We start from the raw sequence: 576716 nt of genomic DNA, 5'->3' as shown, positions 1-576716 counted from the left end.
AACCAGACAGATTTGGGAATATTTGCATATGCAGTTGGGAATATTTGCATATGCATAATGATTTATCTTGAAGAAAGGCCCCAGTCTAAAGACAGAATTTATTTATATTCCATATAATTGTATTCCCTTATCATAGAGGTAATGTGATGTAAAACCTTTTAGTTCATCTACATTTTAACTGACCCATTACAGGATATCATGTGTAGACTTTTTCACATGAGGCATCATGAGGACACTCAGAAAGTACTGGATTCTAGGGCATTTCAGATTGTCATTTTTCCATTAAGAAGTACTCAGCCTGTGGTGATGCATTCTGGCCAAAAAATTTGAAGTTAAAATGTTACATGTTTGTTTGAAATCTTTTTTGCAGAAAACACACAAGCATGGGAGAAAGAAATCAATGCAGCCAAAGGAATTCAAACAATACCACTTTTTGCTCTATGCTGGTTGGTTTCTCATCAATTTGATGCAATCTAGTCATTTGGGAAGAGGGAGCCTCAACTGAGAAAATGCCTGTAGGCAAGACTCTGGGAGCATTTTTTGATTAATGATGAATGTGGAAAGTCCAGTAGATTGTGTCACCCCTGGGCAGGTGGTCCTGGGGTGTACAAAAAGGCAGCAAGCCAGGGGAAGCAAAACCCTGCCTTTAGTTTCTACCTCCAGACTCCTTCCTTGAGTTCCTGCACTGATTTCTCTCAATGGTAGATTGTGACCTGGATGTGTAAGCTGAACCCTTTTCTCTCCGAGTTGTTTTTGATCATGGTGTTTATCATTACAATAAAAAGCAAACTACTTTACTTCAATTTAACTCCCCATACTTCAATTTAACTCACAGGAAATGAGTATCTTTCTGGTCTTTCTTTATCTGTACAAATTGAATTTTCATGTTGCCGAAACAATGAAAACAACCTTCTAAAACGAGAAGTCAGAATTTTAATGGATGTACATTAAATCCCTTTTAAGTCTTCTAATAAAAATATATTGATTAAGAAGTAAAGTAGACTTAAAGCCTCAGGTTCAAGGGCAGCAGTGAGCCCTTCTGTCCTAATCATATGAATAGTTAAATGGCATCAAATGTCAATGAAAGTGATTTAAACTAATTTGGAAATAATCTTTTGAAAATTGGCTCAAAATGTCAGAGACCGAAATTCTAGTGGAGCTCTGCAAAAAAAAAGGAGGAAAAAGCTGGCCAAATTCACCTTAGATGAATATCACATTTTGACTGCTGTGATTGCAGTAAAAGATGAGTATCTGATGTCATAAAATGCCTCAAACTGCCTGCAGTAGATCAGAAAGTTATAATGGATGCAGGAATCTCTACTGGCTGTAGCAGGAACTTCTTGGATCTCAATGCTAGAACTATTTCACCTGCAGAAAGGTCTTGGTTTTCATTGACTCACATATACCCATTATTACCATTATCATCATCACTGCAGTTACTTCATCTTATGCAAAACAAAACTAAGTGAAGCCCTGCTCCAGGCAGACAGGACATTTTAACAAATAAGTTTAGACTTTATTGGCCGTTGCTCCCCACTTCACTGTTAACAGGAAAATGTCTCAAGGGACTGGAGACATGGACTAGTCAGCAGAGGACTTGTCACAAAAGCATGGTGACATGAATTTGGTTCTCAGCACTTGGATGAAAAGCCAGAGGGTAGGAAAGAACATTCACATTTCACATCAGCCAGCCAGTCTAGCATAATCACTGAACTGCAGCTTCAATGAGAGACCCTGCCTCAAAAAATAAGGTCGAGAGTGGTTGAGAAAAACACTGATGTCAACCTCTGGGCTCTACATACAGATGGAGACACGCACGTGAGCACACACACACACACACACACACACACACACACACACACACACACACACACACACAAACCAGCATCCCTCCAAAACATAAAGAAAAGAAAATTCTTCTGATGACTTGCAAAGTAATTTCCCCTCATGTTCCAGTTCATGATGAAAACATCTGACCTTTGCTAGCAATATACTCAACTGGATCAATACTCTTCACATCTAAAAATGCTTCTGCTAAGTGGAAGGGATAAAGTGTTTCTAAAATAGAATTTCTTGGAGAAAAAAAATGAGCCTTCTGTCTTCTGCTTATCTCACACCTGAAGGGAAAAATGAAACCCTATACTTAGCCATAGATGTCAGTATGTCTCAAAAACTGTCCTTCTACATAATCCACCAATCCAGCCTTGTGGCACAAACAATATGTTATAAGAAGCAATTTTATAGCATGAGCAATACTTCAAAGTATGAACAGTATGACCCCCTTCACCAGTCTCTGTGTAGGTGAACTACATACCCAAAACTGAGTTGCATGTGCTAAGATATGGGGCCTTTCACATCAGGCCCCATATAAGATTTCTTTCCAGGCATATTAAGTCAAAATATGACATAAGTTATGAGAAATAATTTAATGCATTGAAGAAATGTGCCTGTTGCATAGTGTTGTATCCTGACACAAGAATGATACAACCTGATTGTGTGACTTGAATCAGTCACCCAAACTTAACCTTCTGCACACCCTATGACTATATTGGGTTAACAAAGATATCCCATAGATTCAAATTTTAGATTCTTAAATTATGCAGTATTTTCTTAACTCTTTGTCAATGGGAGAATAAGTGTATCCTGGCTCTGAACTGGAACAGACCCATGTTACATAGTCTAGTATCATCATTCCATCCACAAAGAAACCAGGAGGGACTCAGGTATTGACAATACGCTGTGTTAGGTCACCTAGGACTTTAACCATAAATGCGCGCGCGCACGCACACACACACACACACACACACACACACACACACACACACACACACACACTACACATCATTTTACAAATGAGGAGAGTAAAACACAGAAAGGCTATTGTCATTTGTATAAAATACAATGGGAGGCTGGGATTCAAATCTAACCACTGGAGAGAGCCTCAGAGTTTGAAGTCTGATTTCTAGTCAGCTCATACAAGCCAACCAAACATAAACAAGTAAAGGTGATGGTTAATTTTATGGGTAAATTTGGCTAGGCCATAGCACTTAGCTATATTGTTTAGTATTACTCTAGACACTCATGTGAAGGTATTTTTCTGGGTGGTATTATCATTTATGTCAGTAGATTGACAGTAAAGCACATGATTCTCCCTAATATGAGTGGGCCTCACTCCATCAGTTGGAAGCTTGAAGAGCCCATAACTGACTGTCTCAAGAAGATGGAAGAATTCTGCTAATAGGTAAGCCTTGAACTGAAACAGCAACCAGCACCCATTCCCTGGGCAATCCTGCTGCAGCCCCAACCCCATTAACTTGGGACTCAGCCTCCACAACCACAAAACACAGTTCATTTAAATCTCTCCTCAGAATAAGCATACAGAAAGGAAGAGGAAGAGAGGAAGGCGGGGAGAGGAGGACAGGAGAGGAGAGTGGAGACTGGGGGAGGGGTGGAGAAAGGAGATGGGAGGGAGCCACGCACATACACACATGCTATTGGTTCAGTTTCTCTGAACCCAGGGGTTTTCTCATTCTTCACAGGTGGTTCTGTTTGAAGGGTTCAACTATATTTCCACCAGTTATATTGTCATCTACCTCCTCTGGACCATTCTCCTAGTCTCTCTGCCTAAAGCCCTGCTTCCCACACTCATTAGAGCCAGAGATCTCCCAAGATGCATAACTACTGGGAGGGGGGTCCTTCCATAGCCCCTTGGTTTGGCAGCACAGTCTCCACCAATTTTACAAATCAACTCATGTCACTTTACTATCTTCACTTTCATGTGAGTGCCAGATGACCCCTCCCTATACCACTAATGTAACAGCTAGTATGACTTAGTTCACACCATCACATCCTCTCCCCTAAAAGCCTCCATCCCATGCCTGAGCTTCTAGAACACATGCATCTTGCTAACAGAGACAGAAATCACCTTGTTTGTAGTTACCTGTCTTGTCTTCCTATTCTCACTGTGAACCCTCTGATGGCAAGGTCTGCATCTCATCAATCTCTAGAAGAGTGCACACTGGTCTTTCCACACCTTTTAGTGAGATCTACGTAGCCTGCCACTCTCAGTCAATCAGGGATAGACCTAATTTAACTTGGGTGGTAGAGATGTTCTTGCATCTGTTATTTTTCATTATGATAGTATGAGGAGAGAAAGCTTAAATTTGTAAACTTCTTTTTTTTTTCCAAATAATAGCCTATGTAGTGTTCACACCCGATTCAGACTTCAGTTTTCTTGTCGTCCTGCTCCTTTGTTCTACCAATTCAGCAAAGCTCGCAGCTGCCTTCCTCAGTAGGAATCCTAAACAATAATTACCAGGTTCCATAGATTTGTCTTGAATTACAGGTTTCAGAGAAGAACTTAAAGAGAGGAAATGCATGGTTTTGGATCCTTCAAATGGTATTATTTCCCAATCTGTGTCTCTGAAATCTTTCACCTAAGTCTTATTCTTTAGATATTGCCCTATTCGTACCTAAGACTCAAAAAGTCTGTCAGGAAGCTATGGGAACACTGGTTACAGCAGCAGGACACCAGACATACCCTGTTTCACCTAGATGTCCTGGAAAAAAATCTATTTTGAATATTTTATTTCTTTAACTCCCTAAACTCAGCAAGCCGGAAGCAGCCTTTCCTTTACCATGTTTGATGGGCTTTCTATTGGTCCCAAATCCAGATGAGAATTTGCCATGCTCAATATTTCATCATTTCTCCATTACAACTAGTTTTCCAGTGACTTTTTTAAAAGTCATTTTAATACTTGAAAATATTCAGTAGAGGAATTTTATACAGTTTAATAATGAGCCATCAGATGAACAAAATCCAATCCCCACACTTTGGCTGTGGTGTTTTTCCAGGGTTGAGCTAGGGAATCTATTATTTTAATGGCACCAACCCCTGTCCCTGCCTTCAACAGCATCCATAAACATCTGACTTTGCATTCCTCCATTACACCCTCTTGGCCTTTTGACTTTTGCCCTGTTGCCCTTTCCCAGTGTATGATGGGAGATGTTCCTTCTGAATCCTAGGCACTACCTTCTTTCAGCCTTGTTGCCCCCACTGTGATCCTTCACAGATATGTTTTCCCATAATTCACATCCCAATGGGATAGTCAACTAAGTCCAGCTCTCTTCTCAATTGCATTACTCCTGGATGACATCATCTACCTGCTTTTCTACAACCTATGTTATGTTAGGATGTATGTTTGGATATAAAGTACCCAAAGACTCATGTATTGTAGTGCTCTGTCACTTTGGTTACAATTTGTAGAAGGTGTGGGACATTTATGTAGAAGGTATGGTTTAGTTATCTGCGGTGAGTCACTAGGGCCATGCCTCAAGGCAATATCCACTTCTGCTTCTGGCCTTAGCTCTCTGCTTCCTGATCCACCAAGACATGAGGAGCCTCTGGCATGAGCTGTAGCTAGCCACTCTGAACTGTACCAGGCCTTCCCAACTACAGGGACTGATACAGTGGGCAAAATCAACCTGCCCTCCCTAAGTTGCTTCTGTTAGGTGTTTAGTCAGAGTGATAAGAAGAGTCTAAAGCTCCCCTAAGTGGATAGCTCTCATGTGTACACACCGATTTCCTGGTGTACTCCTGCTTCCCTTCCATTGGCCTGTTTGTCAATTTCAGGCAAGCCCTTCATTCCGATCTCTGAATCAACACAGTTAAGACACTGATTTTCACAGGACACATGCAAACTCAGCAAGCAAAGGATTGCTCTTCCACTATTGTTCTCTCTGTCGCAAATGAACAAAGCTTTGTTTCCTCTAGTTATCAAGTCACTCACCAATCCCTCACACCCAAATTTGAACAGTTTTATAGTCTTCTTTTCCTTCAATCCCACGCCCATTGAGGTCTGTCTTCATAGTCCAGCTGAAACATTTCATGTCCCTCTTGCCAGCTCTCTCCACATCAAAGGCAACATTACCATCGGCCTTGATTATCACCATGATCTCCTAATGGGTCTCTGATATAGCCCTGCCTGTCTCCATCTTTCATTTCTCTGATGTGACTGCCATCTGCTTAGAGCTTTTAATAACTTCCATGCTAGATGACACAGATAAAAATCTTCTGTATGATCTCCAAAGTCAACTATACAGATTATCAATGATAACTGCCAGTCATCGCTGTGTCCTAGCACTCACTGTCTTATTTTATATATTTGTTTCTGAAACATGTCTAGACCTTTGCTGCCTTTGGATCTTTGCACATCCTCTTCCTTGGCCTAGATTATTTCCTTGTTCCCTGCCACCAAACTTCCAGAACCTTCCATGCTTGCATATTTCTGGTCTTAGCTATAAGGTTTATTTCCAGGAACCTCCTAGAGATCCATGCCTTAAAGTGATGTCCTGCCACCCCAGTCTTTTCTTCAAGCATTTATTCTCCTTGCAATTATAGTAATCTGTGGTTTCTTATATACCACCCCATTCTTTTTTTCCATTGGAAGCTTCATAAAGCCAGAATAATTCCTACTTTCTTTGTATCTCTATCTTCAAAGACTAAATAAGAACATAGCATAGAGGAAGTAGCCTATATATACTAGATGAGATAAATCTGTAAATAGATGAACTAATAGATGAAAAGAAGATGTGGTTTGTTCATTTATCATTATTTAGGGCCTTCTTCATGCAAATCATTTATCACTTTCATTTTCCCTGTGTACACACAGAGAAAGCAACATGGTAATATATTTCCCGGGATGTCTCTCTCACTAAGGATTGGCAAGAATAAATATTGAAAGCAGCACTAGATTAGTGTTCTTTGCTCTCTATGCTTAACAAAGGAGTCTCCTTTCCATTAGACATCAGAGGAATGACAAGGCCATACCCTTAGCACTATGAGGGACAAAAGATCTTGATTCTGTCACTAACTGGCTCTGAAACTAAGACTAAGGCATTTAATAACCTGCTGCCCCGATATTTCTTTGACGAAGGTGACAGGCAACCCTCTGCATCCTATGTTTTGAGATTCAACAGTTTTTATAAGAACAAAAGGAATGGTTAATATCTTCAACAGAGATTTATTAACCACACTGCACACATGAAAGCAGAATCAAAAACTACATGTGTGCCCACTAGCCATTCAAATAATTCTACCATGTTGTTCTTGGGACAATGTCTTCAACATAAAAGGATTTGAAGTAACATATGCAGACAGGAAATTACCTCAGTTCTGCAGAGAAGGGCGTGGTCTTTTCTAAGGAAGTGCTATCTTTTTGAATGAGAAAAAAAAAAAAGAGTTCCCAAGATTTTGAGTAATGAAATGATTGAAAGAAATCGGGTCTATATCAGGAGCAAGAGTCCTCAACACACATATCTTCAGCCAATGTTATGAAACAACCTTTACCTGCTTAAATCAGTTCCAGCTGGGCAAACTACTTCTCAGGCTGTCTTCAAAGTCATTACACATAATTTATCTTCTTTACCTGAACTGTCTTTTTGAAATACCAGAGTGAATATTATTTACAGGGCTTTACCTACCCAAGAACACCACTGGATATGAAGCTGGGAGAGGTCATGCAGCTAGTTTCTAAGGAAACAAATTGACTCTCAAAATGCATGCTGTGGCCATAGTGATTTTATTTGCATGTAGCCTTCTATAACAAAGCTCTCTTACATGTACCATTTCATTTACCATCTTGATACCTGCAAGACACTGGGTTTTTTCTTTTATAGCAATAATTTAAAAAAAAAAGATATCCCAGAATTCAAAGGGTAGAGGCAGAAGGATAGTGAATCCAGAATAGCTTGGACTGCAACTTAAGACCCCGGGGTGGGGGTGGGAAGATCTGTGGTTTAAATAAATCAACTTACTTGTCTGAACTTGCATCATCAGTATGCTGTCAAGGCAGCGTGTCTCCTACTGCTCTGCCTTCTTCTGAACAGGAGCAATACCCAAAGAGTTTAAATAATTTAAGTTAGTTCCCAGTCAGTAGGTAAGATAACGTCAGTGCTTATGTTCACAGTATCCATTCCTTATTTAAAGCCATCACAGATGACAGCCACTCTTGCTGTCTAAGGAATGGTGGAAGTTCTCCTTAAGCTGAATGAAATCTTCCCACAAGACCACTTGAAAATGGCAAGGTGGTAAAGGAACTGCACAAAGAGAGTCAACGACCTTGAGCTTATTGGGAAAAAGTAGAATTTGACAGTTCATTTTTCTACATCCACTTAACTGACACTTGATTGAAGATAGTTGTGTGTGTGAGAGAGAGAGATTAGCTCATGGATGGGTGGATGGAGTAAATCCCTCCCCTGTATGGGTAGACAGACCACAGTCAGTCTCTTGGGAAACTTAATACAACAAAAAGTGGGAAGAAACCTACATTCTGATCCCCTGTGCATGAGTCTTGGGCTGAGATAGCAGCAGTTCCCTGTTTTCAGCTCTTCAGAGTCTCAGGTTTTCAGACTTACAGTAACAGCTACACCTTCATCAATTTTCCAGCCTGCACATTATAAGCTATATCACCAATTTCTTTCCTTTCCACCTTTCGGACAGCAGGCCCTAGGACTCTCAACAGCCAAACTTCTCTCATTGAACATAATATTTTCAAGGTTCATGAGTTCTGTAGCAAGTACTTATCTCCCATTTCTTCCAAATGCCAAACAGTATTCCATTTGATGGTTATACCACTTTTTACCTACTTATCAATGATGGCTACCTATAAAGACCAAATAGGGGCTGGAGAGATGGCTCAGCAGTTAAGAGCACTGACTACTCTTCCAGAGGAGTTCTCAGAACACAGATGGCAGCTAACAACGGTCTGTAACTCTACCTCCAGGGGATCTAACACACCTTCTCACAGACATTCATGTAGATAAAACACCAATGCACATTAAACAAAAATAAATAAAATATTATAAAGACCAAATAAAAGTAGGTTTGCCAAAAACTTTAACATGGAATACTGCATGAATAATCATATTTGGTGTGTACATTGTGTGGGCATTTTTCCACATGTGTGGCATGCCATGGGAGTTGGGTTCCACAAAGCCAGTGGGTTGACCACTAAAAGCTTTCTCTGTGGGAGAATCACAAGCAGACTGTGCCCAGGGGAAAAGCCTCTGCTTGGATTCTGCAGTAGCTATGGTTCCACAATCCTTGGTGCAACAGAGGATAAACCACTGGAAATGTGTTTACCAGCTTGATTCTCTGCATAGTTATAAGGCCTAATTTCTCCCCAGAGCCTTCCACAATGACCTTAAAACACGACCATAGCATGTGTTTAAAATGCACAGAGAGAACCACATTCACCAGAGGTGACAGAACATGTTTCAAAAAACAAAATTTACAAAATGGAAACCTCTAAGATGTTCCAGCCCCAATTTCCTATGAAATAAGAATGATACAAACCATTGTGCTACAAGAAAAAGATGAGTGTGGAGGCAATTTAACAAGTTAAATTACAACCAGGAAAGTAATAAGCATTGCCTCCTAAGATGCCCAACCAACTGGGAATAGTCTGATAAAAAAAAAAAATCCTGTGTATTCCACTTTTTTCACCCAACTAAATCCCATGTAGCACTTAACATTTAGGCAATAATATGTGGATTCATGAAATCTTCAAGCAAGGCGAAGGAACCTGAAATTACTAAAATGACAGTCTGAGCTGTAAAAGCGTTCCTCTATCGTGTATATCAATGTATACTTCAATCTTTCAACAGGATTCAGATGAAAGGGTGTGCAAATAAGATGTGAGCATATTCAAAGGCACCAATTTTGTAAAGGTATTGACTGTTGCACACTTGATTGAGTGGATTTCTACACATAACCAAAGACAGCTGCAAGCCATACCCCTGGTGCCTACACTTGTCTTAGTAGTCAAGGTGAGGAAGCTTCTTTAGCTATTACCTAACAATTCAGTATCTTAACACAAGGAATTTTTAATTTTCATTACTTCATTCCACATACAGAGCTAAGCTTACTGGCAGCATTCCCTTATCAAGTCAGAATTGGGGATGCTCTTAGCTTATGGCTCCATCCTCTTCGAGATTACCAGAGCCCTTCTTATTAAGATGTCATGGGGAAAAAAGAATGCAAAACAGCCCACATATTTAATAGGCTGTGTGGACAAGGAATGCACCACCTCTGTCCACATTTCATTGGTTGTGTGCAGATTTATGGAACACTCTCTTACCCAGGACTAGGAAATGCTGTCTAGCTCAGAGTTGGGAAAGAGTGGGAAAGGATTTTGTTACTTTTCACTTTGACTGCTAGGATCTGACATTCCTGCTTTCTGCTCTGTAGAATGAACATAGGAATTGTAACTAAGCATTATTACTCCTACTCTATTTTTCCCACACCCCAAAGCTGAGCAATGCACAGGTTGCTGAAAATCACAGAGGTTCCTAGTTTATGTCCAAAGAATGAAACAGAACATCCACGAGCATACAAAACATTCTTTGCTTGATATAGTCAAAAATACTAACAAAAGCATCAGAGGACAGTATTGGTATTATGCATACAGTGGTCAGAGAGAAAAGATATGGCACAGCCTGAAGGTTACTTTTTCCTATCCCAGTGACTGGAGCTTCTAAGCCATGGCACTGTAGACATCTGGGGCCAAATCATCCCTTCTTGCAGCATCCCTGGGCTCTACCCACCAGATGCCTTTAGTACTTCCTCAAGTGAAAGAACCAACAATGTCTTCCATAAGTGTCAGATGTCCCTGGTGGACCCCAACTCTATATCCTGAGAACCACTGCTCTACATCATGAAAAAGTATAACATACTGTCACAGCCCGCTATTTGGTTGGGGAAAACCTACATGCCAGAAACAATGTCTGCCTGTAGGTCAATCTATCTTCATCTCTACCTAAGTCAGTCTACCTATCTTTCTATCTGTTTGCCTTTCTCTTCCATCTCTCCCTCTGCCTCTGTCTCTTTCTGTTTCTCAGAAAGTGTTGGCAAGACCCACCAGCCTTATTCTTTGGTTCCCTCATCCAGCCTCCTTGATGCTCCTATGGCGGCATGCAAACTTCCCTCAGGTGTGCTGATCTGTTGAGGTAGTTTTACATCTTTCATAGACAGTGACATGTAGAGCTTTGTCTGCATCCCTGCTTCCCCCAGGATGTCATTATTATAGAATGTTTATAGCAGGTAAGTTTCTAAACAATCTCTTAACAAAAGGCACATAGATTGGGTGTTCTACTTCAAAGTCCCCCAAATTTAAAATCCTCTTCACAGTTGAAGGTGAAGACAATAAGATCTGACCTTTGCAGCCTCATTCCACAATACTGCTTCCAAATGTAACTTCCCTTTAAAATCCATTGGCTAGAAAATATTTCTCAGCCTTGATCCAAATACTAGTCTCCCTTTAAATAGCTGTTGCATTTCAGTCATATAATTACACCAGATTACAAGTGTTTCAAGCTGAGATGAATTTATTTATTACTCTCATTGTTAAATGGGGAGTTTTTGACAAGAAACTGTTCAAAATCCAACAGTCTTTTTGTATGAATAGAGTGAATTTACCCCTAGAGAGCAACACCTAGATCACACAAGCCTCGGAAGGGCACCAAACAAACAACACAGTGAGGGCTGGAAGGCTTCTTCTGATCTAAGTTTAATCTAAACGTAATAAACACTATATATCTGCTGTAGTCATTAATGTTAGTGATAGCTAATTTTTGCAAACATCCTGCAAAATGGGTATTTATGTCATAATTATAAGGATGAAGCCCCTGGGGGTCAGGGAAATGAGTGATTTTTGCAATATAGTTTTATGGTTATAGAGCCAGATTTGAATCGGAACCCTCTTTATTCTGAAGCCCAGCAGCTTTTGCTGTCTTCCCTCCAGGCTATACATGGCTCTATAGAAAATTCATTGACTTCAAATTCAATCTTGGCAATCACAGGTACTTCTCCACACCCAAACTGAAAGGTCACTATGGTAATAAGAACTTTAATTTCATTTCACTGCCTGGCAGCTCTCCTCAACTTCATAACATATTGGGTTCTAGGTAATAAAACTGAATTAAACTCTTAGCTATTTAGTGGGCTTTTATTTATTAGTATTTTGGTGTAGTGATGATCTATAGGAAAGTATTATTATAAAATATTCTTAACAATAACATTACTGGTCTCTCTTCCCACATCAATTAGTTGGTGCCTTCACTTAAAAGAGTAGAGCTAACCAAATGAAAGGTTTCTCTTGTGAGGTGGGTGACTGCCTGGGCTAATGAGGAAGGCAGGTGCCTTGAAGAGCAGCACCCATGGCCACTGCTGTGGTGTTCATTTTCATTACAATGAAAATCTACCCTGTTGCCCAGCAAGCTCAGGTAACCATGGCAACCTGCCAGCAACATCACTGGCACAAATTAGAGCAAAGGAGCTCTGACTGGTTCCAACCAAAACCTGAAGAAAAGGAAACCTTTCTCAAGGATGTTTTGTTTTGATCTTAAGCAGCCTCTGCCAGTGCTGTATCTGTTCAGGGTCACTGACAGAATCAAGCAGTTTTCTTACTGATGGCTTTTAAAAGGAGTTAAAGGTAATATGTTTGAGCCTTAGTTACAACTAAACTGGGGAGTCACAGCTCTGAGTGACTCTGAGAGTCATACAAGTCTTGATAAGGAGTCATTTGGATGACTGCTGGCTGGCCACTCAGCCTAGCTGCATCAGTGAGTGAATGGCCCTGCCCTAAAATCGAAGTGGACAGTTCCTAAGGAACAACATGGCAGGATGATCTTGGACCTCCACACTCACATGCATGCTCATACACGTATACATACATAACACAGACACAAAAGAGTCATTGTGGTATATGTCTGGGCAAGAAACCTGTGTGTCCTACAGGCAATTTCGTGGGTTTATTTGAAGTTGGTGAGGAGGAAGTTGGAAGGACATTGCATTGGTTATGTCTTACATTGCTGTGGCAAAAGGACGTGACAAAAGCAACTGTGGTTCACAGTTTGAGGAGATCCTGTCCACCAGAACCAAGAACATAGGGCAGCAGGAGCATGAGGTGACTGGTCACACTGCATCTACAACCAGGAGCAGAGGAGAGTCTTGTGTTCAGCTCACTTTCTCCTTTTCATTTAGTTTTAAACCCCAGCCCATGGGATGGTGCCATCCATAGTTAGTGTTGGTTTTCTCACTTCAATTAACCCAGTCGAAACACTCCCTCACAGACAACCTCACAGGTTGTCTCCTAGGCAACCCCAGATCCTGTCAAGTTGATAAGATCAATCATCTCAGACATCAAGCTTCCTAACCCATATCTGTCCTACTAGACTGTTTCTGGGAGACTGAACTTGCTTTGTGTCATTGGCACCGAGACCAGCTTCTGGCATGGAGATGATGCTCATGGTGTTAGCAGAACTCAACCAGAAATACAATGTCCATCATAGCTGATGAAGGTAACACTTCTTAAGTGTGACAAAATGAAGCTTATGATCTCATAGTTCAAGAAGCTAGATATCCAGATATCTAAGGCCAAGGTATTCTCAAGCCAGGCAATGGAAGATTGATCTCAGGCCTAGATTCCAGCAGTCCTCGGTGTAACTCTCTCACATGACCTTCTCCATGTGTGTATATCTGTCCAGCACCTGGCCTCCTCCCTATATTTGTGTGCCCAACTCTTTTTTTTATACAGACTGATCTTATTTAATAAGGGTCTCTTTCCACTACAAAATGACCCTCGTTACTCATGACAATGGCTACAACCTTACTTCTAAATAAGGCTGCATTCTGAGGCAATGGAAGTTGGTACTTCAACACACTAATTTTGAGACATCACAATTCAACCCATAACATCTGAACACGGTGCTTTAATTTAAATACTGATTTTTTAAAGGGTAAAATCATGTAAACTGAGTATCTTCACACATGATAAAGTTACCATTCTAGCTAGACTTTGAAATAATTTAATACACCAGGCAAAGTGTCCATTCTCTCAAAGGCACTATAAAAATGTTCTTATCTGACTTGGATTTCACTAATCAACCTTACTTAGCGATTAAAAGCCATGATCTCAAGAACTGATATAGTTTTAAGTTTGAGATATGACAAAGTTTTAACCAAGCAACATGCTATTATTAAAAGAGTTTAGTGGGGCTAGAGAGATGGCTCAGTGGTTAAGAACACTTGCTGCTCTTGTAGGAAACCTGGGTTTGGTTTCCAGAACCCACATGATGGCTCTGAACCATCTATAACTTCAGTTACAGACCATCCAGTGCCCTCTTCTGGCTCCACCTGGTACACACACACACACACACACACACACACACACACACACACACACACACACATACACACACACAATTAAAATTTATGTTTTAAAAGGAAATAATATTTTCTTTTTTTAAAAAAAAGGAGGATGGTGTTTTACTCAAGGAGCAATGATGCTCAGTCTTGGAGGAAATAAATACTAATGTTTATCTGTCTCAAAATTATTTGTTGTTAAGGTACATTGACAAGAGGGCTAGTTCTCGAAGGTATAGCAGGAGCATCCTCACATCCAGGAACACACACCCTCCAATGGAGTCTCAAGTCATATAAGAAGGCCAGAAGACCCTGATCATCTTTCTAATCCTAGGACCCAATTACCTTAATATTTAGCTTCTTTCTTTTTAGAGACATGGTGACCTGATTCATTTATTTAATAGCTCTTGGTGGGACCAATCCTTTTGAAGGCATACTGAGGGTCAGATGGCTCAAAATCAATTAGAAGAATGCAAGGCTATGTAAGGACATATTCTTGATCCAAGGGTAAAGAGCTAAAACACAGATATGGCAGTTTCTGTTTTCTAAACATCATAACCATAATGAACTTCAAAGACCTCAGCTCTCTCTTCTCCAGGTGTGACAGCAGGAAAGCCAATTATCTTAAAAATATGGCCCACTTGGGATTAGTCCTGGTTCCATTGCCAGGGGACCCACAAACACATCAAGTCATGCAACTTTCACCCACATTCAGAGGGCCTAGTTCGGTCCCATGTGGGCTCCCTAGCTGTCAGTCCAGAGTCCATGAGCTCCCATAAGCTTGGGTCAGCTATTTCTGTGGTTTTTCCCACCATGATTCTGACGCCCCTTGCTCTTACAATCCCTCCTCCCTCTCTTCAACTGAACTCCAGAATCTTGGCCAAGTGGGTCTCTGCATCTGCTTCCATCAACCACTGGATGTAGGTTCTATGATGACAATCAGGTTAGACACCAATCTGACTGCAGGGGAAGGCTAATTCTAGAACCCTCTCCACCATTGTTTTGAGTCTTAGCTGGGGACAATCTTGTGAGTTCCTGGGGTTTCCCCTAGCTGCAGATTTCTCCCCATCCCCTTAATGGTACACTCTGTCAAGACATCTCTTTCATTGCTCTCCCTCCCTGTCTCTCTCCCATGTTCCCACCTCCCTTCCCCTCCCAAACTGGCTTTTTAGACCTCCACTCCCTAAGGTGCAATGCCTTACTCAGCCTTGATGCAGGAGGGAGGGGCTAGGTCTGGCCCCAACATGGTATAACAGCTTGTGTTGACTACTCAAGGGAGGCCTTGCTCTCTATGAGGAGGGGGTGGGGGTGGAATGGGAATATGGGGGGAGCAGGGGAAGAGGAGTGAGAGGGAACAAGGGTTGGTATGTAAAAGGAAAAATCTTTTAAAATTATATTAAAAATAAATAAATAGATAAATAAACAAACAAATTTCATGTGACAGGGAAATAAAGTGAATGGCTCACATTACATGTCTTTTGAGTTGCACAATTCATTACAAATAAATAAATATGGAAAAAAACCAGCATTTGCTTTTGCTGTGTGTTCTTGGGTCCCTTGTCTGAGAACTCACATGTGCTAAGGTTCAGATCCCCCCCACCTCATGTGGAGGATTGAACCCAGGGCTTCATGCATATGCATATGAACACTGTATCACTGAGCTATAACCCAAGCCCATCGTGTTTATTAATACACAGAGTAACAAAACTTTAAAAAAAGTTTCCAATTAGAAATTCTTAATTTGACTCTAATATATACTATTCTGAATTTATGTGAATTAGATTTTGGATTCCGGTTAGAAATTAATCGAGGCCTCATTATGTAATTAAATGTTTAATTGGAAGCATGAATTAACATATTAAACAGAGACATATAATTTTATGAGACAAACCCTTTAATCTCAATAAGGAAATTCACCATGGCAACAAATTGTCTGACCCATCCAATTAAGTAAGTAGTTGAAAATGATTTTTTCAAATTACTGAAAACCACAACCATTATTAAACAGCTGTATCATAATTTATATACTGCACTGCTGAAATTTTTGAAATGGATTAAAGCCCCCCCCCCTCAAAAAAACCCACACATAAAGGGAATATAAAATGTCTTTTTAAAAACACACAGAGGAGAAAGATCAAAACTGATATCTCAAAGGATAAAGTATGAATGCTTTTATTGTAGCCCAGGCTATCTATGTGCTTTAACATTTTTGTCTTGGTAACACCAGGAAATGATACAGTGAATTTTTAACTATTTCTGGTAGTTGTGGTAAAATGGGTCTGTTTCACAGCATTCTACTCAAAAGAAACCTCCAGGTACCATCTGTATAAATGAGTATCTTCAGGATCTGTCCAGCTAGTGACCTCAGGGGCTAGATTGGTGTGGAATTCTTCATAGTGATAACAAGTACTCTTTACTACTAAGTTTTCTTTAAAGTTCTAGGAGGAACACCTAATGATAACTCTCAATGCCCCAGTTCAATAACTGGAAGTTAACACTTCAAGCATAAGCCCTGCATAAATTAGAACCAGAGAAAGCACAAACATGATTCAGTAGGTGGCACTCTTCCCTAGGCCAATATGCTATCAGTTCTATGAGACTTGAATGCTCTCTATCTGGCAATTACCTTTATTAATTTCTTCCATAGAATGCTGTGACCTAAATTACCATCAACTGCCTAACCTCAAATAAATCCCTGGCTTCTTTCTGAGCTACACATTGCAGGTTGAACATCAGTGTTCAAGGTGATGTGTAAAAGCACACAGCAATTTGACTTCACTCCAGATTCATACAGATTTAGGTAAGGGTAGTATTGCAGGTGACATAAAGGGAAATTAATTCTCCATACCTGTTAAAGATGATCCAATTGATTTGCCCTCTTCCATGGCTGTTGACATTATTCAATGAACTAATTTAAAATACTTTTAAGTAGAAAATTAGTGGGTTCCTTATCCTTGACATTTTTCATATTGAAGACTGTGGGGAAGCATGGTATATGAATTCAACATGTTTAGCAGTATCTCTGGCCTCCACCTACTCAATGCCAGTAACACCTACCTAGTGTGACAAGCGAAAATACATCCAGACACTACCAGACATCACAAGGAAGTGGATAAGCAAAACATCACACTGAGGACATAGTACACAAGTGATCTTTCTATATAACAAAGATTCCTGCTTTTGTTATTGAGGACTGAGCTATGCTATTAGTGTACTTTCAATAACAGTGTTAGCTTCCTATCAGAATCTTGAAGTTAGTGCATGCACATTACAGAAAAGTTTGAAGCTAATGAAAGCACAATAAAAAATAAAATTAATCCACCGTAATTGTTCCAGATTATAACTGCTGTCATTTTTATTGTACCACCTTAAATTTTTTTCTGCATAAGAATGTGTCTAGGGTTTTGTAATACTATCTGACTTATTAACATCTTAGAGAGACATGGAGTACTAGCTTGTGAAAAGATCCTTTTAGTTCTAAATATATCCTGTGTTATTACTTTATCAAGCATAATTTAATGATTTTATAGTATTCTTTCAAGTGACACATCATACATTTAAAAAACCAATTTCTTATGTCAAGACTTTTAATGCACATGACTTTTACTCTGCTGTTGGAATAAAGCCCCACAAGAGGGAATTCGAGCACTAAGCCATTTTGTATGTGCTTCTCTACAAGGGGCACAGAGAGAGAGGAAGAAACAAAGGAGAAAGACGAAGGTAGAAAGGAAGAATGAACAAATGGGAGGAGAAGACAGAGGCAGAAACTAGAAGCTGGAAAAAGAAGAGAGGGAGGAGGGAAGTATGGAGAAGGGAGGGGAGGACTTTGCTCAGTGGAAGCTGGCCTTGACTGGCACCTCCCTGGTTTTCTTTCCTCTCAGGCTTTGTTGGCTCATGTGTCTCCTCTTCCCACAAAGATAATCTTGCCCTTACCCACCATTCTAAGAGCATACACTTCAAATTATTTTCTCCTGTTCAATTCTTTCTGTGACTAACACACATTAGTGAAACGGTTACATAAAACAAAAACAATCAAGACACCTTGAAAACATTATGCTCAGAGAAAGAAACCAAACACAAAAGAGCATGTATTTGCACAATTCTTTTTTATGGAACATCCAGAATAGGCAAATTCACGGAGACAGAAAGTAGATTAGTGGTTGCCAGGGGCTGTGGGCAGAGTAGATGAAAAAAAGACTGCTCAATTGCAATGAGGGTTCCTTGTAAGGTGATGATTAAGATGAGGGGAGGGTGGTGAGAGTGTGGCACAGTGATGAGTGGACTGAATGCCACTGGGCAGTGTTCTCTACACTGGTTAAAGTGGTAAATTTTATAGAATGTGAAAAAGGCCAGGAGTGAAAAACAATAACACAAACATGTGATATTCTGTGTGTACTCTTAACAAATAAAGTTTGCCTGAAGATCAGAGCACAAAGACAGCCACTAGATTAAACATAGAGCTCAGGCAGTGGTGGCACACACCTTCAATCCTAGCACTTGGGAGGCAGAGATCCAGATGTATCTCTGTGAGTTTAAAGTCACCCTGGACTGCACTAGATTAATCCAGTCCAAAAGAGAAACAGAGCCAGGCAGTGGTGTCACATACCTTTTATCCCTGTACTTAGGAGCCACACACCTTTAATCCCAGCACTAGAGAGGTTGAGACAGGAAATGTTATGACTGGGCAGAGAAAGGAATATAAGGCGGCAGGAGACAGGAGTTCATCCTTTCGGCTGAGGACTCAGGGGCATTCAGTCTGAGGATTTGTGGAGACAGGATCTTCCCTTTTCAGCTGAGGAGTTGGCGAGGTGAGAAGTGGCTGCGGTTTGTTTCCTCTGATCTTTCAGCATTTACCACAATATCTGGCTCTGGGTTTTTATTATAAGATCAATTAGGATTCATGCTACAGAAACATTTTAGTACTTGAGTTGAAAGAATTTAAAGCAAATCAAAATAAGAGTGGGAAACATAGAGCCACTACCTGACTGAATAGTCAATATCTTGTCAGGTGACTGACTATTCCTCCCACTCTCCAAATGTTGTGAGCCAGACCCAGGTGGTGAGGTTCAAGGATAGGCAACTCCTGAAAGCTAGAAATAGAATTTGCTTCTGGATCCAAAAGTCTGGATTAGGGATGGACTCCAGGTTAACTAGATGGATGGACCCTGTGATTGTTGCCTCAGGATATATTAGCCTCCTATGTTACCAAGACAGGCAGTCTACAGAGGTATAAAGAAGAGAAAAGTCCCTACATCACCTGCCTAGAGGACATTTCTCATCTCAACAAAGGCTAAATTAATTAGAAAATACATCCTCCAGCCCCGATGATGACGATGATAATTGCTCTACTTACAGAAAGACCAAGGTAAAGTGTCACTAGAAAGTAGAAGCTATGCGAGCTAAGCTATACAAATTTATACCCAAAGAGACTGCCTTGTTTCAAAGGTGTCAGCCCTTTCTAAGTGCTACTTGAATCAAAGCACTATACAAAATTGCAGGCAAATAAGCTTTCATTTGTGATCCCTGTCCAGCCAGCAGCTAACACAAGAGACCCTGGAGCAGAGGCAGGCAGCTAAACACTATATACTCATTACAGCAATCCCAGGACTATAGTGAGATCAGTCTCCAGTATTTCCAGAAATCCAAAGCAGTGTTGACTTGGAGGTACAAATGTGTATAGGGGGGACTGATGTGACATGTGGATTCATCTCACTAAGTCAGGAAGGATGCTCAAAAGAGTGTGTAAGGCCTGAAGCAGAATGGACTATATTTGAAGAAAGAAGGGTAGGTGAGTGAAATGCAGAACTAAAAATTATTAGCAACATGTTTGCTTTCTTTTTGTTGGTTGGTGAATAGAATGGCATCACAAAGACTAGTCAGTATTGTAGCATGCAATTTCTAAGGTAGCACTCAATAGCCTTACCTCCCTAAACCTATGGTCTATAGTCTCCCCTCGAGTATGGGCTGAACATGGCTGTGACTTGCTTTCAGTAGCTTACTCCCAAGTTCTGGTTCCACACAAAGAGTCTCTTTTCTGTCAGTCTGTCCCTCTATTGTTTTTTCACTCAATTGCTAGAATGGAAGCCAGTTATAATGCTGTGCCAAACCTCAGGAAGACACTCCTGTAGCAAGGAATCGAGAACAGCCCTGGCTCAGGGCCAACAAGAAACAGAAATTATCAGGCCACCAACCTCGAGAAAAGCCAATCCTGCCAATAATCCTTAGTGTACTTGGCAGGAGACTTGCTGTCAGGTGAACTTGCAGTGGAGACCACTCTCCCGTCAACAGCTCTTGGCAACTTCAAGAACAACCCTGAGGCAGAGACTGCCAGCTTGGCCACACCAGATTTCTAAGCCTCGGAAGCTATGGCAGCCTGTTTGTTCTTTGACATCACTGACTCTAGTGTAACTTTTCATAACAATAGGCAACATATGACACTTTACCTTGGTCTATACAGCTATGTTTGCTGATACCTTGCTGGTTATTAAATAAAAATAAAGAGAAGAATTGTAGAATTGCAATACTCTTCCCTCCTAGACTTAGCCACATAATCATGCCCCCAAGTAAATCATCCAACTTATGAAAACAGCTTCTTCAGTCTTTCTATGTGAGTTTAGGACAATAGATAATGGACTGTTTACCCTCCATTAAAAAAAATCAATTAAGGGTTGGCACTTTCTCCCTTTGATTTAGATCTACTGGCTGGTTATCCAGAGCCTCAGGGACACACATTAACAAAGGAAGTTATTAGAGCTATTTGATTTCCTGAGGAAACTCAGCAAATAATTCCCTCAAAATTCTTCACTCTCCTTTAACGCAAAACTCTATGCAGCAGCAATGGAGAAAAGCAGTGACGGGTATGGAGGAAATGGGAAACAACGGTAAGGGGACCATTAAGCTTCAGGTTCATATGCCTCACAGCAACATCCATTACACACCCTCATAGTAAACAGGAGACATGTTTCTAGTGAAGAAATGAAGCATGGACTAGAGTCTATGCAGAAGGAATCTTCAGCTCCCTCAAAACAAATGGGGATTTTCTACTACATTGCTTTACTTCACCCATAACAGAGAGGAGAATACAAGAAAAGGGCAAGTCCCTTTTTTACATTTTTTATGCATTTAAGAGCTTTATTAAATTAAGTTCATGATCCTTTTCCTTCCATCACAAAATCTCTGTGTAAGTCATCAGTTTCAAGGAAAATAAGATGTGCAAGGCGATGCCCTTTTCTGATTCATCCTAAGTAGCTGCTCCATTTAATACATTTGAGAGAATGCCAGGAACAAAGGAGCAGAGGGAATAGAGTGATCGCTGTCAAATATGCTATGCATATTTTTGTGACTAAATAGCTTAATTGGGATTAGTGTGCTTCAATAAAAAGAACCTGAGGTCCTGTCTTGGAAAACAAAGTGTCTTCACTTATGCTTTTATCATCCCTTGCCATAAAAACATAGCTAATTCTTCGCAGTAAAGATGACATTTACCTCTCACCAGAGGACTAATATTTAATACCAACTAGATTTCAAATCAAGGACACCAAGTCCTGCCCGATGTTTCCAATGAAATATTAATGGTTTAAACAAAATATTTCCTGAATCAAGACAGAGAAATGAACAAACGGTGGGACATATACAATATCCCAGAAGAGAAATCTATCCTGTCACGCTGACAGTCTCAAAAATAATAATAATAAACTAAGTAACATTAAAGGCAGTCTGGCTGCACTATGTAGGAGCAGATGGGGTAAGTGGACTTAGGGCAAATGTATCTGCCTTAATTATGCAGGTAATTTAAGCTCCATAAACCAATGCCAAGAGTTATGTTTTCCATAGCAAAGCACATTGTTTGGCTGATTTACAAATATAGACACATCAAGATGATTGAAAGATGTACTAGATGAACTTCCCGTTGTTCAGCTCGAGAAACTAGAAGAGATTTTTCTGGGACCCAAGTATCCCCATCAACTTCTCTACCTAGAATAGACAAAGCCTCTGCCTTCTACAGGTGTGTGAAGAGGGCTAGACAAAAGCAAAGGGTGTGGCTTCTCCACACACTGAGAAAAGAAGAAAAAGACGACAGGGGAACTCAGAGACTAAATGACAGCAAAAGGTCCCTGTTTCATCTCAGAACCTCTGAAGAAGGAGGGAAGCAACAGTGACATGTGCCCGGTGGAAAGGCTAGTGGAGCGCACTAGGTGTGCTCTAAAGTCCCCGGGTTTATCCATTCAAACAGCCTGAACTTTAGTTCACGGGATTTGTCTCCTCTATTTGCTTATCACTAAGAGCTGACTGAGACCCTTTGTTCTTCAACACAGATCCCAAGAACTGCTTGCAGAATTCCCCACACAGCCTCTTAGCACTCACTAGAGCACAGTCAGCTGACTCGGGTCAGCATTCAACCAAGACTGCAAGAGACACCAGACACAGTGCTGCTGCTGGTCTGACGGTCTCATGGTCACTGAGTGTGACATATATGCAGACTTCATTCTCATCTGCTATTTGAGCAGACAATGTCACTATTTCCCAGGGTCCACTCTCTCCCCCTGCTTCCTCAGAATATCTGATTACCTTTAATAGTTCAAGTTTTGGGGGGACTAGCAGCCCTGATGCTAGGCCCAGCTTCACCACATCTCAGTTGAGACTGTTCCTCCCTCCAGGCCAAAACGATTCATTCTGATCTAGGTGAGGGGTATGATTGGATAGTAGGACCCAAACTTGGGTGCTTTTGTTGGACATTTGAGAGACAGAGTACAGGAAGAAGTAAGAAAGGGGCAAAGGAAGATGTTGGAAATGGTAAAAAAAAAAAAAAAAAAAAAAAAAAAAGTAAGAGAAGAAAGACACCAAAGAAGAAGAAAAATAAGTATAAACTAGAAAGAAGGGGCAACAGAACAGAAAAAAACTTTCTTCAACCCAGCATTCTGACTGACTGAGTGCAAGATAGACAGGTTTTTATCTATATGTGTGTATGTGAGACTCTGTCTCTGTGTGTGTGTGTGTGTGTGTGTGTGTGTGTGTGTGTGTAGGTGTGTAGGTGTGTCTGTGTGTTTAGGGATGAGTGCTCATGAAGGAACCACAGGTTAACATTTTAGTTGTATTCTACACTGTCTCTACGTTAGTTTTTGAGGCACAGTCTCTTATTGAAGCTAGAGATGACAAATTCAGCTAGGCTAGCTAGCCAGCAAGCTCCAAGGACCCAGTTGTCTCTACCTCCCCAGCACAGAGATTGCAGCCCGACACCACCATGATCCCCAGCTTTTACACAGGTGCTGGGAATGCAAACTCGGGTTTTCATGTTTTGTTCCCCAGAACTTCACCCACTCAATCATCTCCCCAACCTCGATACATGTATTCTTTCTCTTGCATTATTATCACTGTCAAAGCACTCAGCCATGTTTATAAAAAGGGAAAAAGAAACAGTGTCCCCAATGACACTTCCTTTACAATGATGCCAGAATCTTTAATGAATCTAATGCTAATGGTAAAAATAAATGCTACAGATTAATTAACTAAATGAATAATCTAGTCTATAACTACAGTGAAAATGCATTTTCTTACTTAAACATGATCTATAGATTTCCATATTTTAGAGATGACACAATTTAGCATCTTTCTCTTTCAGGAACATATGATATTATTTGATAAATAACTATAATAATTTTTTGTTTTAAGCTCCCCACACCATGAGAAGATTGTTCCTAGAAAAAAACCAAGGATCTTATCTTCAAATATAGAATTGATGACCCACCGTAGCTACAGAAACTGGTTCTCACTTGCCAATAAATCTTAGAGTGTAGCTAAAGCTACACAAGCCACATTTCCTTTTAAGTCCTCCATATCCATACAATTCATTCTGATACAGTAGAGAGGAACAGTGTCACTGAAGCATTAGTCCAGACACCAAGAGAGCTCAATGCCTGTGCTGCTTTAACACCCATTTGTTAATGTCATTGAGTCTCACCCACGATCTGGGATTCAGAAGAGGGCTTTGTTCTAGATCCAACTATCTGACATGGCATGTTACTATTTCCTGAAGCAACAGCAGGTAATTATGAATGAGCTTAGCATGTTCTTGTACAAAAACAAAAGGCATCTTTCCTCTTCCTCAGTCAGAACTCTTGGGCCATCATCTCCAAAATACACACCATATACCCAGCAAGTGCATAACAAGATCACGTATTTGAGAAGAAAACATGCATTTCTATCAGTAGTTATGTTATCTTCAGACATGTAATACAAGCTCGGTGTTTCTAATGTTTACTATATAGGTAGACACAACTGCCTTGGCCAATCCACCTGCTAGATGGACATCGTCACACACAAATGGCTAAAAGTGCCCTAAAATCTACAGTGGAGTAGAGGGGACACCTAAGCCACGTGACCACTCAGCTCACATCTGCCTATAACACAATCTACTATTTTCTAATATTAGAAATCCATATTTCTGTATGATACAGTCTACTTTTAACAAAACCCAGATGAGATTCCTGCAACTGAATGATAAATTTGAGATTATTTTTATGTGTATAGGTGGTTTGCCTGCATGTACATATGTGTACCCTTTGCATGCCTGGTGCCTGTGGAGACTAGAAGAGGGTATCGGATCCCCTGGAACTAGAGTTAAAAGGATTAGGATCTGCCATATGAATGTTGAGAAGTGAATCCAGGTCCTCTGGAAGAATAATAAGGGTTCTTCCAATACCAAGCCATTTCTCTATCCTCATATTCTATAAAAATGTATACAAACACAAACAATAACAAAATAGTGATGTGAATACTTTTCTGCTGACATCTAATCAGTTTTCTTCCTTGTTATGGGATGGCAAATGGTGACCCAAGGGTACCTGAAAAGAAATCAGTGGAACAATAGTGAAGCTATCAATCCCATGAGAAACCTGGTTCTGTGTCCACTATCATTCAGGAAAGGTCTTACCTCATCCTTGATATGACCCCACTACAACCAACAATATACATACACAATATTTCTTGCTCCTGACTTAACCATTTGAAAATATACATAATACCTAATAATCAGCACATGGGTTTAGCCTGTGTGCTAATATATTTGCAATTAGAAGCAGTGCTTTATTTTAAGGAAGCATATCATTTAAAAAGAAAAACCATGTACAGAATCCAGAGTAGGGAACTGTAGTGGCCAAACTCAATAAACTAAATTCTTAGTGTTCTACGAGGTCTTCATTTCAGCCCTGTGATTCTGTGTCAAAGCAACCCCAGTAGATATGTGGCAGGTTGCCTGTTTGCTCTAACTCTTTTGGGAGGTCACACTTCATGAAAAGAAACACAGAATCTCATTCTCTCTCTTTTTTCCCTATTGATAATAGATTTTTTTCTCACATAATACATTCTGATTAGAGTTTCCCCTCATTCTAATCTTCCCAGCTCCTCTCCACCTCCCCTCCCATCCAGATCCTCCCTGTTACTGTCTCTCATTAGAAAGCAAACAGGCTTCTATAGGATAATAATAAAATAAAATAATAATAATGTAACATAACATAAAGTAGCATAATACGATGAACAAAAACTAATGCATCAAGATTGGACAAAACAAGCAAACAGAAGGAAAAGAGAAGGCACAAGAATCAGAGACCCAATTAGGAATCCAGAAAAATACGAATCTGGAAGCCATAATATATACAAAAAGGATCTGTAGGGTTAAAAGAGAGAAGAAAAACACATATATAAATAAAATAAAAATGTAAAATAGTAAGATAAAATTAAAATAAAATAGGAAGAGCCCTGACACAACATTATGAGATGAGGAATCTCCAAAGAATCTATTGAGTTCATTTTCTGTTGTCCATTGACTGCTGGGCATGTAAGAGTAGTTTGCTGCCCCAGTGAGACTCCCTTGGAGGAAACTAAATTTACATTTGGAAATGGTTATCAATTGGGAATTGTTTTCTGGGTCAGGGATGGAGACATGTGTCCACTTCTCTTTTCAGCTCTAAGACCCTATGAGGTACAAACCTGTGCAGGCCCCGTGAATGCTGCCTCAGTGAGTTCATATGTGTGTCGATTACAGTGATTTAGAGGCCTTGTTTCCTTGGTGTTCCCCATCACTCCCGCTCTTGCACTCTTTCTGTCTCCTGTTCCCCAGAGTTCCCTGAGCCCCAAGGGGAGGGAATTGATGGAGACATCCCATTTAGGGCTGAGTGTTCCAAGGTTTCTCATTCTCTGTATATGTGGCTATGAGTCTGTGCATTTGTTCCCATCTGCTACAGGAGGAAGCTTCCCTGATGATGGCTGAGCAAGGAACTGATCTACAAGTATAGCAGAATGTCATTAGGAGTCATTTTTTTATTGTTACATTTTGCTGTTGTTTTAGAGCACTAGTGTTTTCTTTTATCCTAGATCCCTGGGCTATCTAGTCTCATGTTCTTGGTCACCCAAGCAATGCCAGGTACAGGTTCCATCTCATGGAGTGGGCCTTCAGTCAAAACAGATATTGGTTGGTTAGTCCCACAGGCTTTGTGCCCCCATTGCACTAGCATATCTTGCAGGCAGGACAGCACTGGAGATCAAAGGGTTTGCAGCTGGGTTAGTGTTTATGCTTATCCTTTGGCAGAGTATCTTCCTATACCAAAGATAACTGGAACACAGGGGTGAAGGCTCTATGTAGTCACCAGTTCACTTTCTCCATGTTCAATGAGTTGTTTGTCTTCAGCAATGGGGCCTTGCCATCAGATTGTAGAGAGCAACAGTTTGAGTAGTTTGCGAATTTCCACGGGAGCCCTTAGTCTAACAACTCGATTACATATAATCCAATCATGGTACTGGAAACTTCATTTGGTGACAAGAGGTTCCCAGTTGAGGCTCTGTCCCCCATTATTTAGTGATTTCAATTATCCTTCGTATAGGTACATATTTTAAGAAGTTTCTACTGCATTAGGTTTCCATACTACCCCTCAAATGGTCCTTAATTTTAGCTGTCTCTTCCAGTATTCCCTCCCTTGATCCCTCACCCCTCTCCACTTGATAGTCCTGTTCCAGCACCCCCACTCGTGCATAACTGTCTATTCTATTTCCCTTTACTAGGAAGCTCTATCTGTCCCACCTTCCCCTCAGTCCCTTGCGCTACTTCTAACCTCTGTGGTTGTACAGATTGTAGCTTGGTTATCATTGGCTCAACAGCTAATATCCACACATAAGTGAATATATAACATATTTGTCTTTCTGAGACTTGGTTACCTCATTCAGAATGACTTTTTTTTGGTTCCATCCATTCATCTGTGAATTTCATGATTTCATTTTTTAAGAGATGAGAAACACCCAATTATGTAAATGTACCAAATTTTCTGTATCCACTCTTCTGTTGAGGGACATCTAGGTTGTTTCCAGTGTCTAGTTTTTACCCATAGAGCAGCAATGGACATGGTTGAACAAGTTTCTCTGTGGTAGGATGATGTGACCTTTGGTTATATGCCCAAAAGTGGTCTATTCCTCAATGTCTGTGGTTATGTTCCCCTATTTATTTCTAATTTTGTTAAGTTGGATATTCTCTTTCTACCTTTTAGTTAGTTTGGATTAGGGTTTATCAATCTTACTGATTTTCTCAAAGAATCAACTCTTTGTTTCATTGATTCTTCCTATTGTTTTGTTGTTGTTGTTTCTATTTTATTAATTTCATCCCTGATTACTTCTTGCTGTCTACTCCTTTTGGTGTGATTTCTTCTTTTTGTTCTACAGCTTCAGGTGTGATGTTAATTACTAGTATGTGATCTCTTCAAAGTTTTTATGTAGTCAGTGCTATGAACTTGCTTCTTAGAACCATCTCTAGTACATCCCATAAGTTTGGGTATGTTGTGTATTCATTTTCATTCAATTCTAGAAAGTCTTTTATTTAATTCTTGATTTCTGTCTTGGCCCATTTTTCAATGATTTTTCAGTTTCCTTGAGTTTATAAACTTTCTGTTGTTTCTGTTGTTGTTCATATCTAGTTTTAATCCCTGGTGGTCTGATAGGATATAGTGCATTTCAATTTTCTTGTATCTGTTGAGACTTGCTTCTGTACAAGTATGTGGTCAATTCTGAAGAAAGTTCACAAAGGTTCTGAAAAGAAGATACTTTTTTTGTGTTTGTGAAATATCTGGTAGGTTCATTTGGTTTATAATGTTAGTTAACTCTAGCATTTCTCTATTTAGTTTTTGTCTGGATGACTTATCTATTGGCAACAGTGGGGTATTGAAGTCCCCACCATTAGTGTGTGGGATCAATGTGTGATTTAAGCTGTAGTAGTTTTTGTTTGTTTGTCCTTGTGTTTGGTGATGTTAAGAATTTTGATACCTTCTTGGTGGATTTTTCCTTTGATGAATATGTAAAACCTTATCTCTTCTGATTAGTTTTAGATTGAAGTCATTTTTGTCAGATATTAAAAATGGCTATGTGAGCTTGTTTCTCAGGTCCATTTGCCTGGAATATCTCTTTCCATCCTTTTACCCTTTTATCCTTTGTCTGTTTTTTAGGTTAAAGTGTGTTTCCTAGATGTAGCAGAAGGATGGATCCATTCTGTTTTTTCATATTCATTTTATTAGTCTTTTTATTAAGGAATTGAGTACATTGATGGTGAAAGGTATCAATGAGAAGTTTTTTGTGGATTCCTGTTACTTTGTTGTGATGGTATTTGTGGCGGCTTTTTTTTATTGTTGTTTTGATTGTTTGGTGTGTGTGTGTATGTGTGTGTGTGTCCTTCTTTTGATTTGTTGGTCTGGGACTATTTATTTCTTGTGTTTTCTTGGATGTGGTTAATCTCTTTAGGCTGCAGTGTTTTCTTCTAGCCCCTTCTGTAGTCTTGAATTTATAGAAAGATTTTGCTTAAATTTGGCTTTTTTCATGGAATGTCTTATTTTCTCAATGTATTATGACTGAATGTTTTGCTGGGTATAGAAGTCTGGGTTGGTGTCTGTGGTGTCTTAAGTCTATAGAACATCTGTCCAGGTCCTTCTAGCTTTTAGAGTCTCCATTCAGAAGTCAGGTGTTATTCTAATAGGTTTGTCTTTATATGTTACTTGGTCTTTTTCTCTTGCAGCTTTTAAAATTCTTTGTTTTGTATGTTTAATGCTTTATTGTGTGCCAAGAGGATTTCCTTTTCTGGTCTAGTCCATTTGATGTTCTGCATCTCCTGTGGGATGGTCTGTATGTGCTCTGATTGGTCAATAAATGAAACACTGATTGGCCAGTGGCCAGGCAGGAAGTATAGGCGGGACTAACAGAGAGAAGAACTGAGAGAACAGGAAGGAGGGGAGAGACACTGCCAGCAGCCGCCATGACAAGCAGCATGTGAAGACGCCAATAAGCCACAAGCCACATGGCAAGGTATAGATTTATAGAAATGGATTAATTTAAGATGTAAGAACAGTTAGCAGAAGACTGCCACGGCCATACAGTTTGTAAGCAATATAAGTCTCTGTGTTTACTTGGTTGGGTCTGAGCAGCTGTGGAACTGGTGGGTGACAGAGATTTGTCCTGACTGTGGGCCAGGCAGGAAAACTCTAGCTACATCTCTTTCTTTAGGTTAGGGAAATTTTGATCTTTTGTTGAAAATATTTTTTGTGTCTTTGACCTGGATTTTGTCTCCTTTTTCAATTCCTATTATTTTTAGATTTGGTCTTTTCATTGTGTCCCAATTATCTGGATGTTTGTATATGTAACATTTTATTTGACTGAAGTATCCACTTCTTCCATTATGTCTTTAATATCTGAGATTCTTTCTTCCCTCTCTTGCATTCTATTGGTGAGGCTTGTCTCTGAATTTCCTATTCGACTTCCTACATTTTTTCATTTCCAAATGAAATATGTGGTAGTTTGAATAAAAATAGCCCTCACAGGCCCCAAGGGAGTGGCACTATTAGGAGGTGTGACCTTGTTGGAGGAAGTGTGCTTCATTCTCCTTCTGCTGCTTGCAGATCTAGATATAGAACTCTCAGCTCCTTTAGCACCATGTCTGCCACATACCACCATGCTTCCTGCCATGATGATTGGTAACAGACTAAACCTCTGAATTATAAGCCAACCCCAGTTAAATGTTTTCCTTTATAAGAATTGCTGTGGTCATGATGTCTCTTCAAAGCAATAAACCCTATCTAAGACACAATGAAAACTTGAGTTTGGGTTTTCTTAATGATTTTCTTTTTACTTTCAGATCTTGAACTGTTTTATTCATTTTCTTCTACTTTTGTTTAGGTTTTCATAGATTAAATGATTTATTAATTTCCTCTATCATATTCATTAAGGTTATTTTCAGGGCTTTTTCTTGTGCTTCAGCTGTGTGTCAACCCTCAGGGTCTACTGTGGTAGGGTTGTTGGGCTCTTGTGGAGACATATTGTCCTAGGTCTTGCTGCGTTTTTACACCAGGTTCTAGACATCTGGGTTTGAGACAATCGTAATTCTAGATGCTGATTTTAATTCTATCTGCTCTTGTCTTTGTTAAGTGGGTGTATTGTTCCATGGTTTCTGCTTCCTCTCTGGTTCATAAGGGAGTGTGGATGGTGGCTCTGTGTTGCCTAGTAAAAAGATTCTTCTAGGGTCCTGACAATTATAGGCACTAGGGGTTCCTAGTAAAAAGTATTCCTGCTTCCTTGGCTGAAATGCCAGAATCTCTTTATGTAGTGACTGTGAATACACCAAGTTTTTCCTATAGAAAGGAGGTTACTGAAGTCATCATGACAGGAATTTGTTTGTTTTCTGAGAAAGGGTTTCTCTGTGTAACAGCCCTGGCCATCCTGAAACTCATCTGTAGACCAGGCTGACCTTGAACTCACAAAGATCTGCCTGCCTCTGCTTCTGGAGTGCCAGGATTAAAGGCATGCACCACTACTGCCCTAGCAATAAGAGTTTGTTTTACAGAACATGTATGCCTAGAGCCCTGAAGAGCCTTTCCTGTGGTGTTCCTAACCTGGGCATGTAGGGGATGGGGCTGGAGGAAAGATCAAGGTATACAAAGACTTTGAATTAACTTCGAAAAGAGAAGGAAGGTAACAAAACCTTGAATGACCTGGTGCTCTCTGTGCTGGGAAAGCATGCATCTTGTAAACACTGTAGTAGGAAAATGCCTCTGTGATAATAAACGACACCTCCAGGCCTTAGCAGACACTGCAGATGTAGCAGGTGGTGACAAAAGATTTTTAGCACTGCTCCCGAGTGTCCCAGAAACAATTTTTCAGGAGAAGGCATGATCCATCAACGTGGAACCCCCACACATAGAAAAAATAATAAAAAAACCTCTAGCTTTGGTGAGGTCATTAGCTCAGAAGGTAACTTTCCTGGCTCCCAGAATGATAAATTTCCTTTATCCCGTTACTTCCTGAGTAAATGACTTTATAATCCCTGGATTTGGCTTATGAAGATGCCTGGTGACTCATGAATGCCAATCTGACTAATGTCTCATTTACAGAACTCAGTATGCACGGGAGCCCAGACATCATTTTGCCTGCCAAATAAATGAATGTAAACTATTTTCAGTAAAAACAAAGGAATGAGCATCCAGTACACCAAGGAGAAACACATCTGCACCCACTGCCACAGCTGCTGTTATCTCCTGCTAGCTGGGTTGTCAGAAGCTGAAACACCCAGAGATATCATAAGAAATAACTCCTCACATTTAAAAAGCATTTTATGAACTCTTTAGGACCAGTGGTTAGTCACTGAGACTTGAACATCTGTATCTTCCTCACTACCATGTTGGCTTAAACTCCATTAGTTTTTACATTCAACCAAGGGGGGCGGGGGGGTTGTCTGGATTTCCATAGTAACCTTTATTTATTTATATAGGTCTGGTTATGGCAAAAGATCCAGGTGCCTTATAAATATATATTCAAGTGTGAGATTAAACCTCATTGTTTCCATCACCAATAAAAATATTTTTAAAAGAAAGGTTCAAATAGCTTAAATTAATTTTAGGGAGGTTTTAGTAGTTCAGACAGGGATTGTGAGCACAGATGGCAAGGACTTTAAATATTTATCTTCCCCCTCTCCCAAACTCTACCAAGTTGATCATAATGAAAAATTTGAAGTTCTATAAAGAAAGAATAAAATGAAAGGGAAGGAACACAGTCACAAGGAACACAGAGGTTGTGGCAGAGATTCAGAAGTTGTAGACAGCTGGCTGAATCTATACATAGGAGCCACATCATCCAAAGCAGGTTTGGTAAACTGAGGAATAGCTTCTCCATCTGTATCCCATGTCCATATTTCTCAAAAGGTTTCTGGACTTAGGAAAGGGGGCCAGGATTTTACTTCAGTTTGCTTAAACTACCAAGGACTCAGAGTCTCCAAATTAGAGAGAACCGCCAGACTGGATGAACTGAAGGAAAGTTCATGTGCATCATCATGATACTTCAAAGTACCAAAACCAAAACAGGAGATTCAAAAAGCTTGCAGTGTATGGACTGAAAGCATCAAATGCAAAGGAATAATAGTATCTAAATCAAATGATTTTCTTAAAAGATACCTGAGAAGGCAGGGTAGATGTCAAGGATTAGTCTCTTCATAAAAGCGGGAAACATTTTTACCTTTTCATTTCTATAATGAATATCTAAAAATATTAATTTATGAAAAGTAAAGGCTCATTTTGGTTCACAATAGTGAAGGTTCCTTCTACCTCATTGGCCTTATTACATTTGGGCCTAAGAGGCAACATATTGCTAATGTTTGTGGAGAAACAAAACTGTAAAACTCATTGCCAGGGAGAATGAGGCAAACAAACAAACAAACAAAATCCCAGGATCTACAATTCCTTACAAGAGCACCCCACACTGTCCTAAAGCTCTGCCACTATGACCCCCTTCTTAAAGTTTCTACTATTTCCAATTAACACCAGGGTAGAAAGCAAGACTCCATCACATAAACCTTTGGGTGACACTTAAGATTCAAATGACAGGACAATCAATATTCTTATACTCAGCCGAGTTTTCCAAAAGATCAAAGAAGTGTTTGTATATGTTCAAAGAATGAGACTTATTTCTTGGTAATGTACTCTAGCATAGTGAAGTTATAAAGAGAAAATGAGAATAACCAACAACATAGACAGTTGCAGAGAGTCCCCATTGTACTGGCCTAGAGACAAAACATCTACTCAGGAGGAAGACAAAGGTTAATGAAGGAGAGGTGTCTGTGAGATGACAGAGAACACAGTCCTATGATGGAATTGCTAAGTTGGTAGCATACTGATAGGTATATGCCAAACCTGCCAGGGCCTTGTAGGATAATCAAATAAAAGTTTGATACGAAAATACAAAACTGTCAGTTCTAAAAATAATACACATTGTTTTAAACTGTGTAAGATAGCAAATAAAATCACAGTGCATTGATGGGCACTATAGTTACCTCACAGATAATGGCTTAACTGAACTTCCAGAAATAATTACATAAGAAAGCTAGCAGAAAGAGAATGGGTAGGGTTGTTACAGACACAAATCTACCTACCAAAATAGAGAGCCAGGAGGTATTATGTAACATGAGAGGGCAGGGAGAACATTTACAAAAATAAATATGAGGAAAAATACCTAAAAGAACTATGTTTATGAGGAGCAAAACTAAAAATATTCTATGATTAGTTTTTCACATTATTAGGTATTTTTATCTGTGACTATAACTTTGCTATGATTACAACTGAAGAAATAAAAACAATTGGAAACCAAATCAGAGCTTACATGAGGCTACTTCAGCAGTCTGCAGTTACCTAATGTAATGCTTCACTAATACTTTTCCACTAAGCAAACAATGAATTCAACTAGCCTTAAAATAGCAAGCTGACATTGCTCACAGACCATTTCCTCTGCACAGATACCTCTCACGCAACAAGTGAATGAAACACTGGGAAAAAGAAACATCATTAAGAGCGTTGACTCAGAAATGTATAAACAAGAAAATCTTCAAAAATTCTAGTTGACTAAACTGGATTTTAGTTTTGAAGCTGTTAACCTTCAAAGAGTCTCTAAGAACTTACATGATTCACACTTCTACAGAAGCCTAAAATATGATATTAATGAGTTTACGGCACTTTAATTGATTTTCTATGTGGTGTTGCTGCAAGCTGCCTAGCCACTAGAATACACCATACAGGAACTATATTATATACGTAGAATAAATACAGGAAGCAAGCAGAACCATTAACAAACTTTCTAGGGAAATAAATTAAAAATACAGATAATAATTAAACTAAAATATTCAGAGCTAAGCCAACAAACTGAAAAGCTGAACTGTCCAAACAAGGAATCTCTGGAGGGTAGGGGGGTAACTTCCTAACAGGGGGCTGGCTACTCTGGGCTTTCCATCACGTGCATATTTTCCATGCTGCTTTCCAAAGTGATGCTTCAAGATTTTCTGGGAATGGGTAGGAAAACATCAAGTCACATCCCTGTAGTAGAACTGTGAGGTTGATTTTTTTTTTGCCAATGTTTAACATATTCACAACACTGATCCATGACCTGTAATGCTCATAACCCAGGATATGAAACCCATGTTCCATATAGATTTTTGTATTAATTTTTAAAGATTTTGTTTAATTTTTATTTTATATATGAGTGCCTGCATGTGTGTATATGCACCATATGTGTGTCTGTGGAGACCAGAAAGGGACATTAGATTCCCTGGAACTAGAGTTACATGTGGTTGTAAGCCATCATGTGGTTCCTGGAAACCAAACCAGGCACCTTTAAAAGAGCAGTGTATGCTGTTAACCCCTGAGCCATCTCTCTAGCTCCTACACACACCATATAGAATTTTAAAGAATGTCTTTTTCAGAAAGGAAATAAATAAGACAAAGCAATCTCAACCAATATAAAGACAAAATGCTTCTTCCACAGAAGAATCTTCTTTACTTTTCTAGTTTTAATAGCCTTGTGAATCCCAATGGAAGAATTTTTTTAGGCTCAAGAAATGGCAAACTTAATCTAAAAAATGAACTATTTATAAACATTATTTGTATTTATTATATACCATGCATATTTATATATTTAATGGATACTATATGGTGTACCCTCAACATTCATAGGTTCTGCATACATAGATACACTCAATTGCTGATCAAAATATCTTTTAAAAGCAATGAACCCAACACCTCTGTTCTGACAATGTCATTATTCCATAGCCAACACAGAAAAACAACAACTTGGGTAGCACTGGAACTATATGAGATATCATAAGAAATCCAAAGATAATTTTAAGTGTTTAGAAAACTCTGCATAGGTCATATGAAGATACTGTCTGATCTCATACAAGGTACCTGAACATCATGCAATTCTGGTGTCCTTGAGGGATCAGGAGACAATACATGGGTATTGAGACACAATCATGAAACTTGCTGAATCTCTAAAATTTCCCCATTACATGGTCATCTCTGGCGGGCTCAATAATGCCACTCAAAGACATTAGATTCCAACCCTTCAACCTCTAAATGTTATTTTATAAAAAGGATCATTGCAGATTTGATTAAATTAATGACTTTGAGGGGGTGAATTATCCTGGATTATTTAATGGGCACTAAACCCAGCTACACATATCCTTGTAAGAGAGGGGAGAGGCAGAAGGCATTGAAGGAAAAAAGGCAGTGTGGCCACACAGGCAAAGGCTGGAGTGATGGGTTCACAAGCCAAGAACATCTGCAGCCTCCACAAGCTGAAAAGGGTGATGGATTTTCCCCTGGAGCCTTCAGCAGGGCACAGCTCTGCTAATACCTTAATGACATCTGCCCAGTGAAGCTGATTTTTGACTTCTGGTTCCCAGAATGTTGAGAGAATACACTTCTGTTGTTTGAAGCCACAAAGCAGCCTTCAGAAACCCAGAACAGAATCCTTTCATGTGCACTTGAGTAAGCCTGCAATTATACCAGCAAGTTTGACACAAGACAAGCCACAAATTAGACAGAAAAGGTCAATTGCCTTGAAACTATGGAAATTCTGATCTGGGCAGAAAGAAGAGACAAATGTTCAAGTCACTGGCTTAGAGGGAGCTGTCTTCAAAAAATGCTACTTAGGATAGAGTTTCTTGCATATAACATTCTAGACAAACTTCTCAAGTACCAAGAATTTTTTTCCTTATCAACTTTTAGAACCTATTTCAAAGGGTATGTTGATTTAATATTAAAACTTAGGAAAAATGAAAGTAAGCAAAAAATTTTAAAAAATCACATCAAAAGTTTTACCCACACCTTGTTACCAGGGAATACTTATAACTCAGAGTGCATTTTTTTCTAATATTCTAAACAGAAGCTGGGAGTTGTTATTTTATTTTTAAGGGGGTAAGAATTTCTTTTGGCTCCTGATTCTAGGGTACTGTTCATCACAGCAAGGATGTCAAGGCAGCGAGAACGCATATAATTCCTCACATTGTACCCACAGTCAAGAGAGAGCCATGAGTAGTCTTCTTCTTCTTCTTCTTCTTCTTCTTCTTCTTCTTCTTCTTCTTCTTCTTCTTCTTCTTCTTCTTCTTCTTCTTCTTTTTCTTCTTCTTCTTCTTCTTCTTCTTCTTCTTCTTCTTCTTCTTCTTCTTTTCTTCTTCTTCTTCTTCTTCTTCTTCTTCTTCTTCTTCTTCTTCTTCTTCTTCTTCTTCTTCTTCTTCTTCTTCTTCTTCTTCTTCTTCTTCTTTAATAGTTTTACAGAAATAATAAGTATCCCTGAGCTGGCAAGATGCCTTAGTCAGTAAAGGTCTTGGCTTGTAAGCTCAAGAACTTGAGTTCAATAGCCAGAACCCAAGTTTAAAAAAGTACACTTTAAAAGGTTGGACACACCCTCTCTAATGAGTGGATGGGGGGTGTTGAGGGAAGGTGTTGTGGGGAGCAGGAGAAGGGGAGGGAGGGGGAACTGTGGTCGGTATGTAAAATGAAAGAAAAAAAAAAGTTTGGGCACGGTGGCACATCTTCCCGCAGCACGTATTTTCCCCTTTCTAACACACCTGACTCCCTTGTCCAGGGAAACTGGATCCCCTCCCAGCTCCAGAGCAGAACACCTCAATGGCGCACAAGCATCAAGAGCACTCTGTGCTCTAAACATAACACTGCTCTCAGGGTGGACATGTGACACATCCAATACGATCAGAAGACGTACAAAAGCAATTGCTTAGAATGATGGGATCATCTAAGACTGCCTTCTACAGTGCTCTGTTGTTGGGCAGACTTGGAGCCTGGAACTCTGAAGCCAATTTGTGTTAACATAAGAAAATCTAGCCTAAGAAGAACTCTAGACATGAGGACAAACAGAAGTCTGATTATATAAAGCAAGACCTCCAGGGGAAGGCCTGGAATACATCACAGTCGACCCTCCTGTTAGAATTTACAGATGAGAATCCAAATAAGTTTTAGTAGGTTAAGATAGTTTGATTTTTCTGTTATTTTAGCCCATAGCATCCAAGATTCTTATTTATCTTTGTTTTTCATTAGTGTCCAGACCACTCGGGAGTCTGTGATATAAATGAGGAAAGAAAACTAGAAAAGGAGGTAAGGAGGAGAGAGGAAGTGAGGAAAAGAGAGCAGAATCAAGGAAGTAAAACCTCAAGAAATTCACAAGTCTCCACATGGAGTAAAGAGTACAAGAAAAAAAAAGAATAAAAGTTTTAGGGTCCATAAGATGGGTCAGTTAAAAACTTGGGGAGATTTACTGAGTAAAAAGTGCAATACAAACTTGGGAGCTGAGTTCAATTTCTAGAACCCATATAAAACTGGAAAGAGAAAGAAAAATCAAATTTACAAATTGTCCTCTGACCTTTGTGTGGCCCCTGACAATAATAATTTAAAAATTAAAAAATTAAAGCTTATCCACTAGACAATAGCTTTTGGCCACTGTCAGCTTTTCCCTCCCTTCTTAAATTTAAAGAGACAAGAAGCTGGAGTGCTTAGACTTGCTTACAAGGGAATCTTAGAAAGAAGAAAGGAAACATGGATTAGCTAACACGCACTCTGACTTAAAGGAACAGTAACAATAAGGAGCATGGGCCTAAGTGTACTCTACACATAGCTGTTTGTGACCGCTGCTGTCCATTGTTAACTCCATTAGATTGAGTAATGTCTAGAAGATCCATAAACCACATCTCTGGGTGTGGCTATGATGGCGTTTCCAGAACATATTAGATCACAAGGGTTCTGACAGGGTGGATTGATAAATCCCTTGATGGACTCATAATATGACAGTAGTATTTGGGGAGTGGTGAAAGATAGGATGTAAGTTTGAGATGAAGGAAGTAGTTCACTGGAAAGACATCCCACATGTTGCGTTGGTTGTTTCTTTATTCCTTCTTTCTACTTCCTGTATCCCATGATGTGAGTGTCCCAACACAGGGTTCTATTGCCAAGAGTTCTGTCCATTTGCACAGGAGCCAAGCAGGCACAGATACAACCCCATGCAGTCATGAACAAAATAAACTTTCTTCCTCGTAAGTTGTTTATGTCAGTTATTTGGTGACAGTGACACAAAAGTGACTAATATGACTTCTTCGTTTTACTTGAATTCTGTTTTGATATTCAAATAAGAAGCTTATTTTGAAAAGGAAAATCTACATAATCACTGGATTTTTGTGTGTGAATGGGTGTTAATGGGTAAAAAAAAAATGAGCTTTTGTTTAAAATGAGAAAAATGTGCCAGAGCATGACTATACTTCTAATTAAATACACACCCAGCCACATAAACACAAAAGCTCAAATGTAGGAAACAGACACATGTGGTGCTGATTTCAAGTTTGTTTAAGTTCAAGTCAGGAGCCTTTATCACAAGTTCAATTGCTGAACTTCACCTCTTGGATTGGCCATTTTACATGACTACTACATGGTAAGGTTTGGGAATTGCCAGTAAAACCTCCAGCTCAAAAATGTCTCTGTTCAGTCCCATGAAACAATAAATGAACCACATCGTGCTGCCTGGTTTTATGTCAAGTTGACATAAGCTAGAGTCATTTTAGAAGAGGGAATCTCAATTAAGAAAATGTCTTGGTGAGATGAGGTTATAGGCAAGTCTATAGGGCATTTTCTTAATTAGTGATTGATGTGGGAGGGGCCAGGTCATCCTGGATTGTATAAGAAAGCAGGCTGAACAAGCCATGAGGAACAAGCAATTAAACAGCACCCCTCCATGGTCCATGCTTGAGTTCCTGCCTCCAGGTATCTACCCTGCTTGAGTTCCTGCTCTGACTTCCCTCATTGATGTACTATTACCTGGAAGTGTAAAATAGATAAACTCTTTCCTTCCCAAGTTGCTTTTGGCCATGGTTTTTTTTTTTTTTTTTTTTATCACAGCTATAGAAATCCTATCAAAGACACACACATCAGCTGTAGAATAATCCTCTTGTAACTGTAAAGACTTGTCACTTGAACTGGTTTAATAAAACACTGATTGGTTAGTAGCTGGGTAGGAAGTTAGGCAGGAAAGCCAAACTGAGAATGCTGGGAAGAAGGAAGGTGAAGTCAAGGAGTCACCAGCCAGATGCAGAGGAAGCAAGATGAGAATGCTGTATTGAGAAAAGGTACCAAGACACATGGCTAAACATAGATAAGAATTATGGGTTAATTTAAGTGTAAGAGCTACATAGTAATAAGCCTGAGCTACCAGCTGAGCATTTATAAGCAATATTAAGCCTCAGAGTCAATTATTTAAGAAGCGACTGCTGGATATTTGGGAACAGGCAAACAGGAGAGAAACTTCTGCCTACACACAACCTTCCTGAAAGCTAGGGGAGTATTGCTATTGCACTTGAATTCAAAGAATCTCAGGAAAAGTGACATACACATTTTGATGGCTTATGAACAATTAACTCTGTTTGCTGGATAGTTTCTGACCTCACAGTGAGAAGAGGACTTCCAAGTCGGCAGATGGGGCTCTCTGCAGTGTCAGCTCAGTGGGCTCAGGGAAAGGGAGAAGAGGGTGTGTCGGAATTTCAGTGAGACAGCAGGCTTAAGCGGCTTGCTGATGTGGCTTTCCACGAAAGATGAAGGGACAAAGGACATCGGACACTCCTCAAGCTTCAGAGAGAAGACAGGGTCACTCCCTGTGTGGATAGTAGGGAAGAGAATGGGGAAAAAGTCACCCATTTCCTCATATATCACCAGTGTTCAAAGCAGGGAACAGGGCCCAGCAGACCATTCACCCCTCATAACTTCCAGATGCACTGGGAAGTTGTAGGGTGAAGACAAGGTAAATCCAGAGGCAGGTCAGACAAACTCAGCTCCAAACAGGGCTTCCGTGGCACTACCTGCCTGTGACCCACCTTCCTGCACTTGGACCTGCATTCTTCCATTAAGATGCTCCCTCGCATCATGCTCCTTCACTTTATAGAAATCCTTGTACTCTGAAATGACCACCAACCATGAGCTTTATAAAATGCTTTAAATAAGAGACACATGATGTAGGAAATGCTTCAGTCCCTCACCACCAAACTGCTGATATTTTAGCTCAAACTTGTATGTGCTAGGAACCAGCAGAGGAGCTCCGTGGAATGGGTTTTGCAGAGCAAGCATCCACAAGGCTGTATGGGCATGCTATGTATATATGTATATGACTTTCCCTAGTAAATTTTATGTCACACATATAGTATTTCATGTTATATATAATGTATTTTATAATAAGGTATATTGCTTTGAAGTATAGACTATGCCTTTTTTTTTAGAAAACTGAATTTGAGAACCTGAATTCCTGGTATGCTTTGAGTAAAGCCAGATGATACACAGCACACTGCCATCTTGATTTTTGCTTTTTTTCCTTTAATTTTTAAATTTATTTTTATTTCATGTACATTGGTGTTTTGCCTGCATGTATGTTCATGTGAGGGTGGAACTGGAGCCAGACAGTTTTGAGCTGCCATGTGATTTTTGTAAGAAAAGATAAAATGCTACGCCAATTAAATAAGATAAGTTCCTGAGCTCTGCACCCTTAGATAAGCATGACGATCAGATAACATACTCTTTCTCCTTGCTTTTCTTCCTGTGTCTTTGGTCTCTTACTTAGCACAGCACAGAAAACAAACAGTAGAGAGACAACCTACAGAACGAGAAAAAAAAGTTTCAAAACTTTCATCTTGCAAAGGCTTGGTCTACAGAACTTAAAAATGCAATTAACAAACAAACCCCAAATAATCCAACTTTAAAATGGGACAGAGATATAAATAAATACTTCTCCATGGAAGAAAGTGACAATTTCATAAACTCTAACCAACTGTATTAGCAGCTGTGAAATGTAAGCCCAAACTGCAATGAGATGGACCCTCACCTCAGCTAGAATGGTTTTGATCTGAAAATGAAAGATGGTGGCAAAGATGTGGAAGAAAGACAATGCTCTACACTGTGAGCAGAAATGTGGAATAGTAAAGCTGTTATGAAGAACCGTATGGATGGTCCTCAAGGAACAAAAACCTCACCTGCCATATGAGGCAGCCATACCACTTCGGAATATGGATACAAAGGAAAAGGATATCAACAGTTTAGTGAGAGATCTGCACACTCACATTGTTGCTTCACCTGTCCCAAGAACAACTAAAGGATCAACCTAGTTGATAAATCAGTAAATAAAATATGGCAGATATAGAAAGTGGGATGTTTTTCAACCATAAAATAATGAAATGCTATCTTTTAAAGCAAAATGTATGCAACTGGGGGATGTTATATTCTTATTAAAATAAGAAACAGATGAAAATACACGTTCTCTATTATTATGGTTTGGATTTTTAAATTGTTTCTGTGTGGTGTGTGTATGTGGTGGTAGTGTCTGGTGGGTTCACTACTTAGTGTGTGCTAATGTGTGTGAGTGTGTTTATGCAGGTACACATATGTGCACATAGATACGAAGGCCAGTGGTCAACATCAATTGTCTTTCTTCAATTGTTTTTTATCTTTATTTCTTTGAGACAAGGTCTCTCACTGAACCTGAAACTCAATGATTCAGGCAGGCTGGATGGTCATTGAGCTTCAAAGATCCATCTTTCTCTGAAACTGTCCTTCACCCACTTAGTGCTGGGGTTACAGGCAAGTACAACCATGCCTAGCCTTTTGCATGTGTGCTGAGTACCCAAATTCATACTTGCTCAGCATGTACTTTACCAACTGAGGTTAAGATTTTTAAATGGCACCTGGTGATCACATGTAAAGTGTGGTCCCAGGTGAGGACATTATCAGGAGGTGGTAAAAGGTTTAATATGTAAGCCATAGCTGAAAGAGGTAGGAAGAAGAGGGCATGCATGCTCTTGGGGAGTCCTGGAAACATGGCCCCTTCTCTTCCCCCTCCTTCCCCTGTCTCATCTCTCATTCCACCATGTTTTTCCTGTTATGATGTTCAGCTTTGCTACTACCCCAAAGCAGCACAGACAAGCAATTACAGTCTGAAAACATGAACCAAAACCATTCTTTCCTCCTTCCACATTGTCAATATCAAATATTTTGTCAGAGCAATGGAGAACTAACACATACATCTTATGTGACTGTTGAAACATAATGAATCCATGGCAATGTACAGTGGTGATTTGCAGAGGCTGAGGAGGAAGGGGGGAGATGGGATAATGAATGTTTGAAAGCAATTACTCAGACAGAAGTAATAAACTCTGATGTTCAGAGAACAGTGGGATGGCGACAGCTCATAGTCACCTATTAAATACTTCCAGATAAATATTAGAGAGGACTTACAAGGCTCTAAACACACAGCAATGATAAAAAGTTGAAAGCATTAATTAGCATGATTTGATCACTACATATCATATATAATTACTGAAGTATACATAGTACTGCATATGTTTGAGCAATTCATGTGTTAATAACTTTTTATATTTATGTGGATGGAAATGTTAAATGCTATGATTTGATCATTGCATATAGTACCCAATTAAATTTTATAATTAAAATTATAATTCAGCAAAAATAGAGAATGGAAAAAGTATCCATAATAGACATTCACCCTGGCTCTGACCCCTAAGCAGTGTAGAAACTTAGCTATGTATAAAAAAAAAAGTGACTTCAAATTTGATGGTACAAATGGTCAAGAAGTTTCAAAAGAGACCTATGGAGGGGTGTGGCCACAAGTCTGGTGGTGAAGAAGCACCTGAATCCATTACTACAGAGACTGGGACAAACCTGGATTCTGTCAGTTATTCACTGGGTGCCAAAGACAGGATAAGGAATGCCTTCTTGCCTCAACTAGCTCATCTGTGATATGGGGGTGCACATGGTCCTTAACCCACTGAGTTGTCAAGAGGATGAACTCATTCTATACAAGGAAAGGCTCATAGACACAGTAAACACTAGATGTGTTGACAAACAGCTGCTCTCCAGAATCCTGCATTAGTATTTTTGTCACTGCTCATCATCACCATTATCATAACAACATAATCTCTATTTTATTACAGTTTTCAGAAATGAGGGGAGTGGAACTGGAAGTGAGTCTGTGCAAAGTAGGACAGCACCCCCTTGAGGATAAGTCACACAGAGGCACAGAGCACACAAGTCTGTCCAGAAACTCCAGAACCCTGTCTCAACCCTTAGATGTCTTCGCCTGCTTTGTCAAATCCATTCAGACCATAATGTGCAGGTCAGTCAGTGCCCAGGTTACTTACATTTATATTACTCCATCACACCCATCTGTGGGCAAAGTTCTCAAGCACCAAATAGTCTCAAGCACCAAATTTCAGGGTATATTTTAGAGTGCAGGCTCCTGCTGCATCACTAAAGTTTAGTTCCTAGGAAGAAGAACTCAGGAATTCTAATATACATACACGTTATAAAAAGTCCTTATGATTGGGTTATCAATATGGCTCAGCAGATAATGATACCTGGTGCCAAGACAGATACAACCTGGGTTCCATCCTCAGGACCCATGTGGCGGAAGGAGAGAACTAACTCCCAAGAAGTTGTCCTCTGACTTCTGCATGCTAGGCATTGCACGCACATGTGTGCACACATTCTCTCTAAGTAAACAGTTACCCACCATGAGGATCGAGAAGACCTTTTACAAAAAATAAAACAGAAAAAAGTACTTGAGATTAACTGACTTGAGCACTCCTATTCCCTCTGCTTGTTTGTACACTGCATTTCCTACGATCCCTTTCTCCATGACTCCCACATACAGTGAACTTTCAAGTTGTGCTGACTCAATAAATGTGTGTAAGAAGGCAAAGACACCCAGAATCCCATCATGTAGGAGAGAGGAACAACAAGTAGTCACCCGACTGCAAAATCCTATATGGCCTATGATGCTCAAAGACGCTCCAGTGAGAGTCCTAGGGGGGTGCAAGGGGCTATCTGGTTAAAAAAGAAAAGAAAAGAAAAAGAAAAAGAAAGAAAAAACTCCACTAAAGAAAAAGAAAGTGGCAGCAATAGAGAAAACACAAAGACCCAGCTGCCTGAAACATGAATAGCTTGGCAGGGCAATCTCTCCAGGACCCACTGAGAATACAGATCAGAGGGAATCAGGATATCTGAGATGAGCAAGGGTCTCAATGATGCTAACCTTCACCCATTCTCAGCTCCCCTCCCTTTTGATTCTTCCTGCCTCTTTCCCTTCTCAAAGTAAAAGTTATGCAAGTATATCTCGGGAGCTATTAGGAAAAAAGAACCAGTTCTGTGTAAAGACAGAGGGTCCCAAACCCTGGCCCTGCAGCTGCCCAGTGCTACATTACACTCATTATTCCTAGGACTCAGGAGTCGAAGAGAGAGTTCCTTCTGCAGCTGGCATCTTGTGAGCTGAGTTACTCACTGGCAAGAAGCAGAGAGGAAACACAGGACTTTGTTCTTGAAGATGACTGGGGGGAAACAGGGGGAGGTTTGGGGATTTTAAAATAGAAATGTCAGAATTTCCAAGATCTACCCTTTGAAAAATAAACAAAGGAATATGACTTTGAAAACAAGGATGGTATTGTCCTTGAAAATTAAAAAAAAGGCAGTTCCAGTATATTGACAGTAAAATTTTATGGGTATTAAGTCAATAGCATTCAGCTGGAGAATCACATGTTGAGGGCTTTCTTCCTTAAGATAGAATGGTCAGATAAAATGGAAATGCTCAGAGACCTGAAGAGCTGTTGGCCCTGACTCCTGATTCTAGGAGTACCAGTATCTAGGCCTTGAATTTCCATCATTTCTAAGGATGCAGAGTTCATAAGTTTCTTTGATGGTCTAATGGGATGTTTTCTACCTTGGCTACAGAAACTCTTCCCTGGATTTAGCTCAGATCACAGATGACTTACCTTTGTCACGCTGGCCATGCACACTGCTAGCCTCCCTGAAATATCCTTACCTGAAATCCTCTTCTTCCCAATTTCTTTTTTAAAAAATTAGTTATATGTATATGTGTATGAGTATTGCATCTGTGAGTGAAGGTAACTGTGGATGCCCTAAGAGGGCATCAGATCCCCTAGAGCAGTGATCCTCAGCCTTCCTAATGTTGCAACCCTTTAATACAGTTCCTTAAGTTGGAGGATTCCCCCCAACCATAAAATTATTTTCATTGCTATTTCATAGCTGTAATTTGCTACTGTTATGAATTGAAATGTAAATATCTGTTATGCAAGATATCTGATATGCCGTGTGACCCCTGTGAAAGAATCAATCAACCTCCCCGCTAGAAGGGTCACAACCTACAGGTTGAGAACCACTGCCCTAGAGCTAGAGTTACAAATGGTTGTAGGCTGCCTGAAATGGGTGCTGAAAACCAAATTCTGGTCTCTACCAAAACAATAAGTGCTCTTTAACTACTGAACCATTTCCCCAGATTCCCATCTCCCCAGATCCTCAGACCCTCAATATCCTTCTAGAAGTGAAATAAATGAGCACAGCTTAAGGGCAGTACATGTACATGGAAAAAAGATGAATACCAAACTCTATACACTCTCCAGAAAAATGAAAGTTTTACGGTCTTATTCCTTTATTCTCCTAGAAAATGCCCCATCTCTACTCCCCTCTGTCCCTCAGTCTCTCCCTCCCTTCCCCTCTCTGTCTCTCTCTTTCTACTCTCTTCCCCTCCTTCCTATCACCCCTTTCTCCCTGTCTCTGTTTCTCTCTGTCTCTCTCTCACAGACACACACACAGACACACACACACACACACACACACACACACACACACACACACACACACACACACTTTCATGTGTGGTTGAGGTTTCTATGACTTCTTTTGTTTTGTTTTCAAGCCAGGGTCTCACTATTTAGCTCTGGCTGTCCCAGAACTCACCATTTAGACCAGGCTGGCATCAAACTCTCAGAGATCCACCTGTCTCTGCCTCCCATGTGACAGGATTAAATGAGTGTACCAGTACACCATTTTCATTCTGTAACATTTATCTAACTCTCCCTTGCATTTTAAGTGCACACTGTAGACTCCATCAAACTAAGCTGTCCTCCTATCTGTTCCTACTTGCTTCATCTTGCTTCAAGTCACCATCTTCTCTAACAGGAACAGAATTCACAATGAGGTGAGCACATCTCCTAAAGGGTGTGCACGAGTTTGATTTCCAGTCACTTTCCAAATGTCATCAGTACTTTTCTAGTTTTGGCTCTTCACCAGTAGTGTTACACATGGTGGACCCAAAGCCATAGCATCCATTCTCCCCACCCAGTCAACTGCTCTCACATGGTGGATCCAAGGCCATTGTATCCATTCTCCCCATCCAGTCAACTGCTTTCACATGGTGAACTCAAGGCCATTGCATCCATTCTCCTCATACAGTCAACTGCTCTCACATGTGAACTCAAGGCCATTGCATCCATTCTCCTCATCCAGTCAACTGCTCTCACATGGTGGACCCAAGGCCATTGCATACATTCTCCCCATCCAGTCAACTGCTCTTGGAAGGGAGAGTTACCTCATCAAATTTACTCTTTTAAAAATGGAGTCTGAACTTACTTGCCTAAATCCTCATTATAATTTGAACAATATCAAAACTCCTTGGCATGACCATGAAACTCTGTCTAGTTTGACACTCAAATCTTCCTCAGTCTCCCAAGTACACTGACCCATTTCCTTCCCTTCAAAATGACAGCAAACCCACATTCATTTGGAAGATTCAGCACTCCTTGTTCTGATTACCTCGAAGGGTCTACCTGGAAGCTCTTTACAAATTGGCTCTCACCAGGCAATGGCTTGACCATGCATTTTCTCCTCCCCTGACTTGAAACTAGCCGTTAAAATTCCATAAAGATGTTGTGGGTCTTGTCCACATTCTGCTCCTGAGTCTGGCAGGCACTGAGCATACAGTAAGTTTGTGTAGAATGAAAGGATGTATGTGAGGGTTTGTGTGACTACCATCACTCCAGAGTGCTGCAGGTTCCAACCTGACCACAGCTATGCAGGACCTGCTTCTCCAACAACAAGAAATGAGGAGAGGGGTGGATCCAAGAGGTTTTAAAAAGATCATAAACAAATATGCGTTCTCCCTTCTCCTTATTATATTTTCTCTACCCTAAACAAGCTCCTGATGGCAAATATGCACAAAACATATTTTTGTTATCTCTAAACTTATTTCTATTTTCACTCACTGAAGCAAAAAAGAATATGAGAAAAAATCTAAAAACTTACCCAAATTGGACATTTTGTCTCTAGTTTTGTTCCCATGTCAGCACTGTAGTTTGCATGGATGAAAAAAGTGCTTTTGTTTTTCACAGATTCTGAGGCATGAATATTAGTATAAAATTTGAGAGCAGAAGCAAAGAAAAAAATGCAAAATAACCCCCAAAGAGACTTGGAAGTTTCAAGTATTGGAGGAGTATTTTGTTTTGCTTTGGTTTGGTATTGGATATTTTCATTCTTTAAGATATGTTTTATTCAGATTGTAAATACAAGAGGAGGACCTACCATGAAAGACACAGCTCCCTGTGGACAAGGGAAATGGTTTAATGATCAAGAGCACTTGCTGCTCTTGCAGAAGACTGGTGTTTGGATCCCAGCACTCATATCCAGCAGCTCATAACTGCTCATCCAGTCTCCACGAGCACCTGCATGCATACACACAGAGACACACAGACACAGACACGCACAGACACACACACACACACACACACACACACACACACACACACACACACACACCAATGCATGAAAAATCATTTTTATAAAATAAGACTTCCTTTATGAAATTTAAAGTTCCATATAGCCACTGAAAGAACAATAAGAATACTATTCTATTCACACATACTAAAACCTATATGGTTAATGTATGACCCCCAAATTATGAGGAATGTTATATTATTGAGAGAAAATAATCAGGATATGAGTTCAAACTAATATCATTCATTAATTACTAATCATGTAATATTTGCCTTCTTGAAACATGAATGCCACTTAGGAATAAGACCCTCATGTCACAAATGCTTGTGTCTGGCCCACAAGAGAAGCTCTGTTGGCCCTGTGTCCTCTACCTTGCAGCCACTATGAGTCCTTGTCTTCATCAGTGGTGTGGTGGTACATAGTTCAATGGCTTCCGGCTCATGGAAGATGACTGCTGGTATAGGTTCCTTTTTCAGTGTTAGGACATTCAATTTAGACTTCAACATGGTCTGGAAGTGCTAAAAACACAGAGAAATAAGACAAGAGCATTAAATCACTTAGAAGTATATCTTGATTCAATTGCACATCAAACTTAGTAGCAAACGTTTTGTCTTAATAACTCTGTTATAGTAAGTGAGGCTAAGAGATACTTACTCAACGAAGAGGGCAAAATCCTATGAAGACTGAACTAAAATGAAGCTGTGGGGAGCAGCTAGTCTCCAGCAGAGACAAGAAGACCCAAGTTCATGGTGGTGTCATCTCACCCAGAACTTGATCATCTGAGAAGCTTTTCCAAGGCATCATGTGTATGGATTCTTAGAGATATAATCTGTATAGATTCAGCATTCCCAGGAAGGATGACCAGGAAAGGACAAAAGAGGTGCTCAATGGAGAAAAACTCATAAGGCTTCTGTCCTCTGCCCTACCAAGCTCTTTCCTGAACTGGCCTTGGGAAATTTTCTACTCAGTGGACTGTTCTTCTCTGTTGTCTCCAGCCAGGATTCTAGGGACATACCTTCTGCACAGGCAGTCCAATGCATCAGTTTTGAAAACTGTTCCAAATGTGACTGTGTTTAACCATTGCTCTCTGGGTGTTCTAATTTCCTTTCTGTTACTGTGATAAAATGCTCTAGCCAAAAGCAGCATCCAAGGTTTATTTCAGCTTATACTTCCAGGTCACAGTCTGTCACTCAGGAAAGTCAGGACAGGAATTCAGAACAGGAATCTGGAGGCAGTAACCATGCAGGAATATTGCTTACTGGCTCACTCACTGCCTTGTTCAAGTCCAGCTACCTGGGGATAGTGCTGCGCACAGTAGGCAGGGTCTCCCACATCAGTCATTAATCAAGACCATTTCTCACAGACATGGCCACAGATCAGTATGGTTGTGGTACTTCTTCAGTTAAGGTTTCCTCTTCCCAGGTGACTTTAGATCCTGTCACACTGTCAATAGAAACTAACCAGGACATTATACCACCCAGCCCTAGGTGTTATCTTCATTTAGACTATTGTAACAGCATCCAAACTGTTTCCTTCACTTCCAACTTTCTCCCTACATGAAATATCACCACACTGAAGCCAAAGGGATTCTTCTAAACTCCAGCTATGGTATGGTATGCCATACCTTTACTAAAACTCTCCCAAGTATCCTTGTCTCATCATAGAAAAACCTACAGCTCTTACTTTAGCTGCTAGGGCTATCCATAACTCAGAGTTTCACTGTCCCACTGGATTTTTTCTCTCAACCCCATGCTTTCAATTATGGATCCAGCCACTGTGGCCTCCTTGGTTTTTGAGAATACACCAAAGACACACGTGTCCTGCAACTTCTAAACATGCTGCCTCTACCCAAGGTGTCTGGAAAGCTGGCTTCCTTACTTTCATAAAAGCCTTTGTCACATATCCCTACCATCGGTACTATCTGAAAGTGTGTACATGCACATGCAACCTGCAAAGCACACAGAACCTCATGCTCAAGAGAGCCAAACCCTCTCAGGATTTCTTGCTTAGCTTAGTACTCTTGTTTCAAAATTCTTAACAACTATATCTTTGGATTGGTGTTTTGCAAGTGATACTGCATGGCAGGGTAGAGCATGGCCATTCAGGAGACAGTAACAACAAGGACCTCCTCAATCCCCATTCCATTTCCCTCTTGTATCAATGATGGCCTATGATTGAGAATTCTGATGGGACTAGATATGCAGAATGCATCGAGTCGAGGTGAGTATAAGGTAAGAGGTTAAACATATGACTGAGGAAGCAGGGATACAGACAACCCAAGAGGCCACCCTTAGGAGCCAGAATTTTCTTCAAGTGCAAAGTTTGCTGTGTTCTAGAAACACAAGGGATCAGCAGTCCTCTCCTATGCTTTCCCTGGTATCCCTTCACTGTACCGGGCAACAGCCTGCAGTGAAATAACAGCCCAGGAAGAAAGGGAGAGGTGGAAGAACCACAGTTACTGCCCCTGCAGTCCTTCCCTGCTCATCACCTGGCCCAAGGTGAGGCACAATCCACATATATCAAGAAATAAAATTCAAATGGGCAGGCCCCTTCATTCTTTGAATCAAAGCAAACCACAGGCTCGACTAAGAAATGCCAACTGCACGCTGTTACTCTACACTCTACCTTTGCACTGAAGGTGAGCATAGCACCGTAGAAGCTCATCAGTCATCTAGAGCTTCTGCTTTCTTTCCTTGGAGCAGAATTAAATAGTAAATAATGATGAGAAACCACGAGGACGTCCCCAGAAAGAGATTCACGAGCCAAGCAGAAAGCTTTATGTGTTTTTCCTATGCTCTGATTAGGAGACACTGAATTTGCATTTTGCACTGGAGCCTGCATATTATGTAGATAGCTCTGCACACATACACTCAGCACTGTCTCTCCCCTCCCCTTATTATTCTTATCATTCACCACACCTTATCACCTCTATATAATCTTGTAGTTGTTTTTGTTTTCCTGTGTGTCTTTCTCAAGAACATAAGAACCACAGATGCACAAGCTGTTTAATTCCATGAACTATCAGAGGGGCCTAAAATGGTGCCTCAATAACCACAGAGATCCAAGGAACATTATGGAAGGTAGGGAAACTAATTTATTGAAAGAAAAATTGAAAGGAAAAAAACCACAGATTTAAAGTGATGACCTCTAAATCAAAGTTCATAGACTTATCTTCTAGCTACCTTATCCAAGTTGTCCTTCCTAGACCTCCCATTGTTTTTCAATACTGTATGTGTGTAAGTATATTTATTTAAGAATAAACTGTCCCAGACAGTTCTTTTTGTTTGTTTGGTTGGTTGGTTGGTTGGTTTTGTTTTTTTTGAGACTGGATTTCTCTGTGTAGTTTTGGTGCCTGGCCTGGATCTCGCTCTGTAGACCAGGCTGGCCTCGAACTCACAGAGATCCACCTAGCTCTGCCTCCCAAGTGCTGGGATTAAAAGCATGTGCCACTGTTGCCTGACCCCAAACAGTTTTTTAACTACTTCATATAACTCATGTAAAGGTGCAGAGGTTTGGGAATTCATAGCATGTCAAAGCACGTATTTTAGGAATCTTCAAATGAGGACTTTGGTGGGCAGACACCACAGTGCCCAGTTATTGAACCTGACATTCACCCAGCTGTTGCTGTGAGGGTGTTTTGCAGACAGGACTGAAGGTTTGTAGTAAGTGACACTGTCCTAGATAATCCAGGTGGGATTATCTACTAAAAGACTTTTAAGAGTTGAACTCAGGCTTCCCCGGTGAGGAAGAATACATCTACTGTGTGCTAGCCCCAAGCCCTGGAGTCCTAGCCCATTTTCCTGACAGCCTGCCTTACAGTCTCTACTTCTGGCTTACCTAGCCAGCTCCCAAAACTGCAAACATGAATTCCTCTGTGGGGGATCTTTATATTCTACTAGTTCTGTGTCCTGGTTGAAACTTGATGGACGCAGCCACCTTTTAGGAAACAAAATGACCAACTCTGATATGGAAGAGAGATTTGTCCTTAGATTTCCTAGAATGTTAGACAGATGAGAGGGAACAGGACAGGAGGGGAGGGGACAGGAAAGGAGGGGAAGGAAGGGAAGGGAGAGGAGGACTCAAGTTTTCATGTTAGGCTGAAAGCCTTCGTGTGGCTCCTTTCGATGGTTTCTGTCCACTGGGAGTGTAGAGTTTGGGAATGCAGAGTGCTGTAGGTTCTCTGAAGAACATCATGGGGGGTCACTGAGCATGAGAATAAAGTCAGAAAGAAACTGCCTCTGAGAAAGAAATTAGGGCAGAAAGATGAGGGAGATAAATAGAAGAGACACTCAGAAGACCAACTCTCAAGCAGGGGCCTGTTGCCACCAATCTCTTCTACCATGGTGCAGTGAGACTCCGGGAGCTTCAAGAAGCCATTGATCCACATTGTCTCATTCTGACTCCTGACACACAGAGAGTTCCTAAAATGACACTAACTGTGGGTTCCTTTTCAGGAAGGTGAGATAGTCACACTACTTAGAAGTTTGGAGATTATCTTCATGGCACTACTGTAGCATGAATCCTAAAGAGTTTTTATTAATAAAACAAACCCAGAGCCAAGTATTGGGGTGAACACCAGAAGGTCAGAGAAGCAGAACAAGCCATGGCTAACCTCACCTTGGCCAACTTCTCAGCTGATCTTGTTTCCTCAGACTGGAAGCCTCTGTGTCCTCATATCCGAATGGCTCTCAGCTGAACTCTGCTGCTCAAAACCTAAAAGCTTAACCAGCCAAATGCTTCTAGTTCCTGGTCCTCACACTTTATATACCTTTCTGCCTTCTACCATCACTCCCTGGGATTAAAGGCTCGCTTTCTGGGATTAAAGGCGTGAGTCACCATGCTTGGCTGTATCCAATGTGGCCTTGAACTCACAGAGATCCCAGATGGATTTCTGCCTCTGGAATGCTAGGATTAAAGGTGTGAGTGCCACCATTTTCTAGCCTTTGTATCTAGTGGCTGTTCTGTCTCTGACCGCAGATAAGTTTATTAGGGTACACAATATTTTGGGGAACACAATACCACCAAACTACTGCCATTATCATAGGAGATTAGAAGTTGCCAACAGGTCCCTTTGCTAACCTGTGATTAACCAGCAAGGGAGCAAAATAAAAAAATAAATAAATAAACCTGAACAGTTAAAAAGAAAACCCAAGGGCTGGAGAGGTGGCTCAGTGATTTAGAGTACTAGTAAATACTCCACCAAAGCAGAGAACTCACACACACACACACACACACACACACACACACACACACACACACACACACACCACCCAAGTCTTATTATCATTATTTTGTAGAGGTGGAGACTGAACCCAGTTTTTGAGCTTGCTGCTCTTCCAGAGCACCCAAATTCAGCACTTAGCATATACATCATGGTTCACAAACACCTGTAACTAAGCCCCAGACAGTTTGAGGACTCAGCAGCGTCCATGGCACCTGCACTCACAGGAATATATATACATAAATAAAAATTTTAAAACATTTTAAGGTAGGAAAGACAAAATTAGGAGTAGGAAAATAACTTCAGCATGCTAGGTTGTATTACCCTCAGCCACCTAACTCTTCAGAGCCTGGGTGTCCATAGCCAGCCAGGCTCTGGTCAAACTGTCACTCACTGATTCATGCCACACACCCCTCCTGAATAACTGTGCTCAGATGAATATGGGGTCAGTACAACAGGAGAAGAAATAAAATGTCAGTCTCTGCTTGGAGGCTCCCGCCAGTTTGTAGAGACTCAAATCACGTGACAAATACCAGGCCTGGGAGATCTCTTTAAGACAGATCAAAAAAGCTAAGATAAGAAAATGATTCTTTAAATAGAAATTCTGTCTGCTAATAGTTTTTTCCTCTTTGCCTCCTATGGAAAAAGATGAAGATAAAGAGGGGAAATCATGTAGATACTTGATGAGCTGTTGTGTCTGCAGTGATTCATCTTTTATGGCAAATTAATATTAAATCTGACTTTGACCTTGCTATTATAAGTCTTGGGTACAATTGTAAGTATGGGAGCTATTTCTGCTAAGAACACTTGGCTGCTCCCTTCCTAGGGGAAACTTCACCAATATTTATATCCTGGGCTTTGGAAAATACACATGTCATAGGCTGACTGAGTACCATGTCTAAAAGCATTTGTTTATAGGAAACTCAAGATTGGCTGAAAAGACTCTTCTAGGAGAGAAACACATTGGCTGTTAGATAGGTAATGAAACCTTCTTATCCTTCAAGGTCAGTCTTAGACTGAAAACCCATAGAGAACAGAAAATCTGTGATGTGGAGAGACAGTCCCTTGGTATCTTTCAGCTCCTCAGTTCAGATGTGTCTGATGCTCTTACAATATGAATCAGTACATTCTTTTTCCTGCTTTAGTGGGCTTAATCCAGATACCTATTCCTTGTAAATAAAAATAACACAATACAAATTATTTTGTAATGAAATAAATATATCCACGAAAATAAAATGCAGCCCCTAACAAAATTGATATGAGGTTACATTTTTAAATCATCAAAACACAAACATACTATTTTTGCTAAAACACTGCTTCATAAAATGGCTTGCAACCTTAAATCTGGTCAAGTAACTGAATATGGGGTTCACCAAAATTGGCAATAGGAAAAAGCTTATGAGTGTGCAATGATCAAACCTAATTCAAAATCAAAGATGTAATGAAATGCAGGTGTTGCTGACAGCAGTCTGCCATGTGTAGCATGATCTCATTACACCTTGGTTCTAAACACACAACATGTACACTTTGCCCTGCACATACCTTCACACTGTAACACCAATAGACTGCCTAAAACCACCTTGGCTCATACTAGAGACTCTCATACGTAATGGATTGTAGTGTTTGTAATGTACATTCAAAGTTTTCTGTTCTCATACAAATATGATAGTCTGCACAACTTCCTATATTCTCCTACCTAGTCATTCCTCAACATTTATCACAGTAGTACTAGAATATTTGATTTTAAAAACAAATGCTTGGGCCGGGTGGTGGTGGCACATGCCTTTAATCCCAGCACTTGGGAAGAAGAGCCAGGCAGATCTTTGTGAGTTCAAGGCCAGCCTGGTCTACAGAGCAAGATCCAAGACAGGCACCAAAACTACACAGGGAAACCCTGACTCAAAAAACAAAACAAAAAAAGAATGCTTGGGTTGTTGACTTGTAATAAGGACAGAATTTTCGGCAGTTTCTAAAATGTCCTTAAGTGCATTTTTGCCATTTTGTACTATGTGTTTATACAAAACAAACTAGCATTCTCAACATTGGCAATTATAAAAATAAAATACCAATCAACACTGAAAAATGTTGAAGCTACTCTATGTCCTCAGTATCACACATTCAGTCAAGATATATCTACTTTGTAAAAATAAATAAGCATGTCTACCTCATTATTAGGTGAAATTATTTTCATCTTTAATAAATAATAAAATTATGTGTCTGCCAGGGAATTATTTCAAAATAATCTTTATGGTTTACCAGTAACCAGTTGACTTCCATGCCTATTTTACATACACATATCCATAGAGGTCACAAAAAATTTCTTGGTAAAAATATTTCACAAGTACAAAGTGTATAAGAAGCCATGATATAAAATAGGTCATGTAATTCCACAGTTGTGTCTCAGATGAAGTTCTCAGAACTGTGCCACAGCAAGATAATTTCCAGGTCTCGAGAGATAGCCACATAGTGTACCAGCAATGACAATGAATTGATGACAATGGCTTTACTACATTAGGAAGACCTAAGTGTGATTCCCAACTCTGTCAGAACTCCATGGCCTTGTCCCTCACCTGAGACTCAGTCTCCTCAAGTCCATCAACTTTCCAATGCTAGACTCGGACATGTCAACAAAGGCTACCACTGACTCGTCACACAGCTAAACAGGTGCAGTGAGGATAATGCAACTTCACAGCACGCAATCCAGTAGCATTATTTAAAAGCAACAAAGGAGGAACGGCACAGTGGAGCCTGGAACGGCTGCTGCCTCTGAACTGAAGCTGCAAAGAGCTCCATAAAGAAAATGTGTCACTCAGAAGGGGAAGTGAATAATGGGGAAAATTAGGGCACTGCCCTAGACAAATGAGACAAAGCTCAGCTTTCTGCATTTGGCGCTTTATGTGTGATCCCAAAATAGAGCCTCTAAATCAAACCCCATTATGTGGATGGGGTAATCACCATGCCCTGTATAATTTTACAGTTGGCATCACTTTCTACTCCTATTCAGACATTAATCTCTCAGAGTTTAGGCAGCAAGGATTTACATATTTTACCAATTCAAATTGGGTGTATCTCACCTTTGTATTGATTCAGTATCCAAAACATAAAGCATCTCTGGAAGGCAAGTCCTATTCCCCTTTTCATGAGATTCCAGAAACTCTATTCTCAAACTAGGATGGATTCACAATTTTAATCTTTCACTCACCTTACCTCTTAAAGCCAACCCCAGTGGTCAGTTGTAACTTCTGCATTACCAGGTCAGCAGTGCCCTAATGAAGCTTCAAAAATGCTAAATGTTCTGAAGAGGACCAGAAAGAATAAGTGGGGGATGACAGTAATGGGAAACTTCAGTATTCTGAGCAAATTCTAATTTGTACAAGTACTCGAAATCCATAGACAGGCTTTGGAACTACAGCCAAAAGCATCCATAAGAAGAATGATGCTCCCGGGGGGTTCACTCTTGTTCCACTTTAAATAAAGTATATTCTGACACCAAATATGAGAAAAGAAATCATGGTGGTGCTTTTTGATCACTTTTTATAAGATATTTTGCCTATTTTTACATTTCCAAATATTTTGTTCATTCAGTTCACAGAAAAAGTCTAAAATCAAAATAGCTTTTAAAATAAATAGCAAATAATCTATACATAATTAGAAGTAATCAAGAGTGAATAAAGGAAATTTTTACCTAACTAAATTGTACTTTTATTTAAATATTTTTAATGTAAAGGGTTCTGTCTGTCTATTTAATTTGTCCTTTTTTAAAATAAATCCATATTGGATAATCTCCCCTAATCTAGGAAACAAATATAAAATTGGACCATTTGGCTTCAAGAATTAGCTTTTTAATATAGTTTGTTAGACTATTGTTTCAAGAAAAGAAAGACCTATGGGATATTGACATTTACTTTCATGTTCCAAGTCAATCATTACCATTGAACATCTTACTCAAAACAATTCAGGCTTCATTTCAAAAGCCTGCACCTAAACACCCGTACATTGAAAAGCCTGCCTATCTTTATTAAACTAACTGAAAATAGTTGTGTTTACACACCCAAATTTATTCACAATTTGGACTGTAGAAGCATTTTTATTTTTTCAGCATCACAGAATTGCTCAGGAAAGTACATGCGAGGAACACATAAATATCTACATGCCCAGTCAGCAAGCCCATGTAAAAAACTCTAGGCAAGGAGAGGCTCCTCATTCAGAGAATTGATGGTTGTATGTGCCTATGTCAACTGTGTGCATATAAATATATGTGTGTATATAAATAAACATATACCCATACATGTTCATATATGCATGTGTGCATATACATATTAATTAAATTATGTTTCAATTCTTGGACTATCCCTCCCTTATTCACAGGAGGGCATACATTCCAAGATTCCCAGTGGATGAATGAAGCTATAGGTGAATTTGAATCCTGGACAAACCAGTTTTTCTTTCACATGCATACCTATCATGAAGTTAATCTGTAAACTGGCACAGTAAGAGATGAAGAATCATAATTAATACAAGGGAATGATTATAACAAGATGTTACAATCTCAAAGCACTCTACTTTTCTCTTTCTACTAAATGGAAACACCCTTGCATCTCTCCTCAGTGGGTCTGAATTGCCAGCATCACTCTTGTTAGACTGTAGGACAGTGGCTGATAAACACAGAGTACTGTAACACCTTCCCACAGTCAAACTGAAGGATCAAGGGGGCCACAAAACTATTAACAGCTGGGTAGTGTATACTGCATAATACAAAAGGCCAGTACACATTCATGCATATACTGAGAGTCCACCATGCCTCTTAGAATGAAACACGATTGGAAATTTATCTTTTCTTTACTTATGAAATTTCCCAGTTAATATGTTTGGTCTGTTGTTGACTGTTTGTTATAGTATTAATTATTAACCTGACAGGTTCTGGAATCATCTAGAACAGTGGTTTTCAACCTTCCCAATGCTGCGACCCTTAAATACAGTTCCTCGTGTTGTGGTGACCTCCAGCCATAAAATTATTTTCATTGCTACTTCAAAACTGTAATTTGCTACTGTTATGAGTCATGATGTAAATATCTGTGTTTTCCAATGGTCTTTTGGAGTCATGACCCACAGGTTGAGAACCACTAATTCAGAGGCTTTTTTTTTTCTAGGCTATGCTGTGAGAAATTAACTAGTCCCTAAGCGTGTCTGAATTATGTTAATTAGTTTAATGGATATGTAAAGATCCACCCTAACAGTGAGTAGCACCATTCCCTGGAATGAGGTCCTAGGCTACAGAAAAAGGACCGGAAGGCCTGGGCATAATTACTGTTCTCTGAATTCAGACTGAAGACTCAATGTGACCCCACTTCAAGCTCCTATTGACATGACAGACTGTCCCTTCAGCTGTGATCCAAGATGAAACCCTTTCTTCCATCAGTTGCTTCGGTTAGATATTTTGTCACAGCAAAATACACGGCAATTTATGTGAATGACCAAAACAACAAAGAGTGACATCAGAGATAAGGAGAGTCTACTGTGTGTATGTGTAGAGTATGTGTGTCTCTGTCCATATGGATCTCTCAGATCAGTAACAAAAAAGGCATGCTCCATTCCTAAGTCATTTCTGTTACCTTCTAAACTATTTCTCTGAGTAAAAGTTAGTTTTCTAGTCTTTTAATTGTGAGCAGTTCTTCTATTGCTAAGCATGGGTTGCAAGCTATTATTCCAGAGGCATATTTGGCCTGCAGGTTATATGCTAGTTGATTCAAAGATTGCATTGTGATTAAAATTTGAAGCTATTCAAAAACTGTTAGATACATAATTAAAATCTGCTTTCTACTTCTCTTAAAAAATCAACAGGTCTGCAAAACAACATGCATTCCCTCAAGGCAGTAATTAGCTCTTGCTGGCTATTGCCTTTGCCTCTACTGACCCTGGGCTTTCCTCTGTAATTGACCACAGTCTCCCCTTACCCCCAGGGCAAGATTTCTTTTCCTGAATAAGTACCAGTAGCTTTTTAATAGTCATTTTATGTCTTCCTCAATTCACTCCTATCCATTACTTGGTTGACCCTTAAAAGCATTTGGATTTGCAATTTCGGGTGTAAAAAATGACAAACACCAGAACACAGAATAAAACTTTTACCCTCTCATAAAAGAAATTTCAAGCATGGCTGAATTAAATTGTTGTATTTAAATTATAAAAATTTAATAGAGAGTATCTGAGTGGAAGATATAAAGAAGCAATAAAACAAACAGGCCAATATTGCTGCCCATCATTCCACTCAATACAAGTGGGCAGGAATATACACTTGAACCCTCTCTAAGCAGGTAACTCTTTTACTACTGGTGGTATATTTTGTTTGACTGAATAAAATTTAACTAGTGTGGTAGTTTAAATGCTCATAAGGCATGGCATTACTAGAAGGTGTGGCTTTGTCAGAGTAGGTACGGCCTTGTTGGAGGAAGTGTGTCACTGTGGGGGCAGGCTTTGAGGTCTCATATATGCTCAAGCCACACCCAGTGAGTCAGTTCACTTCCTCTCACCTGTGGATCAAGATGTAGCTTCTCCACTCTCAGCTCCTTCTCCAGCACCATGTCTGCCTTCATGCCACCATGTAACATCATGATGATAATGGACTGAACCTCCAAAAATACAACCACCCCAATTAAATGTTTTCTTTTATAAGAGTTGCTGTGGTCATGATGTCTCTTCACAGCAACAGAAACCCTGAAACAACTAGGTAAACTCTGTGTTTTTACTTCTGCTTTCAAGTAGCATGGACTAACAGGACTGAGAGCAATCTCCACTTAAAGTAATAAGACAACTTTGAAAATCTATGAAACAACAAACTGAGGCAATGGCCCTCTGTCAACAAAATAGGTGATCCCTCAAAGATATGACCCAGTGAGATAGATTACACTACTGACCATCTTACCACCTTGCAGATCTTACTGTCAATGAAGGAGGCGAGTTCTAAGGGATGCAACCCAGTGACACAGGTCACTCTACTGACTAGCTTACTGCCTTGAAGACCTTTATAGGCCAAAGTGCAGAGAGGACAAAAACAGTCAGAGTCCAGCACTCACTATTCTCCAGCTAAGGGGACAGAGGTCAAACCTAGGGAAATAAAGAGGAGAAATGCACAAAGAGAAATCATTCTGTAAGGCTTGCAAGGACTCTCTTAAATATTCATCTGAGAGGGGATCAGCATATGCATGAAAGGAAGCAAACCAAGGCAGGAAAAGAACTGCTGGAAAGGATTAGAGATTGTACTTTCTGATATGCACACAGAGCCTGTACAAGCTGTCTATTCATTCCAGTTAAGGTGGAAACACAGGAGTCACAGGGCTGTGGATGCAGCATTCAAGGAAGGTGGGTAATAATTATGACTCAGACTACATGCAACCCTGTTGTTCCCTGCAAATCTTCAAAAGAAGATTCCAAAAGATCAGCTTGTCTTCAGGTAATTCATGAAATAAACAATAGAGAGTGGAAGAATCAGAACACACAAGGAAAAACTCTCTAGCCAGCATCCAACAAAAATCATTCAAAATGTCTTATAGCTAGTGAAACCTCACTGGGCATGCAAAATGGCAAGGAATTAAAACTCACCATGAGGAGATAAATCAAGTGACCAAAATCTATGCAGAACCGACATGATACGATAAGCCGGTAGTAGCATGAGTGACATTTCCATATACTCAAGTACCACAGGCTTTAGCCAGTGCAATAAAACAAGCAAAAGGAATTAATAGGTTCCATATTAGAAAAGTAAAAAGTAAAACCGTCTGTATTTCCAATGAGTCACCTAAGACAAGCCCACATTAATCAAAAACTACTATTTAAGTCAATGACTGAGTCTACCAAGGTTGAGTGACATAAGATCATTGTACAAATCTTGTACAGTTTAGAAGCAAACAATTTGATGATTAGGATATATGCACACAGAACAAGTTATATTTTTAAAAGTCAAATCTAGGCCCTCTGAATGTGGGTCAAAATTGTGTAGCTTGATGTGTTTGTGGGTCCCCTGGCAATGGGACCAGGACTTACCCTGGGTACATGAACTGGCTTTTTAGACCCCATTCCCTATGGTGCAATGCCTTACTCAGTCTTGATGCAGGAGGGAGGGCTAGGTTTATCCCCAACATGGTATAACAGCTTGTGTTGACTACCCAAGGGAGGCCTTACTCTCTATGAGGAGAGGATAGAGGTGGGATGGGGGTAGGTGAGGGAAGCAGGAAAAGAGGAGTGAGGGAGAACAGGTTGGTATGTAAAAATTATATATAAAAAAGAATATCACGTTCTACACTATGGAATTCTGTAGTAGGAAAAGATATTTAATATAGCAGAGCAGACATTTAACAGCATAATGATCCCAATTAAATAAAAATTAAATACTTAAAAGCAGTAAAAAAAAAAAAAAGTAAAATCTAAAAACAGCCAAGTTTTCCTTATTAGATGGAAGATTTAAAAAAATAGGTTTAAAAGATTTTTTAAGTGCATCAGAAAAATGAAAGGGAATAAAATGTTGATATTCACCGTAACACTGTAATGGATGACCCATTAAACAGTTACTCTGAGAACAGTGTATCCTATTCTAGGAAATATATGTTAATGTGTAGGAAGGAATTGATAGTGGATCAGTGATAGGGTGGAAACAGTGGGAAGGATGGGGAGAGTGGGGAACAGAGTTACCTTATAATAGGGTTACAAAACCCCCACTGGATGTCACAGGCTAACAAATAGAAAATTGCAGAACTAAAAATGTATTAGTTTTTTGTAGTTGTTCATCAGTGTTATCAAGTTGACCCCTAAATATTACAGGCTATTTTCAATGTTTTTGGTCACCCTATGCAACTTGACAGAAAGACCCTATGGTTGAATATATCACATGCTTAAGACACAGAACATGAAAATATCAAGTTAGTACTCACCTGGAAGCTTCACCCCTACTGACTAGCTTCCATACTGCTGGAAGGTGCTATGTATACTATTGAAGAAGAAAAGTAATCATCTGTTAACTCTATGAGTAACAATAGTGACTGACAAGATGTGCCTCCTGGTGTAACAGTGGCACTAACATCATGGAAGTAACTAATAACTTCCTGATTGAATTTTAGGCCTGCTCCATAAGTTGAAACTCATATCTGTCACCATTATTGGGTCCAAGAACCTAGGCTTAGCCATGACATGGGTAACAACCTATTACTATTATTCTGCTAAAGGGACATGGTATTAAACTGGTTCCTAATAACTTATTGTTATAACCATAGACTAGTATAACTTCAACCCTCATCAGAGAAACTTCTTTATGGAGTAGATGGTGATGAGTATGTCTATGTGTCTAAGAGAAGGTATGTTTTCATTAATTCTATTTTTTTCTTGTCAACAAAATGAAGGCAATGCTTTTTCCAGCTTTCTACATCCTAGACAGAAGCCAGTAGTAAACCTCTTATTTTTAGTAAGTTAAAAAACAAAGGACATCAAAGAATGTTTGGAATGCACATGCTTTAAGTGTCCTAAAGCACACATCAGCATTGTCTGCCAGTCCCTCTAAATCTTGACTTTTTCCTACTAGATACTTTTATCCCCCTGGATGCCAACCCATATCTAGTGTGGTCAGCAACCCTCCCTCCTCCACCACTTTTTCTCATAGACATCAACACTACCCTCCTTCATAAGTCAATGTTGAAAATAGACCTGCAACCCTCTTGAGGAATTACATAGTACTGAGAAGTACCTTCCAGGTGACTCCTATCACCTGTCCATATAGCTGATGGCTGCCTCAGTTTTTAATCAACATGCCCATGCCCTCATAGGTCTCTTCTGCTACTTCTGTCTAAAGAAGACAAAGAAGCTGTCACTCCACCCTTTAGAACTGGCTAACATACCTCATTTTTGTAATGTTAATGTAATCATACTATGAATTAGAAGGCATTAGAACTCCCAAAATACTAACTCTACTACATATCAAAATATTAGACTATGGTTAGGTTGTATATACTTCTCTGAACCTTTCCTGCCTTTTCATAAAACATCTTTCCTGGAAAATTAAGGTGTGTGTGTGTGTGTGTGTGTGTGTGTGTGTGTGTGTGTGTGTCATCTTGTATCAACTATCAGATACAATGTAAAGATTATTTACATTTACATTTCTAATAATACTTTAACAAAAGCAGGGCAAATAAATTTTCATTCCTCATGGTGCTCATTTTATAGCTAGAGTAGTAACTGACACACACACACACATACAGATACAGACATGCACACACTTATACAAACACATTTATACACATGCACACACAGAGACACACATGTAGACACACACATACACACAGAGACAGACATATTCAGACACACAAATAGACATAGCATGCACATACACACAGACATGCCCTTACACATATACACATGCACACAGAGACACACACACACACACACACACACACACAAGTCTTTATCATTTCCCTTCTAGACAACTACTTACAAATGTCTGGAAACACAGATGCAAACATATGAATATGAGCTATTCCTAGGCTGTTGGACTGCTTGTAATTTTTTTTCTTACTTCTCTTTGTTAATTTGTATTTCCTATCATTTAAAAAGCCAGTGCACAAGGATTTCATGCAAAGTGTCATGTAAGTTATTTGGAACAATAGCAGCTGAGGCACAGATGAAGTAGATCCCATCCATGTCCTTTGATAGAGGAGAGCTTCATTAAACAATGGGCCTCCTTTGAAAACCCAATCAAAGCTAGGGCACAGGAGAAAGGACATAGTGTGCTTATCTTCCTCTGAAAGAGCAAGAGCTCAGGGCAGAGACTCAGGGCAAATCTGAGCAAACATTTTTTTTAACGAAAAGGATAAAAGACAATGGAAGCTTCAGAAATCAGACCAAATATTATGAGCTTAAGATTCCAAACACCTTCTCACATTTTCCCCAAAGGACTTCATTTCAGTTCCCCAGGAACAGGCTCAAGGTCACCTTCACATCCTGAGTAGAAAGGCTTTGCCTCATGGTGACTATGAACCGCTTGCTCATCAGAACGCAACACATGCCCACAAGTGCTATAAACACAATTACATTTCTGTTCATACACATTTGGTTTTCCTTCCACTTGGTTTGTGCTAGATGAGACTCATGTACAAGGCTATGCAGGAAAGAGCATCATTCTGGCAGTTTGGAAGGAAATTAAAAATAATTTTGTCCTTGGGCTTCAAGTGGTCAGAAAGGTGACATGCCAGAGCTTTGACAATCCAGAGTTCACTCTGATAAGGACTCAGTGGAGGTCATCGTGCTGCAAAGTCATCTATAGAGGAGGATTTAATTGCTAGACATGATGCCTGGAGGGGAGTTTCCTTTATTTAAAGTAAAAGTTGCACACATTTTCAGATACAGTGACTCTACTTTTTCGCTGACACTCCTCTCAATTGCCATCACATTAATTAGACTTCTTTGCATTCTCTCACCTTGTGGCCTATGCAGAACCAGCTTCCCTCCTTGCCTTGTGGCTGGTCAATAATTGGTATTTCCATGGCTAGACACCCCACAGCTCTGTTTACACATTGGCTTCTTTTCATCTCAACAGTCCCAAACAAAATAGTTCATGATCATCACCAAATGAATGTTTAATAAGTAAGGGAATAAACACGTGAGTTAGGCAGAGTGCAATCAGAATGTTAAAGCAATGTCTCCAGGCAAACAACACCGAAGTCATGCAATTCTCCTCCCACTTGATCCCCTTCCATCTCTCTGTTGCCCTAATCCATCTTAGAAATCACCTTGACAATGCATTTGGTCCAAATTTGCAACCGAGTACACAGACTCACTGCAATGATGCTGAACACTCTGTGCCACAGGGACTTTGAGCAATGGCTACAATACACTCGAGTCCAATGAAATCTCACAAATTTCCTCTGACAAGGCAGACTCTGTAGTAGTATACAGAAGCACGCAGAAGGTGCAGGCTGCCCCGTAGCTAGTCTTTCTTAGCTGCAGCAACAGGAACAGCTCCCATTTTGTCAGCAAGAGCTCAAACCACAGCAGTGAGAAAATGAGGAAGTTTGTACCATCCAAGGCGGAAGCTTTATAGCCTTCCTCTGAATGGAGTGAGTGTAGCATGTTCAGGAAGAACTCAGAGTACACATAAAATGTTGACAGGTACAGCATGCAAAAGGAAGGGTACAAAAAGTCAGAAGAGGAGAGGACAACTATTTGAAAAAGATTTTGACAAAAAAGAGCGGGGGTGGGTGGGGGGGTGCGGGGTGGAAAGATCTTGTGTAGTGGCATACCAGAAACTAGTTGGCTTAAACAATGACTTTGTTGTATTTTCAATCTAGGGGTTAGAAGTAGGAGAGCAGGTGTCAACAGGATCATACATAATCACTGACAGCTCTAGCAAACAAGCCTCCTTTGCCTCTTCCAGCTATGAGAAATCCCTAGCAAAACTGGGCTTGTAGCTGCATTGATCCAAATATGTGGTCCTTTTTTTTCTCCTGTGTGTTTGCACATTATCTTCCCTCTGTTTCTGGCTCTGTGTCCAAATTTTCTTTTTGTGAAGAGATTAGTCATGTTGGATTAGGACCCTTATGAATGACCTCACTGTAATTTCATTCCCTCTTTTTCAGCCTTTTCTTCAAATACAGTGACATTCTGATGTAATAGCATGTAGTATTTGAAAACATATGTCAAAAGCAGTGGGCACAGTTCATCTCATAGGAAGGGAAGGGAAGACAGACCCACCAAGGTTGCTCACCTAAGCAAAGACATTTCATTGCTCATCATTCATCAATATTGCTTGTTTTTACATCTCTTGAATCTAACTAAACCTAAATACCCAAGACTAGACACCAGTGTATGGTGATATTTTATTTGTATTAAAATGTTATTTGTATGTTAATAAATAAAGTTGCCCGGGGGTCAGAGCTATTAGCAAGCCATAGGAAAGCAGGGCAGTGGTGGCGTACACTTGTAATCCCAGCACTTGGTAGGCAGAGCTGGGTAAGTCTCTGTGTGTTCAGGGATACAGCCATTATTGGATACACATGCCTTTAATCTTAATACCAATCATGGAAAACCTGGAGGCCTATACAGACAGGCCGTGAGGAGGCAGTCATGTGGTTGGGTTTACAACCAATGAGAAGGCAGGACAGGAACTCTATATAAAGACTTTAACACAGGGGTAGCTCTGGTTCGGAGAGGTAGGACCACTGCAGGAAGAAGGGTAAGGTTTTAGCTCTTAGCTCTGACCTCTTGGCTTTCTTCTTTGCATTGGTTCTGTGTTTCTTATTTAATAAGAAGGTTGGATACATCTACACCAGTGGAATTAGGCTGGCCTGAGGGTGTGAACTCAGTGGGCATGAACTCTAGGCTGCATAGTCACAAAAAATAAAAGTGGTTCAATAAGCAGCTCAAGCTACCAACAACAGATTTACTTTGTAGTTAGTTGGTTTATTTCTATGAGGTTATAAAAGCCAAGGGCACCTAAACACCTGCCAGGGTTCATTACCAACCCCCATGTCTCTAGCTAAGCTATCTTTGACTGCCAGCCTCCAAATCATGACACAGAGACATTATTAATGATGAATGCTTGGCCTTAGCTTAGGCTTGTTTCTAGCTAGCTTTTTAAACTTAAATTAATCCATTTCTATTAATCTATGTGCTGCCCCAAGACTTGTTTACCTCATTTATGTACTGTCCATCCTGTTTTTCCTGCTTCCTCCATGTTTGGCTGACTGGCCCCTTTTTCTCTCTGCCTACCAGCCCCATCTAGCCCTCCTCTACATAGCTATCAGCCATTCAGCTTTTTATTAGATCAATAAGGTACCTTAGACAGGCAAGGTGAAACAGCAACACATCTGTACATAGTTAAAAAAATGCAGCATAAACAAAAGCAACATACCTTTACATAATTAAACACAGCATAAACAAAAGCAACACATCTTTACATAGTTAAACAATTATTTTTGCAACACATCTTTACATAGTTAAACAAATATTCTATTCCACAACTCAATTTTCCCTTGAATTGACACAATAAAAAACACACATCTTAAATTCCCTTGCAGGCTTATAAAACCAAATTCATTAATCCTCTTATTTACTGAGTCAGCCACCCTTTGAGGCACACAAAGTTAAACAGGACAGCTGTGCTTCCTGTTTTCACAAAGCAGAAATTCAACCAGGGATATTGCCATTGAGAGTCACCCATTTCCAAACAGAGGTCATTCATCCTCATTGTTTTAATAATAAAGCACAAAGACACAATAGAGCCAACACTAAGAATGCCCTTGCCTGTGCACCTAAGACTCCTTCCAAAGCCATAGAAAAAGGTACAATTTAATTCACATCCCTGGAGTCCTCAACCAATGGATAAGAAAATGAGAGTGTAGATTCCCACCTCAGCTGCCAGGCACTTCAATTGGGTTAACTCTGAGTTAGGGATGGTGAAGTTTTGTTTGTTTGTTGTTTTATTTTTCATATTTCTGAATCTTTTTCTAAGGATTCCCTCTAAGGACTCCCCTCACGTCCCTATTGTGGCTTGCTTTACAGCACCCCTTTAATTAGTATCTTTCCCGTCCACTTCCTTCATCTGCACCAGTGCTTCCTATGCTGAAGAAGCATCAATTTGTACTCAATCCTTTATCTCAGGAACTACTTCAGGAAGACCCCCAAACTAAGACGAAGCCCACTGCCCCTTCTTCCATTCTAATTTAGGCTACTGAACATTGATTGTGGGCCACTTTGTAAGCATGTGACATACAGCCCCAGTATCTCAGTGTTAGGTAAGGGAGGAAGAGAAGTAGGCCTCTTACAATCAGCTGAAAGATGCTGTGGAAGAAGGGTAAATGAAAGAGCCTCAAGTATAAAAAGATGGGTCATACATTTGACTCCTGGGATTGAGCTGGAATCTGCTCTATGGAAGAGAGGACAAATGAATCTATCTTTGAATTAATTCACTGTTCCTCAAACTTCTTCTATAATTTGTCCCTTCAGTTGAGCCTTCATGACACTTTTCTCCCCCAGAGACCTCCCCACCACTTATGAAACTGAAATACTACATTTATGCTTTATGTATTCTTTTGTTCTGTTACAAACATTTCCATTATAAATCCTAAAATGCCTCTCATCCTTGACCAAGAACTAAAATTTATACCCATTGAAAGTACATTAAATAATAACAAAAAAGCAGTACAAGTTAAGGAACACTGTAAGAAATACCAATGGGTACTAAAATAAACAACTTATATAGGCAAAGGAAAAGATGTCAAATTAGTTATGACTTATTTGATATACCTACCATCAGAAAAGATGTCTAGGTCCCTCCCAATGCAAGCAGTAAACTGGAAATCCAGCTGTCATGCTATGATGACTCACAAACAGCCCCAGGGGCAGGCATACATAGGGACTAAGCAGGATAGTCCAACTCAGGTCCTCACTAACATCACAGTACCAATTCACAGCCATGGAAAATCATTTTGAAAGGCTGCTGTTCCTCTAAAACACCATCAGCTCTTGAAGCTGCCATCTTGAAGCAGACCATAGATTCCAAATGAACTGTTCCAGCTGCCTCCTGGAGTCCTGTCCAAATTGAAGGATTCTGGCACAATAAATTATTGCTTGCTGACTTAACTAACCAACTTTGAAATTAATTTGAAACACACCAAAAACAAAAAACAAACAAAAACCAGAACATGCTTGTAGACATCACTCAAAGTTAACCAACACACATAGTGGGTCCACTACATATTTACCTCCCAGTATGAAGAAGACTTTGTTCACTGGTTTTCACATGTCCCACAGCCTAAAACTTGAGCAGACATTTTTTGGGGGATATTTGATCACATTATAAACCCTGAGTTTGCATATGTGTTAATTAAATAAAATTAACCTTGGGTTAGGAGGCTGAGTTAGCAGCTAGTTGATGGAAAGTAATCATAGTGCATCAGAGGCACCTGGAAGAGATAGAGAGATGGACAGGAAAAAGTAAAGAGGGTTGTGGAGTAACACAGGTTTTTGTTTGTTTGTTTGGTGGAACAAAAGGACACTCTATTTAGGAGACGCCAACATGGAGAGAAAATTAGCTAGGTGCTATTCAACCCCTCTCAGCTAGCAGGTTTTCACCTCAGCCTCTGAATCTCAAGTCTTATTTATAAATAGAATGATAGAGATTTAGTTAAAGCTACCTTCAGTGGAAGAGGCAGATCCAGTGCCTGCAGGAACAGAATTTCCACCAGGCTGTGGCCTGAGTGGCCAGGCCACTGCCAGAGAAGCAGGCCAGTAACTGTGGAGTCACAATTGCTGGCCAAAATAGTAGATTAAGGTGCAGCTGCTGTGCTGCAGTTAAAACAACAGACACTGGGTAAACAAGGAGTTGGTTCTTAAGTGGCCAAGTCACTACTAATGAGGAGAAAAAGGTCCTTTTTTTCTTGTCAAAAACAATGTTTTAAACAAGGTTACTCTTGTTAATAATCCAATTAGTTTGTAAATAAAACCATCCCAGGTCTCCATAAACAAGGATGCCATATTTCCAAGAAACAGGGAAAAACTGATAAATACATCCACATAATAAGCAACTTTTAAAAAGTGGACCAAAAAGAGTATTTTACAACATAAGTAAGTAAAAATATTGGGTGAGCAAACAGGTTCAGCACTATCTGGAGATACAGCATCATGACATGAGAGAAAGCACTAAGTGATTCTCATACACACCCATCCTGGGCCACACAGATCCTTTCTTAAGCTATACTGGTTTTAAACATTAAATTTTGCTTTAAAACATATAATACTTTTATTCATCATGACTTCCATCCCCCACATGCTGCTGACCTGGAACATGACCCATGCATCTATGATTTAGAATCATTACAAGGAATTATTTTTATGGTACTATTGGAATTTACTCTATTTGCAGCTCCATAGGTGGATGTAGGAAATTTGGGTACCGCATCTCCCATAAAATCCCCTATTGATTGCAACAGAAAGAGTGAGAGCCAGGGAAATTATGTGACTTGTTAAGATGGATTTCAGCATCCCATTGCCTGCTTCCTTCCATCTTCTGCTTCAAATACAACTCTGGCTCCCTGAACTTATTCCAAAAAGTAACATCTTTCAAGGCAACAAATTGAAAACAGGTGCCTAGTTAGCATGTAAATTTAAAACAACTTTTACATTTCCTTAGTTGCATCCAACATGCTCATAAAATCTGGATTTCTACAGCTTAACCCAAAGTTCCCACAAACTTTAAAAAGCCAATTAGCAAATTAAATTACAAACAAGAATGATAAAGAAACTTGACTTCCCACCAGGGAATGGATTTGGTAAACAAACCTTAATCCACAACCAAGTCAACATTAATTGGTTCCATTTGGCTCAGCTCAGTCACACACCCAGCTGACTTTGCCCTGGAGGCATATAATTTTCAATTCTTTAATCCAGCATGCATTGCCAGTGCAGCCTTCACTATACGCTATTTCAATTAGATATCCAAGTCCCCACATTCAAAAGCTCACATTGTAGAAAGTCTCACAAACTCTTGCTGACACTGATAATGCCAATGATACTTAATAGTACAAGATCTTCCCCCATAATGCTGTCTGTAGATTAGTCAGGCTTCAACCATTCTGGGTAAATGTCTGAAGCTCTTATATCATCCATTGCTGCTTCTATCTTAGTCAATCTTACTATGATGAATAGAAAGACGCTACATAAGCCTTATAAACCAAATATTTAATTTATAAGGTATTTCCATGGTTTTTATTTCTCTTTGATCAGGCAATTAACAAAAGACAGCAAAACTATCTACTATGGGTGAGAAAAAAAAACCCATAGGTAAGCTTGTTTATGAGTAGCTTTACTTCTAATGAGATATCCCTACTTCAGGTTAGCCGATCTTAAATCCCTGTCCCAGTTTTTATTAAATGCACAAGCTTGGGAGCCTACTTAACCCTTCAAACTTCAGTTCGCCATCTATAGACAGAGATGACCATAGTATCAGCCCATCACAGGGCTACATAAACATGAAGCAGGTAAGATCCAGCAAGCACATAGCCTGTCTTCGACTTATCCATAATTGTAAACCAAGCCATCAGCACTGTAGGATTAATCATACTCATTGCCTGACTGTTCAGTACTAGTTCCTCATGACATCCTTTGGTTTGTTTTTGTTGAGGGGAAGGTTGTCTTTTATTTTTTGCTGTTTCCATTTTCTCACTTCTTCATTGTGTATTTTTTCTTCCTCTCTTTATTGCATTGATGTTTTAAAATATTTTTTGAATCTTCTATCTCACCAGTGACCTATTGTTTGCTTAATAATGGGTGAGTTTTATAGATTATTCTTACTGGCTTCAATAAGGCAAGGATTGATATGTAAAGTGTTGGTCAGACAAGCTAGGGAAAGGATCTACTAAAACCTCAGAGCACTTTCATCACCCCCCTCCTCCTCCTCCTCCTCCTCATCATCATCATTGTCATCATCATCATCTTCATCTTCATCATCATCCTGGTTGTCACCCAGATACTTGTATCTCCATGGATATTTTAGCTGTTGTGATTCAGAAAATATCCACTACCATCCTCTGAGGTGGGTACTACAATAAAACAACTTTACAGAGGTCAAACTGGAGAACAAAAAGATTAAATAACTTAGCCCCCATGCAAGCCGCTCAACTTCAACAGGTCTTAAATCTGCCATCCTTCCCCCCAAATTTCCATATAGAGTACCTGTCAACCCTGACATGAACTGAAGCCCAGGCTACATTCTCTCCTGGCTTTCTTTATAAACTTTTTTTTTCAGTGATGGAGATATATAACCCAGGGCCTATGGCTACATCTCTGACAGTTACCTTTCCTTTCTTGGAGGTTGTTTTGTGATTGATTTCCCTAACTCCATCTTGAGAGTGTATATCTATTCAATCAAAATGGTTAACCAATTATTAAACCCTTCCTTATTACTATGTTTTAATTTCTATCAAAAGCTAATGAATAAATAAGTAAGTAAGCAAATAAATAAATAAATAAATAGAATTTTTTTAAAAAGAAGAAACTTGCTCAGGACCTTGTATTATCATGGGAGGGGCCACAATGGAACGTCATCTGAGTAGAGATGCCAGTCCTGTGAGTTGCACACACTGAGCCGTCTGCTGCTGGTACCCTTTCTGGTAGTCATTAGCACTCTCTAGAACAAACCAGTGAGCAGATGACCTCAAAAAGTACTGCAATTAAAGAGTTCTATATACAAGTATTTCTTCAGTGATTATTTTTAAAGGAAAAATATTTGGGTAATAATTTTTTTTGTTAGTGGTGATTATGTTGTTTCCTCACTTTTAATCATTATTGGAGACCTTTGTGAGTTATTTGAGCCCTCCTCAAATTCTATGTCCTAAATTCTATGGTTCATTTTCTTTAATAAGTCACTATAAATATTTCTTTTGAAAAACCAGGCTGTTCATGTATGTATATTTCTTAATTGGATTAAGAAATTTTAAAAAACATATGTATGTATATTTCTTAGTTGGACTCAGTAAACTATATTTTATTATTTATAAAGGCATTTAATCTTTTCAAATCAAGACTCATTTTTACCACTTCAGTGTCAAATACTAGAGACAGACTGTGGGTAAGACTGTTTACTCTCAAGGAGTTCAGAGGAAAGGATCTTATATGATCTAAAAGATAAGAAAGAGGTATGAGAGAAGGTGCAGAACCAACCATGTTCAGTAAGCATGAGTCAAGGGAGAGCAAAAAGAACACACAAGTAATCAGGAGAGGAGCCAAGCTGACATCAGAGTGACCCTCTGTCTGAGTTCACAGAGAAAACCCAACCAGACACTCTCAGAAAAGGTCAGATATGAAAATGTGGTCCAAAGACATTGTGTATGTACCCTTTAACTACTGACTTGCTCTCCACTCACCCCTCCGTGTTGGGTGTGTCTAGGAATGGAAGGTGAGACTCTCATTCACCCTCTGGGTCCCAAGTCACAGCCAATCTTGCCACTTAGGATCCAGTGCTGTCTCTCCTCAGACTGAGGTGCTGCGCCACACTTACATTCACACAGTGAAAATGTGTGTGCCCTGGGGTTCCCCTAAGCCAGGCAGAAAGGAAAAAACAACAAACAAACAAACAAAACTGGACAATGAATAGCATAGTTAGTTATTTTGCAAAGAGCCTACAAACCAGGAGTTAAAATGGTTCTTATCAACCCTATTGGGTGATCAGGAAACAGCCCAACCACTCTGTCCCTGCTCAGACATTAACAGATGCCCATAACTGCTGATGTTCATCACAGCCGAGAATGCTCAAAATAAAGTGATGAAGAGAAATACCATCCAGAAAGAGAAAAGCCATTGGGACTGCAGGACACTCAAATGGAAGTTTTAGATGAAAGACATGCTGAAGTTTTTATAGCATTTATAAAGACATGATAACATCTTTTAGAAACTATGGAATGCTTGTCATTAATAACCTCAGAATTTGTATTTTTCCCTTTAATGCAACCTTGTAAAACTCAATCACACAAGATTCCAAGTTCTCAATTTTTGTTTTTTGTAAACTCTCCCAAAGCAAAGGTATCTAGCTAGCTACAGGGTAAATGGCAGGTTTTATCTCACTCTGTTAGAACACATCCTGCTGGGTTGATTTACAAGGCAGCTACAGGCATGTCTGTCATTTGTTTGTCCTGGATTTGGCCCCAATTGAAGCGATATGGGAGGCTGGATTCTCCTTGGTCACAAGGTCCTTTGCTGAGAAACAGCTCAATCTGACCAGTCTCACTTTGTCCCTTTTCTGCTCAGCAGAGTCTCTCAAGAGTTCTACTCTCAGGCAGCATAAACCAAAATCTGGGCCAAACACACACACCCCATCAAAGGGCCTGGCTGATTTTCCAGTGCTAACAAACTCGATGGCTACAACCACATGTACTTTATGGACAGATTCCAAATCAGACACCCTCTTCCTCTTTTAAACTTCTGCTTCCTCAGTTGTTGCAAAATCTTCAAATGGCTCATTGTGTTCTAGACTGCCAACATGACTGATGTGTATAAGGACATAGCTTAGAGTCCAGTAGATTTCAAGTGTTATGGACATTAAAATTTGTTAGAAATTAATAAGCCATGTGAAGTGTGCAATCCATGAGCATACAGATGGCATTGGGTAGATAATTATTGCTTCCTAAGTTTATGCTAGCAATATGCTTACAATATGACAGAAGAAAGCTTTCAGAAGAGGGATCTCAAATACATGGCAGAAACAAATATATATATTTGAGAAGCAGTGGTGGGCAGTCTAGTTTGGATGAAATAGACAATACAAAAAGGTGACTACAGAAATTAATATTTAAAACAATGGATATGGATTAGGTCAAAAGAGAATATTCCATAGAGTCTGAGAAACCAATAAGTATTTGAGGTAAGGATGTGACAAGATTAACCTATCTATTGTCAATATCTTTTGAAATCAGCTCTTCTTCTTTTAAATAGCAAGATGAGAGTGAAGAGAGGAAGTTACCTTGGTGTCATTTCTCTGGATATTTCTCCAAGACATCACCACTAAGCATGAAGAGATTCAAATCCCTTCCGTATCCTTGGCATGCAAAATATGCATTTAAAGTCATGGACCACCGAACTACAACAGAACAGCTAAGAAATGACACTCTGCTTTACGTCCCTCTGTAGACATTACCATAAATGTCTGTCACTCAAGTGATGAAGGCCTAAGAACTACAGTGAGGCTTGCTGACATGCACCCGTTACCTTTTGCAAGGAAGGTTAATCATCCCTTGACTTCACCTGCAGAAAGAAGATTGAATGGCGTAGTTGGAGAAGGAAAGGAAAACTCACATGCATATGGCTAAGTGAAGGAGCTAATCTGAGTGAGCTGCCTACTATAAAGATTCCAACTCGGTGACATTCTGGAAAACTGAAAGCTATAGAAACAAAAAAGATCAGTGGTCATCAGACACTGAGAGGGAGAGAGGTGTGGATGAGTGAAGTATAGAGGCTCTTTAGAGAAGTGGGACCATCTGAGGTGGCAGTTATGTGCCATTACAAATGTGTTCAAATTCAGAGGCATGCAAAAGAATGAAGCCTGGTGTAAACTATGACCTCTGGGTGATTATGATGTGTCAAAAGAGATCCATCAATTGTGGTAGATGAAGTACTCTTGGGGAAGATGTTGATAATGGGAACAGCTGCGCATTTGGAGAAGAAAGATAGATATAGGAGGTGTGTGCTCATGTATGCATGAGTGCATGTGTGCACACAGGCATGTGTGTATATGTTCTCTATATCTTCTAAGTTCTGCTTGGAAACAAATTCTCTAAAACATATGGAATATATGTTTTTAAGTTATAAAAGATGCCTCCCAGAACTGTGCCAGAGTAATTTGGGGAAACACATTTGAACTTTGAGCAATTAATTAGAGAACCCTGGCCACAGCTCCGTATTAAGCACCCAACACTGTCCACCATCTACTGTTTATTCAGCTGACTCTCAGGAATGCCATGTACTCCCACCATCTTCACTCAGTTGTAGCTGGAGAATTTCTCTCCAGCTCCTGCCAAGTCTCACCAGTCCCAAAGCCCACTTATAAAATAAACACACAGACTCTTACATTATTTAAACTGCTTGGCCATTAGCTCAGGCCTATTATTATCTAGCTCTTACTCTTATATTTAGACCATTTCTATTAATCTATACTTTGCCACGTGGCTTGTGGCTTATCGATACCTTACATCTTTCTTGTCCTGGCAGCGGCTCCAGGCAATCTCTCCCTTCCCTTCCTGTTTCCTCAATTCTCCTCTCTGCTAGTCCCGCCTATACTTCCTGTTTGGCTATTGGCCAATCAGTGTTTATTTATATAGAGCGATATCCACAGCACTCAGTGACCTCAATTTATTCATCTACCATCTGTCCCTGTGACTCACCCTCATTTCCCTAGTCTTTCTTACCCAGCTTACTTTCCAAGATCAATAATCATAGCAAGACCCTTCCATATATGTTTAATGATGACTGCATCAAATTCCTTTATATGTTCCATATATGTTTAGTGATGACTGCATCAAATTCCCTTATATGTTCCACATATGTTTAATAATGACTACATCAAATTCCCTTGGAGAAGAACACTAGCAAAACAACTTTCCGCTTAAGTCATGGATGCATGCACACAGCTGCCCCTGGCTGGATAAATACAAACAAGCCAAATGACTCTTATGTGCAGTTCACGACCACAGAGCCAAGTGGGCAGTCCCCACTGTTGGCTAATCTCACTGCACTCCTTCAGTCAACTGTTCCCTTGCTCTCTGCATGGCTGCTTTATATGTGACATTATTTGGACAGAGGGCAGTTATAGAAATAATCAAGTAAAAGCAAGGCTATCCTAGATTAAGATGGACTCTATTGTAAACACATCATGTAAGGACTACAAGGATGTGTCTACAAGCCAAGGAATGCTAAAGATCACCAGAAACCATCAGAAGCAGAGCAAAAGGCATGGAATACATTCTTCAGCAGAGGAAATGAACTCTGTTGACACTTGAATTTCTCGCCTCCTTCACTAGGAGAAAAAATCCGTTTCTGCTGTTTGTAAGCCATTGTGATAGTTAATGCCATGTGTCATGGTGCGCAGATACTTCATCAAGCACTATTTTGGGTGTCGTTAAAGGTACTTTGAGGCAAGATTAACAAACTTTTCTATTAGGCTTTGCATGTAGGTTCTGAGATATCAAATACAAGCTTGCACGGCAAGCACTTTACCTGCTGATACATGCCCCCAGCCGTGATCCTGGCTTTTAAACCCAGTTACTTCATCCATTCTGACATATGACATAAATTACATAGTACTGAATATAAGTCACCACAACCACCCAGATGGGGTAACTGAAGTCTAAATCATTCATTTGTTCCAGAGTCCTCATCTTGAGAACCACCCCTCCTTTAGCTTCGTAGGACTGGCTTCCATTCATTCTCATGGTCAGCTATGCTCCACCAGCACCAGGACCCATAAAGGAAATGTGTGCATGATTGGAGACTTTGGAATGCATTTATCTTTCCCCTGGGGAACAAAGGAAAGGAAGAGGTAAAGAAAAGAAAGAGAAAGAAAGGGAGGGCCAGAGAAACAGAGGGAAAGGGGAGGTGAGAGAAGGGCTAGGCAGAAGGCTAGAAGAAAAGCATATACCCAAAGGATGCTCAATCATACCACATGGACACTTGCTCAACTATGTTCATAGGAACTTTATTTGAAATAGCCAGAACATAGACATAACCTAGATCCCCCCTCAGCTGAAGAATGGATAAAGAAAATGTGGTACATTTACACAATGGAGTATTACTCAGGTGTTAAAAACAATGACATCAAGAAATTTGAAGGCAAATGGATGGAACTAGAAAAAATCTTCCTGAGTGAGATAACTCAGACCCAGAAATACAAACATGGTATATATTCACTCATAAGTGGATATTAACTATAAAGTAAGGGAAAACCATGCTATAATCCACAGACCCAGAGAGGCTAGGTAATGAGGGACCAATAGGAGATGCATGGATCTTCCTGGGAAGGGGAATAGAGGAGATCTCCTGGGTGGACTGGGGGCAGGAGTGGATGGGAATATGAGGGATGGTGTTAGGGAGAGAGTACTGAAAGAAATGACTGGAAAGTTGGGGACATTTCAGGGTCAGGTAGAAACCTGATGCAAGGGCAACTCCACAAATCTACAAGGGTGACCAGTAGCTAAGACTCCTAAAAATGGTGGGTATGTAGTTTGAACTGGCCATTTCCTGTGATCAGAGTGATGACTACTCCAATTGTCATCAGAGATCCTTCATCCAGTAACTGATGGAAACAGATGCAGAGACTCACAGCCAAACATTAGGCTGAGCACAGTGAATCTTACTGAAGAGAAGGAGGAAGGACTGACTGTAGAAGCCAGAGGGGTCAAGAACATCACAGGAAAACCCATAGAAATAACTAACCTGGCTCATAGGAACTCCTGGAGTCTAGACTAACAACCAGAGAGCCTGCATGGGAACAACCTAGGCTCTCTACATATGTGTGATGGTTGTGTAGCTTGGTCTACTTGTGGGACTCCTAACAATGGGATAAAGGGCTGTCCCTAATGCTAAGGCTAGCTCTTGGGAACCTGTTTATTAAACTGGATTGTCTTGCCCAGCCCTAATACAAAGGAATGTGCTTAGTCTTACTACAACTTGATATGCCATACTTTGTTGATTCCCATGAGAGGCCTGCCCCTTTCTGAACAGAAACAGAGGAAGAGTTGATTGGGGTGGGGGTGGGGAGGTGAAGAGAAGTAATGAGAGGAGAGAAGGGAGGGGAAAATATGTTTTTATGTAAAATAAATTAATTAATTAAAAAATATTTATGTGAAGTCTATTCTTTCCTATTAAATTTTTCCCAATGACAATTACTAGCCTGTCTAAGTTTGAGGGTTGTTAATGTGAAGAGAAACTGATTCTATTGTACGGAGTGAGGTAGACATATAGTCAAATGCAGGTGGGGGATCCTAAGTTACTAGCAGGTTGCTAGGTACATTGTGCAGAAAGCAATATGTGCACATAGTATTTCTAGGAAGGGGTTTCACACAGTCAAGGGCATTATTAGAAGAGGGGCATGTGCATGGCCCAAGCCAAGTAGAGTCCCAGGTTGATAAACTATTCCCCATACTTGCCTGCCTCAAGATCACCTCTAAGCCATAAAGAAAACTGCACAAGTTCCTGCATATCTCTTCACATACATTTTATTTGCCAAAACACAGAGTAACGAGGTGAGCTTTGTAAGTTGCTCCTACATAAGAATGTCCCTCAGCCAAAGGTATGAGGCAGCAAAGTGGCAGCTAAGTACAATGCTCTTCTTGCCCAATGTGTATTCCCAGGATTATACCAAGGACAGTCCTCACAAGCACTGCCTATGGGCCCCATAAGTTCAAGTGTGAAAAATAAAGACACTTCATTCACTCATGCAAATGGTCTGTGTCAGGCTTAATGCTTGGCAGAGGTACAGGAAAAAGAATGCAGAGCCTCAAGTAGTGGGTGGTTGTCTACTGATGTTGAGACCAGATAAGAAAAGAATATTCAATGAACCAGGCTTAGTCCGACCAATGATTCTAAAATGTGGGTAAGACCCTGTGCCACAGGAGCTGACTCTAGGGAGTGAGTAGATGTGGTTTTGTATGTGTTTATCTTGCCTAATAGTGAAAAGTATATTTTTACTTGAATTCCTTTTCATGCTGGTATCAGACAGAATGTGGTCAATAGTATGCCAATATTCGCAAACATCTTACATGCTGATCCTCCTTTTAGTATACTGACTCCATGTTTAGGGACCTCAGAAATAATAATTTAAGAACTTTCCCCCACCATTTTTATTTGTATTTTTTTTCTTTCATTTATGGCAAGTGACATTAGTGTCCTATGGAAGTCAAGGGCATAAATATTTCCTTTCAAATAAATGTGCTACCTAATGAGGTATGAAAACTTAATAACAAGAGAGAATAAATACTTTAGTTAGCATAGGCTATAAAATGTGGGAGAGGTATTCAGTATCTAAACACTGGTGGTTGCATTATACAAATGACAGAACTAGACCAGCACAGGACTACCTTGTAGACTGCAGGAGGAGAAAGACATGCCTATCTATCCTAGGAGCATGCCAGCACTGGATATGACACAGAACATAACAGGGCTCACTGAATGCTATGAAAATGAACTAAGGCACAAAGTTAGTCTGTCACTGAGTAGCCATAGGGGACATGGCACATGATCACCAACTTCTTATCTCCTAGTATTTTAGTGAACAGAGAATTCTGGGGGAAGAGGTTTATCTGTTGAAAGTCAAGAGAAGGAGTGTGATCTGTTGTATTCAAATGTCTACAGATGACTATTGTTAGCACAGCCCACAGAATTCTTGCTTACAAGCCTTCTCATTAATTTCCTAAGCCCATTACTGCTTTTGGCTTTGGAGGCTTTGTGATTGCTGTGGTAACTTTTTTTTTCAGTCTCATTCAATGATATGATGCAGCTAGGTTACTTATAAAATTTTCACTTTATGAAATGATCCAGTGAACAGGGGCCACATCATCTCCCAATGGGCTAAAAACTCTCCTTGGTGATTTAAAATTCTTACTATTGCAGTAAAGTAAGATAATAATAAAGTCTTTTTATACAGCTATGGTATTTAACCCAGGATACAGCATAACGTATTAAAATGTCATTGTATGAGAGAAAAGTATAAAATAACCCTGGAGCGGAGCTGTAAGGAAAAAAAGTGAGATTGAAGAAGAATCAGAAGTTGTTCCTTGGGTTTTTCTGGCATGGCTGACATATGGAAGCTTCCCTGACCTTGATCCATTCAAGGAAACCTGAATCTCCCAGGTGTCTCCATTATCAAATATTTCCTGGGAGGAATAAGGTAGTTGTTTCCCAATAGAAACAAAACAACTTGGCTAGAGGAAATGCCTAACACATAGCTAGGGAGTCCACACCTCAGCCACAGGGCCCAGCAGTTCTAAGCTTGCCAGTATGTTCCCTTGAGGAAGTGGATTGACATTCCTCCACAACCTAGTTCTCCACTCAGGGATGCTACAGCACAGAGCCCAGCTCTGCATGCAAAGGTTTCTCAAGAAAGAACATGAAATGTTGCAACCCTAAGCAGCTCATCAGGCCTTAAATGAATAAATTGAGCTCAACAGCTCACACACACACACACCCTGCAACTAAGACCTAAAAAGGCTTAGTGGTATTTTTTCAATCCATTCAACAAGTTCATTCATGAGCTTATGTTCACCCTTAATACTTCAACCAAAATTAATAGGTTCAAGTGCCAGGGAATGCTATGCATACATGAAGCAACACTTCTAAACTGGATTAAGATTTTTGAAAGACTTTTTGAGTCAAATTGAAGTCAAATAAATCCTGTCAACTGAGGAGAGGGTCATGTGAGTTTGAGAGGCACATTGAGTATCAGACAATTAGAATATGGAGTCAGCATCCAGGTCCACCTCTCACTAGTCATACATATGGCTTTGCAAAACCAAATCATTGTAGTGTTTATCTTAGATGGAGACACATTAGCACAAACCAGATTAAAACACTCCAGGTAACCAAGGATGGCTTGAATTTCTCATCTTCCTGCCTCCACCTCATGAGTACTACGATAACAAGTGTATGCCACCACACTTGGTTTTATGATATGCTGAGAATCAAACTAGAGCCCCATACATGCCAAGCAAGCAGTCTATCACCAGGCCTATATCATCAGTCCCTGACCCAAATCATTCTAAGCAGATAAGTATTATATGTTTAGAATTTTGAACTTCAAAATTCCCAGAAGATCGTGTTCAAGTGAGACCCTGGCCAGATTATGTGCCTTTGACTTCTCTGATATCAGGTTGATCAAACTTCACTGGTTACTCAGAGCTCCAGGGAACACATTCCACAAGGTAGGGGCACAGACAGCTGCTGCCAGGTTTCTTTCTCCTCAATTCCTGAAGTCACAGCAAGTCATTCCTGTCACATTCTCTTGTCAAGTCTCAAAAGCCAACCCAAGTTCAAGGAGGGAAGGGGAATTAGCTTTGGTCTCCCAACGAGAAACATAGCAACATATCCCTAGTCCTTGTTAGCTAACCACAAAGACCACGTGTAAACAAGCATGATAAAATCACTGCCCCGTGAGTTAAGTCCAGGGGAATTTTGGAAGAGGACTGTGTTTGTTGTTGCTGTGTGCTCCATGAGTGTGCGTGAAGAATTTAATTGGCACATAATAAATAGTATGCACTTAATAAAATTATATGTAGCCTTATTGGAAAACGACCTTTCAGAGGAGATCTTCCTGAAAGAAAAACAAGTAAATTTGATGTCAAGTATAATTTGCTCCCAGCCAAACTAAACACTCTTTTCACAAATCGAACAGTGAAGCCATATGTTCTTTTCCAAGTGACTCCCCAAGAGGGCAAGAAATATTAAGAAGGGACATTCAAGTTGCAAAATGGAAAGATGCTGTCAAAGAGGACTTACTGCCCCCATGTATAACAAAAATAATCTTTAGTCCCTCGGTACCAAGTTACAGCTCAGAAAGTCTAATGAAAACGCTAGGAGGGAATTAAATTTAATTTGTTGTTTTAAGCTGAGAGCTGACCCACGGCTTTTCCAAGGGTTTGGAGTTCCTTCTGACTTTTTGAAAACTAATTTCAAGATGGTTAATCTTATGTTCAGAAGTTAAAAAGAAAATGAAATGACACAGAACCCCCACTCTAATTGGATTAAAGAAACATAAGACGTAAGATCTATGGCTACGAGGTAGTCATAAAGTGAAAATCTTATGAGTTTAGCTATTCTTTTTAAAACTGGGCAAAGAGCAGCACAGAGCATTTGAAAAGTACAAACTGCCATGAGGGAAAAAGGACATCTCCAGAAAGACAAATGTGAAAGCAGGCTTTCATGTACATACCACTTCCTACAGGAAGAAGTGAAGGGAGTTTTAGAAACTAATTTTATAAAGGTGATAGTGTATATGATGACATCTTCTATAAGAAACTATTCAAAAAATCAGCAGAATGTTCAACAATGAGGATTATAGTACATGCTGAGGTATTTCCCACTCAAGTTTATGATTGCAAGGCTTACATTTTATCCTAGGCTCCATATCTACTAAAATTGAGGGTCATTGATGACATTAAAATGATGGTGAGCTCACTTTTAACTTTATAATGTTTATCAAAGGAACAGATTATAATACATTTTGTTCTGTGTATTACATGTATGTGAGCATATTACAAGCCAGAACAACTAAGTAGCAAGAGAAAGGACATGGTATACAGAATTTGAGAAGATCCAAAATTTATTATTTGTATATATGTTGAATGTATTTGTGTTCATCATGAATATATAGTGCACGCACAAAATTAGCTCAGAATGTCAACAACTTCTTTACTGTAAAATATTACCTGAAGTCAGTGATTACTAAAAACAGCAAAGATATCCTATCAGATTTCCTTCATTTTTAGAAATTGTGTTATGTCTTGCCTATGTGAACATTCACATGATTCTGAAGCTCTTACATATATATTCAATGTTTTCCATTCATAATTTGACAGTTTTCCTTAAGTGATAAAGTACTATATACAATCTTCCCTATTTGATTTCTTTTAGCTTAGTAATATATATTAGAGATAATTTTTAACTTTTAAAATAACTACATAGGGCTTAGAGCATGTCAGTTCCATATATCATTAAATTGGCATCTGCCTTTTTTGTTTGTTTGTTTGTTGTTTTTTTGAGACAGGATTTCTCTGTGTCGCTTTGCACCTTTCCTGGAACTCACTTTGTAGACCAGGCTGGCCTCAAACTCACAGAGATCCGCCTGCCTCTGCCTCCGGAGTGCTGGTATTAAAGGCGTGTGCCACCACCGCCTGGCGGCATCTGCTTTATAGCTTGACATTGCCCAAGTCTTTTGCTAATCCAACTTAATCATCTTAATGATCCAGAATGATATTGATCATAAATTGGATCCATTTACATGCATTATTTATAACTGGTGTGCTTAAAAATTTTTTCAATTTTTGTGGAACTCTTTATATTTTTGTCATAATTCCACTTAAAGAGTTTTAAACACATTAATTATAGTAATGCATGTAAATGCACCTAGTTTACAATCAATATCATGCTGCTTGTAAGAGTTGTATAAAATTAGATCATTAAAAAATAAAATAATTAAAAATAGATCATTTATATTGATTGCAATATTTATCACCCACATTTCTTTTCACATAGATGTACTAAAAGTGTAGTTAAAAGAAGTAGTAATATTCAAACCCAAGCATTATAAAATTGTAATATAAGAAAACTGATCTGCAAAGCAGTTAGCTATCAAAGTGAATCTAAAAAGTTAAAACTGTGTCTTGAAAGCAAATACACATAATCCAAAAACAGTAACTTAATAATAGCCTGAATATAGAACCCTTAAATGATTTAAAGTCTGGAAAATAGAGAAAGAAAAGAAAACTGACTTATGCTTGGAATAGATCACCATTTATTTGTAAATTTTGATAAGAAAAATGTAGATTATGCCACTCAAAAACCATGCCTCAAAGCTAATTACGTAATCCTTATTTCCAGAGAAAAATTATAGTTCTGAATCACTGAAGAGAATAAACTTCAATAAAGCATGTAGTAGGAAGTAATGAAAACTTTAGAATGCTCAAAATAATATGATCAGAATAGTTTAAGTATATCAGTCATAAGATATACAGAAATGGTTTGAATTAACTCACTAAAGTTTCTCAATCTGGGCTGCATACAATCAATGTCATACGCTACTTACACAACTTGTGAAGAGACCATGCAGGACATGCTGACACAGGCAGTTACCTGAGTGCAGGCAACTTTTTTTTCTCTGACCTGTAAAACCTATAAGACTGTGTGTGACAAATAAAATACAATCAAAAGAGAACATGAAATGCATCAGAATGCAAACCAGAAAGAACAAATAATATTAGAGAGTATATGCATGGCACTTTAAGAGCTAGACGAGGGATGTAGGAAGAAAAAGTTTAAGAAGAATTGAATTATATAAACATCAATACCATTTAAATTGATAAAAAATCAAAGCTAGTAACTCTTGGTGGCTCAAAGAATGTTCGAAAAAAAAGTCAGTAAAATTACTAAGTAAAAGAACAGGCTCCTTAGGTTTTATTTTGTTTTTGTTTGAAAGCACACACTGAAAAATCACCTCTTTTCTCCAGTGAAAAATTGTTAGGCATTGATGTCATAAGACTCCAACTCTTAAAAAAAACAAATAACAGGAAAAAAATGTTCACTGTTTAGGAACCATTTATCATGAAGAAAACAAGAACTACTAACTGCTGGGTTCATTGTTTGCTGCTATCCCTTAGGCCAGTGCCCCTGCCTAGAGGTTGAGGCCTAACACCATAGTTCCATAGAGGGTCCAGTCATTCTGCAGTGGTGATGGGCAGCCCACAAAGCTGACTTTAAGAATTAAATATCTTCTCCTTTTAAAAATTGCATATTTATTTGGATAAATAAATAAATAGCCTAGTGTACCATGGAGCTCCTGTATAGGTCATAGAACAACTTGTGGGAGTCAGTTCTCTTCTCCCACCATGTGTATCTTAAGAATGGAAGCCTGGTTAACAGGCTTGGTGGAAATTCATTTACCCACCCAACCACCTCACCAGCACTGGACATATCGGATCCTCTTACCAAAAGTAAAAACTGTGTCATGGTTTGTTTGTATATCTTTGTGCCCATGGTTTCTATATTGCATCTTTGTGCCCATGGTTTCTATATTGCATCTTTGTTTATTCTTAATAACGGTAAGGTTAGACTTAAGAAAAACATAAATAAGAACTCTCAATAAGAATCTTAAAGGGGACAATTCGTTATATAAATTTGTCAGTAGCACTATACTGTACTACTTGGTGATTATTATTTGGTTATGGTTGTAGACTATAAGTTGTAAACTTCCTTTTTAATATGTAGGTAAAATAAAAGTTTCATCTTACATTTTAAATGCAGCCCAGTTAAAGTGATGAGAAGACAACATGTTTAGCACTAACCACGTTGTACTGGATGGTAAAAGAAGACAAATGGTGGATATCATCGTGAAACAAAGGTATCTTCTGAAACTACAACAGAGGACAGTCAACACAGCCCACCTGCTTTTCATTCTAGGTTCACAATGTGGGTGGACAAGAGAGCCAATGCCTTGCCTAGGATGTAGAATTTTATTTTTTAGTTCCTCAAATTACAATGTTGATATTTATTGGATCATCATGTTATTCCTATTATGATTATAAGTGTTTCAAAGCCAATACTAAAAAAAGCCAATACTCTGAACAGCTAAAGCAATTTAACATCAAGTGTTCTGGCTCAAACCCAGGACTATAAACTGGTGGTAACAAGAAACAACAGAAATGAAAGTTTTCTTCCTGGAAAATTTTCCAGGAGCCCTTCCTGGAAATCCAGCCATTTCCTAATAACAAGCACTTTCAGGTTTAAAAGTAATGAGGTTATAAAATATTGTCACATTGACAGAGCTGTCTTAGGTTTTCAAACAAATATTTTTGGGAAATCGAGTGTTCCCAGAGTTTATCATATTTCCCATTGCACTACAAAGGAAATGAAGCACAAGAGGATCTTTGCATGAAGATTTCATAATGTTGCATTCACATGTTATGACAGGCGATTTACAAAACATTCAGAGAATGCAATAATTTGATTCAGCATCTGTCCTCAGCAACAGTTGATACAGTAACACAGCATTACAAGGTCAAATGCAGGAAGACCCATCAAAGGACCTGTTCTCATACCTCTTCTCTGCCCTGAACCATCACATTTGGCTCCTTGCTTTGAACCCTCAGCTGTATTTCAAATACATCTATCTAGGTAAGACTTCTGCCCTAATACATATGCCTTCTGTTCTAAGTGCCTGAGTCAGGATCTCAAAAGCAATGTCCGAAGAATAAATCACTCTTTTAAAAAAGAAAATAAATGCCATCTGCCGTCATGTCTTCCCTGGAGTCCTTGCTTTCTCCATGAATGGTACCAACATTCACTGGTTTGTTTAAGCTAAAATCCTAAGGGACAGTTTCTTTCTCTGAGAGTCTATACCCTATCTACTGATAATTCCTACTGGTTCTCTAATCAAAGCAATCCCCCAAACCAATTATCATTCATTGACTCCATTCTCGTGGCCATCATCTCTTAGCTAGAGTTAGTATAGCAATTTCACAATTGTCTCTTGTCCCCTTTCTTATTCACTACAACCTATCCTCCAAGCAACAGTCAGACATTCTCTTTCTGTGAGAACTAATCCTATGTCAACTCTTTAAGACCCACCATGAGCTACCTGTCACTCATAAGGTAAAATTCTAAACTCCCTATCATAGTGATGCACTGCTGGTATAGAGATGAACAGAGCTTCCAAACTCCCAACTATGGCTTGGCAAGATCTAACTCTTTACACTTTCTCAAACCCATTTTCCTCCTGAGTTTTGTTCTCTCCCTGTGGTCTAAACACCATGACCAAGCTTGTTTTCAACATAAGGCCCTTGAGATGTTGTTACTTCTGCCTGCAACATATGTCCCACCAGGCACATGGGACAGCCTCCTTATGAATATTCATGTTTCAATGAGCACCTTCTCAGATAGCCAACCTTCTCTGAATTAAAACAACCACCTCCCCAGAATCACATTGCCTCATTTTATCTCCTGTACAGCACAGCACTGCCTGATTCTATACTAGTCTACTATGTTTGCTATTTCTTTCCAGAATGAAAATGACAGCCCCTGGAAAGTAAGAGTTCAGTCACTTGTCACCACAGTCGTATTGGTTCTACTGTTGATAGCATAGCACCCAGGGGTTCATTGAGATATACTTACTTTTTAGCCATATGGAAGTGTGTGTGAGTGTGTGTGTGTGTGTGTGTGTGTGTGTGTGTGTGTGTGTGTGTGTATAGGTGCCTGCGTATGCATGCACATGATCACATGGGTGCATGCATATGGTGGCCTGATGCTGAATGTCTTCCTCGATCACTCTCCACCTTATTATTGAGGTTGGGTCTCTCACCATAGCTTTCTGTTTTAGCTAGGCCAACTAATTAGCTTGTTGTAGTGGAACACCTATCCTTTACCTCCTGCCTCCTGGGATTATAGGGATTTACATGGTTTCTGGGGATCTGAACTCAGAGCCTCAAAACAGAGTGGCAGGTGCTTCATCTGCTGAGCCACCTCCCCACCCCTAAGGGTGTACTCCCTTAAGCATAAAAATTTTGAATTTGTGTAATCTGTAAATTATCTCATGGTTGAGTTTAAAAGTGCCTTTACATTCCATATAAAATGCATCTCTGACATAAATGGGAAATTCCTAATTAAATAGCTATATGAACATATGGGTATTTTTCTATCAAGGCCAATTTCAACAGCATTCCGATCAAGTTTTCAGAATGTTGAAGCCAGAGTCTGTCTGCATAATGAAACACATATCATACATCAAAAACTTTAATTCAAATAGCAAAATATGTAATCAAATAGTAAAATATTCCTATATATATATTTTTATATATACAGATACTTTAGTACTTCTAATGCTTCAATATTTGTACTTCACATCAACATCTTTAGAAGGTGGACTTGAAGCTCACACTACTCTGATGTAAGCTGTAGCCCTACAACTTGGAGAAGGAATATTGTTCACATGGGCAACTATTTGGTTTGGTCAGAATTCAGCTCTTTTATTCACCCAACATATCCAAGTCCCAATGGAAAGAGAGGCTTTGGCAGATGTCTATGTGGCTATTAAAATTCTTTCTCATGAAAGCACATCAGAATGCTCCCCCTTCTCTACTGCAACCAAGTAATCACAGGGATCTTCATGGGGAAGTAGTTTAGGAAAGCATATCTTTTTCCTCCTTTTTACTAAAATATCATAGACAAAATTATAGATGGCTGAAATAGCCTGACTATGGACCCCATACAATATAGATTTGATAAAGGAACTCATCCCTGCCTAGGGCTCGTATCTGTTGTCAGTTGTTGCAATGCTGGGCTAAGTCTCTATACATTATGTACCCCATAGTATAACTGGGAACAGCTACATCTGCTGCTGGGGGAGACTTTCCAGTTCCACTGCTGAGTTCCCATGGTACTGCCTGTACAGCCAGTCTCTCAATTGCCTGCACTTAGAGCCATCAACAACATTGTCTTCTTTTCTTTGACTTAATTACCTCCACCACTAGGATGAAATTGTTTTCCCTGAACCATTTAACAGTCTTTTAAATGTATTCTCTGCCATTAAAAATGCAACTAGAGAAACCAATGTATTAATTGTAGAATTCCATTAAATGGTATACAGTAGTCACAAAGTGAAGACATGTGGCTGTCTATATCTGAAGGTCTAGGGACAGTGCAGATGCCTAAGTGTTAATACTGAGTCTTCACAGGTTTCATTTCTTCTTCATGCCATTCTATATCATGAGGTCCATTACTATAAAGTTATTACCATGCACTAAAACAAACAACAAAAATTGCCCACATCTATTTCTGATTTTTAAAAAGTTGAGCTTGGAACCTCAAGCTGGTAGAACTATCAGGTTCAAAGATGAAAAGAAACAGGCCTGATTTTGAACTCTATTCCAGTCCCCACACTTAACCTGACAATCTGATTGGAGAGAATGGAACAATCATTTGCTAATGAAATTGAAGAATGGAATTGACTGCTCACTAAAGCATCCTCACCAATCCTCTTGACCCTGCAACATCATTTATAGAGTTTCAAGCCCACTACATCCAGAGAACAGGAGAGAGAGAGAGAGAGAGAGAGAGAGAGAGAGAGAGAGAGAGAGAGAGATTTAATGTGTGAGTGGGCATCCCACTGTGGTTTTGATTTGCATTTCCCTAATGAAAAATCACATTCACTTTGGTTTCTATGGCATTTTATTTTCTGATAATCAATATCAAAATGTTTATTAATTCAGCTCCAGTCACATGACTATAGTTTACACAATATTAGTATTTGGGGGGGCTGGGAGGGATTGGCTTTGCTCTCTGCTACCTAGTATTATATAAAGAGAAATAAAATTGAAGCTGGTACTTAGACTGTTTCTTTGGTCACAGGAAATCTGGAAAATAATTGTTTAGGATTTCAAAAAGAGACAAGATCACTTAAACCCAAAAGAAAATCTAGTTCCTCATTTAGCTGTCCAAAAGCATTAAAAAAGAAGAATACGAAATTTTCATCACCGGTTCTGAACTAAAAGGCTACATTCTAAAATGTATTAGAGAATGAAGAAGCTCAAAATTCAGGGTAGATATCCATTTGCCTTTTATTCAATTCTCTCTTTGAACCATGAAGAAAAATTTTTCTTGGAATTCAAGCCAGTTTCTTTGATAGCATCATTATTTAATCTATGCCATGACCATGTCTGCCCTGAGTTATGAATGTCATTCCTGTGAAAATGAATAACAGACAAGGGACTGGTCATGAGCTTAAAATTTCCAGAAGTATTGAGCTGAGGCAGTAACTGAAAGAGTATTTCCGGGGGCTATTGATCGATTCAGAAAGTATCTGCAAATGCCCAAATCCTGGCTCAGGTGAAATGTAAATAATAAAATAATATTGGGCTGGAGGAATTAGCAGTGCTGCTCTTGCAGAGTGCCTCAGTTTGGTTCCCAGTACAAAAACCAGCAGCTTGCGACCATTTATAACTCAGCTCCAGGACCATCTGATGCCTCTTGCTTTCACAGGCACCTGCACATAAATGAACATATCCACACACAGACACATACACACAAATAATTCAAAATAAATATAAATCTTTTAAGTAATATTAACACTAATACTAATAAATACTACCACCAATAATAATATAATGTATAACATAAACCTGACCTTCCCACACAAGCTTTAGCCTTCAATTCTTATCATCACTCTTAGGTGCTTTAATAGGACTGTTTTCTTCTCAGTGTGAATATAAAGACATGGTTTATTCTAAGGGCCATCCATTTGTGACATGATTTCATGACACTGCCCATGAATTTGATCCATTTCCCTCCCAACCTCAAAGAGATTTCAATCAGTGTTCTTTATTGCACCCACAAGGACAATGACTTATAAAGTCATTTTAGACTTCAGGCTGAGTTGAAAATCTAAGTAAAACTCAGATACTATATCCAGAACAAGTGTCCAGCCTGAGCTTAGAAATTCAGGAGTATGGGTCATCGCTTTACAATGTCCAAAGCCCTTGCATTTTAGATGCCTCTGGGATGATTGTTACAAGAGTACTTGGGTAGAAGAAAGGGTCTCCATTTCCATCTGCTGGGTTTTCTGATAAACACCCATGCTGGAGAGTCAGTGTCCTTGAACCCCCAGGAGAACCATTCACTCCCATAACAGAAGTGAGGTAGAGGATGGTATTCCTATTCTCTACAGACTCATTCTTACTAAAATTGCATCTATGGGGGAGATGGAGAAATGAATTCCTTCAGGCAAGATACAGAAACAGGAGGGAAACAAAGGGTATAAATCCATATGCGTATCATTTCCATAGCTAGTACACTAGGCTATGATTCTGCATTTCTAGTGGCATATCATTACCTTGGAGTGTCTCCTGTGTCAACATTCAAGAGCTGGAGACACACGCAGTGGGAAATGAAGGAACTCTGTTCCCATTGAACCCTGATCATGATCAAAATATAGATGGACATTCTCAGTTCTTCTAGCATCCAACCTGGGGTTTGTGCCTCTTCCCTTCTTCAAAGCTTGGACACTAATGCCTTGTGCAGGGTAGATGCTTAAAACACCCTTCAGTAATTTGCTCTATCCCAAACCAAAAATTATAATAAATAACAAAATAATGAATACATGGATACTATTGTAATAGTCTAGTGTCCAGATCTCTTAGAACAGTAGAGTCTAATGCAATGAACAGTATTGAAAACCATTAGAGATGAAAATAGAATTTAAAAAATTTGATAAACATGTTTATTCCCTTCTTAACCTTAGGAGAGCTCTCCCTACTGAAACTGCTGAATTTCAGAATGATCAGAGGAAGTCAAGTCCACATATCTGTCTGCTGTTTAATGCCAGGCTGCAGTTAAAGGCAGGCAAGGAAGGGTGAGACAGTCATTTAAATGAGTACTTAGGAATTTGAGTCCCTAACTTCAGCACCATGTTTACTGTACAAAAAAAAAAAGATGACAATGATAATGATGTTAATTGAAAAACAGTATGTGATCATCAACCCCTGCATGATTAGACAAATGCCTAGAGTTGGTAATCTAGCAAATGATAAGATTGATCAAGCTAGGATTGTTGCTAACTGGTAGAGTACTTGCCTTACATCTCACATACATGAGGCCCTAGGTTCAAGCCCCAACACCCCAGTACTACCAAAACCAAACCAAACAAACAAACAAAAACATCTTTGCTCTCTAAAGAATTGGATGAAAGAAGCTATGACCTCATGTAAGATTTTCACACCGTGTTGAGGAGTTCTATACTCCTTATCCGGGCCCATGATTTTTTTTAACTTCATACAACAAGCCCATCTACCTGTCTGGGAACCACAATGCAGTCAAGCAGAGAGGGACATAAGGGGAGAGACCACAGAGGCTTTGGCCTGTGGTTTCTTGCACAGCAGACTGTGCTTACAGTTAGGAACTAGCACTACTTATTCAAGACTACATACAGCAGCTTTATAATCAGGAGACTGCTCTAAGGACCAAGGGAATGGGATCAGCATGGTCTCTGACTATGCAGGCAGCATTATTGCTGAATAGACAGTAGGCATTGCTTCTGCTTATAGAGAAGCCTGGGTATGAGGATTCTCCATGTCAGCCAGTGTGAAACTTCTTAGATCACATGGTAGAACTTTATTCAAAATGGCTTTGAGGTTTTATTAAAGAGCCTTCCAGTAACCTTGAACAAAAACTTTACTTATGTTAATTCTTTTTTAAATGTATGGGGAGGGGGGTGTCATGTACATGTATGAGTGTCTATGCAGAAGCCCAAGGACAACCTCAGGTGACATTGTCAGGAATGTCGTCCACCTCTTTGAAACAGGGTCTCTCATTGGCCTGGAGCTCATCAACTAGGCTAGACTGGCTAGTCCCTGAGGCTGGGGTCTCTTGTCTCCACCTCCCCAGTGCTCAGGTTACACCATGAGTCTCACCCACCATGACACAGTTTTATATTGTTCTGGGTTCAAACTCAGGTGTTCACAGTTGCAAGGCAAGCATCTGACAGACTACTGAGATGTATTCCCAGGCAAACACACACTAATTCCATTCCAAAGAGAAAAGAAAAATTAATATTTTCACATAAATAGAATAGCATTTTACTTTAAATTTCTTCTTAACAGAAAGCCTTTCTCTTTTTTTCAATTCTTAAAAAATATTTTTTATTAATTAAATTTATTCATTTATTTTACATCCCTACTAGTTTTCCCCCTCCTCTCCTCACATCCCCTCCCCTACCCCCCTCCACCTCCCCTAATCCACTTCTCTGTTTCGGTTCAGGCCTCCCATGGGTGTCAACAAAGCATGGCATATCAAGTTGAGGATGGACTAAGCTCCTCGCCTCATACTAAGGCTTCATAAAGCAACCCAGTGTGAGGAATAGGTTCCCAAAAGCCTGTCAAAGCATCAGGGACAGTTCCCTCTCCCACTACCAGGAATCTCACAAGTAGACCAAGCTATACAACTGTCAAATCTAAGTAGAAGGCATAGATCGGTCCCATGTGGGCTCCTTAACTGTTGGTCCAGTGTCTGTGAGCTCCTATGAGCCTAGGTTAGTTGTCTCTGTGAAAGCCTTTCTCTTATGCATGGTTCCTTAAGAGGCAAATGTTTAAAAAGTAGCTAAAATACATATCATTAAACTTCATCCTAAACATTCATGCAAGTTATACATGCATACATACACAAAGAATCACACAAACTGGAGGTTTTTAAATCTGTGTGTTTATTATGTATTAATCATTACATAATCTTGATCATCTATTCCTCATTTGCTAGACTCCATTTGGCAGTAACTAACTTGCACCTAACAAAACCTACTACAAATTCATACTTCAGAAAATCCTGGTGAGGTGGGGGGAGGGGGCTTTAATTAATAAGAGATTAAATTGACTTTTTTCTCACAAACTTAAATTAGAAAAAAATAACAGAATCATATTCAGTCTTCTAAAGATTAGTTCCTCCATTCTCAGTGAACAAAATTTCAAGTTTTGAGAGCAACAGCAGCAAGCACAGGACTTGGTGAGGTAAATGCCACCTTTCAGATCCCACACAGTAGCTACTTTAGAGAGTCACAGGGGCTGGCAAGAGGATTTATTTCCTGCAAGAATCCTGTGCAAGCAAACTGTCCATTCAGCAATTCTGCAGGCTACTGTTTCACCATGCGACAGGCCCACTTATTCACAAACAAATCATTAACATTCTTGACATAAATCCATAGTGGACCATTAATCCCAGCTATGATAATGTTTTAGTGCATTTGCTGTGCCCATCATGAATGGAAGTGTTGTCTTGCAGAACCCATCCCTGACAAATAAGAGACAAATTATGCCCCGTGAGAAAACTTGGAGAATGAACGGCTTACACACCAATTACCGTCTCATTTGCTGGCTGATGCCGAAATAGATCCTGTGTGCTTTGGGGAAAATGTAGATTTTCCTTAATAAGAACAACAACAACAACAAAATTTAAATATATACAAAACCACTTGCCAAGCTGAATTTTGTTACTCAAATTTATTTCCAGGCTGGACTCCTGAGAGTCTTTCTAAAAGCAAATCAGAAAGTCTTGCTTACAGGGGGGTGAAAAATTCCCATGTTAAAAAAAAAAAAGAGATCAAGGATGCTAGCAACTAAAGAGCCAATTGTTAATATATTTGTTACATTTCAACATTGATTATAGTCTACCTCAAGGTTGTTAGGAAGGGCATGTGAGTGATGAACAATATAGCCAGGGCATAAAAACTTATTTGAGTTAAACAGACTGACTCTATGATCTTTTAAATGTTTAAATTCAATTTATAAATTGCCACACATACCTCAGAGATTTTGAAAGATAAATTTCTTCATGATCAAAAAGTGTTGGACAAGATTTCTTCCATAAGGAATATTCTACTGCGTTTTTATGATTTAGGCTAAGTGGATTCTTTTGTAGTTCTTCAACCCCAACATCCTAAGTGAAATTACTATTGATAGCTTTACAAAAGCAACCAATGCCAAGATTCTATTTGATGGATACCACTAGTTCTACCTACAGCCCTTCTGCTCAACTGAGTTGCAGGTTTGTGCTCTGCTAGGCAGCACTCCATCCATTCGTGTTTACAAACACAACTCTGAGCCTACTTATCTCTCTAAAAAAATATCTGGCTTCCAACAGTAGATAAGGAAGACAGTGATCCTCAAACTTTACCCACACATGAATCACTTAGGGGACACTGCTAAAACACATTCTGGGTCAAAAGACTGCAGCTGACACATGATGCTCTATCAAGCTTTCAGGTCTGGTGGATGCTGCCTTCCCAAGACCACACTTCCAAAAGAAAGGTGGAGAGGACCATGTTGTGATGGTGGCTTGATGGAACAATGGTTTGGGTCTCTTTAAGCATGACACCAAAGCCTCTTCTGATGAGTTTTGCTTTCCCTATTAAGCTATTTATCAGCTATTTATCTGTGGGCAAATGTCTCAGCCCAGAGGTTCTCAGGTGCTATTATTAAATGCACTGCAAGCTGTGTGTGTAAGGTAAGATGCCTTTGTTGAAAGTCCAGATGCCACTGCCTGCCTAGAGGAATTCTCACACAGTAGGCTTAGCTACAACCTCAGCACCTACATCTTTAGATCCTTCCATAGCAAGGATTAAAAAGTATCACACTCACCTTTACAGCCTCAGATACCTCTCAAGGAATGGTGCCTGTGACCAGTGCGATTCCTAGCCACCTGCCCTCATGGGGCTATGACAATGTGTTTAATAAACAGCAAATTGTGATAACTATCATCTCTGCTCCCATACATAAGCTGAGGGATTAAGTCACTGAGACATCCCTCAGCTAGACATGCAGTCTACCACTCTAGGCAAGCACAGCAATTTCCACTTCCTGGGATGAGGGTTCTCTCTGGCTCCATCTCCTCCCCCTCCCCCACTATCTCCTCCTCTGTATCTCCCTCTCCATCTTTCTCTCTTCCTCCAAAAATATCTAATCATTCTGTGCAAACCTCTACAGTGGAAGAGAGATAGTTTCATTCAATTTTCCTGTCTATAAGTTCAGTGCCTAGGTCCATTCAAAGAAGCCCCCAGAGACTCTTACATTCTCTTACACTCCTTTGTACTGTTCAAGAACAAGTGCCCAGACACACACAGGGGCAGGGGAATGGGGGTTACTCATGGCATGATTAATACAGCAGCTTCCTGAGCTACAAGGAACAGACATCTCAACAAAAAGGGAAGAATGCTTTTCAGTTCACCTCCATAGCATGCTTCTTTTACCACTTCCCATCTGGAAACCTTCACAAAGTTTACCTTACATGTATAGAAAACCCAAGTAACAACTTCTACAAAAAGAAACATAAATCCCTGCCCTCTGATTCTAGATGACAAAGATCCCATTTGCAATAGAGCTTATAAAACATATGCATACAGAAGGTAGCCAGGATTTTAATCAGAGACTTGGAAGTTTCACACCGTAAGAACAGCATGCATTTTCTTCCTCTCCTGCCTCACCTTGTCTTCCTTCCTTCTAATAGTATTTACAATTTTATGAACTAACTGAAATATATCCTAACCAATAAGGATGTTATTATTTCTTGACCATCTTTGTCAACGTAAATGTGCCTTGTGTTTCCTATGATGTCATAAGAGAGGACAAGAAAAGAAGAGAGAGGTAGCAATGGGCTGTGAACCACACTCTGGTTTTCAATCCTCGAGTTAGATCACATAGTAATAAAGACGAGAGGAAGCGATCTAGTGTAAGTAGGATTATTTGGTAAATGAAAATTAATACCTGGCTTTCAAGGCTATAAGTGAGAGGTAAAAATGAGGCTAGAATAATAGTTTCTAGGTGTGATGAAAGAATACATGACCCCTCTAAATAAGAGGTTCTTAATCAATTATAGAATAGTGCCAAGCAAGAATATGGAGTTGATGCTGTCACTCTCAAGATTCGAAGGCCACATCTGAGAAAATGACATATAATATGCAATCTACTGGTCTGTAGGAGCTTGCTGACATTAAAAAAAATTCTACAAGCACTTTTCTGGCCAAATGAAATGCATGGTAAGGCAAGTGTGGCCTTCTGGCCAGCCAGTGTGTACCCTACCCCAGCAGTGTCTATGGAAGGAATGTTGGCTGGTCCCCAAAATCCATTACCCTCCTTTCTGGGCACTAAGCTGAATTATATTCCCCCATCTGAAATTCAGTATGAACCAATAACTGAGTTCTAGACAAATGAATGCAAACATAAAAAAACATGCTCCAGGCAAGGTAGTACATACTTACAATCCCAGAACTTGGGAGGTAAAGGCAAGAAATCGGGAGTTCGGGGCTAGCTTCAGCTACACAGTTTGAGGCCAGTGTGGGACCCTGTGTCAAAAGAACAATAGCAAAGAATGGCATGTCTATTGGGAGCAGAGACTTTAAAATGTTAAAGAAATAGCAGTACATCCTCTTCACGATGTCTTTCTGCTCGTGCCTAGGTTCACACAGGAAACCACAGGGTGGTAGACTGGGTCACCCAATCACCATATGGGAGAGAGTCATTGTCTGTCTGGGAGTCTGACTTTGGATGGTTCTTGAAAAATCAACATCTAAAGGACTTAAAATATCGTATTTTATATTTATGTTATATTTTAGAGCCTATTAACCACTGCAACCTAGACTGGCCTGTTAAATACATTTTCTAGAGTCAATAGTCTAGGGTTTTGAGATAGCATCTTTCATCACCTTTGAGCTGCCTTCCAGTGAAAGTAGAAAGGTTCCTCACATTGGCTATTCACACCAACTTGGGCAGCAAGAGGACCCTGCCATGCTCTCATACTCCTTGTAACCCAGCCCCTGACTGCCAGGCTCCTAGACTACTCTGGCTGGCGGCAAGGATCCCCTGAGGCCTGGTCTGACTCCTTGAGGCACAGGAGCAGCCAGGCCCCCACCTGAGGAGATCCACTGGTCAGGCCCCACCACCTAGACTTGGCTAAGGGCCCTAACTGCCATTCCCAGCCCCTCCAGATGAGAGAGTAGCCAGATCCTACCCTACAGGAAAAAAATCCTACCAATCTCTGAGGCTGCCCCAAGATCAGGCCACATAATCCCTCCAATCCTAGGCCACTCTGGAAAGTTCTGCCCCCCACCCCGGCCAAGAAACCCTGTATTGTGCTTCGTTCTCTGCTGCTTCTCACTCAAGCAGAGGCAGCCACCCTCCTGGACTTTTCTCTCCCAATAAATCTCTTGTGTGGTAATATATTGTGTACCCTAATAAAATTTGCCTGAAGATCGGAGAACAGAACAAGCCACTAGATTAAACATAGAGGCCAGTCAGTGGTGGCACACACCTTTAATCCTAGTACTCAGGAGGCGGAGATGCATCTGGATCTCTGTGAGTTCAAAGCCACCCAGGACTATATGAGATTGATTCAGACTAGGAGAGAAACAGTGACGGCTCACACCTTTAATGCCAGCACTTGAGATCTCATGCCTTTGCTTAGGAAGCACACACGCCTTTAATCCCAGCACTAAGAAGGAAGTGATATGGCTGGGCAGAAAAAGGTATATAAAATGGGAGGAGACAGAAACTAAAGGCTTTTCAGCTGAGGACTCAGAGGCATTCAACAGAGGATTCGTGGAGTTGGCGAGGTGAGACATGACAGTGGCTTGTTCCTTTGTCTCTCTGATCTTTCAGAATTTACCCCAATATCTAGCTCTGAGTTTGTTTTTTTTATATTATAAGACCCATTTAAGATTCATATAACACTCTTGTGTGAGGTTTGTTGTGCAGTGTGACTTTGTGGTATTCCTTGGCTCCCAGCTGCCAGGATTCCTTTCCACCTGAGCTGTAACACTTATGCCTCCCTTTTCTCTCCTAGATCAATGTATCACTTTTTTAATCATTTATTCTTCTCTCATACAATACATCCCAACTGCAGCCTCCACTCCTCCCAGTTCCCCCACATACACTTCCCCTCTCCCCCAGATCTATTGCTCCTCCATTTCCCTTCAGAAAAGGGTAGGCCTCCCAGGGATATCAACTGAACACAGCATAAAAAGATGCAGTAAAACTAAGTACAAATCCTAATATCAAGGCTGGATGAGGCAACTCAGTAAGAGGGAAACGGTCCCAAGACAGGCAAAAGAGTCAGAGATGCTCCCAACTCCCTCTGTTAGGAGTCCCACAAAAACCCCAAGCTAAACAACCACAAAGAATATTCAGAGGACCTAATACAGACCATGCAGGCTCCATAACTGCCCCTTCACTCTCTTTGAGCCCCTACAAAGGGCTGATTCTGTGGGCCAGGAGTGTAGGAGCCAGAAGAGTCAAGAAATGTATCTTTAATACTGACTGGAAGTAGTTCCCCCATGCCTGCTCAATTATGGTTACTTAGCAGTAGGAATAATGAACATCTAGAACATTCATAAGATGCCCATGGTTAGACTGGTAAAAAGGTACCAGAAAAGATCACTACAGAAGAAAAGGAAGGACCAAGTGAAAGCCACCCTACATAACTAGTAATCAAAACCCCAAGATACCTCCCCCCAAAATGGTGACTATATTTTATATTGGCATGAATCCTAAAGTTTTACTTCTTGCCCTTTTTTTCTATTTCAAATGTCCTCCAAAAATGTTTGGTATAAGAAAGGAAATGTTTGAACTTAGAAAAGTTCATGGTGAGACTATGGAAATGTGCATGAGAGAGTCATCCTAAATTAGAGAAATCAGCGGGGGGCGGGGGGGGGACTTCAGGACACTTTGCTCTATATCTTTTACTACATGAGTAAATATAAAGTTCAAATAATATAGCTTTTTTTTTCTTTAGGCGCCAATGTTTTGTTGGGAAAATGACTGAATCCTATGTTTCAAATACGATGTAGAGACCACCAGTGAACTTTGAAATCAGGGAACAGATTCATCCCTCCAGACAGATGTGGGTATCTGCTACCAACAGCAGTCCCTTCCAGGGGAGACACCTAAAGGCTGAGCAGGGGATTGATGAAAACAGTTCAGGAGGGTTAATCACTTTTTCCATTTGCTTCACCCAATCGGATTTAATTAAGTCTTCTTTAATTAAAATTTAATCAAGCTTTCTGTGGCTGTAGACAGCCATTGCTGAAAAATCACATTAACTAGTGTTTTCTAAAATCCCTTTTAAAATAAAATGGCCTTATAATGAAAAAAAAAACCCTATTTATCGTGACAGTGTATTATATACCCCCCTAAGAGTGTGAGGAGATTGAAGCAGAATGAAGTGATCACATAAAAGACAGTGTACAAAGAAATGTGTCACGAAATATGGGAGACTGAGAAAAAGAAGTCACCCACAAATCAGAAAGCTGAGCGGCAAAGTGTTGCTAAAAATGACAGTAATGTCTCCAGCAAGCTGCTGAGAAATGAGGGCTCTGTGTCATCCACTGTCACTCTTCTTCCAACAGTGGCCATTTGTGGACAGACATTGTGCCAGAGACATTGGTCTAGCTACGTAGGTGATCTTTCCGAATGCTAAATCTTCAGTTGTCTATGATATATGAAAAATAATTACTTATGGATTAGTGATTTTCTTAAACAGTGTATATAAGTAATATCCAGCAGTCAGTTGATCATGTCTATTACTTGTGTGAACATAAATTGTACTAGGCCTAGAAATGTTCTCAAAAGCTACTGGGTAATCCATGAGTCTCTGTCCCAAAACCAGAGTATTTTCATATGCAGTGGGCAACTCTCCATATCTCCTGCACTAAACTATGATTCCTGGGCTTTGTGGAACCTTTTGGGTGACAGATAATCTCATCTGCTTCTAGACCCACCTTGATGGTATTCTTCATGAAGGAAGTTATCAAAACAGCAACTTTTCAAGCAAAAAGCATCATAATACAGCTATATATATATATATATATATATATATATATATATATATATATATATATATATATATATATACCAATGCAACTTGGAGAAAAATGTTGAATACTATCAGCAAATTTTCCCCCAGTGCCAGGGCTTTGTGCATGATGAGCAAGCGCTATACCACCTAACTGCATCTCCAACCTTTTAGTGAATTTTGATTAATAAGAATTTTCAAGTAAATCATATGTTCTAATCGGTGAGTTTCTTCCCGAATTTGAAGTTGGACACAATCCTGCAGACTTCTCTAATGAATAAGAATGTTAATGGGTCTCAAACTCACTCTTCTGGAATCAATTTTAATTTTACGATTTCACAAATAAAGAATGCATTAGACTGGTTTAATATGTAACAAATCCAGACCCACCCAGTTTGTTTTTTAAGCCGAGTCTTTATTATGGTCTCTTTTCTTTGGAATTTGGGCTTTCAGGGGCAGAGAGCAGAAAATGAAGAAATGTCCAGTTGAGACTGCTATCTATTTGGTTTCTTGTTATGCTACAATACTGTGCTCCTGAGTTGTGTTTAAGATAGAATTGCCTCCTTTCCCTTAGGTTAAGTGTCTAAAAGTTCCTTCAAGAGAAATTTATAATTCCCTTTCAAAGTACAACTTTTTGAAGTTCACCTGAAGATGAAGCAGTAATCCATCACAGACAGTGGTTATAGCATTCATACGCTGTAAGGTTTCTTTCTTTCTCACCTTACATCAAAATAAAAGTATCCCAGAATCTCGTGCAGTAGAAAGAGTAAAATCTGTAAGAAATTCACACAAAAAAAGAGAGAACAGAGCCCAAGGTGGCTTTCTGTGCTCTACTTGGGGATGAAGAGTGGGTCTAAGTTTGGACAGAGGCTTTCTCTGACATTCTGTGTTACATTGTTATTTCCACACAGCAGTATCTATGTAAAATTGCCACAAAGATATCCTGAAGCTCCCTTCTCACCCCCAGTGTCCTAAAAGGTTTTGTTGTAAGAATTGGACCTACGAGTCACTACTGCCTTCTAAATGTCTGCACCACGGGGCAGGTAAGAGGTAACCACGCAGAAACTATACCAAGCACTTCACAGGTTTCCCCTTTCACTCACCACATAACCCTATGAGAGATACTATTACTCTATTATCTAAAAAGTGAGGACACTAAGAGTTCGTCATTACCACAGCACAGCAAGGTAAGTGAAAAAGAGAATCAGAAGGCAGGATTTCTACCCATATCCCTTTCTTGTGTGTCACCCCTCTGTTGTGGGATGGTCTGTATGTCAAGTGTGTTGCTGATTGGTCAATAAATAAATCACTGATTGGCCAGTGGCTAGGCAGGAAATATAGGCAGGACAAGGAGGAGAATAAAGCTGGGAAGTGGAAGGCTGAGTCAGAGAGACACTGCCAGCTGCCATGATGAGGAACAGCATGTGAAGATGCCGGTAAGCCATGAGCCACGTGGCAAGGTATAGATTTATAGAAATGGATTAATTTAAGTTGTGAGAACAGTTAGCAAGAAGCCTGCCACGGCCATACAGTTTGTAACCAATATAAGTCTCTGTGTTTACTTGGTTGGGTCTGAGTGGTTGTGGGACTGGCAGGTGAGAGAGATTTGTCCTGACTGTGGGCCAGGCAGGAAAACTCTAGCTACATCCCTCCTCACAACAAAATCCACATTCACCGAACCCCATCCCTGGACCTGGAGCTCCTAAACTTTTTCTTGAAACTCACTGCTCAAATATGATCACCTTTGTAGCCAGCAATAAAGAGTAATGATGCCAAGAGACAGGAATATATATACTCAGTGAGTCATTAAATACCACAAAATGAACAAAGGAGATCAAAGGAAGAGAGAAAACACCTGAATTAGGGAGTAAGTTATTCCGATCTAGGCTCCATGACCTACTAACCTGAAAACAGTGGGCAAGTAAATTAACCCCCACTGAGCCTTTATACTTCACAGATCCAAGGCAAACTTCCAAAGTGTTTGAGAAGAGACTGAGGAGATCATGGGCCCAACATACTGGGGCAACCTAAACCTTCCTTCTATGCCTGGTCAACCACACACCCATAAACTCATTCAACCTCAACAGGATCTCTGGTTATTCTGAGTGACATTTCTCTCAAGGAATACGTCTGTCTGCACCGTCCATCCGATTTAAGCACTGGCTTTTTTCAATTAGGGAAATTAAATTCAGAGTATCTGAGCCAAATACAGAGGCAAAACACGGAGCCCAGAAAGGCAGAGGAAGTGTTGAGTCAGCCTCCAGGCCCTTTGCAAGAATAACATTCTGTTCACAATTCCTCCCCCAGCCAGCTTCTCAGTAACATGCTGACCACATAGTCTATTCTACTGGCAGCTCCTTCTCCAAACTTCCACCCACCACACACTCCAGTCTCTCTCCAAGATAAACATTACATCGTCATGCCAGTCCTCCATACAACATATATATATACATATATGTATATATATGTAAATAGGTTCAGACATACATGAACTTAGTCAATTAAAAACTTAATATATTATCATGCAATTTGTTGTTCTCTTTAGGCTAGCTAGCCAAGGACTGCTGATCCAAAAAAAAAATCATGTCAGTAAATTAATTGTCAAATACCACAATTATATTGACAATTTTAAACTCTCTTTATCACTTAAATATCTACATGATCACTGTAAAAAAGGAGACAAGGCTGGGGAAATGGCTTAGTGGATAAAGCACTTGCCTCACAAGTATGAGGACTAGTGATTGGAACCACTCAAATAAAAGCTAGGCTGGTGTTGGGCCATCCCAGGACCTTGTGGGTAGACATACAAGGTTGAATGGGCAGTAGTGGGATGAGAGGATCAAGATGTCACTATTTTTCTATTTTACAATTTGTTTTTGTTTAATTTCTGTTGCTATGACAAACACCCTAACCAAAAGTGACTCAAGGAGGGAAAGAGTTTATTTTGCTTTCAATTCCAGGTTACTGCCCATCATTTTAAGGAAGTTAAGGCAGGAACTCCAGCAGATAGTCATATAGCATCCACAGTCCAAAGCAGAGAGCAAAGGCAGCCATGCTGCCTGTGTGCTGTTCCACAGAGTATTTTCTGTGATCCAGGAGCTTACTTCACACCCAAGAAGTGAGGCAAGAATCACAGAGGATGCCACTTGCTGGGTGATGAGCAGGCCATATTGAATGTTCCAGATCACTTGCCTAAGGAGTAGTGCCACCCACAGTGGGCTGGGCTCCCCTCTAACAATTAATAATCAAGGCATTTCCATATTAATATGCCCACAGGTCAATTTGATCAAGGCAATTCTTCAGCGGAAGTTCTCTTCTCATGGGAGTCTAGGTTGTGGCAAGTTGGGGTTTAAAGCTAACTAGAACATAGTTCTTAAGTCAAATGAAGAACAACATCTTTCAGCATGTTTACTGCAAACTTACACTTTCTCTCTGTGACTGTTTATTTGGGCCATGCTTGTCTTTTCCACAGAGGCTATCAAACCATATATTAATGAAATAGACTGTGAGCTTGTCAAATGTTTTACAATATATTTTCCCGACTGTGTCATTTGTCTTTCAGTGGTGTATAGTATAATTCTGTTAAAAAAAATTAAGTGCTTATTCAATTAACTACAGTAAAGCACAGAGGCTTCAGTTTTCTGTTATGGGTTTTGTTGTTGCTCACTTCTTTTTTAAGAAGAGTCTGACTATTTAGTCCTGGTAGTCCTTGAAATTAACTTATGATCTTCCAACGACCCAGTTCTGGGATTATAAGCAAGTACCACCTGGCTATAGCATGAAAAACAAAAACAAAAACAAACAAACAAACAAAAAACCACATGACCGTGAGCAAAGTCAGGGCCTAACAGGCCCTTTTGAACCTTCCTTGGAGCTCTCCCAACCCTGCCCCCCCAAGTCCTGACCCAAGCCTCAGTGGGGTATTACCAAGAAAATGCTCTGTGTATAGACAGGGCTGGGCTTGAACCCAGAGCCTTACTGTGCAGGACTAAGCTCTGATGAGGCACACATTATATCATAGCCCAAATGTGTGCACAAACATGACAGTAGAAACTGTATTATGAAGCCAGAAAATAATAGATGTAAGCACACACATAGGTCTCCATCAATGTACTGGCCATTTACAAATGCACTAAAACTCCTTTGCTGACATGGTCAGCCATCTCTAACACCACTCTGTTATGTTTTCTAAATAATGCAAAGGCCTTTTACCATCAAAGCACATGTGGGGCACCTGAATTATCTCTGCTGGACCTGTCTTGAAAATCACTGATCACCAGGAAAAGGACAACATTCTCCTATGGAAGAGGATGGCTTCCTCAGTGAGCCACCTCATTCAGCTGGGCATGTGACTGTAAGAAAGGCCTTCAAAAGGTGAAGTCTTTGAAGCTTGGCCTTGTGGCCCTCATCACAGCTCCTAAGCAGCAGCAAAACAAACTAGAAAGATAGCTTTTTACAATGGTTGGTGGCAAACATGATCCCTGCCTGGAGTCTTTCAACAGGTCTAGCAATGGTGTTGTTGATGGATACATGGAAGAAACAGACACTTGCCCATGGTTTTTCCTCTGAGACCATGTAGACACTGTCAATCTATGTTTGTACCTAGCACCATGTCATTAGCCAAACTGCTGGACACCATGAGTTCTTGTGTCTTTGCCTCTTAAAATGATGGTGTGAGGGAGCAACACAGATCGTTGCCAATGAGAAGTTAATATACTACACAATGATAGCCAGCATCCAGATGACTGCGAGTATCAGAGAGAAGATCAGAAAGTTGATGGAGGAGCTGGCAATATGGCTAAATGTGTCAAAGCATCTGCCACACAGCATGAGGACCATAGTTTGGATCCCAGTACCTCACGTAAAAAGCAATGTATGGCCACATGTGTCTTTAACCTCAGTGCTGAGGGAAGGGGCAGGACTGTGGACAGTAAGATCATTGGGTTTATGAACACCAACCTGGCTCCAGATTCATGGAGAAACCCTGTCTCAAATAAATAAGGTAGAGAGTCATAGAGTGGGACAGTCAGTGTCCTCCTCCAGCCTCTATATGGTGAACAAAGGCATGTGCATCCACACTTGTGTGTGCATACACAACACTCACACACACATCATCATACATCTTCACACACCTTCACATGTGTGCACACACACAGCATCACACATCTTCACAAACATACACATGCACACACCATCACACTCACCATCATATATTTCGCATACGCGCGCACACATCATCACATACACATACACACACACACACCATCACACATAAACAAAAGCAAAATAGTAGAAATGCAGTGAATTCAAGTCTCAGTATATTAAATACTTCAATTTCAATCTTTCAAAAAATATACAGACAATCCTCTCAAAGTGCCAAATTCTCATAAAATTAATAAAACTATATTTCCTGCTGTTGCTGACATCTTGTGCATCTGTGAGTGTATATGTGTGTGATACATGAGTGTACGTGTAATTGTGTGTCCATGCTGAAGCACATCCAAGAGGTCAGAGGACAACCCTGGGTGTCGGTTTTGCCTCCCAGCTTGTTAAGACTGCTGCATAAGCCAGGCTACTGGCCACTGTTTCTCCTGTTTCAGTCTCTCAGCAGGACACCTGCAGTACTGCCTCAGGCTTTCACAGGTTTGGGGACCCATGCTCCAGTCGTCAGGCTTGTGTGGCAAAAGCTTGACCCGCTGAGACATTTGCCCCGTTCTGCTGTGATTCCTCCCGCCCCGTCCTCACAGAACCTGACATGCCTGCTTTTCAGACGAGGAAACTGCTGCCACAAGAGGAAGCACAGAACTCAAAGCCACAAATGGTGTTTTTGCTGTCATTATCCCTTTAATTTTCTCCTGAAAGGGGAATCTTCAAGCTCTCATTAAAAACAAAAACATTTTAAAGGAAGGAAGGTTTTTCAAAATGCACAAAACTGGTATATTTTGTCTTTGTTTGTTTGTTTGTTTTTACTTAGAACTCTCTATTAGATTATAGCATCAGTGGAATCTACAGATCTCAAGAATAGATTCACTTTTTTCTTTTTCTTTTTTTCTTTTCATAAATAAATAGATATACATACATATGCACATGTACACACACATATATATATAGATATATAGGTATATATATACAAAATATAATTATATATAATCTCATAGGCCACTCAGAAGTATTTATCCCAGGCTAGTCTCAAACTCATGGCAATCCTCCTATCTCAGGTGTGAACCACCACACTAACCCAGATTCAGCTTTGGAATAGATAAATGAGAGGGGCTAGGGCTGTAACTAGGTAGGAGACTTCATGTTTGGGAATTTGGCATTCAAAGGGTCCTGCATTCAATCGCTAGTGCTGAAAAAGCAGAAAAGGCTAAGACCAACACTATACAGCCCTGGACACTATATTCCAAGCTGTGGAGAAAGGCTGGCCACATGTGCCCTTTACTTTCCATCAGCCTCTTGGATGCAGCAGCCAAGTGAGGATGGAACTCACTTCTTCCAGGACCCACAAGGCTCTTCAGATCCATCAGAGCTGGAGGACAACTCTGCAGGACGAGATGCAGACAGTAATGCGGCACGAGGAAAGATCCATCAGAATGAATGTGTGTGCTAGGTAAGCTCCAAATTTAATTTATTTTATGCAGATGAGGTTTGTGAGTCTTTGAAAACAGGCAGCTCAGCTGCTGAGGATTTGCTTTGTTTGTTTTTCTGTAATTAATGATAGTGCCTTGCTGGAGAGGGAGCAGCATCAAGTAAATACACTCAGAAATAATCCATTCTTTGGCCCTGGCTCTGAAGTGAATGAGATTTGTCAATGTCACTGGGGTTAGAGAATAGAGGGTGGCGGTGGGGAGGCAGATAGCTCCATCTGGAGATAGGGAGGAAGTCCCCTCTCAAGAAGGTCACGATGAGTATATGGTTGGCAGCTTTTGAGAGCAGCCAGGATGCCATGTATTAACAAACAAAACCTCCAAAAGCAGCACAGAAATCAGAGACACCCAACATGAAACTCCTAAGAGTTATCACCAAGCCTCGAACATACTGACTCATTCATTTAAACTTCACTTTTTCAGATTTTGCAATAACTTCCTTTCGCCATCAGAAAATCTGCTCAGCATGGGAGATGGCAGAGATGGCTAAGCTGTTAAGAATCCCTACTATAGAGGACCAGAGCTCAATTCCCAGACCCCACAGGCAGAGGCCCACAACTGCATATACTCCAGGTCCATGGGATCTGACTCCCCAGACTTTGGCAGGGACCTGCACTCATGTGCATACATCCCCACACAGACACACATTGAGAAATACATAATTAAAAATAAAATCGTGGTTTTTTATTTTGTTTTGTTTTAAGGAAAGCCTGCTCATCACAGCATTGCAAGGTAGTTGTGAGCACAGTCCCTGTTCTCACTTGAGGGCATCATCTGCTCTCCTCATGCACCTCCCAGTACCCTGAAACCAGCCCATTCTTTAACCATGTCTTCCTCTCCTCAAAGCCCTTACCTAGTCTCTTTGCTCTACTAAGGATGCCCTAGAAGATCTGGCCTCACTGTAAACAACTGTAGGTTACCACTACCATGTACTCCCAAATCTGTCATGTCTACAACAGCTCTTTGTTTTCATTGAGTGGTGATTACAGTCCTCCAATGACATACTAACTCATTTTCAGTGGCCAAAACAAGAGGTTTGAAACAGTGCCTAGAATATAGCAGGTGCTGGGAAAGTAAACAGTTCAATATGAATGAATACATGACACATGATATAGATTTTTATAGCTGATTTTATGAAATTCTTGTCACTGGAACAGAAATTCTCCACAATCCTGTTTCCTAGGTAAATAAGTAGATAGATAGATAAATGGATATAAAGAGAGATAGATATGTGGAGAGAGAGGGGGAGAAGGAGAGGGAGAGGAGAAAGAGAGAGAGAGGGAAAGAAGGAGAGGAAAGAGATGATAAGTGATAGATGACAGACAGACCGACAGACAGACAGGTAGATACATGGGTAGATACATAGTAGATACTTAGGTCAATAGGCACATAGATAGAGGTATAGATGAATACATCAATGATAAAGACATGTAGATTTATGGGTAGTTAGGTAGGTAAATAGATGATAGGTAGATTAGATAGATAGATAGATGATAGATAGATAGATAGATAGATAGATAGATAGATAGATAGATAGATAGATAGATAGATGATAGGTGATAGATGGATAGATAGATCACTAACCAGAGATGAGCAACATAACTAATAAGTATCTGATGGAGGACAATAATAATAATAAACATGGGGGATATATGCAGTGCTCAGCAATCTATACACAACTGTCATTAAACTCTGTGATGCCAATAAACCATTTTATATAGAGAAACTAAGGCACAGGACTGGATGGTTTGTGTAGAACTAGCAATTAACCAGGAGAGAGTCCCAGACCTAGAAACCCTTAGAGACTCCTTAACTCACAAGCACAGTTTTCCATCCTCACAGAAGGGCAAGTTACAGAGAGCTGGAGGTTGGCCCCAACTCCACACAGGTTGGCTGCCAGAACACCAACAGACCCTGCTCTCCAGAGGACCAAAAGCAATCCAGTTGGAAGGCAATGCCAAGGAACAGTCAGTGGTGAGAGTCCTACCAGGAGGTGGTAGCACTCAGGGCCCAGCTGGGAAAACAAGAAGTAACTTCAAAGTTCAGTGGGCTCCATCCCATTGACTTGGGTATTTTCTAAGACCACAGATATATTAGCATTGTGTGTGTCTAAATAGCATGCTCTCACATACCAATCAGCACTCTACCTCCCCATTAGTGCAAATTAATGAGGTGTTGTTATAGGTTTGTATTCCCCTAGGCATAAAATTAAAACCAAATAAATAAAACAGTAATTGGAAAACTCAATAAGGAAGCCATTTAGATTAAAAGTGTCAATGTTTTCACCAGGAGTTTATTTGCTATGATTTGACTATGTAACTGTCTTGATTTTTTTTTTAGCGAAATAAAATTAAAAAACAAAAATTTCAGCTTCCCTCCCCACCCTCCAGAATGTCACTTGATTGTTTCTGCTACAAAATATTTTCAAACGATATTCCTGACTCTGTCCCACTGAATCAGCTGTTCAGCTTGGACTTGTTTCTTGTGTTGCTATGAAACGGTACAACAAGCATTTATTTAGCTGGCATCTTCACTCATCTTTCAATTCTCTTAGAGAACATGCATTTCAGTTTGCATATGTTAGGGTAAGCAACTTACTAGGGTAAGCAACTCACTGACGGAGGTAAACTGAGTAAAGCTAATTTTTCTCCCCCCCCCCCATAGGTGAGACTCATCTAGTATGTTGAAAGTCTTGCTACAATGCAAGCTTGATGAGAAATAATTGTTTCTTAAACCTAACAACTTCAGGCAAGCACATCCTCTTTCATGACCTCAGATCAGAACTCACTGGAACCCACTGTATCAGCTGTCCTGGGTCTATGGGTCTCCTGCATTATCACATCAACCAATTCCATTCGGTCTGCCTCCTTGCCCTTTTCTCTCTCTGCCTCCCATTCCCCTCTCCATTTACGGCCGCATCCGCACACACCAGTTATGTTTCTTGACAGAATCCTCAGGCACACAACCCCATAGTTTGTGTCACTTCTCTGAGGGCCTTCAAATGGCTTCCAGTTTCTCGCCACTGTAACTATTGCCACAGTGGACCTTTTCTTACACATGAATTTTGTTGTCCTTTTAATAATGGCCCCAGGATAAATTCCCATGAGTGGAATTGCTGGGTCTAAGTGTGTGGAAATTCTATGATACCTTATAACTGTCGCCAAATTGCTTTTCTGAAGAGAATACATGTATTCCATAGTCACTACACCAAGGGTCTTATTATTTCCTAGCATTGGCCTAAGGAATTTTTTAAATTATTCATTTTGGAGCATGTAAAATGACACTTAGTTAATATCTTAATTTTCATATATTTTATTATCAATTAGCTCACTCTTTGAAGAAAGCGTACTCAGGCCTCATATCTTAATATTTATTATGTGCCTTGTCGATTTAGCAACATGGTGTTACATGTGTGTCAACTAAATGACGTTATAAAATTAAACCCTTTGACCATCGTGCCACATGTCAATCCATTCCCTGGTCTGTTCTACTGTTTGCTTCATGCTACATTATTATTCATCTGATAACAATCTAATAAGTCTTCTGTATAGAAACTTCTCATTTCTTCCTTTATGTTGTTTTAATAGTCAAGATGAAAAGAAAATCACAAAACCTCAGGGTGGGTCAGCTGTGGAATCTGGAGTCAGAAATCTAAAGGTCCTCCCTGGGCGGAATCATCATCTGCTAAGGAGTCACTAGAAGACTTGGGAGCTTCAACTATCTCATCTGTAACTTCTAGCAATGGGCTATTACGAAACTGGATGAGAAAGTACATCCTAAACTCAACAGGGCAACTGCTTCCTGGAGTACAAGAGTCTAGGGTGGCAGCCATTCTTCCATTCAGCCCAGCTCCTGCTTTTCTTCATAAAAAAAAAAAAAAGATTTATCATGTAACTATGTGACTTGCTTGGAATTAATTTTAGAATTTGATATTTCATATGATTTTTTCTGGAAATTACTACCCACTTACTTAAAGATTTTCTTTTTGGTTTTGGTTCATGCATTATTTATTTGAACCTTTTTATTTTGTTTTGTTTTGTTTGAAACAGGGTTTCTCTGTGTAGTCTTGGCTGTCCTGCAACTCACTCTGTAGACCAGGCTGGCCTCAAACTCAGAGATCCCCTGTCTCTGCCTCCTAAGTGCTGGTATTAAAGGCATGCACTACCACTGCCTGGCTACTTGAACCTTTTTAAACTTTCTATTTTTAAAAGGTTTATTTTTATTTCATGTGCATGGGTGTTTTGCCTACATGTATCTCTGAACCACATGCATGCAATGCCTATAGAACCCAGAAGAGGGAGTCAGATGCCTTGGAACTGTAGTTAGCACCGAGTTACCACATGGTGATAGGACTCAAACCTGGGTCCTCTGTAAGAGCAACAAGTGCTCTTAACCACTAAGCCACTTCTCCAGCCCCCCCCCCACAAATACAGACCATCATTATTTGTAAGCTCTTCAAATGGGCAAAATGAAAAATCACCATGTTATATAAAGTAAGAGATTAACAATAGATAGATATTATAGACTAGCTGACATAATTTTGATTTTTCTATGTTGCTTCAGGTTTGGGCTTAACTTAGTAAAACTGTTTCTACTGCCAACATTTTCTAGTGAGCAATGTAGTACAGTTTACTGACCAATGGAGTCAGAATTAAAAACCCTAAATTCAAATGTTAAGCCTGAGATTGTTTGGAAGTTAGTCATTTGCCCCAAAACTAATACTTTGTCTCCTCAAGGAATATTATAAGACTCTATTGGGATACTAAGTGTAATGTTCCTCCTCCTGTTACAATCATGATTGCTATACAATGCTCGGTGGCCTTTAACCACAGATACATCCCTACAAGCACAGTAGTTAACCTTAGATATGGGAGTCTGGAGAGGGGCCAGGGCACTAGAACCTATAATGGGTCTTCCTTGAGCTTCAACCTTCTCATTAGTAATCAGAGCCTTTGAGAAGACGAAATTACCAAGTGTGTGGAGGAGTTCAGCAGCCTTGACACACAATGATACTGTACACAGGATAGCACCATTCCAGTCACTTTCCTTGACCCTCAAGAGTCATCCTTCATCTTTGAATACTGCACTCTTGACTTGACCACAGACTTGTAAAAAGAGCCAGGAAATGGATGAGAAACTTCTGGAAAAAAGCTACTACAAGAATACTACTGAATCTCTTGCCCTTCTACCTGGGCCAGGTTTCTTTCCAAGGGTATTCTCCTATACCCAGGAACATAACTTCTATTCAGGAGCCTCCCCTCCAAGACCAGAGATCTCCTGGGCCTTTTTAAAGATTAGAGGCAACAAGTGTTTCCCACTAGTACATGTCTCTGCTATTTCATTATCTCTCATTTGTTCCCTCAATCTTACCCATCCTCCTGTGGATGGTGTCTTAAGTCACTCCAGCATTAACCCTTTGAGCATGTCTCTGTTTACAGAATGCTGCTATGAATCTTATCATTATTGTTTTAACTGATAAGCCACTCTTCATAGTATTCTATGTAGCTTTACATATTCTTAGGTTCTGAATCCTTGGATTCAGTCAACCATAGATGAAAGTGCTTTTTTTTTCAAATCTAGAAAATTCCAAAGAAGCAAAACTTCAATCTGCTACATGCCATGTCCTATGCTGAATCCACATTAATGAAGAAATGTGGGCACACCCTGCTGTGACCTTCTGCCATTTCACCTATCATTAGCACTCATCTCTCTTCAGCACTCAGTTCAGGTGATGTATTGTTCATATACTGCACAATTAGACCTATGACAGTTGAATACAGACATTTTCCTGCTGTGTTCCAAAAACAGTACAACTGACATATCATTTAGATTTTATTTAAAATTATAAGTAATCTAGAGGTGATTTTAAGCACACAGAAGAATATGTCTATGTAATAAGTAAATAATTGCAAATAGTACACCATTTTATGTAAAGAACTATTTGCCTATGAGTATTGATACCCACTGGGGGTTCTGGTACCAATTCCCACTGTACATCAGCTACTATCGTCTTGGCACTTAAACAGCAATGTTCTCTTCCCATGTAAGTCTGTGGCCTGGTCAAAGTTAAGGATTTTCCATGTACTTTCTTTCTTATTTTTTTAAAGAATTAGTTTAACAGTTTCTTTTAAAAGTATAGAATTCCCCCTCAGTTTTATTACTTATTTCTGAATTATCATGCATAAATCAAGGGATATATGGTTGGACCTAAAAGTCACTGAAACAGTCTAATTTGGATGGCCAAAATGACTTGCTGTCATACATCCTGGCAAAACCCAACCCAGCATGATGCCTCCCAAACCCATGGGACACCATCCAAGTCGCTAGACCTCTGAGGGCCTGTGATGTTTCCTATTAGCACATCTGAAGTCTGTACCCTTCCAGCTTGGCCATGTTCACTTCATCGGAGCTCTGTCCAAAGAGTACTGGCAGGCTGCTCACCAACACCCAAGAATCTGAAGAAACCGGAGCTGGGAAGGTCTCTCAACACTCCAAGCTCCCCAGGCTCCTCAAATATTTCTTTCTCATGAAACTTGCCAAGAATAAAATTAAATCCAAAATAAACTCACATGTTTCTGAGGTTGGGACCATTTCATGATGTGGGGTGCAGGAGGTGTATTGGTAGTTTATATAACAGTAGAACTCAAGGAGGCCAGTGGTCCCTATAAGAATCATTTTGCTCCATTGTTATTGCAATGGCATTAAAATGGTGCCACAGAAGGAAATGAACTGTTGATACATATTTTTTTCTTATAATTGTGCTAAATTCTCCTAACTATAAGAGCAGCCTCCAGATTAGAATTTAGAGATCAGTGCTTGAGCAAAGAAATATAAAGCAATTACAGATAAATGCAAAATAAAAACATATATAGAATGAAAGACTGTTTGGAAATGTGCATGCTTTCTAAGAACCAACGGCTCTATCCAGTTATGATGCCCATGAATCACAACAACCAGCACGGCACAATCAACCTATGGGTGCAGTGAAGGCACTCATACTTAGGCAGTAACCGACAACTCTCTAATTGGACTTAAGAGCCACTCAACAAGAGGAAGACCGTGCCTGTTACTGAAAACCTAGCTAACTACTCTAAGCTAGTAAAACCATGGTTATTGTAAGAGACTCTATGATCACTAATTTACTAAACCAGCATAATCCTTAACACCACCATATAAATATTTGTTCTTATACTCACAGATAAGCATAGTCCTTACTCTTCACCAAGGAAGCTTCTCTTCCAACAGATGGAGACCACTACAGAAAACCACAGCCAATCAAAACACAGACTTGTGGCACCCAGTAATGGATACATCTACAAAACACTCCCACACCTAAAGCTCTGGGAACGTTGCAGAAGAGGTTCAGAAAGATTGTAAGACCCAGAGGATCAGAGAGTTTGCTGTGAGATTGTGTCTCCTTCTAATATCAGAAACTACACCCATAAAGTCTCACCAACATGACTGCCCAAACATGAACTGAACAAGGAGGATGCCAGTGAAAATGCCAGAGTTTTACGAGGCTACAACCCTACACAAAGAACTACAGACAACTGAGTAAAATGGGGAGCAGTAGAGGTGGTCCTCCCCATGGAAGAGAACACCAGCTGGGTGTCCAACGCCAAACGGTCAGCCATGAAAACATATATACTACTAACATTATATAGATTGAACAGATTCTATTTAGGAACATATATACATATATGCATGTAATAACAACTAGTGAAAAAAGAGGTCATGGGTTTGAAGAAGAGTAGGAGAACGTATATGTGAGGGTTTGGAGGGGGAGAAACGTATTGTAATTAAATTATAATTTTAAAAAAATCACACATAATTACAAAAGGTTTCATCTCCAAATGTCAATCTCATGTTCCAAAATAATTCAGATGAGTTGTGTAATTTGTGTGGTCCAAACTGGTAGCCACATATGACTATTTAAATTAAATATAATTTTAAAAACCGATTCTTTAGTCACAATAGCCATACTCCAAGGACTTAAGAGCTGCCTGTAGTCAGCAGTTGCCATCATGAACAGTGATGAGGGAAAGCTACTGATGCTCTCACCCTCACAGCACCAAATTAAGGCATTTCAACCTGCACATATGCACATCCCCCAATGGCACGTCAGTTGTAACAAACTGTACTCCACTAACCTTGCAGATGTCATCACTGGCCGCAATTATCTATTCCCACTTTCCTTGGTCTTCCCCCTCAGAGATTAGTGGTGCTATGAAAGCTTGGTAGGGTTGGGATATCATTCTAGCCAATAGGATGCCAAGAGACAAAAGAATGCAGGGGTGGGGAGATGGCTCAGCAGCTATAATACATGGCATGCCAAGCAAGAGGCCCAGAATTCTAATCCCCAGAACCCACATAAATGCTGGGTGGGTCTAACAGCTAGCCTGTAATTCCAGGCTCCCCAGAAGGCAGAGGTGCGGGAAGCCTGAGCAAGCTGACTAGACAGACTAGACACATCTGAAAGCTCTGGGGCTGTCTAAAAGAATAGTGGAAGAGTTAAGACTCCTGACACCAACTTCAGGCTTACACACACACACACACACACACACACACACACACACACACACACACACCCATGAACCTGTGAACACACACACATGCACACCACACATACATATACATGAAGGGAAGGAGGGGAAAACATAACGTGAACAGAAATGTACTAGGAAGACCAGGGAAATCACTAACTTCCCTCATAAAAATATCATATTTTGTTCCTTCTTCATTGAATATAAATGTTCTTCCTGGAAATGCTGCAGTTTCCTCATGTAAGCACACGAGAATGACAATCAACATACCAAACGTGGCAGTGTGAAAACGTAGAGCATACCTTCCTTTCTAATGGCATGTACAAGGAGCTAACAGACCTGGACCTGCAACTGCTCATCTCTACAATTTTGTTTTAATTTTTTTCATTTTAATTTACTGATTTACTAAGGATTTTGTATATTTTAAAATGGGTACTATTCACTATTAATTTTTTTCAGGTATCACCTATATGTGTCCTTGACTTGTTTTAAAAATTGGCATGTTTACTTTGTTAATTTTCAAAATACTAAGCTAGAGAGGTGGCTCAGTGGGTAAGGTGGGGTACTTACTGCTGAGCCTGAGTTCAGTCTCCTGGCCCCCCACAGTGGAAGGAGAAAACAGACTCCTGCAAGTTGTCCTCTGTCCTCCACATATGTGCAGTAGCACTCTAGTGCTCACACACATACACACACACACACACACACACACACACACACACACACACACACACAAATAAATAGGTGTGTCTTGGGATTTCTATTGCTGTGATAAAACACCATGACTGAAAGCACCTTAGAGAGGAAAGAGCATTTCGTCTTATACATTCTAGGTAATACTCCATCACTGAGGGAGGCAGGGCAGAAACTTGGAGGTAGGAATTCAAGCAGAGGCCATGGAAGAGTGCTGTTTACTGGCTTGCTCCTCATAGCTTACTCAGCTGTACTCTTATACAACTCAGGATAGCCTGCCTAGGGTTGGCACCACCCACAGTGAGCTGAGCGCTCCCACATCTTTCATTAATCAAAAAAATGCTTGACACACTTGCCCAGAGGCCAGTCTTATGAAGGCATTTTCTCAGTTGAGTTCCTCTTTCCAAATGACTTGAGCTTGTGCCAAGCTGACAGAAAACTAACCAACACAGGTGTAATAAAAAAAATGAATAATGTAGAGGTTTGAATCCCTATTTGTTTAAACCATTGCGTGAAGGGTTTCTATGAGGTTTACTCACATTTATTCCAGCATTGTTAATTCATAATGGGAAGGACCTGCAGCTAATCACCCTAACACCACAAGTCACACAGGGTCATTTGAATTAGTAGATCTAGAACAATCCAACAGTTAGCAACAATTCATACTTACCTTTACTTTCTTGTCAAGAGGCACATATATTTAAACTGAAAACATAATCACAAAAGAATTTGATTAAATTTTCCTTTACTATTTTATATATGTATGTATATATAGATATACATTCATATAGATATTGAAAATAGGAATATTTCTATTTTTAAAGCATGTTGAAAAACTACAGACTAAATGACAATATACTAAAAAGTCTAAAAGATCTTTGGGTGTATCTGGGTGTGTCTTCTACTCTAAAACTGTTTCTCAGTGGACACATTCTTTATTGTAAAGGTATGGAAAATCTATAAGCATCTGAAACACATCTAGATAGATAATTTCACACTCTTTATGGTTAAACAAAATGTGTCTATTAAAGTAATAATGTAATTGCTTAAGCAAAGATTTATTTGTTAAAACCATGTTGTAGTTGCTTTCCCAGAATTATCTTAGAGACTCACAGGAGGATCTCTCTACCCACAGGAAGGTCATTAGTGAGTGAATGCCAACCATAAGAGCTACTGTTAGTATAAGCAAAACAGGAGTTTAAAAGCCTGTAAAACATTCAGTTCTCCATGGGGAGAGACCATATCCCTTGACAGTTTTTAGCATTACTTAATGTGAGAAATAATCCTTATTTCAAAAACACAACAGCCCCTGGAGTGCAATGGTGTGGAGTCTCTTCAAAACACAAAGGAAGGCATAGTCTCTTGAATTTGCCTCAGTGACATTCAGGGAAGCCTAAGTCACAATTTGTAAGAAAATGAATGAATCCATGAATAACCAGAAATGAAATCCATGCTTTACTCTGGAGCCATGTGGTTTCTTCTCTAGCAGCACATCTTACATGGTCGTCTACCATCAAGGTCACAGCTTCATTCTGTACTGCAGTTTTTCAAGCTGTCCATCAGTTATATTCAGACCCCAACTTAAAAAGTGATTAGATGTGTTACATTGTCTCAAACAACAGGGGTCACCTGATGATGATAAATGAGTTCTTATTTAATTTCTACTCAATCAAAAATCAAGACAACTCATATGTGGACTATCCATGGGCTCTCAAGTAGATATGTCTTACATACCACTTGGTTCCTCCCATATATGCCACTTACAGGTGGAGCAACATTTCATCTTCCAATTTTCAAAGGTGAGATTCCCATCTTATGCACCCTACAATGTGATGTTCAGATTCTGCAATCTGAACTTGGAATAAAGCAGAAGTTTTAGTCAATAACTTGACTCAGGTGATCCATTAAATTTTATTTAGCTCTTTTATTTACACATATGGTACATATTAGGACTTTTGTGAAAACACGAAGCATGCTGGGAGAAAGCTCTGCCTTAGCTTTTGTAAAGCAAAACAACGGTCCCAGTTGATATTTTTCTGACATTTGAGTTCATTGTGTATACACTGCTTTAACAGTGATGTTTAACCTTGACCTGGGAATGAACAACAATCTAAAACAAAATAATCATTTCCAATAAACTGCCAGGGAGAGTTTAGATGTATCCACGGATAATTTAAAGGTATTTGGAACTGTGAGTTGGTGCCAAAAGCATGTCCCATAATGTACTATGCTATTGAAAGGGTTAGGGAGGAAGAGAGAGAAGGAGAGGGAGAGAGGGAAGGGAAGGGGCAGAAAATGAGGGATAAAAAAAGCAAAAGAGGGGGAAGGGGAAGGGAATAGGGGAGAGGGTGAGGGGAAAGGGAAGAGAGAGGAAAGAACGAGGACAGAAGGGAGGGAGCTAGAGCAGTAAGCTTTGGCCAGTGTTGGAGATAGCTCAAGGGTTTGAAAGTACAGGAACTCTTCAGTAAGTCCTGTGCTTTGCAGTATGAATCCTTCCTGGCCTTCACTGTACATCCAGATTAAACACCACTCAGAGCCAAACATGTTTATCTCTTTTTACATTTGGAAGTTTTCCTGTGGATAACTTCTATGAGCTCCTTTGGGATAAAGTGCCCTTCACTTATCCAGTTTGTCAGCACAATGATTCCACCATTTGTTTCAAGAGTCTGGGCCCTAATGGAATCTAAATCAACAAGAGGAATTTATTGCTGCCTTTGGGGCTTTTGTAATATTTGCTTGTGATGTTTTTTCTGAGTTACTGGAATTAAATTAAAAAAGTATTTTTTTATTTTTTATATCAGATCAGAACCTGTTTTTCAAAACCAGCACAATTAAATTTATAAAGAAACATGCTTTTTACATACACATCATTTTTATGGAGTATATGTATTTGTGTATTGGTATAAACATATATGTACTTAAACTATATAAAATATAGTATATAGGTATATAAAATACATGATATTTTTCTCTTAACTTGTTTCTATTTCTTTCATGGAACAATAGTATTTATTATACTGAAAACTGTCCTAGTGCTTTCTCATAATACAAACATGCAAGTCACTAAATTTTTCCTAGCTTCTGTCATAGTTAATATTGTCAACTAGACAGGATCTAGGATCACCTAGGAGAAAAGACCCTGGACATGCATTTGAGGGACTATGTAGTTTTAATTTATGTGGGAAGACCCACCTAAAGTGTGGGTAGACCACACCACAGGCTGAGGTCCTGGACTCAAATAGGAAAAAGCAAGTTGAACACAATATTTACTGCCTCAAGCTCCTGCCACCATATCTTTCCTTTGATAATGACTGTATATACCTTCCAAGAGTGAGCCAAAGTAAATCCATCCTCCTCAAGTTACACATACATACACACACACACACACACACACACACACACACACACACACACACACACGAAAGCCAAAAGTCAGCCTCAGTGTCATTCCTCAGTATCCACCTACCTTTGATCTTGAGACTGTCTTTCATTGCCTTGGATCTGTAGGCTAAGCTGGCTGGTCAGTGAGCCCCAAGAATCTACCAGTCCTGGGTTGGTGCGTCACCAACATGTGTCACTGTGCCAGACTTTCTTACTTGGGTTCTGGGGCTCCAACTCAAAACAATGCTTGCATGATAAGCATCTAACTGACTGACACATCTACCAAGCACCGTTTAACCTTCTTATCAACCATGGAAGCCTTACATGGACAGACTCAGCCATGTCAGGTAGTCTTACCCAGCGCAGAAGCCAAAACAGGAACAAGGGACAAAACGCACGCACCTTTCCACCTCTTTCCACATGGAAACTGGATGAGAAGGCCCCAGGGTAAACTTCCACTGGCAGCCAATATAACCAACAAGGCCACCCATGAATATAGGCACGGTCTGTTTTAAGTAAGGCACCTCGGACCCTAGCCCTCCCTTTGGTTTATGGGAGAATCACTCAAGATCCAAATTGGCCTTCTATTGTAATTTCATTCCTTTGTGTGGAATATATTCACCCGGCAAATAAGTCATCATATGAGTATGTCTTATCTCCCATCACATTATTTCACATAGAACCCATTTGCTGAATACCTTCCAGGTAACTCACATTCAACTTATACGTTTTCTAGACCTTCGAGGAAAATATTGATCCAATTTTACAGATAAACACAATGGAGATCAGGCACTCTGGGACACCTACCTAGGGCTACTTCCCTGACTAAATAGTAGAGCAAGAAATAATCCCAAAGTTGTGTGGCTTTGGGGCCACTTGGATTTTAATGGTAAAGGAGAATTTTTGCAACTATACTGGAATTCCCAAACTTTGATAAAAGTCCCTGGTGATGTTTCATAATGTATGCTTCTACCACTGCATCTTTATATTCTAGACATAGAATGCCATTTACAGAATCCACCTCCCACTTCTCTTTCCCTCTTTGTCTTAGTGCATTTATGCTGCTATAAAAATGCCATAGTCTAGTTAATTAAAAAAGAACAGGAGGGGTTGGACAGATGGCTCAGTGGTTAAGAACACTAGTTGCTCTTCCAGAGGACCTGGGCTCAATTCCCAGCACTCGTATGGTGACTCACAACTGTCTGTAACTCCAGTTTCAGAGCATATTATGTTCTCTTCTGGCTTCTGTGGGCACAGGGAATGCACATGGTACACAGACATATATACAGACAAAACATCCATGTACATAAAATAAATAAATACGGTTTAAAATAGAAAGGAAAGCAAAAACACAGGAATTTATTCTTTTCCAGTTCTGGAGGTTGGGAAGTTCAAGATCAAGGTATCAGCAGTTCAGCTTCCTGGTGAGGGCTACAGCCTCTAGAAGTGAGAAATATCCTTTCACAGCAGAAGGTAGGTCAGGTGAGCTAAAAACTGTGGAAAGCCATTAATCCCACTCATGAGAAGAGCACTTACAATCCAGTCACCACCTAATGCCATCTCATGAGCCATTAAGTTTAACAACTGGATCTGGAGCAGACACATGCAAATGTAGCACTCCTTAATCCTGTATATAGAGATGGTGATCAGCAAGAGGACATCTCCCAACATTCCCCTCTCCCACCAAACTTCATCTACCTCCATTCCACCCAAACATATACATTTTCATGTGCCTTCTACAAAGCTGTATGTGCTCCTTTGAGACTCACACAGGAAGGAAACTGCTAAAAAAAATATGAGTTACGTGAAAGATAAGTGGGAACTATTTCATTGCAAATTGAAGCAAGAAAAAATCATTCTGAACTGAAATTGGGAGGATGTGGTGCTCAAGTTGGCTTCTCATCTGGTGGCCACAGAAATTGCCCAGTGTTCCATTTCTTCATAAAGCAGAATTGAACCAATTCAACTGAGAAGTACCAAGGCCCCTACTGTCAGAGAGGGCACGAGGGGAAGGCAATGGGTTTCTTCATAAACCACCAGCCCTTAGCTTGATTTTGTTACAAAATTTAAAAAAAACAAATGGTTAATTGTCTGTGTTACTACTTAAATTATTGAAACAGGATTGTCTGTTAACTAATCTATTTAATAATATTTTATTTCATAATACAATTTGAATTATTCTGACCAGATTAGTTGTTAGTTGTTCAAAGGAGAATGAGAGATTTTACATGTACAGAGATTGCAAGGATGAGAATTGTATGAAGTGTTCTAATATCGAACTTTCAGGGATTCAAGAATGATTGGCATGTGACAAGGTCTTGGAATCCCTGAGTAACTCCAGGTATCTGCACATGAGCATGGTGTAGGAGGTGAGTGGGGGTTGATAGAATTGAAAATCAAGTTGAAAAGATGAAGCATAGAAATAGAGGGTTTTCAAGTCCAAATCCTAAAAGTGACCAGTGCACTGAATCTGGAGACAAAATTATACCACAAAGAAATCCCTATAAAACTTGCTTTCTCATAAGAACACTTTTTGTTACTCAGTTAGTTACAGGTATTGATGGTTACAGCGAAACTTGTTGTGTGGTTGACACAAACACCCCAAGAGGCACCCCCGCCCTCAAAAGGCAATGACTTACAAGTCACTACAAGGAAATGATCACAAAATAATGGTACTTAAGATGACACTTGGCCAAAGATTATGGATGCTACAGGGTTTATCTACCCAGAAGCCAGAGCAGTCAGAGTTTTGAAGACTCAAAAGTAACTTTGAAAGATGAAGAGGGAAAAGAGATCCTGGGACAGAACATGAGTCAAGGCAGAGCATACAGAATCGAAACCTTGGAGACACTGAAACAAGCCACGGAAAACTGGTTGGACTTCAGAAGGGAGGTCCACAGAGAAAAAAAATGAGTATCTGGCTGCTAGAGTGTAAAGTCAGGCCTTGGGCTCGAAAGAGGATGAAAAGAAAGCCAAGTCCTTCTGTAAATGCTAGACAGACAGATTGGGAATATAAACAAATTCAGCAGCAGTGCACAGGCTGACTCAGAAGCTGTGTGTCATTAGTCACCTTCCCCTCCACCACATCTCTGACTCCAGGCAGAGAAAGTTCTCTCCTTGGAAGAGTTTATGTGATTCCAATAGTTTGTGTGATCCAGGATAATCTTATTTTACACATCATGATCTTAATTGCATGTACAAAGTTCCTTTTGCCTTGTGATATATCAGAATGGGCAGAATCATATACTCCCCCTGGAAGACACCCACATCTCAACCCCTGAAGCCTACTGATAAGTTGTATGGTGATACAAGGGTGGGAATGGGTTTGGGTATGAAATTGAGATTGCTGATCATATGATTTTAAAATTGAGCTGTCATCCCACCACTTCTGAGAGGGCCTGTGTTAGCTAGTTTTTGCATAGCTGTGACCAAAATACCTAAGAAAAACTATTCTGAGGAAGAGGGCTCCAGCTTGGCTCACGGTTTCAGGGAGCTCAGTCCATGGTCATCTGGTCTATGCACTTGAGCAAAAGAACAGGGGGAAATGAAGGAAGGAGAAGCAGACAGGAAGGAGAGAGAAGGGGAGGAGGGAGTAAAGGAGGGGAAGAGAGACTAAGAAGGGAAGGAGAAAGAAGAGAGGGGGGAATGAAAGAGAGAAGGAAGGGAGGAAGGGGTAGAGATCACTTCATCAAAAACAAGCTATCCCCCAGGACTTACCTCCAACTAGATCCCATCTCTCAAAGTTTCCAGAACCCCCAAAATAACATCATGAGCTAGGAGCCAAGTTCTAAACCTGAAACTCTGGGGTACATTTCATACTGAATTCATACTAGAGTCCTGAGTAAGCACAGGAGTCTTCTATATATGGAAACAGGAAGTGTAGTACTCAGCACAGACTGATGCCATGTTTGAAAAACCTGTCTGTGGTTGAATACAGAAAGGCATCCCAAGCTTCTAGAAGCTGTAAAAGGCAAAGAAACCCATCCTCCTCATGAGCCTCCAGAAGAAACTCCAAGATACAGGCATTTAAGTCTAGTGAGACCCATTTTAGATTTCTGACTACCTGACCCATCTACACCATAACACCTCTGTATTATGTTAAGCCACTGTATTTTCAATAATTTACTATATCAGCACCAACAAATACACACAGCATTCTCAAGTTTCAGGGATTTGGGAGATGAAAAGACAATGAGGAAGTTTTGATGACTACAGACAAGTGTTGATTGAATAAAACGCCAAGAGAACCACATCAGCAAGCCTGGAGTTTCTGGTGGTCATGCCACATCAAGGGCTCTAGCCTGAAAGACTCTTGTTAGTGTAACAGGTGAAATATTTGGGGCACCTAGCATGGGTGTGACATACCAAATCCTCAACAAATATTAACCATTACTCCTACATCACTGATGACCACAAGTCCAATTTCCTACATCCTGGAAGTCCAGGTCATCAAGCCCGTTACATCAGTGGGAACACTGTCATCTCTCACTGACTCTCAGCTTCCTTTGGCCCCTCTAGACCTCTCCAGTCTCTTTCTCTCCCTTCACCCTCCACTCTGCTGGAAATTCTATTCTTCCTCTCTGCCCCTCCTCTCCTACAAGTGTAGTTTTTCCTGAAACCCTCCTGACCCAAGCCTCAGTATACAGCTAGACACAGGAAGGGGAAGGAGCTCTCAGAAGGAGTGACTTCCTCCCCTAAGAAGAAGGGAACTAAAATCAAGATTGGAGAAATCAGTGCATGCTGCTTCCACTGCAGGAGGTATTCAGACAGAGCAGGGGAGCTGCCCAGAAGCTCTGGTTCTGTAACTTCCACTCAGGGAAACAAAACTGAGGGACCACACCTAAGTCAGGTAACTGAGACATCAGGAGGTAGCTTCCAGGACAACATGGGACAAGAGAAGGATGCAAAGGAGACAGTAGCAGCAAACAGACGTTCCTATATGTGCATGGTTTTCCTTTTTTGTTTTTGTTTTTGTTTTTCGAGACAGGGTTTCTCTGTGTAGCTTTGCGCCTTTCCTGGATCTCACTGTATAGACCAGGCTGGCCTCGAACTCACAGAGATCCACCTGGCTCTGCCTCCCGAGTGCTGGGATTAAAGGCATGCACCACCACCGCCCAGTGGTTTTCCATTTTTAATTTGGAGGTTTATCGTCACTAGTTTTGTTTTTGTTTTTGTTTTTGACTCGCAAACATCTTCTACAAAGGCTGGCATGAAGTAATGAGGTGACCACAAGAACACAGGTGGTGTTATTTTCCTCCATTGCCACAGGATCTGATACGTGCTGTCACAGTCCTTGCTTAGGGGTACATTCATTGTGTTCTATCAGCTACTTTAAATGGATAAGCTAGAGAGATAAGAGATTATATCATATGAGGAAACTCACTAATAAGCAGTCCAGTTTGGAGCAAGAGGGCACAGGTCAAAAGGACCTTAATGGAAAGACGCAACATGATGGCTTCTAGGCATTTTGAGGGGAGAAGAACAAGGGACCTATGCATTATTGGACACAGGAAGTGGACTGTGGTAAAAATAGCAAAATAAAAGATTTTTCTCCTTAATATTTTTAAAGGAGTAAAATCTTGCAGAGCTGTATTTTGTAGTGTGGGGAATTGAACCCAGGGCTTTTCACATGCTAGAAAGTGTTCTACCACTGAGCCCTAGCCAAGTCCTTGTTTCTTTGACACAGAGTCTCACTGTATAGCTCAAGCTGGCAATGAGCTCATTATGTACCCCACTGTGGTTTCAAACTCGCAACCTTCCTGTGATTTGGGGTAGAAAAATAAAAAATGTCATGAGACCACCTTCACTTATTCTTACATTCCTTTAAATGTGACCTCTAAAAGCACTGTCTCATCAAACTTCCCTGAGACACATTGTTCTCTAAACAGTACACAGGTTTTATGTGAAAAAGAGGAGGGGATGACAGCAATCTATAGTAACACTCTTCATGCAATAGAAAAAAGTATTTGAAAAAGTCAAGGACAAAGCTATTCCTGTGTTTGTGACTGCATGTGTATGAGAAACAAGGGTGGAGGACACAGGTCAAGGGAAAGGAACGAAAGGGAAACTATGCCTCTTCTATGGGGAGTCTGCTTAAAATTGAAACCTACCCTAGCAGAAGGGGGTAATGACTGACATTTCTGAAGTAACTACATACTTTCCTGTTCCCTCTCCACAACTACACACATGCACACCTACACACACACACACACACACACACACACACACACACACACACACACACACTTTTCTTAATTTTAGGAATGTCTGACAAACATTCAATTATTGAAGTGGACTGTGGGAAGGAAGTCTGTGGAATTACTAATACTGGAGTTAATTTATATTGACACTGTAATTCATTTATACTGACGTACAACAGAGTGAAATCAATTGTTCCCTTTTAAATCAATGTCCTTCTTTTATTCTCCTCTGCTAAATTGAATCTGCATGATGGGAATGACAGGACTTACATAAAACTAACTTGTAACTTTGAAGGTTACTTTCAATTTTTTACTTTCCTATTGCCATATGGTCACATTAAAATGTAATTTAGGGAACCTCTTCCTCTCTACTTAGTATACCATGTCTTATTTAAAACAACATGTCCTCCTTTTTAATTGGCAGTAGTTAAGAAAACAAAATGCCTTAGAGGTAAAGTAGAGTCCTCAGTTCTCATGAATGAAACCTTAAAAGCTATCTTTCATCATCCACTAAAGCTTTGAAAGTAGGGAAGGAGAGCTTCAATCAGGAGGAAGGGGTCTCCATTCAAGCGGTAACTGCTCTTAAAATCATCCAACTGTATAGATACCGCCTCTGCTATTCAAAATGCCAAATCACATCGCCGCTCAGTTGATCTTGGAAAGCTTCAAAACCACAAACCAGAGCCTGAAGATCAGTTGAACTTGTTACTTCCACAATGAAATAAACTTTCCAAAGAAAAGAATCTGTAAATATTTGTTTACAAAAGCAATAAATGTAATGTTTATGCTCCTTGATCAAGGTAGCTTTAGATATTCATCTAAAGGGGAGGTAGCATAAGCCACAAATAAATGGGTAAGACAGGAGTTTATCTACAAGCACATGAAATTTGGCTCCACTTATTGCATAACTTTAAAAGAAACAGACAAGTTTATGGCCTTATAGGGGCTACATAGACAGGGATAGGAGATGACAGGCCAGTTGGAAGTCTTAAGTAGTACCACTTGGGGCTTATGGCATCAAAGTTAGTACTAACTGACCAACATCAAAATCCTAGAACCATTACTAAACTTAACAGTGGCCAACTTCTTCTTCCTTGTTGTAAAACAATAGTGATGATGGTACACACCTGAGTGATGATGGTACAGGCCTCAGTGATGATGGTACAGACCTGAGTAATGATGGTACAAGCCTCAGTGATGATGGGACAGACCTGAGTAAAGATGATAAAGACCTGAGGGATGATGGTACAGACCTGAGTGATGATGGTACAGACCTGAGTGATGATGGTACAGACCTGAGGAGTGATGATGGTACAGACCTGAGTGATGATGGTACAGACCTGTGTGATAATGGTACAGACCTGAGGGATGATGGTACAAACCTGAGTAAAGATGGTATAGACCTGAGGGATGACAGCACAGACCTGAGTGATGATGGTACAGACCTGAGTGATGATGGTACAGACCTGAGTGATGATGGTACAGACCTGAGTGGTGATGGTACAAACCTGAGTGGTGATGGTACAGACCTGAGTGGTGATGGTACAGACCTGAGTGATGATGGTACAGACCTGAGTGGTGATGGTACAGACCTGAGTGATGATGGTGCAGACCTGAGTGGTGATGGTACAGACCTGAGTAAAGATGGTACAGACCTGAGTGATGATGGTACAGACCTGAGTGATGATGGTACAGACCTGAGTGGTGATGGTACAGACCTGAGTGATGATGGTACAGACCTGAGTGATGATGGTACAGGCATGAGTGATGATGGTACAGACCTGAGTGGTGATGGTACAGACCTGAGTGATGATGGTACAGACCTGAGGGATGATGGTACAGACCTGAGTGATGATTGTACAGACCTGAGTGGTGATGGTACAGACCTGAGTGATGATGGTACAGACCTGAGTGGTGATGGTACAGACCTGAGGGATGACAGCACAGACCTGAGTGGTGATGGTACAGACCTGAGTGATGATGGTACAGACCTGAGGGATGATGGTACAGACCTGAGTGGTGATGGTACAGACCTGAGGGATGACAGCACAGATCTGAGTGATGATGGTACAGGCCTCAGTGATGATGGTACAGACCTGAGTGATGATGGTACAGACCTGAGGGATGATGGTACAGACCTGAGTGGTGATGGTACAGACCTGAGTGCTGTGGGATGGTCTGTATGTCAAATGTGTTGCTGATTGGTCAATGAATAAATCACTGATTGGTCAGTGGCCAGGCAGGAAGTATAGGCGGGACTAACAGAGAGGAGAATTGAGAGAACAGGAAGCTGGGTGAGGGAGACACTGCCAGCCGCCATCAGGACAAGAAAGATGTAAAGTACCGGTAAGCCACAAGCCACGTGGCAAGGTATAGATGAATAGAAATGGATTAATTTAAGCTGTAAGAACAGTTAGCAAGAAGCCTGCCACGGCCATACAGTTTGTAATCAATATAAGTCTCTGTGTTTACTTGATCGGGTTTGAGCGGCTTGGGACTGGCGGGTGAGAGAGATTTGTCCTGACTGTGGGTCAGGCAGAAAAACTCAAGCTACACCTGAGTGATGATGGTACAGACCTGAGTGATGATGGTACAGACCTGAGTGGTGATGGTACAGACCTGAGGGATGATGGTACAGACCTGAGGGATGATGGTACAGACCTGAGTGGTGATGGTACAGACCTGAGGGATGATGGTACAGACCTGAGTGGTGATGGTACAGACCTGAGGGACACTATCAAGCATGAAAGGAGCTAAAGACTCCAGAAGGCTTGATCCACAGAAAAACATTCAGTAAATACGAGTCACTCCCAACTTTTGTTAAATTGCGTAATATTCTCCACTAACCTGAAACATGGTTTTCATCCTAATCAATTCCCAACCCAGCTAGAACCCTGGATTCCACTTCATTCCCATTGCTGAGTGGTCCAACAGAATAGAAATGGCCATTCAGAAAGTTTTTCCTATCTCCTGCACAGTGATTCTCAACCTTCTTGGAGCTGCAGACTTCCATGATAGGTAGCTTCTCTAGGACTGATTGGAAACCCCACCTGCAAGTCTCAGATTTAATACACTGGCAGAAGGATCTGGAATATGCATTTCTAACATGATTTCAAAGGATTGACACTGAAGATTGCTCCAGGAATTGTCAAGTAGACAGCCACTGCGGGAAGTATCTTAGGAGACTTCGACTCAGAGGGAAAAGAGACTGGGACTTGCAAATTCCTTGAGGGAATAAGATAGAGAAAAATACAAATACATGAATGTCCACTATGATTTTTTTCTGGAGGGGTAGAGTTTTTCTTTGAGAGGGTCTCATGTATCCTCAGTTGACCTTGAACTTGCTGTGAAAGCAAGAACAGCCTTGAATTTCTGATCTTTCTAAGTGCAAGGGTTAGAGGTATGCGCTATCATTCCCAGGTTATGTAGTGGTAGGGACTGAACCCAGGGCTCCAAGGACGCTAGGCAAGGGTTCCACCAGCTGAGCTACATGCTCAGGTCCCCATTATATTTTTTAATTACCCTTGTAACACTAAATGACCACCCAGGTCAATCAGTGCTGAAGCACTAGGAGTCTGGGAGGAACTCAAACTCAGCCATAGGAGGAAACACATTAGACTTTTAGGATTTAGGAATAAGAGATAGGAACAGCAAATAAATACAAAACAAAATAAGTTACCTCTTAAGCTCTGTGTCCCTGGCACCCTCCAAGACAAGATCATCATTCAGTCACAGAGAAGGACTAAGCACTTAATCCCTCACTGAATTAAAGTTGAAACACTGAAGTTCTTCTTTAATTAGATGCTCAAGTCATTTGCAATTTGTTCTGAACTACTTTCATGACTCGCTTTTTGTTGCATTTACTTTGCAATACCTTGTATACAGCTACACATAAGAGTATACATAAATACTGATGAAATAGAGACCCAAAAGGTAACGATTTTATTGTAATGCAATTCAATCTATATTCCTGGCACTGTTACTCTCATAAAATATGCATTGAAAACTCTAGGTGGGAATTCTATTTTCATGTATATCTAAATAGCCTAACAAAGCAGCACTGAAGAGTTTAGCCCTGCTGGAAAATGTTCCACCTGGCAATAATCCAAAACCGTTCAGCTCTGAAAGTGTGTTATTGGAGGAAAGAAAAGGCAATATAGATAAAACTACATGTTTCCATGATTATAGACTCAAAAGGCTATATTGCTAATTATTTCCCAAAATCACTTCAACTAGAATATCATAAAAATAAACATAAGGAATAAATGTAGTCAAATTCCATTCCTGATGTTGAACATTCCCAGAAGTATTTCACAAACAAAATCCCTTGAGACAATCTATGAATAAGTATTTTGTGGTCTATGTCAATAACAAAAACACCCAAACACTTGGAAGTTGATGGATGAGAGGGAGCACTTTTTAGAAATTTTCAATGGCTGAGAAATCAAACAATAGTGAATATTATTTTCTTTAACTCACTAGTTCCCAAATGTTTTGGCCATAGAGGGCCTCCAAAGTTACATGTATAAAGGCTGCCCCTGAGAGTGTCAGTATTAATGAGATATGAAGTTTTTAGAGATGGGGCATAATGGGAGGTCCATAGACATAGGGAATGCTTTTGATAGAAATTGTGGGACATCACTGTAGTAAAAGTTTTCCTGTGTCCCAGCCAGCCAGTGGTCAGGACAAATCTCTCCTACTTGCATTCCCCAAGTAAACACACAAAGGCTTATATTAATTTTAACTGTTTGGCCATTAGCTCAGGCTTATTGCTGACTAGCTCTTACATTTAAATTAACCAATAATTCTTACCTATGTTTAGCCAGATAGCTTGGTACCTTTTCTCAGTTCTGCCTTGTCATCTTGCTTTCTCTGTTTCTGGCTGGTGACTCCTGACTCTGCTCTTCCTCTTCCAAGCATTCCTTTAATCTGCTCACCCCACCTATACTTCCTGCCTGGCTACTGGCACATCGCCCCAACTTCTCCTACTGTTTGAGATATAGCTGTTGCCCCTCAATGAGCTCCCATAAGAACAAGCTTCTATGCTTGCCCTAATCAAGATACAAGTCAAGGACCCACCTGAACTTGGACTTTGAGCCTCCAACACTGTAAGCTAAATAAACCTTTACTTTTTATACATTCTCTGCCTCAATTGTCAGGCTGCAGTGATGCAAAGCTGACTAACACACCAAACAAAGAAGGAGAAAATCCTATTTTCATATATGTATCTTATCTCCCCAGATAGACAGGTGTGAGCTAACAGAATGTTGTTCTCCTTCAACACACACACCAAGGTACTGCTGCTGACTTCTATATGTGGTCATCTCTGTCACCACTCTCTGACATAGAGTACATTGTTTGCTTCTTTCCAGATTTCCTCCCTTATCATTGTGATTCTTGGAATTTTAACTCTACTTTATCTACATGTGGTTTTGTTGGATATTTTTCTCTTATTGGGTTTTGAGGGGAGAGTCTTAGATCTGAAAATTAATATTTTCTAGCAAATCTGGGAAAGTTTTATACATTATTTAGTAAAAATTGTTCTTTGTGTCTGTGATGATTAAAATCAATTGTCAACTTGCCAAGGCCTAGAATTACCTAGGAAACAAGTCTCTGGCTATGTGGTGAAAGATGATTTTGGTTGAGTTAACCCAGGTGGGAAGGACCCATCCTTAAGGTGGATGGCACCATTTCCTAGGTTAGAAAGGAAAGAACTGAAGCCTTCATTTCTCTCTACTTCCTGACTGAAGATGCAAGGTGACCAGCTGCTTCAAGCTCCTGCTGCTAACTTCTTTGTGTCAAACTTGGAACCAAAACAAGCCATTCCTTCTCTAAGTTGCTTTTATTTGGTATTTTATTGTAGCAGCAGGAATGCAACTCCTGTTCCTTGGGAATGTTCATTAACAGCTAATTTGTCATCACTGTTCCAACTCTGTCATCTTAGGGTCTGCTTTTATCAACTCCTTTTTCTCTTGTCTCAGTGGTTTATTTTCCTGCCATATTATTAATTTGTGCTAATTGTACAGGATGGTATAGGGGGAGGCTCTGCTGTTGTCATGTAGTAACAGAACTGTGAATTTACAGCCAAAGAAGCAGCTACCATCACTCAACAATCACCTTGTATCTGACTTGTGGAGCTTGCATTTTATTGTTTTATAGGATGAATCTCACTTTCATCTTCAGTCAAAATGAAAAATTCCCCTTCTTAGAAAAGCCATAAAATTCTGTTTATCTAGGTATAGTAAGTATAAATATTGCACATGACATACAAAATTAATACGGAAAAGTATTCTTTACATAAGCACAAGTTTTCAATATGTCCAGTTCCTCCATTATAACTCTGGAAGAGACTCAAACTATTTTTTTTCCTAAAAATTCAGTAAGGTTTTTAGGCAACACATACATATGTACACACATACACACATGCACATACACATGAACAAGCACATATATATACACATAGCACTGTTTGTAAATCAAGCTTAAATTATTTTCATATAGAGAAAGTCTTAAAGGCCAAATAAGAACCAAAATACTTCATAACTGATCTGCTGATGTTAGAATGTGTTTTTAATTTTTCAGCTCTTAACTTATCAAAGTTGTCTTCTTCCAAGAATCAAACATAACCGTATAATATTGATCTGATTTGCCTCAGTTTTCAGCACTTTTAGCAAACTCATTAACCTTCATTAGTGTCAGTTTTCTTCACTTGTAACAACAGGCAACTGAAGCACAAACCAAGTATAGAGCTATCATTGGGGAGACAGAGCCTTTGGATCAGAGGTATAAAGGGGTATTTAACCCAGCAATTGAAATACAGCTTTCCTTTCCTGTCTGATGAGAAGCTGCCTGAGACCAGGACTCACAAGTGTGCCATGAGTTAGCTTATATCATTTAACATGTCCTATATGCCCCCAAACTAAAGCAGTCATGGTTTTGCACCCAGACTATCTCACAGTCACTGCAGCCTTCTCCCTTGCCTCCGGAATCTGGCTGCTTCTATTCATAGTCACACACACACCACTCTTTTGTCCAACCCCTAATCCCTCCCACCCTCCTCAGTATGCCCTTGCCTTCTCACATGCTGTCACTGCATCTTGTTCTTCTAGCTTCTGCCATACCTGCCACCTCACTTGGGTCACTGCTCATAATGATGGCTTCATCCTTTTCAGCCTGCTACATTTGCAATGGCCTCCTAAGTATTTGCTCTGCTTTTTTAATCCATTTTTCTATACTACTACAAAAATTGTCTTCCTAAAATTAACATCTATAAAATTTTTGTCTCCTTTAGCTTATTGCTTTCTCTTGTGCCTAAAAGATAAAGTCCATGATCAGATACATCCCACAGAAGAATCATTCCAATTGTTCCTACATTCTATCTGAGATTCCACGTCCTTCTACTCCATCATCCTCATGCTATTCAGTCCACTATAATCTGGACAAGCCTGAGCCCAGAGATGGGCCCAGGCTCTTTCCTGTGGCTACAAAATGTCTCACACCTCTTACTCTGTGGAGGTTCCCCTCTTCTGTGGATGGTTAGACTACTCTTTGAAGAGTCTGTGTTCTCTGTGGAGATTTCCCCTATTCTGTGGTGGCCTATCCTCTGTGAAGGGTTCACCTACTCAATGGCAGGTCCCCTTCTCTGTTGAGGGTTCCCATGTTCTGTGGAGGATCCTCTCCTCTGTGTGAGTTTTCTTGCTCTGTGGAGAGTTTCTGCACAGGACAGGGCTCATAACTCTCCTTCTCTGGTTTATGGCAGCACTAATGTCATTGCATGGTCACTCATTCACAGGTCTAGTGCACCCCAAGGCTGTGAGCTCCCAGAGAACAAAGACAACGCCCAGTATAGAGTGTGGCTCAGAAATCAAGCTCAGGAAAAATAGTCACACTGTCTAATAAATAAATATTGCCTTTTCTTCACTTTTGTACCTTACATATTATAGATATATATCATTTAAATATTAAAGCTCTGAGATGAAAAAGCAATAATGGAAAATGGATAATCTCACCACACAAGGGAAACTATCAAAGAGAATGAGAAACAGGAAGACATAGCATTAATCTCAATCATCTTTAGCTGCATTCCTTCCATACCAAAAGGAATAAAAATCTGTTTTCACAAGGTCAAGGTCACATCTACACTGGTCAGAGCCCAACAGAGCAACTCTCTTTCCTTCCCAGCTCATGCATTTTAGTTCTAATGCCTTTCTTTTTGATTAGCTAAATGTTAATAAGAACAACAAAACCATCCTCACTAGGTTTTTGTCAAGCAAGGATTAATATTGCATACTTTAATCACAAAATTCATGTTTGGCGCTAGGCCTTGGCACAGAGCCTCACATGTACTTTTTTTAAATCTAAATCACTCATTTATAATACAAACATGGGAATAAAGAGAAAGCAGTACTGGGTAAACAAAATATGTTACTTTTCAGTTCTCAAGAGCAGGAGTGAAATCTTACATAACCACAATTTTAGGAACATTTGGAGTCCCCACGCCAAGCACCAAAGGCACGGTCCTTACCTAGAGGGCAGCAGAGGCCAAGAGGGCCCACCCTCCATGGCTTTTTTATGGTCAAACCTTTATGTAGTCTAGCATTGCTTTGTTTTGTTTTTTCAAATAGAGAAAACAATGGCAACAACAACAACAACAATAATAATGTATCCCTGATTCTTATCATCATACAAACAACTACAGGCAGCTGTGAAAACCAGGGGTGGGGTGGAAGCTGCAGGGAGTCCCTTGAAGCCACCAAGTGCAACTGCATTTATCTGAAATTACTCATGATCCTCTTTCCTGAAATTCCTACCCTACAGACAATATCATTAGACAAAAGATGATCAACCCTTCAAAATGCTCCACTTTTTCTCCATCTTGACTCAACTAAATTAGGCAGTTTTTTATAAGAAGACTGATGGTGCACTTTTGATTACATTTTACATTCGCCAAGTAATGTATTTGCTGCAAAATGTAAAATTTCTCTTTTATCTCCACAATCAGTGCATAATATCTAATCCACAAAAGCCATGACCTTGGTTTTGTTTTTGTTTTTTAAATGTATGAGGGGGTATATTCTGAGAGCATGTGTGTGCACAATTATGTGTGGGTGCACACGCCTGTGAACAATCCTTAAGAGGACCTTAGGCATATATTTCTCCTTTCTCACTTTCTCATGAGAGCTACAGATCCTAAACTTTGACCTCTGAATGACTCTCAGAAGATTCCTGTGACAACCATAACAGTGCATGTTTACTTCTGACTGTGTTAGCTGAGGGGCTTGTCATGGTATTAGTGACTTTGGAACACAAAACAATAGGAATCATCCTGAAAAACTCCAAAATGACAAGGGCCGAGAAGCCTCATGCAATAAACAGGAATGGTTAATCTGTTTCTCAGTTGCCTAATATCAAAATCTGACATGTAGATCTGCTTATCTCGACCAGGAAACAAATTTTCCTTTATACTTAACAGCTATCTAAATTAATTAAGGTGTTGGCATAGTCTCTTGAATAATGTTCTACAAAACCTACTTGTGCAAAATTCTCCCCATGACTCTTACACTTACTTTTTCTCTTACACTTGCTTTCTATGGGTTGATTCCCAGCAGAGGACCTTGTCATGTTTATTCCTTAAACACGGGCCCCAGGGCTGGAGAGGTGGTGATTAAGAGTGCTTGCTGCTCTTCCAGAGGACCTAAGTTCATTTTCTAGCACACATATCGAGTAGCTCACAAACACTCTTCACTTTAGGGGAGCTAATTCCTTTCTAGTATCTCTGGGCATGGCACACATGTGGCAGACATACCCAGAAACATTCACATATACACATAAATTTAAAATAAAATAAATCTTAAGCACAAGCTGTTCACTGTTCCAGGCAGGGCTGACATGGAAACAATGCTTTAATTGTCATGGACTTTTTAAGCACTTCTTACCTCTCATTTGCAAGGTCTAAAAGGAAAAAGGCACAGTGTGTCTCCTTTGCCTTCCTTCCTTCTCATGAGTTTCTAGCAACAACAGCAAAAAATCTGGACTGTATGAGAAAGTTTCTCATTTTTATCAGAACAGATCTTTGCACATTGGGCCAAAACATCTGATACACCCTTATAAACATCCCTGTTATCTCTAATGCAAATTTGTAGGAGCTACTTACAAGGAAAACTAGGCTGGAAGTGTGGGGAGTACACGTCACTCCTTTAATTAGTTTACTGCTAATAAACACTTAAGTGTATTTTAAAAAATATTTGTACTTGTGTGATCTCATCTCATACTCAAAACTGCATGAAGTAGTTATTATTCTGTTTATTTTAATGACTGTGGAAACCAGGGCTCATAGGTTTGTATAAATTGCCCAAAGTCATAAAGAGAACACCTAACGGGGTTGAGGATTCATGACAATTTATTGATGTATCATCTCTCTTTTTCCTATCATATAGGCCCATGTTGGCCAAGAGGAATACTTCCATGTTTTATAATGCACTCCTCCACGATTTGGTTTTGGTTTAGATGGTTGTAAGCTATCTTTGGTGTAGCATTTGTTTGTTTTGTTTGGCTTACCAGATTGTGACAAGGGCTTCTATTGTGGCTGGACTGAAAAAATTAAAATTAAAATTAAAAAAAAACAAGGTTGTTTGTTCTCCTTTTCTGTAAGAATAAAAATAAAATCTGCACATAATAGTCATGAACAATTCCTGTCTGGACAGTCTGGAGTTTAAGGAGTGGGAAGGCTTCACCCAGGGCAGCTCCAAATAAATCCTTCTCATTTAAGTAATTACCAGCTATCTTTCAAATTCATATTCGTCAGGGAGCCAATTCAGTCAGCCCATCCAAAGAAATCATGTTTCAAACTCCATAGCTGTCAGCACTTAGGCCATGAAATAACATTACAGTGGAAATTATGCAAATTAATGCAATCTTCATTCATGTAACATCTGAAGAAAAAAAATGCTTACAGGAAAATGAGGGAACACCAAGTCCATTTTCAAGTTCCCATATTCTGTATTCCCACTCCCCAAAAAGACACATACATGTAATTGAGGAGTGAAGCCCCACTGCTTGCATACCAATCTAACAATAAACAAGCTGAAGTGAGTTCCTCTATTTATGCTGTGCTGTGGGCACACACACCCACTTATTATCTGTAGGACTGGCTGTGCCGCAAACCTTAGCAGCAATAAATAGTTTCAAAGGAGGAACCATCCACCAAACAAGCACAAACATGAGTGGATTCCAAAAAGTACAAACATAGACACACACACACACACACACACACCTGTGCCAGGCAAATCTGCCCTAAGTCCTTCAGCTCAAGGAATCTTTAAAATAGTCTAAATTTTTGCTGTTTTCTGATTATTCCAAGTCTATCATATCACTTCACATCCAGTCTCCAGCTGGGTCAGATGGGATAAGAAATCTCCTAAGAAAGCCAGTTCTCACATTTTCTTCAGAAGGAATTTAGTAACTTATACATGGAGAAGGTTTGCTGGGATGGAGGAGAAAAGAGAGTGGTGGGAGTTCTCAACATGAAGAAACCCCAAACCACAGATACTGTGAACCATCAGCTCATGGAGAGGAGGAAGTCCGCATCACAGCGAGAAGTTCTACTCAGAAAAAAAGAAACGTCCCCCCCCCACCCCCGACTCCCCCCCACACACACACACAAAAAGAGGCTGGATGACTTTCATAGTCACCATGTCTACAACACAGATGGAACGTGAAATCCAAGGATGGCCTGTAGAAAGTGCAGTGAATCACTGGAGGTAGTTTCAGATGCAAAAGTAGAAGGAAAAAACAGTTGAAAAAGACGGATACTGTTGCCCCAGTCATATAAATGAAGTTTGAGGTTAGTGTGCTGTGACAGCAGGGACCTGCTGGACTACCTTGTCTGTCTCTCTATTGTTTTGTTTTACTCTATTGTTTAAGAATTTTAAATCTGCATATGATATATTTTTAAATACTTTTATTGATTCTTGGAGAATTTCATACAATGCATTTTAATTATGTTCACCCACATACACATTGCTCCCTTTAACTGCTCCCAGATCCATTCCTAACCCCCCCATGCCCCCTCAGTTTCATGTCCTCTTTTTTTTCCACCTTTGTTTACTCAGCAGCTCATTGATTCCAATTTGTGTTGTCTATATACTTGGGGGTGCGGGGTCATGCACTGGCATGTGATAGAGCTACAAGGAGCCACATCCTTAGGGAAAACTGACTCTCCTTTCCACTGAATCTGTCAACTGTCTATGGCTGCTTCTTTGGAGGCAGGGCTCATGAACTCCTTCTCACTCCATGCTAGAATGTTGATGGGCTTGGTCTTGCGTAGGTCATGTCAGGCAACAGGTATAGGGTATGAATGCTCTACTGTGTCTAGCAGACATTCTCCCACACTGATCTAAAAGGGCCACTCAAACATCAGCCATCATATTCATATTCCTCACAGAACAGAGGAAAACACCTAGAGCTCCCTTTTATATCCCTCTGCTTATAAATCCATGGGCCATAATTATTTTCTTGCAGGACTTGGATAAAGCAAAATGTTTCTTTACAATTGGCACTTGTATCTATGTGGGGACACAGATAGTCAATAAAAATTCAACATTCAATAAAAAATTGCATCTGAGTGCTTAGATGAAATATAGAAAGAAGTTTAGAATTTTTGTTTTAAGTTTTAAAAAAATCAAAATGTTGCTGACCCGTACTTGGAATTTTGATACTCAATGAATGAAAATATTCAGGTAATCTAGCAGCCACTATGAATACATAAGGATATCCAGAAATTATTCCTTTTAGTGAAGCTAGGTGATTTGAAAAGTAACTAGCACATCATAAGGTCTATTTTCTCAGCTCATAGGAAATATAAAATACACTAAAGTGAGGCATAGGAGGTAGTTTAGAACCTGGGACTCTACTTGGCTTGGAATGTGCATGCATCCTTCTCTGAACAATGCACCTAGCAACTTGTTAACCACATAGGACCTCATATCTGCATCAAGCTGCACCTATACCTGCTTTAAACAATGGAAATAAATTACTCCCCTTAGAAATATAATGCTGTTTCTATTCAAGCACATCTGGCACACAATCCAGGAACCATAAGAAAACCCTAAAATGATTTGGGGATGCATGTACAGTGAGGCAAACTATGGTCTCAAAGTGAACTTTTAGGGAGAAGCTCTAATATGTCCATGCATAATTGGGTATGTATATGATTAAAATAGGATACATTATGGGGAGTGATGTGTGCACTGGTGAGTAAATATATCTGATTGACAGTATCTATATCTGTCAATCAAAATAGAGACTCACCCAAACTATTCCCCTAGTAAGCAAACTCGGCCCTCTCCTGAACTCTATAAGCCCAATCATCCAGGTCCTTGAGTGCCCTCATTCATATGGCATTCTTGACTGTGTGTTTCTTTCTCATTTGTTCTATCACTTTGCTTTAAATAAAATTTCCTCATTACTTTCCAATCACTAAAGGGCTTTTATTTCATTCTTAAATAAGAGACCAAGAACATGGAAATACACAGCCTAGCTCCTGACTACCTATAAGAGAAGGTTAATAAATGTCTTAATGTAACTCCACGAGACCTAGAGTTCCAAGGTTAAGGATTACTAGTGAACAACAAGAATGCTTTGATGGAGTCTATTCTACTGAGTCCCCAGAATATGAGCTCTCACAGAGCCATGAGTTTGCTTTCTACTGTGGTTAAATTTAATCTTATTTTAATTTCCTAATCTGGATTCTGCTCATATTTACAATGTGATATTTTTTCAGTGATAACAATTATGAAATTGTTAGGTCACATAAAAATCCCTCCCAGTCTAAGATACACAAAGAAATGAAAGAGATAAAAAATTACCATTCTATCATGCCTTCTCTTATTGACCACAAGCATTAAGAGTTTAGATCAAACCCCCTTAGCTCCATGCCCCTTGCCCCTCACCCCTCACCACCTGCAGCAGATGATGAGGGAGCTGACCCTCCCTCTTACCAGTTGCAGCACTCGGGAAAGTGGACCCTGTACCTTGCCTCAGCAGCACAGTAGAGCTGACCCTATTGACAGGATTGTGGGTGAATCACCCCAAGAACATGAGCATGGAAGATCTGGCCCCACCCCTCATCTGCCATGTGGTGGTGTGGATGGGCAAGAGATCTCCTCACCCCCTCCCACTTCCCAACCCCTGCCTGTGGCAGGTGGGAGAGCTGGCCTGAGATCATAAGAGCAGGAGAGCTGTTCCTGCCCCTTACCAGCTGCAGCACTTGGGAGAGTGGATCCTGCACCTGCGAACACAGTAGAGCTGGTCCTGTAGGTGTGGTATGGGAGAGCTGACCCTGAAGATGTGAAAGCAGGAGAACTGGCCCTGCCCCTTGCTCATCACTGCAAGGGGTGAACTAGCCAGGGCAATGCTGGAGAGCTCACCCTGGTGGTGAAAAACAGGGGAGAGCTGTCAGGCTGACCAATCCTGCAACTACCCAGGATCCACCTCATCTATGATCTGCTGAAGCATGTGAAGGGGCCGGTCCTGCAGACCCAAAGCTGTAGGATCTCCACAACACAGGGCAACAACAGGATGTCCAAGAGGAGTCCCAGTGAGGGCCCAGTATCGATAGTGTAGCAGAAACCAGAGGCCTCAAACCAGAGCAATGACTCTTTACAACGAACATTTGCACATAAAGATATATGGATGAAAGGGTTTACTTCATGACTTATTATGTCACACTACAGCTTCCATGATGAGATTTTTTTCTTTTTGTGTTTTTTGTTTTGTTTTGTCTTGTTTTCTTTTAAATTTTATTTTATTTTATTTTATTTTGGGGGGATGTTGCAAGGGCAGAGGGTGATACAAAGGGATGGGGAAATGAATGGGATCAAGATGCATGATGTGAAATATATAAAAAATAAATAAAAAGAAAGTTTAAAAAGCAAAACAAAAATAATAAATACATTTTTTTAAAAAGATTTTAGATCAAATTAAACTTCCTAATTCAGAGGCCAATTGTTGAAATTAAAGGATTAAAAAGTATCAGTTCCTAAAGGAAAACAAGCACCCACTAAGTTACCAGATAGATTTAGGTGCATTTTACACGAAATCAACAGTACCTCCCAGTCCCGCCCCTCCCCCTCCACATACACACCACCTTTGGTTCTTCCTGTTATTGCAAGACTGGGGATGGAACCCCAAAGTCTCAGACATGATAGTCAAACACTCTACCACTAAGTCACATTCCAGCATTTTCCCTTCTGCTATTGTCCAAGAAATAAGTTTTGATGGCCATCTAATACAAACATAATACCCTCCTAACTAAAAGCCAAAAGAAAAAAAAGTCGGTAAAAGAAAGAAAAACAACAAAGCAATAGCTTTGAAGCAACAGCCAAATTTGTTTTCATTCAATGTGATTGTGACTTCCAGTCCACCACGAGCTCACAGCTGCTGAAAAAGCAAGAGGAGAGAAAGAAGAAGTGGCGATCGCCCCTTGGGATTAAAAAAATACCCAAAAGGCTCAGCAGTTCTCTAGAGAATGCAAAGAAATTTAGGGATAGACTGAACTTCACTGAAAGTGAGGAGAAAGGAGAGAAGCATGAGGACAGAAGTGGACCCAAACTTCAGAGCAATTCCACCTCCTTTATAAAACCGGGAGGGACCCTTGTAAATGCAAATTAACTTTTATTTCCAAAGGACTGCTTCCAAGTTTTTATTGGATGTTGTTCCTACTCCTGAGCAGCCTGCCAGTGTGCATGCCCTCTGTTCAGAGCAAACGTAGAGCTCAAGGGTCAACCTCTGTTCAGCAAAGGCATTCAATTATGTTATGAGGAAAAATGCCAGTTCTCTGGGCCAAGCAGCAGATAGATCTGCATTATGCTATTTACCATGAACACAGCAGAGACACAGAAACACAAATCAGTAGGTGTTTTCAAACGTCGGACTCTTCATTCTCCAGACTGCATTTCTTCCAGAAAATGTACTGAACTGTAACACTCATATCAACTTCCTACAACAGATCTAGGCCAGATTCTACACCTGAATATTTAAATGTAATTCCTCCCAGGATACCCCCTCTAAGGAAATACTAATTTGAGTCTGCTTTGCTTGTGTACTTCCCCAAAGTCATACTTTTCTGCAGCACCATTCAGTTTCTATGAAGCATCTCGCTCCTAGACAATAGACAGAGGGTGAGTGGGAAGCAGGGTGGAGGACCCGCCAAACTAACTTATGCCAGATGAACTTTCCTGGATCCAGAGAGCTTTGTTTTGAAGATTTCCGCCTTGCATTAAATCAAAGTAGAAAAGTGGCTCTTGAAGACTAGGGAATATCATAGTCTCTTTCCAGAAGGTTAGGACTGCCAAAAACAGAGGTATTTAACTTTCTGGCCTAAAGAATCTACATCGTCCTCAGATGAACTTACAGAGCCACTCACATTGTTAACCAGCGACCACAAACGTTCCTCGAGAAATGGAACCCGAACAGCCTGAGATGGCGTCTTTTTGACAATTTTGGCCCAAGCAGCTGTTTGCATGCTTCATACCGTTCCCATTACAGACTCAGAAACTAGAGGAGGTTCCCTGTGTGATGCACACCAAGACTGCTTGATTTTGTTTTGGATTCAGTAAAAGCATCATTACTTATAGTGGTGACACTCGCTTTTTCAGCACAGAGACTTGGCAAGAAGGTGGGAGAAACAGCCAAGTTATAAAAACCTTAAGATTTATAGCAGATGCCAAGAATAGTCCCACACCCTGATAAACATGGATGGAAATCTTCTCCCAGGGATGTGCCAGATCAGGGAAGCCATGGGCCAGGAATATGGCTGACTTAGGATTATGTTTCTTCAGTTACTTAATAAAGTAAGGACACATACATAGGAAGAATGTGTCACCCCTTTTCTCTTCCCCACAGGAACACTCAGCTCCATGTATGACTTTCTAGGAAAGGAAACAAAAACTAAACACTGATCTTCAAGGGAAAGTTCGACCTGTGTGTTCATCAGAACTCTGTGGTTGCAAATCATGACACCAGTTGTAGCTCACGTACCAAGGTCCCTGGCCTCAGGATGAGCTCAGGGCTCCTTTCAACTTCTGTGTCACTGCATTAAGGACTCCAGCTTCAGGGACTAATCTAGTTCGGGGCTCCCACTGACTCACAGCCAAAGGACCACATGTTAATGGGCAGGAAAGCGCCACCCCCACCCCCTGCACCTCAACACACACACACACACACACACACACACACACACACCAGTCTCCAGACTGGAGTAGGAGAAAAATAGAAAGCTTTTCAATCAGGGTGCTGTTAATGGAAGATGGGGAATGAAACTGAGCAGAAGCAAACAAACAAACAAAAACCAGATGTCACTTCTACTTCCACATAAGTATTTCAGTGTTTCTATTGAATTATTTTTTAATTCCTAGGAACAACTTTGGTGAAAACTACAAGTGACACCATCGTCCAAGTCTGAGGGACAGCATCTCCTACAAAGAACCAAATGACACACTGGGGATCTAGAGTCACGTGTAGAAGGCTCTAAATTCAATCCCAGTATGAGACATACACACACTACACAGAGAGAAGGAAAAAAGAACCCTATGATGCATTCCATTCAAAATGGGGCTTGGGATGAACCGATCGGTGCTCTAATACGATGTAGTAAGACTAAGTAACCCTTGTTGTTTTTCTTACTTGAGCTACCAGGACATTCAGAGATGAAAGCCTTTGTCCCCCTCCGTAATTTTAATTACAACTTTAAGTTTTCAAATGTGACTATAGCCCTCCTTTTGTTATGTGACTGGTGTTTGAGGAATTTAATTCTGGCATTTTTTGTCTTTTACTAAAAATTATTCCAAAAGATGATTTTCCCTGTATTAATCCAAAGCTAACCTTTGCAGAACTATATAAGGATGTAATGCAAATGTGTAGTTGGGATTTGTGCATTGGCTAGGGCTTTTTACTCTCTGGACAACCCCACCCTTTTGCCTTTGTTCTTGTAACAAGAAGCTTTTGCATAAAATATTTCAGAAGACTTTCCAGCTTTTTAAAGCCACTATGGGAAAATAGATTCAATAATATAGATAGATGGTGTTGTGGTTTGAATGAAAAATATTACCACAGGCTCATGGATTTGAATACTCCGTCCCCAGCTGGTGGCGCTGTTTGGAAGGTTATGAAATTGTTAGGCTATGGAGCCATGTTAGAGGAAGTATGCCACTAGAAAGAGACTCTGACAGCTTATCCCTTGCCCAGCTTCCTGCTCTCTCTGTCTCTGCTCCCTGTGTGTAGTTGAGATGTTACCTCTCAGCTTCCTGCTTCTGCCACCATGCCTTTCTCACCGTTGTAGTCACTTAACTCTCTGGAACTGTAAGCCAAAGTAAGCTCTTAAGCTGCCTTTGTTCATGGTATTTTATCACAGCAACAAAAAAAAAGTATCTAAATCAGAAGTATAGATAGGCAAACACATACAAAGAAGATAAATTTGAGTGTAGTTATAATGTGCAATAATTTACGAAAAGTTAGTGAAGTGTATATTTTAATGGCAAGGAGGAACAGATAACTGTTTTAATGGTACAATTAGATAACTTTATCCATCTCAAACAGATAACAGAAACTTCCAGAACTAAGAAAGGTATTTCTATAGGGCAAGAAGACAATTGAGGACAAGAGATTATCATTGCTACAGAACTCAAGTCACTGTGTGACTTAATTCTAGGGACTTTGCTTGCTGAAAATAGAATCTAAACTGTCACAGCCATGGGTGGCAGTGAGGATAAGTCAAAATGGAAGCCAGGAGGCTCCCAGGATGACCAGAAAATGTCTGCAAATTGCTAATCAGCATCTTTCTAATGAAAAGAGGGGTTCTCTAAGTATGAAGGGGTGGCCATCTTGAGGATGTCTTCCAATTGGGGTTTTCTGAATGGTTCTGCACAGGCTAATAATATACATGTTGAAATCCACCACATTAAAAACTATCCATTCACCTTCAGATTTCCCCTCTTTGGGAATACCTCTATTCCACTGTTTAGCATCTGTCACAATAGGCCAGTACTGTGACTGTAAGAAGTTCAGTTGCCTGGAGTGGTAAATAGAAGAGAAGTGGCCTTCTTCTAGTTCAAAGAAGCCACTTGTTTCTGCCTACAAAGCCCTCCCTAGACTCTGGCTTAGGAAATCTTATGAGTAGCCACACTTCCAGCTCTGTGCCAGTGCTTGCCCAGGAAAAGAGGGTTTGGCAGGGGGGGGGGGTGTACCCATTCCAGCCACATGAACTCCAGAACACCCATCCCCAGAGGAGAGGGGACTACCAGGATAGTACTTACGAGCAATGGATGATGACAAATAAGCCATCTTAATTCACACTATCTAAACTCAGGAAAGCAAGCAATCTGGTCCTGACTTCAATATTAAGTGAATCAAATCTGAAGTTCATTTTTCATGTCACGTGAAAGAGTTTAACTAGATCAGGATGCCTAGCTCAGGAGCCTACAAGGACCACCAGCCTATGTAATCTAATGAAACACACCAATGCAGCCTGGGACAAGCTGGAGACGCCATGCATTCTGCCAAAGGAAAATACAAGCCCTGCCTCTGACCCTCCAATTTTCAAGAGGATCAGAAATCTAACTTGCCTTATAAATTCCTGTAATTTTTCAACGCGAGAAACTAATTTGTAAAATTTTTATATGAACTGAAAGAGCCAAAGCCAGTATTTCTGAAGCTGGAGCCAAACCTCAGGTCCATATGATGTCAACTTAAGGAGTTCATGCTCTGTACTGAGGCTCCATGGGCTGTGGAAGTTCCCACTGTTGAGGATCTGGGGCTGTCATCTCTCTCTTGGAAACACATGGAGCTCTGGCCTCTAAGACTATGAGAAGTCCTGTCTTACATGACCAGACTCGCTTTGTTTCATCTATGGCTTCCCAAACTAGTTCAAATTCTGGACTCTTTGTGGCAAGATAAATGTGAGCAACTTGCTGAACTTGTGCCCCATGGGAAACACCAAATCTCTACTCTCTACTCAATTCTAAAGTTGTATATTTCTGTTCTGTGTTTTCCCTTAGAGCTAAATTAATATATACTGACCCCAGTGGTGTAGTAGAGACCATGCAAAGCTCTTTATAGACCATATACTTCAGTTAACAACCATGACAGCTAAGAGCTAAGTGTTATTATCCCCCATTTTCAGGTTGAGAAAATATACACACAAACACAAAACAGTCGCTGAGGCAATCCCCAGTGAGTAAGCAGGCAAGGTGTGCCTGCTTGAGTGCCCTATTCAAAACCTCGTCATCTTTCCCCAGTCAACAGCCTGTGACACAAGCAATTCTTACCATTTCACATTTGTCTCCAACTGTGGCTTTGAGAATGAATGTGTGTGTGTGTGTGTGTGTGTGTGTGTGTGTGTGTGTGTGTGTGTGTGTGTGTGTGTGTGTGTTTCAGCCAGTCTCTAGAATTATTATGTGCAGAGCGATGTTAGTCTAAAAACAACCAGGTGATCTACAAGCTTTTAGCCCCTGAGCAGATGAGTGCTAGAATGTCTGTGCTCGACATATAAACACACAAGACTTGCATTTAACACATGACTTCTCACTCTGAGTCATATGTGTTTCAGATTCGATGCCAGCTAAATGTGTGGTCCCCATCACCCTTCTGTCTCTTCCTGTCAGTGGGTGTGCAGGCTTTAGCTCCTCAACTCGACTTTGTTCCTTCTTCCTGACCTTCTTACCTCTCTTTCCTCTTTCTTCTCAGTCTATCTCATTAAAAAGACTTTGACCTGGGCCAGAGAAATAGCTCAGCAGGTTAAAAAAAAAAGGTGTTTGCACCCAAGCCTGACAACCTGAAGTAGCTGTCTGCAGCCCATATGGTGGAAGGCGAGGACTGACTCTTGCCTGCACTCTAAAGGGAACATAGTTAAGAGCAAACACTTACCATGCCATACTCTACCTGGGACACCTAGATTTATTCTTCTTCCAGTTAATTACACGCAGTGTCTCTGGCATGTCACTATCACCCCAGATTGGACAATTGGCCACATGGCCTCTTTACATACTTCTCAGAGCCATATTGCCTCTGGTGTAAGGGAGGTTGAGTGCAATGCCTCGACTCTTAACACTTTTAAACCTTTAGCTTAAAGCCATTTGTGTGACTGCTTTTCACTGGGTCAGTGGTCGATGATCCAGCTGCTCCATCCTGTCTACGTGCTTCAGTTGTCGTGCTCCTGAGTTATTTCTCGAGGAATCCAGCCCTTCCATCTGCTGGGCACATTACTGTGAGTCACACGTTAACATCCAGAGCCACTACTAATTTCATTGATGCATTCTCTATGTGCTTCCTATCCTGAGAGAAAAAACAGGAGATGACCTAGAGGGCCACATGGGGCAAAAGCAGTGTATGTACCCTTTCAGCAGCAATACTCTCTGTGTCTACAGACAACAGGAATGGGGCTGAGCATTGGGATACTGAGCTTTAAAATGCCCCTGAGAACTGAGCCAGCTGGGAAAAACCAGTACATTAGGAAAACTGCCAAACACATGAACATGGAGCTTGAACGAGAAGCAGGGCCATGAAGAATGGACTATTAGTAAGACTACAAATCTAACTTTCCACCTTTGATCTGGATTTCTGATTAGGTTTTGCCATAAGATCTTTAGGTAAACAAGAATGGATCTGAAGATGTCATTTCATCCCAGTGTGGTGGCACATGCCTGTAATTCCAGCCCTTGGGGTGGAAAGGGAGGGCGGCGGCAGGGGGCTACAGCACCAAAAGTTTGACCATCATGGGCTACAGAGTAAGACTTTGACAAAAAAGAAAGGAGAGAGAGAGAGAGAGAGAGAGAGAGAGAGAGAGAGAGAGAGAGAGAGAGAGAGAGAGAGGAGGAAACTAAAAAAGTCATTTCAATAACTGAGACATTTTCAATGTAAAGAACTATATGAAAAAAGAAAAAAAGAGTTCATTATTTAGATTCTAGTCTAAATAGAGTCTGCATTTCAACTGGGAGGAAAATAGAAGCCACAGAGAATTCTCAGGATTTGGGATTGATAGCAAAATAAAGAATGCTTTGCTAGCCCCTTCAATAGCTAGTACAAGACTTTGCATACAATCTTATACATATGCATGCACACTTACACACACTCTCTTATATACTTATATGCACATACATCTTCTAAAAGGGTTTTGTAGGGGTAGTTACCATAAAATAAACCACACTATTAGGTACAGCATGAGTCATGCATAAACCCTGGAAACCACCGCTATAATCAAGACATGGACACACTGTTACTCCTAAACTTCCCCAATCCCCTTCCTCATTCCTTCTTCTCAGTCCATTTTCAGACAATATTGCTTTCTTGACCTTTACACCATAGTGCTGGAAGTTCTGATTCCTCAATACCCTCGCCCACACTTGGCCTGGTTTCAGCCTTATGTGTCTGTTTTAGATTTTATTTACTTACTTTGTGGGACGTGGAGAGAGTACATACCACAAGATACATGTGGAGGACAGAAGATAACTTGCAGGTGTCTGTCTTCACGTTCTACCATGTGGGTTCTGGAGATGTAACTCAAGTCAGGCTTGGAGGAATCCACCTTTACCTACTGAGCCATCCCTCTGGCCCAGGAAAAGTCTTCATAATTTTAGCTTTTCCAGTGTTACATAGTGATACTTCCTGTGGCTTTAATTTTCATTTTCCCAATGATTAATGTTATTGAACATCTTTTCATGTGTTTTTCTGCAAACCATATGACTTTTTGTGCAAACAATATGCCTATTTTAATGAAGTTATTTATCCCATTATTAAGTCCTGACAATTTATTTTCTTATATATCCAGATTCCAAGTCCTTTATTGTACACATGACATGCAAATGTTTTATCTCTTATCTTTTCCATTCTCTCATCAGTCTCTTGTAAAAAGCACGAGTTTTTAAAAGTTGGATATAGTCCAATTTGCTATTGATTGTGTTTTGTCATTTTACTCTGTAAAATCCTTCTCTAACTCAAAGATTTTGGATGTGATGCAATGGCCATCATCTTGATTGCAGTAATGTTTCCATTTATATAACTTTACAATGGCCCTTACCGTACTGGAGACTGAACACAGCATTCCACCTATGCTAGCCAAGCCTTCCATCCCTGAGCTACCTCCCCAGCCCAATATGGAGAAATTCTTAAACAATGATTTACATAAAAGCACAAAAGAATGTGGACATACCCTAAGCACTCCCTCACAAAGGAATGACTAGACAAATTACAGCTCCACCACAGAATTCTGTATAGGTACTAAAGGGAGTGAACTGGAACCTATATGTGCTGACCAAAAAAGCAAACCACTCCCCTCAAAAGGAGGGACTGGGATAAAATGCATTTGAAAAACTTACATATGCCTGAAAAAAGTAAACCAGGAGACAACCACTAAGCCAGAACACACAGAGACCACAAAGGACTTCCTTCATGAGTAGAATTGGGAATGGTGTACAGCACACGATTATTAAGTTCTATACATACCTTTAAATTGCCTGTTCCCTTAAGCAGATATTTTTACACAATTGTAAATCCAATCAAGTATAAAATAGTAGCCATAGCATGCAGCAGATGTAGCCCACATCTCCTATTTGTACTTCTACTTTGAAACACTTTTTGTTCTTGCCTGTTTTAATGGTTGACCAAGGAAGAAGAAATACATTAGTGGATGGGAGAAGTCAAGAGTAAGCATCTTAGTAAGTGTTGTGGATTGAGGAAAAGAAAACACAGGGAACACAGGGGAAGAGTAATCCTACACTGAAACCAGTATCTCAGAAAGTGACTTCATTTGGATATTGGGAGATCTTGCCTGTAATTAGTTAATAGGACACCATCCTAGAGTAAGGTAGCTCTCTGATCTAACGAGACTGATGTCCTTATGTAAAGGGAAATTTGCACATCTCATTTATGCTTAGGACAGGAAGAAGATAGAAAAGGGGGAAAGGTTATTCCCTCGAGAAACTTCATTTGTTATTCCTAAAGGTAAGCCATCTGGAGGAGATTTTCTTCTACATTATAGTGGCTCCAACTTGATCTCTAAAAAGCCTTAGACCATGTATGATGAGATAGGTGTGTCCAGACCATCTTTCCCGACCAAGTCATGGCTGTGTTAACAGAAGGTAATACTGCAGGACTGAGGATAACTAACGAACTAACCATCATCAGTGGCCATTCATTCTATCACCATTAAAGGAGGAAAATCCTCTGTCTCTTGGGATTTTCTCAGGGGTTCAACACACTTTCCATACATAGCAAAATACTTTCTACATGACACAGAAGCACAAAACATAGGTTGCAGGCCTTGAAACCAGAAAGCCAGATACACACCCCAACACTTCCTCCAAGGAGTATTGAGAGGATAAGGAAGTTCCAGAAAGTCAGTGGTTCGGTCAGTGTTTTGAATGAGAATGTCCCCTATAAGCTCAGATATTTGAATATTTGGTGCCCAGATGGTGGTGCTGTCTGGGAAGGTGTACCCTGTTTGGTGAAGTAAAGGCCACTGGGAGTGTACAGCCTAACCCCCATTTCCAGTTCACTTTCTGCTTCCTGTTCACAGTTGAGGATATGATCTCTCAGCTTCCTGCTCTAGCTAGTAATCTGTTGCCATGTCTCCCCAACCATTATGTGTGCCCTCTCCCTCTCTCTCTCTCTCTCTCTCTCTCTCTCTCTCTCTCTCTCTCTCTCTCTCTCTGTCTCTCTCTCTCTCTGGGGGTGGGGGTGGGGGACCATGTCTGGAACCATATGCCAAAATAAATTCTTTCTTCTATAAGTTGCTTCTGGTCATGGCATTTTATCACAGCAACACAAAGGAACTGACATGCATAGTGTTATGTAAAAAAAACTGGCTGCTGTTACCACTATCACTATTAATAATAACCATTATCTATGAATATAAGCCTGCAACAAATGGATATATTTTTGTTGTCTCCCTACATTAATTGAAACTGGCAGGAAATGTAAAAGTCACTAATAAATCCCCTGGCAAATGACAGCTCATGAGTGAGCATCACCAGGATGTAAGAAAGCATAGCCCATAGTTCCTGACCACAATGCCATTGACTTACTGCTCTTTTGGGCACCAATATCCCTGAGAGCACCTAAAAGCTTTATTCTTCCAGCTGTGAATACCTGAGAGTGACTACAGATAACTGAGAGCAAGTGTGGACTTGGAAACTTTTAGAATTCCGTAAGAGCTAAAAATTTCCCCTGGATACATGGCTCCCGACCCCAATTAACACAGGACTTTCTAAGAATCATCTCTTATATGATATCCCTGGAGATGTCTGTGATATGGCAGAAACCAAGGATATAGCAATATCTCAACAAAGACTTATTTCCACAACACTCACAGCTAGGTCTCCTTAAAACAGAGAGCCCAGTGGTCAGGGCCACAGAGTGTGTGACAGCCCACCCCCTCCCAAGACACAATCCAACTCCCAGCCCCACCCTCACTCTCAGAAGTGCATGAGAGAGGGGCAGAGCTGAACCCTGGACCCATGTTCTCAACTCCCAGCTGTGAGGATAACTCTGTGCAATGGCTCACACTTTCTCATTAGACAAGTCTAAAAGAGCTTTCCCAAGTGAGGCTCAACCACCAAGAAGTTTACACCATCTACACAGCTTCTGGCTTACGAAGCCAGAACCATCAGAAACAGTGAAAGCTGCGACACACACCAGGGGACAAAATAATACTAAGTCCAACTTGGAGATTTTTAAAAAAAAGAGTCCTCCAAAGTATACAATGATATCCTTCCTTTCTAGAAGCTCCCTCTACTCACCTTCACCCTGCAGGAGGCTTGGGATCTGGAAGGTGTGCAATAATGACGGATGGGAGAGAGCACAAAACCTCAGACACAGATACAGTGACAGTACTATCTAAAATTATCAGTCTCAAGAAACATGTTTCTGTCCAATGGGGGTACCTTGTGTTCTGAAATCTTGGCAAAGAGGCTACTTCTGTGGCATAAATGGAGAAAGCAAAACCAGAGAAGTTATAAAACTAAACATAGGGCTGGAGAGACAGTTCAGGCAGGAAAGCTCCTGCCACTTAAGCAGGATCCAAGTCTGTCCTCCAAAACGGCATGTGCTTTTAATCACAATACTGGGAAGGTAGAGACAGGAGGAGCCATGGAGCTCACTGGTCAGCCCGCTTTATAGACTCAGTGAGAGACTCTGTCTCAAAGAACTCAAGGTGATGGTTCCTGAGGAACAGCTTCCAAGGTTGTCCTGTGACCTCCATGTTCAAGTGCACATACATAGACCTATACACACATGAATAAGCATACATATGTACAAAAACATACAAAGTCTAAACTATAGCCTTGTTGATAAACAACTTAATCAAATTTATTTATGAAGAGACAGGTTCACTTCTTTGGTTACTTTTTAGCCAAATGATGCCTGATTTCTGGGACAGTCTGCTCAATAACATTATTACCAGAAGGCCCTTTATCAAGGTGAGATCACAGAGCAAACAGAAGGTTACAGAAGGTGTCTGGGTCATCAGTCATGGAAAAGGAGACCTTGCTGAGACACTGGAGGTACTGAAAAGTGCCACACGTATGAAGTAACTCTGTCTCTCTTCTATGACACCTTCCCTTCTCAGTTCCCAGGCCCACCCAGAGGTCAGATCTGGTCAACACACTATGGTGGTGTATCACTAATTAGCTGCTAAACTGGGATCAGAACTTGGTTTTTAGTTAATGTAAGGTGATGGTAAGCTAATTACATTGGACTGTGAGGAAGGCTGTGAACAAACACCTCAACTATTTTTTCGTGTTCTCCTTCTACGGAGCCTCTGTTTAGATCTGAGCCCCTGGGGATCCAGAGGCACACTGTAGCCATTGAGCACCTCTGAACTAGTTTTATTTACTGGCCAATAAGGTGGCCCACTGCTATTCAGGGAGTCACAGAGCAGTCCTGAAAAAGACAGTCCGATTTCTAGTGGCTTCAGGGCTGCAGGCTGACTCCACCAGTGTCTCCTCCAGGGCTAAGGGACAGGGCAGAATGGAGTCAATGTGCAGGGAAGGGAGGGGAGAAATAATCTAGAACATCAAACAAAATGCAGAGGTTGCCCAATGCTGGAAGATAAACCAGAACAGTCAATAAGAAACAGCCATTGAGCAATGAGGAGCTAGAGGACTCGGAATCTTCCAATGCCAGTGTTTTGCAAATCATTTAGTGGGGATTTTGCTGACTGGCTTGAAGGAAGTCAATGATGTAAAACAGTGAATGTCTAAGAGAGGGGAACTCATGTCTGATTAACGACCAGCCACTCTACGTTCTCTTCACGGAGGAGAAGGCATAGAGCTTTGTGCTTTGCTATAAGAGATGCAAAAGTGCAAACTAAGGGGTGAACTTGGTGGGAGGGCAGGGTCTCTGAGGAGAAGGTTTGTTCTTTGAAGCACAAGTTCTGGATCTTTCCAGCCCCTTTTCCTCCACGTCTTACCTGAACTCAGGCAGACTATCCAGATAAATACCATGAGCTCCATTGGGAAAGCATCTCAAAGAACACTGGGGAATTCCAACCATCATGTGACCGAGTAGCTTACTTCTCTCAAAGACCTAAATCATCAAACCTTAAGGAGCCCTGGGTTAGCATAGCCAACCACATTGCTGCAATAAGAAATGTGAAAGCCAGCCTGGGATGGAAGTACAGACTGACACCACAGGTACTCAGAAGGCAGAAGCAGGAGGCTCACAAACCTCAGGCTAGCCTGGGCTACAGAGTGAGTTCAGAGTTAGCCTAGACTACTAGATAAGACCATGGTCCAAAATAAAAAATGTAAGTAGTGGCTGGGGATGTAGCCCAGTTGGTAAAGTATTTGAGTAGCATGCATTAAGCCTCCCAGGCTTGACCCCCAGCACCACATAAAATGGATGTAGTGGCATAAGCCTGCAATCCTAGAGCTGACAAAGTACAGCAGGAAATGCTGGATGGTGGTGGCGCACGCCTTTAATCCCAGCACTCGGGAGGCAGAGCCAGGCAGATCTTTGTGAGTTTGAGGCCAGCCTGGTCTACAGAGTGAGATCCAGGAAAGGCACAAAGCTACACAGAGAATCCTTGTCTCGAAAAACCAAAAAAAAAAAAAAAAAAAAAAAAAAAAAAAAAGTACAGCAGGAAGACTAGGAGTTCAAGGCTGTTCTGTTCTCTGACCCCAGATAAGTTTATTAGGATGCACAATATATTGGGGGACACAATATCACCACCACCACCACCCGCCACCAAAACCCTCAAGAAACCTTTTAATGGAAAACTTTGGTCATGGTTTAGATGTGCTTGGCTGCTTGGTCCCCAGCTAGTGGATTCATTGTGAGAAGTGGGGCCTAGCTAGAGGAAGCAGGACACTGAGTAGGGAGCGGGGACCCCATCTCTCATCCTCTCTCTGGTTACTGTCTCTCTGAGATATGAAAGGTGGAGAATCCTAGCAGCATGTGCCCCTACCAGGGAGTCAGCTGTGCCAACACGTCTTCTCCAATACAGTGGACTGTATTCCCTCAAACCATGAACCAAGAGAAATCCCCCTTTAAAGTCACTCTGTCACCTATATTGTCACAGCACCAGCAAAGGTCAACCTTTTTTATTATGATTATTAACAAATTTTTTTCTTCATTTTACATACCAATCACAGATCGCCCTCTTCCCTCCTCTCGCCCCTCCAGCCTCCCCCGCCTACCAACCCACCTCCCATTCCCTCCTGCAAGAAGGCAAGGCCTCCCATAGGGAGTCAGCAAAGCCTGGTACATTCAGTAGAGGCAGGTCCAAGTCCCTCCCCCTGCCTCAAGGCTGTGCTTGGTGTCCCACTATAGGTAGTAGGCTCCAAAAAGCCTGCTCATGCACCAGGCTTGTAGGATCCTGATCCTACTGCCAGGGGGGCCCTTAAGCAGATCAAGCTACACAACTGTCTCAGTTATGCAGAGGGCCTAGTCCAGTCCCATGGAGGCTCCACAGGTATTGGTCTAAATTTCATAAGTTCCCACTAGTTTGGTTTGGTTGTCTTTGTATGTCTCCCCATCATGATCTCAATGCCCCTTGCTCATAGAATCCCTCTTCCCCCTCTTCAACTGGACTCCTGGAGCTCAGCCTGGTGTTTGTCTGTGGATCTCTGCATCTGCTTCCATCAGTTACTGGAGAAAGGCTCTATGATGACAGTTAGGGTATTCACTAATCGGATTACTGGGGTAAGCCAGTTCAGGCACTCTCTCCACTATTGCTGGTAGTCTAAGCTGGGTCATCTTTGTGGACTCCTGGGAACTTCCCTAGCACCCGGTTTATCCCCATCCCCATGATGTCTCCCTCTATCATGGCATCTCTTTCATTGCTCTCCCATTCCATCCCTGTTCCAGCTCGACCACCCCATTTCCTTATGTTCTGATTCCCCATACCCTACCCTTCATTGCCCCCACCACCACCAGTTTATTCATGGAGATCTCATTCACTTCCATGTGAAGCAAGGGATAGCCAGACTACAACCCACAGCTCCAGAGAAGCTGCCTAACAAGGAGGACCTAAAGAGGGACGCATGGATCTCCCTGGGAAGGGCAAGTAGAAAAGGTCAACCTCTTTATCAGTCAGAAGTTTAACAGGAAACCAAAAGTAAGGCCAGGTAAGAATGGTTTTCTGAGTGGCCGTGGTTTTCTTTCTGCACGTCCTCATTTTGTCCAAGGCACTGGCTGAATGAGAGTGAAGAGACTAAGAGGGGTCCCAGGCTTGAGAAAACAAAACGCAGATGTAGGGATAAGAATGGAAAGGGTGTGATCTCCCAGAAATGACTCAACTGGAACCTTTATGGAATATCTTGTGAGAAGGTGCTTTATACACAGTCATAGAATTTGCTAGAACTTATCTGCTCTTATCCACTCCATCTTCACAATGTCCCCACCCCTAAGGATGTGTTGGCCTTCTTTGTTTTGACAGTCTTTCAATCACGATCCTTCTTCTCCTCTAGGGGCTTATGTGTCACTTATAACACATAACTAACACCCTTACCTGGTTAGGTTTTGTCTTTCTAAAGACCACTGGAAGCAATCATTAAATCTATTAAAAAACCCAGGCAGATTTTGGAGTATCAAAGCTGAAGTAATATCTCTATTTGAAAAAAAAAAAAGACTTAGCCTTTTCTACTGAAAGCCCCCTCCACTTGTCTGAAAAGATCCTGCCTCAAACAGCCTCTTTAAAAATCTGTAACTCTCGTGACTCTCTACAAGAAAAAAAAAGTCAACTTTGCATAGGAGAACATGAAAAAGGAGGAGTTCATATTTACATTTTTAAAAAATTGGGATGACGATTTAAGTCTTCATGTCCCTTTTGATCCTATTATATGTTCAATGGCAGAAGCACCCAGGAAAGAACTTGAGTGCAACACAGCAGTTTAACATTCAAGGGAGCAGATGAAGTGGCCACAGTTCTTGTGACTGAATGAGAAATTACCCAGCTCAGCCCTGCCCAGGGCAACAGGTCCATTCGTCTGGACTGAATTTGGGTCAAAGAACTAAATTTCAAATCAGAAAAGAGAAGCAGCATTTTTGTTGTTATTGTTAACAAGTAGATAATGATGACAATAATAATTCAGTCTGATGGAAGATTCTCCAAGCTCCTGATCCCTCACTGTATTCACTGAACAGACAGTCAGTCAGAGGGTGAATGTCTGGGCTTGGGAAAGTTGGGCCACATTCCCAGATCCTCTGAGCTTTCCAATGGGAACTGATAAAAATCAATTAAGAAAAGATGCTGTTCTTTGCTCTTGGACTTCTTCTGTGTCTAGGTGTTTATACAACTGATGGATGGCCTGGTCCTGTTGGGAAGTTCATGGAATGCTTCCTTGAAGTATTTCCTGTGCTCTGGATCCTCTCAAAATGTTTGTATTGAAAATCAGTGAGGGAAAAAATAAGTGAGTTTGTAGGACTGAAGATATCTGAAAGCAGAGAGTAGGGCTTAAGATCTGCTGAAAAGCATGCTCTCGGGCAATTTCCCCACTCAATACCATCCCCACTGCCATATCCATGCCTTTTGTATCTGGGCATGGAAACATCAGAACCAGAAACCATTATGTCTGTATGATTGTATCTTAAGGACTAAAGGAGGCTGAAAATCATCTGAGACAGCAGAGACATGATAGAGGTAACCACTTGACAGAGAGACCCAGACAAGCAGCATCAGTAACTTACTACAAGCAGCTGTCTCACCAACTCAGCCTCCAGAACTCCCTCTCAAAGATGCAAAAACCAAAAACCTATAAACTGTATGTCTTTAGGAAGAATCTAGGAGCAATTTGGGAAGAAGCCATGAGCATGAAGAACATGCTCCCCATTTGGCTCACTTTTACAGATCTCCAGATCTGAGATAAGATTTTTAAATTTGGAGCCATGTAGTGGTACTGGCAAATCCCTCCAGCAGTGACTAGCTGTTGCACAGGGTTTACTACAGTTTCCAGAAACCTAAGATCCAGGCTCTTTCAGCATGGCACCTTAAATAAAAGCAGATTCATAGCATACCCAAACTACAAAATGCTCACACCAAAATACATGTGCATGTTTCACATAAGTACAAGGAAACAAGTCAATCAAGGAGAAATATCCACAGGGGGATTAAAGGCAGACCACTTGCAAGCTAAGGGTCATTTGCTGCAGAGCTGAGAGGAATGAAATAGGCCAGTAAGAATAACTTCAATAAATAAAAATGGTTCAGAGGCACAGAGTGCCAGGCAATACACAGCACCTTGAGGGCCTGTGACCACATCTCTGAAAGGATTTCCAAGACCTATTCTCAGCATTTGGATGGCAACCACCACCTCCACTCACTCATTCTGATTCTCTGGAATTGAATTCAGGCCTTGAACCAGAGGAAGAATTCGAATGCATCACTGACATCTGATACCACTTATAAAATATACTTAGATTACCTTGTGCCAGTTGCCCCAAGGGCACTCTGATGTTCTCTTAATAAACTAGAGAGGAGGTCAGGAGACTGGGCACCACCTCTTCATCTCCAAAGTTACCCAAAGGTTTTGATTTAATCTGTTTGAGACCTGAAAGAATTGGCCTGGAATCTAGGGCTCTATAAGTGAGAACATGCTCCCTCCAAGTTGCAGTCCTGAGGAACATTGGAAAGGGTTTTTTGTGGGGTGAGGGTAATCTAGTTCTGCGAAATGCAATGCCCCCTGCAGGCTAAGGCTGGGTATAATATAAGGGCTGGGAGGCGGAGTTGGATTTGCTGAGCATCTGACGGTCTGTGTTTGGAGCTTAAGATGTTGTTTGAAAAACGTCCCAAGTCAGCTAGTATCCTGGCCTCTCCAAAGTAAGTCTCCCGGCGATACTCAACTTCCAACCATGCTTAAACACTTCTTCAAAGTTTACTATGCAACAGTGTGGCCCTGAGTCTGCCAAAAGTCTAACTGTAGGATTTAGAGACTAGCTGCTGCTGCTCCCCTGGAGAGCATCTGTGAGCAAACGGCAGTCATCAAACCTTCCAGCCAGGGCCATCCCAAGGACCAAAGTGTCACTGGATGAGTCAGATCTGGGAAAACTCCCTGTGTTACCTCCCCTCTTCCAGTTCCCTAGCTTCAGAACTTGAATCAAAGACCCTGTGACAACAGCAATGAAAAACTTTTGGTGGGATGACCTGGGACATCGTCATTCCTGGTAGAAATTAACTTTTGCCTTTCAAATATCTATAGGAGATTGGATTCAGGGGACATGAAGGAGGAGAGTGCCAATCAATAAGGGGAAAAGAAAATACGTCTCATACCACGACCAAGCCAAACCAAGCTTGACATTTCCAAACTATATTGGCAAAATGCATGCTTTCACAAATCATTTGTTCTGTCTTTTCCTAGGAGAGAGAGAGAGAGAGAGAGAGAGAGAGAGAGAGAGAGAGAGAGAGAGAGAGAGAGAGAGAGATTCAAATATCCTAACCCCAGACCAGTAAATTGTGTCAGTGGGATGCAATCTTAAATGCTGTTCAGAAAGTCTAACGCTATTTATTATCACCACGCGCACCAACACCTCCAAGCCAAAAGTTGTAAGGCTGGAGGCAGCCCCTTGATCAGTTTCACCATCCCTTGACCCTGGATGGGTGCAGGGCTCTGGATGATCCCACAGCATCCAGTTCCTGTAGATGCATCTTACAGGATTGGGGGGTCGGGGAGAGGTAGGGGTTTAAATCTCTGGAAATGGGCCAAGGCATCACTGTGGATATGTCAGCCCGGCACCTCCTCCTCCAGGCTGGACCCAAGCCCCTCGGGTGCCCCTTACCTGCAGGCGCTCAGTAGCTGGCTGCCACATCTTCCAGCCTTAGGGTTTGGGCAGCGGAGAAGCAGGCGAGACTCTGTGGATCGTGCTGGGAAGGAGATGGGGCCGCGATCCCGCTGTCACATCTGGGATCAGCGTCTGAGGGCTGAGCGTCCTGGCACCGGCCGCAGCCGGTGGGCGCAGGGGCTGCGAACGGGACGAGGTGGCGCTCCGCTGCCTGCAACTTGTGGGCTCAGCTCCCGCCGCCAGTCCGTGCGCAGCTCAGACGATTGCGCAGCTCCGCCCGGGGCCCAGCGCCGTGGCCGCTCCCTCCTCCCCCCGCCACCACCCGGACCTGCGCGCTCTGAGCATGCCCAGGCGGGCGTCTGCAGCGGGGAACCGGCGCCCTGGGCTGTGGGGTCTGCACCCTGCAGACCCCCGGCAGCCGGCAAACACTGGAGAGGGACCAGCACAGAGACAAGAAGCTGGTCAAGACCCCACGTTGGGATCTGGGAGAAGGCACAAAGTGGCTGGGGAAAAGGGGCCTGGTGGCAAGAGAGTGATGCCCCACCGGGTTCCATTCACTAGGAGTCTCGAAATCACTTGGGACACATGGCATGATGCTGGGATACACTTCTGTCCCTTGTTAACTAAGCGCCTGTGATGCTCCACCTGCTTCTCTAAGTTCTTGAGATATGGTGGTGCTCAGAAAACGAGAGCATACCCTTCTCCTGAGCTTACATTATGTGAGGGAGATGGTGGTGATGGAGGAAAGACCCACTGGAAGTGTTGGGAAGAAAAGCAAAAGGGTTGGTGTATGGAAAAAAGCAGAGGAGAGTGTCCTCAATGGGGCCTTTGGAAATGCCTGCAGAAAGACTTGAAGACAAGAGGCATTAGTATGTTGTGGGACTCTGCTGGATAAAGGACCTGGGAGCCTTAAGAGAAAAGTCACATTCTAGCTCACCAACAAGCATCCCCAGATCTGCCAGGTGCCAAGGGACCTCTCAGTACCCATGCGGCCACCATACTGGCCTCCCAGGTCTGGAGGTCCCCAGTCCAGCCCTACTCTTCACAAAGCACCCGTACAGTTCCTGCTCTCCCCATCCTCTGGGCACTTCTGCAAGATGAGTGTGACTACCCCCAGAGCATCAGTGGAACTAATGAGGCATGTGAAGTTTGGGTCACCTATCCAGGTCACAAGACCAAAGAGGGGCTTGAACAATGCACTCAGATGGCATGGAGGTGGGAGTTCCTGGCCATTGAAACACCTTGGGATGCAAACCCATCTGACATAGGGGTTCTGGGGAGGTTGATAGAGCTAGAATGGGTACCTGGGCCTGCAGCACTGAGGAACAAGATGTGTGCAGTAGAGTTTCCAAAGCAGAACAAATAGAGAAGGGAGAACATGGCCCCAAACTACTGCAAGGGAAGGTCCAGAGGTCAGCGGGGCTGGTATGAAAGCATTATAAGACCTCACACAGCCTAATTACCCTTGTGAAATCAACATCAGTTCCTGTACAGGGAAGAACTGGTCTTGTCCCTCATCCTGCATGGGGAGAGTACTTTCCACAGAATGAAGTATTCCAGAGTCTACTCCTCAGTTGGATAGATGCCCCATTTCCCAAGGTGCACAGGGCCATGTGAAGAGCTCCTCAGACCCAAGGCTCCAGGCTTTTGGATCTTGAAGTCACTATATGATATACATCCCAGGTAAATCTAGGACCTCAGGTGTCCCACCGAGCCAATGGCAAAGCCACAGTGTTGCCACAAGCTGGTCTTTATCTCATCAGACATCCACATGGCTCTCCTGCTAACTTGGACCTTCCTATCACTTCCAGAGTCCCATATCCTTGCTCTGAACCTGTCTTTAAAAAAGAACAAAACAAAACACCTGCTTACCCTGTGTAGGTAGGTGCCTAAGTCCTGTGTGGAAATGTACCTTCCAGCTTTGCTGATATAGTTGGTCCCTGCCACTTTCAGATGAGAATTTTTTTTCCCTTTTCTAGTAACTAGTTCCCTGGCATACTCATAACACCTAGAAAATTCCTGATAAAATACATCCTTCTGATCTCCTACTTCTCCTTAATCACGTCGCCAAATTGAAAGAGATTCACTTCATTTAATAAAATCTAGCAATTCCAAACATACACATGAAACCCCTCAGGCAGCTAAAATAGGAATCTCCAGTTGCCAGGGATGTCTTCAGATGAGCTTTGAAACCGTCCTTGGTTGCAGATACTTCCATAGGGGAAAATGATTTGTTTTAAATAGCAGCAGGATGAGATAACAGCCTAAATTCAAATCGCATTAGAGCGTTAAATCCCGTCTTCTCACCTCCGAATGTAATTAATTGTTATGACTCAGGAATGCAGCCTCTAGTTGTGAGCATGGTGCTATTTAAAGAAAAAGAGGCATCGGCTTCAGCTCAGGGGAGAATGCTTTCAGTCACCACCAGTTCCTACTTTGTGAAACTAAGGATGTATTTATACCCAAATCACTTGTTCCAGCTTCTCCTAGGCAGTGAATCAGGAAACTAGGTGACTGAAGGGAAGAGGGTCAGGTATGGGGCAGTAGGGTGGGACAAAAGGGCTGACTCCCACTCTTAGGTTTCCCAAGCATTCCCATTCAGGAGGAACCTGCAGAGGAGGGTGAATGAAACAGAGCCATCTACTGGCCAGAGTAGGGATGTACCAGCGAGGTCCTGGTACTTCTAAGCTGGCCCATCATGATCATTCAAAAAGTGCTCTTTAAAGGGGCAAACAGGTTTGTTCTTGGCAAGGAACCATTCTTGAAGTATGCAAAAGGTGCTTGGTTTTTGTGAGTGAAAACATGAGATACAGAAGTACGTGTCTAATTTAACGTATTTAATCGCTGCCAATGATCTAAACAGGTCTAATCATGTTAATAAAAACACGCTCAAGGGAAGTGACAAAGGGGAAAAAAGACATGCGATCCACAGAATCATTACAAACACCTTCAGCATTTTACTAAACCAAATCTGATCTAATTCAGAGTTCTAAGCCCTAATCTAAGCAACCTAGATGTTCACATCAGGATAATGATGAAACAAATTTTGGTCCAACATTCCAAAAATGTGTTAAAATACCATGCTGCCACTAAGATCATGACTGTGAAGTGCGGAAGCTAAGAAGTATTTGGGATACAATTATGTTTTTAAAGTAAGCTAAATAAAATGCATAATTTTAGTACTACCCATCCCTAGTAAGTCATTTGCCTTGCAGAAACTCAGATGGATAGTCTGCAAAAGAGTGAATATATCCAATACTTAGGATTATAATATAGAACCTGCCCTGCCATGGTAGGTATACAGAAAACATCAGTTTGTGTCCCTATTATATTTCTTTCCCTTTTTGTTACTGGAATAATAAGATTCTCATGAAGTAGCCCATGCTTCCTGAGGTTAAGTCATTCCCACTTGAAATATTTGTAAGATTTCATTATTCCATTTAGTTTCTCAAATAAAAATGACAGCCCCTATGAAAGCTAACTTACAGTTCTAATTTAAACAGATGGCCAAGGGAATTTATTATGGTTGCATATTTAGCAAGAGTGAGCATAAGAAAGTCTTTCTTGGGGCTTTATTGACCTTATTTCCAAGTTACTAAAACAGTTGTAGATATGAATTAAAAAAAAAATCAGAAAATTCAGGGGCTAGAGAGATGTTTCAGAAGTTAAGAGAGTTATGGGAGGCCAGGGAGGTGAAAGTAAAATCAGAAAGCCTTAGTTAATGCACACTTTATTCACTCAAGATGAAGGCTGCTGGAATCCTATCATTCCTCTTCAATTAATTGTATTGAACACTCTGTAATCCTACTATGTATCTGAGTGTGTGTATATGGGGGAAAGGGGTTCTTTAAATTTTCTGTGGTTTGTGGTTTTTTCTTCCATAAATTAGTTCCCACTACCACATGCCCAGGGGCCACTGCCTGGCATTATCGCATGCTGGGATCATTGGGGGAGGGTAGTGTGAAATTTACCACTGTCCTTTGTTTTGGAGATTCTTATTTTTTTTAGTAAGTAATCCTCCTATACAAATAGCTAATTAACTCCATGTGTTCCCCTGCCCATATGGCTGTTGGTGTAAATTGCATTTTCCCATTGATAAACAGTAATAATAAAATTTAAAAAAATCTTTTAAAAAAAAAAGATGAAGGCTGCTGGACAGGCAGCTGCCATCAAGCACCCAGGCAAATACTAGCACACATAGGCTACCCACAGTTGGGCACAGATGCATACAGACTGGCACACAGGCCACACAGGCCTATAAATAAACATATATAGACAGGCCTGCAAAGGTGAAGATACTTAGACCTCAAAGCCGTGTCTATTTAAAGTCACACAAAAATGATGCTCTGCCAAAAATGGTTATATAACATTTCATTGCTGAAAGGCTGATGGCCACTGCCTGAGGAGAATTCTTATCTGCCTTTATGACCCCCGTAAGAATTCAAGCCTGGTGACCTTGCTCTGCCAGAGGATCATTATGGCTTGGGTTTATAACTGAAGACCTCAGAGACTGGGGGGAACTGAGGTGTAGGGAGAACAAAGAGAGGAGATTGAGGATTTTGGCTGGAGAGGATTTTTAACTAGAGAACTGGAGGTCAGGATGGAAGATGAGGAAGAGCCAGAGGGGAAAGTTCTAGATGGGTAAGAACGAGGTGAGAAGGACCTAGGTGAGGCAGAACTAAGATCAGAGAATTAAGATAGAACTTAGAGGGGACAACAGATAAAGGTAGAGAGAAATCAGGCAAGACAGGAGCTAGGCTTGAGTACAGAACTATAGCTGTGTAGATAGGTATTTATCCCAGAGGAATAAAGTAGATGGACAAAGAGCTTGGTGTACTTAGATGCATTTCCTGAAAATAGTTCTTGCCATTCGTAGTTTCTCTTCTGGGCCCCTGGGAAGACTATTATTAAGGCTGGTCCTTTAACAATATACAAGACTACAAACAGGCAGCTTACCTCATGCAACCAACAATCAAAGCAAGAGACAGAAATGGACAGGAAATAAGATATACCCTTAAAGGCAAGCATGCAGCAACCTATTTCCTCTAATAAGACCCAAGCAACTACTGAGCCAATTCCTGATCAGTGGATTCATCCACAAAGGAAGTTAGCCCCTTTGAATAATCTAATTACTTCTCAATAGCACCACCATCTGGGGACCAAAGGGAGCCTTTGGGTTCATTTTATACCTAAACCTTAACACCTTTCTACTAGGTGGATAAATAGGACTTCTGCAGTCGGAGAAGGGCAAGTTAGGAGTGAACTGGAGAGCAATGCTTTGGTCTCCAGTAACCACACCTAAATCAGAAAAGGTCAGCTCTGGACACCCATGTTCCTGGCAGATGACTTTTTCTCTCTCTACCATGTCCTGACCAACTGACCCTAAATACATTCCCACAGACACTTGAGGGATGACACATTTTAGACTTTCCCCTACCTCATCCATTCTCCATCTGAGCTGATTCCACACAGCTTCTATTTTTTCTCTCTTTCTTCTCACTTCCACCACCAAAGCCAAGAATTACTTATTCCAAAACCTGTAAGAAATGTGTTGAGTATGACTTGTAGAAATGAGACTGTCTAGAAAAAACAACTCCATGATAAGAAGGATCCTTCCTGACTCTTACCCTTTGCCGAGCTCAGAACCTCTGGACTCAGCCCTGTTGTGAACTGGTGCTGGCAAACACAGCATGCCTGGCTAGATGGTTAGTCCCTGTTCTTCCCCCGAGACTCACGAGGATATTCCAATACAAAAAGTAGAAGAGGAGACTAGGAATGTAGCTCAGTGGTCGAGCCCCTGCCTAGCACTTGCAAGGCCCTAGGTTCAATTCCCAGCTATGAAAACAAACAAAACTTTTCGGAGATACTTCAGTGGTCAAAGAACAGGCCTGAGAACAAGAGTGCAGACACCCAGTGCTTGTACGAAAGCCAAGTGGGCATGGAGGCACCAGCTGCCTCCTCTGGAGGCAGAGGCAGGATTTCTGCAGCTGACTGTGAGAGATGCTGCCTCGATAAATGTATAATATGAAGAACCATCAAAAAGACACCAGATGCCTTTGGTCTTCACGTGCATATGCCCATACACACACACACACACACACACACACACACACACACACACACACACACACAGAGAGAGAGAGAGAGAGAGAGAGAGAGAGAGAGAGAGAGAGAGAGAGAGAGCACAAACAGCACACATACACATACTTACACAAAAAATATTTTTTTATCAGAAGGGCATGGTTTGTGTAAAACTGGTAGCCTTGTGGATGACAGATAACATTCATCTTTAACACATTCTACATCTGGGTGTGGGGCTCAGGCACCAAAAAGGAGAGACTGAGGGAAAGTGGTGGCTATGTGGACTGTGGAATCAAGTGCCACTGCTGGATATGTTGGAGAAAGACAGGAAAATGCTTCTGGTGACTAAGGTGAGGCACAAAAGACAGACAGCATGGAATGGAAATGCACACCTGTAATCCTAGAACTTGACAAGCTGAGGCAGGAGGATCAAAAGTTTGAGGCCAGCCTGGGCTGCATAGGAAGTCCTAGGAAGAATAATAAGACCCTTCCTCAAAAACAAAAACAAGCAAACCAAACAAAACAGAGTCTCTCATCTGTGCAAACCCCGAGGGTCCACCTCAGACTTCACTATGAAGAGAGTGGGGTCCCAGGGGAGTATGAAGCCACCACTCTAGGTGATGCTTCATCAAATTTAAATCTCAAATGGTGGTGGGGGGGAGTGACATCCTAGTACTTGGGGACACAATCAGATCTTGAGTTCTCAGAAGAGCTGATATTCTCTCAGCCCCCACAAAACAAGTCTACCCCTTACAAGAAAACGACCTGAAACCCAGTGTGTTTTCCAGAGTGCTGTGTACAGCAGCAGTGCCCAGTCTTCACAAGCACACACCCACACAGACTCTCCAACTCCCCGGTACTGGGAGAACCAAAATTATGCTGAAAATAACTCACCTGCGTGGCCTGGAGAGCTGAGGACCAATCCAATATTTGACTCTGAAGACATAAGATTGACTCACAAGTCTGTAACAGAGGGTGCCTTCTAATCTAATGTTTGGTGATATTTAGAAATTGAACAACACACTCTTAAATAACTGGCAGATCAAAGACAAAAAAATCACAAGGTAAAATTTAAACATTTTTTTACATTAAAAATGAACACTAGCCTATCACCAATGTTGTATGCAACAATCACAGTAGGAATATACGTGACATCCTCAGAAAAGTTGTTTCAATTCCATTCTCTAAGCCTCCCTCTTGAGAATCTAAGAAGGAAAAAAAGAAAAAAGGAGTGGGCTGCCTGGGACTCTTTCATGTTACCATTTCGAATATAAAATGTCACAACTATTTCAGAAAATAGCTTAGCAGTTTTCCATAACACTGAGCATATGCTTATCATATGACCCAGCAATCCCACTTCTAGGTATTTACTCAAGAAAAATATGAGAACATATGTCTACATAAAGCCACAAGTATTTATAGTAGCTTTATTCATCACTGACCAAATTGGAAACCACCCAAGTATGGGAGTAATCAAGAGATAAATGTCTTACTATGTCATGGTATATCCCTACAGTGGAATAGTTCTTGGCAGTGAAAAAGGAGAAACCACTAGCCTATGAAGCAACACAGGTGAACTTTAAAATACTGAACTGAGCAAAAAAGAAGCTAGACACAAGGTTAATGAAGGGACCCTAGCCAGTCTGAGCATGGCAAACATGACTCTGGCAGTCCTTGCCCTTCCCCCCTTCCCTCTTCCTTGCTAAAAACTGTTAGTTTACATTCCTAAAGCTAGTCACCAAGATCTATTTCTTTATTTGGCCACTTCCTCCCCCTGAGACTGACCACCAAGATCCAGCTATTAAACTATTGAAGTTCAGCAATCGAAAGCCCCCTTGTGGCTCCTCTAATTAACCTGTTTAATCAAAATTAAACACCTCATCCTAACATGGGGTTTCCTCCTTTACGTCTATAAACTGCCAATTTCCTATGGGCACATCTGTCTCCTCTCTATCCAGAGGCAGTCCTTTGTCCCTCCGGGACAAATGCCCCTTCCCCTTCCCCCTTGCCCTCTGTCTTCCTGTGTTTGTCTCCTATTTACTGCCCTCTGTCCCTCTGGCACCAATAAATCTCCTTTGTGTTGAGGACTTAGTCTTGGGTATCTTGTACCAGTCCTTTCAATTATGTCATCCCATTAATAGTAAAGTCTTTAAAAGACAAAGCTTATGAACGTACATAGAGGGAGAAGTTAGTTGTTTCTGAGGGTTGGTGGGTGTTGCCAGCAGGCTAAGAATACAAGTGAAGATAAGGGAGGCTTCTGGTGTGACGGGAATGGTCCGTTTCTTTTCTAAGGTTCATTTTTTAATTTTTATTATTAATGTGTTGTGTCTGTATGAGTTTATGCTTACATCATGACTGTGTATGTGGGGCTTTTTTTTTGGGGGGGGGGTGCCTGCAGAGACTGGAAAAGGGCATCAGATCCCTTGGAACAGGGTTTATGGGTGTTTGTAAGCCACTTGATGTGGGTACCTGGATCCAAACTCCAGTCCTCATGATAGAGCATCAATCAAGTGTTTTTAAGCACTAAGCCATCCGTCCAGCCCAGAAATGGCCTGTCATTTGACTATGGTAGTAATGAGTCAAAACTCATTAAAATATACACTTAAGACATTTCTTTAAATGTCATGTCAATCATGCCTTAGTATAGTGCATTTTCTAAAAGCTTTGAAAGTGTGACACCTCTGTCCAGTTTCTTTGGATCCTACTGCCAAGAGATCAGCAAGTGAGGAAAGTACATACCCTGCTGCAGAGATCTCCCTGCTACAGAGATCTCCCTGCTGCAGAGATCACCCTGCACCACCCAGAAGATGTAAGGCTACTCTACACAGAGTCAGGGAAGGAAACACTTGAACATCTGTGTGGCACACTGGAGTGTCATATACACATCAGCTGCAGAGCTGTAAAGGTAAATAGATGAAAGTAGTTAAGTACTGCTTCCACACACTGCTACTGGCATATATGCAGTCCATTACTGACCCAAACTTCATTATGTGGCATGTCTAGACATTCAGTTTTGAGTCCTGTCCATCACCATCTCCTGGGCACATTTGTCCATGGAGAAATACAGTTGCAGAAGTTAAGTGGTATTTCCAGTACCATCCTGGTTTTATTTCTCACAGATAAAATTTAATTCACACCCTAGGTAAAAAACGGATTAAAAATAATTGGCACGTCATATATTCCCCATGAAAGTCAGAATTGCAGGCTGATTCTGCTTGGTGGGAAGTGTGTTGGGGGTAGGTTCTGTGGGTCAATAATAAAATACAAAATGAAGATGTTCACTTTAACCAGCCTCCTTCCATGGACCATTGGTTTTCCTGCTTCCTCAAACTCAAAGTTTTCTATCCATTTTAAAAGGTTATGAAATCAGTTTAGCAAATCATGATTGGTCAGCACTGAAAAAATAATCATTACCTCAGGTATAAAAAAATAGAATTGAAGATATAATGGGGTTCCACACACAAAGTAAAACTTTTTAAAGTATTTGTTTTGTCAATGTGTGTGCATGTGTGTAACATGTCACGATGAAAAATGTATCTGTGTATCATAAAAGCTGCTTCCTTCCCATTGTCAAATACCATTGAAAAAGTGCTTTCAAGGTCAGATATAGTGGTACATACTTCTAGTCACAGTGCCTATAAGGCAGAGGCAGGCAGATCTTTGTGAGTTTCACTGGACTATAAGTATCAGGCAAACCTGGGCTATATAGTGAGACCCAGGGAAAGAAAGAAAAGAAGGAGGAAGAAAGGAAGAAAAGGAGGGAGGGAGGGAAGAAGGAAGGAAGGAAGACATTATTCAAAACACTATTCAGACAGTCAAAGATTTCCGTTGTCTGTCTCCAAATACCCTACTTCCTCCCACATACTCACATGTGTGCACCCACAGGCATGCATGCGCGTGCACGTGCGCACACACACACACACACACACACACACACACACACCCCTTGGTTTCCATCTTTTCTATAGTTTGAAAAGAATTACATCAGTAATAAGAATAAAAGCCTAAGGAAGAGAATAATGATAAAAGAAGAAATAATAAAAGTAATTTTATAGTCAAAGAAAGAAATAACAAAAGGAAAGAATCTATCAAACTCTCACGATGGCTCTCTCTGGAGAAGGTTCATGGGTGGTTTTTAATTGTGCTTTGATTGTCTATAATCTGGAGCTCAGACTCCAAATTCAGACAGATATGTTCTCAGTTATGATCCCCCAGACTCTCCAGAAACCAAATCCTCACAAGCAGTCCCACTGTGTCTGGAAATAAACAAAATATTCTGTACTTTTTAAATTTTTAAAAATATTTCTATGTAAGATTTCATTCTCTTCCACTAACAACACATTACAAGATTAAGCAATGGGCTCTCTATGTTCCCACTGAGACAGTTGCAGTCACATTTGAAAGTCCCTCTGCTTTTCCCAGAGGGACTTTATACACAGCTAGACATCTCTTCTTGCTATGTGATTTTTTTTCAGCATATCTGAAAATCAGATTTTAGAAGTCTGTGCTGAATTAAAGGCTATAGTGATGAAGTTTCTATGGTTTTACTCTCTGGTGAATTATTGACCTTAAGAATGAAGCTGTCATGTCACAGTTTTGAAGTCCCAATCTCTCCCCCACAAAGGCTCATTATTAAGGACGATAGCACATAAGCAGGGTCCTTGCTTTCTTCCCTACAATGTATTTCACACAAACTTATAAACCTCATAAGTGTTTGGTGTTCCCCGAATGATCAGTGTCCTGTGATGTCATCATGAAACTGAGGAAGATTAAGAACTTTAGCCTGGAATGATAATGCATTGATGTGTTCAGAGTCCAGGACTGGGTATCAACCCCAGCCTACTCAGTTACCAAGTGACTTTGACCAAGTCACTGAACCCCTCTCAGGCTCAATTTCATCATCTTTGAAATAAATGATCTGGGTTCATTTACCACCAAGCTTTGTTCTAGCTTTAATTTTTTATTATTCTATCCTTCAGCTAATGATCCTATTAAAAGAATATAATGTGGCACATCAATAATGCTAATGGAATTAATTCCTTAAGTCCTGTGACTCTTTTGAGTTTCTCACCATCATTTAAATCTATTTTTAGACTAAGAGTAGCTAATGTGGGATTTGCCTCTTGGGGCTTTCCAAGTACAGTGTGTGGAGAAAGGGTGGAAAAGGGTAAAAGCATGGGAGTAAAAAATTGTGTTATTTTAGATCATAACCTGTTAGCATAAATATGTTCATATATATCACCAACATATGTGTGCACCACTATCATAGATGGCTGATAGATTATAGATGGATAAATGATAGAAGATAGATAAATGATAGGTGATAGACAGATGGAAGATAGATAGATAGATAGATAGATAGATAGATAGATAGATAGATAGACAGATAGATAGATAGACAGATAGATAGTATAGATAAACAGACAGCTGATACACTGGTATAAGACAGACAAACCAATTAAAAAGGAATTACCATTCCATCACATGAGACACTGAATCTTCAGTTGCTTGAAAGCCTGGCTGTCATATGGCTAATGGTGGTACCATCCATTGGTCCTGAAACTGACCAATTCCAAACACGTGATCACACTTTGACAGAATTCCACTTGGTTTTTCCTTAGTGACTTGGTTTCTATCTACTCTGTGGCATTTTCAAGTGATTCTCTCACCTTTGACCCTCACTGCTGCCCAATACCTACTTACTCCTCCTCTAGCCATGACTTCAATGTATAAGGAATAGGCTCTAAGATTTTTTGTGGCAAAAAAAAAAATCCTATTAGGATTCTTCAAAATTCTAAACCTATCTAGTAGCAAAAAACCCTACAAAAATATTTGAATTCCCAACATAAATTACAGATAGTATGTGTGAACAATAAAAATTAGAGTAACATCCCTGTTACTGGATAGAAAGAAAGAAGAAAATCTAAAACAGTGTGGTTCTACCTATGTTAGGATCCTGCCAACAATAGCAGCCTTCTACTGAACTCTACCCTTGCCATGGCTTTGCTAGTACATTATACAGCTACCCTCTCCTAGAATCTTTGTAAAAGATCTTTATCAGTGCCATGCTGTCAGTGAAGAAATGGAGAGAAGTAAATAATATGCCCGATTACATTGTTATAAATTCATGTGGAATTTACAGATAGGTATGTCTGGCTTCAGTCCTTTTAGATCTTGACATTAGACTAGACAAAATTGTCTCTGTAAATTTCTAAGCCTGCTAGAAGAGCTCATCTAATCTATCCCAACTCCCTGAGAGATTAACAGTTGTGTCCAAACTCACCTGGTGAGCTCATGGTTAGCTAGGGATAGACCTTTAGAGTCCCCAGCAGATGTATTGTAACAAATAGCAGACAAGGTTTAATAGCAGAATGTTCCAGATACTGAGATACACATAATGGGTATATGTACTATCTCATTAGTACCATCAATAAACTCAGATATTTTGTGTATGTTCATGTGTGTGTGCACATGTGTGTGTGTGGGTGCTCATGTGTGTGAAGGACAGAGTTTTTTTTATCAATTGTTCTTCACCTTATCTTTTGAGATAGGGTCCCTCACTAAGCCTGGAGCTCACCTCTTTGGCTAGGCTTGCCGGCCAATGAGCTCTAGGAATCTTTCCCTAGCCCCCGCATTACACACCCTAGAATTCCAGAAGCATGTGATCATACCCAGATTTACGGGTGCTGAAGATTTTAACTCAGGTTCTCATGCCCATGGGGCAGGCACTTTACTGACTGAGCCATCTCCCCAAACCCTCCAGCACTCCCTATTTTTATCTCTATGGAAGGTGAAGTAGACACAAAGGACTCTACAGTCACACAGCCAGTGACCCAGACTTTAAAGTGCTCTGCCGTCCCAAAAGCATACACACAGGACAGGTAAAGGATGAGGCAAGGAAACTGGCCTGGCAGGGCAGTTCTGGAGTTCTTCTGCTCTTGGACCTGCCCACCACACCCCAGGCCTGTGTCCTGCCACTGGTGCTCCGTTGTCGTCATCGTGAGTTCACTCCCTCTGCGACTTGGCATGGCCCACAGAACTTGGCACTGCCCACAGAACTGATCCACTTCCTGACTGGATGTCCAGAGTGCTTCACCACTGAAGCTGTCCCACAAACTTTCCTAACACAAATGCAACAGTGTCGAGTCAAATTTCTCAATTTTTCCAATGTGTCTCACTCTCAGGAAATATTCTGCAAGGATTGTGTAATGTTCTGAATGCTTTCGTGACTCATTGGCAAAGTGTCTGCAAGGATTTTGAAAATAACAGAATTAGCAATAAAGTATGGAATGTCACATTATCATCAGAATCACATAGTCTTACTAGATTCTATTAGAAACCTTTTCTCAAAAGCTTTACTCTTGTAATCATAGGTAAAATTAAATTTTAGTGTTGAATGTCAAAACCTTTAAGGCCATTATTTTTCTGATTGTATTTTTATAGATACTATACATTTTTCTTAGAATTATTTATAAATGCATATTTATTTAGAAAGCATTTTTGATACCCTGGTTGTCAACTTCATATTATGTATTTCTGTTTGTGCTACATTATGATTTTCCAATACTCTACTAGAAAGAATTACAATTTACTATTTTGTTTATGTGTTAAACAACCTACTTTAAGAATATTTCAAAAGTACTTGAAGTAAAATATATTTTATTTCTGAGACTACAAAGCATAATAAATCTTTTAATCTTTGTAGTTATTTAGATTCTCTGTGTCTTTATTTTCCAAAATTAATTCCAGGGTCAAAATGTCACATACAAACACACACATATAATTTTGCTCCTTATATTTCAAACAATACATGATATATGACTTTGTGGCCATATTATTGGGATAACATGACCCCTCTTCCAGTTACTTACTAGTTCTCTTAATGTTATCTACACAGAATAATTTTCTATTGAATTCAGCCATTTTGTTAATTTCTCTCTAATGACATTGATGTCTTGGCCTTATCTCATTTTCAGCATACTGACACACTGCATACTTTAATCAGTAATATTTCAATACATTTTCATCTCTTGTTTTTCTCAAATGCAGCATCCATTTTTATCATACACTCATTCCTAAATTAATGCTCACTACTGTAGTCGGATTTCTAGACTCCTTTACTCTTGGATTTTATTTTTTCTCACTATTGATTTTTCTTTCAATAACTTGTTATAGATATTTATCTACTTCAGTTTTTAACTGCTTGTTTTCAAAAGTATAGAGTTATTGCCTTAAAATTCCACTTGCAATTTCATAAAATATTTTGGGGATATGTTTTCATCCTATATTTTGTGTCACTTTAAAAGAAAACCTATTTTTTTATTCCATTCACCGCGAACTAGAACTTTGTGTTTATTGTTTCATCCTTTCATTCATTAGATAGTAACTTGCATTGATGACAAAACTGCTTAAGAGATGTTTTTTTCCACTGCTGGTTGCATAGGGCACAGTCCGTCAACACAGGGAAGCATGGTGAATAGCTCTGCTCAGTCTGTGGTGGAGGGAGTTTGTGTTACAACAGCTTGTTCACATTTTGGCAGACCAGAAAGCAGACAAGGAGTTTGGATTGGCTGAACTCAACTTTCCTAAATTTTATAGTGGTCATTTTTTTTAGCATGTGAACAACCACAAGAAGTCAAGTAGGAAGAGAAAACACATCTCTCACTGACCACACAAGACAGGGCTAGAAATGCAAGGACATGTTGTATGAGGCATTTTATGAACCAATTAGAGAGGAGTATTTCCTTATACATTAGCAGCATCCAAGAAGAGAGACTAACAAGACATGGTCCTCTTAAAATCCGGCCTTAGAAAACTCCTCCCGGTGGGTTCTGAGGTAATGCCACCACGCACATCCTGTCTTCTGAAATGGGACACTTGTTCTGCTTCGAGTTTTCATTATTTCCCTCAGCTTTCCCCAAATTCTTATTTCATGCTACAGACTTTGAGCTTGTTTCAGCAAAAATAGAAGCAAGAGACTAGGAAAACATACTCTCAACGTTTTTTACCTCTTCTATTTCATCATGCAGAAGGTTTGTGTTCTCTATGTGCTGTTCTCTCGCTCTAGACACAGTCATGTGTCCTCTACGTTCCAGTTTTCAAGAATGAGCTGTGAATGACATGAGACTGCCCTTGCTGAAGTGCAGTCTGCGTTCCTTGCTCTGATTCCAATAACAGCAATTTCTTTCCTTTCATAAGGATATTGTTTTTCGTTTTCACTGTTTTCTTTCATTACACTGGAGAAAATACTGGATAAAAGTGAGCTGCAGTGGCTCCACCCAGGCAAACTGGCTGTGCACTTTCTATTGAGGTCTCCTCCATGCTTGAGGGTCCTAAATTCTCAGGAGGAACAGTGGGACTCAGATACATCAGTGTCATAAAGACGGCATGCCAGAAACAAAAACGAGGCAGGAAATGCAGAAAATTACGTTCTGATGAAGCCCTGATGAGGAGTCCTGGAAGGACACACTGGCAGGCTCCTAGCAAACGCCATGGGCTTCCCTTTGTTGTCTCTGTAACCACCTCAATCAGGGTTCTTTGCAATCAAGCATCCTTTGATCACCTGCTCTGATGTGCCAAAAGCAAAGAGGCCTCATTGTGCTTTGATTCACCGGCAGGCATTCTCTGTGTTAAACAGAAGTTTCAGGGAGATGTATTCTCAGTCAGTGGCATAAACAACTGCAGCAGGGAGAAGACTTAGACAAGTATAGCAGTGAGAGAGACCCAAGGCTTGGTCTTGAGATCACCTTAACTTTCATACTCAAATGTTCCCTTCGATAAAAGTTTGGGGAATGCATGCATCTTCTCAAAAGTTCTTCCCCAGTGACATGTTGAAACAAGTGTTTCTCTAAGAGTATTTGCTTGAAAATATATTTACCACTCAACTGCCAGCACAATAACAAGTCAGGCTTCCGTCAGACCCCCGGCTTGGGGTGCCCACCCTTCCCAAGTCACCTGGCTTCAGACTCTGCCTTCTCACCCCCACCAGGTAGGGGTGATGGGTCAGGAGGGCTGGAGCTGGCTGGGTGGACCCTTGGACCTGGCTAAGCTTCCAAGGGCCTCCAGGTGAGCCTGGAATCGTGCCAGGAGTTGAACCAGGCTCAGAGGTGTTAGGGTTATCCCCTTGTCTCCTGCCATATGAGTTCTGTGGAGGGATGGCCTCAGGTTGGACTAGGTCTAATGTCACAAGTTGACCTGGAGACTCCGCAGCCTGAGGGCCAGGCAGGAGCAGGATTAGAGAGCAACTCAGAGGGGACCTTTCCTGGGCCCTGTACTGTCCGCTCCAGTGACATGAAGTTGGAGAAGGTAAAACCAAGTCCCCAGGAGTCCCAGGACATGACAGCCATGCAGAAGGAACTAGAACAGTTTGCAAAGCTGTTGAAGCAGAAGAGAATCACCTAAGGGTATGCCCAGGCCGACGTGGGGCTCACCCTGGGTGGTTCTCTTTGGAAAGGTGTTCAGCCAGACCACCATTTGCCGTTTTGAGGTCCTGCAGCTCAGCTTCTAGAACACGTATAAGCTGTGGCCCTTGCTGGAGAATTGGGTAGAGTAAGCGGACAACAATGAAAAACTTCAGGAGATATGCAAAGCAGAGATCCTGGTTCAGGCCAGCAAGAGAAAGTGGATGAGCATTGAGAACATGTGAGGGGAACCCAGAGACGTGTTTCTGCAGTCCCAGATGCCCAACCTGTGGGCAGATCAGCATCATCGCAAACCAGCTGATGATGTGGAGAAGGATGTGGTCTGAATGTGGTTCTGTAATGGGTGCCAGAAGGGCAAACCATCAAGCATCAACTATTCCCAATGAGAAGAGTACGAGGCAGTTGGGTCTCCTTCCCCGGTGGTGGTGTGTGTGTGTGGGGAGGGGGGGTGCTGTATCCTTTCCTTGAGCTTCCAGGGCCCCATTTTGGTGCCCCAGGCTATGGGAGCCCCACTTCACCACATTCTACTCTTCAGTTCCTTTTCCTGAGGGTAAGGCCTTTCTCTGTGTTCCTGTCACTGCTCTGGGCTCTCAAACCAAGGCACCAGCCTAGCCTGGGGATGAGATTAGCTGAGGCAAAGGAAAGGAGGTAGACGAAGAGAACCTGGAGCCACCACAGCTTCGGGACGAAGAGAACCTGGAGCCACCATAGCTCCGGGGTTAAGTTCATTTACTGAGGAGGGATGGAAGCCCAAAAAGCATTGGGGTAGCAGGGGAGATGAAGTTCAGTGATGCTGTTGATCTTGAGCCCATCACTCGTCATTTTGTTCTTAAATAAAAAAGTCTGGGACTCATTTTTTAAAAAAATAAAATTTAGTTATTTTATTTCCTTTTTCTGAGACATGTATAACTGTTCTTTGGAGCTGTCAATCAATAAGAGATGAACATAATTAACACATTAAGCTAATAAAATACTTGCCAAAGGCAAATAAGCTACTTTGATTTGCTCAGATGATCTTATCACAGGAAAATGCATGGCTTCTGTTAAGTTCTCAGAAAAACTGAAGTTAGTTTTGAACTCTTACTACTCTATGAAAGTGAGGGAGGGTTTTGAGAGTTGGGTATCACATATCTCCTTAGCTGATGATTTCTGAGGTACTACAATGCTAGCCCTGTCAACTTAGATAAAATAAAGAAACAGACTGGAAGGAAGTATCGCAGTAGAGAAAGGATTAGGGAACTATGCAAGGCTTACCTCAGAAGCACAAAATCACAACAAATTGTGTTTGTAAGTTTAAATGTTAAAAATAGCAATTTTCCTCAGAGTTTTATAAGCCTTGCTGCATTTATCTTCTTTAGTAAAAGATAGTTCGAAGAGAAACTTTAGCTTTTAGATTCTCATGCTAGAGTGATCCTTGGTATCATAAACCAGACCATCAAAATAATGTGTCAGCCACACATTCATGCAAGACACCATATTAGATGCAACTTAGCTGCTGGAGGCTTACCACTTACCTCAACAGAATGTATTTCTTTGACTCAAAAATCTTACATTTCTTTAGCCTGCCTTATCCTTTCTCCAGCCACCTCAATGATTAAAAATGAGATCCAAACTTGATTTGTCATTCAAGTCTCTACAACCTAGCTTAGACCTATAACTTCAACCACATTCCTTCCTCAGCTCAGTCCAATTAAACAAATATCCATAGGTGCTTTCTATCTGGCACATTCATTTTGGAAAAAAATCTAAGTAAGTGTCCTCAGGATGTGAGACAAATGTACAGCAGTGGTGGTTATTTATAGAAGACCTGCTTAGGATGGGACCCTTTGTTGTTGGGGTATTTACTCTTTTGTTCTTTTGGGGAACTCGTCACCCAGCTCCCAAAGAAATTCACACACAGAAGCTTATTACTTATGAACACCTGGCCTTAGCTTGGCTTAGTTTCTAGCCCGCTTTTCTTAACTTTAAATTATCCCATCTGCCTTTTGCCTCTGGGCTTTTCCTTTTCTATTTCTGTATACCCTTCTTTGTTTCTTATTCCATGGCTTGCTGTGTAGCTGGGTGGCTGGCCCCTGGAGTCCTCCTCCTTCACCAGCTCCTAGATCTCCTTTTTGCAGATTTCTCCCGCTATACATTCTCTCTGCCTGCCAGCTCCACCTATCCTTTCTCCTGCCTTGCTATTGACTGTTCAGTTCTTTATTAGACCATCAGGTGTTTTAGACAGGCACAGTAACACAGCATCACAGAGTTAAACAAATGCAACATAAACAAAAGTAACACACCTTAAAATCATATTCTACAGCAACCCTTCATCATTCCATCATGGGTAGGGAGGGGCTTGTTAGTCCCCACCTCCCTGGGGAGCCAAAGGCAATTAATGGCTACTGGGGAATGAGAATTGTTTTCTCCCATGGTGTAACCACCATTGAGTTGCCCATGTTCCAGTAAACAGCCATTCACTTATGCTCATGTGGGCAACCTTAATTAAATTCAGTGGATCACACAAGAAGAAAGACATTATTATAGCAAGAGAGGAATCGTTGGACAGCAGGAGGAGGGGATAATGGAAGGGTGAAAAATGATCAAAAAAATTTTATACATATATAAAATTGTCAGGGGATGATTTTTAAATTTAAAGAAAATATAGGTTAAAGTGATCAAATAAAATGCTATCCTAACCTAAAAGATGCAAACAGCCTCTTATCCAAGGAAGGAGATCACAGACACATATTCAACAGAAAACATACCAGTCTCTGCCTTGCTGGACCTTTGTAAGGATTAAATGAAATAATATATATGAGTCAATCTACATGGGGCTAGATATAGGGTGACATCTGGCTAAAATGGCATGACCAGACAAGACATATCCACTCTGAGTCATTTTGACTTCCTTACTCTTTCTCATACTACTTTGAGACCAGTGGCTTATTGCTCCAGGTTCCAAAGAGATCCAGCCACAATGTCACAAAGTATGTTTGCAAAGTCACTTAGATCCTACAAAAATTTTTTGCAAAGAAATGGGGAAGGACATTTAGAAGGAAAATGTAATAAAAATTCTCCAATAAGCATTTCTGGGCTTCCCCAGAACACTTCAAGTTCTGCCATTAACCTCTCTACTCACTACCACTTCCCACCTTCATTCTAGACAAAATCCACTCCCTTTTTCTGAGCTCTAACCCTGTCCATATTGGGGGAAAAAATTGTCCTAATACTTTAAAGACTGTGGCCCCAAAGAAATTACCTCAGCATTTACATTTTGTATATGCATTCTTGGCTTATTGTTCTGGGGCAGTAGGGAGATCAGGTGTACTGTGGAATAATCCTTCTTTATGCTGTGACAATGTATTACTCTTGTTGGTTAATAAAAAAGCTGTTTGACCTATAGCAAGGCAGGATAAGACTAGGCAAGAAAGCCAAACTGAAAATGCTGAAGTGAAGAAGGGCAGAGTCAGAGAGACTCGAGCCAGCTGCCTAGGAAGCAAGACATGCTAGAGGACATGCACAAACCATGTTGCAATACATAGATTAATAGAAGTGGATTAATTTAAATGTAAGACCTAGTTAGTAATAAACCTGTGCTATTGGCTGAGCATTGTAATTAATATAAGCCTCTGTGTGTTTATTTGGGACCAGGAAGTCAGGACAGGAAAACTCCGTTAATACAGGTTTTTATGCACTCAAACTTTTATCTAATGAAAATCAGAGCCACTGAATTAAATAGGGACTGATATTGTTCTCCCAAGAAAATAATATATTCTGCATGATTTGGGACTTAGAAAGAATTAATGATCAAACTTGTTTGGACTTCAAAATGTCACCAGATGATCTCTGCCATTAAATGTCAGCCAAACTCAGGAGCAGAGAAAGTGAATTTCCTTTCATGGAGTTCACTCCTGAACTTGTCCTTGAGATTGCTTTCAGGTCAAAGACTCAGCCTTTCTAGTCTGCCCCCAGATTTGTCTCTCTGTGCTATGTGTACCTCAGGTACTCACTGGAACAACTATACAGTTCTCAGGCTCCACCCAACCCTCTATGGCTTGACAGCATAGTCTGTTTAAGGACACTGTTATTTCTTGCTACTTGCTCTGCATCCTTTCCCATTCTATTTCCTGGAGCCACAAAGTTATACCAGTGCTGCATTAAACTCCAGCAGCATCTCCCTCCTCCAAACTTCATGATGCAGCTACAGAGTTCTTTGTTTTACATGCAACTTCCTCAGAAGAGAGGTCAAAGCACCACACATGCCACACTGAGTGGTAGAGCTGTGTTCTGTGTCTTTTATATACAACTAACTTCATTTCTCCTTTGCATGTTGGCACCTCTAGATATCATGCAGAAAAACATTAAACAATGAGACATCATATTAAATTTGGCTAGATGTTGTGATTGGTATGTTCATCATAGGAAAAATAACTTTGCTGTGACCTTGGAAGATTCTCGGCACCTGCTATCCAGTCTGGTTTTATGTCAATTTGACAAAAGCTATAGTCATCTGAGAGTAGGAACCTCAACTGAGAAAATATCACCATAAAATTGGATTGGAGGCAAGCCTGTAGAGCATTTTCTGAATTAGTAATCCATTGATATGAGAGAGATCAGTCTAATGTGAGTGGTACCACCCTGGACTAGTGGTCTTAGGTGCTGTAAGAAAGCAAACTAAGCAAGTGATAAGGAGCAAGTCAGTAAGCAACACGCTTCATGGCTTTTGCATCCACTCCTGCCTCCATGTTGCTGCCTTGATTGAGTTCCTGCCCTGACTGCCTTTGATGACAGGCTGTCATTCGGGATACATAAGCCAAATAAACCCTTTCCTCCCCAAGCTGCTTTTGGTCATGGTGTTTCATTATAACAATAGACACTGGTGGACCTCTTTTTGGTCAGACCTCAATTCCCTAGATCTTTGGGATACCAGAAGAAAGAAGTTCAAGTGAACTCTTTTCCCCAGACCCAAGGAAAGCTTAGATATTCTGCCACAGAATCACAGTCTCATGTGGAAGTCTCAATAGGAAGATGGAATGCAATCAACATTTTCCCTAGGAGTTCTGTTAGTCAGTTTCCCATTGTTGTGACAAAAATATCTGGGCAACACTACTCCAGGGAGGAATATTTACCGGAGTTCCTGATTTCAGAGGTTTCTAAACATCTTGAGGAAGGTGTTGTAGACCAGAAAACTGGGAAGCCAGAGGACATGCACCATCATCTTTCTCCTCGGTCCTCTAGCCCGTATGATGCTGCCACCCATATTCATGGTGGGTCCTTCCATCTAGTTCATCTTCTACAGAAATGACTTCAAAGATATAAAGTTCAGCCTTGCTAATCTTAACCCAATCAATCTAAAAATCAGATTTATCATCACAGATGTCTTTGCAGAGTTAACACTACTTTGTTATAAAGTAAGTGAATCCACACCCCACCACCTAGAACCTCCCTGCCGCTCACCATCTTACCTGCTGGGAAAGTCTACTAAAACCCAACGTGAAGAACATTTCTCTAGCTTGTCTAGAGGCTCAGAATTCCATTCTCGCTTCATGCAGCTGCTTCCCTTGGCACCCAAGCTAGGCTGGCTCTCTTTTTATGCTATCAAGATGTTCCTTGTTTCTGATAATGACTAGTAATAATAATATTTACATGAACAAGCCTTCATTATGCCAAAAGATCTTCATGTGCTTCAGCAGCAGTTTGTGACATAAATTCAAGGCCAGATCCAGGAGTATCCAAGATGGTCTTTAAAGAGAGACCAGATGATACCTGGCTGACAAAGCACAGCAAAGGGAACACTTCCTGCCCAATGGGAAGTGTTAGTGCCCCAACTGTCAGTTGGAAGGGAGCGCTGTAGGGATGTGCACTGGTTAAGGCTGACAAAACAAAACTGTGCTACTTAAATATGACTTTCCTATGCTAAGAAACTCGAAGTCCCCATCTGTTGCCTTTGGCTACCTCTTCCGCCTTCTGAAAACTCACATTCTTCATTTCTCTGGGGAAATGGGCTCAACTGAGTGAAATGGTTTCTCTACAAGGACCTTGTACTTCTAGCCATGAAATGGGCAGTCACCCAATAGAGGTGGCTAATTAATCCCTTCCTAGTACAATAAGAATGTTGGAGATGTGAATCTGGGAGAGATGTACTTCTGCAGTAAAGCTTTCATTACTCAAGTAATTCCTGCACCTGCCAGGAGCTGCCTATTTCTCTGCCCTTCCATTGAGTAGTTCTTGATTCTTGCTGTGACTCTGCCTTGGTGCTTTTGTTGTGGTTTTTGTTTAAGCTTGTCATTTCCTGTAATTGAACATGTGTATACACATGCATACACACAAGTATTCATGCTTTGTTTAGCCAACTTGCGTTAAAAAAAAAACTCTGCTATAAGGGGGCTTAGTGTCTTGTGAAATAGACTTGGGAAGTAGTTTAGTAGAATTTGGGGTGAATACAGGCTCACAGAGGAACAAGCAAAGCCACAGCAGTATCAGAAGTACTGCCAGCATTGGATGGCTAGTTATGGTGAGTGATTTTCAACTAGCAGACATTTTAATTATGGAAAACCTTCCTTAGAATATTGTCTCCTTTAGACATATGATAAATCAAGAGAAAATAATCAGACTAATAAATTTTGAGGTTTACTTGGAGTACAGGTGAACTGTGACCCAGTACTATGTTATTCTGCCTTAGAACTGCAGAGACAGAGAGCTGAAGTAGGGTTGGGATGCACTGAGGCCCTTGAATGTTGGGTGCCCCTTCACATCCTAGCCATTTTCACATGACACAGAATGTCCCTTCATTGACTGTATGTGCCTGCAGTTGTCATCCACCATGGACCACGTAATCCCAACAACAGACCCCATGCTAAAAAATGAATACAATAGAAAACTGACCAATTCCATGTATCCTCACAGTTAACTCCCCACAACCTAAGACACACTAGTGCTATGAAAAATTGTAGACTATTTCAAATAAGGAATTTTGTTTCTTCTTGAGAGGTAGTCAGTATTGGAATAAGAAATTTGTTTCATTGGAAATATCTTAACTGCTTCCATGACTGGATAATCTTTTGTGTTGATCTCTTAGAAGATATAAAATGTCTAGCCTGAGAAACCCACAGACAAACATTACATAGGATGGGGCAGGGGAAGGATTGTAGAAGCCAGAAGGGTCAAAGATACCACAAAAAAAAAAAAAAAAAAAAAAAAAACAACTCACAGAATCAACTAACCTGGGCTCCTAAGAACTCACAGAGACTGGAACAACAACCAGGGAGCCTGCATGGGACTGACCTAGGCCCTCTGTGTATTTGTGAGAGTTGTGTAGCTTGCTCTTCTTGTGGGACTCCTAACAGTGGGAGCAGGGTCTGTCTCTGACTCTGTTGCCTGCTTTTGGGACCCTTTCCTCCTACTGCGTTGCCTCATCCAGCCTTAATAATAGACGAGGTGCCTAGTCTCACTGCAACTTAATATACCATGGCTGGTTAATATCCATGGATGGCCTGCCCTTTTCTGAAGAGAAATGGAGGAGGAGGAGGAGTGGATGGGGTAGGGAGAGGGGGAGGTGGGGGAGAGGGATTGAGAGGAGAGGAGGGAGGGGAAACTTTGATCAGATTGTAAAAGCAAAATAAATAAACAAATAACTACTATATATACATATCCTGAAATTTAAAGTTTACTTTGGGTCTGGTCTATATTTGTCACGAAGTAGGCATAACTCAGCGAACCCTGATCTACAAAGAGGATTAAACAATAACTGATGTGTTAGGTTTATAATGCTACGATAACAAAATACTATAGAATATATGGTTAAAACCACAGAGGGTGCATTTTTCTGCTGGAAAGCTTTCAGTAGGTGTGGCTTCTTCCAAAGCCTCCAGTCTTGGCTTGCAGGTGCCCACCTTCCCACAGGGTCCAATGTCCGTCCATCTGCCTGTCCTAATCTCTTCCTTTTAAATTTCTTAAAATATTTTTTTTAGTTTCCAGTATTAACACTCAAGGTATTTATTGGTTGGCTAATTGTTGAATTATTCATCCATTTCTGTCTCATATTATTATTTTTGACTTGTTAATACCATACTACTGACAAAAATTTTAATATTTTCACATGAAAAACACTGCATAATTAATATATAATGTAATAATTTTGGTGACATGTGTACATCTTATGAAATTTCATCAAAATTTATACTGTAGACTTATCTATCTTCACCAAAGACTGCTTTTCACTCTCTTATCTTCCATTGTTATCATTAGCTTTTATCGTAAGAGTGATTAACATAAATCTACCTCTGGGCAAAAGTTTAAGTTTGTAGTACAGTGTTTTCATGTATAGGCAGTTCTGTATGGCAGATCTCTTTGACTTTTTAATCTTGTGAGAACAAAACCATATACCCTTTGATTAATATCTCTCAACTCATTGCTTCCAAGTCCTGAATAACTACCTTTCCACTCCCTTCTGTGACATTAACTATTTGAGATTCATCACACGTGGTACCATGTAGTATTTGTCTGCTTCAATTCACTTAGCATAACAGTCCCTAGATTAAGCTATGCTATCTCAAATGATTAAATTTCCTTACTTTGTAAGACTGAAAAATATTCTTTTACAGGTATAACTTTTTAAACATTTATTCATCCATTCATGAATGTTAATGTTGCTTCTGTGTCTCGGCTTTTACAATATACTCTATAGTGAACAATGTTTCTTTGAGATCTGATTTCAATACCTGTGGTATATGTCAGAATATACCCACAGATGTCTACATCAGACAGTAGTTTCTGTTTTCAGGGGTTTTATTTGTCTATTTTTAATTATATATATATATATATATATATATGTGTGTGTGTGTGTGTGTGTGTGTGTGTGTGTGTGTGTGTGTGTGTAGGTAAATGCACAAGAGTATATGCCCACAGAAGTCAGAAGAGGGCATTGAAACACTTAGTAGCGGAGTTGCAGGTAGCTGTGAGCCACTAGATGTGGGTGCTGGAAACTGAACTTGGGTCCTCTACAAGAGCAGTATACACGCTTAACCACTGAGCAATCTCTCCAGCCCCTAGCTTCCAGAGTTTTCTAAAGAATATCTATATTCTTTCCCATAATAGTTTCAATTATTTACATTTCTGCCAACAACAAACAAGCATGTTAAACTAGTGTCCATAACCCTTTTAACAAAGTAAATCCTGGGACTAAATGACTCTCTAGGTGAATTCTACCAAACATCTAAAGGAGAATTAATTCCAACATTTTCTAATTTTTTTAAGTAGAAGATAGAACATTTCTAGTATTTTTATGAAGCCAGCATTATCTTAATATCAACCAAACATTTTATAAGAAAAAGGTACAGTCTAGTAAGATAATGAATATAGATATGAAAATCCTCAAGAAAATTTTAGCAACCCACACTCCCAGCACATTAAAATGATCCAACACTATGACCAAGTGGAATTTATCCATAGAATGCAGAACTGTCTGCCACAGCAAATAAATTGATACGATGTACCATATAGCATTGGGAATTGCATTATCTCAAAGGATATTTGAGATATTTCAAAGGAGAAACATTTAACAGAACTTGATAATCTTTTGTGGGAAAGTATGTGTTATTAATAACTTAGGCAGAAAAGGAACATTCCTCAGCACAATAGACTGGAGGAATAGCTCAGTGACTGAGTGCTTGCCTAGTGTATGTGACGCCCTTGGTTTGGTCCCAGCCCACTGCTATCATCACACTCAGTAGTGAAAACTTTCACTTTAAGATGTAGAGCACATCCTCTGTGCCCATTGTCTGCCACTTCAATTCAACACAGCACTGGAAGGGAGCACTAGCCAATCAGGACTTCCAGACACAACTAGGCAAGAGGAAGTATCAGAAAGAAAAAAGTAGAATGATCTCTTATTTTAGATGGCATAATACTATATATTGAAAACTCTTAAAACCACTGAAATACAAGCTTTAGGGGATTCAATTCAGTGCATATCGGGTAACATGGAAGGAATATAAAATGAATCCATGTTGTGCTTTCTAAGAAGCTAGCTGCCTCCTTAATGCAAGTCCTTCTGTTGGATGGGCTGTCTTTCATACTTGCTCCCTGTGGCTGGCCTAACAAAATACTCAAGCTAGGCAGCTTAGAATAACAGAAAAATAACAGTGTGTGCTGGTTCTAGGGGCCATTAATTAAGGCCTATCCCAAGCATTGCTAGGCTCCAGGATGGTTGCCTTCTTCCTATTTTTTTACAAGGTTTTTCACACACACATATCTCTGTATCTGCAATCTGTATCCACTGTGACCTAATCTTCAATAATTTTATTTTCAATGACCCTACTTCTAAATAAGGTCACGTTCTTAAGTACTAGACTATACAAATTCACTATACGCATTCTAGGAACAGCATAGTTCAACTCTTACCACCATCTGAGATGATTGTGATAGACTAAAACCAAGGAAAGTCCAACTTAAGCAGAATTTCACCTGTTCATTACCTAGTCACACCAAAAACAAAAACAAAGAAAATTATCACTCATGAGTCAAGAAAACCCAAAGCCCTTAGCCAAAATTACTATATATTTGAAGTTTAAATAACAGCATAACTAGAGAATCCCCAGTAGTTAGTGAAAATCCTCCTCTTGCTGCATTCCTTTACTGTAATGAGCAGTATTTGGTTCATCTGAGATAGTCTGTGAATTTTTGTCATCTGTTACTGACAATCTATTGCCTCATGCCAGGTCTGGAGAATCTTCAGCCATTACAGAAATCAAATTAAATTCAATTGAGGTGTTTTTTTTTTCAGTGAACCTAGAATGCAGTCTTGTTAAAACATAGCCTTTATGAACACATATGAGGTATTTGGATTTCTAACCCTTATTTAAATATTCTGAAAGGCAGAAAAAATGTGTTTGAATTAGTTCCCATTTGGGTGGAATTTCGTCTGTTATTTTAAGAAAAAAATAATAACCATATTTTTTAATGTCATCAATGGCTGTTTGTAACGGCTTTTTATTAAGGATGTCATAAAACACAGCTTTGTCATTATTTTTAAAGTCACCCTTCCCCAATGAATCCTTCGACTTTGCCTTCTACAATCAACCTAGTGCATTGCCTAAAGATCTATGCTAAGAAAATGCATATAAGCAAACAGCAAGACTCTAATAAGGAATAGAAAATAGAGAAAATAGTAGAAAAAAATCTACTAGTCAGAGGTAGTCAGAGATGCTTCCACAGTAGACGAAAACAGAGTTGGAAGGAGACCAACACAAAGGCAGCGAGAGCAACTTTCAAGGTGGGACTATAATTCACTCGCCCTTCATAGAAGTTAAGGAACCAAGAAGGCAATAGAAATTACCAGAAATAGAACAAAGATCCCAAAGTACCTATTTTAAAAATGCATGGGAACCTGGGGTGATACCTCGGTTAGTAAAGTGCTTGTGTTATAGGTATGAAAACTTAAATTCAATCTTCCAGAATCCACATAAAAAAATAAGAGCTAAAATATGGTGTATGTGCTTGCAAACACAGCACTGGATGGCCTATTTGTTGAGTTCCCAAGTAAGGACAGGTTCCATCTCAAAATTTGAAGTGGATGGTGCTTAGAACCACATGTCCTACAGACATATATAAACACACACACCCACCTGCACACATACACACACAATAACTTTGTAAAGAGCATATCAACTTTGAAAATTACATCCTACATATTTAACTTTTAGCCTGTATTTAAGCAGAGATACATGTATATTCATAGTATTTGTAAATATAATGCACAAATGTAGGAAACTGTAATGCTGGCTGGTGATAAACCTAAGCCAAGGCCTCTAATGCCAGTGAGAGAGAGAATATCCAGATTAAATGCTACACAGGAAGAGCATAAATGTAATTGTGACTCACATGTCACAAGGACTTGATGAACTTTGTCTTATGATAAATCAGAAACAGCTTCCTAGACCCAGATGACAGCCAGAGAAGAGGTAACATTATAGTGATGGTTCATATTGCTTGTCATCTTGGCATGATCTAGAGCCACCTAGACAAACATAAGAGAATATCTGTGAGGGATTTTCTAGACTAGGTTACATGAGGTAGAAGACCCACATTAAATGTGGGCAGCATTGCTATGTGGACTGGGATCCTGGGTTGCATACAAAGGAAGAAGTGGGCAGGGAAGGCACCAGTATTCATTTCTTCCTGCTTCCAGGCTGAGATGCAATGTGACCAGTCAACTCAGGCCCCTTCTGCCATGGTTTCCCTACCATGATTGACACCTCACACTGTAAGCTAGAATAAACTCTTCCTCCTTTAGGCAGCCTTTGTTGGGCATTTTGTCACAGTAACAGAGAGTAACCAACGCAGTAGCTCAACTCATTGGCCTTCCAGTATTCACCAGTGTAGCAAAACTCATACAGTTCTCACTCACCTTTGCCTCTGCACACTTATGTTCATGACCCACATAACTATAGGGTGACAGTGGAAAGGGCTGAGGCAATCAAATCCAAGACATCATTTAATGAAAAGTCACTTCTTAGGATGGAGTATTAGACCTTTCTACTTTTATCTAAATTTAATTTGACTTCCATCAGGCTTACTACATGTCTTTCCTTTTATCTACAAAGTTTTTACATCATGTCTCGATGCTGAGATTGCTGTAGCACTCATGCATTTTCTTGGATAGACATGAAATGATTCTCTCTTGGTGATGTCAACTTTGAAAAGACAAAATGAGTTGATGCTATAAGGATGGTGTCTTCTTTTTCAGTCCAGTACCACAACATGCCTGGTGCTGGTATCAGATTCTTTTCTTAAATGTGCTTTTGCTGAAACCAATTTTAATGAAATGATGCTTTGAAAATGTATAATTAATGATCACTGGAGTGCATCACAGTAAAATAAGATCAAACAAAAAATTCTCAATCAATTTCATGATGGCAACAAGAAACAAAACAAAACCAACAGATCAGTCTATATGTAGAAAAGACATGAAAATAGTAATTGAGCCACAGAATATACTTCATTTTAATGATTTTTCTCACATGCACACTCGTTCACGGAGTCTAGCCCACTAGAGAAGAGCTTTCCTTATTGCAGAGAAAACAAGAGGTGGTAAGTCCTTCAAGTGCAAAAATTGCAGAACTTAGAAAATATTTTTGCAGCATTTACCCCCAAGAATGATGAGGGTGGCAGAGCTATGAATGCCGATTTGGGAAGTGAATTGGAGAACTGGTTTCTTCCCTACCAAAGAGAAGGGGGCAGATTACTCACATTATAATCAGCTTGTACCTTCCAAATATTTCAGCAATTCCAACCGGCCCCTCCCCACAGGATCTGACCAAAAGTTCACTGGCCAAAGTGCAGAGGATCAACAGGTACCAGGTAAAGGATGCAACAGAGTGCCAATAAACTAAATCAAGTGCTCCTGTAGGCTGAGCCGCTGTGCACCTAACATGTAGAGATCCTGTGGTTAATTGCACTATTAAGTAAACAGGGAGGGGTTGGCCCACAGAGGGGCTGGCACAAAGTCCAAAGGTAACGGCTAGAAAAGTGTTTGGGTCTCCTCCCCTTTCTGCCACCACCCGTTGATGGAAACCACATGTGACTCCCTTCCTGATGGATGTATGGAAGCAGATTAGTGCAGAGAGAGTAGAGCCTGTTCTGCCTTCCCTAATAACGCCTTATTTATACAGCAAAGACTCAGTAAGTATGTGCTGAATAAATGAAGCAGGGTTGTAACTGATCACTGGGTAGCAGGCCAGTTAGATTTTTAATAAAAAAAAAAAAGTCAAAATAACACCCAGATGGACTGTTAAAAAGGCACAGATTTCATAAAGCCATACTAACAAAAATACCTTATTTCTTTCTCAAAAGAACTTTCGGACCAGGGAGGGGTGGGGAAGAGTGGGATAATTAGCAAACGTGAGTACCTTCTTCCCCACTCCTTAGCCACACCAACACTAAACTACCTTGCCTCATTGTACAGGCAGTTTAGAATTCCAAGACATACAGATGAATTACAAGAGAAGCAGGGAAATGTTTAAAAAATAGAGACAGAAAGTTAAAAAGAAAGTAAGAGATATCAACTGAACATGGCATAACATGATGCAATAAGACTAGACACAAACCCTCATATCAAGGCTGGACAAAGGCTGCTCTTTTCTGAAGGGAGCAGTGGATTTGGGGGAGAAGGGAAGTGACCAGGAAAGGAGGAGTGGAGGGGAGAGAAATTTTATCAGCCAGTGTTTATGAGAGCAACATTGAAAGTGCTTAAAATTCTCAAAGACTGTGTTTATGATGTTATAGGTCTCTAAAGACTTGCAGGATTTAATCTTTGTTTTGAGCGCTTAGGAGAAGTGCTCCTTCAGAATTGGGACAGTATCCAAGAGATTTGTAGCATAAACTAGGTTTGCAGGTTGCCATTCAAGGTCCATTTCTCCATCCCTCCTCTCTAAAGCCACTCACCTGACTCCAGCCTCCCTATGGTGTGAGTAAAGCCAACACTAGGGAAGGAACATGGGGTCCAGAACTAGATCCACTTTATTTTATTTCTACTTCAATAATGAACAGTTGAGAAGACCACCAGTAACAATATTAGCAAGTATTTGTCTGAATTTTAAGGCAATATCTTAAAGCTACATTGAGACTCAGAGGAATCATCGCTCCCTGATGCGATATTACTTAACTCCTATTTCCAGCAGTAAGTAAGTAACAATTCGGAGAATGAGCATGTATACTCCTCCTAAACACCAACCTCAATTCAGTTTCATTTAGGTCTGTTGTTGGGTGTTCTAGCTCTTTTGCTCTTTAGGGGGGGTCCACCACCCAGCTCCCAAATAAATCACACACGGAGGCTTATTCTTAATTACAAATGCCTGGTCTTAGCTTGGCTTATTTCTAGCCAGTTTTTCTTAACTTAAATTATCCAAACTACCTTTTTTCTTTGGGCTTTTCCCATTCTGTTACTTCTGTTAATCTTACTCTTACTCCGTGGCTGGCTGTGTAGCTGGGTGGCTGGCCCCTGGAATGCTCCTCCTCCTCTGGCTGCTAGTCTCTCTTCTCTTTTCACTCCTTCAACTCTTTTCTTTCTCTATATATTCTCTCTGCCTGCCAGCCCTGCCTATCCTTTCTCCTGCCTTGCTATTGACCATTCAGTTCTTCATTAGACCATCAGATATTTCACACAGGTACAGTAACACAGCTTCACAGAGTTAAACAAATGCAACATAAACAAAAGTAACACACCTTAAAATAAGATTCCACAACATAGGTCCAACAGGGATATCTCAGAGACCATAGCACAAGTCTGGTCTGATTTCCTCCCTCAGTCTGTTGTTCTCTTTTGAAGAGAAAGGTCCCAATCTATAATAGTTATCTTCAACTATCAACTTGAAGTAGCCTAAAATTAGCTCAGAAGACTCTCAGTGAAGGATTGGCAATATTAGGTTGTTCTGTAGGGGATTGTCGTAATATGTTATTTGATGAGAAAAGACCCAACCCACTGTGGGCAGTACCATTCCTTAGGAATGGGTTCCTGAGCTGTGTGAGATTAGGGGAAAGAGAGCTGAGCATAAGCAAGCAAGCAAGAGAACATGTCTGCTTTCATTTCTCTTTGTTCTTGCCTGAGGATATGATGTGACTAGCTTCTTGAAGTCCCTGTCTTGACTTCCTCAAATGATGGACTCTAACCTGGAACTGTATGCTGAAATAAACCCCTTTCTTCCTTGAGTTGCTTTTAGTCAGGGTATTTTATCACAACAGAAATGCATGTAACAGAAATGCAGCTTGAACATCGTCTGAAGTTCCCACATGTAGGTAGTATGCCTTGCAAAGCCCTCATCCATCTGTCTGGACACTATCACTGCTTCAAGTACATCTTGGGCAGCACATGTTTCACTTGAACTATTTCTGTAAGTGTCTCATACAGTGCAGAGTGATTATGTCACTGTAATTCTGTTACTAATATTCATTTTGAGCAGCTTCTACTCAACACTAGTTTATACCTTAATCCAGCCATAACATCACACTGAAAATACTCATCACAACTGTAGTCACTTTGATTATACATATAGAACAATATAAATTATGGGCTCTGACTCCAGAGAAAAGAAGGGTGGAAAAGGAATGGAAGGGTGAAAGTAAGGAAAGGGAAGGGAGAGAAGAGAGGCAGTGCTGATGATGTGTACAGGCTTGTTTCCAGACAAATGTGCTTTCTATTTGAACCTCTAATTCTCCATTTAGTGGCATTTTCCCTGCCACACATATAAGCAGAATGTGCTTTGATCCAGCCCTTTATCATTTTCTAGTGACTCATCTAAACACTCTCCTGGTATTCAAATGTATAGGCAATCCCACCACCTTCTTTTCTCAAACCTCTGTCCTTGATCTGTGGCAATCAGACTTTTTCCTCTATTTTCACAGAAGCTTTATTGACCAGTATCATTTGTGATGTGGCTGTTGAAAAGTCCACTTGAAATGTTTTAGGCCTTTGATCATGTGTGACTTCATGGCAGTGCTAAGCATTGTGGATCAATTCCTTCTGAAAATTGCCCACCACATTTTTCTTCTGTGAAGCTGACTGCCCTGGCTCATGTCCTGGCATCCTATCTAGACTTCCCATAGGTCTATATTCACCAGCTCTAATCTTCATTTACTTCACACATATTTCTACAAAAATCATAGTCAAGTTTCAATTTCAGCCTAGCTGAGCACTTTTATGAGTTGGCCCTAAATCTACATCCAGCCTAGGGGGAAAAAGAGCATCAAGTGCATTATAATATTGTACCTGACTTCTCAATCACATACTACAAAGTTCACCAAAGAATCCAAGTTCAAGATCAATCATTAAAGCAGTGCTGATATATAGGGATTCTGTCTATCAGGCTGTCAAACAACATGCAAATAAAAATAGACAATGTTGAGCATCACACTCAGAGACACAGTGTATCAGACTAGAGACCAGGGCCATGGGATCCAGGATAAGCTGGAATGCTCAGTTATTGTAGACTTCTAGTAGGAGCAAGGACTGCAGTCATGACTTCAACATCAGTCTAAAAGCATGGCTGGAAGTGCTGATTAAAGATTTTTTGGATTCCTACCTAAAGCCAGGGAAATATGAGACACATGCCTCAGCTATAAAACAGCTGGAGTCTACAACTGCTGTTAAGAGGGTAAGGGCTCAGAAATTTGGACAGGTCATTAACATTCTACTCCTCTGAGGTTCTAAGTATAGAATTTTACATTTACCTTCATTAAATTTTATCTTTATGGTGTCTGCCTAGTGTCCTGAATGTCAAAATAATTTTGAGTCTCAATTCTTGCATCTGTCATATTCATTCTTTTTGTTCAGCTTATATCATCTGCAAATGATGTGGCCTCGTTAATGTTCTTAGCCAAGCAATTGGTAAAATGATGATGTGAGCCAAGGACCAAGCCACATATCTCTCTTCAGTATTTCCTCCAGTTAACATCAGCCTATTAATCAACATTTCCTTTGGAAGTATTCAACCAGCCACAATTTCACCTGAATATCCCCAAACTCAACTAACATTGCATTACTCTGTCTGCCAGTCATCATTTGTATTTGGAAAATCTCTGTTGAAATCAAAACAGGCTGTTCTAAAGATTTCCCCCAATGTTCCCCACTCCACTGATGTAGGGGCATTAAGAAATAAAAAAGGATGATTCTGATTCTGGCGTGACTTCTCCTAATGACTCAGTGCTTCCTCTTCTCGGAGCTCACAACCATCTGTTTAATATTCTATTTTAGAAGTGTTCCCTAGACTGAAACCTGATTTCTCAATGTGCAATTTGCAGAATTCCTTTTTCAAAACTGGGAAAGTGTTTGCTCGTCACCAGTCTCCCGGCCATGCTTTCATCTCTCTGGGGTCAGATGGGCCAACCATTCTTGAAGGGGAACTCTGAACTCCAAGGAGTTTATTCTCCTTACTTCTTATAGAATAAAGCCATCAGAAATTTCTAAAAGTCTTTATTACTTTATTTCTACCCTTCCCCCTCATTTGATGGAGAAACTATAGAAAAAAATCAACTTCATTACCATTCTTCTTGCTGGAGACAATGTACACAATTTTTTCTTCCCTGTCACCAGTTACAATCTCATTGTCTGCCCCTAGCATTTGGACTCTATCCAACCCTCTCACTCAACACATCAAATATACACCCTCCATCCTTATTTAGCCACTCAAACCTTAGCAGATTCTGAGCTTCTGTCTCCTAATAGTGCTCTAGATGGTCCATTTGCTCTATCAACCTCTAATGGACATTCTTTTAACTATGATTTTTATCTAAGGATTTCTATGAAGTCCTATCAGTCTACAGTTATCAGCTCTTCAGGATGTCACATTTCCTCTTTCAGAGACCATCTTACTCCTGACAGCAGCAATATACTGTCACAGACTTAATATCCAGGACCTTGCTCAATCCCCTTGGGTCTCCCATCATCCAAAGGCAGTGGCAGTCATGACAGGAAACATTCCAGTCTCATACCATGCCAAAGATGTTCTACCATAGTAAGAGGCAACTCTTTGGTTTCAATTCAGTCCTTTCCCCATGGTCTCCCCTCAAATCCTTTTTTAATTTCAACTAAGTCCCACTTCCTAACTGCTCTGTTTGCTGGTGGTTCTGCTCATTACAAGCCATTAGTCTGAGGATAGAGAACCACTTCTGAGGCAAGAAGAAACTACTATGTCTGATTTTGAATTAAGACCTGTGCCCACTTGTTCTGACTTAAACTGAGTTTTTGCATCACTGTTATCTCAAGAAAAACTCCTTTAGAATCTCTTTATCAAGCCTCCATATTTATCTAATTCCCTTATCCATGCATGTTCTTCTAAGCCTATGTATGTAATATATTCACTTTCCCTTGACAACCTAAAGGAAATCCCCAAGTCCATATAAAAATATCACTTTAGCCATATATTTCCTCCAACCACATCTTAAACATTTTCATATCTTAAACATTGCTTACATCTCCCATTCTCCATTGGTTAGATTTTTCTTCTGTCACTATTATATTTCATATAAAGTTTGAGCCAGATTTGGGGGACTAAGAGAATAAATTTTCCAGAATATTTTCTTAGCAAGGTACCATTTTGCCCCAACAGGTTCTCTGATATCTGATTGTAAACAGTTGCCCTTGAGTACACTTCCCAGAAGATACCCTATGGAATGTGGAAGGATGAATGTATTTTATCTGAGTTATCAACGGGTTCTGCTATACACATGGCCTCCCTACAGATTTGGGGCTTGTTCTTAAGCCCTCACAACCATATAATCTCATGAGTCAATTCTTTAAAGGAGAGAGACAGAGATGGAGATAGAGTTGGAGATGAGAGGAATAGGAAGAAAGAAGAAAGAGGAGAGAGGGAGGGAGAGAGAGAGAGAGAGAGAGAGATACAGAAAAACAAATGAACTTGTTGTGTTTTTCTGGAAAATCCTGACAATACAGCTTTTGACAAAGGTGTAGCTAGAGTTTTCCTGTGTGGCCCACAGTCAGGACAAATCTCTGACACCCGCCAGTCCCACAGCTGCTCAGACCCAACCAAGTAAACACAGAGACTTATATTGCTTACAAACTGTATGGCTGTGGCAGGCTTCTTGCTAACTGTTCTTATATCTTGAATTAATCCATTTCTATAAATCTATACCTTGCCATGTGGCTCGTGGCTTACCGGCACATGCTGCTTGTCATGGCGGTGGCTGGCAGTGTCTCCCTCTGCCTTCCTATTCTCTCAATTCTCCTCTCTGTTAGTCCCGCCTGGCCACTGGCCAATCAGTGTTTTATTTATTGACCAATCAGAGCAATTTGACATACAGACCATCCCACAGCACACGGGCATAGCTCTAGATCCTTGATGAAAAGATGGTCCTCGTTTTTATTTTTATTTTTTTTTTAATTTAATTTTACACATCAGCCATGGATTCCCCTGTCCTTCCCCCTCCTCCCCCTCCCCACCTTCCCCTCAGCTCATCCCCCATCTCCTCCAGGGCAAAGACTCCCCTGGGGATTCAGCTCAACCTGGTAGATTCAGTCCAGGCAGGTCCAGTCCCCTCCTCCCAGGCTAAGCGAAGTGTCCCTGCATAAGCCCCAGGTTCCAAACAGCCAGCTCATGCACTAAGGACAGGTCCCGGTCCCACTGCCTGGGTGCCTCCCAAACAGTTCAAGCTAATCAACTGTCTCACTGATCCAAAGGGCCTGATCCAGTTGGGGGCTCCTCAACTCTTAGTTCATAGTTCATGTGTTTCCATTAGTTTGGCTATTTGTCCCTGTGCTTTTAATAATCTTGGTCTCAACAATTCTCGCTCATACAATCCCTCCTCTTTCTCACCAATTGGACTCCTGGAGCTCCACCTGGGGCCTGGCTGTGGATCTTTGCATCCGCTTCCGTCAGTCATTGGATGAGAATTCTAGCACGACAGTTAGGGTGTTTGGCCATCCTATCACCAGAGTAGGTCAGTTCGGGCTTTCTCTCGACCATTGCCAGTAGTCTATTGTGGAGGTATCTTTGTGGATTTCTGGGGACCTCTCTAGCACTTTGCTTCTTCCTATTCTCATGTGGTCTTCATTTATCATGGTCTCTTATTCCTTGTTCTCCCTCTCTGTTCTTGATCCAGCTGGGATCTCCCGCTCCCCTAAGCTCTCTTTCCCTCAAACCTTGCCCTTCATTACCCCCACTCACGTCCAGGTTGTTCATGTAGATCTCATCCATTTCTCTGTCATTGGGCAATCCCTGTGTCTTTTTTAGGGTCCTGTTTTCTAGGTAGCCTCCCTGGAGTTGTGAGTAGAAGTCTAGTCATCTTTGTTTTACATCTAGTATCCTCCTATGAGTGAGTACATACCATGTTTGTCCTTCTGAGTCTGGGTTACCTCACTCAGGATGATATTTTCTAGTTCCATCCATTTGCCTGCAAACCTCATGATATCAATGTTTTTCTCTGCTGAATAGTACTTCATTGTGTATATGTACCACATTTTATTTATCCATTCTTCAGTTGAAGGGCATCTAGGTTGTTTCCAGGTTCTGACTATTACAAACAATGCTGATATGAACATAGCTGAGCAAGTGCCCTTGTGGTATGATTGAGCATTCCTTGGGTATATGCCCAAGAGTGGTATAGCTGGGTCTTGGGGGAGATTGATTTCCAATTTTCTAAGAAAGCGCCATATTGATTTCCAAAGTGGCTGAACAAGCTTGCATTCCCACCAGCAGTGGAGGAGAGTTCCCCTTGCTCCACATCCTCTCCAGTATAAGCTGTCTTCAGTGTTTTTGATCTTAGCCATTCTGACAGGTGTAAGCTGGTATCTCAGAGTCGTTTTGATTTTCATTTCCTTGATGATTAGGGATGTTGAGCAATTCCTTAAATGTCTTTCAGCCATTTGAGCTTCCTCTGTTGAGAATTCTCTGTTTAGTTCTATAGCCCATTTCTTAATTGGACTGTTGGGCATTTTGATGTCTAATTTCTTGAGTTCTTTATATATTCTGGATATCAGCCCTCTGTCAGATGTGGGGTTGGTGAAGACCTTTTCCCTTTCTGTAGGCTGTCGCTTTGTCTTGTTGACCGTGTCCTTTGCTTTACAAAAGCTTCTCAGTTTCAAGAGGTCCCATTGATTGATTGTTTCTCTCAGTGTCTGTGCTACTGATGTTATATTTAGGAAGTGATCTCCTGTGCCAATGCGTTCAAGACTACTTCCTACTTTCTCTTCTAGCAGGGTCAGAGTAACTGGATTTATGTTGAGGTCTTTGATCCACTTGGACTTAAGTTTTGTGCACGGTGACAGATATGGATCTATTTGCAGCCTTCTACACAGTGACATCCAGTTATGCCAGCACCATTTATTGAAGATGCTTTCTTTTTTCCATTGTACAGTTTTGGCTTGTCAAAAATTGTATGTTCATAGGTGTGCAGATTAATGTCCAGGTCTTCAATTTGATTCCATTGGTCCACATGTTGGTTTTTATGCCAGTACCAAGCTGTTTTTATTACTGTAGCTCTATAGTAGAGCTTGAGGTCAGGGATCATGATGCCTCCAGAGGTTGTTTTATTGTACAGGATACTTTTGGCTATCCTGGATTTTTTCCATATGAAGTTGAGTATTATTCTTTCCAGGTCTGTGAAGAATTGTGTTGGTATTTAATGGGGATTGCATTGAATCTGTAGATTGCTTTTGGTAAGATTGCCATTTTTACTATGTTAATCCTGCCTATCCATGAGCATGGGAAATCTTTCCATTTTCTGACATCTTCTTCAATTTTTTTTCAGGGACTTAAAGTTCTTGTCATATAGGTCCTTCACTAGCTTAGTTAGAGTTACCCCCAAGGTATTTTATATGATTTGTGGCTATTGTAAAGGGTGATATATCTCTGATTTCCTTCTCAGCCTGTTTGTCATTTGTATATAGGAGGGTTACTGATTTTTTTGAGTTGATCTTGTATTCTGCTATGTTGCTGAAGGTGTTATAAGCTGTATCAGTTCCTTGGTTGAATCTTTGGGGTCACTCAATTATACTATCATGTCATCTGCAAATAGGGAAAGCTTGACTTCTTCCTTTCCAATTTGTATCCCCTTAATCTCCTTATGTTGTCTTATTGCTCTGACTAGAACTTCAAGTACTATATTGAATAAGTATGGGGAGAGCGGACAGCCTTGCCTTGTCCCTGATTTTGGAATCGCTTTGAGTTTCTCTCCATTTAATTTGATGTTGGCTGTTGGCTTGCTGTAAATTGCCTTTATTATGTTTAGGTATGTTCCCTGTATTCCTGATCACTCCAAGACCTTTATCATGAAGGGGTATTGGATTTTGTCAAATGCCTTTTCTGCATCTAGTGAGATGATCATATGTTTTTTTCTTTGAGTTTGTTTATATGGTGTATTACATTGATGTTGAACCACCCTTGCATCCCCAGGATGAAGCCTACTTGATCATGGTGGATAATTGTTTTGATATGTTCTTGGAGTCTGTTTGCCAGCATTTTATTGAGTATTTTTGTATCAATGTTCATGAGGGAGATCGGTCTGTAGTTCTCTTTCTTTCTTGCATCTTTGTTTGGTTTAGGAATCAGGGTAATTGTAGCCTCATAGAAGGAGTTTGGTAATGTTCCTTCTGCTTCTATTGTGTGGAACAATTTAAAGAGTATTGGTATTAACTCTTCTTTGAAGATCTGGTAGAATTCTGCACTGAAACCATCTGGTCCTGAGCTTTTCTTGGTTGGGAGACTTTTAATGACTGATTCTATTTCCTTCAGGGTTATTGGGCTATTTAAATAGTTTATCTGGTCTTGATTTAACTTAGGTATGTGGTACCTATCCAGAAAATTATCCATTTCTTTTAGATTTTCCAGTTTTGTGGAGTAGAAGTTTTTGAAGTATGATCTGATGATTCTCTGGATTTCCTCATTGTCTTTTGTCATATCCCCCCTCTTTTCATTTCTGATTTTGTTAATTTGGATTCTCTCTGTCTTTTGGTTAGTTTGGATAAGGGCTTGTCTATTTTGTTGGTTTTCTCAAAGAACCAACTCTTTGTTTCATTAATTTTTTGTATTGTTCTCTTTGTTTCTATTTTATTGATTTCAGCTCTCAATTTGATAATTTCCTGGCGTCTATTCTTCCTGGGAGACTTTGCTTCTTCTTGTTCTAGAGATTTCAGGTGTGCTGTTAAGTCACTAGTGTGAGATTTCTCCAACTTCTTTATGTGGGTATTTAGTGCTATGAATTTCCCTCTTAACACTGCTTTCATAGTTTCCCATAAGTTTGGGTATGTGGTGTATTCATTTTCATTGATCTCTAGGAAGTCTTTAATTTCTTTCTTTATTTCTTCCTTAACCCATTGGTGATTCAGTTGAGCATTATTCAGTTTCCATGAGATTGTAGGTTTTCTGTAGTTTTTGTTGTTGTTGAAATCTAACTTTAAACCATGGTGGTCTGATAGAACGCAGGAGGTTATTCCAATTGTTTTGTATCTGTTGAGATTTGCTTTGTGGCCAAGTATGTGGTTGATTTTAGAGAAGGTTCCATGGGGTGCTGAGAAGGTATATTCTTTTTTGTTAGGATGGAATGTTCTATAGATATCGATTAAGTCCATTTGAGTCATAATATCAGTTAAGTCCTTTATTTCTCGGTTAAGTTCAATTTGGGAGATCTGTCCAGTGGTGAAAGTGGGGTGTTGAAGTCTCCCACTATTAATGTGTGGGGTTTTATATGTGATTTAAGCTTTAGTAATGTTTCTTTGACATATGTGGGTGCCCTTGTGTTTGGGGCATAAATGTTCAGAATTGAAACTTCATCTTGGTGGATCTTTCCTGTGATGAGTATATAATGCCCTTCTTGATCTCTTTTGATTGATTTTAGCTTGAAGTCTATTTTGCTGGATATTAGGATGGCTACACCTGCTTGCTTCTTAAGACCATTTGATTGGAAAGTCTTTTCCCAGCCTTTTATTCTTCGGTAGTGTATTCCTGTTATCTTTTTTTTGGTGGTAGTGTGTGTGTACTTCTCTTCTTTGGGGTTTACTGCTGTGGTGTTGTCTATTGCCTGTGTTTTCGAGGGTGTGTCTGACTTTCTTAGATTGGAATTTTCCTTCTAGTGATTTCTGTAGGGATGGGTTTGTGGATAAGTATTGTTTAAATCTGGCTTTGTCTTGGAATGTCTTGTTCATTCCATCTTTGATGTTTGCAAGTTTTGCTGGGTATATTAGTCTAGGTGGCATCCATGGTCTCTTAGTGTCTGCATTACATCTGTCCAGGTCCTTCTGGCTTTCAAAGTCTCCATTGAGAAATCGGGTGCTATTCTGATGGGTTTGCCTTTATAAGTCACTTGGCCTTTTTCCTTTACTGCTCTTAATATTCTTTCTTTATTCTGTACATTTAGTTGTTTAATTATTATGTGGCAAGGGGACTTTTTGGGGGGGTCTAGTCTGTTTGGTGTTCTATAGGCTTCTTGTATCTTCATAGGCATTTCCTTCTTTAAGTTGGGAAAATTTTCTTCTATGATCTTGTTGAATATATTTTCTGTGCCTTTGAGTTGGTATTCTTCTCCTTCCTCTATCCCTATTATTAGTAGGTTTGGTCTTTTCATGGTGTCCCAAATTTCTTGGACATTTTGGATCATGACTTTGTTGGCTTTAGTGTTTTCTTTGACTGATGAATCTATTTCTTCTACCATATCTTCAATGCCAGAGATCCTTTCTTCCATCTCTTGCATTCTGTTGGTTATACTTACATCTGAAATTCCTGTTTGTTTACTCAGATTTTCTATTTCCAGCATTCCCTCTGTTTGTGTCTTCTTCATTTTTTCTATTTCCCTTTTCAGGTCTTGGACTGTTTCCCTCATCTGTTTCAATGCTTTTTCATGATTTTCTTTCAGGGATTTATTGTTTTCTTCTGCTTTATTTGTCCTTTCCTCTAGTTTTTTATAGCGTTCTTCCCATTTTTTGTTTGTCTGTTCCTCCATTTTATTTTTGATTTCTTCTTTATAAGCCTCTAGCTTCTTCATGATGTTATTCATAAGGTTGCTTTCTTCTGCTTCTTCCATTTTGTGATGTTCAGGTCTAGCTGTTGGAGGAGGGCTAGGTTCTGGTGATGCTGTATTGCTCTTTATTTTGTTGTATGATGTGTGCCCATCTCCTTGTGGATTCATTCTTGATCAGTTCTTATCAGCACTCTTGGTCCAGACAGAGCTGACAGATTCAGGAAGACTCTCTCTGGTCCAGATGGAAGCTCTGGGCTGAATGGGAGCTAGGGACTGGTCTCTGAGTCTCAGGCAGTGACTGGGGTCTCAGGCGGATGGGTGTAGGGGCAAGGTGTGGAGATTGCAGGGTCTGCTGGGGGTCTTGGAGAAGGGGAACCTGGGGGGGGGACCTGCCCAATGGCCAGAACCTGGGGCCAAGTTGAGCAGGTCTTCCCCGGAATGGCTGGTGCCCAGGGATGGGACCTAGGGTCAGGCTTCTTTGGGTATGACCCCAGGCACTCACCTCTGGTCCAGATGGGCCTCTTTTTTTATTATTAAGAAATTTTCTATTCACTTTACATACCAACCACAGATTTCCCCCCTCTTCCCACCTCTCAGCCTTTCCCCCCACAACACAACCCCCATCCCCACATTTTCCAAGTCAAGGTCTCCCATGAGGAGTCAGCAGAGCCTGGCACACTCAGCTGAGACAGGTCCAAGCCCCTCCCCCCTGCACCAAGGCTGTGCAAGGTGTCACACCCTAGGCACTGAGCTCCAAAAAAGCTGGCCTATGCACGAGGGACGGATCCTGATACCCCTGCCTGGGGGCCCCCCAAACAGTTCAAGCTAAATAACTGTCTCCTGTATCCAGAGGCCCTAGTCTAGTCCTATGGGGACTCCACAGCTATTAGTCCACAGTTCATGGGCTTCCACTAGTGTGCTTGGTCAGAAAAGATGGTTCTTTAATGATGTCTTTGAAAAAGTTTCAATTTCCAGAAAATTAAAGTAAATCTGACTTGCTGTTAGAGGATGGTCCAAAATTGTGCTGGTAAATAGCCTGCTGAGTACTCTAGAAATGATGTAGAGAGAGCTGTAATAGGCCACCAGGAAGGAAAGTCAGTCACTCAAGAGAAATCTACTTTGAGCTGGGTTGCCATCCATTTGAAGGAGTGGATGGCAGAGGCAGGAGAGCAGAACTTTCAGGAAGAATCAGTAGAATCCATACAGATCAGGCTCAGAGGTATGAGTGGAACCTATTCATCAGAAATGTCGCACAGAGCAAGCTGAAGAGAAAGCTGTTAGTAAAGTTCTTGTATGCAAGCATAAGAACATGAGTTTGGTCCCCAGAACCCACATTTAAGAAGCCAGGCTTTCTGCTCTGCTTGTAATCCCAGCACAGGTAGAACCACATAGCTCTCTGGTCACCCTGCCTGGCCTACTCAGCAAGTAATGGGCCAAATAGAGACCCCATCTGAAGAGCTATATGAAAACCAACTACTGTAGAAGCTTCCTAAAATATATACATACATAAAAGGGGTCTAAAAGAAATTACCATATAATGGGAGAGACAATATCCCACTCGACAGCATATGTGGCCAAATAATAACCCCAGTACCAGGAATAGATTATATCTCAGACCCTGCAAACATTACAGGCTACTTATTGCCAAAGATATTGGCTACCCTCCACAACTTGACAGCCAAGATCCTATTGCTGAGCATATAACATGCTAATATCATAGAACAAGAAGAAATCTAGCTGATACTGGAAGTTTCACCACTGCTGACTAGCATTCCTATGCTAGAAGGTGCTATATACTCTTCCAGAGGAGAAAAGTAATCATCAATCTCACCCTATGTGTGTTAAAATAATAGCTTGCCTGTAAGCATACTCATTGGTGCAACAGTGGTATAAATATTATGGGAGTAACCAAATACCTTTTTATTGGATTTAAGACCTGTTCCATGAAATGGAATTCATATCTGATACTGTTAGCCCAAGACTAGTGAGACTAGATAGGTTATGAACCCTAGAGGGACACCTACTACTATTATTCTGCTAAAGGAACCTAGCAATAAAATGATACCTAATGCTGTATTTCAATACCTGTAGATCAGTACACCACTCAACCTTCATCAGAGGAGCTTGTTCCTGCAGTAGACGGTGGTTAACAGAGATGCACAATTGGATGGTCAGAGAGAGAGAAACAAGAAACTTTAGAGTTGCTCAACCCTAAATGTGATGTCTTTATTGTTACCTCTCCCTTCAAAGCTCAGGAACTTATGGAAAGGAGAGGTGGAAAGATTGTAAGAGCTAGAGGTAGTAGATGATTCAAGAAAACAGCATTTTATTTTATTTTATTTATTTATTTATTATTTTTTGATGATGATGATGATGATGATTATTTGGTTTTTCAAGACAGGGTTTCTCTGTGTAGCTTTGCACCTTTCCTGGAACTCACTCTGGAGTCCAGGCTGGCCTCGAACTCACAGAGATCCACCTGGCTCTGCCTCCCAAGTGCTGGGATTAAAGGCATGCACCACCACCACCTGGCTGAAAACAGCATTTTCTAAACACAACTAGGAAGACAAGCATATGAATTCACTGATACTGACAGCTTATACAGGATCTGCCCAAGCTCAAGCCAGACAAACTACCCGAATGGAGGAGGGGCAGTGGGCACAAAGCTCCACTCCTGGCCAAGACACTATTAGCAACTGATAGCTTCTGGGAGAGGGAAAATCAGTTTTTAATGAAGTGACACTGGGTATATTCACATGCTGTGGTAGGCCTAATGCTCAGTAGTTATTCAACACAAAACAGTATCCGTGTTGTGTGTTGCGGAGGGGGGATTCTTTTGTTTTGCTTTTGTTTTTAAGAGAGAGAAAGAATATGACATTAAGTGAGTTAGGAGGTGGAGAAGGATCTAGAAGGGAAAAGAATATGATCAAAATATAGTGCATAAAATTCTCAAAGAATAAGTAAAAGCATAAAAAAGTGGACAGAGAAATTACTCAAGAGACTCAATAAATTTCTCTCCTCCATATACACACATGTATCACATGATCATACATACACATACACTTAAAAACTAAGGTGAAATAAAGAAATGATTCATAGGGGAGATTAGAGGAGATAACACAAGGATATGGTCAGAGCTGCTAGAGAATGGGACCCAATCCCCAGAGAGATGGGAGGGGCAACCTTAGACATATTGGTCTCCACAGTCAGGGACCAAAAAAAAGGCAGGCAAGTTAGAGCTAGTACAGCCATCCTGACCCAGGAACGGAGGCAATTTACGAAATTCCAGACATTGTCCCTGAACTATGTCACTAACTTACTATAAGAAGAAAACAAAAAACCCAAAATCCTATGAGCCAAATTATCAATCATTCAGTCTGCCAAGACTGCGTCTCTATTAGTGCAGGTTGAGGCTCAGTGCAGCACGGCAGGAGCTGACGATTCCCTGATCCTACATGTTTAGTACAGCACTTTAACTTAGACAAAGAACCAGAAGCCCTTTAAGAATGTCTGTTTTGAGCCTGGCGGTGGTGTGGCACACACCTTTAATCCCAGCACTCGGGAGGCAGAGGAAGGCAGATCTCTGTGAGTACGAGGCCAACCTGGTTTACAGAGTGAGTTCCAGGATAGGGTCCAAAGCTACACAGAGAAATCTTGTCTCAAAAAAAAAAAAAAAAAAGAATGTCTGTTTTGAGGAATATCTTCAAATTCAAAGTAATAAAAAAGGAAGGTATATGGCTCAACCTTTGGTTTTCGCTAACTCACCTCAGTGTTTTTCTTTACTGAATAATTATGCTGATCATTCTATGTACCCAAACTGTTCTGTTTTCACTTTTTAAAATATATATAAACATACTTTAAATTTTAATTCACTTCCTCCTATGAATTTTTTAACAAAAGTAATACCTGTTGAATTGTGTTTCTCTGCACAAACGTGATATACCTGACATTCAAATATGTATTAATTTGCGCAGACATTTATGAACCACCGACTTACTGGTCCAGGACACGGAATCAAGTATTGAGGGTGATAGGTATGAAATTACAAATAGTATTTTCTAGCAGATTAAATATCTGCTATTTATCATCCTTCAACTAGGAGATTATTGGAATGTATTTTAAGGCATTGTTCTAAACAAAAATATCTTCAATCCTTGGAGGATGTGAATATCAGCTGCCTTTGAATCAGATTATTCCTTATGTTGTAGAAACATTTTCTTAACTTTTAGTAAGTCTGTTCTTTGATAATTTCAAACATGTATATATTGCATTCTGGCTACTCTCACCTTGCTCCACACCGTTATCTCCCCCTCACCCCTTCTTTCCCTACAGCTCTTCCTCACATCCACACCTTTTTGTTTTGTTTGTGAGTCTATGAGTTTAAACAGGACCATCTATGTAACCATTGACACAGAACCTCCCAGTCGAGACCAGTGGACTCACCAGTGGGTCTCGACTGCAGACAAAAGCTGCCCTCCCACAGAATCCACAATAACCAACAGTTTAGCATGGAGGAATAGGAACCTATGTGTCCTTCCCTGATCCATGTTTGACAGTTGACAGTCATGGTGTATGTCCAGAGCAGGCAACCCCAGCTACAGTAAGACCATGATTGCACTCTTACCTTCTGGCTCTAACATTCCAACAAAGGCGCCACATACCCTGTCAGCATCAGGCCCATGAATCAAGAACTCTCTGCTCTGCTTAGTCTTTGCAAACTTCTGTTCCTCCCTTCTTGCCTTTATCTCATTAATTGAGTTTGGTGTTAGTATTTCTATGGGCTTCCTTACATCTTCATGTTGTCCAACTATAAATTTCATTCCTCCTTGGGTTACTCTGAGTGGAACTGGACTGATTGTGACTCTGTTGCTCTTGGAGGCAGAACTGCGGTTTGCTTTTCTTATGTGTGACCACCCACATCACTGGACACCTAAAAATTGCCTCTGCCAAGTGATTGATTGCAACCATACTATAGATTTAGCCTTCAGCTAGGCTGACTCCAGTTGCCTCTCTTAAAATGCTAAGCTGAAAGGCAAGCACAGACATATACTGATCACCTTCACTGTGGTTCCTGCCATCCCTGGGGGTGGACTTCTCCAGCCAACTAGATGAACTCAGTACCTGGGCAGCTCTTTCCCAATTCTCCAGAGCAGGTCTCCAAGCAGCTGGGCCTCCCCTATTCATTTATTGCTCCACTGAGCCTGTGTCTCATTCAGCCAGCTAGCTAGCCTTCTTGGTTTGGGAACAATAAGTGCTTGCAAAAATTTTACATTTTAAGACCAACATGGTGAAAAGGCCTATAGGGGTTTTTATTTAAATAACCTAGGCAATATCCATTTTACAACAGACTGTGCTGTTATCCCCTCTCTCCAAATTTCATCAAAAGCCTTTAACAACAGCTGGTTTCTCCTCCAGGGAACCTTCACAGCAGCTGGCAATGAGCCCATAGGATCTAGGAGTAAGCTGTTCACAGTAGCTCCCAGCCACTCAAATGATTCTTGGTACCAGTGAGTCCTCAATTTGTTTTCTTACCAGAACATTTTAAGGAACCTCACAACTTTCCTTGTGCCTTTTTATTTTCCATTTTGTGCTCTTTATTTTTTATTTTCCATTTTATGTTCTTTATTTCTCATCTTTACGTGACATCATGTTTTTACATTTAACTGTTTAATCATATCTTGTGCCCTCTGCTTCCTAATGTGTTCATGTTTACAGGGTGTGTGTGTGTGTGTGTGTGTGTGTGTGTGTGTGTGTGTGTGTGTGTGCTGCCTTCAGGTAAATCTTGAGTGAGTGATGATATCAGAGCACTCACAGGACATAAAATTTGGGTCAAAATCTAGTTTACAGTGCCATCATAATTATTTGGATTCTCTGAAACTTGCATAATTTTCTGTTAGCCAAAGACAGTTTATGTGAATAATTTTCTTTGTAGCTTAACTATTGTTGGTTGTTTTTCACTCTTTGGGCTCTTTTGGCTCTTTTGGGGGCCTGTCACCCAGTTCCCAGATAAATCACACACGGAGACTTATTCTTAATTATAAATGCCCGGCCTCAGCTTGGCTTGTTTCTTGCCAGCTTTTCTTAACTTTAAATTAACCTGTCTGTCTTTTGTCTCTGGGCTTTTTACCTTTCTCTATTTTTGTGTACCTTTCTTTCTTATTCCATTGCTGGCTGTGTAGCTGGGTGACTGGCCCCTGATGTCTTCCCCCTAGATCTCTCCTCTCCCAAATTTTTCCTTTCATTAATTATTTCTGCCTGCCTGCCAGCCACACCTATCCTTTCTCCTGCCTTGCTATTGGCTTTTCAGATCTTTATTCCATCAGCTGTTCTAGACAGGCACAGTAACACAGCTTCACAGTGTTAAACAAACGCAACATAAACACAAGTAACACACCTTAAAATAATATTCCCCAGGACTTAACTTCACTCTTGCCTTGATAGCCTCCTTGCTTCTGCTCTTCTCTGTTACAGTGTCCAGGTTCCTGTGGCTACATGCATGTGTTTGAATCTCAGCTCTTACTTTTACCAGGTGATGACCTCAGGACCTCTGAGCTTCAGTTCCCCATCTATGAATTGGAGTGATGATAGTCTCTACCTTAGGCAGAACTCTGGGGAAGATGAAATGAATTTCTCTATCAAAACACTGATAATAGGCACTGGATGTATTCAATCATATTAGTTATTATTTTTTATATATTATTAAAACCATTTTTAGATTTATTTATGTGTATGACTGTTTTTGCGTGTGTGTGTGTGTGTGTGTGTGTGTGTGTGTGTGTGTGTGTGTGTGTGTGTGTAAGTCAGTTCAAGAAGGCATTAGAGGCCCTGGAATGAGAGGTATAGATAATCATGAGTCACCATATGAGTGTTGGGAACCGAACCCAGGTCCTCTGCAAGCGCAACAAGCGCTGTTAATCACTATGCCATCTTCCAGCCCCTTACATTCCATATCTTTTAAAAGTTCAATGTGTTGAAATCTAATCATAATTTATACTTAGCTCCTTTAAATTATTTTGTAGTAGGATATGATCTCTATTCTTTTTTTAATTCCCAACCTATGGGGACGGTGCACAGATCTCCCTGGGAAGGGGAAATAGATTTTATGGGTGGACAAGGAGAGGAGGTAAGCTACTTGCTATTCAGCCTCTCTGAAGAGCAGAATTCCACCTTAACCTTTGAATCTTGAGTTCTTTAGAGGGACAGAGGTTTAGTTAAGCTCCCTTTGTAGGTCTGCAAGAGTTGGAGCTGGAGGGAACAGAATTCCTTCTGGCTATGGCCCTGGTGGCCTAATCGCTGCTGGTAGTGCCAGAGCTGCAGTTGCTGATTCAGAGAGCTGTGGCTTAAAAGGCAGCAACAATTTAAAAAAGGACAGCAACAGGGAACAGATACAGAGACCCCACCAGCCAGATATTATGTGGAGAGGGGGTCTAAATGGGAGTTCTCCATCAAATCCCTCCCTCAGAGCTCAGATACAGAGACCCCACCAGCCAGATATTGTGTGGAGAGGGGGTCTAAATGGGAGTTCTCCATCAAATCCCTCCCCTCAGAGCTCAGAGAATCCCATGGAAGAGGAACCAGAAAGATTGTAAGAGCCAGAGGGGATAGAGGACACCAAGAGAGCAAGGTCCTCTGAATCAACTAAGAAAGGCACACATGAGCTCACAGAGACTGAACCAGCAAGCCCAGGGCCCACATGGGTCTGCAGCAGGTCCTCTGTGTATATATTATAGCAGTTACCTTATTATTTTTATGGGACTCCTGAATATAAGAACAAGTGAGTCTCTGACTCTTTCCTGTTCTTGGGACTCTTTTCCTGTAATTGGGTTGCCATGTCCAACTTTGATATGAAAGTTTTTGCTTCATCTAATTATATAAAAAATTAAGAGCTGGGTGGTGATGGCACATATCTTCAATCTCAACATTCAGGAGGCAGAGATAGGTGGATCTCTGGAGTTCAAAGCCAGCCTACTCTACAAAGTGGGTTCTTCCAGGACAGCCAGGACTGTTACACAGAGAAACCCTGTCTCAAAACAAAACAAAAAACGTTGAGTTTTTTTTAACTTAACAGGTATAGGAATCAACTTCAGACCTTGTTAATACATGTTCTTGGTCCTACAAGCAGTATAGGAAGCTGCTGTTTGACAATGAACATAAGTCTGCTCAGGGCTGCATGCTTTCACAAACCTACAGTGGGAAAACAGTGTCATCTGTTGGAAACTTGCTGGTATTATTTTGAATTATAATAACCCATCTATCTTTCAAAATCCATATTCTCTCTCTCCACAGCCAGCTTACACACTGCATTTGGAACTGGACTCCATAACTCTCTCCTCACATGGATTCCTCCAGACTCTCCAGCTGTGTAGTGTGGTGACCATCAGCCCATCACCCAAGCCGGGAATCCCCTGCACGGCATCATCTCAGTCTCCTCCAACAGCCTGCATCCACCAACTTTAACTCCCAAATTCACCTTTGATGTTCTCTGTATCTCCATAGAGATTATATCACTATAGGTCCAGTTCACTCATTCTAACTTCATGAAATTGCATGTGGTTTCCAATTGCACTTAAGCTCTTCCAATACACGTTTCCACCAATTTCAGCTGCCCAAAGACCTACAGCTACAACCATGACTTTTGGATGCACGTGCCAACCTGCCATTTTAATTTTTCTTTCTTGGGCCAAAAGTCCTTTCCAACTTTCTTAGGCTAGAAAATTCTCCATCTCATTCAGAACCATATCCAAATGTCTTTGAAAAACCTTTGATGAAAATTAAAAGACAGATTAAAAGTGAATTTGGCTTCCTTAGAGGGGAAAGAGCAGAGAAGACATAGTGAGAGTGAAAACTATGAGAAATGTTATTTTTAAAAAAGAGAGGAAGAGAGGGATTTCTTTGTTGCTAAAGCCAGGGATAACCGTTTGTTTTCATCAAACAAGGAGAGCAAGGTATGCAAAGATGATCTCTAAGTACATTAGTCACTTTTCTATTGCTGTGATAAAACACCAAGACCAAGGCAACTCATAGGAGAAAGGTTTATTTGGGCTTACAGCTCCCAAGGAAAAAGAGTCTGTCATGGTGGGGAGGCTGTAGCAAGGAAATACGGCAGTTAGAGCTGAAGCTGAGAGTTTTTATCTTGAACCACAAGCAGAAAGCAAGAGACTGAACTAGAAATGGCACCAGTCTTTAAAACTCTCAAAGCCCCCCTCCAGGGGCACACCTCTTCCAATGAGGCCACACCTCCTAAGCCTCCCCAAACAGTACCACCAACTGGGGACCAATTCAAATGCCAGAAATTATGGGAGACATCTCATCTAGACCATGACACTAAGCAGAATGAAAAGTAAATTTCTCTAAAAGGCACGGGCTTCTACTTGTACCTATACTATGCAGTGATTGGGATTAAACTCAAGACCTCCTTTGTAAACAGCTAGAAAACTGGACAAAATAAATGAAACAGCTATGTTTCAGATATCAGACAACTGGACTGACATTGCCCTGGTTTTCTATCTAGAGAAACCTTGGTTTCTATGAAAGGAATATCAATTCCAAGCAGAGCATAGGGTTCTGATGAGTAAAGGAGACATCAATTAGAGTGTAGGGAAGCAGCTGGAATTTGTGGAGGAGAGAGAGAGAAAGAGGAAGGGGGAAGGAGGGAGAAAAGGAGGGAAGAAGGGACTGTGAGCCAGATGTCATCATTAAACAACCCTTGGACCCACTGATCATACCAAGTGGTTTACCAGTAGAGTCGTTCCCCAACAATGAACAACCATTACAGAACCATAATACCAGCCATTTTCAGAACACACAAGGGCAGTGAGACACCAGCCATTAGGGGGCACTGTGTTAACCATCACAATCATTTGATATAAAAAATACAAATTAAGAGTAGGACAGCTAATCATATGGTAAGTATCCTAAAGCTGTCCCAATATAGCATAAACTGCCTTAAAAGATTTATTTGAAATCATGTGTATATGTGTGTGTCCATGTCTTTGCAAGTGAGTACCCACAGAGTAGGTGGGTACCCACAGAGAGGGTATCAGTTCCCCTGGGACTGGAGCTTTAGGTCACTGTTGCCACCACTCCCAGCCAATTTTTTTAAATTTCATTTTAAGCCAGGCATAGTGATAGATGCCTGTAATTCCAGCTATGCAGGAGGCTGAGGCAAGATTATCTGAGCTCCATAGTTCAGAGCCAGCCTGACTAACATAGTAGGACTCTATCTCTAACTGATGAATTAATTAAAATAAATACTTTGCCGTATAATCTTATTCATAAGTAATGTAACCACAAGCTATGCCAGGGGGTAATACTATAAAGGCGATAACAAGCCCCAGACACACAATACTGTAAAAGTACTAGTACCACATTGAAACAAGATAATTTGACTCATAACTTGGGAAAATACAAATAAGCAGAAATAACTCCTAATGACAGAAATGATAAATTAGTACACATCACGCTAACACAATGGCAATAAATGAGTTCAACTATTCTTTCAATAACTAAACACGTGAACATATAATTGTCTAAGATAAATATGGTTTCCCTTCTGCCCTCACTCCACAGTAATCAACATTGAAAATTTCCAGAATCCATCTAGTTGTGGGGACTTCTCCCCATCATCAAGTAGCCAGCGATTAATAATAATAATTTCATGAGCCACCTCTTTAAAAGGGACAGAGATAGAAGTAAAGACAGAGACAGACATGGTAGAGACAAAGGAAGAGAAACAGACAGACTGATGGGGAGGGGGAGGGGAGGAATCTCTAATTGATTTTTTCTGGGAAACCCTGATGAATATAGTTTTGATACAGACAAGGCTGTAGATCCTGACAAAAATATGTTCCTCTTAGGGTGTCTTAGCAAAATGCTCAGTTTTTAGAGCAATAAAGTAAGTCTTAGCTGTGCTAGCCTTCTTAGTTTTCTTTAGGAAACACCTAGAAGTGAAATTATTGTATATGATGGGATTTAATCTTGGAAGAAACTGCTGAACTTTTTTCCAGAGAGGCTGGATAAGGAGATGTTTAAGAAACTCGCCTGAGTCTGTTTGCGTACATTTGGCCAAAAATGGAGTATGTCCTGACTTTTAAATTGTGGCCTTTCTATTTGGTTGTCCAACTATGGTACGCTATTGTTTGAGAATCTTTCCTGTGGTTTCTTGGCTATTTACTGGTATTCTTTTTTGAAGTGTCTAAGCTTTTGCCTTTGGTAAAATTAAGTTATCTTTTTATTGTTAATTTATATGAGTTATTTATCTTACTCATGTTTTTAACATGCTGCCTACAAATCAAAGTTCTCACCACCCCTGCTTAGGCTTAGAGAAACATGTCTCTAATTTTGGATAAAGGATGTTACAATGGATAGAGGTGAATAGGTGCTTGGGATGAGGTATGAGGGAGGGACATGGGGCTTCTGTGTGTGAACCCCTTTTCTACAATCTCCACATGTTCAACTACCCTGTAGCTCCCTGAGCCTTGACTTTTTGGGGTTTATCAAGATACTATATTATATTATATTTTATAGCTACAACTTATGGAGATCTTATATTATATAGTTCATTGCTAGCAGACTAAGTGAAGCAACCTGACAAGCTTGTCTGTTCAGGAAATGGTTTGTTCAATTTACAATAACAGACTACAGTCCATCATAGCAAGGAAGTCACAAAGGCAGAAGAAACTAGAGACAACTCATCATATCACATCTACAGTCAAGAGCAGAGAGAAACAAATGACCTCATGTTGTCTGCTGGCTTATTCTCAGCCAGCTCCCTCCACTCTTATACAGCCAAGACCCCATGCCCAGGGAATGGTGCTACCCACAGTGGGCTGGGTCAGTTAACAATTAAGACACTCTCTCACAGACATACCTACGAGCCAGACTGATCTGGGCAATCTCTCAATTAAGACTCCCTTCTCCAGTGATTCTAGTGTTAGATTGACAGTTAAAACTAACCTTTCCAGTTTCTCTGTGCAGTGCTCCTTCCTCTGGGGCAAGGGACAGGAGCACTTCTGAAATGGGGTTCTTATTATCAGAGAATGTCTTTATAGCCAGGTCTAAGCTAGAAAAGGGGCTAGGGGTGATTCGAGTGCATTTAGTTTCTCTGACCCACTTTGGAGTCTCCATGGCCTGCCTTGGGAAGTAAAATGAACAGAAGGAAGAAGGAAGGGAGAAAGGAGGAGATGAAGGGGAGAGGAGGAGAGGGAGAGAAGAAAACAGGAACAGGGAGAAAAAGAAAGAGCAAGAGAGAAACACACACACAGGGGACTGAAGGGGATTGATTTACTTTCTGAGACCTCCTTCTGAGGTCAAAAGCAGCCAAACCTCATCCTCTAGCCATGAGGGCTATGGGTGTGATGAGCCGGAAGCCATGAATGAGAACCAAAGCAAAGCAAACAAAGCAAAGGAAAACATGTATCACAGGATGTGAAAAAAGAAGAGATAATTAAATGAATTGCTTCACATAAAAAAAAAAGTCTGAAATAAATACACTGTACACATAAGCGAAACATTAAACACATCAAATGATCATATTATGAACCGGAAGACCTAACAAACACCCAAACTTAAGCCCCAGGAGAAAAGCAAACACGTGAAAGAAGACTTAGTGACCTATGAGAGCCACACTGTAATTGAAGCCACACAAAGAAGGAAGAGAGTGAAATATGGACAAAAGGAATTTTTGTTTGTTTGTTTGTTTTTTGTTGTTGTTTTGTTTTTTGAGACAGGGTTTCTCTGTGTAGTTTTGGAGCCTGTCCTGGATCTCACTCTGTAGACCAGGCTGGCCTCAAACTCACAGAGATCCTCCTGGCTCTGACTCCTGGGTAAAACAATTTTTAAATGGCTAACTCTTCAGAATTTCTTGAATAAAAAAAAATCAAAAATAAAATTCAGACATATCAAAAATAAATAAATAAATAAATTTATAATTTTTAAATTGTCCACAGAGAAAAAATAAAAAGTACAGGAAGGAAAACTTCTCAGTTCATTAGAGGATGCTAGCATCCCCTGGCACCAAAGCCAGAGAAATACATTATAAGAAAAGAGCAAGGGGCCGGACCCAGTGGCGCAGGCCTTTAATCCCAATACTTGGGAGACAGAGCCAGGAGAATCTCTGTGAGTTCAAGGCCAGCCTGATCTACAGAGTGAGATCCAGGACAGGCACCAAAACTACACAGAGAAACCCTGTCTAAAAAAAAAAAAAAATATGTTTTTTTTTATTTCTTGACTATGAAAATAAGAAAACAGTTTTATGATGGAAGACACCAAAAGATTAACATAATCACTTTATGACATTGCAAATTTAAAAAAAAAACAGCAAGAGTCAGAAAGATGACTCATTAGTTAAGAGCATGTAATGTACTGCTGTTCACGAGAACCAGGGTTTGATTCTCAGCACACACATCAGGTGGCTCATAAAAACAATAAATACAAAAATTTTTAAAAGAAAAAACTAACAAACTGATATCTCTCATAAATGTAAACCCTAAAATCTGTAATCTAAAGATATAAACCCCAATAAAGAATAGTATCTCATGATCAAGTATAGCTGATCCTCTGAAATGAAGCTTTAACATGACTTCAGGAAAATCAATCAATAAACATGCAATCTTATTTAAAAGGTAAATGTGAAGAATCACTTCCCTATGTAAGAGAGAAATTTTGGTTAAATTGAACACATATTTATGAAAAAATATTGATAACTCTTATAAATAAGAAATAGAAAGAACTTTTCAAAATCTGACAAAAGCATTATGTGGAATATGCACAGTTAAGGTCATGGTTGATGGTAAGGTTTTGCATGTTTTTTTCTTTATGACCAGAAATGTGACAAGGATAAACACTTGGACTGTGTCAATGTAACACTGTCCTGGAGCCATAAGCAATTCATCAGGAAACAAAAAGCAGGATGAATGAAAAGGAAAGAGAACATATCCTTTATTTGTAGGTGCCATGAGGCTGCTTATGAAAAATTCCTAAAGTTTGGACAAACTACTAGGCCAATGAACAAATCCGTTAAGAATGCAACAAGCAAAATTAATTTAAAAATCAATTATCTTTCTACATAATCACTGCTGAGTTTGTCACTGAAATTTCAAGCATTAGCTTTTATAAAAGTATAGAATAATTACCCAAAGATTTAATAAAACACACGCAAGTATTATAATTGTAATACTGTATACTGTTGCCAAGAAAAATTGAGTATATTGAAAGTCTTAATATTGGTGAAATGTCATTTCTATCCAAATTTATCTGTAGATGGAAGACAACCCCATGCAAAATCCCAGAAGGTTTGTCTTTTGACTTCCATTGGCTGGTTCTGAAATGCACATGGAAATAAAAGGACCCAGGATTGCCAAAACAGTTTTGAAAGAAAGGGGCAGGACTGGCTACCTGAGTTCAAATCGAATACAAGATTTCTTAATGACACAGTGGCCTTATGATAAGAAAAGGGGCTGGAGGGATGGCTCAGCACTTAAGAGCTAAGAGCTTTTACTCTTCTTATAGAGGACCAAGGTTCAGTTCTTAGGACCCATGTCAGGCCACTCACAACCATCTATAACTCCAGCTCCAAGGAACCTGACATCCAATTTTCAAAGGTACCACTCCTACCACACACATACAGTTAAGTACAGATAAAATAAAATATATTAACTGATTTTTGGCAAAGATACTAAACTATTTAAAATTATTTTCTAGCCAAAAGTTCATTTGAGAGAGAAAAAGAAGATGAACTTGGGCTCTGGCCACATCACTTCTGCAACCATTAGCCCAGCTACAGTGCTCTAGACCTACATGCAAAGGCCTGTCTGCAAGAACATCTAAGGAAGACCAAAAAAGATCTTCATGATTTGCAAGAGGACAGAGATTTCTTAGAGATAAAACTTCTAATTCACAACATGGAAACTATAATTTGGAATATATGAAAAAATAGGAATGTAACACTCTTCAACAGAACATCAAAAAATGTGCTGCTGAAAGTGTTTCTAAAACAGACAAAGGATAATAGGCTAATATCTGGAATACTCAAAGAACTCCTACAAATTAATAATAAAAAGATAGCTCAAGTTTAAGAAAGGCAAAAGCTTTGATTAGACCCTTCACAAAAGAATATTGACAAATGGCCAAGCTCAAATCATTCTTCAAGTTAAAGTAATATGTGCTATTTGCACATCCAAACAGAATGGCTACAGTTTAAAAGCCGGAACACATTCCATTTTGGTGTAGATGTATACCAAATGATCTCTGAAAGGATGATAAACGGTGCTGGTGGAGGCATGGAAAGGTCATGGTCATGACAGAACCCAGTATTAGTATTCAGAGCTTTATTAGGAGGGAAAGGGGGGAGGAGAAAGAGGAGAGCCAGGCCTGGAGAGAGAGAAAGATGGTGGCAAGGAGGGAACAGAGCAGAGCAGGGAACAGAGAGAGAGCAGAGAGCAAAGAAAGAGCGTGGGGTCTGCATCCCACTTTTTAAGGCACTTATGTAGTCACCAGCGCCCCCTGATGATGTAAGACTCAAGACTCCAAGCTGCACATGTGCAGGAGTGAGGGCAGGATCCTAACAACCTCCTCTTAGTCTCTTATTCAATCTTTTGTCCAACATCTTTGGACAAAGTTTAGTAACTTTGTATAAGGTTAATCCTACCATATCCAGTTATTCCTCTTTTAATTGTTTCTTAAAGTGAGAACATATTTTTTCATAAAAGTATATATACATGTTTATAACTTTTTATGGAACAGTTCAAAAAGTGAAAGTCTAATGTTCATAAACTTATCCAGTAGACATGGTATGTTTGTTCAGTGCATTATTATAATATTAAGTAGGTTAAGGGAACAAACAATGGCATCATTAAATCTCATAAAGAGATTCATAACCACACAGAAAAGCATCATCCTGTATTATCCCATGTGTGTATCATAAAATCAGCTGTATCTAAGCTAGAGTGGCAGACAAGTCCTTGAAGGCCTGGAGAGAGAGGAGGATACTGACCACTGGGGGTCATGAGGAAGCCTTCTGCAGGACGAGGGCTGTGTTCTCTATCCTGATTGTCATGCTCAAATGAACTCAAGCTCTTGTCAGTCTCACAAATGTGTTGCTAATTAGTCAATAAATAAAACACTGATTGGCCATTGGCTAGGCAGGAAGTGTAGGTGGGACAAGGAGGAAAATAAAGCTGGAAAGTGGAAGGCTGAGTCAGAGAGATGCTGCCAGCTGCCACGATGAGAAACAGAATGTGAAGATACCGGTAAGCCACGAGCCATGTGGCAAGGTATAGATTAATGGAAATGGATTAATTTAAGCTGTAAGAACAGTTAGCAAGAAGCCTGCCACGGCCATACAGTTTGTAACCAGTATAAGTCTCTGTGTTTACTTGGTCGGGTCTGAATGGCTGTGGGACTGGCGGGTGACAGAGATTTGTCCTGACTGTGGGCCAGGCAGGAAAACTCCAACTACAAAGTACTCTTAAAATGAGTGCATCTTGTCATGTGTCAATTGTGCTGCTAACACTGAGCCTGATGAACAATGGGCCTGACATGGGAAAGAAGCCCTTGAGGAAAGATGACTGGCAACATGGAGGAAGGTAGGGATCTCCTGAGACGGGCACCAGCAAGGACCGAGAGGATACTCACGATGAGATGCCTAAAGGCTTTAAGGACTCAGTGATGGTATATCTTGAGCCATTTAAATAAAAAGCTTGTGTCCTTACCTCTTCATTAAGTTCCAGTGTACCCTCAGGTACCCTGAGTGGATCACTGGTTTTCATTTGATAAAGTAGCCATGTGAGATTTTTTTCTAGCCAGGGCCAATTCTACTGGAGATGCTACACTCATGTTTTTCAGAGACTCACTCCAAACCATTATCTATTAATATAATTCCTGCTTGTGTGGGAGGTTTTTGTACAAAATGAATGACCTCAATTTCAGGGCAGAGCTAAGCAGAGAAAAGGAAGCAAAGCACATAGACTTCAGGTCACACATCTGTTAGGTTTCCAGAGTTAAAAGTAACCGTGAACCCATGAGACACTGGAAATCAACAGAAGTTCTGAACATGGTAGGAGCTCTTGCATCTCATGAACTAAGAGGCTGGAGTCAATTCTATCTACATTTCAAAGACTATCTGGGAATGTGTGATGTATCTTCACTGACCCCACAAGCTATGGAGTCACTTTCTTCCTAATGGCACCTGTGCCTTGTACATAGGCCTGTGGTGATTCTACAGCTAAAAGTCTCATAACTCTGAAGTGAGTTGAGACCTAATTAGCTTTTATACCCCAGCACCTACCCATTACTTGACCCAGAAGCCTCCTTCATCCAATGCCTGTAGAAATAACCTTTGGGTTCTTCATAAGGCTGAGACTCTCGTAATTCACTGAGTCTTGGCCTCATGTGTGGTTAGAGGGTTCATTTGTTTCCCTCTTCTGGGTTCCCCATTTCTTTATTTGTTCACTTACATCTGGTTTGGTGGTTTCACTTCCTCTTTGATTTTGGCATTCTTGGAGCACCAGAGTTGGAGACAGCACCCTCTTATATTAGCTTCCTTAATGTTAGTGGTGTTGATGTGACCAATGCAAAGGTTGCACAGTTGTATGGATATGTGGCAACTTCTCAGCTGAGCCTCACTGGGAGCCACTGTACTGTTGGATTGATCTGGCTTGTGAGGGACTAGGAGGCCAGTGGCCCACATCAGAAGTGTCTACGAGTGCCTGGGACCTATCTGTCTCTTATTGACTAAGAGGCTTTGGGCAGTCACCTGTCCTCCTAGTCCTCTATCTTCTGGTGGACTTAATAGTTCACTCCTAAAACTCCAGACTCTTCCTTGGAATACTAAGACTAAATCAAACTAGATTGGATTCAGTAAAATACAGATGCCTTTTTGTAACTAAATATAGAGAAGGAAACCACACTATGGTGGTATTTTATTTGTACTGAAAAGTGATTTTAATTGTATGTTAATAAATAAAGTTGCCCAGGGGTCAGAGCTATTAGAGCCATAGCAAGAGCGTGGCGGCGGTGGCACACGCCTTTAATCCCAGCACTTGGTAGGCAGAGCTAGGTAGATCTCTGTGTGTAAAAAGATACAGCCAGCATTGGAGACACACGCCTTTAATCTCAATCCCAACCATAGAAGACCTGGAAGTCTCTACAGAGGCAGTCATGTGTTTGGGTTTACAACCAATGAGAAGGCAGAACAGCTAGACTATATAAAGACATACACACAGGAAGTAGGTCCCTTTTGGAGAGCTCTCTTGGCTGAAGAGGATCGCTGAAGCAGGAAGGGTGAGGATCTTAGCTCTGACCTCTTGGCTTTCTTCTCTGAATTGGCTCTGTGTTTCTTATTTAATAAGACGGTTGGTTACAACTACACCACACCTGTTATATCTGAATCCTTATATCTGAGAATGATGGTCACTGTCTCTTAAGGAGATTGCTTTTCCTATTTGCAATGAACATCCTCAGCAAGATGGTCCTTCTGAAATTGACATGACCTCTTAGAGGATATGGTCTAGGTCCATGATCTATCTTCATATGGGATCTCTCCCATTATCTAAAGCTTCTTGACATGGAAGTGCTAGGTAGGAGCCACCTGTCCACCAACCATAGCCACCAGTATTTACATCTCCTCCATCCTCCAGCACTGCCTTCTCCCCACATTAAGATGTGTAGGGGCAGAGGCAGAAGGCAAGATCTCCATAAAAGGTGTAGATAGTTCCTGTGCATGTCTGTGCATCATATCCTTACTGAAAGCTTTATTTCTTACTACTCAAGGAGGCTTCCCTTTTCTTCTAGCTCTAGTCTTCTTAAGAGGAAAATTAACTCAGAGATGGGGGATTTGCCTATATACAGAATTGGAAACCTACACACACAGCCTCAGAGGCATAATAAAGAAAACAAAATGCCTATCTAATCTATGAATTTTGTTGCTGGTGATTGGTTTGTTAATTTTAAATTAGATTCATGGCAAGATATAAATGGGAAATGACCCCCAAGTTGTTATAGGCACTGAGCCAAATATTTTAAATACTTATGAATATCATTAGATAATTATATTTACTGTCATTAACAGTCATTAATCTCATGTGCAGAGAGAGGAGCCTTTTGGAGCAAGTTGCTGAAGCGGAAGCATCTCTACCCATCCCTAATACAAAGCAATCTCACATGATCTGCCCATAGGACTGACTGTCCTGCCTGGACACCATATTCTGTATCCTCCTCAAATGCTAACACCTCTGCCTTCCTCTAAGCAATGAAAGGTCCCATTCAGTCCCATGAAACTAACTGAATGGAGCTCTTCCTGTGTACCAAAGCCTGTGGCTACCAAGATAGACATTCTGCTTCAACAAAGGAATCCACAGTGTGGTGTGGGAGGCTGGAAAACAACCAACCATGCTGACGTCAGTGGCATCTGCACTGGGAGAAAGATGGCAAAGGGCCAGTGAGATGGCTTGCTGGTTAAGAGTATTGGCTGCTCTTCCAGAAGATGAAGCTTGATTCCAAGTCCCACATGAAGGCTCATAATCATTTGTAACTACAGGTCCAGAGGACTGATACCCTCTTCTGGCCTCTGAGGGTATCAGGCATGCACATGGTACACAGACATATATAAGCAGACAAAACACCCACACACACAAAATAAAAATAAGTATGTCTTTTAAAAAGAAAGAAAGAAAGGTAGATGAGCATGAGATGGATAGCATGCTGGTAAGCAGCTTTCCTCCGTGGCTTGTGCTTCACTTCCCTTCAATGACAGACTGGTGGTACCTGGAAGTATAAGCCAAATGAACCCTTTTCTCACCAAGTTGCTCTTGGTCAGAGTGTCTATCACAGCCACAGGCAAGAACTAAAACAGCCTCTTTGTGTGTTTCCACTCCTTTCCCTCAATCCACAGTCTCCATATTGTCTCCCGGCACTTTCCTCTTGTACTGTAGCATATGGCTCATTCCTGAGCAATAAACCACAGTACGGTTTTACTTCTGAGATGGGGAGGATGTGAGCTTGAAAGAGTATTTGATTTTAATTGAATGGCATTCACATCAGATACTGTGAGTTAAAAATAAGCACCACAGGGTCTGAGAGAAGGGTTTCTTTCTCCATATGGGGTGGCTGTTCATGTGTCAACAGACAGGCTGTTCCTAACACCCATGTTTCTTCTGAGTTTGTGTTTGTATGTTGGTTTCTGGCAAAGGCAAAGTGTTTACTTATGACCTTGAGAAAATGCAGGCATCACCTCATCAGGTCTCATCAAAAGCAGAACTGGCACTCTCATTCATCTTTGTCAGACCAGGAGCGGTAGCCATGCTAGGTCACCCAGGGTCACTGTTGCTGCCTCCATCAAGGGCAGGGAAAATTTCATCCTTCATTCTGCTAATGAGGGTTGGGTGTGTTTTAACCCCCATGAGCTGGTGATGATCCAGCCAGCCACAGTGGCTCCCTCTAGACTGTGTCACCCTGCAATCAGGAAATGAAACGGGTCATTGGGTAAGTCTGCAGTTGGCTTTCAAGTGTACTCAAGGTTGCAGCCCTGGACTCCTGTTATATTATTCCACTTTAAACTCAGGGATCCCAAGGTCTAGATTCCACTGGGGGTTAGGCTTCCAAACTCAATGCTCCTATTCTCCCTGGTTTACATCTTTAACCTCTCCATAAGGCTGATTTTAAGGATATTGTGGAGTCCTGGAGAAAGCCAGTGGGGCTTCTGCCAATCTGAAAGTTGGGGAATTATTTATCTTATTAGCAAAACCAACTGAGTTTACTTTGTCCTCCACTGAAATTTCCTCAAAGTAGGCTATGTCAGGTTATTTTGAAACTATTAGAAGAAAAGCTCTGTTCAATGTTATTTACAACTCGGTAAACACTAGCAATTCCCTGGGTGAGCCAGTTTCCTAACTGACCAGACCACTCTGTAAAGTTTTGCTGTTCCTTAGCATGTATGGTCAGCTCATGTGAGCTCCTTGCTAAGCCAGCACTGAAGCCCGAACACAGAGCAACCGTGACCCCAAGTGACATGAACACATCTGACAGTCACAATCCTGAATCACTAGGGACAGACTGCGAAGGATGTGCAGGCATGAGATGGCTTAAGAGTTGGGACTGACGTCTTTTAGAGGAATTTCTGTAGTGTGAGCAACAGACCAAATTCAGGCCCAGTCTGCAGGGAAAGAAAACAGTCCACAGGTTCCACTCCATGCCTGGATTAAAATAATAGTTACAGCAGAAATACATAGATAGTTGTTGTTTATAAATATTGGCCACTCTCCCCCAAAGAAAAGTGACTCTCCATGCCCTGGCAGCCATTCAACTGTCCTAGCTGACTGTGTTTTTTAATCTCCCAGATGATTTCAATGTTAGACCTTTACAGAACCAGAAAATAAAATTCAGGAGGCTTAGGTAAACTGGAATTTTAGATAACAACTAATAAATTGTTTAGTATAAGTATGCCCTAAATATTTCATAAGACATACTTTTAAAGGACTTACTTGTTCTTTGTCTAAATTCATATTTGTTCTGAATTTTATCTACTCCACTTCTCTTCCCCACCAAACCTTAATAGCCAAGTTTAAAAACAGGACTTCAGAGAAAGTCTTTGGATTCCAGGGGACCCGAGCAGCACTTCAAAATCAAGATGCTCCTTTGAGTTCAAGTTTTGTCAGTGATATTCTGTGCTTAAACTTCATTGTCAACTTGAATGGATTTTTTTTAATCACTCAGGAAGATTAGTGAGTCATACCTCTCAAAGTATCTCTGAGGGTGTTTCTAGACATGATTAACAGGAAAGGGGAAAAGCCACCCTGAGTATGGGTGGCATCATCCCATGGGCTGGAGTCTAGAAGGAATTAAAGGAGAAAGTGAGGTGAGCATCAGCAGCTCTTTCTTCCTCTGTTTGCTCTTCATCACAATATGAACTGTTCATCCGCACATTCCCTTTGAAAGCATAAGCAAAGTAAATACTTCATCGGTAAGTTCTTTCTCTCACATATTTGGATACAGTGATAATAAAAGTAACTAATGTGAAAACTGGCAGCAACCAGGTAGGGTCTTTGCTGTGACTACCTGATTATGAGGTTCTTAAACTTTTGGAACTGGCTTTAAGAAGGAATTTAGTAGAGTCTGTAGATACAAGTTAGAGAAGTCTTAGAATTCTCTGGCAGAACTTAATGGGTGATTCTGAATGCAGAAGACAGAAATGTCAATCACATGCAAACAGCAAAGATTACACTTGGGAACAAGGACTCTGTTGATCAATAGTCTATCAGCTACTTCTTTTATATTCAGGCAAACTATTATCTACATGTTGTTTATGTCCTGAAACTTTGGGGAAGGCTAAGTATCAAGGTGACAGACTAACTAATCTGGTGGAGGCAGTTTAATTTCAAGGCAGTTTCACAGTTAAGCTGTAGCGTGGTTATTGCTGGATGCTCTCAGCCAGGTTTACAGTGAGACTTAGGAACAAAAAGCATGACAGAAAGGTTTGAAAATGAGTAGCTTTACCAGAAAAGAAGCAATCTGAAAGTTGTGGCAGATACGTAGGGTTATTTAAAATAAGCCAGTCACTTTTGCATTGGGGCCATGGGAAACTACCCAGATACTACAGGCTCTAGAGTGTAAAGTTGTAAGCTCAGTGGAAGAAAATACCCTATGTTAGGAGCAACAAACATTAAAATGATGAAAAGAGAAAAGCCAGATGTGGGACTCAGTTTCTTTTCTAGACAGAAAGGCCAGGGTGGCAGAGAAAATACTGACAAGTGGCCATCACTGCAAATTCCCAGGAGAGTAGCCACTGGCTGGTACCTTGATTTACTTCATCAGTGGCCACAGCCATGCTAAGGAAATCATTCCACAGATCTACCCTCCTAGAACTCAAGAATATCTAAAGTCATTTGTGATTTACAAATGATTAAGTTAGTACCAGGTGGGATTTCTGGGTGCTTCTGCCCTGGTTCAATATGCTTGTGACCCATCCCTACAGTTCTGTAAACAGAAGGTTTTTTTTTCCCAGCATGCATTTTCCTATTTGGTTACTATTTCCTTCGGATTTCTACCTATAAAACAGGTAGCCATGGAAAACTAGGTAGGCTCTGCTCTGCCCTATTCAACACAGACTAGCTCTCATTTCAATAGACACCAAATCCAAGACAGGAAATGAATGGTGAAAAGAGGGGAAAGCAGTGGCTGGGTGAGCCGGGCAGTGGTGGCCCATGCCTTTAATCCCAGCACTTGGGAGGCAGAGCCAGGCGGATCTCTGTGAGTTCGAGGTCAGCCTGGACTACCAAGTGAGTTCCAGGAAAGGCGCAAAGCTACACAGAGAAACCCTGTCTCAAAAAACCGAAAAAAAGAAAAAAAAAAAAAAGAACCCTGGTGAAGGAATTGGGAATAAAGCTGGATATCTCAGGCTACCAGCTCCTATCATCCCTGTGACAGATATTTCAGCCTCCTCTCTCTGTCTCTGTGTGTGTGTGTGTGTGTGTGTGTGTGTGTGTGTGTGTGTGTGTGTGTGTCTGAGAGAGCGAGAGAGAGCGAGCCCTCACTCACTTCTAGTGCCTTCCTCCTGACCACATGATCAATTACAACCCAGAAAGATCTCCAAGACGTTCATTGCCTCTGAGGTTAAGACTATGAAATTCTGTTTCTTCACTGAGGTTCTCTCAGAACCTTGGAAGCCACAAGATCCTTCCTGGGGCAAACAGCCCAGGTCATGAGGCTGCCTGGGATCGCTGGCAGCAATCAGTGGCCACAGTGACTCATGTGGCAGCTATCCACCCACAAGGCCTCCATGTGTGAGGACACCATCTGGCCAGCAGGGATGGTGTCACAGTGCCAGGCCACCCTGGAGAGCTGATGAGACAGGGTCTGAACTCCTCAGGGTACCTTCCCCTCTTGCCACCATTGGGGTCATTCACCAGACATTCCTTGACACATTCCAATGTGTTCTGAGCTCTACACTAGCCAAATCTGTGCAGCAGATGAGTGAGACAGATGCTGGCCTCAATAATCTTAACACACAAATCTAAAAGGTGGGAAGACAAAGAGGAAGGCCTCCTGGAAGGAAGGTGTGATGTCTGAAGTGAGATAAAAGAATGTTTTGGCATCTGGGAAAAGAGATAGGCAGGGCAGATGGTAAGAAAGATAACTCTATGGGCAGACTTGGCATGCCCTCCTAAAAACCCACATCTAGTCAGCTGGCTGAGGAAGCAGTGAGGCTGGCAGAGATGTACCCAGAGGTGGGCACAAGAGTCTAGTGGGACATTGGAAATCCCCTTACTTTCCACCTGTTGATACACCATTAAAACCTTAGAGAGCAGCTACGGGATAGTTAATTACCCATCATCTTTCATTGTGTGTCTGCACCATGTCAATTCTGACTGACCCTGGGGACCTGGAGGTAAGCATAGTAGAGCTTGACAGCCTCATTATATGGTGGAATACACACGCATGCCTTACGACTTTCCCTAAGTCAATCATAGGAGATTTTAATGATTAATAGAGATTTGTGACCTTTATTGAAAATAAATGGACAAATGGCCAGAAGATCATTAGGTGGCCACACACAGGGATAAATGTAGTGCCAAAGTAAATCACAAGCTGTGTGCATGGCTGTATTTCAGGGAGAAGCACATGCTGTAAAAAAATAAATAAATAAAAATTATATATATATACATATGCAATTTATATAGAGAAAGTAAAGTATAGTACATAGTATTATAATATGCAGTGTTTTTACAATAATATAAATCTGGAGGGAGGTGGTAAATTCCTTGAAAAATGTAGTGATTCATACAGTTTAGAGCCACTGACTACTAAGAACAAAGTCCCTCAGTGGTCAGCTTTGTACTAGACAACTCTGAGCTCCCCCACCCCACGGAACCACCGAAGGCTGGGGATGCATGTTGAACAAGCCCTGTCTACCAAACTTTCATCACTGCTGTCCTACCAGGCATCAGGAGAGGAACTAGGAACAAGCAGCTACTGCACTCTCTGAGGCAACGGCCAGAGAGCAGCTGTGGTGAGGATGGAACCCAGGACCTCCCACAGACCAGTGGGAAGTGCTCAGCCCCTGAGCCACAACCAGAGCCCAGCTCAGTTCCAAGGCAAGGTACAAAAGAAGCCAGTGAGAGAACAGTCTGGAAGCTCCTGATCACAGATGCCCCCCATGTCCTCCAGACTTCAGATTGATCAACTAAATGTCAATCACCAGAGAGGCTTTCCCAAAAGTCTAACAGAGAGTTACCAAAGCAACCTTGATCCTCAAGGCTCCTCAGACTATTTCCTTAGCATAGAAAAGAGTCCCATATAGTTATTTCACCCTGAGAACACCTTTTTGCTTTGGTAGTTTTTTAATTTTTTAAATTGTATGCATACAGGTGTTTTGCCTGCATGTGTATCTATGTATCCCATGTGTGCCTGGTGCTCACAGAGGCCAGAAAAGGGTGGTAGACCCCCTAGTAGGCCTGGAATTATGGACATTTGTGAGCTGCCATGTGGGTTCTGGGAGTCCAACCTGAGTCCTCTGAAAGAGCAACTGGTGCTCTTAGCAGCTGAGCCATCCCTTCAACCTCACAAGATTTGTTTTTAATATACATTAATTAAATGTATAATCAGTGATTTAAACTTGGGAACCAGGAGTTAAAGGGTGATTTCAGTTATAGCCAGATTTACATGTCTAACTGTGTTGCAAAATTTTTCTAATTTACTAAACCTTGTTTTGGGCACTTGCAGTTTCCTCATTGGGGTGTGGGTGGGGATACTTTGAAAACACAGTGAGGGCCCTACCCGCTCCCTGAGGGCATGGAGCTCAGCACAGGTTCTATCGCCAGTGGCTTGATAACCCCAAGTTCACTAATGGGGATTTTTATGGACAACAGTCAGCACAACAACACAGTTAACTGACAACCATATTTTAAGTGCTTTCTTCATCCAATTGACACAAAGACCCTGTGTGGGCTGCAACCTTTAACACACAGGAAGCAGTGCCTGGCTCTTCCACACCCTAGTCTCTGCCACCTCCTCCCTGTGGAGGAACACTGTCCTGTGCTCAAGTATTTTGTCTATGATCCCCTGATCACTGAGCTGATGTTTCTGGGAGACTCTGTGAGTTGTATCATACTGTGCTCATATGATAAACTACAGAGCTAAATTATCTCTCTGGGAACCTTAGCCATGTCCCTCTGTCCCACCTCTGTCTTCCATGAACCCAGCTGACCTCTGTGTGGCCAACGGAGACCAGGGAGGAAAAGTGAGTGGGTTATGAGATGTGAATGATGTGCCAGTAAATGTGGAATTGCTCCGTCTAGCTCATGAGTCTCTTGGTGGTTTTTAATAGCACCCTGTCCCATAAATCTTAGCAAAGCCATCATTCCCTCTTCCTGGGCCTCCCCTAGTTGATCTGCAAAGTGAGGGTTGAGCAACATGCTTCCAAACATCTCAACTGTCCACAGCAGTTTAGCCAAGTCAGTATGTGAAGTTCTGGTAACCCAGTGCCCTCTGCACAGACAACTGGCACAGGAAACCTAGAGTTAATTCTTATTCTCTGTCTTGTCATCTGAGACTCGGCATGACTTCTCTGTACTCAGAGTGATTCAGAGATGCAGAGCCACACTCCTGGGCAAACTGTGACATCTGTCCATGGCTGTGGGCACTTCTTAGCCCATCTGCCCTCCTGGTGTTTCTAACATCCCTTATACAGCAAAGCTTGAGAGACTGGTTTGACAACACATAGTAGGTATTCTGTGAATATTTACTGCATGATACATTTAGAGAGAGTCAGGATTCCCAGGATAGCTACAAAAGTACCTGTCCTTGTTTTCTTTCTGTTACTGTGATTAAAATATCCTGACCAAAAGCAACTTAGAGGAGGAAAGGGTTCATTTGACTTACAGCTCCAAGTTACAATCCACCGTTGCAGGGAGGTCACAGAGGCAGGCGCCTGAGACAGCTGGTCACATCACATCCACAGTCAACAGCAGGGAAGGAAAACCTAATGCACCCACATCACCTGCTTGCTGCTGCTTCTGCTCAGCTAGTTTTTGTTTTTGTTTTTTTCACTCTTCTTCAATTCAGGCCCAGCCCATGAAAAGGTCCTACCCACAACCACGGTGAGACCTTCCATCTCAGTAATCAAGATGGTTTCCCACAGGCATGTCCATGTAATTCCTGATCTGCATAATTCCTCACTTGAGACTTTCTTCTCAGGTGAGTCTAATTTGGGTCAAGTTGACAGTTTAAGCTAACCAGAGTGGTTCCCAGCAGATTTTGAAATGGCAATGTCATGTTGCAAAGTCAAAAGGCTGAACACTCCTGGGTGGATGGGCAGGTGGGTGGTGACTAGAAAGAGGCTTCTAAAATGGCTCCATGTCTTTAAAACTGTGGGGCCTTGGGAAGCTATATAAACTCTCTAGATCTTAGTTTCCTCTCTCAAGACAGAAAGTAATAAGGATTCCTATCTCAAAGGGTCACTATGAGGATTAAAGGATAGAATTTGCACAAACCTCTTAGAACTCCATCCAGTATGAAGCTGGCTTTAATAAATGCTGAGAATCTTCATTGGACTAGTGAGTACATGACATGTTCTTACAAAGAAAACCTTGGATCTCTAAACCATCAAGAAGCAAGATGTTTTTCAGAGCCAACTCTTCAGAGTTAGTAGCACATTGCCAGCATCCATACCTACACAGGAGTGCCACACTCAAAAGTGGTGGGGCTTTTGAGAACCTACCCACTGGGGACACAGTAGGGTTCCAGGTACATTTGTGGTCTGAATGGGCGGAATGAGTGGAATGAATGAGACAGAATGAGGGGACAGATGGACAACATGAAAAGGCTCCAAGGGAAGGACAATGTGTCTGCTCAGTGTTTCTCACTCGGATGTGATTTACTACCCAAAGGCTACTTGACAATCTCCAGGGTCAGTTTTGGTCACCTTAACTGAGAGGTACTGCTGGTATCCAGTACTAAGAGGTTAAGGGGGTATGTATGGCATTTTGTAAGGCATAAGATGGCCAAGGCATAAGAACAGACAAGTGGTGTGTGTGTGTGTGTGTGTGTGTGTGTGTGTGTGTGTGTGTGTGTGTGTGAGAGAGAGAGAGAGAGAGAGAGAGAGAGAGAGAGAGAGAGAGACAGACAGACAGACAGACAGACAGACAGACATAGAATGTCTTTGTAAGCAGTAGGATACACCAACATGTGTGTTGGGGTTAAGTCTGCCTCAAACTTGGCTCAACTAAGGACCTCTTTGTGTGCTTCACATTCTCTTTGCATCAAGGCTCCACAGAACCTCATCTGTGAGAAAGAGCATTCCCCCAGGAGTTAACTTGAAATTCCCAGTGGGAGCCACATTTCAGAAAGCTTGCTAGCGTTGCTTGGCTTCAGTATAAGGAAGCCACAATATTTGAATTTCAAATTGTTCAGGGGCCTTTTGGGCTGAGAAAGCAGGAAATTGCCTTATTAAACGATAATTTGCCCGTGGAGTGTTTTCCACACAGGGTAGTTTAATAAGAAAAGGATTTCAATTTCATGAACATTCTCTTTAGCACTTTGGAGTTTTCAATGAAGCCAGCAGGAAAATGACAATTGATCGTCTGTTGGCCTCCCTTGCCCTACCACAGCCAGGAAATGTGTTTGTGGGAGAAATTTTAATCTGCAGATTAGAAAAATTAAATAACCAATGTGGAAATTCATTTGGGCAAAACTTACATTATAAAACCAGGAAGCTCCTCACTCTGACCAGCAACTGAAGTTCCTAAGACACCCTATTCAGTCTCTCTCTGTCTCTCTGTCTCTGTCTCTGTCTCTGTCTCTCTCTCTCTCTGTGTCTCTCTGTCTCTCTGTCTCTCTCTCCTCTCTGTGTGTGTGTTCACCTGCGTATAAGTGCTGAGATGCACCTGCCATGGTGCACATAGAGAGGTCGGGGACAATCCCAGGTGCAGAAGCCAGGCTAGCTGTCCCATGAACTCCCAATGACTCTCCTGCCTCTTTCACCCATCCCTTCAGAGGAGAATGCTAGGCTCATACATTCATAGCCCACTGCATCTGTTTTACATGGTTAACTCAGGGCATCAGATTTCCAGAGCAAACTCTCTAATCACTCAACACAAAGCCCTAAATCGCGGCCTCCCTTCTCCCAGCATGGGGCATTTCCCTCTCCCTATCCTGTTCCTTCCTACCTTCTAGAAGTCCTCTGCCTCAACCCACCTCTCTGTCCTCAATGTTACCCACTCTATCGAATTTTTTCACTGGTCCTATTTTTTTAAACTTTCTTGGTGTTTTAATACTTATTTAGATATCACATCTATCCTTGGATAGCATGTGACAAGTGTATTTTTCTTCTTACTGTCAGTAAAGTTCCAGTATGGACTATTTCCACCCACCAGGCACTTCCTACAGGCCCCTTTTCCAGTCTTCCTTACTCCCACCTTCAGTATCCAGAGGCAAATGCCGTTTGGATTTTTATCATTATAATTTGATTTTCCTGAGTCTGGCATTTCACAGGAATGGAAGTCTGTCTGATGAGACCTGCTCTTTTGGTGTTCACACCTTCAGGATGCAGATGCACTGCTGTGTGTCTCACACGTTCTGTCCTTTACTTTTAAGTGCCTTTGTAGCATCCTGGGGACTACTGTAAATAAAATAATTGTAAACACTCTTGTACGAAACTTTCTAAATCATGCTTATCTTGCTCTGGGGAGACACATTCCCAGAAGAGAAGTTGCTGGCTGTGCAGCTGTGCCTGCTTCTCACTGCCACTGATTCTGCAACCTGGCTGACCTTCAGCTCCTCGAGAGAATGTGAGCCCACCTGAGACTCCACACATCTTCCCTACCCTCTACATGAGTCATCTCTTCCCCTTCATCAGGTTCTAACATAGTTGTCACACAGCAGGGAAACTTTCCTCACCTCCATAGGCTCTACCTGGGCCTTCTAGCTGGGAGTTTTTGTGATATCCTGTTAGCAGGGCCTGATATGACCTGTTTATATATCTGTATTAATTTTAGCCTCCTACATCACCATGTCCACTTGGTTGTCAGTAATTATAGCTGACTTGGTTAGCTGTAGGCACCAGCTTCATACATGCTGAGCACACTGCTCTGTTAGTGCCTGTTAGATGAGTGATGATCTGAAGGATAGGAAGCCTTGGTGACTGACCTCATTATGGCCCCTTAGAAACCACTGAAATTAGGTATGGCAAGAAGAGGTCAGAGAAATTGAGCACCAGAGCCCCTCAAATCAGGTTCAAGAGAGAATTTTGCTTATTTAGTTGTTTTTCTTAACACCATACTTCCATGAAATGTAGTCATAAGAGAACAAAGTCCTTTAAAAAATTAGTTTTGAAAATCACTAATCTAGTCCTGAGATCTCAAATTTAAATATCCCCCAGGTACCTGGAATGCACCATGAAGCCACCACTTCATCGGGGTGTTCTTATATTGAACAAATTCAAACAGACTTCATTTCCACAAGGAAGTACTACTCCTTGCACAGTGCACTCACTCCACACAGTGCTCATCTGCCTTCTTTGATGGTTTAGCTGCAGAGCAGTGTGTATTGCAAAGGAAAGTGAAGCAAAAGTAGTTGGGCAAATAGGTCATACGTGGGAACTGACTTTCACTATCAATGGCAGGGTTACAATGAGGACAGGAGTGTGCCCCTTGATCTAGAAGGCTTCACTTCCATTTTAGCCACTTGCTGTCATATGGACAGTGTGAGTTTTCAATGTAAACCAGAACACTGATTTTGTGTGTGTGTGTGTGTGTGTGTGTGTGTGTGTGTGTGTGTGTGTGAGAGAGAGAGAGAGAGAGAGAGAGAGAGAGAGAGAGAGAGAGAGAGAGGAGGGGAGGAGAGGGGAGGGGAGAAAGAGAGAGAGATGCCTTTAAGCCATGAATAAAGTCTACGAAATCACACACACAAGGTATAGTAGTTTGTATGAGAACATAATTAATTGAAGCAACTTAAATAGTAATATTCTTTTATTAACCTCAATACCCACACCAAATCAACAGATGCAAGGAACAGAAAACTTGCCAAGGCTTTGCACATGCCCAATGGTACCATGTTAGTGTGTTAGTGTGAGGTTTGTCTTCATTCAAAGGCTATAGCATATTGATTGTTCTCTGACATACAATCTTCTCTCTCATCTGTAGCCCATCTTTCTCTGTGCTATTCGATCAATTAGAACAAAAGATGTGCTGAGTGTTGAAGATAGTGCCACACACTGGGCAACTTATTAAAGTTTAATAAAGGAGAGTCACTCTGTGGAGGGATTCGCCATGTGAGGAGAGAGCAGTAACCCATACTTGAAGTATATATGCACTGTGCTGGCTCTGAGAGGTGTGTACTCACCTATCCTATAGACCACCTCTACTGTGGAAGTTGCTCAGACAGAGGCTAGCCAACTTTACAAAGGTTCAACGAGTCAGTATTTTCAACTTCCCTAACTAAGATGTAGCTATTTGGATAGCAAGGAAGAAACAAGAGCTCACAAGATGTTCATCAGTGAACAGCAAAATAATAGAGTCCTTTTTCGTATTTAAGTCTGCTAATGAAAAGAATTCTCTAGGGGATAGGGAATATTTTTTCTTAATCAAATTGGGAAGTACCCTTCCATAGGAGCTACTAACTAACATCAAAAGAAGCATGGTTGATTTGAGGTTGGGGCAGAAATAGGAAAGACTGACCTTGAGCATTTTCTTATTCCAGAAAGCAAAACATGGTGTGCATGGAAACACACACACTGTGCTGGGAGATGCCAAATCAGTAATAAAGTTGCCAATGTCAACAAGACAGTGTTGGGTTACACTCTGAAATGTTAACAACTATAAATCCATACTGGTATAATAAATCACCAGATAAGAGAGAGAATAGATAAATCTCCCAAGCAGAATTTCAAATAATTTATGGAGATACTGCCCTTAATGAGGTAGACATAACTTCTAAATGGACATTACCTAAATGGAGGTGGCGCAGACAAAGAGTGCAATAGAGAAGAGGGTGAAGTAGAGTACTTTTGTGGTGTAGACGCTTGGTAAGCGCTGCTTCAGCAGGTAATGTAGGTAAGCCGTGTTGACAGTGGGTGCCCTTGATAGGATACGATGAAACCTACATTTGATCTCTGTGTCCTCCTCCCCAAAACCATAGACCCTGGTTAGTTGTGAGCCAAATATCCACAAGTGTAACAGAAGAACAATACATACAATACTTGGCCAATACTACTCAGAACTGTTAAGGACATAGAAAACAAGGAAGATCTGAGAAATCACCTCAGTTGAGACTTGCCTTGGAAGAGTGAGTATGGGATCCAGAGTTTACCAACACCTGGTCTAAATGAATTACTTTTACTCTTCTTCTTCACTTTGGGGAAGGAGCCGTTGAGTAACAGTGGAGTCATATTAGGATTGATGAATCCTACTGTGATGAACACAAAGGTCCAGGTCCTTTCTGTTTAGCAGAAGAGAGTTTCAGTTCCCCTTACTTGGAAACATTCAAGGATTCTCTAGTAGCCCCATCACTCCTTGGGGGGGGGGGGGTGGTGAAATACTTTTAGGAAGTCCCAGGAGATTTCCTTAAAGGTCCCACTGACCAACACCAAAGCCATGTGTTCAGCTCGAAAAGCAAAGGGCGCTGAGAAAGATGGCGCTTGGCATTGCTAGTTCTCTGATGCATTAGGAAGGGGGGGGGGTCAAGAAATGGCTGGGGTGGAGGCAGCCTACAGTACAGAGTTGTTATGAATAGCTACTTAAAACTTTCCAATTAGTTAGCATACATTTTTCTGTGCTGTAGTCCTTCATATCTGTCCCTGTTAATAAACTACAAAATCTATCATGATTAAAAATTCTAATTCAGTGCACTTGTGCCTAAAATTTTTTTAAAGCTTGCTGTAGAACATCATTTGATGAAAGGATCTAAACAGACCCCCAGTTCTGGTGGGGATGATAACCAGACTAAATAATTTATAAATAATGATTTATATACATAGCCTCATGGAATTAAACAGAAGCTACTAAGGTAGAATGACTATTTGACAAAGATAAAAGTTGGTAATCTGAGGACAGGAATTCTAAGCCTCTTTGTGCTAAGTGGAAACTGTAGGTATATCAAGAAACGAGCACCCAATTGCCAAGGACCTTGAAGAGCAACTTACTGGTGTGTGTCACTTCCATTTCACTGCAAGAAAGGCGAACTTAGACAATCCCCCCCCCCAGTGGGCTGGAGACACTGCTGCACCATTTGTAGACTAGAGCTATGACTGTCCACACAGCATTGTGGGAGCATATGAATAGAACAAGGTGGATTTGACTCCATGAAGTCAGAAGCCATCAAAAGCTCCTACAGCCCCAACCACAGTTTGTCTAGCTTATCAAATGCTGACTTCACGAGTGGTACAGAGTGACAGATTCAGTATGGCTCTGGAGGACTTGAGACCTTAGAGAATATGCTCTCTACTGTAGCACTGTGAGCATATCAGAACACACTGTGGGCCGTAAGCACTCACCATCAAAAAGGGTGTATTAACCTACTTTGTGATAATAGCCACATCTAAAAATAAGAGCACGAGCAACCATAGTAACAACAGACATGCTGAATGTTTCACATACACTGGAGGAGGGAACACAATATACATGCTATCTGCTTGATCATTATCAAAATCTCTTTTCCAAATTGTAGCGCTTAAGTACACACGGTTACTTGCCCAAAGCCATTTTCAAGTAAATGATTAAAGCAAAGTTTTAATTTACTCTGCTATAAATACATTGCCACAGATCAGAGTTCATCTTCCCTTCAGTATGTTCTTAGATGGGTAATTATATATGTATTTGCTTACTAAACAAAGGTCTGGTATAAAGCAAACCAGACTTGGAAGCGAGAATTTTTTCCTGTGGCTTTTGCTGTTCATATCTGCCCAACCCAGAACTAGTGCTCAGTGAAGTATCTGTCATGGTTGGGGGGATGGGTCAGTGGGCAAAAGCACTTACTGTTTAAGCATGGGAACCTGAGTTTGGATCCCCAGCAACGAGGTAAGAGCAAGGTATGACCTCATTTTCCCGCAAGGCCAGTGCTGCAAGAGGGGGTAACAGGAGGATCCCTGGGGCTTGCTGGCTGGCCCGCCTGCCAAAACATTGGTGAGCTCCAGAACTTGTCTCAAAAGGAAAAGGTGGAGGGTGAAAGAGCAGGACACCCGATACCTTTCTGTGGTCTCCACATGCACAGCACACACCTGCATCCAACATCCACACAGACAGAGAGAGGAGAGAGACAGAGACAGCCACAGATGGACAGAGACAGAGAGACACAGATAGTTTTAAAAATCAGAGAGGGTGGAAATGACCTGAGAGGACATGCAGCCCTTTGGACACTGCCCTGGAGCACCCTGGAGAAATCAAGAGAAATGGAATTGTACTAAGCCAGCTTTGCCAAGCCCTCTCCTTTCATCCATCCAGGTGTCTTTATATAAAACAACTCTGCAGTATGTTTCCAGAAGTTATGTAACTAAGAGAGTTAATATTTTATTCTTATTTTATTTCCAAACACTTAGAATATTAGCATATTGCACTGCATTGTTTAATAATTAGAGTGTAGGTGTGCTGCTAAGTCCTTTGTTAGATTAGGGACACATGTTCTGAGGGTAGAGAGGGATGGAGAAGCATCTGAAATTACTTTTTCCTTAATGCCCACCCTCGCACCTGATTTCCAGATGTCTTTTGACCTTACCAAATGGTTCCATGTCAAGTTAAAGATGCATTTTCCCCCTGAAAATGACAGTGGGACTTGAATGTAGGGATTGGAGAGGAGTGAAATTGTGTGCAGAGAGACTCTGAACTGCCTTCATGTTTCTAAGGGTGAGGAGTCATTCTCTGGGGCAATTCCATTCCACCTACAAAGGAGAGCAGCAGGGAAGATATTTCTTGAAGTACCTGCCCATTATGAATGGACAGATCCTTGGATCTCGGGTCCCTCAACATTGACACAACCTGCATTCCATGTAGAGTCATTCAATGTAGATTCATGGCTTTAGACAAGAATTTCTCTGATTCTCGTCCCACTCTTCATGTTGACAAACAGCACCGACCCCCAGGAAGTCATAAAGATTCACAGAGTGCAGAGAATGGCCTAGCAGCCATGGAGATGCTGTGTTAGTCATAAAACAAAATATCTGAGGGAGCTAGTTTTATAAAGAAAGACAGGCCTATTTAGCTTAATTTGAGAGGCTCAAATTCTAAGATCAGGTAGCCTTCTGTGAAGGAATCATGGTGGATAGTGTCTTAACGCTGGGAATCGTGGTGTCATAAAGGAAGCCAGAAAGACACTCAGGATTTGAACTGTCTTTTAACGAGTTTTCATGAGAACTACCTTAGTCCTTTTCAAAGGCAGCTCCCAAACTTAAAGACTTCAACCCAGGCCTCCACCCTCTTAACGGTCCCATGTCAATTCTTGGAGATCATATCTTTAACACACAAACTTCTTAGAGATATATTCAAACCATATCCAAGCTGTCCCTCGGGCTTGTTAAATGTCAAACAGTTGGATGGGTTGACAGTCAATATCATATCTGAAACATTTTAGGTTAATTTTTAAAGAATGAGACAAGTAGATCCTCGCCCTGCTAACGTTTATTCAATATTCTTTGAAATTAGCAAGAATCATAAGAAGCACATATCAATCAAATACAGCCACAAAAAATGTCTTGGGTATAAATAAAGGTGCACTATGAGAAACACTACAGAAGGGCCCAGCACCTCTTACATGTCACTACCTCTTAGCAAGAAACACCTGCAATGTAATTTAATCCACTACAATTAAAAAGAAAAACACTTGATTTTTAAAAGAAAAAAATTGGTTGAAACTGATCAGTATTTGCCTCCCTAGGCCCTTCCCTTGTTTGTGTTTACAAGGTCAAGTTCAAGGATTGTTACAAAAATGACTAAAACTTGAAAGAACAACATTTCCTCAGAATTCAACAAAACGGTACAGAAAATAAGTTACTTACCCATGCACAAAATAAGGCAGAGGCTAATTTCGTTCGGGTTAGGAATAATAAATTTAACTAGTTTTCTTTTTCACAAAACAGACATCTCAGACGGCACGTCATAGTAAGTAACGATTATACTGAATTATGCATCATACTCTACTTATTTTCCTAACTCTACTCAGAAAGCCGGCACTCACACATCACAAGAAACTCTTCCTATGTAAGACTTATTCTGTAACAACCACAGAAGTCCATCTGGGTTTCATGGTAGGGTCTACTGTCAAAAGAGCCCATACTTGTTGAAGCAGACAGTGTTGAGAGCTAAAGGTACATTAAAACATGGTCTATGGATTTCACAAATTCTGGTTTTTTTAAAATACTTTTTTCAAACTAAAAGCTGCAGAACCTTAGTTCTTCGGTAGTCTACTGAAAACTTTTGAGCAGCTAACATTTTAAATTTCTTAAGCTTTTTAATTTTCTTAAAAATATTTAAATGATCTTAGTATCTCATCTTTTTTGAAAAATAATCCAAAAAAAAGAAGATTACAAATCTTTTGTTTTAATCAGTGTGACCAAGGGCTTGTCATCGGGGCTGTAATCCTCGTAGGCAATAGGAGTCACATCGTACATCGCAGGCCGAGATTTCTTCCCAAACCTGAAATTACAGTCAGAGAGGATTCTGGTTACATGAGTATTAGACTCCAAGTTCTATTAAAGGTGAGTGTTATGAATAATTTCCATCAAGTACCTGCTGCATACACATGAGGACCTAAGCTTGGTCCTCCTGTGCCCATGTAAAACCTGGGGCAGTGGTGCTGGTGTAACCCAGTACTGGAGGCAAGGAGGGGAAAAGATGGATCCCAGGTCTTACTGACCACCCAGCCTAGCCAGTTGGTGAGCTGAGGTGAGCTCTAGGTTCAGTGAAAGACCCTGTCTGAAAAATTAATAGGCAGAACAACCAAGAAAGTAGCTGCACATGGACTTCTGGCCTACACATAACACACACCACTCACACATATACACACATACCTACATACAACATACACATGCATAAACTACATACAACACACACATATACACACATACACACATACTCACATGCCTACGTGTAGCACATATACACTCATACAAGCATATATGTATAGTCACATACCTAATATATATTATATATATATATGTATATATATATATATATATATTACACACAAAAATAACATTCAAGAATCTAATGGAACTGTAAAAACACTCTAAGGTATATTCTTTAGCATGTATAAAAACTTAAGGCATCCTGATATTAACACTGAATGGAAATAAACATTAGTCTTTAGTTCAGGAGACAAAATGGATTAATGTTAAAGCATCCAAGTTAAATCAGGCAGGACAGTGCCACACCAGATTTAAGAAAACATGTATCGATTTCTCTTTTTCTTTAAGACCCATAAGTATCTAGAAAGACAGTTTTTTTTTATATCCACTCTCATGACTAGCATACACAATGGCAATGGTCCCCGAGTAGCACTCAGACAGCCTCTCTCCTGGGGTCTTGGAGGGAGTAAACTGTAAAGGCTCTGAGGTCATCTGAAATCCCAACAAAAAACACAGCAGAAAGCAATGACCTAAAACACTGAGGTGTTTGTCCACAAATGCTGCCGGGGCTTGCCATCAAATCCTACTCTTCAGTTCTCTCAGCCCCCAGGAGCGTTCTTTTTCTCTGAGTACCAAGCTATTGTCCCAACAGATTTATGCATATCAATGTCTCCTCAGCAGCAGGACTGATGCCCAGAAGCCAGAGGAGTCAAAACTCCAAGAGCAAGACTTTCTGCCAAACCAGTCTTCAGAGAGTAATTATTAAAACATGGCCAGTTCAACTTCTAGGTGGTCTCTTCCCACTCGAGAGCTCACTTTCCCCAAAGCCTCTGGAGTGAAACAGTTTAAAGTCTTCCATGGGAACCTACCATTGTTTCTTCTTCTATATGGCTTTAAAAAATAAATTATTTTACTTCCAACAGAGATTAACAAGAGATTTCAAAAACAACCACCTTAAATTTTGAAAAGGTTAAGATGGGTCCTGAAGAAGTCAGAGGGGCTTATCTACCATGGCTCCCTCCCTCTATCCTCTTCTCTATTTCTTTGCTACCTTTTGAATGTTGGCTTTCTCACATACAAAGGTAAAAAGTAGGAGCAAGTGGGGAATGAGAAAGAGAGCACTCTTCAAGTAAGATTTGGGGGTTGGAAGATGGATAGGTTCAAGAAAAGATCTTGCTCTACAGACCAGCCTAGGCTGGTCTGGGATTTACTATACAATTCTGGCTGGCCTCAAACTCATAGTGAGCTGTTGTTTGTTTATGTTATTTTTGGGGGGCCCGCCACCCAGCTCCCAAATAATCACACACAGAGGCTTATTCTTAATTATGAATGCCTATCCTTAGCTTGGCTTATTTCTTGCCAGGTTTCCTTAACATATCCCATCTACCTTTTGCCTCTGGGCTTTTCTCATTCTCTTACTTATGTAATCTTACCCTTACTCTATGGCTTGCTATGTAGCTGGGTGGCTAGCCCCTGGAGTCCTCCTCCTTCTCTGTCTACTTCTTTTTCTCCTCCCAGATTTCTCCTTCTATATATTCTCTCTGCCTGCCAACCCTGACTATCCTTTCTCTTACCTCACTATTGGCCATTCAGTTCTTTATTATACCATCAGGTATTTTAGACAGGCACAGTAACACAACTTCACAGAGTTAAACAAATGCAACATAAACAAAAGTTTCAAACCTTAAAATGATATTCTACAACCATAATCCTCCTGCTTTAGCCTCTCAAGTCCTGGGATTCCAGGTGTAGTTGCCACCATGCCTGAAATGATCTTTGATTTTTAAACTTTCATCAGTTGTTTTCCAATGAACTCAAGACTGACTGGCCTTCAAGAGCACAAAGCGGGCACCATGCAAAACTCAGGGCCAGAGTTAATACATTCTGCCAACACCGATCCACAGTGACCATTACAATATTAAAAAGGCCCTAAGTAGAACTGTTTCTGGATTGCAAGGCCTTACTGAACACCCACAAACTATGTCAACACTGATGTGGGTTCGGACCTCAGCATATAGCCTTTAATCTGCTTGGATAAGGCCCATGCAATCCTAGGACAGGAAAAGTGGCCACACTGTAACAACTGTTAAATTCTATACTTTTTCCCAAGTGAAAGCAGAGGAGGGTACTCTGTGGTACAAAATTTTGACAAATTATTTTTCATAAACTAGCTAGATGCATTTGTAATAACAGTGATGATTTAGAAGAAAAGCTAACAACTCAGAGCTTCCCCTGCCTAGCCCCAGTGGCCCTGGGATGCTTTCCTGTAGGAACTTTGATGTGAGAATAAATCATATTCATTAGCTGATTAATCAATTGTTTGGCAACGGGAACAACTGAACAGATTCAATGCACCCCTTAAAGTCACTTGTTATGTGGTTTCCATTTGAAAAGGAATCTGTCTTCTTAAAATCTGGAAAACTGAATGTCTCCATTTTGTGCCATGTTTTAACAAGCAGTAATTCAAATGACTGAGAACTTCAGTGTCACCATGGAGCTGAAGACCAATAAGGAAAGTTTGAGAAAGAGTGTTGTAGGTGCCCTGAGCATGACAGCCAAAGGCTAGGCACACTCACTTGTACACCTACAAAGAGGATGCGTGAACAGGGCATCCTGCCTTGTGTCCAGACTCACTTGGTTATGTGGCACAATGCCAATGAAGTCATCTGCCTGGGTCAGAAAGTGCCACGCTGGTGACAAAAGCTGGTGGAGGTCAGACTAACACTCCTAAGACAAGAAGAGTGGACCATTGGGAGCTGCCATCCCTGTACTTCAATTCCCTAATTAGTGTAAACTCTGTTTCCTTGAATGAGCTACAAAGTTAAATCCGAAGTGCAGGGTCTACCATATGGAAGCTAAAACAGTGTGTCTGTTACAGACACTAAGGTTTGTAAGCACCCATAAGCTGAGACAAGACTTTCCTTGACTCTCCTACACCTCTCAAGGTGGTGAATGAATGTCTATTAACAGTCATGCTGAAATGCTAGCTGCCTTCCTTATCTCCTTTGCTCCCCAGAACTGGTCTTGTGTTCTCTAAATCCTGGCCACTCCAGAGGCTCTCAAGAGAGGTACCCTACCTTTTCACTTCTCTGTACTACATTTTCACCTACAAAGTTCACACTCAAGAACTACACAATTTACCAAAACAAACCAACAAAAGGGATATTAAGTAAGTTTACAATTTTGTATTGGACTACACTTATAGCTCTCCTGAGCCTTATGCAGCCAATGGGCTACGGGTGGCCCACCCTAGTTGGTCTCAGTACAAATACTATCAATGTCACATCAGTATCTTAAACATACTTGGTAATAAGTCCTGTGCATCTAACTCATTCTCTGAAGGAACAAAAGATACTACTGCCAGTCATAAATAAGGCAGGAAAAAAAAACCACATTCTCATAGCTCAATGTCCCCTAAAAGCACACCATAAAGAATGTCAGGTGGATTTGATCATAAGCAAGGCCTGAATCTGAAAGTTTGTTATTTGAGGACAAAAGAATGTCTTTGTGTTCTCCTTTTCCTGTTTTCTGTGGGTAAACACTTCTAGGTGGTAGACCCAGGCACCAAGAGGTAACCTCACTGTCCAGATGTGGTGAGCCATGTGTCTGCCCCTGCTGATAGTGACAATCACTTTACTACCTGAGTATAGGCAAAGCAGCTGTGGGACAGGTGGCTTCTGGGACAAAGGAGAGGAAATGCCTTCTCAATCCAGCTGATAGCTGACATCAGAGACACCAGATGTTTTCTTTATCCCTCGTGAACATCTCAGGTGACCCATTTGGAATGTATCTTGTGTGGCCACTGGGCTGTGGTCATTCCAACTCAGTATCACTTCCAGGCTAGCATTCAGGAAACAGCCTGTGAAATGGGCATTTGGAAACTAGAGAAAAGGGAACATCAAAAGGACTAAGTTTGGCCAAGCTCTTCCTAGAGTTTCCAGGAACAGAGAACAAAGAAGGCCAATTTGCCAGAGGTCTGGCTACAGCCTCTTTGGGACAGGCTGCAGATCAGGTTGTAAGCTGCAGAGCCCTTCAGGAAAGAACTTACCCTGAATTCTAGATTCCTGGAAAGGTGTGGCCTTCCTGTGGACTGTTTCCTCTGTACTTACTAAAGGACACTGGAGGTCGATGGCTAGCATTATGCACTGCGAATTTTGATAAAGATGGGCAACAAATAGGAACCAGGTTTGTGAATGCTATCACGTCCCTTCTTGCCTGCCTGAGTATTCAGTTATCTTCCCAGAGAGCTGTATAAATATCATGCTCCATAGCATCCCTCTCAAATGATCTGGGCCTGAAATGTCATATTTTTTTTATTTTTATTTTGCAATACAATTCAGTTCTACATATCAGCCATGGATTCCCTTGTTCTCCCCCCTCCGGCCCCCCTCACTTTCCCCCCAGCCCACCCCCCAGTCCCACCTCCTCCAGGGCAAAGCCTCCCCCGAGGACTGAGATCAACCTGGTAGACTCAGTCCAGGTAGGTCCAGTCCCCTCCTCCCAGGCCAAGCCAAGCGATCCTGCATAGGCCCCAGGTTTCAAACAGCCAACTCATGCAATGAGCACAGGACCCGGTCCCACTGCCTGGATGCCTCCCAAACAGATCAAGCCAATCAACTAGGAACTTAGCCACAGATCCTCCGGGAGAAAGAGACTCTTATTTCTGGGTCTCCCAAACATCCAAGTATAAAGCTATACCCTTGCTTTCCCCTATGAGCTAAGCTCTTCTGGGAGCACAAGAGAGGAGACTTCAGCACCAAAGAAACTTGTTAGTTCTCCACTCTCTTTTGAATCCTCTGCCTCCAGCCCAGCGATTTAAGATATTGGAACTAGTCCTGTTGCCTGGGACCATGTACTGAGCTAGTCCTGGGAATTCAAACAAGACAAAATATACTATGCCAACACAAACTGAGGTCATTCTTTCCTGTCAGACTTCAGATTTTAGTGACATTTGCTATGTGCCAGGACCTGTTGGAGAGACAGAACTAAAAGACAGAACTCAAATAAACAGTGGGGCTTGTATGGATTGGTCCTGGGCTTCCTGGAAATTGAGTTGCCTGAGCTGACCCTGAGAGGAAGCATCTAGGTGAGCAGCCATGAGGTGGGTCCTGAGTCTACTGGTTCCTCTCCCTCACAGCCACAAGTACCCCAGGGTGCAGCTCCTGGTGAGGCATTGGGGCAGATGCTCCAAGTCATCCAAATTCACATCTCTGGATCCTCTCTCTGGCTCCAGGCTCTATACCTGTTTCTGTTGCAACAGTCACTGTAAGGTGTGAAACTTGGATTTGGGGACTTCCTTTGGGGAGGAAGACTCTGAAGCTCTTATCTTCTGCTGCCACTCTACAGATTTGGGGACTGCTATATCTTTACTGATATATCATCCTAATAAAAATAATACTGCCAACAGTTTCCATAGGTTCTGCCCTCAATATCAATTCCAGGGAGCTGAAGAAATGTCTCCGTGGTTAAAAGCCCTTGCTGCTCTCACAGAGAACGGGAGTTTGGTTCTAGGCAGCTCCAAACCACCTGTAACTCCAGCTCCAGGAGATACAACACCCTCTTGTGGGTTTTATGTATGTCTTCACACAGGCACACACACACACACACACACACACACACACACACACACACACACACACACACGAATAAACCTAAAGTGTATCTTTATTTTTAAAAACTAAACTCAGTACACTGACTTTCTGAATTGTATGTTTCAGATTATTCCATCAACTCATAGGAAATAATTTTGCTACTAATTTTGGAATGGTATCCCTTACAAAAGTCAGTGAGCTATTAGCTGACCTTCTTGACCAACATCATAGATAGATCTGGGAGAAGTAAATATGTAATTATCTACTTATAGAATAATATCTATAATTTAACAATTGCCATGTTCTTTAAGGAGGGGGAGTGGAGGAAACTGTGCTTGTGGAAGGTTGAGTGACCTGGATGGAATATAGTCAGGGAATGTAGTAATGAGACTTCCAATCACACTATGCTTCTGCTCTCCCTCTCACACACCAATTCCTGAATTTCCTCCAGGAAAGGACACTGAATTCCAAAACACAAACTCTAAACATCAGAAGACAGTGATTCATCATGACTTTTGTAGACACTGGAATCCAAGAGCATAGTCTGTATTCATATTGACTGCTTTAAAAGCAAGAAAGAAATTATCAGGCTGAGGGGATGTCTCAGTAAAACACTTGCCTTGCCACACACGGGACTTAATTTCAATCCCAGAACCCACCTAAAAATGCTAGGCCTGGTGGCATGGGCCTGTAATCCCAGCACTGGGGAGGTAGAGATAGAAAGATTCCTAGGGCATACTGGCTGGCCAATCTGGCCTAATTGGTGAGCTCCAGGTTTCTAATTTGAGAAACCCTGTCTGTCTCAATGGAACTAGACAGCATCTCAGGATGGCATAGGGTGCTCTCGGGCCTTCACACACACACACACACACACACACACACACACACACACACACACACATACACACACACACACACACAATGACATGCACAGACAGCCATACATACACATGCACACAGATACATATTTTTAAAAAATGTCCAATGCAGTGAAGAAGAATCATATGTGTACAGTTGCAAATCAATACAAATTAGATGAATGAATATATTCAATGTAAACATAACTAGCCACAGGTTTAAAGGGTTGCTCATGAAATGGGCTAGAACTCTGTCTTCAGTACCTTGTTCAGCTTTGAAAACCCTCCCTTGTGGCTGTGAAGTCTTAAGGATAGCATAAGCCTGGAGCCCAGGTGTGATGTCTCCCTCACTGTAGACCCCCAGAGCTTACCTGGCATGCCGGATGGATGCAATGGCATTGCTGAACTCGCTGTCAATGCTGCGGCAGTTGTAGAATTCCTCATAGGCCGGCCGGGAGGAGCCTTGGTACTCAATGCGGCTGATGCGGCAGATACCCACAATTAGGATGATGAGCATGAGCACAAAGGCCACACAGAGGGCTCCGATGATGATGTAGAGTGAGTGCCGGGGCATGTTGGTGAGGCTCTCAGCCATGTGCCCAGACTTCCACTGCAGGTCTGAAGGCAGAGATAGAGACATGGCAAGGAATGAATTGTAGCAGTCAGCATGCTACAGCACTAACTCCACATGAGGATCATCTAAACTAGGAAAGATTATTTTCTGTGAATAATCCAAATCAAGATTTAATATCTTTAACATTAAGGGTCACTGACAAATTACAAAGAAAAACCAAGAAAACACCTACTTTGATTGGATGTGTAATGTCACCGAAGGACCATGTGTTTGAATACTTGGTTCCCAGTTGATGGCCGTGTTTGGGAAGGATGCGGAACCTTTAAGAGGTGGAGCTTTACTAGAAATCTGGAGTCACTGGGGGAAGGTGGGCTTGAAATTATACACCCCAGCCCCACTTCCTGTTCACACTCTGCTTCCTGACCTCATGTGCTTTCCCCCACCATGATGGACTGTCTCCCTTCCAATGAAGAGCCAAATAAAACCCTCCCTTCCTGAAGGTGCTTCTCTTCAGATATTGTGTCATGACCAGAAAAGTAATTAATTCCAGAGTCAATTTCAAAACACAGTTCTTCTACTTGTTGCAAATATTATTTCAAAATGATGGAAACCACAATTGACAAGAACACAGAAATGGAGGCTGAAAATTGACGCTTGATCCTTCTTGTGAACTTAGTGGTAGAACTTGACCCCAGCTTTAGCCATTTTAGACTCCCTGCCGAGGACATATCCCTGTAAATGTGCAAAGCTCTGTGTACAGTAACATTCATCCTGGGTTAATAATATTTAAGTGTTAAATAATCAACCATCACACATTTACAAACACTTTAGAAAATAAGGCCAGGCCCCATGTACTTACCTCTGAGAGTGGATAAATATTAATGGCTTATCATTTGGCTTTATATTGCTTTCACATGTTTTTAAAATGAAATAATATGTTGCAGATAAAGATGAAGTCCCCCCACTCTCAGGTCCTCTCCTCACCCCACCAACCCTAAAACAATTTACAAGAGTCAAAAGGAGGAAGACAATCCAAATATTCAACTCTTGGTGAGGCAGAAAGAAAGATAATCATTTAATAGTACAAAGAAATAAAAGAATGCAGCCAAATGGACCTGCTCATGTGGTGAAAATAACTCAGCAATCACAGTGAGTTTAAAATAATTACTTGGATATTGAAAAGCTCAAAGTAGGTCATAGCACTAGCAAGTTTACACTGCTTCCCTAGGTGGGCTAAAATCTTTAGAAACATCTCCTTTAATAACTACCAGAACATATATAATTTTTCCCACCTCACCCTCATGAGAGAAACAGCCTAGGAAACTGACATCCCTTTAGTGGAAGCAAGACAGAAGCTGAGGTCTGTGTGTCCAGTATGCATCAACAGTGATTGCCTCTAGAAGACAGGATTATAGGGGATTTTAGGGTCTTTTGTACACTTTTCTATCATTTTTAGAAATGACCTATTCTTTCTATGATTAAGAAATGAACAGTAAGTTATTGGTATAAACACCCATAAGAGAGTCTCCACATAGCAGTTGAAAGAGCATAGGCCTTCTCATCATAACATCTTCACTTTATCTCAGCTCCAACATTTGATCCATCTCCCTGAGCCTCTGTCCCTTCATGTGCAACAGAGAAGCATCAACACCTGCCCCACTGATCTGTTGTGAGCGTAAGCTAGAAAACTGTGAAAAAGCAAAATGAGAAAAGGCACTTGGCTGGGGGTGGGGGTCCTTCAGAAGGGACCGCTGCGATGCTGGAAGAAGGAAGGACAGAGAAGAGTACACTGTCCTGTGAGGCAGATGGCTCTGGGCTGAGGATTATAAAACATCAGCTGCCCCTGACCTTCCATCAGCCTCTGTCACCAGGGACAAGGACTGGATGTCACCTCTGTGACTGGCACTGGTCCACAATGTCAGGTGATGTCTAACTATTATGAACAGGATGCAAAGGAAACTGCAAATCAAAAGGAGCTGGGCTTTATTGTAGTGATACCATCGCCAGCACCATTACCCTGCAGGGTCATCGCTGCCATGGTAGGACTTTTCCCGGTGTCTAGATAGAGGATTCAGAGAAGAGTGGGAAAAAGAACACACCTTCAGGCACCTTTCACCAACCTGATTATGTGAGAGTACTGTCACACACTCAGTTACAGCTTCGGTGATCATGGCCTCTGAGAATTGACCTTGAAATCAAGAATATGACCCTGCAAAGGACATCCTAAAGGAGAGGACATGGACAGGCAGACAAGGGGCCAGGCCTGCAGACCCATATCCTAGAAGTCTAACAGATAAGTGGGCCCTGCTCTTGGTCTTGAAGCTTCTAGAAAGAAATGGGATGAATGAAGAATCTTCTGAGCCTACAGCCAAATCATCTGATCCCTGAATCTCTCGCAGAGGCCTGTGACATCTGGTTTGACATTACCAACCAAGACTTCCTGCATTAAGGCAGCAGAGGGAGCTCAAAAAGCTGCCTTATCCCCAGGGTACTCACTCCTCAGTGAGTAAGGAGATGAGGAGAGCAACATAACACACTGCAAAGAAATAGTCTCCATGGATGGCAGAAGGTGTTTTGTGAAACCAGAACTGAGGCTCAGTCCCCAAGTCAGCAGCCCTTTCTTTTGGCAATATCTACTGCCTGCTTGGAGAGACAACTCTGTTTTCTGGCTGAAAAAGTAAGTGTGATTCACTTGATTTCCAAGTATTATAGCATTCATTCCTTAAAAAATTCAGCAGCAGGCTGGAGTCCAAAGCGCAACAGAACATGTTTTATCATCCATTTAGCATCAACACAAGGGTAGCCAGGGTGGTTTCTACTCCAACTCGTAAAGTGCTCAGATCTGATGGCCAGGGAGTACCAGAATTATTTTTAATTAAGTTTATCTGTGTGTGTGTGTGTGTGTGTGTGTGTGTGTGTGTGTGTGTACACTCAAGAGTGCATGCACACATGTCACAGCACATGAGTAAAGGTCAAAGGACAACTTCCACCACGGTATCAGTCCTCTCCTTCTACCATGTGAATCCTGGGTGTAATACTCAGATCATCAGCCTTGGCAGCAGGTACCTTCATCCACGGAGCCATCTCTCCAGCCCTCACAGGAGTACTTGGAGGGCTTTTGAGCTTTATGCATGCTCTGTGTGTGAAGAACATGAATACCATATTGACTATGTGCATGCACAAGTTCACACCCACATGAGAACTACTGTGAAGAAAACATTGTGCCTCATTGCACGGTCAGTACAGCATCATCCCATGTGTTTGCATGTCCCTCCATTTGCACCACTTCTCAAGTGTTTGCATTCCAAGGTGTTTAGACATTAAGGAGAAATCTATCACAATTCTCAAAACAAAAAACAAACAAACAACAAAAAAAAACCTGTTTTTCTTTATCCTCTGCCCTCATCTTTAAAGCTATATTCGTCTTTACTGTCATCTGAAATGTTCTTGACAGAAGTGAAGGCAGCTGCTTTGCAAGCTAATTGGCTTGGTAGCCAGCCTGGACCTTTATATTCTAACACTCAGTCTGAGAGACATCAAACGTACCCTCGCCAGGTGGCTGCAAACGCCATCTCCCATCCAGGCTCCATCTTCATAAGGCATCGATTTTCTACATCCCCTGAGTCCCATTGCACGAATCATTTACTGTGTTGGCTACAGCCCAGCCTGGAGAAGAAATCTTAAACCTGAACATGCAGAATGGGATTATCTCATGGGCCCCAGCAGGTGTGCGACCAGGAATGCTCGCTCGAGAGCTGTTTGGGGAAAATTTCATAAATGTCCCACTTGTAAGTTTCAAGGATCATTTGCATTTTTGTTTAAATTTGTCTGAAGTTCTGTGTTTTTCGAAGGGCGTTTACACTGAACATTTTGGAACTGCTGGGAGCTGTGCAGAGCTGTTCAAGGTGAAACAGGCAAGCTGGTGACAAAACCAATCAATCCAAATCAGACTTCGGCTTATTTGCATCATTTATTCTAAAATAAATTGTCCATATCTATTTTGTAATTTATCTTGGTGAACATAGCTGGCAAATTTACTCATCTGTGTTATTTCAAAAGAGACTGGAAGGGAGCATGTTTGTGATGATGTCATTTAATAATTAAACAATTCTTAAGGCCATCTGCTGCCTGCCTACAACCACCAAAGTAAGATTTCAGATTATGTCATATTTTCCGTGGCTGAAGGTGAGCTGTCCAATGAAAGTATCAATAAGCCTGAGAAAAATTAACAGTCATTGTTGATCTTCAAATTATGGATAGATGGGAAAGTGTGCTGATTTGAATGAAATGGTCCCCCTAGGCTCACAGGAAGTGGTACTGTTTGAAAGAATTAGGAGGTGTGGCCCTGTTGGAGGACGTGTGTCACTGGGGGTGGGCTTGGAGGTTTCAGAAGCCCAAGCCAGGCCCAGAGTCACTCTCTTCCTGCCACCTGTGGATCTGGATATAGAAATCTCTGCTCTTTCTCCAGCACCATGTCTGCCTGCATGCCACCATGCTTCCTGCCATGATGATAATGGACTAAACTTCTTAAACTATAAGCAAGCACCAATTAAATACTTTCCTTTATAAGAGTTGCTGGGGTCATGGTGTCTCTTCGCAGCAATAGAACAATGACGAAGACAGAAGTAGAACACACTACTCCTTCATAAAAGCCCATTCACAGAACACCTATGGCTTGAGTGTTCACTGTGTGTGGTGGTAAAGCAGGAAGAAAGTCGGGGGAGAAGTGAGCTCTTGGAGCCTTGGGTCTTTTGACAGATACAAGCATTAGCAAACTGCCATCAAATAGTGAAAGAACAGGTATGCCAAGACAGCATGGGAGAGGCTGTACAGAAGCAGAGAAGGGGATGGGGGGGGCTCATTTAACTGTGTCAAGAGAGCTTGAGCAATGGGGGACACTAGGCATAAACTGGGATGAGGAAGAGCAGAGGGAAGACAAGCCCAGGCAAAGCAGCAGAATAAGGCCAGGCCTGTAGCAGAAGAGCTGGACAAGGGATCAAAGATCAGCATGAAGAGACTGAGGCTGAGAGGCCCAGTGAAGGGAGAGGCACCTCCCTAGGGCACCCTACCCAGGCAATTAGCATAGCCTTGGATCTTGAGGAATTTCTTATTTTAACAGTCCTGGGCATGGCTGGATGTAAGGGTCCGAATGCTCACATACACACTGAGAAGATGTGCCTGGCTGCATGTAAAGAAAGGCTTTGAGGCAGTGGTTCTCAACCTATGGGTCATAATTCTGTTGGGGGATTGTATATCAGATATTTACATTATGGTTTGCAACCACAGCAAAATTACAGTTATAAAGTAACAATGAAATAATTTTATGGCTGGGGGATCACTACAACATGAGGAACTGTATTAAAGGGTCTCAGCAGTAGGAAGGTTGAGAACCCTGCTTTGAAGGGTGAGTATAGAACCAGTTTAGGGGCTACTCTAGTATGGGGCAGAGCTGATGGTGGCTTGGGCTGAGGTGGTGGGGGGAGAGTCACAGAGCAGCAAGTGAGTATGACATTGGAGTGGGAATTCGATTGTGCGGGCCCTTGATGTGGAAAGAGTGATTCCTCACTCTCACTTTCCTGGCTTGTGTGACTGGATGCATGAGGTGCTGTGGCTGAGTAGGAGTCACCTCAGAGGGACCAGGTGCAAGCCGGAAATGCACAGCTCTGTTTCATAAGTAATGAATTGGAAATGCCATTAAGGTACCCCAGTGACAGCGACACCAGAGAGCTGTACTTGGTACAAAAGTTTTTGGTTATTAATTTTAGGCTGGCATTTATTGAGAGTTCTGTCTATGCTGGGCACAACTCTATGCATTTCAAGTGTTGCTCATTTATAGATGTCACTGACATCTCCATGTTATATGGAAAGCCACTGAGACCTTACAAAGAGCAACATGCCCAAGATGATGTGTAGTTAAGTAGTAGTATCTGGCTGGTTCTAAAGCATCACACTTCAGTAATCAAACATAATAAAACTGCTTGGCTGTAGTTGGGTTAATTTCTGTGTTCTCTATTCTGTGCCAAAGGAAAACAGAAAGTATCTTCAATAAATGGTGTGGGCTCTTCTAATAGGTGGGTCAGCAGTAGAGATAAATGCCGTATTGTCACCCTGTATGACTTGTGGGGCAGCAGCCAGGTAGCATCTTGAGAGAGATTCTCTTGCTAAAACAGTGAGTGACAGGAGGCTGGGGAAATGCCTCAGTGGTTAAGAGCACTTGTATCTCTTGCTTAGGACCCAGATTCTATTCTCAGCACCTACAGGGTGGCTCAAAACAGTTTGTAACACCAGTTCAGGGGATCCGACACCCTCTTTGGCTTCTTCAGGTACTAGGTATGCACATGATACAAGCATGCAGACAAAACACGCTGACACATAAAATAACAATTAAAAAGCCAACAAATGAGCTACAGTGGGGGCGGAGAACATCCCCAGGTCAGGGAGTCTCTCCATTCGGCCTGCCATTGCCCCTGGGTGAGGAAGGCCTGGAGAGGCAGTTCTAGAGAATAGGAGAGGAGTAGATTATGACAAAGGAAAGGACAGGGGCAGCAGGGCTTGGCTAAGGCTGGGAGGTGCATATGGAGAGGTAGCCTGCTTTTGGTGACTGTGGACAGAGCTCATCAGCTGAGCTCTGAGCATGGAGTTTGATGATGCTAAACTTGAGGCCAGTGAGTTGATCAAATTCTAAAGCCACATGTCTGTCCTTCACAGCTGTCAACTTTGAGAACTCTAAAGTTCCAGAACGGGGTACCCAGGATTCCCAGAGCCATTTTCCTCCAGCAGGATGATTCATACTCAGGAGGTCTTGAAAGTATGAAGATGGGCCTCTGACTAGACCAGTCTTGGTACCATGACTGCCTCCTACACACCTATGCACTTGGGGGGACATCTCCAACTCAAACATCAGCCACTTGAGGACTAAGACCTGGGGAGTCTCAAGAGACGGTGAGTCTGTACATTACACAGAAAGGAAAGCTGAATATGGTCCACAGAGAGAGGTCCCTGTGCAATGAAAATTGCTTCCATCAAGACTACTCTTCAGACTTTAAGGAGCCCACAGTTCAACTGACATCCACCCCCATCACTCTAATTTTCAAGGACCAACAAATAAGCTGGCCCAACACTTCATCATTCTGTTCTTTCTTGGTAACCCCTGAAATGCTCCCTTATTGAGACTTTTATTTTACATGTATAGGTGTTTTGTGTGCATGTGTGTATGTGTACCATATGCATGCAGAGCTCATGGAACCCAGAATAGGGTCCAGATTCCCAGGAACCAGAATTAAAGACTGTTGTGAGCTGGCGTGTAGGAGCTGCGAACCAAACCACCTGTGCCTTCTGAAAAAGCAGCCAATTCTCTTAACAGCTAAGCCAACTCGCCGGTCCCCACCCTTACTGTGTATGTATTTAGATGAGTCTTACTTTGTTGTATTTTTAAGAGTTTTTATGCTTTTATTTGCTATTCCCCTCCATGTCTTTATCTAATTCTGTCTATAAATTTTTCCATTAAAAGGGAATATTTTTCTTTTTTCTATTGTTCTCTACTTTGTCCTCTCTGTTTCCTGCTTTTTCATTTCTTTCTACATTTAGTTGTTGTAGAATATTAAGATGTGTTACATTTGTATATGCTGTGGAACATTTGTTTAATGATGTAAATATGTGTTGCATTCTTTTATGTTGTATTTGTTTAACTCTGTAAAGCTGTGTTACTTTGACTGTCTAAAACACCCAATTGGTCTAATAAAAAGCTGAACAGCCAATAGGGAGACAGGAAAAAGGATAGGCAGGGCTGGCAGGCAGAGAGAATAACTAGAAGGAGAAATCTGGGAAAAGAAGAGCAAGAGAACAAGGAGAGAAGGACACTAGGGGCCAGCCACCCAGCCACACAACCAGCTATGGAGCAAGAGTGAAAGTAAGGTTATAAAAGTAAGAAAAGGAGAAAGTCCAGAGGCAAAAGGTAGACGGATAATTTAAGATAAGAAAAGCTGGCCAGAAACAAGCCAAGCTAAGGCTGGGCATTTTTAAGAAAGAAAAAGACTCCATGCATTTATTTGGGAGCCGGGTGGTGGGTCCCCAAAAGAGCCAAAGAGTAAAAAAAAAACAACCAACTACATTTAGTAGTATTCTGAATTCATTACTTTTAATACTATCATTTTTTTAATATTTTATTCCCCTTATAGCTTCCTAATTTACCTTCTGAGCTTTGTCATTAATGAGAAATCACTTTTTATTTTCCTTTTCTTTAAATTACATTCTCTTGCTTTTCTCTCCAGCTTTCTCCACCCACCTCCCTTCTTTCTCCTTCTGATGATTTAACCTTGTTTCTCTCTCCTATTTTGTTCCCTTCTCGACTCCTTCCCTTATCTCATTCATTTACTATTTCACACTTTACAGATAATTTTTTAGCTTCATGTCATATTCTGCAGTGGTTTTGCCATTTTCAGTTTTATATTCATTGATGATGTATTGATGTGCTATATCTGATTTTGAAGTTTATTTCTGTATTTTATATAGTGTGATATAATTGTTTCTCAAAACAGTTTGTTCTCTTCACACCTACTTGTACTGGGAATTGAGCCTTCAAAATAGGCTGTATAATAAAAACACAACACACTTCCCAAACACAGAAGAGATATTCAAACTAATAGATGCATAGATTGCAACAAAGAAGTGTAAGGAACTTAAGAAACCAAGGCAACTTGACTCCTCCAAATGATCCTAACTCCACAACCACTGAACCCACTGAACTCACCTGGCTAAAGTACCAGGTGGAGACTTCAAAATATTTCTGGTAAGAATAATGAGTGATCTGTGAAAGAATACAAACAAAGAGATGAATCTAGTCCAGGGCCTGGAGAGGAAAGTCAGCAACATAGAGGGAAAATGAGAGGAAAACGAATAGGACATCAGCCATGTGGATGAAAAAGTCAGCAGCACAGAAGAAAGTCTCAGCAAACAAATGGAGATTCTGAAAAAATAAACAAATGGAAATGTTGGAAACAAAAAAATCCTCAAAAATCAAATTTAAAAACAACAATGGAATGCATGACCAATAGCCACAACCAAGCAAGAAAAAAGACTCTCAGGGGTAGAGGGCAGGTTGAGGAAACACTACAATCAAACATCTATAACAAAAAGTAAATAAATTAAAAGAGCATGACCACAAGATCTAAAAACTCTAGAGTATGGTCAAGAGACCAAACCTGAGAATCCATGGGCTGAAGGAATTGAGATGAACACTAAAGCCATAGCAACTATAGCCAACAAAATTATAGCAGAAAATTCCCAAATCTGGGAAAAGAATCAGACATTCAAACACTAGAGGCATCTAGAACCCCAGATGGACTGACCAGAGAAGTACAGCTCCTCAACAGATCACAGTCAAGATGTCAAAAATACAATGCAAAGCAACACTATTAAAAGCTGTAAGAGAAACAACTTCCCTACAAGTGCAGAAACACCAGAATAACCTTAGATCTCTTATCAGCAACCCTCAAAGCCAGGGACTCATGAAACAATAGATTTCAAGGCCTAAAAGTGATAAATGTCAACCCAGATTGCTATACCCAGTTAGGAGTACATGAACATCATCCTAGGAAGGATTAACATCCATCCCGGTTCTAGATGGAAACATACTAGCTTTATCAATTCAGGAGACCATTGTTTGTATGTTTAACATACAAAAGAGGCAGCAACAGTTAGTTAGCATCAGTCCATAGAAGAACTACACAAAAGTTCCTTATACATTAGCTAAGCTTCTACTCTTGAAATAAAATTTAGAATCTTTGGCTTGGTAGAATAATACATCTACATCACTGACAAAAATAAAAACTTCAGACCTCTTACAAATTTAGGGAATGATCACAAACAGACTCATCTTCTGATGTTCAAGCATATCTCCTAATCAGTAATGTCTTCACAGAAGATTGTTCTAAGATAACAGAGGAAGTTATCAGAATGGAAATAATGTCATGCTCAGCCAGTTTCACCAGAGAGGCTAATGCAGAAAGATTATGAGTCCAAGGCTGGTCTGGATTTCATAGTAAGACCATCTCTTACAGCCAACAAAAATGGAGTCACTTGTGCCAACCCTTTCAAAAGTAACTGAAGCCGAGATGCTATGGTGAGGTGGTTCTTACGCATGGCTACCAGATACTATCTTCTAATCTTGGTTCTTCTTTTTATAATAGTTGTCTCAGGCATGGGCATATTTCAGGAATTTTCACATCAAATCCCTCAAGATGGAGGTCTAAAAACAAATTGTAACCATTTTGTTATGAAAGAAAGTACACTAAAGAGAGATATTTGTGTCTCTCCTTTTGGCTATCATACTATTATAACAGTAGACTCCAACAAATTGTAATTTGCCCAGGACTCTCTTTCTGGATGAAGGGAATGCCCAAAGTCCTGCTATGGCCAGAAGAGGAACTTGTCTATCAAGAAAAGATTGCACAGTTTTGCCACCTTGTCAGACCATCTTACAGAATGGACTGGAGCTGAGACACTGATGTCAAAGATGAAGGGACCACACCTTGACCAGGAGAGCTCAACCTCAGGTGGTGTTCCTCAGGAGCCACCCACTTTGATTTTGTTTTGTTGTTTGTTTGTTTGTTTGTTTGTTTGTTTGTTTGTTTTTGAGACAGGGTCTATGATTGGAACCTGTGGATCACGGATTTGGCTAAATTAACTGGTGAGCAAACCTGAAGGATTCTCGTATGTTTGCCACAAAGCATTAGGGTTATAAATATATGGCTTCTTATGTAGGATCTAAACTCAGGTCTGCATACTTGTCCAGAAAGCACTTTCCTGGCTGAGCCATCCCCCTAAGCCCTAGTTACTCTTATCCCTCAAAGAGTACAGTCAGCAGTGAGAAGGTTCAGGAAGGAACACTCTTTGAACACCATTCCAATGAAGAGAATCATCTGGAATTGGGAGACAGCACTCCCCAAGCCAGCCTGGTTGAATAAGATGAAACTTTTCTGCCCTGAGTAAATAAGAAAATGCCTCTCAATGGTGAATATTGGTCAGTTTTCAAAACAGATAAAAACAAAATCCCATGTCAGTCACTGTCACCTCCATCAGGGTACTACACTGTTCTAGTACATCAAACCCTGATCCTGACATATCCAAAGTTCAGTTTATTCACCCACAGCCCATTGCTTTTCAGCTCTTCTTTCCATGTTCATCCTTACTGGACTTTTCTTCTTCAAGCAACTGAAGGAACCTGCTATATTCAAAGACATTTGAAAACAAGAGGCAACATGAATTCAAATCCTGTGTTGCTTTTTAAACTTTCCAGAGCAGAGAATGCATTTTTTTTTTTTTTTAGTATTTTAATACTTGTCTGTTAAGCACATTTTTTGGCTGACTGAGTAGCAGTGAACTTTGGATGACATCTGAAGATGCTCATCGTCAGTGGAAAGGCTGGATGCAATCTCAAGGAGCAGGCACGCCAGACAGCAAGAGACAAAAGTACTACTTGGACTCTGGAGACAGGGACGACTGAAGTGGTCCTTCTGAGTCTCATGGCTTCACTGTCATTGATATGGGGGCTTTCTGGCCATAGTGAGTATTCTCTACTTGCTGAAGGAAAAACCTACACTAAGTAGCCCACAGCTGAAATACTTACGGATTTCACAGTTTGCTCCCACCCAGCCATGAGGGCAGTGGCAGGTATAACCATTGGGTTGATCCAAGCAGGTTCCAGCATGGTGACAAGGGTTACTGTCACATTCATTGATGTCAATGTCACACTCTTCACCTAGGAGGTTAAAGAAAAGTAACAGTGATTGGCTGTACCCATATTCCCATGAGTTCCTTGAAAAAAAAAAAAAAGAAAGAAAGGAAGGAAGGAAGGAAGGAAGGAAGGAAGGAAGGAAGGAAGGAAGGAAGGAAGGAAGGAAAAGAAAGAGACAAGAACACAGGTTGATGATCATGACCTCCAGCCACAGAGCCCTACCTATTATTTGTACAAAGTAAAGGACTCTTGGAAAATTCCAGACAAGGAATTTTTCACTTAAGTAAAACTGAATAAAGAAAAGGCATTGCTAAGAAGACTTTCTCTTTGAGTCCATGAAGAGGTAAAGTTATTCTCACATCTGAATAAACCTTTGGAGGTTGATCTGAAAAGCAAACATAGGTTCCCAATGTTGATAAGTCTACTCTACTTTGGAGTCAGTAGCTGAATTTCACGCTATTTTCTGAAGTTCCAGGAAGCAAAACACTCACAGTTAATGATTATTTTGTAGCCAAGTATTTGAGTGTGCTGGTTTGAACACTGGCTCTTTAGTGGACACAGGTGTATACCCAGTTCCAGTCCTTTGTGAAAACTGATTCTCCTTTCTTAATCCCTCTATATGCTTGGATTCTGCAGGGAAGGGACTGAAAATTTCAGGGGGAGCATCAGGCCTGATTAGAGTGACGATTACAAACATGAGATTAGCCTAAATCTGACACACTCCTTCCTGGTGGTCCAAAGGGTGCTAGCATCCACTCCGGTCTGTTCTTCCCCAACAAAAATGGCCAGACCCTGCTGAGACCCAACATCCTGGACTTTCTGACCTGCCTACAGAACCTGCTGTAACATGCCAAACTAGCATACAAGCCAATATCACTGTGATTCAAACATCCCCATATAGGAAGTATCTTGCTGGCAAAAATTTCATAAACAAAAGACATCCTTGAACAATTTTACAGCCATCACAAGGAACAGAAAAAAGATGAATACACTCTTTAAACCTAAGGGCCTCTCATCAAAGCTGAGGAGGATACTTTACACCAAGGCAATCTCTCTTAAAAGGAAAAAAAATGGAAAAGACGATTTTTAAAAATAAGCCCTCATTTGCTTAGATACATACAGAAAGGGAAACAAAAAAGAAAAAAAAAAAAGCACTACTCTAATCATCACAATCAACTAACAGCAAAACCAAATATTTTGTTCCCATCTTCAGAAGGCAACATTTCGGTGTCTTCAGGTAATTACTTCCAGGCTTATTTAGCATTAAATTGCTTTTCTATCTATTGTTGGTTTACTTCACATTATAAAACTACCACATGTTACTCACAGATCATTTCAGAGGAAGAATCTCACACTGAAAGATTTCATGTCTGTTCTGTTTCACACTCTTTGTGTACCTGGCATCCCACTATTGCAAGTCAAATCTGTTGAACAACACTCACTGTCTCTGGGTCATCCTAAAATGATTGCAATCCAGTCACGTCGGGTAAATTTGTTTCTTGCAATAAAGGTAGTAATTTATATAAATAGAAAGGACAAAAATTGGTTGCCTCACGCTAACCTGTTTTAACCTGTTTAAAATGTGATCTCTGTGTCTCAGTGGGGTGATCACTCTAAGAGGAGAAAGGCATTGACTGACTACACCATTACAGATGGCATCACATAGTAGACTGGTTGAAAAACACATCAATTGAGAAAGGCTGAAGGACAAAAATCAAAGCTCTGACAGATAAATACATCAGTGCCACTTTCCACCCATTTAGGAAACCAGCCTTAATGGAGATATTTACTGAACAATAGCTTGCTTCAGCTGGGAATCCAGACATTGAAAATTCTGAAATGAGACACCCATGACCTGAACAGCAACGGTGATAGAAACAGCCTGGCTTTTCTCAACCTTCACAGTCACGGTTGGGCACACCCCAAAGCCCTACTCTGCTCCAGCCAGCCCAAGGTCAATGCCACACCCTCTGTGCACCACATGACCTTAAACTCATGGCAGGCCTCAAGCTTCAGCTTCTCAAGTGCTGAGATTGCAAGCAAGGCCCCACCACACCCAGGCAAGCATCAATCTTTCCATGCATTTTAACACACTGACATTATTTCCAGTCAACATGCATTTTGTCTTATTTCACTAGAAGGGCTCTTAGTGCTAGTTGTGTGTGTATTTTCTAATTGTCAGTTTAATGTGTCTGAGATTTTGTGGGTCTGAGACAGTTGTCTTTCTAGCTGACTTGCTTATTATTTTCTTTCACCTACATTAGAAAAAAAATGCAATGCTCTTAAATGACTGCTATTCTTGGATAGCATTTGTGAAGAGATGCAAAACGACTTTTCTCCTTGACTAAGGATAACAAATTAGACCTGAACAAGTCTTTTACAATTTCCTCTCAATCTATTGTTCTCTCTCTCCCCCTCTCTCTCTCCTCCCCCTCCCTGTATCTCTTTCTGCACTCGTGTATACACACATGTGCATGTAGATGCCTATAGGTTTACATATATGTGGAAGCCAGAGGTTGAAGTTTAGCATCTTTCTCTATCATTGTCCATTTCTCTTAATGTGTATAAGTGTTTTCCTTCATATATGTCTGTGTACCACATGCATACCTGCTGCCAGAAGAGGCCAGAAGAAGGTATCGGGTTCCCTGGAACTGAAGTTATAAATGGTTGTGAACCACCATGTGGCTCTGAACAGCAAACTCAGGTCCTCTGGGAAAACAGCCAGTGCTTTTATCTGCTCAGCCATTTCTCTAGCCTCCATCTTATTCTTTGAGACAAGGTCTCTCACTGAACCCAGAACTCACTAACTAGCTAGACTGGCTAGATAGTTAGTAAGCCATGGGGACCCCCCTGCTTTCTCTGCCTTCCCCTTCCCAGTGCCCCACTTTTCACACTGGTGCTGAAGATCCAAACTTGGGCACTTACATGGCAGGCACTTGATAAGCTGAGCCATTTGCCAAACCCTCAATCTACTGTTTTCTAAGATGCAATGTGGATAATATGTATACTGGGTAGTACTTAGAGAAGGCTATAATCATTTGATTCATTTATAATGCTTTCCTTGGGTAAATTAGGAAATGTAAAACAACCAAATACTATCCAAAGTCATTATGGTTAGTAAAGCTTTGAGTTAGCAGAGTCTATGCTCAAAGGTATAGATGACAATCCCTGCAACCACAATATCTACATTAAACACATGCCAGGCTCTAGGCAGACTCTTTAGCTTGTTCCTTCATACCTTAATAGAATTTTATTGTAGATGAAGCAAGGTTCAAAAACATTATTTAGAACTTTTCCTATCACAGTGAAAAAACTGGAACCTGTCTTCACTACACCTATAAACTAGAAGACTGAATGAAATATATGAAAAATAAAACTCTTTTAATAACTAGACACCATGCAGTCAGTCCTAGGCTGCAAGAAGCAGAACATGGCAGCTGAGCACCACAGTCTCCCTGGACTTCCACCTGCAGCTAGATCTCAAACACAATGGTTTCACTGAGCTAAGGAGACAAGGATTGGAACTGATGAAGGCCAAGATCATATGTAGGGAATGCTACTACAGAAGATAGTGCCCCTCAGCTAAATAAAGCATGTGAAATACTAAAGTACACTGTATCCCAGAATGATGCTATCTCAATAGAGTTTGCTATCAAATAGTGTGTGTGCATTGAATTCTAGAACCCTGGCAACTAGAGTGAGAGACCAACAGCTCCCAAACTTGCATCAGATGAGGAAGAATTCAAGGTTCACTACCCACAGGGCATCAGTGAAGCCACTAAGTGTCCCATCTTAAGAGCAGGACATAACAATCACTACAGTAGAGGGTCAAAACAAAAATGATCAACATAAAAAGATTAGCATTAAAAAAAAAAAACATGGTCATGTCACTCACCATGTTAACATACAATGGCCAGCATCCAAACAAATTTGGAGAAAAGGGGGCAGAGAGGATAAAGTGGTAGGAGTCTGTCAGCCACTTTCAAAAGCCATGTGGCTACAGTAGATTTCAGGTATCAAGGCTGCATGGCAATCGAACAGACACATCAATAAACAAAGAAGAAAGAAGAACTCAAAATAGACCCACGCAAATATTGTCAACTGATTTTTGACCAAGGTTCAAAAACAGTTCAATGAAAGAGAAACAGATGGCCTTTTTAATTAATGAAGCAACATTTAAAAGGAAAAAAATAAGTAACGTCTAGTTGGAAAAGTCCATGATGGAACGTAGTCTATGAAGAAAAGTAACTAGACCAGAGAAGCCTCACTGAAGAGAAGGGGAGCTGCTGACCTAGTAACTTTGAAAATGAGTTGCAGTGGGATGTTGCTGCTGTTGTTTGAGATAGGGTCTGATGTAGCCCAGACTGGCCTTGAACTCATTATGTAGCCAAGGATGATCTTGAACTTGTGATCCTCCTGCCTCTACCTCTGGAGTGCTGTGAATATAGGCTTGAACCACTATGTCTGGCTTAGGCCTGGCTAAACTAAATGAAAATGAACTGTGTATTCTAGTTTAAAAAGTGATTTTCTAAAAGAACATAAGGTAGCAATTTTGATACTGCACATGTTGGAATTGAATTATAAAGTGAATGGATAGTGGGAACCACTAATACATTGCTATTATTGTGTGTTGAGGCGGGTATGGATAAATTAAAGACCAAAATGATCCCGGTGATGCAGGATTAGAGTTTGGAAATCACTATGAATTCCCATTAAACTTAATATAGGTATAGAGCGCTGCATAGTAAGATATATGTGCACCATATGCCCACATTAGTATATATACATAGACTCTCTTGCTTGTCAGTCAAGAGGCTCTGAAAGCAGTAACATCTTACAGCAGCAAGTACTTTTAGGGCCTAGATATTTATTTCAATCATTCTTCAATAAGGAGCCAGGGGACCTTGGAGAAATGGATGACTCCAGGATGAGGGCAGGAAATAAACAAGATGAGACCAAAGAGTCTAAAAACATCAGGAAGTATGCAAGTGCTGAAACACAACACAACCAAGCAGCAGCTCCCCCCCCCCCACATACACACACACAGGGATACGCGGAAGGGGCACAGGAGTCAAATGAAAGACCTCCAAGTGCCCAAAGTGGGAACATTGCGAGCAATAAAACAAACTAAAAAGTGTTGTCCTGTAACACAAGTCATACACTAAGTACACTAATTCATATAAATAAATGATTGAACAAACTACTAAATGGGAAAGAATAAATAAATCTCTCATGGGAAAGAATTCCAAATAGTCCTTTAGCTACCCCACCCTCACAGGGGAGCATAGCCCCTACTCATTAAGGGTTGGCTATACCAAGTGACTTCCTTCCACACAGTGCAGCATGGTACAGGAGGGAACATGAAATGATGGTGGAAAACCTAATGAACACCATCTCAGCTAGTGACAAAGCCATCAGTAACCATGAGCTATGCTGATAGCAGGAGGCCTTGATACGGTGTGACAGGACTGGAAAATGTACAAAAGACATGAAGAAACCTTTTGCCATGGAGGATATTCAGATAACAAAAATTAAAAAAAAAAATGTTTATCATCATTTTGCCATAGAGAAACTCAAGCTAAGGCCATAGGGAGCTCTCACTATACAGCTAACAGATTAACAAAGCCTTGGGGGAAAGGGTGGATGCCAAGCCAATAACTGAAAGATGGAGAGGATGAACGCTGGGTGGTGGTCCTTTGGAGAGAGCTGTGTGGAATGCCAGGCTTGAAGAGCAGGAAAGCTCTCTCAGTTTGGAGGGAAATGGGACACTGGATTGAGTATTTACTTAGATGACTATTATTTATCTAATTCACTCTGCTCCATTAATGAAGAGGTTCTCAAACACTCACTAGTTTGCCAATTGCAAGTCTTATTAAATCTCAGACACATTAAGAGAGAGGCAGGTAAACAATAAAAAAAGGGGGGGGGGAGTCAGGGACTGGAGAGATGGCTCCAGAGGACCTGGGTTCAATTCCCAGCACCCACATGGTGCCTCACAACTACCTATAACTCCAGACCCAGAGGATCCTACACTATCTTCTGGTCTCTGTGTGCACTAGGCACACATGGTGTACATATATTCACTCAAGGGATCAAAATTATTCCACAGTTTCCAGACAGAGTAAATTATAGTGGCAATAATATCATCTGAAGTGCTATCTAACATTTAAACACAGGATAATCAGAAAACAAAGTTTGGTATGTGCTTGATATCTCTAAGACAGTTTACTAAATAGGCAGTTGGAGATTCAGTAAGTATTCTGCAGTAAATATTCCATTTTCTCACCTAGAAAATTATCAAAGTAAATTTCAAATACAATAAAGATTTAAATACTCAAAAATAACTCATACATGGTTATAATGATATAGGAGGATATTAATGAAGCCTCAGTAGCTAAAGCATTTGATAAACAAGAACAAAAAGAGGGGAGAAATTAAGATTTAATTATGTAAAGCTGAAATATGATTCATGGAAAACAAAATGCTCTATACACATTTGAAAGGCAAGTAACAAAGGAAAAATATTTATAGCCTTGATAGATAAAAGGCAGTGCACTCAAACTAAATGGCTAGAAAGAAAGATCAGTGTGAATGGCACAGCAGAAAAGACATAGTTATGAGAAGGGCGCTCATAAAATAAGGAACACAAATGACAAGAAATATGTTTTTAAAGCTTTCAACTCTTTGAGCATCAGACCTACAAATTAAAAATAAAATAACACTGTTGCCTACCAGAATGACAAATCTGAAGTGTCTGTGTCAAGACAAGGAAAAGGACAGTCATGTCATTAGGTATGAAAGTTGGCATTTGTGTTATATATAATATACATATATATGTGATATACACATATATCATATATAGCATATATGTAATAATCTGTTCTCCTGGACCCCTGGGTTTCTATTCCTAGAGAATTGTACTAAAGGGGCGGGGAGCATATATAAAAAAATACACGTGTAAAAACATCCCTTTCATTATTATTTGTAATTTGGAAACATTCTTAACTCCCAAAAATAAAATTGAAAATGAATTAAAAATAAATCATGACATCTCATAGAATGAACTACAAGCCAACCAATAAAAATGCTTTAAAAATAAAGACCTGGGATCCTCTTCTAAAAGACCCTTGTTCTGTTCTCAGCACCCACACTGGGCAGCTCACAACCACCTATAACTCCAGCTCCAGTGATCCAATGCCCCGTTCTGGCCTTTGTGGGTACCTGCACTCATGTGCAAGCACGCACACACACACACACACACACACACACACACACACACACACACACACACACACACACACACTTATAAAATAAATGTTTTAAAGGTGTAATTCTTGGTATGGAAACACATTATTTATTTATTTAGTCTAGGTTAAAAGTAGGCTACAAAGTAACATGGATATTATTATTCCATTTGTGTCCATACATGTACACACATATACTATGAATAGAATATGTATATAAAAATGCTTTAAAAATAAAGACCTGGGATCCTCTTCTATTCATAGACCTTCAGGAAAACTCTTGTATGTCAATATATTAATAATGCTATTTCCCAGCAGTATGATGTTAACCAGTGAGTTATTTCAATAGCTTTATATCTCCTAATGTCTTCTATGCTTTATTTTTTTATTACTGGTAAGATAGAAATATCTGGAAAAGACCCAGGAATCTGCCCCCAATATATTTTTGCCTCTACTAACTGATATATAAATGTCTCTCTGTGTTTATAAAGCACCAGATATAAAACTATCTGCAAATCATTTTCTGGAGCAAGCCCACTTCTCAGTCTCGGGACAACCTGGAAGGAAAACACAGGGTGTGAAACAGATAAATAGAAGAAAACTCAGAAGGTGATCCTCTGCCAGCTGTTGGCTTCCCCGGGAAGGACTAGAGAGTGCACTCTGCAAAGTGCTGTAGAGTTTCAAGGGAGTCACAGTGTCCCAGAAGGAAAGGTCAAGCCTAGCTAGGTAGTCCCCAGCAGAGGATGCCACGTGATTCTCTGCAGAGCATCTGCCTTCTTCCACGTGCAGTCTTCTCCCAGACCCATACTGGAGGAATCCTCCACCTTAGTGACTTAACAACATACCAAAAGAATACACCTTGTGTTCTTTTTATGTGCATGTATGTGTGTATCATGTATTGCATGAACATATGGACACGCATGTGTTTGGGCATGAATGTTCACATGTGCTCATGTATGTGGGCCCCAAGGGACAACCTTGAATGTTGTTCTTCAGGCACCAATCACCTTCTGCTTTGAGACAGGGTCTTCCACTGGCCTGGAACTTGCCAAGTGGCTAGGTTAGCTGATCATTGAGCTCAGGGGACTTGCCTGTCTCCCCATCCCAGCTCTGGGAGGACAAGTGTGCCCCTTGCTCAGCTTTTGTATGTGGGTCCCAGTGATATCACTCAGGTCCTCGTGCTTATACAGCAAGCATTTTACCTACTAAGCTGTGTTCCCAGCCCCTGATCTTATTCTTTAGTTTTCAAGACTTCTGAGTTCTGTGGGGGAAAATCAAGGTTAATATTTGGAATACTCTGGACTCTCATGGTTTCAGACTTCCTTTGAGAATCTGATAAAAACTGAGAACATCTCCTCAGCACACACATCCAACATAACATTTTACTTCTACATTCACAGATTTGCAAGCTCCCTGAGCTCAGGCGGGTGGGGGCTTAGACAAAAACAAAAAACCTGTTAGCTTAGATTCCCCCAATATAGAAGCCACTCCCTGGCAGTGTTCAGAAGCCATCAAGACTAGGGTGACCCCAGCTCCTGTGTCCACAACTGTCCCAGCCCACTCTAGCTACCACTCCAGTCTGTCCCCACATTCCCATTTGATCCTGAAACCTTCCTTCCCCAACACCACCCACTGACTATAGTTCTCAAAATTCTGTTACTTTTACAGCATTCAATAAAAATAAAACAGTGTCTGAATGGAGTTCACACAGAAAACACTCGATCCTTCCTGCCCACTTCATGCTACATTAACACTAACACTGCCAAGTGTTCTCATAAAGGCTCCTATCTGCAAGTGTGCAGTGATGGCAGTATCAGCAAATCTAAACGGCAAATGCTGGCTTCAGAAGTGCCTAGTTTAATGACAACATAGTCTATTGTTTTACAATAGATCTCATTGAAGCCATGTCTCCTGACATTTCTCAACAGCACCCCTGCTTTGCAATTGCTCATGGCAGAGGGTTTGGGGTTGTCTGGCCTCGGCAACAGTGGGGACTATGTTGTGAGTTTGAAAACACACTCATGGATCGCTCACCTGTGAATCCTGGTGCACAGATGCATGTGCCATTCAGGCCCTCGCTGTCACAGGTACCTCCGTTCAGACAGCTGATGTTAGCACAGGGGTCCTTGTACAGTTCACAGTGTGTTCCTGCAGAAAAGCAAATAAGAAAGGGTGACCCATGGAGTACTCTCCAATCCCTGTAGTCTTCAAAAGGAAGGTGCTTCACTGCATGTGACAGTATTAGGACAGGTTCTTGTTTGTATGTGTGCATGTGTATGTGCCTCTGTGTGTGTGTCATGTATGTGTGTGCATGTCTATGTGTGCATGTGTGTATTGTGTGTGTGTGTATGCCTGTGTGTGTATTTGTGTGGATGTGTGCACGTCTGTGAATGCATGTCTACATGTAGGTGTTTGTGTGTGTGCTTGTTTGTGCATGGGTGTCTATGTGTGCATGTGTATGTGTACATCTGTTCTTGTATGCACATGAGTATGTATGTGTACACTCCTCACTTTAGAATATTATAAAAATGTGCCTTATTAGAAAATAAAAAATTTAACCCCTGCCCATAGGCTCTACTAAGAAATCTTATCTGCATTTTCTCTGCATATCCCAAAGTCTATGACATAGAAATCCAAAACCTGAAAGTTAAGATTTTTTTCTATGGCTGGGCCCCCACATGCATGCACATATGGGCAGCAGTAATTGACTTTAATGAGTTACCCAAAAACAGAGAAAGAAAAGGAAAACATGAAGTTAGAGGGAAGTATTGGGCAGACATGGGGGAATTGGGGAGGAGATGGGGTATATATGATAATATTTTATTGTGTGTATATATAGAATTCTCAATGAATTTAAAAAAATCTTGATGGCAAATGCTGAGTCTCAAAAAAAAAATAGTTAGCCTGAGAAACATTTCAATGTAGCTGGAGACTTTTCTGCATCCTGCCCGGTCCTGTAGCCGCTTATAAAACAATCACTCAGAGGCTTATATTAATTATAAATGTTTGGCCCATTGGCCTATTACTAACTAGCTCTCACAACTTAAATTAACTCATTTCTATTAATCTATATTTTGCCATGTGGCCATGGTGTTACCAGTCTGCTGGTACCTTGCTCATTGGGTGAATGGATGGCGTCTCCCTCAACACTACCATTTCTCCCTGTGTTCAGTTTGGCTTTCCTGCCTAGCTATTTTCTGCCATGCCATAGGCCAAAGCAGCTTTATTCATCCACCAATGAGAGCAACACATATTCACAGCATACAAGAGGACATCCCACATTATTTCAATATTGTTGAATGACAACAAAGGTAAAAATTAGGAGCCAGATGTTCCAAGGGTCCGAGCTCTACTTGGAGACAAGAAGAGGGGAGAGGGGGCCTCTCCAAGCTTGGACTTCACACTCAAAAGTAAATCAACACATGCTAAAGTTTCTAGGCACCCTGACAGCACATGTCCCAAGCCCTCTCTGTGTGCCTTATGTCTGATTTATTCCTCACTGCAACACCCAGGAGACAGAGGACCTCATTCCCCATCTCATGGAAGGGAAACTGAGGCAGCAAAGGAAAGGAGCTGGGACTCAGATCCACAGGTGATCCCTATTCAAAGTATCCACTTGCAGGAGAGTTTACCTCAGAGCCACACATGGAGTTCAGCACCCACTGAACAAAGACAAGGCATAAAGATCTAAGGGGTCAATGAGATGACTTAGCTACGGTAAAGGGGCTTGCCACCAAGCCTGGGCATATGAGTTCAATTCCCAGAACCCACATGTAGAAGGAGAGAACTAATTCCCACAAGCTATTTCCTCTGACCTCCTTGCATGTACTTGTGACATACATGCCCACACACACAAATAAATAAATGTAATTAATTGTTTAAGTGTTGGAGAAAATGGAAAACTTCACTTGTATAAAAGGAAAAATAGGATATGTTTGCCTGTGTACATACAAATGTCTGAGTGAGGTTGGATTACTTCCAGAACAGACTGCTTTCATTTCACAGCTATGTGTTTCTGCTTTATTTACCCCTCCCACTTTTTTTACAATAAATATATATGATTTTTTAATTAATAAATGAAAAACCCAGTACAACTTGGGAGGTGGGATATCTGCTAGAATGCCAGAGTACAAGATGGATGCACAGATTTCTTCCCCTCCCTTCCTCCCTCCCTTCCTCCCTCCCTCCCTTCCTCCCTCCCTTCCTTCCTCTCTCCTCCCTCCTTCCCTCTCTCCCTCTCCCTTTTCCCATCCCACATCCTTTGGAGTAGAAGAAAAATTACATACTGATGTAGGTGAGAACGTAAACAATGAAATGCTCATTCTCCCTGACTGCCTCAAGAAAAATAAGCATAAAGCAAATCTCAGCGATCCGATCCGATCCAATACTGACTTCCCTTGCACTCCACTTCCTTCCGCAGCTCATGTTGCACTAGTGACTGCCACACCCAGTGACTCATCCTGTGGGCTCTGACATCTTGCTGGCCTTCTCCTCTCCTTTCTTTGTCACTGCCTTAAGAAATGAAGCTCAAGAAAGGGAGACAGAAGAAAGTAAAGCAGAACTTCCTGCCTACATCCACACAAATGCCCTACTTGAGCCGAGCATTTAGAATGACAGCCCTTGATTTCTGGTTCTGCCTCACCTGCCATATTCAAGGATTGCTCAGCATCACGCCTGGATTTTTCCTAAGTGTTTTTCAGATCTCAGCTTTCTCATACCTCGCTGCCTCATACCTGCAGGAAACAGTCACTCATAACATGACCTAACTCCCTCTCTGTGTCCAGAGCCTTGAAGGGAATCTCCCTGTCTGGGGAATGTGAAACTTTCTTCTTCGTTTGGGTGTACAGGATCTCTCCTGCAGTTTCTATTTCTAGAGGCTGGGGATGTAACTCACCCAGTGTTTCATCCCCAACACCACAGAAACCAGGCATGGCAGCATACACAAGTAATCCAAAGTTTGGGGCAAGAGAAACAAAAGTTTAAAGCCATATTTGGCTCCATATCAAATTCAAGAACTCTAAGAGAGGAGAGAGAGAGAGAGAGAGAGAGAGAGAGAGAGAGAGAGACTTCCTCAGGTAATAACACACCCATTGAATATCCAACACAAAATGGCCAGCCCTGAAAACATCCACATACAAGTAACATTATATGAACTGAGCAGTTGTGTTTATATATTTTGAAACTATATAGATGTGTATATGTGTGTTGATATATGTTTATAAACATATATAGTTATATAAACAGTAAAAGAAAAAAGAAGTCAAGAATCTGAAAGAGAGCAAAGAGAATGTATGGGAGGAATTGGAGAGAGAAGAGGGAAGGGAAAAAGGATGTAATTATGTTATAATCTCAAAATAATTTTTAAAATCAATTAAAAGAGTGGGAGCAGCAGAGTCCTCTCTGCTTCAAAATATTTATCTCAAAGATCATAAGTTTCCACTGGGCTGATCAATAGGAACCAGACAACAAAAAGACCCAGCTGTAATGTGAAGTAAAGCCATCACCAAAGTTCAGGGTGAAGTCCAACAGACCTGAACAGCTACAACAAGGCATTGCTCACTGGGCACCCAGCAATCGCTAGCCAGTCCAGCCAGGTCAATAAAACTAACTACATTTGCCAAATAAGGTTACAAAGCAAATTCTAGGCCAAAATTTATACATCATAAATCTATCTATCTATCTATCTATCTATCTATCTATCTATCTATCTAATATTTTTATTAGAATCTCACATAACCCAGGTTGGTTTCAAACTCACTATATAGCCTATGATAACCTTGAACTTCTGATCCTCCTACCTCTACCTCTCAAGTACTGGGATTCCAAGTGAACAGTACCACAGCCAGTATATGGGTTCCTAGGGATTAAACCATGGGGACTTGTGAATTCCACATCCACAGACCTAAAAGTCTCCAAGAAGATAGACTTAATAAAAACACCCAAAGTCACAAGCATACAATTGCAATCTTTCATGGATTAGGATTTCTTTTCCTTTGGCAATAATTTTATTCACTGTTACTTTTCTTTTTTGATAGACAAGGCATTCCAGTTACCCGAGCACTTATTGGGAGATTTTTAGCAGCAAGGCTGGACAAAAACTCATCTTATCAGGAACATGCTTCCTATGAATTGGGAAGAGCTCACTGTCCTTGGTGCACACTTGAGTCATTTGTATTTCTCTAGTCTAAGCTTGGTGATCCTTCTATTAAAAAAGATAGCCACATTGTCCTGTAGGTCATTAGAACAGAGTAGCGTTGCACTAGAGACTAAATATAGAGAGCAGATGGCCACGTTACTCATGATATGCCCAGGTGCTTCGCCTGTTCAAGCCTTCCTCTTGGGTTCTAGGGCCACCTTCATACCTTCCCTGCCATTCCTTGGGATGCTCAGCCACCCTGACCAAACATACTACCTTCACCTCCTCCTGGGCTGGACTTTGCCTGACAGAACTGAACTCCTCAGTCTATTCCCAAGACAGATGCCCTTTCCCTATAAAGGGAACCTTGACTCTGCCAGGCAAAGCAGTTTTAGACATTGTGTACTGAAAACTTGCTGTGATTTCCATTGTCACAGAACTCCCTGGGTCGTATTCCAATGTATCCATTCTCCTCCTTGGTTCCTCCACAGGTCTCTGAGCACCTTCAGAGCAGAGCACATATCTTAGTTCGTGGAAGAAATTGCAGCTACAGTACCATAGCCCTGTCCTCACAAGAACGATGACAGCCAGCCAGTGTACTTTGGCTGACATGCAGGTGAGATTGCCAGAGGAATGAGACATCATTCCAAATTCCAAATGGGCCTCAAAAACATCCTACTTTGTCAGGGAAACCAGGTCCACATTGAAGCGAAGTCTGAGGACTGACATATGCATCACCCATTGGCAAGGGACTAAGCCCACACTATTATGAAACATGTTTAGTCTCAAGCAAAAATAAACTACAATTCAGTCAAAATGAATAATAATTCATACTTCCCAGATTAAGGGATGGACAATGATGTTTCTGGAAAATATTCTATTCCAATAGGGCTCTTTCCTGAATCTAGTTTTAAAATGATCTAGACTACAAAGAGCAATGTGCCAATTATATATCTTTGTTGCCCCAAATTAGTGTTTGAAAACTGAAAATCATTTATTTTTTTATCTCCCAGAAAAGTAAACTAGGTAATGACAATTAACTAAAACTATTCTTGGAGGACTATTGCTGTTTTGTTGCTGTTTTTTTATCAATTTGCAGTGCCAAGGATTGAACCTAGGGCCCTGAGCTTGCTAGGTAAATACTCTATCCCTGAGTTACACCCACCCCAGCTGTGTTCTTAGCACTTCAGTTTTACTTTGTGTCATCCTATTGTATTCAAATCCTACTTTCTCCTTGAAGACTTCCCCAGTTTTTCAATTGTTACTGAGCTCACCATCTTCTGGACCATTTCAGAAATTACAATTGCCATCTCCACCATAGACTTATTGTCCCTTATGTAGTTTATTGCACACACCAGCCTCAGCCTGTTCTCCTAGTGAAGTGATGGACAGAACTGGGAAAACTTGGACTTAACTCACTTCTGCATGGATCACAGTGCAGGAGAAGCACACAAAATGTCCAGAATTCTCTGTTCACTCTTTAAGTAGCATGGAACAAAAGATATAGTTTTACCTAAAACTAAATGAATAAATAAATATCATTGCTTCAACAGTAAAGGTGTGATCACATCACACCTTTAACATGGTGATATAATTTCTGGGACATTACCCACTACAAAAAAAATTCAGGAAATATAAAAATTAAAATGGACTGTGATGAATAAGTCTACCATGAACGTTTTTGTCCATTTTCTTTATAGCAGAATAAATTTAATGATTAGCTGATATTTGTTTGGGATTCTTGGTGACAAAGGTTAGAAAGAAAACACTTCAGTTTTTAATTATGAAAATAGCATACCAATGATTAAAATGCTCATAGTTTCACAACACACAAAAGCGATAAATAAACTTTGTCACAAAAATCCCAAATAAGTATTGGTTAATCATTAAGTTTATTCTGCTGTAAAGGAATAAAAATGAATCCAACATGAAGCTATACCTTGATTTTCTGACACTTCTGAGGCTGTGAACACTAAACAAAAGTCATTTTAGATCCATCATTAACTAGCTTTAAAATTATGAAGAAGGAAGAATCACCATATTTGTGGCAGAAAGGAGGCTGCTTGAGTCCATCGATATATAACGTCATCTAACAGCATCATGCCCATAGTAGAAACTTACATTTTCTTTCGCTACCTTGATATATTTTATTTGTTGATAATTTCATACATGAATACACTATATTTACATCATTTCCCACCCTTTCTCTCCCCCTTCCATTCCTCTTGATATAGGTGACAGGCAACACAGGAAAAACTTACATCTTACCTGTTCTAATTGGCTTTCTTTATTCAATTAAGGTGATTAACAACAGGTTCTTTTGCTCGTCTGTTTTGGGGTTTGCCATAGCATTGATTGACCCCAGGATCCTGCACGTGCTAGGGGAACACTAGGGGAGCACTCTCCCTCTGAGCTACACTCCCAGCCTAAGCAACAGTTTTAAGTAAATGTGGCTTCTGAGGACTTGCTTTGTGCACATCACCATAATGAGGGCTGCAGAGAACTGAAGGAACCTAGGGAGTCACTGCCATCGGGGTTCATGATGTCAAGAGGCAGGAGGGGAAGTCTGAAACCAGTAAGGATGGGACACAAGGCTGAATGGGATTGTCCAGACAAACAGAAAGACAATGGGAGAGGTCAACTCACATGCTTGCAGATCAATACTTCAGATACAGACAAGGAAGCACACACAGGAGTGGATGAGGGCAAAGAGGAGAGACTGGGAAGCTAAGAATGGAGGTCTAGAACCTAACAGCATCCAAGGTGTCCCAGGAGCCAGGACTAAATGAAGACAGGGAAAGAAAAGGGAGGGAGGCAAGAGTGAGCTGCAGATGGAGCCAATGACATGGTGGGTCAGTGATCAATGGACAAAGGACACCAAGTCAGGAAAGGGGTGGAGGGGAAGACTCATGGATGTCACAGCCAAGCTTTCAATGTGTTCCCTGTGAGTTTCCCTGGACATGAGCCAGCTGAAAATGATTAAGAAACAAAAAAAAAAAAGGAAGGACATAAAGGTGCTATCTGGACCAGTCCTCAGGACACTTGGAAGAAAAGCAGAAGAGAAAGGAAACTCTAAGCAGAGGAGCGTGCAAAGTCAGGGAAGAGCGGAGCTCTTATTGTCACTGTTCCTGTAGAATGCATTGAGATGTGTCCAAACATTTTGTTTTCTGTTCAGCCGGCCATGTTTTCTAGCATCCTTAATTTTTAAATTCCCTGGCTTCCAGGCTTGTGTGGCAAGCACCTTTTCCCGTTGAACCATCTTGCCAGTCCATTTAAAAGTGTTGCTTGACTTTTATTTTCTCTCTGCTTGAGTACATATGCAAGGTGACCAGCTACCTCATCTTCTTGTCACCATACTTTCTATGCCGTGACAGACTGCATCCTCAAACTGTGAGCCAGAACAAACCCTTTCTTCCTTAAATTGCTCTTGTCACATCAAAGAGGAAAGTAATTAATATAGAAAACTGGTACCAAACAAATAGAGTAGTTTCTATGATAAATCTGACCAGGTAGTTCTTAGGCTTTTGAGGTTAGTTTGCAAGATGAACACAAAAGAGTTTGGAATTGGGGACTAAAAAATCTGGGGAAAGCTATGGACAGAGTTTGGCAGGCCATTCCACCAGGAGTTTAGGAGACCAGAATATGGAGGGAAGTGTCAACCATGGAGCCTGGCTTATGAGATTTCAGGGAGAAACAAAGACTGCCAGGAACACTGGTTCTCAAACCATATTATATTCTGGTAAACAATCTGGCTGCATCCTCTCTGTGCCCTGAGGACTTTTGGGAGACTAATTTCTAAGGTAGTGGATTCATTTGTTTGGCAGAAGAAATTCAAGATAGGAGAGTATCCGGGCTGTGGTATGACTACGACTTACTCCTCTCATCCCTCCCATGGAAAGCTGTGCCTTGTGAAAATGCAAATCTGGTTGACAGACATAAGCTAAACTGTGAATAGCATGGAAGGGAAGGTTCTCTGATCAAAAACCACTGCCTAGGTAAGATGTGTGTGTAACTGCAGTCCAAGGGGGCCAGGCTTCATTCTAAACTGACAGCACCACTTCATGGTGCACCTCATCAACTGCATGGTACTGGTTCTGAAGGCATGGATAATGCAAGATTGAGGAGTTCACGGAGTTTGGGGCCGAAGTCCCAGAGAGCCACTAACACCAGGCAATATATGACAGGGCTGGAGTTCCTGCAAGGAGGCTCTGAGAGGCCAGTGCATGAAGCTGTGAAGGTGCAGCCTAAATTGAGATTGTGAGGTATTTTGCTCCAGCAACAAAAAAGATAATTAATGCGCTATCTGCTCTTAGGGAGGAGGTCTTTAACAGGCGTGTGTGACTCCTTCACCTCATAGAGATTTGATTAAAATGATATAGAACTTTACTTTGGCTATTTAAATCCCTCCCCCCATGAGCCCTTGTGATCTGTCCCCATGTAATTCTCTCCCCCTGAATATGAACTTCTATTCCAGAGCATACAGGAAAGTTCAGAGCTTTTTAAGACACATTTAAAGTTCCTAATCGGCTTACTTGGAAAGCAAATCCTAGGTGGGCCTACACTGACTGGGGAAGCCATTAAGGGGACCCAGGCCTTTGCTGACACTGAAAATTTGGAGCAATAGGGATGAAGCAAGCTGTCATGAATTCTACAGCCCGAAGGAAGAATGTGAATTCTGTCCAACCCTGGGGGTCTTCATGAGCTTATCCTTCTGGATTCCAGCCTTAGCTCAGAGCTCAGGCTATTCCATGCACAGTGGCCTGAGGGACCTGGGCATGGCACTGCTTAAGCCATGCCTGGACTGATAGAACTAATGTATATTCAAAGCCGTGTCCTAAGCCACTGGTGTATTGCAAGCCTCTGCGTGGCAGCAGCTACCTAATATAGCAGTTGCGCCTATTCTAAGAGACTCTCTTCAACATTAAATTACCACAGTCACATTGCTCTCATCCATCGGGGTCACTTCCTGCACTTAAATCAGTCTACCCACATCCCTCCTGTTCTTCCCCTTCACTATCTAAATGTCTCCTGAGGACACTTCTTACAAACACAGTCCCAGAGAGGGTACATAATATCATGGTTTCTGAATTATTGAGTGTATGGCAATTTCTTGTTTTTATGCACATATGTATTATATGTTCATGTCAGGGTGTGTACAGGTATATGTGTGTGCATGTAGAGACCAAGAAACAACCTTAGGTATCAGCCTCTGAAATGCCATCCATCTCATTTGAGATAAGGTCTCTCATTAGCTTGGAATTCATCAAATAGGCTAGACAGGCTGGCCTGTGAGTCCCAGCAATCCCCCTGTCTCTGCCTTCCCAAAACTAGGATTACAGAAGTGCACTACCCCACCTGCTGTGTATGTGGGCTCTGGAAATTGAACGCAGGTCCTCATATTTGCAAAGTAAGCACGTCACCAACTGAACTATCTTTCCTTTGTCCTCAAATTTAGGTGGTCCTCTAACCCCTGTCCTTTAGCATTCCAAATATGGCTGCATGCTGCCCAATCTCCCAGTCCTCTCTCTGTTTTGTATGCAACCTGCACAACCCATGAAAAAATCTTATAGAATGTTCTGTTTAGGCTAGGAGTTAGAACATCTACCAGGAAATGACAACTCGCACATTGTGTTCACTGGGCACCCTGAATCTATCCCACTTGCAAGCCAGGTTTATTCCTCTTACTGAGGTCCTGTATAGTCCTTGGCACTGGCCTTGCTTTGGCCTGACCCTTCTCCTTCTGGAGCATCTGCCCTCAGAGCCCTTGGATCTTTTCTCCATAGCAACCATCTTTCCTCCGATGACCTCCATCTCCTCATATGTTTATGTCTATCAGAAAAGAGTTCTACCTTTGTGCTCTCCAGATTCAAATTCCATTCTAAGTAAGACACATCACTTTTTAAATTGACAGGATTGACAGTCAGCTGGGTCCTGTCTTCTGTGGCCTAGAGTAGAGAGGCCTCTCAGTCTGGATTTCTCAGGGCCCACTGGTGTGAACAGGATAAAACCATTCTCTTCCAGACACACAAGAAAGGATTAGGGCCTGCAAACTATGCAACTCCCTTGAAGAGCAGCCAGTGTCTACAAAATGAGGTGACGACACAGCCCCCTGAGGTCATGTATGGTATGTTCACAGCATACCCTTCAACTCCATGAACTCAGAGGTCCTTTGCACCCCTCACTTATCAGTTCCATAAGTTCTCAGCTCTCCCTGGAATTGAACCTTCTCTTCTGACTAGAAGTTGGACTCCCCAGCTCCTATAACATCCTTTGAGAACCTCATCTTCCTATTACCTTTTCCCTCAAAGGATCAAGTACATTGAATTTGGGCTTCAGCTGCTCTCTTTCTAGAATCTTCACTTTCTTACACTAGGTAAAAGAAATGCTCAACACTGCAGATGTACAAACAGCAAGGTAATTAGGTAGAACTTCTCAGACGGACAGAAGCTACTAACTCAGAGCACACAGGCAAGCATTGAACTCAAGCAAGATGAAGCATGGCCAGCTAACAGGGGACAGAATGACATTCCAGCAACTGTCATTTCAGATACACTTACAGGGAGGAGTTCGCAAAGGTATGCCTGAGAATGTGTCAGAAATGCAAAGTCTTGGGCCCCACTTTAAGCCTAGAATTGAAAAGCTGGAAAGTTAAGGTGCAGTGATCTATAACCACCTGCTGGCAGAAGCTAATGTGAGCTTTTGAGAGTTTGAGAGTCATGGCTCACAGCAGTGGAGGGGAGGGAGGGAAGGGTGACTGGGTATATTTGAAGATTTTACACATAATAATTTTCTTTTATCCTATAGAGAGAGGTAGAGTCAGGTATGTGTTTGGAATGAGGAGTTTGATACAGGGCTTCTGAAGACATGCTGTGATTTTGAAACAACAATATGGACAACAACAATGAAAATGTATGGAAACTACATGGAAAAAGTTAACATCATAGCCTTACAATTTTCAGGGACATTGGTAGGCTTTTAAATGCAACTATATTTTTCTTGCTTAGTAAGGCCATTGTGAGCTAAAGGTCAAGGATAGAAGAAGAGATAGAAGAACATACATGTTCAGGATACATCTGCTTAATGATTTTGTTAATTATAAAGGTGAGTTCTGTTCCACAAACTAAAGAACATTGGTAGTTTTAGTTGTTTGAAGCCTATTGCCCGCACCAACTCTATTACTGAAGGATCTGGAAATCTCTGTATCATTGGCCAAAATCCATTTGAGATTGTCCAGGCTCAACAGACCTGTGGCACAATTGAGATGAACTAACTAAACCACTAGAGTCATTGTTCTGTTCTTCTTCTTTTCAGAATCAAATGGATTCTCTCATTCTCCATGCTCTGATAGATCCCAAGCTGAAAAGCCATAAAGATAAGCCAACATGTCTGCCCTTGTGGCTTTGAGGAAGTGGATGCTTCTTGGTTGTCACTGGGTATCCCATTCCAAATGAAACAGCAGATGCACTGGGCATAAAGACCTGGTCAGCATTAGCTGCATCCAGAGCTCTCACTGAGCACCTCATATGTGTCAGTCCTTGGAGCTTTCCAGAAAGATCATGAAATAGAGGAGGGCCCATGAAAGAGAAGCAGCAAAAGGCAGATGGAAGACATCAAGTAAGCAGTGAAAGGAGTTGAAAGGTTAAGGGAAATGGATATAAATAGGGCCACAAAAGTATTTCAAAAATCTAAAGCCAGCCCTGGTGTTCCGGCTTAGGGAACTGTGCAATGACTAGCAAGCAGAATTCATGGTGTAGCTGTTGTGAGCTGTGGCTCTCACACTTGAGCATCTGGGCTTAGATGAAGCCACACCATCCATACACCATGGCTAGAAGCCAAAGTAAAGGCAGGGAAAAAGGCTTTAGGAACCAAACCACACTGGCTGGCTCATGACAGATAACATTACCAATCTGTCTTGTGGGGCTGCCAGCAGGATTCAATGAGTTAATGCACGTGCATGCTTAGAACATGATCCATACACTATAACTACCCCATCAATGTCAGCTGTTTTTCCAGAGTGACATTAACAGGCATCCAATCAGATGAACTGACATTTGCCTCCCAACTGACTTGTTTAATAAGAACTCACATCTTTGCCAATACATGAGACTCCCCAATCTCCCTCACCAAGGGCATACTGTTTTTACCCAACAAACCATAGAGAACAGCATGTTTTCTTCTTTCTTGTTTCCAGCCACAGCCTTTGACCTGTCTCTGCCAGCATACATTAACAACCCTTGTCTACCTTTATATGCATTGCACAAAGATGCATGTAAGAAAAAAAAAAAGGCAGAAGGGTTTCTCAGCTTATCAGAAGCGAGTCTGAGACTTACAAATGGGTCTTCTGGGACCCATCCACCATCCCAGTCTCAGTATTTGGTTGATTATAAACAAATCCATGCTCCAGTTAGGGGCTTGCATGCTAAGTTGAGAGCTCCATGTGATATGGTCATTTAGAGCCAAGAAATCATAAGTAATGGCTTACCTTTGTATTCTGCCAGGCACACACACTCATAACCATTGACGAGGTCCCTGCAGGTGGCAGCATTCAGGCAAGGAGCAGACAGGCACTCATTGTATTCTTCCTCACAGTAGAGGCCATGGTAACCTGGGGGACAGAGAGGAAAAGCTGTTGTCAGATGCATCCTATAAAATCTTACATTCTGTTGATCTGCAAAGAAGGTAACTGGGTATTCAGTAGAAGCTATGGGGCCAGGCAGGAGGGACTTAAGGGGCGAGGTCCTTGGGAGTACACGGAAATGTGAATTGTTGAGAATACAATTCTTCACATATTTTTTCATGGCCCCAAGGAAAGAAGAAATTATCTACTTAGCCACCTACTGGCCCTTAGGATTCCAAGGCTTTAGGCATTGGAAAAGTCAGTCACCAAATGTATCAACTCTAGTCATAAGAGACATTGAGAATAGCAGCATTTCTAGCATGTGATGACAACTAGCTCCTTTCAAGGACAATTTCCACACTATTTCTCCATGTTAATAAGAAAAAATGTACTTCTCTGAAGAAAATTTTCTTAAAGAAGGAAGTTTTTTTTCCCCTCTAATCCAAAGAGAAAGTGAACTCAAAGGGACCTAACTGAAGCTCTGTTGAGATGTAAGATTGTTTCGCTATTGTTTACTTGTTTGTTTAAAAACACAAATCTATATGTTATACGATTTCAAATTGTACTTAATTTTTTAATTACTGAAGAATAATAGAAATGAAACCCAACAATTTTTATAAAGACAGCTTTTATGCTCCTATTTTACAAAACAGGTGTTTATTCTACAAGACAAGAAGACACCATTCTCTGAAATGAGGCATTATGCTGTTTCCAACTTTCAAAACACGTGTTATTGCCAATTTGCTGTGAAAACAGGCCATTTTTGTCTGGCCCTGTCCAAACAATGAGAACCATGCGAGTGCTTTCAAAATTCCCTCTGACTGTGTTTGTTCTGAATTCAGATAAGCAGAAAAAATAAACCTTTGCCCAAGTGGGAATTGGACTCGCTGGCTGTCCCCACCCCACAACCCAGTCTTTCTGACACACAGAAAGCCCTCAGACTCAGAGTTCCATTAGAACATGCTAGTGTGTTCGATGTGGTTTCTTGTACTGATCACAAAAGTAGGTTAAGCTCATATTTGCATTATCAACAGAGCACTTTGCAACTGTGTTACCATCGCAGTTATTTTTGAGCCACTTTCCAAATTTAGGTGGTAATAATGGTCCCTTTGAGGCAACCTTGACCTACCTAAGACAAATACACCATGGGTTTTTTGACTCTTCTTCTACCTTATCCTATGCTTTGTTATCTTAGGACAGCTCTCCTGAGAGTATTTATCAGGTTATCTCAGCCAATTAGGTAAGAGGGTCAACAACTAGCAGTGATTTTGCCCCCTAGAGGACATTTGGCATTTTGTCATTAAGGGGTGGGGGGTGCTGTTCCTGGCATCAACTGAGGAGAGCTGGCTCAGCATCCAACAGTACACAGGCACAAAAGTCTTAGTGTTCAGCAAGCAACAGCCTACAAGCGGACTCTATCCCAGGCTGTTTGGGCAAATAAAGCTTTATCAAGATGCTGCCAAATCCATCCATATACGTACTGTCTGCACCTGTTTCCACTGTAACAGCAGAAACCCAACAACTTGCCAACAATAAATAGCTACTATCTGACTCTATAGAATAAATCAGCACCATGGCCTATGCTTTTTGATGTCATATTCCAGAAATCATTGCCAAGAACTATGAAGGATTTCCTAGTTGTTTTCTTCCAAGAGTTTTATAACATCTTATGTTAAATCACTTATTTAAAAAAAAAAAAATGACATGACTTTTGTGTGTAGTATAAGATACTAGTAATGGTGGACAGGTATATGAAGGGATCATCACCATCATTAATGATCAAGGGGGTAAAAATTAAAATTACATTGAAAAACACATCATACCTGTTAGGATGCCCATCTATGAAAGAAAAACAATAGAAAATTATAAGAGTTGTTGAAAATGAGAAGAAACTGAAACCCATTTTTGTTCCCTTTCCTGTTGCTGTGATAAAATAGCAGACAAAAACAATTTAAGAGAGAAAGGGTTTATTTGGCTCATGATTCAAGGGCAGAATTTATTGTCTCAGGAGAGTCATGGAGGTAGGGGCTCAAAGAACCTAGTAATACCCACAGTCAAGAGCAAAGAGCAATGAATTAATGCATGCATGCTAGTGCTCAGCTTACTTTCTCCATTCTTACACAACCCAAGTTCTCCTTCCTAGGGAATGGTGCTACCCATAGTAGGTAGGTCTTCACACTTTAATTGATGGGATCAAGATGCCCATTGACTAACCTGACATAAACAATCCAAAGAAACAGAGACTTTCTTTCTAGGTGGTTCAAGATTGTGTTAAGTTGACCATTAAATTTAACCATCATAGAACTCTTGTGTAGTGTTGGTGGGAGCATAACATGGTACAGCTTCATGGAATAGAATATGCAGGTTCTTAAAGGGTTAAAAATAAAAATGCTATATGGTTAGGCTATCCTGTTTTCTGTGTATTTATCCATTAGAATTAAAAGCAGAATCTCAGGGAAATATTAGCCCTCCTCCATCCATTGCAGCACTATTCATAATACCCCAAATATGGCAACAACCTAACCGTTCACCAACAGCTGAATGGCTAAAGAAAATGTGTTGTGTCCACACAACAGAATGATATTTGGGATATAAGAAGAAGGAAATCTTATCATTGGCTACAACATGGACCATCTAGACATCATACAAGGTGTGACAGAAAGACAAACTCTGCACAATCCTACAGCTAGAGGTCAAACTCACAGAAGCAAAACATAGAAAAGACATTTCCAGGGGTGTGAGAAAGAGAAATTGGGAGCTGCTGGCCAATGTGTAGTGTAGTTTCAGTGATGTGCTGCATAGCAGTGTGCACATGGCAAGCACTTCTGCAATGTACCTTTAAAATCATGGTAAGGAGTTAGACTTCATGCTGTATGTTTCTTATCACAATAAATACTCTACATATAATGAACTAGGGGCTGGGGAGATAGCTCAGCCAATATAAATTGCTTGTCTTGTGAACACAAGAACCTGAGTTTATTCCCCAGAATGCACATTAAGAAAAAAAATTAAAATTAAAAAAGCCAGGCATGGAGGCACACTTTTGTAAATCCAGTACTAGGAAAGTAGAAACAGATGGATCCCTGCAGCTTGCTGGCCAGCCAGCCTAGCCTAATTGGCACATTCTAGACCAGCAAGAGATCCTGTGTGCTGGCTAGTTTTATGTCAACTTGACATAAGCTATACTCGTCTGAGAAGAGGGAACTTTGACTGAGAAAAATGTCTCCATAAGATCAGGCTGTAGGCTCTTTGGGGTCTTGGCTCCAAGATGACCCAAAGAAGAAAAAACAGTGCCACAAAGGGCCTCAGCCATATACAGCCAATTTGCTGCATGAACTGTGCCTGATGCATGCCCAAGGACAAGGCCATTAAGAAGTTCATCATTCAGAACATTGCAGAGGCTGCTGCTGTCAGGGACACAGCCAAAGCAAGTGTCTTTGATGTGCTTCCCCAACCTACATCATGCTGCTCTGCTGTGTGAGCTGTGTCATTCAGAGGAAGGTGGCCAGGAATTGACCCTGCAGCCCAGAAGGACCAAACACCCCACCACGAGTTAGACCTGCTGGTTGCTGCACCTCAACCTCGACTAAAGCCCATGTAAAGAGGCAGCTTCCTAAGGACAAGAAACACCTTGGAAAAATAAAATGGAAGCTATACTTAAAAAAAAAATCAGGCTGTAGACAAGCCTGCAGAGTATTTTCTTAATTAGTAATTGATGTGGGAGGACCCAGCCTATTGCAGGTGGTACCATTCCTAGACCGGGGGTCCTGAGTTCTATAAGAAAGCAGGCAGAGTAAGCCATGGAGAACAAGCCAGTAAGCAGCTCCCCTCCAGGGCCTCTGCATCCGCTCCTGCCTCTGGGTTCCTACCCTGTTTGAGTTCCTGTCCTAACTTCCTTCAATGAAAAATAAACGCTTTCCTCCCCAATTTGCTTTTAGTCATGGTGTTTCATCACAACAATAGTAACCCCAACTTAGACACCTTGTCTTAAAAAAAAAAGTAGACAGTGCCTGAGGAATAACACAACTGGCTTCCGCACTCATGCACATATGTGCACATGTACCTGCGTGCATGTGTGCGCATGCGCACACACACATACAGAGAGAGGAACAGAGAATTAAGTGTCTTTGGGCTCCTTTTTCTAATTATAAGAACATGTTATGAGAGTAGGATATGGTTCAGTTGGTAGATTGCTTGCATGCATGTACTTGGCACTGGGTTTGATCCCACACCTACAAAAGGACTTTGATATGCCCATGTGAGGCTCTCCTGGGAAATATTGTTCCAACTGTTTGTCTCCCAGCAGATCTTTTACCAATCAGGAAGGATAATATATGGCTTTCCACGTACCCTTGTCCTCTAAAGTAAGGTGTCATTTACAGCGACAAAAATCCAAAGCAAGTTTCATCAAATTATCCATAATTATTTTGTAATTTGCAAGTAGCACCATGATCTTCTAGTAGCATCATGAAAAGCAAGCGTGTAAGTTATTTTACAGATATAATTAACCCGGTGATGTTTTTCTTCCTTGCCTAGGTGGGGGTGGGGGTAAAGGTTTCATATTCTAAAATTGTTTCTTCAGAGACAGTAACATTTAAATGTCTTTACAGAAATGTCAAGGCACCCTTTACACTAGTTGCCAAAGAGCCCTACGTTGTACTGTTTGAATTAAAAGGCATTCCTTCCAAAAGAGAAGGGCTCTGAGAAATGAGGCGGCCACCCCCTGCTGATAATTAATTCAGACAAACAAATTAGCCCAGGGCAGTAAGCCCAGGGTTTGAAAACTTTGGCTAGTCCAAGGAACTTTAAAAAAAAAAAAAAAAAAAAATAGAAGAGGCCAGAGAAATGGTTCTGTGGATAAGGGCACTTGCTGTACAAGCATAGGGACTTGAATGTGGAACCTAACACCCACATTTAAAAAAACCCAGTATGGCAGCACACACTTGTGACCTCAGCACTGCCGGCCAGGGGCAGAGAGATAAGAGGCTCACCGAGGCTTGCTGGCCACCAGCCTAGCTCCAGGCTCAGTGAGAGACCCTGTCTCAGGGGAATAAAGCAGAGTGATGGAGCAGGGCATCCGTGTTTGCATCTGGGTGTGCATGTGAAGGCCACAGGCAAGGTCTCTCATTGAACCTGAAGCTTACCAGATCAGCTAGACTGGATATTTGGTGAGCTCCGAAGATGGGCCTGTCTTGCCCTTGCCCGCACTCCCAATGCTTAGGCTGTAGATATCTGCTGCTTGCTGTTCCTGGCTCTTTTTTTTTTTTTTTTTTTTTTTTTTTTTTTTGGTTTTTCGAGACAGGGTTTCTCTGTGTAGCTTTGCGCCTTTCCTGGGACTCGCTTGGTAGCCCAGGCTGGCCTCGAACTCACAGAGATCCGCCTGGCTCTGCCTCCCGAGTGCTGGGATTAAAGGCGTGCGCCACCACCGCCCGGCTGTTCCTGGCTCTTTACATGGGTCCTGAGGATCTGAACTCAGGTCCTCAAGTATGTGCAGCCAGCACTTCCCCAAATGAGCCATCACCCCAGCCTTGCAATGTGAAGTCACCACTCTACCCTCAGCTGAGCTCCATCTTACAATTTGGAAGTGTCTAAAATCATCAACTGAGTTCCTCACACTTCTTCCTCTACTAGAACAGAAGGCTGAGGCTATGGCTGCTGTTTCACAACCATGCCAACAGTTTCTTGGATGGGAAATCTACCAAATCAGAACAATTTTACTGGATCCAAAATGCTACTGACAGCTCACATGTGCCTATGACATTCCAGGAGTCCCAGGCACCCCAGACACAAAGCCACATAGCAAGCATAGCAAGGTTTCTACTTGCAAGGTTCTCCAAGTGCAGTAACAAGTGAGTGGTGCCTGCTTTGATGTCAGGCCCTGTGGTGGTTTAAATGAGAATGGCCCCCACAGGCTCATGCATTCGAATGTTTGGCCCCCAGTAGGTGTGCTGTTTGGGAAGGATTAGGAGGTGTGGCCTTCTTGGAGGAGGTGTGTCACTGAGGGTGTGCTTTGAAGTTTCAAAAGCCCACACCAGGCCCAGTTTCTCTTTTCCTATTTCTTGTCTGAGGATCAGGATGTAAGCTCTCAGCTACTGCTCCAGTGCCATGCCTGCCTGCCACCACACTACCTACCGTGATAGTCATGGACTAACTCTCCAAAAAGATAAGCAAGCCCCAATGAAATGCTTTTATGTTATAATCTGCCTTGGTCATAGTGTCTCTTCACAGCAACAGAATAGTAATTAAGACAGACCTTTTGCGTGTGTTGTTAAATTTTTACCAAAACTCAAACGGAAATATGTAGCTCAGTTAGTAGAGTGCTTTGCCTCCTGTGCACAAAACCCTAGATGTCGTCCCCAGTACTACATGAACTAGGTGTGGTGGTGGACACCTATAATCCCAGCACTGGAGAGGCAGAGGCAGGAGGATGAAAAGTCCAAAGTCATCCTCAACAACACAGTGAGTTCAAGGCCAGCATAGGCCTAATGAAACCCTGTCCCCAAAACAAAACAACAACAACAAAAGAGCATAACTAGTTTCAATTTGTAGAGGAGAAATCAAGGGTAAACTTCCTCATGTTGTTCCAAAACACATGGTCTAGTGTGTCGATCTGCTAGGGCAGCCATAACAAAACAACATGGACTGGATCAGTTAAATAATAGAAACTTAATTCTCACAGTTCTGCAGAATGGAAGTCCAAGAACAAGGACATCCAGTTGATCTGTCCTTAGCTGACAGATAGCCACCTCTTGCTGTGTCCTCTACATACGAAGGTTGCTAGGGTATTCTACTACAAGTACTGTATTACAACCTCACCCTTGGGACCCTGTTGAACTTTAATGACCTCTTTACATGTGTGTTCATGCGTGTGCATGTTTGTATAGAGTGCACAGGTTTGTATATGTGTGCAGAGGCTAGGGGTCAACCTCAGATGTCACTCCTCAGTGCTATTCACCTTGATTTTTGAGACAGTGTTGCCTGGCTGGCCAGTAAGCTCCAGGGATCTACCTGTCACCACCCGCCCCTGCCCCCCACCCCGGCACTGTGTGAGCCATCAGGTAGGTTGTGAGCACCAAGCTCAGGTCCTCATGTTTCCATAGCAAGCATTTCATACATGAGCTGTCTTCCCAGCTTCTTTCATCACCTCTTTAAGGGTACTATCTCCATAGATAATCACACTGGAGTCAGCTTCAAAAAATGAATTTGGGGAGGGATCTAATTCAGTCCATAACATCCCTATCCAGACATAATTCTTAATTATGTCTCTGCAGTGCTCTCCCCTTATCTCAAGTTTTAGTTTTTGCAGTTTCATTAACCAACCCACAGTAAATTGTGGCCTGAAAACTTTCCATGGAAAGTTACAGAAATAAACTACCAGTAAGTTATAAACCTCACGCCCTTCTCAGTACCATCTCTCTTCATCCTGTGTGGGACATGAATCATACCAGTGTACCCATGCTGAACCCCATAGTATAGCCTGTCCTCTGTATCTGTAGGTTCCACATCCAAGGACTCAGCCTACCACAGCTAAATACTATTTGGAAGGAAAGTTGTATTTGACTAAACATATACAGAATTATTTTCTCCCTAACTAAAATAACAAAACAACCATTGATGATACAATGTTTATATACTATTAGGAATTATGAAATACCTAGAGATGCTTTAAATATACAAAAGGAAGTACATAGACTATATGCAAATACAATATTATTTTCTACAAGGGACTTGAGCATCTCCAGATCTTAGATGTTACCGAAGATGACCATTTAGAAAGAGTTTGGCACATGGTGTCAGGCCATCCACTGGGGACTCTGGAATATATGCAAGTAGAAGTGGAGGCAGAAAATATGATACTGCATTGATATTTTGGAGCCTATCACACTTCACTGTTGGGCACTTTCTTGCGAACTGTAGAGTGCTAAGCACACCCCTGACTTCTACACGCTAGATTTCAGCAGCCTTCTTACTCCAGGTGTGATTATCAAATTGTCTCTGGTCATTGTGTGAAGGATAGACGTTTGTTTTGAGAACCACCATCCTAGATTCTTTAAGGTAAGGATGATTTGAAGGGAGCTGGGGACATGAAGTTCCAAATTGTTGCAAAGAGTGAACAAGAAATTATCAGAGAAAAAAGAATTAGCATCAGTCCCCAGATTTCACCTGCCACTGAAATCTGATTATAATACCAGCCCTGGGTATCTCCAGCATTGCTATTCCACAAAAGGAGATAAACGCTGGATTCATCTGGAACTAAGTTTACACGAACCAATGGGATAATGGCAAGAGCAAGCCTAGTACCCCTACTGGTGGTTCTGAGGTACTGAGAAGTCTACTGCAGTTCTGCCACCAGGCTGAATGTGATGGTCACTCTTGATTATCAAGTTGACTGTATTAAAAGATGCCTCCAGGGTGAGTGAAGCATGTATGCAGGAGGAAGTTATCAGAGAAGTTGGACAAAGAAAAGAACAACTGAAGGAAAAGGACTGGCCCTGAATGTGAATAAAACCACCCCACAGGCTGGGGGACCTGATGGACTAAAGAGGAAACACAGTGTCTTAGTTACTATTCTACTGCCATGAAGAGGCACCATGACCAAGGCAACTCTTAAAAAAGAAAGTATTTAATTGAGGGCTTGCTTACAATTTCAGAGGGTAGTCCATGAATATGAAGGCAGCATGCATGGCACTGAAGCAGTAGCTGAGAACTACATCCTGATCCACAGGCAGAGAGAGATAGAGATAGAGAAAGAGATAGATAGATAGATAGATAGATAGAGAGAGAGAGAGAGAGAGAGAGAGAGAGAGAGAGAGAGAGAGAGAGAGAGAGAGAAAGAGCGAGCCTGGGCCTGGTATGTGTAAGGATCCTGCTCTAACTCTTCCAGGTTTAATGCCTTACGTTATCAGCGGGCAACTGCGTCCCCACCTTAAAAGGCCACACACAGACGCCCCCCACGTTCTCTCTCTACGCCTCTCTTTCTGTTTCCTCTCTGCCAGGCCTGACTTCTCCGTCCTATCCCCTCTTCTTTCTAATAAAGCCCATTCTAACTCTGGTAACCATGGCTCGTGACTCTTCCGCCGAACAAACAGTGCCATTTATCCTTTCAGTATGGGCTTTTGAAACCTCAAAGCCCACCCCAATGATACACTTCCTTCAATAAGGCCATACCTTCTAATCCTTTCAAAGAATTTCACTCCCTGGTGACTAAGCATTTAAACATATGAGACTGTGAGGGCCATTTTTATTCATATCACCACACATAGGAAGCCAGCCGTTGTGTGCAAGCTCACCCTGAGAAGGTGCGGCTGCCACTGCCCATAGACATCAAGCTGAAGCTTCTTCCATGTTTTAATGCAGAGAACCCTCCAAGGAGTCTGTAGGCCTTTGGTGTCAGTGTGGGGCTGCATAAGGTAGCTGTCTGAACTGAAGCTAGTGGGGTTTCTGCTTCTCCCACATCAATAGTCATTCTGGACTATCCCATCTTCCAGTTGTACAAGCCAATCTAACAAATCCCTCTGATGAACAGATGAACACACACACACACACACACACACACACACACACACACACACACACACACTCTGCTGGTTCTGTACCTCTAAAGAACACTGAGAACTGGGGGTGATCTGGCCTCACCCACCCCAGCAAATGGGGTGGTGGAGCCACTTTCCAGGAAGGACTACCCCTACTTTTCAGGCAAGGAGACCACAGCCCAGATGTGGTGGAGAAGAGAATGCTCCCAAACACCTGCTGCTCTGGTCTGAAGTGGCGCTCATCCTACTCGCTCCATTGGAAAGCAAGCCCTCCCAAGGCCAGCTCTTCGCCTTCCCCCACAGGCTCCACATGATTCAAACACCAATGTAAGATGGCTGCAGGCCACACTGTTTACTCCTTTGTTCTTTGCCTCGCCTGGTCCATCATGTTGTCACCCTCTGAAAAATCCCAACTCTAAGGCTCTGGTTGTAGCCAGATGGCTTTCATACATTGTGTGACAAATTCCAGCAACTCATGCATTCCTGTCACCTTGGGGAAAGAAGGGGGCAATTCGTGCTTCATGCTGCCTCAAAGAAAAAAACCTGGCAAGATCATCCAAACCCAGTAGCCATATGCTCAGGCCAAACATGCCAAGACTCGCTGCTCAGACCCCAGCTGCACCTGAATTTAGGGCAAAAGCAGCTTGAAAGAACTTCTTTTTACCTGTGTTTGCTTTGTAGTCAAACTTAGTAAGTGAGATGTGAGTCGGAAGGTTTAAGGACACTTTAAGTCTTTCCCTCTTTCCAGTGTGAGCAGATAAATGGGATCATCTATGGCTTAGATTCAAGTCTAGACCAGTTCTCAGAAGATCAAATCCTCCACCTCACCTAAAGTAGTTGAGAGATAGGCACAGAGGACATAATCCTATTATGTTAATGAAAATGAGCTTTCAAATGAGACTTACTTAAGGCAGGGAGCCCCGGGGCACTGGGAGATATTGGGTGACGCCCTCATTTTACAGGGCAGAACATTACTTCAAACACTTGGGAGGAGAGAGACCACTGAGGAGGCTGCCATGATGGGCAGGGATCCCATCAAGGATGAAGGTGGTGCCAGTGCATTGCTAAGAGCAACTTGAAAAGTAAACCAGAAACACCTGGTGATGAGTAGCATATGAGGAGAGTGTGAGGGTCAAGCCAGACTCCTGCCTTGTCTTATCTTGAACTTCTGCAACAATGTTCTGTGGGGAAGAGGGGGCATTAACTGAGGCCAGTTTCTGTTCTACAAACTTCTGAACATAGTCAAATCCATTATCGAGAAGTGGCTGAAGAAAGTGAGGGGGCAGGAAAGAATGCAAAGCACTTTCTAGAAGCTAACCTTAAGTGAGCAAAAGGGACTAACAGTTTTTCTCAGAAAAACAAATGATCTGAGAAAAATGAGTTTGTTTCATGAGTATTTGCTGAGTTCTGATTCTGTTGCCAAAGAGTGAAGTAGATGCTAAAGAGATGGATCCTGCTACAGCTTTTAAGATATGTAGGGCTAGCAAGATGGCTCCACAGGTAGAGGCATTTTCCTCTGACCTCCACATATGCCATAGCATGTATACCCATGTACATCATGCACACATGTGTGCACACACACTAATAAAAATTAAGTAATTCATAAAAACAAGGAGCCAGAGGATGTATAGGAATGGGGGGAGGAGAGGGGAGGACCCAGAGATGCCAACTTGAAGACAAGAAATAAACAAACAAAAAATACAGATGGGAAAGCCCAGAGATTAGTTCAGAATATGATGAAATCAGAGCAGGCAGAGAGCAGGGTCCCTCACAGAAATGTCAGGGTTCCTAATGATCTGCATCACCTCCTGGTATAATGTCCTTGGACACTGTTCTTAGAGGGTCACCTGTAGAGGCAGGTGAGGTTTCTGAGTTTGAGAGGTGTTTCAACACTGTAGGATTTGTGCTTCCCAAGTTATCCTTTGTGAACAAAATGGTACTTGATATCATTTTCTATTTGTTAGATATTTTTCTGTAAGTCGACACTGAGTGTTTACATGTGAGGACCTCTAGGCCACCCAGGTATGTGACTGCAGCTTAGTCCCAATGAGTGACATCTTCATCAATGTGACAATCTGCAACAATAAAGGATGCATGTACAAGGAGGAGGTTCCTGTCCTGTCATCAAGAGGACAAACACTTGACCCTGCCCATGAGGGATGCATCTAGCATAATGTCTGGTCCATAAGCACCTGATCCATTTGCGATGTGGTCATTTGGCCCTGTGGCCCTGTGGGAGGGCCCCAAACACCTTGACCACACAACTGTCATGACAGGCTTAGAGGCCCAGACACAGCTGCTGTGAACGGCAACTTCTGGACCCAGGAAAAGCCATAAGTTGACCCCACCCAGGGAGGGCCTGCATCTAAGGGGAAATATCTGGCATTCCAAACATTCCCAGTACAAATGTCAGCCACGCAGGGTCCTAAACCCTGAAAATCCCCTCACCTAATTCTCTGCTACAATAAAAACTTCACCCTGCCCTGGCTCCAGGCTCTCTGCTCACTGTGTCAGACAGACAGAGAGACCAAGCTCCGAGCTTAAAATAAAGGCTCTTTGCTTTTACATATGGGATCTGGTCTCTATGGTGGTCTTTTGGGGCTCCCCGAAATCTGGGCATAACAGGCCAAGGTACAAATATTATCTAAACCGACAACCTAAGAGTCGTGCTCCAGAAATGAGCATCAGGTTCACACACACTGTAAAAGTTCTGAGTATCTGAATGCTAAAAGATGCCATTGCTCTAAAACACCACATCACATAGGGAGCACACACATACAATCTCACTGAAAAAAATGGAAAATACCAGCTCAGTATTCCATAGTACACAACTGGTTGGCCCAGCTCTCAAACCAGTGGCTCAATGACCAGTTGTTTTCTAGTATAAGACATGCTGTTTATCTTTGACTTTTCAAACCCGCCCCCCTTTCCTCAGCTTCATCCCCTGAGAGTAAACCCCAGGATGGATCTGGTTTCCCACTTGGAAGTAGAGTTTTGACTCACTGCTCAATACCCAAACGCACGTTCTGCATTTTCTCTTTATAATGGTACATTTTATGCTCCTTAGGAACACAGATTAGTAAATAGAGAATACACCTGGTCAAATGGGGTGAATTAAATTTGCTAAGAAATGAAATCATAGGGCAGAGTAACCTGTGAATTCATAAATGCAGAAGAGTTCCTTTTTTTTTTTTTCAAATGTCTGGTTTGAACAAATATGCATTAAAATGCCTGAAAAAACATTTTCCAAAATGGAAAATGGACATTATCATCCCCACTTTCCTGATATATGTAGTATGACAAATTTAAATACTGCCTCACATTATAAGGGAAATGATGACCACATCTAATCCCTGGTTGAACAGTGAATAACGAGAAAAGGCCTGACTTCATTACAGACTTTTTAAGAGATGAGATGAGAGGAACTCTCCAAGTCTATAAAGGGAAGGACAAGCCTTCTTCAGACACAGGAAACAGCCACCACACCAAGAGGGATCGCTAAAACACTTTAAAAAACAAGGATTATACTATTCAATCAGCAGGGAAGTTTTTGTTTAAAACCCAGAAGTTTCTCTAGATCAAGTATATACTGAAATGAATTATAAGCAGTGCTGGTGGCAGCACTGGTTACTGGTGAGAAGGTCACGGTCACGACAGAACCCGTTACTTTGTAGCAGAGAGCTTTATTAGGAAGAGGGACAAAAAGGACCAGGCCTGGGGAGGAAAGAGAGAGAAAGATGGTGGGGTGGGGGGAGAGAGAGCTTAGCAGAATGGGAGGGAGGGTGAGGTCTGTGGCTGGTTTTTTTAAGGGCCCCCAGTATGGAACTACACCACACATGTGCTGATTGCATGACCACGCCAGGTGTACATAGTCGCCAGCGCACACTGATGATGTAAGACGCAAGACCTTTTGCTTAACTCCTGGTCTGTGCACGTGTGATCACACAGCTGGAGTGAGGGCAGAATTCTAACATATACATCATAAATCATATTTGAAGGAAAAATGTTAATAGCACTGGACTAGAGCGAACCACCAGCATTCTATCTATAGTAGCAAGCAGAATTCTCCTTCCAAACCACATGTAAGGACAAAGCTGATGTCTTGTGGATAGCACAGCCATGGTTATAAAGAGCACCAAAAGTCAAGTGAGCTCTGCTGAGAACCTGCCTCACAGAAGCACTTGCCTATGTAAAGGTGATTCATCTTAAACTTGATTATCATCTTGAGAATTATCTAGCAATATATTGATTAACCATGGCCTGAAAAGACATCTCTTAAGATTGCCTTCAGAACTAGGTTACAACCCAGTCACATGCAAAAAAAAAACCAAAAAACCACAAACATGCAATCCTTCCTCTTTTTTCACTCTTACGACCTTTTCATGTTGCATTTGGCCACTAGAGGGTGGATTCTGCCTACAATCTAAACTGGCTACATGGGGGAGGGGTTTCTTTAAAATTTAATCACAGAGGCACCATAAAAAGATGTCTTTTACGAAAAGAATATATGGTACCAGAAGATGAGGATCGATCCACCCAACTGCATTTAAAGAAGAAATACTATTCCCTTTAACAACAAAACTAGATATTCAAATATTCCTTTCCCACAATTCACTAATAAATTCACAAATGTGTCCTTTGAATATGGGACATCTGCAATGGACATTACTCATTGTAAAGCAAACTATTCACCCCATGGACTCTATAGAGATCATTTTTCAATGGGAATGCCTCTAAGTACTAAAACTAACACAGGAAGATTAAGGAACAAATAAGACAGTGTTGTTCAAGCAATTTGAAAGATGGTTCTGCTGTGGTTTGGTTTATAGTTTAGGCAAAGATGAGGGGAAATCTGAGAAAGAAAAGATTCCCCTGCTAGAGGTTTCCAGCTGTGGAATATTCCAGCTAAATGCTGGACAAACACACAAAAGAGATGATGGAGGTGGTGGTACAAGGAGCCAGGTGATGAGATGTTTATACACACATATATTTTTATTTATATACATAAATATATATAATATATAGACACAAACTGTGAAGGATTAAGGCATGGGAGCATTTTTCAAATGATTAATTGCTTTTCATTTATTTCATAATCGATTAAATTTTATTTTAATTTACTGCCTTGCCAATGGATTAAGAAGACCTAATCCTAACATCTGAAATCTAAAATGCTCCAAAAATTTGAAATATTCTCAGAATCAGCATGATAGCACAAGTCGAAAATTTCTCACTCAATCTTGTGATGGGTCACAGGCAAAGTGCACAAACTTATTACAAAATATTGCATAAGGTCATATCTAGTTTACTATAGAAGTATGGAAATAAAGTATTTTTCTGTGTTTAGACTGGGGTCCCATCCTTAAGATTTATCATTACATATCTTCAAATATTCCAAAATAAAAAAAAGAGATCTTAAATCCAAAACCTATTTAGTCCCAAGAATTTAGGGTTTGTGCTACTCAGACTATATATACCTTGATGTAGCTACACTCACTGCACTGTAGTAAAGGTTCTCATGGTAGGTTCCCAGGCCAGCAAGCAACAGATTCACCTGAGAATGTGTTATAACGCATGTTCTTAGGTCCTGCTGAGACCTCAGTCACTCTCAGGGTGTGGCCCAGGCCTCCCATGTACAGCTGGTATGGTGACTAGCTTGCCTGTTAACTTACCACCACCTAGAATCACCTGCAAAGAGAGTGTCTAGGAATGATGTCTACAGCGGGTTGGCCTGTGTGCCTGTCTGTTGGGGATTGTCTTAATTAAGGTAATTGATTGATACAGGAAGACCCAACCCACTGTGGGCAGTGTTCTAAACTGTGTACCAAGTGAACTCAGCTGAGCACAAGCTGGCTAAGCACTAAGCATTCGTTTCTTTCTGCTCTTGGCTGTGGCTGTGATGTGACCTGCTGTCTTAGTCTTCTCCTTAGTGATGGTCGTGTTCTGGAACTGTAAGCTAAAATAAACCCTTTCTCCCTCAAGTTGCATTATATGAGTTTATTTTATCAGGGCACCAGGGATGGAACAACAGGTTTCATACATACCTAATCAGAATGAGAAGAAACTAGCCCAGATTCAGACTGAGAAGCACATTACCAATTCAGCTTTTTGAGCCCAGAAACACTAACACCTCTCTCCTCTCTCTCTCTCTCTCTCTCTCCTTCTCTCTCTCCCTCCTTCCCTCCCTCCCTCCCTCTCAGAATATTGTCAGGAAATTACAAACTAAGGCAGTCAGTTTTACAAACTCCAAATTTGACAAAGTTGTGGTGGTTCCTGAGCTCTGTCAGAAGGGGCTTCTCCATATACAGTTTGAGGCCACAGGCTTGTGAGACAGAGAACAAAATGTGACTGGGGTTATCCAAGATCATTTAGGTACATGGTATCTAGAATGTCGACCATGATTTTTTTTTCCCTTCTGAATACACTATTTTCCCTGTCAATTAACGTGGGACATTCAGAGACACGATGAAATTTGTAGTCCTCTAATGTTCTTGTTAGTTGTTGCCATTCTCAGGTAAATATGTGGAATACAAAAAATAAAAATAAAAAATTATTAAATACCCAAGAAACTTCTCTCACTCTTTTATAAACACTTTTGTTAGTGTGCCCCTCCCAGCTTGGCTACTATCCCAAACAGCCAGAAACTCAGATGGGCTGAACCTGATCTTCAGTGGCACAGCTTTGGCTGAAGACTGTCATAGAGATATTTCAGCCAACAAAACTGCCATGGGATAATTGGATTAGAAAGAAAATTTCAAAATGTAAATAAACTGGCACTACAAGTCAATCATTTTAGTCACCCCGTTCTGTTCCATTTGCCAATACTGAATTAAAGATACATAAGAAATCACATGTAAGAAGTCACAAAGTAGGGAAGCTCAAAGGGACATCATTGCTGACTCCAGGAGAACATGTGGCTGGTAAATAGAGAATGAAATCAAGCCGAGTTAGGAGGGGGGAAGAGCAGAGGGTTCAGAAGGCCCATTAGCCTTGCCTCAACCTTGGGGCCTCCGCTCCTCTTCTCAACTAACCAAAAAGAACAGGTTTTTTTCTTCTTCCTTTCTCCTCAAATCTGCTCTTAGAGAGAGACTATCATACAAGGCTTGTGTTACTGTGCGCAGTGCATGCTGAGCTTGGCCCTGCAAGGAGCTCAGGCAAATGGAGCATTTGCAAACAGGAGAAGCAGCAGCTTTTACAAAGTGCATGGGGGAGGGGAGGCAGCGAGGTGCCTCAGCTAAAGGCACTTGCCATCAAGCTTGATGACCCGAGTTTGACCTGCAGGACCCACATGGCAGGAGGAAAGCACTGACTTCAAACGCTGGCCTCTGACCTCTACACGTGTGCTCGTGGCACACGGGTTCCCATACACAGAATAAGTAAATACATGCAATTTTACATTTTACATGTATATTAGGCCTAGTCCTCCATTGCTGCTCTGGGTACCTAGCTGTCAAGTGAAGAAACAGCACTGAAGATGCTGGAGATGAGAAAAATGTCATCCTATCCCCCATCACTCCAGCTAACAGTCCAGCAATATGAGTGGGGTCCACCCAGGACCAGCTGACTTGCCAACTGACTGCAAAAGGAAATGTGGGCACAGCCCCTGCTGTACAGAGCAAAGAGAGTCCAGCTAGGGCCTCCCCAAGACGTCCCATAGGACGTAAATAGTAAATGGCTGTTTTCAGCCAGCAAGTTTCTCAGTGGTTTGTTATGCAGCAATAACTAATACAAAGGTTTCATTTCCAGAAACAATGCCTAGCTTAAAGGAGTAAGACCACCCAGATAAAAAAGCTTTCAGGTGCCAGAGAACTGGCAGGAAAGGTAATTTTAAGGAGTGGTTGGTAAAAAGCTTTTCCAAAACCACAGCCCAAGGCACCACGTCCTTCTGAGTCCAGACCACTTCAGTTGCTGCTTCTCTAGCCTGAAAACAATATATTACCAGTGAACTAGACCACAAACATTTGCTTTGTGATTTTTTTTTTTAAATCTGTGCCATCGAAAAAAATCTATCTGTGGGTTGGAGCAACGTTTAGTAGTTAAAAGCATTTATTGTTCTTCTGAAAAACTGGGTTTTAGTCACAGCACCACAACTGTCCCTAACTCCAGTTCCAGGGGACCTAGTGCCCTTTTCTGACCTCCACAAGCATTAGGCACACATGTGGTGCACAAACATACATGAAGGTAAAACACTCGTGCACATAAAATAAAAATAAATGAATCTTTAATAATAAAATGATATGGAATGACAAAAATGAACTGAAACATGTCTTTAAGACTTAAGTCCAGGAGCTGGAGCAATGATTCAAAAGGTAAGAGCACTGGCTACTCTTCCAGAGGACCTGAGTTCAATTTCCTGCACCCAAAGGGCAGCTCACAACCATACATAGCTTCAGTTCCAGGGACCCAATGCCCTCTTTGACCTCCATGAGCACCAGGCATGTATGTTGTACATAGACATACATTCAATCTAAACATTCACACACATAAAATAACTATTTTTTAAAGGGTCTGTTAGTCAACTCCTATAAAGCCAAGTGGAAGTTTTAAAAAGAGGACAGGAGGTACTGAGTGAGAGGGAGGAACACGTGGTGTCCTAAAATCACCATTGAGCTGGGAGTGGTCTATGATAAAAAGAAAGAAGAGGGAGACAGACAAAGAAAGGGAAGGAGGGAGGGGTCATGTATCATTCTTCTCCAGGCAAACTCAAAGTGCTCTGAATCTTCATTAAAATAGAGGCAATTCTGTAAAAGCCTGGGCTTCCACAGTGAGCTTTCAAACTGAAAAGCAAGGAGCACAATGGCAAACAATAAGGGAAATGCAGGGCATTGTCCTCAGGTCTTTGTACAAATCCAATCACAGAAGAATCTTCAAGCATATTGAAGGCTAGAAGGCTGGAAAAATAGGACATGCAGAGGAACACTCATGTTTGTTGACTAATATGGACTCTGGAGTCAGGCTACGGTCAATCACGAGATGGCTATCACCAATGACACCTGTTGTTACAGGATCTCCAATGCTGATGTTCCAAGGTCCCAAAGAGCCACTGTTATTTATTGACAATAATGGGTAGTCATTTCTACAGAGGCCATGCTGTGGACAGCTTGGGACACCAAAGATATCTCAAGACAGAAAACTAAAAATAACAAAAGTAGGAAGAAAAAAGAATATTTCAGAGACCATGATATTTCCAGATCAGGAGTCCATGGTTCACAGTAATCAATACAGGAGACTTTCAAAGATGTAGAGGATAAGAGGTATTATGAGTAGGTATCATGGACCCTGGATTTGAGACATGCCAATCAAGAGAAACTCCCAGAGCTGATAGAGCAGTGCATCTGTCACGTGGTTGTGTCTGCAGGCTCTGAGTCATAGAAAGGCAGGCTCCTTTATTTAGGTGCACCCAGCAGACATCAGGCCAAATACAGTCATAAATTCCCAAGCCAGGCAGCCCTCGGTATCAAGTTCAAAGCAGCACATGGATGGATCTTCAGAGGGAAGCAAAGACAGGAAGGAGGGGGGTGGTCCTATCTACTCACAAGATTTCTGTTCCCTGTGGTGTTAGATTTGGACACCTCTGTGCTGGGACGTAAGAACTTCTACTGTCTAAGAGTCACTCACTGACCCACAGCCAAGGCCACCTTCAATTCAGGTGCCCAGGTTTTCAGAAACCATGCTGAGATAGAGGAGTCTGAAAGTTTGTTCTTGTGATTGTTCAGCCAAAGTAAGAGGCCAAGGTCACAACTAATGTGGGAGCAAGGGTTCCACAACTAGACTTTCAAGAAGTCTAGCCTTTGGTCAAGAACAGGGGGTCTGTAATGTTAGGCAAATACAAATTAACATGAGAATTCCATCTCCTCCATTTTCTGCCATCTCCATTTCCTAGATACCTGGATTTCTTTAAGAGAAAACATGTCAGATATTTAGCACAGTGTGTGGATGAAGTAAGTTCTCAGAGACAGAAGCAACTCAAGGCACAGCCAGCCTGGAAAAGGCCATTGCCCCACCCACAGAGCAAATCTGTGTGGCTAATGACTCAATTTGATGTGCTAATCTGAGGGAGCTACAAAGACAACCAGCACTTAGAAACTCCAGTTAAAGCCTTAATTTTTTCAGTCATTATTACTATCAATGAATGAAGGTGACAGATTAACCCTGTTTCTTATTTATTCTGAGGCAACAGAGGCTCTGGGTCCTAATCAGCTACATTCACATCTGTCTTTCATCCCCATCTAGTGGAGTCAAGGGCAGAGAAATGGCAGCCATGGGTCTTACATCATAAAGGCTGGTGAATAAAGAAATACTTCCCTTATAAAGCTCCGTCCAGCCCCTGGCCCTTATCTATTCAGCACCTCAGTCAGAAAATGTAATGTTCAAGATGGTGAGGACAATTTGGTATGTACATGTAACTGATGAGGAAGTAACTGGCAACTAAGTTGACAGTAGGAACGGAGCAAAGATAATATTCAGCATCTTATTGTTACATGGTTATCTTGGGGTTGTTTTGTTTTGTCTTATTACTGGAGATTGAACCTATACCTTCACACATACTATGCACGTGCTCTACCATTGAGCTATATCTTCAACTCCATTTCACTATTTTGAGACAAGATCTCAGTTGTTAGGCCAGGCAAGCCTTGAACTTACGATCTTCCTGTCTCAGCATCCCCAAGTACTAGGGATAATAAACCTGTATCACCAGGCCTAGGCTAATGTTTATCTTTTTATGTCTTAGACAAAATTCTGATGTGGTCTTGTTTTGTCCTCCTCTGCCATGGCCTCTGAGTGAAGTCTAATATCATCACGCTTGTCTAAATGTTCAACAGGAGGCAAGAGGACTCCGTGATGTGTACACTAAGCCGGCTCCTAATAACTCTAGGATCTGTCTGCAGGTGACAGGCAAGATGTCAGCGGCTGCTCTTCTCTTCCCAAGTTCTTAGTTCCAACAACATTTCAAAGTAGAGATCTAAATTGTTTTTATTTGTGGGTATTGTTTTTTGGCAGAGTACAGATGATGAAGAGTAAGGCAGGTCTCCATAAATGAAGATGCATCTGACTGAACAAGACTTCCTTTGTTTCTTCCTTTTTGGGTCCAGATGATAAAAAAAAAAACAGGCACTACATTTTGGAGTATGACACAGGAAGGGTGTCACAGGATTGGGAATCAGAGATATATACCTACACAATCTACACCTCTCATACACAATCCATACCTCTCATAAACAGGAAGCTGGAGCAGATCACAGCATGTCAATATAAGAACTGTCTTCATCCCAGTAAACCAGAGGAAGTTCCCTGGCTAATAAAGATAAAAGTTGCCTGCTGTACTTATCCCAGAATCTGAATATATCCAGACACTCATTAGTGAGCTAAATACCTTCCTATCTTCATAGGTGTGTTAATTTTCTTGTTGCTGTTCAATTACTATGAGTATCCTAACCATTAGGTCTTATCTTTATTCTGCTTCTGGGCAGTGCTATCTGAATACCAATGTGGTCAAGCCTGAAAATCACAATAGGAAGCAACACCAGCTGTGTCTCACAAGCCACACAGCAGAAATGCAGCCCACAGGCGAGGCAAATGTAGAAAATAGAACAAAATAGTATCTGAATCCAATAAATATGATATCTAAAGACAAGAGCAAAAGGACTTTGTTTGGAAGGAACCTAACTTTATTTACTTTGCAGTCTGTGTCTAGATGATGTCACTGGATCCCTTGGTGGAGAACTGGCTGGGTAATTTGGCCAACACCCTGCCAGGTCCAGGAGCCTATTTGACTGACATTGAGTTTATGGTCATGAGAGATAATATTCTTAAATTTTTAATTTGATACATATATTTGCATGCAAACTACTCTAATGCCTTGTAGCTTCGGTTCTTTAAGATAAATCCCCCTGCAGAGGTGGGGCTGGCAAGCAATCGAGTGGAGAGTGGTCATTCAACTGCATCTGGAGGGTAAACCAGTCAAAAGAAAGCTGAACCGGGTCCCTCCAGTCAGCCACTGCATCTGATACTGGGTATCTGCAGCACTGACTCTAAAACAGCATCTAAAAGATGCCACCATTGTACTGAGTCACAAGATGCCAGGGTTCCACCTGCAATGGCCACAGTGTGCCCTTGACATGTTCACATCTAATGCATGCAGCATTTCCAAAACCTCACTTCTCCAGCCTCTGGGAGATTTCAATTTGCAATTTTTTTTTTTTTAAAGAACGAGTGCCTTGTCACTTAAAACTGTCATTGGGAGATGACATTTCAGCAATTACTCAGCAGTGGCATTTTATTATTTAGTATTAAAACGCCGTCAGAAACACTGGGAATGGTAAGCTGAAACTGAAGCTTGAACAGAAAGCACCTGACACACCTGATTTGCAGTAATCAGAATAGCACAGTTGGTTTTTGTTTTTTTCGGATAAGAACTAATTGCCAATCTGGTATGATTTCAATCTGCTGCCACTTATGAAACAGGATCTGTTTGCTCTCTGTAAAGATGATCCAGCCCACTGCTCTGCAGCCAGACACCCAATTTCACCCATTCTTACAAGATTCAACTATTATGCAAACGAGTGGTAAAGCAATTACATGCTCCAAAAAAATTAAAACAAGAAATTTCCCATTCACAGACCTGTCATATTCACTTCCTCAAATGTAAATTCCTGCCAGATGTTTAAAGGCCTTTCTTCATTTCACAGAAAGTCACTCAACCACCTGAAAGATTATTCCCTCTGGAAGCAATTGGATGTCCCAAATCCGGTGACCGGGCTCTCATGGGATCAATTCTAGGACCCCACTGGAGAGTACATAACAAATGAAGGTATTGTGGAATAGAAGATATGTTTTCTGTGGGTTTTAAGGCTCTTTAGGGATAGTGCTAGACCACAGGTGACTACCAATCTAAATGTGGACACAGATGAAGCCTTAACAGAGAACAGAGGGGAAAGCAAAATGTAAATGGGAGATGTCTCAGTCCACTATGCCTCAAGAGATGTCATTGGAATCCTCACACACATACACAGAGAGACAAAGACAGAAACAGACAGAGACAAATAACTATAGTCCACTTAAAATTTGGAAAGGTTGAAAGGGTAGCTGTTAATGCCACACAAGCAGAGGAGCTGCACTGAATCCCTCCCTCACACTGCCTACCCAAGGAGGAAACTGAGGCCCAGGGATGCTCTATAAATGTCTTATATTCATAGTGAATAGATCAGAGGCATGGCCTTTCCATGGCTGCCAACTGCATTTCTCAGAGGAGAAAGAGAAACACAGTGATATATGTTGCATGTTTCTGCTTAGGATAATCTCTCTCCTCTCTCTCTCCTCTCTCTCCTCTCTCTCTCTCTCTCTCTCTCTCTCTCTCTCTCTCTCTCTCTCTCTCACACACACACACACACACACACACACGCACACGCACGCGCGCGCGCACACTCATACATGCGCACACACACACATACACAGACAGAGACAGAGACAGAAATAGACAGAGACAAATAACTATAGTCCACTTAAAATTTTTTAAAGTACTAAATATGCCAGAGATTTTAATATGTTTAAGACAGGAATTCAAAAGAGAAAATGACATTGTTTTCTGGTCTGTCCTGCTTGGGTCTTTTCTGTGAGGCTTGTAGGGAAAGAGAGCTCTCACAGGCAGGTAACAGAATATGGAGAAGCTCCTAACAGCAATAGTTCACTTCCAGTTGCCACTGAGGGGGAGCGACCCCATGTGCTGTGACATCTCCAGAGAGCTTGGGACTGGTGAAGCCTAGTTGTGCCAGGTGTGAGGCGTGGTTCTGTCCAATATGATGGCACCTTGTTCAGTCTGCCCACACCAAACTGTCCTAAGGGTATGCTCACCAGGTAGGGAATAGCACAGCCCTGTTCTGCCTCCTTCCCCAGCATGCAGCTCTGCCACACATGGGCTTGGGTTCCCACACATGAAAACCAGGCCCAACATGCTACTATGTCAACCAAGACTCCCATGGAGGTAGATGACGAAGACTCAGAAAAGACAGGGACATCACACAGGGACCTGAGGCTACTTCACTTCAAGGTTTACAGAAAATCCTCAAATATTACTGTGATCATTAATTGTGCCTGACTAGTTAGGTAGATGATGGTATCCAGATATTTCCTCTACATACACAGGCCTTGAAGGCATTTTCTCTTAGATGGTATTAAAATTTACAACAGTAGTCTCTGAGTAAAGCAGATGACAATGCAATGGAGTGAGGAATCAGCCCAGCTCTTGGAGGCCTCAAGAGCAAAGACTTGGGTTATTGCAGATGAAGGATTTTAGCTTCAAAGCACAACACAGACGTCATGCCGGTTTTGCAGCCTGCCAGCTTCCCCTACGGATTTTGGACTTGCCAGTCCCCACAATTGTATGAGCCAGTTACTTAAAATAACCCTGTGTGTGTATGTGTGTGTGTGTGTGTGTGTGTGTGTGTGTGTGTGTGTGTGTGTGTGTTCTGCTTCTCTGGAGACTCCTAATGCTGTTACCAAGCAGATTAAACAGTCCTTCCTCTGTATAGCAGAGCACGGAAGAAAGAACTTGGCAAAATATCAGCTGCTTAGAAAAATCAGAGAATTAAGAGTCTATATGCAAAAAGCTTTGCATCACCTTTTGAAAGCTTAGCTGCATTTCCCACTAACTCTTTTAATTGATATCTGAGTCTGAGATGTGGCCTTTGGAAGTTCTGAACTAGGCACTGGGGCCTTAGTGCCAGAAGCACTGAGGTTGGAGTCTGGCTCAGGCTCTCTAATGAGTCTGAGGCCACAGGTAGAAAGTGAATCTACAGCGGTATTCCAGCTAAATGTAGCCCTGAAAAGTTCAAAGATGTGACATATCCAGCTAAGAACCTAGGAAGATTGTCACCCACTCAGCAATGGCTCAGCAGTACAGTTGTTGATTCAAAATCTCTTTAAACACATATACACCTTTCTCTTAGTCCTTGGGGCAGAGTGTCACCTATCACAATCATTAGCATATTACCTGTCCCTGAAGAATGGGAGAAACATCCCAAGTAGTGCATTGTGCAAGCATCACTGAGAGGGTTCGCACACATGCTAAGGTATCTAGGATGTCCAGAGGCTATTCAACCCTATGGACCAGCAATGTATAATATATGGTATGTTGTAAAAAAAACATCCCTATGAGGTATGTGACTGTGTTACACTGTAAAGATGATGAAAGTGATATTGTGGATGAGTTTTGGAACTTAGAGGAGGGAAACTCAGGCCCTGAAGAGAGATGGAATAACAAAGCAGGCATCCCAGTACTAGAGCACAGTCACGGATCAGTGAAAACAGGTACTGGCTAGCCACACTGACTGACCCGGGTCACATGTGGGGAGAAGTAATGCAAGGATAGAGACATTGGCATAATGGAAATGAGAGAAAGGAGAGAGCTGCCCACATGTTCTTTGCAGACAGCTAGTAGATAAGAAAGACACCAATGAGGACGAGTCATCACTCTGAGTTCTGGGTTTCCAAACCTCCACAATTTAAATATCGTATCAAGAATGCAAAGTATTTTGGGGAAATAAATGATGAAGCTATTGAACGTTTACTGAGGAAGTTGAGTATAACATGCTACACATGGAGTAAGAATGTTAATAAACTGCAGTGATAAATGGACTGCATTGTGCAGTAGACACTAAAATTGTGTTAGAAGATTCCATCGTTTTTTAAATTTCTCCATCCTGCTTTCTTATACTTTCCAATTTTCTCACAGTGAACATGAACAGCCCATGGATGAAAGAAAAGACATGTTTAAAGCTCTACCTAGAGTAAGTCTGACGAGTAGGTATGCACAAACCAGTGGAATTCACTTCTATGCATGCCACACTCTGTGGGTGTCTTTTGCTCAGATGCACAAACTACCAAGTGGTCTAGGAAAAGCTTCACTTTCTACACGGAGAACCAACCTGGATCGCAGAGGCACTTGTAGCTGGTGCCCACGCTGCGGCATGTGCCGTGAGCACATGGGCTGAGGGCACAGAAGTCCACGAGCTGGGCACACGTCGGCCCTGTGAAGCCTGGGCTGCAGCTGCAGGTGAAGTGCACGCCGTCCACATAGCAGGTGCCATTGTTCTGACATGGAGACGACATGCAAGGGTCTACCTTCTCTTCACAAGCAGCACCAAAGTATCCTGCAAGAAAGCATAGAAGGGCTTTGAACTCTTAAAGCAGGGCTGGAGGTATAGCTTAGTGGGTAAACTGCCTAGCAAGGACTAAGCCCCGAGTTCAATCCTCAGCACTATGTAAACTAATCATAATGGTTCAAGCCCTATAATCCCAGTGCTAGGGAGGCAGAGGCAGAAGCTTCAGAGGTTCAAGGCCATCCTCAGGTATATAGCAAGTTTGGGAACACATGGGATATATGAGACCTTGTCTCAAAGAGTAAAAATAATAACAAAATTAGAACATGTTTGCATACAATCACTAATTCAGACAGGTCACGACCCACTAAGACCTATTAGATTGTTTACCATAGATTTGGTAACCCTATGTTAAAATATCAAATCCTGTGTTTCTACACTTATTGAAACACAAGACATAAACACAAAAAATTGCTTGGATGTACATCATATGTGTAGTATATGTGCACATGGCATGTGTCTAGTTATATTATGTATGTATGTATAATCTAAAATATGCCAAAAATAAGTAGACAATGATTATCTAAAAGTATAAGATACAACACTAAGTGTAAAAGAGAGAAGACATGTAAAATAGTAAATAATGAAGACATCGCACCCATACTTATCATTTGTCTTCTATTCAATTTCTTGAAAACAAATAATACATTTAAGTGTATAATTTCTAGATTATAATTCATTCTTCCAAAATGTACAAGTCAGTGTTTTTAATAAATGTATTCAGATGTTCAACCCAATGGACAATATATATATTTTAAATGTTGATTCTGATGATGGGTAAACAAACATGGTACATCTATCCTTACAGTGCAACGCCATTTGGAAATAGTTACTAAACACCAACATAAGCCACAAGATGAGTGAGTCACCAAAGCATGACACTCTAAGAACAAAGACATGTTCAGAAGATCATGTATCAGAAGACTATATATCATATCATGTCACTTAGTAGAAATGTCCAGAAAAAGAACACATGAAAATATAGAAAGCAGGGGGCTGGAGAGATGGCTCAGTGGTTAAGAGCACTGACTGTTCTTCCAGAGGACCCAGGTTCAATTATCAGCACCCACATGGCAGCTCACAACTGTCTGTAACTCCAAGATCTGACACCCTCACACAGACATACATATAGGCAAAACACCAATGAACATAAAATAAAAATAATTTTTTAAAAGTAAATATAGAAAGTAGACGTATTATTGCTGTGGCTGGGGTATGAAGAGAGATTGAGGACAACAGATGTAGATAGTTCACTGGATTGAAGGAAATGTTCAAAAATGATCCATGTGAATAGTTTCACACCTATGTAGATTTACTAAAATTGCTGAATTGTGCATTTTAGAAAATTGAATTATTATCTAGAAATTATACATGGAAGCATATTTTATGATATAATATTATGTAAAGCTGTTACATATTTTAATTTTAAATGAGATTATCAGATAAGTGAGGTAAGTGTTTTTTATTGTTTTGTATATACAAAATTTGGCATTTTTCAGACCAAAAAAATTACATATACATATATATATATATGTGTGTGTGCGTGTATGTGTGTGTGTGTGTGTGTGTGTGTGTGTGCGTCTGCACATCTCTTCATCCACATAGGAGTGTATATTTAACAGTGTTATGAATGTAAGCTTCTTTTAATACTTTAAGACTAATTTGAAAATTTATTGAATATTTAAATTTTAGAAATAAAAGCTAAATAACATTCATGCATACTTTTCCTTTGATACTCTATTTTTCTCATCTGTTTTAGTTTATATTTATTTATACTCATACATAATTCCTTAGTGATATTGACAACTTCTATAGTTATTGTTAAGAATATAGTGAATCTTTTATATCAACAAAAATAGTCCCAGATTTTATTATCTGAAGGACAACTCATAAGTGGGCATAATTGGCTTGAAATTATTCTGAGTAGAAATAGAAAAAAATTAAATGACATTCAATATTTTATAAACTTCTCTTAGCTTTTATATTTTAGAAACCAAACTAAAAATACAATATACAATCAGTCTTGATAATGCTTGCATTCTCCGAAGAGTCGCCTGGAGTAGAATATTTTTCTATCCTTCATGTATTCCATTCTGCTATGATTAAAAAGAAGATGCTTAAACACTCATTAACATGGCAGCATCACTATGAAGTATCCTTATTTAACAATTTATTTGCGAAAAAGTAAAGCTATCTCAAACATCTTAATTTTAGAACAAAATTAATTGTTGCTATTTGGGTCTAGAAAATGCACTATGGCCATTGGAAATAGAAAAGATCCAATTTGGTCCTGTGTGTGACAATAATAAATAGTTCTTATTTCCTTAATCTAAAGAGACAGGTTTGGGAGGTTAAATGATCAAGTCAACCCACAGGCTGCATTCAGACAGAGGCTTAGGGTTTTATCTTTTAACTTAAGAAAATTAAACGATGGGGCTCTTCCTCCAAACAGTTTAAAAATTAGAGCTGCAGCATCTTCCAGACACAATGGGGCTTGTGTACAAATGAACTCACAGATACAGTGGCAGCACACAAGAGCTGCGTAGGTCCAAGTCAGATAAAATCCCAGCACCGAGTAGAGGAAGTGCACATGGAGCCCCACCCCTAACCAAGAAGCTATTCACAATTGGTAGCTTCTGAGAGATGGGAGATTTGTTTTCTTCAATGGAGTGACAGTGGGTACATCAACCAGACTCTACGGCAGGCCTCATTGGCTCCAGAGAAGTTGGCCAACACAAAATGGACTTCATATTTTTGTTGGTTTATTTGTGCCTTTTTGCTGTTTTGGTATTTTTAAGAGAAAGAACACATAGTTGGATGGATAGGGAGAGTGTGATGACCTAGGAGGAATTGGAATGGGAAATATGATCAAAATACTGTATGAAAATTTTTATAAAGCAAAAAAGAAAAATAGGAAACATTAATGGAATTAAAAGACACCAAAAAATTGGAAAAGCTTCCCATTTTACAGATTGGAAGAATTAATATTGTTAAAATACCTATACTACTCAAAGTGACTAACAGGTTAATGCAATCACCATCAAAATATCAATGACATTCACAGAAAAATAACAAAAAAAAACCCTGAAATTCATATGAAAGCACAAAAGACCCCAAATAGACAAAGCAGCCTCAAACCTGATGAACAAAGCTAGATGTGACACAGTAGCTAACTTCTGGAAACACAACAGAGCCGTGGTACCCAAACAGCATGGCACTTGGAAGCACAGTCCAATAAAACAAAAGAGGAACTCTAAAAACAAAACTACAAACCTACAGCCAACTGATGAAGACAAAGAGAACTGGGTTCAATTGCCACCTCTGTCTGCTAATCTGTTAGACCCAGGGCTACTACTGAATCCCTCTGGCTTGTTCTGGCTTTGAGTAGGATGCAGATACTGATGATGTCTGATATTTGGATTTACTATGGAGCTAAGATGTAAGCACAATAACTCCCAAATGCTAACTATGGAACAACAAGTAGCCACATTTGTATGTGGCAGCCAGAGACCATGTAGATGGCCCTGATACCAATTGCAATGAAAACACAAGGCGGGGGTGCTGCAGTGAGGGTTATCAGTCCAGCTGGGAGGCAGGACACCCGAAGTATTTCATTTAGGAATGAAAGGAAGAAGAGAATGCTGTGCCAGATTTTCAAAATCCTTTACTTTGATTAGCAAATTCTGCATTTCCTTCCATTGCTCAAGCCATCGTTATCTTCTTGTTCATATGACATCCTTTTGTAAATGACTCACTTCCTCCTCAGCTGCCCTGTAAATGACCTTCCTAGGAGAACAGGAATAAGGCTTGTAATACTAGTAATGAAAAGCCAAAAAAAAAAGTTTGAATTTCCTTACAAGCTGTCTGACCTTGGACAAAGTATCTTATCATTCTCAGTTCAATTTCCTTACCTACAAAATGTGGTAGACTCCTACTAGGTGAGACTAAGTACGGTGGCCTGTGGTACCCAATAAATGTTGGATTCAACTTCCTTTAAGCTGTGAGTCTTTTACTATGTATACTAAGAGATTGTGCATAGGGAAACTGGGAGGAAGCTGGCCTGTTAAGCAATCTCTGGAACATAATCAAACTTCACATTTGCCCAGAGTCCCCCAGGGCTGTATCCCTGAGCATGACTAAGGGCGTTTTCTGGAATCAAGATCTGGTCACACACAGTTCTTTAAACACATGCAGTTATTGGGCCACCCTGCAAGGCAAAGTGGGTGAGCTCCTGGGATAATAACTGTGGGAAGAGGTACAAGAATTGCTCAGAAGAAAAAAAATCTCTTCATAAGTTCAACAGGAGTCTGTTGAAACTGCGCTTGCTCATGCAAGCAGTTAGAAGTATATGCACCATTCCAAGGATTTATAAATCCCATGAGTGCTGTTATTTCTTCATTTTCTAATGGGGAAGTAGACAGGAAAATCAAGGACTTTGCCCTAAGGCATACAGTTAGAAAAGGAGAGTCAGATTAGAACCCAGGATTCTCAAATCAAGGTTCTGTTCTAACATTCAATCACACAGAGTACATAGTAAAGAAGCCAGTAACGAGATGAAATGTTATCTGTCTGAACCCTCACTCATTACCTAGTATTATAGTATCCATCTCCCAACTTCCTACATTAGAGAACTTCAGCTCACAAGAGATGAAATAATAGCTACACTTCATAGCATCTGCTATAGTAATATATTGACCTATCACTCCATTTCTGGATAGTGAGATATAAATGTAAATAATCTGAGTCTACATATGAAAAACTTCCTTAAGAAAGAGTTGGCATGTACCCTTTGCTTTTATTTTTATTTTTTTTTTATTTTTTTGTACCCTTTGCTTTTAGTACTTTATCCCTCTGTACTTCCTTTCATCTAGACTACATGCATATGGCTAAATTCTTCGTAAGTTTGGTGGAAATTATCAATCCATGGACGAAATATTCATTGACCCATAAGAAGGATAAATTAAAACACATGCTAACATCATAGCCAAACTACTGAAAATAAAATATTAAGAGAAAATATTAAAAGGAGTCAAGGTCTAGTGAATCATATCAATAATTATATTAAATGTAAATGGACTAGTACCTAAAATGAAAGGCAGAGATTCTTAGATTGCATTAGAAATAGCAAGTTCTTCTCTAGAAGAACACTGCTGTCAAAATGAAAACACATAAAGTTGAAGGCAAAAGAAGATAAAAAACATTAAAAGTAAATAAATAACAAGGCAATGCATCCACAGTGGGTTCCAGGCCTGCTTGAGCTACATAGTAAGATCTTATTTCAACAAAAAAAAAAAATGTATTAGACATTAAAGGAACTCTTAATATAGAAAGCAGGTAATTCATCAGGAAGATCTAACAATCCCAAATATGTAGGTATCTAATTAAGACAGTTTCAAGCACAAAAGAAACTGCCAGATGGTTTCTCAGAAAATTGGGAATCAATCTTCCTCAAGACACAGCTATACCACTCTTGGGCATATACTCAAGGAATGTTCAATCATACCACATGGACACACTCTCGACTATGTTCATAGCAGCATTATTTGTAATAGCCAGAACCTGGAAACAACCTAGATGCCCTTCAAATGAAGAATGGATAAAGAAAATGTGGTACATATACACAATGGAGTACTACTCAGCAGAGAAAAACAATGGCATCATGAGGTTTGCAGTCAAATGGATAGAACTAGAAAATATCATCCTGAGTGAGGTAACCCAGACTCAGAAGGACAAACATGGTATGTACTCAATCATAAGTGGACACTAGATGTAAAGCAAAGGATAACCAGACTGCAACCCACAGCTCCAAGGAGGCTAGCTAGTAAGGAGGACCCTAGGAAAGATGCAAGGATCACCCAGCGATGAAGAAGTGAATAAGATCTGCATGAGCAAACTGGGGGTGAGGGGGGTTAATGGAGGGCAAGGGACAGGGGAATGAGAGCCTAGGGGAGCAGGAGTTTCAAGCCAGAACAGGAACAGAGTGGGAGAACAAGGAAAGAGATACCATGATAAATGAAGGCACCATGGGGGTAGGGAGAAGCAGAGTGCTAGGCAGGTTCCCAGGAATCCACAAAGATGACTCCACCATAGACTACTGGCAATGGTCGAGAGGGTGCCTGAGCTGACCTACTCTGATGATTGAATGGCTTAATACCCTAACTGTCATTATAGAACCCTCATCCAGTGACTGATGGAAGCAGATGCAGAGATCCACGGCCGGGTCCCAGGCAGAGCTCCAGGAATCCAATTGACAAGAGAGAGGAGGGATTCTATGAGCAAGAGATATCAAGACCATGATTGGAAAAAGTACAGACAACTAGCCAAACTAGTGGAGACACATGAACTGTGGACCAATAGCTGAGGAGCTCCCATGGTACTGGACTAGGCCCTCTGGATAAGCAAGATAATTGTTTAGCTTGAACTGTTTAGGGGGGGCCCTGGCAATGGGAATGGGCCCCATCCCTAGTGTATGATTTGGCTTTTTGGAGCCTAGTGCCTATGGTGGGACACTTTGAGCAGCCTTGGTGCAGGGAGGAGGGGCTTGGACCTGCCTCACCTGAGTGTACCAGGCTCTGCTGACTCCCCATGGGAGACCTTGCCTTGGAGGAGGTGGGAATGAGGGGTGGGGTGGGTTGGGGAGAGGGCTGGGGGGGGTGGGAGGAGGGAGGACAGGGGAATCTGTGGTTGGTATGTAAAATGAATAGAAAATCTCTTAATAAAAAAAATAAAACCCCAAAAAAGAAACTGCCAGAAGCCATATGAGAAAGACTCTTTTCATAGTGATTAATGCAGTAAATGGACAAAATCAATGAGTAGGTACAATATTTGAAACAAGATATCCCTTTCATAAGACTTGATATCAATTGGTCATTTCAATAAGTATGGAAAAAAATCATTATACAAAATTTATCACTCATTCATTATTCTAAAACAAAAAAAACTTCAGGAAACTAAAATAGCTCATTTCCTCTATAATGAAAGCACATATACAAAACCTTATAGACAGCAACATATCTAGCAGTATAATAATGAATATTTCCCCCTATTGTAAAGAATGACGGAAGGATTCTACCCTCTGCACCTACATTCAACATTTCACTATATGCGAAAGGCAAGTAAAAGCTTAAAGCATTATAAAGGAAAACAGCCTAACTCTATTATTTAGCAATCTATGATTTTATGCAAAGAAAATCAAAGGAGTTTATAACAAAAACCATGGAACCATGAGTAAAAATAGTAAACTATCAGGACAAGCAAATATACAAAAACAACTGTATTCTTAGCAATCACTAGCAATAAGCAACTGAAAATAAATTTAAATGCAACTTACAGTATTATCAATAAAACATAAAAGAGGCCTGAGAAATGGCTCAATGATTAAGAATACTTGCTGCTCTTGGTGGGGGCTAGAGTTTGGTTTCCAAAACCCAAATGGCAATTGACAACCATCTGTAACTGATAGTTGGGGATCTGACACCCTATTCAGGCCTCTGTGGACACCAAGCATACACATACATACATGTAGGCAAAACACTCATGAAAATAAAATAAAAATAAATATTTTTAAAACATAAAGTAGAAGTGAATTTAATAAGAGAAAGCCATAAAATACTACTTAAGTTTAAATTAGCCAAATTAAAAAAAAAAAAAGCTATACCATGTTCATGGATTTGCAATACATGATCTCATCAAAACGTAAATTTCTCAAACTCCTTCACTATGATAGCAGTTTTTAACCTATTTACTATTTGAAATGCAGTCAAATTCAAATTGATAATCCATATCAGTATCATCAAGTAACACTCTTGTACATCTCAGCCTCCTATTTTTCTTACAGAAGGCTTGGAGTCTTGATGTTAGGGAATTAGTCCACAAACATTTAACACATAAATGACAAAATTAAACATTAAATGGAGCCTCATCTGACCTGAAATCTGTTCTTAAGTTCCATGTGCTGCCTCACAGTGGAAAATCTGTGTAAAAGCACTTGGCAAGTTAAAAGTTCTCGCATACAAAACCGTGATTGAGCCAGCCACAGAGAGGCATGCTTGCAATCCCAGTATGTAGGAGGCAATCTAAGGGATGAAGTATTCACTTTGGCTCATGGTCTAAGAGGTTATAGTTCATCAAGGCATGGCGGTAGGAGGCAGCTAATCCCATTGTGCATACCCAGGAAACAGAGAGAGAGAGAGATGTGTGCCAGTGCTCAACAGGTTCTTTGGCTTCTTTTCCCTTTTTATTTAGATTGGGTTCTCAGCCCATATCCAGTGTGGTTCTTCCCTCATCACACTCACTATGGCATGTGTATACCCACATGCACAGAAAAAAATAATTCTAAAAATAACAAAAAACTATACACAGGACAACAAATGGAATACAGCTCTGTAGAGTATTGAACCATAAATAGTAAAAAACAACTAATAAACAGTAGTATTGCTGAGTACTCCGTAGACTCTTGTTCTCTGCACCATTTTGAGTTGTGGTGCTCTGTGTTAATCACCATCTACTGTAAAAAGAAGCTTCTCTGATGGGGTTTGAGAAATGATCTATGGGTATAAGTCATTAGCAATTGGTCTTATACTATCTTCCTTCAGCAGAGGAGAAGTAGTAGGTTCTCCCCTAGGACCTAGAACCTGTCTAGTCACAGGCTCTTGGCCCATATAATGATACCAGGTATGGGTTGCATTTTTGGAGCAGACCTTCTTAATTCCAATCAGAAAGTGGTTGCTTACTCCAGAGCCCCATCCAGTATCATGAAAGTTAGACAACAAGGATGAAGCTTAAGTGTCATACCAGCCTGATCTCTCCATGTTCTGTGATTTAAGTATGTGCTGTCTTCAGCAATATGGTTTTACTATTAAGTTCTGTGGTATCTACTACATCATAGCCCCTCCTCACAAGGCTCAGGAATAACTAGGGGAAGGGGAGTCATAAAGATTGTAAGAGCTGGAAGTGGTGGACGACAACAACAAAACAGTGTTTTCCAGTTGCAAAAGGGAAGCTGCACATATGAACTACAATGGCTGTGACAGCATGCATGAGACCTATACAAATTCAAGTCAGACAAAAATCTCTCCACTGAGGGAAAAGTGGTCATGAAATCCTACCTCTGACTGAGGAACTATTGGCAATTTACAGCTGCCAGGAAAAGGTGAACTAGTTTTCTTTCAGCGTGTGGCCCCAGATTATATAGGCAACACTAACTGGGACTCAGTGGGTGTATAAAAAAAGAATACAAAATTGGATGTGTGTAGAATGGTGTGGAGTTTCAGGAGAGTGTAATATGATCAAAATATAATGTATGAAATTCTTAAAGAACTAATAAAAATTTTAAAGTAGCAATTCTGAAATACCCAAAGATTAGCAAACTATATGAGAACAAAATTCAGAGTCCCATCCAGGAGGTGAAGAGAAAACTTTGGATTTACAAACCTCCTTAGGGAGAAGGAAATGAACATCAACCAACACGTGCAGAAAGAATGACCACAGTGGCACCTCGTGTGTGTGATAGGTGGTCTCAAGTTGTTCAGGCCATAGACATCAGGAAATGTTGGAAAGAAAACAGAATAGCTCCAGAGAAAAACTCAAGCCCTAACATGTGAAAGCAATGTCACCAGACAAGTGATTTCAAAGGACTTTTGCAAAAGAATAAAATGCAGGAAAAAAAAAAGAGATGGATTCAAGGGCTAAAATGGAAGGTAAACAAAACAGACCTGCAGGAAAAAAACCTACCAGGGAATAAAGGCTGATTTAAGAACAGGAAAACAAGAAACCATAATTTATCCAGTTGACTCTGCCTTCAAATTTTGTATCTGAACCAATATAGATATGAATGTCTGCTGAATATGCATTATGCAAATAAAACGAAAATACCCTTGAGATACACACATTATTAAAATCAGGTATTTAAGACCAAAAGAAATCATTTCTGAGAAATTTTAAACTGCAAGACAATGAAGTCACTCTGTGTACTATCAGAAATATAAATAGCTTTGCAATATTAATGAGTATATGAAATAAAGCAATACTAGCAATTGTACTGATAGTATAAAGGCAAGTCACATGGAGGAAGTGTGTGTGTAAGTCTGTGGAACAACTCTGATTGTGCAGCCTTGGGGAATGGTTCAAGCAACACGTGAGAATCTAATTCTTTCCTTTGTGAACCCCCACATCCAGCCCATCAATCAGGGATTCTTGTAGCTCCCATTGCCAAAACATATCCTGAACTCAAGTACTTTTGGGGTGTTCCCTGGCCCCTACCCCAAAGCCACTACTATTTCTTCCTTAACAAGTGTCCTCCAGTGAGACTCCCTGGTCTAGCTTAACCCTACAACCAATTCCCCATAATTTATGAGACTAGCTTTCATAAAATGCAAATGTTATCATACTTCCAATCATCTTCAGAATAACATTGAGTGTCCCTCCCATGGACAGCATGTCCTGTGTGCATTAACTCTGCTATCCAGCCTGATGCTTCATTCTCTAGCAGCTGGGCCCAATGGCTTCCATTCAGTTCCCAGACACAGTACAGTAGACTAGTCCTAGAGCCTTGCTACCTTTCTGGAAGTTCTTGCTAGTTCTCTCTCCCTCTCCTCTCTCTGTTGGATATCCATGATCATGTGGATGTGCCCACCTTATGGGTAATGTTAAGCGCATGTGTGTGAGATCACAGGTCAACACTAAGCATCTTCTTCTATGGCTCTCTACCATATTTCATGAGACAGTCTCTCACTGAACCTGGTGCTCACTTATTCATTCAACCTGGCTGTCCAACAGGCTCTAAGGACACACCTGCCTGCACCATACCATACCCCTGGGATTAGGTAACAGATATTCATGATGGTATGTAGAGAGCTGCGTGAAGCTGCATTCTTGAGATGGCTCTGGCTTTCGCCCCCCCCCCCCCCCCCCCCCCCCCCCCCGCCCTCCCGATGGCAAGTGCTCTCTATGTTAAACAACTCCTTATTTGGCTTGGCTTTAGATTTCGGCTTGCTAAGGCATACATGCACCTAAGGCATACGTGCACCTATCCAGGAATCCCATGTGGCGCATGATGGCTGGTGGTCTGAGACCTATATAAGGCTGGGCGGGCTCTCCCTAGGGGAGAAGAACAAAGGACTCAGATTTTGAAAGGACCTGAATAAAAGTTTAGAAGAAGAGCTCGGTGTTGTGTCTTCCTTGCTGATCGAGGTGGATGCAACAATGGTGCCAAGCTTTCACATGGGTGTAGGTAGAGTTTTCCTGCCTGGCCCACAGTCAGGACAAATCTCTCTCACCTGCCAGTCCCACAGCCACTCAGACCCAACCAAGTAAACACAGAGACTTGTATTGGTTACAAACTATATGGCCGTGGCAGGCTTCTTGCTAACTGTTCTTACAGCTTAAATTAATCCATTTCTATTAATCTATGCCTTGCCACATGGCTCGTGGCTTACCGGCACCTTCACATGCTGTTTCTCATCATGGCGGCTGGCAGTGTCTCTCTGACTCAGCCTTCCACTTCTCAGCTTTATTCTCCTCTTTGCCCCGCCTACACTTCCTGCCTAGCCAATGGCCAATCAGTGTTTTATTTATTGACTAATTAGCAACACATTTTCCATACAGAACATCCCACAGCACATGGGTGCTGTGAATTCATACTAGAATCCTCATGCCTGCATGATTGACACTTTGCTGAGTCATCTCAGCCTCTTTGTGCTCTCATTCTTGGCTCACATATTATACATGCCTCTCCTGCTGACTCCAGTCTAGTGGAATTTCTATCACAACACCCCACTTGCTATCTTCATAGCATTTTTCTTATTGGAAATGGCATATCTGTGTATCAGCTCACCTGCCATCTGTCTTTCCACCCTCAACAAGAAGAAAAATGTTGGCTCCCTTATTTGCTAAGTCTCAGCAGCCACAGTACTTAAGTTATTGGAGGCACTGAGTAAATATTTGTGGAGTGAATGAGCACAAGAATGAACAGATGTGGGATGAGAACATATTCTAATAGAATCATTACACAATAGAGTAGTCAGAGAAAGAAAACTAATACATATGGATTGGATTTTGGAGATGACAATGAGGAAATATGAAAAGGATAAATATTAGTCATCAGATATTATGATAAAAGGTACATAAATAATCACTGAATCAGAATAAAGGTAGAGAGTTTAGTTCTGAGTGTGCTCCAGATGGTACAGCAAAGTAAGGAGAAGGTTCACTTAAGAGTCATTTCTCAGTGAGGGATATAGAATACATGGGAGATGCTGCTGGGAGATACTGTACTGTTTCTATTGGGGGTTAGGGGGGTCTGGTCCCTCGATAGTCCCCTCCCAGGGTCTACGAGGAATCTATAACCAGCTGATAATTAATCTTTGATGATAAGAAATGAATCTATGTACACAAAACTCCTTAGTCCATACACTTATTATTCTGTGTCAGTTCTCTCTATATACAGCTTCTATTCAGCTCTCATGCCTAGTTCCTTTTCTTGCCTGATTTCTCTCTACATTTATCTGCTGACCCCTCTAAGTTCTATCTTAATTCTCTCATCTTAGTTCCGCCCCATCTAGGTTCTCATCCATCTAGCTCCTTCCCATCTTAGCTCCTCTCCCGTCTCCTTTCTCATCTTGTTCTTCCCCATCTGGCTCTTCCTCATCTTCCATCTTGTTCCTCTAGTACTCTTAGCCCTTCAGTCTAGTTCTTCCCATCTAGTCCATTTCTCTCCAGTTCTTACTTATCTAGTTCTTCCATTCTCTTTTTTCCTCTCTCTCTACTCCTCTTCATCTCCTTATACTCTCTGTTCCCCCTAAGTCTCTCAGAAATCCAGTTATAAACCCAAGCAATAGCAAATCTCTGGCAGAGCAAGGTCACCAGGCTTGAATTCTTACAGGGTCATAAAGGTAGGTAAGAATTTTCCTCAGGCAGTGACCACCAGCCTTTCTTTTACAACCCAAAAGAGGAGTGTTAAAGGACGAGGTCAATAAAGCTATCCTCCTGACCTAGGAGACAGGTGTTCATTTCGCCTTGGATGCTTGATAGGTATTTTAGATAAATACACTGTTAGAGTTCTTGAAAACACACATAGCATTATAAGAAAATCACTGTAGGAATCCATATATATATATATATATATATATATGCTAAAATATCACCAAGACTTCTTAAGCCATGGCTTGACCTTTGGAGAAGTCCTTGACTTTTCCAAGTAGTAGCTTTTGTGATAGTAGCTGAATTCCTTTACATTTTCCTGCAGGTTGCAACAGTTTCTTCCCACAGATACTGGGATGATTCTGGTCATACATGGAGGGTTGGAGAGAAAACGCAGGCTATAGTTCTGGGGTCAATAGGTGGCACCAGCAGTGATTCAAAAAAAGAGAGCTGGACTTTGTGTTGGGTCCTAAAGAAAGCCCCAGATTTGGCTCAGGAAACAAGAAAGAGGAACAATGTTGGACTTGGAGAATGGGTTTTGATTAATGCATATGGAAAAGTTAATTTTAAGCACATTTGTTCTCCTTCCAAGAAAGCAGACAATTTTGTGGGACAAAGTGAAGGGGGAAGATATAGGAAAATCAGCTACAAAGCTATCAGATGTAAAAGATTCAATAAGGCTGCAGTTAAACTGTGACTTTTAGCTGGGTATGAAAGTATGCACTGGCATCCTAGCTACCTGAGAGCCTGAGGCAGGATAATCAGTCACTTGAGTTTGAAACCAGTCTAACATGGCAAGACCCTAGATAGATAGATAGATAGATAGATAGATAGATAGATAGATAGATAGATAGATAGATAGATAGATAGATAGACAGATAGATGAGATAGATAGATAATAAATAGACAGATGTGACATTAAAATTCTATTTTAGTTTCTCTTCAAAGGGCATTAAAAATGATTCTTCAAAGACATTCACCTAAAATCTAAAATGATTGTATTTTGGGGACAGAATCATGAAACGTTCTTCTTTAAGCTTGCTTGAGTATACATGTTTTTGGTAATTCTGGATAAATGCTTGAAATTATTTAAAATGCTATATAACATCTCAGCTATCATAGAAAAGCAGACTGTGGTAAAATGCAATGGAAATGGCCAATGGATTGGCAATCACAATGACCAGAAGCTTCATTCATTGCAGACTTGATTCTTAAAATAACACATTCCTCATACAAATTAAATTATAATCACTTATAAATGGGGAAATTCTAAAGGAGACCATAGGAAAAGAGAAAAGAAAAACAACTAAAAAAAAATTAGCTTAGGAGAAGCATAAATATCAACCAAACTGATGTTAAATCACAAGAGACAAAGTTGGATCAAAAAAGATTTAGTTAACCAAAAATTAATAAATTGAACAGTTTCGCTTGCCCAGACTGCTTGCTTGGTCAGTTGTATATCAGGTTGGGTCTCTGTGTCCTGCCTTAAGAAGTTTGTAGGTCTCAGAGCCCAACCAGATACTTCAGACTACCTCCTTGCTCCACAGAACAGGATATTTTGCTCCAAGTTAAGGACTTAAGTCAGCCCCACCTTCTGCATCTCTGTGCCCTAAAGGAGAGCAAGGAAAGAGATACCATGATAGAGGGAGACATCATGGGGATAAGGAGAAACAGGGTGCTAGGGAATTTCCCAGAAATCCACAAGGATGACCCCCACCTTAGACTACTAGCAATAGTGGAGAGGGTGCCTGAACTGGCCTACTCCGGTAATCAGATTGGTGAATACCATAACTGTCATCATAGAGCCTTCATCCAGTTACTGATGGAAGCTGATGCAGAGATTCATAGCCAAGCATCAGATTGAGCTCCAGGAGTCCAGTCAAAGAGAGAGAAGAGAGATTCATGAGCAAGGGGCATCAAGATCATGATGGGGAAACCTACAGAGACAACCAAACTAAATTAGTGGGAACTCATGAACTGTGGACCAATAGCTGTGGAGTGGACTAGGCCCTCTGCATAGGTGAGACAGTTGTGTAGCTTGACCTGCTTAAGGGCCCCTGGCAGTGGGATCAGGCAGGACCTGTCCCTGTTGCATGTACAGGCTTTTTGGAGCCCAGTGCCTATGGTGGGAAACCTTACACAGCCTTGGTGCAGGGGGTGGGGCTTGGACCTGCCTCAACTGAAGGTACCAGGCTCTACTGACTCCCCATGGGAGGAGGCCTTGCCTTGGAGGAGGTGGGAATGAGGGGTGGGTTGGAGGGGAAGCCTGGGGTGCAGGAGGAGGAAGGAGAGGGTGATTTGTGATTGGTAAGTGAAATAGAAAATTTCTTAATAATAAAAAGAAAAATAGGTAATAAGAGATAAGTCTTGCTTTGGAAAAAATAAAATTTACTTACTTTCTCAGCTATGTTTCTAGTACAAAGGAGCTTTGCATCTCATTGGAAAAAACAATGGTGTCCATGTTCTTTCTATTCTCAGTGTGAAGTATAAACTTTTAACCAGACCGTCACAAATCATGATTGTGAACTCTAGATCAAAACCAAAGGACAACAACCTCAAAGGCTGGAGAAAGCCAGACAAAGCCAGCAGGATTTGGAGGGTAATCAAAATGTAGATCAGTAACCAGCATGGGGTATGTTGAATTTGAAGACTTTGACCTTGAGGGTGGCAACAGGTGTGACTGCTGACAGGGAACTAAGACACCAGCATTGAAGGCATTCCCTGTGTCTTAAGGAGCCTAGGGAAGGACCTCAGGACAGCACAGTGTTGGGAGAGAGCAACAGTCTTGACTCTAGAGAGGGCACTTTTGAAGTCTGTTTGAGTTTCTGGATGACCCAAAGCATGAGTGAGATACTGGAAGCAGCTAATGAGATGCAAGCTCTCCTCCCCACTGCTGTCTCTAAGTTTGTAATTCTAACCAGAAAGAGGCACCTGTTTGCTTCAGTGACTGCTCGCTAATCCATCTCTGTAACATGAGCTTCCTCTATAGGATAAACAGATTGTTGGGACAGTTAGGAGGTATTTGTTCACTCATTCATTCAACAAACACCTCATCTGTCTGTAAGTGCTATGTGCTCAGAGGGACACAAACCCAGTTAGTATCACTGCCCTCAAAGAGCTTAGAGTGCCCTGATGGAGCGTGGCTATGCACCAGCTGCCATCACAAGAGAAAGAATATATTTAGAGAGGATTTGGTCATGTGATGCATAGATAACTGACAGCTTGACACAGGGAAGAACCTCCCAGCAAGAGTCAAGATTAGGTAGGCCTGTGGAGGATTGTCTTCATTATGATAATTAATGGGGAAAAACTCAGCCCACTATGTGTAACACAAGTCCCTGGGTGCAGGTTCTGGACTATATAAGAGGAGAGAAGCCGGGCGGTGGTGGCGCACGCCTTTAATCCCAGCACTCGGGAGGCAGAGCCAGGCGGATCTCTGTGAGTTCGAGGCCAGCCTGGGCTACCAAGTGAGTTCCGGGAAAAGGCGCAAAGCTACACAGAGAAACCCTGTCTCGAAAAACCAAAAAAAAAAAAAAAAAAAAGAGGAGAGAAAGCTTGCTGAGCACTAAACATGCATGCCTTCATTGCTCTCTGCTCTTGACTGTGTATATAATATGACGAGCAGCTTCAGTTCTTATGGCCTTGACATCCCCACCATGATGAACTATATAACCAGGAATTAGGAGGTAAAATAGACCCTTCTTCCCTAAGTGCCCTTTTGTCAGGGTATTTTATCACCACCACAGACAAGAAACTAGGACATAACACAAGAAGAACATGGCTGTCAGAGTCAAACACCTGAGTCCACCAGGACCAGAAAACCATAGGATTCATCTTAAAGTGGTATAAGAACATCTACCTTTTACAGTCATTGTGGGAATTTAAAAGATGCCTTTAATCACTTACTCTCTGTTAAATATTGTTCCAAGCAGTGTAGATTTATGACTTCTTTAATCCTTAGATCAACCCTGCCATGTAGCTCCCAATAATACTATCAGTACTGCAGAGACGGGAAAATAAGGCCTGGAGAATTGAAACAACTTGCCCAAGGTCACCCAGAAGTAAGTGATGAACACAGACTCAAACTCATGTAGCAGCAGCGATTTGAGTCTCAGCTTTTAACTCCCAGGTTAGGCTGAATCAATAACCTTAAAGGACAAGCACACTGCGTAAGACACATTGCACATTCAATAAATGGCAGGCATCACATGACTGCTACGTTACTGCAGATACTGCAGTGTCACCATGAGCCACAACTCTGAATATATTTTTTTGAGATTATAATATTATTACATTTCTTCCTTCCTTCCCCCCTCTATACCCTTCCATGTTCCCCTCCTTGCTCTCTTTCAAAAGCATGGCCTCTTTTTGCATTATTACATGCATATGTGTGTGTGTGAGGATATATGTTCATAAATATAACCTGCTCAGTCTGTATAGTGTTACTTGTATGCATGTTTTCAGGGCTGACCATTTGATATACATGGTGTGCTCTTCCCTCAGGAAGACTATTTCTCCTGTTCTCAGTATTCCTTAGTTGCCTGTAGTTCTTTGTGTGGGGTTGATAGCACAGGTCTGAAGACACACCTTCAGAAATTGAATTAATGTGTATACACTAAGTGAATTCATCCTTCCCCCCTTTTTTCATGTGTGTGTGTGTGTGTGTTTTATATATATATATATATATATATACACATGATGTGCAGGTATGTGTACATGTGTTCAACTGTGTGAGAGCACAATGTGTGTATGAAGGAGCATATACATGTATGTAAAGTACCAAGGCTGACTTTAGGAGGAGTCTTCCTCAATTGCTCTCTACCATATATATATTATATACCTTATATATTATGGTCCCTTGATTGAACCCAGAGATTGCCAATTATAGCAAGTCCAGCTACCAAGCTTGTTCAGGGAACCTTCTGTTTCCACTTTACAGGTACTAGAATTACAAGTGGGTACCCAAGCCTACCCTACATTTACATGGGTTCTGGGCATCCCAACTCTGGTCCTCACAGCAAACACTGTAACTGCTGAGTTATCCCCCCAATCCCTATCTGCTGTGGAATGTCATTCTATATGCTGTGAATATGTGTTGCTCTGATTGGTTGATAAATAAAATGCTAATTGGCCAGTAGCCAGGCAGTGCTGTGGATATCACTCTGTATAAATAAAATGCTGATTGGCCAGTAGCCAGGCAGGAAGTATAGGCAGAACAAGCAGAGAAGAGAATTCTGGGAACAGGAAGGCTGAGTTAGGAGACGCTGCCAGCCGCTACCAACATGTAAGATACTAGTAAGCCACGAGCCATGTGGCAAGGTATAGATTTATAGAAATGGGTTAATTTAAGATGTAAGAACTAGAAAGCTAGAAGCCTGAGCCATTAGGCCAAACAGTTTAAATAATATAAGGGTCTGTGTGTTTATTTTATAAGTAGGCTGCTGGGGCTTGACGGGACCCAGAGAGAAAAACTCCAGCTACAAGGCAGGAAGTATGGGCAGGATAAGCAGAAGAGGAGAATTCTGGGAAGAGGAAGGACAAAGAGAGGAGTCACCAGCCAGACACAGAGGAAGCAAGATGACAAGGCAGAACTGAGAAAAGGTACCAAGCCATATGGCTAAACATAGACAAGAATTATGGGTTAATTAAATGTAAGAGCTAGTCAGTAATAAGTCTGAGCTAATGGCTGAGCAGTTATAGTTAATATAAGGCTGTGTGTGTTTATTTGGGTCTGAGCAGCTATGGACCAGGTGCGACACAGGAAAACTTCCAACTGCTTTGGTGCCCAATGTGGGGCATTGAGACATATAAACCTAAGAAAGTTTGAAGACTCTGAATGCACAGAAACAGAGCCACACTGAGCTTCCTAGTCTCACAGTCTCATGCCAGCAGCAGCACAAACTTGTCTCCTGACAGCTGCCTGTGAGATGGAACTGGCTGCCAGCCACCATGAACTAAGCAGCATGGCTGTGGATTCCTGCCACAATACACAGAGGTGTCTCCATGCCACACAGTGTGGTGTGTGGTGGATTTAGCCTTTGCTAGTACAGACAGACAAAAAGAAAGGGAAACAAAGAAAAGGTTTTTGGGCTACACGCTGCTCAAATGGAAGCACAGACCCACTGCCTCCCAGAGTCAGCAGAAAGCATGGCTCCCAGAGCTGGCGGTGAATTACCTCTGCCATGTTGAAAAGCTAAGATGGGTGGAGTCAGCAGCCAAGGCTGCTGCTTCAGTACTAGCCACTGCAGTTTAAAACAATAGATTCACAATAAGGCAGATTCAGATGGAATAAGACTTTAAATGGTTTACAGTGTGTGTAAAAATATATATAAGCTTAGAAGAGAGAGGAAAATGAATATAGACAGTTATATAAAGAAATAGAAAGTTTTAAAAACTAAAGTCTTCAAGGAGAAAGTAAAAGTAATTTAAAAAATAAGCCATGTAAAGATGGAAATCACGCCGGGCAGTGGTGGCACACGCCTTTAATCGCAGCACTCAGGAGGCAAAGCCAGGTGGATCTCTGTGAGTTCAAGGCCAGCCTGGCCTCCAAAGTGAGTTCCAGGAAAGGCGCAAAGCTACACAGAGAAACCCTGACTCAAAAACCAAAAAAAAAAAAGAAGATAGAAATCACACAGAGAGTCTAGATTATATTGTCTTTGGGATTTTTAACTGTGGGGAGACATTTGATTGCAAAAGCTGCTGAGTTAAATCAATATGTATATTTTAAAGGTATCTTGATTTTAAAATTTATGTCTAAGGATATGCTGCTTTGGAAAAGAGGTTTTGCTTTTGTTTCCACAGAAGATGAGAACCTGTGGACTGCTTCCAGGATAATATGGTTTGATCAACCGAGACCCCCTGAAAGGTCTCCGATGACACCATGGCCCAGATGATCCAACAACATCCAAAAACAGCTTCAAAGCAACTGGCTCAGACAATGCAGCCTCACAGACTATTCCAGTCAGGACTTGACCATAATTCTTAATTTTCTCAGGATTCCCAGAAGATTGCCAGCACCCTCATCCAGCAGGAAGTAGTATGAGAAGCTATACCCAAATTCCCAAAATATTGTTTATGAATGTTTATTTTTATTTAAAGCAGGTTGATTATAAATGCAATCTCATTCTAAAAGAAAAAAAGGGGGATATAGTATAGATATGATAGGATAAAGAGTAACAATTTGTTTAAAATGTTTTACATTACTATGGATTTTAGTTTACTGATACAAGTTTAAAGTTAATTTTGTTATACTGTAGTATATTTCTACTCTCGCTTAAGGTATTATGTTTGTGCAGCTCATTTGAAATTGTAGTGGATAATTAAGAAATACAGATTAATAATTAGTCTTCTACGATAGTCAAACTTATACTCATGTAAGTTAAGTTTTATAGGTGTACATAGATATAATTCAATTAGGTAGATAATCTTCAAACACTTTAAAGACCTACAGAATATGGCATTTAAAATGTTTTAAAAACTTAGACTTTTGTGGACAATGAGACACGTCTGCTCCTGGCAGCACCAATTACTTCAAAAATAATGGTGGTCATTGAATAAACTCATTATAGTGTTCGCTTTCTTTGTGGCAAAAGTTAGCCACTGGGCAAAAAAGTGCCCTTGAGACAGCTGATTGACAGTATGTTGTATAAACTGGACATGCAGGATACATAGGAAGGTGACCACTGAACTTTGCAAGTTGAGATGGTCCATCAGGTTCTTACTTTGCAGAAGAAACTGCCAGATATTCTACAGGACACAGATAAAAGTGACTGAGAGACTCTAAGCCTATAGGCTGAAGAAGGATGCCCCAACATTGCAGAGGAACTTTGGGTAACTGTCTAGGTAGCCAGCTATCTCTGTCATTCTAGATTGTTGAAAGTTGTTTACAACGTTCTTCCTGTTTACTTAAGTAATATTATATCCTTCTGAGGTCTTTGATGTAGTTGAAGACTAGATAGTTGTAATTATAGTTTTCCTTAGTCATGATAAAAGATAAATTAGATATGAAACTTTAGACTCACAAATATAGGATAGATAGAATATTTTCTTTAATTTTGCCAAATACAAATAGACTAGATATTGTAACTATAATTCTTGCTTAATAACTGTTTTATTATATGTAACTTTACTATGCTAAAGTTAAAACCTTCCTCTTTGATTAGAGAAAAGGGGAAGTGCTTTGGAATGTTGTTCTATATGCTGTGAATGTGTGTTGCTCTGATTGATTGATAAGTAAAATGCTGATTGGCCAGTAGACAGGCAGGAAGTATAGGCAGGATAAGCAGAAGAGGAGAATTCTGGGAAGAGGAAGGACAAAGAGAGGAGTCACCAGCCAGACACAGAGGAAGCAAGATGACAAGGCAGAACTGAGAAAAGGTACCAAGCCATATGGCTAAACATAGACAAGAATTATGGGTTAATTTAAATGTAAGAGCTAGTCAGTAATAAGTCTGAGCTAATGGCTGAGCAGTTATAGTTAATATAAGGCTGTGTGTGTTTATTTGGGTCTGAGCAGTGGCAGACCAGGTGGGAAAATTTCCAACTACACCCATCTACTTCTTTTTTTTTGGGGGGGGGGGAGAAAAACATAAGGACATCATCATCATCATTATCATCATTATCCATGCATTCGTTCACCAGATTCTAACTCCAGACTGCCACCTGTCAGTTTGAAGCTGCCCATCACCATGGATTACCCAGGGGGAAGGAAAAGGTAACTAGGAGAGACAGGACCCAGTCACTCACTAAATGTCCCTCCAGCTGTTGTCCTCACAGATTAAGGGGGGGTTAAGCAAACAAAGCTTGGTGCAGTATTCCTATTTCAACAATTTCAGAGACCCTGGACTCTGCATAAAAGGGGAGGAAAGTAAAGATAAGAACAGGATAACTCTGTCATAAAAGGAAAATTAAACTCTATGAACAAAACACAGAAAGCAAACATCACTCACACTTGGCAAGACTTAGTGAATGCCCTGTTCTGTTTCCAAAGGTGAAACTCTACACCACTTGGAAACCAAGGGTCTTGGCTGCTATAGTTCCTAAGTGAAGTGGTGGCTCAGGGACCCTGCCAAATAGGAGAGGAAGAAGTACATTTATTCTATCCTGTTAGGTTTATGGGAACACATTGTAAGTTCTTGTATAAATACACACAGTTTTATGTGGTCCTAAGGGAATGCTTTCACCAAGCCATTATCCACTTTAGACTACTGCAGAAAGCAGTCCACTCCCAGAATGCTGTGATACCTAAACAAGTATTAGATGATATGTCTAGTTCCTGAATAGGACATATTAGCTCAGATGCAACTCCTGCACCATGTGCTGTGAGCTTCTATAAACCTTTTAAGGTACAAAGCATTCCCACTGAAACTGGAGTTGGACAAGAGGGTTTATATGGCTAGAGTACTCAAGGCTATAAAATTTGGGAAAACAAAACAGTTTGGATAAATCCACAGAGCTTGTTGCAAGACCTCTGGGCTAACATAAAGGTCTAGACCCCAGGCCTCCTCTAATGATGCTTAAACTTTCCACTATGAACATTACCCAAAACAAAATATATGTATGCATTTATCAAGAGACTCTTAAAATGATATATTAGAATCAAAGATATTTAGAAAGGTAGTAAAGGTAGTAATTAGTTGTCAAGATCTTATAACCAGGTGGCAGGAAGAGATACAGTTTTATATGACTCCCCCAAGGTAACATGCCTAATTAATGGTCATTATCCTAGCTAATTTACTCAGCACTCCCTACTTCTCATGTATGGAGCTAGAGTCTTGTATTCTCTGTAACTCGTGTGCTGATAGCATCCTTATTTTGGAAATGAGGAAAATGAGCCTAGAAGAAGCAAATACTTTGGGGTCTAGACACAGATCTAAACAGTGTGACCCTAAAATCCAACCACTTGACTCCACAGCTTCATCATTAAACCCAGGTTTGGGTTTCCTGCTTTCAGGGCCAGAGAACACCACCTTATCTTCATACCAGGTGGGGATGCTTCTGTGCTATAAGTTTAAAAGCCGAGTTGCATCTGATAGTAGATGGAAGATAGGGGTCCCCACCAAATTGCAGCACTTGCCTTCATGGTGATACAGCAAGTGTGGTCCACATAGATCCTGTGATCTATGACTACATACTGAAGGGGTTTAATGCTCATAAACACCTTACTATTTAGCAATACTGATGTTTTAGGGTCATTGGATCAAAGAATGCTTCCTGAAAACAGCACATGAAGCCCATATTTGTACTTTAGTCTCTGGCTGCTGTAAGCCTCCTGTGGCAGGCAGATGTTACAAAGGGACTCCACTCTACTGGGTGTGCCCTGTACCATGTGAATGGTCACACCTGCAAGCACAATGGACATCCCTTATAGCTTTTATCAGTACTGATTATTTTTATTCCTTATTGATCTCTGTGGTGTCTTTCAGCTTTCCCAGGGAGAGTTGAGATGCTGAGGTTGATTGGATGGACAGACAGATGGATGGATGGATGGATGGTAGCATCCAGACTGTATTTGCATGTGTGCTTAAACATATCCACACACTGAAAAGTCGGTATGTAGTGATAGGGTACATATATAATCAGAAACCTTCAGGGTTAAAATTCATCCAATTTCAAACTAAAGGATCTCAGAGTTCTGAGGCAAACATGAAATAACACTGAAAGAGAATGTCATAGCCACAGGCTAAAATGCCAGGCTTTCTTCCTTGTCTTTGCCATTGTTACCACTCGATAAAGTAAATAAAAGCAAATGCTTGTTTGTAATTTTATTTTTTACAGTCCCTATTATAATCAGAATGAGAAATACTTCTCAAATATGGACCTAGAGAAAGGTAAGTAGAAATCCTAATTAAAACCAGAATTCAGAGGCTGGAGAGACAGTTCAGTGATTAAGAGCTTGTACTTCTCCTACAGAGAACACAAGTTTGGTTCTCAGCATTCACACCTGGCAGTTCACAAGTTCCTGTAATTCCGGTTCCTTGGGATCTGCTGCCCTCTTTTGACCTCCTTGGGTACTCACACTTGCTCATTGTCACATACACATACACGTAATTTAAAGTAATATTTTTAAAAACTATGTATTCAGTGATGGAAGACAAACATCTTAGTATCAGAGATCAACATATACACCCCAAAAGACAGTTAGTGGTGGCAACACAGCTGTCTCCCTAGTGCCTGATTCTGAGCTGTCGAAAAGGCATTTGGAGAAAGCTGACGTCAGAGAGACGGTTCCCAGGAAAGACTTCACCCCCTGAATGCTCATTCCAGATCAGATGAACAAGGAGCCTTAAATGGAAAGGTATGAAGGAATATAGGGTGAGGGACACCAGCAAGCATTGATGAAAGCCCTGTCCACAGGAAAACCATGACTTTCTGAAAAAGACTGCTATGAGCAGATTCCATAATTTATTTTTAAGAGAGGGTCTCCTTTTTCCAGACTTAAGAACTGAAATAGTAGAGAAGTAAAGAAGCTTAAGAACTCAACAAACTGCATTTACTTTACTCACATTTACGGTGACAAAGATAGTCAGGAAGAGCAAGCCTCAGGGCAGCTGCACACAGGAACTCCCAGCAGCTGTGACAGTATGTGCAGGATGCGTGCAAGCCCAAGCCAGACCAAATCCCAGCATGGAGAGGGGAGTTGTGCACAAACTCCTGCCCCTAGCCGTAGAGCTATTGGTAATTATTAACTGCTGGGAGAGGGAGAGTTTTCTCTCTGAGAGTGGAGCTCTGGAGTGGACCAAACTCCAGTGGAAGGCCACGCATCCAAGAACATTTGAGCATCACACATTGGCCTTGATGATTTTTGGTTTGGGGGGTTTTGGGTTGTGTGGTTTTTGTTTTTGTTTTTGTTTTGTTTTTTGAGCATAAAGCTGGGTGGATGGGGAAGTGGGTGTGGGCAATGATCTGGAAAGAGATGGGGAGTAAATGTCATTAAAATACATTGTATCAAATTCTCAAAGAACTAATAAAAGATTTAGAAGTATCACGGGTGCTGGGGGTGTAGCTCAGTCAGCAGCTTGTCCTAGTATGCAGGAAATCCTGGCTTCAATCACCAGTACTGCATCAACCAGAGGGTAATGGACATCTGAAATCCTCTCACTCGGGAAGTGGGGGGAGCAGGGGGTTCAGACGTCCAAAACTATCCTCATCTATATAAAGAGTTCAAGGTCATCCTGGGATACATATTCTGTCTCAAAATGTATATAGAAAATAAAATAAACACCATAGGACTTATTTGAAAGACTATGTCCAGAGATGGTTAAAGAGCATTAGAGGCCAGTCACCTGGGTTCCAGTTCGTTCCAGTCCATTAAATAAAAATATTAATAGCACGAGCTTCATGAAATTGACTTAGGATCAAATTGGTGGACTAAGTAATTAGCATCTAAGTGTTGTCTTTTATGAGTGATTCATTTACTGAATAGTAACCTCTTTCTAATAGGAAACAGGAAACACGATCCACAGCTAAGGTTACTGGAGGTTTGGGGGCAACAAGGGGAATGAATAATGTCATTAGGCATGACAGGGAGGAGACAAAATCAACATCACTATACAAAGGACAAAATGGAAAGGAAGCAAGGAGGTCAAGGGCTGGCTTAGAATTCCAAAACATTTCATGCTTTAATACTTTTCAGAATTGCTTTAGTATGTGGCTAATGTGAGAAGGATCCTGGAGGCACAGGCTCTTTTCCAAGGACAAACTGCTCTACATATTTAGTTACTATCCAACCACGCTAAGAAGAAATATAGACATAAAGAGGATAAAACTCTGACACTTTCAGGAAAATGTATGCAACCAGAGACTATCACGTTAAGCAAAATAAGCCAGATTCAGAAATACAAATATCATGTTTTCCCTCATAAAAAGAATCTCAGTATATAGATAGATGATAGATAATAGATAAATGAGAGGGGGGAGTGGGTGAGTGGGTGGATGGATGGATAGCTGATAGATAGATAGATGATAGATTATTAGATAGACAGATGATCAGATAGATAGATAGATAGATGATAGATTATTAGATAGATAGGTAGATAGATAGATAGATAGATAGATAGATAGATAGATGATCAGATAGATAGATAGATAGATAGATAGATAGATAGATAGATAGATAGATAGATAGATAGATAGATAGATAGAGAGGTGAGATAGATGATAGATGATATCAAAGCAGAAGGGAACTAATTATTCTAGAGTTAGGTGGGGAGTAGGGAAGAGAGATGGGGGATGGGGAAGGGTAGTGATAAGGAAAATATAAGCAAAGTACAATGTATGGGACACTAAAAATTGTCAATAGAAAGTGGAATGCTTTTTCAAATGCTCATCACCAGTTATGTGTTCCTGATACAAAGCTTCCAGGCCTTCCCAAAGACATGTCAATCTTTAGTGAGAGAGATCTCTGAATAAAAAGGTTGCTGGGAAACTCACTCTCATCCTTTCAATGCCTGAATACCACAGTTTCCACAGCATGGTGCATGCAAAGGACCATGGGATGAAGAAGAATCCTAGACCTGGTACACAGGTCTTACCCTACTATAGGTCAATGGTGCTCGTTTAAACTTAACCAGTACTTCTTCCTCAGTGGTATCTCACTAGTGTGAGAAAAGGGCCCCTTGAACACAACATCTATAAAACCCACATCTCCATTTCTGTTTCCTCCATTAAGAAATACAACCTGAAAGTGATGGAAACCACAGATTTCTCTCTCACTGCCCGCGGCTCTCCATGTCAATCCTTCCCAAGAGGACTTGTCTTTTTCCCTTGGATTTCCCTCACAGTATCAGCTTCTTACTTCTTTCTAGAGTCTGTTCTTCAATTCCAGGGAGTCAGCTACTTCCTGGATTTCTGCAACTGTCCCCAGACCTTTCTCCTTATTTCCACTCTCATCTCTCTCTACATTATGTTCAATACTGTTCCAGAATAAAATGATCAAATTACTTGGTTTAAATTTGCCAGTGGTTTAATGGCAATTAATGATGGAACAATGACAAAAATATTAAATAATTGTTAAGAGCATATCCAACCTCTTTTATCTGCATTAGATTTTATTGAAAACAGAAGGCGATCCCTTGAAACCCTACACTTACCCTTATCATCTTGTAGATGTGATATTGAGGCCCCAGAAGGCAAAGTTACTTATCCATGGAATAGAAAGGTATGTGGTTTCCACAACTCAGGAAATTACTGGGGTCACAGGCAGATGGGTATCGAGGCGGGGTGTGGGACTTGTGGATTGCAGGGTCCGATGGGGGGTTTTGGTGGGGGGGCCTTCCCACAGGAGTTTTCCCTGCTGGCTGGCAACTGGGGTAGAGTTGGGTGGGGGTTCCCGGGGACTGGCTGTGTCCCAGGGCCTGGGGCCTAGGGGCCTAGAGAAGTAAGTGGAAGGGCTGGACTCGAACCCTAAGCCTCTGCCTCCCTCTACTCCAGGATGAAGTAGTAGTGCCTCACTTGCAGCCCGGGAAGCCCTATAAGCCTTACCCTACCCCCTTTCAACAAACTACCTCCAAGCCCTCATCTTAGCATCACCTCTGCCCTCAGGCCTTCAACAAACAACACTGCACCCAGGAGGGACCCTTTTGGCTGCTCCAACCATCAAGATCCAGTACCTCGCACAGCACCTGATGAATAGCAAGTACTCAGAAAAGCCTCTGCCAAGAAGGAAAACGATATATGAGTGAAAGCTGAGTCCCTCGGAGAACTCAAGTTGTGCAATCTCTCCTCTTTAAGGCTCTGGAGTTTGTTGTACCTTCCTACTAAATATCAAAGAAATGATAAAGCATTTGGGAGTTGACTAAACTCTTTTTGCAAAAATCCCATGTGGATCCATAATGTCCCTGAACCCTGACCTTGACTGAAGGAATAAGTCTAAAAGGAGGTAGGTGGCAACTGACTCATCCGGAGTGTGACAAAGCTTTGAAAAACTACTGAGTGTTTGTAGTGGAGTCACAATGGTGCCGCTTGCTCAGCCATCAGTCCTGGTATGCCTCCAAGTTTTCCTGTTTGTCTGAACTGACAAAGAAAGATAAAAGGAGGGTGGGAGGTACTGTAAAGAGCAGGCTCATAAAGCATATGTATGATACCCCTTCACTATGAGAACCATATGCTTTACCAACACACAAAATTGGGGCTGGGGGTAATTTATCCATCCTGCCCATGCTCCTTCCTAGGTGAGTAGGAATTAAACCCAGGTGCAGCTCACGGGAACCCAGGTATTAGAAGAGGGCCAGGCTCTTAGCCAGGGGCAGCTTCCGGAGATTTGAAGTAAGGAGATGTCTTCTGTGCAGGGTCTGCGTTTAACCTCTGCAGAGTATGAGAAGTTATGTAGTTGCCTGTGTTGTATCTGTGAATCAGGAGCTACTTGACAGTTTTAAGCACGGAAAAACTCTACTACAGCATTGTTCTTACAACATTAAAGATCTAAAGTAATCCCCTCACAGCAGAAATGGGAACAAAACCATTCCCAATGCCAGACTCTACCTTCCACCACCTGCCTGTCTCTTTCCTAGCAGTAAGCCCATCTTTTAAAATAAAAACAGTCCTAAAGATAGGACTCTCCAGGTGGCTTAGTTTTTCTAAGACATCATAAAGTTGCCGTGAAGCACAAAGAAGGCAAGCTATGTTGGATGTTTTAATGTGAGTTTGTATGGGAACTAAAACAAGTCAAGCAAAATAGAAATAGTGAGTGGAGTTTCACTATTAGGCTCCATTTTATTATTATGCTAGTTCATTTTATATGTACATATATGTATGTCAATATATATGTGTGTGTCAAATATATATGTGTCAAATTTTGGTGATTTTTACATATATATGTAGCATGTGTGTGTGTGTGTGTGTGTGTGTGTGTGTGTGTGTATGAAAATCACCAAAATCCTTAGATTGTTATGGTGATATTTTATTTGTGCTGAAATATGATTTTATTTGTATGTTAATAAATAAAGTTACCTGGGGGTCAGAGCTAATAGCAAGCCAAAGCAGAAGTCTGGCAGTGGTAGCACATGCCCTTAATCCCAATCACAATACTTAACATTGGATTAGATTTTTGTATATTGTATACAAATTATATATATTGAGATTGATATTGTTAGAAAATGCTATATGTATATTTCTAATCTTGTTCAAGATATTGTACTTATACCATTCATTTAACAATGTAATGCAATTTGCTGGTCCTTGAATGTTATTATTACCAACTATTAGGATATAAAGAAATGAAAGTTAGTAGTTAGACATTACAATCAAACTTGTAGTCATATTAGGTGTGTTTTCAAGATTGAGCAGATATATTTTAGATAGACAGGTCATCTTCAAACCCTTCAGAGATCTACAGAATATGGCATTTAAAATGTTTTAATAACTTAGAAATTTTTTCTTTTTTTGTTATGACTATGAGATATGTCAGCTCCTGGCAGTACCAAACTACTTCAGAGAAAATATGGGCATTGAAGAAACTGCATATGGAGTTAACTTTCTTTGTGGCAAAAGTTAGCCACTGGACAACAAAGCATCCTCAAATCGACTGCTGACAAACAGGACAAAATGGACAGACAGGACATGAAACAAAGGACTACCGATTCTTGCCGAAACAAGTGTGGTTGTGGCTTTAACAAAAGGCATCTTCTAAGGCCAGGACAATGTGGCACCATCTCTGAAATGGCCCTTGCAATCCGGAAAAGGTACAGTGTCCTTTTCTTCAAAGGCAGCTGAACAGGCAGTGGACTGATGGCTTCTGATGTGCAGCGGAACAGCAGCTGAAACAGTTATTCTTGAAAGAGCAACTAAGCTGATGGAGTCTAACCTCTCAATGGTAGACTGGCATTTAATAAAAGAGTTGAAGCCACCTGCAAGCTGAGAAGAAAGGGATGCGGAGAAGAATGGGATGCCAAGATAAAGCCACACACACAAGCCAAGAAGAATGGACAGCTGAATTCAAAAAATAAAAACCATCAACAATTTCCAGAATTTAAAATCCTGAATTATGACATGACACTAGTGGAATTCAGGTGTTTCTGGTATATGGACTGCTCTTACCCAATGTGAAGTTGAACTGTTGACCTTGTGTACATCCTACTTCACAAATAAGTCTGTCAGATACGCTAAGCCTATAGGCTGAAGATGATGCCCCAACACTGCAAAGAAACCTTGGGTGACTATCCAAGCAGCTGACTGTTTCTGTCAACTCACATTTTTTTTGGAAGCTGCTTGCATGCACTTCCTGTTTTTATTTTTGTTAGGTAATATTATTTCCTTCTTGGGTCTCTGAGGGAGTTGAAGATTAGATAGTTATAGTTAGTTAAAGATTAGATAGTTATAGTTTTCCTTGTTAAGAATCTCAGAAAAGAAACTCACTAAAGAGATTTAAGTGTATAAATTTGAAAGACATTATAAGATAGTTCTGTTAGTAATATAAGTTAGGATAGAAAGTGAATCAAGCACATTTTGGACTTACCAAAATAGGATAGATAATGCAATTATTTTCTCTGAATTTGTCAAATGCAAATGGACTAGACATTGTTTAGGTATTTATTGCTTGTATATATTGTATATAGTTATTGTACTTTCATATATAGTTTTTCTTATATTAGTTATAACTTTTTCCTTTTTTCTTTTTATTAAAATAGAAAGGGGAAAATATGGCGGTATTTTATTTGTGCTGAAATGTGATTTTATTTGTATGTTAATAAATAAAGTTACCTGGGGGTCAGAGCTAATAGCAAGCCAAAGCAGAAGTCTGGCAGTGGTAGCACACACCCTTAATCCCGATCACATGACAGACATATCTCTATGTGTTCAAGGATACAGCCAGTATGGAGACACACGCCTTTAATCTCAATACCAATCATAGAGACCTAGAGGTCTGTATAGACAGGCAGTGACGAGTAGGTCATGTGGTTGGGTTTACAACCAATGAGAAGGCAGAACAGAAAGTCAATAAAAGGACAGACACACAGGAAGTAGGTCTCTTTCTGAGGGGAAGGACGGCAGCGGCAGGAAGGGTAAGAAGGCGGTTTTTAGTCTCAGCTCTTAGCTACTGCTCTGACCTCTTGGGCTTTTAATTCTGCATTTGCCTCTGTGTTTCTTATTTAATAAGACTGTTACATCTACAGATTGTATCTATTATTCAAACACAGCAGTAAAGAGAACCCATGTTGGACATGGCGATGCATACCTATAATCTCAGTACTCAAGAGGTAGAGGCAGAAAGATCCAGAATTTAAAGTCATCTTCAGCTACATAACAAGTTCTAGACTAGCCTGGGCTACACAAGACCATTTCTCAATAAATAAAAGAACAAAACTGAGGGGATCATATTCTGGTTCTGCTCTATAAATTGTGTGTGTGTGTGTGTGTGTGTGTGTGTGTGTGTGTGTGTGTGTGTGTGTTTCTCTTGTATGGAATGTTTAGAAACTAAAAGTATCAAACTGATCAAAAGGGTTTATGATTTAAAATGGAAAATGAAAAGCTTTCCAAGAGTTACAAATCTTACCTTCCAGACACTGGCAGGTGAACCCACTGAGGCTGGACACACATGTGGCTCCATTTCTGCAAGGATCGAGGACACAGTAATCAATCTTGGACTGGCAAAGCTCTCCAGTATAACCTGCAGAAAAAGAAGATGCCTGTTGTCCAAGACCTGGTATTCTAAAACCACCAGAGCCACCCCCAAATTGAGAGACTCAACCAGAGTCCACCCTTGGAGGCAGCAGCCTTGCACAAGAGTTTCTCAGACACTCCTTGATCTTGTGTAGTTCTATAACCAGAACCTTAGAGCTATGGTTCAAAATGTACTCACTTTGCAAATTGCTTTCTCTCATACTAATTCTGAGTTTTATATTATCAGAAGCTGTAAAAGCTAAGATTGAATTCCACTGTCCCTTGGACAGTATCCCTCTGACATGAAGTGCCCTGGGACTGAGAGGGGGCTACCTTCCCTCAGTCACCACCATACCACACTATACAAGAGGTATTAAATAGTTTTAATGGGTCTAATATTTAGAACTAAAAGCAGCTGCCTGTGTTAATTCTGTACCCAGTGCTCTCATTTTAAAGACTAAGAGATTGCGGCACATACAACAATAATCACATTAATATATTATTCTTAATACTTATTTGAGTCATAAATCCAGCTCTCCCTTTCCTATGAAGCTAGCCCCCAGGTGATCTTGTGGGATAGTGACATAATCCCAGGCAAGCGGTGGGAAAATCAGGTTGTAAATCTCCTAGAACACCTTGGGCAGCCTGAAGGCTTTAAATAAATCCCAGATTTTTAATTCACTTTGAAAACAAAGCCCTCCAGAGAGGCAAGTTTAAAGAAAATAGCACACTAAAATGCTCATCTTAGAGTGGGCAATGCTTCAGGGAAAATACAAGGTATAAAATACAAGGCAAAAAATGGTTCTCTTCATTGGTGATATCTGAGTGACGAAATCATTGATAGTCTAGAGAAAATTCCCATTATAAATTTAAACAGACATATCTTCGACACCATTATAATTATACAGTAGTATTTTGTATGTTTCCATGGTGTCTTGGACTACATGAAAACTTGCCTTTCTGGATTATTAGTTTTGAAAGGCCATCGCCAGCACACACAGCTGAGACATGAAGACCTCAGACAATGAAGTGAGTGAGAGATGATCTGTCTAAACTCCAATTACCTGTCCTGTAAGTGTGAATTACAATGGATGGAGGCAATCATTTCAGCATCTCCAACCAGGACTCTTCCTCACTCATGCCCAAACAAGCCAAGAGGGTTCCAGTTACCAACAGGGATAGGAGTGACACCAGCCTCTGAGCTAAAAGCCTGACACCAAGACAAGAGGCTACTTCAGAATTCCAAAGAGAATCTTTCAGTATGACATCACAGCAAGAATGTAGCTTCAAATGAAAGCTCTAGATTCAAAGTGGGAGACAGTATGCTTGCAAGGAGAAGGCTGCGAACAATGTTTGGCTAATTTAAAAAAAAAAAAGTGTTCACATAGAGCGTGTACTTTGTACTTTGGTTGTTTTTTTGTTTTTTGTTTTCTTGGGTTTTTGTTTTTGTTTTTTTATCTGAGATAATTTCTCTCCATTGCAAGCCTGAGGTCAACACTAGTCTACCATATATACACTCTGCTCTCCTGTTCCATCCCTTCCCTTTTTCAAACAAGGAAATTGAGGATTAGAAAGATGAAACCCTTTGCACAGTCTCCAGGGATTCAAACTCCTGGGGCCCAAGCCCTTAAACACAGCTGTGCCTAAGTCACCAAGCAGCCTAGACAGAAGCCAGAACAGGGTCCTGCCTGGAATCTTAGACTTGGGAAGGTGAGGCAGGAGGATATCAAAGTCCAGGCCAGCCTGGGCTACACAGTAGCAGCCTCATTTAAAAAAGAGGGAAGAGAGATGATAGAAGAAAATTGTAATGACCATTGCTTTGGACAATTTGAAATTTCAAACATACTTAAGCATGGGGAGACTAAGATCTAGCCCTCCACACTTGTCACCTAGTTTCAAGCTATTAATATTTTTATGTAATATTATCTGGTATCCTCAGAGTTCTCTGTTAGGATATCTTAAAACAAATTTCATTTCTCCTGTAAATATTTCAATATGCGTCCTTTACAAAAGGGGATTTTTAAAAAAGATGGATCTTAATGTCCTCCCTGATTACTATTTAGCTTTATTTATAAGCTTAATTAAACATTTTTAAAACTTATTACATATATTAATTATACATAATGGATTTCCCTACATTTTCATATCTGCTTCTATGTTGATCATATTCACCCCATTACCCTCCCATCCCCTCCCACTCTCAATGATCCCATTTTAAGCCACATGTATTAATAGCAAAATTTTATCTTTTAAGAACTGCAGTTGTGTGAAAATATAAATATCCCTATGCACTTATTTTTATAGACCTAATGATATGAAGCTATAAGTGGAATTCATCTGAGGTACTGTTCAATGAGCCAGTACTGTACACTGGTTTTATAAGAAATCAATCAAAGAAATTAATTCATATTTTAATATTAGGTGTTTGGGCTTCCATAGTGACTTGGGGATGCCACAGGCACTGAGTGGGTGACAATACAGGAGTTTTACATCCCTTCAGAAGGTCTGAAAGAATAGTTTTCATATGCCAAGGTCAGTCGTGGGTCCCTAGTGAGGGAACTCTCATCTGGGGTAAACTCTACCTCATTATTTTATTTCCCTTGTGCTTTAAAGTGTTTGAGAATTTTGAAAGTATAAGAAACAGAAAAATATGATTGAAAAGATTGTGATTAACTGGATAGACTTGTAATCTATGAGTCCACTGGCATATCCTCAGAGTTTCTACAAATGAAAAACAATAATGGAAGCATGCAGTGTTGGTGGAGTACAGAGAGGCAGGCTGGGATTATGAGGTTATGAGACACAGAGCATCCCTGGCAATACTGCAAATACCTGGTAACTACCAGCATCCTAGCAACTGCTAGCATCCTAGTGATGATAGACGATATCCATCCGTGTGTGTACAGAGCAGTTTTGATGCCTGTCCACACCAGGCTAGTCATGGGGAGCCAGGAATTATTGTTGGGCTTTCTATCTGATCTTCTACTCTGTTATATAGTTGATTTCCAAATCTTCACTGTCTTTGTTTTCTGATCCTACCTGACTAGCCACTTCCTCAGCCTCCCTGAAGTGGGCAGTCAACAAAGAATGGTGGAAAACATATGTAAAGGCACAGAGCTGTGCAGAGCAAGTGTGAGTAATACTGACATTTCCCCTAAAATGCAGGACAATGACAAGCTTCACTCTGGTTTCCAGTGAAAGATCTACACAAAACAATGGCAATGACAGACAAGGATTGGTAAGTGTGAAAGCTCCTGTCCTTAGCCAGTGGCAGGGTTCCTTCTGACAACTGGGTCACAAGCACTATGGCCAGTCTTCCAGATTACTGCCACAGCCCCATGACACCTTTTATGTCATCTAGGCCCAGGCATCACTGTCTCTAAGGACTCTAGCAACAGTTTCCCAGACCATCACTTTACACTGGCTTTCTTTCAATCCATTCTCCACATAGAATTAACCAGAGAGATATTTGAAGGTGCAATTTAGTTACTACTACACCTATATGTAAATCCCTCCAGTGGCTTCCCAAAGGGTTTAGAAGAAAACTAGTCAGTGGCTAAAAGGTAAGATGATCTGACCCCTGCCTTCCTCCTCTTTGTCCACTCTCCCCACTGACCACCATGCGGCATCCACTTGGCCTCATTCTGTTCTTAAATTCACCAAACAACTTGATCTTTAGCATCTGCTTCACACTAGCCTGGGACTAGATAAAGATATGAGAAGAACACAGGATTAAAAACAGAAAAGAAAACAGGCATAGCCCTGCCCTACCCAGAGAAGGGTAGCATGAACTTAGAATTGCCATCTTATAAAGACATTACTGACGAAAGTTAGAAACAAACTTGGCGGGAGGCTGAGTAAGTGGCTAGCCAAGACAAAAGTCCATCAGGAAGATCAGAAAATAAAGACAGCAAAGATTTAGAAATAAACTATATAACAGAGTAGAGGATCAATAGAAAGACAATGAAGTTGCCTCAAGAATCGTGGAAGAGGCTGGGGAGATGGGTCAGGCAGAAAGGTGTCTTTCTCACAAGCATGAAAACCTCAATTCAGACTCCAGGATCTACATAAATCCAGGCCTGGTAGTGTGTGCCCAGAAATCCCAAGGATGGGAGGCAGAGATAGAAGGATCCCTGGAGCTCTCTGGCCAGGTACTCTAGATGAAGTGGTAAGCTCCAGATTCAGTGAGAGACATCTCAAAAATTAAGGTGGAAGAAGTGATTGAAGAAGACACTCAACATTGACTTCCACACACATGCACATACCCATACGAACATGTACACATGGGTACATCACACACACACACACACACACACACACACACACACACACACACACACACACACACACAAATCCAATCAAACATAGAGGAAGCTAATTAGCTTCAACCTTTGTCAGACTTGCAAATCCTATCAGAGTACTGAAGTGATGGTGTTTCTTAAAGCCAGTGGCTGTGAGTTGTGAAATCAAGGCACTGGAAGACTGTGAACTTAGAATCACATGTTGTTGCAAAGGACCAAAAGGAAGGCATGACCTGTATGGGTGGCCAGGTTTTGTGAATCTGCAAGCTCCAGTTTATGTGGGTTAAAAACGGAAAATAGCTTAGAACAATAAAGTGTTTCCTTTGCTTGCAGGAGTTCTAACCCCAGAAAGAGGTAGAAGCGTGTTGTGATTTGAACATAAAATGCCCCATTAGCTCATCTGTCTGAACACTTGGTCTCCTGACAATAGTTCTGCTTGCTGTAGGGGCTTAACCACCAGAGTAAGACCTTGAGGTCTTTTTCATCCCAGTCTCACTTCCTGTCTGCTTTCTGTATCTTCTTCCACCAATATGGGAGGAGGTGAAAAGACCCAGCTATAAGCATCCACCACTGGAGGGCCGCCTGTTGCCATGCCTTCCCCTCCATGACAAACTGTACCCTCAAACTGAGAACCAGAGTACAGCCTTCCTCCCTTCAGCTGCTTCTAGTTAGGGACCAGGTCACAGCCATGAGAAACGTACTAAACAAACCAACTACAGAAAGGACAGCGTTGGTTCTGTTCAATCTACAGGATTACCACTTTGGTTTTGGTTAGGCTAATCTGGTATGTGAGAATGCCAAGATTACACACATCACACCTGAAGAGATGTGGATGATGTCTGAGAGAACTTCTCAGACATGATTCCAATCACAGTGTTAAATTGGGTAACTGATTATTATGTTTTTGGCTAATGAATTTTAAATTGAAATGTGTGTGAGGTTGTTAGATCACATTGAGATGTTTAACAGATCTCAGAAATCACTATTTAAAACTTAATTCTCCTAAGGGAACAAACACAAAGGAATAACTCCTTTCTTTTTTAATTTTTTAAAATTTGTGTGTCTGTCTGTTTGTGCATACATATGCCACAGTGAATGGGGCGGCGGGGGTCAGAAGATAATTTGTAGGAGTCAGTTCTCTCCTTTCCAACATGTGGGTCCTGAGGATGGAACCCAGGTCCTCAGGCTTGGCAGCAAGTGCCTTCACCCACTGATCCATTGTGTTGTCCCACAAAAGACAATTTCTGATAGTCTTCTTTGGCACAAAACCATTCTAGAACGTCTGAGACTTCAGCCCAGGTCACTCTACGTGGTTATACACTTGGCCTCTGTATTCTTTTGGGACTGCCATGCCCATTAGGTCTAAGCTCAGAAATCAGCGACTTGGACCTGCAGCTCTGACCCTTTACCTTGAACTTGATGTATATCCCTACTTGTCACTATATGAATATATTTATTTCTTCCTCATCTAGAAGATCCTAAGAGCAGGCTTTATTCCCAGAGTCTATGCTCTGTCTCCTTACACTTACCATCACTTAAGATGATTCTCTCATTCATTCACTTCTAAGTACATCTATCTGATGAACATGAATGGATTTGCCTTACACATGCATTCTCAACTTCTTGAGAATGAGGACTTTGTCTTATTAATCCCTTGACCCTTGTAACTTATAACATTTCCCAACACAAATAATTGTTCAAGGAATGAGTCCCATTTATTTAAGGTTTTTCCCTAAACTCACTGCATCTTTTAACTAGGGTTTTTTTTTTTCCTATCCCAAAGCAACAATATCCAGAAACCAAATAAGTGAAAATAAACACAAAGATGAGGAGTTTTATTTATTTGGTTTTGGTTTTTGTCTTTAAAAAAAGAAAAAAGAAAAATGGTTATCTCACAAAATATACTATAGTAGTTTGAATGAGAATGCCCCCATAGTCTCATATATTTGCATGATTAGTTCCCAGTTGGACTGTTAGGGGAGGATTAGGAGGTGTGGCCTTGTTGGAGGAGGTGTGGCCTTGTTGGGGGAGGTGTGGCCAGAAGAAGTGGTGTGTCACTGGGGGTGGGCTCACACCAGTCTTAGTATCTCTTTCTCTACCTGTTGCCTGTGTAGATCAGGATGTAAAGCTCTCTGCTACAGCACCATGTCTGTCTGCTCCCCGTCATGATGATAATGGACTAAACCTCTGAAACTGTAAGCAAGCTCCCAATTAAATGCTTTTTTTTTTAATGAGAGTTGCTTTGGTCATGGTCTCTTCACAGCAATAAAACAGTGGCTAAGACATGCACTATCAAAAATCACCTTATTTTTTGCTACAGTGGCCAGCACCCCCAACTTGGGAAATTGCAATGACCAGTCATCCTGCTCAGAGGCCCCTCCACATTCAGTCAGTTAAGTCCGAAAGTTAAGCTGGCCCACTTCTGAATGTCAGTCCTGCTTCTCCAACTCCTCATCCAATGGTTCCCTGCAACATGGCAAATTAACATGGCAGGAACAGAACTCATCACCTTTTTCTGCCTCAGGAGTCCCTGATTAGGTTAGATTCCTCAAATCGGTGGTTCTCAGCTAGGCTGATTCTCCCCCAGGGTCAATTGGAATGTCTGGTGACACTGTTCAATGTCCAATCACCAGGGATGCCACTGACATCTAGTGGGTACAGAGTACTGCCAAACATTCTAAAAATACAACAGTCTCCACCCCAAAGAACTATCTGGTCCAAAATGACCCTAATGCCAGGGCTGGAAACCCCAAGTCAGAGGGATGTTATCCTTTCAGACTGAAAATCATTTTTTTTATCCCAATCCCTCCTCCTTCCATTACACAGAACCACTCCTTTATAAACTAGAGATAGTATGTTCACAGCATTTTGAATAATCAGAATTCTAGGAGTACCTTATAATAGCTCCAAATCAGAGACTATTTTAAAATACACGATTTGACTCTAAAAACTCTAAGTAATTGAGGAATTTACCATTGGAATATTCAAAATGAAGTAATTGGTCCAAAATGGGTAGCTTGGAAAGACTGCCTGAGAATCATAGGGTTGCTCTTTTTTCTTTTCTTTTCTTTTCTTTTTTTGTTGTTTTTGTTTTTGTTTTTCAAGATAGAGTTTCTCTGTGTAACAGCCCTGGCTCTCTGGCTGTCCTGGAACTTACTCTGTAGACCAGGCTGACCTCGAACTCACAGATAACAAAGATATGCCTTCCTCTGCCTCCTCAGTGTTGGGATTAAAGGCATGAGCCACCACACCCAACCTTTTTTTTTTCTTTAGAAAACATTCTAGTATAACAAAGATAAAACAGTGTGACTTGGAGATTCACAAGGATGCCTTCAGAGATGCAGGGAACACCCAGGGAACACACAGTACTTTTATAGAGGTCTAAGCATGAGTAAAGTTAGGTGAATCAATGTGCATATGAAGCAAGTGTGCCCTGGCAGAGAGCCTGCTCATGACAGAAATACCAGGCAGAAGATAACCATGTGCATTTAAGAAAAGCATCAGACTATAAACCCATTCACTAGGTGTCTTTGTTAGGGTTTCTCTTGCTGTAAAGAGACACTATGACCACCGCAACCCTTATAAAGTAAAACATTTAATTGGAGTGGTTCACTTACAATTCAGAGGTTCAGTCCATTATCATCAATGGTGAGACATGGCAGTATGCAGGCAGACATGGTGCTGGAGAAGCAGCTGAGAGTCCTACATCTTGCAGCCAACAGGAAGTGGTCTCTGTGTTACACTGAGTGAAGCTTGAGCAAAAGAGACCTCAAAGCCCACCCCCATAGTGACATACTTCTTCCAACAAGGCCACACTTCCTAATAGTGCCACTCCCTTTGGGGGACCATTTTCTTTCAAATCACCACACCAGGTGTTAACAAACTACATGCTATCTAATATATATTTGGAAAACTTGATTTTATACTATTTTGTATTTCGGTATACATCTTAAAATTTAATGGCATATGGAAAAAGAATGGCTTATTCCATCTGGTATCAGAATGACTGAGACAAAACTACAGCTAAGTAGTATCTTTTGACTTCTGACAACATAATAAAATCTACCTTGCCTACCCACCTGTCATTATGACTGCACTACCTGACCCCTCCAAACAAAGGAAACCTTTCAGAGGCCAAGGATGAATAGGAAAGTTCCCTAAATGAGTCAGACTATTTCAAAATCAATTTATCAGTTATATTTGTAAAAGAAAACATTGACCACCCTTCCCAACACAGTTGTCTGTACTGAAGAAAGTTGCTGCGTGATTCTTCTACTGAGATGAAAAGCAAAAACATTGACCACCCTTCCCAACACAGTTGTCTGTACTGATGAAGGTTACTGCGTGATTCTTCTACTGAGAATGAAAAGCATTTCCCTTGCTGTTTTAGCTCTGTGAGGGAGAATCTAATTGTTTCTTTGGAGCACTGTTCTGGAAGCTTCCAAAGTGGGAATTAAAGTGAGAGCTATTTTTAGCACAGCCAGTCTTTTTATAATCCAGCCTGTGCAGTGGAGTGAAGCTGTTGGACTTGAATGGAAAGCCTCATGCCACCAAGAGAGCCTACCAGCTTCAGATCTTACCCTCTGGGAATGAGCAGCTGGTGCCAGCACCTCAGCCACAGCTGCCGAGATGAGATGCAGTGCCTAATATCCGCATGCCAGACAATAAATAAATAGCAGGAATTTGTGCACCATCAAGCTATTCCATCTTGGTACATGCAATCTCATTGTGGGAAGGCAGGAATTGTTCAGAAAGAGAGAAAAAGATGGGCTGGCATGAGAAAACCAAACATGTCTGGACAAATGTAAACCTAAGTTAAAAACCAAAGGTAAAGAAAGATACATATGGCTCACAAAAGGCAAATCAGTAGCATATAATTAAAATGGAAATGTGTGATGTGAATAAAAGCATGAAAGAAAGCTTGGCATTCAGCAGAAGTGAAAAAAAACTTAGTCTCAAGGTTTGAAAGAAAGCAAATATATCTAATACCCAAATACACAGGAAGTAGAGAGAGCAGAAAGGATATAGTTTGGGAAACCATTGGTTCATGGTGGTAAGCTGAGTGGGCTCATCCAAGTCTTCAGAACGTTCATTCCCATAATGGCCAAAATGAGGATAAAGATGCCTAGCTCTCAAGACATTGAGTGAGATCAACTCTAACTAGCAGGTCCAATGTCTATCAAATGTACCTTTAAATCCACAGAAGCTTGCACAATGCCTAGGCACCAGTGTATCACAAGTGGTTCTGCGTTTTGTGAATGAATGAAGGATTCGTGGATTTCAAGTCCACAGAGCAATGTGCCTATCTATTATCATTTGAGCTCCAGTTCCTTGCAGGCAATTTAGAACAGTGGTCCTCTCAGTGTGATCAGCATTAGCATCATCTGGGAACATCTGGCAAATGAGCAAAAACATCCTTCATTTGCTGAAGCAGAAACCACAGGTGGGCCCAGAGGCTTAAGTCTAAGGAACCATTCCAGTATGAAGAGACGACTGGGGGTAAACCACCAGCTGAATAAGTGTTCAGATTCTCCAGTACTCAGATGAGGTGCTTTATATCTGTGATCTTGTGCTGCTGCTATGAGATGGAATGTGGAAATGGGAGAATTCCCAGAAGCTCAAGAGCCAACAAGCCATGTGTACACAGTGGCTAACACCAAGACACTCTGCCTCAAACAAGGTGGAAGATGAGTAGTGACACCTAAGATGTCCTCTCATGTCCACACATGTCCCATGACAAATGCACATGTACACACACACACACACACACACACACACACACACACACACACACCACTCTTAAAACTGAAATATAAAGATAAAAAAAAACCTTCCAGATTATTCTGACATGGTGTATCTACTAAATAGGAAAGTGACCAGCAAGTATTCTTTTAATATAAAATATTAATGCTATTCATTTAAAATTTTTATATATAATTCAGATTATTGAAGGAAAATTTTTTTTAAAAAAGTATAACAGGTCCCCAGACCTTAGCATGAGTGATGCCATGGTGAAAGTGCCTGTCAGGCCTTGGAACCTAGGACATGATTAGCAACAAGTACCAAAGGAGAGCAAGGACCTAATCCATCCAAGTCCAGAGTTCCAGGAAAGTCCCTAAATGTACTAACCTTGCTTTTTGGCTTTTGAAGTTCTGCTTCTGACTAACTGTTCTTGCTAACTGGGGTGTGTCAATCTAGGATGTGTTTTGGTTGTTGTTGATGTTGTTGTTTTGTTTGTTTTGTGTCTAAAATCCCACCCTGAGAAAGGCTTGGGACTGCACTTGGGTCCTGAATACCCAATGCTATCACTGGTCAGCTAATAAAGACTTTCTATTGGCTTGAACCTGTGTCTGAGTAGCCTTCTCTGGTGAACACCTCTGGGCTGGATGATATTCAAGAGCCATAAAGGAGCCTTTAAACCAAGCTCAGGATGAAGGGATGGAGAACGAAATTCATTCTTTACCTTTCTCTTGTATCAATGTCCAAGGCCAGAGAAAGAGGTGTCCCATATAGGCCACTCATCCTGGGCTTGTGTGTGTACTTCTCTCTCTCTCTCTCTCTCTCTCTCTCTCTCTCTCTCTCTCTCTCTCTCTCTGTGTGTGTGTATACATGAGCATGTGAATGCATATAAATGTATGTGTATATCTGTGTGCAGGTGTATGTTGTATGCATATATATATATGTATGTATTTGTGTTGCATGTCCATTTGCACTGGTACAAACATGAAATATATAAGAATATAAACATGACTATGTGTACATGTATGTTTGTGTATGCATATGTTCTCTTATACCCACCCCCTTTTCCTCCTTCGAGTCATGGCACCAATGAAATGAATGATAAGTGGCACTGGTTACAGCACTGGTTATCACATGGAAAGGTCACGGTCATGACAGAACCCAGTATTAGTTTTAGAGCTTTATTGGGGGGAGGGAGACAAGAGAACCAGGCCTGGGGAGGAAAGCATGTGCAGCGATAGGGAAAATGAGAGAACAGAACAGAACAGAGAGAGAAAAAGAGAGGGTGGGGTCTGAGTCACGGCTCTTTAAGGTACAGGTGGGCTTACAGAGCCACGCTGAGCATGCTCAGATTGTATGACCACGTTGCGCATACGTGATCACCAGCACACACTGATGATGTAAGGCACAAGACCCTTGCTTAACTCATGAACTGTGCATGTGCAGTCATGCAGCTGGAGTGAGGGCAGAATTCTAACAATGAGGGCCAACAGACCCTCTTTGAGGCAGGGGCAGTATGCAGCCTGGCTCTCCTGCCTTAGGAGAGGAGAGAGAAGGTCCTAAGTGTTGCCAATGGTCCAGTACAGGAACCACAGAGAGCTGAAGTCCAAGTTCCGACTGAAGGAAGCAGTGGTGGGCTCTGTGCAGAGCTACAGGCTTTTGCTCTCACTTTGGCAACAGATGTGGCAGCTGGCACCTTTGAGTGCTGACTGTGTACCAGGCAAGTACCTGTCTGAGCATGCCACAGGTATCTACTGTATTGCCAAAGCAGTCATTCAACTGTGGCCATTGACTACCATCCTTCCACCCTACTTTGGATAGAGACACAGTAAGATCGAATCATTTCCCCAAGGTCATGAAAAACAACAACATCATCTGGGCACTGGTTTTGCCCTTCTCAGTCCAGAGCACCCCTTCAGTCACCCCCAGTCTGAGCTACCCAAGTATCACAAGCAGCAGTGAACAAAGAAAAGATGGAATGTAGGGAGGCAGAGGCTTGTCACTATCATTCAGGCAGCAGATGACAGCAGCTTAAATCAGGGCTGTTGTGGTGGAATAGGAAGAAAGAGTCAGATAAGGAATCACCATAAATAAGGTGAATTGGTGAGTGTCCAGGGATAAATGATAGAAAGGCAGAACCATCAAGGTCCAGTATCCAGCCTGAGCAATGAGGGAGACCAGCAGCGTCAGCAGCAGTGAGCAGATGCATCAATGCCAAGTCCAATAATACCGCCAGAGCTGAGGTGAGAGGCCAGACTGGAAGGGGGGTCTGGAAGCCATCCTTGTGGTGACAGCTTGGAATGAGAAATTGCTATCAAAGGCCCAGGAGAGTGGCTAAAAAGGAAAGTGGGAGATGAGATCTTGTGAGAACTCGGGAGAATGTACACAGAAAGGCTCTGCAAACCACACAACGAATGCTTCAAAAAAGATAAGCACTGTGGGCAGAAAAGGGACCAGAAGGAGATGACACTGACGGCTGACCTTGGAGAAGCAGCTCCATGATGTGATGTGAGCAAGCCGGTGATTTCATTTAAAAAACAACCAATCAGACAGATCAATATGTACCAAAGACAAAGAAAGAGGGGAGGAGAGAGGAGGAAGACAGGGAACTAGAGATCAAGAGAAAGGGAGAGGAGGAAAAAGGAAGAAAGGAGGGAAAGAAGCGGAACACAGAGAAGCAGCAATGATTTGCTGCATTCTTTTTTTTTTTTTTTTTTTTTTTTTTTGGTTTTTCGAGACAGGGTTTCTCTGTGTAGCTTTGCGCCTTTCCTGGGACTCACTTGGTAGCCCAGGCTGACCTCGAACTCACAGAGATCCGCCTGGCTCTGCCTCCCGAGTGCTGGGATTAAAGGCGTGCGCCACCACCGCCCGGCGATTTGCTGCATTCTTAATGTAAAGGGGCAGGGTTCAGACAGAGAACTGGATCCCTAGCAGATAAGAAGCAAGAGAGATGGTGACGGACATGGAATATAGTAGAGAAGAGGAAAGGACCAAAATGGAAGATTAGATGGTGTGGTAAGACTTGGGAAGAATACAGCAGCATTTTCCACAGTAGCCTCCAGCCATAAGGACATGAGTGGATGACCAAGGCATGGTGTGTCTCCTCAGGGGAAAATGACTCAGGAATTATGAAGAAAGCAGTACCCATCCACATCATGTCATGGATGAGCCATAGAAGCATTGTATTCAATGGGAAAAAAACTGCTTATAAACATTACCTATCATATAACTGAATTTATATGAAATGTCTAAAGTAGGCAAATCTATGAGGCAGAAAATTGCCTAGAGCTGGAGTTTGGGGAAGTAGTAGGATCAGGTGATGAATGCCTATTTTGAGATGATGAAATGTCCTAAAATTTATTGTAATGATAGTTACCCAACCCTGAATATACTAAAAAAAAATCCATTGGATTATATATTTCAATAATATATGGATGATATCTCAATGAGCTCTTATTTTAAAAATTTGAAGGCATCCACAATTTCTCACTATAATCATACTTCCTATCTAATTGGCCAGCAAGCATCATCAGCTCTACCCTCAACTACATCCCCAGTCAAAGCCTCTCGTCACTTCTACAGGCAATGGGCCAGCTGTGCTTGTATGCTGCCTAGATGGTCAATAGCCTCCTAGCCATCTTCTCAGTGTGCCTTCTGGTGCTCATTCTTCCCCCAGTTCCAGACTGATCTTTCCAAGAGGGGCATCACATGGGCCACTGCAATTGGCCATCAAAGGCTCCCATCATCTTTGGGACAAGATCCCTGTGAGCTGGTGCCTGACACTGGGGAACTATGAAATGCCAACAGCATCGTGCTGGTAGAACTGGAGTCTAAGTAGTCCAAAATCAAGGTGCCAGCAGATTTGGTATCTAGTCAGGTCCTCTTCCTCACAATGTTTTCTATTGTCCTTACATGGCAGAAAGGAAGGCAGGGACCTCTTTTATAAGGACAGCAACTCCATTCTTGAGTGTGTCACTCATTGACCCAATCACACCCTATTTCTTTCTGTTGACCACATACATATACACATATGCACAAACATACATGTATACACACATACGCACAAACATACATGTATACACACATACAGACACCATAGTACACACATGCATGCACGTGGTTTAGCCATCTCCACCCCTAAACTGTGACCTCTGTGTGCACAAGGACTTGAGCAGCTGTATTCAGAGAACCCATAAAACACCTGATGTGTAGCAAGCATTTGATAAATAACTGTTGGGTGAATGAATGATCCTTTCATCATCTTGTATTTTTTTTTTTTTTTGGTTTTTTTCGAGACAGGGTTTCTCTGTGTAGCTTTGTGCCTTTTCCTGGAACTCACTTGGTAGCCCAGGCTGGCCTCGAACTCACAGAGATTCGCCTGGCTCTGCCTCCCGAGTGCTGGGATTAAAGGCGTGCGCCACCACCGCCCGGCTATCATCTTGTATTTTAAAGATGAAGAAACCTGCCAGGACTTTAAGGAAGTTTAGGATGGTCACATAACCAGTAAATCAGAAAGGCCAGCTTGAAATCCCCTGTGAGCCACATAATTTTGGTTTTACCATCCCTGCCCCCTTAGTCCTAACTGATGCCATCTCTGGTTCTGAGAAGACCAGAGAAGAAGTCAGAACCACCAGTACCTTCTACTATACAGAGTGAATGAAAAACTGAGGAGCCACTGGTGTGCAGACAAAAGCTCACAGATGGGCACAGAGTAATGGAGCTGTATCTGTTTCTCCCATAGGCCTTGTGACCTTGAATGTGTCCTTCAACCTCCAGACTTCACACATATAGAAGAAAGATCTCGAATGCCTTCTAGCCTGAAACATGGAAGCAGCCCATCTTTAAGCACAGCACCATGATCCACTTAAACACACTTGGATCGCATGTGAGGACTCACAGTAGATGTGGGGACTTGTTCCCAGGTGGAGGTACCAACTTCACAGGCACTGACCCTCTAGCAATCAATGTTTCCAAGGTAACAGTAGAGGGACCCACATGCTACACTTGCCTCAGCAATGATGAGTTCTTAAAAATAGTCTAAAATCACCAATTAGTCAGAACAATGTGGTGCTTTGAGGCATTATGGAAATCCTCTGCAAAATGCTAATAATATTTTGGCAGTGACAGTTGTGAATTTATATCACACCTATTCTTTAAGAAAAAAAGAAGAAGAAGAAGAAGAAGAAGAAGAAGAAGAAGCCGGGCGGTGGTGGCACATGCCTTTAATCCCAGCACTTGGGAGGCAGAGCCAGGCGGATCTCTGTGAGTTTGAGGCCAGCCTGGTCTACAAAGCGAGTTCCAGGAAAGGTGCAAAGCTACACAGAGAAACCCTGTTTCAAAAAACAAAAAAAACAAAACAAACAAACAAAAAAGAAATGGCTCCTTTGAGGAAAAATCATATTCTTGATGTTAGAAGGCTTTAATAAAATAGTCTTGGTTTAAACAGTTAAATTTCATTTTACTCATAGATTTCCTTTGTGTTACCAAAGCAGGGGATTTGACATGATGGAGAGAGTTGTGTGTGTTCCTTCCCCAAACCCAGGCAGGCTCAAGAACCAAAGAGAGTTAATTTTATCAGTTCAAATCAGAAGGCCCACATGGGGACCAGGCAATGGGAGATTACCAAGAATTTAGACAAAACCTGATTTAATTCATTCCAAATTCAGAACCTCTTGTCAGATTCTTCTGCAGTATTTGATGTCTTTGATAATCTTCTTTCTGAAAGTATTGCCAGTTTCAAGAGTAATATCTATCACACTTGATAATAACATTTTCCTCATGATACAAATTTTAACAATAATATAGAACTCATTTTATATTGTTCAGATGTATACATAGCTTTTCTGAAAGCCATGACTTCTCAGCAACTAGAAAAGTCCTGCTTACAAGCTATTGTTTTAAAAACCAAAAAAGACAAGTGTTTGTTATTGAATCAACTCAAATTCTAACCCACCATATTCATAATCTCTAGAGTACCCATGAATCAAAAAAAAAAAAAAAATCTGATGAACTGGCTGCCTGCACAAGACCCGCACAAAACGAAGTGAGCCAGAATTCTAGCACAGATGGGTGAGGTCACGCCCCAACTGATGGAGCTATTGGCAGTTGGCTGCTGAGAGAGAGAACCATTCTTTGTATTGAGAGTCCGGCCACTGGTAGGTCCCTTCTCCTGTGGATGGTCCTGCTCACATGCACACATGGGCCACACTAACTGGAGTAGAGAGAGATTCCACAGACCCACGCATCTGCCATGAATTCCGGAATGATGGCACCTCGGCTTTTGAGTAACCTTTTGTACATAGTCAGTGGTTGTTATCTGAGGTTTATGGAGCTGCTTTCCCCTAAATGATTCATTCACAGCCTTTGCATAACTTAGTCCCCAGACATACCTGGCAAACCAAGAAGTCTGAGAATTGCTTAGGTGATTCTTCCTTCAGACAACTCCTAGATCAGATAAGAGGTTTGGTATGCAGAAATTGACATGCTTAAAAGTACCTTTTGTGTAACAATAAAGAGGCTTCTGCAAGCTGCTGGGCATTCAGTCCATCAGAAGCTGATTCCCCTGCTGCTAGCAAAAGCTGTAATTCATCCTGCAGGGTCACTCTTTCTTCTACCAACACTGACTCAAATAACTCAGAACATTGACAAACTGGACTTAATGAACTATTTTTTTTTAAGGATCATAAAGGATATAAAGTTGAGAGGGGGGCATGTGGAGGGAGATCCCGGAGGAGTTGGAGGGAGTAAATGGGAGATGAATACAATCCTATTTCATTATATGTATATATGAAATTTTCAAAGAATTTTAAAAAAGCTTTTAAATAGTGTCTGTAACTCTATAGCTGTTTTAAAATCCCACTAAATAAAGCAAGCTTCCGTGGAATAAGAGTTTCCCACAGGTGGACAACTTCAAACAGGCAACCCATCTCCAAAAAGAGACTCAAAGCACTATGTTCACACCAGCGAGAGCATTCATTTCATTTTCAGCCCCGTTTAATCTGTGAACAACATGTGGTGACACCTAGGTGTGAACATGATATTCCTTGGAAAATTGGGGGGTGGGGCAGGGATGGCAAGACATAATATTCAGAAAATACTACAACTGCCTTATTAACAAGCAGTGCAGTAAAACAACTCATAGCTGTTGATAAATATGGTACTATGAAATAGCTGTTTTCTTAATAGAAGAAATAAAATATGATCAGAAACAAGAAAGCAGTATCTTAAACAAGGCATAAAATGTAATAACTATAAAAGCAAAATCTAACTATAGTCCAGGAATAATGGATTCAAACAACCATGCAATCAGGACCCGAAGAAGTTCTTCCCCTTGAGCTTTTCCTTCAGGTATCTTTGTTACAGTAAGAAAAAAATGACTGTTACAGGTGGTAAAAATAGAAGGTACTTGGAAGTAAAAACAGTGAAGAAATAGAAGGCAAGGGGCACCTAGGATAACTTGTGGAGGACTGGCTGGAAGACAGGAAGATGAGCTATGTAGAGCTGGGGCCACTGAGTTCAGTTTGGGGATGCCTGAGCTTACGAGGGCCTGGAACATCCAAATAGAGATACCAACGTGGCATTCAGATGAGTGGGTTGGAGAAGAATCTAACCCAGACATACAAACGTAGGAGGCATAATGGTTCAAATGAATGACATTGTTCCATGTGCACTGCCGTGAAAGGACGCATGTGATCAACCTGTAAATAGCCAGAAAATAGAAGCTACAGTATACAATGGTCTTTTAGAAATGTGTATGTAGAAAAATAGTATCATCTGACCTATCACACACACACACACACACACACACACACACACACACACACACACACACACACAAAATGACTTGACAAATGTGGCAAATTACTATCTGATTCCTAGGATTTGATGAACTGTCCTTTCCAGTTGATAAACTTCTACACTGTTCAGCTGTGTTTCATACAGGGAGTAACAAACCTCTATGACTCCCGTCCCCCCTCCAGTTTCAATCCCTACCTCACCCCAAGTTCCCACACAGTGGCAGAGATTGGCAACAGGATGAGATGCAAAAGGAGAAAAGTGATTTGAGTTGTTCGCATGGCAAGAGAAAAATTTAATATTCTTTCACTTTTTCACAACAGTATCAAGATGCTCAAATGCTTAGAGAATTTCAAATCTCATGTTCCATTCGAGAATACCCCATATTAATAAGACTTGCCCTGTAATGGAGAACCCTGTAATGAGTTCCCTGCTGGGAACTCAGGCTGAGGTTCACACATGAACCAAAGAAAATGATCATAAATGGGAGGCTCGGGTGCCTGTGCACAACAACGTGTGTGGTTCATCCTAGATTTTTTTCTTAAGTGACTTGATGTAATCACCTAGAGCAATACCACCCCATTTCAGGACATACTTGTGCAATTGTTTTCTGAAACATACAGTTTGCTACTTGACTAAGAATATCATTTTCCTGATCAAAACACCCTAACATCTGAAAGCAAGCCCAGGGTGTGTTTGGCCTACGTCCACTTCCTTCTCCCAGTCCTTAAGTGTATGCAGACTGATGAGTTCAAATGAGACCCTTTTGTCCAGCAGCTGAACAGAGTATTGCTTGCCCACCCGTAATTGATGTGCATACATTCTCCAGAGAGACACCTGCTGGCTCCTGGCTGAGTAAACCTTACCAGGAAGGCAGTGGCAAGTGAAATGGCTTCCATCCTGCCTCTCACTTGCATCGACACAGCTCGCCCCGTTCTGGCAGGGGTTCCTCTGGCAAGCATCAAATTCTTCACAGAATGTGCCAATGTACTGGTCCTCACAGGTGCAGGAAAAAGTTGCCTAAGACACAAAAATAGAGGATGTAATACTTGAATACAATACTCTAAAACACATGCTTTGGGCAAAACTGAAGGTTCAAAAGTCCTGTCCTTTTATAAAGGCATCAGTGCTGAGTGATTTAATCCCCCAACTTTATGTCATAATCTGGTTAAATCCTGTTATGTGAAAAATAGTACGTGGCTCTTTGCAGTTTAATTTTGGACATTTATTTTTATAGCTTATTCATATTTATCCCAACCACTTTCAATCTACCTAAAATAGAAATAGAAAGAACAACTTGTTTTAAACTAAAAGTGAAGTTTCGCTGACCCACGGGAATGGCAGCTTTGCCATAGTACACCATGCTATCCAAATTGGGTACCATGCCAACCAGCTCAAAGCCTCAGCATAGATAGTGCTCACAACCCAAATGGCCTACTTGGCCCATCTTTCCAGTGCACCAAGCGGACTCACTGAATGACTTTATAAATTGATCTCAAAGAGACCCTGGGAGCAAGGGAAAATATAAAGGATCTGATTCAAGCAGCATTTCATTTCATTTACTACAGACACATGACCTTAATACAGTGCTACAACTCAAACATTGGACTAAAAAAAAAATGACTTTGAATTAAAGGTTTATTCTAAAGTAGCCAAAAAGCCCAAATCAAACTGGACCTTCCTAAGTCCCTATTGCTGAAAACACCATGCACTTCAGACACAGGGCCAGAGGACCAGAACTGGATCTGACCTGACCCCCTTCTTCCTGAGGACTAGCTTTCATGGTGCCAGAAATGCCATGCAAGCATGCACAGAAGGGAAGCACCCAACAGTCCTACTTGCAGGTATGATGACTATGAACCACAACCACCCACATGGCATGATAACCCTAAGGGTACAACAGAGGCGCGTATACCTCGACAGTGACCAACAACTCTCTAATTGAATGTAAGACCTGTTCATCAAGAGGGAGTCATGCTTGGTACTAGAAACTGAGCCCGCTACCTAATGAAGTCACAGACCTTGGAGGAGAACCTATAACTACCGCTCTATTAAACCAGCATAATCCCTAACTGTATTCTAAATATTTATCATTATATCCTCAGGTAAGTATACTTCTCACCCCACATCAAGGACACTTCTCTTTGCAGCAGAGACCATTACAGAAAACCACAACCATTAATTAACATGCAGAGTTGCAAAGCCCAGTAACTACAAATACATCTACAATACAACTCTTGCGTTTAAGGCTCAGGGATCATTACAGAAGAGAGAATGGAAAGATTGTGAGAGCCAGGAAATTGGACATGAGATTGTATCTCCTAGAAATGTCAGAGACATTTCACTGACATGACTGCCTAAAGATGATCTGAACAAAGATGACACCAATTGACATACTAATGTAAAAGGAGGAAAGCTCGTCAGGTCTCAACCCTAGACAAAGAACTACAGGCACCTAAGGAATGCTGGGAGTCTGAGCAATCGTCTTCCCAATACCAAATGATCAGTCCTGAAAACATACATACAACTTTATACAGACGAGAAGGTTGTGTTTTTATATTTAGGAGTGTGTGTGTGTGTGTGTGTGTGTGTGTGTGTGTGTGTGTGTGTGTGTGTGTGTGTGTGTGTAACAACAATTAAAGAAAAAAAAAGGGAAATGAAAACTGGACCTTCCTACAGGCATGAGGAAAACACAGACCTGGCTCCAACACTTAGACAAAACCATGTAGATCATGGTGAAGATGGGGGAGGCCAAAGAGAAGAATATTAGTGAACATTGTAGCAGAAAGCATGTAAGAGGCAAAGTTAATGGAGTTCTACAGTGAAACAGTTATTTTTCTTGGACATAGCTGGACTGTTGCACACACAAACTCCTAGCAGCTGTGACTGTACACACAAGACTGGCACAAATCAAGTCAGCCAAAATCTCTGCATGGATGGAGGAGAAGCCCATGAAGTCCCACCCCTAGCTGAGGAGCTATAGGCAACTGATGGCTGCTGGGGAGGGAGAGTCAGCTTTCTTCAAGGGTAAAACCGCTGAGAGGCTCCAAGCAATGCTCCTACTCTGTGTGCACACAGGCAGCGCGAAGTGGACTGTATGGCTTAAAAAGTAGAGAGAGCTGGGAGAGAAAAGCAGTGGGGGACTGGAGGAGAGAAATGCTTTGGTAAAAATGTATTATATGTGTGTATGAAATTATCAAATAATAAAAATTGAAAAATTAAAAGTTTGTCTTTATAATATGGAGATTTGCTACCACTAAAGCCCTCAAGTCCGTAAGGATGGTAGTGCCCGAAGAATAGTCGAAAAAGTTCACCAAGAGTAATGAGTTTGAAATGGGTGTGACTACTATCTTCCAGAGTGGCAATGTGGAAGATTATATAGCCCTCAAAATTTACCCATAGCTTAATACATCTACATTTGCCTTCTTATTGTGTCATGTCCTGCCTTTATTATATCCAAAGAATAAAGCTACTTAGCTAACATATTTTTTAAAAAAAAAAAAAGATCTAAACAAAAGCACACTTCGTGGCTCTCTCCCCAAATCCTGTACATGGATAGGTATTCCTGGGGAGGTGGAAAGAGATGAGGGTGGATAGAGTGTTAGTGTCCTGCAGGTGCACGTGTGTGCAAGTGAATGTGCAAGTGTATGCACGTGCATGTGGAAGCCATACCTTTGGTGTAGTTTATTAGGCACTGTCCATTACTTCTTTTGACAGATCTTTCATTGGCCTGGGACTCCCCGAAAAGGCTAGGCTGACTTCCCAACAAGTCCCAGGGGTCTACCTGTCTCCAGCACTGGGATTACAAGCAAGCACCACTATGCCTACAGGTTCTGGGGATCAAGTTCAGGTCTTCATACTGACATTCACTACAGTGACTGGGCCATTTCCACAGCCCTGTGGCAGGCATTCTATCACCACTGTTCCAAAGCCTCACCTTCAATCTCTGCTGCCCACCCTCTCTTCCCATCCCTTATCCCAGATACCTGCCCTAATAGTTGTTATTGTTGTTTGAGATAAGATCTTGTAAAAGCTGGCCTTAAATTCATAACTCTCCTGCCTTAGCCCACTAAGAGCTGGTATTACTGGCATACCACTGTACTGTCTGATTTTATGTGTCAATTTGACAAAAGCTAGAGTCATTAGAGAGGAAGAAACCTCATTTGAGGAAATGCCTCCACGAGATCTAGCTGGAAGGCATTGTAGTGAGTAGCTGTTCCAGCTTTGACCTTGAGATTGGAGACTAATGGTTATAATTACAATCTTCTTGTATCTTAGCTAGAACATATTAAGTATTAGATTCAAGTTCTTCAAGGTAGGACATCTTTTGGAATGATCTCTGCAATGTGCCATTTACCTATGTTCCAGACTCCTCTGGATTTTAGTATGTGTTTCTTATTTGGTATGTTTTTGTTGGTGTAGTTTCGTCCTGTCTAGGTCATTATCCCTTATTCCTCTGGGACAATATTTGATAACCATCCCTATGGTAAATAGTTTTGTATTAGGTTAGAATTTTCTTATTTAGACAAAAGTGGGGAGATGTAGTGGGTAGCTGTTCCAGCTTTGACCTTGAAATACTGCCTCTAGTGTGACAGCAGGTAACTGCCACACCTGCCTATGACCTGCCCCTGGGGTGTGGCTGAGAAGGAGACCCTTAAGACTCGAGGTGCTTACGTGCTTAGTTTTTCTGGATACCTCATGGTCCTGGAAGCTGGATGGTAGACCAAGCCAGATTTCTCTGCTGGATGGTACCTCATCTCTCCCAGATCCTGTAACCAACCCCTATTGGCTGTAAGTTACCCCAGAAATAAACCTCTCCTGATTACCAGATAAATTACAAGGAATTGCCTCATTAATTACATTTATATCGAATTTTCTCATCAATGAGGGAGGGCCCAACCCAAGGTGGGTAGTGCCATCCCTGGCTGTTGGTCCTGGGCTCTATAAGAAGGTGGGCTAAGCAAGCCATGGGAAGCAAACCATTAAGCAGCTCCCCTCTATGGCCGCTGCATCAGCTCTTGCCTCAGGGATCCTGCCCTCTTTGGGTTCCTGTCCTGCTTCCTTCAGTGATGAACAGCAATGCTGAAGTTTAAGCCAAATAAACCCTTTCCTCCCCAACTTGCTTTTTGGTCATGGTGTTTCATTGCCGCAATAGAAATACTAAGACAGCCACTAATCTTAGATACTTTCAGGACCTCCATCCAGTACCCTATCAGCACAACCCATACCTTCCTTCCCCCCAAAAGAAGACATACTTATGGTGATATTTTATTTGTGCTGAAATGTGATTTTATTTGTATTTTAATAAATAAAAGTGCCTGGGGGTCAGAGCTAATAGCAAGCCATAGCAGAAGTCTGGCAGTGGTAGCACACATCCTTAATCCTGATCATATGACAGGCAGATCTCTGTGTGTTCAAGGACACCATCAATATGGAGACACACACCTTTAATCTCAATACCAAGACCTGGAGGTCTGTATAGACAGGCAGTGACAAGGAGGTCATGTGGTTCGGTTTACAACCAATGAGAAGGCAGAACAGAAAGTCAATAAAAAGACAGATACACAGGAAGTAGGTCTCTTTCTGAGGGGAAGGACGGCAGCGGCAGTGAGGGGTAAGAAAAAGGTTTTAGTCTCAGCTCTTAGCTACTGCTCTGACCTCTTGGGCTTTTAACTCTGCATTTGCCTCTGTGTTTCTTATTTAATAAGACGGTTACATCTGCACATACTTCTCTTTAATATACTTTGTCTCTCAATCCAGTTTAACCATTGTGGTACATTTCTTGATAATACTCCTATACATTTAGATTTCCTAATAGGTGACAAGAGAGCTTCCTCATTCCATTCTTCTGATGTCCACTGTTCTCGCTACTGATCATTCCTGACATAAAATGCTAATAAAATTTTGTTACAAGTTGTCACACTGACTTTTCACCATGGGCCAGTTTTCAGTTAAGTCTCAAGGCTTTCTGAACAACACAAAACAGAACAAAAAAATTATATAGACTGCAAATAACAACGTCACCCTTCCCTGGAACTCAGTCACATCAGCAGCCGTTTTATTTTGATCTCAAAGATGTTTGAAGAATTTACCCCATAGTGGGCTCCTATAATGACTGTTGAATTGTATCATGCCATTTTAGTTCTGTATAAATTATTATTGCTTTCATTTGTCTCTTGTTATATAAATTGAATGTCTAGATTTCCTAGCATTGACTCATCTTTATGTTCCTGGAATACCCACTGAAGTCATTCTGCAAAATGGCTTTTATTTGGCTTTGGTTCCACTCATAGTTATACTTCCATTTCTGCCCTTCTGCCCACAGCAGACTCACTTTCTAAGAAAACCTATCCCTTTCCCATGAGATCATGCTTTATGCCATCAAAGGGCCCTTCACAAGAAGTGGCTGAATTGAGGAGCAGTAGTCTTCAACTTGCCAACGAAGCAAGAGGCCATGCAAAAAAAAAAAAAAAAAAAAAAAAAAAAAAAAAAAAAAAAAAAAAAAAACAACCTCGAACAACTGCCAGGGCTTATGTCTCTTCTTTCTGCTACAGGAACAGGATGAGTTCCTGTTTTGATCTTCGCAACCAACTCTCCTTTTTAGTTCAAGGACGTGGTCTTCTTTAGACACAGAACAGCTGGAGTCGAGGCAGCAGGCTTTCTTCAGTGAAAGCTGTGTTCCCTGCCCTGGGTACCTAGCACCTCTCAGAGCTCCTCCTGCTGAACAGACCTCCCCCTCTGCACTCTAGCAAGAGTTTCTGGGCTCATCTGGTTTTCTGTGATGCTGGCTTTCCTCTTGGTTGTGTTTGTAGAGATACTGTGACTGGCTGAAGCTACATGAGGACTGTTAGCAACAGAGATTTTTAAATAGGAAACTGCTTTCTCTAGAACTATATTATGAGAAAAATCTTTTCTTTGCTCAAATGCAAAAGAGAACACACATCCAATATTTGCAAGATTTGTGTCTCAAGCCCTTTGTGCAGAGGAAAATTTGTGACCATTTTTGAAATATATAGCAGATACTGTGCACACACCCAACACAGACAGGCCTCCTGTGGTGGTAAATTGCCATACACCATTGGTATAGGCAGCTGTAGTCTAGAATTTGCTTGGTTTGTATCCAGACATTCCATACTACAGATAAATTGCCTTGGTTATCTGAGAGATGCATTTTAACTTACCGAGGGAGTACCATGAAAAAACATGTGGATTGTAAACATAAATTATTAAGACCCCCAAATCAAATATTATCAAGTTGGCTTTTATTTTAATTCAAAGCTAAAACAGAGGCACATGCTTTAGTTTGCTTCACTTTAAGCATTGAAAGAAGTGATAAGAAACTGCTAAAGTCATTGCTTTTTGACAAAGCAAAACACTGAATGGATTTCAATTTTGTTTGATGAGCAAGAAAGGAAATGTTTAAATATCCATAAATATGAAATGTTTTTGTTAAATCTTTGCATCTTCTGTAGCACACACTGTAAAGTTCAAGTGCCTGCATGGACAATGAACTCTCCTGCACTATTAAAAGACTTAGTTTGGAGGGAGCATGAATGAGCTCAGGGGCCTGCACCCTCATGCTGGTTCTTGACAGACTCACGGAGAGGGGAGTTGTTGCTTTCAGCTGTGCACTGACCCCATCAGGTTCCAAGCCACTGGCCACACCCAGCCCTGATTAAACCAAGTGGGTTGCAAAACCAAACCAAGTCGAGTGGCAGTGGCACACACCTTTAATCCCAGCACTCGGGAGGCAGAGCCAGGTGGATCTCTCTATGTTCGAGGCCAGCCTGGTCTACAGAGCAAGATCCAGGACAGGCACCAAAACTACACAGAGAAACCCTGTCTGGAAAAGCCAAACCAAAAGTCACAAATCTGAAAAAGGGACTTGTAGGAAAGGGAGTTGACAGTGATGAGAGGGACCCAATGGGGAGGAGTAATCAGAGTGCAGTATATACATGCGTAAAACTATCAGAGAACAAACTCAACTGATAAAGAAGTTTGTTTTATAGTTTCAAGACTGCTGACTTATAAGAAATTGTGAATATTCATGATAAGAGAAACTATGTCGGTATATTTTTATGGAAAACTATTGTTTAATCATTGAAAGCTATAAAATATCCTTGAGAAAGTGAATCTGAGTCCAATTAATGCTGCCAGGCTGAGACAAAGCAGATGTCTTTGAAGTTAGTAGCTCACTTAAATTACCAAAAGATACTTGTCAAAATACTGTTCATGTACAAGTAAACGTAATTTTGAAGTAATATGAAATGTGTCATTCAGAGATTAATTTTCAAACTCAGGGTAGAATATCAGTTTTCCTCAACAGCTTGAAGTCAAATATTCTATTTATATATTAATGAGTCTTTCTCCATGGCTTACACTGAAGAGTTCCGGATTAAAGGAATATTCAGTAATACATGTATTCACTTACCCACCCATTCATTCAACAGCTCACTGAGCACCAACTTCAGTCCAAGAACTGTTCTGGGAGGGCTGGAAAGACCAGGCTTTTAAAGAAGATGTGCCGGAATACAACAACTGGAGCTAGATGGTGACTGAATGAAGATGAGAGGGGTGTCCATGGAAAGATCACCCCAAGTAAAGTCAACGGGCAATGAAAAGACTTCCAGAAGAACTTGCCTAGAACATTCAAGAAAGATCCAGAGGCCAATATGGCCAGATTAGAGCAAGTGACAGGGAGTAATTAGACGTGGAAAAATACAATCAGATGTAACATCATACAGGGCAGTAATTCTCTGAGAGCTTTTCACCCCACAGGACACATTATCAATATCTGGAGAGATCCCTGGTGGTTACAACTGGGGACCTGCTATTAGCCTCTAACGAATGGAGTTTAGGAATGCTGCTAAGCATTGTACAGTGCACCTTAAGGAATGGTCCAGTCCTAAATGTTGATGGTGTCAATGTTGGGAATCATTGAGATAGACAGCCTTACAAGCTCTGGCCTCTGTCATGATATAAAACTTGGGGAAGGATGTGCCAAAAGAGACCCAAAAGGATACTGGCACAGTAATGGTGCTTGATAATCTGTTACCTTGTCTCTTTACCACAGTTTACCTGTATGTAACCAACCCTGAAACAAATGGTCCTACAGCCTCCTTAGACTGGAAGCTGGAGAGCCACTTAGGAACATTTTGTTCACTCCTTCAATTTCCTTATAACGATGTCAGTCCTACTATCTTAGGCGATTTTCCAAAGATGTGCAGTATCTTTATTCCACGTGATAAAATAACTGATTTTTTCCAGATCGTTGAAAAGAGATGTTGCCCAGCACAAATTTATTAATCACACTCATTCAGCAAGCATGCTTTGCACCCACCATGTGTCACTATGTTGTGGGTTCTAGAGAAGTGGTGAAGGACAGAAAGAAACTATGCCTGCTTGTAGAGCTTATATTACAATGTAAGAAACGGACACATTCTTTGGAAGGTAAGATCTTAGAATGGCAACAGATACACCCTGCCACATAGTGCTAAGGAATGTAGATCAATATGAGAGGACAGGGAATATGGTGGAGTATAGATCAGCTTTGATCCCATTCAATGGCTAATGGAGAAGACAATGTCTTCAACAAGTATACAGGTGTAGAATTTAGCTGAGCATGGTGGTTCATGCATGATTCTAGTAGATATAGGCAGGAGGATTACCATGAGTTTGAGGCCAGCCTGAGCTACAGTGTGAAACCCTGTCTGTCTCACAGAAACAAAAAGTCAGGTGGCACACACCTGTAAATGCAGCACCTGGTAGGTGGAGACAAGAGGATCATGAGTTCAAAGTCATCCTTGACTATAAGAGAAACTCTGTCTCAAAAAAAAAAATCCTTTCTCAGTACAATCATGGCTTTTCATTACTCTAAATTAAGTTGGCCATCAGAGCCAGAACCCCAGCCACATTTTCTTGTTCCCCTGACAAAATTGCCCTGAGTTGCTACTTCAATTTACATCATCATTTGAGTATTGGAAGATCCCATAAGAAGCATCCCCACAATTGCATTTACTTATAAGGATGTGGTCAAGAACAGCAGACACCATAACTATGTGAAGCACCATGAGCAAGTCATACTCAGGGAAGCTCACTCATGACCCAGGGAAACTCACTCATGTTGTGAGTCCCAGCAACTAGATGTTTTCCTTATCAACATGAGGCACCCAGATTGCCCTTTTGAGTTAGCTATGGTAAGTCATTTGAAGCTCATGCTTGACTACTACATAGGGCTCCGCAGCCCACGTGACTACTTCTTTCTCCTAACTCAGCTCCTGTCACCTGACTTATGAAGGCCTCTATTCTGACTTAGACTGGGATTTTTTCTTTTCAGTATTATATAACACTGAAAATATTATATAATACAGAGCTTAATATATGAGTGAGTCTGCACTTGCCAGCATGACAGTCAAGGCCCCAACCTACTTTGAATGTCTCATCCTTTGTCTTTTTTACAACTTCACAAAAATCTCACTGCCGGACGACAGACAAGCCAGCCTAAAAATAACCATTCTGAGCAACTGTATTTCTCTCTTTAAAAAGAACTTGAGACTAAAGAGATGGATCACTAGCCCTTCCAGAGGACCAGGGTTCAATTTCTAACATCCATATGGTGGCTCACAATGGTCTCTAACTCTAGTTCGAAGGGATCCAATGCCCTCTTCTGGCATCCTTAGGCATCAGGCATATACATAATGCACAGACATACATGAAGGCAAAACCCTCAAACACATAGAATAAAAATTAGTATTTAAAAATAAAAATATGAAATGACCAAATTCTATGTTACCTTCTCCATAAGAAAGGTACAAGAAAACCAGACTTAGTTTTGATGTCCCCATGGCATCAGTGTGAACATAGAAACACCAACTGCCTGGATAATGAATTTCATTCTTGGTGAACTTTGCTTTTATAGAATTATCTCATTAACCTGCCCTATATCTGTCAGGTGGGTATTGTTAGATCCATTTTATAAAATGCAAACAGACTCAACAGATAGATCAGATGAATCACTTAAAATGTCCCAGAGAGCAAGTACAAGGTCAAAGCTTAAACTCATATTGTTGGATTCCAAGTCCTTTTCCATTTACAGCTGTTCACTGTAACAATGAATGCAGCCTCGGGTGTCATATAGCACTGAGAGAACCCTCCATCCATACTCGGAAATAACCTCAAGCAAATGGCAGCATTTCAGTGCCTGCTCTGGTTTTCCATATTTGTACCCACTCCTTTTCCTGTCAGGCTGCCTCCCTTAACTCTGCATTACTGACTGCCCCTTCGGTTCACTGCTTCAAGTCTCTTCACTTTCTTGAGAATATCATCACATTTATCAAGTATCAATGTAAGGCATAAACAGTCTTCCTACTGGTTAAAAATGTCTCTTGTCTACCAAGTGCCTAAGTACAATTGAACAGACTTGCCAAATTATTATGGCTGAACAGGAAGAGTTCCCTTAAAATGCTTGTATGGGGAAGACCTGGCCCCCAGTGAAAGCAACTGGAACATGCATCAATCTTCATCAGGGGTGAATGCATTTGTGAATTCATAATTTGATATTGTTATTGAGAGGTGGTTGCAACTAGAGATGGGTCCCAGTCAGTTAGGAAACAGGCCACTGGGAGCATGTCCTTGAAGGCTATTTCTTGCCACTGGTCTCTCTTCTCTCTCTCCTCCCTGTCCTGTTTCTCTGGTTTCTATAAGGTGAGAAGCTTTCTCCCCTTGTGCCCTTCCACTGGATGTTTCTGTTTTGCCACAGGCCTAAGAGGGAGGGAACTGTGCAGCCATGGACTGAAAACATAAGTCAAAATATGTTGTTCCTCCTTTAAAATTTTCTCTCAGGTATTTGTCATGGAAATAAAAGGTCTGACTTATATAGAGAGCCTCATCTATCCTTTGCCAAAGAGGATAAATTTAAGATCGCAGTTATACTGAATGTTGGTGTTTCATGAAATTAAGATAAGTAAGCAGATACTGCAGTAGGGTTCTGTACAAGAGCAGGATCTCTCTCCTCTCCGTCTCTCATTCTCTCCCTCTATCTCTCTATCTCTCATCTATCTATCTGTCTGTCTGTCCATCTGTCTGTCTGTCCGTCCAACCATCCATCCATCTATCTATCTCTCCTACATAGGTATGATACATATATATCATCACAGACACATCCACTGGCTGGTATGGACCACTGGTCCATACAAAGGGCCTAACTGCAACAAGGATTTGAAAGGGCATCCTGAACCAAGAAGTGCCTAACAGGTCCCTCTGTGTAGTTGATATATTGTGCACCCCAATAAACTTATCTGGGGATCAGAGAACAGAACAGCCACTATATTAAACATGGGTTTAGGCAGGGGTCACACATGCCTTTAATCCTAGCATTCCGGAGGCAGAGATCCATTCGAATCTCTGTGAGTTCAAAGCCACACTGGAAACAGTCAGGCATCATGACACACACCTTTAATCCCAGGAAGTGATGGCAGGAAGCAGAAAGGTATATAAGGCATGAAGACCAGGAACTAGAGCCTTTTTAGGCTTTTAGGCTTTTGGGAGCAGTTCAGCTGAGATCCATTCAGATGAGGACACAGAAGTATCCAGTTTGAGGAAGCAAGATCAGCTAAGGAATTGGCGAGATGAGGTTAGCTTTGGCTTGTTCTGTTTCTCTGATCTTTCAGCATTCACCCCAATATCTGGCTCCCGTGTTTTTTATTAATAAGACCTTTTAAGATTCGTGTTATACCTGTACCTGTGAAAACACAGCAAAGATGCTTCAACCCATTCTGCTCAAAAGGACTCTCCCAGCCAACACTGATTTACAGAAGAGACCAGCTAGATTCCAAAGAACATCTGGGTTATTCGCAGTTAAGCATCTAGATGTTGGCAAGGTCAAAATTTGTCTACTGAGTTGATGATGGGTGGAGCCAAGCAATGCAGACATAGCACTGTACCAGACTGCTCTTACTTTCATATATGCTGAAATTTTCCCAAATGAAATGTGTTGTTTTTATTTTAAGAGCCTGGCTAAGGACCAAGAAAAAAAATACCCACTTCAGCACTGTGTCCAGCTCACCCCTGAGGAACCAACTGCTGCTGTTGTTGGGGGACAGTGGTGGGGAAGACAGACTTACTCCTGTGTAAGTCTTACTCTAGAGATTTATTTCATATCCTTGTGTGCAGGAAAAGCTGGGCTCAGCCTAAGGGACTGACATATTTTCCCCTTGTTGACATGGATCAAAAAACAGAGCACATTTCCATCAAATCAGCCCAGTGTGCCTGAAGAGAGGGGTCAGCCAAAGGAAGGTAGAGACAGGAGTGGCCACAGCTCTACTTCCCCCAGCATCCAGGGGTCATAAATGGGGCACACCCAGCCTGAGCCTCCGCTGGAAGAGGAGAGTTTCAGTCTGCAATGGCTGAAAGTAAACTTTCTGAAGACTTCAATATGCTAACTGCAGCACTGAGAAGTATTGTCTGGAATTTTCTTGCTCCTAGCTCTTGGAGGAGTTCCAGGAACCACTGTCTATAAAGATGATTCCAGGAATGAGGGCTTTCAGCAGATCTATTTGCAAAAAGGTTGGGTCACTGTGAATGAGCATTAGGTTAGGAGGTGAGGACCCAACTAGCTTCTGTCACTCATAAAAACCACACAGCAGGAGCCAGAGTTCAACCTGAACCACACAGATGTCCCGAAGGCACTGAATCTGTGACAACCAAGACTTCAAAAATCTTGTTGTATTATCTTCATCTAAGAATCCATTAGCCCACCCCTTCAGCTGTGAACATCAGACTAGGTAGTCACTGGACCTGAAATTATAGAATTGATACACCAGGATAAAAAATTCTAACCATTACATTAGAGAGATGGCTCAGCAATTAAGAATGCCTGTGGTATACGCAACATGAGAATTTGACGTCACAGAAATAATAACCTCAGCTATGAGCAAGGGACAGATAAGAACCCAGCAGGTCTTGATGGCTTCCTATCTGGCCAGGAAAATTCAAAATTCAAGACCAGGGTTCAGGGAAAGACCCAGACTGAAGGGAATAGGTAGAGAGTGATAAGGAGAACACCTGACATACTCGTTTGGCCTCTACATGATAGAGAGAGAGAGAGAGAGACAGAGAGAGAGAGACAGAGACAGAGACAGAGACAGAGAGACAGAGAGACAGAGAGAGAGATACACACATACAAACACAAATACACATACACACACACAGACAGACACAAATGCACACAGAGACACAGACACACGCACACACACACACACACCACTAAACAAATAAAATAATAAAAATAAATCTTTTTTAAAAATACCAAACATAGCTTTCTTTGACTAAGTGTAAACGAATTACAGCTAAAAAGTGTTGGAAGGATGGTCTAGTACACCTAGATTAGATTGAATTTAGCCTTTTCCAAAACTCTGACTTCATGTTCCAAGAAACGAAAAAGATTATTAGGATACAAAATTTAAGAGGTTTCTACTTACAATGTCAAAATGCCTATAAATGTCTTTTCCTTAGCTGAGGCCACACAAGAGCATCTGGAACCTGGCCACGAGACAAATTGATGCCTCTTGGGGGAGCACAGTGCTCACCAGGCACAGCATGTTTGCAGTCCTGTCTCCTGGCCAGGTCATCCTGCTCTATGATTAATTACATGTATAATTTCAAAAACACACTCCTAGGGCTCACAGTCCATACGTTGACTTTGACATCAGTCTTAGGCACCATTGCTCTTCTATTTGAGCTGATTAACTGCAAATGTAGCAGCTTATTTTCTTGAAAACCAACATTAAACCAAACCATATGTACCATATAAACATTTAAGTTCCAGGCATGACATTCATGAATTCACAGAATTTACTCCTTTGGCTTAGATATGAAATTTCAAATAGTCAACAAGGGACTAGATAAAAGGCTCAGTGGCTAAAAGAACCGGCTGCTTTTGCAGAGGATCCAGGTTCAATTCCTAGCACCTACATGTTGGCTCACAAGGGTCTATAACTCTAGTTCCAGGGAATCTGATGCCCTCTTCTGACCTTCAAGGATATCAGCCCTGATGTACATACAACATAAACATGCAGGCCAAATATTCATATACATAAAATAAATCTTTTTAAAATAATAGAAAATGGTACATTTCAATAATGAGAATCCTATGTATTCCTTTGAAAGGACAATAGAGTAAACTTTATTCCTTGAGGGAGGAGAAAGTAAATGACTTGCAAGAAATTTTGTAAAAAGTTTCCCTAAACCTAGATGCATGCCTTTGCAGAATGAGATTGCTCAGAATCATTTTCCAACCACATCCAGGCACCTGGAGTATTCTCAGCAGTCCTGGGGTGTCTGGGGTGAGGCATGAGATTTCCATGTCATTAGCCTTAATCTGCAGTTCACTAACAGCTGTGTATTTGTCTACTGCCACATTCTAATCTAAACAAAAGTAAAATTAGACTTTATATCACTGAAAATTCATCTTTTATTGAATTTCCTCTCCCCTCAAAAACAAAAAAACAAAAAACCTTGATCCCACAAGGCCACCATTCTACTTTTTTCATTTTAAAATTCCATTTAGCCTCATAATCCTTTCTTTGTTATATCAAAAAAGTGTAAGGGAAAAAAGCTTTAGGAAAATAGAAATGTTATGTGTACATTATTAATGAGGAAGAACTATGGAGAATGCATAGCTGCTCGACATCTTTCTGGGGTTATTGTCCGTGGAAGCAAAGATGATAAGCCTGTGGTAATACCCTCTAAAGATGGAAACCCGACAGGAACAGGACAAATACCAAATTCTCATGCTGTGGAGAAGACCCCACCATGGGCCACAGATCACATGAGTACCACTTCCACTAATCCTCTGGGTGGCCTCACAGAATTGGTATTTATTGTTTTGCCAACTGGAAGCAGATCATGCCATGAGACTAGTCACAGGCAGGTGGGGGCAGATCCAATCTCATTGCAGAGATATTCTTATACAGAGGTACACCGGCTGACCAAGTACAAACGAGGCATCATAGGCAGCACCCTGAAAATGGTGACCCTGGGGTTGAGTCCCGTTGAGGAGCACAAATCCCTAGGATGGCTGAGCAGGGGACTTCATGTCCCTTGGAGTTGAACAGCTACCTCATGGGTTTTTCCCTGCTCTCCCTATGAGGGCCACCATGATATAGTCCTACAGTCTGAGTGGACTGACCATCACAAACATTTCTTACAGAAATGTTTATGGTACAAGGTGTTAAGCAGGACTGGTTTCTTCTGAGACCTGACTGCTTGACTTGTAGAAACCACACCTTCTCAGAGTGTCTTCACATGGTCTTTCCCCAGTGTGTCTATGTCCTCATAGGGATGCTGATTGTGTTGGATGAAGACCTGCCCACCTTCACCCTTGGCAGAGAAGAAACTCACAGGTACCTGCCTGCCAAACTCTCTGAATGCACTGGATTGGTGCTACAGACAAGTTGTAGTTTGAGTACTTGTCACTTTGTGGATTAAATCATTAAATTCCCAGAACTTTTGCCACCAATCAAAACTCAAGATTCTAAACATCTTAAAATCTAAAGTGTAGCAAAAGCAATCCTGTGCAAAAAAGAATGAGTCTGGAGGGATTACCATAGCAGATTCCAAGCTATTGCAGAGCTATATGCTATTATAGAGCTGTAACAGCAACAACAACAAAATGTGATACTGGCACAAAATGGAACAGAATAAAGGATCCAAACAATACCAGCCATGTGACATTTGACAAAGATGCCAAAAACATGCTGTAGAAAAGATAGCATCTTCAACAAATGGTACTGGAAACACTGAATGTCCTCGTGTAGAGTAATGAAATTAGACCCCTATCTATCACCCTTAACAAAAATCATCTTCAAATGGATCAAAGACCTGAATGCAAAACCTGAAACACTGAAACTTCTAGGAGAAAATATGGGAAGTCTCCTAAAAAGTATAGGTATAGGAAGGAACTTTCTGAACAGGACTCTATTTGCTCAGAAATTAGGGCCACTAACTGACAAATAGGACTTCCTAAAGCTATAAAGCTTTTGTGTGGCTAAAGAAACAACCAATTGAGTGAAAATGAAATTTACAGAATGGGAGAGAATCTTTGACAGTTATACATCTGACAGAGGATTAATATCCAAGGTATATAAAGAACTCAAAAAAAAAGTCAAGAAGAAAAGTGACCCAGTTAAAAAATAGGCCATCAATCTAAACAGACAGTTCTCAAAAGAATAAATAAAAATGACTAAGAAATTCCTCAAAAAATGTTCATCATCTTTAGCTATTAGGGGAATGCAAATTAAAGCAACTTTGAATGCCTAAGATTAAGAAAATAAACAACAACAAATTCTGACAAGGATGTGAGGGGCTGAGAACCCTCATTCACTTTTGATTAGACTGAAAATTAATATAGCCACTCTGGAAATAAGTGTGGAGAGTTTACAAAAATCAAAATAAAACTACCATATGACCCAGATAAATCACTCCTTAGTATCTGCCCAAAGGACTCTCTTCTAGTCCACAGACACTTGGTCAGCCATGTTCACTACTGCTTTATTCACAATAGCCAGGAAATGGGAAACAACCTAAACATCCTTCAACTGATGAGAAGATAATGAAAATGTGGTACATATACACCATGGAATATTATTCTGTTGTAAAGAAATTGAAATTTGCAGGTAAATGGATGGACCTAGAGTATATTATATATGTAGTGAAATCCAGACCCAGAAAGACAAAAACGTTGCATGTTCTCTCTCATGTGAGGTTCCTAATGCCAAATCTTCAGATATGAGTATATAACCTGGAATAACCACAGAAACAAGGAAAGCAAAAAGGATCATAGGGTTGGAAAGGGGGCTCCAAGGAGGAGAATAGCGGGATACAGATGATATGAAGAGGAAAATCAAGAGATTTTAATTGGGAAGTGGGGAGAAGGGACAATACAGAAAAAGAAGGAGGGAGGAATGATAAGACTAGGAATGCTTTTAAGCTGGGCGGTGGTGGCGCATGCCTTTAATCCCAGCACTCAGGAGGCAGAGCCAGGCGGATATCTGTGAGTTCGAGGCCAGCCTGGTCTACCCAGGACAGGCACCAAAATTACACAGACAAACCCTGTCTTGAAATAAAAAAAAAAGGCTAGGAATGCTTTTAAAGCATATGGAATATTATTTTACATTTACCTAAAATTACATAGAACACATATAAGTGCATATATATAAAATGAAGTTATGCCACTTAGGATGATAATGCCTTCCCTGCAAAAAGCATAGACTGTCTAACAAAACCCCAGTACCAGGTATTAGAAACATCCTTTTGAGTTGTTGGTCAGGGGAGTCCAAAAGACTCCCAAGACGATATAAGCTATTGTTATCACCCTTAGTTGCCTTCCAGAGATTAAAGGTAAGTCCCTACTGCTGCTGAAGACACCCCACACTGCGGAGGACTTGGATGACTTTACCTGAATCTGACTGGAAAGCTTTCTTTCTGAAGAGCGGCTTTTGTAGTACAGGAAGGTGCTATGCAACCTGGCAAGGGAGGAAACAATGAATAGTTCTACCCAGCTATGATGTCTACGAATCACATTAGTAGCCAGCATGGTGAGATATTCTGAAAGGTGCAATAGTGGCACTTATATATTGCAGAAACCAATAGCTGTCTAATTAGACTTATGGCCCCACTCAACAGGAGGGAAGTCAAGCCTGGTACTGCAAACCTTTGTAGAAATACTAGTGCCACTTTCCTAAATTAGTATAAATCCTAACTAAATTCTAAATATTTATCCTTATACCCATAGATAAGTGTAGCTCTCACCTCTCATCAAAGAAGCTTCCCTTTGTAACAGACAGAGAGCATTACAGAAAGGCATAATACAGAAAGCAACTGACCATGGGGTGTCCAGCCCTAACTTATACATCTACAACATAACATCTCATTGGACTTCTCAGAGGAAAGGCTGGAAAGCTTACATGAGCCAGAGGACCAAGAAGTCTGTTGCAGGATTGTGTCTTCTAACATGGCAGGGAGCTACACTACTGTGGGATGTCTTTCTGTATGATGTGAATATGTGTTGCTCTGATTGATTGATAAACAAAGCTGTTTGGCCAATGGTAAGGCAGAATAAGGTTAGGCAGTACATTCCAACAGGAAAGGGAGGTAGAAGAAAGGAGAGGCAGAGAGATGCTGCGAGCCACCACCAGGAGAATCAAGATGTGAAAATATGGGTAAGCCACGAAGCCATGTGGCAACCTATAGATAAATAGAAATGGGTTAAGTTATAAGAGCTAGCTAGCAAGAAGCCTGCCATAGGCCATGCAATTGGTAATTAAAATTTAGCCTCTGAATGATTATTTTATAAGTGGCTGTGGGACCTTGGGGCCAGGCAAGACCGGAGAAACCTTCCAGCTACATTTGGCTGCCCAACGTGTTGGTTCAACTTTCCACCTAAAACTTGAGAGAACTTACAAAGAAATTCTAAAATTGAGCTAAGAACAGCTTTCTACTTCATGTCTCATGTGGACCAAGATAGAGACGCCAAGGTACAGAGACGCCACAGCATTTGGGCTGGAGCACAGCATGGCAGATTCCTGCTTCGGTACACAGAGGTGTCTCCAAGGTGCGCAGCACGCTGCATGGCAGATTTAGCTTTTACTCATACAGACAAAAAGGGTTTATGCGCCAGCTGCATGCTACCTGAAGGCAACATGGACCCCAGAGTTGGCAGTACGCATGACTCTCCTGGGTACCTCCACCATATTGAGAAGCTGAAATGGGCGGAGTCAGCAGCCAAGGCTGCTGCGTTTTGTCCTAGCCATGTAGCTTAACAGTTTAAAATCTCTCCTGGCCAGAAAAGGATTATAGATTCAGAATAAGACAGATTCAGATGGAATAAACCTCTAAATATTATTATGTATAAAAATTATGTATAAAAATGTATTATTATTATTATGTATAAAACATTATGTATAAAAATGTACGTAGCCTTGAAAAGGAGAAAAAAAGGAGGCTAGACAGTTATATAAAAAATAGTTTTAAAAAATAAAGTCTTTAAAGAGACAATAAGAGTAACATAAAAGTTAAACCACATAAGGATGAAAATTACACAAAGAATCTGGATATTGCATATTATTATATTGTCTTTGGGATTTTTAACTGGAGAGAGACATTTGATTATAAAGGCTACTGAGTTAAACCAATATGTATATTTTAAAGGTATCTTGACTTCAAAATTTGGATCTAAAGATATGTTACTTTAAAAAGGAGGCTCTGCTTTTGTTTCCACAGGAAACAAGAGGCTATGGATTTGTTCCATGTTAAGATGGATCAGATTTGATCAAGCCAGACCTCCTGAACCTTAACAGATGGCACCTATCAACAAAGGTTATAACCAGTCTTCCCAGGACTTGACCATTATCTCAAATTTTCTCAGGATCCTCATAAGATTGTCAGCACCCCCAACCAGCAGGAAATATGAGAAGCTATGTGCAAATTCCCAAAATATTAATTATAAATACAATCTCTTTCTAAAAAAATGGGAGGGAGGATATGATATAGATATGATAGGATGAAAGGGTAGATTATTGAATCTACTCTTAAAGAGTAACAACTTGTTTGAAATGTTTTACAATGCTATGGATTTTAGTTTACTGATACAAATTTAAAGTTAATTTTGTTATACTGTATGTATATTTCTACTCTTGTTTAAAGTATTTTGTTTTTGAAACTGTAGTGTATAGTTGAGAAATGCAGATTAATAATTAGTCATCCATGATAATCAAACTTAGAGTAATGTTAGTTAAGTTTTATAGGTATACATAGATATATTTCATTTAGGTAGGTAATCTTCAAACACTTCAAAGACCTACAGAATATGGCATTTAAAATATTTTAAAAACTTAGACTTTCTAGACATAAGACATGTCTGCTCCTGGCAGCACCAATTTACTTCAAAGAGAAAGATGGGCATTGAAGACACTCCATATGGAATTTATCTTTTTCTTGGCAAAAATTGAAAAAAAAGAAATTGCTCTTGCTTGGACTGCTGATAATTTGCTGCATTGACTGGACATGCAGGACTCATAGAAAAATGACCACTGAATTTGCCAAAACAAGGCAAAATGGTCCTTCAGTTTCCTGCTTCACAGAGGAGACTGCCAGACATTCTACAGGACACAGGGAAAAATGACTGAGGGACTAGGCTTATGGGCTAAAAATGGATGCCCCAATGTTACAGAGGAACTTTGAATGATTGTCCAGGCAGCCAGCTGACTCTGTCATTTTAGATTTTTGGAAGTTGCTTACAATGCACTTCCTGTTTACTTAGGTAATATTATATCCTTTTGGGGTCTTAGATGTAATTAAAGACTAGATAGTTATAATTTTCCTTGGTTCTGACAAAAGATAATTATATATGAAATTTTAAACTCACAAATAAAAGATAGATAAAATATTTTCTTTAAATTTGCCAAATAAAAATAGACTAGATATTGCAACTGTAATTCTTGCTTGATAACTGTTTCATTATATATAATTTTACTAGGTTAAAGTTAAAACCTTCCTTTTTTTTTTTGGAGCTGAGGATCGAACCCAGGGCCTTGCGCTTGCTAGGCAAGCGCTCTACCACTGAGCTAAATCCCCAACCCCAAAACCTTCCTTTTTGATTTAGACAAAAAAGGGTAAATGCTGTGGGATGTCTTTCTGTATGCGATGTCTTTGTGAATGTGTTGCTCCGATTAGTTTATAAATAAAGCTGTTTGGCCAGTGGTGAGGCAGAATAAGGTTAGGCAGTACATTCCAACAGGAGAGGGAGGTAGAAGAAAAGAGAGAGAGAGAGAGATGCTGTGAGCCGCCACCAAGAAAAACAAGATATGAAAACATGGGTAAGCCACAAAGCCATGTGGCAACTTATAGATAAATAAAAATGAGTTAAGTTAAAATAGCAAGTTAGCAAAAAGCTTGACATATGTCATACAATTGGTAATTAATATTAAGCCTTGGGACCAGGCGAAACCAGAAAAACCTTCTGGCTACACTACACCCATGAAATCTCAACAACACAGCTGCTTAAACATGACCTGAACAATGACAACACCAGCTGACATGCCAACTTGGATCAGGGAAATCTCACGGGGTTCCACCCCTAGACAAAAAACTGCAGGCCATTAAAGGATTGCTGAGAGAGAAAGAGCATTAGTCTTCCCCATGAATAAGCCACCTGATTAGTTATCTGACACCAAGTAGTCAGCCCTAAAAACACACTACAAACAACACCGAATGTACTCAGCAGGTTGTATTTACATACTTATTGCTTGTGCTTGTGTGTGTGTGTGTGTGTGTAACAATAGAATGTAAAGAAAAAGAGGACACATATTTAAGGAATGTCAGGGGGACGTGGGAGGGGGAAGACCTCTACCTATGTCGTACCAGCGTTGACAACAAAGCACTCTCAGCACACCACTCCAATACAAGGTTCTTTGCCCTCTCTCCATCCTACAACCCCATATCCCTGTCTCTCCTCATCTGTCCACACATGTGGTCTACAAGATCATGGGCCACAGATACCCAGCATGTGTGAGTGTGCCCCATTCCCACCTCTAGCTATCACACAGGCCTCCTCTGACCAGTTACAGGTTTAACCTGGCTTCCCATTCCATCTCGACTTACAATTCTCCTTTGCCTTAGCTTTTGCCATCTATTTTCTTCTTAGTAAGCAATTTTACAGCTTATGTCCCTTTGTGTATTGCCTCAAATCAAATACAGAGAGATTGTGAGCAAAGGAAAAACAATAACGCTAATAGTTCAGGCTCCCTTTGGGGGTCAGGCTATTTTCATTCCATTGTTAGAGTAGAAATGAGCATATTCACCTAAACATAAAATATGGATATCAAAACGTAAGGTCTAAAAGGTTTATGTGATTCTAGATACTAATGGATTTGACTGAACGTATTTCTCATGTTAAAAAAAAAAACTTCATGGAGGTTAGAATAACTGCTCAGTGGTTAAGAGCACTAAATGCTCTTACAGAGGACCCGAGTCTGGTTCCTAGCATCCACACAGAGATTCACAACCATCTGTAACTCCAGTTCGAGGTGTTCCAGTGCCCTCTGCTCTCCTTGGGTATTAAGCACACATGTGGTACATGTACATACATGCAGACAAACATTTATATACATAAAATAAAACTAAAAACATCTTTTTAAAAATGCTTTTCAATTTAGTATATTTACTACCTATAGAGTCCTTGATCTAGTCATGGAATCTCTTACTTTATGAAATCCATACCTACACAAACTGAAATTACACCAGCAAAGGGGGAAGGTCCTGTCATTCATTTGAATTAATCTTTTCTCATTAAACTTATTGCTTTCATCATTTTAATGGTGGACAAAAGTCAGGTTATCTCTAATAAATGTGTTTCTTCAGAATAATTAGAAATGAATCATTTTAATAATCTCTAAGAGAAACTCATTAACAAATACTCATATATAAAATCCTGCTTGCTTTCTAACTATTTGTGATCTCTGAAGTACACATAAAGAGATGTCTTCCTTGTGATAATGACATGATCCTCCAGTTCTAACCAGGAAGAAAATCTGCAGACAAACTTGGAATATGGAAATTTTAGTACTACTCATATTTTCCTTTCAAACTTTTCTTGGTTAATGAACCTTTTTTATTTTTTATTTTTTTGTAAATGAGTGTTTTGCCTGCATGTATGTACATATGTGTGTGCCTGGTGCCTATGAAGGCCAGAAGAGAATGTTAGATCCCTAGAACTGGAGGTACAGGTGGCTGTGAGCCACCGTGTGGGTGCTTGGAACTAAATCCTGAACCTATGTCCTCTATAAAAGCAACAAGTAAGTGCTCCTAACTGCTAAGCCATCTCTCCAGGCCCCTAATGTATCATCTTTTAACCACTATAAGCAGATCGTTCTTTTTTTCAGTCATTTGGGACACCTAGACAAGAATATTAGAATTAGGTTCTTGGTTCAGAAGAAGGAGCCTGTGTTTCATTTTCAACAGCCTCTGTATCCCCTGGTGATGATGCAGAAGGTGATGCCTGTCCCATGCAGCTGTTGGATGTGGAAGTTTTTGAGTCAACACAGATCCACTTGGTGACAAGAGACACATTAAGCTTACTTCATTTCACACAAGCAAGCCTCTAAGGCCAAGGTACCCTGGAGTGTGACCACCATACACTCCAGTACTCCATCTTCAGGCTAATCTCTAATTCTTTCTTCTCATTATAATTTTTAGAACCTTATGTTGGAAAAGTTTTAAAACAAAGGGAATCCTCTGAACTGGCTCTAATTCCTGTCTGCTGTGAATGCTGTATAACTGGACTTCTGCTGAGTAATGAAGCTCAAGGCCATTGGTGTGACCCATGAGCTTCTCGGGCACCTTTACAAGATTTTTGTTTACCCAGTTTAACAGTTTTCAGGAGTACTGGAACATCACCAGCCTTCCCAAGCACAAGGCTAGAACCCACTGACAAGCCTATTAAAACCTGTCCCTGTTCTCCTAGGCAACTCTGCTAGGCTGTACCTGCCTTCTAGAATGACCTGCTCTCCTACTAAAACCAATCTCTGATGATGCAAAGGCATTCCAGTTTTAAGTGTAGATGACATCCTACTGTGTTACCATTTCAGGGACATTTGCATTTAAATAAAAAACCATGCCTTTATTACAAAGGAATTAAGCTGAAAAAACAGAATTCAAGCATCCTACCAAGCTGATGGCTCAAAGACATTTGAATGAAAGATTCTTCCACCCCAGATAGTCATAGACCTACCCCAAGGAGCCTTCTCAGCCCAGTGATTTCTGCTCAACAGCATAGAACCAGGGCAGTCACATTTTTAATGTTTCTCTCCCTCCCTCTCTTCCCGTGTGTGTGTGTGTGTGTGTGTGTGTGTGTGTGTGTGTGTGTGTGTGTGTGTACACATGTGGAGATCAGAGGATAACCTCAGGCATCAATCCTCACCATCATTTTATTTGAGACATGGTATATTGGTCATTTTGCTAATACATATACTAGGCAAACTGGCCCACAGCTTCTGATCATCTTCCTGCCTCGGCCTCCTGCCCATAGGAGCAATGGTATTAAGATGTGTAAGGTCATGCCCAGCTTTATATGGGTTTGGGGGATTTGAACTCACTTCCTTAGGCTTTCACAGCAAGCACTTTACACACAGAGTCGTCTCCCCAGCTCCTAATCACTTTCATTTCCTTACAAACATGTCTTGATTGCTAGTTCCAGGCCAGCCTGGGCTACATAATAAGTTACAAACTAGCCTAGGTTACACAATAAGAAATAAAGGAGTGTTTTGAAAATATATTTCCTAAGTGTAGACCTTCATAATAATTTTTTTAATGTACACCATCTCCTGCCCTTACTGCCCACTGGTAACTACGGATTTGCTATATTTTTAAGACTCATGTATTAGGTCTCTTCTGGGGAATAATCACAAAGTTGAACAAATATTTCTAGATAAAATTGTCAGCACTTTCATTTCTTAACTACACAACTAAAATACAGTTAGCTAATCAGAACCTTAGAAAAAATTAAAAAAAGTCAAACAACTGGTTGGAGATTTCTGTGGCCAGTGGCACATGTCTTTAAAAATAAAAGCCAGCAAATACAGTACATGCTGGTGGCTTGGCTTCCAAAATGCAAGCAGCAACTTTCCTCCAACAATTAGGCCTTAAAATTAGAATTCCAAGAAGGAAATTAAGTGCAAGTATAGTAGTCAATTAAAGGCAGTTGTGGTGGCCAGAAGCACCTTGGGTAGTTTAAGACAAAAATGATCAGAGGCAGGGGGATGCCAAGCATAACAGAGGTCATGGGGTGGTGACTGTTAGTAGACTGTATGTCATGTGTGCTGCCTCCATCACGAAGTATTTTTCTATTTTATTATTATTGTAACTGTTCACTCTTGAGAATTCTATACATGTATACAATGAAATGTGATCATATGTACAATCCCATTTTTCCTCTAACTCCCCCATAGCCTCCAACATGTTCCCCTCCTAATTTCACATCTTCTTTCTTTTTTAAAAAAAATAATCTACTAAGTCTGGTTAGTACTGCCCATGCGTGGGGGTGTGGAACCATCCATGGAGTCATGGGAAACCTATTATTAGTAGCTGTACCCTCAAAGAAGAATGCTTTTCCCTCCCTCGGTAGATATCAGCTGCCAGTAGCTCCTTCATTGGGGGTGGGACCTGGGGAGCTCTTCCCCTGAGAAAATGCAGGCATGGCCTGGCAGCCGGCCTACTTGGCACACTGTGCTTCTAAATAAGAGGCATGGGATGCCATGCCCCAGAAGTCAGAACACTGAATTCTGAAGTGGCTGGTAGCTGGCCTGGTGGGAGGAACGCTCACTGTCCAATCCGAGGTAATGACACCAATGACAGTCGATAGGTGTCCACTATATAAGGGGTTGCTCTGGTGCAATGAAGCAGACACTGTTCCCTGAAACTGTCTCCAGAGTGGTTTATCTCCATCCCCTTACTGACCCACAGGCATCGCACTCCCCCGTCTGTGCTAGGATTCTGGTATGATAACAACAGCTACTATGAGTTCGTAGTGCAACGGCCATGTCAAGGCCAGAGGACAGCATGTCACCGCTCTTCAGCCCAGCCTCCAGTTCTTACATTCTTCCCACTCCTCTCCAGGTGATGTTCTCTGAGTCTTCGGGGGAATGGAGGGGCATGGATAAGGATGCCCCATCATGTGGGTCAGTTAGGGCTGAGAGCCGCACTCCTATTCTCTGCACTTTGACCAGTTATAAGTCTGGGCATTGGCCTTGGCAAAGTATTCCCACATAAGAGATCTCCTTTAATTTCTGCAAGGATTTTTTTTTTCATCTATACTGAGTTTCACTAACCCAACACTGTCTCATCTCACAGCACTGTAACATGACCACTTTCACCATTCTTATCAAGGGGGTGGGGGTAGGGGTGGGGGGTTGGGCTACAGGGAATTAAGTGATGGAATTCTAGTAAGTGCTGGAGCCTTCAAGTGACCTTGAATCCTGATATCTACCCAGAGACAAATGGCCTCTACTGGTGTGCAAAGATTCAAACTTGTCTATGAACCAATATGGAAGCCAGTACCACCTAAGCCAACGCCTTAAAAGTTAGGTATTAGTTGGACATGATGATGCATGCCTATATGAGTAGTAGAGCAGGAAGATTCAGAGTTCAAGGCCAACCTGCACCACCTAACACCCTATCTCAAAATAAAAAAAAATAAAAAAACACCTAGGTACTTGCTGTCTCCTTTGCTTCTCACTATAATTAGACAACAAAATTGAGGCCTCCAGATGCGTCTTCCTGTTCAAAACAAAGCTAAACATGGCAGGATCCTTGGAAACACAATGAACATTTTAAAGTTTAGATTCCAGTCTAAATAAAAATCCTACATTATCAGAATTTTTAGTATAAAGGTCTGGACTCTTGTAGCCCTGACAGGATAGGCTCCATCATTTATCCTTACTATGCCAATTAAGGAGACAACCGTGGGAAGGAGAATAAAAGATTTATTAAGTATGGTCACTTTAGGAAGAGGAACAAATAAGGAGGTCACTGGACAACCCCTTCAATCCCATCTTCCAAGTCCTGGCATGAAGTTTAGAATTAACTAGAGGGCAGGAGAGGGTAGGCATAACTAAGCAGTCCTGGTCACAGTGTGGTCCCACCCATCATTGATTCCTACTACAGGACAAGCTGATCTGGGCCATTAAGTTGTCAGAACCTTGTGAACTACCTTTGGAGGAGACAAGTTCTTCCATGGGCTGGAACCTGATCTTTGGTCTTTCCCTTCCCCGGCCTGAGATTCCTGGGGAAGGTTTAATTTGGGGTGGGGGAGGGTCCACTATTCAGTAATCCAATAGCTAGAAAGCAGAGTGTGGTTTCCTTCTCTAAACTACCTCCACTCCTGCCAGGACAATACAACCAGAGCATCAACCTTCCCACCCAAACATCTGGATGAAGTCAATGTGAGCATCACAGACCCTTCCTGTAGGGCACAGCTGTGGAACTGGTGTCTGGTGAGCATCCCGTGACTCTATCAATCAAGCTGGATGCAATGGAGTGTATTTTATTAATTTGCAGATGGAATTATTCTGGATAGAAGATGGAGGGATAGTGTCATACTGATCTAAATATGGAAGCCCCAACTTCTCACATTTTTCACTTATTTTAGCAACTTGAAAAATCCCTTCAGGCGAAAGTCAGACCGGCTGCTGCTTCTGATTTTAGATAGTACAATTTCTCTGCCCTCCCCCTTTAATCCCCAAACTCTAGCATGCAGGAGAAATCCTAGCAGAGGGACAAGCTCTGGCTGGAAAGTGACTAGAGTCCACGACAAACTCTCAGTGTCCCTGGCTAAGCCCCAGCCACTGCCTCCTCAGAAGCCTGTTTGCTGTCACCTGTGCCTTCATGACTGACATCTGGCTCAACCCTTTAATGTGTTATTTTCTACTGAATACAATGCTTTTGCCCATTGATGCTTTATTTACCTGTTTTTCATAATTACATTCGACTCCATGCTACTCACTACTCCTCTACACTTTACTTTCCAGTGCTTACAGATACACGAAATGAAAGTGGGACCCGAGAAGTACAGAAGGAAAGGTTAAACCAAAACATAGTGAAGGAACCCTGTGGGGAGAGACTGGTGAGGATGCTCAGTGGGTTGGGTACTTGCTGTGAAAAAATGAAGGCCTGAGTTTGCTCCCCAGTGCCCACATAAACAGCTGGGTGCATGCCTGTAATTCCAACACTGGGCAAGTGGAAACAGAAGGATTCCTAGGGATGGCTAGCCAGCTGTCTTCCCAATCAGCAAACTCCAAGCTCAGTGAGACTGTCTCAAAAAATAAGTGGAAAGTGATCAAGGAAGACATCAACATTGACTTCTAGTCTACACACACACACACACACACACACACACACACACACACACAAAAGCTTATAAGGAAATGAAAAAGATTAAGAGGAAAGAAATAAAAAACATTCTACAGAAGTCAGGAAAATACTGCAGTATACTGTAGGGATTGATTATGGAGAAAAAAACAAACTTCTTTGTATTTTTTTTTTTGTAGATACACAGCTGAATACACATATACAATTAATTTATGAAGTATATAAATGATGTTGTATAAGCAGCTATAGGGATTTATTCTCTTTGCTCCAGTTTTCCCATTTCCTGCCAAAACATCACAGTTGTTGCCACAAAAATGTTTAAATGGTCATTCTCGTGTTCTATATAATTAATGACCTTCAAATTCTCCACAATTCTGGAATATTCCACATTTGCCAAGCCCTCTTCTGGCCCCCCGGAAGGCTGTCAAGCTACAATCCTCTGAGCCTTTCTCTGCAGTCAAGCTCACATAACCACCTCAGCCTGAGGCTTGAGACCCGCTCAGATTCTCTGCCCAGGGGCTGTGTGGAAAGCAACAGCAGCCAGGAGCAGAAAGGATTGCACTCGGGGCAACAGCTCAGAAGGGCCTGGAGTAAGCTTGCTGACTCTATCCATCACTGAGCAGCTGCTGAGTTCCAGGAGGAGCCAACTCCTCTCCCTCTGGAGTCAGCTTATCCATCCCTTATTGACTCAGAACCATTAAACTAGAAACTATCCCCTGTGGTGACTTGGAGGGGACTAACGCCTGAAACATTGATCTTAGTAGCCACAAAGTGCCCATTATGTGAAAGGACGTTAGCATGGAATGATCCCAAGACCAATAAGAAACAGACAAGCAGATTCGGGCCAGGCTCTCAGCATTGTTCTTGGACAGAAATCCATATGATGGTCTTGACTGTCTGACAGAGTTTGGAGATGCTGCATCCTGACTCTTTCCCATGGAGGTGTTGGTGACCAGTTCAACATCAAGGCAATATTAATATTACTTTATCATCTTCTCTATCTCTGTCCTATTACTTATTCCCTAAAAACAACCAATCTTTGATTTTTAGATCAAGCATAACCTGCAGCTAGACCGAGCAGGAATCCCAGCTCTAACCCAGCTTAGACCAGTATTGCACATAGCCCAGGGAGGCTGAACCATCTGCCATGAGCCAAAGACAAAGTATCTGGAATCCCAAGAGTTGCTGAACCCACAAAACTCAACAAAGGGCCATCTTTCACTTTTTGTCATCCTGTCTGTCACCCAGTCCAGACTCATACACAAAGAGGTAAGCTCAGTTTTAGTTTGGATACAGAATTTCAAAATGTGTTTCCAAAGACATAAATCATGTTATTGATCAACATCATTCATTATTAGGGAGAAATGAGTGCTGAACATGGCAGCACATGCCTTTCATCACTTTACTCAGGAGGCAGGGTCAGGTGGATCTCTATGAGTTAGAGGCTAGCCTGATCTACATAGTAAGTTCCAAACCAGCCAGGATGACATAGTGAAACCCTGTCTCAAAAGGAAGGTAGGAAGGAAGGAAGGAAGGAAGGAAGGAAGGAAGGAAGGAAGGAAAGGAGGAAGGGAGGGGGAGGGAGGGAGGAAAGAAGATGTGGTGGTGTGAATGAGAATGGGTCTCCACAGGCTCATATATTTACATGCTTAGTCCCCAGTTGGCTGGTGAATTATTTGGAAGGATTAGGAGGTGTGGCCTTGTTGAAGGAGGTGTGTCACTGGGGAGTGGGCTTGGAGGTTTCGAAAGTCCAGGACGGGTTCAGTGTCTCCATCCACCTCTCTGTGTGGATGGATCAGGAAAGCTCTCAGCTACGGATCCAGCACTATGCATGTTGCCATGCTCCCCACCATGATGATAATGACGAGCTCTCTAAAACTATAAGCAAGCCGTCAGCTAAATGCTTTGTTTTTATAAGAACTGCCTTGGTCATGGTGTCTTTTCTCAACAATAGAACACTAAGATAAAAAGAAGAAAGGAAGAAAGAAAGGAAGGAAGGAAGGAAGGAAGGAAGGAAGGAAAGAAAGAAAGAAAGAAAGAAAGAAAGAAAGAAAGAAAGAAAGAAAGAAAGAAAGAAAACCCACAGTGAGATGCCACCTCACACACCACACAGTCAATGTGAAGAATCAAATCTGGTGAGGATGTGGAGAAAATGAACACCCATACTCTTTGGGTAGCATTGTCAAGTAGTTTTGTTACTGTATATAACAATATGGCCACGCTTTAAAAGTGCAAACACATAATTACCTATGAGGTAGAATCATTCCTCTCCTCAGGAGAACAGGGAAACAGACAGACATTCAACTTTCATAGCAGCACTATTTACCAGAAGCAAGGAGGGGGACAACGTAAAACCCATATGTGATAAATGGATAAACCAACCATGGTGAGCATCCCTATCTGAACTCCAAAGAGCTCCAAAGTCCAAATCTTGTGGAGTACAGACATGGCGGTGCAGGTGGAATACCCTACACCTGGCTTCATGGAGAGGTGGCAGTCAAAACATTCAGTGCTATTCAAAATATTAAATGAAATCTCCTTTAAGATATGTGGACAAGGTGTATGTGAAACATGAAGGAATCTCCTAATTAGATTTGGGTCTCCTCTCCCAAAATTCTAAAGATCCAAACCACTTTTAGCTGCTGGCATTTTGGATAAGGGACAAAGAACTTGTGACCCCCTGCAATGGAACATTAGTCATATATATTCATATTAAAGGAATGAAGTACTAAACCACTCTGAAACAGGCATGAACTAGGAAATACTGAGTGAAATAAGTCACACACAAAGGGTCCACTCAATATGACTCCATTTAAAACCTCCAGAATAACAAAGCCATGGAGACAGAGGCAGAGGTTGCTAGAAGTAGAGAATGGAAGAACGGGGAGTTCTTGAGTGGCATGAGGCTTTATCTTGGGGTGGTAAAAGTCTTTGAAACTAGACAGAGGCAGTGGTAGTCCATTAATATGCTATGGCCATGTTTTGTTTTGCTCTTCCCTATGGCTGATTTCATTGTAGCACACCCTGTGCCCTACAATAAATGCTCTTCTTTCCACCTGGGCTTCCGTGCCTCATTGTCTCTCTCCTCAGAGCCAAACTTACTAAAACAGCAGGCCACACAGGTTAGCAGTGCCCCATCCCCTCCCCATCCACCTCTATGATCTACTTCCTCCCTACCCCATCCCTGTCTTCCCTGTAGCTTGACCCAGAGGGAGTTCTCAGGTATGTCCTAGGAGAAGAGCGCCAGACTCCAGGTGAGGCTTACTCTTTACTTACTTCCCCCTGAATGAAGCCTGCAATGTCCATTCAGCAGGAAAGTGGTTTTAAACACTTTTGAAGCGTTCCATCATTTTAATTGGCTAGCTTTCATTTTCTCTCTTTAACAGAGCTTCAGGGAACATTTAATCCAGGAGACAAGACAGCCCAGGAGTCCAAGCTACTGCCCCAGGATGGGCATAGAGCACGGAAGACCCAAGAAGAACACAAAGCTGGAGAAAGTATCTAAGGAGCTTTTTTAGAAACTGACCTGGAGCAAACCAAAGAAAAAAATACATGCATTCAAGGAGCAGACAATGGAGAAGGAAGAAGAGGAGGGAGATGAGGAGGATAAGGAGGAACAGGAGGAGGAAAAGGAGAAGAAAGAGGAAGAAGAGGAGAAAGGAAAAGAAAATACTCAGAAAAAAAATCTGGACACATTCACAAAATGTAGCATCAGAAATCTCTCAAGCTGAGGCATTCCTAAGGCCCTTTCAAGGAATCCAGAAGGTGAAAACTACAGAATAGAAATATTAAGATGAGTCATTTTCATATTGGCCTTGGTACTAAAGATACAAAATAATGGTGAGAAAAACCACCCATTGTTCGTGGCAACTGTTTGTCACAGTTGTCTTGGGAGCTTCACCATCATCCAGGATGGCAGGGGAAATGTCAGGTCTACTAGAATGTTCTCCTTGAGGGAGTAAAGGTTACAAGACTGAAATCTCTCAGCCCTGCAGCACACATCTTAACGTTCTGCTAGAACCGCAAGTAAACGAGGAACACACCTTATACCTTGGCGGGCCGAAGGTCGCCTCAAGCAAACACTCCCAACTCCCCTTTTCCTTAAAATAATGACAAAAAGACCAACTGTATTTACCCAAACCTGCCTATGTGCAGATATTTTCTCTCAAATGAGCAAAGCCAGCCTGTCCCTCTGGGGACAATGACTGAGAGTTTTTGTTGTCAGAGATAAAAACCCAAGCTTTCAAGGACAAATTAGAGAGTTATGGGAAGTTGTTGTCTTCCACTAACACCCTGGCAGATTCCCAATACTGAAAGGCTTTTCTGATGAGACTGGTGGCGATATCAACCACAGTTGTGACTTTCTTGATATGGTATCACGGAGTGTATCAACATTTGGAAGATCAGTTATAACTCAGTGATATGATATTTTCCATAGGATTGATGGGAGATACCATGGGCCCCATTCATAAGCAAAATAGTTGTACACAGACCAGCAGATTGTCATGTAACAAAAGTGTATTGATAGAGTTTCAGATCCCAACCACATTCAATTAACCTTTAAGAATTCGCCACTTGTCAAATTCTGTAGATTTTTCAAGAATATCCACAATTATTGAAAAGGCTATTAAAACTTTTGTCCCTTTTCCAACTAAATGCCTGCGGGAGGCTGATTTTCTTCCCAGACCGAAACCAAAACACCACATGGTGACAGATTGCATGGAAATGCAATCTGTAAATCTGTAAAACTCCAGCTGCTTTCTTTGAATCTAGACCTTGAAGAATTTTGTAAGAGAAAAAAAAAAAGCCACTCTCTAACTATGTTTTTATCATTGTTTTGAGAAATATAGCTATTTTTCATTTAGTAAGTGTTGTTTATGTGAACTTGTGATGAGTTTATTAATGTAATGGATTGACAACTTTTTCTTCAGTCTATTTCTACAGTAGGTACCAGTAGACAGAACTAGCCTCCAAAAGCTGCTTCATTAAGAATGTAATGGAGGCCTAAGACCAAGATAAATAAATAAATAAAAGCCTGAAAACTGCTGAGTTAGGTGACACCAGACAGTTTTGTAAAGCAAACTACTGACTTGGCATCCAGAGGACGTTTGCAGGAGACTCTGTAACTCAGCAGGCAGAAATGGGTCAAGTGCAAAAAAGGGCCACGGAAGGCCTGCAAGGGCACCCGATTTGTTCAGCAAGGCCAGTAGATCTCCCTCCCCTGCAGTCATAAATGGAATCATTGTGTTTTGTTTTGTTGTGTTTTGTTTGTAAACAATTGTCTGTTTTTTGTCTTGTTTAGTTCTGTTTTCTTTCAGACAAGATTTTGCTAGTTAGCTCAAGCTGACCACCAACTGGCCATCTGCCTGTCTCTTCCACGCAAGTATAAGAATTATGGGCATACCACATGCCCCACTTCCACTGTGGCATTTTGGTCACATAGGCTGGATATACCATTGTGATCCATAAGACTGTGTCACCTACTGATATTAAAGCCATCTTCCAGGTCAATAAGATGGCTCAGTGGACAAAGGCATTTGCTTGAGTTTAAAACTTTCTGAGACCTATATGGTGAAAGGAGAGAACCAACTCCCACAAGTTGTTCTCTGACCTCCATAAGTATGCCATAGCATAGTCTCTCTCTCTCTCTCCCTCTCTCTCTCTGTGTGTGTGTGTGTGTGTGTGTGTGTGTGTGTGTGTGTATGTGTGTATGTGTGTCTGTCTGTCTTTGTCTCTCTGTGTCTGTCTCTCTCTCACACACATACAAACATGTACCAGTATACACCTGTGGTCTAGTACTCAGAAGGCATAGGCAGGATGATTGTTCTAAAGTACAAGGCCAGCCTGGTCTACACAGTAAGCTCACAATGGCCAGGGCTACACAGCAAGACCCTACCTTAGGAAAAAGCAATCAATCAATAAATAAAGCTGGCTTTGTTAACATAAGCCACTGTGTGATATTGCAACCATCTAGCAATACATTCCTCAGATCATATCCCCACCGTTAAGTGGTGTGTGACTGTCAGCGCAATGAAGATAGCCTGCAACAATGCCTGCCATATGGACACATTAGAAGCCAATGCCGGAGCCTGCTGGTGGCCCTGTCCCATTTCAAATTAGCTCAGCTGTTCCATCTCCTAACAGCTGTGTCTACAGACACAAGCAAATGGTCACTAGGGAGCCACCAACACTACACAGCTTGGGAAGAGGTTTAGACTGTAAGGTAAGGTCACAGAAAGAATGGGGTGATCTCCTAACAGACTAAGCATCAGATCACACTGGCTGAGGGACTGGATGTTGGGGAGGGTAAATAAACCCTCTAAGGGGTCAACCAAATTAATTTCAGCTCTAGGATCAAGCACTTAGGCTAATTCTTGGGTCCCTAAGCAAGGGCACAATGCCCTCCTGTGAATGCCCTCCAGGTACACAGCTGGTTACCCACCTCTTCCTTGTAGGACTAGCAGCTCACTGACATATAAAATGAAAATTCAGCACTTCAGAGAGGCGGAAACAGGGAAAGCACTCCTGCCAGACTTCCCGGGGAGGCTTTTTTAAATCTCTCAGTCAAAAAAGTCTAGTCAGACCTTTAGTGTTGTGTTTCTTGCTCTTGTGTTGAATTATGGGCTAGGGAGATGGTCGAGCACTCACTATGCAACCATGAGACCCAAATTCTAATCTGAGTGCAGTGGTACCGCCCATAATCTCAGCACAGAGAAGCAGAAATGGGAAGTACTTGGGGCTTGCCAGCATGTCAATGGCCGGTCTAGCCACTGGGGAGCTCTAGGTTCAGTGAAAAGCTCTGTTCTAAATAATAATAAGGTAGAGAATGACTGATGTCAACCTCTGTCCTCCACGTGCTCACATGTGCATCCAAGCTCGCATACGCGCATGCACACACACACACACACACACAAAAAAAAAAACAAAAAAAACAAAACAAAACAAAAAAAAAAAACAGGACAATGGACACACACAAGAGTAGGAATTAAATTAGTGAACTCTAGTTATTCCCTGACACAATTCTGAAAAAGGCGTTTCTTCTCTTTGTGAAGCCTGTGTCACAATACATAAAGCATTATTTTCTCAAACTTCGTTCTAGACAAGGTCCAGAGAGTTGAGTCCCTGGCATAATATATGCCAAAGAAAATCATAGAAGAGAAGAGTCCAGTCTCCTTGGCCCCTCCAAGAAGCTGTGACAGCATGCCTTCAACGTCCTGCTCTTTCCCTCTGTACACCACCTCAGGCTCAACTCCAGACCCCCAGGGTCAGATCATACAGTTTGACAAGGTCCTCCTTACAGGATTCATGTGCACGTGAATGCTTGAGAAATGTCATGTCTAAACGTATAAGGTAATGCCAAGTGACCCAACATGTATTTCCATCTTAGGCCTGGATTGCCTTATAAACAGTGATCATAACATGAGGACATTGAAAACGCAATAGAGCCTGCTGTCAGCTGAGTGCCTTGAAGGAAGATGTGGGAGGCTGGGCATGAGGGAGTGAAGGAAGAACTCATCATCATCCTCAGCTACATAATGAGTTCAAGGCCAGCCTGGGCTACAAGGCACCCATCTCAAAAACAAAACAAAATAAAATAAACTATAAATAAATTTTAGAGGGGGGCGACATGTGGCAGGAGGAACAGACAGGTTGTGTGGCCCAACAGGGGGGACTCTGGGCCACAAGCCCAGGAATTTCTCTTCACACTCTTCCTCCATGAATTAGCTCTTAGGCCTTGAGCAAAGGACTTCAATCTGTCTTGTATATTGGCTTTCTTGCTATTTAAAATAAAATAAGTGGCGAGGCCTCTAAAAAACACCTCCACTATAAATTCTCTGACGCTCAAAATGCCAACCAATAATATAATCTTCACCCTAATACGTTTGGAATGACACCAGCCCTCCGCAATGTCTCTGCAATTCTTAGCCCCAGGAGATAGTCAACCTTACACGAAACACTGATGCCCCTTAGAAAGCACACTGAGACGTTTGGCCTTTGAGATGTCATTTAGAATCATCTCTCAAAATAATTCAGAATCAGTGATTCAAGTATGTTGCCATATTTTGACACAGGCAGTGATACTGTCATCCTTCTGTTCTAGGACATGAAAGGCAAAGATGACTTTTTAGTTACACTAGCACCAAGAGTGATAATTCAAACACAAGTTGATGAAATCCTAGCCGAGCTTAGCCATGCCCATTAAAAAGAAAAAGTGACAGCTGGACCACACTCACTTTGATGATCCCTGTGGTTAATATGTTTCCTAATACTTATATTTTATTATTCACAAAAATATTTCTTCTCTGAGGTCCACAGGGTACTCACTACAAGTGAAATTTCAGATCTCACCTCCTTTCATCTGCTAATAATGAACCACCAGCACCTTGGCCAACTTTTATCACTGCTGAGTCCTGTGAGGGTGTGGCTAGGCAAGGTGTCTTAAGCTATTTAAATATACTTGATACCCTCTCCTTAGAATTTGTTTTAAATTTTCAGGGATCTGACACTAGTTTGGGCAGTTTTGCATGTGTAATTTTACCTTGGCCTCACTTCCGAAGCATATACCCTCTAGCTCAAAAGGTATTTTTAGTGTGTGTGTGTGTGTGTGTGTGTGTGTGTGTGTGTGTGTGTGTGTATGCCAGAGACAGAGACTCTCATTGAACCTGGAGCTCATCAATTCAATGAGACTGACTGGTCAGCAGGCTGAAGAATCCTTATGTCTCTCCCTCACCAGCACTGAATTATAGGTACACACTAACACAACCAGCTTCTTTTGTGGCTACTAGGGATTTGAACTCAAGACCTCAAGACTTGCACAGCAATTACTTTACTCTCTGAACTATCTCCCTGGTCCAGGCTCAAAGTTTTTAATGAGTCTTGTTATTAAGTTGTTTACTCTATGTAGGAAAAACAAAACAAAACAAAACAAAAAAAACAAAGACTTGGCCTCCTTCTTTACAAGAACACTATCTTACATAAGAGCAAGTCTCTCCTCTTTTTTTTTTTAACACATCACCTATTAACTGGTTCATCAGGCATGTGTCTCCCATTATCCATTATTTTACTTAGCACCCTCTTTGTTATGTCCTGATGCCTACTTGAAGGAGAGATTTCTCCAGAGTTCTGGCAGAGCCTAGGGGACCTGACCCCATTGCCCACTAAACAAAGTGTGAAGGTCCTTCTGCATTCCAGTGATCGGCAGCCAGCTAGCCTTCCGATGCTAAACTCAAGCAACAGCTACTACTCCTTTGATTCTCTGTGAGTTCCTCATCTACCCTTCCAACCCATTGCTTTCTCGAAACCCTGCCAGGTCAGAGTGGCCTTTTTCTCAAGGTCCCATGAGGGTCTCTGCCTTGCACTAATAATGCGGAAGAGTTAGCTCTTAGTTCATTGATGGTGAGTAACTATGACAACTGTCTGCCCTTCCTGCACATGCCACTGCCACCTAATGAGAGGCTCACCTCTGGTGATGGCTGCAAACCAATAGGACAGCATCAGAGAGGTCACAGGTTAAACCATTCTGACCTGTTTCTTTCTGAAATGGTGGGGAAAGGGCTGTAATGTTTGAATTGTCACTGGTGCCTACAACTTTCCAGCTCCTGCTAACTGTGAGTCTTCAAGCAGAGAGTATTTTCTTCTGACTCCGTATTTTCAAAACTCACCATTTGTTTGTGGCATCCCTATTTTTGTCAAATGTAAAACTGAGTTTACAATCTACCTCAAAGCTTGAAGAACTGGTCCCTATCACATCTCCGATCTTAAATTTCTCTTCCTTGTTCAGCTCAGGGTCCTACAGCAGCTCCCACATGCAAAAGGCTATGCTACTTGTTGTATTAGATGCAGAACGATTCAGAGTCGAGTGCTAACATGAGGGAGCCCACCATCACGGACTGTGGGGATGTCCCCGCCCCATACTCTCAAGCCTATCACAGACATTTCTCTGGGCAAAGTTCTGTGAACGCGTACATCTCTGTGCTCCACTCCATCAGTAACTCTTCCAGCGTGCTGCTCCCAAGGTATTCTGACTCCTTTTAAACATCCAAACCATGTCTTTGCAGACCCAATCTGTGTCCCCCAGAACCTAGGGAAGCCTAGCAACTAAAGCAGGCACTCAAGAACCCAGGCATGAGATAGGTGCAAATCATGACAGACATGTAAAAACACAAACACAAATCAAAAGCCCTGTTCCCCCAAAAGACAAGAAAAATACAACCAGACTCGAAAAAACTGCTCAGTGACACTTCTGGGAACAAAAATGTTTGAAGCTGAACTTTAACTCTAGTTGGGAAATTGGGAGAACAGGATCCAGAGGGCAGGCAGGTATGTTAATTTTCAGACAGAAATCAATATAAGCAAGAACAAAACCACAGAGATCTGCAGGAGCCAGAGGGGTGCTGGGGAAGGAAGGCAGAAGCTAGAAACACTACCTGTGAGTCCCTGTCATTTCTCTGCAAATGAACTCTGACATAAACAAACCCAGGACCTGGGATTTCCTGGAAACTCTAACAAAAGAGCACCAGCTTCCATGAAAGGAAAGGGATTAGTCATAAGGCCAGCAGGGTCCTAAAAGGGCAGTGTCACCGACCTAGGCTATGTGGGACAGAAAATAGGGATATCAGGTCAATGATATAGGATGATAAATCAAGGCCACGTAGAGGAACTCAGTCTGGCCATGTGTCAGACAGGATTCCAGAGAGCACAAACCTGTGACTGCTTTAAGAGTAGAGAGGGAGGTGCCGCAAGGTCAGGACTCCAGTTCCACAGCTGGAGACCAAACTAAGACATGGTCTTGAGGACACAAGAGCAATGCCAGCTGAGTTCTCTCTCAAAGCAAAGTCTCAGTGTGTGGCTGTGGTATCCCAGCCTCAAAGCCGAAATACAGCGGGTTCATTCCTAAGGCAAGAGCTAGAGAAACTTCTAAGTGATTCTCTGAAAGCAGAGCCCTGACCCCTTTACCTTTGATGGACACAAAGTCAACAAGTGGGAAATGATAGGACAGTCATTGTTCTAGCCAGTCACTTCCATCTTGAGTTCATTATTAACTCCGTGTGGGAATTAACGGGACAATCCTTGAATGAAAACATGGCACATACTCACAATGGAGGATCAGCATGAAAGGGGTGATGGTGAACACACTCCTGGACTCTGTTCATGGGACTGTTGCCTGCAGTCTACCTTCCCTTCCATCACCTAACTATAGCATGAGAGTCTGAGTGACAGGCTGAAAGGCAACCTTCTGTCAATGGCTTCAGGCTGTTCTTAGGCAATGGAATGTTTTAAAACACCCTTAGACTTGTGAACAAGGCAATTAACTACCTAGAAAGAGGCAACAGAGAATCAATGGTATAGCGAGAATCTTGTGATGGTCGATTTCACACATCAATGTGGCTGGGCCACCATGCCGATATATCTAGTCATCTGTTATTATGGATCTTGTTCTGGAAGGGTGTTTGTTAATGAGGTTTACATTGAAATCAGTAGGTCCTGAGTAGGAAGTTGCTCTTGTGAGTGAGCCTCATCAGTCAGGAGAAGACCTGTCTGGAATGAAAGGTTGATGTCCCCAAGCCAGAGAGAATCCCTGCAGATATCTTCCGACTTTCTTTGCCCTGTTTCCGCAGCAACACACAGTCTTGGGATTCAACTGCAATTATTTTTGTAGTCTCCAGTTTTCAGGCTTCTGCTACTAGATTTAGGACTTGCCAACATTTCACAGTGGCATAAACTTATTCCTATGCCATCCTATTGGCTCCATATCGTTAGAAAGTTCTAACAAAGCTCTTTCAATTCAAAGACAAGGTCTATACCATGTAATTTGGGTCTAAGCAGACTCAAAAGCCTCATGCTGCCTTCTTGAAAGAACACCTATAAGATAATCAAGGGGAACTGGGGAGATAGCTCAGTTATAAAAGTGATGGTCTTACAAGAATGAGGACCTGAGTTCGATCCCAAGAGTCCACATTTTAAAAAAAAGAAAGAAAGAAACCACAGATGTGGTGGCAAGCACTTATAATGCTAGTATTGGCCAGGAGAAGTAGGCAGCTCCCTGGGGATCAGGCCACCTAGGCCAGCATATTTGGTGAGGTCCAGGCTAGAGAAAGACACTGTCTCAAGAAACAAAGCAGACAGCACTGGGGGAATGTTACCCAGGTTGACTTCTGGCATCCATATGTGCAAGCATACACATACACACACACACACACACACACACACACACACACACACACACACACACACACACAAAGATAATCAAGGGGCCAATCACCAACGGTGACCACTGTTAGCAGGACAACCTTGGTAATAAAGTTCAATAAGAGAAATTGGTAGCCAGCAGTAAAATTCCTTCCATAAGACCTAAGATTGAAAATATCTCCTCACCAAAATACATCTGACAGGAAGGAAATGAGCTCAACTACTCAGTGAGAGTGGTGTAAAAGTAACAGAACTGTTTGTATCTTGATGGATGATCTAATAAAATAACATAAAATGATTAGAAACAATAAAACAAAATCGCCAAATACAGTTCTATTTTTCTTGTGCTATAAAGTAGATTCTTGCACGGAGAGAAAGCTGGACTATGTGACTTCTGACTTTAGGGAACAATAAAAAGAAACACAATGACCCTGTGAAAACACAAGCTGCAGCTACTTAAGTCACTGTATCTGCCCAGACAGTGGCCACAAAAGATACAGATCTCAAGTATGCACAAAAAAGATAAGCCACCTTCCTAATCCCCATCCTTGCCATAACTAGTAGCTGACTAGAGGAGACATTTCCTTCCTGGAGAACACCACACCAGGCGGTGTTAGGTTTCAAACAAACATGGTAAACATTGGCTCAGGGCCTGGGGACACAGATACACATGAACGTGTACACACACACAGATACACATGAACGTGTACACACATACAGATACACAGGAACATGTACACACAGAGAGATACACAGGAACATGTACACACACAGAGATACACAGGAACATGTACACACACAGAGATACACAGGAACGTGTACACACAGAGATACACAGGAATGTACGCACACAGAGATACACATGAACGTGTACACACACACAGATACACATGAACGTGTATGCACACAGATACACAGGAACGTGTACCCACACACAGATACACATGAACATGTATGCACACACAGATACACATGAATGTGTACACACACAGATACACAGGAACGTGTACACACAGAAATACACATGAACGTGTACACACACACAGATACACAGGAACATGTATGCACACACAGATACACAGGAATGTGTACGCACACAGATACACAGGAACATGTACACACACAGAGATACACATGAACATGTATGCACACACAGATACACAGGAACGTGTACACACACAGATACACAGGAACATGTACACACACACAGATACACAGGTACATGTATGCACACACAGATACACAGGAACGTGTATGCACACAAATATATAGGAACATGTACGCACACACAGATACACATGCAAAATGACTCAGATGTGGTGACTGATCACAACATTCTGAAGGTAAATGCAAAGCCAATAGCAGTGAACTCCACATTGACCTGGTACTGGGGGATGACAGCAGCTGGAGAAGGAGAATGACTGCTGGAAGTCTTCAGAGAAGCCCACGTCCCCAGTGAAGACGTGCTTGCTCTGAGAAGATCTGCCAAGATGAGTGCAGACTCTGCACCAAGGCTTTTGAGTCTTTTTATCCCGTGTTTGGCAAGGTTTTCCAAGTTATCTGCCAGGTGCTAAACACCTCTCCAGCCTTTTCAATGAATCTGAATACAAGCAGAGTGCCCTGGCTAGAGTTTCCTCACATGAGTCCCACATCCTCAGTGCATACCCACAACATGTCATGGCAACATGATGACTACCTTCTAGTGAAACATTTCCCTAAAGGGCCAGCCATTAGAAAACAGAGCTCAGAACGAAGCCTCCCACTTCATCAGTCACTGACCCATCTATTCCATTCCTGGGCATATACACAAAGGACTCCAGATCCTACTATAGAGACACTTGCTCAGTCATGTTCACTGCTGCTCTATTCACAATAGCCAGGAAATGGAATTAGCCTAGATACCCATCAACCAATGGATAATAAAAAATATGATAAATACACACATGACAGAAACATTCAACTGTAAAGAAAAATGAAAATTTCAGAAAATGAATGGAGCTGGAAGATATTATATTAAGTGAGGTAGCTTACACTCAGGAAAACAGAACCAGCCTGTTCCCTTTCACATGTGGATCCCAGCTTCTGATTGTTACAGTTTATGTGGCAGTGAGTGTGGTCAGAGGCCAGGAAACCAGAAAGGGGGCCCAAGAGAGGGAGAAAGAGAAAGAAGAGGGACAGGTAACAGAACACATGTGATATGGAAGTGACAGGAGAATACTGCAGGTGGAAGGGTGCAAGCAGGGAGTGGGGAGATGGGAGAGGGGGTTTCAGGAAGAGCAGGTCAACCACAAAGGAGGTATGTATGAGAATGGCATAAGGACATCTGTTACTTTGTCGGTTAATTTTAAAAAAATAAGATAAAACTTCCAGAGTGGCAGTGCCCCTTTGAGACAGTTCTCTTTTATTGACACTGCTTTTTGTCAGAACTAATCATGCCTCAGAACAATTTGGTGGGGACAGTAAGGATGGGAGCTGTGCACATCTTCCCTGCAGGTTTATGTGGAAGCCATGACACTTTCCATCACTTCTCACTCTTCTCTTCTACTTCACTGAGTAGGTTCTGCATCACTTCCTCATCTTCTCTACAGTTGTCAGCCCAGCTCTCAATGTCATGAGGGAACATTCAGTATCTTCCAGATCCCCCCATAAAATGCATTGATAAGAGAAGTTTCCCTTCAGAAAGAGAACAGACTGCCCTGAAGGGGCAGACACGGAAGACCCTCTTGGCTTTGTAGGTACTGCTTGTAGGTCATGCCTCACCTCCTGTTACCCCACATCCTCTTTCTCCCTTTACTGGAGGGATAACAGCTTTGAATTGGTTTATCCTCACATCTGTCTGCTAAGATTCACCAGAAATTATCATTCCCACTTTCACTTGGGTTCCTTACCACACTCTGCCTCTTCCAGGAACATCTTACAAGAGAGTAGCATATTTAAGCAATTGCAATATTATGTCTAAAACAGGGAAACTGCACATTTTCCATGTGACAAGTATTATTTGAAAGCCTCTTCCTTTTGTCAGCTAGCTCCATTCCCTTCACTCATTAAAGTTCACACTTCAGTTATGAAATATACTTACATTATCCAAAAAATTTACCTATTTATCCCTTAAAATCTGTCTAAAACAAGTCATAGCCTTGTGGTTTTTGGAGAATCTATGTTTGCTTAACTATTACTCTGGTGGAAGTATGTATGTAAATGGAGAGAAGAAAATAAACAAGAATATGCTGGAGCCAGAAGTAGGAAGTAGTGGGAGGAATGGGCACCCCCAATGGAACAGGCACCCAGATTAATAACACTGTCACCCCTGCTGGGATCTTCAGTTGGAGTCTAGAGGCAATCTGCCAAAAAGGTTTGAAGGGAGCCTGAGACGCAGGGATGATGGTCCCAGTGACTGTCATGGCCCTTTGCTGGTCTGATAGCTGATTCCTGTCAATACTGGAAAGAAGGCAGAAGAGAAAACTATCTGCAGGCCTTTGCCCCACTCACAAGAGACCTAGTGTCATGTGACCACAGCTACCAAAGAAAATGAGGAACGGGGCTCGGGTTCTCCATAGTGTTTATAATGCTGGCTCCTCAAAGATGAAATCTACTGGGTCACCCTGTTCTCCACACCTTCTCTTGCTGTTCCTTCACTTTCATAACTAGCCTGAGGAAGGGATTGCCACAGTTTCAAATCCTGAGAAATAAATGACCATGATGACTTTTGCTTTCTTCCATTTCATTTGATTCTTCTACCAGAAGTAACCTCAGCTTCGTACTAACTCAAGAAGGTCTATCTCTACATAGAACTTACTCCAGTGACTTTAAAGTCACATGGAAACTCATGTATCTATATGTTGCCTACACATATATACAAATACATATTTGTTTAGTTATAATAATATGTAGACGCTCCCATGTGTCCCTTACCTCTGATGGCTTCGTGGCACATTTTCCTTTTCCTGAACACTCTAAGTCATTCGAGTGACTGTCCCCAGGCACACAGGTGCTGGCCTTCACCACCAGAGTTAAACGCAAAGCCACGATGGACTTAGCAACAGAATCATTCACAAAACCTAAAAGGAAACAGGATAACAAGAAATGTAAAGCAAGCTCTTCCAACACACTTTCTGCAAGACTAGAATTTTGCCTACGCTGAATTTAGTCTGAACATCAGATAAACACGATAACATGGAGGAATAAAGTAAGCCATACAGCTTCTGTTGATTCAGACTTCAGGTCCTTAAGATGCAACATCCCTCCAAGCATCATGGGAAATTGCCAAGGACAAAGAAAGGGAGCATCAGGCATGTCCATCATCATTTTGTTCTGCTCCTGCCCTTGTCCTGTGAGAGACATTTGTCTGCCAGTCCCATCTCTGTGCTTCACCTTAGAACTCAACCTCTGAGTTTACACCCTGGTCTTTACCTGCTGCAAGCAGGAAAATGTAATGGAATTCAACTACTATCACAAAAGCTACTATAGGTCAAGCCATGGCTTAAGAAGTCTTGTTGATATTTTAGTTTTTGTATATATATTAGCTGGTTCCAAAAATGATTTTCTTGTACGCTATGTGTGGTTCCAAGAACTCCTAACAGTGTATTTATCTAAAATACCTATCCAGCATCCAAGACCAAATGATCTCCTGAACTAAGGTAACACCCTTATGGAAACAACACCTGTCTCTTAGGTCAGGCAGATAGCTTTATTTCTTGTGCAATTTAAAGTGAGACCCTCCTTTCTTTTTTTTTTTTTTTTTTTTTTTTTTTTTCGAGACAGGGTTTCTCTGTGTAGCTTTGCGCCTTTTCCTGGAACTCACTTGGTAGCCCAGGCTGGCCTCGAACTCACAGAGATCCGCCTGGCTCTGCCTCCCGAGTGCTGGGATTAAAGGCGTGCGCCACCACCGCCCGGCGAGACCCTCCTTTCTTATACAGCCCTACTAACATTATAGACTCCTAACTTCTTACCTAGCCACTCTAAGGAATGTAGACTGAGCACATAAATTCCCTTTCTGATATACTAACGATGATTAGCTCTCAGTTGACCTCCTCCTTTAACCACTCCCTTTTGGGGTTGTAAAAGAAAGCCTGATGGTCACTGCCTAAGGAAAACTCTTATCTGCTTTTATGACCCTGTAGGAATTCAAGCCTGGTGACCTGGCTGGAGGGGGAGGATTGCTATTGCTTGGGTTTATAACTGAGTACCTCAGAGACTTGGGGAGAACTCAGAGGTATAAGGAGGATTTTGACCAGAGAGAACTTGAGGACAAGATGGAAGATGAGGAAGAGCCAGATGGGGAAGTACTAGATGGGTAAGAACAAGAAGAGAAGAACCTAGACAAGGCAGAATTAAGATGAGAGAATTAAGATAGAACTTAGAGGGCACAGTAGATAAATATAGAGAGAAAGGAACTAGACTTGAGTACAGAACTGTAGCTGTGTAGATAGGAATTTATCCCAGAAGAATAAAGTAGATGGACAAAGAGCTTGGTGTACTTAGATTCATTTCCCGAAAATAGTTCTCGCCATTCGTAGTTTCTCTTCTGGGCCCCTGGGAAGTACATTATTAAGGCTGGTCCTATAATAATTTTTGAGATTCACCCACAGAGAAAAATGCATGTATTACTCATTGCTTTCTCTCCTGTGTACTCTGGATAGTCAAAAGTTCTGGAAATTTCTAAAGGCCCCATCCTGTATCAGCCCATCCCAGCAAGTGCCATGTTGGAAAACTTACATCTGCCTGTTACTCTAGCTCCAGGAGATCTGACACTCTCTTCTGGTCTCCAAAGGCACACACACACACACACACACACACACACACACACACACACACACACACACACACAAAGAGAGCTTCTGTCTATATAACATTGTTTTATACATATTATATCTATATATGCTATATGTTATATATATATGTACATATACATCATGCAAAAAGTTAATTGTTGGGTGTAAGCCTTATATTCATTTCATAGTCATGTATGATTTAATTTTCATGTAATGGAGTTTTTAAGTTTAAGATTCTCTATTATGCTTCAAGTATCAGAACTTCATATAGGCTTTGACAGGCTAGATACCTATAATACATAGTTCCAGAAGGGTATCATGGTTACTATATCCAAGTTTTTTTAACAATCTATTCCTCTCATTGTCCTGAGGCACAGGAATATACACAGACTTACATTTTTTTCTCATGAAAACACTGAAGTAAAATAAGAAACTGGGTAAGAAACAGAATGCCTTGGGTCTGCCTTGTGTGCAGGACAGCTACCATCCTCTCCTTAATGATGGTCACTTAAGAACATGTTGCCTCTGTAGATGAGAAATCAGCAGCCTTCTAAATAGTGTTCTCAATTTAAATGCCCTTGCACCCTGGGGGTGCTCTGTATTATTTCCTAAGACTCATTACCACAGATTTGTTCAAAGTGTTTCTTGACATATTGAGTTCACTTCCCATTCTTTTAAATGCTAAGTGGAGGGCAGTCACAGAGCAAAGCATGAAACAGGCCTTGAACTGGGGAAAGAAAGGAGTTACGAGATGCTGCGGTTCTCAGAGTCCCTGATGGAACAAGTGGGTTGTCAGGAATGCTGATGAAGCCCTCTGCTCTCAGAACTATTCCTCACAGCTGTGGGAAGTTAGTTTCTGCACTGCACGCTCTATTTCCTGAATATTCAGGCAAGTCTTGACACTATACCTGCTCCCCATGTGCCCTACAAAGACATTGTGTCAACTGGGTGTCTCGGTGGAGACTGGAAGTGGGTTTCTGGTGTAGAGCGGTGTTTTAGTCCATGGGGAGCAGGTTGCTTTCTTCCTAGCATTTCCTATTGAACCTGTGTTGTAGACAAACTTTAGGGAGGAAGGAAGTGAATGGCTTGCTCCATGGAACCTCTGCACTGTGCAGAAACACCCTGTGCATCTCAACTCTGCAGACACTTTCATCACTCTCTCTAGCTGGCAATACCCCTCCTTCTCCAACGCTGAAAACCCCTGAGATCCTACTCTGATCTCGTCTCACTTGGGGGCTTTCCCTTGATATTCCAGTGTATTCTGAGCTTGGCTGGGTCTACCCATGCTCAAGTTTACATCATACACCCGTCCCCAACTATTTGTCTTATGGCTCCGTCTTATGCCACCCTTACTGACACCTCCTTGGTGGCAAAGAACACGTCTTGGAGAAGGGATGGGTAACACATGGGTACACAGAGCCAAAGCAGCAAAGATGGTGGCCAAAAAAAAAGAGTTCCAGAATGCCTTATGAAAGACGTACTATGTCCACTCAGGTGGGAGGGGGTGCACATGTATATAGGGGCCTGTCATGCATGTCCATGAGGAGGCCTTACAACAACCTCAAGTGTTGTTCCTCAGATACTTTCTATCTTTATTTTTAGTCAAGGTCTCTCACCTGCCTCGCACACACAAAGTAGGCTAGGCAGGGTGACCAGCAAGCCCTGGGCTGTTCCCGCTTCCCAGCCTCTGGGATTGAAAGTGTGCATCACCATGCCCAGCTTTTATTACATGAATTCTCAGGGTCAGAGTCCCTTCACCAACTGAGCGTCACATCAGTCCATGTTCTCTTCAAATCCTGAAGAGCAGCCATCAATGGAATGCACAAATCCTAGGTTATTATCAATTTAGGATTACCCTGGCTGGACAAAAGGTGACTGACAAACATTGAGATCTTATCCCAAATGACGTTTCTACACATAAAATAATTGAGACAAAATATGGAATCAGTCATCATAAAAAGGTTTTTCATGTCTTTGCTTCATTCCCGGATTTCACATTAAATACTTTCAATTTTTTAAAATCTACTTCATCTGTTCACTAAACATTTAGAACTCACAATGTTCTACAATTATGCAGAAGAAGTTTTCTTCCAAAGATTATGTTTTAAAATTCTATCCAACTATTAAATTCATTTAGCCAGCAATAATTCAGACAAGTACATAGTTAAAAGTACACAATGTGTCGTTTTCTACATAATTGGCTTCTGTTTCCTCACTGAGCACTAATGGAGTCCACTTCTACAAATGAAGTGGCCAAGCCGGCTAAGAAAACGAAGACAAGTCATCCTGCTTCCTGTCACTCTAAACTTTTCAGTCAGGAGTAGTGGTTCCTTAAGTAGTGTTGAAACTAGTAGCTTTAGCCAGGCCTTATAGTACAGGCCTATAGTCCCAGCTACTCAAGAGGTTGTGGTGGGAAGATCACAAGTTCAAGGCCAGCCTGGGCAATTTAGTAAGACTTTGTCTCAAATAAAATGCAGAAAGCTCAGTGGTAGGAGAATTGCCTAGCATGCATAGGATGGGTCTAGTTCCCAGAAATGAGGACAGAAGTTTCAAAATCTTGCAGGACATTCTCCAAACTACATATTTCCAGACCCCAACATACATGACAAATAATCTGGGATTTGGAATAGGATCCTGGCAGACGTGTTTTTGGAAAAGATTCCTGGGAGCTGGAGAGATGGCTCAGTGATGAGAGCACTTGCTGCTCTTGAGTGCAGTTCTCGGCACCCACTGCACAGCTCACAACTGCCTGCAACTCCAGTGCCAGACCCGAGGGCCCCAGCACTCACATATGCACATATCACACACAGACACCCACATAAATGCATAATTAAAAAAGAAAACGAAAACGATTCCCCAATGTAAGTCAGGCATGTGCTTCCAGTTAAGAATCCGGTAGAAAAACTAAGTCACTTCATAATGTTAATTGAAGTGACAATCATTTAGAATGAGAGGCATTCACATGAGCCTCTCAGAGTATATTTTATTCACATGTTTTTGGAATCCAAGCAACTGATGTTTACTCCAGTACTCACTATACATGTCTGAATTTCTTAGTGCAACTCAGAAAGAAAGAACTCTATGTTAGCTGTATATGCTTAATAACATCATGAGTATTGGGGCCTTAAAGGCCTTACTGAACTATTGATGACGCTATACCTGTCCCAGTTAAATGTAGGAGTTATCTATAAACTCTCTCTACCTGAGGACCACACTGCCTGTGGTATCATCTTTTACTTATTGAAAAACCATCTTTCTAAGCTAACAGCTTCCTCTGCTGCCCATATTTGTGACTTTTTAGGTGTGGCATGTAAAGAAAACACTTCTGTTTTGAATTTGCACTAGAGGCATTTCTTTAAATAAAACTTTATAATCTGGGGTCTGGGTGGAGAGATGATTCTGTCAGTAAAGTGCGAGCTGTGCAAGCCTGGGGACCTAAGTTCAGAACACATTTTAAGAAGGAGAGAGGTGGGGGTGGGCGGGCAAGCCAGGTATGGAGAATCTGCCTGTAACCCCCACATTGGAGAGGAGATAGGGCATGATTTATGGGGCTTGCTGGCCAGCCAGTCTAGCCAAGGCAGTGAATTCCAGATTCAATGAAAGATTGTCTCAAGAAACAAGAGCAATTGGGATTAGTGGCACAGGGGTTGAGAGCAATGGCCTCTCTTGCAGAGGACTTGGGTTTGATTCCCAACACCCACATGGAGGCTCACAATCATCTGCACCTAATCTCAGAGGATCCATGTCCTCTTCTGGCCTCTATAGGCACTGCATGCACGTGTACACAGACACATTTGCAGGCAAAACACTGACACACATAAAATAAAATTGAAAAAAATGAGAGCAACTGAGGAGGATACCCTACGTCAACCTCTAGCCTCCACACAGACACACACGCATACACATACATACACACGTATGAACACACACATAGTGTTCTCACACTACTTTGCATCATCATGATACCTGTTGCTGCTGAGTCATGTTCTCCAATCCCTTAAACTGAGTCACTGGGATAAAGAGCTTGTGTGCAAGCCCCTGAGTGTGATGATGAGAACAGTAGCTAGTTGCTCCTACCAGGTCAGAGTGTAATTTCATTAATTTTTTTTTGCCTCCCTATGGGAGGCCAGCTCCCACCTTTTCAAGGGTTCTTATGAGGAGGAGAGAGGAGTAAGAAAATATTAGATAGAAAAATAACAAAGAGGAGAAAGACAGAAACACAGAATAGCTTTGGGAGGACCTGGATCAATACCCAATGGCCTTTCCTGCTTATTCAAAAGGGCTTTTTATAACAATGCCAAGGGGTGGGGCAAAAGACCTCCCCCTTGCAAGATCAAAGCACACCGCACAGCCAAGTCTAGACCCTTCCAGTCACCTGGTAACCACACCCTATGGTCAAATCATCCCCTTATGCAGCCCTGCTGGGTAAAGCAAGCTCATTCTCCGACCCTGAATAATTTGGGCCTCCATACCTTCCTTTGGTGATGTCTAGGGGAAATGCCTGGAATACCCCAGAGTGAAAAAGCAGTGCTGTCCAATTTTTCCATCAAACAGCAGCTAAGTCAGAGCAAAGGAGTGAATGGGAAATTCCACATACCCAGGGCAGAAACTGTGACCCTGAAATGAAACAGAATTCACTCCATGAAAGGAGGCTCTTTGGGGCTATGATCATTTGAGAGCTGCTAGAAGCCAAGTACAATCCCTTTTACAGATACTGATAGCATTCTTAGAAGAAACTCAGAGTAATGGCACTGTTGTACCTTCCTTTAAGATATGAAATCAACATATTATGAAATGAAGCTCCCAGAAAAAAAATACACCCCTACATCAAACATTCTATATGACTAATTGACTTATTGGAACATTGATGATTGTAGAGCTTTGGGATGTTGTATCTTGAGCTACTGTTAACTCCCAAAATAGCTGTTTATTGCCCACCTCTGTGTTTTGACCTAATATCCTTGAGGCTTAAACTAGGTAAATCCTTTGGGGATATACAAATAGAGCTCTAGCTTCCACCAACCCAAAGGCTGAGAATGTCATGAGAGCATCTGAGTCCTATAGCAAAGACTCCCTTGCTTTGTGGGAATATACTTATTTGCTGTTCTCACCAATGTATTTGAAAAGCATCTTGATTTATGCTATCCTTTGTTACTCTAAAAACTTCATGAAGCTGTCACCACATTGGAACATGATATTTGGGAGAACCTGAATCCGTGTTCCCAGGCCATGCTGCGTTCTGCACTGATGAGAGGTAATGCAATTCCTGACATAGTCCCGCTGTGGTAGTTTGAAAGAAAATGGCCCCCAAAGGGAGTGGCATTTGTTGGAGGAAGTGTGTCACTACGGGTGCGGGCTTTGAGGTCTCTTTTTCTCAAGCTTCCCTCAGTGTGACAGTCAACCTTCTGTTGCCTGCAAGATGCAGCCCTCTCAGCATCAGCACCACACCTGCCTACAATCATGCTCCCCTTCACGATCATAATGGATGAACCTCTGAAACTGTTTGAGGGGGTCATCTAACACAGATGATACAAACGTACAGGAATAGAGAAGTAACTCCAGGGGAGAGGAGAGAGAAAGCGGGGCTCGGCACCAAGACCAGAAGTGCAGTTTCTGTAAGTGAAGCAAGTTGTTTGCTTGCTTTTTTGGTTTTTGAGACAGGGTCTCTCTGTGTAATCCTGGCTGTCCTGGATTTTACTGTGTAGACAAGACTGGCTTCAAACTCACAGAGATTCTCCTGCCTCTGCCTCCCAGATGCTAGGACTAAAGGCATGTGCCACTACACTTAGCCTGTAAACTGAGTTGTGCATCAATACCAGTCCATAAATGCCTGTAAAATATTTTCAATTGCAGAATTGGTGAGAAAAGTTAAGATTTTATTTCTTTTTTCTTCTTTTTCTTTCTTTCTTTTTTTTTTTTTTTTTTTGGTAGAATGGTGGTTTGGATTTTGGTCTGCTAGTTAATTTGCTTGTGTGCTTTGTTTGGGTGTTTGAGACAGGGTCCCTGATGTTCCCAGGCTAGCCTTGAATTCACAGCAATCCTCCTGCCTCGGCTCTTAAGTACCTGAACTGCAGGTGTGAGCCACCATGTGCCACATGAGATTTCTTAGAAAGCATGAAGAACTACAGCGGATTAGGACTGTGACTGTATTATGGAGGAAAACTTTGGTCCATGGTGGGGGTAAGTCTCCAGCTCTCTGCAGAGCTCAACTTGCCATTTAGATGTTGGAAAAGGGAAAGAAAGGGTTGGAGAAAAACAGATGCTGAGTGGCTCACTTCTATCTGGTATGTGGCTGAATGATTTCCCTACTGAGGTCTAAAACCATAAAAAAAGCAACCCTACAAAGGCAATCCAGGCATCTGTTAACACCCCCCAAGGAACTAGTTAGGATGACAAATAAAAGTTGGGCTCCCCGTCCCTCCCCCCATTTCTCCTCTCCTGCCTCCATTCTCCCAACACACAAACACACACAGTGCTCTTGCTGCTGCCTAGGGGTGCTCATTAACACAGTAAGGAAGTGTTCTCCAATCATTACCAGGCCTCTTACAACAGCCCCCCTAGGTGCAAATGAGAAGAGAAGGAGGGCCCAACCATTATCCTTGGAATGCAGTGGTCAAGCATCAATTAAAGTGCAGGGGACGCTGGCTTCAGGCCATTAACTGTTTATTTTACTGCCTTCTTCTCTAAGGCTAATGCTAAAGAGTCTTAAATGGACTTTGTAGTTAACACCTCATTGGGATTAATAGCAAAGGGGATTTGCACATCTCACTTCAGTAGTTTGGTTCAAGATCATTTTCCTCGCTCTTAAAGGGAAAGGGTACATGGAAAATAAAAATTGCAACCATAAATTCTTGAACTGTGGGTGCTCAAAATAGATTGCACCAAGTTTGCCTATTAATGTTTGGAGTCATTTGGCACAAACTTATAACCTATAAATACTGTTCTCAACTCAGGAAGTTCCAAAGCATGGATGTTTTCAAATAGCAGCTTCCTACTGCTGACCTAGGGCTCTGGCATTAACTCTGACACTGGGAAAGCCAGCTCACAGTGACCATGTCTTGTTCCATTAGGCACTGGGGTGGGATGGCACACCTGTGCTAGTTATTAAGAAGGCAGGCTGGCCGGGCGGTGGTGGCGCACACCTTTAATCCCAGCACTCGGGAGGCAGAGCCAGGCGGATCTCTGTGAGTTCGAGGCCAGCCTGGTCTCCAAAGCGAGTTCCAGGAAAGGCGCAAAGCTACACAAAGAAACCCTGTCTCGAAAAACCAAAAAAAACAACAAAAAACAAAAAAAACCAAGAAGGCAGGCTGGGCTTAGTGAAAAGCATAGTAAGTCAGGAAGGATTCTGCCTACATCTATGACCCAACACTTGGAGACCGGGAAACAAAATGGAAGAAATCAACTCTTTGACAGTGTTTTGGGCCAGGAGGAAAGAGCTTCCTTCTGGGTGTAAGCACTTGGCAAGACCAAGTTCGGGGCCAACAAAACAAGTCTACCTAACACTCCTTGAATACAAGAACTCAACACTGCTCTTCAGGCCTGTTTTATTAATGAAATCCAGATCAGGAGGTAATTTGGGAGGAGGTACTGGATTGCTCTTTCAAAAATGTTCCCCTGTGTTAATACAGTTATTTGGCACCCAGTGAAGAACCTGGTGGCCATACCATGGACTCAAGACCTCATTGCAATCTTTTTATCTTCTCTACACAAAGTTTTTAGTCAGTTTCTACCTAAAAGCTTGGTGATTGTTGTACCTGCTTGTAACATTTTGCTGTGATTTGTTTTGTTTTGTATTTGAGACAACAGTTGGCCTCCACCAGGTAGTCAAGGATGACTTTGAACTTCCAATTCCTACTGCCTTCACCTGGGTGCTAGGCAATCAACCCAGGGCTTTGTGCATGCGGGGCAAGCATTCCACACACTGCTGTACCCTAGTCACACTTGTGAGTTTTGATGCTTAGAGGAGGAAGTTGTTTAAGGGGACAGTTTGCCCATACAAAATATCTCATTTTCTGTGGGTTCCTGAGTAAGATCTAGCCCAGTGATTCTCAACCTTCCCAACCCTGTGACACTTTGATACAGTTCCTCATGTTGTGGTGACCCCCAACCATAAAATTACTTTTGTTGCTACTTCATAACTGTAATTTTGCTACTGTTATGAACCATAATATAAATATCTGAAATGCAACCCCTGTGAAAGAGTCATTCAACCCCCAAAGGAGTCACAACCTACATGTTGGGAATCACTGATCTAGGCAAATATGCTCCTGAATTAGGGGACACAATGGCACATAAACAGCAGTCATCATTCTGAATGTTCTTGTTCTAAATCACCAAATGGGTTACACCTAGCCAAATGACTACAGGAATTATATATTATTATTCCGCTTTAAGGGGGGGAAATGGATAATGTGAAGACATTCTAGGAAAATGTAAAATCAACTTGCTATCATTTGAATATAATTTTATTCTCAACACATACTGCTGTCATATACAACGATGTTACCACTACCTTTCTACTCAGGCAGCATCCTCTATCCAACCTACAGAGAATTCTGAAACTGCAATGTCCAAGAATAGGCTTTAAAGGTTAACAAAGAGGTATGGATGGAGTGTCTTCCCTAAGTTTAACTTGGGGCTTGCCTGAACAGCTATATTTTTGTTCAACTTCTTTTCAGAAAGGTATTCATGCTATAATACTCCTTTTCCCAAGGCTGGTATCTGCTATGGGATGTCTTTCTGTATGCTGTAAATATGTGTTGCTCTGATGGGTTGACAAATAAAGCTGCATTGGCCTATGGCAGGGCAGGACAAGGTTGGGCAGTACATTCAAACTGAAGACAAGAAGAAGGTGGAGTTGGGGAGACGCCAAACCACCGTCCAAGGAACAACATGTAATGGGATGCAGGTAAAGCCATGAAACACTGTGGTGATACATAGATTAATAGTTATGGGTTAAGTTAAGTTGTAAGAGTTAGCTAGCAAAAAGCTTGAGCCAATAGGCCATAGAATTTGCAATTCATATTAAGCCTCTGAGTGATTATTTTAAAAATGGCTATGGGGCCACAGGGCCAGGTGGGACTGGAGAAACTTCTGGCTACAGGTATCAGGTTACAATTTCTCTGAATTGAAATATTCTCTCTTGTCCTATTCTACCACATTAGCCATCTGGTCTAGAGGAAATCATCACTGTGTTACCTCCTCATAGGAACAAGATACTAATTCCACCACACCCTCTCGGCCTCTTGTTTGTTATATACACAGCAGGACAATTATCAGAGTGGCTCACCTTCTAGGGGACCAGGAAGAAGAGAAAGAACTCAAATAACTTTTGTGCCTTAGACACCTTTCTGGAATATAAATAGTAACGGTACCTATTTCCTAGATGGTTATTTTGACAGGGGGTCATAATATGAAAAGATTTTGATGCAGCACAAATAGAAAAGGACTTTATAAATCATCATTGTCATCATCACCATCATAATAACCACCATCATTATTACCTCCATCATCACCAGCCCCATCAGCATCACCATTATCATCAACAGTAATATAAACAAACAATATCCATGTAAAATGAGGCCTTCGTATTTGGGATTCTGGAAAAACTACCACTGACGATTAACTTTGAAACAAGAGACATTGATCTCTCTGGAAAGTTCAAGGCACCAACTAAGTTGGTGTGTGGTGAAGGCCATCTCTCGATTTATCCGTGGCCATCTTTTCAGTGTGTCTTCACATGCAAGAAGAGGTAAGGGACTTCCGGGAGACAAGTGTCCCTTCACATGAGCATTAATTGCATTTACGAGCACTGCACCCTGACAACCTATTACCTCCCCAAGTCCATGCCTCCTGATGCCACAGCTGGAAATTAGGTTTTGACATATGAATTTAAGGGAGCCAGAGCAGATCCTGAATGTAACCCAGTGCGAGTCCTGAGAAGACTCCAGAAAAATATGTTCCCCTTAAAACCAGCAGTGTCAGGGTACAAGCAAGAAAGCCACTGAGATATTCCCTTAGCTCAGTCCTTCAAAAGCTTTGAAATGAAATTTTAAAAATGATTTTTACCCTTTAAAATTCTTTCTAGAATAAATAAATAAATAAAAATAATGTGGTTGTCTGTTTTGTTTTGTTTTGTTTTTTGTTTTTTGAGACAGAGTTTCTTTATGTAGCCTAAGCTGTCCTGCAACTAGCTCTGTTGACCAGGCTGGTCTTTAACTCACAGAGATCCACCTGCCTCTGCCTCCTTAGTGTTGGGATTAAAGGCACAAGCCACCACCACCCAGCTAAAAATAATGTTTAAATCAAAGTATAACTTATACTCATGTTATATAATCCTTTTCTGAAAATTAAAACAGTCCATCCTAGAGAGAGGCTAATCAAGACCCATAAAGTAAACAACTCACAAGTCCCAGTAGTTTCCTGAAATTTATGAGTCACAAAAGCCACTCTCCAGAGTTATATAAGCAGAAAGGAATAGCCAGAGAGAGGAGATTCTCTGTTTGGCCAACCTGCCTACAAGACTGTAAGAACAAAGAGTCTTCCAGAGATGCAGCCTTCAGAAGTCATCAGCCATTCTGGGGGTGAGCTTTTAATGATGCAGCTGCCTTTGAATCATCATTCATGACCCTGTAAGTAGCCCTAATAAACTCACTGGTTCACTAATCTAGAGTTGGGTGAAATAATTCCTTTTCAGTGTTTATATAAATAAGCAATGGATAGCTACAACTCATAGGATAGCACAGGACTAAAAAGACATTTTTTTATAAAGGACAACAAGCAACCTATATAAGAATAACAAACTAGTATAAAAGGCATAATGTTATAAAAATACTCAAATCATAAAATCCTTATTTGAAGCAAAATTTACAATGAGACTTGTCAAATCTATCAATGTCCCTGTTTCTGGCATCAAATAATCTTCATTTAAGCATGTGAATGATCTCCATTTCAAATTGTACATGAAGAACACATCAGAATTGAACATCTTTTTAAAATGCCAGTCCTAAGAACTCATTAGGAGAACATGGAAATTAATTTGTATTTTCCTTTGAAATTTTGTTGGCTCACACAGAATGTACAATTGAAATTCTCCGTGTATGTAATCTATTTTTCAATGTCAGTTTGATCACTCTCTTATAATCAGTCAGAATTATATATTGTTTAATCTTCTATTCATGCAATTTGAGCTCATCAAATCCTAGTAAGTCACTTGTTAAATCACTGTAGCACATACACAACTGCCACCATGTCCAGTTAATAAATGGTTCTCCATTAATGGCATTACAGTGAATGCCAAAATAATTAATCGCATGTGCTAATGGGAGGGAGATGATAAATACACACTTAATTGGGCTGAAGGTGATTTCACAAGCGTGGTCAGGGAACTGGGTTTTCAGATGAGTTTCCTCAAAAGGCTGTTGATTGACATCTTTGCTTTCCTGGCCCTTAGAAGCACCCTGAGCATGATCTTTTTGATTGCTTTAGTTCTATTCACAGCTCTCCCCTCTGCTTCAACTCAAAATCCAAAGTGTAAGTGGTCACCCACCAGGCTGTCAGGTAACTTCAAAGTCATATGAAAGAAGTTATTTGAATGTATTTGCTGAGGTTTCTAGCTGGGATGTGGTGGGTTCTTGAATTCTGCTTAATTTTATTTATTTATTTTTTGATGCATGAATTTATTGTGCTAAAAAATAGAACTGATGCACTGCACCAAACCACTCATGGTGCACCATAATCTGAGGGAGGAAAGAGGAAAACAGTGTGAAAGTTAGGAGGGCAAGTCTGACTCAGTGGGTTACTTTTGGTTCACATTGGTGTTATTTCTCATCATGGAGGCTGCCCTACTCTTCACCTCATGCCTCAGGAGGCTCCCAGGCAGCCTTCCCTAGCTGCTCCACTTGCTGGGGCTCCAGAAAGGGCTCTACCTATCCTGGTTTCACTTCAGTTGGTGTGATAATATACTGACAAAAAGTGACTCTTGGGAGAGAGGGGTTTCTGTCAGGTTTGACCTCCAGTTTACAGTCCATCACTATAAGAAAGTCAAGAAAAGAACATCAGATAGCTCGTCAAATCATACCCACGCTTAAAAGCCGAGAGAAATGAATGCATATGTGCTGCTTGCTTGCTTGTACTCAATTCCATTTCTCTACTATTACACATTTTAGGACCCCCTTGCCTAGAGAATGGTGCCATCCACAGTGGGCTGGGTTTCCCCACATCAATTAACAAAGACACCACAGACATCCCCACAGGCCAACCAATATCAACAATCTCTAGTTGAGTTGTCTCCCCAGGTCATTATTATTTTTTTTTTTCTCGAGACAGGGTTTCTCTGTGTAGCTCTGGTTGTCCTGGATCTCTCTCTGTAGATGAGGCTGGCCTTGAACTCACAGAGATCCGCCTGCCTCTGCCTCCCGAGTGCTGGGATTAAAGGTGTGCGCCGCCACCGCTCAGCTCCCCAGGTCATTCTAAGTTGTGTCAAGTTGATAACCAAAGCCAACCATCACACCACTACTCAGGCTCTCTTTTATCTGGCTTATAAAGACCCAACATGGCTTACAGAGTCCATTCAATAAACTGTAACTTAGGGTCCAACACAATTGTAACCATCACTTGCCTGAAGATGAAGTCTGAAAGAAAACACTCCATTTGACAGTGGTCTCCTCTCTGCAGAGTTAAATGCAGATGCTTCAATGGGTGTTCTAGATTAAGATGAACATGTTTTTCAGATACTACAGAGTAGTTCCTTACTGTCATGGGAACTTAACAGCCTCTCCCACAGAACACGCTTGATATCCACCATATCTCTACCACTTTCCAGTTCCTTCTTCGAGCTCCAACCTTATAGCCTTGGATTTTCTCTGATATTATATGTCCTCTCCAGCCTCAGGACATTTGCACACCTATCTCCTACTTTCTGCCTGGAAGAGTGTCCCCATTGCTTAGTTAACCTATCAACTTTGTTGTCACCCTTCAAGGCAGGATCCTCACATCAACATTATGTCCATTTCTTTTATAGACTGTATATCCATGGATGGTCAGAGTTACAATTGTCTGTTTGAGTGAATCTTTGTTTCACTAAGAGCTGTTGCCCCACTAAAACAAGATCCACGAGTGTGAAGTTCATCAAATACTCACAATTCTGTTGCCAGAACCAAACAGGTTTCTTGTTGGGGACCGACTCCAGACAGCTCTGTCCTGGACTTTGTCAAGCCTTGACAGGAGGTTCCTGGCCTAACTGCAGGATATACGATTAGATAAACTTTCTGGAGCCTGTCGGCCAGCTGCAGGGGGCCTGGGATCAAAGCGACCTCGCTCTGACCCCTCCCTTAGGAATTCTCCATTCTTCTCTCCCTGCTTCCCCTGCTCCCCCTCCCTGCCTGAAGCCCTGCTTATAAGCCTCAATACCCAGTCAATAAACGAGACCTCGACGCGACTCAGACTGACTTTGTCTTCCTTTATGCGCCTGGTCTCCTTTCTCTCTCACCCCCATTGATCTTTCAGGAGGTGCCTCCTCGGGTCTCATCAAATAACCTGGCCCGCAGGATGGGGCAGTTTCTAACTCATAGCAGAACATTCAGAAAGCATTTGGGATAAAGACCGAGAAATACACGATACATAACTGCATAAGCCTGAGGATTGTGGTTTCAGTGTGGAATGTCTCCCCTCAGGCTCCTGCCTTTAAATGCTTGATCCCAGGTTGGGAAGCTCTTTTGAGAAGTTTGCAATAGTTTGACCATCAGGAATGGAACACTTGGTCCCCAGTGAGTGGCACTGTCTGGGGATGTTTAGGTGGGACAGCCTGGCTACAGGAAGTGCCTCACTGGGGTGAGCTTGGAAGTTAGAAACTCTACCACTTCCAGGTCACTCTGTCTGCTCCAGGCTTATGGTTTAAGATGTGGCTTCTCACAACCCTGATCCTGCAGCCATGCCTGCCACCTGCTGTCATGTTGTCCCCACCATTATGAACTCTAACCCTCTGGAACCAGAAACCACAATAAATGCTTTCTTTCTATACGTTGCCTTGGTCATGGTCATTTATCACTGTAACAGAAAGCTAACACAAAGTTGAGGAAGCCTGAGGAGGTGGAACCCCGAGGGAGGAAATGGGTCATTGGGGGCAGGTCTTAGGGGTTACAGCCACACCCTGCTTACTGGTCTAAAAAGGTCTGAGCAAACAGCTTATACTTCTACCTCTGTTGCCATAGGCTGCTCTTGCCATGCCTTCCCTGCCATGACCAACTATACCCTCAAACTGTCAGCCTTCCTCTCTTAAGTGGCTGCTTATAAAGTATTTGGTCCCTGTAAGCAGAAGAAAATGGCTAACACAGTGAGTGAGTATGGGGACAGCAAACCTGAGGTTATGAGAAAACAATGGAGTGGGGGAGCCACACAGGATCCCTGGGAAGAAAGCCAGCAGTGATGTGAATAATCCAGCTCCCAGCTCCAGGGAAGGTGGTAAGCAGTAACTGCTCTGTCCACAGAGAAGCAAGCTTCATCCTCACCCAGGAGCCCCCAGAACCCCGAGCCCCAGCCCAGCCTGGGCAGAAAGCCTCATAGTGCGCTGGGCCTGCTTCAGACCACAAACACCACACCACCCTGGTGGAGGCTGGCAGAGGAAGAGTGAGTTCTTCCCTCTTAGCTCTCCAAGTCCAATCCTTTATTTCAATGTGACCGTCGTTGGAAAGGGTTCTCCCCCTCTGTCCAGAGCAGGTTTTGTGCATGCTTAGTCCTTTCAAAAGCCTCGGGGTGGCTATCTGACCATCGCTCCTTTCTGTTAGAGTCAATGCAGCACATTAGAAATTCTATTGCTCTCTCTTACAACCTTTACAGTCCCAATTCCCTACTCAGCTTTGTTTGAACAACCTGCCTTCTCTGTTGGAATATCTAATCGGAGTCGTGGACGGTGTGTAAAATGGAGGTGCGAAACAAAGCAAGACAAAGCCAACCTCGGTTTATATTCTAAACAAAGAAAACACCACAAGAAATATCATATGGCTCCCATTCCTCTCTGGTTCTATTTCCAGTCCCAATTGTGGCCCCACCTTAGTAAGCCACCTGCTTGCCACCAAAGGCAGAGAACCAGCTCCTGGTTTCAAAACCAGGTTTAGTTCTGTGTTAATAGTCCAAATGAAATGCTTTTCAAAGTACAACTATCTCATTAACAGGAAACGAATTTGTTAATTAGCTGATTGTTTTGCATTCATGAATATTAACTATTTATGCCACACACACACATACACACACACACCAAAGCATTAGTCCTATTTCCAATCCTAAAAGCTCTGCTTCTGTTAAAGCAATGCCCTCCCTTAGGTGTCACTGTGGACCACACACTTACTCGGGCATGCTATGAGCTATGCTATTTTATAATTATCTGCTATACTATTTTATAATTATAATTATATTTTATAATTAAAAGTCTTTTAAACTAAATATGTGCATGGGTTTACCTGTTTCCCTTGAGGCATGCAGGTCCTCATGTGGGTGGACATCTTTGTGCAGGTGTGTATTCAGATACACCTACGTGTGTATATGTATGGATGGATAGATAAATGAATGGATGGATGGATGATGGAGGGATGGATGCACTGCACTTGTGTATCAACAGAAAATCTAAAACCAGACCAAGGACAAATATGTCGCAGAACTGTCTTTTTTTTTGAGACAGGGTTTTGCTGTGTACCCTTGAGTGACCTGACACTCAGCTGGCCACAAACTTACAGTGCTCCTCCTGATTCTGCCTCCTGGTATTACAGGCACGTGTCACTTTTCTTGCAGGAAATTATTTGATTAAAGTTGAAGGTGACACTTACTAAAGCCAGATCTGCCTCTGAACCTTCAGTTCTGTGGGACTCACTTGTCACCTTTGACCCTGGGTTTGGGAATTTTTTTGTGGGATGTGGGTATAGTGGGGTGGAGTGTTTTTTTGTTTGTGTTGTGTTGTGTTGTGTTTTAATTATTTCTCAAAGGCAAATTTGAACTGGGTTTCCATAATTATAAAATATGCCGCTGCTGGCTTACCAGGAACCGCATTCTTACCAAACATGTACTATGCTAAGTGTGTATGATATAAGACTAAACAAAGCACACACACTCCCTGCCTTCAAGGCGCTTATATTCTAACCTGAGTAACAAACGCTGATGTAGAAAGGCTACCCTCCATAAGGAAGTGATTATCCTCAAGGAAGAGAATGGGGTTCAGAGAGCATTTGGGTGCAAATGAGGAGGAAGGAAGCTGTTTTTGTCAGAGAAGGTGGCCACACAGAGGTTCTGACAAGTAGGCATCATTGGACTCCAACAGGGAGGAGCCTATACCTGGGAGGATTCCTGGGCTTCTCACAGAGAAGAACAGACCAGACATTTATTTACAGGGCAGACACACTGTGTCTTCCTTATTGGCTGCTAGGCCTCAGCGTCTGCTCTGAGGGACAGAGGAGCCAGTGAAGAACTGAGAGCAGGGAGCAGAAAGGGACTGTGCAAACAGCCCTCCCCAATATGGCTAAGATGTTGGGGACGGGGTGGACACACAAGAAGGCCAAGCAGGAAGATCTAGGACAGCCGGGGTGCGAGAGACGGGGCTGGGCCGCCGCACAGTGAGGGCAGAGGGATCTGTTAAGTTTGATGAAGTCTGAGAACAAACACTTCCTGATGGATGGATTAGGAAGGGGAAGGAAGGAAAGGATGAACTCAAGGCCTGGGCTTGGATGACTAGAAGAATCAAGCTGACAGATATGAGAAGCCACACCCCCAGACCCTTCTCTTTGTCTCCGCCTGGCTTCCCAGACCCGTTCTGGGCACAGCCACAGAACAGCAGGTCTCTAAGCGCCAATCCTACACCCTTTCCTGCTGTGTCCCTTCTTTCCCAGGAACTCCAGCCCCAGCCTCCCAGCAAAGGGCTGCCAAGACAGAGCCCACCTGCCTCCTCCCCAGCTGGGGTCCTGTATTTTCAACTGGCTGCAGAACATCAATACCACATCTAAACTAAACAAAAGAAGAGTCTCTATCTCTAATTTGATTTGACATATGCCAGCTGATAAGAACACACACACACACACACACACACACACACACACATCACACGAGCACACACACAAACCCCAATGTGAGAATATCCCTGATCCCTGCTGCCCCTCTCACCTGATACCTATCTTTTCTTCACCATCAAAAGCTACTCCATGGTACTCACGATATAGATCGGTGCTATTTGCCACCACCTCCTCCTGCCTGTGAGATAAATACAGCAGTGACCCTTTTCCAGTTCTGCCCACACTTCTCATCCCCTCCCAACTTTCTTGTTGAAATCCACTGGCACAGACAACTCATCTGCTGGTAGCAAACACCATGGGCATCCCCCTCCACCATGGTGTCACTTGTGCCCTTCTCTACTTTTTTTCAAGGCCCAGGTCATGGCATACCTCAGGTCTCACGCCTTAGCTTTCCCCTTGGCAACTGTAGGAGTTCATTTTCTCTGTCACCTTGATTGGATTTAGGATCACCGGAACACACACACGTGGATGTGTCTGTAGGGGTCTCGGGAGGGTTTAACCGAGGAGAGAAGACTCATCAGAAGTGTAGGATGCGCGCTACCCATAGGTAGGGACATGAATTAAGAAAGAAAAGGAGAAAGCCTGAAGAGCCCCAACGTTCTTCTCTGTCTGTTTCTTGGTTTCTACTTGCTACTTGCTACTGAGGTGAGCAAGCATCCTTAGGCCCCCAGAAGGTGGTCTTGCTATGATGCCTTTCCTACCATGATGGACCAAAATAAGCACATCATCCCTTACGTTGCATCTTGTCAGGTATTTGGTTACGGTGATGGAGACAATAACTAATATATATTCTCCCTTTCTAAATGCATGCAGCCCTTAAATTGATTGTATGATTCACTAATATTTAATAGACATGTCTTTGCCTTTTCATCTACCTCTCTATGAGCAGCATCCCCCAAAAGCATCCTACCAAGGCAACTTGCTTGCTGTGCGAATCCTTCTAGCTCCCCCTTATGTCAGTTGTATGCAGAAAGAACTCGTGCCTGTGGCATCAGTTCCTGGTCAAGCCCTTTGCAGAGGGAAATCTAGATAATGGTCAGGACAGAGAGAACCAAGTGCAACCAAACACCCCTTGTGCGCACTGACACACAAATGAAGAACTGAGCACAAGACGAGAAAAGACCAGAAAAGCCACCAAGACTAGGTACTTGGCTAGGACTGGGGATGGGGGTGGGGATTTGGGGGTTAGAACGAAGATTTCAGAAAGCAGGTGTGCCAAGCACATGGAGCCCCTCAAAGCAAGGTCATTGTGATGTGCCACACAACAGGGCTGCATTTCCTCCGTTCTCCACAATCCCTCACAAAGACAAGATTCAAAGCATTTTAATTCACTATTTGACTACTGTACTACATTTATTTGAATGTAACTTTATCAGCAAGACTGGGCAACGGCACCACAAGATTTGTGTGGCTTATTTAATAAGAATAGGCCATGGGCCTGAAGCTGAAACCTTTCAAGTCAGAGATGAGCATCTTATATTTCTTTGCATCCCTGGCAGGACAACAGAGTCCTGTGCATGGAAATCCATTCTCTGATGCTTGTTGATAAGCAGGACTGTGGGGAACTGCATGTGTTTCATAGGGTAGTGTTCTGGAGTCTCCTACTATTAACCATATAGGTTAACGGAATTTGTTAGTTAAAGAGATTTTTCCATTTGTCTACCCAGCAAATATAACTTTTGTAGGTCAGGCTCACAATTGCAGCATTAAAACAAGACAGCTGTGAGAGCGTTGCTTGTTAAGCATGCCCGTGAAACCAAAAATATCCCAGCACTCAGAAGCTCAAATGTCAGGAAGAGCCTCAGACATGAGAATGTAAGAGAGGCCTCTGAAAACTCAGCCCTAGTTATTTATATGCCTTACCCAGGGCTGGACGGTTTTCTCCTTCTGACATGACCTTCTTCGGACCATTAACTTACTGCTCTGAGTTTTATACCCACAACCTTTGAAAAAAAATTACAGCAATCAGGATTTTGTGAAAAACTCAGTGTTCCTCTCTGAAGCCTCCCTAATGGGTTTTCCAAACATTTGTCTTTTATGGACCATGTTTGTCACATTCTCATGAAACCTTCTGACTTGGGAAGAGGTCTATGACAGAAGGAACTTAAAATCTACCTACAGGAGACAGCAGAGGGGAAGTGAAATAAATGGAGAAGATGGGAACTGCAGTCAGGGACTGAAGTCTTCTGTGTGTCACACGAGCACCCATTCCCGAAGCTGAACAGTGTGATGGCGCCCTGAGAACAGATGAGAGCTTGCTTTCTCCCCTCTGCTTCTGCACATTTACTCCAGTGCACAAATGTAATGATGACCGTGACAATGGCCATTCTCCTGCTGTGATATTGTGACTTAAAGTCGCCCTTTTCAAGAAACTGTTCTGTCCACTTTCCTTCTGGAAGAGATCCTACAAGTCAGGCTGCTGAGGAGATGCTGAGAGGTGTGTGAGAGCAAAGTCAGGTGGTGTCAAAACAGCATCTCACCAAACATGCATGGAGGAAAAGTTGGCTGCTGTGAGTGGGAACAGGAAGAGAGTGAAGGACAATTTGAGGACCTGTATCAAACACTGCCATTGCAACTGAACCCCTTTCGATCCAGAAAATACTGTACTGTAGAATTGAATCCACATATGTCGTGAGATAACATAAAGCTACAGTTACAATTATGCTTGAAATTTGATCCAAAGAGGAGGGGGGGGGGAGAAGGAGGGAAGGGAGGGAGAGAAGGAAGCCATGAAAGCAGGAAGGAAAAGAGGGAGGAAATGAAAAGAGGATGGGGGCAGGGGAGGGAAAGAAGGAAAGCAGAGAGGGAGGGGAAGAGTAAAAGGGAGGGAGAGAAGAAAGAAGAAAAGGAGGGAGGGAGGGAGGAAGAAAGGAAGGAGGAAAGACAGAAACAGGGTAAGGGAAGGAAGCTATTGTTCAATAATTGTTCAACACTAGTATGTTGTTTAAATAAATTATATTTTGATTCAACAGACTGCCATATGGCCATTAAAATAAAGCTATAAATTTCTACCCACTCACATAAAGGTGAAAGGACCAAGCAGATGCCATAACAGGCTGCTCAGTCTTCTCTCAGAGATCAGGCCTCAATTTCAGTTTCCTGAGACTTGAGCAAGCAGTTTCTGGGAGGGCCATGAACAAAAGACTGCTCAAAGTTCAGTCAGATGTTTACTTTCTGGGGCCCCTCACCAACTTAGAGTTATGTGCAGTACGTGCTTGGCCAGCCAGCCCCCATGGTGGCTCAAGGACAAAGCCTGGGACTTGTGCTGGACTGCCCCCAAAGTAATAAATTGTAACCACCAACCAGTAAATTCAAAGGTTACATACCCTCACCCAATTAAAAGAGAACAGAGATAAAAATAAACCAATCCGAGTTGCACCCGAGCAAAACCCCCCCAACCCCTCTGAAGGGCTTGTGGATTTTGCCTTTAAAAAGCTAGCCACACAAAGAAAAAGCAAGTTCCTCCTGGCCTCACGACTACGAATGAGTGCTTTGGACCGAGCTTCCCTGCCCGCGGCTTGTAAACAAACAGAAATAAACTATGCTATTGCATTCTGAACCTAAGGTCTGTGGTGGTAATGTCTTTGGGGTCCCAATCTGGGCATAACAAAAGGAATGCCAGTGAGACATGAAGTTCAAAAGGCAGATAACCATGTATACACGAACATGTTCCCCTTTCCAAACCTCACTCTGTACACGCATGCCATATCCAGGAAGGAATCTAGGAGCAGACCTCACAGCACTCTGTTAGCATTCTAACAGGGCTGTCAATGGAGGGGGCTGTAAGGAAGCAAATTTCCATTTCCTCTACCTTTCTCCCATATATCTTTCATAGTAAGAAATAAACAATAGAGCCTTTTGTCTTGTCAGAGAGATGGGAAATCGCTTTGTTTCTCTGAAAGAAAACCATTGTCCAGTAAGTCCACACACTGAGCACTCTGTGCTTCTCTCTGGCCCTCAGTTCTGGCCCTTGCTCCCTCTCCCTCCCTCTGGCCTCCTGTGTCCCTCCTCCATCCCTCTCTCCTGCCCTAGCTCCTACGAAAGAAGAAAGCAAAGAAAAGCTCCAATAGCCCATAAAGTTGGCTGAAAAGAGGTGATTAGAAGACTACTACCCTGCTTGAAATCATCACGGATGTTGGAGACCGACTCCGGACAGCTGTGTCTTGAATTTTGTGTGACCTTCCTTACTTTATCAAACCTTGCAAAAACAGGTTCCTGGCCTAACCGTGGGCTGTACAACTTCCTGGAGTACGTGCTAATCAGCCAGCTGCAGGGGCCTGGGACCAAAGCAACCTCACCCTTCCTTAGGAATTTTACATTCTTCTCTCCTTTTGCTTCCCCTGCTCCCCCTTCCTGCCTGAAGCCCTGCTTATAAGCCTCAATACCCAGTCAATAAACGAGACCTTGACGCGACTCAGACTGACTCTGTCTTCCCTTATGCGCCTGGTCTCCTTTCTCTCTCGCCCCCATTGAACTTTCAGGAGGTGCCTCCTCGGGTCTCCCCAATAACCTGGCCCGCGGGACGGGTCACACGGACAGAAGCTGAGAGAAGTTTCTGGGGGTTAGCTGGCCAGAGTCCCAAGGGCTGTCTCTAAGTTATAAGAACCAGGAAAAGTTGTTTCCCTTTGTTTGTTTTTTGTTTTTTAAGTCAAAATCTTCAGGTAAAATCTGGAATAAAATTTACTAACAGTAGCCAGGCATGGTGGAGCATGCCTTTAATCCCAGCAGAGGCAGAGGCAGGTGGATCTCTGTGAGTTGAAGGCCAGCCTGATCTTAGGCCAACCAGAGCTACATGAAAAAAAAATAAATAAATAAATCTTTAAAATATAAAAATAATTCCTTAGTATTTAATTTTTCCAAATTAATCTATGCATAAATCTTACTATCTTTACTTCTTAAATAGAAGACTGAGGAAGAAGGAAAGAGAGTAAGGCAGAATGCAGAGGCAGAAAAGGAAAAAAAGGCCTTATGTTTGCTGCATGGAACCAAGAAAATCCCCAACCTGATCCCTGTGTCCAGATTCAGAAGTATCTGCAGCTTGTTCTCTGAAATTCTGAAGCAATGTCAAACATTCAGAACTCAAACACTGCAGAATCCCCTTAGTGCCTGGCATGGACAACTTTATGTATACGTGACTTCACGCATAGGCTCACATGGGCTTTACTCTACCCTAGCACACTTCTTGATTAAGTCTGCACATTTTTAAATGCCTTTAAAAAAAATCCCCTGGGGCATTTATAAAGATTCTCCTTCAGACTTACCAGGTCCGCCCAGCTAAGGAGCCTGCTTCCTCGGAAGGTGAGAGAAACACTTCATGTTTGACCACCTGCCCCAGTTACACCGCAGCAGGGCCCTGGAACCTCAGCCTGCCAGCTGTGGCGTTGTGCATGTCCAAGGTGGAACTCCATACAGTATGCTCCATTCATCACCACAATCAACGTGCATACCAACAAATGACGATGCCGGTTTGTGACAGTACTTGGAAAACCATGAAGTTCAAGGTTAAGTCTTTTTTTACATATTAATACTCAACAGAAAGAATATTTTTAAGACCCTACTTGATGATATGAAATGTGGTTTTGGTTTAAAAACAACTTATTCCTCACAGTCATTTTCTAGTGAACTAAATGAGTGCAGGAAAGAACTTATCTAAATTATGCATGGGGTGGGCAATTTTGTACTTCCTCTGCTTTTGGTCTTTAATAACTATTACTTTATATTTTAATGTGTCCCAAGTTCTGGGCTTTACTCCTCACTTGTATTGTAGAAGCTCAACAGACCTTATGCAATCACAGTTAAGATGACCATGAAAACGCAGCATTTTTGCATTTTCAGATTTGAATCTCAAGTTTTTCATCAAAAGAAGATGTTAATGAGTCTACCTTTCTAACCTTTCCTACCCTGACCTCCCGAGCAAGAAACCTTAAAAGACAAATGTAGCATTCCCACAAGAAAGATCAAAAGTTTTTTTCTCTCCTTTTTTTTCTTTTTCTTTTTTTTCCTTTTTTTTTTTCATTTGATCCTCTAAAATTCTTTCAATGTAATGAAAAAAAAAGGAGGGCATTTAAAGGTCACAGAGGTGAGTTATGAAAGTCTACAAAGATTGCTAAGACTAACATTTTGTAGCTGGAAGTTTCCTTGAGTGGCATTTACCAAGGGAATCTCTGCTGTGCAACCGAATTTCACCAGGCAGGTGACTACCCTTGGCCATCCCAACTGCAAGCAGCAGTGACGTGGGCCCTCTTCTCTAGACACCCACAGTCCACCTAATACATAGAACCAACACCCCAAGAACAGTGCGGCGGGGAATGAAGACTATTCATTCCCCAGTTGTAGGATGCTGGGAGGGGAAGGGAGACAAAAGGTCTGATGCAGACATTGTAAGAAGGAGCTGGAAGAAGAGGAGGGAGCCGGAGTTGGGTGAGGATGTGGTTGTTGGGAAGAATACATGGTACACTGGTAGGACTGGGAATTTCCTACCAGTGAACTTCCTGGAAGAGTGAGCAGCAATCCAACCACAGATTTGGATGGCCCAGGCTTGAGATGTGTCTGGCTGGTATATCGACTGCCTATGTTTTTTGGTGTTTTTTTTTTTTTTTTTTGGGGGGGGGTGGTTTTTTGTTTTGTTTTGGGTTTTTTTTTTTTTTTTTTTTTTTTTTGGTTGTTGTTTTTGAGACAGGGTTTCTCTGTGTAGCTTTGTGCCTTTCCTGGAACTCACTTGGTAGCCCAGGCTAGCCTGAACTCACAGAGATCCACCTGGCTCTGCCTCCCGAGTGCTGGGATTAAAGGCGTGCGCCACCACCGCCCAGCCTATGTGAGGACTTTGGCTCCATCCCCACCATTATATGAACTAAGTGTGGTGATGGACAAAAGTGCCTGTAATCTCAGGACATAAGAGATGGAGACTGGAGGATCAGGAGTACAAGGTCATCCTGGGTATGGTCATGCTTACTTCCCAAAGCTGGCCAATCATCCTAGCCTAAAACTTGGAGGCCCTGTCTCAAAATACAAAGTGGATAGTTCGTGAGTAACAAAATCTAAAGTTGACCTCTGCCTCCACATACACATATGCGTAGACATATAGACACACACACATACACACACAAACTTGCACACACATATACACATAAACACACACAAATAAAAATAATAATGATAATAGAAGAGTTAAGAGAGCTTTTTTTTGAGAATCCATGGAGATTTTTTTGAGGACCCACAAAGAGAAAAATCTTTGGCTAGTCATTTTCCTTATGAAAGACTCCAAAGAGGATAATTTATTGTTTTGGTGTTGTATTGTGAGAGGAAATGTAAATGGGGTCCAGAAGATGGCTTTGGCATCTAAGGTAGAAAGCAGCTGGAGGATGGTTATCCAGGTGGGGCTGAGTTGGGCAGTGATTGAGCACAGCCAAGTGTTGCCATGTAAAAGGAGAGAACACTACTTGAAAGAAGGGGGCAAGAGAGGAGAAAGCCTGAGGAAGGGATCCTGTGTGGTTTCACCCTAAGAGAGCCCTGAATCCATTCCTTCCACATTCTAACAGAGACCACACCCCTAGAAGGTTAGTTTGGTTCTTACCCCTAGATCATCCATCACTCCCAAGTCACCAAGCAACTTCAAATTAAACACAAACACTGTATTCAAGACCAGCAAGCCACTGTTCCATGGAACTAGGACTGGATCTGTGGACTCGACTGTGGAAGTACAAACCACAGGGCCAATGGATCGCTGGAGAGCTAATGAGCACTGTTGGCACTCCCTGCAGAGCAGACAGCGTTAAGCAAAGGTTACTGAGTTATTTACCCCCAAACATTGCATAAAGCCAATTACATATTTGAAAAAGGCATGTTTGGGGAAAACAGAAGGGATAATTAAGCAGAGAGCAGAGGCATCAGAATTTGATGGCAACTCAGGGAAGAGGTTGATGGAAGAGGCACAGCAGGAGGTATATATATTTCATAGACATCCACATCATCTCTTTCCTTCTTCCCATGATACAGTATAAACATTAATAAGGCAATGGTAATGAAGGAAAACTGTAAAAAAAATATTAAACGTGAGAATCATGAAACAGGTCCAAAGAACATACATCACGTACCATCCTCTGTAGTCAAATATCAGGCTTATGATAAGAAACTCAACAGAAGAGCAGAAGGGAGGCTTGTGACTATTGATAGTCACAATAGGTGCTTGATGAGACAGAGACAGTCAGCCTGGTTTAGACACCGTACAACATATTCATGTGTGGAAATACCACATGGAAAAAACACTGTAAGGGGTGGTGAGAGGGCTCCATGGGTCAAAGCACTTGCCATGTAAGCCTGATGACCTGAGTTGCACCTCAAAACCCATGTGAAAAGATGGAAGGAGACCAGGTGTGGTGGTCTATCCCTTTAATCCCAGCACTCAGGAGACAGTGGAGGGCAGATCTGTGTGAGTTCAAGGCCAGCCTGGTCTACACATCAAATTCCAGGCCAGCCAGTGCTGTGGGATGGTCTGTATGTCAAATGTGTTGCTGATTGGTCAATAAATAAAACACTGATTGGCCAATGGCCAGGCAGGAAGTGTAGGCGGGACTAACAGAGAGGAGAATTGAGAGAACAGGAAGGTGGAAGGAGACACTGCCAACCACCACAGCATGTGAAGATGCCGGTAAGCCACGAGCCATGTGGCAAGGTATAGATTAATGGAAATGGATTAATTTAAGCTGTAAGAACAGTTAGCAAGAAGCCTGCCACGGCCATACAGTCTGTAAGCAATATAAGTCTCTGTGTTTACTTGGTTGGGTCTGAGTGGTTGTGGGACTGGCAGGTGAGAGAGATTTGTCCTGACTGTGGGCCAGGCAGGAAAACTCTAGCTACAAGCCAGGGCTACCTAATGAGATTCTGTTTCAATAAAATAAATACACAGAAAAGACAGGAGGAGAAAACTAACTAGACAAGGTTGTCCTCTGGCCTCCATGTGCATGCCTTGGTACATGGGCACCCACATGTATTGTGTGCATGTGTGTGTGTGTGTGTGTGTGTGTGTGTGTGTGTGTGTGTGTGTATGTGTGTGTGTATTCATGTGCATGCCTTGGTGCATAGGCACCCACATGGATTGTGTGCGTGCGTGTGTGTGTGTGTGTGTGTGTGTGTGTGTGTGTGTGTGTGTACATGTGCATGCCTTGGTGCATAGGCACCCACATGTATTGTGTGCGTGTGTGTGTGTGTGTGTGTGTGTGTGTGTGTGTGTGTGTGTGTGCGCTGTGGGATGGTCTGTATGTCAAATGTGTTGCTGATTGGTCAATGAATAAATCACTGATTGGTCAGTGGCCAGGCAGGAAGTGTAGGCGGGACTAACAGAGAGGAGAATTGAGAGAGAGACACTGCCAGCCGCCATGATGAGAAACAGCATGTGAAGAAGCCACGAGCCATGTGGCTAGGTATAGATTAATAGAAATGGATTAATTTAAGCTGTAAGAACAGTTAGCAAGAAGCCTGCCACGGCCATACAGTTTGTAACCAATATAAGTCTCTGTGTTTATTTGGTTGGGTCTGAGTGGCTGTGGGACTGGCGGGTGAGAGAGATTTGTCCTGACTGTGGGTCAGGCAGGAAAACTCAAGCTACGTGTGTGTGTGTGTGTGTGTGTGTGTGTGTGTGTGTGTGTGTGTGTGTGTATTTGTGTGGAAGCCAGTGGTGAACACTGAGTGTCTTACTCAATCACCTTCCACCTTATTTTTTGAGACAGAGTCTCTCTCTGAACCTGGAGTGTGCCAATTCAGCTACACTTGCAGGTCACCAGGCTTTAGAGATCTTTAGGTCTCTACCTCCCTAGTGCTGGGACCACCCACATGCACAGACACACCCAGCCTTTTATGTGGTTGTTGGACATCAAACTTAGTTCCACGTGTTTATGTGGCAAGCACTTTACCAAATGAGCCATCTCCCCAGACCTATGAAAGTAAGTTTTTAATAAGCAACTTAACAAAACGAAAAGTATTAAATGCATGTCCATGTAATAAGCATGAAGCTTCTGCAATGTTGACCAAAGATTTGCCTTGTTTCTTTAAGATAAAAGACTGTGTGAAGAGGTTGGCAGTGTACACACAGAACGCTGGTTCTCCAGATGGGGAGCTGGTCATGTGTTAACCTGGAAGAGCATGAGACAGGGCTGCCTGCTACCTTTAAAGAGAGAAACACAAGGCTGAAAGATATGCTGAGTACTTGGTTCAGTAGTTAAGTGTATGTGCTGCTTTTCCAGAGGACCCAGGACACAGAAGGGTAACCAACTATAACTCTAGCTCCAGGGAATCCAAAGTCCTCTGCTGGCCTCTTTGGGCACCAACACACATGTGGCATACATACACAGACACATAAACTTTTTTAAAAATTATTCTTTTAAAAAGAGAATATTGCTAAAGAGACCCATACTAGAAAACTGTGGTCTCTATTGGGCAGCCAAGTAAAACACTGACAAGGTTAAAAGATATCAGACCCCATGTGTCCAAAGTGACAAAATGGTGTATGGAAATAATGTTACCCAAAATTATTATCTCTTAATGAGAACACAAAGCAGGGGTTCTCAACATGTGGGTCATGACCCCTTTGGGGGTCACATATCAGATATCCTGCATATCAGGTATTTATATTATGATATATAACAGTAGAAAAATTACAGTTATGAAGTAGCAACAAGATAATCTTAAGGTCAAGAGATCACCACAACATTGAGGAACTGTATTGAAGGGTTGCAGCATTAGGAAGGTTGAGAATCAGTGACCTAAAGAATAGTCTGAAGGGAAGGATCCCTTGGTTATTAACATGTGGAGTTAATTTTTAAAGTATCGTTTTTGCATCTGAATGAGAAATATTTTCTATGAACTTTTCATTGGCGACATGAGCTCAACTTATACATGAGTTCATGAAATCTCTCCCATCTCCAAAGAACAAGTCCATAGTAACACTGGTGAGTCCTTCCATACTAACCCCACACAACTTCCAATATCAGTCTCCACCTGTAGTAACGCTACAAAGTGACAAGCAATGTCAGCTAATATTTCAAGTCAAATAATATCAATGACATTTTAAAGTGGGGGGATGCTTCATGTGCTTTCTTAAAATATTACATGGTTCTCTGTCACAAAAGAGCAATTAATCCACGACAGGGGAAAACTTCAGATCACTATGAAAGAAAGCGATTTAGGGTCGGTGAGGTGGCTCAGTGGGAAAAGTCACTTGCTGCAGAGTCTTGACAACCTGAGTTGGATCCTGGGACCCACAGGGTGGGAGGAGAGAATCCACTTCTGCAGGCTGTCTTCCAAGCTTCACATGTGACATGTCTACACCCACACAATCACACACATAAATAAATATTACAAATACGAAATAAAATTATTTATCATAATACACCAAGTACTTCCTTTTAGATAAATTGTTACAACAGATACAGAATTAACTAACAGTTCCTGAAATGTCCTGGGGAATAAAATTCAGATTGGCATCTTGACAAGGACTTCAGCACCCAAACTCTGTTTATCTAGAACACATTTGACAGTTAAGTATTGATCTGAAATTCAATGCCTCTCCTCTTTGTCTAGCCATTTCCATTCCTCAAAGTGTCTCTGGACCTTGTCTCCATCCAGTGAAAACCCTGCTCCACATATCTGGATTGCCAAAGCTTGAGAAAGGATGTTCTCATGAGAGGAAAGTGACTGAAAAATAAACTGCAGCAGACACTAAATAAAGCTGCGCATTTCCTCTTGGCCTTTGGTCTTCATCATAATGCCTGCTTCAAGCTCACGTCTTGGAGAATAAACCTCAGCACATACTTTCCATTCATTTTATAGAATAGTATATCTCAGAAAAAGTAAAGAAATCACCCTGGAATAATCCCTAACATTTGTAATGTTGCAATTTCATATACATGACATTATGTCACCCCTCCAACCCCTCCTGAGACAACTGTGGCCTGATCCCATCTTTGTGGGGGGAACTGTTAGACCCAAGATCCTCTAGTGGAGGACTGTTAGACCCAAGAAGGTTCTAAAAGCCAGAGCAAGAGGTACACTGGACTCTGATGAGTGAGTTCTGACTTGAACTTGTGTCTCCATACTAAAACTACAAAATGGAATAAGCTCTTTATGAAGTCCCCAGTGTCTTCAGTCAATGACATTAACAAGCTAGAGTCACAAGTTCCGACTCCAGAGATAGTATACTCTGAGTGACAGATGGAGCCAACTGGCAGTATATGGTCAGAACACTGATCCGGGGAAAGGCTGTCCTTTGGAGGAGCAAGAAAGTGGCTGGGAAAGGCTGGAGAAAGGCTGATGACTTCTCTTTTGAACCAGACCATTTGCTCTACAGGGCAGGGGAATTTGAGAACAACTTCCTGGCTATATGGTAATTTGGAGAAGGTAAAAATTACAGAGATAGATAGGTTCAACCAAGTAGAAGTGATGCATGGCAGGGCAATGGATGGGGGAGGAAGAGTACCCTAAGAGAGCAGACATACACTGTTACTTCTGAGTCAGTACTCAGAGCATAGTTCCTGAATTCCAGCACCCATGCTCTTTCCACATAAAGTCACACTGGAAATGCTGTGTTAGAAGGATGTTCTGGTTATAATTCAAACCATTCTTGAAGTGGTGAGCATAACAGTAGCTGTCTAGAATTCCCACCATATTCTCTAGACAAAATTCCTATGTACCATCTCTAAACACCAAACTAAGTTTGGGCTGAGTCAGAAGTGGGATTGACAAGGTTTCCATAACTCACCAATGAAGTGATTTGGTCCCAAGGCCAGCATTTCCTCTAGCAGGACAAGCCCCCCTGGAGCCTGGAGGGGTGTCACGCTTCGTCCATCTATGAGGGAGCACTGTTGAAAGCCTGTGGCTGTGACCTTCCACAACAAGATCAGTGAAGCAGTAGCATCCTGCCAAATTCTGAAAACAAGAATTGAATCAATGCAAAGTCGCTCTTGCTAAAATTCATCTTAGAACCAATTCAGCAGATCCGAGATGAAAATACAGATGGCCTGTACAGCCACACAAAGTGTTAGGAAAGCAAAGGAGTGGTTGTATAAGCAAGCGCCCACCTTGTACACACTAAAGTAACCACACTTATCAGAAATGTCTACCACCCCCCCACACACACTTGTTCAAAGTCTACCACAAAGTGACTAGTCAGTAGTCCATCTTTTGCTAATGATAATGAATAATACAAGGCAGATTGAGTTCTTTTACAGATCAATGTAAAAAGAATCCTGCTTAAATTTATCATAGATGCATACTGTAATCCAACCCATCCTTCTGAGCTACGCTATCACAGGAAGCAGTGTGTCAGGCATTCTATCTTCCCAAGGTTTGCAGGATAAGATTCAAAGAATAGTAAATCATCTAAAGCCAGTGAACTCCTGCCAGCTCCCTCCCAGCTCCAGTCCCAGCATCTGCATCCCTGCCACCCAGTGCTCCAACACCAAAAAGCTACCTACATCTCTTCCCGGGTTTTTGCCTGGCCACCAAGCTTCATGTGCTCCTTCTCCCCATGGGAATTATGTCCCCAGCCTATGCATCACCCCTGCTATGAGACCCCAGGCTCCTTCCTATGGTGCCAGCATACCATGCCAGCAGTTGCTTTTTCTCCTTGTACTTAAGAGGACCCAGTTCCTACCTCCCTCAGTCAGCAGACCCCACATAGCTTCTCCCCCTCCACAAGCTCCCCAGTTGTGACACAGAGCTCAATAACATCTTGGTAAATGACTGGATTCATAAATAAGTGAAAGTACCATATAAGGGACTAGTAACACCCACACATGAATTTGGGGTGCCCACAGATCACATGTCATTCCTGTCTTGCTCAGCCTGGGTTATACTGTGGTTTCTGTCCATTCCTGCCACCCAAGAGAGGTCCAGAAAATGTCAGATTTGTTGAGAAGGACCATGAGAGTAGGACTACTGAGAAAGGGTATGATGGTGGACAACATGACCAACTCAAGAAAGCTGGAGGATGTCACTGCAAGAGCAGACACGTAAGCTACTTAGTAAAACAGTGATGAACTAACATGTTCACCTCAAACCAGCTCCCAACCTCCTGACTTGAAACACTTAACATGGGGTTCCCCCTGCTGGCAGAGCTGGGAGTGACCTCATACTCCACCACTGCCTATGGGAGCATTCCTGTAAGACCTTCTGTGCCTATCCAGGCTCTTCTCTGTCACAGTGACCTCACTGCTTGGGTCCCCGGGGGAGGTGGGAATGTGCAGGGTCAGTTTAGTGAAGTCCCTTCTGTAGACATTGTCAGTGAGCTCATTGTTGGGAACACCAGGCAGGCAAAGTTGGTTAGTATCCACAGGATAGGTGAATAGTGAACCAATGCATACAATGGAGAGAGTCGATGCACAGAACTAGCTGGACAAAGCCACATGTCTCCTGTCTTCTAAAGTCCCCCAGGGAACTGAGGGTAGTGGCTAGAGTAGGAAGGGTGGCAGTTAATGGCAACTAAGAAGGACAGACTCATCAGTCAGTGTGTCTGGAACACTCCCAGCTGTGTGCCCCTGGGCAGATGCCAGTCTTCCTGCGTCTGTGTAAATCACCCATACACATCAGGTGGCTGCTCAGCCACAGCTGCTTTCCTTTGTCTCTTTTTCATCTCCCAGGAGACAATGGGCAGTCGGCCACTGGACAGCTGAAGTTGAGAACCCAACGCTTTCTCTACGCTGCTTGCTTTGATAGAGAAAGTTGTGAAGCATAGATTTTTTTTTTTAATTTAGAGTAAATTACACAATTGAATTTAATGATCTATTAAAACTTTTGGCAGCAAAAGCCATCTTGGAGATGAGGGGAGAGGCTCCAAATCTTTCCTAAGGCTTCTGGGTTTCTTCTGTCAGCTCTAACTTGACTGATCCTATTTCCCACTGCGCCTGTGCAGCTGACCAGACCTCCCACCATGGTCCTCCTCACTCTTGTTTTCCGAGTGGCATTGGCCAGGTTCCTACGTGGGATTCATCAGGATTCCTACAGGATTGGCCATCGACACACCAAATGCATAGTAGACATCCCCCAGCACACTGTGCACAGTATTGACTTTAACAGGTTTGAACCAAGGAAATTCTTACTTTACGGAGGTGTTCTGTGGCACTTCAAAGGACACGAGGCGGCCACCTGCAGAGTTGTTGGAACTGGCATTCCCACAGGCAACATCAGGGACCACCTGGAAGAGAGAAGACCCATTACCCTGGGGGAACCATAGTAGGAGATAACAACATAAAGTCTAGAGCTGTGTCCCTTTTGTTTGGCTCAGTGATGACACTGTCACCTGACCATGAAGGGGACAATTGGAACCTTGGAGACTCAAAGGCAAAGGAAAGCACTGCTATTTGATTTTACAACATGCAGCCTTGCAGAGAGTGGGCTGCAAATGGGCAGGATTGTTAACAGATAAACAGATGCTTCAGTGGAGACAGCAGATGTCACTTGCTGCCCTCTTCCTTTGACAGTCAGCCACTGGCTCCTGCTCTGTGCTGACCCTATTAAAGGACAGAGGCAGGACTAGCTAAGGCCTAGCCGGAACCTTATTGCCTAGAAGCAGCAGCCTCCATCCCTGCAAAGGCCTTTCCAGGAATGGGGCTCTGTACTGAGGGTGTCAGGAGCCTAGGAGCCCTGCCTACTGACAGTGGGGGTAAGGAAGTAGCCTTTCTCTTTCCCTACACTCTTTCCATACACCACAGTGCCAGGAACTGATTCCAGGGTGGAACATACACAAGTGCTCTACCACCGAGCTGCATTCCCCAACTAGAATTTTGGGGTTTGGTGGGGTTTTTTTGTTGTTGTTTTTGTTTTGTTTTGCTTTGGTTAGTTTTGTTTTAGTTTAGTTTTGTGTTTTTTTCAAGAGTCTCACTACATAGACCCAGGCCGGCCAGAAAATATGATCTTCAAGCCTCAACCTTCTAAGTGCAGGAGTTACACCCAGCTTATATCTATATTTGTAAAGAAAGATTTTTTTAAAAAATTTATTTATTCTTGTATTTTATGTATATGAGTACACTATCTTCATGTACACAGAAGAAGGAATCTGATCCCATTATAGATGGTTGTGAACCACCATGTGGTTGCTGGGAATTGAACTCAGGACCTCTGGAAGAGCAGTCAAGAGCTCTTCACTGCTGAGCCATCTCTCCAGCCAGACTTCATTATTTTAGTGTGTTTGTGTGTGTGTGTGTGTGTGTGTGTGTGTGTGTGTGTGTGTGTGTGTGTGTATGTAAGTATAGTGCCTGAAGAGACCAGAAGAGGGAGTTAGGGCCCCTGGAGCTGAAGTAACAGGCAGTTGTGAGCCTTTTGATTTAGGTGACAGGAATTGAACTCAGGTCCTCTGGAAGAGCAGCAAGCATTCTTAACTGCAGAGCCACATTTCCAGCCTGATACCTACACTTTTAAGTTACACTGTTGTATATTACTAGTTCACATCGGTGATCAAAAGTAACTGCGGAGACTCCAAATTGGTCAAAGTGTAGAGAATAAGTACTGTTGGATGCTGGATCAAATATAAATCATCTATTTCCCCCCTTCTGAAAAAGGCCCAGGGAACACTGAAGTAGAAGGGGCGGAAGGAATGTAGGAGCCCGGCGTAAAGGTAGCTGATCTTCAGGTAGTACACAGCTGCTGTACACTTGAACTCACGGTAGCTGTGATTGCCTGTCAGAGATCTGCACAGGACCGGGCCCACCATCATCCTGTCACGGGCTGGGAGGGGCTCATGAGGTCCCACCAACCTGAAGGTTTACACACAATTAATGATGGAAGGGAGTGAGAGGGACACTTTCTTCGGTGGGGTAACCACTGGTATGGTACCCATGCTCTGATAAACAAACTCTCACCCATCCTCTTGTAGGCAACCATGATGAAAGCCCGGATCGCATTCAAAAAACAACTGAGAGTAGATGAGGGATATTTGGGATAGTGAGGGGGATTACAGGAGGGGCCAAGAGAGAGTAATGGGGGTGAATATGAGCAAAATACATGATGTGTATATATGAAAATGCCATAATAAACGTATTATTATCTACAATTACCATATGCTAATAACAACATTTTTTAAGTTAATTGCAGGATGTGATGGTGTAAGCCTGCAATCCCAGCACTTGGGAGGCTGAGGAAGACCACACAAGTCTAAAGCTAGTCTAGACCCTATAGTGAGTTCCAGGCCAGACTGAACTTTGTCTTAAGACCCCCACAGAAGAGGGAGCAAAAAGACGGTAAGAGTCAGTGACTGGAGAGGCCAGAGTGAAATAGTGTCTTCTGAGACATGACAGGACCACAACACTCATGAATTCATGGTAATTGGGTCAACAGTGTGTGGGCCTCTGATATGGCAGCCTTCTGTGAACCCCACATTGAACTAGCTCCCTAATTCCAAAATTAGGAATTGAATATAGAGATCATTCCAGGAAATAATTCAATTTATTTTTTATTGAATTCTTTTTTGCTCACAAAATCATCATATAATCTGGACTTGGGGGGGTCACATGCCCACCTGGACAGCATAGCAAGTTGGAGGTCAGCCTTAGCAACCCCGACCTTGTCTAAAATAAGGAAAGGCTGTGGGGGTGGATCAGTGCTAGAATACTTGCCTGTAAAGTTCTGGGTTCAATACCCAGTGCTAAAAAGTCATGTATACAAGTAAAAATGGATGTAAGGTTGCATACATCGTTTGCTCAGTGACTAACTTAAAGGCCTTCTCCTTTTACTGCTTATATTAAAACCACTGGAATTGTTTTGACATTTCTGGCTTCTCCGGTAAAAAATACATGCCATACAATATTCTTACCTCTACTTGATCCCATTTCATTTCTACAACTTTCTGCCCTGTTTTTGGCTGCCAGGTTGGCAGTGTCATGGTTGCCTGAGAGTGAGGCAGGATTATGTCAGGCTCCTCGGTGGCGGGGACAGGCTGAAGCTGTCTGGGTACCATGGACTCTGTCCAGCCAGAGGATGGAACACTGGGAAGTGACTGTTCACAGTTAAGACCTTCATAGCCATCATTGCAAATGCAGAGGTAGCTGTCATTGCTGCTGCTGCTGCTGCTGCTGCTGCTGCTGCTGCTGCTGCTGCAGTTACCATGGTGACAAGGGTTGCTGACACAAGGATCTGTAACAAACTGAAAGGAGACCATAAATGGGTCAATTATTCCCTCACAAGGAATGTGGTGTTGCTGATAGGAAATTAGCTCCCTGGGTTACAGCTCTTAACACTATTGCTTGTGAGCACATACTCCTTTGCAAAAGCTCATCAAAAGAAAGATGATAAAGAACAGCCTACCCCAACCCTACACACACCCTAAACCACACAGATTTCAGAAACACATCATTGAGTAGATTTTTTTAGACAAAAAATTTAAAATAAGACTCCTTATAAAGGATTTTGCCATCAGCTGCCAGTCATGACAAATGTCTTTGTGGATCTAAATTGGAATCTTTTTCACATCCTAAACCTTTGTAAGATTTCTGAATGAGAAATGATTGTCCAATTTCTGGTTTGCCTATATCTCACAACTTCTTACCTGATCTTTCGAGCAGATCTTTAAGATAGTGTTATTCAATTAATGCTTTCCAGAGCTGTCTATTCCTATGATAGTCTCTGGCTGGAAGAGAGAGTTGTGGGAGCATCAGCTGAGTTTTGTGAAATGTTTAGCCCCATACTCTGCAGGGTCATCCCAGGGAAACTGGGTCTCAGTAGATGAGAAGGATAAAGAGATGGTTCTGTCTCTTCATTGTGTCCATGTTGATCTGTCCTTCACTGCTGACCTCTGAAGAGCCATTTGTTGGTACTTGGGAACACACTACACACACTACAGAACAGTAGCCCAAGGACTGCCTGCTCCTCTAGAGTTGGTACCAGAGTTGGGGCTCATGTTCTATACTATTCAGTGACAATTTGTCCCAGTGATACAGGAAAATTCAGTCACAACTGCTAAACCCCAACTTCTCAGAGCTGATTGCAGAATAGAATACACTATAGACTCAATGGAATAGAAAGGGGACTCTCAGTTCTCTTGCTCAAATGTGTTCATACAAGTATGTGTGACCAGAATTCAGGAGGTAAAAATGGCACTCCTTATGCTAATTATGCTCATCAGACAATTTCCAATAGACTCCTTCAGGGATGGAAGAAGATTAGGGACTGAATGAAGTGAAGCTCCAAAAATACCTCATCAGTACTGCATTATCACTCAGTGGTTCCTGCTCAGAATCTCTAAGAGCCGACGGGTTATTCTCTGAAGAGGATATCAAAAGAGTCAATAATTTTAAATATTTATATTCTATAGGCACAAAGTAAAACCCACACACCATTCCAAGAAGGTGCAGCCCTCCCTAATCTGATCCCTTCCTCCCTTCAGAGTTTGCCCCTCCCACTCTTCCTTGTATCTTCTTGGTGGATTACACGCCTCTGGCTCTGAGAAGCCTCCTGCCTTGGGGCGTGGCATGCGCTGGTCCACTGCCTGGTGTCTCTTTCTCAAACTCCACAATGGCTCCCTGCTCCACCGTGTCCAGTTCTTTCCCTAGGTGAAGACTTCCCTCACTATGAAATCTAAAAGAATCCCTTTCCCTCTGTCCCAAAAAAAAAGTGGGCTCTGTGAATGAGGACCTTTCAAGTGCCCTACTTACAACTCTATTTCTAGTACATCAAGAGAGATAGCAAGGCTTTTTAAAAATGTTGAGAGGAATAAAGTGGATGGATTGGTTGCTATTTGGACAGCATGTGATGGGGGAGGGGCTACATGTTTTGTTACCATGTTGGCTCATTTCTAGTTTATTTTTAGGACGGCCCAGTGGAATGAATGTCACCTCAAGAATTAGTTGACAGGAGGAATGAAGAATTTAATTAGCTAGAACAAAGGGGACAATTACAACCATGTTTCTGAAATCAACTTTTAAATCATCCAAGGATGACCTCGTCACAAAGGAAAGATTGGATACATGCACAAAAAAAGGCAGAACTACATTTAAATCAGAAGGGATCGATACAGAAATTAATTCCAGAAGCTCCTATCAAGCAGCTGACAGAATTGCTGTCATTGAGGTGAGGACTGCCATTCTGGGGACAGAGAGACTGTGGGCCCTCTGCTCCATCATTACCACAAGCTGCTGAGACATCTCACTCTCAGAGGGACCCAGGCTCCTCACAGAGACATCAGGCACTCCTCAGTCAGCAGCCTCCAAAGAACCTTTAGGCGAATGTACCCACCCTTCCTATGGCACGAGGCCACTGGGTGTGATGCCCACCACACCCCTCACATGACCACACAGAGCTCCAGAAGAACAATGCAGGGCAGCTGTCTCATCCTTACAACCTACAACCCTGAACCTGTGTCATTGATGGGATGTGAAAGGGTTGAGGAGGAGAAAGAGCCACCACTAACAAACACCAGCACAATGCCACACCTACAGCCCAGTCAAGAATGAGTCCTGTAATTCATTTCCACAGATATGACATTAAATTACCATGCCCCAAAGTCCCTTTGGATCAAGCAAAGGGTAAGTGTTCCATTTCTTCAGACAGCAAAAATTAACAGGAACTAAATTCAGATCATGAATACCACCTCAAGTGTGTTGTTTTTGTGCATCTGTGTCCTGTGTGTGGTATGTTTGTACATGTTCATGTGCATGCACATGTGAGTGCATGTGTGTGAACATGTGTGTAGAGGCCAAAGGTCAATGTCAGGTATCTTCTTTCATTACTCTTCATTTTAGGCTCTGAGACAAGCTCTTCCACTGATCCCATGAGCTTACCAGTTTTGGCTGAACTAGCTGGCCAGAAATCTCCAGTGATCCATCCATTTGTGGCCTCTCAGTGCTGGGGTCACAGGCACAAGCCACCTGGTACAGCTTGAGGGGTTGGGATTCAAACTCAGATTATTTTGCTGGCGTGGCAAGTACTTCTCCCACTGAGCCAACTCCCCAGTCCTCAAATGCATGTTTAGAAAAAAGGAGCAGTAAGAGGACCACTCAATGGATATTGACTGGGGGCTTGCTGTGTGACTGGAACTGCACCATGTTTAGGAATCAATGCTAAAAGCACAAATAACTATCAACTCTGCCCTGCAGAGTTCATACCTAGTAACCTCGTAGGGAGAACAAGTCCCACCTGCCATCCATTGTGTATGGCCACCTTGTCTCTAAGAGGGCACATTTGTTATCTTACAATTGATGTTTGTTGATGCTAAACAAGTGACTGATTCAGAATAGAAGCCGCAGTCTTCATGGACTCTTCCCATTCTCCATGCTCTGCCTCCAGCTCTTGGGCTTCTTTATCTACCCCTTCCCTCCCTCCATTATCTCCTGGTTGTGGTTTCTGCAGCCCTCCAGGCATTCCCCTGCCTCAGATCCTTTATAACTTGTTAGTCCTCAGCACAGAAAGCCTTGATTCTTGTGGCTGCTCTGAGCTTCCTGTAAATCTTGGTTCAGTTACTATCTTCTGATACGGATGTCCCCAAGCATCCTCATTAATAGGGCAGTCTCCACCCCTTGTCACAGTGACTCCTCCTCTCCTCCTTTATTTTCCCCAAAATGTCTGGCATCTTCTAACATATTTAAAAAACAGTTTATTTACTTTCTGTCTTCCTCTATTATAATGTAAGCCTGTGAGGTCAGGTTCTTTTCCTGACCTTTCGTTCACTTGAATGTCCCCAGCCCCAATGCCTGGCACCTAGCAGCTGCAGAGAATTAGGGATAGGTAGCTGCTCACAGTGGTGCTTGCCTATAACTCCTCTCATAGATCAAAATAATCTAACATTGTATTACATTAGCCATAAAAACTTGAAACATTTTTTTCACTTATTTATTGTGTGGTGGGGGAAGAGGGACATCCATGCATGTATGTCATGGAACATGTATGGAAGTCAGAGGATAGCCTGCAGAAGTTGGTTCTCTGCTTATACCAGGGATCAGACTCAGGTCATCGGACTTGCTAACAAGTATATTTACCCTCCAAGCCATCTCACTGGCCCCTATGTCATTTTAAGTTGCAATGTATAATACAAGTGCCCCAAACAATCGTGCACAGTTCAGTGTGTGTCATCAAACAAGTGTCTATGTAACCACCACCAAAGCCAAGAGCAAGAATAACTTTTCCCAGTCCCTTCCTGGTCCCCATTTTGCCTGTTCTCCAAAGGTAACCACTGTTACGATGCCCACTATGGCTGAGTTGTGCTATTTGTGTCTTTTACATAAATAGAAAAACACTCTATGTAAAGAATTTATTCAAATGGTTACACAGTTCCTTTTCATGGCTATCTAGCATTTTGATATGGGTATACTAAAATTTGTTTATGTATCACATTCTTCACAGACACAGTGGTGGTTTCCTCCTTTTGGCTGTGGCAGGCAGTGCTGCCATGAGTGTTTTTTTATGTCTGCTAGTGTTTGTGTTTGTATTGGGTAGTAGAATTGGATCCCTGTACATTCATTTGACCTGGGTAATAATCCCTAAAGCCACCCAACGTGTTCTGAACAGTATCCCTCCCACCAAGCTGTGGCCTCCTCCGTCCTTGGCATTGCTGGTCACTATAGTGAAAAACAATGGCCTTCCATCGTGATTTAGTTTATGTTTCCCTAACGACAGAGTTGAGCAACTTTTCATATACTTATTGGCCGTTTGCCTATAACCTTTGAGAAGAAAACAGTACACATCTCTTACCTATTCTGCGGCCTCATCTCCCCCTCCAGCTTTTTTAGTGAGCAGCATTCTTTGTGCTGGAGGTGAGCCTTTTGCTGGTTACATATTTACAAATATCTTCACCCATTTTCCGATTTGCCTTTCTGCCCTATCACTGGTGTGTCTGAATGAAAATAAGCTCACAATTTTGTTGCCTGTAATTTGTTAGCATTCTTATACTTGGTGTTCTGCATGTCTCTTTTCTCTAATATTTGGTTACTGTCTGTCAGGAGTATATTCTTGCCTGTTGTCTTTTTGAAGCTTAATTTTTTTGTTCTTTATATGCATAAACAGTTATTATTATTTCTCTTTATGCATAAAATGTCATTTCCCCACATCAATATCTACTTATTAAGAACACCATATTTTTAAAATCTCATTCTGTCCCATCAAGTATGGGACAGAATCTATGGAAACTTGATTTGTTTCTGAGTTTTGTTTACTTTTTTTACTGGCCTATTTGCTCATCTTTATGCCAATATCACACTGTTATATGTATATAGCTTTAAAATAATTTTGGGGCTAGAGAGGTAGCTCAGTGATTAAGAGCACGGGCTGCTCTTGCAGAGAACTGGGGTTTGATTCCTAGAACCCACATGGCAGCTTACAGCTATCTGTAACTCCAGTCCCAGGGGATCTGATGCCCTTTTCTGACCTCCTCAGGCATCAGGCACACACCTGGTAGATGAGCATAATATACAGGCAAAACACTCATACACATATAATAAATAAATAAATCTATATTTTTTAATACATAATGTCTTATAGATGAAGACTTTTTACAAATGTAGTCAAGAGTTTGACCCATTTTATACAACAGCAGGCTTTGTTGCAATTACACTGAATCTGTGGATTGTTTTGGTAGAGAATTTGAATTTCTGTAATACTGTTTTGTGATCTATGGCTAGCAGCTCCCTCAATTTGTGCATTTTTTTCCAATTCTCTCAATATCATTTTGCAATTTGAAAATTCTCTTTGCTGAGGCCACATACTTCTTTCATTTGAGCTATCCCAAGCATCTGATTTGAGGATATAAATAGTACCTTTTAAAATTATTGTTTGTGACTAGTACATTGAAGTTCAATTGACTTATTGGATTTTTTGTTCTTTTAGAAAATATTTTATGCCAGGTGTGTGTAAAGAGATCACAGAGGGCTAGGAAGCAGTGGCACATGCTTTTAATCTCAGCACTCAGGAGGCAGAGCCAGGAGGATCTCTGTGAGTTCGAGGTCAGCCTGGTCTACAGAGCGAGATCCAGGACAGGCACCCAAACAACACAGAGACACAGAGAAATCCTGTCTCAAAAAAAAAAAACAAAAACAAAAGAGAGAGAGAAAGAGAGAGAGAGAGAGAGAGAGAGAGAGAGAGAGAGAAAGAGAGAGAGAGAGAGAGAGAGAGAGAGAGATCACAGAGGGCCAAAGAAGAGTGGTTAGAGGACAGAAGCCGATGAAGGACTCCTGAAGAGAGTCAAGCACACAGACCCAAAGGCTGGAAGAGAGTGGTTTCTTAGGACAAATGTGTGTCATTCTGTGTCATTGGAGAATAGGCTGCATGGCAGAGAATTCTAGAATTTGCCAAAAAAGATAAGAATTGGAGGTAGAAAATGGTTTATGCTCTTGCACAGGGCCTGAGTCCAATTCCCAGCACCCAGGACTGGGGAGGTCACAATCACCAGTAACTAACTCCATGAAATCAAATGCCCTCTTCTGGCCTCTTCAGGCACTGCATTCACACACACACACACACACACACACACACACACACACACACACACACACAATTTTTTTTAACTCAAAAATAAAGATGAAGATCCATTTGTGGTATGCAATGCTGAGGACCTTGGCTTTGACTCTGAAGGCAAATCAATAAGCAGGGATGTGGCAGGTGAAACCCAGACCTCAGGGAAACACTCTTGGTCTGCAATGAGGAGATGTATTCAAGGGGTCAACCTGAAGAGACCAGGAAGAATTAGATCCACTGCAGTCATGGGGGAAGAAGTGATAGGGCATCTCAAGGCTGGATCCACATCAGTGGGACATAGATTGAGGAGTCAGCAGAGAGAGACTCGCTGATTAAACATGGTTTGGCCCAGAAAGCTATTTAGGAATCTTGGGGACAGCATGAGGCAAGGTCCTGAAGTGGTTGTAAACACAGACCTATGGTCAGTAGAGAGAAATGAGTCAGCTCTTCTGCAGTCACCAGAACATGAGGTAACTGAAGGAAGAGTCGGCAGGCTGGCGGGTCAGTGAGAGGGGAAGGGGGAACATTAGCATGGAGGAGGATCAGGAGCAAGCGTGGAAGTGAACATGCACTAGGGTCCATAACACTCCCTCGCTTGCTTCTAAAAGCATCATGAAACAGACACTGTCTTCTTTCTCCAGAGGGGGCTCAGGTCAGAAAGCACTGCCACTGTTATCTGAGCCCAAGACTGGGCAGTTTCCAAACCCATCCCTTTTCTGTATTCTGCACGGCCACTTTCTCTCATCACATTGATCTGTGATTTTGGAAGGTGACTGTGCCTAACTGCCTTAGGGTACCAAAAAGCAAGTCACATAACTGATGGGCAGTGAACCATAGATTTGGCAATGGTTACCTGTATTAACTTGAAGGGTCAAATGCTACTTTCTCACAGAGTCAGAAGATGCTCAGGACACAATGGAAGAGGGAGAACTGGTCTACCCTAAGTCCTGGGCAACCCATTATCCTTTTAATAACTCTGATTGGAGCACACTCAGTTCAGCAAGAGGAACACCCCAGTTTGTTGAAAGGTTCCACATGGAATGTGAGGGGCTGGTGACCAGTTCTGGGAAATGAAGCTCTCTGGAGTACAGAAGCCAGAGAGATAGTGGAAAAGCTATCCTCAACCAAGCAATCTTCATGCAAATGTGACTTCAGAAATAGCCATTCTGAGCCACGTGATACCCAAGTTTCAGGAATGTGTTCAAGAGAAGTACAAAGAATATACACACATGGAACTAATTCTCATATAAAAAGGAGGGAGTAGAGTACACCAAAGTTGGACCCCATTGCAAAGAGGGCCAAGGATGGAAGGGCCTGGGGGGCGGGGGGACTGAGAGTGATGACAGAGAGGGTTCCCTCATCCTGAGAAGACCAGATCTTCAGGCTTCATAGCTTGGGCTTAAATCATCATCATCATCATCATCATCATCATCATCATCATCATCATTGCTGTTGTTATTATTATACTCATCATTATCACGTAAGTTCTTGATGTGTATGCATGACTGCAACTGTCACAGCTTATATGTGGAAGTCAAAGAACAGTTCTGTGGACTTAGTTCTGACTTAGCCCTACCTTTATTCTAGGGATTTAACTTAGGTTGCAAGTCCTGCATGGCAAGTGTCTTTACCTGCTGAGCCATCTCAATGTCACCTGGTTCATTTACTTCTTAAATAGATATAGATAACAAATAACACTAATGTGCAGTCATGAGGAGCTGGAAAAGCAAGTATGTAGAAGGCTCTCAATAAATATTTATTTATAAATAAAGAAGAGATTGCATTCCGTTTATCAGGACTTTGGGGCTATTCTTCACTAGGAACATTTTCCACCAGTGAGGATGTTTTCTCACACCTGCTAGAAAAGTTATGAGAAGACTAAGGTATCATGAGACTAGGAAGTAGTGCAGAACTCAGGGTCACCTTGGAAAAAGGCTTTTAAGCTGTGAAGTGACAAGGTTGCTGTATGCCTGACTGGTGCGAGGATTCTGATGTGTTTTCTTCTCTGCAGGCACGCAAAATTTCCTCTGCTCTCTTTTCGGTGCCTCTAACCTGAAATGGAAACAGCTGTTCTCATTTGTAGAGCCATCTGCTCCCAGGGGCTCAACCAGAATGGTGGCTCTATAGACAAACTGAAAGTCTCCACACTGTCTAACCCCATTTATCTGGAGATGGGTCTTCTATGTACAGAGGGCCTCATACAGGCAGCTTCACTAAGCAAAGAACTGAAAAGGAAAGAAGGAAATGTCAAGTCATTAAAGGAGCAGACCCTGGATCTTCAGCAGCAACTGTTTTAAATCCATCAAAGCCAGAGATGCCCAATGACATGCATGTTCAGATCAGCCATCTTGCTGATTGGTGGGAAAGAAATCTGATATTGGATTTTGGAGGGGGGACACTGAAGGGGGCACTTTAAATCATTTAAAGGCAGAACAAACAGAGAAAATTTAGTAAAAGTACATTAAAATGGGGCTCAAAGTAGACGAGCTCATCCAGAAAAGTCCTGCCAACTAGAAATAGCCGTGTGCTATGGAGACAGGAAACATGGATGGCCACCAACAGAGAGGAGTCTGCAGGCTAAAAGTCAAGCCAGGGAGTGAAAGGACAAGGCAGAAAGATGTTGTCACCTTGACTTTGCAGACCTGTGAACACAGGATGGATGGCCCTCTGAAGAGGCAGAGGAGAAAATGTCCCACTTGTTCTTCAAGATCTGTCTTCTGAGGCACAGAGAGTTGCCTCCACCATGACCAGCAGCTAATGCTCACATCAGAAGAGATGGCACCTGTCAAATAAAATCTGCAGAAGTATGCAGCAGACGCACAGAGTTCCAAAGACAATCTACAACACTGATCATTCAAATCATCTCTTTTAAAAGGCAAATAGTTAGCACTTGCAATTAAGGCATAAAATTAGAAAGTTAGAAAATCCCACTGGGAAAATCATCAGTAAAGCATGGCCATATGGAATCAAAGGGTTTTCTCAGTGAACTCATTTCCAAGCCCAGAACCTCTTCTGAATTGCTTTGAGAATGTTGATGACACCAATTTGATTCCCTAATGCTTGCCAACTGAGCCTGCAAAAATCATTAGTGGACAGAGATCGTGGTACTATGACTTGCTTTGGCTCTGAAAACAATATAGACCTCCATAAAATAAAACCTTATTGATGGAAATTTCACTATTTGGCACTTCTATAATAAAAGATTGATGGTCAGATCCATCTTGGTTTTAAAATATGCTTTTAAAATAAAACCAAATCAAAGATGCTTTAATTCAGGGTGAGTTTGAATGGGGCACAGGGGAGAAAGAGATCCTCAAGTTTCAAAGCAAGAGAATTCAGAACCAGAGCAGTCAGCACAAGAGGACACTGCACTGACCACAGAGATAACAGACTTAGAAATAAGGCCTGGATTTGAGAGCAAGAAGTCACACAGAGAAGACGGGATGCGATGATGTAAATCCTCCCAGGGCCTCCCTGACAACTTAGAAAAGAGGATAGAATGGAACTAGATAAATCAACAAATCGGCCTACAGAAAAGACAGAAAATCTAGCATCCCAACTTCTTCAGATGAATGAGTTTCTCATGGGTGATCAAAGTCTCCCTTACCAGTGTCCCATGTGTCTATCAACATTTCCTTGATGTTATAAATCAAGAAATTAACATAAAAATCTACTAGGAATGATAGAGTGACAGTTTTCACAGTGCGGAACACAGGAAATCATAAACATTCATGTGCACACACCAACACTTACAATGAGCTCACAATACAAAACTGTAAACCACACAAGGAAAAAGATTACAATGCAACCCAACACCAGCATGTGCAATCAACAAAATCCCTTCCTCTACTACACAAACACACACCCATGCATTTTAAGATAAACACTTGCTTAAAATCTATCTGAAAAGTTCATGGTTGCCTGCTTAGTTTCTTTGATTAACTGACTTGATTAACTGTCCAGGTTCCTTTAATGAGAAGACTCCTACCAAAGAATATTAATAGCTAAGGTTTCCGAATGCTTACATTATGCCTGGCACCGTTTTCAATGCCTTCCCTGTATATGCCCATTTAATCTTCACTGCAGCCCAATGAGGCAGATACCATTGTCTGTGTATTCTATCTGAGGCTTTCAGACTGAGTAGAGTAAGTTACCATGGCTGCTCAGCTGGCAACATGATGAGAATTCAAATCAAGGCAAAACAATACAATTCTACCCAAAATCCCACTTGCTATCTACTTTTCTAATTTGTCAAGTTGTCCCAGAATTCATGAGAGGTGAAAGTATTGCCAAGATAATTTGACAAATAGAGACATTTTATCCGACAGTGTTTGGAAAATGTTACATGATAGCTATGACATGACAATAGCAATGGGGAAGTCAGCTAAACAAACACAGCAGAAGGGAAAGCATTGAGACTGACCATCTACTGAAAGTAACACTACTGAAAGTAACACAAGAAGACACCAAAATTAGCAAGGGACAGGGGTTGGAGAATTTCTGAGGTTAAGAACACTTCTGCTTTTCCAGAGGACCCAAGTTCACCTCCCAACACCTACATGTTGGCTCATAATCATCTGTAACTCCAGTCCCAAGGGAATCCAACACCCTCTTCTGGCCTCCAAAGGCAATGGGCAAACTCACGATTCACAGACATACATGGAGCAAAACACTCATATGCATAAAATTAAATTTAAAAATTAATTTAAAATAGCATGGGACTGAGAAACATTATAATAAGTGGCTTACAAAACTTGCCATCCCTGTGGCTGACATACAACTCTCATTCATTCCATACGTGTGTATACACACACTCATGTGTAAACAAAGGGAAAGAGAGTTGAATTCTGCATCCAAATGTTAATATACAATCTCAAAACATTTAAATCAGGGGCTGGCAAACTGCAGCTCCTCAATGAGGCAAGAGGAAGTCTTGGAAGTCTTTACCCTATCTTCTTCCATAGATTTATATCACTCATTCAAATGGTTGGCTAAAAATATTCAGAACATGAATTTTATCTTGGAAGGAATTTCATGAAGGAAGTCAATCCACCCTGTAAGAACAATAATAGGATTTCAATAATCATGTGATTTCATAGGTGATTTTTTTAATATCATGTATGCCTCTAGCTCAGTAGAAAGTGAAATATTAAAAGTGCTCTGCTACCATGTTTTGATGATGAAAAGTTCTTAGACTTGGGGATGAGCACACCCAATAAACTCACATCCAAGTTCTGAAAATAAACATGAAAGACAAGTACACTTTATTGGTGGGGACTGTGGATAACACAGAAAAGGCAGTGTTTTTGGTCACTGTGTCAGGCTGCAGAAATCAAAAGCAATAGTCCAACCTCTAGGTCAATAGGCACTAAAGAAGAGAACAGCTTCTGAGATACAGATCCTCTTGGAATTCAGGAAAACACACATCCTGTGTTCTAAGTACGATCAACATTCAGACACACACATCTGTCATTTTACATCACCCAGAAGGAATCTGAGAACTGACCGAGAATCATGGAAGACACCCTGCACGGATCTGCCTTTGTGATGGACTGACCACAAACATTAGCAGATCTCTTCTTGACCACCAAGTTCCTGGAAGATACCTCCAAGAACTGGTGAGTCTTTTCTCAGTACTGTGTTCCCTTGGGCAAAAGCAAATCGAGTTCCATAACCTGTCAAGTGGCCAGGATGACACATGCATGCTTCTATCCACAGTTCCCACATTGTAAGTCAAATATGATGGTGTCACAGGGTCACATCGAAGGCACTAGGGTCCCCATGGATGACACGTATTCTACATTTTCAGGAGAAACACAAGGTATGTAGTCTTGATCAGATGTCACACAAACTGCTCATAAAATGTGTTACTTTCTAAATAATTCCCACCAAAAAAAACCCACTCTGTTGCTTAAAATTACAGAAATTTTAACAATTTAGAAGCTCAACTGCCCAGCAGCCCTTCTAAGAGAGATGAAGGTTGACATTTTGAAGGGCCAGAAGGGCAACCACATAGAGAATAAAGAGTACTGAAACCAAGTAGGTAATGCACAGTAAACCATTGACATGGCCATCTTCACAGCCTCACCTTCAAGCAGTGACTCTCAACCTTCCTAATGCTGCAACTCTTTAATAGAGTTCCTCATGTTGTGGTGACCCCCCCCCCACACCATTAAATTATTTTTGTTCCTACTGTTATAATCATAATATCTGATATGCCGGATATCTGATATACAACCCCTGTGGTGGTCACAACCCACAAGTTGAGAACCACTGCAAGGGACAGTTGCCCTCCACTGTACCCCAAGTCAGATTCTACCCTCATCTCATGAAGAAAGTCCTGAGGGGTTTTGTGAGTGCTTAGGCTCTTGATAAGTAAAACACGGCTTCCTAAACCTGTCTCTATCAACCTTTCCCTGAGACACACACAGGGGGAGTCATGAAGAACACAGGTTGCCTGTGTAAATTCTCTTCCTGTCTGAGTCTGTTGAAACTCTCTTCTTTAGTATGCAGGCAAGGATTTGTGATGACTAATTGTGATTTGCATCTTCATCTGATTGAGAAGCACCCAGGGGATTGTTAAAAACACCACTAGGAAACTGGAGAGATGGCTCAGCAGCTAAGAGCATCTGGATGCTCTTGCAGAGGACCCAGACTTGGTTCCTAGCACCCATGTTAGGCAGCTCTCAAGTGACTATAACTCTAGTTTCAGGAGATCTGATACCTTCTTCTGGCCTCTGGAGGAACCTGCAGCTATGTGATACACATACATCTACTCAGGGGTGCACCCACAAACAAACACATATTTTTAAATAAAAAGGAAAAGAACACCACTGGATGCATCTGTGAAGGTATTTCCAAAGCAGTAAGGAAGTAACACATGCCCTCAGTGTGGACCAGACCATCCCATAGGCCAGGGCCCCAAATGGAGTGAGGAAGAAACAGAAGAAAGCCCAGAGAGCAAGCATTCTCTCTCTCCATTTTCCTGCTGTCCCCCTTTCTCTCCCCCTCCTCCTCCTACCCTCTTCCAAATATTGGCCTCTTAATATTGAACTCCCTGGCCTCCAGAATCATTAGAAATAAATTTCTATTCTATGAATTACCCAGTCTGTACTGTACTTCTGTAACAGCTCAACATGGACATTCTTCACATCCATAGTCTGTCACTTTCTGATCTCCTACCACTCTTGGGTTCTGGAAGCTCACCAAACACCATGTGGATATTTCGGGTAGTCATTGAAATCTGAAGACAATGGCTCTGGAGTCCAGCACAGCTTGGATCAAGTCCCAGTACAGCAGGTCATACCTCTTTATCCTTGAGTAGAGGAACCACTTGACTTCCCGGATTCCTTATTTGAAATGAGGATGATACTGTCTATGAGGTTCTGCTAAGAGGACTCTTGGACTCACATTCAGAATTCTCACCAACACAGTTGAGGACTACGGTTGCCCACTTACCATATCAAGTGATCAGGTTAATAGAACCCCAGCTACATCTGTGGTCGGGGATCAGCCTTTACCAGCATTCCTGATGAACTAGGAAACCTTGAGGAAATGTATCCCAGCACTGATAGGAAAGTATCTGACAGAGCTGTCTGCAGACAGCAGGGACTCCGCTTTGGTCAAGGAGAACAGTTCTAGGTATAAACCATCAGCCGACATCAGACTCCGGCAGAGCCATCTGTCCACAGGGATGTCTGCTGAGAGAGCAGGCCCTCTGAAGGTCACAGCACAGTGGCTCCAGCAACCTAGCTATGGATCCAGAACTGAGAGAAACATTACAGATTCATTGTCTTTTGTACTTTGCCAGAATGGCCAGGATATGGATGCCACCAAATCCTTCACTCCAATTTAACCTTGACCAGTATTGGGCACTGGCAATGTTACACTGGTTATCTTTAGTCTTCAGTTCTTACCTCTGTACCTTGTGAACAATCTATGAAGGACTATGGTCATTGATTTTTCAATGTCATATCTATGGCCATATGTAGGGGGAAAGAAATACATTAATAAAAACCTTAAAGTGACTCGAGCTGTCTTACTATGTCTATAAAACAGGAAATTACTCCAATATATCAAAATTATTTTAGACTAAAACACATGTTTTTTATAATCAAAGCAAATGTACAAGTGACTTGCTAAAAGGAAACAATGGCCTGGCTCTATTTAAAATCCAATCACATTCCTGATCTCATTAAAATATTTGCATTGCAAAGCATCTACCATGAGATACAGTTATCAGAATCTCTGATGTTTCCAATTCTTCAGGGAAGATTTTCATCCAGCAAAGCCATTTAAAAAATCTAATTTTGCTGAATACAATGTAGATTAATTACTGGTTCATTCTATAAATATCATTTCTAAAAACAGAATTTTTGCTGGTAAAGAAATAAAATACAAACAGCTTGACCAATTACTACCCTAGCATTTTCATCGGTTGCTAATCAATGCCTGCTATTACAAAAAAAAAATCAAACATTCTAGGATACAACTACAGCATTCACCTAAATTATAGTCACATCAAACCCAGTTTATAAGTTGTGACACAGTCTACATATTGTGTAGAAAATGAAACTGGGCCAGGCAGTGATGGCACACGCCTTTAATCCCAGCACTTGGGAGGCAGAGGAAGGCAGATCTTTGTGAGTTCGAGGCCAGCCTGGTCTAAAGAGCGAGATCCAGGAAAAGCACAAAACTACACAGAGAAACCCTGTCTTGGGGGAAAAAAAGAAAGAAAATGAAACTGGAGAGAAACTCAAAGCGATTCCACTAAAATTAGGAACAAGACAAGGCTGTCTATTCTCCCCATATCTATTCAATATAGTACTTGAAGTCCTAGCTAGAGCAACAAGACAACAAAAAGAGATCAAGGAGATACAAATTGGAAAGGAAAAAGCCAAACTTTCGCTATTTGCAGATGATATGATAGTATACATAAATGACCCCAAAAATTCTACCAGGGAACTCCTACAGCTGATAAATGCCTTCAGTAATGTTGCAGGATACAAGATTAACTAAAAAAAATTCTGTCAAATGGGAAGCCATTTATCACAGAATATTTGGTGTTATACAGCTTTAATATTCAGCTGCTCCTTGTTATGAATTTCTTGTGCTCATAATTCCCATAGAATGTGTAAGTGTGAGCATCCTGCTCGGACCAGTCCTTGGATAAGGTCACCTAGGTAGGGCCTTCTGCCTCTGAACTCCCTGCTCCCTTTTTAGCATTTGAATTGAGTATCTGCCTTTTGCGAATATCCCCTTTTAACTACATCCAAAGATAGGGCCAGCTCCAAACAAAGTATTGAAGGAACAGAATAGCTACCAGACCACCTGCTAGGCGCCTGAAGCCCCTGAACTAAGGTAAAATGTCCTTTGGGAGGCAACCTGGCTCCTAGATGCATAGCTTTGTTTCTTGTGCAAATGAAGCTCAGACCATCCCCTTCCTTCAGGCCTAGGGGCATGCAGAGAAATTGGCTGAAGACAATAGGGCTTTTTACATAACCAGGTGCAGTAAGGACTGGAGCAGAATTCCAGAGGCAGACACAGAACCACGTGGCCAAAGAAAAGAGAGGAAGACAGAGATTCTGTAAGTAGTAAGGCAGAATGGCTCAAACTGAGGAGTAAGGAGCAAGGAAAAGTTTCTTGTAGATTGTAGGTGAATCAGATCAGGAGAGGAGAAGAGGAAGAAAAGATGGAGGATGAAGGAACAGGGGACGAAAATGAGATCAAAAGCATAATGTTGGGGACCGACTCCGGACAGCTGTGTCCTGGACTTTGTCAAGCCTTGACAGGAGGTTCCTGGCCTAACTGCAGGATATACGATTAGATAAACTTTCTGGAGCCTGTCGGCCAGCTGCAGGGGGCCTGGGATCAAAGCGACCTCGCCCTGACACTCCCTTAGGAATTTTCCATTCTTCTCTCCTTTTGCTTCCCCTGCTCCCCCTCCCTGCCTGAAGCCCTGCTTATAAGCCTCAACACCCAGTCAATAAACGAGACCTCGATGCGACTCAGACTGACTCTGTCTTCCTTTATGCGCCTGGTCTCCTTTCTCTCTCTCCCCCATTGATCTTTCAGGAGGTGCCTCCTCGGGTCTCATCAAATAACCTGGCCCGCGGGATGGGTCAGCATAAGTGCTTAGTTATGACCAGGGCTGTGAGGGGACAGAAAAAGTAGGTACAGAGAGGAACTGAGAGTCAGGACGGAAGTGAAGCTGTATAGATGAGTAGTATACCACGATTCCTTTCCCTCAGATACCCCACGCCTGACATAGTGTCTTCCCCAGGACTCTGGGGGAATTTTCTCAGGGCTGGAACTTGGGAAAATTCTGTTAATCACCCTTTACAATAGCCACAAATAATATAAAATACCTTGGGGTAACTCTAACTAAGCAAGTAAAAGACCTGAATGGCAAGAACTTTAAGTCTCTGAAGAAAGAAGTTTAAGAAGATATCAGAAAATGGAAAGATCTCTCATGCTCATGGATAGGTAGGATTAACATAGTAAAAATGGCAATTGTTATGCCCAGATCAAGGGGACCCCCAAAAGACCACCACAGAGACCGAATCCCGCATGTAAAAGCAAAGAGCCTTTATTTCAAGCTCTGGAGCTTGATCCCTCTGTCTGTCTGACACAGCAGTGAGAGCAGAGAGCCCTGAGCTCAGGTGGGGCAGAGTTTTTAATCACAGCAGAAGTTGGGGTGAGGGGATTTTCAGGGTCCAGGACCTTGATTGGCTGACAATTGTCTAGGGGTATCTATAAAACAAAAAATAGGTATGTGCTAGACTCAAGGGCATCTGGCCACCTTATCTAATGGTTGGAATGTTTGGGATGTCAGGTACTTCCTCATCCCTGGGTGGATCCCTGGGTGTTATCAGCTTAAGGCTTTTCCTGGATCTGGGTGTTGCCTGCCAGTAAGCCTGTCACAGAAGCTGTGTCTAGGCCCCTAAGCCTGTCATGGCTGCTGTGTGGTCAAGCTATTTTGGGGCCCCTTCACAGCAATCTTACCAAAAGCAATCTACAGATTCAGTGCAATCTCCATCAAAATCCCAACAGAATTCCTCACAGACCTCAAAAGAACACTACCCAACTTCATACAGAAAAACAAAAAACCCAGGATAGCTAAAACAATCCTGTACAATAAAGCAACCTCTAGAGGTATCACTGTCCCTGACCTCAAGCTCTACTATAGAGCTTGGTATTGACATCAAAACCAACATGTGGACCAATGGAATCAAATTGAAGACTCTGACATTAATCCATACACCTATGAATACCTGATTTTTGACAAAGAAGCCAAAACTGAAAGCATCTTCAACAAATGGTGCTGGCATAACTGAATATCAACATGTAGAAGATTGCAAATAAATCCATATCTATCACCATGCACAAAACTCAAATCCAAGTGGATCAAAGACTTCAACATAAATTCAACTATACTGAATCTGACACAAGAGAAAGTAGGAAGTAGTCTTGAATGCATTGGCACAGGAGATCACTTCCTAAATATAACACCAGTAGTATAGACACTGAAAGCAACAATTAATAAATGGGACCTCCTGAAACTGAGAAGCTTCTGTAAGGTAAAGGACATGGTAAATAAGACAAAATGATAGCCTACAGAATGGGAAAAGATCTTCACCAACTATACATCTGACAGAGAGCTGATCTCCAAAATATATAAAGAACTCAAGAAACTAGACATCAAAATACCAAACAATCCAATTAAAAAATGGGCTACAGAGCTAAACAGAGAATTCTCAACAGCAGAATATCAAATGGCTGAAAGACATTTAAGAAATTGCTCAACATCCTTAGTCATCAAGGAAATGCAAATCAAAACAACTCTGAAATACCATCTTACATCTGTCAGAATGGCTATGATCAAAAACACTGATGACAGCTTATGTTGGAGAAAATGTGGAGCAGGGGAAACACTCCTCCACTGTTGGTGGGAGCGCCAACTTGTACAGCCACTTTGGAAATCAGTATGGTGGCTTCTTAGAAAATTGGGAATCAATCTACCTCAAGACCCAATGATATCAATCTTATATATCCAAGGAATGCTCAATCATACCACAAGGACACATGCTCACCTATATCCATAGTAGCATTATTCATAACAGCTAGAACCTGGAAACAACCTAGATGAAACACAAGGAAAGAATGGATAAAGAAATGTGGTACATATACACAATAGAGTACTACTCAGCAGAGAAAAACAATGACATGAAATTTGCAGGCAAATGGATGGAACTAGAAAATATCATCCTAAGTGAGGTAACCCAGACTCAGAAGGACAAACATGGTATGTACTCACTCATAAGTGGATGCTAGGGCAGTGGTGGTGCATGCCTTTAATCCCAGCACTCAGGAGGCAGAGGCAGGTGGATCTCTGTGAGTTCGAGGCCAGTCTGGTCTACAGAGTGAGTTCCAGGAAAGGCACCAAAGCTATACAGAGAAACTCTGTCTTGGAAAAAAAAGTGGATGCTAGATGTAAAGCAAAGGATAATCAGACTATAACCCACAGCTCCAGAGAAACTAGCTAACAAGGAGGACCCAAAGAGGGACACATGGATCGCCCTGCAAAGGGGAAATAGATGAGATTTCCATGAGTAAACTGGGGGTGGGGGTGGGCAATGAAGGGTAGGGGATGGGGGATGAGAACACAAGGGAACAGGATGTTGAGCTGGAACAGGGATGCAGTGGGAGAGCAATGAAAGAGATACCATAATAGAGGGAGACATCAGGGGATAGGGAGAAACAGGGTGCTAGGGAAGTTCCCAGAAATCTACAAGGATGACCCCACCTTAGACTACTAGCAATAGTGAAGAGAGTGCCTGAACTGGTTTACCCCAGTAATCAGATTAGTGAATACCCTAACTGTCATCGTAGAGCCTTTCTCCAGTAACTGATGGAAGCAGATGCAGAGATCCACAGCCAAGCACCAGGCTGAGCTCCAGGAGTCCAGCTGAAGAGAGAAGAGGGATTCTATGAGCAAGAGCCATCAAGATCATGATGGGGAAATCTATAGAGACAACCAAACCACACTAGTGGGAACACATGAACTTTAGACCAACAGCTACGAAGCCTCCATGGGACTGGACGAGGCCCTCTGCAAAAGTTGTGTAGCTTGGTCTGCTTAAGGGGCCCCTGGCCGCAGGATCAGGACCCGTCCCTGGTACATGAGCTGGCTTTTTGGAGCCCACTACCTATGGTGGGACACCTTGCACAGCCTGATGCAGGGGGAGGGGCTTGGACCTGCCTCAACTGAATGTACCACGCTCTGCTGACTCCCCATGGGAGGCCTTACCTTGCCAGAGGAGGAAATGAGGGGTGGGTTGTGGGGAGGGGGAGGCTGGGGAGTGGGAGGAGGGAAGAGAGGGGAATCTGTGGTTGGTATGTAAAATAAATAAAAAATTCCTTAATAAAAAAATAAAATATAAAGATTAAAAAAATACTCTCACACCTTTATAAAGAAAAAAAAGAAAATGAAACTGATAATAGAAATTCTCATATCCTGGGTAACTGTCCTATAGCAATGCTACAATAATGTCAAACATTATTCCTTAGCCTAAATATGTCTGGCAGATAGGCTGGACCAGTTGTATTTTAGAGGTGAGAAATCTAAGCAGTGGGTTTAACATACACCATAGAAGAATCCACCAAGATGGTTTTTTTTTTCATTTTTCTTTACTAAGCAATTTTCTAGTCATTCCACATACCATCCCCAGATCCCCCTTCCTCCCTCCTCCTACACCCCAGCCCTCTTTCCCAAGCCACCCCGCATCCCCACATCCCCCAAATCGAGGTCTCCCATTGGGAGTCAGCAGAGCCCAGCATACTGAGCCTAGGCAGGTCCAAGCCCCTTCCCACTGCACCAAGGCTGTGCAAGGCGTCACACCTGAGGCACCTCAACCGAGATTGTTAATGAGAGTCTCCCTCCCCCCAGAGAATGCCTCAGTTTTCTGGATGGTAGGGGATAGGGGTGGTCTTAGTTGTCCCTCTTAGTTTACATTCCCAGAAGGGCATTTACAGTCAGCTGAGTCTGAGCACACATTCAATGACAAAGGATATCATGTATCATTCATTCTAGGACTCCTTAGTCTTGTTTCAGTTTGAAATTCCTAATTGTACATGCTAGCACTAATGAAAAGGTACTACCACACAAGTGAAGCCAGTTAGGAGCAAAGTAAAAATCTGTGTTCAGTGCTGCAAGGAATTCTGTGGGCCCTGGCCCCCCACTGTGAGTGACTGCAGCCTTGCTTGCCCACCTTGACCAGATGTCCTCCCTATTCAGATTCCCTGCGGGTTTCCTTCTCACCTAATGTTCAACCGGAGGTTCTTTGTTTCTGTATCCTGCATTTGGTGTAAACAGCTCAGAGGCAAGAATGTAGCGAACTTCTGTCCTCCAGGAATCCGCCATTGTGCTGTAAGCCTGTATTTAAGGTTCCTTCCCTCTTTCAATAAACAGCATTCCGCATTCAGTCATGGCGAATGACTCGCTGTCTCTTGTCCCTTATTTTTTAATCCGCAGCCCCTCGCTCGGACATGGTGAACGGGTATCGGTAACGCGGGCGTTGCCCTTACAGAATTCCAGTTTTGTTTCGGAAGACAAGAATCCAGAAACTCAAGACGTATCAAAAAACACTATGAAACCAACTTAAGGGATTCAAAAAATCTCTGAAGCTGTTCAGTTCCCACAAGTCCGTGTCCAGGGAGCCTGAGGACCTCTCCTAGCCTTAACTTGTCCATCTTGATTGGCAGTCATAATTTCCTAGCCTGAGGACCTCTCCTAGCCTTAACTTGTCCATCTTGATTGGCAGTCATAATTTCCTAGGCCAAGGTGAGAATTCTGCCAACCCTAGAGACTAGGCTGCAGTCTTTCTGAGCTACAGTAGGGTTGTCTCTTGGCTATAGGACAAGCAAAGATCAAAGCTAAGAGTCCCGATTTGGGAGTCTTGGTTGCCTGCGTTGTCTTGTTTGATGGCTAAACAGCCACCTGGAATTCCAGCTTCCTCATATCAAAACAAGATGGGAACTCAGAGGTACAACACTTGCCTGAAATGCAGGGGATCCTACGTTCCATTGCCATAGAAAAGGCACTGGGGGTTGACTCAGCAGATAAAGTACCAGGCCAGCAAGGCAGCTAGCCTATAATTCCAGCATAGGCAGAGACTGGACTCCTGGGGACAGGCTGGCTAAACTAGACTGGCTAAATCAATCAGTTCTGGATTCAAAGTGAGAGGCTCTGCCTCAAAATATAAGGCAGAGAGCCATCAAGGGAGACTCCTGATATCAGCCTTGTTGGGTATCTTCATGAATGCATATACATGTGAATGTACACACACACACACACACACACACACACACACACACACACACACACACACACACAAATGAAAAGGAAAGAGAAACAAAGAGGGAGGAAGGGGAGAGAGTTCTTGGCGTTCTCCTAGGCGGTTAGGGAAATCAAATGTAAGCTGCACTATTATCCAAACCAGTTTTTCTGAAGTTGCATTTTCCATGATACAGTCCCTTGAAGTCTAACACCCTGAATGGTTGCTTAAGACTTTATTAAGATTGGAAACTAATCTACCAAGACTTCATCTGCTCAGATCAGCAGTAACAGGGATAGTTGACGGCTTCTGGAGTAAAGGGAACCGTTTTTTGTTTGGAGTTGTGCCTGCTGATAGGTTGCCCATGCTCCAGTGGGTGGCTCCACACCCATGCGCATGGGGACAATACTAAAGGATTCAGTACATTATCACAAAACAGAAGACAGGACATTGGGAGGAAGATGGGGTAGTCTCAGGAGAATGGGAAAGGGAGGTTGGGGGTGCAAGTTAAAATACATTGTATACATGTAGAAAATTCTCAAGGTATAAAAAAAAGTGTATTTTGGGGGGCTGGAGAGATGGCTCAGCACTTATGAGCACTGGCTGCTCTTCCAAAGGACCCGGGTTCAATTTTCAGCACCTACATGGCAGTTCAAAACTGTCTGTAACTCCAGCTCCAGGGGATCTGACACCCTCATACAAACATACATGCAGAAAAAAAACCCCAATGTACATCAAATAAATAAATCTTTTTTAAAAATTATATTTTCAAAACCATGAACAGTCCACATTATTTCAACAAACTCGTGGACCTCTGGAAAATATACCTCATGAATGATGTGTGTGTCCCATCTTCCTCCTTCTGTCCTCAGAAACTGCTGGTGAAGGAACATAAACTAGTAGCTTTCATAGTACTAGAACATGCAATGCAATCTGCTGGGGAAGAAATGTCAACAGTCTTGCTCAGCTGGGATTCCTGTGAGCTTCAATAATGACCAATGTATCAAGATATGCTCATGGGTGCAATAGTGGTACAAATGTTATGGGGTAACTTTCTGGTTATATTTGAGGCCCACTCCACAGAAGGAAACACACACCTGGTATTATAAATCTAGCCCAGAACCCATGGTTGGAAGCTCATAGACTCCAGGTGAACTTACTATTATTTTGATATATGGATATAGTATCAAACTGCTCTCTAAATTTGTATCTCAATGCAGCTCAAATACTTCATCAGAGAAATTTCTGATGAATAATTCTGACGAGTAATTAAGACAGAAACTCAAAACTGGTCAAAGTGCAGAAAATAAGTGTTTGTGGAGTACTCAGTCACAATGGGACATCAATCTCACATTGCCTTCCCCAAGACTCAGAGTCCACTGCAAGAGACTGTAAAAGCCTGAGACCAGTGAGGACCAGAGAAAAACAGTGTCTTCTGGACACAGCAAGACCACAGCACTCAGGAACTCACAGCAGCTGTCATTGCCTACACAATAGCTATACCACAAGATCAACATTCCAGATGGAGGGGGAGGGATACATGAGTTTCCACCCATGGAGGGACTGTAGCTTCTGGGAGTCAGTTTTCATTAAGGGTACAACACCTTATAGGTAGGCTTCACTCCAGTGATGGCCCTGTACCCATGAGTAGATGAACAACATAAATTGGACTTGGTGGATTTTTAAAAGAAATGAAAAGAACATGAAGTTGGAAGGTGGTATGGGGTACGGGAAGGATCTGAGAGTTCAGGGGAAGAGTTAGAGGTGAATATGATCAAATACATCAGATGCATGTAGAAGTTCTCAAAGAATTAGTAAAATATTATAATAGAAAGGAACACCAGGCCAGGAATCAAAGGAACAATATCATTCAACATCTACTTATGTGTGTCATCTCCTCACTCAGATTGAACAAAATGAAGGAACTATCCAGAATCCAGGCAATGTTCAGGACTCTTAGAAGGCCAACTTTTATAATGATAGTAACCTCTAACACTCTGGGGTGCTTCTGTACAAAAAGTCTACCATAGGCTGAGTGAGATTTGCAAACATACTTTGTAGTGTTTACTTAGACATGTGGCCAACCACAGTCTCTGGCTGAGGCCAACAGTACGATTATGTGTATGGGAAAAGACGGTTTACATGGCTCCAGCAACTTGTATCCTCCCACAAAGGGTCCCGAACATAGCTGACACCACACCGTATATACACAGAGGCATCAAAAGGCAAAAGGCAGGCATTTTAATCTTATATTATCTTCAAAAATGTGCAAAATAAATTCAATGGATAGAAAAGCCCACTCAATTTCATTTATCAAACTCAACAAAAATCAAGGTGAAAAGAATAGGAAGACATGAAGGGAGAGAAGAAGGGAAGAAAAGGGGGAGAGAAGAAAAGAGGAAGGGTGGAGGGAGGGCAGAAGGAGGGGAGAGCTAGGATTCCTCTTGATTCTGTGGCAATAAATTTGCATTCTAGCACACAGATTATGACAGGTTTCGTTTTCAGCATTTGGATCCAATTTATTCAAATAATTGCAACCTAATTACACTGAGCTATTTTAAATACTGATTTGCTTCCCATTTAATTTAAAGCCTTGTCACCTGTGACTATTATTCCAAATAAGTTCCTCATAGTTTAGACAATGGCAAATTAATTATAATGTTTTTAATTAGCTTTGCTGAGAAGCAACTGTTCTTCACAACCTGCAGCGAACAGAAAGGACTGTTAAAGACAGAGCCTGTCACAAACATTAGCGGGAACCTTTTATCTGTCATTTTTCTTTCTTTTTTTTTTTTTACCAAAAAGAAAAAGAGTTCACATTTTTGTAATATGAGTGTGGAGGGTGTGGGTGTGTGTTAGTATGTATGCACTTGCCATGACAAACATATGGAGGTCAGGGGACAACTAACTAGAGTCAGTTCTCACCTTCCACCATGTGGATCCCAGGGATAGAACTCAATCCAACAGGCTTGGCAGTAGCCACTTCTACCTGTTAAGCCTTCTCACCAGCCCCATTTTCCTAATATCTAGGTCATTGATTTCTATACCCCATAAAGAAGACAGAAAAATCCAATCCCCTGTCCTTTGATTTTGGAAAAATCAAGTAACCAAATATACTGTGAAAAGAAGAACAATAAGTGTTATTTATTGTCATTTTTGGTATGTGATTGCAGACTGAATATTCTGTGACACTATTGCTGGAGGAATGTGAGCAACCGTCGACTTCCTCCAGATAAGGAACCAACACAACAAACCAAGGAACTATACTACCAAAGTCCAACTTGGTAAATTGTATTGGGCTAACTAACAGGATTGTGGGTGAGTAGGTATTTACAGGAGCAGAAAGGATTCAAAGACAACCATGTCACCATAAATCTATCCCAGCATGGGTAACAGTTCATGGAACCTGGAGTGCACTGCACAACTGGCAGGTAGTTGAACAGGTTGGGAAGTATCCTTCTCCATACCTCAGTTGGTCTGAACCTCTTTCTGGCAACTTGGCTGGTCTCTGCTTCTAGGCCGTTCTGCTAGGCAGTGTCTCTCAGCAGTCCTGATGGTTTATACATGTTTGGGATGAGAGGAGCATAGTGAATCTGGTCAGTTTCAGGGACTTCCTAAAGCCATAGAGTTGCTTACTTCCTGAGCTTAAGGGGCTTCCCAGTAGGATTGAATGTTACACACACACACACACACACACACACACACACACACACCTGAGAACATCCTTTTGTTTCACCCTCTTTTAACATCCTATATCTCTTTTTTTTTTTTTTTTTTTTTGGTTTTTCGAGACAGGGTTTCTCTGTGTAGCTTTGCGCCTTTCCTGGAACTCACTTGGTAGCCCAGGCTGGCCTCGAACTCACAGAGATCCGCCTGGCTCTGCCTCCCGAGTGCTGGGATTAAAGGTGTGCGCCACCACCGCCCGGCAGCATCCTGAATCTTAACATATTTCCTTCCAAGATGGAGGTTTTTCTTGGAGAAAACTGCTACACAGCACTGAAGGCTTATTAATTTTCACCCCAAACTCTGTTACTCTCTTGAAGATCTGTTTCCAAGAGCCCTTCACCTAGTTTGAATATACTATGTGTGCATGCTTATGAACAAATACAGAAGAGTCAGACAAGATACTACTCAGGGTTTCAAATGCCAAGCATTTCATCAAACTCTACTCTACCGCATCTTTGAAAAAAAAGTCATATGAAAACTGGAATCAGTAAAAATTTTACATTGGCTTTTGACAGTTGGAAAAGTTCTTTTGTTGCATCCAATCATTAGTGGCCTCTCAGATTGTCTACAAGTCACACAGTTGCTGGGCATAATGTTCACCGGTTCTGCATGTGACAAATTAACCTGGTCCAGAGGATCAGAACCAGACTTTCAACTACAAATATGGCCCATATTTGAAATCTATCAGTCCTGGGTCAGGTCCTGCCCCTCTCCCCCTTAGCTATGCAAATGCCAGTTGTTTCCTATCTGTTTAAGCCTTCAACACGTCCTATTTCTGACAGTCATGGTGGCATGTGCCTGGGATCCCAGCACTCAGAGGGCACAGGTAAGAATATCAACTGTTCAAGGCCATCCTTGGCTACAAATCAATGTTGAGGCCAGTCTAGGGTTAAAGGAGACCTGTCCCAAAAGGGGAGGTAGCTACTCCCATAATGTAAAGAATGCATTGATAAATATACTTAAGGCCTGCAGGGAGCAATGCTGGCCAAACCCAGCATTATGCTTGGATTACATGGACTGAGTTTCCAGGTAGATCAATGAACTATCTTAAAGCCTGAGAATAATTAAGTATTCTTTTACTGTCATGAAATATAGAGGAAGAGAGAAATCACCAGGATGGTAATCCTTCACACTTGAGAAAGCTGACTGCTGTTGAAGGTGGGATCCACAAGGGCTGAACCTCTCAGCCTGTGGCTGTTGCAAAGGTCAGGACACTGCACCTCTCGAGCCTCTATGGGGCATGAGAAGGACATTGCTCCCCACAACAGTGGGCGGGAAGAATAAGGGGAAAAAATAAATCCAGATAGTACCTAGGGAACAGTCAACAAGAAGGGCTGAGGAAAGCTAGATGCTGGCCTTATAACTTCATCTTTTTATGTCTCTCTCTTGTTCTAAATTTCTCTCATATCATAAGTATAGGTATCACTATGATCCACATTGATTTCATAGTTGGCATTTACTTTATGTCAACCAATTAAATGTCATTCATTGAACTTCTGTCACCAGCCTGTCTCTCAAAAGAAAAATGGTTCTTGTCAATCACTGTACTGTGGTGATAAAATGAGCCAAGGGATGAAGGCAGAGCATCTCTGTATATGGTTGGGTATCTGGTATATCCCAAAGATACATGCCTTGGTGCTCTGTGCCGAGCTACATAATTCTTCTGCTTTCCTAATAGAGATCCTGCCAAACCATCCAAGAACCACCAACCAGCACTGTGGTGGGGAGCCCCTTGAGAAGTGTTACAGACTGAACCCACAAAACTCATACACTGAAGTCTCCTCCCAGTACCTCAGAATGTCACCATCTATGGAGACAAGTTCTTTAAAGAGATGGTTAAATCCAAATGAAGCCATTAAGATGAGACCTAATCAAGAAAGGATTGGTGGCCTTATACAATCTGAGATAGACATCACAAGCACGGAGAGAAGACCATGTCAGGACACAGCAATAAGGCGAGTCACCCAAAAGCCGAAGAAAGAGACTTCAGAGGAAACGAACTCTACCAACCTTTGATCTTGGACTCGCAGTCTGAGAACCACGAGAAAACACATCTCTCATTTATAAACCACCTGGACTGCGGCACTTTCTTACAGTAGCTCTAATAAACACAGGGGACCAAAGAGATGGCTCAGCAGATAAAATCACTTGTTGTCACATCTGATGACCCAACTTCAATCGAAGCACATTCCACAAACTGTCCTCTGACCTATGCATGTGCAAAAAATAAATAAATGTGACAAACTAACACAAGGTTGAGTGTGTGTGTTTCCAAAGTCCTTAGTGACCGGGTTAGTAAAGGTTTTACAAAATATCTTAATATTACAGATATTAAAACAAAAATGATACATGGATATGCCTAGCACCAAAACTTCTCACAACTTTTAACCTACCCCACCTGAAAGACCTTAACCCTTCAGGCTTACACCACCACCACCCCCCAAGCCCCAGGAGAATGAGGAACTAAAAAGCTAGTTCCAAGGGCAAACTGACTCAGCCATTACTCAACCACCACAATGTAACAATGTAAAGAGATTTCTATTAAGAGATGCGCTCAACTGTGACTAGGATAATTGCAAGTGTTCCAGGAAAGACCACTGTAACCTTTGTGTAACCTTCACTCCCACCCTGATACCCCCCTTGAGGTTTCGGGAAGAATGTGCATGCAGACGTGACTGTATCCACCCTGTGATCAGGCCATGATCTTGTGAAATTAGCCTCTAGACATAAATCAATCAAAATGAAATTGTATGGGAATTGCAATCTTATGGCTTTTGTGGGTTTTTCCTTTAAAAGTACCTATGTGGCTGCAGTAGGCACGACTCTTGCTCTTGGGAGGAGAGTAGCCCTACTGTACAGTCGCATCAATAAACCTCTTGCTGTTTGCATCAACTGGACCAGAGTCTGGGTTCTTGGGGCGCCCACCCAAGAAGGTAGTACCCTGAGTCTGGGGTCTATCACACCCTTCACCAATTATTACTTAATTTTATTCATGAATTCCCACATACCACTGTTGTGGTAGTTTGAATGATTTTGGCCCCCAAAGGCTCGTAGTGGGTGTCATTATGAAAGGATTAGGTGTGGCCCTGTTGGAGTAGGTGGGGCCCTGTCAGAGGAAGTGTGTTACTGAAGGTGGGGGTGGGTGGGCTTTGAGGTTTCAGAAGCTCAAGCCAGGCCCAGTGGCTCTCTCTTGCCATACCTTGACTTAAGACTTCTGGCCTACAAACCCACAAGAGAAAAACATTGCTATTTGAGCTACTCATTTGGTGGCACTTTGTATAATGGTCCTAGAAAACCATTGTAGTATAACAAGAAAAAGTATCCACTTGGCTGTGAGTTCATGATGCCTACTTATCCTGCTTCTTCATCTAGCCCTGAGTGATCCTTCCTATTCAAGTCCTTTCTGCACGCTTTCCAAGACACTTGCAGCTCTTATGGAGTGTCCTTATCACTATTTTATTGCTCTGAAGAGTCACCATGACTAAGGCAACTCTTATAAAAGAAAACATTTAATTGGGGTCTTGTTTACAGTTTCAGAGGTTTAGTTCATTATCATCCTGGTAGGGAGCATGGCAGCATTCAGGCAGGAGCTGGAACAGGAGCTAAGAGCTACATCCTGATCTGTAGGCAGACAGAGAGAGATACTGGGCTTCTTGGTATGGGTTTCTGGAACCTCAAAACCCACGTTCAGTGACACATTTCCTCCAATGAGGCCACACCTCCTAATTCTTTCAAGCATTGCCACTCCCTGGTGACTAAGCATTCAAATCTATGAGCCCATGGGGGCCATCCTTATTCAAACCAACTCCTGGAGGAAACCTTCTCCCATTAAGACAGTCCTCTCCTCCTACTGCAGTGGCGTCTCTTGTTGCCTAAGCCTAGGTCTCTGCTGTGGGATGTTCTGTGTGGCAAATGTGTTGCTCTGATTGTTGGTAAATAAAACACTGATTGGCCAGTAGTCAGGCAGGAGGAAGTGTGGACGGGACAAGGAGGAGAATAAAGCTGGGAAGTGGAAGGCTGAGTCAGAGAGACACTGCCAGCCGCCACCATGAGAAACAGCATGTGAAGATGCCGGTAAGCCACGAGCCATGTGGCAAGGTATAGATTAATGGAAATGGATTAATTTAAGCTGTAAGAACAGTTAGCAAGAAGCCTGCCACGGCCATACAGTCTGTAAGCAATATAAGTCTCTGTGTTTACTTGGTTGGGTCTGAGCGGCTGTGGGACTGGCAGGTGAGAGAAATTTATCCTGACTGTGGGCCAGGCAGGAAAACTCTAGCTACGGGTCTGTTTTGGTTCATTGTTTTTTGTTGTTGAGGTTGTTTTGTTTTGTTATTGTTTGTTTTTTGGTTTGTTTTGACACAGGATTTCCCTGTGTAGCCCTGGCTGTCCTAGAACTCACTTTGTAGACCAGGCTGACCTCAAATTCAGAAATCCGCCTGCCTTTAATCCCGAGTGCTGGGATTAAAGGCGTGTGCTAACACCACTGGAGTTTGGTTTGTTTTTATTTGACAAGCTATGTCCCTATTTGATTCAGAACCAGCACTCCTCTAAACTAAGCACCTTGGAACATGACAAAGCTCTCGCCTCCTGCAGGCCATTTCCTCCAAAGCTTTGCCATGTTCATCAACAGAGAGGACCCTTACAAGGCCACTTTTGTAAAGGAATAATGTTCAGTAATTAACCAATAGGATCGCTACCCTAAGTGCTTGTAGTCTAGGATTCCCCACTCCAATCCAGGCACTGGGCACTAGCCACTTGCTCACAGGATGGCAACACTTGGTGTTTTGTTTGCAGTACCATGAATGGAAGCAGGCCCTGGTGTGCTAGATCAGCACTGTGCCTCTGAGACTTACACTCAACCCTGGATCAAAGCATTTGAGTTTCTAAAGTTTCTACGCAGAACTTGGGTAAGTCCTCCATCAGAAAGTCTCCAGGGCTGGGGCAGGGATATGGTCACACAGAGGTGCTTTTTCCCAAGACCTGGATATATATTGCATCCAACCCCAATGGGCGAACAGGTTAGGGCTGTCCTTTCTCAAAATCCCACAAGCCAAGGACTCTCTAGGAACAGCAGTCAGCTGTTTTCATCTCTACTCCTCAACTTCCTGCTCCTGTTTCCTCTCCAGGAGTCAGAGGCTCAGTGCTCAAAGGAAAATCCTCAACAAGTCTCCAAAGCTGGGCATTATTACCCAATAAACAAGGATGATGGGGTTTCACAGAGATAGCTAATGGCTGTGGTGGAGCTAGTGCAATGAGAGATTCTAGGTTAGAATGGGCTACAGAGTGACACCCTATCCCCCCAAAAAGTGTGTAGACAGGCTTCTCAAAGCATCTTTGTGATCAGTCTTTAATAGTTGCTATTTTTTTTTTTCCAAGACAGGGTTTCTCTGTGTAGCCCTGGTTGTCCCAGAATTCACTATGTAGACCAGCCTGGCCTCGAACCTCCCTAGTGCTGGGATTAAAGGCATGCACCACTACACCTGGTGGTTTTTAAAGCCTTCAAAGCCAACACCCCAACCTTCCAGCTGCTTCCCAAATGTTCCTCAGAGAATGCTTACAAAGGCTTGGGGTTGGGGAGAGGCAGAGGCAGGACAGTCTGTTGCAGAAAGATAACCCTCTTCTGAGTACTGCTGACAAATGGATCAGGAAAATGAAATAACAGAGAAAACAGGAGAACAGCACAGAGGGAGCACCCCATACACAGGCTAGACGTGCTTCAAAGAAAAAAGAGCTGGGATGGAGCTCAGTAATAGAGCATTTGCCTAGCATGAAGAAGGTTCTAGGTTCAGTCCCCAGCACTGCAAGAAACAAAGAAGAAATGAAGCAGAGAGAAGCCTTAGCTCCTAAGTACTTGGTAGAAACTCAGATATGCCACTCATGGACAGGAATAATATATAATATAGTACAGTATAGCATAATAAATATAATATAATACACCAGGAAAAGGGTCACAGGAATCCAAGTCATTCCTCCCTTCAGCAATAATTTACCCATTTTGTTTTTTTTATTTGCACTAAAAAATTGAAAAAGTAAGTTTGAGATACTATAGTGAACTAAAAATGATCATTGAATACCATTAAAAGATTTTCCAGACTTCAGAACCAAAAAAAAAAAAAAAAAATGATGTCTTCTTAGCCATTTATCAAATTAGCAGAGCATGAAATAATCCCCACCTTAAACATGCCAGGCCTGCCCTGATTTCACTAAGACCAGGTATGTTTGCTTGCACATTATCAACTGTTCCCACCCATTACTAAAATGACCTCGTTAGTTCTTCTCTCTGCATTTTTTCAGTCTGTGACATTCATTCAGCCTGGCTTCCAGACAGGCTTGTGCTACACAATGCCTTCCTGTTTGTGTACATGTCAAGTCACACACCTTAACTTCATTCTTGCTGAGGTTAGCTCAACATCCTCAGGACCTGAATTTCTGAGACTTCTCTTAGTCTGTTTCATCAGATTTCCAATACAGAGGTCAATCTCCTCAAGCCCTTCCATGTGAGCATGAGAGATATACTGTTATTTCATTTTATGGTATAGTAGATAAACAAGACTCTGAGAAATTTTATAGGATGATGCCATTTCTTTGAAACAGACCCATAAGCCCAAGGCTAAATAGAAATTGCAACCAAATCAAGGAAAATCACATAAAGCATATTTAGAAAAACCTATTTCCTCAATGTCATTCTCCTATATTCTATATTCATAGAAAATCAGTTAAGGCTGAGAGTGGGAAGGAGTGAGGGAGAAGTTACAGAATATAAAGACCCGAGCTCATGGCTCAGCTCCCACTTCTCCCAGGTGGTCCTCTATCTAATCCCAAGCATCCCTGCTTCTCTTCTCTGCTTCATCTCCTGCTATCAGCATCCTCTCCCCTCACTAACAACTCCCTTTATCAAGTCTGCCTTCTCCTCAGCTGTCAGAGCCAGCCTGGAGCAGGAGAGCTATTGTTGGCCTGTGTCAAAGGCCAGAATGAAAAGGAGGGCAGAGAAAGGCTCCATTCTCTGCTGATCTGAGATCCAGGCTCCAGACTCAACAAAAATCTTCTTGCCCAAAACTCCAACAAGTTGCAAATGAACTGAGTGATCAGGTAGAAACAAAGTATCTAGGAAACAATATAAGTGAAGGAGAAAGGATGCTGTCGGGCAGGAATGGGGTCTAGGTATGCAGGGAAGCCAAGGAAGCTTTGGAAACAGGGCTTCAAGAGGCAACACTGAAGAGCTGTGACAGGTTCCAGTCTGATTAGTCTGGAAAACAGTTGAAAAGTTGGTGGAGATTAAGAGCTCACAGTCCTGCGAGAGAGCAGCTTCTATCACATATTTTGATGACAAAAGTTTCTATTCAATCCAAAAGCCAGGAGGCAAATGTTGAGTGATAGAGGACTATAACCTCATAATCAAACCATCTCATCCAACTCCAAAAAATAAAAAAGATTGGAAGCCATGTACAGTTTTTGAATCGTGCAAAATGCATATGGGATTTTTTTAAGTTTTTTTTTAATTTATTTTCTTTGTATGTGTGATATTTTGTCCACATGTACAGATGCATACCATGTGAACGCCTGGTACCAAAGGTCAGAAAGAGGGCATCAGGTCCCCTAAAACTGGAGTTAGAGATAGTTGTAACCATGTGGATGCCCAAACCCAGGTCCTCTTTACCATTGAGCCATCTCTCCAGTCCCTGGACATTTTTTTTATTATATGGAGAAGAAAGCTAGAGAAAGCATGAATTCAATTACGTCCCCTATTTGCTTATACAGCCGCTACTTACGGTCTCTTCTTTAGACCTTTTAAAAAATTCAAACACATTACCAAAAGCAGTTACAGGGAATCAAGCAATTATGGAGAATCAATGTTCCTTCCCTGGCGGGGGCCCAGTAAAAGAACTCAATTGCCTTGAAACCGTAAATGAAGCCTGGCTTTTCTTTAAGAATGCCTTTTCCTTCTCGTCTTTGTCTGGTTGGGAATAATGCCTTCAGCATCCGAAGGTAAATCAATAAGTCAATACAGTCAACCAAAAGGCATTGGCATAAGATATTTTAATTGATTCATCCTCAAGTCCGGACATAAGCCAAGCTGCCTTGCACTTTAAGTAAATTCCAGGCAATTTACCTCTAAAATCTGCTTTTGGATATAGTGCATACATTTTCTTTGTGTTAATAAAGATCATGTAGATTATTTACTTAAAATAAAAGCATACCCAATGTGAGCTGCTTCTTTAAAAATGCTAACATGGTTTTAGAGCTCATGGGAGGAAACTCATTACAGGTCACATTGGGAAGCTGAGCTCAGGGGAGATTAAATAACTCACTCCAAATCCCAGAGCAGGTGACATATTTTTCTTTTCTCTAAAGCACACTGTCCCAGTGAATTTATCAAAATAGCTCTTAGCGTGCAGTCGGTCGCCCAGACACCTCAACTTGTACTTCCCTTCCCCCTTTGGTTAGCTACCAGAAGGATGACCTGTGTCAGCCTCAGATGGGCACCCTGTGATGTGGCACCATGAATGCTTAGAAAGTACACACCACAAATATCCATGACTTAATACACACATTATCCTGCAGTTTATAGAAACGGCTAGTTACAGAACAAGAAAACAAAACAGACTTAATGCAATAAGACTGTCAAATGGGTCGGTCTAGTTTACAACTTTGAATGTGACAGGTAGCAGTCAACCAAGCCTCCTCATTTTACTGACATCTCAACCACTTGGTACCCATCCAGCCTTTGGTATAGTACCAGCTCAAGAGGGAGACTATTTTTAAATTCAAAGCAATTAAACAGATACGTGCCACCTATTAACAATGACCAAAGATCAAGTTAACAACAGGGCTGCCATGAGGAAGAAGCCCACCCAGCAGATGGCACTTTATCTATGGGGTCTGTTCGCTGAAAGGACATCGGTAATAACAAGTTGCAACCAGGCAGAACCAGTAATGGGAATGGAGACTCTTCTAGAAGCCACTAATGTGCCAATGTGAGGAGCAGGTTGTAAGCAGAGTAACCAGGGAAATAGAGTCCCTCAGAAGCAGAGAAATAAAAGAAGAGCTAAGAAACCTGATGAGCATGTGGAAGGAACTAGAGAGATTCCATGCTGAAATTGCATCTCTAGCCCAGAGGCACCACAGGGGCAGTGAGATGTGACAGATTGGATTTTCCAAAAAAGGTACAACAGTGGCTCTCAGCCCATATCTCCGTCTGTGATGAGACTTTGCCATTTTCCTTTCAGAAGGTGGAAACCCTGTCCTATGCTCTCTTGGGCTCCCGATTGTCTTGGCCAACTAAGAGGGCAGAAATGGCATCCCACCAGATCCTCAAAAGAGCTTATCAGCTACTGCTTCCTGCCTCTGGGAGGGCAGCCACCATGTTGGAAATGACATCATCCAGAACTCATCATGCAGCGAGAGCTGAATCGTGTTGAGAGATGCCCTGAAGCATGAGATATCTGTTGTTACCAGGTCTTAGGGTCAGAGCCTGGGCTCTGGCAGCCCTAACAAGCTAGACTTGACCACAGGCCAACTAAAGAAGCAAATTATAGTGAAAATCAAAGAAGGTAGATTTATTCGGTGTGACCACATTGGGAAGAGGAACAAGGAGACCCAGAAACCTCATCACTACAACCAAACCTATCTCAGCATCTTGACATGAAGCTCGGGTTTAAATATAGTGAGGGGCATACAAAACTGAGCACTCCTAGACAAGGTACGGTGCTAGCCTTCTCTGGCCTCTCATTGTCTCAGCACCTCTCTCTCAAGCTGAGTGGTCTGATGAGCTATGAGAACTTTGAAATCACCATCAGGGAGATCACTCCTCAGTTCTGGCTGGCACCAGACTTCAGCTTTCTCCTTCTCCCAGTCTGTGATTCCTGGAGAAATTCTAACATCCTGAGATTTATTGTTTGAATAATCTGACCGTCAAAGAGATGGGCACAAGTGTCTCTCTTTAAAATGTCTTTCCTCCTGACAGGATGGCTGCAAGGAAGTTGGAGGCAGAGGAGAGGGAAAACATGCAGAGAACAGGAGTCGCTGGCCTTGGGGAGAGAGCTGTTTTCAGGGAGCACAACCTCATGCACACCAGCTGACATTCATTCTGCTGTTGCCACTGCTGCTGCTGTTCCTGGTGTTTGTGAGCATGGGCACATGAATAGAACAACGAACGTGTGCAGAATGGAAGATAGCCTTGAGTGCCAGTCCTTACCTTCCACGTTGTCTGAGGATGGCCGATTTTTGTTGCTGCTTGCCATGGCACACAGCAGGCTAGCTGGTCTATGGGCTTCCTGGAATCCCCTTACACTCACATCCCATCTCCCCATAGCACCACAGGTGTTATAGATGCATGTGGCTTTGGATAGGTTCTAGGAATCCAAACTCAGGTTGATAGACTTGCCTGGCAAGCATTGTGTCTACTGAGCATGATGCCAGCCCCAGTGATAAATTCTGAGCAGTGTCCTTCCCAAACTCTCAGCTCGGGAAAATAAAGATTAAAATAAAATGGCTACTTCAAGTAACAGAGTTTCAAGATTCAATTGTTACCAAAAAATAAATGCCCAAAATACAGGAACACCATAGTACTGAGTAATTCCTAGACCTTTTGTTCAAAAGACATCATGATAGAATCCAAAAAATAAAAGTGAACAAAAAGCAGAGAGCTGTGGTTTGTTAAAACAGAGGGACAGGGCCAGGTCTGCCCTGGAATGCTGTGAGGTACTAGAGCTCAGGCCAGGACCCTGTGAGCCCTGCAGAGAGGACCGGAAGGCATTACCATGGCAACCCCATTGCCCAGTAAAGCATTTAACCTCCTCTTTGGCTATGCTACTGGCCACTTAGGTCTGTAATCTGACCCACCTCAGTTGTTCTGTATTGTAAAGAAATGAGGAAACAGAAATTAGTCGAGGAAAATAGATTTGGTTTGGGCTTGGTCAAACCATAGTGAGGACATTTTAAAAGTCCCTCCCTGCCCCTACCTGTGGCCATCTTACATGAGACAAAGGCTAGAACACATGTACATGTGACTGTGCCACAGGTTAGTGAGGGAAAAGGAGTCTGCTCAGGTTGCCTCTGTTTTCTGTAAGAAAGACCACAGTGTGCATGTTTGCATGTGTGCATGCGTGTGTGTGCGTGCGTGCGTGCGTGTGTGTGTGTGTGTGTGTGTGTGTGTGTATTACAGTGTCTGTTTGTGCACACGTGTATGTGGGTGTACATATGTGTGCACATGTATGTGGAGTGGCATCCAGAGGTCAGTATCAGGTGCCTCCTCAATTGCTCTCCACCTTGTCTTTCGAGACGGGGGTCTCTTCCTGAACTAGTACTTGCCATTGGTTAGACTGGCTAGAGCAGCATCCTAAATCATGTTCCTATCTCCAGGGCTCCCTTGGAAGGGGTCTTCAGGTTATTGGCAGAAAACACAGATTTCTCCTGAAAGGAACTGAGAGTTTGTTTTGGAGCCAGATATGAGTGACCATGGCCTAGGAATGTGGGTCCAGGTTTCTTTCTGTTGGAGAGGGCCATGAGGGCTATATTATGTTTAGACAACATGGCACTGATATGGATATCTGATATGAGTCAGCTTAAACATGGAAGACACCAAACACCTTGGGGTCTGTGAGTCAATACAAAATGGCTGACAACAGATACTCAGGGAACCCCACAGTAAACCATGGTAAACAGTGGCATCATTTATTATATAGCTATTATGGCAGAGTGACACTTTTGTGTGATTATTGTTTATTTACTTATTTTATGTGTATGGGTGTTTTGTCTGCATGTATGGTCCTGGAAGACAGAAGAGGGGGTTCGATCCCCTGGAACCAGACAGTTGTGAGCTGCCATGGGGGTGGGTGCTAGCAATCAAATCCAGGTTCTCTAGAAAAGGAGCCAGTGCTCTTAAAAACTGAGCCATCTCCCCAGCCCCCACCACTGTGTGATTCTGTATAAATATGGCCTGGAGGTCAGAGGCCTGAGCCCTTCCCCTCCACCATTGCTTCCTGCCTGTAGATGTCTATCTGGAGCCTGCATCCCCATCTCTGTGTAGCCTGTGTGCCATTTTCTATATCTATACCCACCTATGTATGCCAGCATGCACTGGGGTGCCTGCCAGCCATGTACTCACTGGTCTGTGTGCCAGTGAATAAAGAATGTCTTAGCTCCCCACAGCTCCTCGAAATCTCTCCAACCTCCCAGTCTCCCAAGATCCTCCTCCTTTCCTGGCATCAGATTAGGAACCTCTCATCATCAAATGCCATGTTCTAATCTGGAAATGGTTTCATGAACTTTTGATCCTTACAGAATGAGTGAAAATAAAAAAATCAAGGCATTTTCCCCCAAATATATTGACAGACCATCAGGTTACAGCGAAGTCAGGAGAAGTGTATTACTGGTTTCAGATGCTGTCTGATAACATTCCCAGCTTGGGGTTAGTGATCTGTTAAGTTGATACATTCCAAAAGCTTTCATCTATATATATGCAGCCACAGTATGTTAGGTCAAGACTGTGAGTGGGCAATACATAGCTATCAAGGGATTCAAAGACAGCCAAAGACAATTTTGCTCTCCATTGGCAGCATTCCAACTCTCCACACCAAGTTCTACTAGTCAGTTGGTCATGTAGACTCTTTAACACAGACATAGCCATTTTTCTGGGAGCTCCCATTCACAAGAGGGCACTGTAGGGCACCTGGAAAATTTGCCCTCACCCTGTATTCTGTCCCCCCAGTTCCCTCTGAAAATTATCATTGCTCTTTAGATATATGAAAAGCTGTCTGTCTTGGGGAGTAAAACAGACAGGAAGTAAGGAAAGCAAGAGACTTTCTTCTATGAACTTCTGATTGGACAGTATTGCTTTCATTAAAGAATGCATTTGAAGAATTACTAAAAGTTTCTTAGCTCTGATTTTTTTTTCTCATCCAATAAAAAACAAGACCAGGCCATGAACTACACGGTAATAAAGACATCACTTCCAGCTCTTAAATTCTGCACCAGAAACTCCTTCTGCATGGCTAGTTACCAGAGCCCATGGCTCAACTTAGTCAAAAGCAATGAGGGAGAAAGAGAGGAAAACAGCTTGTCTCCAAGCCTCCACTCCCTCGTCGGCAAAGTGGAAAGCTGGGTCATTGGCTGTGTACGTACATGTGTAACCCCAGCCCATGGGAGGCACAAGCAGAAAGGTTGCTACAGGTTTGGGGCCAGCCTGGTCTATATACTGAGATTCTGGCAAAAAACAAAAGACAAAAAAAAAAAAACAACAGAATTAAATGAGCTAACAGAAATGATTGGTAAGAAGCTAAAATGTCAGCAAGAATTATTTTCATTATATTCATTCTTCTTATTTATTTTATGTCAGCCAGTAAAGTATTTGTCAGTATTTTTCCTTGTCATACTTTTAAAATGAACACTATAGAACTTTTGGGGAGTCTACACAATTTTGTCAAAATGTACAGCTTGATAAGAATATCTCTTTGGGCCAGGTGGTGGTGGCGCACGCCTTTAATCCCAGCCCTCAGGAGGCAGAGCCAGGTGGATCTCTGTGAGTTCGAGGCCAACCTGGTCTACAGAGCAAGATCCAGGACAAGCACCAAAGCTACACAGAGAAACCGTGTCTCGAAAAACCAAGGGAAAAGAAAAGGAATATCTCTTTGGGGGCCAAGATGGCTCAGTGAGTATCATATAAGCCCAGCAACCCAAGTTCCATCCCTGCAACCCATGTAAAAATAGAAAGAGAAAAGCAACTCTCCAAAGTCATCCTCTGGCCTCCACATATGCAGTATGGAAGATGCATTCATGTGTGTAAGCACACACACTCACACACACTATACACTCTCACACACACATAATAATAAATACAATGTTTTGAAGACTCTATCTGAGCTCTGCTAGGGAAGACAGCACAAATCCAGAGTTACTCATGTTTTCTACTCATGTTCTACAAAAACAGCGTGTGGGAGACTCTGGCACATTCCATCTAAAGCTACATAAACACTCACTGCAATGCAGCCCCTGTACCCTAAAAAGCCCAGCAGCTCACAGGGAGCACTATGACCGAAGAAAGGGAGTCCCTTAGGACCCCAGTTCCAGAAACATTTGCTAGTGAGTCTCCTTGAGAAAAGCACCAATAGATAGTTTGAAGTTAGCATGTAGCGTTCAAGCAGATATAAAGTTCAAGCAGGAGCTCGGGGACAGGATCTGGAGTGGGAGCCACTCACCAAATGATTATAAGTCTCACATGAAAGGGTAGAAGATGAGCTCATAAAATTCCGCAAGCATTCCAGGACAACAGTATTTAGGCAGTGTGCTAATATGGAAAGTCCAGATCACTGCAGTAGATATATCAGCACTTGGAATGTGCTGGCTAGCAGACAAACTAGCTTTGGAAGCTATGTGTTAAGAGACTTTCTTATTTAAAATAGTAGGGAGGGGTTCCGTCTGAATATTAGAAGAATCAAAAGAGATGCCTCACCAGATAAAGAAGGAGAAAGTGGAGAGGGGCTCATGTGACCAGTAATTAAACAGCAGATTAAATGAGTTTGGGGCCTTCCCTTCTACCATCAAAAAGAGTTATTAGCCAGCTATGGTGGGCACACCTTTAGTCCTAGCGCTCAGAAGGCAGAGGCAGGTGGATCTATGTGAGTCAAGGCCAGCTTGGTCTACATAGTGAGTTCTATGACAGCTACATAGTGAGATCTTGTCTGAAAAAAAAAGTTTTTATTTTATTTATACGTATGTGTGAATGTGTGGCCCAAATGTGTGGGTACCTTCAGAGGCCTGTAGAGAGCACCAGGCCCCCTGGAGTGGGAGTTACAGGCAGTTAGTTGTAAATTGCCTAACATGGTAACTAGGAACCGGACTGGAAGAGCAGGAGGTATTCTTAACCTCTGAGATATCGCTCCAGACTCAGGTTTGGATTTCTTTAAAAAAAAAAACAAAAAACAAAAAAAGGAGGAGGAGGAGGAGGAGAGGAGGAAGGAGGAGGAGGAGGAGGAGGAGGAGAATAAATAAAACATCTGAGTGATATGGTTATGGATCTTTCTTTTTATTGCTAAACTTCTCATAATGGCACTATGCCACTTTTATAATGCCAAAAAAGAAAAAAGATGACATTTTAAGAACCAAGTAAAGACATAAAAATTCTTTGGAGGAGCAAAAATGAATCCAAAGTACTATAAACAATGATTTAAAGTGTGAGCACAATAAAAATATTCCAACTGAAACGGAGATGGGATGTGCGATCCGCAGTTGGGCTCTGACTTCTTCACACATGCACCCACACACAAGGACAAAAACGTACAAAAGCCAGGAACTAGAATATTTACCCCAGTGAAAACACAACGAGGAGCCGAGTTTAAGGAATAAATTACAAGCCCAGCACAGCAGGCTATGACGTCATCCTTTACTATTGGACAAAGACACACAAACACAGTCTGTGGGGAATGAGGAAGAATACTAATTTTACTTTTGGACCTGAGAAATATGTACCTAAAAGAAAATCTTTTCATTTTACAATGCTACCATTACATCCAGAACTTGACTTTGGTGAATTACTTTTCTCCCTAGAATTTATGGCACAAAGTTCAAAGAGAAACCACGTTTTCTAGGAGAAAACAGACTGGCATTTACTGCCATTTCACAGTCTGGGCAGAATGGGAACTAGGGAATTGCCATCTTTTCTGCTCTGATACCTTCTCAATGCTGCTGGCCCAAAGGAGTCTGTGGTCACCATGGTAACCTGGCACAGCCTCTTCCATGAAGTGGAAGGAGGGGCCTGCCTGCCTTGTCTGGCTCAAACTGCTCATCCTCTACCCTCACCTGACCCACTGCCAGTGGAGACCCTTCAGGCCCACGTCACAGGCTTCTTCCACCAGGTCTTCTCCGTGACTTTCAACTCTAGTGACTCCTCCTTAAATCATGTGTTATGGGATCTGATGATCAGCTGGGTTTCATCTCAGGCTCAAATAGAGTTAGTGGCAGTGTAGACGACAACTGTCCAAGGCTGACATATCCAGCTGGTGTACACAAAGACAGCTGGCAATGTTAACGAAATCAAGTTCTTTCCTCTGTCCCTCCCTCCCTCCCTCCCTCCCTCCCTCCCTCTGTCCCTCTCATCCTAAGGAGCCTCAGTTCTTCCTCCCACAGCCCTTTGCTGCTCCAGATGCTTTAGCTTTCTCTCTGGGAACTCTTTGATCTCCCCAGAATCCCAGAAATGAGTAGCTAATGCCTGGCACGGTGTGGTGGGCGGGGGGGGGGGGGGGACCCCCAGAGCAGGGTGAGCTCTGATCAGCTGATGTCACATGTTTTGACCACAATCCTTTTCCATGAAGGCCCTGAAGTTCCACAGAAGTAACCTTCCATATTGATTAGCTGTTTCTGTCAAGGGCAGGAAGGGAGGAGGAGGAGCAGATGTGGGGACTTCATGCCAGTCTGCATGAACTTTTAATTCAGCTCCTCACTCGGGATGCTGAAAGTCTGGTGTCTTTACGTTTCTCGTAGGGAAAAAGGCTGAAAGAGGGAAGAGGAAGAGTGTGGAGCAGTAAGGCAGGGACAGTGAAGGCTGCTGGAGCATGGCGGGACTGTTCTGAGGATTCTCAGCACAATCTAGTGAACCAAGCACCAGCTCCAAGGACAAGGCTGTGACTGCTATTTCCAGTCCACAGTGTCCAAAAGGATGCCATTCCTTAAATACTCTGAAATACTATTAATCATGACACTGAAACTGGCACTTTTTATAGCACTTACCACACACTGAATATTGTCCTGTCCATGCAACAGGTATTCATTTACTTAAACCTCAAATATTCTGAGGATTATTTCTATCAAGATATTTTCATATTCTCTGTTTTATATTATCTCTCTTTGTAGTGGGTAGCCATTCCAGCTTTGATCTGGAAGTTCCAACCGCCTTTGAGGCTTCGGTAACTGTCACGCCTACAAGGCAGAGCTGAGAGAGGACCCTGAAGACCCGAGATCCGGATGGGCTGGCTCTCTTGGTTCCTGGACCCTGGACGCTGGAGGTAGACCGAGCAGAGTTCTCCAGAGAACACCACTGGACTGCACTACACCTGCCCCAGACCCTGTTACCTATCCCTTCATTTGTGATAAACCTTCCTTTTAACTACGTGGAGTGGCCTTAATGATTTCACCAATATCTCTTAATTGACAATCACAGAGAAGAAAACCAAGGCACAGACAAGTTAACTAATTTAGTCATGGTGCAGACTCTGAGAGGGCCGAGCCAAGACTTGAACCCACACTGACTGGCAGAGACTTTTCCTCCACACACACTACAGCTCCTCCACGTCATTGCTTATTGGACCAAATTGGAGGCCCAATACTTTGAATTTGGCATTTTTCTGACTGAAGCAAAATGATATCTTCCCGAGAGATCTCTGACCTGTGTACACTCAGTCCCACAGATCCCTGAATCAGATGTGTCTCACCATCCCAACCAGACAGCTGGTAGAACACCCCAAGTCTCAGGGAAACCAGGGTATTCCCCTAACAGAAAGGGGTTCGTGCCAAATAGAGACCAAAAAGGACGGGGTAAGTAAGCATTGTCACAGAAACTAGAAGGATCCAGTACACAGCACAGGTACCCACATCCTGCCAACAAGGCACAGAACGAGGGCTGGAGCAAAGCTGGTTAATAATGGAAGCTCACTTGTTCCAACACTCTTCTAAGTTCTCTGACGAAGACAGTTAGAAAGGTCAGATGAAAGGGCCTAGTCTCCCAAAGCTGCTGCCTCCTTTTCCCATCACAAGGGCCGACTCCCTCTCAGGAGGGCATAGTCATGTGCCTGAAGTGGGGCTAATGGGATAAAAGAGGAAGTTCCCACTCCCTACCTACCCCTGGCTACACTAATGCCCCCTACTGTCCCACAGTGTTCCCTCTGGCCAGTATGAACCTCTATGCAACTTTTAAAAAGCCAATACCATTCCCAGTGACCCAGCTTCTCTATCCATCTGTCTGTCTGTCTGTATCTCTATCTCTCTCTTCCTGCCTCCAACTTGAAGCTCAGGATGTAAGCACTTAGCTCCTGCTCCACTGCCATGCCTGCCTGCCTGCTGCTATGCTTGTCAACATGGTGGTCATGGAGTCTAACTCTCTGTAACTGTGAGCCCCAAATTCAATGCTTTCATTGTAAGTTAGTTGCCTTGGTGATGGATCATTGTCATGGCAATAGACACAATATTAATTAAGGTAACTAATAGACATATAATATAATAAATATGATATAATAAAAGTAAGACAGATATTAAATCCTTCAAACACATCTCTTCCTAAATAGTTTGGTATATTTTTGCCATCCATACTCTCAAAAATATTTCCTGCCATTGGGGCTATCTGACAGAAACTGTAGACAGTGGTGTTCTGGCGTGTGTCTCTTCTCAGTGTTGCAGAGTCACCACCCTAGGAGTGTGAAAGCAGCTCCAGGAATATTTACAACACAGAAATAATCAGACAACAAATCAGGGTGGGGATGGGGAGAATTGCTATTCCTGGAGCATACATGGTTGAATATTCATGCCTGCTCCTGGGGGGCGCGGGGAAGCAGGCTTGAACACCACTCTCAACATTACCTGGAGCAAGCATGGAGACATTGGGTCCTTCTGTCAGTATGGAAAAACCATATATTTGTATATTTTACATGTTTTGAATTCCTTCAAAAATCACTACATGGCTTTAACAAAATTAGTGTCCTTACTGCCATGGTAATAACTGGAATAGATGCCACATAACTTATATTGGTAGAAAATTCATCTCATTGTTTATTTTCTCTTCAGAGTACACATTCACTGTGTAGGATTTCTCTTCTATAAATTATGAACAATCCTCTAACACCAGAGCAAACATGACAGAGGGTAGAATCACAGAAATTTATGTCAGTTTTTCCTAGATGACACATAGACCCCCTGCGATCCTAGCAGGGGTTTTCATAGATTTTGGAAGCCTGATTCTCAAACGTGTATGTGATGCAGGAGAGACTGGAAGTAATGAAAATTGACATTGTAGAGGACTTACTAATAAATTTGCATAGGAAATATTAAGTTACACAAAGTAGAATTTAAGTAAAGAAGTGCTGCCTCCAATATGACTGGAAGATAACTAACCAGACCTATTGGACACTGTATGAGAGAGAATTTTGTACCATCAATGAACTTTAGAGTTGCTGAGAAAGTTTCTGCTAATTTTCACTCACCAAGATTGACCTCCACTTAGCCTCCATTTCCATAAGAAAAGGAGAGGATCCTGACTCCCAACTAGCCATTAGGCCCCTCCCCATATCAAAAGATATGCCTCTAACCTGCAGCTCAAGGGGGCATCACCACCATCATTAAGATCTGATCTGCCTGAGCTCTTATCCAGGAAGACCAGAATCCTATCAATGGGCGAGATGATCCTGAGTAACAGCTATTTAAAAAGAACAATCCTGGCCGGGTGGTGGTGGCGCATGCCTTTAATCCCAGCACTTGGGAGGCAGAGGCAGGTGGATCTCTGTGAGTTCGAGGCCAGCCTGGTCTCCAAAGTGAGTTCCAGGAAAGGCGCAAAGTTACACAGAGAAACCCTGTCTCAAAAATAATTTTAAAAAAAAAGAAAAAAGAAATAAATAAAAAGAACTATCCTGTGTACTTAGGAAATAATTCTGACGATATCTTTACTATATAACTCTCCCATCTGCCCAAATGACCAGACTTATGCAACCTCTTGTCTCTGTTTAAATTGTTCAAAGTGTAACCTAGGGCTGGGACCAAAAGGAGATTTACAGATGACAGTGGATGTGAAATATATAAGCCTAAGGCCTTGTACAAGCTGGAAAAAAAATTCTATTCGTGAATGGTTCCCATTTGTGCATTAGCCAGAACCAGTCATGTGCTATTATTCAAGAGGTTTTTTTTCTTTCTTAATCTCTAAGTGTGCAGAGTGATTTCTCACTACAAAGACATGCTAATTCTAATATATATATATATATATATATATATATATATATCCATTTTAAAAGGACTAAAAAGTCCATCTTAAAAAACAAAAACAAAAAAGCTATGAGATTTATCCTGGTCTTAAAACTGTGGTCCAGTAGAGTAGTCGAGGCAATATAGTATCGGTCTAGAAGCTGACAAATGGAGTCAGTAAACAGAATCCAGAAATAGACACAATCGATTTTCTACCAGTGTGCCAAGTCAGCTTTATGGGTAAAGAATACTCTTTTCAGCAAATGGCATAGAAAAAAAAATAGGTATCCATATGGAAAATATCTCCATGGTGTTCAATTCTGTTTCTAAATCTGCACATTTCATCATGCAGTACGCATGAGTGGCAGGGCAAGATGAGATACCTAAAATGTGCCTTTTCCCTTGGTGATGGGACGTTAACTTCAATCAGAAGATGCATAGATACTTCCTGTTGATTATTTAAATAAATTGATGGTGTGTAGGACTCGTTTATCTACCAGAACCTCCTAATCCTATGGCCAAAAGACTAAAATCAAAACCCTAGTGAGAAGCGCAACCTTCCACTGGTACATGAGGCCATCACCAGGACAGTCCACAGAACCCTGCTGCTGAGACAATCTAATTCAGGCCTCTTCACAGATTGAGAAAATAAATGCCAAGGCACTGAGGTTACTCATTTGAAGAACATGATGCCTCAGAGCTGGGTCTCCAGGCTGCTGGAAAAGCCATCGAGCAGGCTCCCATGGGTCCTCAGAGAGTCTCTGGTCACCTTGTGTTAACCAAGGCAGAATTGGCCAGGGAATCTAGGACTGAGGAAGTCTTGTGGGAGTTCCTTCACTGGGGAGTGTCATACCAAAGTACTGTTCCTGGGTAACCAATGTGTTTATTAGGCCTATTTACAAGATGTGAATGAGGAGTTACAGGCAGGAGCTGGGTGACCCTAAAAAGCAGTTGCATGGGTGACAGCTCACCCGTGGCCACCTAGAGCTCCCCTGGCCTCAGCCCTTAGACATCCTTCACCAAGACCACATGCAATTAGGGCAGAATTATATGCAAATGGATTGGGGGGAGAGTAACTGAATCTTTAGGTCCTGTGACTCTCCCTACACTCTCCTTCCATAAGGGAATGTCAACAGGCCTGATCTGATTGATGCTAGAAGCAGGCACAGCTGATCCAATGAAAATGGAGGCTGTTGTGCTCAGAGAACCAAGTTCTACAACAGGAAGGTCGAGAGCAGTCCAGCTTTTCCCTCCAAGAACACTTTTCAGGAGGTACTGGCTCACATCTCTACAACGATATCTGCTCGAGTGCAAAGAACATCGAGGAATGAGGAGAGGCTATGGAAAACAGCTTGGGAATAAGAAGGCAGGGCTTATCAGTCTTTTATCTTGAAGCTAAAACAAATTTCCCTCTGACAATTTTAAACATTTTGAAATATCTTGTTTGAACACCACTCTAGGATATTAATCCAGGATAATGAGTAAGGACACTAATTCCTAAATGCATTATAATTCTAAAAGCAGGCTTCTGAAGGTGTCCCTTTGCAATGAGAAAGTGCCTGTAAACCCAATGCTCCAATAAGACCAGGTTCTGTCAGTTCTCACTGTGCTTGCATGGCTGTCCAGGAATGGATGCAGCCAGGAGGAAAGTGGGTGGTATAGGCTCTCAGAGGCCCCAAGCACAGCCTTCCAGGGCAACACTCAATGGCCCCACATGGCACTTAGGAGGCCCTAGACCTTCCATGTTCACACCAAGCAAACTGAATTGATCTCTGGCTCCCTCCGTCAAGGATCAGTGCCCTAACTGTCATATGTTTATAAAAAGAACCCTTAAAGAAAGAAACAACATTGTGAAAGAAGCCACCTCTTCCTGCCAACTTCTTAGTTGATAATCTTCAAGAAGGCTATTTTAATTTTTGTTACACTTATTTCTGGGTTTGTTTGTTGGGGACAAACATCTTAACATGTGGGGGTCTGAGAACAACTTGCGGGAGTCCATCCTCTTCTTCCACCACGTGGGACCCAGAGATTGACCTCAGGTCATCAGCCTTGGTGGCAAGAGGCTTTATCTCTTCAAGCCATCCCACCAGCCTAAGGTGGCTCTTTTTAAAAGCTGGAAAGGGAACCAAAGCAGAAACGATAAAAGGTTGACACCGATCTCAGGAGTGCTTCTGTGAAGAAAGTTCCACCCAGCTGCCACTGTGGCAGCTCTCTGCCTCCTCACTGAGTGCTTCAGGGTGACACTCTAATGCAACCCTTCCCACTCACGATCCCAGAGCTTTGTTGAAATGGAGAATGTGCCAAATTATTTATAGATATATGAATAGTGAGCAAAACATTGTCATCAGCTGATCCAGGATGAGGATCCTGTACAAACACTGTCATAGGAACACTTTCCTTTGCTGGCGCCCACATAGAGTTTGCCTATGTAAAACAACTTCAAATACCTGCAGTCATTTCTAGAATCAAGATGTATCTAAGGACAGCTAGGTGTGGTGGCACACATTTGTAATACCAGCATTTGGATAGCTGAGGCAGGAAGATCAGAAGTTTGGGCTACATAGTAGTGAGTGCTAAGCAAGCCAGCCTGTGCTACATAGTGAGATCCTGCCCCCCCCAAAAAAGGTGTTTCATATCAGCTTAATTATGCATCAGTCATAGGCAACACAGAAAAGACGAGAAAGACATAGTTGGAACACATTGTCCTGTGTGTCTGAATTGGTCTCTTCTTTGGAAGAACATGTGTGTAGTGGGACTAGTCAATAAAAGGGGCACTGAGGGCTCAATGAGGCCATATGAAGGGCTGCTGGGCAGAGATCAGGACCCAGCTCATGTTGCAAACCATGGCTATATTGTGGCATGGGTGTCCAGGTGGGTGGTTTCCCTCTAGAAAGGCCCTGGGGCCTGGCTTTGGAGACACATATGGCCAACACCTAGACATGTCTGGGCTGTGGTTCTGCTGGGCTAGCTGGTACAGGAGGATATCTAAAGCAGGGCGAGAAGTGAGAGAGTGGGCAAGAGTCTGGTTTGGATGATGGCTCCTGGGATTTAAACCAGCAGGATGGGGAGAGAGGAAAGGGCTGTTGTCTAGTAAGGGTCCCCATACAAGAAGATGAATCCTTAAGGGTTCTTTCTGCACATCTGAAACTCAAGGACAGGTGTGGTGATGGGCATAGAGTGTGGGAATGAGGACTCAGGAACAAGGTAAAGGATGCAGAGGACGCAGGAATCAGAGATCTCAGAAGCCAGGAGCTCCAGAGCTGACTCTCCCCAGGAAATCGTCAGGGACAAGGAAGGCCAAATGGAGTAAAAAGGAAATCTGCACAGCTCGGGAGGGTGGAGCCAAGCTGGGGCTTGAGGGTGGAGTTAGATGGGTGTTTTTACAAGCATGCTGCATGGGAGCCAATCTAGTGACCAAGACTCAGGACATGACCCAGATATGAAGGACTTTAAGGAATACAGGATATAATGGGGTGGAAACCCACCAGAAAAAAGTTTTCAAAGGGGGACAATTTGACACACAGATGTTGAAGGACAGTATTTTTAAGTTATACTGGGAATTGAGGAAGATCTCTCCCTCTCCCTCCCCTGACTCCACCCCTGCACACCATATGCATGCATGAACATTCCAAATTAATATTTGGCCCAGACCTACGATCCCAAGGGACTTCTGAAACAGATAGCCCCACTAGACAGATATGTGAGGAACCATGCTGCCTGTCTCCTCATCCACCCACAAGATAACAACCCTTGTACTGGGAAAAATGAAACAGACAAATGTATACTATACATACAGCCCTCTAGGAGATGAAACAGCATCACAAAGGAAAAACATGAAAACACTCTCCTGAGACATTTACATTTTTCTTTTCAAAAGTGGGAAGTAAGAGCAGGTTGGTCACACCTTTGCTCATCAGCGCCCTCTGCTGGAATATTGATTTTTATGGCACACCCCCTTCAAATCAATAAACTCCAGAGGACTGGGGGACCTATGCTGGCAGAGACGCAACATCAGCACACCAAGATGGAGGAAGAGAAGGGAAGTCCTCAAAGAAACTGGAAAGGAGCATGTCTGTGCAAGAAGCCACAAAAAAAGAAAAAAGAGCAATAAATCATTGCAAAAGAATCACATTCATGTTTTTTTATTTTTATGTTAGAGTTTACTATAGTACATTAAAATTCTAGCCATTATACTAAAAAGTCTCTAAGTGAATTTTCCTTCCAGCAAGAATGGCACTTGCTCCAAATACAAAAGCACCCAAGACATCTTGCTGTAGCTATTAGAGGAATTGCTAACATATTCTTAAATTTGGAGTTTGTTTGTTGGAGGGTGTCATTTGGGATACTAGTTGGGGAGGACCTGGGAGCTTTTTTGACACAGGGTATCTTGTAGTCCAGAGTGGTCTTAAATTCACTATGTAGCTAGGGATACTCAGGAATTCCTGATTCCACCTCCCACCCCAATGCTGAAGTTACAGGCATATGCCACACCCAGTCCAAATTTTGTTTTTCTCAATCCCAAAACTAGTTTGCATTTTTAACTCAGAAACAGTTTCATCCAAGGAAATATCAGTTCTCCAACAATGAGAAAGCCACTTTGATAATAGCCATGGCTTTTTACAAAGCACACAAACCTCTCCACAGAGGCAGACATCCACTAAAATACAAAGAAAAGGCCAGGTGAATGGGTTGAGCCCTGTTGAGCATGATGGTCAAGGTTTGACATGATCAGTGATTTCAGAAAACACAACAAAATACAGACTTGCAGAAAGCCACACCTAGCTCAGTCCTAGCTGTAGAACTTAGAATTAGCACACAGAAGGCTGAGGAAACAGATATAACTCAGTCAGGAAAATGCTTGGGCAAGCATGAGGACCTGAGATGGATTCCCAACATCCACATTAAAAGCCACACACTGTGCAGTGACTGCTTCACTGCCCCAGAGCTTGACCCAAAGCAGTCACTCAGCAATTGTTTAACTCACCTGCACAATTAGAGTGTGTGTGTGCGCGTGCGCGCGCACACGCACGCACACGCGCATACACACACACACACACACACACACACACACACACACACACACACACACACACGCACACACACCGTGCTACTCACATGGATTATTGACAACCCACATTTCCCAAAAGTCAGTAGTCACTCTGTTTTGCTGAAATACCTTCCATCTACCATGTAAGAGGGATGTCTTTATTTCTGAGGAGGGAGGCGGTGTGAAGAGGCTCTCAAACTCAGTGGTCACTGCGGGCTACCATAGCAGCATCTTGGCCCTGTTCACCTTGGTAGTTTAGATGAATGGATATTAAAGAAATGTGTGTGCTAACTTCGTGGCTCTAGTTCTTCCAGTATAATGAATTTCTTTCTGATCCTCTCAAAGGGTCCTCTACAGCTATAAACACTACTCAGTGAAAGGAAGATGAGTGTCAGTGACCACCCGGGTCTGAAGAATGTGTTTGTGCCATTCCAGACCCTGGTGTAGTGTGGGCTTGCTGAATCAGAGCGGAGGTGAGGGGGATATGAAACTATGTGGTATCACAGTGAATAATGAATAAGCAAGAAGCCCTGGGTGCCTGCTGCCACTGTAACCTATAGTGAATAGGGGACCAGAATCGAAGTTGCTCCAAATGACATTGTAGTCTCACTCAATCTATCCTTCTGGGAAATTTACGCTCCTATAGGCTCTAGAAATAGCTCACACATCTTGCATAAATTGGATTGTGCTTTCTTGTAGCTGCTTAAGACTCCTTCACTAATCTATCCACAGGAACTGCAATGCAGGTTGACAACCTAATTTATTCCTCAAGCCAGACTGTTTTAGAGTAAAAGGGGATACCACCAGTAATTACCAGGAGACAAGTCTGGGGTCATGGTCCCCCTGTGTGAACACAGGAGAAACGTCACCTAGCCCAGTGAAACATCCCACTGTGGCTTCTTTGATCTGCTGGGCAAAATGTTTCCTAGGAAAGGGACAAGGCACTGGTGACAGGGGAGATGAATGAGCTGCTGTTCGAACTCCGCAGACCCATCTGAGGATGCAGAGGGAGCTACCAGGAGCATTTGGGAGCTGATGTGCCAAGTGTGAAGAGCAGTGGTACAAATTACTACATGGGCACAGTCCTGAGAAATAGGGGAAAGAGGGGGTGGGTGTCCTGCCTGGATCAAGTTATCTGGGGTTGGGGGAGGGAGATCAGGCTGGTGGGAATTGTGCAGAGACCAAAGGATGGGCCAATAATTGGCAATGTGGATTCCAGTCCTCTGTTACTACCTGAATCTGTAACTTCAGGCCCCTGTCCCTCTCCCTCTCCCTCTCCCTCTCTTTCTCCCCCTCTTTCCTGTCTCCTAGAAAAACAGCAGTGGGTAAACATGACAGAGGCTACTCAAGACACCCATGTGTAGATCCCTCCACTTTCTAACACAAGACATTACAGGAAGTCCCAACAAGCAAAGACTAGGATATTGCTGGGGTTCTGTGATGGCTATTCTTGGCTGTCAACTTGACTACATCTGGAATTAACTAAAACCCAATCAACTGGGTAGACCTATGAGGGATTTTTCTTAATTGAGTCATTTGAAGTGGGAAGACTCACCCTAAATCCAGATCTTTTGAGGTGGGAAGACCCACCTCTAACCTGGGCCACACCTTCTGCTGGAAGCCTGTATAAAGGGTATGGAAGAAGAAAGCTTTTGTTCTTTGCCTGCTTGCTTTCACTCTTAAGGCAAGTCCATCCCTTCACTGACCTTAGGCCTATTTCTTTGGGGTTCCAGTGCACAGTGAAGACCAGCTGAGACATCCAGTCTCATGGACTGAACAACTACTGGATTCTCGGACCTTGCATTGGTAGACAGTCATTGTTGGATGAGCTGGACCACAGCCTGTGAGCTACTCTAATAATTCCTCCCCCTCCCCTCTCTCTCTAAGTTGTGTGTGTGTGTGTGTGTGTGTGTGTGTGTGTGTGTGTGTCCATTCTGTAAGTTTTATTCCTCTAGAGAACCCTGACTAATGTAGATTCTGAGATAAACTTGTGATAAATACTAAGATAGCCCAAAAATAAGAAAAACCTGGAAAAGCATTGCAAGCATAGGTCACTTACAACATGAAATAAACAATGCTGCTCTATTGGTTTAATTCAGAATCTCAAGCACTAGAATTGATACATTAAACAGCCATAAGCTTTTATTTGTACCTTGCTGGTGCTGGCTGTGTACATTATGCTTATCGAGGTGATTGTGCAGGTGAATTGATTCAGGGAGGAAGGCTGGGGCCAGCCCTCTCAGAGCCCCTAACAGGGTGGATGCAACATCTGACAGATGCTTGTTATACAACATTACACTTGAGTTTTTTGAAAGAATGAAAATAAAGATAAAAACAACCAAACTCCACAAGAATCTTGGCCATCCTTTACTGGCATCTCCACCCAACATCCGTTTTCTCCAGTCTACTCTGCCAGGAACACACTGGGTACTCAGGGGCCACCACTACCCAGACAAGCTTCCCTGCCCCCAGCCTCATAAGCAGTAGCCAGAGACAATAGAAAGGGTTTGAAGTCCGTGCTAAATCATTATTAAAAGGTAATAAGTAAGCAAGTAATAAGTTTTTAATACTGAACAATGGTAGCAATAAAAAGAAAAATAAAACACGTTAAGTGGCCAGAGCAGGTATGGTGGTACATCCCTGCAATCCTAGCATGGAGGCAGTAGAAATCTGAGGACCTCAAATTAAGGCCAGCCTGAGGTGCATAATCAATTTCAGGTCATCCTAAAATACTACAAGAGATCAGCAAAGGAAGGAGGAGGAAGAGGAGGAAGAGGAGAAGGAGGAGGAGGAGGAGGAGGAGGAGGAGGAGGAGGAGGAGGAGGAGGAGGAAGCAGGTGGAAAATATCCCAGTGGCAGAGACTTGTCTAACCTTCACAAAGCCTGAGATTCCACCCACCCCATCATCCCAACCCACCTCCATTCCTGCTCACACAGGCACACACAGAGGACAATGTTCTAGTTGCTGTGATAAACACCGTAACCAAAAGCAACTTAGAGAGGAAAGGGTTTATTTCAGCTTATAGATTAAGGTCCAGAATCAAGAACTTGAAGCAGAAGCCATGGAGGAATGCTGCTTCCTGGCTTGCTTGGGTACCTTTCTTATAAAGGCTGGGTCCAGAGCTAGAAAGGTAGTTCAGTAGTTAAGAGCACTAGATACTCTTCTAGAGGACCTGGGTTTGATTACCAGAACCCCATGATAGTTCACAACTCTCTATAACTCCAGGTGCAGGGAATCTGACATCCTCTTCTGGCCTCTGTGGCCACCAAGCACGAACAAGGTGCAGCACAGGCATAGATGCAGTCAAAACACTCATGCACATGAAATTAAATGAAAATTTTAAGAAGCCTAGGCCTACTTCCCAGGGATGACATCACCTACAATGGGCAGGGCCCTCCTATTCAATTAGCAATCAAGAAAATGCCCCACAGACATGCTCAGGCCACTCTGATGGAGGCAATTCCTTAACTGAGATTCTCTCTTCCAGCCCAGAAAAGGAAGAGAAGAAGAAAGGAGAGGAAGACAAGGATGAGAAGTGGGGGAGAAGAGAAATAGAGACGGAGAAGATAAGGGGAAGACAGAGAAGTCTCACTTCTCAGGGGGACAAGGCAGGAGGTCACTCACTCCCAGGAGTCCAAGATCAGCCTGAATAACACAGCAAGAGCAGGGGGAGAGGTCTAGGACAGATGGAGGGGAGAGCCATGTTTAACAAGCTAGAATGTCCTGAAGGAAAGAATTAAATCGTAAAAACAGCAACAACAGGCTCTGGGAGGCTAATACGGGAGGACCGCCACAGTACAAAGCTATCCTGGCCTATATGTCAACACCCTCTCCAAAAGGAGGGAGGGAGGGAGGGAGAGAGGGAGGGAGGCGGGCAAAAGCAAGAACACTTTACTTCACCTATGCAAAAAATATTTTCAAAATTAGAATTCCACTTCATTTACATCTATTGTACTAATATTGAAACATAGTGTGAAATTATTTTTATCATTACAGCAAGAGAGATGGCTCAGAGGTTAAGAATACTGGCTGCTCTTCCAGAGGTCTAGGGTTCGTCTCCCAGCACACACATGGAGGTTCACAACTGTCTGTAACTCCAGTTCCAGGGGATCCAATGACCTCTTCTGGACTCTGTGAGCTCTGCATGCACTTGATGCATAGACATACATACAGGTAGAACACTGGTATACATATAATAATAAAAAAATATATTTTTTTAAAAAAAGAAAGACTCTAAGCTGGAAACAACTGCTAGAATGCAACCTGAAAACATATGTTAAAAGCTACTGTAATCGCCAGGCAGTGGTGGTGCATGCCTTTAATCCCAGCACTCGGGAGGCAGAGACAGGCGGATCTCTGTGAGTTCGAGGTCAGCCTGGTCTACAGAGCAAGATCCAGGACAGGCACCAAAGTTACACAGAGAAACCCTGTCTCCAGGAAAAAAAAAAAAAAAGCTACTGTAATCATCATAATCATTCAATGCAGTAAGTCTGTTCTTAAAAATATACAGTAAAGACACTATTTGGAGATATCACAGAGATTTTTTTTTTTTCAAAGATTTATTTATTTATTATGTATACAGTGTTCTGCCTACATGTATGCCTACAGGCCAGAAGAGGGCACCAGATCTCATTACAGATGGTTGTGAGCCACCATGTAACCACATGGGAATTGAACTCAGGACCTCTGGAAGAGCAGTCAGTGCTCTTAACCTCTGAGCCATCTCTCCAGCCCGATCACAGAGATTTTTATACATGAATATCTGTAGCTATCCACAGAAAATGCATCTACAACTAATAATAATAATGGAAAATGGACAGAACTGTCTGACCTTCTATGTTTGTATGAAGAAGTACCAGGAAATGAGTAAGAAGCACTTTTTTAATAATATTTAATAACATGCATTTATGCTCATGAAAATTTTAAAGGAGAAAGCAGGTTACAAACTTGTGTGTAGGATAACAGATGACAGCTTGAAATCTATAGTATGTTTGCATTAATATAAACGATATCCTATGTTTGTATATACATACAAACCACGATCATATGTCTGCATACATATATAAACCACACTCCCATGCTTGCAAAATGCAGGCTATCATTCCAGGGTACCGGAGAGGTGCCGAGTTCCTCTCCTTCACTCTCGCGCTTGTACTTTCCCCTTACATCTGTTGAAGCTGACTTCTCATCAACCCACATGAAAAACTGAACCAGGATGACCTCGGCATCCCGGGGTCTAACACCGTATGTGCTACACAGCAGATGCTTAGGAAAAGTCAGGTGATTCTGTAGGTCACAAGTTCAAAGCAGTTAGCTCCACTGCTTAGAAACATCTCCCCACTGAGTCAGGGCGATGACTGGCTTTTGTAGCAGTCAAAGTGCGCTCTCCTCCTGGAGTGACGCCTGGTTGATGGAGTGTTTAGCACTTTCTTTGTACAGAGCTTTTGTGAGAGCAGAACTGAACCTTCCCAGTCACTGTAGTCATTCCATTTCCCCCTCAGAAATGTCAGAGATGATGGGTTAAAATGCCTACTTTTCTAGGGCATTCTTCTTAAGAGGCTTTATTCTTGCTCTGGGAATTCTAATCATATGCATAATAGGCATCATAATAAAAGCCCCTTAGAACTGACAGTAAATGGTAAACACTCCACACAGGAGTCCCAGGACCTCTAACCTGACACAGTCCTCTCCCCACAAGCACAAAAGTCAACAGACGTTTCTCTGAATTAGACATCTTGCCCCAGAATAACTATATTCTCTTGCAAAACATTTTTTTTTAATTTGCAAGATCTTCTGTTGAAAAGGTGTTTGTAATCACAGTAGCCTTCTTCACACCTAGTGACAAGGCCTCTGCAGACCCAGGAGGCCAAAATTCACACAGCCTGAGCACACAGTCCTGAATTCACAGGACTTCACGAGTCACGGTGCCTGTAATCTGTCAGGAACTGCACCCACAAGAGGGGAGGAAGACAGAAAGGGCTGAACTACGGCAGCAGGTTAGTAGAGCCTCAGACTCTACCCCATCCACCTTTACCTCAGCATGTATTCCATCACAGCCAAGTAGCCTTGGTAAGAAATATTCTTTTTTTTTAAAAAAGAGATTTACTTATGTGTGTGTCTATTTCTGTGTCTGTGTGTGTATGTCTGTGTGTGTATCTATGTGTGTGTGTCTATTTCTGTGTGTGTATCTGTATGTGTGTCTGTGTGTGTGTGTATGTATGTGTATTTCTGTGTCTGTGTGTATACATCTGTATGTGTCTGTATCTGTGTTTGTGTGTGTGTGTGTGTGTGTGTGTGTGTGTGTGTGTGTGTGTGTGTATCTGTGGGGGTGGGCAGAAGAGGGAATCAAATGGCCCCTTCCATCACTCTCCGTCTTTTCCTTTAAGGCAGAGTCTCTCCTGGAACCTGAAGCTCACATCTCCTTTGCTAGGCCAGAAGCCAGCAATCTTCCACTCAGAGCTGGGATTACATTATTACAACACACAGCTTGTTATGATGATTCTGTGATCCTCATGATTGCACAGAAAACGTTTTCAACCATTGAGCCACTTCTCCAGCCCAGAGAATTATTCTTAATTCTTCCCTTCTTTGCTTCTCACATCTTATCTTAAAGAATGACATCAAGATCGCTGCTCAGTTCCCAAGTAAATGTTATATTCCACCAAACACAGTCAGCTATTACCTACTATTATACATTCTGACCATAGAGATTCCATGAGCTGGAGAATACACACCTTGCTCAGACTTTTATGCCCAATGAACAATACAAACACTGCGGATCTCTCTCACATCATAGCTTTGCCCAGGGAAAGCGCATTCCTCTTCATCAGAGTTTGCCCAGGGCTCATCCTCAAAGGCAATCTGTACCCTCACATGCTCTGTCCAGACATTCCCTCCCAGAGGAAAAGCAGAATCCTGACCCCTAAAATCATGGGCATCTCAGCACTAAATCTAGCCTTGGTAGCATACCAACTCCCCCAGAAAGACCTCTCCCCACTGGCTCCCTACCTGTGATTTCCTTCCCTGGTAACCCTCACCCACTAGAATGTGTTTTTTTCTGCCTGCCCAGGGTGATCCCATCACTGTCCATCATCACATCCACACAGCACTTGTCTCCTGATGGTGTCTCTAAACCCATTCCACTCCAAGGGCCACCTCATGGCTTGTTCTGAAGGAATCTGGGACCCACTGGTGTGGAGAGTAGGAAATGCTTTAGGTTGGACTCATGTGCCTATAACCAGCACATCGTGTAGGGGGACACACATCGTTTTTGCTGACCCCCTCTGTGATTGTCTTTCATCTGGAACAAGCACCAAGATTTCCCTTAGGGGAGCTTAGTGGAACTGTCCATCGAGCCTTGCTCGAAGGTGGCTCATGACACAGTCCAGCCATTCAGTTCTCCCTAGTACAAGTCATGAGTCAAGAGATGGGAGGGGCCGGGCGGTGGTGGTGCACGCCTTTAATCCCAGCACTCGGGAGGCAGAGCCAGGCGGATCTCTGTGAGTTCGAGGCCAGCCTGGACTACCAAGTGAGTTCCAGGAAAGGCGCAAAGCTACACAGAGAAACCCTGTCTCGAAAAAAAAAAAAAAAAAAAAAAAAAAAAAAAAAAAAAAAAAAAAGAGATGGGAGGACAAACGCTGTTTGGTCCGAGGGCACCCCAGAAGAGAGCTGGCCACTGTTCTGGCCTCCCAAGCTACCGTGATCCCTCCTTCTCAAGGTGGGTCTTCACTCTGTGTGGTGTCATGAGGCTGACAACTAACTCCTTCCTTGCTTAAATTATTGATTCCATTTCTGCTGCTTACAGCTCTAATTCGCATAAACACATCCATAGGTGTTTGGCTGGCAGATCAGGTAGAGCCGTAAAGTCCTCTGTGTCCTTTATATTTTCCTACTGCTCTCACAAAAAGGTGTCACCACAGGCTCTCCCTAAGCTCTGGACATGACAAGCTCTACAATCATTCTCTTCCTGTTCTTTAAGGTCTAAGACATTATCTAAGGGCCTCAGAGAAAGCAGAATTCTTAAAGGAAAAACACTCTGGAAGCTGAGGGTAGAGACAGACTGTTCTAAACTGAGTGTGCCAGCTGCTCACAGTTTGCCTTATCGACTCTGTATGGGGCAGCTGAGGACAAGTACATGGGAATGGGATACTCACAGAGGATCCTTCATTCTCAAACAATGAATTAGCACAATATTAACCAAGGAGACCTCAAGGGCTTCTAGAGGTGACATCTCAATGCAAGTCTCCCAGTTTCAAAAGGGATCATGTGGAAGCAATCAAGCAAAGGGTAGACAAAGGGTGTTGTGCAAGCCAGCCCCATGCAGCTGACCAACCCCAGTGCCCACGGTGCCAGCAAGCAGGACTCTTTTAAGATTCAGCATTACACCATGCAGCGAGAAGTGAGGCAATTAAATCAGAAGCCCTGGTGAGAAAGAAAAAGCCAGTGGGGAGCACAATGCATTTGTCTCAATTAGAAAGGAGAAATGACAGGCATCTGACATCCTACCCTATTACTGGTCATTCCTGCAATGCTTCTAAAAAGGAAAACTAGGCTCCAAGGTGATTTGCTTAATGATAGCCTTGAAAAGCTGCAAGACTCACAAGGAGAACGAAGTCCCACCTGACAGTGGAGAGCAGTTTGAGGTGAAATCAGTAGAGGGAACCCAGCCTGAGGTCTGGAATCTGAATCAAGGTTCACAAGTTCGGCCCTGACTTCCCCAAGCCCTCACTCTCACTGTGTCTTCCCCTGTAAAATAAATCAGGCCACCATGTAGCAGGTTCATTCCGCAGAACAAATGAACATGTGAGCCAGACCTTTTTTAAGCTCTCAGTGTGATCCTCTGAGTACACTAGACAGATAGCTAGCTCAGAGGACCTCAGAGGGAAAGCCCACTCACTGCACAGCTAGATGCAATATGCAAATGACCTGTCTCCCATTGATGCTGTGTTTAAAAGACAAGCCGGGGGAAATGGCTTAATGGGCAAAGCGTTCGCCCCTCAAGCATGAGGACCTGAGCTCAGGTCTCCAGCCCCCTCCCCCACAAAAGCAAAGTATGACAGCACGCACTCTCTGCTAAGGAAAGGCAGGGGGAAAGAGGAGGATTCCTGAGGGTTATAGGCCAGATATCCCAGCTAAATAAGTGAGCTCCAGGTTCAATGAAGAGATCCTAAAATAATGTGGAAATTGGTGGAAGAAAATGCCAGACACCAACCCCTGGCCCTCCGTGTGCACATGCAAACAAAGATGTTCAGGAAAAGAAGAGAAAGAATTCTTACAGAATGCCACTAAGAACCTAGAAGAGGTGCCATGAATGGGATATGGTTTGACAAAAGTTCCTCTGTGTCTGCCTTAGTGACAGAGAAAGCTTAGACAGAAATCAACAAAAGACAGTCCATCTTCATGAGCTCGTGAATGGGGGAGGGGCCGATTCTTTTTCAGCCTGGTGTCTTTGGGTGTTTAAGGCATGGAGGGAGAATAATCAGAGCTGAGCTTTAAGAGGGTCCCAAAATAGCACCTCACCTGCTGCCACGTTTTCTATTGACCACAAAGGCTATTATTTATTTCAGCAGATGGTGAGAAGCTGGGAAAAGCAATCGCGGGGATGCAGGCATGGGCAGTATGTTAATGACTGGGGCTCAGGTGATTAGCTCACAGTTAATGTAAGAGCTTTCTCTCCCCAGAGTTTGTGGGGACTCTGCCTGCAGCCTCGGGCGCCAGTGTGCTGATTTGGACCCCAGTCTCTGTGGGTTCAGTGGTGAGCCGGCTTCCTGTAGGCTGAGTTCCCATCTGAGGCAGTGGTCTTTCCTGGCACACTCTGAGAATTCAAACTTTCTCTGCATGGGTAGCTCAGTTCCCAAGAAGCATTTCCCGGGTTAGAGGTGCGGAAAGAAAATCAACAGCCTTGGGAGACAGTCGTCCCTTCTGCCAACAGCTGCCACTCAGTCCTGCAGGCTAGTGGAGCAAGAGGCATCTTCCAAGAGGTTCCGTGGGAGACTCATTCCCTGGACTCCTGAGGTTAGCCAGGAAAGCACACTCACTTAAGAACCATCCAAGCAAACCAGGCTGTTTGCTTCTTAAACTACTGAGCCCCTTTACCGCAAGAGTAGCAGGCATATGAATTCTCCACTCTGTAGTTCTCTGTGTAGACGGGCCAACATCTTGGGTTCTGCCAGGGCTAGATGCACAGTTGTGACTACAGTACCACCTTCCCCAGCCTCTGCCTGACACCAATCCTTTCCTGCCACACCTGAGAGTTTCAAATTGACAAATGGCATTGAGGTTGGGGTGGCAGGTATATGGAATCTCACCCAAGTCTAAGACCAGGAGAAACGAGGCAATCCAGAGAGTCTCCATGAGTAAAACAAACAACAGTATTTGCAGAAGCAAATGACCATTTGGTTGATGGTTGTGGTCCTTGATTTCAAAAGCACTCTGTCAGGGAGTGTGTAAAAGGAAATAAGAGGAACTATAGTGGGCAAAAGTGAGTTGAGCACCAGCATGCACTGCTCTCTGCTTCCTGGCTGTGGATGCCGCGTGACCACCATCCCCATGATGTCATGACTTACTCACCATGATGGATCATTTCTTCAGCCCACGAGCCAACTCCGAACCTCCCTTCCTTTGGCTGCTTGTATTCAGTGTTTGTCATGGCCACATTAAGGGTGGGTCTGCTCATCCCAGTTAACCCAACCTAGCAACTCCCCACAGACATCCCAGAGGCTTGTCTCCTAGGTGACTGACTCTAGCATCTGTCATTTGAAATAACTGAAGAGGCATCCTACAGCTGTTCTCTGGGGGCAGCAGGTGTTTGCACAGCAGAAGGCAGAAACTACTGGATGAAAAAGACCCAGGCTGAATCCAGATTTTGACAGTCACTCACTATGTGACCTTGGACATGTTTCTTAACTTCAGTTTCATCTCTTAGAAGTTCTCATCTGTTAGTATTTCTGGGAATTAAGTCTGACCATCCCTGTAAGAGAGCATGGCCCAGGGCAGACACATGGTAGCAGACATTCCCACCAACATGCATGGCTGAGCTTCAGTTCATCACTCAGTGTGTGCTCAGGAGTCAATAAAGAATTAAGAGTGGCTAGAGAGAGGACTCAGTTGATAAGCTGCCTACTTAGCACTCATCAAGCCTCGGGTTCAATATCTAGCCCTTTAAACTGGGTATGGTAGATCACACCTGTAATCCCAACACTCAAGAGGTGGAGGCAGGAGGATTAAAGTCAGTCTCAGCTATACAGTAAGTTTGAGGCCAGTCTGGGATATATTAGACCCTGGAGGGAGGAGCAGGGGGAGGAGGAGGAGAAGGAGGAAGATGAGGAGGAGCAGGAATAGGAGAAGGGCTCATTGTAAGAAACCAAAAGAAGCCAACTTCTAGCCTTCTAGCTCTTTGAACCCGCTTTTCTTGGTATATTTCTTCTCAATAATTAAAATAGCTGAAGTGCCTTGATACCCACAATTCTATTTATGATGCTTATTATCTGCTTCGTTCCAACTCTCATCATTTAAGGACTTACTCATTAATTCTCACAGAAGGAGTTTAATTTCAGCAAATGTGTTTTTGAGATATTTTGACGTCCCGGAGCTATAAAACTATAATGCAATTCATTTACTTTCTGAAAGACACACAGGCTATTACTTTTTTCTCCTTTTCCCCAGGTTTAGTGACGACGCATACTTGAGAAATAAAAGCTGTACATACTCGAGACATATGGCAGAATAGCTTTATATAGAGAGTAATGGCTAAGACAAACCACTTCCCACACCTTCACGTCTCCATCCCAGTATGTGTGGAAGTGCATGTATGAAAATGTATTGACTTTTACCAACATCTCCCTATTTCCTAGAACCCCCAGGACTCCCTTGAGCACTGCTCTAATCTCTGTGTCTGCGGATTTGATGTTTTTTGTATTCCACCCATATGTGAGAACATCGCATTTGTCTTTCTGTGTCAGCCTATCTCATTCAGAATAACGAGCCCATACCAGCTTTTTATGTGAATGCTTGGGATCTAAACTCAGGTTCTTGTGCTCACACATGCTGAGCCATCTCCCCAACCCCGCTATCCCAATGTCAACATTACAATAAATAGGTAGCAAGAGTCGTGATGACCCTGAAGATAATTACTTCCAAGATGATTTCTCATGAGCTAGCAACAGTCCCCATTCATTCCTATGCTTGCTCTGTGCCTACTACATGTCAAGAAGATGCTCTGAGCCCTGACTGCTCACTCTACCAAAACATGACCTCCTCTGGCCTCTCTTTGCATGGTTCAAACTCATCAGAGTAGCTTTCCCTTGACAGCCACAACCTCAGCTGGGAGCAGGAAAGTCAGCTGCAGCCTTCTTGCCAGCATTGGGAGCAGAGTTCCCAGCACCATGGTGACCCTGAAAACACCCTGATTTGAGGGCTTGACAACATTTCAAAGGAATTTCACAGAAATTGTTAAAAACTTGTTTCTCCAATCATGGTCTCAACATCTCTTACTCATATAATCCCTTCTCTCTCTCTCTCTCTCTCTCTCTCTCTCTCTCTCTCTCTCTCTCTCTCTCTCTCTCTCTGTCTCTCTCTCTCTCTCCCTCTCTCTCTGTCTCTCTCTGTCTCTCTCTCTCTCTTGCGTGCGCGCCAATTGGACTCCTGGAGCTCCACCTGGGGTTTGGCCGTGGATCTCTGCATCTGCTTCCATCAGTCACTGGATGAGGGCTCTATGATGACAGTTAGGGTGTTGGCCATCCGATCACCAGAGTAGGTCAGCTCAGGCACTCTCTCAACCATTGCCAGCAGTCTATAGTGGAGGTATCTGGGGACCTCTCTAGCACTCTGCTTCTTCCTACTCCCATGGGGTCTTCATTTATCATGGTCTCTTATTCCTTGTTCTCCCACTCTGTTTCTGATCCAGCTGGGACCTCCCGCTCTCCTAAGCTCTCTTTCCCCCAACCCTTGCCCTCCATTACCCCACACACACACACTCCCAGTTTGCTCATGTAGATCTCATCCATTTCTCTGTCATTGGGTGATCCCTGTGTCTTTCTTAGGGTCCTCTTTACTAGGTAGCCTCGCTGGAGTTGTGAGTTGCAGTCTTGTTATCCTTTGCTTTACATCTAGTATCCACTTATGAGTACATACCATGTTTGTCTTTCTGAGTCTGGGTTACCTCACTCAGGATGGTATTTTCTAGTTCCATCCATTTGCCTGCAAACCTCATGATGTCATTGTTTTTCTCTGCTGAGTAGTACTGAGTGGTGCATATGTACCACATTTTCTTTATCCATTCTTCAGTTGAAAGGCATCTAGGTTGTTTCCAGGTTCTGGCTATTACAAATAATGCTGCTATGAACATAGCTGAGCATGTGTCCTTGTGGTATAATTGAGCATTCCTTGGGTATATGCCCAAGAGTGGTATAGCTGGGTCTTGAGAGAGGTTGATTCCCAATTTTCTAAGAAAGCGCCATACTGGTTTCCAAAGTGGCTGTACAAGTTTGGATTCCCACCAACAGTGGAGGAATGTTCCCCTTGCTCCACATCCTCTCCAACATAAGCTGTCTTCAGTGTTTTTGATCTTAGCCATTCTGACAGGTGTAAGATAGTATCTCAGAGTTGTTTTGATTTGCATTTCCCTGATGACTAAGGATGTTGAGCAATTCTTTAAATGGGACAAATAGTCAAACTAGTGGAAACACATAAACTGTGAACCAATAGCTGAGGAGCCCCCATGGAACTGGCCCAGGCCCTCTGGATAAGTGAGACAGTTGATTAGCTTGAACTGTTTAGGAGGCCCCCAGGCAGTGGGACCAGGACCTGTCCTTGGTGCATGAGCTGGCTTTTTGGAATCTGGGGCCTATGCTGAGACACTTTGTTCAGCCTTGGTGTAGGGAAGATGGGACTGGACCTGCCTCAACTGAATCTACCAGGCTGGGCTGACTCCCCAGGGGAGACCTTGCCTTGGAGGAGGTAGGAATGGGGGGTGGATTGTGGGGGAGGTCTGGGGGGTGGGAGGAGGGAAGACAGGGAAATTCTTGGCTGATATGTAAAATTAAATTAATTATAAAATAAAAATATTTTTTTAAAAAAACTTGTTTCTCTTGACAGGCTTAGAAACACAGTTGCCCTCAGTCAGTGATCTAAAGACAAGAAACAATTTTTTTTTAAAAAAAGGAAAAGTGTTTTAAGCTAGAATTAGCACAGGTGTGGTGACTCACACCTGTAATCCCAGCACTCTCGATGCTGAGGTAGCAGCATCACAATGAGTTAGAGGCAATGCAGGCAGAATAGTGGAATACAGGTTAATGTGGGCTACAGAGTGAGACCCTGTCTCAGATAAAAGAGAGGTGATAGATAATAGATAGATAGATAGATAGATAGATAGATAGATAGATAGATGATGGTAGATAGATATAAATGATTGATTGATAGATAGATAGATAGATAGATAGATGATAGGCAGATAGATAGGTAGACAGACAGACAGATAGGAAATTTGATTTAAGCAGACTGAAGTCAAATACAAGCATCTAGTTAGTCTAAATATTCTAGAATAATCACTAAGGCTGAGAGGAAGAGTCAAATTGTTTTGTCTGGTAAAACTCCCAGAAGCATGCTAACTGCAGCAGCTTGGCAGTCTCCCTCTTCTCTGTTCCCTTTACCCACCTGTGAGACCTTAGCATCTGCAAACACTCCTCCAGTGCCCCCCCAAAGCCAGAACTCTGAGTTGGCCTGGATGAGTCTGTTTATCCTGCCACAAGTTGCCCACGTATTAACAAACTGTCCTCCCTTCAGAAGGGCCCTGAGGAACCTCGGAACAGCACAGCATCCTTATGCTACTGTGGGGTACCCAAGCAGGGCCAATCCATGGTGCTATCCAACTCAAACCTGGGAATGGCTCTCCTAGTGATCCACAGAAATTTTAAGTAAAGACACTGGGCTGGGCCTGTATCTCAGTGGTAGAGAACTTGCTAGAATGCATGAGGCTCAACCCTTAGTACTACCAAGAAGTGGAAGAGGGGGAGAAAACAGGATAAAACAAAAACACTATCCACTCGAAATGAATCCGTTAGTAAGCCTTCACTAAACTCCAGCAATGTCTGTAGAACTTAGGGATGTTTGGGGAGGGACTTATTTTTGTCTTCTAACTGACCATCAGCAAGGCCTTGGATAAACAGGTACAAATTACTCCTTTATCTAATTAATTAATTAACAAGCAAACACAAAAAAGTCCAAGTCTGCCTTGATCCCTTATTCTTCTAGAGTTAGGAACAAATAAGAATATTCTAGTCCTTTCCTAAGACTGTTAAAGGCTGAAAGTCAGGTCATAGCATTTGTAGTTCAAATCAACAGTACGTCATTGAAAGGACGATATACCAAGTGGATCATAAACTGAGTACATGAGCTGTTCCTATTATGCCAGCACTTGAGTGCTGAGGCTGGAGAATGATCAGTTTGAAGCAAGCCAAGATTACATAGTAAGACTCTAAAAAGTGTGTTACAAAATTATCTTTCTATTGAAGATACTCTTTTTAATTCATCACTTCTCTACATCTGAACTTTATCCTGAAGTATATGGTGACCAAGATGTCATTGACATTGGTGGTCAGAAATCCACAGCACCCCAACTGGTGGCCACCAAAGAAGAAGCCCTCCACTCAGTGCAGAGGTGCCTGCAAGGTGTGTCTTTTTGCCCAGAAATGTATGGGGGTGTTCCTTTTAAGGTCTCTGAAGCTAGACTTTAATAAATGCTGGAAACAGAAGCTAAAGATAGGGTTGGGGAGCTGAGACAGCTAGGCAGGTATGAGTCCTGGCTGCACAAGCGTGAGGATCTGAGTTCAAATCCCCAGCAACCACACATAACCTTGTAACTGAAAAACAGTGAACTTCAGTTGTGATGAGAGGCCCTGTCTCATGGAAGTAAGGCATGGAGCAATAGAGGGAACATCCAACCTCCTCTTCTGCATACGCACACAGAGGAAGGTGGGGAAGCTACACGGAAGAACTGGATTCTGAAGCCATTAACCTTACTAAAACCAAGTAAGTTTGCCCCTCTCAATACTTACTATAGAATCACCTACAAATTACTACAAATTCCAAAAACTAGTTTCAGAAGCGCTCCACTAACAAGGTCATATGTGCAAAAAGGGCAACCTGCTCCCATCCATTCAGAAGCTAACACCTCAACTCCACCTGTTCACATTCCGTAGCTATTACATAGAACAGAACACGTGACCTAGTTGAACCCCACTGTGATCTAAATATTTCTAATTTGCAGTCTGGTCACAAGATGTGACCTGGAGAACTGGATCTAGGCCTGCAATCCAGTATGACCTTGAGTAAGCCAGCGCCTCCCTGAGTTGTCTGCAAGAGACGACGGAGAGCCTGTCTCCATGAGCTTCTCTTCAAGGAGTTACTTTGCAAGTCTGCTGAATGTTATGTGGGGCTCCTCAGAAGCACCAACATTTATGACAGATCTGATGGTGTGTAAAAGCAGCCCTGCCTCCCAGGGAAGACAAGGGTCTCCCTGTACCCCCACCAGAGCTGAGGTTTTACAGCCTGTGCCATGCCAGGCTGTGATATGACAGATACACATGTACGGAATATAGGACACTGTATTCCATCGTGCCATGTGTTGTGCACTGTTATTTTATATCATTACCAGACTCTAAGTGCTTCTTTATGCCTGCATCTCACTCCCGTCATACCTGAGGCTAGGTTCTGACCTTGCTAGAATGGCTGACAATTTCCACACACTTGTTTGAAGTGATTATAAAAGTACCCTTCAGTGACGGAGCATTTGATCTCTCCTACTTATACCAGCCATGTCTCTTCTTTAGCCTGGCATAGAGGGGGTACCACCACTGAAGCCTGTGGGCAGATGGGAAGCTAGGAAAATCAGTATCATCAAGTCACCCTAATGCAGTGGTTCTCAACCTGTGAGTTGTGACCCCTGTTGGGGGGTCACATATCAGATATTTACATTATAATTTGTAACAGTAGCAAAACTACAGTCATGATGTAGCAGTGGAATAATTGTATGGTTGGGAGTCACCACAACGCGAGGAACTATTAAAGGGGCACAGCATCAGGAAGGTGGAGAACCACTGCCCTAATGGAAGATGAAAGGCCTCTCACCTGGGAAGCTGACCAGGCCTGTCTGACAGGATGCCATGGGATCATTAGCACAGGATGGAAACCAGAGGCCTTTAATTAGTCAAGATTGGGGCGTGAATCTGTTGACCTTGACCTAAGAAACTCTAGACTCACATTCAGCAATTGCCAGAACTCTACCCTCAGGAGGAAGAGAGGTCTTAAAGCTGCTTTTGCAGAGTTTATTGAAGATTATGGCCTGTCACAGATAAGCTTGTTGTATGGAATTTCAATCACTGAAGTTAAGGGGAAGTGAATTTTTAGGTAAGGCAAGGTTGCCACTGACATTCCTAATGTTCAAGTTTGTTGCTTTGTACAAACCCACCTCTCTTTTTAAGATTTTCATTTTTATGTGTATGAGTGTGTTCCTGTATGTATATATGTATGTGAATCGCATGTATGCCTGATGACTGTGGAAGCCATTTTCTTTTTCAGACTTCAGATCATCTAGAACTGGCGCTACCATGTGGGTGCTGGGAATCAAACTTGGGTCCTCTGTAAGAGCAACAAGTGCTCTTACCTGCTGAGTCATCTTTCCATTCTCCAACCCACAACCTTTTCATCACCCATTTCCTCTCCTCTCCTTACCTTTGCTCAAACTCCATATGAAAAAGGTTCTATCTGCCGTGTTGCCTTCTGTGCCCTAAGCATGTCAAGCACTGCCTTGTGCCACGAATAATTGGTAAAGACCAAAGCTGAGTTGTCTACGCCAACGACACTGATGTGGTTCTGAGTGGTAGTCTATAATCCAGTGGTTCATTCTCTCTCCCTCTCCCTCCCTCTCTCCCCTCGTGTGTATCTGTAGTTACTTAGATGTGATAATGAGGCAGAAAATGAGAAATCAAATGTCATACTAGCTTTGAAAACAGCTGCCCACTCTGTACATGGCTCATTGAGCTGAAAACCTAGGTCCTAAACTCCCAAGATCATCAGCTACCAAAAGCAGGAGACGAGATTCCATTTTAACAGCCTATCAGAAGTTAACCTCTTTACAGATTGCCCAAAGAAAGATGAGCTGGATCGTGGTTCTTCATCAAACAGAAAGTGCTGATGAAATTAAAGAGAAAGTTTCCTGGGAAGGATGACCAGGAAAAGGAAATAAAAGTTGAGAGGATAAGTGAGGAGTCATAATGCAGCATAAACATTGAGAAAGTAGAAGAAATAGTGTCCCACAGAATGACTTATTGGAATCAGGAGTCATGACTCACAACTAAAATAAATTAATAAATAAAAGCTCACAGCTGCATTCTCATAGTACCACCCCCAAGATCCAGCAACCAGAAAACCCCAGGAAGCAGCCATGAGGCTTTCTTTGCCCATTACATCAAATAATGCATTTCACTAATTTTTAAGTCATTTAATATATTTCATATCGCCTAGTTATGAGCAAAGGCTTACCAGAATCTATGGCACTAAATGTAATCATATCTGTATTCATTCTGCAAATGTATGCTATTTCCCAGAGTGCTCGGCTAACGGCAGTAATCCCATTGGCTAGGGAGGAATGCAATGTCATTAGAGGAATTGGGACAGGACTTTCAAAGTCAACCCAGCAAAGGCATCCAAGGCCATTCACCCAGTGAGACACAGCTATACTTAGATCACTGGCTTTGCATCTGTAAGCAGCATTATCCAGGAGAGTACACATCTTGTTGTTTGTTGTTGTTGTTGTTGTTGTTGTTGTTGTTTCAATTTGTTTTGTTTTAATTGTGAGCCAATGGGTTTAATTGGGGTTGCCTACAGGAGCAAGGGTGAAGGGCTCTTAACAAAAGAGTGTAGCTACACTACAGAAGAAAATGTCTCCCCCTCCCCAGTAACCACTGTCAATAGCTTCTTGGGAAAGAGTGAGGGCCTTGTGAGTCCCTCCCTCATCTTGTACAAGTCCTGGAGGATACACATTTTGAGAAAGATAGATTTGAGGAGAGTAGGACCGACCCAGAGATGCTTACCACCAGGCATTCTCTGTGGTTCATACGCAGCACATTAATGTCACTCTCATTTTGCAGATGAGGAAAATGAAGCTCACGGTGACAAAATAACTTGATGAAGGTCACTCAGCAGGTAAATGTCAGAGCCAAGCCAAGACACCAGGAGCCCTGGGTCCAAATGCCATACTCTCAGCTACTGAATGTAAGCATGGGCTCCAGGAAAGAAAACACCTGTCTCATCCCCTCCTCCACCCTCAGGGTCTCCAAAACAAGATGTCTCATTACCTAGAACAAAACCAGGTGTCTGAGCAGATATACCAGGCCTGCCAGGTCAACTGAACCAAACCAAACCAGTGTATGAGCAACGAAGCTTCTAAAACCCACTGAGTAGTATGTGAAAGTGAACTAACTCATAACAGGAAGTCCTGTCAGAAACAGTAAGGGCCATGTGGTGATGATGAACTGAATTACAGTAACTGGGCACTCTTAAAACAAATCTGTTTGTGGTTTAAAAAGCAGGAGCTGGGTACAGAGCTGCATGCCTGTAATCCAAAAGGCAAGAGGCAGGAGAATTGCCACAAGTTCTAGACCATTGTAGTCTACACAGAAAGCTTCAGACCATCCAGGTCTACCTAGCATGAGTAGCTTGAGCCATTGCTAAGTCCTGTTCTAAGACGTGGGCCTCTGATTCTCTGAGGAAAACTACACCAAGCCTTTCCAGGACTTTGTCCCAGTAGGTAGCTAAATCAAGTGAACTGGAGTAAAAGCAACTCTTAGAAGCTTCTTTCCCTCTCAGGATTTCAGTTTTGATCAAGACAACGCAAACCAGGAGATCTAAGCAATTTCATTCTTCGTTCTTCTTTGAGGATCCCAAAAAGGAAGTGTGGTAGAGAAGAGCCTGTAATAGAAAATGCAAGCTTCCTCCCAATCAAAACACCATTTTTTGATGTTAAAAGCAAATACATTCAAATCACTCCAAAGGCAATTCTTTCCTCATGACTTGATTCAATCCCAAGACCAATGCTGGGACTCACATTCTGAGTGTAGGAACAAACTACAGCCATCATTTATCCAAACCAAGCGACCTGTTGTGCTTGTGAAGGAAATATAGCTTGGTGTGCCTGTACCCTGACTGCAGAGACAACTTCAATGTGTACAAAAATCAAACAGCCTCTTTTTAAGGAGAGATATCAATTTTCATATCTCAGTTTTATTTAAGATTTTAAACAGGATTACCAATAAGGTGAAATCTCTCTTGGATTTTTGCAGAGCAGAAGTTCTGTGTGCTTACACCTCACATCACCATCTCCAACCCTCTCTAATACATCCAGCAGATTTGCTGGGGATGTGCCATTCATGAGGGAGAAGAGTTAGAACTCCAGGAGGGAGCTGGCACACCAGCACTCACACACACACAGTGCTCAGTATTTTTCCTGGGGTTACAGGAAATCCACAGGTGGTTATGCAACAAGCTTCAGCAATGCATGATGGTCAGCTTCCATTTGCTGCCAGCTGAACTCTCAAATGGACCCTTCCTGCATCCCACATACACCACGAGTGGGAAAGCAGGGGTCACCTACACCACGAGTGGAATGCAGGGGTCACCTACACCACGAGTGGGAAAGCAGGGGTCACCTACACCACGAGTGGAAAGCAGGGGTCACCTACACCACGAGTGGGAAAGCAGGGGTCACCTACACCACGAGTGGAAAGCAGGGGTCACCTACACCACGAGTGGGAAAGCAGGGGTCACCTACACCACGAGTGGAAAGCAGGGGTCACCTACACCACGAGTGGAAAGCAGGGGTCACCTACACCACGAGTGGAAAGCAGGGGTCACCTACACCACGAGTGGGAAAGCAGGGGTTACCGATTTGCAGCAAAACTTGGTCTATGTGGTTGTTTCAAAATAAAAATGAGCACAAGCAAGTCCACAGAAGTCCTGGGGCTCAGTGAAGCCAACCCCACCTCGAATCTCTCTATTCAAGGTGACTCTGACATTGAAGTTAGCTGGCATGCTACCAGGACAGTAATTGCTTCATCATCCCCACTCATGTGGCAGCTCCCAACTTCCACTGATTTTGAAAGGATTCATAAACGCCTGTGTATTCATCATTTTTCGACTACAAAATTCTGATTTCTTCTAAACAGAACAGGGATTTCCTCCCAGTATATGCTTTTAGTAACTGATTTGCTCAAATTAGTGTTCAGGGGAAAATTGCTAAAATAAATATAGTTTTTAACTTACAAGCATTTTGTATATACCAGCTGTGATTGTCAACTTGATAGAATCTAGAAATCACTGGGGACATGAGACTCTAGGTATGCCTGTGGGGGATTCTCTTGATTGTGTTTATTGAAGTTGGAAGATCTGCCCACCGTGAGTGGCACCATTCCTTTGGCTGGGATCCTGAACTGTATAGCACAAGCATTAACTGCTCTCTGTTCTTGATTGTGGATGTAATGTTACCAACTGCTTTAAGTTCCCCCTGCTTTGACTTCCCTGTTGTGATGAATTATACCCTTGAACTGTGAGCCAAAATAAAGCATTTCTCCCTTAAGCTGCTTTGGTCAGAGCATTTTATCACAGCAGTGGGAAAGAAACTGAACACCAGTGACAGGATATACTGCCCAATGCTTCTGGAAAAGTAAAGAACAGAAGTCAGCAGGCAAATCTTCAGGGGTATGAATTCATGTTTACTATTTTAAACCTACTTAATATTGGGTAGAAACAGTCATAGAAGTGATGCATAATTAGATTTGAAGTCAGACTATGATAGAAACTGATAAACGTGTTTGGGCATTGTTAGAAGTTGGGATCATTTCCCACGTGGGGTCGAAGATCTTTCTTTTATCTCTATCACAGCTCAGTCACCTTTCCTCCATCTCTACAAAACTTTGCCAGGTATGCCTGAATTCCTGCAATTTCCTATGCCTGACGTTTCTGCTCTCCACTCCAAGCTAAGCACGATGGGGTCAAGTGAATGCCTCACACTTCCATCCTGACTCATCTATGCTGATCAATCTGAAATCAACTAAGAGGCAAACTGTGGGCAAACCTATAAGGGGCTGTTTGAAGTAGGAGGGTTATTTGAGTCAGGTTGTTTGAAGTAGGAAGACATACCCTAACGAGGTTATCCTAACGGCAGTTGGATAAAAGGATATCCAAGGGGAAAACTTAATCTTTGCCTGCTTATCTTCGTATATGGCTGACAGTCCATCTACTCTCTTGCTTCTATCACTGCTGCCACTTGCATTGCTGCTGTGTTCTTTCACTGACTCTGGCTTTGTCAGGCTTCCAACACGCACTGAAGGCCCCTGGCTCCCCAGGAATCCGCAGTCCTTCAGCACCAGACAGGGACTGCTAAGGAGTTCAGTCTTGTAGACTGAGCAGCTACTGCGGCCTCGGCCTCCCCAGTGGAACTCCCCAGACCATGACATATAAGCCAATCTAATAAATTCCCCTTTATTTTAAAATGTATTTTTCATTTATGTGTATGGGGGAGGGTGTGTGCACATGTGTGCAATGCCTGCAGAGGTCAGAAGAGGGTGGCAGCAGATCCCTTGAAACTAGAGTACAGATGTGAGATGCCAATGTGGGTGCTGGGAAGCTAACTCCAGTTAAGTGTTCCTAACTGTTGAACCATCTCTCCAGCCCCAAATTCCTTTGTAATATATACTAGTTCTGTGAGTTCTAGTCCTCTAGAGAACCCTGACTAACACAGATTCAAATACCCAATTTTCAGCACTTGTCTAACCCAGTCCTAAGTAAACTTGGTATCCAAACCGAGACCCCAGAACTCTGCCCTGACTGCCCTTAGGAGAGATTGCCTCCCTCTCTCTTCTTTCCATCACTACTCTCCCTGTGACCTCCACTTGGCTACATTCTGCAGACACCCCACCTTCTCACCTTCACTCATAATGTTCTATTTAAGATTTACTTCCTTTTTAACTGTGTGCACTTGTGTGTATCTGTGTGTGGGTTTGTGTATGTAAGTACAGGTACCTTCAGAGGCCAGAAGAGGATGTGGCATTCCCTAGAGCTGGCCTTTTAGCTGGTTATGGGCTGCCTGACATGGGTGTTACGGTCCCCAGCAAGAGCAGCAGACACTCTAAACCACAGAGGCATCTCTCCAGCTTCCAGTCATGTTCTTCAGTTATGTTGTATCCCTTCCCTCCCTTGCTTGGAATCTCCCTTCCTTTGCCTCCATTCCCTCTCTGTTGGTTTCCATACCATATGGTACCTAGGGAAAACTCAAAAAAAAAAAAAAAAACCCACTGATATCTCTCCCAATCCCATTTCCAAATGCAAATTGGTACAGCTCATTTCGAAACACATGGCGACAATGAAATAACCCCCCCCCAAAAAAAATAGTTTATCAGTTTCCCAAAGACAAGACACAAACAATAAAAAAGAATAAGGAAGGTGGGAGTCATGTTTTGAAAAGCTAAATTTAGAAGAGTTTCTACAACTAGGCTTAAAAGTGTCCTCTGAGCGCCTAGGTAACCAAGACAAAAGATTAAAGATGACATATGAAGGATTTTTTTATCTGAGTTTTGTCCCATGAATTCATCAGTAGAGCTTTGGTTTTTCAACTCTGAACTCACAGGAAAGTCCTACATATAACATTGTATTAAGAGCATTCAGCACCGTGATGGATATTATGCCTAACAGCTGTTTTACAGAACATATTAGCCCATACAACTATTTCTTGCCTCAGAGAAAAAAAAAATTAGGGCCTAATATTAGCCTTATTCAATTAATGCAATTCTGTTGGGAGCTGGAAAGCAGCAGCCCAGGCACACAGCATCATGGTTCTGGGACTTGGTACAGGAATCTCCCCCACACTGTGCATTGTTCTTCCAGGACCTCTGAGTGGAACAATGTATAACATGATGAAAACTGAAGGTCACTAGCCAGGCCTGGAGGGACCAGAGGAACCTTACCAAGTGCTGTTACCCTCACACAGGAAAATATAAATATCTCTGAAAAAGGACCATCTAATATCCCTGAGGAGAAATACCTAAGGAAGTGCCTCAGCGGTCTGGGAAGACAGCTCAGTGGGTAAGGTACTTGTTGCACAAGCATGAGGATCTGAGTTCAAATCCTCAGTGCCCATGATAGAGCAGGGCACAGTGGCACACATCTGTAATCCCAGGGCTGGAGGCAGAGACAGAGATAGATAGATCCAAGGAGTCCTGTCCAGCCGGTCTAACCAAAATGGCCAGCTCCAGGTTCAGGGAGAGATCCTGTCTCAAAAAAATAAGGTGGGGGCCAGGTGGTAGTGGCACACACCTTTTTTTTTTTTTTTTTTTTTTTTTTGGTTTTTCGAGACAGGGTTTCTCTGTGAAGCTTTGCGCCTTTCCTGGAACTCACTTGGTAGCCCAGGCTGGCCTCGAACTCACAGAGATCCGCCTGGCTCTGCCTCCCGAGTGCTGGGATTAAAGGCGTGCGCCACCACCGGCCCGGCTTATGGCACACACCTTTAATCCCAGCACTAGGGAGGCAGAGGCAGGTGGGTCTCTGTGAGTTGAGGCTAGCCTGGTCTACAGAGTGAGTTCCAGGGCAGCCAGGGCTACACAGGGAAACACAGTCTTGGGAAAACAAAAACAAAAACAAAAAAACCCAAAGGTGGAGATCTATACAGGAAGATACCCAACATCAACCTCTGGCTTACACACACACACACACACACACACACACACACACTCTCACACACACTCACACACACACACCCCTGAAAGGCATAAGCTAAAACCATGTCTGAAACAGCACTGCATCCTGCACTCAACACAGTACTCAATACTCATACTACCCATGGCAACTCCTCTATGTCACAGAAGTAGAAAAGACTCCAGGGAGAGGATTGCCCAAGCATGCTCCTCTGTAACAAGCAGCCTAGAAAATGGCCCCTGCCATGTTCCTTATCAGTGGCACAGCAGCAGCTGGAATTGTCTCTCCAGGACTCTCTGGCAACCACAGGCCCAGGAGGAAACTTACAGTTTAGAAGGCTCTTATGGCACCTTCCTGGATGCAGAAATGCATCTGCCCAAAAGAGCCTCTTCATCCAACCACCCTGCAAAGTGACAAAAGAAGGCACCGCAAGAGGCCATGGAGGATTTCTGACAGAGCCATGCCATTGAGAACTCTGAGCCTAGCATTTTAACCAAAGGTCATTGGGAACGGACATCTTTGTACAAGGTGCTCCGGAGCACCTGCAGCGGGATGCGGAGGTGCACGACCAGCATTGCTGTTCTTTGTTACTTTGTAGGGGGTTGTTTGCTTTTTGTATTTCTTCTAGAATTGGTGTTGGCATTGTTCTCAGCATTTGCCTCGGCCAATTAAAAGCACGTAAGAACTGTGTGTCACCTGCGTTTCTTCTCACCCCCAACACATCTAATGACAAGAGTGTTGTCTATGATGTGGTTGAACACATCTGTAATCCCAGCACATAGGAGGCTAAGACAGGAGGATAATGTATTTGAGGCTAGTCTAAACCACATAGCAAGTTCAGAGCAGCCTGGGCTATATAATGAGGCCCTGTATCAAAAGAAAAGAAAAGTGGGCGGGAGGAGAAGAAAGGAGAAAAGAGGAGCTGAATGTTTTCAATGTATTTTAATATTTGCAATAAGACTATAGTGTTTATAATTTAAAAGATAAAAATAAAAATTCAGTTTAAAGGGGGGAAATGAAGGCAATAGCACGGATGGGTGGATGGAGAAAAGAAGGCGGAGGCAGTGCCTTTTTCTCTCAAATGGTCATGATAATAACAGGCTAGCCTGTACTTTGGAACGTAAACAAGTACACTGGAGGTCCACAGCAGAGCCCATGCCACCCTAACAGAAGGCATGTATTGTGTGGCACTGAGAATGTTTGAAACCCAAGTCTACACCAAGTGCAGCCTTACACACACACACACACACACACACACACACACACACACACACACACACCCGACTTTACATAGCTAAGGATAGAGAGAACGCTCGGACCATGCTCTTCCTCTCTTCAGATAGAAAGCTCCTGTGCTGGTGGGGACCCTGCTGTGGGGCTACAGCTACTGCTGTGTCTGTCCCCACTTGGAGATGCTTCTGAGGGCTCTGGGAGGGACAACATGCTCCCATGACCTTCGCTTTCATATATGCCCAAAAGATGACAAGGGACATTGTATTGTATTGTGTCCCAGACAGAGCAGGACATCTTCTAATGCTTGGTCCATAAGGAATGCACATTCTTCATAGGAAGCAAGAACATATCTTAGAAATAGATCACACACACACACACACACACACACACACACACACACACACACACACACACACACGGGGGTGGGGGGCGGATTATAAAGCTTTTCTGAATAAGTAACAAAAGAATTCTTACTGAGTATAGACACATGGGGATGTCTCTCCAGAGTAGGTCCAAGCAGGCACATCAATTCTTGTTGGAATTTCAGACCTGGCATCAGCATCTCCCTCCAGACCAAGGCCTGCTGAGCTAGATTCTGGTGATGGAAAGACCCCTGTGAACCCGACATCCTTTACAAACTATAACCATTCCTAAACCGCTGAGACAGCAGCAGTCCTCACCAGGTATCAGCAGATCACATTTATTTGCAGACAGAAAAACAATAATAGCAAAGCTGAGTCACTCAAACAGCCAAGCTCAGACTCATGGAATGTCACTACTGAGAGAGCCACATGTTGAGAGTGGAAGCTGGCTGCAGGTTAGTCCTCTCAGGGGAATACCCTAGCATGTACTCTACACATCCGAGGTTGATGGGACCCCTTGCCTTCTCATGCTTGATTCCTGGGGGGTTGTGGCTCCTGCTACTGCAGCTGTGTGTGACTGTGCTGTGAGCACAATTGTTCCTAAGCCTGATTTATAAGGACTCCAGGAAGGGAACCTAGGCTGCAGTCCTGGGGACATGAGTCACTCAAAACAACAGTCTAGCATGACTGGAGGAACGGAATATTTTCCACAAGATTCTCCAAGGACGTGGAAACCCGACAAGGGAAGATGGTGTTACTGCACCAGCCTGGTGTCTAAATACACAACCATAGGTGTTGCCAACGCTGCTATCCTCCAGGTCTTGTCCTCAGGGTAAAATGTGTCCTTCTCCCTGTCCACAGTAGACACCACCAAGGTAACCTCTGAGTGTTCAAAATGTAGCTATGGAGAGTAAAGGGCTGAATTTTTTATTTGATTTATTAGCAAATAATTTAACACTAATTTAAATAGCCAACTTGGGCCTCGTGATTGATTCCAACTATGAAATAAGGAGAAGTGTATGAAGTGCCTTTTTTATACTTTTTCTCTATTTCCAGTTTTTCTAATAATAAGTATGTTACTTTTATAATTAGGAAAGATAAGGAATTAAATGCTGGCCATATTAAAAGAGTGAGAAAGGATAATTTCCACACTTCTTGTATCCAGTGACTCTGTCTTTCTGACTACAGCTGTAATGCTGCACCCCTATAATCCCAGCACTCAGGACGCTGCAGGCAGGAGGATCACAAATTCAAAGCCATTCTGGGCTGTGTAACAAAACCCTGTCTCAGGTAATAACATCAACAGTAGCCAATGGAGATGCAACCCTGGCCTAGTGGTTTTAGTGGAGTTTCCAGCTCAAATCTGCCTGTAGTCCACACCACCCCAATAGCTGGCTGTCCGGTGAGCACTTGAACTCATCGGGCTTATGTTCATCTTGGGCTAAGCCAATTCCCTTACCTAATCCATCATTTCAAATTCTTCCAGATCGCCTCCCTCTAGCTCCTAAAAATTCATCTCTCGGGTTAAATGTAGCCTGTCACCATTTTCCTTGTGACATCACCGCATTCACTACACAGGACTGCTCGTGACCTGCTGCCTTCTCCATTATTATCCTCGACCCTCTGAAATTGAATGCAATCTTTGAGACAGCAGAAACAGTGTGTCTTCTTACTGCCCTGTGTCCATGACCAATCAGGGTTTCTTCTTCAACTCACTGATGTTTGACACTAGCTAGAGTACCAGTGTTTCCAAAGGCTTCTCAGAGACTCTTCTTTTTAAGATTGTGTTTGGGGGAAGGAAGGGCTCTGAATCGTAGGTGTCAAGTCCCATCTGGGCGGGTAGTAACTCCTCTCACCTCTTATGTTATGTAAGGGGGCAATAAGGAGTACTTTATCAGATGGTGAGAATCCATGGGGTAATTGAGGAAAAGCGTTGAGTGCCCACAAGCCAGGCACACAGAAATGCTCAAAAATATTAGCAATTATTATGACTTGAAGATCAACAGTGTGGTGGTTTGAGTAAGAATGGCCCCCACAGGCTCATATATTTGGTTACTTTGTCCCCAGTTGGTGGAACTATTTGGGAAGGATTTGGAGGTGTGGCCTTGTTGGAAGAAGTATATCACTGAGGACAGACTTTGAAGTTTCAAAAGCCCACACCATTCCCAGTGTCTGTCTGACTGTCTCTGAGACCACATCAGTAAGGATTTGACTGCCCCCAGAGACCCTCAGTTGGGTTTTGTGTGTCCTGTCCACTCCTGAGCAGGTAGCCCTTGCCCTTCTCCAATTCTGCTTACTCAGCACTGTCACTTCTAGATGGGATCCACACTGGGCCTTATGAACTCTCATTCTTAAACATTAGTAAGTGGTAAGGGATGGAGAGATAGTTAAAGTGCCTGCTGCATGAGCACAATGGGCCTGAATTAAGATCCCCAGAACCCACAGAAGACTGGGGTGGTCACATGCCTCTGCCACCCAAGGACTGGGAAACAAGAAGCTACCTGGAGTTCATTGACCAGCCAGACTATCCAAATCAATGAACTTCGGGTTCAGTGAGAGACCCTGTCTCAAAAATAAATAAATAAATAGATAGATAGATAGATAGATAGATAGATAGATAGATAGATAGATAGATAGTTGAGAGTCACGTCCACGTGAAGCCTCCCTACACATACCCACACATACTCATGGGCACATACTCACAGTTACAGGTAGACATACTATACCCATCTACAACACCATACATACACAAATATACTGTATTGGTTAGGATTTCTATTGCTTCAATGAAACACCCTGACCAGAGCAATTTGGGGAAGAAAGTTTTTATTTGACTTACACTTCCACATCACTGCTCATCATTGAAGGAAGTAAGGACAGGGCAGGAACCTGGATGCAGGATCTGATGCAGAGGCCATGGAGGGGTGTTGCTTACTGACCTGCCTCCTGGGGCTTAGTCAGTCTGCTTTCTTTTAGGCCCCAGGACCACCAGCATAGGGATGGAACCACCCACAATGGGCTGGGTGCTCCCCCATTAATCACTAATTAAAAAAATTCCTTCTAGCCAGATCACTTTTTAAACTTTTTATTGATTCTTTGTGGATTTCACATAATGCATCCTAATCCCATTCATCTTCCCATCCCTTCAAATCTGCCTTCTGCCCTTGCAACCTTCCCCCACAAAATAAAATAAAATTTAAAAGAAAAAAACAAAACCAAAAAAATCTCAGCGTAGAAACTGTAGTGTGGCCCAATGAGTCACACAGCATATATACCCTTTAGTCCATACATCTTTATTATAAATGTTCACAGCAATGAGTCATTGGTCTGGTTTAAGGCCTCTGGCTTTTGCTACACTGTTGATACTGGGCCCTCACTGGAACTCCTCTTACATATCCTGTTGTTGCCTTGTGTCATGGAGATCCTGTAGCTTTGGGTCTGCAGGTCCTGCCTCTTCACATGTTCTAGCAGTTCATAGATGAGATGGATATTGGGGTGAGTTAACTTATAGCCCTGGTTCTGAGCCTGGGTGGTAGCTGGGTTGGTCATCATCACCACCCAGGCAAGGTCTCCTGCGCTTCCCCACTCACTCACCCAATACAGCAGGCAGCAAGGAGCAGAGACAGTTCTCCTGTTCTCACACCCTTGGGTCCAGCTCACCAACACCCACACCACCAGGACCAGCTCTACTGTTTTGCCCAGGTGAGGGGCAGGGCCTGCTCTCCAGCTCTCGTGCCCCCAGGCCAGCTCTCCTGCCTGCCACAGGTGGAAAGAGGGAGGAGTTCTTTCCCTCACCCATGCTACCACATGGCATGGGGGGGGGTCAGCTCTCCTGCACTCACACCCTCAGGGCTGGTTCACCTGTGCCCCCACCAATAGGGTCAGCTCTAGTGTGCTGCCCAGGTGAGGTGCAGAGCCCGATCTCCTGAGTGTTGTAGTTGGTCAGGAGCAAGGCCAGTTCTCCCTAGTGCTGAAGCCAGTGAGGGGCAGAGTGAACTCTGTACAGCCCTATCCTCACTGTCTCCAATGGTAACAGGAGCCATGGACTTCAACACAGATCACAGCTGCAGCAGAGCTAAGGGCCCAGACATGGCCCTTGGCAGCAGCCCAGGCCCAGGCAGCACCATGGCCCCAGGTGGTGGTGCATGCCACTCAGATCAGTATGGCCCCAGCAATGGCACAGTCCTTGAACACTAACATGGCCCTAAACCCCTGACATCCCTGTGACCCTTGGTGGCAATATGGGCCATGGATATCTACACAAACTATGGCTGCAGGTAGATCATAGACCCAGACATGGCCCCAGCCACAGATCGGGTCCGTATGATGCCATGACACTAGAAGACAGCACATGTCACTCAGGCCCGACAGCTGCATGGCCCTCAGACACCAACATGGCCACAGGTGGCATCCCATATCCTGAGCATATGTGTGGTCTTTGGTGGCAACACAGGTCATAGACATCAACACAGACCCAGCTACAGGTAGGACCACAGACCTAGACGTGGTCCTTGGCAGCAGCCCAAGCCCAGATGTCATCATGGTGACCTAGCATTACAGGTCACCCAGATTGGCATTGCCCAGTGGCAACATGACCTTCGAACTCCAACCTGTCCCCAGATGGCAGCTCAGACCCTTGGCATCTGCTCAGCCTTTGATGATAATGGAGCCACAGACAACAACACAGACCCTGGCTGCAGCAGGGCCACAGACCTAGACATGGCCCTTAGCCACAGTTCAGGCTGGATATCACCATGACCCCAAGTGGCAGCACAGGCCACCCATATCTGTACAGTCCCAGCATATAGCCAGATCTTCTAGAAGTATTTTCTCAATTGAGGCTCCCACTATTCAGATAACTCTATCTTGTGTCAAGTTGATATGAAATTAGTCAGTACATATACATAAAATAAATTAGTAAGTAGCATGGCCTTTCTCCTGCCTTCATGTTTTGCTCTCCCTAGGGACTGCTCACAAGGGTCATGCCTGAAGCAAGTCACCATTCATTCATTTACCCACAAGTAACGAAAGGACACTAGCTCTCAGCCACCTGATGTGCTGGACTGTATTGGCCTCAGGAAGCATCTGTTTCCAGTGCCTGGGGCTATAAGATAATGCAGACTATACATGGTAGCTCCTGTCTTCATCCATCACCCTAGGCTCACAAGGGAGCTAAGGGGAAGCCACCTAAGAAAGGAAACTCACAGGCCCCGCCTAGTGGTATACATCTGTGATCTCAGCACTCAGGGAGCAGAGGCAGGAGGATTCCTGAAAGTGAGACAGCCTAATCTACACAAAAGTTTCAGGATGTATAATGAGAAAATGTTGAATGAAAGGGAGAAAGAAGGAAGAAAGGATGGAAAAGGAGGAAATGAAAAGGGGGGAAAGGTAGTTGCTTATTTTTTAAAAATTGTATGTTCTAGTCCCACTACATTCTTCAAAGCACATTCATTACATCTGGTAATTATTGGCACACAGGTTCAAATGTGTGCAAATTTTTGTTGTCAGGACATATGATGATGCTAACTTTAAAAAGACACCAAAAGGAATACGTCAGACCACACAACACAAGCCACCAGACACCTCCATTCCATGAGGTTATCCAAAAGCTTATTGAAGGAGCTAAGCTGGTGTCACAGGGTCCATCAGAGGTAACACTTCTGAATTGCTGTAGGTGATGTCAAGATGGGCTTTACCTTGTTCCCCTTATTCTGGCAGATTCTACCCTTTGCCGGTCTCCAGTCTCAAAACGCACCAGTTGTCAGATACCATCATCTCTGCTCCTGGGGCTGGAGATATTTTGGATAAATCCAAAGAATTCATGGACAGGAATCTTATCTGAGCTTTCACATTCACATTCATTACTGTCCAGCACATAGCTGAACTTGAAAGTGGTCCAAAGCACAAAGGGATGGGAGCAATGGACCACCAGCAGCCACAGGCCTCCTCCATGTTTGTCCACTGACCAGTGCTCCTCTCCACCAATCATCCAGGCACCATATTGTTCTTTTCCCAAAGACAGTCTTCAGAGGCCTGCTCTCTGTGATCTCAGCTCACAGTTTCAAGAAGACCTGACAGATGGCTGATATCTGGCCACTGTTCCACCTGTACTTACTCATTATTGCCTTAAGGCATCAGTAGGTCTTTGTGGGGATCAGGAGCTGAACTCATCTTCATCAGCTCTGACTGATGATCTGAGGGCTCATGGCCATCCTGCAAATAGTTCAGCAAAGCCCGGAGGGGCTAGCCTGTTGAGGCTCTGTGGCATCTGACATCCAGGGCTGCCAGCTAGTACTTCAGGGGCACCTCAGGAGGGTTATGAAGTGAATGAAGCCACAGCCTGGTATAAAGGCTGCAGCTGATGTAGGATTCCTGTTTCTCACCCCCATTAGCACTAGCACAGAGATAGCCTCAAAGCCTGCTACCCTTGACTTTGGGGGAGGGTCACACTTCCTGAGCTGCAGATGGTGGGACAACAGATCTGCTCTCAGAAACACCAGTCTTGTGCTAGAATCCTACCATGAGAGCTCCAGTCAGCCACTCACCAGTGCATACATGTGCCTGCTTCAGAAGGTGGCCGTCTGATTAAATGCCTCTGGAAATACATCTGACATTTGCTAAATGATGGATTAATAAGGTTAAAAGCATGAAAAGAATCATGTTGCTATATATGCTAAATGCTGCTGGTGGTACCTTCCTTAGATCCTGTTTATATGCTACAGTGATGACAGGTTTTATTTCTTAAATAAAGGACTTCTCTTAAGGTCTCCACATCACATCTATTTCTAACCACTTCAACAAAATTCTGCTAAGCAACACAATGGGATAAATTTTTTGTGTGTGAAAGACCTACAGACATTTATCTCCCAAGGAAAATTCTGACAGTCAAATTGTCTATATGCATAATTAATGAACATCAATAAGTCTTAGGATAAGGCTACCTGGACCTGATCTGGACTGGGCTATCTATCTGTCTATCCATCCATCCATCCATCCATCCATCCATCCATCCATCCATCCATCTATCTATCTATCTATCTATCTATCTATCTATCTATCTATCTATTTGTCTGTCTATCTATCTATCTATCTATCTATCTATCTATCTATCTATCTATCTATCTCTGGTAGTTTAAATGAGAATTCCCCCCATAGATTCATATATTTGAATGCTTAAACCCAGCTAGAGGGACTGTTTAGGAAGGATTAGGAGGTGTGGGCCTTGTTGGAGGAGTTATGTCACCAGGGGTAGGCTCAGTCTTGCTTTCTGTCTCTTGCTTGTGAACCAGATGTAAGCTCTCAGCTCCTGCTCCAGTACCATACCTGCCTGCCTGCCTACTGCCATGTTCCCCACCATGATAATCATGGACTCACCCTCTGAAACTGTAAGCAAGCCCCCAATTAAATTTAAAAGGTCTCTTTTATAAATTGCCTTGGTCATAATGTTTCCCCTCTCCCTCTCTGCAGAAGCCACTGCAAGAATAATTTGACATTCTTATGCAGTACTCTTTCCCCCTACATTTCATGAGGAGTTGAGTTGTGTAAATGGAAAAGCTTTACACATTCCCTTTACCCTGATGTCAAGTTTGGGTACATGTTCCAAACAGCCTACAGCCTGAAGGTGTGTCTGGCATTTGCCCATCAATTTGTCCAGTAGATGGAGAAGGATGATTCTTATATCTTCTCTTCTTGCAAAGGTCCTGTGAAGTCTCAATGCTAGCCTACTTAACCATGTTGGGTTACACACAGAATCCTCTTGATTCATTGCTCAGGGTTTTCCCTCCTTGACTGTCTCTTGAAGAAGTTCATTAGCATCTTCTCCCTAGACTCATCATCTGGTCCATCCTCTCTTGAAAGTCCTGGCCTCTGTTCCGGTCCATCTTCCACCTTCTGGGATGACTTCTTTGCTTGTACTGCTTTTGTTCCTGTGCCTCTTTCTCATCTGAAAGTCCTTCTGACTGGCCAGTGTACCTTCTGCTGATGGTAGATTTTGAGTCTTTTTTTAAGACTAATTTTAATTTTTGCATGTATATAGTATATATTGGTATACATGTGTATACTCATGAAGAGGCCGGAAGTTGATGTTGGCTGTCTTCCTTCATCTCTACTTTTTTATTGAGTCAGAGTCAGGATCTCTCACTGAACCTAGAGCTTGCCAAGTCCACCTAGTCAGCTAGCCACCTTGTCCCAAGGATCCTGTCCCTGCCTCCCAAGTACTGGCATTATGATAGCAGCCACCTTGTATGATTTTTACATGAGTTCTGAGTATCCAAACTCTAGTCCTCATCTTGCATTGCAAGTACCTTATGCACTGAGCTATCTCCCTGCACTCCTCCTTTTTTGAGACAGGGTCTCAACAGGTAGCCTAGGCTAGACTCACTCTTGCTTCAGCCTCCCTATCACTGGGATGACAGAGTTGGAGTCTTGCATTTTCATCCAACATACCTCCCTTGTGTCTCCCCACATCTTAAACTATATCACTCTGGTACAATCTGAGATGGCAGTATAAATCCAAGTTCTCCCATCACCACAGCTGTCAGGTATATTTTAAAGTTCCTAGTCTCTGCCTTTACTTGTTTTATACACAGCACTAAAAACTCAGAACTAAAAGAGGGATGCTGAGGGATCATCAGAGAAGAGGTGATAAAAGTAATGTAAGACCCAGAAGAGAAAGAGAAGAGCTGTGAAATGCTGTCCTCTGGGCATGCCACGGCCATTCAGTCATGACTTCACAGCAGCCCTGGCTATATGTAATAGGACTACATATGTAATATAATATCCATGCCCCTCCCCCTGCTGAACTACTGGCTCCCAATGGTTTCTAGAGGACAAGCAGTGATTGTCTCTGTTTTGTGCCCACTGAGAAACCCATGAGACTCCAATGGATAGCTCTGAATCCACAGTCTCTTAGACAATCCTCCTTAAACTCAGTAGGCCTCCAAGGGAGGGTGTAGAAAAGCCACAGTAGGAGCTGGAGAGATGGCTCAGCAGTTAAGAGCACTGACTGCTCTTCCAGAGGACCCAAGTTCAATTCCCAGCACCCACATGGCAGCTCAGAAATGTCTGTAACTCCAAGATCTGACACGCACACAAAACTGGCAAAACACATAAAATTAACATTTTTTTTTTAAAAAAAAAAAAAGGAAGTCACAGTCATCAGAATGTATTCTATGCACCTATGAAATTTTCAAAGAACAAAGTCAATGAAAGCTTGAGAGAGAGAGAGAAAATAAAGAGTTTGGAAAAGGTGGGAGTCAAACTACTTGTCAGTCCTCATTTCTCATAGCTCTGGACAACCATGACTTTGAAAAGCAGAACAACTCTGTTTTTCTCGTAAACACACCACCTCTCACTCCACCACAGAGTACATGTGTGATCACAGTGATTTTTTTTTCAAATCTATATTTAGTGTACTATTTTAAAACAGAGTCCTCGGGGTGTGATATAAATGTCCCTCTCTTCTATAAACGGGTCAAAGATAGCTTACCTTTCGGGATCTGGAAGCAACACATCATCACACTCACATGGGTATTTTAAAATTTTTGGAAGGATTAAAGAAATGACCAAGTGCCCTTGATTTCATTTTGATTGTTACCTGACAATGAAAATAAACACAGCCGGGGCTTTAACACCAACATAGGCAGGGGGACTTAGCCTGGTTTTCTATAGAAGCTCTCTGAACTGGTAACTGCTTGCCCTCCTTGAGAGTTTCTGGTACCAGGAGAAGGAGTGTGCTGACCTTAACATAGCAATTACAATGCTACTCCCCCTGTGCTCAGGCAGCAGGGGCCGGGTTAGACTTCCCCTTCATGAGTTTTCTAGACAAAACAGCAAATGTCAAAACTCATGCATGCCGGAATGATCACACTTCAGACATGTCATCCAGGTTTATACAAGTGGCAGTCACTTGCTCCTCCTTAGTCATTTAGTAAGACTCTGAGGCAGTCTCCTCTATGTCCTACCCAGCAGGTATTGCAGTGACTCCCAGATTCCATCTAACACATGGTGGAAAATCCTGCAAATATCTCAGTTAGCTCTCATGTGACTACAGTCGGGAAGGTGAGTTGAATGGTATCCCGCACCCCCTCAACACCCAAACAATAAGTCGATGTTCTAAGTACCAATTCCTCAGAATGTATGCTTATTAGCTTACAGTGTTTATAATCAAGTCAAAATAGGTTATTAAAATGAGACCTTATCTAGTATGGATAAGGAAACCTGGGTACAAGATAGACAGGCACTGAGGAAGGACAACATGAAAACACACAGTGAGATTATGAAGCAGGATGAGGTGATGTGCCTAAGGTGACCAGCAACCCACCAGAAACTAGCAGGCAGGTGAGGTATGAGCTCCTTGCAGCTCTCAGAATGAACCAAACATGCCAGCATCTTGATTTCAGACAAAACTATAAGACAACTGATTTCTGTGGTTTCAAGGTGTCTGGTCAGTGTCACTTGGTGACAGCTGCCCTTGGGAACTAAACACAAATGTCTTCTTGTTGTTGGCAGCAACAACACTGTTCGCTTCCTCAAAGTCGATCCTGGGCAGCTGGAGTGGAGCCCTGCCTAACCCCAGTGAGTCCAATTCAGTTGGTCTTACAGAATGGATATGCCATGGGATGGTTCTATGGTTAAATGTGCCCAGGCCACAGGGAATGTCCACACACATAGTGAATTCTTCAGAAAAGCCTTATTGAAGCTCAAAACACATCATATTGTAATAGTTTCTGATTCTTCCTTATAAAAAATTTCAGTGTAGAATTATCTTCAAGTAATGTTGGTGAATAGAAACACATTCTGTAACCAGGGAGACCCTGAAGAACTCAGGCAGCATGGTCAAAGAGCCTTGGCAGAGGGTTAGGAAGCCAGGTCACCAGGATGCAGTAATGAGTTGTTTATGTGTTGCAAAAGTGAGACCAGAAACCAGGCATGGTGGCACACATTTAATCCCACTGTTCAAGAGGTAGAGGCAGGTGGATCTCTGTGAGTTCCTGGTCAGCCTGGTCTGTTTAGTGAGTTCCAGACCAGCCAGTGGTACCCTGTATCAAAAAAAAAAAAAAAGTGGCATTGGACCTAGGAAGATAGCTTGGTCAGTATTTACTCTGTGAGCATAAGGACTTGAGGCCAAGTCCCCAAAACCTACATCAAAAAAAAGTCAGGTGTGGTGGCATGCCCTCATAACCCCAGTGCTGGGGAGGTAGAGACAGGCAAATCCCTAGGGCTCTCTGGTGAGCTAGCCTTGTTCATTAGTGAGTCACAGACCAATGAGAAAAAAAAAGAATGGACGGCACCTAAGGAACAGCATCCAAAGTTGTACTCTGACCTCTATATGCATACACACACATGTATACACATACATACACATGTATACACATACATACACATGTATACACACATACACATGTATACACACACATACACATGTATACACACACATACACATGTATACACACATACACATGTATACACATACATACACATGTATACACACATACACATATATACACACATACACATGTATACACACACACACACACACACCTACCTCATATACACACAAAAAGTGAAGCCAGTGTCCTTCAACCATGAGGTGTCAAATCCCCTCAATCAGTTCTATAGGACTTGGGGCACTGGGACTCGGTACCACCCATCCAGACCCAGCTCTCTCTGGAATTAGAGCTTCTGAAGTACATGATTTGTAGCTAGAGTTTTCCTGCCTGGCCCACAGTCAGGACAAATCTCTCTCACCTGCCAGTCCCACAGCTGCTCAGACCCGACCAAGTAAACACAGAGACTTATATTGGTTACAAACTGTATGGCCATGGCAGGCTTCTTGATAACTGTTCTTACAGCTTAAATTAATCCATTTCCATTAATCTATACCTTGCCACATGGCTTGTGGTTTATCGGCATTTTCCCATGCTGTTTGTCATCATGGCGGCTGGCAGTGTCTCTGACTCAGCCTTCCACTTCCCAGCTTTATTCTCCTCCTTGTCCCGCCTATACTTCCTGCCTGGCCACTGGCCAATCAGTGATTTATTTATTGACCAATCAGCAACACACTTGACATACAGACCATCCCACAACACTTCCCCTTTTCTTTTTTTCTTTTCTTTTTTTTTCCAAAAAGGAAGGTTTTAACCTTAACAAAGTAAAATTACATATAATTTGGGAATTTGGGCGTAGCTTCTCTTACTACTTCCTGCTGGAGGGGGGCGCTGTATCTTATGGGGACACAAAGAAAATTTTAGGATCATAGAACAGTCCATGAGGCTGTATCGTCTGAGCCAGATGCCTTCAAACCATTCTGGATATTGGATCATCTGGGCCATGGTGTCATCGAAGACCTTTCAGGGGGTCTTGGCTGGTCAAACCTGATGTATCTTAATCTGGAACAAATCCATAGCCTCTGGCTTTCTGTGGGAACAAAAACAGAGTCTCCTTTCCAAAGAAACATATCCTTACATCCAAATTTTGAAGTCAAAGTATCTTTAAAATATACATATTGGTTTAACTCAACATCTTTTACGATCAAATGTTTTTCTGCAGTTAAAAATCCCAAAGACGCCGGGCGGTGGTGGCGCACGCCTTTAATCCCAGCACTCGGGAGGCAGAGCCAGGCGGATCTCTGTGAGTTCGAGGCCAGCCTGGTCTCCAAAGCAAGTTCCAGGAAAGGCGCAAAGCTACACAGAGAAACCCTGTCTCGAAAAACCAAAAAAAAAAAAAAAAAATCCCAAAGACAACACAATCCAGATTCTCTGTGTAATATTCATCTTTACATGGCTTATTTTTTATATTAATTTTACTGTCTCTTTAAAGACTTTATTTTTTAAAACTATGTATTTGTTTATATAACTGTATATATCACCTTTTTTGTCTCTTTCAAGCCTACATATATTTTACACACATTGTAAACTATTACATCTGAATCTGTCTTATTGTGAATCTATTGCTTTAAACTGCAGCATTTGTAAGACTGAAACGGTGCTATGGCTGCTGGCTCTGCCCACCTCAGCTTCAAAACATGGTGGTGGTACGTTTACCGCCAGCTCTGGGAGCTATCATGGGTCTATGCTTTTATCCAAGCAGCGTGTAGCCCAGAAACTTCTTTTGTTTTGTACTAGCAAAGGCTAAATCCACCACGCAGCTTAATGTGCCACTTGCAGAGGCCTCATTCCCGCCATACTGCAGGTCGAGCACACATGCCAGGAACCCACAAGTAGCTCAAACCGGCAGCTGCCGCTCATTTGAGAGAAACAATTAGGAAGCTGTTTTTAGCTCCATTTTAGAATCTTTTCTCAGGTTTTAGGTGGAAACTCTTGACACCACGTTGGGCGCCATTTGTAGCTAGAGTTTTCCTGCCTGGCCCACAGTCAGGACAAATCTCTCTCACCTGCCAGTCCCACAGCCGCTCAGACCCGACCAAGTAAACACAGAGACTTATATTGGTTACAAACTGTATGGCCATGGCAGGCTTCTTGATAACTGTTCTTACAGCTTAAATTAATCCATTTCCATTAATCTATACCTTGCCACATGGCTTGTGGCTTACCGGCATCTTCACATGCTGCTTGTCATCGTGGCGGCTGGCAGTGTCTCTGACTCAGCCTTCCACTTCCCAGCTTTATTCTCCTCCTTGTCCCACCTATACTTCCTGCCTGGCCACTGGCCAATCAGTGATTCATTTATTGACCAATCAGCAACACACTTGACATACAGACCATCCCACAGCACATGAACATATTTTATATCTGTAGACAGCACAATTGTATTTGCATAGTGTAGAGGGTCACAACAAAAGAAAGAGTGATTGACAGAGACAAACCAAGAGAGAAAGCTAGGACATTAGACACAGTTATGACAGGAACATGAAAATGTCCTCCACTAGCTCATGTGTTGGAACCCTTGGTCCCCAGTTGGTGATATCATTTAAAGAGGTCATGTAACTTCTCAGATATGGAGGCTGATTGTCAGACATAGGTCCATAGGTACAGGACTTGGGGCTTAGCTCAGTCTATCCAGCCTCGGCTCTCTGCTACCCAAATGCCGACATGATGTAACCACCTGCTTCTGCTCCCACTGCCCCAGCTGAAGAAGTCACTCTCCTCAGCATGTTTCTCAGCAATAAAAAAAGTTACTAATGCAGATATGTTCTGTAGTGAACAATATGGAAATGTGCACAGGTAGCCACGGCGAACCACGCCTTGCATCCTCAGGCGCTTGTGCAGACCCCTCCTCTCGAATACTGACTGGTACTCTGACCCACCGAGACCCACAGAGTATGAATGAGGTGACACTGTGTTAGCTCTAGGACTCAGGTTTAAAGAATCCCACTTTTAATGAGTTTTTTTTTCTCTGTAGGAAGCTAGTTGCTACGTGGAAGGGGCACCTACTGTGAGTCCATTCTGCCATGAGAAGCCCTCTCTGGACGTGGTGGAGAAGTCACATGAGAGAGACAGAGGTCCTGGCCTACAGCCCTGGCTGAACTTCCAGCCAGAAGCTAGCACCAGCCAGTCACCAGCCTGGAAGCTAATGCTTCAGCCCAATCATGCCTTCCTACCCAACACCAGATGCTCCTTTCAGCCCTGCCAAATTATAGGCCCATTTTCAAATAAACAAAATGATTGTTGGTTTGAGTGACTATGGTCAGTGAGCCCAGAACTCACACGTGTCTCTGGAATGGTCCAAAACTAACCAGTGTCTTCGGAATGAAATAAAATGTGTGACCCCTAATAAAGCCCCTGTCATCTGGCCATAGCTAACCTTTCTGGTCACACCAACTATAGCCGCTTCTTTCAAAGCCACTGCAGCTCCATTCCATGGATGAGCAGAACAAGGCTGATGGGGTCTCCAATCTTGCCTGAAGTCACCCAGAGTGACAGGGCACACCCAGATCTACTCTGCAGTTAAATTTCCTAGCAAATCTTATCTTCGTGGATATGACCCAGTTATGGACCATGGCTCACCACAAACCACACAGCGGCATGTACTATTTTCCAACTGAAACTAATTTAAAATAATTCACATTTTTGAAGAATTATAATGAGAATCCATAGTTACAGATAATTGAGATGAAAGTTGTTCTCATGACCCAGTAAAAATAGACAGCATATGCAGGAATAAACGTGGTTCTTGAGGATGCAATCTAGATAATCACTGAATTATTATAATCATTCTGGGATCTGCTTTTATCCTTGTTGATTTTTTTCCCTATCCACTGGGACTCTGGTTGTATAATAGTAACACAAGTTTAGAGGACTCTCATCTCCAGTTGCCTAGCAACCTACAGCTTTGAAGAAAATGGGAGATGAAGGGTCAATGGCAAAATAATGCTGCTTGCAATTTGCCCATTATTTAAAAGTTTCAGAACTATTAAAACTGTCCTAAGTACAAATGTGCAGAGGAAGTCTCACTGGATCAGCTGCCACTTAGGTTTCTTTCATACCTTGAATTTGATGCTGGAGCCAATGATTACATAATGACATATATTTACCAATCTAAACAAAGACACAGTATCCTATTGTTACTTCCGAAGCAGAGCTCATAACATCATTGGGGAAAATAAGTGAAAACATTCGTGTAAATTGTAAGGATGCTAGCAAGTTGCTGGTACCTTCCCAGAAAGTATTAACTGTCAATGCCACCATTATTATTGCCATCACCAAAAGAGGAACAGATAAACTGGCTTGTGTGAAGAATTCAGCAAACAACTTGTGTTCCACAATTCATTTTGGTGGTGGCAAATGTAAAGTCAGTCTACATGTTCCCCATTCATTCATTCATTCACTACATATTGGCCAGGCATGGTGGTGCACACCTTTAATCCCAGCACTAAGGAGGCAGAAGCAGGCAGACCTCTAGGAGTTTAAAGATAGCCTGGTTCTACATAGTGAGCTCCAGGCCAGCTAGAAGGAAAAAAATAAATCTTCCCTATAGTCATTTACTATTTACTTGATCAGCAAATGGTCACAGAGCAACTGCAGGCCCACAGAGAACATCTGGAAACATCATGGACTTGAAAATTCTCTTTGTGGGCTCTCTAAGGGGAGAAGAGATGGCAAACAACTAACTATAGCCATACAAGGAGGAGGCAAATGGGAGACCAAGATCAACTGATATTTAACAAAGAGGTCCTGAAGGACAAGAGCAGCTAGTTATGAATAAAGGCAAAAAGCGGGGTAGGGGGCTGTTTGGAGGAAGATCGCACACAAAGGACTGAGCACATGTGTTGGTGCTGGGAACCCCAAAGTTATGATAGACTGAGCACATGTGTTGGTGCTGGGAACCCCAAAGTTATGATAGACATAGTGGAATGGAGTGGGTAGCCATTCCAGCTTTGGTCTGGAAGTTTCAACCCCCATTGAGGCTTCCGTAACTATCACGCCTACAAGGCGGGGCCAAGGGAGGGCCCTGAAGCCCCAAGATCGGGATGTGCCATGCTCTCTTGCTTCCTGGACCTGGACGATAGAGGTAGATCAAGGGGAGTTCTCCAGAGAACACCGCCAGACTGCGCTGCATCTTTTCCAGAACCCACCACCTACCTATCCCTTCATTTGTAAGTTACCCACTAAATAAATCTTCCTTTTAACTACGTGGAGTGGCCTTAATAATTTCACCAATATCTGGCACCCAACGTGGGGCAAATTCCAAAGGCCTGGGTGGCTCCCGCCCTCAGCTTCCTCCCCGGCTGGCGGCTGGCGGGCGCTTGAAGCTGCAGGTTACTGCATACAGAGTTCTGTAAAACCAGGAAAAACCTACACAGTTCCATTCCTGAAAAGGAGCTAATCCCATCTCAGTTCTGAGGTAAATTTAAGCCCCAGACCAGCTAAATCGCTGTGAGTGAGGCGTTCCCCATCCGGGTCCCCGCCCTAGCCTGAGGCTTCCACAGTTTCACCTAGTTAAAATAGACAGGGTACTGTCCCCTGTCCCTGGTGTCGGGGGTTTGGAGCCGCGCCTGCTGGCAGACCTATTGTCTGTAGAGGCAGAGAGGGGCTTAGACTGGCCTGGAAGTCTCCAATCCCCTGAAGCTCCAGGGGGTCACCGGAAAAACTTCCGACTGCCTGTGCTCACTCTGTTGCCAGCCAAGGCATTCAACAGGACCTGCTTTAGCGCTATACCAACGCCTCCTTCTGGCTGAAAAGCCCCACTACAGTGGGGAAAGAGGGAGACTGGAGATGATCTGCATCCTTAGGAGTGAGGAGCTACACCTGGAGCACTGAAACCTCCAATCACTGCTTGTTTGTTTGTGCTGGGAATCAAGCCCAGGGCTTCACGGATTCTAGGCAAGCACCCCACCTTCAGCCTCTCACCTCTCTAAATCACATATTTGTGTGTGTGTGTGTGTGTGTGTGTGTGTGTGTGTGTGTGTGTGTGAACCTGTGTGGGGGGAACCCGGACATCAGCCTTGAGTATTGTCCCTCACACCCTGCCCATCTATTTTTGAGACAGAGTTACTCATTGGCTGAGGGATCAAGCGTAGGCTACACTGGCTGGCTAACAAGCCCCCAGGGATCCTCCTGTCTCTGCCTCTCTAGGACTAGAATTACAAGAGTGCAGCACCACAGCTGGCTTTTTAGGTGGTTCTAGGGATCAAAGTCAGATCCTTAAGCTAATGTGACAAGCACTGTACCAACTGGGCTATCTTCCCAGCCATCAAAGTTACATTTTTGTAGAAAAGTATACCCATGTTTCACTCCATACATAATGAAGCAAGGCCCTATCAGTGAAATCAACCTTCATCTATCCCAGTTACTGTCAATCACTCCAGCAGCCTGGGACCTCTATATGTTATAGACAGACCCCACCATCCTTACTATGAGGGCATCTGCTTACCAGAACGTGGAATCCCAGGAAACTGAAGCACAATACCCTCTAGAATGTTCCACTAAGGGCAGGGCACTGGGTGCCCAAGGGATAGAGCAAGCAGAAATGCCAGACACTGGAATACACCACACAGGCAACCTGGAGGTTCACAGACTCACCCATACTGAACCTCAGAATTCTCACAGTGCTTCTCTGGGCCACCAGCTATGCCTCTGACTGAGTTATCAGGAAAACTTACTTGGGCAGCCCTCTCCAGATGTTCCTCAAAACACTGCAAAGGTCCCACTCCACCTGCCTGCAGCACCCACATAGCAAAAACCAAACCACTGTAATGGAGTGGTGATTGCTGGTAGCTTAATTTCCATTCCTAACACCACAGTCCATGTGGTGACATTCTGGATGTGCTCAGAAACTTAGCCTAACATGTGACTAACTGTGGTGTTTCCAGACAGACTAACAAGTGAGGGAAGAAGAAACCTGTGGATTCTATCCCTAACTTCCTTTGAATCCCAATACAATATGGACAGACGAAGGCATATAAAGACCTTTAAAGAACTTCAAGGCACATACATGTCCTGGCTGTTGTAACACTACTGAGTCTAGGAAGATGATATGTTCCTGGTCCATTTGGTTCTGTGTACCTTATCAAAACCATAATTATAGTACTGGTCTCATTTTATTTTCTTATTTAATCTCATCAGAACAAAGTTGTCTTGATAAACACCTTTTGAAAAAGCTATTTAAAATTTTGTCACTTGGGGCTGGAGAGATGGCTCTGTGGTTAGGAGTGCACACTACTGTTCTTGAAGAGGATCCAAGTTTGTTTTCCAGCACCTACAAGCTCACCTGTCATTCTAGCTGCAGGAGATCTGACATCTTTGGCCTCCATGCACCTGGACACATATGCATATATCCACACAAATACATGCACACATGCACATAATTTAAAAATAAAATAGTTAATTAAAATTCTATTGCTGAGCTGTGTTATTATTAAGCCATTCTACTGTTACATTGGCCCTCAGGGGCTGTCCCATTTGAGGGCTATAATAAGTAATTCCTTGATAACTACCTCTATTAATATAACTTTGTTCAAATTTCTAACTATTTTTGTAGGGCAAGCTCCAAAAAGAAATACTGTGAAGTCAAAAAATTTGAGGGTTCTTGGTCCATAGTGTCTAATTGCTTTCCAGAAAAAAAAGAAAAGAAACAATTTTCATATCCAACTTTGATCTAAGTGCCCATTCTGCTTCAAAGAGTATATTTTCAATGCAATTTAAAATTACTTTAATCTGTCATAATATTTTAATACCAGCTAGCTGCCAAATGCAAGCATGGGGCTAACAGAGTGATTTTGTACAATATTTATGTATCTGGCAATGCTCTATGCCATAATGATTTCCAGATGGATTCTCTGTTGACTTTACCTTATCTGTCATCATTTCACTCCTTTCTTTCTATCTTCATAATCTGGCTGATAATTAAAATTGGGCAAATGTTTGGCAAGCTGTAGGTGTGACACAGAATCAGTGCCTGTTCTCCATCATGGCAAGTCTACATCAGCAGACATACCTGCTGGAAGGTGTTAGGACCATCTTAAATGATAGTTGTGTCTAACATCCCGTACCATCATAGAACAATCCAAACGTTAAGAGGACCTCCCAAGACAGGATACACCAAAGGGACCTTCATAAAAAGAACATGATCAGAGCCAGGTCATTTAGAAACCCATACATCTCTCAGAAAACTTGTGGACAGCAATACTGCCCTTTGACTGTCTACTAAGGCTTCCAGGAAATAAATAACTATGAACCCTTGGCATTCATGCAAGTTTGGATGTCAATAACCTCAGCCACAAGAACCAGGCCATTCTCCCCTCCTTTGGTTGTGGAAATTTGTAGAAAGAAAGGGATTTCCCTATGATCCTCCTGAACACTGAGATGTAGCAAAGAATGGGGTGTGGCACCAGCTAGAAACCCTCTCAGAACCATCTGTGGAGTTCCCAGGATCCTATCTGTAGTGTGCGAGATAGTCTGCCTATAGTACAGGAGATACACCACTGGACAGTACACTGATTTTCTTCAGGACCCTGACCTTCTAGAAGGTAAGACAGAGCCCTCAGGAAACACCATGTTTTGCACACTGTGACCTCTGACAGCACATAAGAGGATTTAATCTGCACAACTGATTCTTGGGAAATATTTTCTAAATTTATATCACCTGAGCACATAGTGAGGATGAACTCACAAATCTAAGTTTAACATGTGGACCTTAGCCCATGGTACAAACAGTCTCTGTCCTTCTACCCAAGCATTTTGTTAAATCCTGTCTTGTTTCTACCAAAACCATCAGTTGGATAGCTTTGGTTGAAACCCCCCCCCCCTTTTTTATTTGAGACAGAATTTCTCAATGTAGCTCTGGCTGTCCAGAACTCACTTTATAGACCAGGCTGGCTTTGAACTCAGAGATCCACCTGCCTCTGCCTCCCAAGTGCTGGGATTAAAGGTGTGTGCCACCACCACCCAGCTAGAAACCATACCTTCTTTTTTTTTTTTGTTTTGTTTTGTTTTGTTTTTCGAGACAGGGTTTCTCTGTGTAGCTTTGCGCCTTTCCTGGGACTCACTTGGTAGCCCAGGCTGGCCTCGAACTCACAGAGATCCGCCTGGCTCTGCCTCCCAAGTGCTGGGATTAAAGGCGTGCGCCACCACCGCCCGGCCGAAACCATACCTTCTTAATGATGCATGAATTTAGACATATGTCTCCTATTAAAATACATTCAAATATATGCAAAAATGTAAAGCCATTTTAAAATGTGTTTCTGCATACACTTTATCTTAGTTTCAAAAATATACAGAAGGGAAAAGGAACAAGCTGAGTATTACCATATCAGCATACTAGAAAGCACTGGTAATGTAACTTGGATGGACATCAAAATGTCTGAAAAAAAAAAAATGTTGGACCCATTGAACTCAGACTGAATGGAGAGGAAATACCACCACCTACCAGTGTGAAAATCCCTTGGCACTTCCCACATTCTAAAAGCATGCATACACACACATGAGTACTCCTTTGATTGGGACAATATGAGAAGCCCTGAGTGGCAGAACCACCCATAGTCCTCTGTGACTCCCTGGAAAGACTTCAAAGCCCCTATAATTTTAGTAACCACAGCCTTCCTAACAAGCACAAGGAACATTCTAGACTTACAACATAAACATGATATAACTAAACTCCAAAGGTCAAGTCATTTGTCCAAGGACCTCCTTCAGGCTATGATAGAGCCTGGCTTCTAGATGTTCTATCTAGAACCCTCTCTAGCATGTCACTCCAACACACAAGAGTTACTAAACTTAAAGGTTTATTTTTCCATTCAAGTGAGGGATTCCTAAACATGACAAATGTTGGCAAGCATAATTTGAGTAATTATAGCTAAGGCTGCAATTGTTTCATGCCAGTGGGTCACTGGAGTCTCAGACTGTTAATGAATAAATTTTCCAAATGATCAGCCTCAAGTGTAAAATTTCTTCTCCACTCTCAGACATCAACTAAGTAGGTAACTATTTAACCAACTAATTTCTCCAAAGAAATAGATGCAAGACAATAATATGTCAAGCTCCACAGAAATATAATACAAACAAAAGCTTGTCATGCAAAACCCAAAATAATCCAGGCAATGTAAAAAACAAAACAAAACAAAAAAATACCTTGCCTTGAGAGGCTCCTAAGGCCCCTAAAACAATACAAGCAATTACCACTGCTGTTAGTTACCCACCAGAACATAGAGAAGTCAAGTTGGAACTAAAATGGAAATTTTCGACCTGCTGATTGGCCTTCATAGTGCTGGGAGGTGTTGTGTAGGCTACAGGAGGTACGTGTGATATTATCGTCAAAAGTGTTACTCAGTTGTGGAGCTTGTGTGCTACTCTATAAACTGGCCAAGATGTGCCTACTGGTATAACAGTGGCAAGGTTGTTAAAAGAGTAACCAACAGCTTTCTGCTTAGATTTGAAGCCTACGCCACAGAAGGAATTTCACGTCTGGTATGGAAAACACAGTAAGCAGCCCCGTGGCTAGAGAGGACATAGGCCCTAGACAAGAAGCTATGACTATTCTTTTGCTGAAAAGACATGATATGCTTGTCTGTTTGTACTTTTCAAGGATCTGGACTATATCCAAGGTGTGGGAGAACACAAACATTTTGTGGAGCTTAAATTTCAGCAGGAAAGCTTGCAAAGTAAATAGGTGACAAGTGTTACCGGAAAACAGAGCAAAATAACAGAATTACATCCTTCCTGTGTATGTCTTTGTATTCATAAACCCAGGGACTACTATTTTATTTACTTCAGTTTTTTGTTGTTTTGGTTTTGGTTTTGTTTTTTTGTTTTTTGTTTTTTTTGTTTTTTTGTTTTTGGTTTTTCGAGATAGAGTTTCTTTGTGTAGCTTTGACTGTTCTGGAATTTACTCTGTAGACCAGGTTGGCCTTAAACTCACAGAGATCCTTGAGTGCTAGGATTAAAGGTGTGAGCCACCACAACCCAGCTTACTTCAGTGTTTGCTTATCACACTGCAGTGTTAATGTTAATGATATGTCCAAGTCTATTCTTAGCAATGCCCATTAATTAAGAATGAATACCAGCTGGGTGTACTGGTACATGTCTGGAATCTCAGCACTTGAGAGGCTGAGGCCAGAATATAGCAATCAAGGTTTAGACTGGTCTTAGCTATATGTATAGTGAGATCCTGTCTCTAAATAAAGTTTAAAAGGGAGACTAGAAGTGTAACTATGTGGTAGAATGCTTGTCTAGCATGTGTGAGGCCCTAAGTCATTCCAAAGAACCACACACTAGAAAAAAGAATCAATGTACCATACAAAATCTTACATCAGTAAACTTATAAGACCTTTTCAGCCTTAGATTTTGTCTTTTGGTCTTAGTTTCCTGTGCAGTCGAACCTAACTATACAGAGTACTCATCCTGCTGAGAACAACTAAAATCCTAAAAAAAAAAAAAAAGAAGTTTCTTAAGGAATACTGAGGGCTGGGTGGTGGTGGCACACACCTTTAATCCCAGCACTCAGAAGGCAGAGGCAGGTGAATCTCTATGAGTTTGAGGCCAGTCTGGTCTACAAAGTGAGTTCCAGGACAGGCTCCAAAAGCTACACAGAGAAACCCTGTTTCAGGGAAAAAAAAAAAACAAAAAAGAACACTGAAAGGTGTCCTGCACCAGAGAAGGCTTCTCCTCCAAGAGTATCTGAATTTTCCAGAAGATTCCAGATATCTGAGAAATTACAATGAGGCAGTAACAGCTTTGCTGAACTAGACAATATTGAAGTTCTAGACCATCCTAAATGCAATACCTGGCAAATTCCTCTTATTTGGGGTTGGAATCCCAAACACTTAAAAACTACACAATTAAGAGTGTAGTTTTAAGAGTGAGATAATTAAGAGTGAGACAGAACTGCAATGTTACAGAAATAAACCTAGTTATAAATATAAACAACCACATCTTCCCATTGAAGGACAAATACTATCAAACTGCATAAGACGTGAAACTCAACTCTGTGAAAATTATGTGAGGCATAATTCAAATACAAAAAGAGAGGGCTCTAGACACAGTTCAGTGCTTGTTTGGCATGTGGAAGGCCTGGATTAGGTCCTTAAGACCACAGAATAATAATGATGACAATTATAATGGCAATAAGGATGATGGGAAGGAAAAGAATAAGAATAAAAGAAAAAATAAAGAAATAAAGAGGAGGAAGAACAAGAGGAAGTTGGGTGAGAGGAAGAAGAAAAGAAGAGGAAGAAGAGAAGATGAATGAGGGAGAGAAGGGGAAGAGGGGGAAGGAGAAGAGGAAGAAAGGGAGGAAGAGTAGGGTACAAAAAGGAAGAAAATAAATCAAGTGGGAAAAGACATCAGACAACACTAAACTGAAAGGAAACTGACCTCTGAAGCAACACCAGACAACAACCATGTTAAGATAGCAACCATATTGTCCCAGTTAGCTGTTTATTGCTACAATAGACACCATGATCAAAAGCAACTCGGGGAGGAAAGGGTTTGTTTCATCTTAGTATCCATCATCTATCGAAGTCAGAGCTGGAACCTGAAGGCAGGAACTGAAGCAGAGGCCATGGAGGAACACTGCTTCCTGGCTCCCTTCTTGTGGCTTGCTCAGCCTGTTTTCTTATATTTTTGGTTGTGAGCCTAACCTTTAACGGCTGAGCCATCTCTCCAGCCCTTGCTTTCTTATACAACCCAGGACCACCTAGTTCCAGGGAGGTTATCACCCACAATGGACTGGGCCCTCCCTCATCAACCATCAATTGTGAAAATGCTCCCCGACCCCAGTTTGCCTACAGGCCAATCTGTTGAAAGCAATCCTTCCGTTGAGGTTCCCTCTTCCCAGATGACTCTAGTCTGTGTCAAGCTGACAATAAGAACTAACCAGCATATATCTAATAAGAGGTAAAGAGGAATGTTTCATGACTATGAAGTTTCAATTGACTAGGAAAATGGAACGCATAAGCACATACACATTAAAAACAAGAAGCTCATTTACTCTTAATAAACACTTCTTAGTAGTTTTAAATTGCAGAAACGTTGCATGGGCAGCATGGAGTTCCTGCATGCCCACATCTCGTTTCTCTTGTTATACACCTTACACTGGTGTGTGGCATTTATCCCATGAATGAAGCAGCAGTGGCACTCTGTCATCTAGAGGCCAAGCTCCATCCAGACTTTCTTAGTTCTTGCCAGAGATGCTTCTCCTTTGCAGGCGCCAACACTGCATTTTATCCTGGTGCCTCCTCGGTTTCCTCTTTGAAGAGACAGTATCTTCCATGACCTCTCCCTTTTTGATGACCTTGATCGTTGTAAGGAACACTGATCCAGTATTTTGTAGATTGTCACTCAATTAGAATGTGCCCGGTGTTTTTTTTCATGATCACATCGGAATCTCAGGTTTAGAGGAGACCAAAAAAAAAAAAAAAAAAAATGCCCTCTCATCATGTCATAACAAGAGAGCAGATTAAGCTAGGGAAGGGAGAGATCTTTTCATTGGTGATACAGCCATTGCCCTGGTAAATAATAAACACACACACTTATGCTCTGATGGGCAAACCTGACCAAATTCACTGGGTCACTAAAAAATAAGAAAAAGAGGAAAGGAATAGTCAGTCCTCAACTCATGCTGTAAAAGTGTCTGCAGTGGGAGAAAAGCGGTGTCTGCCTGGGACCCCTTTATCCACCAGATGCTCCAGCTGGTTCCATGGCCTCCCTGGTCAGTTTCTGCTGGACCGTTAAGTGTCTCTTGTGATGCTGAACTATATTGTTCTGCTGCTTGCTGTGTTAATTCCTTTATTGCTGCTTGTTGTATACTTAATAAACACACTCCTTCTAAACTAAAGCACGACTCTCATAGATCATTCTCAGTACACAGCTGCCCTCCTAGCATGTGCACTACAATATTTTGAAACTACCTTAACTTTGTTCTTCACGATGGGACACTATTACTTAAAAAAAGAGACACAGAGACAATATGAACAATGACATATGCTCGTGGCCACCATAAAAAGTATGTCTGTGAGAAGTCTCAGCAGATCTGGCTGTAGATGTAGACAGAAGGGATTATTTTTTTGCTAAAATGCCACCCAAACACAAATCATGAGCCCAATGAGGAAAGTGAGAAGGCATATTAGCCATCTCCTGTAGCACGAATTCTAACTGGTCTTAATAATAAAAACCCAGAGCCAGATATCGGGGTAAATGCTGAACAATCAGAGAGACAAAGGAGCAAGTCACAGCCACTTCTTACCTCACCAACTCCTCAGCCTGAAAGGACTGAGCTCCTGTCTCCTCCTGCCTTATATTCCTTTCTCCGCTCAGCCATATCACTTCCTGTCTCCACCTCCCAAGTGCTAGGATTAAAGGCATGTGCCTCCCAAGTATTGGGATCAAAGACCCAAGTGCTGGGATTAAAGATGTGTGCCACCACTGCCTGGCCTCTATGGTTAACAAGTGGCTAGTTCCCCACTCTGATCTCCAGGCAAGCTTTATTTGTTAGAGCACAAACAAAATATCACCAGTCTCTCATTCCATTCTCCTGATATCCTTAGGAAGGACTTCCTTCCAGTCTCGGTCTGTGGATTGATGACTTTTGCAAGGCTCAAATCCTGACAGAACAATTAAGGAAAGATTTGCTTTGGTTCATGGTTTTAGAAGATCCAGTCTATGTTCATTAACCCCACATACTTAGGCAGGCAGAACATTACAGCAGTGGAAGACGTAACTATAGCAGACAACAGCTGTTCCTATCACAGTAGAGCAAGAAACAGAGAGACAGGAAGTGGCCAAGGACAATGTATCTCTAAGGATCCTCCCCTAGTGACCTACTTTCTCCAATGAGGCCATACCTCTCAAACTTTCAGAACCTATTCAAACAGTGCCAAAAATTGGTGACTATGCATCCAAACTGAGAGCCAATGAGGAACATTTCAGATTCAACTGGTAACAGCCCACACGGATCCACTAGGGCTGCCTACCAACCCCAGTGGTGGACACAAGACCCAGGCCTGACCAATCAGCAGAATCCAATCCTCTGACCACAATGATTGGTTCAGAGATACACATGTGACTTAGTCCAGCTGTACAAAGCCAAGCTCAGGACTTCCTAGAAAAGTAGAAATAGGGTCTCTCTTCCCCTCAGTTCCTGGCCATGGGATAGTGTGAACCTGCAGCTATCAGAAGTCACTATCTGGACTCTGAGGGTGAGGCCAGCACAAAGAAAACTGAAGCTGACAGATGTGAGGACAAATTGAGTTCCCAAACACTGTTCTGCCTACACTCTTCAATCACAATACACTGAAGGCCTGCATTCTTGTGTGAGCTATCTGAGTTGGGTGTTCTGTTGCTTACAAGCCAAAGGATTATAACATGTGCAGGAAGAACCTTGATCTAGTGTGGCCATCCAATCTTTATGGTTTTTCATCTATAAGATAAAAAAAAAAAGTTGGATGTGACCCAATCATTAAACTCCTTACGGGAACATTTAATGTGCTTATATTTAAGATACTGTAGATCTACTAAATAAAATCCACAGCACTGTATTTTTGTAATTTTGCTCATATGAACATGTCGACATTATGGTTATCTTAAAACCAGGGCTTCCCTGGCTACTTTCCATAGTTAAGCAAATTACTGAGCTTCATATTCTAAGTGATTATGCAAGCGAATTCCTGTTTTTAAGACTCACTTTACCATTACAGGTTTTATGTCAGTTAAAATATAAAGTTACACTTTCAACCTAGCTATTCCTAAAAAGCATTAAGAAGGAAGGCTTTGAGACATACAGAAAAACCACTTCTGATCTAAGTAGTTTTATGAGTCCAACAGAAAAGCAATGTTCCTCTAAGAAGTCTTTGTTTCCAAAAATATTAAATGATGTTATGGATACAGTTAACATTCCACTGTCTTAATTCATCCTGCAGAGTCTCCAACTGACTAGGCTGTACCTGAGGACGACATCTTATAAACAGGAATTTTCTTCTGTTGCAAAACTGAGTAGAGCAGACAGCTGTGACCACACCAGGAAAGCCCTGCACATGGGGCTTCAATCTCTCCCTACCTGCTCTGTTAACATTTATCAAGCCATAAAGACCTCTACCCAGTCTCTCCTCACCTACTACAAGGGCTCCAGTAAAATATGTGATCAGGACAGGTAATGTAGAGGTATGAACAAGGCACATGGGTATGGTGCAGAGAATTGAGCATTCAGTTGACTCTGAATGTCTATGAAGATGGCTATGGTAAGTCCCCATAGGAGTGTCTTCAGGGTTTGAAATGTCTGCACTTAAATTCTCAGTGAAGGAGCCCTGGATGGGGAATTGGCAAGTTCTTATCCTGACTCTAGCATTCATCTCTTTGACTTTCATTTTCTTTCGTAAAATCAGTGAACTGACCAAGCCAAATTTATGTCTCAGCTAAATTCAAGATTCTGCCATTGGAGTCTTAGTTAGGGTTTCTATTGCTGTGAAGAGACATCATGACCACAACAACTCTTACAAAGTAAAACATTTAATTGGGGTGTGTAGCTAGAGTTTTCCTGCCTGGCCCACAGGACAAATCTCTCTCACCTGCCAGTCCCACAGCCGCTCAAACCCGACCAAGTAAACACAGAGACTTATATTGGTTACAAACTGTATGGCCATGGCAGGCTTCTTGCCAACTTTTCTTACAGCTTAAATTAATCCATTTCCATTAATCTATACCTTGCTACATGGCTCGTGGCTTACCGGCATCTTCACATGCTGTTTGTCATCGTGGCGGCTGGCAGTGTCTCTCTCTCTGACTCAGCCTTCCACTTCCCAGCTTTATTCTCCTCCTTGTCCCGCCTACACTTCCTGCCTAGCCAATGGCCAATCAGTGTTTTATTTATTGACTAATTAGCAACACATTTGCCATACAGAACATCCCACAGCAGGGGTGGCTCACCCACAGTTTCAGAAGTTCCATCCATTATCATCATGGCGGGGAGCATGGCAATGTGCAGACAGATGTGGTGCTGGCTACATCTTGATTTGAAGGCAACAGGTAGTGGACTGAGACACTAGGCAATATCCTGAGCATAGGAAACCTCAAAGCCCATCCCCACAGTGACATACTTCCTCCAACAAGGCCATAACCCCTCCAACAAATCCACACCTCCTAATAGTGCCACTCCCTATGAGATTATGGGGGTCAATTACATTCAAAGTACCACAGAGTCAGTACTCAAAAGTGGCCATTTGAAGAGTCAGAGTCCTACATGCCTTGAAAAACAAGAGGATTCTGTCTCCTCTCCTTCCCCAACATTCCATAAAGCTGAACACTGTAGGGTTAGACTATGTGTAAGACAAACCTGGGAGATTCCCAGTCATAGGAATGGTGAACTGGGTAAGTAGCAGACATTCCTATTGACTCTGACTTGAAGATGCAATTGCTTTGTGAGAGTCTCTGAGCCTCAGGGACTGAGGAGATGGCTCAGTCTGTAAAGAGTTTGCCACACAATGGTGAGGACCTAAGTTTGATTCCAAGCTAGGTGAAGTTGGAAGCAGTGACATGTGGGTCCCTGAAAACTTCTAGTCAGATGGTCTAACCTGGGCAAGTCAGTGAGAAGCTTTGCTTTAAACAAGAAAATAAAAAGGAAACAGTGCCCAACAACTAAGGAATAATACCCAAGGTTTTCCTGCACTTGCCATACACACACACACACACACATGAGAGAGAGAGAGAGAGAGAGAGAGAGAGAGAGAGAGAGAGAGAGAGAGAGAGAGAGAGATTCTAGACATGAGAAGTAAATTGAGCTTCTGAGGTCCAAATCCTAATTCCCAAGGAATTAACAAGAATCAGTGTAGCAGCCCAAGAGCCTGGCAGTGGTTGCTAAGCAACAAGAGATCTCCAGCCCTTTAGACTTGTTTTGGCTCATCAGCAAGCACAGGGGTCCCACTCCCCAGCCTACTCTGACTTCTCACTTACAAGGAACCCATTAAACACAATATGGATGCTCACCATGAACCCACATGAAGCAATCCCTTAACAAACAAGGCACCTGAGATGGTATTACAGCCCGCAATGACCACTGGGAAGTCTCTGCTCCTCTTGTGGTACTGAATGTGCTCAATGGGGGGCCAGGACCCAGCAGACAGAAACTGTACAGAGGTTCAGAAGACCCCCGTGAGCTATTATAGTGCTTTCAGAAGCCCTGTGTACATGTGGGGGTGAGAGGAAAATCACCTTTCATTTCGAGACATGGTCTCATGCTTGCTGTTGTTTAAGTCAAACTTGGCCTGCATGCCCTGGCAATTGTCCCATCTCTGCTTCCCATCTTGCCACAGGAGCACTGGGATTATAGATATGTGCTGCCTCATCCAGATTCATGTAGGTTCTGTGGATTCATACTCCTGTCCACACACTTGCAAAACAAGGGCTTTACCTATGGAGTCATTTCCCCTGCCCTAAGGCCACTTTATGGTGCCTCAAGCGTCCCTGGAAAATACTGTTTTTCCCAGAGAATCTGAGCAGACCACAGGAAATAGAACAAGGCTCCATTCACTGGCAGGGAAGGGCTATGCTCAGGATCTGGGCAGAGTCATAGAACAGAGCTCTCCAGCATGCAGGCTGTTTCAGGAAGGAGCTATGGAAAGCTGGGCCTTAATGAGGAAACCATAGAGTTGGGATATCAGAGTGTCACAGAGGGCCTGTAGACTGTGCTCAAATGAGTTCTGGAATACTCTATACCCAGGCCAGTATAGTAATAAGAGCATATCAGTCTGGCCTGTGGGAGGGGGGTGCAAATACTCATCTGTCCTAGTTTTTCTGTTGCTTTGACAAACACTCTGACAAAAAACAACACAGGGAAGGAAAGAGTCTACTTGGCTCACAGTTCCAAGTTGCAGTCCATCATTTCAGAAAAGCCAAGCCTTGGAATTCAAGCAGTTACTCACATTGCATCATGGTCAAGGGCAAGGCAGAATAAATGCGTCCGTGTTTGCTTACTGCAAAGTACTCAGACAGCTTTCTCTATTCATGAAAAGCCTAGCCTAGGGAGTGATGCCACCCACAGTGGGCTGGGTCTTCCTAAGTCAGTTAATAATCAAAACAATCCCTCACAGACATTCCCACAGGATAACTTGATCTTGATAATTTCTCATAAAGCTCTCTTCTCAGGCGTTTCAAGGTTGTGCCATGCTGACAATCAAAACTGACCACCACAACATCCACAGAGAACTCTGGGGCTCACACTAGAAGATAACACAGATAGAAAAGCATCTAGCAGAGCAGGGGAGATTGCTCGTTCTATAAAGTGCTTGCCACACAGCATGAAGACTAAGTTTGGGTCCCCAGTACCCATGTAAAAAATCAGGCAGGACAGTATATATCTGTATCTATAACACTAGGGAGGCAGAGGTAAGTGGATTCCTAGGGCTCACTAGCCTAAGTAGTCAATGAGCACCATGTTCAATAAGAGACCATGTCTCTCTCTCTCTCTCTCTCTCTCTCTCTCTCTCTCACACACACACACACACACACACACACACACACACACACAAGATAGAAGTGATAGAAGAAGACACTCAACACTGACTGTGGCCTCTGTTCAAGCCTGGCACACACACATGTACATTTGCACACATATATACAAATTTTTTAATTAAAAAAAAAGACAAACGTCCAGTCTTTACCAAGTTTAGTATAGCATTTTATGATCCAGCCAGTCCATTCCTAGCATAGACTCAAAAGAATTGACAACAGGAAGCCAAATGCTGGTACAAGAATGTCCATAGCAGCATTCTTCACAGTAGCCAAAGAACAGGAGCAACTCACATCCATCAACAGATGAACTGATAGACAAAATGTGATATATATGCACATATGCACAAACATAGATTTATTCAATTAAATCCATTTTAAAAATAAAGTTGTGATATAAGCTACAATATAGATGAATCTCAAAATTTTAAAGTTATGGAAAGTGAAAGAAGTCAGACCCAAAGATTGCATAATTATACTGTTCCATTCATATGAAATACTAAGGGCATGCAAACCCAGGGACAAACGCAGGTTTGTGATTGATTGCCAGGCACTGTGGGAGGGGTGGGGAGGCGTTACTTTATGGGTACAGGATTCCCTTTCAGGGTGATAACAAAATAGTTTATGTCTTACTTTCTTTTCCCATTGCTATGATAAAATGCAACATCAGGGAGAGAAAGATTGCTTTGTCTTACAGTTCAAGGTATATACAGTTCAAGGTGGGAAGGTCCAGGGGGCAGAGGCTGGTCACATGGCCTCTTCAATCAAGAAGCAGAGGGCAATGAATGCACACTTGGCCTCAACTCCCTTTCTCTACTTTTTCAGTCCCAGGGAATGATGCCACAATCAGTGGATCTTCCCATCTAAATTATTGTAATCAATAAAGTCCCCACAAGCATGCCCAGAGGCTGGTCTCCTCCATGGATATAGATTATATCAACTTGACAAGCAATACCAACCCTCACATTCTGGAGCTAGACTGTGAACTAAAGGTCTCTCAATTGTTCATTTGAAAATAGGGTTTGTTTGTTTTTTTAAAAGATTTATTTATTTATTTATTTATTGTGTATACAGTGTTCTGCCTACATGCATGCTTGCAGGCCAGAAATGGGCACCAGATCTCATTACAGATGGTTGTGAGCCACCATGTGGTTGCTGGGAATTGAACTCAGGACCTCTGGAAGAGCAGTCAGTGCTCTTAACCACTGAGCCATCATCTCTCCAGCCCCCTTTGTTTGTTTTTAGGCCAGGAATCGGTAGTAGTTTTTATATTATGTAATTTTTACTTCAATTTAAAAAAAAATCAAGGCCGGGTGGTGGTGGCTCAAACCTTTAATCCCAGCACTCGGGAGGCAGAGGCAAGTGAATCTCTGTGAGTTTGAGGCCAACCTGGTCTACAGAGTAAGTTCCAGGACAGGCTCCAAAAGCTACACAGAGAAACCTTGTCTTGAAAAACCAATAAATAAATTAATAATAAATAAATAATTAATTAAAAAATCAAAAATCAAGATGAGATATCATAGATCTGCGTGGGCTGGTGAGAACCTTGCTGCAGGGATCAGGAAGAATACAAGTATTTCAGGGCTCTGCACTGCCTAATGCCATCCACCGAGAGGACAAATGCTGTGTACAAAACTCCTTTCTAATGCACTGTAGCCAGAGCCCTAAGAAGAGAATTTTAGAACTCTCCACATTTTTCTGGAGACTTCAGAGGAAGCATCTGCTGATGAACACTGACAAGAACATACAGTTCCTCTTTTGAGAGAGACCCATATTCTACTGTAGGAAGGATCTTTAGGGACACCCAGGGAAAGAAGGTTAAGGAATGCAACCCACACAGGTTCCCTGTGGGTCACTCTTCTGGAAGGATGTTTCTCCATCATTGAATCCAGGGTTCTGTGTTTCCAAAAGTATGGGAGGAAGAACAAGGGACAGCACACACACTTCACATGCTACTTGGAAGATGCAGGTTCAGAGAAGGAGATCTCAGCTTCCCTTAAATTCCTATGGACTCAGGGGCACACTCAGATGGCACACGCCTTTAATCCCAGCACTCAGGAGGCAGATCTCTGTGAGATCGAGACCAGCCTGGACTACAAAGTGAGTTCTAGGGCATCCAGGACTGTTACACAGAGAAACCCTGTCTCGAAAAACAAAAACAAACTAACAAAAATTCCTATGGACTCTGCTTGAAATAATAATAATAACAATAATAATAATAATAATAATAACCTTTTAAACACAAAAAAAAATATGTAGGATCTATTGAAACCACAGGAAGCAAGCTGAACATGGTGACCCACATCTATAATCCCAGCACTTGGGAGGTTGAGACAAGAGGATTGCCATAGGTTTGAAGCCAGCCTGGGCTACATAATGAGACCCTGTCTCAAAAATAAAGAGTTTAAGTATGAGAAACATTGCATGATATCATTGATTTGTGTTTTTTTAAGCTGTTGACATATACTACTGAACTTGAACACAGCAATTTTTCCCCTGTGAAACAAAAAAGATTAACTTCACTTTGTGTCAGAATAGCTCAGAAATCCCTATCATGCCCCATCCCTTCCTCCTTTTGTAAAATGAAAAAAAAAAAATAATATTAAATCTACTTTTCTCCAGATGAGAACTTATTTTGGGCCTCATGAAATGCTAATATTAGTTCTCATTTTTCTGTCTCTCTTATTATTTCTCTCATTATGAGGCTTTTCTACGGAGATAAAAGAATTCTCTTTTGTACAACCAGAAACCAAAAACAAACCCCCAAAATGGCCAATTTTAAAGTGTGAAAATAAACATAGAAAAACACAGAAACCCAATGGCCCGGACTAATGAGGCTGTTCTTGAAGAGAAAAGAGCTAAAAATACCATGTGAAGACTAAAGCATGGGGATGTTGCATCCTACTGAACATTAGGCCAGTTCTTCTCCTGTCCAAGAGGGATGAAAAGAACCTTCTGGAACCAGAACACTACACCTGTGACTAAGGACTTTGAAGAAAAGCTCTGTTCATCAACAATGACATTAAAATTAACTTGGTAACTTTAACAAAATACCAATGCACCCAGGCCAAATATTAAGGGGCAGGGGAACTAAATAATTCTTTTTTAAGAAGAAAGGAAGATTTCTGATAAAAACAGTCTCTTTATTCTAATATAATATCAAGGCATCACAAACTGAAATATTTAAATATGATTTATGACAATCTTTTTTTTTTGGGGGGGGGCAGTTCTGAGACAGAGTTTCTCTCTATAACAGCCCAGAGCTGTGAAACTAGCTCTGCAGACCAGGCTGGCCTTGAACCCAGAGATCCACCTGTCTCTGCCTCCTGAGTGCTGGGATTAAAGGTGTGTGCCACTATCACCTTGGCTATGCCAACCTTTCTTAAAACAAATGTATGTTAAGAGTGTACCAGCAATATGTTTTTAAAAGCCAAGAGGGTCAACTCTAGCAGTAAAACCTTGACCAGAATGGAATTCAGCAGTGCTTACACTACCACAGATAAAGGGCTACATTCCTTCGTTAATAAAGGGCAATTACAAATCAATGGGGTGAAGGAAATATAGCTCAAAAGAAAATAATCAAAAATAAGAAGAGAAAACTCATAAGAAATATTCTCCCTCATTTTAAAACATATTTCAGGGGAACAGGGAGACGGTTTTATGCATAATCACTAAAATCTGGTCAACAACCAGATAATATCAACCAGCTAAAAGATAAGTAAACTACAAAGCACACAGTAATAAGGAACAAACTGCCAATACTAGGGACCACAGGAATCAACCTCAGAGGCATTATACTAGACAAGTATGGTTGTATGCCCATAATCTCAGCTCTTGGGAGGCTGAAGCAGGAGGATTGCCACAAGTCTGTAGACAGCCCTGGATACGTAGTGAGTTTAAGGCAAGTCTGGGCTACACAGTGTGAGAAATGTTTTGTTTGTTTGTTTTCTATCAAAGATGGCTAGCCCACCATGAGCCAATGTTCTATAAATCTCTCCCACCTTATAAAACGTTTATGCAAATCTTTGCATCTCCTCAACCTCAGAAAACTTCTGTTTATACAAAGGCCTTCCTGCATTCCCAGAACTTGATAACCCAAAGCTCCACTCCCTTCCTTCCTTCCTTCCTGAATTTTCTTCCTGCTCCTTCCCATATTAGTCAATCATATGTAGACTGTCAGGTTGAACATCAGCCAATGAGGAACAGCCAAGCCCTCACTTACCCCTTATGTTAGGGATAAAAGACAGAGGACATCATGCTATGTGTGCTGCTCACTAGCCCAGTCTGGGTCATGGCACACCCTTTTTATAAAAAGAAATTGCCTTGCCAAGTTACTTGTGCTTTGTTGGGGTGTTCCTTTGTGCAACACCAGGAATATTCTTTTCCAACAATAGTCAGAGCCTGTTTCAAAGTCTCAAACACACACACATAAAATTATATTAAGTGGGGGAACGTCACAGGATGTGGGAAAAGCACTTACTATGTGATTTTGTTTATATAACATTAAAAACTTCACTCACCAACCTAAGACAGAGCGCCTGTGTGGCCTGGGCAGGCGTCCCCATGACAGGTAAGGTGACCTGCTGACTTCCCACACAACCTAAGTCAGAAGCTCATTTTCTAGTAAAAGGGGGACCTGTAGGTCCCTGGCCCCCATTTTGGGTAACTGTTGCCTTCCTTGCTGACCTTGACCTTGATATCCTCCCTATGCTAATTCCCTGCCGGGTTCCACCCTCCTGAATGTTTAAGGGAAGTTCCTTGTCTGTGTATCCTGCATAATGGGCGTTAACAGCTTAGATGCAAGATTGTAAAACATTGGTAGTGAACTTCTGCCCTCCGGGGTTCTCCCATTGTGCTGTAAGCCTGTAGTTAAGACCTCTTCCCTCCTTCAATAGACAGCATTCGGCATTAAAAAAAAAAAAAACTTTATGGTTGGGGGGTCACCATAACACAAGGAACTGTATTAAAGGATCACACCAATAGGAAGGTTGAGAACCAAAATAATAATAATAATAATAATAAAATAGAATAAAATACAAATCATCTTTGAAGGAATACAAGATGACAAGCCAAAAAAAAAAAAAAAAAAAAGAATCCTCATGCACTGACCTCCTAAACGTGGTTCCTGCCCACATACTCAACATCTGTTCAATGGGCCCCTGAGCTGTGCTGTATGGAGGCCAGCTATGTGTCCAGTTGTACTGTGAAGCACCTCTGAAGGCTGAGGGGAACCTGAATAATCTTCGAGATTTAACCTACCCCACCTGCTCATAAGTACTTGCTTTCAGTTTACTGTAAAAAGCATCAATTTCAGAGCTAAAGTCTGGAGTGTGGGTCACTATGGTAACCGCTGGTGAAGTATGATACCACATGTGCAGATCATCCATTAGTCCCAACCTCCAGTGACTTCTGCCCATGTCTCACACCATAAATATCCCAAAGCCTCAGCCTTGGAGAAGAGGACTCAAGAATTGCTCTCTTGTCTCTGCAAGTAACCACGTCATAAACTTTTGCAAAACTCATCCTTTCAGCAACGGGCATAGCACACAGGCTGGGTTTGGTTAACATTGCTGGAAATGGCTCCTGTGTGGGTGCTAAAGTGCCCTCTGTCTGGGTTGGAACTGCTTTAGCTGGGAGAGCCGGGAGTCTCCTCTTCAATACAAGGGCTCTAAGATGTACATCATGATTGGTGACTGACAATAACCTAATGAGTTCAGTCAAAACAACTGTGGGGGCTGGAAAAATGGTTCAGTTGGTGAAGCGCTTGTCTTGAGAGCACAAGGACCTGAATTCCAGCCCCAGAAATCAGGAGAAGTGACACGTTTATAATCCCAATGAAAAGACAGGCAGACCTCCGGGGTTCGTGGGCCAGCCAGGCTAGCCTATTTGACTTATCTAGTTCCAGGCCAGCAAGAGACCCTGTCTCAAAAACAATGTAGATGACAGCCGAGACTGCCCTCTGACCTCCAAGTGCATATGTACACACAGGACAATCTGTTCATGCTCCATTTGTCCTGTTTCCTTGATGTTCTTTGGACCTACTGGGTTGGGAAGGACAGAAGAGAAATTACTGGAGGTAATGTCTCCTATGGGCATATCACTGGGCTTGATTTTCTAAGCCATAACTACCTTCAAGGTTGGCATCTGAATCCCAGCTTCCCAGAGGAAGACACTCTTACCCAGAGGTAGGAGTTACCAATTGGAGGGCACCCAGAGAGAGGCAGGTTCTGACTCAGGGATCCCACAGTTGCACTCTTTCTACTGAAAGTTCACCCAAGGACCTATACTGATAGAGGAGCCTGTCTGGGAATTCCTGAACTTAGAAACTGACCACCTTTGAGTGCTTTAAATGACAAGTAGTAGATGTGACCGCCTTCTCTCTGCCATGTGTTATATGCTCAGGAGTTGGGGGAAGGTGGATCCTCTCAAGCCTGATAATACAGTAGAACATATAAAGTTCCCAGTGCCCAGTTCTACCCCAGAACAATGGATAAGTCAGAGTCTGGGGGACAGAGGACAATAAAAACCCAGACACTCATATTTGTTAAAGCTCCATGGTTCTTTAATAAGTAGCAAGGACTGAGCTCCAGTGAAGGGGTCATGGGTGGGGTAACTAGGAAGACCTCTTGCCTATAAAAACTGTCATGCTGGTGGATGTTCCCCTGGAGGCCTGGATTCTGCAGCGGCTGCTCCCGGTTGAGTAACTGTGACCATAGCTGCCTCCTGAGCTGGAGAGGATGTCTAAAATTACAGCCAGACATTCTGCTTTCTGACTCAAATGCCCTTCAACTGCAGGCTAGGTTTTCTTCCCTCATGGATGCTCATAAAATTAGGACACAAACAAAGCCATCTTGGATGTTGGTACCGTGTCATAAGATGCTTAAGCAAAGACACTAACGACCGGCATGTGTTGTCAAGTGGCCAGGATGTGGAAGGTGATGTTTCCTGTGAATGGCCAAGAACACCATTCACAGATATAAGAAAAGCATAGAACATCAACTGTTTCCCTTTCTTAACACTCTTACAAGAATTTTGACACTTTAAAAACTCTTTCATTTCAAAGGAAATGTCAGCTCACTGAGAATTTTACTGAGCAAACACTTATTTCAGAATAAAGGAACAGAAATTTTAATAGCTAATTTGCCATTTTAAAAACATACGGCATGGTGGCTCTAGTACAGAGAAAAACCTTGAACCTGTTTATTGAAGAGAACCAACCACAGACTGGTTTAACTGGTAAAACTAGATCTTCTATAGGAAAAGAGAAGGTCCTTTTCTTATACTTTCTATTTGTGTACCACTTTACATTGTTCCAAAATTTTTAAACATTCATTCTTATGCCAAGCACAGTGGTGCACACCTATAATCCAACACCAGTGAGGCTGAGACAGGAGGAACCCAAGCTCCTACACAGTCTGAGCTATGTAATGAGACTGCCTCAGAAGGGTGGTAAGGACAACGAGGTGGCTCAGTGGGGAAAGGCATTTGCCACCATGCCTAACAACTTGAGTGTGATCTCTGAAACCCACATGGTGGAAGAGAACTGACTCCTGAAAGCTGTCTTCTGACCTTCCCGCCACCAAATAAATGAATAAAGATGTAAAAACAATCATTATTTCCAGTCTCACACACTTCTTTATGCTTAGAGTAAAAACTTTATGAGATTCTTATTTATGATTTCATGGCTTCTGAAAAGAAAAATATGGCAGGTACTAGTAGTCCATTTCAGAGATATGGACACTGAGGTTTAGGGACAGTGAGTAACTCTCTCAAGGCTGTAAAAACAATTCATAGAGAAGCCAGTGAGAGGTCAGGGGTGGTGCACGCCTTTAATCCCAGCACTCAAGAGGCAGAGGCAGGCGGAACTTTGTGAGTTCGAAGCAGCCTGGTCTACAGTGTGAGTTCCAGGATGGCCAGAGCTACACAGAGAAACTCTGTCTCCAAAAACAGAAACAGAACAAAACAAAAACCAACAAAAAGAGAAGCCAGAGAGAGAGAGTAAATTTGGACACTGCAATTGATTGCTGCTAGTTTGCAGATATCACAATAGTGTGTGTGTGTGTGTGTGTGTGTGTGTGTGTGTGTGTGTGTGTGTGTGTGTGTGTGTAAAAAGTCCAGTGAAAAAGGCTGATGCAATGCAAAGAATTACAACTCTTGGTTATTAGCAAATCTCAATCAGAGGCAGGAGAGTCACTCAGTGATTCAGTGATGGCCTAAAATTAGCAAGACTTTTTCCATCTCCAGTAAAACCAACAAATCTCGGTTAGAAATGGATTTGTTCAGAACAGCCCAAGGGGAGCCGAATGGATCTCCCTGAGAAGAGGGAATAGAATAGATTTCATGGGTAGACTTTGGGCAGGTGGGGATGGGAACAGGATGGATTAGGTAGGGAGTGTGGAGGGAGAGAATACTGGGGAAAATGACTGGAATGGGGGGGGCGTGGCGCATTTCCAAGGTGAGGTAGAAACCTAGTGCAATGGTAACTCCCAGGAATCCACGAGGGTGACCCTAGTGAAGACTCATAGTAATGGAGGATATGAAACCTGAACCAGCCATCTCCTGTAACCAGGCAAGGCTTCCAGTAGAGGGATTGGGACACCAAGCCAGCCACAAAACCTTCAACTTACAATTAGTCCTGCATACAAGATGTGCTGGAGTAAAGGTGGTACAGAACTTGTGGGAGTCTCCAGCCAAGAGACAGCCTATGCCCAGACACAGCTGGGCGGGGTGGGGGTGGGGGTGGGGGGGGTGGGGGCAGGAACCAGTCTAGATAGTCCAGAGATCTAGGAAGGAACCAAACATGCCTGGAAAAAAAAAGTCAAAGAAATGATTCCTAATGATACTCTGCCATACTCGTAGACCAGAGCCTAGCACAATCATCATCAGAGAGGATTCACCCAGCAACTGATGGGAGCAGATGCAGAGACCCACAGCCAAACATTAGGTGGAGGCTGGGGAATCCTACAGAAAAGGACAAAGAAGGATCATAGGAGCCAAAGGGGTTGAGGACACCAGGAGAACACAGTCCACAGAATCAACTAACCAGGGCTCATAGGGACTCACAGAGACTCAACTAGCAATCAGGGAGCCTATATGAGTCTGACCTAGGTCCCCTGTACATATGTCATGGTTGTGTGACTTGGTGTTCCTGTGGGACTCCTAACATTGGGATTAGGGGTGTCTTTGACCCTTTTGCCTGCTTTTGGGACCCTTTTCCTCCTACTGGGTTGCCTCATGTAGCCTTGATATGATGGGATGTGCCTAGTTTTATTATAACTTGACATGCCATGTTTGGTTGATATCCCTGGGAGGCCTGCCCTTTTCTGAAGGGAAAGGAGGAAGAGTGGATCTGGGGGAGAGGGGAGGTGGCAAGGGGTACTGAGAGAAGAGGAGGGAAGCTGCAGTCGGGATACAATGTATGAGAGAAGAATACATTTTAAATAATGTTTAAAGAAAGAAAAAAGAGATGGGTTTGTTCATCTGAGCCATTGTTTCAAATTAACATGCTTCATCAGAAGAAAAGATTCTAGAACAAGCTTAATGAAACTGATACATTTTTATTTTCATTTCAGAGGATAAGTTCCTTAGGGAATGTGTGATGAAAAACAAACAGGTGTCCAACTGCTTGCATATTTGGCAAAGGATTCTTTCATTAAAATGAAATAAGCATTGCAAACAAACACAGTCCACATTAAATAACCCCTAGCTTTTGTGGCTAGACCAGTAGAAAGCAGGTGAGGTTTCCACCACTGAATCACCTGTGTGTTTAAGCTGGATGAAGGGAAATGCTTCTGTAGCTCTCATCAAAAGAGGAAGACTGGCCAGATACTAACAACTGACACCTTTTTGCATCCCCAGCCTCCTGGGGTTTGGGGAGGTTTGTTTTTGGTTGGTTGTTGGTTGGTTTTGAGACAAGGTCTCTCTGTAGCCCAGACTGGTCTGGAACTTGTGATTCTCCTGCCTCCACCGCCAGAATACTGGGATCACAGGTGTGTCCCACCACGTCCAGCTCATGTCTCATATTTAGTGTCCATTTGCTTGCCATTGTAGTAAAGTATCCCATAGGACCTGTAATCATGATGACTTGGGGAGGGGGGAGGTTGGGGTGACCAGCCTGGAACAATGGAGTTTAAGGAGTTGAGCTGCACCATGCAGGGACCAGTGTGTGAACCTCCCCATCAGCATCTCAAGAGAGAGTGCCCAGGTCCTTTATCAGCTTGCCTGGATAAGGAAGGGAAGTGGGAAACCAACATGCAAGCCTGAAAAGCTGCCAGCAGCCAACCCCATGGTCACCAGGCTCTTCATGACAAACACAGCAAGGCAGTTTGAAGATGAGGAAACCCTGCCCCAGACATCTCTGTCATCTCTCATCACAGTTTAACAAAAGCTTCAGCCCCGGATGACCCCATTTCCAGGTCCTGTAAGCTCCCATCATGCCACTGACACTTCAAGAAGCAAGTTCCAGAAACAGGAGCATGACAGCTGATTAGGGATCAATAAGGTTTTGTTGTTGTTTTGTTTACCTTTCTCAAAACAAAAGGAGACCTCGGGGACAGGTTATCATGGGCATGAATTATCTTTGTAGGTAGAGGGGGAGGGTGACACTGTTTAAAAGACTCTTCATAGGCAGAAAAATTTCCACTCTCAGTCTATGCAGTGAGCATTAGGTTCCCACTAAGTACTAACATCCATCCCCTTATCCGTCACTAACCTTGCAAGTGTTTCTTGTTTGATTTGGTTTGGTTTGGGTTGGGTTTTGGTTTTTGAGGCAATCTATTACAATCCAGGCTGTCCTTGAACTTGCTTATGTGGCTAAAGATGACCTTGAACTCCTGATCCTTTGACTCCCTTGTCTTTCCATTCCACCACCACACCCAGCATGTATTTGTATGTAGGTTTCTGTTCTTGTGTTTTCTTTTTCTGCCTTCTCTACTAAGGTTGCCTTCTGTGTATTGTTTTCTGCTACCATAGAAAATGAGAATAATGAGTCTGACTGAGAGCTCATGGAAGAATAAATGAAAAATCACCAGGAATCAATTTTTATGGGTTATAAAGCTCTGAATCATCTAGTAAGTTTTTCCCGGGTAACTGAGTCTGATCAAGTTCCCACTTGGCTCAGCTTTCCTGCTGGAATTGCAGCTGCTCCACTCCCCCACTCTGATCGCAGACCACGAAGTGCTGCTTCTCCTTGGGTGGGCAGACTCATACAGCTAAACCTGCCTTGGGTGGGAGCTGGAGAAGAGCCAATTTGGTCCTGTAATATTGAGGACCCTTCTGGATTACCTTAGTAGATATTGAACCAAATATTTGTGCTTTTCTGTTATCATCCTTGGAGAACAATAGAGGGTTCTTTCCCTTTTTTTAAAAAAAAAAATTTTCTATATCTATTTTTAGAGTCACACAAAAATATCTCAGAGTTGTGTTAAGTGCCCAGTGCCTAATTAGCTTTCTCTTTTTACCTAAACTGATATAGATTGATATGGCTCTCCTCCTATCTGCTTCAACTACACCCTGAGTCCAAATCACCTATTTCTCTCAGTGAAGGAACTCAGGCATGCAAATGTAACAGCAGCATCTCCAGGGCAAAGCTAACATCTACCAAGAGAGAAAACGAGTATAAACCCACCCTCTAACTTCAACCTGCAGGTCAGTCTTACAAAGGCCAGACTTTGTCCCCAACTGCTCAGCTTTTCCCCACAAGAATGGTCAAGTCGAAAGTCTGTTGGATGTCCATACCACACAATACTCCATCGTCACCCCCTCCTTTCCCTTGAGGGAGTTAACACTTACAGAAAACAGTTAACAAAGAAGAGAAATACAGCGTTGAAAAAAAAGTCAGTCTCCAGTTTTTGCTACTATGGGAGTTGGGGGGAGATTGTAATAGAAAAGAAAAACAAGTCTGCCAAGGTCAAGCCTCTTTATCCCGCTCACCTCTATTCTAAAAATGAAAACCTATCCCATGGAAAGGGTGGCCTCCTCCTTATTTGAAAGTGGAGCTGCTCAGAGCATTCTTAAAGTCTTCAATCAGTTTATCAATTTATAGGAAACAAACTCCTCCACCCTAAATGTAAGAAAAAAAAGCCGATCCCAGATACATTATTCCACCTTCACGTGGTTTAATCTAGCTGTTTCAGATCAATACTTTTTTTTCATCTTTACTCTAGAGGATCAGCTGTGTGCAAACAAGGAGCTACCAATTCGCACACTGAAAACGTTTGTAGGTTCTTTGAGCTTTAACACACTTGCAAAAGATGCGTTTCCTTTCTGTCAGATCCCTTTTGGATGTTTGCAGTTCAAGGACAGTTGCTTGCCACCTCCCATCCCTCACAGGGCTACAGCTTCCTGAGACTTCCTAGTGCTCCTGCCTGTATCCTGGCTGTGAGATTGTCCAGCCAGAAGGGCGACTGGGCAAGCCCCAGCTTGATGCCCTCAAATGTCTTCACCTGTTCCAACATTGCTACCTCCCAAGCTCAGAAAGGACTGGTCGCAGGCCAAAGGAGGCAGCGGTCCTCTCAGCTTCTGGCTGCCTTGTCAGAGCCCTAGAGGCGGAAGAAAGAAAGGAAAATGCCCCACCACCTGGCACAGGGCCCACCATCCTGCCCCCCACCCCCCGCCCACTTATTGCATCCTTTACACACGCTGGATCCAGTAGGACAAGGAACAGAGCCCAGCTGAACATTGAGTACCCCACGGGGGACTCACAGAACTGACTCCTCTGCTCTGCCTAGCTCGGTGCTCAGCCTGGGCCTCCCCGGAGGGGCGCGCCACTTGGTGGCTGATGATAGATCCACGAGTGCCAGGGATGGGGTGGCTGCCGAGCCCTGGAGCACAGGACACGCCCCAAGAGCCCTGGCTGGCATTGCCAGGTAACTGAGGTGGACAGTCGAGCGGCACTAGAAGGGTGGCCCCCAGTCTGCATCTGTGAATTCCCTTCCGAAAGTAACAGAAGCTAAAATCTGGAGTGCTGGAGCACCAGCGGTGGGAGAGAGGCTGCGTGTCTCCGGGCGGAGTGTCCACTCACCTGGCAGTCGGTACCGGAGACCCCAGTGGGACAGGTGCAGCTGTAACCGGGCTCAGCATCTGCCGCGGGATGCTCCTGGCCGGCCACCGAACGCGGGGTGCACACACCCCCGTTCTGGCAGGGCTGAGCGGCGCACGGTCCCGGAGCAGGCAGGGGCGCGGCGGGCACCGGGCTGGCCAAGCAGCCGCCCTGGGGCCCAGCACCGAGCAGCAGCGGCAGCAGGGCCAGCGCGGGCAGCAGCTGGGCACCCGGCGCCTGGGCGCGGCGGGGAGGCATGACGGGCGGAGAGGACTCAGGAGCTGGAGAAGAGCTGGGCGCGGTGGCAGCGGCGGAGCTAGCGGCGGAGATGGCGGTAGCAGCGGCGGCGCCAGCGGCTGGTGCTGCTCAGCGGGACCGGACGCCTCCTGCAGCTGCAGGAGCCCGTGGTTCCCCGGGCAACCGCGGGCGGGGCAGGGGGCGGGGCCCGCGGAGGCTGGGCGCCGGGCGGGAGGACCCGGGATGGCAACCCTTCTGCTCCGAGTCTCAGCAAGTTGCCGAAAGGCTGTCCTCGGTTTCCAGCCTCATGGGGTCAGAGTCGTGGGTGTGTCCAAAGAAAGACCGGAAGGCACAGAGGTGGGGGCGCGGGCCTACAGCCGGCAGCGAGGCGATGCTGGGGTGGAAAGTGGGTGGAGAGACCGCTTCAGATGGCTCGTAGCTGTCACTCGCGACCTCTTGGCGCAGAATCTGTGAGGCCGCAGCGGGACCAGCCTGACCTCATTCTCCACCCGCTCCCAAAACACTTGTCCCTGTCCCTAGCACGTACAGCTCTCGCACGCCATTGGAGAACGCTGCCGACCTCGCGTGGACCTGACCTTGCACCTCCATGACCCGCTGCGGGGCCCTTGTCCTTGGTGCTGAACCACCAGTCTCCTCACCAGGCTTTGCGGAGCACACAGCTCAGAAGAGTTCACAAGAGCTCAAAGAAGCCGGGCTGGGGGGTGGGGGGGTGGGGGGGTGGGGGGGGTGTAGTCGGAAGCCGGGAATCAAAGTGCCCAACCCTATTGTTGAATACAGGAGGAAACTGAGACTCAGAGAGACTAGGTTGAACCCAGTTGGTCATTTGACGTCCCTCCCACAACACTGTGAGAACCTTCGTGCAGGTTTGCAAAGGCCCTTCCAGCAAAGACGTTTGCTACTGAACTTTGCCTGGAAGTAAGTTTCACCGTGACCTACTTCGAGAGCGGTTGTATCCTCTCCGTTAGGCTACTCCTGGTGTGGCAGTCACAGGGGTCAAATCCACTGGGCAAATCTTGTCCGGCTTTGTCTACACTCACAACCCACCTTTCACAGCCCCTACTATGAATACATTCCAAAACTAGTTACCCCTGTCTATGCAAAACTTAAGGGGAGGGGACGGTTGAGCCGGGGGAGATGGCTCACATCTCTAATCCTAGTATTAGGAAGGCTGAGGCAGGAGGATCAGGAGTTTCAAGGTCAGTCTCCAATACCTAGGGAATTCAAGGCCAGTTTGGGCTACATGAAACCCTGAGAAGGAGGAGAAGGAAGAAAGGGAGGAGGAGGGAGGGGTGGAGAAAAAGGAGGAAGAGAAAAGGGAGAGAAGAAAGAAGAGGGAAAAGGAGGGAAGGAGAAAGGGAAGGGGAGAGAGAGGGGAAAAGGGACTCTTGAATTAAAAGACTGGGCAAATTTTCTAGAGAACACAAAAGGTAGTTCTATAAAAGGTTGAGCTAATGGGAAAGTTAAAACTTCATGAGATGCTTATAGGTGCCACAAATCTAGTGGAAGGGGGCGGGGGGGGGGGGGGGGGGGGGGGGACTGTTGAAAGCCCTCTAGTGGAAGCAGAAGGCCAGCTGCTTGGCCCCTGCCAAGCCAGTTTAGATCTCAAATCAAATCTCAAGCCCCCGTGTTTGGAAGATACCTAAATTCACGTGTTGCAGGGTCACCCCCCAAACACAGCCCGATCTGAACCCCTCTGGTCACTGTATTCCCTCCCACCTGCTGGACCTGAACGTCTGAGACCTCTTCTTTTTAAAGTCCTAATTTTGTGCCACTTCAGCACCCTCTGCTGGCCCGAACGTCATCGTTCAGGTGGTTCTTGTGCTTTCTGGGCCACACCAGGATCTACACTTAGTTCCTCTAACTTCTCCTTCCTAGAATAGCAGCTACGGTTGTTCACTTCCTTCCATCAAGACACAAACAAATAAAGACAAAGCACTTTTTTTAAATCAAAAAGGTTGTGAACAATTAAAAGCGCATTTCCATTTATTAAGTTTTTGCCTAAGCAAACCCTTTTTTAATTTCTTAGCATTTTCAAATAGGGGAGATAAAGAGCAGCCTTATTTTCTGATGCTGATTTCTGAATTTTTTAGGTAATGGCCCTCAGGTTTTCTTTTTAATATTACATCTTTAATTTTTAAAGGACATATTATGGGGCAAAACACAACACCACACCATTTTGTCTTTACTACAGGCTAAATCTTCCAGCTTGTACTCATTTTAACTGCTTTTGTCTGGAAAATATAATAAAAACATTTATTCGCCATGGATAAAAAGAACTGACAGACCAAAGAAAAGATTCCATCCAAGTCCAGCTTCATGAAACAATGAATTTATTGAGATTATTACAGGGGTATCAGTGACACAGGTGTGCTACCAGGAAATCACCTGAATGACAGCTACACCACAGAGGATTCCCACCCACTTTGATCAAACAGCCGCAATTGGACTCTCCGGAGGGGAGGGGCCTTATGAGGGTTCCATGTATCCCCCTCCCTCCATGAGGGAATATTAATAGCCCACATCTTGTGTGGGACTCATAGCTGCTCTGCTTCAAAATGATGAAGGTCATAGTCAATCCAAAGGAGACAACTATATCACATATACAGAGTCATGTGATTAGTTCTGGGGAACAGAACATGGGTTTGTAGCTCCTAGCCCCAAAGCACCCATGTAGTAAACGCCAGCAAGTATTGCATTACTGTTACTGTTCTGTTCGTTATAAACTTTCCAGACTGTATCATTCTGTGACAGCAGGCACAGAATGGACTAAGACAATAGAGGAGACTGAAAAATCACCATTTTGTAAATTTGGAATAGCATACACAAAGGCATGCTATCTTTGCTGTGAAGAGACACCATGACCAAGGCAACTCTTATAAAAGAAAGGATTTAGTTGTGGATTTGCTTACAATTTCAAATGTTAATCTGTTATCATCTTGGCAGGAAGCATAGTTGGCGCACAGGCAGATAAAGTGCTGAAGAAGTAGCTGAGAGTTCTACATCCTGATCTGTAAACAGAGAGAGACTGGACGTGATGTGGGCTTTTAGAACCTCAAAGCCCAACCCCAGTGACACACTTTCTCCAAAAAGGCCACACCTCCTAAGCCTTCTAGTCCTTTCAAATAGTGTTACTCCATATATATGTATTCTCTCTCTCTCTCTCTCTCTCTCTCTCTCTCTCTCATATATATATATATATATATATATATATATATATATATATATATATATATGTATGTATACACACACACACACACACACACACACACACACACACACACACACACGACTAAACCTGTGGGGACCATTCTTATTCAAACCACCACACATGGGTTACTGAATTTCTAGAGTTAATGTAAACCAAGCCAATACACTTTTAATCTATTCTGCTGTTATGGCAAGACAATATATTAGCTGTATTTTTAGTCGAGTATTTGGAGAGAAGTCAGATGGTTAGAAAATGCCAGCCAATTACCACATCAGCCTTCCAGGTTGTATTGCTTTTGTGTTGTGACCAAATACCTGACATAAACGGGGAAGAGAAGTTTACTGTGGCTCAAGTTTAGAAAGATTTCTTTCCTTCCATCAAGGTGTGGAGGCGTGGCTGTGGGAGTGGCTCCATCTGCAAAGTAGGGAGCATGTGGACAGGGAACACTAGGGCATCTAGAACCTTCCAAGGTCTGCCCATAAAAGCCTATCTCACCAGCCATGCCCCACCTCTTAAAGGCTCTGCAGCCTTCAGAATGCCCCCACAAGCTGGGGAGCCAGTGTTCAAAACATGAGCCCAAAAAGCACACTTCAGATTCAAAATACAATACAAGCCTATTTAAAAATATATCACTTTTAAATAAGGTAACTAATACTTACTATGTTTCCTAATTTCATTTTGGGTGTGCATGTGCCATGCTGGGCATGCATGGCATGCTTGTGGAGGTCAGAGATCAACTTGCAGGAGTTGATTCTCTCCTTCCACCACATGGGTCCTGGGATAGAACTCAGGCCATCAGGCTTGGTGGCAGGGACCTTTACCTACTCTGCCAGCTCATAACTCTGGAGACTGGAAAGTTCTATTAGGAAGGTGCCAATATCTGTCCAGGGCCTCCTTACTGAATCATCACAAGACAGAAAGTGAAAAGGCAAAACAGTAAAGGAGTCCAACACATCCTTTCATGAGAACCTTGATCCACTCAGGAGGACAGAGTCTCCCTAATCTAAGGACTTCTAACAGCCCGACCCCTTAACACTGTAGATGTGGCAACTGAAGTGCAGTGTAAGTTGTGGACAGGACATTCAAACCGTAGTACCCCCTTTCACCTCTATTGTAAAAACAGAGAATTTACACTGATAAGGACAAAATATAAAAACAATGCACCATGACTAAGACCTTATTGTTGAAGACACCCCATCCCTTGGTTGCAGAACATAGAGAAACCAGGCTAGGACTGAGCTGGAAGCTTCCTTCTCACTGGCCGTCTCTCATGGTGTCAAAAGGTGCTACCCAGACTGCTAGGGGAGAGTGCTCAGCAGCAGCCTTACTCAGCGAGGGGCCTTCTGTGCTCTGCCACTGCACCGCCAGGCAGAGCACGCCCAACTGGTGCAACAGTGGTGTCACTGACGGTGTACCCAACCAATTTCTGATTGAATTTGGGGCCTGCTTCACAGGAAGAAATTCACACTGGAACTGCAAATCTGCTCAAAAGCCCATGGCCAGGGAGGTCCTGGACCCCAGTAGAGAAGCTACTGCTATTGTTTTGCTAAATGGACATGATACACTTGTTGAAATGCCTGCCAAGTATTTGTGTTTGTGCCCAGAGATTAGTGCTGTCAACTCAAGTCAGAGAAGCTTCCTTTCACAGTGGGTGACAGTGACTGCAGAGACAAAAAACAGGCCATAGCACTGGGAATAAGAGGCTGAATGCTTAGACCAAAAGGAGACATCCATAGCATTTCCAACTAAAAACCAAGCATTCAAACACCCAAGTCTATGAGAGAACATTTCACATTCAAACCACAGGACCTTATAAGGTGACTGCTCCTCTTGAGTTGCTGAAATTTGAGAGTGTCAGAATGGGGTGGCACTTGAAAGATCTTTTCCAAGGGTGTACTGGCTAGTTTTATGTCAAACTGACATAATCTAGAGTCATCAGAGAGGAGGAGGCCTCAATTGAGAAAAATGCTTTTTTTTCCTAATTCAATGGCAATTTATTTACATTTTATAACTTTTTGGGCATGGAGATCAAACTCAGGGCCTCACACACAGTAAGCAAGTACTCTACCATTCAGCCTACTACACGCCTATCCTTCAACAGTAATTTTAAAAGGACATTTGTCCTTATTAAATCTGTCTAAAGAATTCGGCATCACTCTTTCACGCTGACTAGGTTATGCAATGTCAAATTAAGTTACATAGCTACAGTGGTACCCACAACTTCCAGAAACCTGTTGGGGCACATAGCTGAGACTCAATAAGTATATAGTATAAGTAAAGCAATGGGAGCCAAAGTCCAAGAGTTTTCTGTAAGTAGCTCACAGAGTTTGGAGACCCGTGAGTAGCAGTGTGTATTTCTGCAACTAAGTAGTCAATTGAGAGCTCCTTCTGCTTACAGCAGAAGCAATGGTCCGGGATGTGCTCAGCTATCCTCAGACACTGGGTTTCTGCCAACTAAGTCTCAGTTGAGAAAAATACTTCTATCTTAGTTAGGGTTTTATTACTGTGAAGAGACACCATGATGGTGGCAACTCTTATAAAGGAAAACATTTCATTAGGGCTCACTTACAGTTCAGAAGTTTAGTCCATTATCATCATGGTGGGAGCATGGCAGCACACAGGCAAATATGGTGCTGGAAACGTAGCTGAGAGCTCTACTTCTGGATCCACAGGCAGCAGGAAGTGACACAGTGGCCAGGCTTGAGCTTCTGAGACCTCAAAGCCCACCCCCTAGTGACACACCTACTCCAACAAGGCCACACCTCCTGATAGTGCCACTCCCTATGGGCCTACAGAGGTCATTTTATTCAAACCACCACAGCCCCCATTAGATCATGCTGTAGACAAGCCTGTAGGGCATTTTCTTGATTAGTGATTGATGTGGGAGGGCCCAACTCATTATGGGTGGTGCCATCCCTGGGCTGGTGATCCTGAGTTCTGAAAGAAAGCAGGTTGAAGCAGGGCATGATGGCACATGCCTCTAAACCCAGCACTCAGGAGGCAGAGCCAGGTGGATCTCTGAGTTTGAGGCCAGCCTGGCCTACAGAGCGAGTTCCAGGACAGCCAGGGCTATACAGAGAAACCCTGCCTCAAAAAAACAAAAAGAATGAAAAGAAAAGTAAGAAAGAAAGAAAGAAAGAAAGAAAGAAAGAAAGAAAGAAAGGAAGGAAGGAAGGAAGGAAGGAAGGAAGGAAGGAAGGAAGGAAGGAAGAAAGAAAGGGAAAGAAAGAAAGAAAAGGAAGAAAGAGAAAGCAGGCTGAGCAAGCCATGAGGAGCAAGCCAGTAAGCAGCACTCCTCTATGGCCTCTGCATCAGCTCCTGCCTCCAGATCCCTGCCCTGCTTGAGTTCCTGTCCTGACTTCCTTCGATGATGAACAGTGCTGTGAAAGTATAAACCAAATAACTCCTTTCCTCCCCAAGTTCCTATGGCCATGGTATTTTACCACAGTAATGGAAACCCTAACGGAGACAAACAGGGAGACAGTGCCCTGAGGATGTCGGTCATTACCCGAGGTCGGGCAGAGCAGAAGCAGAATAGACCCCAAATCTCTGAATTTTCATTTAGCATTTTCTAGTTTCTCTTAGACTTCTTCACTTCCAAAGTCTTCACAAGCTAATCAGACCAAAGCACAGCATAGAAATAATACAATTCGGGTGGCAGTTTTACATGTAATTCAAGATCTTCACAAAGAAATACCATAGTCACAGTTCCCATAACAATTATCTCACTCCTATACTAACTACTATCCTTAATATATTAAGTTTCAAACCCGAGACAAAAGGCTGAGGTGCTGATTTAACATATCAAAGGCAACCTGGCCTCCAGGTTCTCCCAGCATCCCTCAGTCCCTACCTGTTACAGAGTATGGTTGGCATATCCCACCCTCCACCCTGAACTCTCACTCCAGGGCCTGGGCTGCCCTTTCCCCCCAGAGGCTCTTCCCTAGTAATCCAGACATTTTGGTTGCCCACCCCTTTTGTATCTTTGACCTTCTGGTGGCTGCACCTGATTTTCTTCTCAACCCTCTTCCCTCCCCTCCCCTCCCCTCTCCCTTCCCTTTCCCTCTCCATATAGGGCCCAGCTCAGCCTGGTCATGTCCACTTTGGACTGTCCCAGATGACCCTGCCTCTGGCTACACTCTCCCTTTTATCTACAATAAACTTTCTCCTCCACCATACCTAGGAGCAATCATGTCCTTTTTTTTTTTTTTTTTTTTTTTTTCCTCCATTCATCTGGTGCCAAAACCTTCAGAATGGCTTAAATGAGTTCCTTCCCCAAAGAACTCTGCAGCTCCAAACCAAGTGGCTGCCCAGGTCTCCTAAAGTGTGTCCGGATCATTGGCTTCTGCTGGCTTTTGCTACCCACCAAATTTGATTCTAGAGCCTGCCTCTTCAGCTGCTTCTTCCCTCCACTTAACCAACCGTCCATCTCTCTTTGCCTATTCAGTAAGTTTCCTCTCTCCTGACTATGCCCTCTTAGGACACCCACTACATGGGCATCTCCCTGCTAAGCCCTTGGGGGCCCCACCACGTGGGCAATTCTGCTTACTAAGACACTTGCACCTCTCCTGCTGTTTTCTGCCCTACCTTCTCCAACTGTTGTGCCCAGATCTCGACCCCCAGAGAGACCACCAAAGATGAGCATGCCAGAATGCAAAAGCAAGGTTTAATTCTGGTTTAATTTAATGCCTACAAGCCTAGGCAGGGAAAGACATCCAATGCAGTGGAGGCTGGAGGAAGTGTCCACCTATCTGCAAGCTCAGTTTTTAAAGGGAAAAATCACAAGGTTACATCATTTAGGGGTACTAGTATGGGTACAATTCTGATTGGCTCGCTTCTAGGAGCTTTCTAGAAATCATGGTTTAATCTTACTTCTAAGGGAGTGGTTGCCCGCCACCATTTCTCATTGGCTGCCCTCAGGTGGGGACATTTTTATGGTCAGTTACCCTGGAAACCAGGGTTGGAACATTCTATAGTCCAGCAGTCATTACCTCGTGACTGCCTTGTGACTCTGTACTTTTACACTTCCTGGTTTCTGGAATTTGGACTGACTTGTTTCAGTAACTATTGGCCTATTCCTAGAAAGAGAAATCTTAGGCCTTAGTTTTTGGGTGAAAGCATTTTGGTCTTATTTCTAAGATGGCTCATTTTGGTCTCACACAACCACTTGTGTCTCCCCTTCTACCAGGTAAGTGTCACTATGGAGCTCCCCACCTGCTTCCTCTACTCTTACAAAAGCCACACTGGTATGCCAGGAAGCTTCCTCACATCCTACCGCACCCCACCACCCCATCATGTGGAGAGGGATACTTTTCCTCTATGACTTGGGACATTTCTCTCTGACAAGTCTCTCAGTCCACTCGGGAGATGCCCTGGATTGAGATTCTTGTTACCATGACACTTGCCCCATCTGCTCCCGCATGGCTCCTCTCAGCTTCTTCCTGAAACTTTCTCACTCCCCCTACCCGCCAAGAGCTGCTTACATGCTCCTGGGTCTCTGACCATTTCCTTCCCCTTTCCCTTGGAGCTACCTGTTCTCTCTCCCAGTGTCCTCCTAGGCCTGCATGCTGTGAGTCTCCCCTGGGACCTGCAGGCTATGTCCCTCATGGCTTTTGCAATGTTGGAACCCTCCCTTGGGTGGAGTTCCTGCTGTTTCCTCCTTGTCCCTTATGGCCACACTGTTCTCTGTCTCTTAGCTGCCTAGCCCTCCCTGTGGCAGAGTTCCTTTTATGACCTTTCCTTGTTTTCTCTTCAGACTCAGATTTTCTTAAAGCCTTGATATCTTACTGAAAACGGCTTGGCCTCAGTATAGCTCAATGGCCAAAGATAGCACACTCAAGCTCCAAATTCTCCTAGCATCCCTCAATCCCTACCTGTTACAGTTTATGGCTCACATACCGGGCCCTCTACCCTGAACTCTCCAGGGGCCAGGCTGCCCTTCCCTCAGAGGCTCTTCTGTATACAATCCAGACATTTTGGCTACATGTCCCTTTTGTATTTTTGGCCTCCTTGCTGCTGCACCTAGTTCCCCTCTCTCTTCTCCTCCCTGTTTCCCCATATTGTCAGAGCTCAGTCTGGTCATGTTCACTCAGGACCCTCCCAGATATCCCTGCCTCTACCTATGCTCTCCCACATATCTATAATAAACTTGCTCCTCCACCATACCTAGGAGAAGTCATGTCCTTTCCTTTCCTTTCTATTTTTTTCCCTTCATAATACAATTAGTCATTTGCATATCTTAGCACATATAGTCAGGTTAGTTCATTCTGAATTGTCATTGAACAATTCCTCAGTGCTAGATGAGACAAGTTCTCTCTTAATGTTCTTCCTCTTAGACCTGTTCTGACTTGAATTAAACCACTGTTCTGGCAGCTGTTTAAAGTAATTTCTTGTATATTATCATTCTCATATTGATTGGATCTTGGGCAGGTTTAAATGAGAAGTCTTGAATATAAAAGACTTGAGAGAAGCAGACCTTCCCTGTATAAATATTTCATAAACTGCTTGAAGTACAACCAAATGGAAATCAGATCTCTCAGATGCCTGAGAACAGGGGAGTTAAACTCAGTAGCTGATTTTAGTCCCAACATATTATTAGAGATGTGCCCTACTGGAACACAGACTCTTCGGGAAGGAATTGACCCCGTGTCCTGTAGAGAAAGAGGCAGAGTTCCAGCCCGCCTCTGCAGTGTTATGAATGACTCTCGTCTTTGGATTTTCCAAGGTCTTTGCTGCCATGCAAAACAGTGCACGCTTCTATATGGAGCGGTTTCCATTAATGGCATAAACAAACTAAGGGTTTATATGTGCACACAGAGGTCTAGAAGTTGCTGGTTCAGGGTGGTTCTCCTGGGTTCCAAGAGAACATCCCGAGAATGCGTGAACTATTCAAGCAAGACACTACCAATGTTGCACATGGTGGGGCTTCTGCTGTATACACCTGCCCTCACTCCGTCTTGGGTAAATGGCCCCAATTCTACTTGGGAGGAGCCAGCCCCATCGTTTCTAAGCCTATTCACTCAGATGAAAGCAGCCCTTCTTCACAAGTGGCCATGTGACCTAGGCCACTGTGCCACTACTCACTTCATGCTGTTTTGATAATGTGTTCATGTCATCAATGCCTAAACTCAGTAAGTCTATCAGTGGCAAGATGGCCCAGCGAGTGAGATGGCTCAGCAGGCAAAGGCACCTAATGCCACACCTGACACCCTGAGTTTAGTCCTCAGGACGCGCACAGTGGAAGCAAAGACCTGACTTCCACAAGCTGTCTTCTAACCTCCATACACAAGACATGGCAAACATGGGCACACACACAATTCAAAGTTCAGTAAGTCTGACATAAAGCAGTGGGAGAGGAGGTTGTGCTTAGGACAGAGGTGGAGAAGTGGTAACCTCAGTAGATGGTGAAGCCACCTGTACAGGTAGGAGTAGGTAGGTGGTCTATAGGGTAGAACAAATGGGGGAAAGGCTTGACTCTATAGACTTGTAACTAACACTAAAGATTATTTCTATTTCTATCACTATGGAGGTTCCTCAAAAATGTAAAATTTAGAGCTGCCACAGGGCTCAGCTATCCCACTCCTGAGTTTGTGGACGGGGATTCTTACACATCTCTGTATACTGATGCACTGTTCAAAACAGCCAGGAAATGGACTTGCCTAGATGTCCATCAACAGATGAATGAATAAAGAAAATGTGGTCCATACCCACAATGGGATTTTATGTAGCTGTTAAAAAAAAAAATGAAATCATGGCAATTGCAGGGAAAAGCAGACTTAGAAAGGCAAAGACTGCATGGGACCTGGGTTTAAAATTATGTATGTGTGTGTATATGCATAGGTGTGTTTCTATGTGTGTGTATAGGTCCCAAAACTAGAAGAACACGAAAGAAGAGGAATTGATCTTAATGGAGATGGGAATCAGAGAAGGTAATGCAGGTGGTGGAGGGGGGGCGGGGTGGGACAGGACACGATACACGACCAGTCAGAGGGTAAGAACTGAAACCAATTACTTTATATGCTAAGCTAAAAAAATTAAAAACAAAAATGGGTGCTGGAGAGCTATGTCTCCGCGTATAAGAGCACTTTGCTGCTATTCCAGAGGGCCTAATCATTCCCAGCATGTAACTCTAGCTCCAGGGGATCTACCGGCCCTGTCTGGCCTCCAAGGGCACCTGTATCCACTCAGACACATAGACTCACAGAGACTGACTCCCTCCCTCCCTCCCAATCTACCTCTCTCCCCCTGTCTCAAAAATAAAAATAAATTTTTGAGAAAAGATTATTTCTAGCTAAAGTAGTTAGTGACTTCTAATTATTTTATCAATAATGACAATCAAACTGTCAGTTTAAAACCAACAGAATCACTTCGTTTTCGCTTGGTCCACTCAGTGTATTCTCACGATGCATTCTCCAAAGAGAGTTGCTGTGGCCCAGCACTGGTGTCCTTGTAGGAGAAGCCTTGTGCTCTCACAGAAAGGCCACCGGTCCCTCCATGTGCTGGAGTACGTCTTTCCAAAGCTAGTAAGAGGGTGCGGAGCTTTAAAGGGAAGTCTGGACACTGTGGACTCTAGCGGCTTCCAAGCACAATCGGTCGCTCAGAACACAGCCGGTGCGTTTCTGTTTTCGCTAGCAATGTATGACAGAATGCAGCTGTGTTTTTTGGAATCTAATTAAATTACAAGGAAGAGTTTAGGGGGTTGGAAACAGGCAAAAGTCTTCCAACACGCCCCACACCTCCTTTTTGAAAGCGCAGGCTCCAGCTCTCCCAGACTGCCAGGTCATCCTGTCTGGTGGTTTTCTAAAGCACTGGGTGCACGTCACTATGAGATGTGATTGTGGCTTCATGTGATCCTTCCTGCGTCAGGAGGTGAGGTGAGATTTGAGCATCCTCGAAAGAACGAGCTGTGAATATCAAAGGACCTTGGCGCAACGCCATCCGCAGTGCCTATGATCGTTTATCTCGGATGAAGCCAATTTATTTAGAAGCAGATGTCACCAACTGATTAAAAACTTCTCAGCAGCGTAAATTCCATTTACTGCTGAAATGAGAATTAATAGACACAAGGCAGACGACATTTTTACACGCGTGACAGCTCATCAGAGGCACATAGCACGTGTCCAGGCATCCACATTGGCCAAGGTGAACTCACTGCTCGCCACTGCAGTCTCCCTGAGTGAATGCACTTGATATACCACCTTCTTCTACTTTTCTTCTGGAAACTGTCAGAGGAGTTCTTTGTCATTATCCTACTTACCACCTATGCTGAATTTAAGAAAACAAATATTTAGGAACATTCACCCCATTGGACCACAGAATTTTTTTTTTTTTTAAATTCCGGGGGGAAAGTGATAAAATGTTTTTCTATTGAATCATGCATGGCTTCTAAGACTGAATCCCAAAGGCCAGGGCAGAACCAGCTATTTTAGAGTGGGGGAGTGTGGGCAGGGGATGGGAGTCAGAGGAGGGAGCAAACCTGCTCACAAGCTACAGAAACTGAAAATGAGCCAAGAGAGCTTCCAGGGGTCAGCCCAGGATGTCTGGGCAGGAAACAGGGGCCAGAAGTACAGAATGGCAGGAAAGCGGCAGACTAAAGGAGTGGGACAGGGGTCCTGTGAGTGGATTGTTCATCACATGACTTCATCACATTGTTGGTCACTTCCACACTGAATGAATACTTCTGTCAGATTGATGGTAGCAAGGCAAAAAGCAACCCAGACTGGAGACTTGGCTGGGCAAGACACTGTTTTGCTTTTTATTATTTAGTTTAAAAATGATTACATTTTATTTATTCTGTCTCTGTCTCTTTGTCTTTCTATCTCTGTGTCTCTCTGTCTCACCTCTCACACTCCTGTGTGTGTTTGTGTGTGTGTGTGTGTGTGTGTGTGTGTGTGTGTGTGTGTGTGTGTGTAGATCAAAGGATAACTTACCCTGGCTTGTCCTCACTTACTGTGTGGGATCTGAGAGTGTAGCTGAGGTTGTCAGGTTTGGAGGCATGGGCCTTTACCTGCTGAACCGTCTAGACATTCTTGTTTTATTTTTAAATTTTAAATTGATTTCTAAAATACACAATATAAAGTTCTTGGTAACTGCTCCAAAAGCATGGCTCTCCATGCAACTGGATGATGCAGAGAAAACACACATCTAAATAATGGCCTTTCAGACTGAAGGGAAGCAATGAACCACACATTTCTCCTGGGTGCCCCAAACTTTAGTGATCAGGCAGAATCCACCAAGTCTGATGACCTGAGTTTGATCCCCAGAACCCACATGGTGTAAAAAGAAAACAAACTGCACCTATCATGACTACCTTGATCTGTAAGTTACACTCTGCCTTTTTCTCTTCCCCTTCACCTCTCTCTCCTGTTGAATAACTGCCGTGAAAGCAATTTTGATGTGGAATAAGAACCTCTAAAGATCTAATCTTAAAAATATACTAACAACACTTATCAAAAACAACTGAGAATCAAGAGTTAGCGAGGCCGGGCGGTGGTGGCGCACGCCTTTAATCCCAGCACTCGGGAGGCAGAGCCAGGCGGATCTCTGTGAGTTCAAGGCCAGCCTGGGCTACCAAGTGAGTCCCAGGAAAGGCGCAAAGCGTATAGAGAAACCCTGTCTCGAAAAACGAAAAAAAAAAAAAAAAAGAGTTAGCGAGATAGCCCAGCAGTTTGATTCTTAGCACCTATGTTGTGAGCAACACACAACAGCTTGTAACTCCAGATCCAAGGGATCCAACACCCTCTCTGGCCTCCAAGTGCACCTGCACTCATGTGCACAAAACCACACAGAGACATACATGTATGTGCTTAATTAAAAATAAAACTATCAGCACTCAAGAGGCAGAGGCAGGTGGCTCTCTCTGAGTTCAAGGCCAGCCTGATCTACAGAGCAAGTTCCAGGACAGCCAGGGCTACACAGAGAGCCACAAATAAATAAATAAATAAATAAATAAATAAATAAATAAATAAATAAATAAATAAGATAGACAAATAAACAAATCTTATTTTTTCACTTTTTATTTTTTTAAAGATTTATTTATTTAGTATGTATACAGAAGAGAGCGCCAGATCTCATTACAAATGGTTGTGAGCCACCATGTGGGTGTTGGGAATTGAACTCAGGACCTTTGGAAGAGCAGTTGGTGCTCTTAACCTCTGAGCCATCTCTCCAGCCCCCAAAATTTTTTATATAATAATTTTTATTCTTTTTTTGAAGGAGTTAAACTCTCCCACTCTCACAACTGAATTTTATGTTCGGTTCTCTGAGAAGGGCCATTTATCCACAATACCCTTGCATTCAGGAACTAGGGAGAGAAAAACACAAGGCCTACGTCAGTCATACAGTGTCTCAAGGACAAATCCTGCAGCCCCTTCTGAGTCACAAGCTTGTGCAAGTATGTCCAAAAATGATAAGACTAAACCACAGCCAACTGAAAGTATACTAGTGTAACTGCTGCTTGCTTAATCAATTATGTATGAGCTGACATAATTGTCCCTGAAACTCTCCTTAGCTGTGCTTAAAAGGAGCCTGCACGCTCCTCTCGGGTCATCGCTATTTTGTTCAGGTGAACGACCTCGCATACACTGGTATAATGAACACTCTTTGCTCTTACATACTATTTGAGTCTGGTCTCCTTCAGCGTTTTCTCGGACCTTACGTTTTTACATGCATTGGTATTTTGCCTACATGTATGTCTATGTGAGGGTGTCTGATATTGGAGTGACAGACAGTTGTGAGCTGCCATGTGGGTGCTGGGAATTGAACCCAGGTCTTCTGGAAGAGCAGTCAGTACTCTTAACGCCTGAGCCATCTCTGTCCCCATAAATAATCAGATCTTTAAAAACTTCTGAAAACAAACTGAAGTTATCCAGCCATCAGAGTAACACTTACTTAAGAAAACTAGCTTGATCTTGGTTTTTAAAAATCAAAACTTAATTTAAACATTTAAGTAAAACAAACTCAGTGCTCTGGGATGTCCAAGAGTTCTGACCCATCTGGCAATGAAGACAGCAATGTGCATTCCTGGAGCTGTGCGCATGCCTACAGAGTATCAAAAAGGCTTTGAGTTTCTTCATAAGCCAGAAGTAAAAGCCAAGAGAAAGTTTTACACTGCCTGCAAACACTGAAAAGATGCCCCATCGGAAGGGTGCTTACGTACACACATGTCCCACACTATACATACACACACCACACACAGGGGCTCTCAGGAAAGGCTGGAAGAGCTAGTCATCTGGGCATTTAAAGAAACCTTTCTCTAACTCTTAGCTTTGTTAATTAAGCTAACAGAGGAAGAAAGTATACCTTCCGGAATTGATCTAGAAAAGCCACCAAACCAGAACGACCACCAACAGCAACAAATTTTACAAGGGGAAAGAAACCTGATTTCCAGAGTTGCTGCATTATATTAGCAGCATTATCCAATTAAAAAAATAAAAAATGTATAAACAGGAGAGATGGTGGGTGGGGAAGTAGTCAATTAAAGTTTGAATACTATGCTTAAAGATTTTTAAAGTTATAAAGGGTACATTCAAATATCCAAAAGATATGTCAAAAATTAAAGAAAATTCTAAGAAAAATGTCTCATCAAATAGGGAATAGCAATAAAGGAATGGAAATTATGGAAGAGAAACAGAATTTCTAGGGTCAAAAAGTTCTAAAATCTAAAAAGAACTAAAAATCTCAGTGGAGGTGGAGAAGTCAGCAGCATATTTGAACAAGCAGAATAAAGAATTACTGAACTTGAAGATAGGTCAGTTAGGAGAAACATAAAAAAAATTAATAGAGCCTCAGAGGCCTTGAGACATCATAAGAGTGCAATGTATGTATAATGGTAGTCACAAAGGAGAAAGGGGAGAAGGGAGTAGATGGATATTTAAAGGAATGTCTCTCAAATGTGTTTAAGGCTTTGTTTCTAAGGCAGCACTAGTGGGAGGTAATAGAACCTTCAAGAAATGGCACCTAGTGGAAGATCTTTGGATCACTGGGGGTCATGCTCCCAAAGGGACTTGGGGAGTCTGGTTCAGCCAACTTTTTGCTTTTTAAAACTCTGATTCATGATGTAAGCAGGTTTGCTCAGCTACATACTTCCTAACTTCATTGGGCATGCATGCCCACCAGAAGCCTAGCACAATGGGTCCACCCAATCATAGACAGGAACTTCAAAAACTATGAATCAAAATTAATCTTTATTTAAAATTTTTCTTCAGATGTATTGTTACAGAAAGCCTATTAACATGACAGCTGACTTCATAGCAGAAACAATACAGAGTAGTGGATAGCATGCTCAAAGTCATGAAAGAAAAGGAGGGGATAGAGAGATGGCTCAGTGGTTAAGAGCACTGGCTACCCTTACAGAGGACACAAGTTTAGTTCTCAGCACCTACATCAGGCACCTCATTAACTGCCTCTAATTCCAGCTCTATAGGACCCAATGTCTCTGACCTCAGTGGGTATCCACACTCATGGGGACATACCCACACAAGCACATACATATACACATGACTTAAAATAATAAAAATAAATCTTTAAATAAGACCTTTAAAGATTGAAGACAGGAGGGACTGGGGGATGAAGAGGAGGATCCTGGCTGAAGACTGAGAACTGACTTGGCATTGAATGGAAAAAGAAGAGGGTTGCTGCCTCAGTCTCCTAAGTATCTAGGTAAAATAGAGAGAACCTAGGCCCAGTTTGCATTCTGGCCATGGCTCTGCTGCTCACACCAGCCCACAGAAGTCCTTGGACTTTCATTGACTTCTCTCTTCATCTGTAACACAGACTCCCGGATCAGATGACAGCTGAGATCAGATGATAGCGTTCAGAGAGGGCAATCCAATGCACGTCTGCTCCGAACACTTCCACATCCTTTCCACAATTAAATTAGACCCAGTGGGAGGTAGTTGCTATTCTACTACAATCATAGGAACTATGAAGAGCACAGAAGCCAGAATAAGTCAAATTACACCTGAGAATACTTACACACACCTTTCAGAACTGATGTGATCAGAAAGAACAAGACCTAGACTACCCACTAGTGTCACTAACCTGAAACTCCAACTGTAACTAAACCCTTTAACAGAATAGCTTCTCTCTGGTTTTGTTTACAAGTGATTCACAGGCACAGAGAAGTGTCTCTGAATATTTAAATATGCTCCTCAAATATTAAGCAGACCCCTCAGGCCATGGAAGTGGCATGTTTATTGTTCTCTCTCTACCCCTCCCCTTCTCTCTCTGGGCACCACCTGCATCTGTCTGCAATTCATCTGCCAAGTTGGAGACTTTTAAGAAGGGGCTGGAGAGATGCTCAGCCATTAAGAACACTTGCCACCCTGGTGGAAGACACAGGTTTAGTTCCCAGGAAGCTGACAACCATCAATAACTCCAGTTCTAGGGGCCAGAAAGCTCCTGTCTCAAACTTCCTCAAAGAAGGAGTTACAGGTAGGTGCATGAGGTTTCCCTGTTTTGGTGTTGGGATCCAACTCTGGTCCTTGTGCATACTCAGCAAGCACTCTTAACTGCTGACAATTAACATTTGGAAAGCAGAATCTTAGCAAATCTTACGCAGAACACAAGCTTCAAAACTATTGTTATGTATAGATTAATGCTTGTTTTATTTTGACACAGGTCCTTGTTAGATAACCCAAATTGGCCTCAAACCTAAAACCATCCTACCATAGCCTCCCTAACACTAGGATTATAAAAATATACCACTATACCTGACTATATGTATGTCAAGAAAAATAACATTTGAGGGAAATGTGAAAAATTCAATCATTTAATACATTCTTACACTACCTGTATGTTGAGAATTCAAAAGAATATCAGCAACCACATAAGCCAAGAACTGTGGAAAGCAATTAAGCATATTTCCTCAATCGTCCCAGCAAGGCTGGGGGTGAGCATTAATCCCTCAATATTATATAGAAATCACAGCCTCTGAACACTTGAGCTACATACTCAGCCCCATATGAAAGCTTTTCTACTGAATTTGCACTTGCTTCAGGCTGCCACGCCATCATGGTGGACTATAGCTCTTAAGTCATGAATTAAAACAAGTCCTTCCTTCCTAAATTGCTTTGGCCAAGTATTTTGTCAAAGCAATGAGAAAAACAACTCAATACTGAAGGGAAGAAGGCACTGTGGCCAGGAAGACTGTAGTGACAACATGCCAGGCAAGGGTCTCCACTAAAGCCTTCAGAACAACCAACCCCTTTAGTATCATCTACCAAGGTTACTGTCAGTCCCAGTGGCCAAATTTTGAGGATCAAATATGCATTTGGTGTGTGTGGGGGTTCTCTTGCAGAGTCCCACATGGGAAGGTAAGCATCATTCAACTAGCACTGACTGCTCAGTCTTTCTTACACAAATTGGGAAAAGTAACAGGGAATTGGATAAACCTCAAGTTTATGTATCTGGCCAAGACTCATTTAAGGAAAAGCACAAGCTTCCATAAAGAGGAGCATGAGACCTGCACAGCTGCCCATACGCCACCCTGTACCTGGCACACTTGAATAACAGTGGCATCAAAAGGGATACTGTGCTATCTATTGAATACTGGCCCAACAGCAGCCATTAAGATTTTAAAAGGTCAGTGCTGGGTAGATTTAAGAGCACATACCACTCTTGCAGAGGACCCAAGTTTGGTTCCTAGCATTCACATCACGCAGCTCACCATCACCTATAAACTCCAACTCCAGGAAAATCTGACATCTCTGGCCTCTTGTGTACCTACAACTCATGAGCCCAAACCCACCCACATATACATAACTAAAAATTAGAACTAAAGCATCATCTACTAAGTCCACCAACATTTGGATACCACTTCCCAGAACTACTTCAACCCCAAGGTGCTGCTCCCCAAGCCCCAAACAGGGCTAGAAATACAGCTTCCCATTGCAAACTCTTATTTAGCAGCACCTCTCAACCATGATTTCTTTTATAGGAAAAAGTGCTTCCCCCACCCCCAGATAGTAATACCAAGACAACGAACAAGTTTGTGTTTAAATCCACCTGGTTTTGCTAGCACAAATCATTTTTGTTTCAGAAATAGACTTACTTGATGTGGACATTTGTCATGAGTAAAACAGCCAGCCATGACAGCCAAGGACAGAGATTT

The 576716-nt window shown here is 42.1% G+C and overlaps 2 protein-coding genes and 1 pseudogene across 3 annotated transcripts in view; 1 reads left to right on the top strand and 2 right to left on the bottom strand.

The window, feature by feature from the left end:
• Pid1 (phosphotyrosine interaction domain containing 1) overlaps window positions 1–159945 on the bottom strand; it is a 237015-nt gene extending 77070 nt beyond the window's left edge. The window contains exons 1-2 of one of the 2 annotated variants that reach the window (XM_052750586.1): window positions 159698–159940; window positions 48528–48674 (exon numbers count right to left, since the gene is read on the bottom strand). In XM_052750586.1, coding sequence (XP_052606546.1) covers window positions 48528–48674; window positions 159698–159727 — 177 coding nt within the window. In that variant the 5' untranslated portion in view covers window positions 159728–159940. Of the gene's footprint in view, window positions 1–48527; window positions 48675–159697 lie in introns of both variants that reach the window. The other variant, XM_052750587.1, reaches the window with a different exon arrangement.
• A 14621-nt stretch (window positions 159946–174566) lies between these two features.
• Window positions 174567–176814, top strand: LOC128117449 (POU domain, class 5, transcription factor 1-like; annotated as a pseudogene).
• Window positions 176815–237221: 60407 nt separating this feature from the next.
• Dner (delta/notch like EGF repeat containing) lies at window positions 237222–557513 on the bottom strand. Its single transcript, XM_052750585.1, has 13 exons — window positions 557122–557513; window positions 436202–436531; window positions 433494–433588; window positions 431156–431322; window positions 399495–399640; window positions 355343–355496; window positions 336536–336649; window positions 304894–305118; window positions 279303–279425; window positions 266719–266832; window positions 257333–257464; window positions 245504–245750; window positions 237222–238253 (listed from the first exon to the last, which is right to left on the bottom strand). The coding sequence occupies exons 1-13, from the start codon at window positions 557395–557397 to the stop codon at window positions 238142–238144; spliced, it is 2235 nt and encodes a 744-aa protein (XP_052606545.1). The 5' UTR covers window positions 557398–557513; the 3' UTR covers window positions 237222–238141.
• Between the last annotated feature and the right edge of the window lie 19203 nt (window positions 557514–576716).

The sequence above is a fragment of the Peromyscus californicus genome, unplaced genomic scaffold (genome assembly GCF_007827085.1).
Source record: "Peromyscus californicus insignis strain IS unplaced genomic scaffold, ASM782708v3 Scaffold_21__1_contigs__length_65335640, whole genome shotgun sequence".
NCBI classification, from domain to species: Eukaryota; Metazoa; Chordata; class Mammalia; order Rodentia; family Cricetidae; genus Peromyscus; species Peromyscus californicus.
This window is presented reverse-complemented; position numbering and strand designations above follow the sequence as displayed.

Bases quoted from the DNA above. Each gene is read 5' to 3' on its own strand.
- Dner (XM_052750585.1), bottom strand. From the start codon at position 557,397: ATGCCTCCCCGCCGCGCCCAGGCGCCGGGTGCCCAGCTGCTGCCCGCG. The intron at 431,323-433,493 runs GTAAGAATTTCC...TCTTGTTTTCAG, and splicing joins CCACAGAACACCTCCGTAAA to AATTTGGCAGGATGCTACTG. The intron at 266,833-279,302 runs GTAAGCCATTAC...GCTTTTCTGCAG, and splicing joins GTGCCTGGCAGAATACAAAG to GAACACACTGTGAACTGTAC.